Genomic DNA, 501,244 nt, shown 5'->3' with positions numbered 1-501,244 from the left:
AAGACGTAGAAAGGAGTTTCTATTATTAAAACCTGGAGTTTTGGCTCTTGGGAGAACTTTTTATCTTCGTTATCCCTGCAAATGTATAGTACAATATAATTCTCAGAAATATGTTTTCTTTGAGCCAAACCCTTCTCTCCTTGTCCCACCTGGAGAAGGGAAAGAAATGAGGGCTTTAAGATATTAGACGCCTGAACATCAGTTAACCACGTACCACGTATCTGTAGTTAATATTTTCCTGTTATTCCGTTCATATTACATCATGGATCTTATGGTGGACTTGAGAGATTATGCAATATTTAGTTCCTGTGTAAAATTATGAGATTTTTTTCTGTTTCTTTTGCTGTAATCACTTTCTGTACAAGTTTTATTTTGATTTGTTATTTGAAATCTATAAATAAATTTAAAAAAAACCCAAAAAACATATTATACATAACACACTTAAAATACACAAAAATTAATACATTACCAATCCTTTTCTCCCTCCCTCACATAACTATTACACTGCACATGGATATATTATTGAAATATTATAGATAAATACCTTTAGCAAACCCAAATACCCCTCCCCCCACCCATCCCCCTGGATGTGTAAGGAATCTGTAAAAAGGGAGCTACCTCACATTCATTGCAATTCAACTTATGCAGTCAATGGGTTCATAGACAAAACCGCAGAAGACAAAGGTGCGCGCCGACAACTGAGCGCAAGACAGAGGTGCGCGCTGAAGAAAATGATAGTTTTTAGGGGCTCCGACGGGGGGTTTTGTTGGGGAGCCCCCCCCCCCACTTTACTTAATACAGATCGCGGTGGCATTGTGGGTGGTTTGGGGGGTTGTAACCAGTGTTCCCGCTAAGCTGCGCTGGGGTGCACTGGCGCACAAAATATTACCTCGCAGCGCACAAGTTTCTCGTCACAGCGCACACAGTGTAGAGCACAGTTCTTCAACCGCCGGTCCGCAAACAAAATCTTGCCGGTCCGCAAAGGATTCGGTCCCCGCCGCAACGAAAGGCCGGCGTCAGCTGACTTGCAACTTCCTGTTGCAGTCGCTGTGCCGGGACTCCTGCCTTCGCCGGGACTCCTGCCTTCCACCGCGTTTGCCTCCTGCCTTGTCTCCGCACCTCCAGACCAGCAGCGGCAGCTGTGTATGCTTTTAACTTCGGCACAGAGCTGCCCCTAATCAATAGTTTAGCGCGGTTTCATAAGGCAGCCTCGGGGCCTTTGCTAGGCCGGCCCACATCGCATCATCGAAGCGGGCCGGCTATCAAAGGCCCCGAGGCTGCCTCATGAAACCGCGCTAAACTATTGATTAGGGGCAGCTCTGTGCCGAAGTTAAAAGCATACAGAGCTGCCGCTGCTGGTCTGAACTCTTGGGCCGCTGAAGGAGGGCAAAAAGCAGCTGTCCTGGAGGTTTCCCTTCCTCTCGCCTTTACAGGTTCCTTTTTTCCACCTTTTTTTTTTTTCCTTCAAACGGCAACGGGCCCCAGCATCGACATCAATCAAGTAAGTTCCACTGTCAATCAAGCGGTTCTGCTCGGCCAACGCTTCCCCTGTGACATGAGCCACCCTCAGGGGAAAGAAAGTGACCCACAAAGGTGAGGGGAAGGGGGGCAGATGATGGAAGTTGGGGGGGGGGGGAGAGAGAGAGAGAAGGGGCAGATGATGGAATGGAGGAGATGAGAGAGAGAGAGAAGGGGACAGATGATGGAAGTGAGAAGAAGGGAGAGAGAGCAGAAGGCAGATGGATGTCAGTTGAGAAGGGAGAGCAGATGCTGAATGGAAGTGGGGAAAGAACACATACTGGATGGAAGGAGGAGATAAATAAAGGGGGAAGAAAATAGTAAGATAATGGAGGGGTGAGGGAAAGGGGTGACAAGCTGTGTGTAGACACAGTGAAAAGAGGGAAACGGGACTAAATAGTAAGAAAGAATTTAATTTAGATGGAGGCAGAAAATAGAGAAGGAAGACCAGAGAAGAAAAGGGAAGAGAGAGCAGAGAATGATCAGATCTGAGTGGAGGAAATGAGAAGAGAGATATGCTAAAAACCACAGGGGGGAGGGAAGGATAGAGATGCCAGACCATGAGGGGAACAGAAGGAAGATGATGGATGCTAGACCAAATTGGGGGGTGGGGGGGGGCAGGAGGAGAGATGGCAGGGAAAGACAGACAGTGAATGGAAGGGGCAGATGCTGGACTGAAGAGACAGAGAAGGTTATCATGCTGCTGTACCGGGCCATGGTACGCCCTCACCTGGAGTACTGCGTCCAGCACTGGTACTTTAAGAAGGACACGGTACTACTCGAAAGGATCCAGAGAAGAGCAACTAAAATGGTTAAGGGGCTGGAGGAGTTGCCGTACAGCGAAAGATTAGAGAAACTGGGCCTCTTCTCCCTTGAGCAGAGGAGATTGAGAGGGGACATGATAGAAACATTCAAGGTACTGAAGGGAATAGACTTAGTAGCTAAGGCAGGGAGAACGAGAGGGCACTCTCTAAAGTTGAAAGGGGATAGATTCCATACAAACGTAAGGAAGTTCTGTGGTAGAAAGCAACATATTTATTTGGCTCATAACTTGCTGGCGCCCGATATTTTTAGCTCACAGTGAAAAAAGTTTGCTCACAACACCCGCCCGCTTAGAGGGAACACTGGTTGTAACCCCCCTCATTATACTGTAAACTTAACTTTTTCCCTGTTTTTAGGGAAAAAGTGAAGTTTTCAGTATAATGTGGGGGGTTACAACTCCCCCACAAAGCGGCGCAATCTGTAAAGTAAAGTGGAGGGGTTCCCCCACACACACCCCCGTCGGAGCCCCTAAAAACAGTTATTTTCTTCGGCATGCGCCTCCGCGCTGCACTCAGTTGTTGGCGCGCGCCTTTGTCTTCCGCAGTTTTGACCTGACACCAGTCAATGGGCTCCACACCTTTTTTTTTTTTTCTTTTTTTTTTAATTAAAGTACAACTTTTTCTACCTAGTGTGTGTTGAGCTAACAGCCTATTTAAATAAGGGAGTTACTGGATTGAGCTTTGGCAAAGTTGTTTTTTTTGTTTGTTTTTTTTTGGGGGGGGGGGTTCTGTTTGTCTTCTTTGCTGGATTTGTTCGAAATCTTAGTTCTGTTCAGTCTTTGATAGCTAGCAGGTAAGAATATTAAAATAAAATCCCAGATTTTTATTTTCTTTCTTGGCAACTGGCATTATTGTTCCACACAGACTTGGTCCAGTTTTTATTTTACTGCATTGTATGCATAGCCCTGCTTTTATTAAGGAAGTTAGAAATATAAGATCAGGTCATACATTAGAACAAAGCCAGCCCGTTCTGATAAAGGGAAACAGTCATTAACCCTAGTGGCAAGATCTATTTGTACTTTGTAACTTGTTTTCCTGATGGTGTCACCAGTGGGATAATCACATGCATATGCTAGTCTTTCTTTTAGAGTCCTAATCCAGCATAGGTTTCCATAGTTTTTGATGACTTTTCTTAGATGAGTAGTAAAATTGTTGCACTTCACAGGGCTGTTGGAAGCTTTGCTTTAGTCTATCCTTCAGACAGCACCATAAGCCTTACAATTTAATAGTTAAGTGAAACAGTCAATTATGTGATATGCACAAATATAGATATGTGACTAAGAAAAGGCCTGCTCTCTGTTCTTGAGGCACCGATTGGTATTGAGGGCTTTATAGACTAATTTAAATAAATTAAATCCCAAGAATCAATAAATGCAGGGTGTTTAATCAGTTCATGGGAACTTGTGTACAAATTTATCTCGAGTTCACCAGGGTTTATCACCGCAAATAGCACTCGTGAGTGCCAGGCAGGAATCACCCCCCAAACATCATATAAAGCACCCTGTAGCCAATCAAATCTATAATGATACATTTTTTTAAACACATTTAATTTAATGTTTTTAATTGTGCTAAATAGCCCAAAATACCCTGGTGGCCACGATCAGCTGGCACTCGCTGAAAATAGACCTCTTGACAGCGGTCTTTTGAGTAAGATAAGTTTCTTTTTTTTCAGTAGCCTTATTGATTGTTGAAAGACTGACATATTGTTTTGGCACTGCGGGAACGGCTTTCAAATGATGCGACACTGTTATCAGTGGCATTGATTTCTTGAATTAAATTACTCGGGCACCAGGTTATTTTGGGCTATTTAGCACATTTTAAAACATTAAATTAAATATGTAAAAAAAAAAAATTTATTATCGTAGATTTGATTGGCTACAGGGTGCTTTATATGATGTTTGGGGGGTGATTCCTACCTGGCACTCACGGGTACTATTTGCGGTGACAAACCCTAGTGAACTTGAGATACATTTGTAAACAAGTTCCCATGAACTGATTAAACACCCTGCATTCATTGATTCTTGGGATTTAATTTATTTAAATTAGTCTATAAAGCCCTCAATTCAGTCGGTGCCTCAAAAACAGAGAGCAGGTCTTTTCTTAGTCACTTGAGTATTTTGACCTCTCATTTTGAGTAGGCTTATTAACATTTTTGGACACAAATGTCATTCTCTGAAGATGAGCTGTTCACTGTAGTAACGATTAAGGGCAATACTATCTAGCTCCAAGCAGAGACAAGATTTTCAGAGCATTTTAGGAAAATCCTGAAGGGCATGTTTGACAGTTTCGGTATTCCCATGATCATGCAGTATGCTTCAGTCGGTTCTTTTGTGCCAATTTTTTAAACTTTAGTTCAGTTTTTGCTATGTCTATCTTGTCAAACCAGTTTTCTCTATCGTCCCTCCAGACCGGCATAGAACTGATGGGTTATAACGCACCTCTTCCAGTAGGTGGAGACTGAGACACTACCTTTTGACTGTAGTATAAGTGGGCTGTTCTCAATCTCTAGCAGAACGAATAGTCGCTTTGGTAATAGACCGCAAAGAAGGCACCTCCAGCAATTGCTGTGATTGTGACCATAATGACTGAGTAAGTTCATACAGTGTAATAAAATCTAGCAATGGTTTCGGCAGTACATGCTGAAGGCTCTTAATCACCAACACCAAGATCTTGAACTAAACTCCCCATGAAATCAGAAGCCAATGTAACCTAACCAATAAAGGAGTGACATGTTCATACCGAGGAATACCTCCAATCACTCTTGATACTGCATTCTATACTATTTACAGAGCCTTCAACACTCTTTTAGGAAGTCCACAAAAAAGAGCATTGCAATAATCCAAATGAGGTAGAACAAAACAACTTTTCTGCAGATAAAAGCTTACGCAGTCGCAATACTACCCGGATCTTAATATACACCATCCTTACTACTGACGCAGTATGCCCTCAGAAAAACAGAGAAGAATCCAATAATATCCCCAAACTTTTTATCTCTTGCTCTATTGCAGTGTATCTCAAACTGTGCGTCGAGGCACACTAGTGTGCCTCCTGAGATTCCAAATGTGCCACGGCACACTGAGGAGGAAGAGAGGCGCCTGGCAACTGACTTCCCTATGTGGTACAGTGCCAGCGCTGCTGCATGTTTCCCCCTTCTCTCTAGCGTCCTCCGGCTTCCCTCCCGGTCTCACCTTTAAAGCTAATTACAGCAGCCTGCAGAGAATTGCCGGTAGGTAAAATGATTTTATTTTCAATATAGTGATTGAAATGTGTCATTTTTGAGAATTTATATCTGCTGTGTATATTGTGTGTATATGAAAAATGAATGGAAAAAATTACATTACAATTAGTAAAGAGGATGGGATCTGGGGCAGAGCTTGGGTGGGCCTAGGGAGGTCTGTGGTTGGGGTACTCGGTTGATATTTGTTAGACTTAGGGGGTACTTAGCATGAAGTAGTTGAGAAACACTGCTGTAGGCAATCAGCTGGTGCCAGTGCCTCTCCTGTCCGGCCCTCTTCCCTGTTGGCACCCCCCTACTGGTGTTTCATGGCCCATATGGAGGGCCTCTGCACATGCATGGACGTTGACGTAATGATGTCACGCATATGCATGATGTCATCACAGCGACGTCCGCACACTTCTGGGTGCCTCAAGTCGTGACCACTACCTTTAGTATGCCCCGGCTCGAGAAAGGTTGAGAGACCCTGCTCTATTGGAATTACCACTACATCGTACTCAAAAGAGACAGGGGAATTCTGAAAACCAGTAACAGATAGCCACAGAATTTTTGTCCCTGCAGTATTCAAACGAAGTCCATAGTTCTTCATCCAGTCTACAATATCAGCAAAATAAATAGATAGCAACTGAAAACTCTCAGAACAATCAGAAGACACCTCAAAAAGAAATTGCAAATCATCTGCGTATAACCGATAATGGATTCCCCTAGTTCTCAGCCCACTGCTATAACTATTAGGCTACTTGAATTTCCATTTTTTCTTTTAAGCAATTTATTTTTACCTTTTTTGTTGATTTCTTCTGTCTTCCAATCATCTTTATTTAAAAAATATATTGGGCAGGAAAGACAGTCAGTGACACCAGATTTTCAGTGAAATTGCAGGTAGTAGATATCCTATCACTGACCTATTTTTGCCTAAGTGAGGATCTTGTCACAATGGGAGCATCTTTTCCAGGATATTAGTACAGACCATTCAGATCCAGAAGATAGACTACTGTAACTTTGAAGAACTCAAAAAAGGTCCAGGTCTACCACTTTGCAGAAAGCACTAAAGCCTAATGACTGTAGAGCCATGTCCATTTCTATAAGGCAAAGAGATACCAAAGGATGCATTGACACCCCCCCCCCCTTGGGTATCAAAGTTTAAGGGATAGCCGGAAGATCAGGATAGATGTACCAGACTTCAAGCTCTGAATCCATTAGTGTGGAGTGAAAGGGGCAATGAATGGAAATGTTCCAGCAGCACAGATTTCCAATACACAGCTTGGAGAGCAAGGACATTCTGTAGTGTGCTCTATATTTTAATTTTAATATTGTAATTTACATTGTAATTTTACTCTGTAAACCAATCAGATATTTGCTGATGGTCTGTATATCAAATATAGAATAAACTTGAAAACACTCATATTTGCTTGAAGAGGGCAATTCTACCTGCCTGCCTAATATACTTGCTGTGCTTGCCTTTAGAAGTACAATATTTACAGTAATTTCCCTCCAGACATTTCAAAGAATCATAGCCCTCTGCTAAGGCCTGCTGACTTCAGAGTTGCAGTCTTTAAAGAGATATGGAGACAGTCGCTGACTACTTGAAGATTATTCAGCAAGAACCATTTACTGGTTTATCATCACTTGTAGCTTGCTGCCTTCCCTGCTATGATAACCATCTTAGTGCCAATGTCAACGCTAAATGGCCTAGGGAATAATAATAATAATAATAACAGTTTATATACCGCAATACCGTTAAGTTCTATGCGATTTACAGAAGATTAGTGGAGTACAAGTTGAGTTGACATACAAGTTGAGTTAACTTAAGGGATGTGGGAACAATGGGGAGAAAGGGCAAGAGAGGGGAAGGAGGGAATCATCTCCAGATTTCAAGAAATCTTTGTTTATTAAAAACTTGATATATCGCCACACTTTATCAGATCTAGGCGGTTTACAATCATAAAACATAATTAAAAGAAAGAAAAGAACTCCATATTTAAATCGGGATAAAATCATTCATACAATTGCACTATTTCCTATCAAGTTCTCAAGAAAATGCAAACACCAACTGATTCAAACTCCATATCTTTTGGCCCCTCACTAACTAGATGTCAAAGGCTTGTTTACGTGAAATCCTTTTTTATTAAACAAAGAATACTACAAAAACAACACCAGCAGAAAACCATGTTTACAAATAAGGGCATACTGCTTGGAGGACTGTGTTCTGATGTCCTCCACAGTCACAAACAATATTCCCTCCCAACCCCACAGAAACACCCCCCCCACCACCACCACCAAACTCCCCAAACCCCTTCCCCCAGCTAACAGAGAGAACTACCGCGCACAGGCAGCGTAAAAATATCAAGAAGATAAGGCAGAGTACCATTGTAATCTATTCAGAACATGGCTACGACTCATTGGTGACAAAGTGTTCAAATATGGAGTCCAGATGGCTTTACTGCGGTGGTGAGAAGAAGCCAGCCGAGCCTCCCAGCTCTTGAGTTCTTGTAGCCTATTTCTCCAGAACCAAAAGGTAGGCGGATCAGAAGCAAGCCAGCAACACAGGATACATTTCTTCCCCAAAATAAAACATTTACTGAGGAACAATTTTTCCGAGGAAGAGTACCCTGAAAGCAAGGGGAAGTGTGCAAAAAGCATAGAAAACACCGAGACAGGTTCAGACACCTGAAGAAGGTCCTGCAAAAATGAGGCTAGCGATGACCAAAAGGCCTGGACCCCGGACAACCCCAGATACCATGATAGTAAGAGTTGACGTCAGCAGAACATCTCCCACAAAGTTGAGTGTCCACACAGCCCATATAATATGCCTGGCACTGAGAGCCATCGGCTTGCAAAACAGTGCGAAAGTGACATTCCCTCAAATCTGCATTAGAGACCAGACTAGCAGTGCGTTTCAGCACCCTCATCAAAAATCCCTCCCCCAGATCGCTGCCCAAATATGGCTGCCAAGCTGCCGAAAACCCTGGGCGGGCTAAGGGTCCAAAGCTGTCAGTGAAAATAAGAGATCGAGACCCTAGTGTCTGGATCTGCCATCAAAAAGGAATAGAAACTGGTCCCAAAATCGCCTCCCAGGGTCCCCTTCGGAAGGGAACTGACATACTGTCATAGCTGGCAAAGAAAAAAAACGGATCTCGGAACCCCCCGGGCAAGCAAAGTCTCACCCGCACGAAGGGCCACATCATGGTGCAGAACATGCTGTAAAAGCAAAAACAGACTGGCCCACCCCCGGAGGGGAAGCTAGGTTCCCCACCAGGGGCAAAAAGATACTGGCAGAAGGATCCTGATTCCACAACCGAAGAATCTGGTGCCACATCCCTCTCAACGGTCAAAACAGTATACTTATTTTTGTCACCAAAAGCCAATGCCGCTTTTTCAAAATGGCTCTGCATTTTTTTAAGAATCCACCGGAGCGCTCATTTCAATTTTTAAGAGCCCATTTGCGTGTCAGTGTCAAGAGACTGCTAGAAACCTTGCTAAAGGCAGAGATAATCCGCTATTAAACTGCGTACAGGCTAACCCGCTGGAAAACAGCTTAGCGACGGCATTAAAGTTTTGAGAATCTCTAATGTACGGACTCCTGAGAAAATTAAACGAAAGAAGATTAACACAGGTAAGAACCTAATCTTCTATGGTGAATGAATAAATATTTTTGAGCATGTTCTCCCCGATTCTGTACCTGGGCACTCACATTTACACGCTGCCTACATAAGTAAGGTAACCATACAGTATCCGCAAAAGTGCCTCCAGGATGCCTCAGCTCCATTCTGTCATGGCACACATAAATGGCAAAGTGTGTAACTGCAAGGGGGCATTTGCATGGGTAAAGCATGACATGAGTGGGGCTCTTCCACATAACTTACAGAATACTATCAGTTACATACACCCTTGCCATATTTAGCCACTCACAGTTACGCCAGGTCAGATTTTTGCTAAACGCAAATCTGACCACGACTCCCCACTTCTTACCAATCTTCACTGGCTCCCAGTACTTCTCAGAATTCATTTCAAATGCTCCTGTCTGGCTTTCAAGATCATTCACGGCATCCTTCCGCCCCTAATCCCTCTATCCTTCCTCGCCCTGACGCCTGCCACCACCAGATCAGCCCACAGACATAAACTTTCCTACCCCTCTCTACACGGCGTCCTACACGCAGGTAAACTGGGAAGATCCCTCCTCTCCAAAATCACGGGCCTTTGGAACGATCTCACTGCCCCGCTGCAGAACCTGGGCTCCCTCCAACTTTTCCGAAAACAACTGAAAACCTGGCTTTTCTCTAGCATATAACACCTCTTCTCCTGTTTTACATCCCCCTTTCTACATGCTTTTGTAAATCCCCTCCTCTCTCTTCCTTATTTTTATACTTTGTAAACCGTGTCGAGCTCCACTTCCGTGGAGATGATGCGGCATATAAACTTAAGGCTAAGTTTAGTTTAGTTTAGTTTAGTTGCAGATGCGAAAATCGGTGGCATAGCTAGAAGCAGGCCTGGTGTACATTCCCCTTCTGTAGCCCGACAGCTCCCCCTCCCTCTGCTCTACCTTAGTATCTTCACTGGCACAGCAGCTACTTATCTCTTCTGTCAGCATCAGCCCCACAGGCTTCCTTTTGCTGCATTCTGCCCTAACATCCCAAAATGATATGCCACTGCTATGTTCGGCACATGAATGCCAGATTACTCTAGTATTCTATAATGGAATCTGCCTGGCCCAGATGATGTTATAGACCAGGCTCTCACCCTGCAGTGTCAGAGGGGTGGAGTGGCCTAGTGAGTAGAGCTGCTGAGGTTGTGGGTTCAAATCCCAGCCTGCTCCTTGTGACTCTGGGCAAGTCACTTAACCCTCCATTGCCCACAGGCACCACAGGCTGGGACAGATAGGGAAAATACTTGAGTACCTGATTAATATTCAGTGTATTGTAAACCACTTTACATAAGAATAACCTTACTGGATCAGCCCAATGGTCCATCAAGCCCAGTAGCCCATTCTCACGGTGGCCAATCCAGGTCACTAGTACCTGGCAAAAACCCAAGGTATAGCAATATTCCATGCTACCAATACAGGGCAAGCAGTGACTTCCCCCATTTCTTTCTCAATAACAGACTATTGACTTTTCCTCCAAAAACTTGTCCAAACCATTCTTAAAACAAGCTACGCTATCCGCTATGCGCTCCGTTTCAGAGCTTAACTATTCTCTGAGTGAAAAAAAATTCCTCCTATTGGTTTTAAAAATATTCGAGTGTCCCCTAGTCCTTGTAATTTTTGACAGAGTGAAAAATCGATCCACTTGCACCCGTTCTACTCCACTCAGGATTAAATTTCAACTGCCACTTGGATTCCCAGTCTTCCAATTTCCTAAGGTCCACCTGCAATTTTTCACAATCCGCATGCGTTTCAACAACTTTGAACAGTTTAGTGTCATTTGCAAATTTAATCACCTCACTCGTTCCAATTTCTAGATCATTTATAAATAAGTTAAATAGCACCGGTCCCAGTACAGACCCCTGTGGCACTCCACTGTTTACTCTCCTCCATTGAGAAGAATGACCATTTAACCCTACCCTCTGTTTTCTATCCGATAACCAATTCCTAATCCACAACTGAACTTTGCCACCTATCCCATGACACTTCAATTTTCTCAGGAGCCTCTCGTGAGGAACTTTAATCCAAAGCTTTCTGAAAATCCTTTATCCACGTGTTTATTCACACCTTCAAAGAAGTCAAGCAAATTGGTGAGGCAAGATCTCCCTCGGCTGAACTATGTTTGTCTACATGTTCCACAATTTTATTTTTTATAATCGTTTCTACCATTTTGCCAGGCACCAAAGTGAGGCTTACCGATCTGTAACTTCCCGGATCACCCCTGGAGCCTTTTAAAAGTTGGCATAATATTGGCTACCCTCCAATCTTCAGGTACTACAAATGATTTTAGCGACAGGTTACGGATCATTAACAGCAGGTCAGCAATTTCATGTTTGAGTTCTTTTAGTACCCTGGGATGTATACCATCCGGTCCTGGCGATTTATCACTTTTTAACTTGTCGATTTGACTCGGTACATCTTCCAGATTCACTGAGATTTCTTTCAGTTCCTCTGCATCATCACCCTTGAAAACCAGGTAGATCTCTTACATCTTTTTCCGTAAAGACCGAAGCAAAGAATTCATTCAATCTTTCCGCTATGGCCTTATGACAATATCAGACAACTTCAAAACATTCAGAAAAGAAATCAAAACCCTGCTTTTCAAAAAATTCATCCAAATATCTTAACCCCTCCTCTTTTACCTCCAGAAGATTCACCTACCTTCAGATAACCTTCCCCCAAATTACCCACCTTAACACCGTCCAATTAAACAAATACCATAAATAGATTGTAACCTACCCTCTCTAACTGAATTCCATGTGTATTTTTCATACAGTTCTTCACTGTCAGTTTAATTTCCATCCTATAAGTTCACATAGAATTTTTCTTTTTTCAACCATCTTTATTTTCTCTTCTTTATTAATTTCCAGGTACTTTAGTTAGATTGTGAGCCTTCGGGACAGTAAGGGAATTTTTTAAGTACCTTCTTACTTCTCATTTATAATCTTAATGTATACTTTCTTCAAACCGCTTAGAACCTAACGGATGTAGCGGTATATAAGAAATAAATTACATTACATTACATTATGGGTGAATCTTCATGAAAAGGCAGTTAATAAAGCTAAATAAATGGTTGCATTCAACTATAGAATTGCCTCCTAAATGTGCTGTCCCAGATCTTGGCATTTGAAAAGTGATGGCTAAGGTTTCTTTGCATGTTTGTTTTTGTTTTGTTTTTTTTAAATCTTTATTCATATTTAAAGCTACACTTGTGCATAATACATTATTTACATATAATATCAAAATTGAAGCACAATAGACTTACCATGATTAGTAACAAAAATAAAATTTTCCCCCCTCCTTCCATTAGTTAATCAATCAATGAATTCTGATACAAACATAACAATATATCCAATAAACAATTCCACCAAACCCCCTACCCCCTCCCAGGATGTCTTTGCATGTTAAGATGAATACAAGATTACATGCAACGGCTTCTGGGGGAAAAAAAATGTTAAATAAATGCAAAATCAAATGTAGGTCATACTTTGCTGTTAACTTTCAATATTAACATCAGGTTCGATGAAGCCACAGATTTAATGTTGATACATGGTGCCCTCTAGTGGTCTTTGAAAACTATTGCAAGATCACAACAGAAGTATGTTAATCAAATGCTATCTTTTTCATTTCAATCAACTGAACAAAGAAGCATGAAAAGGACTATGAAAAGCATACAGGGTGATATGATGGTGCAGTCGCACAGTCTGTTCAGTCTTGAGTTTTACATCCGTACTCCCAACTTATTTTGTAATAAAGGTCAACGAATTGTAGGCACTTACCTTTTTTTTTACTGGACTAACAATGCTCTCATAGTACGTTTAATACCTACCCTGTTCCCCTTTGTTTTTCCCATTTTTGTTTTTCTTCTAAATAAGAGCTGTAACTTTTCCCCCCTTTTTTCTCTCCAATTAAAATTTGTCTTGTCCAAAAGTCAATGTTAATGAATTTGTCTTTTTATAATTTTACTCTTTTTTTTATAATTTTGTACATCGCTTTGCAAACCGATTTAGCGATTCATCAAATATTAATAAACCTTGAACCTTGATCTGTAACATTCCAGCAGGGGAGAGCCGACGGAGGAGGGCTGCAGTCCGGCCATCGGACCAACGGTTGGCTCGGGGGCCCGTTCAAGCTGGACTTCAGTTTTGACTGTTTTGATTTTATTTTCACTTCTTTTTAGTTTATGATATATTTTTTAATCTCACTTATTGTTTTACCACTTATTTTGTTTTATTTTATCATTCAAATTTCATTTAAATTTCCCCAGAATTCTATTGCTTCAACGGTTCTCCCTCTGCATCTATTCTTATCTCCCCTCTTTTTTCAACCTTTCAAAGTCCTTTAGATCATTGTAGTCTTATTAGAATGTTTATTTTCTTATTTTTCTCATCTATTCTCTATTTTATTTCTTCACTAATTGTCATTTTTCCAGGTACTTTAGTTAGATTGTGAGCCTTCGGGACAGTAAGGGAATTTCTAAGTACCTATTTTACTTATAATTTTAATGCACCCTATTGTCTATTTTTCTGTAAACCGCTTAGAATCCTAACGGAGTTTAGTGGTATATAAGAAATAAATTACATTACATTACATTAACTGGCATGTATGGTACTAACCACAATACTTTGCACTGTAGGAGAAAAAAGATAGGAAACTCAGACCTTGGTGTGAAAATGGGAAAGCCAAGCCTTCACAAGAATTTTCTATTGTCCATTGATACTTCGCTTTTGGAAATCAATTTGGGGGTCAAATAAATAATTTATTGGAAAATCCGGTGGCATTATCTTATGATACTGTGTTATTTGGTACATCAATGAGCGCTAAGAGCCAAATATCTTTTAATAATAATAAACTTTTGCTCATTATGACGGGGGTTGCCATACAGCATATTATGAAAAAACTGGAAAAATTGGGACCGGCTGAATTACAGTTTTTGGTGGAATTCTTTATGTCACATCTTTAAAATGGAACGGGTAATAGCCTTACAACAGGGGAATTTTAAGAAATTTCAGGATGTTTGGGAGCCATCGACAAAATATTGCAAAGAATTAATATTAGTATTTTCTTCCTGAACATACATGTCCAAGTCAGAGGGAGGGGGTACTTTATGTTTTCTTATGTTTAAAGACAATGTTGGGGATGTGGGAGGGAGGGAGGGATATTTGATCTGAATGAGACTTTGATGGAATATTAAGTGATACTAAAGTGTAAAATGGTTTTCATCTTATATTGTACTTAATTCTAAGTTTTAAAAATGAATAAAGAATATATAAAAAAATTTTTTCTAAAGGTCATATAACTGTTGACCCTTATACACAGAAAATGTGATTTTCTTTATGTGAATTAGTAATATAAATGAGCTACCACACACTGCAGTATTACATTGTACTACAAACTGTAATGATATTTTGTTAATACTTTTCCTTTTTAATGCTTAAGTGTTCCAAGGGACCCTCGGCCACAAGAGGGCACCCGCTCAAACTCAGGGGCGGAAAATTTCATGGCGACACCAGAAAGTATTTCTTCACAGAGAGAGTGGTTGATCATTGGAACAAGCTTCCAGTGCAGGTGATCGAGGCAGACAGCGTGCCAGACTTTAAGAATAAATGGGATACCCATGTGGGATCCCTACGAGGGTCATTAGGGCATAGACAGGGGGTGGGTAAGCAGAGTGGGCAGACTTGATGGGTTGTAGCCCTTTTCTGCCGTCATCTTCTATGATTCTATGATGGGTCATTTGGCCTTTATCTGCCATCATATTGCTATGTTTCTATAATCAGAAAGTTCTATGACATCACAATGCAGGTGTAAAGAGCCTTAGCCTATAGGAAGAGGAGATGCAAATGTTAAGAGCCTTAGCCAATAGGGAGAGGAGGAGAGAGTGGCTGCTGCAGACACCAGAAAGTATTTCTTCACAGAGAGAGTGGTTGATCATTGGAACAAGCTTCCAGTGCAGGTGATCGAGGCAGACAGCGTGCCAGACTTTAAGAAGAAATGGGATACCCATGTGGGATCCCTACGAGGGTCAAGATAAGGAAATTGGGTCATTAGTGCATAGACAGGGGGTGGGTAAGCAGAGTGGGCAGACTTGATGGGCTGGAGCCCTTTTCTGCCGTCATCTTCTAGGTTTCTATGTTTAAGAGCCGTCGCTGATTGCCTTTTCCATTCAGGATCTAGTCACACATTTGAACTTTGTTTCCCCTCCAGTTAGAGCCTGTAAACTCAAAAGACATCAAACACCTTTTCTCGCATCAGGCAGCATTATGGGGTAAAGATCTAGAACAATTGCTTACGCCTACTACTTATGGGGAATTTAGGAAACGCCTAAAAACATATCTGTTCCTATCTAGGCAACCGACCCATACAATTCTTACTCCACAATAACTGATCCCTAGAGCTGTTAATCACTAGCTTTTAACTCTGTTAAGTTCACTCATTCTGTACCATCTTTTAATCACTGTAAACCGCATAGAACTTCACGGTCCTGCGGTATATAAACTGTTATTATTATTATTATCTTTACCTGGTGCTTCTGAAATCACATTGCATACCCTGCACAATCCACCTCTGCCTAGCAATCTAGCCCTTTCAGGACCAAGGGACATATTTGTCCCATAACTTTAAAATCCTATAAATTTTGATTGGGATAGTCTACAGTTCTAAATTTAATATGTATGGATTCCATATGATACTGCCTTTATGTAAACAAACTGGTTCCGACATTCATTCATTAGCGTCGTTGCCAGATTGACGAGAAGATTCACTTGCCACACTGTCCATAAGCCAGAAGTGTGATTTAAAAAAAAAAAAATTAATGATATTTCACAAAAAAAAAATCAATTTTTTGGCATCTGCAAGCCCTTTTTACCATAAAAATGTCGTCAAAACCACAAAAATTGGCCTACGATCCTTATGGTCCTGAAAGGGCTAGACTAGCCTATTTTTCTTGCTTTCCTGTTGTTGATTGGAGAACCTTTCCCCCTGATCGGCTGTGTCGTGCTCTCGTGAAGTATGTTATATCAAGTTTAATAAATGCCACTAAACACCAATGTCTCTTAAGGACTGAAATAGAAATTGAATGAACAGAGGATTTTATGATAGCCTTTAATTTCCAGCTGAACAGGTAGATGCGAATCGCTTGCTTACTCTTTCCAAAAATACTAGGACTAGGGAGCGTACAATGAAACTACTTAGAAGATTCAAAACAAACGGGAGAAAATATTTCTTCATTCAACGTGTAATTAAACTCTGGAATTCGTTGCTGGAGAATGTGGTGAAAGCAAGTTAGCTTAGCAGGATTTTACAAAAAGGTTTGGCTTCTTGGGTTCTGCATCCCCTGCCCCCTATGTCACATCTTGTCTGTCCAAGTTAGATTGTAAGCTCTTCTGAGCAAGGACTGTCTATAAATGTCAAAATGCACAGCGCTGCGTACTCTTTTTCAGCATTATATAAGTGATAAGTAGGAGGAGGAGGATAATTTCCTAAAAGAGAGGGCCATAAGCCATTTTTAAGATGACTTAGGGAAAGCCACTGCTTATTTCCAGGATAAGCAGCATATAATCTTTTTTTTTTCTCTTTGCCAGGTACTTGTGGCCACTATTGTAAATAGGATACTGGGCTTGATGGACCTTCAGTCTATCCTAGTATGGCAATTTTTAGACAAGTCCGAAAATTCTTCGAAAAAACACAATTTCAGCTCCTAGTACAATCTCTAATCCTAAATATCCTAGACTATTGCAACATCCTCTACCTCCCCTGCCCTACAATAATGATTAAACAACTACAGACAATTCAGAATACTGCTCTGAGACTCGTCTATTCATTGAAAAAACATGATCACATTACTGAGGCATTCATCAATTCTCATTGGCTTCCAATCCAGGAAAGAATACAATTTAAATTCTACTGTATATTATTTAAAACTATAAAAGGAGACAGCCCAACCTACCTAAACGACCGCCTCATCCAAACCACCTCTACCAGGCATAGGAAAACACCCCCCCCATTCACTTACCCCCCCAATCAAAGAAGAAGTAAAAAGGAAAAAACTATACAAGTCTCCAACCTATTGACAACAACCCCAGACTACAAGATGTTCAGAAAGGAAATAAAAACTATACTCTTCAAGAAATCCCTTAATAAAGCTTAACACCATGATAAAGCTTAACCCCCCTCTTACCATCCCCTCCCTAACCCCAGATCCCACTTTTCCTTCTCTTGGAAACCTCTGATCGAACGTTGTAACCCTCCTTCCATAACTCTTTTTGTAATCCGCTTTGAACCGAAAGGTAATGGCGGAATAGAAACCTGTAATGTAATTCTTATGAATCATCTAAATGTTATGCATGCTTCTCCTGCTTCGTTATGTATCACCCTTGATCCTTCAAGAGTAGCTGATCCAATCCATACTGTCTGTGATGTCACAGATTACATTATATGATATCAGCCAACCAGATACTACACTTATCTGTTATCTCATTTACAGCTTTAATACAGAACGGGTATTACAGCTTGTCAAATTGAACCTTTAAAATGTAATACAGAGTTTGACAGTGCTGTGGCAGCTTGAAAGGTGTCAGAAATGACAGTCTATAAGAAGAAGACATCATATAATTAGCCTTTATAAGTGTCTAACTTACAACAATGTTAGTTTTACAGCCTTACACCGTCAATTCTGCAGAAGCAAAATGAAAGTAATGTAGAACTTTCTGCTAAAAATTACAGTGCAATACACAGAAAGATGTACACTATATTTGGGGCAAATAGATTTGAAGGAATGCAATTTGAAACTTGTGAATACTAAAACTATTAATGTCTGGTACTGTAGATCAAAATTATTGAAGATATATGACTGTAGAAAATTCACTGACCAGAACTGGCAAGTATTTAAATAATAAAATCTGCCCCCCCCCCTCCCCCACATACACCATTTCTTGGGGCCCATTGTACAAGGACTTAAAACTGCAAGTTTTAGATAATTAATGTATGTGTGAAACATAGAAACATGATGGCAGATAAAGGCCAAATGGCCCATCTAGTCTGCCCATCCGCAGTAACCATTATCTATCTCTCCGAGAGAACCCACTTGCCTACCCCAGGCCCTTTTGAATTCAGACACTGTCTCTGTCTCCACCACCTCTTCTGGGAGACTGTGTGTGTGTTTGGCTTTGAAGGAAAATGCTGTTTCTTAAAATATTTAGGGACAAAGCACTGGACATATTCATAAATCGTTTTTCTTCATTCTGTGCCTAAGGGGGAAAAAAATTATTGTTTTTTAGGTATAAGAATATCTAGTCTTCAGAAAATCTTAATGTCTCATTTAGAATAACTGGTAATGATGGACAGCCAGATTTAGGATATCTACAGTGACTATGCATGAGGTAGATTTACACATACTGCTTCCATTTTATGCAAATCTGTTTCATGCATATTAATTGTGGATATCTATAAACCAAACTTCCTGGGTGTGTCCCGATGATTCAGTTGAGTACTGATTCTACTAAAGTTTATGAACAAAGTGAGAAATAAGAAATGGATGATATATGGCCAAGTTTGATTGAGATCCTGGAAGTGGAGCCCCAATGATGCACTTGTTGATTGCAAGTTGTATTTGCTTTATCACTAAAAAATAAAATAAAAATTAACCGTCATTCAAACCAAAGCACAATCATGGCAGTTTACAATCTAATGATGTGCTAGGAAGCTGATGATGTTTCTGTGCAAGACCAGGGCCATAGCAAGCCCTGTGGAATTGCACACCACGGTAGCCACCCCCCACACAGGGGGGTCTCCTTACTTCCCTTCCACTTTACCTGAAAACACAATCTGTCTCCCCCTACCCCTTGGAATTCACCTCCTCTCTAAACCCTTCACCTGCAGGTGAAGGACTATAGCCAACAAACACAGCAACACTCCATGGAGCCTCCTGCTCAATCACATCCAGGCATTGCCAGGTCCTGATTACACAGGAAGAGGAAGTGCAAATCAAAGAGGGCGGGATTCATCAATACCTGGAATGTGCCCGAGCAGGAGACTCCACAAGAGCAGCACTGTGCCCGCAGAACATGGTCCCTCATTTTAGATGGAAGTCTCAAAGAGAGGGGGACCCCAAGAGGGATGGGGCAGGAAAGGGATAGGCAGAGACTTTGCATTATGTGCTAGGGCAGTATATCTCAAACAGTGTGCCTCCTGAGATTCCAAGTGTGCCACGGCACACTGAGGAGGAAGAGAGGCACCTGCCAGCTGACTTACCTACGTGGTACAGTGCCAGCGTTGCCCAATTCGCCGAAGGCCTGCATGTTTCCAACTTCTCTCTAGCATGCTCTGGCTTCCCCTGGCCTCCTGGTCTCACCTTTAAAGCTAAATACAGCAGCCTGCAGAGGATCACCGGTAGGTAAAATGATTTTATTTTCAATATAGTGATTGAAATGTGTCAGTTTTGAGAATTTATATCTGCTGTGTATATTGTGTATATATGAAAAATTAATGGAAAAAATTGCATTACAATTAGTAAAGGGGGAGGGATCTAGGGCAGAGCTTAGGTGGGCCTAGGGAAGTCTGTGGTTGGGGTATTAAGTTGATATTTGTTAGACTTAGGGGGCACATAGCTTGAAGTAGTTGAGAAACACTGCTGTAGGCAATCAGCTGGCGCCAGTGCCTCTCCTCTCCTGCCCTCTTCCATGCTGGCACCGCCTACTGGCGTCTCAGAGCCCATCTGGAGGGCCTCTGCACATGTGTGGACTTCTGGGTGCCTCAGCTCGAGAAAGTTTGAGAGAGGGAGGGAGAAAGGACAGAACGGAGATAGCCTATGCCCAATTTTAGCAGCCCAACCTCTCTTATGCCTGTGTGACCACTCTGCCTACACATACCTTGCTATGGCCCTATATAGGACAACACTATATTCTTGGAAGTTTTTAAATGGTGCAGATAGAGCAGGAGATACCTGTACTAAATCGGGCTTAGAGGCTGCGCTCTGATGGTAAATTACTGCACCACTCACCGTGTCAGCGCTGTCTGAAACATATTACCAGAAATGCTAAGTAAAAATGGCTGAGACAACTCTTCTCCTTATTAGGGAGAATCTGCCCTCTTAAACGCGACCATGTACTCAACAGCTGCCTGCTACCCCCACGCTTAGATTATTCTGCTACTGTCAGCCATTCAGCATCCTCATTTAAACCCACAGGGGCTATAGTATTGACCTCAAATATCCACTACTAGCACACAGAGAATGCTGACAAGAAATGAACATAAGAACTGCCTGCACCGGATCAAACCTTGGGTCCATCTAGTCCGGCGATCTGCCCACGCGGAGGCCCAGCCAGGCCTACCCTGGCGAATGCCTTAGTTATTCGTATCCCTCAATGTGGCTTTCAAGAAGATGTGCATCCAACTTGCCCTTAAATCCTTGAATGGTGGTTTCCTCCACAACCTCTTCCAGAAGAGCGTTTCAGGCATTCACTATTCGCTGTGTGAAGCAGAACTTTCTGACATTTGTCCTGGCCCTGTCCCCCCACAGCTTCAGTCCATGACCTCTTGTCCTAGTCACCTTTGACAATGTGAATAAAGTTGTTTCCTGCTCTATTTTGTCGAATCCTTTCAGTATTTTAAAAGTCTCTATCAGATCCCCTCGTAGTCTCCTCTTCTCGAGGGTGAATAATCCTAGTTTTCTGAGGCAATCTTTGTAGCTGAAGTTCTCCATACCTTTTACAAGCTTCGTCGCTCGCCTCTGCACCTTCTCCAGTAGTATTATATCCTTCTTTAGGTAGGGAGACCAATGTTGGACACAGTATTCCAAGTGTGGTCTTACCATCGCTCTGTAAAGTGGCATTATGACATCCTCAGATCTACTCGTGATACCCTTCTTTATGACACTGAGTGGACACTTCCAAGTTGATTTTACAGTATTTTCAGCAAGCTGGTTCCAACATTTTGGAATGACTAGTTACTGTTGATGAAACAGTTACACCACTATGATCCTGAGACAAAACAACAATTCATGCAATGGCGGCACTCGGGTTTTCCAAGACCAAGAAAATTCAAGACCCAAAAGTCAGTAGGAAAGGTCATGGACATTGTGTCTTGGAATCAGGAAGGTGTTGTAATGACTATCTTCCAAGGGGCCAAACAATTAATGAAGAATACCATACTACTGTAACTTACTGTGCCAATATAAGGAGGCATTGAAAGAAAAAAGGAGAGGGAAGCTGCAGAAAGGAATTTTCTTTTTGCAAGACAATGCATCTGCTCACAAAGCTGGCAAAACGATAGATGTTTTGATGCAGTTGAAGTTTCAGTGCAAAGACCAGACATGAGCAACTCCGGTCCTCGAGGGCCGGAATCCAATTGGGTTTTCAGGATTTCCCCAATGAATATGCATGCGATCTATTTGCATGCACTGCTTTCAATGCATATTCATTGGGGAAATCCTGAAAACCCAACTGGATTCCGGCCCTCAAGGACCAGAGTTGCCCACCCCTGGCATAGACTATCAACCCTACTCACCAGATCTTACTCTATCTGACTATTTTCTATTTCCAAACCTTAAAAAGAGTTTGAAAGGGGGGACACATTTTAAGTGATTCAGTATTCTTACTGAAGCAAGTTGGGTGTTGAAATGGTTTAAGTCCTATCTTGAAGGTAGCAGGAAAACACAATGCTAATGACTGACAAATACAAAAGGTTGGACCAAAATATTGTAAATATTTATTCAAACATTTGTGATGATCCAACTATGTACAGCAGGGAGTTCATAAATTTAAGAATAGCTCAATACTTTTAGAAATAAAAATAAAATAAAAAACTCATAAAATGTCATTAACAGTAGAGAAGAGTATGTATGTGTGAGTAAAAATGAATTACAAAAGAAAAAAAAAAATCTTCAAAGCAATATTTTTGAAAACGAGGCTAATTTTACTCTTTTTTTTTTTTTAATACACTGAGGAGGACTGGGTTGAGAACCCCTGTGCTCTGGACACACCTAGCCAATCAGGTTTTTCCGATATCCACAGTGACTACGTGTGAGAGATTTGCATGTTGTACCTCTATGGCAGGGGTAGGGAACTCCGGTCCTCGAGAGCCGTATTCCAGTCGGGTTTTCAGGATTTCCCCAATGAATATGCATTGAAAGCAGCGCAGGCAAATAGATCTCATGCATATTCACTGGGGAAATCCTGAAAACCCGACTGGAATACGGCTCTCGAGGACCGGAGTTCCCCTACCCCTGCTCTATGGTATGCAAATTTACTCATTCACATTTGTTATGGGCATCCTGAAAACATGTCTATATCCCAAGGACTGGATTGCGAACCTCCAAGTTAGAGGAACGCCAAGTTTTCCCCCAAATAAAACAAACATATTTAGATACTGAGATTAGATTTAACTTGCCCAGATTTTATTAATGTTGCTTTTATATCAATTAAAACTAGAAAACCATTATGTACAGGAAACACCTATATAAAAACTAATTACCATGCCATCAAACATAGAAAAGTGTGCCTATATGGTTATCGTTTACTTCTTTTTGACTCAATGAACCTTTCTAAAAGACCACCGTTACTTACAATTATGTCTATAATCACTCTGCCACAATAGTGTTTGTGAAATGACGCGGCTGTGTTTTCCCGAGTCCAGTTTGTGGAATTTGTTCCATCTTGAAGCTAGGCGGGCTTAACAGGTTAGGAGTTGAAGCTGCCTTCTCTTGATGGGTTTACAATGAGTGTGTGGCGCAGTGGTTAAAGCTACAGCCTCAGCACCCTGGGGTGGTGGGTTCAAACCCACGCTGCTCCTTGTGACCCTGGGCAAGTCACTTAATCCCCCCATTGTCCCAGGTACATTAGATAGATTGTGAGGCCACCGGGACAGACAGAGGAAAATGCTTGAGTACCTGATTAAATTTATGTAAATCGTTCTGAGCTCCCCTGGGAGAAGGGTATTGAAAATTGAATAAATAAATAGTGTGAGAAGTTTCAGCCTCTGATAACCAGAGCTGGTATTGTGACATCACAATGCCTCAGTCCACCAATGCCTAAGAGCCAACCTCATCAGTGATGTCACAATAAAAAAAGAATTTCAGAGACTCTGCTTTCAGTAGCGTAGTAAGGTGGGTACAAGGGGGGGCGGTCCGCCCTGGACGTGATCTTCCGTGGGGGTGCCAGCACCCCTCCTCCTCCTCTTCAAATTCCTCCCCTTGCCGCACACACGCCCCTTCCCGGTACCTTTTTAACTTTGGCGCGAACAGCAGTGGCCTTGCTGCCCCGTGTCGGCTTTTGGCGCTCTGACGCCACAAAACTATTCAGGTTTTTTTTTTTTTTTTTAAATCCATAGGGACTGTGGGAAAAAAAAATTGCAGGAAGACCTTAAGAAATCAGAAGGCTGGGCATCTAAATGGCAGATGAAATTTACCCCCTCTTCGATTAAACTGTGCTAGCAGTTTTTAGCACAGAGAGCCGCGCTGCTCCCGACAATCGTAGGAACTCTGAGTGTTGGGAGAAGCGTGGGCCTTTTAACACGGCTCCCCACGCTAGTACCTGCTAGCACAGTTTAATAGAAGAGGCCCTTAATGTGGGCAAATGCAATAAGTGATGCACATCAGGAAGAATAATCCAAATTATATGCTGAAATCTTCTGACAAGGGTGTGGTGGCAGCAGCAGCAGCCGCCGCCAAAAAAAGCAACTTGAATGCTAGGAAGTATTAGGAAAATGATAGAAAATAGGACAAAATAATATTATAATACCTCTGTATTGTTCCATGGGGTGGCCTCCCCTTGAGAGGTCTCTGCAATTCTGGTCGCCACATCTCAAAGAAGGTATAGCAGAATTAGGAAAAAAAAAAAAAAAAAAAAAAAGGTTCAAACGATTAAGGGGCTGGAACTTCTCTCACATGGAGGAAAGGCTTAAAGAGGTTAAGGCTCTTCAGCTTGGAAGAGAGAACATTGATAGGGGATATAATACAGATCTGCAAAATCCTGATTAGTATAGAACGGGTAAATGAATTGATTTTTTTTTTTTTTTTTTTTTACTCTTTCCAAAAGTATAAACACTAAGGGATGCCCCGTGAAGTTACATCAAAGCAACACAAATAAATTTCAGGAAAAAACTGCCAGAGGTACTTACAAAAGATACATGGCAATATTTTTTTTTTTTTAAATTCAAAGAATAGTTAAGTTGCCAGAGAATGTGGTAACGGTGTTTAGTGTATCTGGGGGAAAAAAAAAAAAGAGAGAAAGTAGTTTTGACAAGTTTCTGGAGGAAAAGTCCATAATCTATTATTACGATGTAGATGGAGAAAGCCATTGCTTGCCCTGGGATTGGTAGCATGGAATCTTGCTACTCTTTAGGATTCTACCATGTACCTGTGACCTGTTTGGCCACAGCTGGAAGCAGAATTCTAAGCTAGATAGATTGATCTAATATGGCTGTTATGCTCTTAATGGATGTGTATTTTGTTTGAGTGTGGGATTTAAACACCTGCTTCTTTATAACCACAGTCAATACTGTCTTATGTGTGCCTGGATTGTTTGAAGAAGACAGTTGGGAGGGGGAGTAAGTGACACCACCAGCACATATGGACGGTCGAGCGCTTAGCTCTGCATGCCTCACTGGTAAATCATGTTCCATCTACCCGTTTCCGTGGTGCATTGTACCAGAACTACTTGCTCTTTGGAGTTCAATGATCCTAGAGTGGGTTGAATGCTTAAATGGCCCAGCTCTCTCAGAGAAATTTGTTTATACACTCAGCAGCCCGGAGGCTCCTAAGATGGTGACTCGAGGTGCTTTCTCTGATGAGTCGATGGCTTTGGTTGCTGAATGCACCACCAGGCCCGAGGAGAGGGGTGGGGGGGTGCAGCCTGTACATCGCTACAGGGCCTATGAAGCTCAAGGGGGCTCAATGAAGCACAAGGTTATGACAATGCAGCCAACATGTCAGGAAAATATAAAGGTGCACAAGCAAGAATACTTGAGCAATGTCCAACAGCTATATTTTCTCCATGTGGATGCCACACACTCAATTTGTGTGGAAATGATGCTGCAGAATGTATTCCTGAAACTATTACATACTTTGGTACTAAAAAAAACTGTTTATAACTTGTTTAACTCTAGTGCACATCGATGGAGAAGTTTGCAAAATCGTATTGGCTGTTCTCTTCATGGCATATCTAGCACACGGTGGTCAGACCACGTTGAAAGTGTGAAGCTCCTTTGCCTGGCATCAAATTAGCATTAGAAGACCTCTTGAAGCTGAACCTAACTGCCCAAACAAGAACAGAGCTGTGTCTTACGCGACATCATTCATTTGTGTGATAATGTCTGTTGTATGGTACAAAATATTGGTTCCAGTTGACATCTGTAACAAAATTATCCATTCCAGAAATGCAACACTGGACGTTTAAGTGTCCAACATAAAAACCTTGATTTCAGAACCGACAGATCTCCGCAACAGCTGGAAAAGTATGTGGACTGAAGCTAAGCAGGTTGCTTCCAATTTACACACAGAAATTAAGCTATCTGGAAGTCGTGGTGACGGAAAAGATGGCAAATTGTCACAACAACATGAAACAGATGACTCCCCTGAAGAAGCGTATTTCAGAAAGTCTGTTTTCTATGTAATGTTGGATAATGTTATTGGTGGACTCGCAGTTCGTTTCAATGCTGCGGTGAACATTTCTGAGAAGTTCAGCTTCCTCTGGAAGTACCTAACAATTCCTGTAGATGAGTTGAAAGAAAAATCTAAATCACTGGCAAATCGATTTAAAAAAAAATTGGAAAAATTGGGATAGACTAAATTACACATTCTGGTGGGAATCCCTCTGTTATATTTTTAAAATAGAGCGATTTATGGCCATTCAGCAGGGAAATTACAGAAAATTTATGGATGTTTGGGAACCGTTAACTAAATACTGTAAGGATTGATCTCTTTAGATGTCCCTTTAAATATACATATCCAGGGTGGGAGGGTGGGGGAGGGGGGTACGTTTTGGAATTGGTTTAAAGGGTATGTATTGATTGTTCTTGAAGGTATTTATTTATTGATTAATAGTTGGAAGGGTGGGGGGAAATAATTTTCCTCTTTATAAATTTTTGTACGTTTAATGTGCTTTAATTTTAATATTCTATGTAAGTGTATTAATTATTGTGCACTTCTGTAGTTTAAAAATTGAATAAAGAATTTTTTAAAAAAATATCCTGCTGATATCAGTGACGATCTTGCAATGGAGATGGGTCATCTGCCAGCTGTTCATGGATCAAATTGTGGAGAGAACCAGCTGAGCCCATTGGAGATGCTGAATTGCTTGAAAAAGTGCAAACTGGAAGAACTCTTTCCAAATATATGCATCGGTCTGCGTATTCTGCTGACAATTCCTGCCTGCTGACAATTCCTGTCGCCTCTGCAGAGCGCTCATTCAACGAACTAAAACTGGTAAAAAATTTGGCACAAGCGTGACTGGTAGATTTGGCCTACACACCTTCTTTGTACCGGAGCCCAGATTTTCTCTCAGCGGCCCTGCCTACTACTCATCCTGCTGCATCTCCGATGGAGGTTTGGGAGTTTTTTCGGGAAATCAGAGTGGATGTAAAGATGGTAAGGGGTGAGCTTACAACGTTGGCAGCTGACTTGCATGGCGAGATAGCCGAATTGGGACATCAGGTGAATGAGGTGGAGTATATGAATGAACAACAGGAGCTGCTACTTGATATGGATGTACGTATGAAAGAGATGCTTACTCAGCAGACATACATGCTGGATAAAGCTGAAGGACCTTGAAAACTGAGGCCGGCGCTCAAACCTTCGGATACGGGGCATCCCTAAACTGGCTGCCTATAATGATTGTGAAAGGGTTGTGCAACAGATATCCAGCAAGTTGTTGTCCGAAGGTACAGCTCCGGTGGCTCCCGAGTCCATTGGCCCAGACGAGTGTGCCCGTAGAGCATTGTTAGCGCCATATGGCAATAAACCGCGGGATATCATTGCATGTTTTTAAGACTTTAAATTGAAAGAGGCTGTTACGCGATCAGTGAGAACAAAAACTACTGGGATACTTACAAGATTGAAGTTTATCATGACCTGGCCTGGGTAACTTTGTGTAGACATGCGGACTTGAGGCCCCTTCTGTTGTAATTGCCACTGGTTTATACCATACACTTGATAACTAATTCGCTGTACCTTCATTGCATATGTACAGTTCATCATCTCCTGTAAACTACTCTGAAACTGTTTTCTGATATTCTGTAACTTCGCTGTATATGTACAGTCTCTTCCCCTGTAAACCGCTCTGAACTGTTTTGTGGTATTGCGGTATACAAAAATAAAGTTATTATTATTATATTTATGAGAAAAGAACATCAAATATCATTGGTGGCATCCTTTCGCTCTGCTTTTTTATTTGGAAGGCAAGCTTCACATGGTCCATACACTGGAGGCCATCCAACTTTTTCCGCTGGAGCAGTTTACACTGCATGCTCAGCCTCCAAGGACAATCAGATGGGGTCTCATTTGTAGATTAACTTGCCAATCAACGGAGGATCCTCCACAGGCAGAGGTGCCTAAAGCAGGCCACTGACTTCCCAGCGAAAGATTACTGCTATTAGTTCATGTTCTACTTTGGCGGCTTGTTCTGCATATGGCTGACTGATCTCTGTGAACTTCTGGACTGCCATTTCCTGGATGGCTTTAGGATTATATCTGTTCTCTTGTTCTGGTATTATGCTATGATTGAAAAAGTGTCGGGTTAGATGGTTCGTTGTTATAGGAAAGTTGATTATATACTGTATATGAGGTAGGCGGGGAATTCTGCCCCTCCATTACAAGGAGAGCTCTCTTTATTTGAGATCTTCCCTTGTTTACTGTGATATGGGGGTCTGGGATGGTACAGTAGGTTTTAGGGGGAGTGGGTTTAGGAGGTTGGGGGAGGAGATGTATGTGGGGGCAAGTGGGTATCCTATTTTAGAGGTTAGGTTTTGAGTTTGATGTCTGGGATTCGTAGTCCTTACCTAGACCACCTTGGCATTTTAATGAGGCCCTGCTTATGGCGCCCCCAAATCTGGAAGTCATAGCAAAGGATATTACTGAAAACTTAGAGTTGAATGACGTGGAGGATATAAATCCAGTATTATTATGGGAAGGGTTGATCCAGAGGGTTCTTCAAGATCTAGAAGGTAGACTAAAGGGACGTCCCCAGGAGAGGGAGATTACAGGAGCTTTGATTGGAGTTCACGCTTTGGAGCTAGCGTCCTTAGTGGACACCTTGAAAGTAGTAATACTTTGAATATAATAATAAAGTGAGTTGTTTATTGGCCTGCAAAATTAAAAAAACAAGCCACACATAATGCACACATTTCTGCAAGGAATGGGAGGACCTTTTCCTCTTCCGGGGATATTGGGGAGGAATTCTGGGCCGGATTCTGTATCGGGCGCGGTTCGTAGTCAGTGGCGTGCCGACAATTCAGCGCAAGACAGGAGATAATTCATAAATTTAAGAAACAGCTTCGTGGCGTGATGCTGAAGTTTCCAATGCAAGCATCACGCCACAAAGCTGTTTCTTAAATTTATGAATTATCTCCTTGTCTACATCACCCTGCTTTTCTCTGGCATTGGAATTTTTTCCATTTCTTCCCTCTGGGTTCCTTGAAAAAGACCACGAAACATGGCCCATGTCAGGACCTCCTAACAAATTTAAGTTAAGTAGGATTTCTTTATCCTTCCTGCCATTGAAAAATGTAGTCAGATATTTCAGAACACCTTATTTTCAACACTTAATAGCCATACACAGTGATGGGACGGTGGGTTCGGCTATAGGAGCTTTGGCTCTTGGTCGGACCACACATATTCTGAGTGTATGCCTAAGTGTCCTTTACAGTAACTGAATATTTTTCTAAAAATAAGTTTGTGACCTTCCTTCTGGGAATTTGGCTACGGTGACATTAATCCTTAAATTGTCCCAGTTGAGTACCAAGGGGGGGTGCGGTCCACCCCGGATGCAGCCTTAGGGGGGGGGGGGGTGCACAGGCAGACAGGTCCGGAAAATTCCTGGGCTGCGACGGCACTGAGCGGCATCGGTGCTCCCCCCCCACTCTGCGACGGCACTCAGCGGCATCGGCGCCCCCCCTCCCCCGCTCCACGACAGCACTCAAGTTTGGCCTCCTTCTCCCGGCATCAGCAGAACTTCAGATCGGCAACAGGTGCTCAGTCAAAAGCTTCCCCTGACTGAGCTGCCTGGGCGGAAACAGGAAGCTGAGTCAGGGGAAGCTTTTGACTGAGCACCTGTTGCCGATCTGAAGTTCTGCTGATGCCGGGAGAAGGAGGCCGAACTTGAGTGCTGTTGCGGGGCAGGGGGGGCGCCAATGCTGCTGAGTGCCGTCGCGGAGGGGGGGGGGCCTTGCTGATCTTGTTGCCAAAATCGGAAAGGTGAGGGAGAAAGATGGGCCTGTGGTGGATGGAGAAATTGAGAGAAGGGGACAGATGATGGAAGTGGGGGAAAGAGAGAGAAGGGGGAGAGAGAAGAGGGCAGATGATGGAAGTGGGGGAAAGAGAGAGAAAGGGCAGATGATGGAAGTGGAGAGAAGGGGGAGAGAGAAGAGGGCAGATGATGGCAGTGGGGTAAAGAGAGAGAAGGGGCAGATGATGGAAGTGGAGAGAAGGGGGAGAGAGAAGAGGGCAGATGATGGAAGTGGGGGAAAGAGAGAGAAGGGGCAGATGATGGAAATGGGGAGAGAGAAAAGGGCAGATGATGGAAGGAGGGGGGAAAGAGAGAGATGGGGCAGTTGATGGAAGTAGAGAGAAGGGGAGAGAGAAGAGGGCAGAAGATGGAAGTGGGGGGGAAGAGAGAAGGGGCAGATGATGGAAGTGGATAGAAGGGGGAGAGAGAAGAGGGCAGATGATGGAAGTGGATAGAAGGGGGATAGAGAAGGGGACAGATGATGGAAGTGGGGGAAAGAGAAAGAAGGGGGAGAGAGAAGAGGGCAGATGATGGAAGTGGAGAGAAGGGGGAGAGAGAAGAGGGCAGAAGATGGAAGTGGGGTAAAGAGAGAGATGGGGCAGATGATGGAAGTGGGGAGAGAGAAAAGGGCAGATGATGGAAGGAGGGGGGAAGAGAGAGAAGGGGCAGTTGATGGAAGTAGAGAGAAGAGGGCAGAAGATGGAAGTGGGGGGAAGAAAGAGAAGGGGCAGATGATGGAAGTGTGGAGAAGGGGCAGATGATGGAAGTGGGGGGAGAGAAAAGAGCAGATGATGAAAGGAGGGGGGAAGAGAGAGAAGGGACAGATGATGGAAATGGAGAGAAGGGGGAGGGAGAAGAGGGCAGATGATGGAAGTGGGGGGGAAGAGAGAAGAGGGCAGATGATGGAAGTGGATAGAAGGGGGAGAGAGAAGAGGGCAGATGATGGAAGTGGATAGAAGGGGGAGAGAGAAGAGGGCAGATGATGGAAGTGGATAGAAGGGGGAGAGAGAAGAGGGCAGATGATGGAAGTGGGGGAAAGAGAGAAGGGGCAGATATTGGAAGTGGAGAGAAGGGAGAGAGAGAAGAGGGCAGAGGATGGAAGGAGGGAATAAATAAAAATAGGGCACATGATGGGGCAAAAGGATTGAGTTAGGGAAATACTGGAGGGGTGAGGGAAAGAGGTGGCGAGCTGTAGGTAGAAGTAAGAAAGGAAATTGATGAGAGGGTAGTAAGAACGTAATCTAGATGGATGCAGAAAATAAATTGAAAAGGAAAATGAGGGAAGAAAGGGATTGCAGAAGAGAAGTGTGGGAGAGGGAAGGAGAGGAGAGAGATGCCAGACCAATGGGGGTGAAAGGAGAGATGGAAGGGGGAGGCATATAGTTTCTGGAAGGGGCATAGGAGAGAAAATGCCATATAGGGGCAGAGAGATGGCAGACAGTAGATGGAAGAAAGAGAGTAACAAGAAGATGAGGAAAGCAGAAACCAGAGAAGACAAAGGTAGAACAAAAATTTTCTATTTATTTGTTGCTTTAGGAGACGTGTCACTGTTTCTGTGGTGTTGCATTGTATGCAGAGTCCAGCTTCTTGCTGGTTCAATTTAACCTTTGTCTATGTATTTCTATTTTATCCCCCTTTTTACAAAACTGTGGAGCGCTTTTTAGTGCCAGCCATGGTGGTAGCAGCTTTGAGGCTCAGAATTCTATGAGCTTCAGAGCTGTTACCACCATGGCTAAAATCCACACTACAATTTTGTAAAAGAGGGAGGGGTTAGTTTGTGATGACATATTCCATACTAGGCGAAGGTATTTTCTGTGTTCGAAAGACATGGTTTTCTGTTAGAATTGACGGTGTAGGATTGATCTGTACTAGTCTGGCTTGTTTAGTTTTACAATGGGTGTATTGATGTTGTACTGCTCACTGCATATGTAAGATGTTGCCTTTTCCTAGATACTCATATGTGACGTTTGGCTTGTTACTAAAAATCATGTTTTTCGTACAGATGGGGGGGGGGGGGGTGCCAAAAAATGATGGGCCCCAGGTGTCACATATGCTAGGTACGCCACTGAATTGTCCTAAATCCTCGAAACTATGGTTTCTTGGGCAATAGAGGGTTAATTGAGTTGCCCAGGGGCACAAGGAAGGACTTTGGGATTTAACCCATCACTTCAGAGTGCTGAGTCAGTAGCTCCAATCACCAGGCCATACCTGGTCAGAGGTAGGGAACTCCGGTCCTCGAGAGCCGTATTCCAGTCGGGTTTTCAGGATTTCCCCAATGAATATGCATTGAAAGCAGTGCATGCAAATAGATCTCATGCATATTCTTGGGGAAATCCTGAAAACCCGACTGGAATACGGCTCTCGAGGACCGGAGTTCCCTACCCCTGGTATAGGTCAACAGGTACAAAAGCCTAATCACTGGTTAAGCATTGGATTCGGGGGGGGGGGGGGGAAATACAAATTTTAAAGTTATTAAATGAATGGATTTAGATGGACTACCTATACATTTAGAAATCTTGGAATGAGTGACAAGGTTTGAATTAGGTTTAATCACTTGGCTGAAGTGGGAACTAAAAGGAGAGTTCTGCAGATTAGGTGTTTAAATGAAGTCAGACTTAAGAACTATAAAGGCAACTGAACTAATTGTGTTCCAAATCATATTAAGGCCCATGAAGGAAATGTTAGAAATATTTGAGGTGAAATAGGAAGTTATTTCAAAGCATGAGACAGAAAATATTGTCTAGATAGGCTTTTTTTGTTGTACCAAGATCATGGACAGCTATAATGGTAGTAAAATGATGTTGTATATTTTAGAGGAATGATAAAATGTTTATGCAAATGTTTTATTGTGAATTTGATTGTAAAGAATGTCTTTTTGTATCATATTATTGTATATTTGTTTGATTCCTTCAATAAAATGTTATAACATTAAAAAAAAAAAAAAAATGTTGTTGTACCAGATTAGTTTTTTGGCCAGAAATATGGTACAAGTATTTCTGCAACAACTTGCCGTTTTGGACAAAATCCAATTCTCCATTATTTCAGATATAAATCTAGATTGAAGCCTTCTAATGACAGAAATACCTACTCTTCCCAAGTGTAACTTACCTTGAGCTGAAAAAAAAAAAGGCAAATCAGCTAAATGCAAAAACAATCCTTCCCTTCTCTTCCCCCCACTAGGGCTATGATCCAATGACACCATTTTGCACAACTAGGTCATGAGAAAAGGCACCAGAGATTAGGCTGTTTGGGTACAGAACTATAGCTGTTATATGGTTCTGAACGTGGTCTAGGGCAGTGTTTTTCAACCTTTTTTACACCTATGGACCGGCAGAAATAAAAGAACTATTCTGTGGACCGGCGGTTGAAGAACACTGGGCTAAGTCGTGGGCCAGACCCCGCCCCATACCAGTACTAATTGCACCTTGCACGTCCTGTGCCTCATCTGGAAGCCTTCCCTCTTGACGTTGCAACGTCAGAGAGAAAGCTTCCAGTTCAGGTGCAGGACGCCCATAGGAGCCACTGCCCGTGGCTTTGTGCACTGAATCAGTTAGGAAGAGGGAGCTGGCTCGAAGATAACGCCGCATCGATCGCACCGTGGACCGGCGGTTGAAGAACACTGTTTTGGGCCTGATGCACGTGCTGGCCCTGTGGACCGGCACTGGTCCATGGACTGGTGATTGAAGAACACTGGTCTAGGGCCTTAAGGAATGGTGGCTTTACATTAGAGTGCTGTAAATTACTGACTATTCAGATACTTTAGGGTACTTTGAAGTGTCACTTCCTCTGTATTCAGATCTGGTTGGATTTTTATAGGTGTCCATATGGTCTAGAGAAAATTTGATTGAAGGTCAGAAGAAAATACTCTGTGAGAGAGTAGAGCACAGCTGTGCAGAACAGATCTTGTTAATTTCACTATGACAGCCAGCTGTTATCACTCGGATGCAGAGATCTGTATTAAGCAGAGGGCTCATTTTATACCCACACAAAACTACGTTTCATTTATTGATCGAGAGCTCACGGCAACCGTTTCCCATGAGTGATCTGCACGGGGCAGGAGCGTAGGACGATCGCTCCTGCCCCGAAAGCTCGCCAGCCCACCAGGTAAGGTTCCGGGGAGTCTCAGAGGGCTTAAGTTAAGGTCCGGGATTCCCGGGGAAGGCGGGGGCTGGGTCAGAACCGATCCGAATATTATTTGTGGTTTTTTTTTAAAATATTCACGGGCCGGCTCTGCCCCTATTGAGGGAGCAGTGTATTAATAGTTGTACTGATCTAATTATAGTAGCAACCCTATTGAATGTCTGTGTCAAACTGTCCATTGTAACTTCTTGGGTAACTGACCCAACCTCTTCTAATGTAATCCGATCTTGAACCGAATAGGTAAAGGCAGAATAGAAAATCTGATTAACATAACGTACTGTACCATCAATAAAAATTAAATTACAAAATCACCTACTAGATACAGTATATACTATATAGTATCAACTTTCTAGCATCACCTATTCCCCAGTAGATACACTCAACTTAGTCCAACATACAGACCAGAGAAATAAATAAATAAAAGTGCAGTGCACACTAAAGTTACCTAATCCTATCATCAAGTTAATCAAACCAGTAACATAAATCCTACACGATTGCAGCTGTGTTTCCTCATACAAAGTTGACGTTAACTTATAAGTACCCTCTAGCAAGGAAAAAAACCAACCCTAGACTAAACTGACCTTAAACCCAACTAAAGACGTTCCTGTTCCAATTATCGGGATTGGTTTTCTGAGCATCAGGCCTCATACTTGCTCGCAGTCATCCAATCATAAGTCACATTTTCTGTTCACGAATGACAGAACTGGGTTTTTTTTTATTTTTTTGTGAATGAACATTACCAAAAAAAAAAAAAAAAGAGCAGCCAACTTTTAACAGTATTGAGTGGCACCTAAAACCTTCAAAATTCGCTAATGAAACAACGCGAGCCGGTCTAAAAGACACTTCTGCACCGTTACCGGAGATGTCAAACGCACGCCCTCCACAAACAAATTGCAACAGTCCTCGACTATATCCTCCCCCCCCCCAGGGGCAGTTAATCAGCAGCACGTGTAACGCGTAGGAGGCTCTCTCGCTCGTTATCTATTAACTGCAAAAATAACAGGCTTGACAGTTGGCGGAAACCCCTCCCCCCCCCCCCGGAGATAAAGGGAAAAGGCGCACAGCCCCCGTTTTGCTTGCAAATAATTCGTTTCCCTCGGCTGCCACCGGTTCTCGGTAGACGGAACCAAAGAAACCCACTCAAATTTGCCCGGCAAGCTAGCTTCGGTTCTGTTAACCTACACGTTTTGCTTTACTCCCCCTCCCCCTCTCCTCCGTTACGTTTAAGGAACCGTCAGACGTGACGTGCCCTGCCGAGAAAACAGTCGCGAGCCCCTTCTCTCCCACAGAATGGCGCAGCTCCTTCGCCTAGCATCCGCCCCGGAGCGTTCGCTCCCGGGCCTGCGCGCGCGCGCGCTCCTCGGCCTCCGATGACGTCAGAGGGGCCGCGCGTCCCTTTAAAGGCGAGTTTTAAAGGGGCAGGGCGGGATATTTTTGTGCCGGAGGCCCCTGGTGCGATTCACACCGTACGCGCGCGGCTCGCCGAGACGAGCAGCAGCAGAAGCAACAACAACAACAAACAAACAAGAAAGAAACAAAAAAAAAACCCCAACTTTCGGGAGCTCCTCTTTTTAGACCAGACCGCCGCCTCTTCTGCTGTTATGATTTTTCTGGTTTTTCGGGTGGGTGTGACATTGCACCTCGCGGCTCGTCCTTGACAAATCTACAATTGGACTCTCGGATTTTTTTTTTTTTTTTTTGTGCGTCTCTCGCTCTCCCCTCCTCTCCTCCCCCCCCCTTCCCGTGTGTGTGTGTGCGCTCTCTTGACGCGCGGCTGGCTCGCGCTCCGGAGGAGAAAGCGACCTAGCGGCAGCCTCTTCCCCCCCCCCCCCTTCCCTCCCTCCCGCCCGAGTCCGGCGCCTGCTCTTTGGGAAAGGGATCTTTTTTTAAAAAAAACATGGCGACGGTGCCCGTCTATTGCATCTGCAGGCTGCCCTACGATGTCACCCGGTTCATGATCGAATGCGACGCCTGCAAGGACTGGTTTCACGGCAGGTACGAAAAAAAAAAAAAAAAAAAGACAGAACAAGGAGCCCGGGCTTTCTCTCTCTCTCTCCCCCCCCCCCTCTCCCGCTCTCTTGAAACCATCTGCTCGGTGTGAGGTGTTTCGCTCGCTCTTCGCGTCTGTTATTTTTTGGGGTCAGCCTGGGGTTTTCCGCCCCCCGCGCGCTCGGTCTCGAGCGCGCTGAGGGAAAATGCGGACGGGCTCCTTTTCGCCTCTTTTTCTTTCGCAAACGCCGTTTGGGCTCGAGGAGGCGGAGTCCCCGGTGCTCTCCCTCTCTTTTTTTTTTTTTTTTTTTCTTGTCGTGGTACTGTTTTGTCAATGTAAGTGTGGCCGGAGGTGGTTGAAAGCGTTTCTCCGTGTCGGGGGATGGGGACATTCTTTTGGCCCGGGGACTTCGGGCGATGGGAGGCGGGAGGTTTGCTCGGAGCGCGGGGGAGGCGGCCGGAGCGCGCGCTGCTTCTCAGCTGCCACCAGCGTAGGTTGTTGTTGTTTTGTGTGTCTGACCAGAAGCGCTCGTTTCGGTCGCACAAAAGAAAACGAGAAGCGCGCAAAGAGTTCGATCAAACAAGAATAATAATAACATCCATGTGTGTGCGTGAAAGGGCAGCGAGAGCTCGAGCTGGGAAACGGCCATGGGATTCTTTAAGCGGGAGACGGCGCGATCTTTCCTGGGCAGCGGCGGGCTCGGTCGGGAAGTGTCACCTTAATGCTCGCCTCCCCCCCTCCCCCCAGTTCGGGTTCGTTCTATCGCGCTGGGGGGGGGGGGGGGAAAGAGGCGATCTTGGCCGCGTTTAGCGCGGTTTCCCTCCTGTCTTTCGCTGCGAAACTTGTGGGTTAAGACGGAGCGGGTGCGTTCGCCCTTTCAGCCGGGGGGGGGGGGGGCCCTTGCGCGGCGGTGTCTCTCCCGGGATGAGCGCGAGGCAGAGGGCGCGTGCGGCTCTCCCCCCCGATCCGGATCGCGGAGAGGACGCGCTCGTGCCTAGATCCGGATCTGGCTCGGGGAGCTGGGAAAGTGTGTTACGGACCGATGATTGAGGGGGGGGGGGGGCACGATGGTTCGAGGATCTCGGAGCCCCTGGAGAGGAAATACGGTGATTTTTAAGAGGCGTGCAGTGACAGGAGACTTTGGAGGCGTGCAAAGATTGTTTTTGGGGGGGGGGCATTGGTTAAAGGCATTGGGCGACCGAGCTGTGCAGAGATGTTTGCTGACTCTTGTGCATGTGCAAAGGAGGGAGACGCTGGAAGTGGAATGAAAATTGAACGTTATCTAAATACAGTGGAGGGAAGTCTTCAGACATGCGGAAATTTATGTGGCCCCGGTTTAGAGGAGCAAAAGCTTTTAGCATATGCAACTCGTATGCATTTGCATGCATGACATGTGCATGACAGTTGCAAAGTGGAACTATAGGAGCCAACTTTTCAAAATGCTTGGGAGGTGCTAAACTCTACACAAATGAATGTTTGCTAAATATTGGGGGGGGGGGGGGGAGATGCTCAAGCGCCCCCAGAGCTGATACCTATGAGTGGTGCTGTGAAGAAAAGACATGGAGGCTTATGTATAAGGGGACAGAGCCACTTATAGGCAAACCTATAGGAATACTGTATATTTGCTTTGCTGTGTTACTTGAGGCCAGTTTTAAATTTTTGTGTCTTCTAATTCATTTCTACAGTTAGATGTTTTGGGAAATTTTTAAAACCAGTAATGGCTGGTAATTACAATCTTTAGCTTTATTAATAAAATCCTATTTGCTTCTGTGAACACATGTCCAGGTAACATGGAAATGCAGTAGAATAACTTGGCTTCTCTGCAGTTTTCTGTTTGTCGTAGCATTTAACCTTTAACGCACTGCATTTTAACGTGAACTTATATATATATATATATATATATATATATATATATATATATATATATATATATATAAAAAACAGAAAAATAGTTGGTATTTTGTTGTAGATTAACCGGACTGTGTAGGAAATACATCTGTACAAAATAATGTACAATTAATGCGCCGGTATTGGCAAGGTGATGTCTGTCTTTGATCATTTGAGAATAACTTGACTTGAATAACTTTTTTGTTGATGTGATCTGTATTGGAGTGAAGAAAACTTTGATAGAAGTGAAATATGCAGATTTTTATATGTAAAAACATGTTAACCGAAAAAAGGCAACTCTCTCTTTAAGACGTTACATGGCTGTTCTCTCAGTTGTGAATCGCTGATGTTCTGACTGGTGGCCTTGCTATTCACGGGGGCTAGTCATTCAGAGCTTGTGAAATAAAGACATGTGTAGCTTGCTCTCCGTCTTATTATGCATACTTGTAAACAGATATCGTACATAATGACCATAAAGTGCAGCTCTGCGTTTTACTCCCCTTCGGTTACGTGAAACGGACTTGCAGAAATTCACCAATCAGAGTGGTGAGCCAGTAATGAAAGAGTCTCTCGGGAGAAGAGGCCGAGTAGAGGATCCCCAGGCTACATCAGGACATTTGTAGCTGTCTGCCTTCTCTACGTTTTCAGCAGAACAGGCGGTCCAGACCAGTGGTCTCAAACTTGCAGCCCGGGGGCCACATGCGGACCGCCGGGTACTATTGTGAGGCCCACGGTATGTTTATCATAATCACAAAAATAAAATAAAACCGTTTCTTGATCATATGTCTCTTTAACTATAAATGACAATATTATTATTAAGAGTTAGCCAAAAGGAAGCATTTATAAACTATAAAGAGTTTTACCTCATGCAAAATTGTCATTTCTTTAATAAGACATTAACTATTTTTTTTTCTGAGGCCCTCCAAGAACCTACAAATCCAAAATGTGGCCCTGCAAAGGGTTGGAGTTGGAGACCACTAGCTAAACTGTAACCATGACAGCCTGTTTGCCTTTGGGAAGCAGAGCTGAGATTGTGATGTCATAATGCCTCATTCCACCAATAAGAGCCAGCCTCATCAGTGATGTCACAATGGCTTGATTGTCCTGTTCTCCCCTCTGCCCTCCAACCCAGCCAGAAGATTAACTGTCCCCCTTAACTCAGTGGTCTCAAACTCACGGCCCGCCAGGTACTATTTTGAAGCCCTCGGTATGTTTATCATAATCACAAAAGTAAAATAAAACAGTTTCTTGATCATATATCTCTTTAGCTATAAGTGACAATATTATTATTCAGACTTAGCCAAAAGTTAAGTTATAATATAAAGTCATTTCTTTAATAAGACATTAACTTTTTTTTTTTTTTTCTGAGGCCCTCCAAGTACCTACAAATCCAAAATGTGGCCCTGCAAAGGGTTTGAGTTTGAGACCACTGGCTAAACTGTAACCATGACAGCCTGTTTGCCTTTGGGAAGCAGAGCTGAGATTGTGATGTCATAATGCCTCTTTCCACCAATAAGAGCCAGCCTCATCAGTGATGTCACAATGGCTTGATTGTCCTGTTCTCCCCTCTGCCCTCTAACCCAGCCAGCAGATTAACTGTTCCCCTTAACTCAGTGGTCTCAAACTCACGGCCCGCCAGGTACTATTTTGAGACCCTCGGTATGTATCATAATCACAAAAGTAAAATAAAACAGTTTCTTGATCATCTGTCTCTTTAGCTATAAGTGACAATATTATTATTCAGACTTAGCCAATAGGAAGCATTTATAAACTATAGAGTTTTACCTCATGCAAAATTGTCATTTCTTTAATAAGCCATTAACTATTTTTTTTCTGAGGCCCTCCAAGTACCTACACATCCAAAATGTGGCCCTGCAAAGGGTTTGCGTTGGAGACCACTGCTCTAGACGGAAGCATTTTAAACAGAGCCTCAGCTTGGCAGTGTTTAACTTGGGAAATGCAAATGTCATCATTGCTACATAACAAGCTTATTGAAAATGTTCTTCACACGGGTAGTGTAGCAAATGAGCAGTCAATATGTTTCATTTCTTGTATTTTATCCAGTAAAATTGTTTCCCTTGCATCTGAAGTACAGTAAAACCTTGGATTGCAAGTAACTTGGTTTGCACGTGTTTTGCAAGACAAGCAAAACATTTTATTACATTTTAACTTGATATACAAGCAATGTCTTGCAATACAAGTGCATACAGTATACACACATCACAACTGAGCCGATGGTTCTTCTCTCTCTGACGCTGCGGGAGTGTAGTGACTGTTCTACATGAGCGAGGTCTTGTAATACGAGGACGAATAGTATTTTGTATAAAAGTTTCTGGGTTGTGGAACGAATCCTCTGAGTTTCCATTATTTCTTATGGGGAAATTTGTTTTGATATACGAGTGCTTTGGATTACAAGCGTGCTTCTGGAACGAATTATGCTCGCAAACCAGGGTTTGGCTGTATATAACTTTGAATCATTTTAGCACAGGCCAGACCTAACTGTTTTGAAGAGATTACAGGGACTAATGTATCAATACTAGTCAGAAAAGTAGCTACGACAATAATAGGAGACTGACTAATGGTGATAAATACCAGTGAGGAGAAAGTGGCTGACACTCCAAAAAAATGCTCAGAAAAGTGAAACTCTGAAGGGGGGTGGAAACCTCCTCTTGAGGGAAGAGTTTACCGTCCAATCATCGCATTGATACGTGAAAACTCACTTTCTGACCGCTGGTAAAAATGTTGAATTGTTTTTGCAAGCTCAACACTAGTTGTTCAAAAGTCTCTAATGCAGAAATATCTCTCAATGGAAAAATAATGCACACTTATCTCAAAAATCTTAAAACTCTCAGGGGTCCCAACGCGGCCCCGTTTCGAGACCTGCTTCAGGAGACCCAAACTTTCATTTTAAACCCTCTGTGCAGTCATGATGCTTTTCCAAGAGAAAATATACCAAACACTGAATTCGAACATTCTAAGCCGCGTTGGGACCCCTGAGAGTTTTAAGATTTTTGAGATAAGTGTGCATTATTTTTCCATTGAGAGATATTTCTGCATTAGAGACTTTTGAACAACTTGTGTTGAGCTTGCAAAAACAATTCAACATTTTTACCAGCGGTCAGAAAGTGCATTTTCACGTATCAATGCGATGATTGGACGGTAAACTCTTCCCTCAAGAGGAGGTTTCCACCCCCCTTCAGAGTTTCACTTTTCTGAGCATTTTTTTGGAGTGTCAGCCACTTTCTCCTCACTGGTATTTATCACCATTAGTCAGTCTCCTATTATTGTCAGACCTAACTTTTTGGCACATGTGTTTGATTTGGAGTGAAGAAATAGTGCCGTGGGCTTTGAACCCGACAAACTGGGTTCAATTCCCACTGCAGCTTCAACATTTCTACTGATGTATTCAGTCCTACCAATGGTAAACCTGAACCACCTGCCCCCCCAGCTTCCCCTTCCTCACCACCAAGAATGTTCTGTGTTTGTCTCGGTGCAAATTCTGGTACTACACCACTGTTGCCTTTGGGAGACTACCAGCCTTTGTTCTGAGATATTCTTTTTCTCTTTAATATACTTACATAAGAGCATAAGCGTGGCCATACTGGGACAGACTGAAGGTTGATCAAGCCCAATAGCCTGTTTTCCAGCAGTGGCCAACCCAGGTCATAAGTACCTGACAAGATCCCAAAGATTTTGTCTCATGCACTATTTACATTGCAAGGTATTTGAATGTGTATGGCATTTCTCTTGTTCTTTACACCAGTATATATATATTCATAGGTTTCCAAGCCTGGCATGCCACTTCAACGCCGTCTTGAAAATTCTCTAGACAATTTCAGGATTAAACTAAAAAGAATTTTATTCAAAGACCGCATACCACAGCATTTAAATATTTCTTCTCCAACAGCTAGCAAACTAAACACGAACCGCTTTTAAGAAGCGATCCCCTTTCCTGATGTTATGTCCTCCCCCCTCTCTTTTTCTCCTTTTAATTTTTTTTTTTTTTAATAATGTAATTATTAACTTTCTCTTCCCCCTTTACTCTCATGCTCCGTTCATACTTATAATTTGTCTATTTAATGGTCACACTTTCCCTCCCCTCATAATAATTTAATTTTAACCTTTCATTTTTAACATTGTAAACCGGCCAGGTGTCCGTCGATGATCGGTATATTAAAACTTAATATGCTTACTTAATTGAACCTCGCATTTGCTTTATGGTGCATAACCTCCAGATCTTTTAATTTTCTTATCTTTTATAGAGTCTAAGTTAAGTCGGTATGTAGAGAGTTATTACCACCTTCTTTTGGCTGCTGGATATACTTCTCTCTACGCACTATAACATTTACTCTTACCTTACCTGGTTTATATGCGCTGACATTGTGGAAACTCTGTTGTCAGATATAAAAATCTCTGCTGATAAGTACATTTTTTCATGACAAAACTGTTTTTTTTGTTTAAACAAAAAACTTAAGTTGTATTTATTTAACCATATTCTCATTAGGGTCAGTACCTTAACCCCCCCCCCCCCCCAATTACTCCTTGATTAACGTAAGAATAGCTTTAATGGGTCAGACCAATGGTCTATCTCAGTGTTTCTCAACAAGCCTTGGGGGTATGTAGGCCGCCTGTTGGGGGTACGTGGCCTGGTCGCCACCAGGGATCCCCTGCCTGCCCCCCTGCTAAAGCTGCAGCCACCGCCTCCATCTGCCCGCTCGCTGCACTACCCCCAACCCTCGAAGCTGACCTGGAGCCAACACGCTCCATCCCCCCCCCCCTCCAGCAGCAACTCCGCACAGGGACGGGCCTTGGAGCATGCAGCTATCTACACGCGGCCGGCCCATAAGCCTTCCCCCGATGTCAATTTTGTCATCGGAGAGAAGGTTTTGGGCCAGCCAATCACTGCTTGGCTGGCCCAGAACTTTCTCTCCGATGTCAGAATTGACGTAGGGGGAGGGGGGGGTGAAAGCTTGTGAGCCGGGCACGTGCAGCAACTCATGTCGGGCATAAGGCTTGTGGGCTGGCCGCGTGCAGCGTTTGAGTTGCTGCACGCACCATGGCCCGTCCCTGTGCGGAGTTGCAGCTGGGGGGAGGGGGGAATGGAGCTTGTTGGCTTCAGGGATGGGGGGGGTGCAGCGGGAGAGCAGACGGAGGCAGGGAGGCATCCCCCTGCGGTGGCGGCTTCAGCGGGGGTCAGATAGGGATCCTCGGTGGCACCCGTGGCTTCTGTGGACGGTTTGACTGAGGGGGAGGGGGCATGAACGCAACACAGACGGAAGGGAAGAGGCATGAACATGGACCCCTTCTACAAAGCCACAATAGCGCTTCTACGGCGGCAAATGCATTGAAGCCCATTAAGTTCCTACGGGCTTCGGTGCATTTGCGCCGGAAGAATCATTATGTGGCGTTGTTAAAAAGGCCTTAAGACTGAGTTATCCAGTTAGCATGCAGTAATTGCAAACACACTAACTGGATGCTTCCATGCTCATCCCTTGCCCATGCCAATACCCCTCCTGAAAAAAATTGCAAAAAGAGAAAAAGTTTGCAATTAGTGTATGCTGCCAAGCAAATTATTGCAATACACTATAGTGCATTTTCTGGAAAGCTTTTTCTCATGCACTAAGCCCATGTTAGGGCTCTTTAATAAAAAGGCCCCTTAGTACGTTTGCACTAATTGTGAAACTGCACAGAGCAAAACCTCAGAGGTGGAGCCATCTCAAGATGCCCCATATTCTATAATTACGCACGTACCATTGAGGAATGCCCCCAATCTGCCCCTGGCCCTCCTATTTCCATGCCCCCTTTTTGACGCTAAATGTGAATTTTAGGTGCAGATTGTGTGCCTAAGTTTATACACAAATTTAAATTGAATAATAGCTTGTTAAGAACACAAGGATAACCATATTGGATCAAGCTGATGGTCCATCTAGCCTAGTCTCCTGTTTCCAGCAGTGGTCAATCCAGGTCACAAGTATCTGGCAAAACCCCAAAAAGTAGCAACATTCCATGCTACTAAGCCAGGGCAAGCAGTGACTTCCCCCATGTCTGTCTCAACAGACTGTGGACTTTTCCTCCAGGAACTTGTCAAAACCTTTCTTTAACCCAGCTACGCTAACTTCTGCTACCACACTTCTGGCAATGAGTTCCAGAGTTTAACTGAGTGAAAAAATATTTCCTCCTATTTGTTTTTAAAAGTATTTCCATGTACTGGGATTTTTTTTTTTTTTTTAAACTTTTTGAAAGGGTGAAAAATCGATTCACTCGTATCCATTCTACACCACTCAGGATTTTGTAGACCTCGGTCATATCGCTCTCAGCCGTTTCTTTTCCAAGGTGAAGAGCCCCAGCCACTTTAGACTTTCCTCATACGAGAGGAGTTTCATTCTCTTTATTATTTTGGTCGCTCTTCTTGAAACCTTTATTAATTCTGTTATATCTTTTTTTGAGATATGGCAACCAGAACTGTGCACAATACTCAAGGTGAGGTCACACCATGGAGCGATAATATTCTTGGTTTTATTTACCATTTCTTTCCTAATTATTTCCAACATCCCGTTTGCTTTTTTTTTTTTTTTTTTTGCCCCAGCCACCCACTGGGTAGACGATTAAAGCATAGTGCCTACAATGACAGCTAGATCTTTTTCTTGGGTGTCGACTCCTAAGGTGGACCACAACATAAGATAACTTTAAAATGGATTATTCTTCCCGAAGTGCATTACTTTGTATTTGTTCACATTAAATTTCAACTACCAGTTGGATGCCCAGTTTTCTAATTTCCTAAGGTCTTACTGCAATTTTTCACAGTCCCCCATGTATTTTTTTTTTTTGTCTAGGGCTGCAGGAAGATTAAAAATTCTAATTGCAAATAATCGTGTTCTTTTGGCTCTAATGGCCTCTTCCATTTCACCTTTTAACAACGCCAGCTGTCATTCTTTCCACCTATGTTATTATGAGGTATTCATCTGGTCTGGGCTGCCACAATGGTATTTTTAAATAACGTCCACGCCTGGTTTACAGTCCTAACCTTTGCCACCAATCCTTTTAACTTCTTTTTGACCAGTTTCCTCTACTTTATTGTAGAGAGTTGTGCAGGGACAGAAATCCCGCCCGTCCCCGCCAGGATCCTCTCCATCCCCACCCGTCCCCGTCAAGATCTTCTCCGTCCCCACCCATCCCCGCAAGGAATTACCTCCATCCCCACCCGTCCCCATAAAAAGCAACAATTACTTCTGACAGGATCATCAATTCCACGGTTTCTTTTGTGTTTGCACTGCTGTTTTCCTTGTGGAATCTTTTTGGTAGAACCCTTTTTTTGTTTTCTGTTCAGGTAATTAACTTATAAACCCCCTCTTTTACTAAGGCTGACGTGTCCATTATATTATATGGACGAACCCTGCTTCCAAAGCCTTCTGTCCCCGTGGGAGTCCCGTGGGCCAGAGGGGGGTCCCCGTGGGAGTCCCGTGGGCCAGAGTGGGGTCCCCGTGGGAGTCCCATGGGTTAGGGGGGATTCCCACGGGACCAATGGGATTCCCGCGATCCCCGTGCAGATCTCTACTTTATTGTAGTCGCCCTTTTGAAAATTTAAATGCTGCTACAGTTGATTTGTTTAATGACTTCACTCCAGATATAAGCTCAAATTTGATGATGTTATGATCAGTTTCCCGGCAGACCCAGCATTCTTACCTCTCTTGTTACCTGCATTCCACTAAGGACTAAATGTAAAATAGCTCCTCCTCTTGACGGTTCCTGGACTGTGTGCTCCAAGAAGCAGTAATTTTTTATATCTAGAAATTTTACCTCCCTTGCATCCCCGATGTAACATTTATTCAGTCAATATTAGGATAATTGAAGTTAATGTATTGTAAGAAGTTGGTACTTGGCAAGTCCAAAAAATCAGATATATATTATATATGCCGGGCTTCAACATTGAGAGCCATTCACTATGCCCAAAATACATTAAATTCATATGGAAAAAAAGACCTTAGCTATATACTATAACTCTGCCCCATCATGACAGACATGCAACAAAGCCATCATGGGTCAGAGAAGAACTCCACTCTAAATTGCCAATTTTCTCAAATCAAACAAAAACAATGGAGGAAAACTCTCAGTCCATAGAAAGTGAATAAATACTAATAGCACTTAGCTGCAATACTCAGCCGTTCCTTCTTGAAAGCAAACCATATAAAATCAGTCTTTGCACTTATTCCATCAGCAGCAAAACTTCTGTGCCCATGCTGTCCAAACGCCTGACAGAGAGACCCTGTTTTGCTTCAGGGGTATTCACTGCATTCTCTTCGAACTCTGCAAAATGGCCAGAAGAGAGTGCAGTAAGTACCCAACGTGTAATTAAACTCTGGAATTCATTGCCAGAGAATGGGTTGGAATCAGCTTAGCGGGGTTTAAAAAAAAAAAAGGCTTGGATAATTTCCTAAAAGAGAAGTCCTATTGAGATTGCTTGCAGAAATCCACTGCTTATTCCTAGGATAAGCAGCATAAAATCTGTTTTACTCCTTGGGATCTAGCTAAGTACTTGGGACCTGGGTTGGCCACTGTTGGACACAGGATACTGGGCTTAATGGACCTTCAGTCTGTTACAATATGGCATTTCTTATGTTCTTATGATTCCACAGTGCTATTAGCCTTTTTTACTAAGCCACACATCTGAGTGCTATGCAGCAAATGCTTCGACACCCGTTCAAGACCCATGGGCTTCAGAGCATTTACTACACTGGCCCATACTGTCAGGCTTAGTAAAAGAGGGGTTATGTCATGCAGAATGTTTATTTTGTTTGATTCAATTCTCTCTTTAACATATAACACAGCCCTTCCCTCCAATCTGATCTACTCTTATCATTGCGCTATGATTTGCACCCTGCTAACAATGTTCCATTGATGTCCTTCTTCCATTAGGTCTCTGAGATGCCTATTATATCTTCCTCTTCATTTAGTGCTAAATACTCTAAATCTCGCATCTTATTTTTTTGGTTCACAGTCATTCGTGCGCCGGACAAAGCCATGTCGACATTTGAGCCCAGACAATTGGACGCAAGACTCCAGCGCGCCGCTGTAAAATTTAATTTTAAAGAGCTCCGACAGAGGATGTGTGTGTGTGGGGGGGGGGAACCCCCCACTTTACTTAATACTGTTTGTGCTGCCATGGGGGGTTCCTCTATAACCCCCCATTATAGAGGAAACTTAACTTTTTCCCGAATTTTTTTATTAGGAAAAAGTTAAGTTTTCTGTATAATGTTGGGGTTCCACCCCCCCCACCCAATGGCAGCGTGAACAGTATTAAGTAAAGGGTGTTCCCCCCCACACCCCCGTCGGAGCTCTTTAAAATTAACTTTTACAGCGGCGCACTTGAGTCTTGCGCGCAATTGTCTGGGCCGAAATGTCGGCGCGGCTTTGTCCCGTCACCTATATTTTAGGCATCTAGCATTTGTATACAGACACTACAAATTGTGTTTTTTTTTCCTTGCATCTCTGGTTGCTTAGAAGTTGACAGGGATAATTTGTGTCCTTTTTTTTTTTCTGCTTTCCTCTTCAATCCATCCAATTATCAGCACAAATTGGCTTGTTATTCAATTAAATAAAGATGTGCGCCCAAATTGAGCATGCACCCAAACTTGTGCGTGCATCTCAAAGTGCCATTTATAGGCTTCAGAGGCAAGTGTAGAACAAGAACTGCATTGAAACAAAATGACAATTCTCTCTTGCTTTGGTGGAAAGCTCGTTTTGAAAGATTGAGATAAAAATTTTTGTAGCAAGAATTATGGCTCAAACCCTTTTTTTATTGTTCTGCTTTAATGGTACAAGTTTTTGGACGATATCTTCCGATTGTGGCATAGTTGAACTGTGCTATTTTTGTTTAATTCTGAACTGCTATTTTTGGCTCTGTAAACTGCATTATTGACAATTTTATTGCTTGAATAGCTGTTTATCAAATACTTGGCAAATAAGGTAAAAATAATCTATTTGTTAGAGGAGATAGTTACAGCTGACAGCTTGTCTGATTATTGGTCTTTTAACCCTTTCAGGACCAAGGGACATATTTGTCCCATAACTTTAAAATCCTATCAATTTTGATTGGGATAGTCTACAGTTCTAAATTTGATATGTACGGATTCCATAGGATACTGCCTTTATGTAAACAAACTGGTTCCGACATTCATTCATTAGCGTCGTTGCCAGATTGACGAGAAGATTCACTTGCCACACTGTCCATAAGCCAGAAGTGTGATTTTTTTAAATAAAAATAATGATATTTCACAAAAAAAAATCAATTTTTTGGCATCTGCAAGCCCTTTTTACCATAAAAATGTCGTCAAAACCACAAAAATTGGCCTACGATCCTTATGGTCCTGAAAGGGTTAAGGACCCTCAATCTGGGGACTGTAATGTTAGATCAGCGTCTCTCAAACTTTATAGCTCTGAACACTAAGGGCACCTTTTACTAAGATGCTTTAGCGTTTTTAGCGCACGCGCAAAATTACCGCACGCTAAACCGCAAGCCGCAATTTTTGTGCGCTATTCCGCACGTTTAAGGCCCTAACACACCTTCGTAAAAGGAGCCCTGAAACGGAGCAAATGTTTTTCACGGCACATTATAATTGAAATTATAAAATTGCAAAAACCAACAAAAAATTACGTTTGAGAGTTACTTATTTAAAATTCTTTATTCTATGTACAAGTAATTGTAACAGTGGTGAAACTAAAGTAAATAAAATGGAATTGGTGATCAGTGCCATGGATGGGTTTGGTTTTGAGTGCAAAATAACTCAAACACGCAGCACGATAGTCAACAAGCCAGCACACGTTTCAACATCTATATTTAAATGTCTCTATCATGTCTCCTCTCTCTCTCTCTACGTTCTTCGAGTGAATAAATTGCAGCTATACTCACTCGAAGAACATAAGAACATAAGAACTGCCATCTCCGGATCAGACCTTCGGTCCATCAAGTCCGGCGATCCGCACACGCGGAGGCCCTGCCAGGTGTACACCTGGCGTAATTTATAGTCCACCATATCCTTATATGCCTCTCTTAAGGAGATATGCATCTAGTTTGCTCTTGAAGCCTAGGATGGTTGATTCCGCAATAATCTCCTCTGGGAGGGCATTCCAGGTGTCAGCCACTCTCTGAGTGAAGCAGAACTTCCTGACATTAGTCCTGAACCTGTCCCCCCATAGCTTCATTACATGTCCTCTAGTCCGTGTCAAATTGGACAATGTAAATAATCTTCTCTGCTCTATTTTGTCGATTCCTTTCAGTATTTTGAAGGTCTCGATCATATCCCCACGCAGTCTCCTTTTCTCAAGGGAGAACAATCCTAGTGTTATAAGTCTGTCCTAGTATTCCAGTCTCTCCATACCCTTCACCAGTTTTGTTGCTCGTCTCTGCACCCTCTCCAGCAGTTTTATATCCTTCTTTAGGTAAGGAGACCAATGTTGGACGCAGTATTCCAAGTGTGGTCTGACCATTGCCCTATAAAGCGGCATTATAACTTTCTCCGATCTACTCGAGATTCCTTTCTTTATCATGCCCAACATTCTATTTGCCTTCTTTGCCGCTGCCGCGCATTGTGCCGACGGCTTCAGGGTCCTATCTATCAGTACACCCAGGTCCTTTTCTTGTTCACTCTTCCCCAGAGTTGCACCTGACATTGTATACTCGTATTCCTTATTCTTATTGCCTAAATGCATTACCTTGCATTTCTCCACATTGAACTTCATCTGCCATTTCTCCGCCCATGTTTCTAACCGACACAAGTCACTCTGGAGTTTCTCTCTATCCTCCTGCGATCTGATCGCCCGGCATAGTTTTGTATCGTCTGCAAACTTGATGATCTCACTGGATGTTCCTTCCTCCAGGTCATTGATATAAATATTAAAAAGGATCGGCCCAAGTACCGAGCCCTGGGGTACACCACTAGTCACTTTCTCCCAGTCGGAGAACTTCCCATTTATGCCCACTCTCTGTAGAGAGAGAGGAGACATAAGAGACGTTTAAATATATCACCGGCCGTATTGAGGTGGAGGATGATATCTTCTTTTCTAAAGGTCCCTCGGCCACAAGAGGACATCCTCTGAAAATCAGGGGTGGGAAATTTCATGGTGACACCAGGAAATTCTTCTTCACCGAAAGAGTGGTCGATCGTTGGAATGAACTTCCGCTTCAGGTGATTCAGGCCAGCAGCGTGCCGGATTTTAAAAGGAAATGGGATACACATGTGGGATCTCTAGGGAGGTAAAAAAAATGTAGAAGGGATACACATGTGGTATCTCTAGAGGGGTAAATTCAAGGGGGTGGGGTTAGAGTGGGCAGACTTGATGGGCTATAGCCCTTTTCTGCCGTCATCTTCTATGTTTCTACTATCTACAGTCGTTCTCTTTTTTCTCGATTTAATTTCTGTCAGAAATGAAAATCCAAGTTCGCTTAGATAAAAAGATGTAAAACAGTATCAAAGCCTTGATTGCTTTGTTGCTCAAGTTTAGGATAACTTGCTTCGTTAAAAATAAAAATTACTTGCCGATAGTTTTCAAGGACCAGTCGCATCGGAGAACGATGCATGTCTTGGGCGGTTGTATCTTTACGCACACAGACACTCATAACATTGACAGACTTTTGCATTCATCTATTCTAGCATATATTTATGAAGCGAATTTTTTAAAATTAAAATAAAATTCTGGAATCTCTTCAGGGCACACAGTTTGAAAGATACTGTGGGGTCCTTTTATTAATGCGTGTGGTAAACGCTAACGCGTCCATAGGATATAATGGATGCGTTAGCGTGCGCTTAAAAAGACCACTGTGTTAGATATTTCTAGTCCCAATGAACTTCTGCTTAGCACAGAGTATAAGGAGATAATAAAGTAGAGCATGCATTTGGCTTTGGAGAGAATCATTAAGAAGGCTGCTGTTCCAAAAACGTTGGTCAACATAATTCTAGTTTCTGACACAGGACTAGGGTTACCATATGGCTCCGGGAAAAAGGAGCTCTATATTTTATTTTTTTTATAGCTTAGGACAGGGGTAGGCAATTTTGGTCCTCGAGAGCCGGAGCCAGGTCAGGTTTTCAGGATCTCCACCATGAATATGGATGAGATGGATTGGCATGCACTGCCTCCTTGAGATGCAAATCTGTCTCGTGCATATTGATTGTGGATATCCTGAAAACCTGGCCTGACTCTGGCGCTCAAGGACTGGAATTGCCTACTCCCGGGATAGGATATACTGTACTTTAATAAACATTATTTTATTTTAGATTTCTGTGCTGAACCTTGTGTTGTTAACCATTTGAAGTGTTCAGTACCATTGCAACTGCATGCGAGCCGCTGTTAGTTGTTTTCTGGGGACCATCATAACACTTCCAAGTCCCCTTACCCTCACATAAACAGTGAGCATGACATTCGACCAGGGCAATGCACTTATCTGCTTAGTTGCAGGGACTATAAGAACATAAGAACTGCCGCTGCTGGGTCAGACCAGTGGTCCATCGCGCCCAGCAGTCCGCTCACACGGCGGCCCCCATGTCAAAGACCGGTGCCCTAACCGAGACCAGCCCTACCTGCGTTCATTCCAGTTCAGCAGGAACTTGTCCAACCTTGTCTTGAATCCCTGGAGCGTGTTTTCCCTTGTAACAAGACTCCGAGAGAGCGTTCCAGTTCTCCACCACTCTCTGGGTGAAGAAGAACTTCCTTACGTTTGTACAGAATCAATCTCCTTTCAACTTTAGAGAGTGGCCTCTCGTTCTCTCTACCTTGGAGAGGGTGAACAACCTGTCTTTATTCACTAAGTCTATTCCCTTCATTATCTTGACTGTTTCGATCATGTCTCCTCTCAGTCTCCTCTTTTCAAGGGAGAATAGGCCCAGCTTCTCTAATCTCTGACTGCACGGCAACTCCTCCAACCCCTTAACCATTTTAGTTGCTCTTCTCTGGACCCTTTCGAGTAGTACCATGTCCTTCTTCATGTATAGCACCCCAGCAGAACTTCTTACATCTTGTATAATTTTTCAGTGGCTCTGCAAGTGGACAAATCTGTGTGAAGCACCTCGTGTGATAAACGTGCTGCTTTAAACCCCTCTACCCAGACCTGAGTTTCGCAGAAAGCATCGTTAGGAGGGGTAACTTCCCATACTGAAACCGTAGCATAAACACACATACACCAAATAATATTTTAATCCCGGGGCTCAAACACACTCCTAATTTACATTACATTAGGGACTTCTATTCCGCCTATACCTTGCAGTTCAAGGCGGATTACAAAAGAGGTAACTGGACATTTCCAGTGACGTTACAACAGTTTTGGGTTTTTTTTGTTTGTTTTTGTTTTTGGTTACAAGGGAGGAGAGGTACCTGGATTAATTCTGGAAGAACTTGCAAATTGGATATTAAATTGACTGTACGTTACTGTGTGATATAACAAATAGATTACAGTTAGAGTACAAATAAGATTACGTTACATTTCAGGGATTTGAATACTCGGTTGGTGTTTTGGGGAGGAAGCGATTATTTAAGTGGAGGTTTTGGGGGAGAATTTATCTAGGAGGAGGGGGAAGGGTTGGGTTCAGATATCTGGATACATTTTTTTGAAAAGTAGGGTTTTGATTTCTGTTCGAAAAGTTTTGAAGTCGCCCGTTGCCGTCAACAGATTGGAGATGGAGTGATTAAGTTAATTTCACTCCCTTCAGTCTGTTAACCATACACTAATCAAACTCGAACACACATAATACTCATTCTGAAATTTAGTAATCTCCGTTCTACCCGAAGCAACTTGATTTCATGACACTGAGTTCTGAATAAATAAATACTGTAGAACCTATTCTTTGAATTAAGAAATCAGCATTCCAGATTTTTTTTTTCTAGTTGTATGTTAAAAACAATTGATATTTTGTATCCGCTACTATTCCTCCGTTTGAAATTATTCTCATTGAGATGGATGACATTTAGTGGGGGGGGGGGGGGGAGGGGGAGAAAGGCAGAACATGTTATGAGCTTAATATCATTACGCAGGCAGAAAGAATGCAACACAATAGTTTTTCTGTTTCTTGGCATGTTATAATTTACATTAGGGCAAAATTTACATAATTTAACAAAGCTGCTGCCTAGTCTCTTGCACAGCCAAGCAAATATTGAACTTGATAGAGAAGAGAACTCACTTCAGAAAAAAACTCAAAACTCACTTATTCCACAGACAGAATCCCTAACACTTCCACTCGCGACTTCTACTCCCTTCAATACACTTGAACCTCCACCTCCCCCCCAAGGTTCCCTCCAAACCAATTAACTTCCCGGACACTCATGTATATTCCATGTACTATATTCCCTGCATATTCCTTGTATTTTCCTTGTATCATACTCCTTGTATCATACTCCTTGTATATTCCTTGTATATTCCTTGTATATTCCTTGTATTTTCCTTGTATTCTCCTTGTATTTTCCTTGTATTTTCCTTGTATCATACTCCTTGTATTCTCCTTGTATATTCCTTGTATCATACTCCTTGTATTCTCCTTGTATATTCCTTGTATTTTCCTTGTATCATACTCCTTGTATTCTCCTTGTATATTCCTTGTATTTTCCTTGTATCATACTCCTTGTATTCTCCTTGTATTTTCCTTGTATCATACTCCTTGTATATTCCTTGTATTTTCCTTGTATCATACTCCTTGTATTCTCCTTGTATTTTCCTTGTATCATACTCCTTGTATTCTCCTTGTATTTTCCTTGTATCATACTCCTTGTATTCTCCTTGTATATTCCTTGTATTTTCCTTGTATCATACTCCTTGTATTCTCCTTGTATATTCCTTGTATTCTCCTTGTATATTCCTTGTATTTTCCTTGTATCATACTCCTTGTATTCTCCTTGTATCATACTCCTTGTATTCTCCTTGTATATTCCTTGTATTTTCCTTGTATCATACTCCTTGTATTCTCCTTGTATATTCCTTGTATTTTCCTTGTATCATACTCCTTGTATTCTCCTTGTATATTCCTACTGATGGTATTTTATGTCGACTTCATTTTGTTAAACTCCTGTTAATTTCAACGAGATGTACATTCCAAAAAATTGTAAATTCCAACGTTATTTTCGCATGTAATCTTATTAACTGCTGTGAACCGCCTAGAACTCTCTGGGTATGGCGGTATACAAAATAAAGTTATTATTATTATTATTATTATTAATATGCCTCGCTGGATAAGTGTACAAAATAGTATTAGGTCGTGAGCATTGGTTACTAGATGTCGGAGCTAAAGCAAGTATTTCTTGCCAAGCCTTGTGGCAAAATGCATCCCCATAAGTCCAGATAGGAATACAGTACTACCCCGAAATTCGGGGGGGTGGGGGGAGTTCTGTTTTAGGAACTCCTGCGAATTTCGAAAAACCTGTCAAAAGGCAGGGGGGGAGGCAGGGGAGGGCAGCTGGAGCGCCGGCGGGTGAAGAAAAATCACTCCGCGGTCTTCTGATTGGTGTAGCCCAACTTCACTACAGGAAGAGGCGATTGGAGCAGACCCGCGAATGAGTGAGTCCACAATTCGCGAACTGCGAATTCGCAGGGGAACGCTGTATACCACTGGACTTTGTTATACCTGTCGGCAACACGGTAACTAGCAGATTTTTTTTACCTTTGTGCTTTGACAGGTGTATATTTATGATGGAAATTTTGATGCTGGGTAATTGATCCTTAACTATTCCCTCAGTCACATTTAATCCTAGAACTGCTCATTTGGATTTAGCTTCCACCTTTTCAGTAGCAGTTCAAGGTGACTTACGAGTCATTCCGAGACAGTAGGTATTTCCCTGACCCTGGAGGTATTATAGTCTGTTTTAGAGAATGACACGGTGACAAAATTCATCACCGTTCCCGTCCCCGCGGATAACCGCGGGAAATAATCCCATGTCATTTTCTAGTGTCTATTTCAACCTCGGTCCTTCTACACCAGCATTCTTCAGAGCAAAGCTTGTGGGTCAGTGGTTGTGGCCATTCATACTCTGATTCTTATGGGAGCCAAGGATAATGAAGCCATTGTGACATCACTGATGTGATTGGCTCTTAGGCACTGGTGGAAAGAGGCATTATGACATCACAATATCTGCTCTGGATACCAGAGACTGTCATTCTTTAGTGTCTATCTCAACCTCAGTCCTTCTATACCAGCATTCTTCAAAGCAAAGCTTGCGGGTCAGTGGTTGTGGCCATTCATACTCTGATTCTTCCCTCTCTCCTTAAAGAATGACATGAAGATGGTTTCCCGCGGTTATCCGCGGGGACGGGAACGGTGATAAATTTTGTCACCGTGTTATTCTCTAGTCTGTTTTATAAGATGAACACCAGAAGGCAGTAGTATAGTGAGGGTGGGTGGCACCCCTCCTTCCCTGCTCACGTGCCCCTTCCCCATACCTCTTTCTTTCATGGCCCACGCCAGCCGTCCCTCTCCCTCTGGTTGTGGGACCAGGAAGTGACAGAAGGAGAGCCGAGACCGGCATGAGTAGCTGATCAGACCTGCTGCTCATGTCGATGAACAGCTAGAGAGGCATTGGGGGAGGGGAGGGTTGGGAAGGAGCAAGGGGGGGGGGGCGTGTAGAGGAGAAGAGGTGCCAGCACTGCCACCAAGACAACGTACGGCTTAGTCTGCCCCGCCTCCCACTTACTACACCACTGCCAGAAGGACACCATGGTTCATCACTTGTTCCCCTTTACTTTCCTTGGTATCTTCCCTCTAATACACAGGTGTCAGACTAAGACCCACTGGCCGAATCCGGCTCGCTTGACTGTTTTATGCAGCCCGTGGTCCGATGCCCCCAGTGCTATCTAGTGGCCGGCTCCCTCCTCCTCACAGCCGCAGTATGCATGAAGCTGCGTCCCACACCTCATCTAGAAGCATTCCCTCTGATGTTCAGGCAAAAAGCCGCTGCAGGCTGCTTCGTGCATTCTGCGACTGAGGGGAGGAGGGAGCTGCCCACAAGATAACACCGGGGGCATTGGACCACGGGCCGCATAAAATGGCCAGGTGGGAGCCAGCCAGAAGGTTAGACATCCGCTGGAGGGAGGCACAGCATGGAGGGAGGGAGGGAGACAACAAAGGTAGGGGAATGATTTTATTTTTAAATTTAGTGATTGAATTGTGTCAATTTTGAGAATTTTCATCTACTATCTATATTTTGCACTGTTCAGGAAGAAATGCATTTGTTTCTTTTTCTCTGGGGTTGTACTGCGTGCAGAGTCTTGCCTCTTAGGGTTTGTTTGTATATATTAGTACTTTTAGTTTTTGGTCCCGTATTTGCATAGGGGTTATCTGTGTTCTGGTAGGAATGAATGTTGAGAAGCATACAGTGTGCTTTGTGTAGTTTAATTTTGTGGTTAATAAGATTATATTGTGTGGGAATATATGAAAAATGAATGGAAGAAATGGTGTTATAATTAGTACTATTATGGGGGCGGGGTCTGGGGCGGAGATTGGGTGGGTTCTGGCCCACGACTTAGCCTGTGTTTTGGATTTCGGCCCTTTAATTTGATTAGTTTGACACCCCTGCTCTAATACATGGCTGAGGGTTTGCTTAGGGTGTGATATATCCTTGAGCACCCTATAGAGATCGGTAGAGAGAGCTATGGATTATGCTTGGGAAGATAAGAATGATGAGATTCTGTGTTAAGAGGACTCTTACACTGGAAGGAGAGAGAAGAATGGTACTGATCCACATACACTCAATGAAAGTATACCGTTCTCTTCCTGCTGGCAGTTTTCAATCCAATACAGTGTCTTATATACCACAATTTTCTGCAAGGAATCTATTCTGTTTACAATAATATTTGGATCTGGTTCTGAAGTTACATTGAGAGCAGCATTGATTTAGGAGAAAGGGGGGAAGGGTAAGGAAGTGACTATAGTGAAAGAGGCATGTCTTTAGTTTCTTCCGGAATTCGAGGTAATTGATGGGTTGTCTTAGGTGTATTGGCAATTTGTTCCCTGGTGCTACTGAAAGATTAGCTATAACCAGCCCTCAAAATACTCTCTACCTTGGGGTATGGGACCATTCTAAGTGGGGCAGTTTGTCTGTTCATTTTCCTAGGATGGTAGAGCACCTACTTGCATGTGGAATGAGTTGGCTAAGAAATAAGCCTATAGATCCTCGAGCTTTTATAGCTGGCAGCTGGATCTATCCTCAGCAATGTTGACCAAAGCAGTCGGACAAACTGGTTGGGTCATTTTCTTTAAAAAAAAAAAAAAAAAAAAGTAATTTATTTTACAATGTCACTTTATACATGTGTTCAGATGGTCCACCATGAAATGAAGAATATTGCGGAAATCACATTAAGACACTATCACACAGCCTCTTGCTATATATTATATATATATATATATATTTTTTTTTTTTTTTAATTCTTTATTCATTTTTGATATCAAATAGAAAGTGCAAACACATGAACATTAAAGTAACATACCATATTGCACTCTGTTCCAACAATAAAATATAAAACTGTTTTATCCCACCCTAACCCACTTCCTCCTCCCACCTGTATATGTATGATGTTCATTCATGAAACAAAGGGAAATAATAGTAGTAATAATAATGATAATAGTTCATATTCATATCTTACAATATTTTGTTAACGGGCCCCAAATTTCCTTAAATTTACTATGATGTCCCAACTGTAAAGAATTAATATTTTCAAACTTATAAATCTGGCATAGGGATTCCCACCAGAAACTATAATTTAAGTTATCCCAATTTTTCCAGTTTTTCATTATCAATTGCATGGCTATTCCTGCCACGATGAGGAGCAACTTGTTTTGATTTGCATTAATTGTTTTTTTGGGGGTAATAAAATTGTTCCAAATAATACTATATCATATGATAATGCTAGTGGAACGTCCAATATTGTGATAATTTGACCCCCAAATGGATTTCCAGAATTTGAGTATCGAGGGACAATGATAGAGCAAATGATCCAATGTCCCTACATCAAGATGATAGAGCCAGCATCTATTAGATTTAGAACTTTCTAACCTTTGCAACCTAACAGGGGTCCAAAAAGATCTATGCTTCATATTTTGCTTCACCCATGTTTGGTACGCTTGCCAGTCACAGTGCAGCCTAGGCTTAAGTAGAACACGTGAAAGCAGCTCCGAATAATGAGACTGCAATTTGTGAAATGGAATAAAGTGACACATATGCTTAACCTAAGCTGAATGCTGACAGTAAATAGTAGTAATGGCCTTCATTGATACGACAGCTATTGTGTGCTGTATAGAGGAATACATTTGGGAAAAATATTTCTACAGTTGGTGAACAGGTGCTAGTGACCTCTGCTAATTCCCTATAACCTGATATTATCATTACCTTCTGAAGTACTTTTTTTTTTTTAAGTACAGTAATAATAAATAATGGCAGAAAAACCTTGATCCATTCAGTTGAGATAATCATACAACATGTGTACACAATCAAACACTAGTTCTCCACCCATTCATTCGTCCCTTTCCTTACCTCTACCAAGCATGCTCAGAATTTCTGGAAGGCAACCCCTCCCCCCCCTCAACAACCATAAAATAACAACAACCCAATTCTGTTGCTAAATTGAGAATAGTTATCTAGTAGTTAGAGCAGTAGGCTGACAACTAGGCAAAGAGACCAGGTTCTGAATCTAGTTTCTGCCATTATCATCTGCCACACCCCTTTCTGGGTCACGTGACCCAAATAACCAATCGCTCTATGAGCTTGCATCCAATTAGCCACTCATCACCTGATGAGCCCAATGCCTGGCAGCTTGGGAGTACTGTAAGTATTTACAGGTCCTCCAATCAACAGAGCTGCAACCTAGTACCCACAGGGAAAGCCACCATTCCAAACATACGATGAAATTGTCTAGCCATTGGTCCAATCAAATATCGAATAAGCGCGCCTGATCACTTGAGTAAAGCCCCATACAAGTGCCTCTGCCCATGCATGCCTCGCAAGTAGGCCATCCCTGGCTATGAGCTAGGACCTCACCTATCAAAACTATGATACCTATCAAATAACTTTCACCAAACCTTTGGTCCACCCTTTGGATTCAAGCCACCTAGGTCTAGGGATGATACCTGCCACTTGACTGAATACCATGCCAGCATGAAGCGCTAGTGATCTTTTGACAGTGTCAATTGACCACTTCCCGGACCCCGAGTCAATGTCATGACCCCTAAGATGAATAAGCAAAATGGCTGGATGCTGAAGCCTAGTATGAAGTTAGTAGAACAAAGCTAGAGTTGTGACCACTCCATACCTCTGGCTGCACCATGATATTCGCATGCCAAGATGCTCCTGACCCAAGTTTGAATCCCATGGTTGAAGTGCTGCTGTCTCCCCTGCCTCATGCATCCCACAATCCATTTTGAGCACAATCAGGGCATTGTATCTGGAAAACATACCACAGAAATGCAGAGATCCGAAGACGGCGTGGACCCCGTCAGGTGGATAATAAAGGCATGCTAACCAACTAAAAGCAACAGACTCCACCATTCAGAATTGCCAGTCCCAACCCTGCCATGTCATCTAGGGCCCTGGGTAGGCATGGACCTCCCTGCCCCCATTCCTGATGTCACCTGATCCAGAATTGCTGTCCTCAAGCTTCACCATATCAGCTTGGCCCTGGAGTAGGCATGGACTTCCATTCCCCTTGCTTGGGGTCAGCTGACTCATCGAGCTTAATTACCGTAGAACTGTTCATCGCCTGATGAGCTCACAACCGTTGGAGCTCTGGTTCTACCACAACCTGGCATAGCCTAAGAATATTCATCTGATCCAACAGCACCACTTAGACAAATAGCCCTGTACCCTGGAAAAACCTAGTGCACAAAGCTCTGCCCCAGGCGTGCCACTACTGGAGACTGCCCTAACTGTCAACCCAAAGCCAGCTTACTGATTGGTCAGCATCTGACACCTGGACTACTTCCTAGATGCAATGCATCAAGGACATGGAAAGATATCCACATAGCCAATTACCATACCCAGTTAAGCAGAATTCACTTTACACTTTGGCTGATCATTTTTCCATAATTATGTCTAAGCTGTCCACAAATTTCTCTCCTGCCCTAAACATCTCTGACCCCCCCCCCCACCCCACCTTCAAATATAAATTATATTTTCCTTGAGCTTTTTCTGACTTGTAGCATTTTGAGGTTGTGCCATTCGGTGAGATTTCAGAATTGGATTTATCTGTCCTTTCTAATGAAAAGGTACAACCAAATAACGATGCCCACTTAACTATATTTTGCGCTCTCTCTCAATAATGGCTGCACCGAAGTAGTTGCAAGAATCTGATGACCGAGACTCGGCTGTGTGAGAGTTTCCTTCTGGTTAGTGATTCAGCGGAGAAGAGTCTTGATCTAGCCAGAGCTGGGTTTTGCATCTTAACAGGGCAGTTATAAAAGCGCTCAAAGCTTAGAAAAACATTTTAAATCTTGTTTCAGGGGTGGTTCTTGTAGGAAGAATCCAGTGTCTTTTACTGAAATGAAAGGGTGACGTTCAGTTCTCTGCTGTGCCCTTGTTTCAATCTGACCAGAGTTCCTCTCTGCCAGACAGCGGTGCTTTGTAAACGCGTACAACAGTGAAGACTTTCATTTCGAGCAAGCTGGCTGTGAACATGGAGCCTTTTGTGACAGTTAACCCTTTCAGGACCAAGGGACATATTTGTCCCATCACTTTAAAATCCTATAAATTTTGATTGGGGATAGTCTACAGTTCTAAATTTGATATGCACGGATTCCATAGGATACTGCCTTTATGTAAACAAACTGGTTTCCGACATTCATTCATTAGCGTCGTTGCCAGATTGACGAGAAGAATCACTTGCCACACTGTCCATAAGCCAGAAGTGTGATTTTTTTTAAATAAAAATAATGATATTTCACAAAAAAAATCAATTTTTTGGCATCTGCAAAGCCCTTTTTACCATAAAAATGTCGTCAAAACCACAAAAATTGGCCTACGATCCTTACGGTCCTGAAAGGGTTAAGGGGCTGGAGAATTCAGTATGGCTCATAGGGAGAAAAAGCGAGTCTTTGGGGAGCCATCTGGTTTTTCTTCCCATCCTGCGTTTGGATAGTTCTCTTGATTGGATCAGTATGTTTATGTTTGTTATAGATTTGATACGCCACCAATGCAGAAGGTCATGTAGCTGGGGGCAATGGGGGGGATTAAGTGACTTGCCCAGGGTCACAAGGAGCATGTGGCTTTGAACCCCCCAGCCTCAGGGTGAGCCAAGTATAGGACAATCAAGCCATTGTGACATCACTGATGAGGTTGGCTCTTAGGCATTGGTGGAATGAAGCATTGTGATGTCACAGTCCCAGCTCTGGTTTTCAGAGGCTGGAACTTTTCACACTATTTATTTATTTAATTTTCTCCCAGGGGAGCTCAGAACAGTTTACATGAATTTTATTCAGGTACTCAAGCATTTTTTTCCTGTCTGTTCCAGTGGGCTCATAATTTATCTAATGTACCTAGGGCAATGGGGGGATTAAGTGACTTGCCCGGGGTCACAAGGTACAGAGTGGGTTAGAACCCACAACCTCAGTATAGCAAATCAGTCCTAACTAGAGAGTTGCGCAGGGACAGAAACCCCACCCATCCCCGGCAAAATCCCACCCGTCCCCATCCGTCCCTGCTTGTCCCCGCGAAGAATCCCCTCCGCCCCCGCCCGTCCCTATAAACTTCAGAAATAGTTATTTCATTTAATTATGCTACTGAATTAAAGGCTGTGGTAGAGACCCATTTACAAATAAGCAAAGAGACTTTATTAATTGGGAAATATTAATTGGGAAGATTACATACTTTGTAAATGGGTTTCTACCAGAGCCTCTAATGTAAATATAAATACTCAGCTGATGAGAACCCCAAGCTGTTAGCTGAGGACTTCCTTTGCAATTGGCTGGGAGTCCCTTTTGCCAAGCTTGGCAGGCAGCAGTAGTGTCCCTGAGTCACAGATGCTAGCACCTGGCTCATGGATGCTGCCAGCGACTGCACGCTTGGTGGAGGGGACTTCTGGCCGTCTCTAGAGGAGGTCCTCTGCTGACGGTGCTTGGGGATCCCCATCAGTCACAGCAAGGGTCAACAAGTACTTCAACACTGTAGAAATAAAACCAGAAATGCATTTCCTTTTCTTTTGAACACAATACAAAGACATCTGCTATATACATTTCCCAAAGCTAACATATTTTAGTCAATAAATTCCATTTTTTACCTTTGTTGTCTGGAGACTTATTTTTCCATAAAGTTGGTCCCAGTTTCTTTTTTCCGCTTTCCTATCTTCTGTAAATTCTTCTGTTGCTGTCCATTGGTTCCTCCTACCATGGTCCAGCATTTATCCCTTTCTCATCTTTCGCCCCTGCCCATCAGCCCCATGCCCAGCATTTCTCCTTCTATCACCCCTCTCCAGCACCATGCCACATTTCTCCCTCCATTCCCTTCACCACTATGTCCAACATTCCTCCCTCTTGCATCCATTTCAATCTTCCCACTGTTCCCTTTCTACCACAATATTTCTCCCTCTCATCTGTACCTCCCTCCCTCCCTATGACCAAAAATTCTCCTTTCTCCCATTCCCGTGTACACAACCATCTCTTTCCCTCCCTTCCTCTCTCCCAGGTTCATGCCTTCTGTGTCCAAAAATGCATTCCCTCCCCCACCTCAGCATCTCTTTCACTCCCTTCCTCTCTCCCAAGTTCATACCTTCTGTGTCCAAAAACGCATTCCCTCCCCCACCTCAGCATCTCTTTGCCTCCCTTCTTCCATCCTCTTTCCCAAGTTCATGCCCTGTGTCCAAAAACGCATTCCCTCCCCCACCTCAGCATCTCTTTGCCTCCCTTCTTCCATCCTCTTTCCCAAGTTCATGCCCTGTGTCCAAAAACGCATTCCCTCCCCCACCTCAGCATCTCTTTGCCTCCCTTCTTCCATCCTCTTTCCCAAGTTCATGCCTTGTGTCCAAAAACGCACTCCCTCCTCCCTTTTGTGTTCCGCCTCCAGCCCTCAACTGCAAGCAAATTACCAGCCAAATGGAGCTCGAGCCGTGAGGCTCGTCTTCTATTTCCTGCCTGCACTGCCCCAGCACACATAGGCGACCGGAAGTCTTCTCCGATGTCAGCGCTGACATCGGGGAAGACTTCCGGTCGGCTATGTGTGCTGCGGCAGAGCAGGTAGGAAAAAGAAGACGAGCCTCGCGGCTCGAGTTGCATCGAACCCCGCAGGATCCCCATGATCCTAGGGGGCGCCCCCCACAGGATCCCTGTGACCCGAAGGGGGAACCCGCGGGATTCCCGTCATCCCCGTTCAGCTCTCTAGTCCTAATGCACTTGCTAACAATGTATGTGAAGCCTTCCTGCTTAGCCTTTTGCATATATCAGAGTACTGAAGGGTAATGATGATTTGTACAGCAGATGCAAGAGCGAGCAATTTATTTATTTTTTTGCTAGTGGCAGTTGCATAAGCCTGCCAACTCAGTTAAACCAGTAATGACAAACGGCAAAAGCATGTTTTGTTTTGTTTTTTAGAAATTTTCTTTATGGCACAACCTTAAATGTAAGCAAAACACACCATCACCAACAGCAAAAAAAAAAACAAACAACAACCCAGTGGTGGACATGTTGCCATATAATTTTTGCCTCTGCTTGTAATGTGACCTGACAAATGTCTAGTCTAATTCTAATCTAATTGCACGTACAACAAAAACAGACCTCCGAAAGCTGCCAAAGTTGTTATACTTTGGAAATTTTGTGGGGCAACATCTATAAATCAGATTGTGTTGCGTTAACTAAACTCAAATTCTTTTGCAGGGTATCAGGCAGGCCCAGATTTACATATAAGCTAGATAAGCAGCTTAGGGGCTTCGTATAACAAGGGGCCTCAATATGATTATTTATTATTTTAATAATGTTTGTATATGATGTGGCTTTTTTTTTGCATAGGCATGCAAAATAGAGAATGACAGGGACAAATTTTTCCCCGTCACTGCAGGAACTCGATTTCTCCGTCCCGTCCTCACGAGTTTTGTCGCTGTCCCTGCCCCGTTCCTTTAAGCTCGGCCTTAACCGCACAAGCCTCGGACGCTTATGATTTTAAAGTGTTTGAGGCTTGTGCAGATGAGGACGGAGCTTAGGCATTGGTGGAATGAGGCATTATGACATCACAATCCGAGCTCTAGAATGTTGCTACTTATGGTTTTAAAGTGTTTGAGGCTTGTGCAGATGAGGACGGAGCTTAGGCATTGGTGGAATGAGGCATTATGACATCACAATCTGAGCTCTAGAATGTTGTTACTTATGGTTTTAAAGGGTTTGAGGCTTGTGCAGATGAGGACGGAGCTTAGGCATTGGTGGAATGAGGCATTATGACATCACAATCTGAGCTCTAGAATGTTGCTACTTAGGATTTTAAAGGGTTTGAGGCTTGTGCAGATGAGGACGGAGCTTAGGCATTGGTGGAATGAGGCATTATGACATCACAATCTGAGCTCCAGAATGTTGCTACTTAGGATTTTAAAGGGTTTGAGGCTTGTGCAGATGAGGACGGAGCTTAGGCATTGGTGGAATGAGGCATTATGACATCACAATCTGAGCTCTAGAATGTTGCTACTTAGGATTATAAAGTGTTTGAGGTTTGTGCGGATGAGGACGGAGCTTAGGCATTGGTGGAATGAGGCATTATGACATCACAATCTGAGCTCCAGAATGTTGCTACTTAGGATTTTAAAGGGTTTGAGGCTTGTGCAGATGAGGACGGAGCTTAGGCATTGGTGGAATGAGGCATTATGACATCAGAATCTGAGCTCTAGAATGTTGTTACTTATGGTTTTAAAGGGTTTGAGGCTTGTGCAGATGAGGACGGAGCTTGCAGGAATGGGGCAGGAACAGGAAAAGAACTCACCGGGATGGGGAAAAATGTGTCATTCTCTAATGCAAAACTATCAAAATCTAAAATTCTCTTCCAACTTAATTTTGGAGGAGAGAGGGCTCTTACATTTTGCAGCTTTAGGGGCTTCAATATGCAGAGATCTGGCCTTGGAACAAAGGTATAGAAAAATCAGAGCTAGCTCTCTGACAAAAATTTGCTTTTGCAATGTGGGATTGCGTCACTTTTTTAAACACTTTTGCTAATCTTTTGTCATTTCCCGAAGGATATCTTGGAGTCTTAATCACCAGCAACATTAAACATGAAATTTATATTGAAAAGCCACAACTCTTTTTTAAAATTCTTTATTCGCTTGTATAACTTCCATCAAATGCATCAAAAAGTAACACCATTTTGACTTAAATACATCACTTGAAACTCTGCAATTCTTTAAATTACATAGAATTATCCCTTTCCCTCAAAATCTTATAACGCATACATATATTAAAGTCCCCCCTCCCCCACCCCATTCTTTCATTTGTACAAATCAGGGAAAATAATACCTATTCATACACAATTTGTTTTTGTGTTTTGTCACAACTCTTTTTTTTTTAATCAGTAACCTCTCTGCACTTTTTAGGACTTGGCTCCTACTTCCTCAGTTTGACTTTTAGGTTGACACAATTCCATGTTAAATTACAGTACTGTTTCATGTTTTCTCGGCATTAGTTCAGAAGATCGCATCAGATTTCCCAGCGGTTAACAATATTAACTGCTAAGTATTTTTAAAAGGGTTGTTCACCCCCTCCAAGGTAGAGAGAACGAGAGGGCACGCTCTAAAGTTGAAAGGGGATAGATTCCGTACAAACGTAAGGAAGTTCTTCTTCACCCAGAGAGTGGTGGAAAACTGGAACGCTCTTCTGGAGTCTGTTACAGGGGAAAACACCCTCCAGGGATTCAATACAAAGTAGATAAAGACAGGTTTGTTCAACCTCTCCAAGGTAGAGAGAACGAGAGGGCACGCTCTAAAGTTGAAAGGGGATAGATTCCGTACAAACGTAAGGAAGTTCTTCTTCACCCAGAGAGTGGTGGAAAACTGGAACGCTCTTCTGGAGTCTGTTACAGGGGAAAACACCCTCCAGGGACTCAAGACAAAGTTCCTGCTGAACCAGAACATGCAAAAGTAAGGCTAGACTCAGTTAGGGCCGCCGCGTGAGCAGACTGCTGGCCACGATGGACCACTGGTCTGACCCAGCAGTGGCAATCCTTATGTTCTTATGCTGCACAGAGAAAATCTTATTCTCTCCTTGGTGGTTTCTCTCCGCCACTGGATCTCTCCAAGCATGCTTGACTTTTGTCATTGTTTTGACTCCTACCAACATGTGTTCCTGGTGCCTTTCACCGTCAGGAATGAACAAGGAGTTTCCCATCGTCCTTTAATGACCTCCTTCCTTTCAGCTTCACGTAACAAACTTTTTGTTCTTGAGCTTTTCAATCCATGTAGAATGCTCTTTTTTTGGTACCTTTTGTAAAACCTGCTAATGATTTAAGTGTCTGGATTTTCCCCCTGTTGCTCCTTTCTTCTAAAGAGCCCCCTGCAAGGCGGGGGCTTCCCAAACCTGTCCCGAGCACTTCATGAACCATTGAGCTCTCGGGCTAGAGGAGTCGTCTAGTGGTTAGAGGTTGAGGTGGGTTCAATCCCAATGTTGCTCCTTGTGGCCCTCCATTGCCCAGGCACTATAGTTAGGTTGTAAGTCTGCTGGGACAGATAGGGAAACACTTAAGGAGATAGTCTATAAATGGGCAAAGAAACTTAGGCCCTACTGGCGCCAAAGTTAATTGAGAAACGCTGTTTAAAATGGCGAAAAGCAGTAAAAATGCCTTCCGGCACCAGAATTGCCCCTATACAGATGCTTTACAGGGCTTAATATCACTATGGGAGTGGCTTAATGCCAGAAGTGGTGTTAGGCACCACAAAGCGTCTATGTAGGTGCAATTCACGGCATAGATAGGTGCCAGAAATGTAGGCCCGGAAAACCCTGGCCTACATTTCCAGCACTTATCTTTTGTGGAGGTGTGATTCTCTATAGGGGCACCGTTGTGTGATTTGACACTCGATTGCCCTGTAGAGAATCTAGGCCTTGGGAGTACCTGGTCACTATTTGCTGTAAACTGCTTAGTTCTATAAGTTGTATATAAACCACGTACACATAAGTACATTCACAATATAGGCAGGAAATGACTTAAATGATAATACGGGCTTGGTGGACATATCATAGTTGAAAATGCAGCATTTCATAACGCATGCACGAACATTGTGGACAGCCTGACAATTCAGCTGCCTTTGGAGTCCCCAGGACAGATTTAGGAAACCTTATTCTAAAACATCTTCCATACTAGAGAGCTGAACGGGGAATGAGGATGATGGGGTTCCCCCTGGGGTCACAGGGATCCTGTGGGGACCCCCCCCCCCTCGTGGTCACGGGGATCCCACAGAGTTGGAGGCAGCTCAAATGTACGCGTGCTTTGGACCAAGGAAGGGAGAGAGAGTGGGCATGAACTTGGGATAAAGGAGGGAGCGCATTGGGACATGGGAGGGGCCCAAACCTGGGACACAGAAGAGATGGAAGGAGCATGAACTTGGGAGAGAGGAAGGGGGAACAAACTTGGGACGAGGGAGGGAGGGAGGGAAAGAGATGCTGAGATGCAGGAGGGAATAGAAAGGGAGAATTCATTGACTGAAATATGTTAGCTTTGGGAAATGTATATAGCAGATGTCTTTGTATTGTGTTCAAAAGAAAAGGAAATGCATTACTGGTTTTATTTCTACAGTGCTGAAGTACTTGCTGACCCTTGCTGTGGCTGGTGAGGATCCCCAGGCACCACCAGCTGAGGACCTTCTCCAAACACAGCCAGAACTCCCTTCCACCAAACACAGCAGTCGCTGGCTGCATCCCTGAGCCACTGAGGTGCCAGCAACTGTGACTCGGGGATGCTGCAAGCTTGACAAAAGGGACCCCCGGCCACCTGCAGAGAAAGTCCTCAGCTGACATAGCTGGTGGGGGTCCTCATCAGTTGGAGTATTTATATTTTATATTTACATTAGAGGTTCTGGCAGAGATCCATTTACAAAGTGTGCATTCTTCCCAAATTCTATTTTCAAATTAATAAAGTGTGTTTTTGCTTATTTGTAAATGGGTCTCTCTCTACCCGAGCCTTTAATTCAGTAGCATAATTAAATGAAATAACTACTTCTGAAGTTTATAGGGACGGGCGGGGACAGATTCCCCTACTTGTAGGGATGGATTTGATTCTGGCAGGGACAGACAGGGACGGGTTTGATTCCACTGGGGACGGGCTTGATTTCTGCCCCCGCACAACCCTCTATTCCATACATTTAATTCATCTCTGCTAACAAGAGACAGATCCTCCCACTCACCAGACCTGATTAGTTCACTTTGGCTTCATTGCCATAAATACCACACACTTATAGCTCATGAATTAATGAGATCTCATATCACATGATGTAATTTGGGTTAGTGTTGGGTTAAGGTTGGTCTCATAATTTCAAAGTAATGTAGGGAACTTTGAGAAAACGTTGGCACTTTAAAAAAAAAAAAAAAATTGATTAAATTGAATACTGTACAGTGAAAGCAATTCAACCACTCACTTCATTGGTGCGGGCTTTTCCTTATTCTGCTCACCTGCCTTTTTAATTTTTTTTCCCAGACATAATTGTGCCAGTGGGGATAGAAAACTGCCAGACTAATTTTTCACCTTACTTGTTTTTCAAGTTTTTAATTACACAAGGAACTTCATAGATACTGTACCTTTTAACAGGTAGCTCTACTATACTATAAGTATCTACATAATTCTTTGTTGACGTCCTCAACAGGCGGTACATCAAGCCTCAAATAAACTTGAAATTTGATATACCATAGCTACCTTTTAGAAGGGTGCAGAATTTCTAACTTTACAGCGGCACAATTCTCAAATTTTATCTCAGGTGTTGTCCCTCTACATAAGAACTGCCGCTGCTGGGTCAGACCAGTGGTCCATCATGCCCAGAAGTCCACTCACACGGCGGCCCTTAGGTCAAAGACCAGTGCCCTGAGTCTAGCCTTACCTGCGTACGTTCTGGTTCAGCAGGAACTTGTCTAACTTTGTCTTGAATCCCTGGAGGGTGTTTTCCCCTATAACAGCCTCCGGAAGAGCGTTCCAGTTTTCTACCACTCTCTCACGTTTGTATGAAATTATCCCCTTTTAACTTTAGAGAATGCCCTCTTGTTCTCTCTACCTTGGAGAGGGTGAACAGCCTGTCTTTATCTACTAAGTCTATTCCCTTCATTATCTTGAATGTTTCGATCATGTCCTCTCTCAGTCTCCTCTTTTCAAGGGAGAAGAAGCCTAGTTTCTCTAATCTCTCATTGTACGGCAACTCCTCCAGTCCCTTAACCATTTTAGTTGCTCTTTTCTGGACCCTCTCGAGAGTACCGTGTCCTTCTTCATGTACGGCGACCAATGCTAGACGCAGTGTTCAGGTGGTGGCATACCATGGCCTGGTACAGCGGCATGATCACCTCCAATCTGTTCGTGATCCCCTTCTTAATCATTTCTAACATTCTGTTCGCCCTTTTCGCCGCTGGAAGTAAGGAAGAAGTAGGGAATTACAGGACAGTAAGTCTGACTTCTGTGATAAACAAATTAATGGAAATACTTTTAAAACAGAGAATGATTAAGTTTCTGGAATCCGGTAGATTACAGGACCAGAGGCAACATAGATTTACTAGAGGTAGGTCTTGTCAAACAAATCTGATCAATTTCTTTGACTGGGTGACCAGAGAATTGGATAGAGGGCTAGATGCTAGATGTTTTCATTTTCATTAAAAAAATATTTTTATTAGAATTTTAATATAAGAAATGTACATGAATAAATTTAAAACAAGAAAATTTTACAATTAAAATGTTACTTACATTCAAATCATAGATGCAATGAGGACTAAAGGCATCTATGCTATCTAATCAAAGTAGGTATGAAGTCATTTATACAAAGACAATTATAAATACTCCCATTTAGACCAGACTAGATTGAAATTTGATTATAAAAGACCATTAAAATTACATTTATATATTATACTCAATAATACCATTTGGATATCAGATGTGTATTTAGATTTTAGCAAAGCCTTTGACAGTGTTCCACACAGACTTCTAATCAATAAACTTGAGTGTCCTCAGGATGGACCCCAAATTGATGGGCTGGGTCAAGAACTGGTTGAGTGGAAGAGGGTAGTGGTTAATGGACATCGATCTGAGGAAAGGGATGCTTCCACTAGTGTGCCTCAAGGTTCTGTTCTTGGGCCTGTTCTTTTTAACATTTTTATAAGCAATATTGGTGAAGATCTGTCAGGTAAGATTTGCCTCTTTGCGGATGATACCAAAACTGCAATAGAGTAGACACCCTGGTTGGTGTGAGTAACATGAAGAAAGACCTAGCGAAGCTTGAAAAATGGTCTGAAATTTGTCAGCTAAAATTTAATGTTAAGAAATGCAAGGTCATGCATTTGGGCTGCAAAATCCCGAAGGAATGGTACCGTTTAGGGGGTGAAAAACTTATGTGCATGACTGAAGAGCGGGACTTGGGTGTGATTGTATGTGTTGATCTTAAGATGGCCAAACAGGTTGAAAAGGTGATTGCGAAAGCTTGAAGGATGCTAGGGTGCATAGGGAGAGGTATGGGCAGTAGGAAAAAGGAGGTATTGATGCCCCTATATAAGACTCTAGTGTGACCTCATTTAGACTATTGTGTACAATTCTGGAAGCCGCACCTTCAAAAAGATATAAAAAGGATGGAGTTAGTCTAGAGCAGGGGTGCCCACACTTTTTGGGCTTGTGAGCTACTTTTAAAATGACCAAGTCAAAATGATCTACCAACAATAAAATTTTAAAAAACCCCCACAAAGCACACTATATGCAGAGAAAATGTTAATTATCATTTATATTCCGGGTTTTTTTCAAAGAGGTCAAGGCAGATGACTCTATACAAAAATAAACAAATATACCCTCCTCCCTTTTTACTAAACCACGATAGCAGTTTTTAGCGCAGGGAGCTGAGCTGAATGCCCCGCGCTGCTCTCGATGCTCATGGGCTCCCTGCGCTAAAAATTGCTATTGCGGTTTAGTAAAAGGGGGCCATAGTGCAAAATATAGACAGCAGATATAAATTCTCAAAACGGACACATTTTGATCACTAAATTGAAAATAAAATCATTTTTCCTACCGTTGTTGTCTGGTGATTTCATGAGTCTCTGGTTGCACTTTCTTCTTCTGACTGTGCATCCAATCTTTCTTCCCTTCTTTCAGCCTGTATGCTTCCTCTCCTCCAGACCTCATTCCCTCCCCAACTTTTTCTTCCTGCCTCCCTTTCTTTTTTTCTCTCTTCATGCCCCCTTTCTTTCCTTCTGTCTCCCTGCCTGCCCCCTTTCTTTCTTTCTCCCTGCCCTCCCCCAAGCCACTGCTGCTGCCATCGGGGAACAGGTCCCAAAGCCACCGCCGCCCCAAGCTCTCCCTGCTTCCCTCCGTCAGGCCGACCAACATTCTTCTCCCCAACGTCAATTCTGACGTCAGAGAGGAAGTTCTGAGCTAGCCAGGCAGCGATTGGCTGGCCTGGAACTTCCTCTCCGATGGCAGAATTGACATCGTGGAGAGGAAGGCTGATCGGCCTGGTAGATTGTGAAGGCAACGTGAGTCTATCATGGAGTCCGGGATGGGCTCCCCAGTCGATCGTGATCAACCTATTGGGCACCCCTGGTCTAGAGGAAGGCTGCTAAAATGGTTGGATCTCAATATGTATGAGAATTCTATGAGTGTCGAAGTTTTTACTGCAGCAACCAGCAAGAAAAAACTCTTAACGTGGCTTGATGAAAGGGGACCTTAATCCTCCATTGCCTCAAGTACAAATTTTGATTGTAAGCTCTCTGGGGACAAGGAAATACCTAATGCACCATAATGTAACTCGCCTTAAGCTATAACTGAAAATGTTATACACTACATAATTTAAAAAAAATAAATTTATATATATATATATATATATATATACACACACACACTATTAAGAATATATATATTAATAGTGTAGTGATGACATTGGATACCATTTTCACAAAGGGTTTATGAATTTTTTTAAAAATTTTTTTTATTGATTTTCTAAACTTCAATAGTGCAACATAAAGATAAATTACATACATTTAGTCACAAAAGCACATTCAACTTCCAAATATACATAACCAAACCATTTTCTCCCACCCACCCATCCACCCAATGATTATTCAATACAACACAGAAACATAGATTTTTCCAATATCCTTACCCTATTCTAATTAATAATGCCCTCCCATCCTCTCACCCATCCCAAATGTAAATACTCAAAGGTCAAAATTAGGACAGAAATATCCCCCCCCCCTCCCACCCTTCCCTGGATGTGTACAAAAATAAACAAAAACTGACTCATAATCAAAGACCTACTATATTGAAGCAATATATGATGTCAACAGTGCCCCAAACGTATCAGCATTCATTTTTTTCATATCTATAGCTGGAGCATAAATTTGCCCACCAGAAAGGGAAATTTAGGCGGTCATAGTTTTTCCAGTTTCGGGTTACCATCTGCATGGCCATCCCAGTCATGACAAGAAAAAGACGGCGTTTATATCGATCCATAGGGGGGGGGGGTTAACATGTAATAACGTTCCACATATGACCGCCTCATACGTCAGTGGAATTGATGATTCCGATATGTTATTTCTTATAGGTAAAAACCTATTTCAAATTCTTACCCTCACACATGTAACTTAAACAGTTTTGTACACCTGTGGAACCACAGTATACCCACATCAATCAGGCCTGTATTGTTTGAGTTAGCAATCTATCAGCTTCAGAGGAAACATTTTGTTTCTGAAATGCTGTAGCACAAGATCAGCCAAGATGGGGCAACGTGTTGACGCTGAATCAGAAGCCAAGGACAGGCCTCAACGACGGGACTAGAGCACACTACCTGTGATCTTTAGCTACGCGTTGGACACTAGTTTTTACTTCGCTTCAATCTTGTATCTTTCCTTGATTGTCTCATCTGCCTCCAATTATTGTATTTCTATCCCTACTGGTGCCGTCTGTTTTGAAAGTCATGTATTTGTTTTGTGAACTTTTTGTTCCCCTGTGTATTGTTATAAGCTATTTTTAGAATTGTACATCGCCCTGAATATATGATAGGACAATCAAACAAATTTTAAATTAACTTGAAAACTTGACACCTTTACAGCACGTCTACCCGAGTGCGTGTATGCACAGTGCCATCTTTAAGCCAGACTCTTGATAAAGGCACAGATGCCGAAACACTGCCAGTGTCGAGTCTATTGAGCCATTGCAGCATATTCATCAATAAAGTGGTTGTTTTGAACAATACACCCTTGGCTGATCTATTGACATCTTGCCCTCACGACTCCCTCGATGTGTGCAACATGTGTTACAACATTGTTTTTAACCTCGTCCATAAAAACAATCATCTGTGGATAAATTATGGCATCACTGTCCTCAAATGTTGAACATGTTTCACTTTTTGAAGTGCACTATACTTTGAATTTTCCATAGATAGTTTAAGTCTACCAACAATTCAGTATCTATGCATCCTCAAGCCTAGACCTGTTAATAACATTAGATATTTTTTCATCTTAACCTTTTCCTATCGTAATAAATTTTACGTTACGCTGGTTCCTATCGTAATTATTTTAGCAAAGTTTTGTATTATTCACCGTTATCATTTATGGCTATTGTAAACATAATGTAAATAAGTCATAAGTCTGTAAATTCAAATATTTTGTGTTCCTGGTTCTTTATTAGTATGGGACATACGATGGCAACGACATTTTTGGAATGGCCCGTCATCCGGGACACACGATAGGAAAAGGTTAAGTTGTCTGCTGAAGTCTTTGGTTGACAGATGTAAAGACTGGGAAACAAACCAACAGGAGCCCATTATAAATGGACTTGCATTACAGCAAAGACAAAAGCCAGAGGAATAAATGACATTACTTGAAAGCAGTCATTAAAGTTTTTTCTGCCTCTAAATTCTTTCTTTATGTAAGCACCTTGGAAGATAGGATTATCTTGAAATGTTCTCAGAAAGATAAAATCCTCTTTATCTGTGTTGTGCATGTTTTAAGATTCTTTATACAGTAAGGGCCATATTCTATACATGGTGCCTACCTTAGGCACTGCAAGTTGACCTAATTGCAACTGCCTAGCGATGCCTAAGTTCGTTTGTGTAAGCAACCTTTTACCGAAGGGAAAGGAAATAGTCTGGAATCGCGAGTAAAGCACTTTCTGTTAACAAACTTAAAGTGATCAATGAAGTAGGTAGGTACTAGACCAGGGGTGCCCACACTTTTTGGGCTTGCGAGCTACTTTTAAAATGACCAAGTCAAAATGATCTACCAACAATAAAATTTAAAAAAAACACAACGCACACTGTACGCATAGAAAATGTTAATTACCATTCCTATTCCAGGGTTTTTCAAAGAGGTCAAAGCAGATGACTCTATGCACTATCACCTCAGTAACAACCATACAAAAATAGACAAATATACCCCCCTCCCTTTTTACTAAACCACGATAGCAGTTTTTAGAGCGCAGGGAGCTGCGCTGAATGCCCAGCGCTGCTCTCGACGCTCATAGGCTCCCTGCGCTAAAAAACTCTATTGCGGTTTAGTAAAAGGGGACCTTAGTGTAAAATATAGACAGCAGATATAAATTCAGACACATTTCGATCACTAAATTTAAAATAAAATCATTTTTCCTACCTTGTCTGGTGATTTCATGAGTCTCTGGTTGCACTTTCTTCTTCTGACTGTGCATCCAATCTTTCTTTCAGCCTATATGCTTCCTCTCCTCCACACCTCATTCCCTCCCCCAACTTTTCCTTCCTCTCCCCTGCCCTTTCTTTCTCTCTGCCTCCCTTTCCTTTTTTTCTGTTTCTCTTCTTTCTTTCTTTCTTTCTCCCTGCCCTCCCCCAAGACACTGCCACTGCCATCGGGGACCCAAACTGCCATCGGGGACCAGGACCCAAACCGCCACCAATAACAGGCCCGAAAGCCGACGCCAATAACACGCCCAAAAGACGCCGCCGCCCCAACCTCTCCCTGCTTCGGCCGACCAGCATCGCGAGGAACTGTTGGGGGAAATGCTGCCGGGTCCTGCCTTCGCGGAAACAGAAAGTAGGCAGGACCCGGCAGCAAGAAGAGGAAATGCTTCACTAACATGTCTCCCGCCTTAGCCCGTAGCGAACGCTTGCTTCAGGGCTCTCAACATGTGCGTGCCGGCTTCCCTACTCCCCCTCCCCGGGCATAACTTCCGGTTTCGGAGGGAAGAGAAGAGAAGCCTGCACGCACACGTTAGAGCCCGGAGCATAAGTTCGCTACGGGCTGAAATCTCCAAGCCGGTTTTTTTTTTAATGTTCAGCAGCGGCAGATGACAGCTGGGCGGATCGCCCAGCTAAAAGGCCCTAGGGAGAACACTGGAGAGGAAGGCTGATCGGCCCGTAGATCAGGACGGCAACACGAGTGCGATCGACTCGAGTTGCCTTCCTGAGCTACTGGTCGATCGCGATCGACGCGTTGGGCACCCCTGATTTAATGAGTCTCTGGTTGCACTTTCTTCTGACTGTGCATCCAATCTTTCTTCCCTTCTTTCAGCCTGTATGCTTTCTCTCCTCCAGACCTCATTCCCTCCCCAACTTTTTCTTCCTCTCTCCCTGCCCTTTCTTTCTCCCTGCCTCCCTTTCTTTTTTCTCTCTTCATGCCTCCTTTCTTTTTCTGTGTTTCCCTTCTTTCCTTCTGTCTTCCTGCCTGCCCCCTTTCTTTCTTTATCCCTGCCCTCCCCCAAGCCATTGCCGCCGCCATTGGGAAACAGCCCCCCAACTCACTGCCATCGGGTAACATGTCCCAAAGCCGCTGCCACCCCAAGCTCTCCTTCCCTGCGTCGGCCCGACCAGCATTCCTCTCCCTGACGTCAATTCTGCTGTCGGAGAGGAAGTTCCGCCCAGGTAGGCAGCGATTGGCTTGCCCGAACTTCCTCTCCGACGGCAGAATTGACATTGGGGAGAGGCAGGCTGATTGGCCTGATAGAATTTTCCGGACCTGGCCGGCTGTGCACCCCAAGGCTGTATCCAGAGCGAACCGCCCCCCACCTTGGTACGCCACTACAAGGGGGAGAGGCGACCCTGAGGGATACCAGTTAGGAGTAGATTGCAGTAAGCTAAGCATGAGGTTACAAGAGTGTGGACAAGAGTTTGGGTAGTGTGCTCAGAGGGGAAGGGGCAAATTTTGGTGATATTGAAGAGAGAAGCGACAGGTCTTAGCTGCTTGATGGAGAGGTCAGAATCGAAGAAGACTCCAATGTTGTGAGCAGAGGAGACTGGAACAATGACAGTATTAATTACAGAGATGGAGAAAGGAGGAGGAGGAGCAGAGGGTTTAGGAGGAAAGAGGAGCAGCTCAGTCTTAGACATATTTAGTTTTAGATGACGACAGGACATCCAGGCAGCAATGTCAGCTAAACAAGCAGAGACTTTTTCTTGGACTTTAGGTGAAATTTCAGGTGTAGAGAGGTAAATCTGGGAGTCGTCAGCATAAAGGTGATACTGGAAGCCATGGGAGGAGATTAGGGCAGCGAGGGAAGAGGTGTTGAGAGAGAAGAGGTCCTAAGACAGAGCCTTAGGGTACACCAACTGCTAGTGGGGTAGCAGCAGAAAAGGACCCACCAACACATACATTAAAGGTGTGTTGGGAAAGGTAGGAGGCAAACCAGGAGAGGACAGAATTACGGAATCCAAACGAGGACAACATATCAAGGAGTAAGCTGTGATTTACCGTATCAAAGGCAGCAGACAGGTCAAGAAGTATAAGGATAGAGTAAAGGCCCTTAGATCTGACTAGGAACAAGTCACTGCAGAACTTAGTGAGGCAATCTCTGTGGAGTGTTGGGGGCGAAAACCAGATTGTAGAGAATCGAGAATCTGTCCAGTTGAAAGGAAGTCCAGGTAGCGACGCTCGAGTATCTTGGATAGGAACGGAAGAAGGGAGGCAGGGCGATAGTTGGATGGGCAGGAGGGGTCCAGCGAGGGTTTCTTGAGACGCAGCTTAACCACCGCATGTTTGAAGGCAGCAGGGACAGTTGCAGTGGAAAGAGATAGATTGAGAATATGGCATATGGGAGGGATAGCAGTACGTGAGATGGGGGTCGAGTAGAGGAGTCTGAATAGGGTCTGAGGGGCATGTAGTAGGCTTGGCTGAAGACAGAAGTTGTGCAGTTTCTTCCTCTGATTACAGAGAAGGCAGAAAAGTCATCAGTAGTTGACGGAGGGACAAGTAGGCGGGCCCAGATAGGAGAAGCTTCCTGAACTGTTTGGGTGAAGGATGAAGGGGAGGTGTGAGGTTGAAGTTTTATGAACCTAAGGTTCCTTGTAGTGGTGATGGGGACATCCTAATTATTGATTCCACCTCAGTTAAGTAATAATAATAATTTTATTCTTCTATACCGCCATCACATTCTATACCGCCATAATCGTGTGACCTCGAGGCGGTTCACATTGAAGAGAGCTGGACGATCAGCGAGTTACAATATGCAGATAGTCAGTGAATTATAGTATGCAGAATCTTAAAATGCAGCGAATTACAATATCCAGTTTATTAAGAATTTCAGACGTATAGGTTAGAGGGTGGTGCTAAGAACAGTGAAATGCAAGTCATGTTGATACCAGTTTGGTCGATGTTCTCATAAGTTCACTATTACTGTACCACAGTAAATTTGACTCTATTTTGCTGAGTGGAATTACCAGCGGATGCAAGCTAATCTATCGACTCGCGCTTTTGTGTTTCCAACTGTGTCAGTGCTGACAAGATGATGATACCGTTTGAAGACTAACAGCACTTTGAAGATTTTAAAGTAGGTGTTATGCAGCATATCTGTTCACATCTTCGAGAAATTAATGAGTAGGTTGTGTGCCAATGAATAATATTATCAAGTGCAAACGCATTCCATGTGCTGGGGCAACATCCGAGACACTGTCCTCCATTCACTAACATTTTGGATAACTGCTCATTTTCATTATAGAAATAGCTGAACTGCTCCTGTCAGCAAAAATCAACAAAACATTGAACGGAAGGTCTTGTCGGTTAAATTGAAGATCCTAAGAAGGCTAACGAGTGTGGAAAAACAATATTAAAATTTATGACTTCATCATTGCTCAGAGAAAAGCATTTGTTTTATAGCTATCCATATTTCAGTAAGTAAATAAAATGGCCAAAAATGCCAGACTAAAACAAACAAACAAAAAAATATCAGATCAAAACTACTGTTAAAAATACAGGTCTCCGCCATTGTGGTGTGCGAGTGGGGGTAGTTCGCTATGTCGTCCCAGAAAACCTTCAAAATCAAGAGGTTCCTGGCTAAAAAGCAGAAACAAAACAGGCCAATCTCTTAGTGGATCCGCATGAAAACTGGCAACCAAATCAGGTGCACTGGAGAAGGGCCAAACTTGGCTTGTAAAATATTCAACATTTCACATGGCACATTATGTCCTCTAAAGTACCATATGATCTGCTAGACTTGTCAAACTATAGAAGATAAAAGGACAATGTAAAGTGTAATTTATATTGGTATATAGTAGACCTTTCAATTGAATCCTAGTACAGGTACTCCCCCGAAATTCACGGGGGTTCCGTTCCAGGAACCCCTGCGGATTAAAAAAACCCCGCAAATACGTTTTTTCAGCTGATCAAAGGCAGGAGAGGGCAGCTGGGGTGCCGGCGGGCGCTTAAATTGTACTTACGAAGCCGGGCACATTTTCCGACCACCTCTTCCTGGTACTAAAGCCGTGGTTACGCCAATCAGGAGTTGCTTTGATACGCCCGATAGCATGTCAAAGCAGCTCCTGATTGATGTAACCATGACTTTAGGAAGAGGCGGTTGGAAAATACCGCAAATTACTGAGTCCGCGATGTGCGAACCGTGAATTTGCGGGGGTTTACTGTAAATTGTCCTTTGTATTCTAAAAAATAAAAATACAGAGGTATACGAAATGTTTCAGTAAGTGATGACCTTAGATTATTTGGTGTCACCTTTCATTCAGGGGGAGGGGAGGGAATAGGGAATAGGGGGGATGATTGTAATTTGTTTGGAAATATTTGAATGGTAATTTTGTTTAATTCATTCAATGCAATGTTATAATTGGTAATAAAAGGAATGGGAGGGGGGTGAAAGGAAGGGGGAAGGGAACGGGGGGGGGGAGTAGAGAGGAATAAAATAGGTCATATGGAAATTTATTTTGGAGTTATGATAAAAATATGTATGAATATATTATAAATGTGAATCAAATTGTAATGAATATCTCCTTGTTCTATTTTATTGTATATATATTTGATTCCTTCAATAAAATGTTATAAAATAGATTATTTTCAAAGCAACAATAGATCACTTCAGTCAGTAAGCCATGCCCATTGAAACCTGTTTCACTATTCAACATATGCAAACCCAAGGAAATACAGGTTAAACCAGACATGGGCATCTCCGGTCCTCCAGTCAGGTTTTCAGGATTTCCCCAATGAATATGCATTGAAAGCAGTACATGCAAATAGATCTCAAGCGGATTCATTGGGGAAATCCTGAAAACCCGACTGGATTCCGGCCCTCGAGGACCGGAGTTGCCCATATCTGGGTTAAAGACTAGTGCTGCCCGATTTACGATTCGAATCGGTTCATTTTTGTAAAAAAACGGATTTACCGATTCACCCTGATTAAAGTTCATTCTACTTCCTTATTATTAAGATTGATGGGATGAAGGAGTTGGACATTGTCCACGTAAGCAAATGTGGAAAAGCCAATAGATTGAGAAACTGTCAAGAGAGGCGATAGAAAGATATTGAAAAGAAGTGGAGACAGTATAGAACCCTGTGGGATACCATATTTAGAAGAAAAAGATTCGGACGAAGTGTCGTTGAAGATAACTTTAGAGGATCTATCTTTAAAGTAGGATATGAACCAATCCAGGACCTGGTCTGATATACCAATTTCCTGGAGTCGTGTTAGGAGTAAACTGTGGTCTGTAGTGTCAAATGCAGAAGAAAGATCTAAAGATATGAGTAATATGGATTGATGGTGATCGAGGTAGTATAATATTTTGGTGGTAAGTCCCAGCAGGGAAAGCTCTGTAGAATGGCAATGACGGAAGCCAGTTTGATTGGGGTGGAGTACATTGGTTTTCTCGACAAAATCAGAAAGTTGTTGGAAGACGATTTTTTCTGTGAATTTCGCCATAAATGGTATGTTAGCTAAGGGGCGGTAATTAGATAGATCTTGTGTGCTAACATTTTTGTCCTTAATAATCGGATAAATAATTGATTATTTCCAGGTCTCAGGTAAAGATCTGGATGACAAACTTGAATTAACTAAATCTTTTATGTATGGACCGAAAATGGAAAAAGAATCGTTTTAATAGGAAAGGAGGAATAACTTCTGTGCTTGTCTCTTTTATATTAAGTGTACTTATACATCTTTGTATTTCCTCCAAACTAGGAAGGGTGAAATGAGAACATTTAGAATAGGACAAAATAGTTGCAGAGGTGGAATCTGCATGATCGTCAGAGGAACATGGAATTGCGTCAAGTGGAAAAGTGTCTCTAATTTTCTGGACTTTATCAATGAAGAATGAGGCTAGGGCTTGCGCTGTAGGAGTGGGACGATGTATTTGTTTCCTTTTTCCTAGTAGTAAGAGATTTGACAATTGCGTATAAAGCAGAGGAGTTTTTGGCTTTCATAATTTGTTTGGTGTAGAAGTCTTTTTTTGGTTCTATTGATTTCTGATTTGTAGTATGCAGCGTGTTCTTTGAATTTATTGTAGTTGGATAGTGATTTATTGTGCCTCCATTTACGTTCTAAAGAACGTAATTGTCTTTTTAGTAAAATTAGATTTGAGGAGTACCAAGGGTTTTTTTTTGTTTGCGAGGAGAAATAGTATAAGTAATTGCTGATCCAGTAGAATTTAAAAGATTGACTATAGAGTGATTCCATGCTTTAACTTTTTCGTCAATGTTAGAACTGGATAGTTGTTCAAAAGAGAGATGGAAATTGGAAGATATATCTGTAGCTTCTAGCTCGTTATAATTCCTTGTGATAATTATTTCCGATTTTAGGTTACTTTGATAATTTGATTTGTGTTGTTGAAATGAAATTAAAGAGTGGTCAGACCATGGAACAGGTGTAATAGTGAATGCTTGGAAGTTATTGCTTTGAGATGATGAAGTTAATACCATATCTAGGGTATGACCGGCGATATGTGTGGACACAGTTCTAGATCTTTTAGAAAAGTAAGAATTTCTGCTGTAAAAGTATTATTGGAGTCTTTGAAATGTATATTGAAGTCCCCTAGGATTACGGGATTAACTGAGGAAACACAGAAGTCCAAAATAATGGATTGCATGAGAGTCAAAACCGAAACATTAACAGGTGGAGGAATATATATTAGTAGAAAGTTTAATGGGGAGGATTTGCATTTAACCTCCAAGTATTCCAAGGAGCTGCTATTGTTGGTTGAGAATTCAAAATCGGCTAATATGTTAGAGCGATAAATTACAGCTAAGCCCCCTCCTTTTTTTAGTGATCGGTGATTATACTGATATGTATAACCAGGGGGACAAGAGAAGGCCAAATAACTCTCCTCACCTTTGCTGAGCCAGGTTTCAATGAAAAAGAGGAAATCAAATTTATTTTTTGAAATGGTGTCTGAAATGAGGTGATATTTGGATTTGAGGGACCTAGAATTGATAAGTCCGATTTTTGTAAGGTTAATATGTAATGAATTAGGTGTCTCGACTGCCTGAATTGAGGTAAGATTAGTGTGTTGTGGAACTGGATTAGAGAGATTACAGGGAGTTGTTCCAGGACGATGGCCCCAATGGACAGGAATTTGAAATTGCGGAGTAGATCAGAAGACTACAAATCATCCAAAACATGGCAGTTAAACTAATATATAATGCAAAAAAAAAAAATCGACCACAAAATCACACTGGCTCCCAATCACTCATTGAATTTACTAAAATTTTACTACTTATTTTCAAAATCAAACTAACACATTCCCGGATTCATTGACAGACTTCTTATCCCACATTGCCCAATCAAAACACTTAGATCCAGCGATCAGCATCTTCTGGTGCTCCCTTCCCCGTGGCATCTATTCTACGATACCACCGTTACAGCACCTACCTACGAGAAGAAAACACAATGGATACATTCAAAACAAACTTAAAGACCTTCCTCTTCAAAGACGCCTATGATAACGCTTGATCTCGTTAGAAGGAAGAGCATAACCCTTTCCCTGTGTATTGACCTTTTATGTCTTTCTTTACTATCATAAATTGTATTTCTCCCTTAGCCCGTTTGTATCCTGTACATCATCGAAGTCTTATTGTCTAATGTTTCCCTTTTTGATTTTAATAGTTATGACTTTGTACACCGCTTAGACAGTTTTTTAAAGCGGTATATCAAATTTTAAATAAAAATTGGAAAAACTTGGAAAACTTACCTCCTCTTTTACTAAGGTGCGCTAACCGATTAGCGTGCACTAATAGCTCATGCACTAATAGGCTAACATGCACGCATTAGCGTTTAGCGTGCGCTAATCAGTTAGCTCACCTTAGTAAAAGAGGGCCTTAGTACGGCACACAGAATTTCCCTATCTGTCCCAGATAGGGATCGCAATCTATGTTAAGGTGCCTGGAAAGTAATGATAAGAACTAAGTGCAATTAAGTGAAAAAAGGTGTGGACAATATTAAGATCGAATTAAAAAGAAGAGCAGGAAGAGAATCGGAACGTAGGAAAATTTAAAAAGAAACGAAGTAGAAATAAAATCTTCTCGTTAACCCGTTAACCTACGAAGCCATAATTTTGTGGTACAATATTGCATATTAAGCCTTCTTTAGATAGATATAAAAGCCGGCTCGTCTTGATTATGACTGGAATAGCCATCCAGATGATTACGCGTAACTGGAAGAGTTACGACAGACTGAATTTGTTCCACGTATAAATATGAGAGAATGAATGCGGAGGGTTTGGGGGTCTAGTATGACATTCAATAAGGTGTGGAGCATATATTGAATTGCAATGAATGTCAGGTATCTCCCTTTTTACAGATTCCTTACACATCCGGGGGAGGTGGGGTGGGGAGAGGGGAAGGTATTTGGGATTGCTAAAGGTATTTATCTATACTATTGCAATAATATATGCATATGCAGTGTAATAGTTATGTGAGGAAGGGAGCGAGAAAAGGATTAGTAATGTATTAGTTTTGTGTATTTTAAGTGCGTTATATATAATGCTCATGTTTAATAATAGTTGTATTGCACTGTCAAAATTTGAAAAATCAACAAAGAATTTAAAAAGAAAAAAAATGAAATAGAAATAAAATACCAGTCAAAATCAATCACATTTTAGTGTAGGCCTTTAATGCAACTGCGAATATGAAATATAAAGAAAATAAATAATAAGTAATAACGAAAAACAAATGAAAGAGAGAAGGAAAGAACGATAAACGGGGGAGTAAATTGAAATCGGTCATGTAGGCAGTTCAAAAGCGCGCCAGGACAAAGGCGCGCGCAGACAATTGAGCGCAGCGTGGAGGTGCGCGCCGCAGAAAATTACAGTTTTTAGGGGCTCCGACGGGAGGTTTTGTTGGGGAGCCCCCCCCACTTTACTTAATAGAGATCGCGCCGTGTTGTGGGGGCATTGTGGGGGGCGTGGGGGGTTGTAACCCCCCACATTTTACTGAAAACTTCACTTTTTCCCTGTTTTAGGGAAAAAGTTAAGTTTACAGTAAAATGTGGAGGGTTACAACCCCCCAAATCCCCCACAACGCCGGCGTGATCTCTATTAAGTAAACTGGGGGGGCTCCCCAACAAAACCCCCCGTCGGAGCCCCTAAAAACTGTAATTTTCTTCGGCACGCGCCTCCGTCTTGTGCTCAGTTGTCGGCGCGCGCCTTTGTCTTTCGCGGGGTTGTCTATGAACCAGTTCAGCCACCACAGCAGGATCGCAAATAGGTGAAAAATAGTCACCCACTTGCCCTCTCTGCGGAGCCGACCTTTCATAAAGTTAGAAATGTTTGCTATTCTCTCACCACTGCTTTCTGCTTCCAAGTCTTGAGCACTAGGGCTTGAAGTCTAAGTCGGCAGGCGGTGTTTATAAAAGACCTGTGCATGGAAAAAACAAATCTCTCCAGAATACATTTCAAACGTTGCTTACGTTTGTCATTCTTCTGCAAGGGACCTAGTGTTCTAAGAACATGCTATCGTTGGACGGGGCAGCGTCGGAACCCCTTTGGAATAAGAGAACAGAGCCCCGGGTCAGCTTTTCTGGCTCTAGTGAAGAATATGCCTTTCAGGTTCTACCCATTTCTGGCCCAGTGTGTGATATTTGATTGTGCTTGCAAGGGCACGCCTGATAAACCCTGCTCTTCAGCAGATGTCAGCTGACGCTCCCGGATGCGGAGCTTACAGAAAGCTGTTGGCTGTGTAACGTATTACCAAACCCGGCCCTGCTGGTTTTGTGTCAAGCTTGCCTAGTGAGCAAGTAGCAGCCTAGTGGCTAATGCAGCAGCCTGCTAGAGAATGACACGGGATCCCGGGGGATTGCATTCCATTCCATTGAAGATTTCGACCCCGCCGATACCTTTCAGTTCTAGGTGGTTTACAACAAGAAATTAGCCTGGGAGATTAAAAGGTTGATAGCTATAGTGTGCGTCGGGATCTGGGAAGGGTCGATCCGGTTTGGTTAGATCAATTTGACACATTTCTTGTATAGTATGGTTTTCAGTTCTTTCCTGAATGTTTTGTAGTTGGGCGTCGTGGTCAGCAGATTTGAGAGGTGGTGGTCTATTTTTTTTGCTGCTCTGGTGGCTAGTAGACCGTCATATTTTTTTTGCTTTGCATGCCTTTGATTGGAGGGGTGGGTAAAGTGTGCTTGCGTTCTTGGTCTGGATGTGTTTTTCCTGATTAGGCGGTTGCTCAGATAGCTTGGTCCATTTCCATTTAGGGCTTTGAATAGGGTGCAATAGAATTTGTGTTGTATGTGTGTTTGCACTGGGAGCTAATGTGAGCCTTGGAAAGCTGAGGTCAAGTGGTCGTATTTTTTTCAGCGAGTATTTCGGACCGCATGCGTCGGGATCTATCTCCATCCCTGCAAGCTCTGTTCTCAGTGGTGTAGTAAGGGGGGGGGGGGGCGGGGCGGGGCGGTCCGCCCCGGATGGCATCTTGGTGATGGCGCAGGCACTTGTCCTCCTCTCTGCCCTCCCCCGCTCCTTCCCCACCCCCACTGCTGTGCATGTGCGCCGCTTACCTTGGTCCCGTTCCTGGCGCGAGCCGCAAACCCCCCCCCCAAACCTGCTGTTGCGCCAGCATCGGCTCTTCCTCGGACGTCGCTTCCAGGACCCACGCCTAGGAAGTGATGTCGGAGGACAGTAGGTTTGGGGGGGGGGGTTTTCCGGCTCGGGCCAGGAACGCAACGAGGCCTGTGTGGATGAGGACAAAGCTTGCAGGGATGGTGCAGGGACGAGGATGGAGATAGATTCCGCGGTGTCCCTAATGTCTACCGAAAACCCAGGGAACTGGCTTTAATTCCCCCTGCAGCTGCTAGTGACTTTGGGCAAGTCACTTAACCCTCCATTGCTCCCAGACACACACAAAAAAAGTAAACCATTTTGATTGTAACCACAGAAAGGCAGTATCCACATCCCATCCCCCCCCCCCTTCTCTAATGCATCTGATGATTTCAGTGTAAATACTAACTGGGACTCAACAGAGAACAGGCCTGACTGGTTTCAATTTTGCATGCAGTTAGTCCAATTAAAAAGCTTTACAGCCTAACAATCTCAAGTTTTGACTTCAGACTGGTTTTGAGCTTCTCACCTGTTTTCTTGGCCCGTTATTTGTTTTTTCTTGCATGTCTCCACTGTTTTATTTATTTATTCAATTTTCTATATACCAGTGGTTCCCCACCCTGTCCTGGAGGACCACCAGGCCAGTCGGGTTTTTCAGGATAGCTCTAATGAATATGCATGAGAGAGATCTGCATATAATGGAGGTGCCAGGCATGCCAACCTGCTCCATGCATATTCATTAGGGCTATCCTGAAAACCCGACTGGCCTGGTGGTCCTCCAGGACAGGGTTGGGAACCACTGCTCTATACCATTCTCCCAAGGGAGCTCAGAACTGTTTACATGAATCTAGTCAGGTACTCAAGCATTTTCCCTGTCCCAGTGGGCTGACAATCTATCTAATGTACCTGGGACAATGGGGGGATTAAGTGACTTGCCCAGGGTCACAAGGAGCAGCATGGGTTTGAACCCACAACCCCAGGGTGTTGAGGCTGTAGCTTTAACCCCTGCGGTGCCACTTTAGAAATCAAAATGTAGTAGAAGTGAGCCAAGTAAAGGACAATCAAGCCATTGTGACATCACTGATGAGGTTGGCTCTTAGGCATTGGTGGAATGAGACATCGTGATGTCACAATCCCAGCTCTGGTTATCAGAGGCTGAAAATTTTCACACTATTTATTCAGTTTTCTATACCGTTCTCCTAGGAGAGCTCAAAACAGTTTACATGAATTTATTCAGGTACTCAAGTATTTTTCCCTGTCAGTCCTGGCGGACTCACAATTTATCTAATGTACCTTGGGCAATGGGGGGATTAAGTGACTTGCCCAGGGTCACAAGGGGCAGCGTGGGTTTGAACCCACAACCCCAGGGTGCTGAGGCTGTAGCGTTAACCCCTGCGCCACACACTCCTGTTTTAACACTATAGGAGTTTCTTGGTTTGTCTTCTTTTAGCGTTCTTGCTACAAACTGATCTAACTGCCTTTTCCGTCCAATGCAAATCATTTCGCTTCATCTTCAAGATGCATTTCCTGCGGGGGTTTACATTTAAAAAACGCAGGACCTAATACCCAGCACTAATTATGATGCAGAGAACTAATTTAATCGGCACACCATTTTTCAGAATTGCGTCACTTTTGTAAACCGCATTGAACTCGTGGTTATGCAGTATAGAAGCATGGTGTTTATGTTATCATCAGCAGTGGTTCATCAACATTAAATATCTTCATGCTGAAATAAAGTGAAGACAAAAAAAAAAAAAAAAAGAGTCTCGAAGAACTACTTGTATTGGGCATGACTAAGAACTAAAGGCATAAAAAGGTGGGAGTCGGTCACAGATTGGCTGCAGCATAAGCACGGAGCTCTCGCTGGAGATGTGCTGGCAAACTGATCAGACTCTTAACTCAGACATTTCTGTGCCGTGTTAATGAGAGAGCATGAAGACGAGGGGAGGGAGGAGAAAATATTTTCAAAACTTACCTCGTGCCACAATAATCACGGACATCTGCTTTACTTGTTTCAGAGGCTGTGGTGTGTCTACCAGGCCTGGCTGGGTGGGGGGGGGAAAGAATATTCTAGCAGCGCTTCCACCCTGACAAAGAGTCGGTGGGATCTGCTTGACTCGGTGGAGGAAGAGGTGGCAGCATCTTCCTGCCTCCAAACTCAGCAGAAAAATAGGGATCAGTGGCGGGGATTTTTTTTTTCTATTGTATTATTTCCAAATATAAGGGTTCCTACCATTTTATATATTTCTCAATCAATCCGATATATTTATTTATTTTATATGAAAAATATGAACAACCCACCCCCCAAAACCCCCCCCCCAAAAAACAAACAAACCTGGCAGTGTAAAATTCTCAACAGTTTAAACTTTCTCCCTAGTTCCATAATTAATGTTCTCCTGACTTTAGTTCGCCTATAGTACTCTCCATGTTTAGGGATCTCAGAGCTTCCTCCTGTAGGGATAACTGCGGCCAAAAGCATAGCCACTATGGGTGGTTCGGAGGGGAGGGCAGAACTGGATGGGGCAGAACTGGAAGTCGGGTAGAAAGTGAGTTGAAAGAAAGGGGCCAAAAGCAGATAAAGGGCCAGATTCACTAAGCAAACTGATCGTGTACCGATCGATTTACGAGCCCTTTGCGACCCAATTTCCCTCTGACCCAATTCGCTAACCTGTATACCGATCCGATCCGTGCGTGCAAATGAGGGGAATCGGCATGCAAAGCCAGGAAGGATGCGATTCACAAAACTTCTTTTGGCGCACCGACTGGCTGGCCGATCAAAAAAATTAGCGACTGGTGATGACCAGTTGCTTGTGCTAAAACCCTCCTCTCTGCCCCGATTCTCCTTCTCTGGCTGCCCTGCTCTCTGCTCAAGCCTCAAACACTTGATGTCATAATGCCTCATTCCACCAATGCCTAAGCTCCGTCCTCATCTGCACGTCGCACACGTTCGAGGCTTGTGCGGTTAACCCTTTCAGGACCATAAGGATCGTAGGCCAATTTTTGTGGTTTTGACGACATTTTTATGGTAAAAAGGGCTTGCAGATGCCAAAAAATTGATTTTTTTTTTGTGCAATATCATTATTTTTTTTTTTAAAAAATCACACTTCTGGCTTATGGACAGTGTGGCAAGTGAATCTTCTCGTCAATCTGGTAACGACGCTAATGAATGAATGTCGGAACCAGTTTGTTTACATAAAGGCAGTATCCTATGGAATCCGTACATATCAAATTTAGAATTGTAGACTATCCCAATCAAAATTTATAGGATTTTAAAGTTATGGGACAAATATGTCCCTTGGTCCTGAAAGGGTTAAGGCAGAGCTTACAGGAATGGGGGAGGAACAGTGACAAAATTTGCAGGGATGGGGAAAAAAATGTCCCCGTGTCTCTAATTTGTACCTGAAGGTAGTGGAGGATTAAGTGATTTGCTCAAGATGCAACAGCTGGATTAACTGGGCTGCTTCGGTTGTCGGCCCACTAACCACAAGACTACAAAAAGGGAAAACTTACGGCTCAGTACTAGTACAAGTTCCGTAGTGATATTAATCAATTTTCTTTAGATTGCATTATTTGTAAAATTTTGTGAACCATATCGACCTTATTGGTTAAGCGGTATAGAAGCGACTTGTTTTCTTCTGCTCTCTTTCAATTATTTCTCTCTTCAGAACCCCATCTAACCTCTCACAGCAGTCCTGTAATGACAATGACTTTGTATGGCAGAAAAAGCAAGGCTTACACACTCTAAGCAATTAACCTCCTAATTTAGAGCGCATCACTTGTATATAATATCCCCAGTCCCATGAGAGCTGCTTTTGCAGCTCCGGAGATCTGACAGAAAGGATGCTAAGCTGGGAGTCTGATCCTGCTGGTCTGTGTGTTAATCGGTGATTCTGTCCTGAGCCATCAAGCCAGCCTAGGGAAAGCTGCCCTTAACAGGAAAATAAATCTTCAAGTTGGCCATTTCCACCTTGCAGTGTTTTATTATGTCACTAGTCATTAAGCCCGTTACATTAACAGATGCTAGAATATATGTCTTTCTGTCTCTCTCCCTCCCTGGCCCCCTTTCTCTGTCTTTCTGCCCCTCTCCCTGCCCCTGTGTCTTTCCTCCTTTCTTTCTGTCTCCCTCCCTCCTGCTGTCTGTCTGTCATGCTTTCCCTGCATTTCCCTGTGCAGCTGCAACAGCATTTCCCTCCCCCTCCACTTCCCTGTGCAGCAGCAGGTATTTCCCTTCCCTTCCAGATCCCTGTGCAGCAGTAGCAGCATTTCCCCCACCCTCCTTCCCTACTCTTACTACCCTTACTCCTTTTGGCCCCTCCCCCTTCCCTCCCGCGGTCTAGCCAGCTCCAAGGGCCCCCCCCTTCCCTTATCGTGTTTCCCACAGGCAGGCCTAGCTTCTCCCTGCACATTACCTCGCGACTGGAGTCTCTTTTTGTCGTCACTTCCCTGCCCGGCCCGTGGTCTGGCCTGCTCTGGGCGAGTGTTGCAGCGGCTCCTCTCGATCCCCGCCAGTGTTGGAAGCCTTCTCCTGCGCTGGTGCGGCTCATGAGAGGAGCCGACACCGCGATCTGGAGATCCGGTTAACCGGAAGTAACTTTATTACGCATGTTAACGCAAGTTCTAAACATAAATACCCTTTCCCCCCCCCAAAAAATAAGACCTATCCCGAAAATAAGCCCTACCATAATTTTTAAAGATGCTCCTAATATAAGCCCTAGTTAAGATTGACCTCCGAAGTCCCCCTCCCCCCCATGCACACACAAATGTTCCCGACACTCCCTGACTCCATCCCTGACACTAGTACTGCCTGATTTACTGAAAAAAAAAATTGGACTCATCCATTTGGCAACCCCCCACCGCTCCTGTTTTTGGAGGAGCGGAGGTATGTCAGCTTCACGGTGGGAGGGTAGGTGGGGTTCCGCTGCACAGGGGGATGGGAGGGAGGGATAGAAAGATGCAGCACAAGGAGATGGGTGAGAGGGAAGGAAAGATGCTGCATATGGGGGGAGGGAAGAAAGATAAGGAAATGGGGTGGAGGAGAGGAAGGAGACAGAGGATTGTTGTACATGAAGAAAAATAGATATCCCCCCTCTGAAAATAAGCCCTAATGTGTTTTTTTTGGGGCCCCAAATTAATATAAGACACTGTCTTATTTTGGGGGGAAACACGGTAGGTCTCATTAAGAAAAATGATGTTTGAATTTAACATACATTAATTCATCTTATTTATGCAGGCTAGAAGATAAGGCTCTTATAAGCCCATTGGAAACAGGTACCTGAATGTTACTTAGCTTGATTTACTCATGAGAAGATCTAAAAACCTGGCTTTACCTGTAACCAGTGGCGTAGTAAGGGTGGGCGGACCGTGGTGGGGGCGCTGGCACCTCGCCACCCCCATGCCCTCCCTTCCCCCTCCCTCTTTAAGTCTTCACCAGCGTGAGCAAAAGTTCTTTAGCCTGGCTCCCCCTCTGAAATCACTTCCTGGTTGCTTTGACACGCAGCTCCTGATTGGATAGGGCCCGACTGGCGCAAGAAGAGGCGGTCGGAGCATGCCGCGAGTGATTTCCTGCAGTCGCGACGCTCCGGCTGCTCTCCTGCTGCCCTCTTCAGGCTCCCGCCATGAAAAAACCGTATTCGAGGTTTTTCGAGATTCACGGGGGTTCCTGGAACGGAACCCTGTGAATATCGGGGGGGGGAGGGGAGTACTGTATTTCCTTTAATAGTATTACTACTGTTTGACTCTTTCTATAGTGCTGATAGGGAGGGTTACCAGACATCCGGATTTCCCTGGGCATGTCCGGGTGTCTGGATGCCTTTTCAAAACCCAGCACTTTGTCCGGAGATTTGAAAAGAAATCGCATCGGGAGGGGGGGGGCATCTGCGCGCGCGCAGACCCAACGCAGTGGACGTCACGCGCACGCACGCACGCATGTGACATCATTGTGTAGCATCCGCAGATGCCTTCCTGCCCGACAAACAGGCAGCAGGGCTCAGGGCGGAGCTGGGGCATAATGGGATGGGGATGGGTCTAGGGGGGTCCGGATTTTACTGAAGTAAAATCTGGCAATCCTACTGATAAGACATACACAGCGCTGTACAACAATATATTTAAGAGTTGCTTAGCAGAGCTTACAATAAGAATTGCCGCTGCTGGGTCAGACCAGTGAGCCATCGTGCCCTGCAGTCCGCTCACATGGCGGCCCCAAGATCAAAGACCAGCGCCAAGAGTTTAGCTCTACCTGCGTACATTAATGGTTCAGCAGGAACTTGTCTAACTTTGTCTTGAGTCCCTGGAGGGTGTTTCCCCCTATAATAATAATAATAACAGCTTATATACCGCAATACCGTGAAGTTCTATGCGGTTTACAAAGATTAAGCAAAGGTACAAATTGATTGACTTTAAGAGGGGAGGAAGAAAGAGGGTTAATAGGACAGGAAATCCATTTTTGAGGAGAGAGTGATCAATAGAACAAGTTAATCGCTATAGAGGGGAGAGAGAAGAGAGGACCAGTTGTCTAGATACTTTAGGAACAGGTGTGTTTTCAGACGTTTCCTAAATTCCTCATGAGTAGTGGGCGAAAGCAATTGTAGGTCTTTACCTCATGATGCTGCTTGGTGTGAGAGAAGATGTTCATGGTGTTTTTTCAGTTTACAACCTCTCACTGGGGGGGAAACGAAGTTGGAATGTGAGCTTCTCTTGTGTCTGTTGGCTGAGAAGACGAAAAGGTTAGTTATATATTTAGGGGCAGACTCCGGAAGAGCATTCCAGTTTTCTACCACTCTCTGGGTGAAGAAGAACTTCCTTACGTTTGTACGGAATCTATCCCCTTTCAACTTTAGAGAGTGTGTTCTCTCTACCTTGGAGAGGGTGAACAACCTGTCTTTATCTACTAAGTCTATTCCCTTCATTATCTTGAATGTTTCAATCATGTCACCTCTCAGTCTTCTCTTTTCAAGGGAGAAGAGGCCCAGTTTCTTTAATTTCTCACTGTACGACAACTCCTCCGGCCCCTTAACTATTTCAGTCGTTCTTCTCTGGACCCTTTCGAGTAGTACCGTGTCCTTCTTCATGTACGGCGACCAGTGCTAGACGCAGTATTCCAGGCACAGATGGCTTCATTGACTTGTCAACCAGTACTCCCAAGTCTCTTTCCTGGGGGGTCTCCAAGTACTGCACCGGACATCCTGTATTCGTGTATAAGATTTTTGTTGCCGACATGCATCACCTTACACTTATCCACGTTGAACCTCATTTGCCATGTCGCGGCCCATTTCTCCAGCGTGTTTATGTCACGTTGCAGGTCTTCGCAATCCTTCTGTGCCTTTACTACTCTGAATAACTTCGTATCACCTCACTCTTCGTACCAATTTCCAGGTCGTTTATAAATATGTTGAAGAGCACGGCTCCGAGCACCGAACCCTGCGGCACTCCACGCGTGACGCTTTTCCAGTCCCCCCTCCCCTCTGTTTCCTATCTGCCAGCCAGTTTTTAATCCACGTGAGTTTTTCACCCTGTAGCAATGTATGTTTCTCCCAAATCTGGGCACAAGTATTTATACCAGCTCTATAGGTAGCTTAAATGCTCACACCTAAACACAATGTTCTAGAATTACCCTCAAAGGGATTAATTTTGTAAAGCTTCTTCAATGTGTAAATCAACAGACAAGTAGGCGCTTAGGGTATTTCTCAGGGTACTTAAGGTGAGGGGGTTATGAGCCAAATGCATTCTCAAAGAGGTGAGCTTTTACTGTGGATTTGAATCGTTCCAGGGACGGAGCTTGAACTGATGAGTCAGGCAGTTTATTCCAGGAGTAAGGTACAGCAAGAGAGAAAGGGTACAGGCTGGAGTTGGCAGTAGAAGAGAAGGGTACAGATAAGAGAAATCCATCCTGATGAATGGAGTTCCCGGGGAGAAGTATAGGGAGAAACAAGAGGGGAGAGATATTGAGCTAAAGAGTTCTATTATGATACGTTGGCATTAAGAACATAAGTAATTAGCTTTTTGGAAATTTGAATAGTACATTTTAGGAGTTCTTGCTTGTTTTGAACTACTAAATTGCATTTTTGCCTAGAAAGTACAAGACATAAATACACAAAAATTGTAAATATTGCTGGATTGATTAGAAGTATTTTTTTTTATTTTTTTGGTGGGGGTAGGGTGCTTCTTAATAACAAACCCCCATCAGTGCCGACACCTGTATTGGTTAGTTACATTGAGCTCAGTTCATCCAACATATTTTGGTTCGTGGGAGGCCAATACGGCCAAAAATCCGAACAGCAGATGTCATAAGATCCAGTTTCTGTACAATATACATCATGGCTTGCAAACAGAAAATTGGCATGCAGGTGGAAGAACTTATCACAGACACTCCTTCAACTTTCTTCACGTCCCTTACACATTTGCCAGCAAACGCTTATCTTCCCAAGTACTGTCATTTATTCATCTCCCCAAACCTCAGAACCACCTACAGCATAAATACGTACTCCAGCTTCAGGCTGGTAGAGTCTGCACCAGATCAATGCTAGCTCTGCATAGCTCATATTATATTCTGCGGTGCAGTGCTGCTAGTTTTAAAAATAAACATTCTTACTCTTGGGAAAGAATAGAAAGTCTACTAGAACAGTGTTTCTCAATTCGGTCCCTGAAGTACCTCCTTGAAAGTCAGGTTTTCAGGATATAAGTACATAAGAATCGCCGCTGCTGGGTCAGACCAGTGGTCCATCGTGCCAAGCCGTCCACTCACGCGGTGGCCCTTACTGTGCCCTAACTGAGTCTAGCCTTACTTGCATATGTTCTTGTTCAGCAGGAACTTGTCTAACTTTGTCTTGAATCCCTGTAGGGTGTTTTCCCCTATGACAGCCTCCAGAAGAGCGTTCCACTTTTCTACCACTCTCTGGGTGAAGAAGAACTTCCTTACGTTTGTACGGAATCTATCCCCTTTCAACTTTAGAGAGTGCCCTCTCGTTCTCCCTACCTTGGAGAGGGTGAACAATCTGTCTTTATCTGCCCCTAGAGGGTGTTTTCCCCTATAACAGACTCCGGAAGAGCATTCCAGTTTTCTACCACTCTCTGGGTGAAGAAGAACTTCCTTACGTTTGTACGGAATCTATCCCCTTTCAACTTTAGAGAGTGCCCTCTCGTTCTCCCTACCTTGGAGAGGGTGAACAATCTGTCTTTATCTGCCCCTAGAGGGTGTTTTCCCCTATAACAGACTCCGGAAGAGCATTCCAGTTTTCTACCACTCTCTGGGTGAAGAAGAACTTCCTTACGTTTGTACGGAATCTATCCCCTTTCAACTTTAGAGAGTGACCTTTCGTTCTCCCTACCTTGGAGAGGGTGAATAACCTGTCCTTATCAACTAAGTCTATCCCTTTTAGTACCTTGAATGTTTCGATCATGTCCCCTCTCAATCTCCTCTTTTCAAGGGAGAAGAGGCCCAGTTTCTCCAATGTCTCACTGTATGGCAACTCCTCCAGCCCCTTAACCATTTTAGTCGCTCTTCTCTGGACCCTTTCAAGTAGTACCATGTCCTTCATGTACAGCGACCAGTGCTGGATGCAGTACTCCATGTGAGGACGCACCATGGCCCGGGACAATGGCATGATAACCTTCTCCGATCTGTTTGTGATCCCCTTCTTTATCATTCCTAGCATTCTGTTTGACCTTTTCACCGCCGCAGCGAGTATGCATGAAATAAATTTGCATATAATGGAGGCAGTGTATGAAAATCAAGTTTATGCGTATGCACTGTAGATATCTTGAAAACCTAACTGGCAAGGGGGGTACTCCTGGACCGAGTTGAGAAACGCTGCACTAGAAAAACTCTCTGTCACATGACATAACTTCTAGCGTGCGCTTTCTCAACCCAGGGTAAGATTCTCAAAACTTTAACTTCGTCGCTAAACTGTTTTCTGGCGGTTTAGCCTGCACGCATTGTAGCCCTCCGGTGGTTTCTTAAAAAAAATCGCTGAGGCATTTTCAAAGAGCGGCGTCGGCTTTTGGCGGCAAAAGGCAGCGACTGGTCTTGGGGTGCCGTTACAGTGCCAGCACTTGTGTTTTGACTGTGGCTAATGGTTGGTGAGGCCCGACTTTAGTACAGGAAGAGGCGGTCGGAGCATGCCGCGAGTCATTTCCTTCACTCTGCCGGCACTCTGGCTGCCCTCTCCTGTCTCCCCTGCTAAAAACCGTATTTGCAGTTTTTCAGCATTTGCGGGGATTCCTTGAATGGAACCCCCGCGGATATCCGGGGAGTCTGTATATTTAAAATCGTCTACTTAGATGGTTTTAGTCTTCTTCATCTATGTTTTACATTTATAAATCATTTATTATCCCAGGACAAGCAGGCAGGTATTCTCACTAGTGGGTGATGTCATCAGACAGAGCCCCGGTACGGACGTCTCACAAGCACGTGTTGCTTGTAGAAACTTAAAGTTTCTAGATGCCCGCACCGCGCATGCGCCGGTGCCTTCCTACCCGGAGATCCGGGCGTGTCTCCTCAGTTCTTTCTTTTCCGCGGAGCTGAGAAGTTCAACTTCTTCATGCGCTAGCTGAATTCAGTTAAATTTGCCTTCCTTGTCCGCGTTTTCGTTTTCTTTTAATTACAGTTAACAGTTCTTTTCTTTTTCAAAAAAAAAAAAAAAAAAAAAAGAAGATTATTTCCTCCGGCGGGTCGAACGGGCCGGCCACGTGGCTCAGGCCCACCGGCTTCGACCTCGCGGCGGAGATTTTCCGGCCTATGTCCCGGCCAATCACCGGGTTTAAAAAGTGCAGCAAGTGCCAACGCGCGATTTCACTCACGGACCCCCACTGGCGCTGTTTGCAGTGTTTGGGCCCTGACCACATCCCGAAATCGTGCAGGCCTTGCTCTACCCTTACGGCACGCTCATTCAAGCGGCGTTGCCTATTGTGGGAATCGATGTTCAAGATGGACGCAGCTAAGGATCCCTCAGCCTCCACTTCATCTGATACCTCCCCGGTTCGGGCGAAACCGGCATCGACCCCTCCTGCATCGAGTGTGGTGAAACCGGCATCGCTCACCCCGACACCATCCACGAGCTCGACGTCGGTGCCTGCCCCGGTCTCCTCGGTTCAGGTACCTCTTCCTTCCACAGTGCCACCAATGGTCATCAAAGTGCCGAAAGCTACTAAGCAGAAGCACTCGGCCTCGAAGGAGCGCGATGTCCGTGCAGGAGGACCCCCTTTCGGTGCGGATCCCTCCTTATCGGCTTCGCTACGGTCCGTGCTGGAAGCTCAATTCGTTGAGCTCATGCAGACCATCGGACCCGGGCTCATCGCTGCCATACAGGGTGACCTCCCGGTACCGGTCCAAAGGGGCGGCCCGCCCCCTCCCCCTCCCCCACACCGTTCGACCTCGACAACCGACGAGGACGAACGGGGGAGGGCGGCGATGCCCGCGCGGCAAGCCTCGCTTACCGATATGCCGCCATTAGAACCCATTACGCCTCCGCGCCAACATGGGACCAGACCCCCGATCGATACTCGAAGCCCTGGGCATAGTCAGGAAGAGTTCTTCCGTACTCCTTACCAGACTTGGGTAGCATCGCAAGAACCCGCATCGCAAACCCAGTTGCGATCCACTGCTTCCAGCCCTATCCACTTGGGGGCCTCGGGAGACCATGCGATGCACAGACGATCCCGATCCCCGTCCCGCCACCGAGACGGGCACCGATCGAGACACTCATCCTGGCACTCCTCACGCCATTCGGAGGTGTCACCGCAGAAAAAACTGCAACGTAGGGGATACTCCTCATCAGAGGTGTCCCCTCCGAGGGGCCCGGAGTACGAGGAGACACCGGTGCCCGATTCTCCTTGTCACTCCCCGATGTCCACGGACCTGGAGGCCTCCTCCTCCTCCAGCCCGTCCCACAGACCGACGCTGGCGGAACAATTGTCCTTCTCATCATTCCTCCGACAAATGGCGGATGATCTGGATGTGACCCTTGACACGGGCTCCCGATACTCCAAAGAGTATCTGGACACCATGCATTTACCTAACCCTCCAACGGAGTCGCTTCGGCTCCCCTTGCATAAATTACTGGACCAGACCTTCATGCAGTGCTTCGAAACACCGTATTCCATACCGGCGATCCCCAGCAAACTCGATGCTCGATACCGCATCGTGCACCATAAAGGGTTCGAGGGCCCTCAACTCTCCCACCAATCCCTACTGGTCGAGTCCTCCCTTAAACGCTCTCATCCCTCCCAGGTCTACGCCTCTGTACCGCCGGGCCGAGAGGGGAGAACGATGGACAAATTTGGTAGAAAATTCTACCAAAACTCCATGATGGCGTCACGGGTGCTAAACTACAACTTCTTTTTCTCTTCCTATCTGGAGTTCTTCTTGCCGGTGCTCCGCAAGTTCACTCCGTTCATAGACAACCAAGCCCGGTTCGAGTTCGAGGAAGTGGTAGCCTCCCTCTCCCAATTACGCCTCCAGCTGATGCAATCCTCCTTCGATGCATTCGAACTCTCGGCACGCGCCGCCGCAAGCGCGGTAGCTATGCGTCGCCTGGCATGGCTCCGTACTATCGATATGGATCCCAACCTACAGGACAGACTCGCCAACGTACCATGTGCTGGAGCTGACCTGTTCGATGAGTCTATCGAAACTGTTACCAAGAAGCTGTCGGATCATGAAAAATCCTTTCAATCCATCCTGCGGCCCAAACCCAAACCTCAACAGTCTCGACCTTCCAGGCCACCCCTGATTTACCAGCGGCGTTACATGCCCAGACAAACGCCTGCTGCGAGACAGCCTGCGAAGAGACAACCTCCCCAGAAGTCTCAGCAAAAAACTCAGCCACCGGCTGTACCTAAGGCTCCCCAGCCCTTTTGACGCCCCTCCCGGGAGCATAACCTCGGCCTCTCCCATAGGGGGCCGCCTCCATCTTTTTTACCACCGATGGGAGGCCATAACCACGGACCTATGGGTCCTCTCCATCATAAGAGAAGGATACTCTCTTCAATTCCACCGGGTCCCCCCGGACCATCCTCCAAGAGAGTATCCTTCAAGCTCGACGCAGACCGCCCTTCTTCTTCAGGAAGTCCAAACCTTACTTCAGCTTCGGGCTGTCGAGCCGGTCCCGTCAGACCAATTGAACCGAGGGTTTTACTCCCGGTACTTCCTCGTCCCGAAGAAAACGGGCGACCTGCGACCCATTTTAGACCTTCGGGCCCTCAACAAGTTCCTGGTCAAAGAGAAGTTTCGCATGTTGACTTTGGCTTCTCTATACCCCCTCCTCGAGCAGAACGACTGGTTATGCTCCCTGGATCTCAAGGAGGCCTACACTCACATCCCCATTCACCCGGCCTCCCGAAAGTTCCTCAGATTTCGGGTGGGAAATCTGCACCTACAGTATCGAGTGCTACCATTCGGCCTATCTTCGTCCCCCAGAGTCTTCACAAAGTGCCTGGTGGTAGTGGCCGCAGCACTCCGGGACAGGGGTCTACAGGTGTTTCCATACCTCGACGACTGGCTCATCAAGGCCCCGTCAGCCCCAGAGGTCACTTCGGCGGCCTTGGCTACAACCTACTTCCTCCAGAATTTGGGCTTCGAGATCAACTTCTCCAAGTCTCATCTACAACCCGCCCAGTCCCTCCCCTTCATCGGAGCGGTCCTGGACACCACCCGACTCCGAGCATTCCTGCCCCGGCAACGCATGGAGTCTCTTCTTCATCTCTGCCAGTCGGTGGCTACTCGCCAAACCCTACCGGCGAGACAACTGATGGTGCTCCTGGGCCATATGGCCTCCACAGTACACGTGACACCCTTTGCCAGACTCCACCTCAGGATCCCCCAGTGGACCCTGGCATCACAGTGGAATCAGACATCCGATCCACTGTCCAAACGCATCGTAGTCACACCTGCTCTTCGGCAGTCTCTACTTTGGTGGATGACCTCTTCGAATCTATCCAGAGGTTTGCTGATGCACTCTCCCCCCCATCAGAAAGTTCTCACAACCGACTCGTCGAACTACGCATGGGGGGCCCATCTGGAGGGTCTCCGCACCCAAGGATTCTGGACCAGTGCGGAAAGACTACACCAAATCAATCTATTGGAACTCAGAGCCATCCTCAATGCGCTCCAAGCTTTCCAACACCGACTCCACGACATGGTAATCCTCATTCGCACAGACAATCAGGCCGCCATGTATTATATCAACAAGCAAGGAGGCACGGGCTCGGCCCTCCTTTGCCAGGAAGCTCTACGAGTCTGGGACTGGGCGGTGCGCCACAACGCCCTACTCAGAGCAGTATACATCCAGGGGGAGAACAACGTCTTAGCAGACAAACTAAGCCGTCTGCTACAACCGCACGAATGGACTCTCCATTCCAACCCCCTTCACCAAATCTTCACGCAATGGGGGACGCCTCAGATAGACCTCTTTGCGGCTCCCCACAACGCCAAACTGCCTCAGTTTTGCTCCAGGATCTACACTCCTCACCGCCTCGAGGCAGATGCTTTTCTACTGAACTGGGGGAAACGATTTCTATATGCGTTCCCACCATTCCCGCTGATCCAGAAGACTCTGGTCAAGCTGAAACTCGAACGGGCCACCATGATTCTAATAGCTCCTCGGTGGCCCAGACAACCTTGGTTCTCCCTCCTACTTCAACTCAGCAGCAGGGAACCAGTACCACTTCCAGTGTTTCCTTCACTACTTACTCAACATCAAGGATCACTACTTCATCCCAACCTGCAGTCTCTCCACCTGACAGCTTGGTTCCTCTCAACGTAACCCCTCACCAATTCTCACAAGAAGTGAGGGAGGTCTTGGAAGCTTCCAGGAAGCCCGCCACTCGACAATGCTACTCCCAGAAATGGACCAGATTCTCCTCATGGTGTGTTTCTAAGTCAAAGGAACCTCAGCGAGCTTCCCTATCCTCCGTGCTGGACTATCTCCTACACCTATCTCAATCTGGGCTCAAGTCCACATCCATACGAGTCCACCTGAGCGCTATTGCGGCGTTCCACCAGCCTCTACAAGGGAAACCCCTCTCGGCCCATCCGGTGGTCGCCAGATTTATGAAAGGACTCTTCCATGTTAACCCTCCTCTCAAACCACCCCCAGTAGTTTGGGACCTCAATGTAGTCCTTTCCCACCTCATGAAGCCCCCGTTTGAACCACTCAACAGGGCCCCTCTGAAGTATCTCACCTGGAAAGTGCTTTTCCTTGTAGCCCTTACGTCCGCTCGCAGAGTCAGCGAACTCCAGGCATTGATGGCGGACCCACCATTCACAGTATTCCACCATGACAAGGTGGTCCTCCGCACTCACCCGAAATTCCTGCCTAAGGTGGTCTCCGAATTTCATCTCAACCAATCCATTGTACTTCCAGTATTCTTCCCTAAGCCTCATTCTCACCACGGAGAATCGGCCCTTCACACTCTAGACTGCAAACGTGCCTTGGCTTTCTACCTGGATCGCACCAAGCCACACAGAACCACTCCTCAACTTTTTGTCTCCTTCGATCCTAACAAGTTGGGAAGACCCGTATCAAAGCGCACCATCTCTAATTGGATGGCGGCTTGTATCTCTTTCTGCTATGCCCAGGCTGGATTATCACTTCCTTGTAAGGTCACAGCCCATAAGGTCAGAGCAATGGCAGCCTCAGTAGCATTCCTCAGATCAACACCAATCGAGGAAATTTGCAAGGCTGCCACCTGGTCCTCGGTTCACACATTCACCTCACATTATTGTCTGGATACCCTCTCCAGACGGGATGGACAGTTTGGCCAAACAGTATTGAAAAATTTATTCTCTTAAGTCGCCAACTCCCCCTCCATCCCACTGAGGTTAGCTTGGAGGTCACCCACTAGTGAGAATACCTGCCTGCTTGTCCTGGGATAAAGCAATGTTACTTACCGTAACAGTTGTTATCCAGGGACAGCAGGCAGCTATTCTCACGTCCCACCCACCTCCCCTGGGTTGGCTTCTCAGGCTAGCTACCTGAACTGAGGAGACACGCCCGGATCTCCGGGTAGGAAGGCACCGGCGCATGCGCGGTGCGGGCATCTAGAAACTTTAAGTTTCTACAAGCAACACGTGCTTGTGAGACGTCCGTACCGGGGCTCTGTCTGATGACATCACCCACTAGTGAGAATAGCTGCCTGCTGTCCCTGGATAACAACTGTTACGGTAAGTAACATTGCTTTCTGTAAAATCTCATTGCATCTTATTTAATCACTTAGAAACATAGAAACATAGAAAATGACGGCAGAAAAGGGCCAAAGCCCATCAAGTCTGCCCACTCTGATGACCCACCCCCCTGGCTTTACCCCCCTAGAGATCCCACATGTAAATCCCATTTACTCTTAAAATCAGGCACGCTGCTGGCCTCAATCACCTGCAGTGGAAGTTTATTCTAACAATCAACCACCCTTTCGGTGAAGAAATATTTTCTGGAGTCACCATGAAATTTCCCTCCCTTGATTTTCAGCGGATGCCCTCTTGTGGCCGAGGATCCTTTAAGAAAGAAGATATCATCTTCCACCTCGATACGGCCTGTGATATATTTAAATGCCTCAATCGTGTCTTCTCTCTCTCTTCGTTCCTCAAGTGTACAGTACAGCTGCAATTTATTTAGCCTTTCTTCATACGGGAGATCCTTTAGCCCCGAGACCATCCTGGTGGCCATTCGTTGCACCGACTCAATTCTCAGCACATCTTTCTTAGAAATCAACTCTATCAACTACCCTTTGCAAACCACCCTAAAACTTCTAGGTATGACTATTGACAGAGGCTGCACCATGCAACCACAAATTAACAAAACAATACAGAATCTTTCGCAGTTATGAGAAACCTTAGACAAGTCCGAAAATTCTTTGAAAAAACACAATTTCAGCTCCTAGTACAATCTCTAATCCTAAATATCCTAGACTATTGCAACATCCTCTACCTCCCCTGCCCTACAATAATGATTAAACAACTGCAGACAATTCAGAATACAGCTCTGAGACTCGTCTATTCATTGAAAAAAACATGATCACATTACTGAGGCATTCATCAATTCTCATTGGCTTCCAATCCAGGAAAGAATACAATTTAAATTCTACTGTATACTATTTAAAACTATAAAAGGAGACAGCCCAACCTACCTAAACGACCGCCTCATCCAAACCACCTCTACCAGGCATAGAAAAACACACACCCCATTCACTTACCCCCCAATCAAAGAAGTAAAAAGGAAAAAACTATACAAGTCTCCAACCTATTGACAACAACCCCAGACTACAAGATGTTCAGAAAGGAAATAAAAACTATACTCTTCAAGAAATCCCTTAATAAAGCTTAATACCATGATAAAGCTTAACCCCCCTCTTACCATCCCCTCCCTAACCCCAGATCCCACTTTTCTCTCTCTTGGAAACCTTCTCTGATCTAACGTTGTAACCCTTCTTCCATAACTCTTTTTGTAATCCGCTTTGAACCGAAAGGTAATGGTGGAATAGAAATCTGTAATGTAATGTAATGTGGTGTCCAGAATTGTACACAATATTCCAGATGAGGTCTCACCATGGATCTGTACAATGGCATTATGACTTCAGGCTTCCTGCTAACAAAACCTCTACGGATACAACCCATCATTTGTCTTGCCTTGGATGAAGCCTTTTCCACTTGATAGGCAGTTTTCATGTCATCGCTAATGATCACTCCCAAAAGAAAATGGGTTAGTGTGTTCCAGAGCGAGGAGCAACTATGGAGAAAATGTCCTGGTGTTTGGTACTGATTATTCTCAATGAGGGAATAGTTAATAATCCGCAGTCTGTAGATCTAAGAATACCGGAAGGCTCGTAAGGAATGAGAGATTTTTCGATAAATTGAGAAGTTTTACCCCCTCTTCTACGAAACCACGCTTGCGGTTTTTAGTGCGGGGAGCCGCGCTCAATGGCCTGCGCTGCTCCAGATGCTCATAGGAACTCGATGAGCGTCGGGAGCAGCGCGGCTCTCTGCGCAAAATACCGCTAGCACGGTTTCGTAGAAGAGGGAGCTAGTTTGTAATCTTTTGAAGGTTAACAAAGAAATTTTGTAAGAAATCCTATGTTTTATTGGCAGCCAATGTGCTTTTTCTAACGAAGGAGTCACGTGACCGAATTTTGAGTTGCATGTGATAGGATTTGGTTGCCATAGGCTAACGTGCAGCCAGATGTATACACAAATACCAATTACCATCAGTAATTGATAGCAGCCAATTATTGCATCTCAGGATTCAGCCCAAATTTAGGTGCCTAAATCTGGGTATCTTGTGTTGAATCCGGGAGCTAAAGCTTAAGATTAAAGCCTATATGTCTCAAATCACAGCCTTACACATTGCCTTTGCTGTTCTCAAGCCATCATACTTTCTCTTCTGTCATTCATATGCTTCATGACAGAGGTGTAGCCAAACTTCATATTATGGGTGGACCACTGGGCAAACTGGGTGGCACATGTGGTCACCATATCCCCTTTCCCCAGGACAACTCAAAGCGTTAAAAATACCTGAGCTGCCGGGGATCCCCCATGAGCTGCTGGAGATCCCCCCTCTCCCACTCGCCCCAGCTTGCGTCTGTCTGTGCGCTGCCCCTGTCCCGCCCTCCTCTGTGCACGCTCAGTTTTCACATGGGCGAAAAACTGAGCATGCATGGCGAGGTGGAGGCCAGCATGACGCCAGTGCTTGGGCGGCACTACGGGCTGGAGCGAGTGGGAGAGGGAGTTCTTGCTGCCGGAGGAGTCTTTCGGCGGGTGGGGCTTGAGGATCCCTACCAGCCTACCTCTGCGAGATTGCTTTCACAACTCCTCTCACCTTGGGATCTGCGTCCCCAACCTATATGTCATGTCAGTCCAAGTTAGCCTGTAAGCTCTTCTGAGCAGGGACCATTTATGAAATGTCAAAGTGTACAGTGTTGCGTACGCCTTTCAGTGCTATGGAAGTGATAACTAGGAGTAGTAGCACCAGCCATAACAAGGGTATGAGAATTTTGGGTGGGCCTGAACCTAAAGTGGGTGGGCCCGAGCCCAGCTGCGCCTACGCCAAGGCCTGACACTACTAGAGATTCTTCATTCTCATATTTAGGATTCTGTCATGGTCCAAATACATGCCAAAACATTCTTCTCCAAATTAAAAAATATATATATATATATATATATTAGAACATGTTATTTCAATTGACCTTCCCTACTTATGTCCTTCTCGATTTATTGGGACTTGTAGTACTTTTCTCCCTTCTCTCAATAATTCCATCCCCATTGCCGCATGAGTCCCTTCCTTACTTTTACCTGTCCTGCCTTTTACATTCCATTCCATTGATGTCTTCTATCCCGCCAATACCTTTCAGTTCTAGGCGGTTTACAACAAGAATTTAGCCTGGGCATTCCCACGGGAGATTATAAGCTTGATAGCTACAGTATGCGTCGGGATCTGGGAAGGGTCGATACGGTTTGATTCGATCATTTGACAAATTTCTTGAATAGTACGGTTTTCAGTTCTTTCCTGAACGTTTTCTCCCCAGTAAGCCAGACTACTTGGTTTTAAAGGTCTGTTGTAAATGCTTTGCTCACGCTTTTGGCTTTAAGAGCAGTATATCAAATATGTGTGTAGAAATTAATTTAGAGGTAGAAATCATTGTGTGTAGTGGGAGGTGGTGGTGGGGGGGATTAAGGAGAATTCCTCCCTCAATCATTCCAAAATGAACACTTTAAAATTCTATGTACAGTATAGGCTCCTTTTATTAAGGTGTGTTAGGGCCTTAACATGAGTAATAGCACGCGCTAGACCTTAACGCCAGCATTGAGCGGGCGTTATTCTAGAAGCGTACTGCGTGCGCCAAAAACGCTAGCGCACCTTAGTAAACCCAACGGAGAATAGAAAGCCCGAGAGCCCGTCTAGACGGGTGCATCTAACATGGAACTGGAAGCCCGTGGGAGCACCCGTTGGGGTGGGGGGGGGCGTGGTTGGGAGAGGGGTTAGAGTAGGGGGAAGGATTGAGTCTTCCTGCCGTGGGGAAGGCTCGGGATTGGTAGAGGACGACGGGAGGGTTAATAAAGAGGGGGATGCTGGCGGACCCAAACGGTCGCCGGGCCCTCCAAGGCTGCTTCCTACCCACCCGTGATGCTGAGTTTCGGAGGAAGGGGTAGTTTTGGGCACGGTATCCCGAGCTACAGGCTGCTGGGCTCATCAAGGGATGAGCGGTGGGCCGGCGCGGAGCCGTGCCTGGTGGGTCGGATGATCCTGGACAATGGGGCATGCGGAGATATGCCACCCCTCGGACCTTTGCTAGCACGGTGTGGTCGGGGGGCCATTTAATGGCCATAGTAGCTCGGGTTCAAGATGTGTTTGTTTACAATGTTGTTTACAATGCCTGTTTGTTAAACATGGTTATAATTTATTTAAATTATATGTTTATTTCAATAAACAGGGTTGCGGCCAGGCTTCACCAATGACAGTTTGGAGTGTGTTATTGGGACCCAGGATTGGGGGGGGGGGGGTGACAGGAGGTTTGTTGTGAGAGCGGGCCGCTCCAGGTTCCGCTGTTACAGTTTTTCCCATAAATCAGTATTCCCTTAGTAAAATTGAAATACACATTCGATTAGACCTTTGTCCTGCCTAAACCACACCCCCTTCAAAAAATCTCTGCTTGGTGTGAATCTCCATATGTGAAAAGGGGTTTCTGGCATCCCCAGGTACATCTGGATGCCGTCTAGATGTAGAAAGTGGGGCCTAGGCAAGAAACAGTAACAGAGAAACGATTACATAGAAGCACAACAGAAAACAGACATTAATGAAAGTAACCAAACTGCACATTTTGCTGTACAATGGCAAACTTGTAACAATTTGGAGGATATCAGTGCCAGCCTAGCCTCCAGTAATTGAATAATTGCATGCACTATTCCTTGTAGTTAACTACAGAAAACTTAAAAATAAGCTGTCATTACATACAACCATTACAAATGGAAAATTTGTCTGATCCTGGAGCAAATGGCATGGCCTTACATTGTTCCCTCTAAGCCAGCGGTCTCAAACTCAAACCCTTTCAGGGCCACATTTTGGATTTGTAGGTGTTTGGAGGGCCGCAGAAAAAAAAAAGTTAATGTCTTATTAAAGAAACTAGTGTTTAAAGCCCGTTACATTAATGGGTGCTAGTAAAGCCTCCTTCCCTCACATGTCCCCTATTTTCAGCCCCAAACCCATTTTTACCTCCCCCCCAGCCCCCTTCTCCCATTTTTTCCCTTTCAGATTCCAGCCCCAGCCCCTTTTTCTCACCAGCAGCATTTCGCTCCTCCGCACTTCCCTGTGCAGCAGCAGCATTTCCTTTCCCCCACCCCACTTCCCTGTGCAGCAGCAGCATTCCCTCCCCTCCATTTCCCTGTGCAGCAGCAACATTCCCTCCCTCCTCCATTTCCCTGTGCAGCAGCATTTCCCTTCCCCCCACTTCCCTGTGCAGCAGCAGCAGCATTTCCCTCCCCCCACCACCACTTCTCTGTGCAGCAGCAGCAGCATTTCCCTTCCCTCTCCATTTTCCTATGCTGCAGCAGCATTTCCATCCCCCCCACCCCACTTCCCTGTGCAGCAGCATTCCCTCCCCATCCACATCCTTTACTCTGCCTTCCTCTTAAGCACTCCTGGCTTTCTTTCACCATTATTGAAACCTCTCTATTGGGACTCCCTAAATATCATGTTTTAATAGTATCCTTCAAGGATACTCCACACCAAACCATCTACTCCTTGGTGACTGTCGGCTTTCTCCCCATCTCAGTTTAAAAGCTGCTCTATCTCCTTTTTAAATGTCTCGGATAAGGTTGCCTAACAAATCTATTCCCTCATCCCTGCACCTTCATTTCAACCATGCATTGAGGTTTTGCCTGCCTCTTGGGTCCTGCACGAGATATGGGAAGCATGCCTGAAAATGCTACTCTGGAGGATCTAGATTTCAACGTTCTACCTAAGAGCCTAAATTTGGTTTCCATAACCTCCCTCCCACATTTTCCTATGTCATTGGTACCTACATGTACCAAGACAGCTGGCGTCTCTCCAGCATTATCTAAAACACTATGTAACCCACATTAACTGCACTTGTTAAGTACTGCAAATTAATGTGGTATGCATGTCATGTTAGATTTATTTTGTAACATTTCCACCCACCCCTTCCCCCTTTGGCCTTTCTCTTTCCCTCGCCTTGTGCCCTGGGTCAAACCTCTCTATTGCCCTCCATGCAGCATCTTTCCCTTTCCTCCATTATTGTGTGCAACATTTCTTTCTCTCTCCCCATGCACCATCTCTCCCTGCCCTCCAGTCTATGTCCATTTCTCCCTCTCTCTTCTCCATGCATGTCTCCCTCCCCTCCATCATATATAGGATTTCTCCCTCTCACCCCTTTCTACCTTTTGTTTCATCTCTCTCTTTCTCCCTCCCCTCTGTCCTTCTGTGCAGCAACTTTCCATTCTGCCCTGTGGAGCAGCTTTCTATCCCTTTCTCCCATCCTCCTGTGGAGCAACTTTCCATCCCTCCCTCCCATCCCCCTGTGGAGCAACTTTTCATCCCTCCCTCCCATCCCCCTGTGCAGCAGCACTCCTACTGTGAGACTTGATCTGGGCCTCCTAAAGCTGCAGCAGCAGTGGCCGGCCTTGAAGAGGCAGTGCTGTGAACAGGCTGATTGCGGCCTGCCCTGCCAGGGCTTCCCTCTACCGCATCATCAGTGATGTCACTGATGATGTGGCACAGGGAAGGCCCTGGAAGGGCAGGTTGAGAGCAGCTCGTTTAAAGTGCTGGTTCTGGTGACCGACCACTGCTGCTACTACTTTAGGAGGCCCAGAGGTATGTCAGATCTCACTGGGAGGGAGGGGGTTCTCACTGAATCGGTGAATCCAATTTTTTTTCAGACAACAAATCAATTCACCGAAATGAATTGATGAATCGATTTGAATCGCCAAATCAGGCAGCACTAGTCCACACACCACTGTTCCCTGTAAGCTGAATGGGAGTCCTCCACTTATAGTCCTGCCAGTGGGTGGCACTGTTTCACTATCACATTGTCATACGGACAGCAAGCTCTGCAGGACTCCTGGAATCTGTCTATCCCTAGTAATAAAAAACACAGTATTGAAGTACCAGCCCCCTCAGGCAACAGTGCATTTGGAGGAGTCCCACTCAGCTCATTTTCTATGTTCCTATCCCTAACCCCCATGATAGCGGTTGCAATGCTTGTCCTGTAACAATTGCTGTGTGCTAATTTTGCATGTTAACGGCTTGACATGCTTTTACTAAAAGGGACCCATTGTTTTCACAGGATATGAACATCAGATGATAAAATAAATCTGTTGTTGAAATGCTTTTCTTTCAATATGCCTTATCCATAATTGGCTGACTTATTAGGGAGGTATGGATGCTTTGCTAAAGTATTATATTTTGAATTAAGTGTGATCCAATCGTATTGCTTGGTTTACAAAATTTATTTTTATAGAAATAATCATAGATGCAAAAAAACAAAAAACAAACCCAAAATTCTAATGCTGCAAGTAAAACAAACAAAACTACGTTCAATTTTACCAGCTAACATTTAACCTAATGTTAACCTGTTTTTCTGCTTTTAAGAATTCCTGCTAACAGAACATCTTGCTTCTAGTAGTATTTTTTGGGTACCGATTAGAGAACTGCCCGTAGCGTGATTCTCTAAAAGGCATGCTCACCTTAGAGCAGGGGTGTCAAACTCAATCACATTAAGGGGCCAAAACCCAAAACACAGGCTAAGACCCCACCCCCATAATAATACTAATTATAACACCATTTTTTCCATTCATTTTTTCATATATACACACAGAATATAATCTTATTAACACATAATGGTAATGGTTAACCACAAAATTAAACTGCACAAAACACACTGTATGCTTCTCAACATTCATTCCTACCAATAAAACAGATAACCCCTATAATACGAGGCCAAAAACTAAAAGTACTAATATATTTTTAAAAACACCTTATGTCATATTTATAAAATGGAAAGACTTATTGCAATACAGCGAGGATGTTTTAGGAAATTTCAAGCTGTGTGGGAGCCATTAACAAAATATTGTACTGATTAGATGACATTTTTTTCCCCTTAAATTGACAGGTTCAATTATGAGGGGGGGGGGTAATTTTATGATTACATATTGTACAAGGTATTGATTATATAGTGGGAAGGATGGGAGATAAGAATATATCATTTGTACTATTGATGATTATTAAGTGATACTTATTGTTAACCTGTTTTAACATATTGACACACTTATTGCAACTTCGAAAATGAATAAAGATTTAAAAAAACAAAAAAACACCCTAAGATTCAAGATTCTGCATGCAGTACAACCCCCAGAGAAAAAGAAACAAATGTATTTCTTCCTGAGCAGTGCAAAAGATAGACAGCAGATTAAAATGCTCAAAATGGACACAATTCAAACACTAACTTGAAAATAAAACCATTCCCCCTACCTTTGTAGGCTCCCTCCGGCGGGTGTCTAACCTTCTGGCCAGCTCCAACCTGGCCGTTTTATGCGGCCCGCAGTCCGATGCCCCCCAGTGTCCCCTCCTCCTCCTCGCAGCCGTAGTGTGCACGGAGCCGTGTGCAGCGGCTCCTCGTGCGTCCGAAGCGGAAACCTTCTCTCTGACGTCGCAACATCAGAGGGAATGCTTCTGGATGAGGTGTGGGACACGCGAGGCGCCGCCGCACACGGCTCCGTTCACACTACGGCTGTGAGGAGGAGGGAGCCAGCCACAAGGTATAAAACTGGGGGGCACCAGACCGCGGGCCGCTTAAAACGACCAGGCGGGCCGGATGTGGTTCGCAGGCCTTGAGTTTGACACCTGTGCCGTAGAGAAACGCAGGAAGAGCCAGCGCCTGGCATAACTTTTGGGCACACCCATTTGGGCCAAGGAAAACCAGGCTTAAATTACCTGCGCCCGACTTGTGCGTGTATTAGGATTATTCTATAACAGTGCAAATACATTTTAGGAAGCCCACAATGCGCACGTGCTCTTCTTCCCTGGCCAAGCCCTCTTTTCAGATTCACACCCTAGAACTGGCGTGCAGCACTTTACAGAAGTTGTGCCCATAACTTCTAATTAGTGTCAATTAGCATTAGTTGTGAGGTTAATGTCCAATTACGCTTGTTAAAGAATTAAGCAGTGCATGCAAATCGGCTGGGCGCACTGATTTGCGCACGCAACTTAAAGGCGCCATATACAGAATTAGGGTGGCCTGTGTATTTCTACTTATGAAGCTCGTTCACACCAGCATGATGTCATAGTCGGCAAAAGCGGCAGGCCTAGGGCGGCGTGCTCTAGTGAGTAACATAGTAACATTGTATGTGATGACAGATAAAGAGCCGCATGGTCTGGTCTGCCCAAGAAGCACTTGCCACTCCGTGCAGTTACACTCTTTCATGATCAAATGCTGGCATCACGAATAGGGCATCGGGGAAGAGTGGTTTTACAATTTTGCTTGCGGCAGGGTCTCGCGTTAAACCAGCAATCTAACAACGTTGCAAACTGGGAAAAGATTTTTTTTTTTTTTTAACTCGCTTTCGAACTTAAGGTCTCTCCCCTCCCTCTCTGACATACACGCATCAGCATGTGATACGAACGTGACGCAAAAAAACACATGTTTGATCTTGATCTGTCCCTGCTGTCAAAGTCCGTGGAAGTCTGTCTGGCGCTGCTTCTACTTCCCAATTGCTGGAGTTGCTGTAAAAACCCACTCCTGCCCATCCAAATCCGTCTTTCTACAGTCGGGACAGAAGACTGTAAGAGTCTGCCTTGTTTTGCCATAGAGTGGAACCTTGGTTTGCTCGTAAACCAAACATAGAAATAGACGGCAGATAAGGGCCACGGCCCATCTAGTCTGCCCACCCCAATGACCCTCCCCTACCTTTCTCTGTGAATAGATCCCACGTGTCTATCCCATTTGGCCTTAAAATCAGGCACGCTGCTCGTATATCGAAGTGAGGTTCCCCATACAAAGTAAGGGAAACTCGGATGATTTGTTCCATTTCCCAAAAAGACCCTCCCCCCAGGCCACTGGTGTGCTTCCACCCCACTCTGGGAAACGACTTCACCACCCCCCTCCCCCCCGTGGTCCCCAAACCCTTACCTTGAGCGGACAGGACACCGGCACGCAACACCAACCCACAGGACGTGCCGGTGCTGAAAGAGCCTGCCGCGCCTACTGCTGATCTCTGCTGGGCTCCTGCGGGGCCTTGAGCATCTGCGCGTGCTCAAGGCCTTCTGGCTCCCACTCTCTCCGAGATTCTCGTGAGATTCTCAGCTCTCAGCGGAGATCATCGGCAGGCTCTTCTGGCACCGGCACGCCCTGTGGGTTCGTGTTGCGTGCCGGCGTCCTGTCTGCTCGAGGTAAAGGGTTTAGGCCGCGGCAGCGAAACCGGTTCTCCGCTCGGTTTGCGAGTCAAAGTTTGCAGGACTGAGGTTTGACTGTATTTGGGACGCTCTGATTCTATAAATGGCCCCTAACGGTGGCTAACTTGTAGGCATCAGTAGGCGCGGTTATCAATCAACAGCTAGGCACCACTTATAGAAAGAACCATGCTTAACAGTGTCTAGGCATCCTAGAGGTAGGCGCCACTATATAAGGCCAGGTTTTACCTGGTCTAATTTACCGGATCCTAACTCTGATGCCTAGTAATGCCTAAGCTTACCACGCCTATTCTCCACCCCCTAACCACACCTACTTTTCAGGTAAGCATTGTTCGGTGTTGCTAGGTGCTGTATGCAATCTAAATTAGCCAATTTAAAAAATTTGTTTTTTAATGGGTGTTTCAATGGTATGGTCAATTACTACACCATTATAGCATGAAAAAACAAGCTGCACACAAATTTTAGCTAGGGGCCCCTGTATAAGACCTCATTTAGAATATTGGGTACAATTCTGGAGGCCGCACCTTCAAAAAGATATAAAAATGATGAAGTCGGTCCAGAGGAAGGCTACTTAAATGGTGTGTGGTCTTTGTGATAAGGTGTATGGGGACAGACTTAAGATCTCAATCTGTATACTTTGGAGGAAAGGCGGGAGAGGGGAGATATGATAGAGTCGTTTAAATACCTACATAATATAAATGTGTGAGTTGAGTCTCTTTCATTTGAAAGGAGACTCTACAGTGAGGGTGGTAAATGCATGGAACAGTCTCCCAGAAGAGGTGGTGGAGTCGGAGACGGTGTCGGAATTCAAGAAAGTGTGGGTAGGCATGTGGGATCTCTTAGAGCAGGGATAGGGAACTCTAGAATGTTGCTACTTAGGATTTTAAAGGGTTTGAGGCTTGTGCAGATGAGGACGGAGCTTGCAAGAATAGGGCAGGGACAGGAAAAGAACTTTCCAGAACGGGACAGGAAAATGAGTTCCTGAGGGGATGGGGAAAAATTTGCACCCATGTCATTCTCTAGCTCTGGGTAAATCTGCCCCTCTTTAGACTTCAATCCGAGCCAGGGCTGGGATTCGGTGCAGCGGTTCTTTTTTTTTGTAACAGTGATTTATAGGGCTTTGACTCATTTGTCACGCGGCCCTGGCTAGCATAGCTTCATGACAGAGACCCTAAATGTTATTGTTCATGAAAACGTATAGAATTAGGGGACCGGCCTCTGTGCGCAGTAAAACATTGCCGTTGCTACCGCCCCAGCCCACCAAAGGAGAGGCAGATCTGAGCCTTCACGTAGCCAAGCACAGCACTGCCCCTGAGATACTCTTAATTTAACTGTTCCCCTCCCCCCCCCCCCAACTCCCATGCTTTGCTTTTTCAAGTTCATCTTGCTGAATGACGATGAAATGCTGCTGAAGAACTCTGGAACAACCTCACCTCCCCGCTCAGAAATTCAAACTCCCTCCAACTCTTCCACAAACACCTGAAAACTTGACTCTTTTCAAAAATCTAACACCTCCCGCTCTCTGGTACCTTGACCCCTCTCTACCCTCTTAGTTCCTTTCCTATTACCCTTCTTTTTCTGGGGTGTCAGGTCAAAAGCGCGCCGGGACAAAGGCGCGCGCAGACAATTGAGCGCAGCGCGGAGGGGCACGCCGAAGAAAATTACTGTTTTTACGGCTCCAAAGGGGGGGGTGTGGGGGGGAACCCCCCCACTTTACTTAATAGAGATCGCGCTGCGTTGTGGGGGCGTTGTGGGGGATGTGGGGGGTTGCAACCCCCCACATTTTCCTGAAAACTTCACTTTTTCCCTGTTTTTAGGGAAAAAGTTAAGTTTACAGTAAAATGTGGAGGGTTACAACCCCCCAAACCCCCCCACAACGCCGGCGCGATATCTATTAAGTAAACTGGGGGGGGGGGCTCCTCAACAAAACCCCCCGTCGGAGCCCCTAAAAACTGTAATTTTCTTCGGCGCGCGCCTCCGTCTTGCGCTCAGTTGTCGGCGCGCGCCTTTGTCTTTCGCCGGGTTGTCTATGAACCTTTTCTGGAGTTCCTTTTTATCCTAATTCTGTAAACCGTGCCGAGCTCTACGCTTGCAGAGATGGCGAGGTATACAAACCTAAGGTTTAGTTTAGTTTAGTTTAGAAGATCCGAGTTTCTCCACAGTGACTCGTCTGTTGAAAACATTTTTCACGAGGGACAGAGTACGATTATTACTGAGACTCTAAATAAATAAAACAATCAATCAATCAATCTCTTTATGTTGCCAGACCCGCATATGATTCCAAAACATTCCCTTTAGGAAAACTACTTTTATTTGTAAATGTTAACCGACTGCTCTTTTTGGAACACTATGGATATTTGTACGTCCCATTCTACAGTATTTCTGCGTTAATAGTTTCAAGTTTATTATTAGGATTTTAAATACCGCCTATCAAGGTTATCTAAGCGGTTTTTACAATCAGGTACTCAAGCATTTTCCTTAATATTAACTGGTATCTTATTTTGGAGCAGCATAGATGTTTATACATTAAATTCTAAGCATTCCTAGTTCTGACTGGTACAAATGTTGTCATGGCTGGCTGCGGTTTAGATTTTTTTTTTCCTATTCTCATTTGAGTGTGGGCTGAGAATTTTAAGTCGTCGAAAAGGTTTTTGCTTATCTTTGTTCGGTTCAGAGCAGAGATTGCCCGCTCTATGGTTGCAACAGTGCTGCAGCACCTCCCAATACTGAAAAAGCTTCTTTACTGTGTTTAGGGGAGAGCAATGTATGTTAAGATTAGCAAGCACAGTGGTACTGAATGATTGGATCCTATGAGGCAAGAATACGATCTTGGCAGAAAGCTGCACACCGCTAGCCGAGCACATGGCTTCTACCTTGAGATTATGAGGATAAATTCATGGTGATGCAGTAAATAAATAAGATATAAATTTAAACTCACAGAACTTGAGTTTAAATTTATATCTTATTTATTTACTGCATCACTTGGAGTATATTCTCATTATTTTCAAGGTAGCTAAAATTTAATGCTAAGAAAGGCAAGGCCGTGTATTTGGGCTGCAAAAACCCAAAGGAAAGGGGAAAGTTTAGGGGATGAAGAACTTATGTGAATGACAGAAGATCGGGACTTGGGATTGTATGTGATGATCTTAAGGTGGCCAAACAAGTCGAAAAGGTGACGGCGAAAGCTAGAAGGATGCTAGGGTGCATAGGGAGAGGTATGGCCAGTAGGATAAAGGAGGTATTGATGCCCCTGTATAAGACTTTGGTGAGACCTCATTTAGAACATTGTGTACAATTCTGGAAGCTGCACCTTCAAAAACATATAAAAAGGATGGAGTTGGTCCAGAGGAAGGCTACTAAAATGGTGCGTGGTTTTCATCATAAGGCATATGGGAACAGACTTAAAGATCTCAATCTGTATACTTTGGAGGAAAGGCGGGAGAGGGGAGATATCATAGAGACGTTTAAATACCTACGTGGCGTAAATGTTCATGAGTTAAGTCTCCATTTGAAAGGAAGCTCTGGAATGAGAGGACATAGGATGAAGTTAAGAGGTGAGAGGCTCAGGAGTAATCTAAGGAAATACTTTTTTACAGAAAGGGTGGTAGATGCGTGGAACAGTCTCCTGGAAGAGGTGGTGGAGACAGAGACTGTAAATTCAAGAAAGCCTGGGATAGGCACCTAGGATCTCTTAAAGAGAGGAAGAGATAATGGTTATTGCGGATGGGCAGACTGGAAGGCCATTTGGCCTTTATCTGCCGATGTTTCTATAAACTTGCATGCTAATTAGGGAAAACCTGCTAAACACATGGGCACAAAAGTTCTGTGTTAAACGTACCTTATTGTGTGCATGTCCGAAGAAAATGAAAGTGCCAGCATGCATATGTACATAAATATGGGAAAGGGTAAACTGAGGATCCCACATGGACCCAACGGATCTAAAGCACATGGCCTTAAAAAGAAAGAGGCGATAGTGTGGGGTCCTCAGAGATCCTTGTTTTAACGGTTCATAGACAACTCCGCGAAAGACAAAGGCGCGCGCCGACAACTGAGCACAAGACGGAGGCGCGCGCCGAAGAAAATTACAGTTTTTAGGGGCTCCGATGGGGGGTTTTGTTGGGGAGCCCCCCCAGTTTACTTAATAGAGATCACGCCGGCGTTGTGGGGGGTTTGGGGGGGTTGTAACCCTCCACATTTTACTGTAAACTTAACTTTTTCCGTAAAAACAGGGAAAAAGTGAAGTTTTCAGTATAATGTGGGGGGTTACAACCCCCCAAACCCCCCACAATGCCCCCACAACGCAGCACGATCTCTATTAAGTAAAGTGGGGGGGGTTCCCCCCCCCACCCCCCCCCCCCGTCGGGGCCCTAAAAACAGTAATTTTCTGCGGTACGCACCTCCGCGCTGCGCTCAATTGTCTGCGCGCGCCTTTGTCCCAGCGCGCTTTTGACCTGACATCGTTTTAACTCCTGCGAACCTCACGGACCTCGCTGACTCCATGGATCCTCGTCTTACTCTCTTCCCACAGATTGGTAGCTGTGTCCACGGGAGGGAAGTAAAAATGAGGATCCATGGGGTGAACAGGAGTTAAAACATGAATCCCTGCGGATCCTACCTCACAGCCGCTTTCTTTTAAGGCTGTGTGCATTTGATGCGTGGGATCCTTGTTTTACCCTTTCCCGCTCCCAGACCCCACGCCATGACCGCGTTCTTTTTAAGGCTGTATAATAGATCCGCGGGATCCCTGTTTTACCCTTTCTCGCTTCCATTACACCTCACAATACCACATGTTTCTGCTCGCGGTACCATTTTGCGTCAGCCCCTCATTGTACGCGCGTTACAGTGACCGTGTGTGGTAAGTATGTGTTATTTAGCAGAAAAATATTTGTATTCTTTAAGAAAGACGTGGGGGGAAGCCACTGCTTGTCCTGTATCGGCAGCTACTCCTTGGGTTTTGGCCAGGTGCTGGTGACCTGGATTGGCCACTGTGAGAATGGGCTACTTGGCTTGATGGACCACTGGGCTGACCCAGGTTCTTATGTTCATAATTGTGGCTGCCTGTCAGATGAGCAATGGGAGCTGAACTGGGAACTCCCCTTAAGAGTCTCCTTTTCCCTGGGTTTATAGAGCACAGACCTATAGACACCAGTGTACTCTTATTCCATGGACAGAATCCCTAATCCTCCTTCTCCCATTTCTCTCACCCCTCCCACCAACGATCTGAACTCTCCCTTTACTCCTTCTAATTGTCATATCCCTACCTAATCCCAATGACTTGTACAACCCCTTCATGCTTACCTCAACGACTTCGTTGCTTGTAAATCTGAATAATTGAAATTCTTGTAAATCTATTTAATTGATGTGAACCGCCTAGAACTCCCTGGGCATGGCGGTACACAAAAATAAAGTTATTATTATTTATTATTATTATTTTTGCTGTGTCTGCTCAGGAATGAGCAGTACAAGTGGCCAGATGTGATGAAAAGTGGGGTGTGTTGACCAGATTAAAGATCTCTGTTGTCCAAGTCAGCAGTGGGGAGATAAAACTGTACTGGTACACTTATTTATTTAGTCCAGAACGGGTTACAAAGAGTACATTCACCATATAGGTCAGGACATGACATAAGTGATAATATGGTCTTGATGGACACAACTTCTGGGTTTAAGGCCTAAACATGCATTACAGTAGGTAGCACGCTTAAGTTATACTTATTTTGATGTAAAACGTTTTGGGTCATTTCATTTTGGAGAGGATTGATTTTGTATTTTACAGGGCAGATGGAAGATGGTTTGGAGCGATGAAATGAATGTTAGAACTGAGCTCGTGAATATTCAGAGAAAAGAGTAAAGTTAAACTGTAGTAGAGCCATTAGTCACATGGCCCTGTTTGTTTTCCTCATTATCCTCTGTATCGATAATTTTCCAAAACCTTAAAAAAAAAAAAAAAAAAGAAAAAGAAAACTGAGTTCATCTTTTTCCCCTCTGAGGCTTTGTTTGAAATACTCTGTTGCAAGCACACACCCTTTTGATTTTCTTTTCCTGTAAACCAGTGGTTCCCAAACTGGGATCACATTATCATGGAAGGGGGGGGGTCGCAGAATTAGAGATGCTGCCTCTCTCTCCCCCCCCCCCCCCCCCGCCAGACCTCTGCTCTGTTCTACAGTAGTATGTGCTATGGTCATCATGGGGCCAATGAGTTGAGTGAGAAAGCGAATGGTTTGTAGGTCCTGTTCCCTATGCGCTCCGGAGCAGTTACCGCCGCTGCCGGCGCTAAAACCCGCGCTATGCGTTCGTAAAAGAGGGGGACGGTTTCTAACAGGAAGTGGACGTACATGGGGGTGGGACATGGGCAGAGCATAGGCTTGCCTCCCACTCCCACGTATCGTTTATAGACTACTATAAATTATGCATGTCCCTTGGTGCACCTAAGCATGCCAACTTGCATCTTCCATTGACATGGTACAAAAGGGCAGGTCAACGTCGACTATGCTATTATTCTATGATGTAATCTTGGCACCAAGCTGCCTTTATAGAATTGGTGCTAAACGCACGACATTGCGATGCCTAGACTGGAATTGCCCCAACACAGTTTTGGCAATGCCGCCACGGGATGTGGTGCACCATAGAGAGATTTCATGTGGACAATACAGCATGCATGGTACATTCATGCTATACATGCTGTATTGTACATGCATGTGCACAGCGTGAGTTGCCAGTGGAAAAAATATGCAGCCTCAGAAATAAAAAAGATCTGCTTTTCTTTAGGTATTTTAGGAAAAAAATTCAAATCTTTTATAAAATCCAAAAAACAACCCCCCCCCCTATAATAACATTCAAGGAGTATAAGACAATGAAGTTGTTTGATAGATGCATCCCATACTTCTGGTGTAAAGTATACACTTAAAATACATCTCTGTTAAAACATCACAAATATGTCCCATTCTGCTGTGTTCTGTACTGTTTTGAGTTTTTGAGAATGATGTCGATGCGTGGCAGACACTTTTTACACTTATTGTTGAATCTAGCATCGATTTTAAAGTAAACGTGATTGGCTGCTTCCAAGTCGGTGCTGGGTTTCAGCCAGTGTCTGGTTTTTTTTTTTTTTTTTTTTTTCCTTGCTTCTTTCTTTTATAAGTGATCATGGAATATATTGGCTAAGCCAATGTTTTTGTTCAATATTTCAGCTGTGTTGGCGTTGAAGAAGACGAGGCTCCTGATATCGACATATATCACTGTCCAAATTGTGAGAAAACACACGGAAAGTCAACATGTAAGTCGGAACACACGTGTTGTAGCTGCTGTTATCAGAATTGTGGGAAACAATCCTTTCCCATCTAAGCTTTTCTTTCTGTTCTTAACAAGTAAATAATATATTAGAAAATCCAGTGGCTTTATCTTATGATGCTATTTTATTTGGTACTCTTATGAGAGCTAAAAGTCAACTATCTGCGAAAAACTCGGATAGGTTAAGCTATTCATTTTGGTGGGAAAACCCTATGTTTTACTTATGAAATGGAATGTTGTTTGGCCATACAACAGGAACGATTTAAGAATTTTATGGATGTTTGGGAGCCATTGGCTAAATATTGTAAAGAGGAATAATTTTTCATTTTGTGGACATGTAAACATACACATCCTGTGGGGGAGGGGAGGGGAGGGAGAATGTGAATGGAAATGGTATTGATATAGATATAGGAATTTGTGAATAGTTTCATGAAGATTTTAATATTTGTATTGGGTGGGAGGGAGGGGATAAAAATAATAGAGCATTAATGTTATACATTTGTTGGGCTTGGTTTGGGCATTTTTGTTTTGCTCCTTCAGCTTGTCTGCGGTGTTCTTTGCTCACAGGTTTAAAGGCAATAGACTGTTTTCAGTCCAATTCTTTATATGTGAGTTTGCAAACCATTGGACCCCTGAGGAAGACATGTTTGCCGAAACACAGACCGTGTAGGGTCCGGTTGGATTTTTATCACAGTATTTTTTATCATTGTACTTTTTAAATTGAATTTTCATGGTTTTATATGTCAGTGTTTAATAAATTATCTCCAGAACATCTTTATCCACAGTGTTTTGTTTTTGTTTTAATCGGTGGATTGTTTTCACTGTGGATCAATGGGTCTCCCCATTTTTCTTTGTTGGGCAGACCAGATGAGCCATTTGGGCTTTATCTGCTATCATGTTACAATGTTTCTATAACCATAAAGCCTTATGACCTCACAATGCAGGTGTAAAGAGCCTTAGCCTATAGGAAGAGGAGATGCAAATGTTAAGAGCCTTAGCCAATAAGGAGAGAGATAATGGTTACTGCAGATGGACTTTTTTTGCTACTTCAGCTTGTCTGCGGTGTTCTTTGCTCACAGGTTTAAAGACAATAGACTGTTTTCAGTCCAATTCTTTATATGTGAGTTTGCAAACCATTGGACCCCTGAGGAAGGCGTGTTCGCAGAAACACGGACCGTGTAGGGTCCGGTTGGATTTTTATCACAGTATTTTTTATCATTGTACTTTTTAAATTGAATTTTCATGGTTTTATATGTCAGTGTTTAATAAATTATCTCCAGAACATCTTTATCCACAGTGTTTTGTTTTTGTTTTAATCGGTGGATTGTTTTCACTGTGGATCAATGGGTCTCCCCATTTTTCTTTGTTGGGCAGACCAGATGAGCCATTTGGGCTTTATCTGCTATCATGTTACAATGTTTCTATAACCATAAAGCCTTATGACCTCACAATGCAGGTGTAAAGAGCCTTAGCCTATAGGAAGAGGAGATGCAAATGTTAAGAGCCTTAGCCAATAAGGAGAGAGATAATGGTTACTGCAGATGGACTTTTTTTGCTACTTCAGCTTGTCTGCGGTGTTCTTTGCTCACAGGTTTAAAGACAATAGACTGTTTTCAGTCCAATTCTTTATATGTGAGTTTGCAAACCATTGGACCCCTGAGGAAGGCGTGTTCGCAGAAACACGGACCGTGTAGGGTCCGGTTGGATTTTTATCACAGTATTTTTTATCATTGTACTTTTTAAATTGAATTTTCATGGTTTTATATGTCAGTGTTTAATAAATTATCTCCGGAACATCTGTATCCACAGTTTTTGTTTTCATCGGTGGATCATTGGGTCTCCCCATTTTTCTTTCTTGGTTTGTAATACCCATATTTGTGGTTCATTTGTTGCACAATTGTAGCTTGAAAAATCAATAAAGATTTATATATATATAAAAAATATAAGAAGCTGTAAGGGGGCAGTCTGTATCTTGGTATCTAGCGATTTATCTAGGTAAACAGGCTCTCTTAAAATTATCCAGTCTTTACCTGGTTAGAGGTAGGAATGGAGTTTCACATCCCACATATTTTCAGCTGCATTAGGAACAGCAAATCCAGATGTGTTATTTTCATGAAAAAAGTTCTTGTTGGGGGCGGGGAGGGAAGGGGAAGCATTGTGGATAACCATGAGTAATTGATACCCGAAGCAGTTTTCAGAGTAAAAGCCTATTCGTAATTTTATTTTGGAAAATTGGCGCACAAGCTGCAGACAAATGCATTTGTGAATGTTGCAGGAGAGCAAGCCTCATTTCTGTGTTAACGCTAATGAAAAGGCACTCTAAAATCTGCAAAGGTGGTGGGACACTTCAATTTTTGTGGGTTTTTTTTTATGATTGCAAAGAGGTTAGTGGTAGAACTAAGGGTCATATTATATATATATATACTAGTCTTTTAGCCCTTTACATTAACGGATGCTAGAATATGTGTCTGTCTGTCTTTCTTTCTGTCTCTCTCCCTCCCGCTGACTGTCTTTCTTTCTGTGTCTCTCCCTGCCCCTGTGTCCTTCCTTTCTTTCTCCCTCCCGCTGTCTGTCTGTCTGTCTTTGTATCTGTCTCTCTCCCTGCCCCCTATGCATAAGCAGCATTTATTCCCCCCCTCCCTGTGCAGCAGCCACAGTACGTCCTTTCCCCTACCCCCCTTTCCCTTCCCGCATTCTAGTCCCTTGGCGCCCCCCCCTTCCCTTCCTGCAGTCGCACAATTATGAAAAACTCACCTTCCGCTGTTGCTGGAGCAGAGCTAATTTGGCAAACGTTCAACTGGGCTTGCTACGTTTGTTTCTCTGTGGACAACATCCCAGATAGATGGCTAATTGCCTCGGAGGAGCTCTTCTGGAGTCTGAACGGTGAAGAGAAGAGTGGGCAAAGCAGGAAAAACGGCTCAACCTGTCCAAGTTTATTTTTAAGTTTAAAGGTGCCGCCGCGGCTCCTCTCACGATCGCCGCCTACATCGGAAGCCTTCTCTGACGCAGGTGCGGTTCGTGAGAGGAGCCGCTGCTGCCCCTTTAAACTTAAAAATAAACTTAGACAGGTAGTGCCGTTTTTCCTGGATATCGTAAACTTCGGGGGTCTGCGACAGAGTGAAGCCGAGTTGCCAAGGTGAGGGGCAGAGGCCGGAGGAGACTGACGGTTGAGACTCGGGAAGGCGACGGCAGGACTCCGCGTTCTCTCCCTCCGCCGCCTGTGGTGACGTAGTAAGCGCGCCTGCGCACTCTTGCCGGCTACAGCCCGACAGATCAGGGATCAGGGAAGCACATGGTAAAAGTACGCATGTGCGCTTAGTGTTTTATTATATAGATTGCGCCTAAAAACTTGGCGCTGACTAGGATGGTACTTAGTACGATTCTACAAGGCGTGCGTACCTTTTGTAGAATTGTACTTGGTGCCTGTGTGCGATGCATAACGTAAGCATAGGCTAAAAACAGGTCTATTGGGCGTATTTTATAACAATGCGCCAAAATTTTAGGAACGCCCCCAATCAGCTCATGATCTGCCCCTGGCCATGCCCCCTTTTCAAATTCAAGCACAACAACTGGCAACATACTTTTTACAGAATCACGTTTTCTGAGTTGTGCGCGTAACTTCTAATTAGTCCCAATTAGCGTCAGTTACGAAGTGTTAATTGCCAATTATTGGCTCAGATTAGGCCACTTGATCAATTAAGGTGTGCGCCTATATTGTCTAAGGGCTAGATTCACTAACCTCGATTGCGTGGCCGATCCGTGGCCGACCTCTGCAGGCCCGACAAAATTCCCAAAACGAAAACATTTTAAATGAGGGCGATCGGAGGAACGCCCACCTCCGACCACACGGATCGCTAGTGTGCGATCACGATGCATGCGCAGACCCATCTGTAGACGGTCTGCGCATGCGTCTAAGACCTGTCTGAGCCGCAACCTTTTTTTAAAAAAAAATTTTACTTTACTAGCCCAGCGAGCCCATGGTTTTAACCCGCTTTAAACCTGTGGGTTAAAACCATGGGCTCACAGTGCTCGTAAGGGCAGGAGAGATTCGGGGAAGAGCAGGGCAGAGATTTGGGGCGGCAGGCAGGAGAGATCCAGGGGAGAGCAGGGCAGTGATTCGGGGCAGAGAGATAATTGTCGGGGCAACAGAGAGCAGGGCAGAGAGCAGGGCGGCCATGGAGCTGAAGAGTCAGAAAGGACGTTTGCGACTAGTCCCCTTAACCATTTTTGTCGCTCTTCTCTGGACCCTTTCGAGTAGTACTATGTCCTTTTTCATGTATGGCGACCAGTGTTGGACGCAGTATTCCAGGTGGGGGGGGGGGGCGCTCCATGGCCCAATACAGCGGCATAATAACTACTGGAATGCACAGTCTCTGCTCATGACATGCCCCCCCCTCTGAAAAACATTTTTCAAAAATCGATCATGTGTGGTTTAGTTGCCCAAATGAGCGAAATACCATGACATGCTTTAACATGTTTCTACGATAGCCTACTTGCACTTGCTAACTGCATGTTAAGGGCCCCTTTATCTGGTTAGCTATCTTGAGAGTAATAATAATAATATTAATAATAATAATTTTATTTTTTATATACCGCCTAAGCAAAAATGGTTCTAGGTGGTTTATAACAAATAATAACTAGTTGTACAGTGAAGAATACAATTTAAAAGGAAAATACAATTCTAAGCAATGTACAATAAATAGGAACTGATCCTACAATCAAAATCACAGGTCTCTGGAATGACCTTACTATCCCGCTGCGGAACCTGAGCTCCCTCCATTTATTCCGCAAGCAACTAAAAACCTGGCTCTTCTCTAACATGTCATTTCTTTTTTCCCTTACTTTTCCACTCGATTTATAAACTTATGTAAACCTTTTCCTACCCTTTCTCATTTTTAAGTTCTCATTTTTAAGTTCTTGTAAACCGTGCCGAGCTCCACTTCCGTGGAGATGATGCGGTATGTAAACTTAAGGTTTAGTTTAGTTTAGTTTACAATGGAAAATATGATTTAAATATGCTAGGAAGTTCTTCTTCACCCAAAGGGTGGCGGACACCTGGAATGCGCTTCCAGAGGGCGTGATAGGACAGAGTATGGTATTGGGGTTCAAGATGATTTCCTGAAGAAAGAGGGGATAGAAGGGTATAGATAGAGGATTACTATACAGGTCCTGGACCTGATGGGCCGCCGCGTGAGCGGACTGCTGGGCACGATGGACCTCCGGTCTGACCCAGCAGAGGCATTGCTTATGTTCTTATGGGAGAGGAGGAGATAGTGGATGCTGCGGATGGACCATTTGGCCTTTATCTGCCATCATGTTTCTAGGTTTCTATAACCATAAAGCTCTATGACATCACAATGCAGGTGCAAAGAGCCTTAGCCTATAGGAAGAGGAGATGCAAATGTTAAGAGCCTTAGCCAATGTGCTTCCAGAGAGCATAATAGGGCAGAGTACGGTACTGGGGTTCAAGAAAGGATTGGACAATTTCCTGCTGGAAAAGGGGATAGAGGGGTATAGATAGAGGATTACTGCACAGGTCCTGGACCTGATGGGCTGCCGCGTGAGCGGACTGCTGGGCACGATGGACCTCCGGTCTGACCCAGCGGAGGCACTGCTTATATTCTTATGTTCTTATTAAAAGAATGGTTCTAAGCGGTTTACAATACATAAGAACCGATCGTACATTAAAAATGCAATTTAAAAGGTGATACCTTACATAAAAGAAGCATGGAATTTTTAAAAGAGAAAACCAGTTAGTATACACATTTTTCAAATAGTTGGGTCTTCAATAATTTTCTAAAATCAAGATAAGAAGAAGATCCTAACATAATTTTACCGAAGCAACCATTCAATTTAGCCACTTGAAAAGAGAGAGAATTCTCTCTAGAAATCTTTTGTAACGACATAATTTAACAGAAGGCTAAATTGCGATAGCTGTGCCAGTTCTGGCATTGAATATGTGGATAATTTTGGCCCCTGTCGCCAACCAGCAAACAGAAACAAACACTGACCGCAGTGGCTGCATATTTATCTTCTGGGATTGATTAACCGCCTTTTTCATGGAGAGATTCACCCCACCGTGGTTTACAACACACTGAATAGAAAATCGGGTACTCTTAAGTATTTTCCCTATCTGTACCACCAGGTTTACAGTCTAACTCTGGCACCTTGGGCAATGAGGGATTCAAGTTTACCCAGGGTCACAAGGAGCAGGCTGGGATCGAACTCACAATTAGAGAATGACACGGTGACAAAATTCATCACCGTTCCCGTCCCCATGGATAACTGCGGGAAATAATCCCATGTCATTTTCTAGTGTCTGTTTCAACCTCAGTCCTTCTACACCAGCATTCTTCAAAGCAAAGCTTGCGGGTCAGTGGTTGTGGCCATTCATACTCTGATTCTTATGGGAGCCAAGGATAATGAAGCCATTGTGACATCACTGATGTGATTGGCTCTTAGGCACTGGTGGAATGCGGCATTATGACATCACAATATCTGCTCTGGATACCAGAGACTGTCATTCTTTAGTGTCTATCTCAACCTCAGTCCTTCTACACCAGCATTCTTCAAAGCAAAGCTTGCGGGTCAGTGGTTGTGGCCATTCATACTCTGATTCTTATGGGAGCCAAGGATAATGAAGCCATTGTGACATCACTGATGTGATTGGCTCTTAGGCACTGGTGGAATGCGGCATTATGACATCACAATATCTGCTCTGGATACCAGAGACTGTCATTCTTTAGTGTCTATCTCAACCTCGGTCCTTCTACACCAGCATTCTTCAAAGCACAGCTTGCGGGTCAGTGGCTGTGCTTATGGGAGCCAAGGATAATGAAGCCATTGTGACATCACTGATGTGATTGGCTCTTAGGCACTGGTGGAATGAGGCATTATGACATCACAATCTCAGCTCTGGAATGTTGCTGCTCAATCTCAGCATTCTTCAAAGCAAAGCTTGCGGGTCAGTGGTTGTGGCCATTCATACTCTGATTCTTCCCTCTCTCTTTAAAGAATGACATGAAGATGGTTTCCCGCGGTTATCCGCGGGGACGGGAACGGTGATGAATTTTGTCACCGTGTCATTCTCTAATAACAATTAGAACTTATCCTGCCATCTTGCAATAAATTACAGTTTAAACAGAAAAATAAATTTGAGAAATAATTCATAAATAGCAAATGTCCTTAAATGCAACTGAGAAGCAAAAATCAATTGGGAAAGATTAGGACTTGCTTACCCCTCTTTAAGGGAGGGGTTTTGGGTTTAACTAAAATCTTTTTTTGTAGTTGTTCATGCTAAATTAGCAGGTATTGTAGGTATTTCCCTGTTTCTGGAGTTGGGGGGAGGGGAAGTTATAGTCTAGTGTCTGTTTCAAGCTCAGTCCTTCTACACCAGCATTCTTCAAAGCAAAGCTTGCGGGTCAGTGGTTGTGGCCATTCCTACTCTGATTCTTATGTGAGCCAAGGATAATGAAGCCATTGTGACATCACTGATGTGATTGGCTCTTAGGCACTGGTGGAATGAGGCATTATGACATCACAATATCTGCTCTGGATACCAGAGACTGTCATTCTTTAGTGTCTATCTCAACCTCAGTCCTTCTACACCAGCATTCTTCAAAGCAAAGCTTGCGGGTCAGTGGTTGTGGCCATTCATACTCTGATTCTTATGTGAGCCAAGGATAATGAAGCCGTTGTGACATCACTGATGTGATTGGCTCTTAGGCACTGGTGGAATGAGGCATTATGACATCACAATATCTGCTCTGGATACCAGAGACTGTCATTCTTTAGTGTCTATCTCAACCTCAGTCCTTCTACACCAGCATTCTTCAAAGCAAAGCTTGCGGGTCAGTGGTTGTGGCCATTCATACTCTGATTCTTATGTGAGCCAAGGATAATGAAGCCGTTGTGACATCACTGATGTGATTGGCTCTTAGGCACTGGTGGAATGAGGCATTATGACATCACAATATCTGCTCTGGATACCAGAGACTGTCATTCTGTAGTGTCTATCTCAACCTCAGTCCTTCTACACCAGCATTCTTCAAAGCAAAGCTTGCGGGTCAGTGGTTGTGGCCATTCATACTCTGATTCTTATGTGAGCCAAGGATAATCAAGCCGTTGTGACATCACTGATGTGATTGGCTCTTAGGCACTGGTGGAATGAGGCATTATGACATCACAATATCTGCTCTGGATACCAGAGACTGTCATTCTTTAGTGTCTGTTTCAATCTCAATCCTTCTACACCAGCATTCTTCAAAGCAAAGCTTGCGGTTCAGTGGTTGTGGCCATTCATACTCTGATTCTTATGGGAGCCAAGGATAATGAAGCCGTTGTGACATCACTGATGTGATTGGCTCTTAGGCACTGGTGGAATGAGGCATTATGACATCACAATATCTGCTCTGGATACCAGAGACTGTCATTCTGTAGTGTCTATCTCAACCTCAGTCCTTCTACACCAGCATTCTTCAAAGCAAAGCTTGCGGGTCAGTGGTTGTGGCCATTCATACTCTGATTCTTATGTGAGCCAAGGATAATGAAGCCGTTGTGACATCACTGATGTGATTGGCTCTTAGGCACTGGTGGAATGAGGCATTATGACATCACAATATCTGCTCTGGATACCAGAGACTGTCATTCTTTAGTGTCTATCTCAACCTCAGTCCTTCTACACCAGCATTCTTCAAAGCAAAGCTTGCGGGTCAGTGGTTGTGGCCATTCATACTCTGATTCTTATGTGAGCCAAGGATAATGAAGCCGTTGTGACATCACTGATGTGATTGGCTCTTAGGCACTGGTGGAATGAGGCATTATGACATCACAATATCTGCTCTGGATACCAGAGACTGTCATTCTTTAGTGTCTATCTCAACCTCAGTCCTTCTACACCAGCATTCTTCAAAGCAAAGCTTACGGGTCAGTGGTTGTGGCCATTCATACTCTGATTCTTATGGGAGCCAAGGATAATGAAGCCGTTGTGACATCACTGATGTGATTGGCTCTTAGGCACTGGTGGAATGAGGCATTATGACATCACAATATCTGCTCTGGATACCAGAGACTGTCATTCTGTAGTGTCTATCTCAACCTCAGTCCTTCTACACCAGCATTCTTCAAAGCAAAGCTTGCGGGTCAGTGGTTGTGGCCATTCATACTCTGATTCTTATGTGAGCCAAGGATAATGAAGCCGTTGTGACATCACTGATGTGATTGGCTCTTAGGCACTGGTGGAATGAGGCATTATGACATCACAATATCTGCTCTGGATACCAGAGACTGTCATTCTTTAGTGTCTATCTCAACCTCAGTCCTTCTACACCAGCATTCTTCAAAGCAAAGCTTGCGGGTCAGTGGTTGTGGCCATTCATACTCTGATTCTTATGTGAGCCAAGATAATGAAGCCATTGTGACATCACTGATGTGATTGGCTCTTAGGCACTGGTGGAATGAGGCGTTATGACATCACAATATCTGCTCTGGATACCAGAGACTGTCATTCTTTAGTGTCTATCTCAACCTCGGTCCTTCTACACCAGCATTCTTCAAAGCACAGCTTGCGGGTCAGTGGCTGTGCTTATGGGAGCCAAGGATAATGAAGCCATTGTGACATCACTGATGTGATTGGCTCTTAGGCACTGGTGGAATGAGGCATTATGACATCACAATCTCAGCTCTGGAATGTTGCTGCTCAATCTCAGCATTCTTCAAAGCAAAGCTTGCGGGTCAGTGGTTGTGGCCATTCATACTCTGATTCTTCCCTCTCTCTTTAAAGAATGACATGAAGATGGTTTCCCGCGGTTATCCGCGGGGACGGGAACGGTGATGAATTTTGTCACCGTGTCATTCTCTAATAACAATTAGAACTTATCCTGCCATCTTGCAATAAATTACAGTTTAAACAGAAAAATAAATTTGAGAAATAATTCATAAATAGCAAATGTCCTTAAATGCAACTGAGAAGCAAAAATCAATTGGGAAAGATTAGGACTTGCTTACCCCTCTTTAAGGGAGGGGTTTTGGGTTTAACTAAAATCTTTTTTTGTAGTTGTTCATGCTAAATTAGCAGGTATTGTAGGTATTTCCCTGTTTCTGGAGTTGGGGGGAGGGGAAGTTATAGTCTAGTGTCTGTTTCAAGCTCAGTCCTTCTACACCAGCATTCTTCAAAGCAAAGCTTGCGGGTCAGTGGTTGTGGCCATTCCTACTCTGATTCTTATGTGAGCCAAGGATAATGAAGCCATTGTGACATCACTGATGTGATTGGCTCTTAGGCACTGGTGGAATGAGGCATTATGACATCACAATATCTGCTCTGGATACCAGAGACTGTCATTCTTTAGTGTCTATCTCAACCTCAGTCCTTCTACACCAGCATTCTTCAAAGCAGAGCTTGCGGGTCAGTGGTTGAGTCCATTCATACTCTGATTCTTATGTGAGCCAAGGATAATGAAGCCATTTTGACATCACTGATGTGATTGGCTCTTACCGTAGGCACTTTTGGAATGAGGCATTATGACATCACAATATCTGCTCTGGATACCAGAGACTGTCATTCTATAGTGTCTGTTTCAACCTCAGTCCTTCTACACCAGCGTTCTTCAAAGCAAAGCTTGCGGTTCAGTGGTTGTGGCCATTCATACTCTGATTCTTATGTGAGCCAGGGATAATGAAGCCATTGTGACATCACTGATGTGATTGGCTCTTAGGCACTGGTGGAATGAGGCATTATGACATCACAATATCTGCTCTGGATACCAGAGACTGTCATTCTTCAGTGTCTATTTCAACCTCAGTCCTTCTACACCAGCATTCTTCAAAGCAGAGCTTGCGGGTCATTGGCTGTGCTTATGTGAGCCAAGGATAATGAAGCCATTGTGACATCACTGATGTGATTGGCTCTTAGGCACTGGTGGAATGAGGCATTATGACATCACAATATCTGCTCTGGATACCAGAGACTGTCATTCTGTAGTGTCTGTTTCAACCTCAGTCCTTCTACACCAGCATTCTTCAAAGCAAAGCTTGTGGGTCAATGGTTGTGGCCATTCATACTCTGATTCTTATGTGAGCCAAGGATAATGAAGCCATTGTGACATCACTGATGTGAATGGCTCTTAGGCACTGGTGGAATGAGGCATTATGACATCACAATATCTGGATACCAGAGACTGTCATTCTTTAGTGTCTGTTTCAACCTCAGTCCTTCTACACCAGCGTTCTTCAAAGCAAAGCTTGTGGGTCAGTGGTTGTGGCCATTCATACTCTGATTCTTATGTGAGCCAAAGATAATGAAGCCATTGTGACATCACTGATGTGATTGGCTCTTAGGCACTGGTGGAATGAGGCATTATGACATCACAATATCTGCTCTGGATACCAGAGACTGTCATTCTGTAGTGTCTGTTTCAACCTCAGTCCTTCTACACCAGCATTCTTCAAAGCAAAGCTTGCGGGTCAGTGGTTGTGGCCATTCATACTCTGATTCTTATGGGAGCCAAGGATAATGAAGCCGTTGTGACATCACTGATGTGATTGGCTCTTAGGCACTGGTGGAATGAGGCATTATGACATCACAATATCTGCTCTGGATACCAGAGACTGTCATTCTGTAGTGTCTGTTTCAACCTCAGTCCTTCTACACCAGCATTCTTCAAAGCAAAGCTTGCGGGTCAGTGGTTGTGGCCATTCATACTCTGATTCTTATGGGAGCCAAGGATAATGAAGCCGTTGTGACATCACTGATGTGATTGGCTCTTAGGCACTGGTGGAATGAGGCATTATGACATCACAATATCTGCTCTGGATACCAGAGACTGTCATTCTGTAGTGTCTATCTCAACCTCAGTCCTTCTACACCAGCATTCTTCAAAGCAAAGCTTGCGGGTCAGTGGTTGTGGCCATTCATACTCTGATTCTTATGTGAGCCAAGGATAATGAAGCCGTTGTGACATCACTGATGTGATTGGCTCTTAGGCACTGGTGGAATGAGGCATTATGACATCACAATATCTGCTCTGGATACCAGAGACTGTCATTCTTTAGTGTCTATCTCAACCTCAGTCCTTCTACACCAGCATTCTTCAAAGCAAAGCTTGCGGGTCAGTGGTTGTGGCCATTCATACTCTGATTCTTATGTGAGCCAAGATAATGAAGCCATTGTGACATCACTGATGTGATTGGCTCTTAGGCACTGGTGGAATGAGGCGTTATGACATCACAATATCTGCTCTGGATACCAGAGACTGTCATTCTTTAGTGTCTATCTCAACCTCGGTCCTTCTACACCAGCATTCTTCAAAGCACAGCTTGCGGGTCAGTGGCTGTGCTTATGGGAGCCAAGGATAATGAAGCCATTGTGACATCACTGATGTGATTGGCTCTTAGGCACTGGTGGAATGAGGCATTATGACATCACAATCTCAGCTCTGGAATGTTGCTGCTCAATCTCAGCATTCTTCAAAGCAAAGCTTGCGGGTCAGTGGTTGTGGCCATTCATACTCTGATTCTTCCCTCTCTCTTTAAAGAATGACATGAAGATGGTTTCCCGCGGTTATCCACGGGAACGGGAACGGTGATGAATTTTTGTCACCGTGTCATTCTCTAATAACAATTAGAACTTATCCTGCCATCTTGCAATAAATTACAGTTTAAACAGAAAAATAAATTTGAGAAATAATTCATAAATAGCAAATGTCCTTAAATGCAACTGAGAAGCAAAAATCAATTGGGAAAGATTAGGACTTGCTTACCCCTCTTTAAGGGAGGGGTTTTGGGTTTAACTAAAATCTTTTTTTGTAGTTGTTCATGCTAAATTAGCAGGTATTGTAGGTATTTCCCTGTTTCTGGAGTTGGGGGGAGGGGAAGTTATAGTCTAGTGTCTGTTTCAAGCTCAGTCCTTCTACACCAGCATTCTTCAAAGCAAAGCTTGCGGGTCAGTGGTTGTGGCCATTCCTACTCTGATTCTTATGTGAGCCAAGGATAATGAAGCCATTGTGACATCACTGATGTGATTGGCTCTTAGGCACTGGTGGAATGAGGCATTATGACATCACAATATCTGCTCTGGATACCAGAGACTGTCATTCTTTAGTGTCTATCTCAACCTCAGTCCTTCTACACCAGCATTCTTCAAAGCAGAGCTTGCGGGTCAGTGGTTGAGTCCATTCATACTCTGATTCTTATGTGAGCCAAGGATAATGAAGCCATTTTGACATCACTGATGTGATTGGCTCTTACCGTAGGCACTTTTGGAATGAGGCATTATGACATCACAATATCTGCTCTGGATACCAGAGACTGTCATTCTATAGTGTCTGTTTCAACCTCAGTCCTTCTACACCAGCGTTCTTCAAAGCAAAGCTTGCGGTTCAGTGGTTGTGGCCATTCATACTCTGATTCTTATGTGAGCCAGGGATAATGAAGCCATTGTGACATCACTGATGTGATTGGCTCTTAGGCACTGGTGGAATGAGGCATTATGACATCACAATATCTGCTCTGGATACCAGAGACTGTCATTCTTCAGTGTCTATTTCAACCTCAGTCCTTCTACACCAGCATTCTTCAAAGCAGAGCTTGCGGGTCATTGGCTGTGCTTATGTGAGCCAAGGATAATGAAGCCATTGTGACATCACTGATGTGATTGGCTCTTAGGCACTGGTGGAATGAGGCATTATGACATCACAATATCTGCTCTGGATACCAGAGACTGTCATTCTTTAGTGTCTATCTCAACCTCAGTCCTTCTACACCAGCATTCTTCAAAGCAGAGCTTGCGGGTCAGTGGTTGAGTCCATTCATACTCTGATTCTTATGTGAGCCAAGGATAATGAAGCCATTTTGACATCACTGATGTGATTGGCTCTTACCGTAGGCACTTTTGGAATGAGGCATTATGACATCACAATATCTGCTCTGGATACCAGAGACTGTCATTCTATAGTGTCTGTTTCAACCTCAGTCCTTCTACACCAGCATTCTTCAGAGCAAAGCTTGCGGGTCAGAGGTTGTGGCCATTCATACTCTGATTCTTCCCTCTCTCCTTAAAGAATGACATGAAGATGGTTTCCCGTGGTTATCCGCGGGGACGGGAACGGTGATGAATTTTGTCACCGTGCCTTTCTCTACTCACAATGTCAGGTTGCTGAGGCAGCTCTCTAAGACACTAGGCCATATTTGCTGAAATGTTAATAGATGAATTTGGCATGATTTCCTGTGACAGTTTCCTTAGAAAAGGCTTGAGCCCCCGAGAATGGCTTTTGTTCTCTGTTCACGTATTTGTAGTGAATTTACAACAGTTTAATAGAGTTTCCATTTAGTGAATTAACATTCTCTCAGATGAGTAAGTTAATTACCAAATTTTAAAAAACACATTTTATCTGATGGCAAAGCAAAAAAGATTTATAGTACAGCACCTGAGATACATTATGATCTTTATGAAATTCTAGCGCTCTGATATTTTCCAGCTGCAACAGTTGCATAATTTGTGTGTGATATGTACCGGGGGCAGCCATCACGTGCCAGTAAAACGGGTTTACCCATGTGAAAACAGTGTTTAAATACTGTCCTTTCATATGGTTACCAGATTTTACTATTGTAAAATCTAGACCCATGGCCCCTCCCCCCAGGCCCATTCTGCCCCAGCCACGCCCCCCTCAACTTGTTCTCATGCTTGGAGCTGCATCAGCAGGACATCTGCACGTGTGCAGATGTGGTGCAGTGATGTCACACTCGTGCAAGCGACATCACTGCATTGCCCTCCCGATGCAGTCCTGAGCTGGAAGCTTTTCAAAACCCGGACAAAAGTGGCAGGTTTTGAGAAGCCATCTGGATGCCAGGACATGTCCTGGAAAAAGAGGACGTATATCCAGGTAAATCTAGATGTCTTTCACCCACTTGTGTATTGAATCCAGCATGTATGCTTTTTTTTTTTTTTTCTTTTAGACTGGTGGAAATGGATGGCGCTGGGAAGGAGGGGAAGCCGGGGAGTGAAAACATTTGCATATATCTTTAGACATGGGGCTGGATTCTATATCGCGTCTATGGGAAAGATAAGCGCCGGGGTTTTCAGGGCCTACCTTTCTGCAAGCAATTTTAGAGAAATTGTCTGCCGCGAAGTGAGCCTTTGGTTATTAATGTCCTGGTGGCCCTGACGCAGCGGATGAATGCAGTTCCCGCGAAACGCTGGCCGCGTCGGCAGACAGACATTAATGACATGAAGTGTCCAAAAAGACTCCAACAGTGAAGACTGCCAACAATAAGATAAGTTTTCTGGTCTATTTTTTTCAAATCTTGGAAACATACGCGCAGTATTTTTCTGAAGATTTTTGAGTGTCTTTGAAGGAATAGTTTATCTTCAGAATTGTTTGGTGAAGGGTTTAAATAATAAGCTTTATACAAACACTACAAAAAAAGTAACTATCGGCCAATGATTGGAGGAGGAATGTTACAACTACGCGGATCATCTCAGCTTGTGATTTAACTGCTGTGCGTAGGCTCCGATTCTGAGGCCTTAAAAATAAGCCTATAATTTTTAAGGGCTAACAACACTGATGTGTATTGTTCTGAATAAGTGGTATTACACAGAATTTTTGTGATTGAGTTATATATACCACTGGGTTGAGTGGTTTTAGGTTATACACTGCTGGGCCAGACCAGTGGTCCCATCGGGCCCAGCAGCCCGCTCTCATGCGGCCCCTAGGTCAGAGACCATTGCCCTAACTGAGACTAGCCCTACCTGCGTTCGTTCCAGTTCAGCAGGAACTTGTCTAACTTTGTCTTGAGTCCCTGGAGGGTGTTTCCCCCTATAACAGCCTCCGGAAGAGCGTTCCAGTTTTCCACCACTCTCTGGGTGAAGAAGAACTTCCTTCCGTTTGTACGGACTCTATCCCCTTTTAACTTTAGAGCGTGCCCTCTCGTTCTCCCTACCTTGGAGAGGGTGAACAATCTCTCTTTCTCTACTAAGTCTATCCCCTTCAATATCTTGAATGTTTCGATCATGGCCCCTCTCAGTCTCCTCTTTTCAAGGGAGAAGAGGCCCAGTTTCTCTAATCTCTCACTGTATGACAACTCCTCCAGCCCCTTAACCATTTTAGTCGCTCTTCTCTGGACCCTTTCGAATAGTACTGTGTCCTTCTTCATATACGGCGACCAGTGCTGGACACAGTATTCCAGGTGGGGATGTACCATGGCCCGGTACAGCGGCACAATAACTTTCTTAATCATTCCTAGCATTCAGTTCGCCCTTTTCGCCGCCGCTGCACATGGCGCGGACGGCTTCATCGACTTGTCGACCAGTACTCCCAAGTCTCTTTCCTGGGAGGGGGGGGGTCTCTCGTGAATATTATATTTGATCAGCGATTATATATTTGCCATTTGTGTTCTGTGTGTGGCTGAGGTATTCTGTAAGCATGAATTTTTTATGTAGCATTCTGTAGTACTTTGGTTTGTTCAGTTTTCCCGATAGTGGAGGAAATATTTATTTTGTGTTGTTTATGATTTATATAACAGTTATACAGCCTGCTCTTTGTGACCCTGGGTAAGTCACTAACCCTCAATTGCCCCGGATTGTGAGCCCACTGGGACAGATAGGGAGAAATACTTGAGTACCTGAATGTAAACCACTTGGGGCTATAAGTGGCCATAAATACTTAAATAAGATAAATAAATTATGGTTCGAGGCTTGAGCAGATAGGATTCAGAATGAGCTCGCAGAGATGGGGACAAACCTCTAGTCCCTATTTCATCCTTTTCTTTCTATCTCCCATTGCCTCAGATACCCTCTTAGACTGTAAACTCGGAAGCACTATAAAATGCTAACTATTATTACATAAGGAGATAAGCATTTCCATACTGGGTTAGACCAAAGGTCCCTGAAGCCCGATCCTGTTTCCAACAGTGGCCCATCCGGGTCACAAGTGCCTGGCAAGATCCCAAAAGGGTAAAAACAGATTTTACGCTGCATATCCTAGAAATATCTCGTAGCCTGCATCTCCTACATCTTATGCTTCTATGAAGCAAACACTTCCACATAAAAAGGTTTTAATTTTACTGGATGTTTGCTCTAATAGAGGCCCCTTTTTTATCAAGCCGTGTTAGGGTTTTTTTTATCGCTGTCCGCTGCGGTAAAAGCTTTGTGATGCTCATAGGAATTTTACTGCAGCGGCCAGCGATAAAAAAAAAAAACAACCCCTCTTAACGCAGCTTGATAAAAGGGGGCCAGAATTTTTATAATATTTCCTAATTATTGTAGCACTTATTCAAATAAGTTGCACCATGAATAGACCCTGGTTATATGTGTAAATCAATAGAAATTATTTCAAGGCCGAACCTTCATCACTCAGAACTAATCGAAAGGTTGCCAGCCCTATTGTTCAACGAGGATGTAAACACCTTTTGAGATAGCGTCTGGTTTGCATATCCCACTGTAAGAGCTTCATGATATCAGATAAAACTGCAATTTGCTTTCCCTCTCTTTCTTATCTTGCAGGTTCAGGGGGAATGACTGTGAATTGCCAGCGTAAGCAATTTTGCTGTAATGAAAAGTGAGAGGGCTCCCAGGGTTTTTTATTTTTATTTTTTTTTAAAGGAAGGAAATGCAAATAAAATAACCCGTGCAATTTTTTTTTAACATTATTTTCCTTATTTTTCTGTTTTTGAAATAAACATTCATATGATGGTATTATAAAAATTTAAATAGATTCAAGAAACAAAACTGGGACTTTGGGCTAGATTCACAAAGCAAACCGATCGTGTACCGATCGGTTTGCGACCCCTTTGCGACCAAATTCCCCTCCGGCCCGATTCACTTACCTCTCTGCCGACCATCCTCCGATCCGTGCATGCAAATGAGGGGAGGGACATTCAAAAGTAAGGAAGGCAACGATTCACTACACAAAATTCTCGGTCCGACTGGGCTGGCCGATCAACTCCTAAAGCGACTGCTGGGGACCAGTCGCACACCTCTCTACCGACTCTCCTGCTCCTTTGCCCTGCTCTCGGGCTGCCCCGATCTCGTTGCCTGTTTCAGGGGCTGCAGAAGCTGTGGGGCAGGGGGGAGAGCAGTGCTTGTGTGAATCGGACAGTTGTCAAGTGTTGGGGGTTCTCCAGTACTGCCTGGAAGATTCAGGAATGTTGTAGGACCGTCTTTGAAAAAATCTCTAAGGAGAGAGCTCCCAGTTCGCAATAAAGTAAACCTTGCGTGTTTCCAGTAAAGGGCAGCATGCACTCTGAAGTTCCCAAACAATTATGCTGCATACACCTGGGGACCGCCCAGACTGATCTCTGCTGCCTTCCCTGCAGTGCAAGCCTGTGGGTTTAAAACGGGGCTGCACTGCAGCGTGCAGCCCCGTTTTAAACCCGCAGGCTTGCACTGCAGGGAAGGAGGGAAGAGGCTGTTGCCACCGTCACCAGAGATAGGAGCAGGAGAGTCGGTCCCGAAAAAGAAGACCACTAAAAAAAAAAAAAGAAACAACGCTTGCGCAGACCATCTGCTGGGAAAGCAGATGGTCTGTGCATGCGCGGGGATCGCACACCAGCGATCCGGGCAGGCAGATGGGGGGCGTTCCTCCGACCGCCTCCATCTGCATATTTCACTTTTCTGAATTTGTTGGATCTGCCCAGATCGGGCCACAATCAGGCAGGTTAGAGAATCTGGCCCTTTGACTTGAGTGCTTCAGTATCTTGGGATCTAGAGAGAAACATAAGAACTGCCATCTACGGATCAGACCTTAGGTCCATCAAGTCCGGCGATTCACCCACGCGGAGGCCCAGCCAGGTGTAACCTGGCGAGTCCTTAGTCACCCTTATTCTTCTATGCATCTTGCGAGGAGATGTGCATCTAACTTGCCCTTAAATCCTAGAATGGTGGTTTCCGCAGCAACCTCCACTGGGAGAGCGTTCCAGGTGTCCAACACTCACTGTGTGAAGCAGAACTTCCTGGCATTTGTCCTGGGCTTGTCCCCCCCCCTCAGCTTCAGTCCATGACCTCTTGTCCTAGTCACATTTGACATCGTAAATAACTTTTTTTTTTTCCTGCTCTATTTTGTCGATTCCTTTTCGTATTTTGAAAGTCTCAATCAGATCCCCTCGCAGTCTCCTCAAGGGAGAACAGTCCCAGTTTTCTAAGTCATTCTTTGTAGCTCAAGTTCTCCATACCTTTTACTAGCTTCGTTACTCGCCTCTGCACCCTCTCCAGCAGTTTTATATCCTTCTTTAGGTAGGGAGACCAGTGTTGGACACAATATTCCAAGTGTGGTCTGACCATTGCTCTATTGAGTGGCATTATAACCTCCTCTTTATCATCCCCAACATCCTGTTTGCTTTCTTTGTCGCCGCCGCGCATTGCGCCGACGGTTTCAGGGTCCTATCAGTCAGTACACCCAGGTCCTTCTCTTGTTCGCTCTTACCCAATGTTACACCTGACATTCTATACTCATGCTCCTTGTTCTTTCTGCCCAAATGCATTACTTTGCATTTTTCCACATTAAAACTTCATCTGCCATTTCTCTGCCCATCTCACTAACTGGCTCAAGTCTCTCTGGAGTTCCTCGCTGTCCTTTTGTGATCTGATCGCCCGACATAACTTAGTGTCATCTGCAAACTTGATGATTTCACTGGACGTTCCTTCTTCTAGGTCGTTGATGAAAATATTAAATAAGATGGGCCCAAGAACCGAGCCCTGGGAGACATCGCTAGTTACTTTCTCCCAGTCTGAGAGCTTCCCATTTATGCCCACCCTCTGCATTCTGTTTTCCAGCCATTTGCCTATCCACCTTAGTATGTCTCCCTCTATTCCATGGCTCTCGAGACTACGACGGGAACTCCCCACAGCCATTTATTATTGGCGATCTGCACAGGGCAGGAGCGTAGGAAGATCGCTCCTGCCCTGAAAGCCCGCTAGACCACCTGGTAAGGCCGAGATGCCGGGGGGAAGGCTAAACTGTTGGGGGGGGGTTCTTTTTTTTCCCCTCTCCAAAAAATCACGAATATGTGAAATCGCGATTGCCGAAACCGCGAATGGGGAGGGGGAAGTGTACTTCCTCCCCCCCCCGGCAAAATAAAACCCACTATACTGCAGAAACTACATTGTCAATGTTGTATGGTGTGACCTAGGGCTCCTTTTACAAAGCTGCATTAGCGTTTTTAGCGCATGTACCGGATCAGCACGCGCTAGCTGAAAAACTACCGCCTGCTCAAGAGGAGGCGGTAGCGGCTAGCGTGCGGGGCATTTTTGCGTGCGTTAAGGGCCTAACACGCCTTCGTAAAAGGAGCCCCAAGTGTTAGTGCCAGGGGTCTCAAAGTCCCTCCTTGAGGGCCGCAATCCAGTTGGGTTTTCATGATTTCCCCAATGAATAGGCATGAGATCTATGTGCATGCACTGCTTTCGATGCATATTCGTTGGGGAAATCCTGAAAACCCGACTGGAATGCGGCCCTCAAGGAGGGACTTTGAGATCCCTGCGTTAGACTATGTGATGGAGATTGTATTTTGAGAGAGGAGACGGGGGTTGAAGTGTTTTCTTTTTCAATTGACGACTGCTGTGTCATCAGTGCCCTGTGAACCGCTTGTATCCCATTCTGCTCGTCTTTTGTGTTTGTAATGAATCTTTAGAGCACAAGGGGTTTGTTTCTCTGTTCCGTGTCGGTCTTTGGTACTGTTTAGGTTGTTGTTGAGAGAGAAGACCCATAGATCATGATTGGAGAGTGAATGAGAAATGAAAGAGGGGGTTTGCATGGGAGAGAGAAGGAAAGGGAGGAGGATGAATGGGGGAAATAGAGGCTATGTAGCATGCGAGATATGAGAGGAAGGTTCTTGGGATTATCTGGTTAGAATGACATACAGACTGTTAATTGGATCTGGTGAAAATTAGGACAGCAGAAAGGCTGTCTTAACCTTGGAGATTCTTTTACTAAAAACAAACACCCGACAAAAACACGCATAGTGCATGCTAACATGGAACTCTCCTGCATGTTAAGGGCATTTAACATAGGGCATTTTCTGTTTGTTGATTTTGTGCGCTAATGTGAGTGTTCTTAGCATGGCAGCGACTGCAAATAATTAAAACAGGAGCATTTGCTGGCTCCTCTTTGGGAGGTGCTCACATGTGAACCGGTTAGTGCACGCCCATGTGAATGCACTAGCTAGTGCTTCCATGCCCATTCCCTGTCTGATCTCAAAAAATAATTCCAACGAAATAAATAAGAACATAAGAACATAAGAAATGCCTCTGCTGGGTCAGACCCGAGGTCCATCGTGCCCAGCAGTCCGCTCACGCGGCGGCCCAACAGGTCCAGGACCTGTGCAGTAATCTTCTATCTATACCCCTCTATCCCCATTTCCAGCAGGAATTTGTCCAATCCTTTCTTGAACCCCAGTACCGTACTCTGCCTTATAACGTCCTCTGGAAGCGCATTCCAGGTGTCCACCACACGTTGGGTAAAGAAGAACTTCCTAGCATTTGTTTTGAATCTGTCCCCTTTCAACTTTTCCGAATGCCCTCTTGTTCTCTTATTTTTCGAAAGTTCGAAGAATCTGTCCCTCTCTACTCTCTCTATGCCCTTCATGATCTTGTAAGTCTCTATCATATCCCCTCTAAGTCTCCTCTTCTCCAGGGAAAAGAGACCCAGCTTCTCCAATCTCTCAGAATATGACAGCTTTTCCATACCTATTATCAGACGTGTTGCTCTCCTTTGAACCCTCTCGACTAACGCCATATCCTTCTTAAGATACGGCGACCAATATTGGACGCAGTACTCCAAATGCGGGCGCACCATCGCCCGATACAACGGTAGGATAACTTCTTTCGTTCTGGCTGTAATACCCTTTTTGATTATACCAAGCATTCTATTCGCTCTCTTAGCGGCCGCTGCACACTGTGCCGACGGCTTCATTGTCATGTCCACACGATTAGTGTGGACATGACAATGGCACACGATTAGTGGCACACGATTAGTGTGCACAAATGAGGAAATTACCACAGGACACTTTCGCCTTTTATGGCGCACAAAGCTTGCATTAGGGTAAATTGCACCTTAGTAAAAGGGCCTCTTTATCAGGTTAGTGACCTGAATAGTAGTGCTGCCCGATTCAGGGGAGAAAATTTTCGATTCAATTTGGCCCATTGAATTGATTTTTCAATTCAATTCGATTCAGTTATCCTGCCCAATTGGTTTTTTTTGTTTTTACAAATGTCCTGGCGGGTTTATTTATTTTTTTATTCAATTATTAAGCCCGTCCTCCCAAAGGACCCCCTGTTAGGTTACACAAGTTAGACAGTTCTAAATCTAATAGATGCTGGCATCGTCATCTGGACATAGGGACACTGGACAATCTGTTGTTCTATTGTCCTTTGATACCTAACTTTTGGAGGTCAATCTGGGGTACGATTAACAACATATTGGAATCATCAATTCCACTGACGTATGTGGAACGTTATTACATGTTAAACCCCCTATGGATCGTTATAAATGCTGCCTTTTTCTTGTCATGACCGAGATAGTCATGCAGATGGTAACCCAAAATTGGAAGAACTACAACCGCCTAAATTTTCCTTTCTGGTGGGCAAATTTGTGCTCCAGCTATAGATATGAAAAAAATGAATGCTGATAGTTTGGGGCACAGTAATTTATTTAAGCTGGTTTGGGGGGCCGTTGACATCATATATTACCTCACTATAGTAGGTCTTTGATTACAAGTCAGTTTTGGTTTATTTTTGGACACATCCAGGAAAGGGTGAGGGGGGGAGGCTATTTCTGTCCTAATTTGACTTTTGAGTATGTCCACCTAGGGTGGGAAGATATTTTTAATCTGAATAGGATAAGGTTATTGGATAGTCTATTTTTCTGTGTTTTATTGAATAATCATTGGGTGGGTGGGTGTGAGGGGGGGGGGGAATGGTTGGTTATGCATATTTGTAAGTTGAATGTGCTTTTATTAACTTATTTGTGTATGCACTTTTGAAGTTTAGAACATCAATAAAGAATTTTAAAAAACCAAAAAAAAACCCCCATATACATTAAGCAGCATCTGGTGAGAGTAGGTGGCATAGGTGCGTTGACTCTGATGGCATTTTGTAGCCTCTTCACCCACTCCACCCCCTTTGCCTTCTCCAATGCCATGCTGGTGCTGTGGTGTAAACAAAACCCCCCCAAAATACTTTTTCTAACTGTTAAATCCTAGCTCACGTTTGCTGTCTAACACCAGCTCTGGCAGGATACACATTCAAATCTGACATATTGTAATCACAAAATAGAAAATAAAATTATTTTTTCTACTTTTTGTCTGACCATTTTATTATTCAAATCACGTTAATCCCAGGCTTTGGTTTCTGTTTGTCTTCTATTAACTCGCTCACCAGAGTCTCCTGCCCATTTGATGTTTTCTGCTTTTTCCATGCTCACCATCCATCTTCCATCTCTGTACCTTCTCTTCCTTTGCCATATTCAACATTTGTTTCTTTCCCACTGTCTACCATCTCTCTCTCTCCCTGCCCTGGGTCAAACCTCCCTATTCCCTTCCATGCAGCATCTCTCTCTTCCTCCCCTCCATTATCATGTGGAACATTTCTTTCTCTCCCCTTACACTATCTCTCCCTGCCTTCCACCTATGTCCAACATTTCTTCCTCTCTCTTCTCCATACATGTCTCCCTCCCCTCTACCATATGCAGGATTTTTCCCTCTCACCCCTTTCTACCTCTTTGTTACATCTCTCCCTTCCTCTCTTCCACCCCATGTCCAGAAATTTTTACTCTTTCCTCTCTCACCCCATGCGCAGCAGCTTTCCATCCCTCTCTCCTATCCCCCTATCCTGACAGACGCCCCTCCACCTTGAGATATGACATATGGGCCTCCCAAAGCAGCAGTGGAGGCTGATGGGAAGTGGCAGTGCTCGAAACAGGCTGCTTCTGGCCTGCCCCACCAGGGCTTCCCTCTGCTGCGTCATCAGTGATGTCATGAGTGACACAGCAGAGGGAAGGCCCCAGTGGGACAGGCCAGGAGCAGCCTGTTCTGAGCACTGCCTCTTCCTGCTGGCCACTGGCACCACTGCTGCTGCTTTAGGAGACCTGGAGTTGTTAGGACTCACTGAATTGGTGACTCCGATTTTTTTAGAAAGCAAATCAATTTGAATCGGTGAATCGGGCAGCACTACTGGATAGTGGACTCAAAATGGCTGACAGCACCGGCAGTCACCACTGAATTGAGGTATTTATTACCTCAATCCTGATGCTGAAAATCTGGATTTATTTCAGCTGTTCCAGCTGGTGTTTAAAAATGAGAACCACTGACCACCCCACCTACATACTGCCCTGAGTGTGTACTACTGTTATCAGATCTCCCCCCATGGTCTGCTGTGGTTGGATTTAAAGGTGCTGCTCTGGTATTGAGTGAGTAGGCATTCTGGCACTTACCTTTTGGAGATGTGTATATCACTTGCTGTAATTTCATGCATAATGAATTGAACTCAAATTACTCCGTTCTATTCATAAAGTAGACTCTGGACTTTGAAATCCTTTTTGATTTGTATATCAGTATTGCGTAACAAACTTGTGTCACAAATTTTTTTACAGGTCAAGTCAAAAAAATAATTTTTTAAACTTAAAATTCTGTGAGGCAGATTTGTAAAGGGCATGCCTGTGTTTACACATGTGTTTTTCACTTATAAATGCAGAAATGTGTGCTGCTTATGTGTGCAAGTGCTCCAAATGCTGTACTGTAAGCTCACATGTAAGTGGCATATCAATACAGTTGAGGACGGGCTGGGGAGGGCTTCGACGGTTGGGATGGTTAAGATGGGCTGGAGTGAGCTTTGATGGAGACTCCAGTAGATGGAACCTAAAAGCACACTACCGGGCAGAGCTCTGGGTTTCTGGCCCAGAAATATCTAAAAGGACCATTTAAACTAAATCATTCATTTATGGAGCATGTATGGTTGGGCAGACTGGATGGACCACTCGGGTCTTTATCTGGCCGTCATTTACTGTGTTATGTTACTTTGTACATGGGGGAAGAGTATGGGTGCGAATGCGTTGCCAGAGGATGTGGTAAGAGCGGATAGCTTAGCTGCTTTTGAGAAAGGTTTGGACAAGTTCCTGGAGGAACAGTCCATAGTCTGTTATTGAGAAAGACATGGGGGAAGCCACGGTTTGCCCTGTATCGGTAGCATGGAATATTGCTGCTCCTTGGGTTTCGGCCAGGTACTGGTGACCTGGATTGGCCACTGTGGGAATGGGCTACTGGGGTCTGACCCAGTAAGGTTATTCTTATGTTCTTATGTATCAAGCATCAACTTGCACATCTTATAGAATTCTATAAGGTGCACATGCTGAGTGGCACATTTAGGTATACTCACTCACACCTGCCATTGACCTGGCATAAGTGGGCATGCCTTCTTAGTGGCACACTAATGTGGGTTTTATGCTAGTATTCTATAATTCACTAGGGCACCAAACAGGAGATGCCAATTTATGTATTCTTCTGTTACCCGATGTGCTGGTTGTACTTCCCATGGCCCTGGGCAGCCCCTAAAGCCACAATGAGAAGGCTTGTATATACTAGTCATGCATGTCCTGCTTTAAAGAACATCCGTGGTCCGAGGCATGGCTTCCCGGACAGTCCAGTCCGGAAACTCTACAAGCGACACCTATAAGGTCCTCCTGAGTAGTGTACAGGTCTTTGGATAAGTTCAAGGCGCACTAGGGAATCATAAGAACATAAGAATTGTCACTGCTGGGTCAGACCAGTGGTCCATCGTGCCCAGCAGTCCGCTCACGCAGCGGCCCTTAACTGAGACTAGCCTTACCTGCGTACGTTCTGGTTCAGCAGGAACTTGTCTAACTTTGTCTTCAATCCCTGGAGGGTGTTTTCCCCTATAACAGCCTCCGGAAGAGCGTTCCAGTTTTCCACCACTCTCTGGGTGAAGAAGAACTTCCTTATGTTCATACGGAATCTATCTCCTTTTAACTTTAGAGAGTGCCCTCTCGTTCTCTCTGCCTTGGAGAGGGTGAACAACCTGTCTTTATCTACTAAGTCTATTCCCTTCATTATCTTGAATGTTTTGATCATGTCCCCTCTCAGTCTCCTCTTTTCAAAGGAGAAGAGGCCCAGTTTTTCTAATCTCTCACTGTATGGCAACTCTTCCAGCCTGTTAACCATTTTAGTCGCTCTTCTCTGGACCCTTTTGAGTAGTACTGTGTCCTTCTTCATGTACACCGGCCAGAGCTGGGCGCAGTATTCTAGGTGAGGGCGTGCCATGGCCCGGTACAGCGGCATGATAACCTTCTCCGATATGTTCGTGATCCCCTTCTTAATGATCCCTAGCATTCTGTTCGCCCTTTCCGCATTGCACGGATGGCTCCATTGACTTGTCGGCCAGTACTTCCAGACATCCTGTATTCGTGTATAAATTTTTGTTACCTTATACTTATCCACGTTAAACCTCATTTGCCATGTCACAACCCATTTCTCGAGTGTGTTTATGTCACGTTGCAGGTCTTCGCAATCCTCCTGCATCTTCACTACTCTGAATAACTTTGTATCGTCCGCAAATTTAATCACCTCAATTGTCATACCAATTTCCATGTCGTTTATAAATATGTTGAAGAGCACAGGCCTGAGCACCGAACCCTGCGGCACTCCACTGGTGACGCTTTTCCAGTCCGAGTATTGTCCATTTACCCCACTTTCTGTTTCCTATCCACTTGCCAATTTTTAATCCATGTGAGTATTTCACCCTCGATTCCATGGCTCGCAATTTTTCAAAGTAGTCGTTCATGTGGGACCTTGTCGAACGCCTTCTGAAAATCCAGAGATACAGTGTCGAACGGGTCACCCTTGTCTATCTGCCTGTTTACTCCCTCAAAGAAGTGCAACAAGCTCGTCCTTTGCTGATGCCGTGCTGGCTGGTCCTCATCAGATTGTGTCCATCAGGCTTTCTTTTGTCACCTATAATTTACTTTTTCCCTATGGTGAAGTAAAGATTAAGCACTAAAGGATCTGTGAGTGTGTCTATAAGACGTGGCTAATTCCCTCTGAAGGGGGAGTGACATCGGAGTGGTGGGACCAGGCGAGCATGGTCCAGGAAGTTTAAAAGCTCAGGATGCAGCTAGGTTAAGGAAGCCTCGAGAGAAACAGTGTCTATGAACTGCAGCCGCAATAGCCATATAGGCCAAGTTTAACTTAGGACCTTGACTGGTGAGTAGTGTTGACTACAGACTGTAGTGTGTGCCATGGCCTGCAGGAGTCGGACCACGGGAGGACTTTGCTGCCTAGGACTAGATTCTGTTGTTTTTTTCCTTGCCTGTGATGCTGACAGGATCCCAAATGCCTGGCACTTTTAATAAAGCACTGTTTTCTGTTACCTTGAGTTCGCTGTGTGGCTCTGCTTTATCCGGACTCCGGGCGCACCCTCTCTCATATGACCGCAGGGCTGTATTGAAAAATGAATAACAAAATGTTCTATAACTCTCACAAATCTTGTGGGGTTTTTTTTGTTTTGTTTTTTAAATTCTTTATTGATTTTCCAAACTTCAGTAGTGCAATATACAGATATATAACCTATAATAAGTCAATAAAAGCACATTCAACTTACAAATATACATAACCAACCATTTTCACCCATCCACCCAATGATTATTCAATAAAACACAGAAACATAGATTTTCCCAATAATCTTACCCTTTTCAAATTAACAGTATCCTCCCATCCTCCCACCCACCCCAAGTGTAAATACTCAAAGGTCAAATTAGGACAGAAATAGCCCCCCCTCCCACCCTTCCCTAGATGTGTACAAAAATAAATAGACAAAATAAACAAAAACCGACTCGTAATCAAAGACTTACTAATAAAGACTTACTTAAATAAATTACTGTGCCCCAAACTATCGGCATTCATTTTTTTCATATCTATAGCTGGAGCACAAATTTGCCCACCAGAAAGGGAAATTTAGACGATCGTAATTCTTCCAGTTTCGGGTTACCATCTGCATGGCTATCCTGATCATGACAAGAAAAAGGTGGCATTTATATCGCTCCATAGGGGGCTTAACATATAATAATGTTCCACATACGTCAGTGGAATTGATGATTCCAATAGGTTATTAATCGTACCCCATATTGACCTCCAAAAGTTAAGTATCGAAGGACAATAGAACGGTGTCAGGTCAAAAGCGCGCCGGGACAAAGTCGCGAGCAGACAACTGAGCGCAAGACGGAGGCGCGCGCCGAAGAAAAAGACTGTTTTTATTGGCTACGACGGGGGGTGTCGGGGGGACCCCCCCACTTTACTTAATACAGATCGTGCCACGTTGTGGGGGGTTTGGGGGGTTGTAACCCCCCACATTTTACTGAAAACATAACTTTTTCCCTGTTTTTAGGGAAAAAGTTACGTTTTCACTAAAATGTGGAGGGTTACAACCCCCCAAACCCCCCACAACGCCGCCGCGATATGTATTAAGTAAAGTGGGGGGGGGCTCCCCAACAAAACCCCCCGTCGCAGCCCCTAAAAACAGTCTTTTTCTTCGGCGCGCGCCTCCGTCTTGCGCTCAGTTGTCGGCGCGCGCCTTTGTCTTCCGCGTTACTGTCTATGAACCCAATAGAACAACAGATGATCCAGTGTCCCAATGTCTTTGTGTTAATATTTTGTAAAGTTATGTAGCCTGATTGATGTCTGGATAATCTGTTTGCCTCTGCTTTCCTTTTGTTGTTCATATGTATTTTGATAATGTAATTGGGAAACATTTGGGTAATAAGCACGCTGGAGATTATTCTGGGATGCATGAATAGTATCTTGATGCACTTGTTCAATATATTTGCAGTGAAAAAGAAACGAAATTGGCATAAGCATGATACGGGGCAAACAACCGATGTCAAGCCTGTGCAAAATGGAAGCCAGGTCTTCATAAAAGAACTCCGAAGTCGAACTTTCCCAAGGTAAGACACAGTTGCAGCAACCGATACTGACTATATTTTATCAGAAAAATTGGTACAATTTTCCTTGCTAAACCAACGCTAGGATGGTAGTTGCACCATAAACTCAATCATTAACCCTTTCAGGACCAAGGGACATATTTGTCCCATAACTTTAAAATCCTATAAATTTTGATTGGGATAGTCTACAGTTCTAAATTTGATATGTACGGATTCCATAGGATACTGCCTTTATGTAAACAAACTGGTTCCGACATTCATTCATTAGCGTCGTTGCCAGATCGACGAGAAGATTCACTTGCCACACTGTCCATAAGCCAGAAGTGTGATTTTTTTTAAATAAAAATAATGATATTTCACAAAAAAAATCAATTTTTTGGCATCTGCAAGCCCTTTTTACCATAAAAATGTCGTCAAAACCACAAAAATTGGCCTACGATCCTTATGGTCCTGAAAGGGTTAAATGAACTCAATGATTAAATAAAAGGGTTTCAGTACGGGCTCAATTATCCCTACGAGTAACCAAAGGCCCCGGGCAGGTATTCATAAGTGACTAGCACTAGACCAGAAGGTCTAAATAAATCCTGCCCAGTACATCATAATACCCTTATAATTTTAAATAACCTTAATAAATAAATATAAAGTGCAAACGTGCATCCAGTGTGGGGACAAGGAAAAATATAAGAGTGTTTTGAAAACCCCCCCCCCCAAAAGTTTAAAAGCAAAAAAATTCAAAAATTATATGAAAACAAGAATCCTCAAATTCATAAATGAATAGATTAAAAATTTCAAAAAGTCATATCAAAATTCATGTCCAAGCATCATCATATCTCCAGTTTTGAATAAATAGAAAGTCGATAGAAAAGCGATAGAAAAAGATCATGAAACAGACGTTGCAAAATCAATCAATCAAACTACTCGGCTGAATAAACTAAATTTTCCAGTTCTTGTATTCGAATTCGTGTCGATGCTGTATCTCCATTCATTGGAATAAATAAGAAGTCAATAGAAAAAGATCATGAAAAAAAAACGTTACAAGGTCAAAGTACTTAACTGAAGCAGCTGGAATCTACGTTTCATGTATACAGATTGGTTTAGCAAGGAAAATTGTATCAATTTTTTTGAATGTGAGTTTCTATATTATTGGTATTTACAATTTTTGGTTTTTTGAAGCCTATATTTTATCAGGACACAGCACAAAGTTCTGTTCTCTCTGTCTTGTGAATATAAGTAAGCAGGAGAAGACAAGTGGTTTGCTTTAGCCAGGACAATTCATCCCCATGAACTATTTATTTATTTAAAAAATTATTTATTAAAAAAATTTCTATTCCACTTAATACCTAAGCAGATAACAATAAAACATGCATATCTTATCACATCAATAAAACATCAGTACATCAGAAACGTTCCAAAACTGCTACAGAACTGCCAGAATATCCTTTAAACGAGACAAATTTACAATGCGAGGAATCTGCTACAAAGATCATCCGTTCTAATAAACCCCCTTCTTTTATGAACGCATAGCGCTCATAGGAGCGTCTGAGCAGTTATCGCCGCTGCCGGCGTTAAAACCCACGCTATGCGTTCGTAAAAGAGGGGGGGGAAATGTTTTTAAAAAACAAAATTAGTTTTTAACTGCATTTTAAATGATTTCGAATTATTACATAACCTTAAAGAACCTGGTAAAGCTTTCCAAAACTGTGGACCAGCCACTGAAATAGCTATAGTCCAGTTGTCTCAAACTCGCAGCCCAGGGGCCACATGTGGCCCGCCAGGTACTATTTTGAGGCCCTCGGTATGTTTTATCATAATCACAAAAGTAAAATAAAACAGTTTCTTGATCATAAGTCTCTTTAGCTATAAATTACAATATTATGATTAAGATTTAGCCAAAAGGAAAGATTTATAAATTACCCGTATTTTTTTGCTCCATAAGATGCACTTTCTCCACCCCCCCCAAAAGGGGGTGGAAATAAAGGTGCATCTTATGGAGCGAGAACTGACTGCAGTCAATCGGGGAGCGGCACCGGACCAGGCAGGAACGTGAACAGAACGCACCTGCCTTCTGCGCCGCTCTGCCCTAACCAAAGAAGAGCCGTCCGGCGAGGGAGACAAGCAGGAGCGCGGAAAGGGGACAAAAAAAAAAAGGTACCAGGAGGGGGGGTGCCTCTGCTGCCTACGGGGGGGGGAGGGTGCCTATGCTTCCTATGGATTTTTCGCTCTATAAGACCTTGTCCTGGCCTACCACTAGACCACCAGAGGGGGTACAGGGCAGGGCGGTGAAAGTTTTTTTTCCTGGGTTTTCCTCCTCTACAGGTGGGTGCGTTTTATGGTCTGATGCGTCTTATAGGACGAAAAATACAGTATAAAGAGTTTTACCTCATGCCAAATTGTCATTTCTTTAATAAGACATTAATTATTTTTTTCTGAGGCTCTCCAAGTACCTACAAATCCAAAATGTGGCCATGCAAAGGTTTGAGTTTGAGACCACTGCTATAGACCCACGTTTTCATTTAAAGTATCTCATTCACCGATTCAATGGATAATCTCATTACTGACTGCGATCGCAAGGATTAATTTGGCAAATATTTCTTCAGAATTTGAGTCAGCTACCAGGGTGTGACACCATAAACCACTTGATGAATGATTGATTTTATATTCAATTTGATAAATAACTGGTAACCAATGTAATGTCTGATCGTGGACTGGTCCAAACGGTAGTGTTATGTGGGTGAAGTGCTTTGTATATAGAATCCAGTGAATCAGTTTTCTAGAAAGCCATGGCGGCTGCAGTTAACGGGACACCAGTTTCTAATAGAATTGGATACAATGTACTAGCTAAAGTCTGCTTGACTACTGGAATACTAAATCTATTGAGGTTGAAGGAAAACAACCGATTAATGTAGCAGGAAAATTTATTATTGGTATTGTGAATATGTGAGGGACTATGTATGTGGTCATTACTTTAATTGGTTTTGTATTTTTGTCAAATATTTCTTGCATTTTTTTTTTATATCCTGCCTCGGAACTGGGGATGGGCAGGTTAGAAATATTTTAAATAAGTTTTAAAATACATTGCATTTACCCCCCCCCCCCTCTTTTACAAAACCGCAGAAGTGGTTTTTAGCGCAGGCCGATGCGCTGAATACTCTGCGCTGCTCCAGAAGCTCATAGGAGCTCTGTGAGCGTTGGGAGCAGCGCAGAGCATTCAGCACGCCGGGCTGTGCTAAAAACTGCTTTCACGGTTTTGTAAAAGGGGGGGGGAGTAAGTTTGTATCGAATATTCATATTCAGTTTGATTCAGCCCCGAATGTATTATTTGTACTTGGCCAATTAGTGATTTAAAATTGAAGACGAATAATCCAGGGCTCTACTGTGCTAAATACGATTAAAATAAGCCCTTGATCTCTGGTTGCATGCTGCTTCTTTTATTATTTGTTGTGCCAAATCTCAATGCCCATTATTCATATTTAGCTGAGTAGTAGAATATGCTCTTCAGTGCAGCTCTAGTAACAGATACAGTGGTGATATAAAAACGGTTCATAGACAACCCCGCGAAAGACAAAGGCGCGCGCCGACAACTGAGCGCAAGACGGAGGCGCGCGCCGAAGAAAATTACAGTTTTTAGGGGATCCGACGGGGGGGTTTGTTGGGGATCCCCCCCCAGTTTACTTAATAGAGATGGCGCCGGCGTTATGGGGGGGGTTTGGGGGGTTGTAACCCTCCACATTTTTCTGTAAACTTAACTTTTTCCCTATAAACAGGGAAAAAGTGAAGTTTTCAGTAAAATGTGGGGGGTTACAACCCCCCCACAACGCCCCCACAACGCGGCGCGATCTCTATTAAGTAAAGTGGCACGGCCCCCCCCCGGTCGGAGCCCTAAAAACAGTAATTTTCTGCGGCGCGCGCTCCCGCGCTGCGCTCAATTGTCTGTGGGCGCCTTTGTCCCAGCGCGCTTTTGACCTGACACCTATAAAAACAGAGGGTAGAGCTATCCTTTTGGTATCCATTGTAATGGAACAGAGTAGTCATTAAACCTGAAAAAATGAATTTCCATGTTGAAAAATGTTATGAGATTGTCGTTCTGTTCAGTATTGGGCAGATTGTTTTAATGTGCTGTTCATTGTTATCTTACGTATGTTTTATTGCAACCTACCTAGGTAATAGGTGGGCCAGGAATATGCAAAATAAATAATGCATTGCCAGCTCTGAGGACTGCAAAGGACCTCACTATCCCCCCCCCCTTTTACTAAACCGCAATAGTGTTTATTAGCGCAGGGAGCCATGCTGAATGCTCCGCGCTGCTCCCGACGCTCAAAGGAGCTCTATGAGCGTTGGGAGCAGCGCGGCTCCCTGCGCTAATAGCCGCTATTGCGATTTAGTAAAAAGGGGGGGGGGCATGCTTGCTGCAAGGAGACACAGCTGCCATCATTTTATTAACAAAAATTTGTAATCTGCTTATCAAAGGAAATCTCCTGCTCTAGGTGGCATCCAAAATCAAATCACACATACAACAATAACATATAATACAATAAAGTCACATTCCTTAATCAGGTCCTAGCAATTCTTCCGTAACCATATCCTCTTTCATAAAATAAAACAAAAACAATACTTAAAAACCTGTGTCAAGCCCTGAAAAGTTCTACCAGTCATCCCAGTATGCATCTAACCTAAGAATAACCTTACTGGGAGAGACCAATGGTCCATCCAGCCTAGTATCCTCTTTCCAAGAGTGGGCAATCCAGGTCACAAGTATCTGGCAGAGACCCAAGTAGTAGCAGCATCTCATGCTACCGATCTGGGGCAAACAGTGGTTTTCCCCATGTCTGCCCAGCAGACAATGGACTTTTCCTCCAGGAACTTGTCCAACCCGTTTTGAAACTCAGAAATGCTAACCGCTGTTACTACATCCTCTGGCAATGAGTTCCAGAGCTTGACTATTGTTTGAGTGAAAAAATATTTCCTCCTATGTATTTTAAAAGTATTTTCATGTAATTTCATTGAGTGCCCCTTGGTCTTTGTTCTTTTTGAAAGGGTGAAAAATCGATCCACCTTTGCTCCTTCTACACCACTCAAGATTTTGTAGACTTTATATCTCCTCTCAGCCACATCTTTTCCAACCTAAAGAACCCTAACCTCTTTAGCGCGGGGCATTTGCTAGGCCAGCCCACTTCGATAATGCAAGGTGGGCCGGCCTAGCAAAAGCCTCGAGGCTACCCGGCCTAGCGGATGCTGAACAGTGAGCAGGTAAGGGAGAAGAGGTACTACTGGACAAGGGGGAGGTAAAAAGAACGGAGAAGGGCTACTGCTGGAGAGGGGGAGCAGGAAAGGGGTGCTGCTGGACAGGGGGGAGGTAAAAGTAAGGGAGAAGGGAAGACAGACAGGGGAGAGAGACGGAAAGAAAAAAAGACAGACAGACAGGGGGAAGAGAGAAAGAAAGAAATACCTAAGTCTACACATCTATTCTAGCACCCGTTAATGTACCGAGCTAAAAAACTAGTTTTATAAATAAAAGTGGGGTCCTACCTTCTTTTACAGAATACCAGGATAACCATTTAAATACAAGTGAGTCATTCCATGTCAAGTGGGCCAGAGCTCCCCCCTCGACTATCTCAGAAATTGATGACATTTTTTCAGGGGATATCCAAAGTTTTGGAGCATGATCTCAACTAGGCCCAGAGTTAGGGGCCTCTTTATTTGGTACTATAGGATTAAAGTCTAAATGGAGGAAAAGATCTCATATTCACCACTTAGGGAACATATGCGGTTCTCCCTAAGATGTTGTGGTGCTGACTTTCTTTCATTGATCAAAAAAAACCTCCACCCTATCCTAATTGCTAATCATTAATAAAACATTTTTAACTTTTTTTTTTCATTTTTTTTAAATTAATGATAGCGTCCTAACAGTGTTTGAATGAATGTCATCACAGGAGCCACTGCTAATGCAAATAATGATATGCAAAAATGGCTTCCTGAAAATATCAAACAAAATGCAGAAAAAATAACTTGTCTGCAATGGAAGAGGCACTGCATGAAGTTAAAACGCTTCAGTGTTAGATTGCACAAAGATAAAGTGCCGAGCGCCATATTACTCACACGGAGATAAAGTGCTGGATGTTATACTGCTCCGACGGGTCCCGTTTCGCCCTTTTAAACAGGCTTCATCAGGAAACGAGCTAATCAAAATATAAATAAAGAAAAAGAAAATAGATTAGAAATTCATTCAAAGTAACTACCAAATATTTCTAATAGCACACAAAATAACTTACTGCGGTTGATCCTTTACTAATCACATCAGATTTAACTCAAAATAATAATAATAACAGTTTATATACCGCAATACCGTTAAGTTTTATGCGGTTTACAAAAGATTAGTGGGGTACCAGTTGAGTTGACGTACAACTCAACTTAAGGGATGTGGGGAACAATTGGGAGAAAGGGCAAGAGAGGGGAAAGAGGGAAGTGGGTCACCTGTCTAGGCGCTTAAATCCTAAAAGAACGCCAGCGCATGCACATTAACCCTTTCAGGACCAAGGGACATATTTGTCCCATAACTTTAAAATCCTATCAATTTTGATCGGGATAGTCTACAGTTCTAAATTTGATATGTACGGATTCCATAGGATACTGCCTTTATGTAAACAAACTGATTCCAACATTCATTCATTAGCGTCGTTGCCAGATTGACGAGAAGATTCACTTGCCACACTGTCCATAAGCCAGAAGTGTGATTTTTTTTAAAAAAAATAATATTTCACAAAAAAAATCAATTTTTTGGCATCTGCAAGCCCTTTTTACCATAAAAATGTCATCAAAACCACAAAAATTGGCCTACGATCCTTATGGTCCTGAAAGGGTTAAGCGTGCACGTTCGAACGTGATGATTGGCTCTAAAAGTATGTCATATTTACACGACTTAATAAATAAATACAATGGTATTCTTGCTATTAATTTAGAAAATTATTTAAAGTGCTTCAAAAGAATACTGGGCAGTTTAAAAAAAAGGTCCAACTAGCATGGGTAGCCCGTCAGTGAGTGTAATGAAAAGCCAAAAAAGTTTGCCTGAAAAGCTAAATCTCCGTGTGAGTAATAGAACGCTGAAGCACTTTAACTTCATGTAGTGCTTACTTGTATTGCAAGACTTAGTGTCAGAAAGAGAAGAACCATCGGCTCAATTGTGATGACCTGATGCGCATATACTGTCACAGGGAACCCCCTGTGAAGGCAAAGAAATCCTTGCAGTGCCCCAGAACTGATGAGCAAAGTAGGGAATTGTCCCAGGAGAAAACAGCAGATAAGCCTAAAATTCCTCCTAGGGCACTGCTAAGAAAGAAGATGCCTTTGCATAGCAGTGCATAGAAGGAGATAGAGACTCCTCATGCCTGTTTACCTTTTTCTAAGCAGCAAGGTAACAGGACTACAAATCCCATCAGGCCAAGGGCAGAGAATTCCTAAAGCCAGGACTGGAATAGCTCCAGTGCCTAGCAAATCCAGAACTGGTTTGAGCCAGCTCAACAAGCACCTGAGCTCGGAATTAGCCAGAAATAAGGGCACACCTGCACTCCAGCACAGGCAGTTAGCCACTGAGAGAGAAAAGGGTGCAGGCAGAAACCCAACAGGGAGAGAGAAGGGAGCCAGACCTTCTCTGCCAGGAAACAGAAATGCACCAGAACCTTATACTCCAGAAGGGCAGGTAGGACCTCAAGAGTGGGAGGATTTTGATACGGACTCATTCATAAAGGAAGATGATGTAGAAATGAATGAAGCTCAGAGTATGGAAAAAAATGAGTGAAGATTTTTCATACACTACTGACCCTGATTTAATGGAGTGGGGGCTGAGGAACAGTAGAAAAGTTTGGAGTTTATCAAAGGGAAATTATTGATGAAGATTCCAGACTAGCCAGGCTGTATTATTTAAAGCCTCTGGCTGAAAGGGTTTTTTTTGCCACTTGTTGTATGGAAGGGAAAACTGCACAGCCTAAATCACGGGAGTCGTGAGAACTGATTGCAGCCGTTCAGAAAGCGGGCAGGCCTAGGCAGTAGCGCAGACAGTGCACTCCTGCCGACCCATACACCATTGAATAACCAGGCTTCAGGGGTCGTTTAAAAGGTACTGCGGGCAGGCAATGGTGTTTTAAAAGGAAGGGCCGGTGGGCGGGCCATGTTATTAAAGTGTACCAGAAGGATTGGGGGAGGGAGGAGGATTGTTAGTTGGCTGGGACGGATCCCTCCTGTCCCAGCTTACTACTAGACCACCAGAGGTGAGGGGGGGTGGCATGGAGGGGGAACAGGGTGCAGAGCCTGGCAAGGAGTGTGGGGTTGGGTGCAGAGCCTGGCAGGGGAGTGAGGGAGGCTGGGTGCACAATTTGGTTCAGAATTTTTTTTTTCTTGTTTTCCTACTCTAAATCTAGGGTGCGTCTTATGGTACAGTGCGTCTTATGGTGTGAAAAATACTGTAGTTGCCTTGCCCCTTTCTTGCGCATGTAAATGTATGCTTTCACACAAGGTTTTACCTGCACATGTGGGGCAATTTGCAAAAACGCTGTTACATGCACGGATATAAATTCTTGCTTCTCCACATATACATTTTTGGACACCACCTTCCTTGCATTTTTACACATGTTCAATGTACCACTTTCTGTTTGTCTCGCATGCAGAAAAACGGTGGAGGATTAAATAAGTTTATGAAAAACAGTGTCTCACTCAGTGGATCAGAGCTGGTGAAACCCCTGCGAGAAGAAATAGGCAGTACAGTATCTAAGTTAGACAGCATAGGAATCGCTGGCAAGGTATTGAATTGGTTTAGGGGCTTCATTCACCCAGAAGAAGGAGAACTCGGAACCTTTTCACCTACCCTCCTCTCGATGGTACTCGACGCAAGAAACTATACGACAACCTTCTAGCGACACAGGCAGGTAAAATTGACCCTTCCATCTCCAAAATACTGATCAAAACAACAGACATTAATGTGTTCTGAAAAGAAATAAAAACACTTCTATTCAAAAAATACTTCCCATCACTCTAACCACCACCTATTAGCTCATGGTTATTCCCTCGGGAATACCACCCCTATAGTAACACCTAGTCAAATCTTCAAACTAATCATCTCTTAAAACTATATCACCAACATATATTAAGAAACCTAAATAAGCAATCGCCATCTGTAACTAGAAAACTTCTTCCTTCAATGTTATGTAACCATCTTCTGTAACTTGAATGTGTTATTATTCTCTACCGTAACCTGTAATATACTCACTTCCTGTTATGCAATTCTACTGGAAATGCCCAGATATCTTCTAAATTGTAATCCGCCTAGAACCGCAAGGCACAGGCGGAATAGAAATCACTAATGTAATGTAAGTAATTCAGCATAGATCTGATATGGATTATTCTCATATTGTTGGATTCCCAGTTTCTGGGTCCCTCAGGGATTGCCTTTTCCCATGGGACCCTCGGTTACAAGGGGGCACCCGCTTAAACTCAGAGGAGGGAAATTTAGTGGTGACGCCAGGAAGTACTTCTTCACGGAAAGGGTGGTGGATCATTGGAACAAACTTCCGATGCAGGTGGTCAAGGCCGCCAGCGTGCTCGACTTTAAGAATAGATGGGATATCCACGTGGGATCCCTACGAGGGTCGAGCTAAGGAACTAAGTCATCAGCACTCAGACTTAATGGGGTGGGTCAGTGGAGTGGGCAGACTTGATGGGCTGTGGCCCTTTTCTGCCGTCACCTTTCTATGTTTCTATGTATTGTTATCTTCCCTGGGAATGCTATTAGAGAGAGCTGGATTTTAGGTCTATATTTATACAGACGATATCACCACCTTGTTTACAGTAAATTCTACTTTTAACAAAATTTTACCTCTAGTAACAAGAGTGTACGTCTCTGATTAGTACCTGGATGAGAGACAACTTAAAACTTAATGAAGAAAAGACTAAATTTTTATTACTTGGTATTAAAACTGTGGGGTCCTTTTTTTTTTTTTTTTCAAATCTTTATTCATTTTAACATATACATCAAGTGTACATTAAAATATGTGGGGTCCTTTTACTAAGGCGTTCTAGCCCTTTTTAGCATGCGGTAAACGCTAACGCATCCATTATAGTCTATTGCATTTAGCGCACGCTAAAACGGGAAAGCGTGCCTTAGTAAAAGGACCCCTGTAGTTGATAATTTGGTTTTTCGGCTAGGGAACATTAAGCGTGGTTTAGAAAAGTCAACTAAAATTTGGGGGATAATTCTCAATTACAAGCTGACTACGATAGGTCTAGTTTATTTATTTAAAAAATTTCTATCCCGCTTATCGACTAAGTGGGTAACAGTTAATACATATATAAAAATAACAGGACTTTACAATAGATGTCAAAGACACTCATTAAAAGACCTTCATCTTGTATTCCAATCGTATAGGAGTGACTTCAGAATGATCAAAAAAAAGCTCTCTTAAATAAGCTGGTGTTTAACAGTTTCTTAAGTGACCTGCGTAAAGATTGTTTCTGGGCGATGCAAAAATTGAGAAGAACCTGGAAATATTTACAGAGTAATTGTTTTAGATTGTTAGTACAGTCACCTTTGTATTGAGTAAATTAGATTACTATAACGTGGTGTATTTGGGTCTATCTAAACATTTATTGAAACAACTGCAGACAACTCAAAACACAGCTGTTCGCTTAATTTATTCTTTACAATTTTCTGATCACGTTACTCCATATTATATAACTTTAAATTGGTTGCCTGTAGAAGCTTGTGTTCTGTTCAAGCTGGCATGATTAATTTTTAAGTCCATCGCACTTAATATAGCTGATACAAAGGGAATGGGGACTTGTATACTGCCTTTTTGTGGCTTTTGGCATTTCAAAGCGGACATTCAAAGCGGTAGGCACTGGAGGTTTAAGTGACTTGCCCGGGGTCAAAAGGAGCAGAAGCAGCAGCTCTACCATTGAGCCACACCTTCAGTCTGTCCCAATATGGCAATTCCTATGCTTGCTGAGTATTGGACAATCAAGCCATTGTGACATCACTGCTGAGGTTGGCTCTTAGGCACTGGTGGAATGAGGCATTATGACATCACAGTCTCAGCTCTGGAATGTTGCTGCTCTTTGGGATACTGGGCTTGGGGGACTTGAATGCCACCTTTTTGTTGCTTTGGCATTTCAAAGCGGTGGGCGCTGGAGGTTTAAGTGACTTGCCCAGGGTCACAAGGAGCAGCACTGGGATTTGATCTTGCAACCTCTGGGTGCAGAGGGAGCCTCTGTTTTCTCCTCTCACTTTCACTCTCTGCATTCTCTCACTCCCTTGTGGCTTTGTGTTGCCCAGTGGGTTTGCATGAAATGTTGTCTGCTAGATCTTCTCACATTACCCGGAAAACATCCTCAGTCCTGAGTAAGAGGCGGCTTTTAACTGTTGATAGGGGAAGGACATTAATTATAATAATGTCTCTCGGACTTTAAGCCCTTCTACCCCCGTGCTCTCTCATTTATACATCTTATTTTCTTTTCATAAACCTCACCCTCAATAGATCACTGTTTACCCTTTCCTCCCCTGTTCACACCCTCTCCCTACCCCCAGTAGATCACTGTTTACCCTTTCCTCCCCTATTCACACCCTCTCCCTACCCCCAGTAGATCACTGTTTACCCTTTCCTCCCCTGTTCACACCCTCTCCCTACCCCCAGTAGATCACTGTTTACCCTTTCCTTCCCTGTTCACACCCTCTCCCTACCCCCAGTAGATCACTGTTTACCCTTTCCTCCCCTGTTCACACCCTCTCCCTACCCCCAGTAGATCACTGTTTACCCTTTCCTCCCCTATTCACACCCTCTCCCTACCCCCAGTAGATCACTGTTTACCCTTTCCTCCCCTGTTCACACCCTCTCCCTACCCCCAGTAGATCACTGTTTACCCTTTCCTTCCCTGTTCACACCCTCTCCCTACCCCCAGTAGATCACTGTTTACCCTTTCTTCCCCTGTTCACACCCTCTCCCTACCCCCAGTAGATCACTGTTTACCCTTTCCTCCCCTGTTCACACCCTCTCCCTACCCCCAGTAGATCACTGTTTACCCTTTCCTTCCCTGTTTACACCCTCTCCCTACCCCCAGTAGATCACTGTTTACCCTTTCCTTCCCTGTTTACACCCTCTCCCTACCCCCAGTAGATCACTGTTTACCCTTTCCTCCCCTGTTCACACCCTCTCCCTACCCTCAGTAGATCACTGTTTACCCTTTCCTCCCCTGTTCACACCCTCTCCTTACCTCCAGTAGATCACTGTTTACCCTTTCCTCCCCTGTTCACACCCTCTCCCTACCCCCAGTAGATCACTGTTTACCCTTTCCTCCCCTGTTCACACCCTCTCCCTACCCCCAGTAGATCACTGTTTACCCTTTCCTCCCCTGTTCACACCCTCTCCCTACCCCCAGTAGATCACTGTTTACCCTTTCCTCCCCTATTCACACCCTCTCCCTACCCCAAGTAGATCACTGTTTACCCTTTCCTCCCCTGTTCACACCCTCTCCCTACCCCCAGTAGATCACTGTTTATCCTTTCCTCCCCTGTTCACACCCTCTCCTTACCTCCAGTAGATCACTGTTTACCCTTTCCTCCCCTGTTCACACCCTCTCCCTACCCCCAGTAGATCACTGTGTACCCTTTCCTCCCCTGTTCACACCCTCTCCCTACCCCCAGTAGATCACTGTTTACCCTTTCCTCCCCTGTTCACACCCTCTCCCTACCCCCAGTAGATCACTGTTTACCCTTTCCTCCCCTGTTCACACTCTCTCCCTACCTCCAGTAGATCACTGTTTATCCTTTCCTCCCCTGTTCACATCCTCTTTCTAAAATGTGTCAAGAAAAGTGTGGTAGACACTTACGGCACGTGTGGCTGAAGCACTTATGGTGCAAAGTTGTGGCAAATCAGTCCAGATCAGAAAACAAAAAAAAAAAGGGGGGGGGGTTTCCACCAAAAAAGATTCCACAAGGAAAACAGCAGCACAAAATGAAACTGTGGAATTGATGGTCCTGATGAAATCTACTCTATGCTAACTTATCTGGGTGTAAAAACCTGGAATGACCTACCAGAAGCTATCAGGAAAGAGACAAACTACACCACATTCAGAAAAAACCTGAAGACTCACCTCTTTGACAATTAACTGTCTTAGCTTTTGTATAGCACCCTCTATTGTATAGGTTCCTCCTTTTGCTTCTCTATGCCCCCTTCCTCTTCTACTTTCCCCTTTGATCTGTCATCTTGAGCCTGTATGGGTATGTGCAGCTCACAAATGGAAGATTAGATTAGATTAGAAATCTTTATTTGAAAAAGGTGCAGATAAAATAAAAAAAATAAAACACAATATAAAAATATAAAACACAGTAAAAAAAATATGTGGTATAGACCCAACACGAGCCGTGTTTCGGTCATAAAAGACCTTCTTCTGGGGTCCAGTACTTGTTTAAACCACAAATTGAGATTGCAAAATAGAGCAAACCAAGATATTGTGTACAATAGTGCTTTGATCGGCTACGCATTACTGTATACAGTATCTTGGTTTGCTCTTTTTTTGGCTTCCAATCCAAGAAAGAATCCAATTCAAATTCTACTGCATATTATTTAAAACCCTACACGGAGACAGCCCATCATACTTGAACAATCGCCTCATCCAAGCACCCACTACAAGACACAGAAAAACGCACTCCCCATTCATACCCCCCCCAATCAAGGAAGTAAAAAGAACAAAACTACACGACGGCCTCCTAGCCACCCAAGCCGCAAGGCTGGACAACCAGATCTCCAACCTCTTGATGACCACCCCAGACTATAGGACGTTCAGAAAAGAAATAAAAACCACACTCTTCAAGAAATTCCTGAAGCAGCAATAACATCACGACCGTTTAGTAACTCTAAAACTGACATTTGATCTACCCATTACTGCACTAATAATAACAAAAGAACTTCCACTATGACCACCTATTAACTCTTTTACAAACCACCTCACACTCAACAACCCGCTAAATGTTTATAAGATCTACAACTTACCTCTCTTGCTAATCATTGTAACTCTGTTTTTTTTTTTAAATTAACCTTTTGTAATCCGCCTTGAACCGCAAGGTAATGGCGGAATAGAAATCCCTAATGTAATGTAATGTAATGTAATACTTTTTACTGTGTTTAATATTTTTACATTGTGTTTTATTTTTGATTATCTGCACCCTTTTCAAATAAAGATTTCATCAGGACCATCAATTCCACAGTTTCTTTTTGTGTCTGCAAAGCTATGGCCCCATTTCTCCCCCTTCCTAAGCAAGAACTTTGTTTCGACAAAGAAACCTTAGCAGGAGGGCAGGGCTGCTACAGATCTTCCCACCGTACTTCACCTTACAGTCTGAGAATGCCACCTGTGATTTCTGCCACTGCTGGCTAGGAGGACGGAGGGGGGGGGGGAAGACTCAGGAAAGCAGATACACTGTTCATGTGGCAGCACCCGGCCCTTTCAGCAGACTGGCCACATTTTGAATTTTTCACACTTAAAAGTTGCTTACGGAAACTATTTCACAAGGAATGAAATGTTCTCTTGCACCTACTGTACAGACGGTGAAAACGAGCATGCTGCTTCCTGTATTCTATCCCCGAAAAGGCAGGCTTATGTTCTGCCAAAATAGTGCCTAAGACATATCGGCATGCCGATAGAGTAAATGTTCTTTTTATTATGTGCATTGTACATCACCTTACGCATTTTATTGCAGCGGAGCACAGCCATTAAACAGAATAATTATACTCATTACTCTGAACACTCCTTGCTTCAAGATGCTGTTGTGAAAATGAATGGAGAATGATGATTGCTTTGCAATAATTGACCAGGAAAAAGCTCTGTCGAGTAAACACATAAGAGATAAGCTTACTAGGATTTGTACTATGCAAGGGTACCGGTTTCAGCTAGAAACCGTTTTAGTGCCTAAGATGCTGAGATTAATTTGTAAATAGAGAGGGCAGATTTCTCAAGCCAGGATTCTCAAAACCCCGCATTTTAAAAAGCGACGCTCTGCTATCGCAGCCGTTTTGATAGCGAATTCAAAAAGCGAGACGTTCTTTAAAAAAGTCACGTATGCAAATGAGATTGACAGACAACAGCAAAGATAACACAACAGCAGTGGGAGAGATGCCCACACTTTCCCGCTGCCAAGAAATCCAGGCCGTGCACCCCCCCATTAGCGGGAGAGATGCTCACACTCTCCTGCTGCCAAGAAATCCCAGCCGAGCCCCCCCCCTTGCAGCGGGACCCCTGCCTTAGAACACTTCCCCCCCACCTCCGACGCCTTGATGCACGGATGCCTAAGGCCCCTCCTATGGGACGCGGGTCAATCTGAGCCTTAGGCCCCTTCCCGGTGCATCTAGGAAGGGGCCTGAGGCTCTGATTGGCCCAGGTTGTATAAGGCCTCTCCCATGGGAGGAGCCTTAAACAACTTGGGCCAATCAGAGCCTCAGGCTCCTCCCTGGTGCATTCCAAGTTTGTTGATGCAGGACTTCTGGGAGGAGGGAGTCGCGTCCCTCCGTGCATCAATTTGGAGGTAAGGTGAAGGGGGCATTGAAGGCGTGGGAAGGTGTTCTATGGCAGGGGGGAGTCACTTGCCAGTGGGGGAAAGTGGGCATCTTTCCCGCTGGGGGAGGGGAGTGTGCTGCCAGGATTTCTTGGTAGCGGGAGAGTGTGGGCATCTCTGTCACTCTGGGGAGAGGGTTTGCGGCTGGGATTTCTTGGCAGTGGGAGATTGTGGGCATATCTCCTGATGCAGGGAGGGGTGGCGCCCCCATTTCTGGGGGGGGAGGTTCGCCACCGCTTCAGGGGAAGGATGTTGTGATGCAGTGGAAGAGAATGGGCATTTCTCCCGCTGCATCACAACACAGGCTTTCTAGAAGTCTCTGACACTGACTGGCATCCCTGGACCAGTTGCTTATTTTTGTCACCAAAAGCTGACGCCGCTTTTGGAAAATGGCTCGGCATTTATTAAGAATCCACCGGAGGGCTCATTTCAATGTTGAAGAGCACATTTGCATGTCATTGTCAGAGACTGCTAGAAAGCTCGCTGTTGACAGAGATAATCCGTTTTGATAATCTGCATACATTTTAGCGACTGTGTTAAGGTTTTGAGAATCTGGCCCTCAGATCAGTGGGGTCAAGGGGTACCCCAGAGGCCAGTGTACAATTCCTTTAAGGTCTGTGTTTAAAGCAAATCTCCTAAAACCTTCTGTCCCAATGCATACAGGACTAGTAATAGCAGGATTAAATATTATTATTATTAAGCAGGCACAGTAATTCAAAGGTAAAAACATGGCCGGAAAGCTGTTCTTAATTATGATGAAATTTCCACTTATTGACTTCTTCAATACCGTATAATTATATGCAAAAGAAGGAAGAGAAAAGCAAGGAGACAAATAGTCCATAAGAACAAAATTAAATTAATACAAAAATAGAATCAAAACGTTTCAAGAGATTCACTACTCTTTGGCCTCCTGTGAGCAGTACTTCAAGCTTAGACATCTTTCACACCTCTGTGCAGACTAGAAAGTTGTTTAAAATCCTAACTCCTCAGTAATGTGCCTGTGACTATCTATATACTTTAACTTTGAAGCATGGGTTAAGCCCTTGTTTACTCTCTTAGAATTTTGGTGCAGTCTTTAATTCTGTCTTTCCTCGACTACTGTAACATTGTCTATCTTGCATCGTTCAAGAAAAACTTACAACTTATTTGACTAATACATAATACAGCAGTTCGTTTAATTTTTGGCCTAAAGAAATACGATCATATCGGCTCATTTTATCGGCAATTACATTGGTTGCCCTTTGATAGTTCTTTGTTTTAAATCTCTTTTTGGTTTGGCGCCAGGATATCTAACCTCTCAATTTCATTTTTACACCTCATTTAAAAAAAAAAAACCACTTGTAATAAGTTAATGTTTATGTATCCTTCAGTCAAGAACTGTCGTTGCAAGAAATTTCTGAATAGGACATTTGCTTTTCAGCTAGGCAAACTGGACTCTTGATTAAGTCCGCTTATTTGTCAAGTGGATTCTTATAACGCTTTTAGAAAATTTTTAAAAACACATTTGTTCGATAAGTTTGTCAAATAATTATGTATTTTTTCACTGATTTTTTCACCGTTGTTAACCGCCTGGAACTTTGTGGTTGGGCGGTATACAAGAAAAAAATATTATTATTATTGTTACTCCTCTCTTTCTTGGTAAGCAAACTGATTTCCTGTGTCATAAGTCATGAAAGGAAAGTCTGCGTAGTGGTTAGAGCTACAACCTCAACACCCTGAGGTTGTGGGTGCAAATCCTGCACTTCTCCCTGTGACCCTGGGCAAGTCACTTAATCCTCCACTGCTCCAGGCACATTAGATGGATTGTGAGCCCACCAGGACAGATATGGAAAATGCTTGAAGTACCTCTATGCAGACCACTTTGAATGTGGTTGTAAAACTACAAAAAGGCAGTATACCAGTCCCAGCCCCTTTCCCTGATGTCATAATGCCTCATTCCACCAATAAAAGCCAACCTCGTCAGTGATGTCACAACAGCTTCGTTTTTCTATACTTGGCTCACTTCTGATATTGTGTTGGAGGAGAGTGTGGTTCAGTGGTTAGAGCTACGGCCTCGGCACCTTGAGGTTGTGGGTTCCAACCCCACGCTGCTCCCTGTGACCCTGGGCAAGTCACTTAATCCTCCACTGCTCCAGGTACATTAGATAGACTGTAAGATGGGGAAAATGTAAACCTCTTTTGAGTGTGGCTGTATAACTACAAAAAGGCAGTATACAAGTCCCAATCCCTTTCCCTTTTCTCCGTTCTCTCACTCCCTCGTGACTTGGTTCCCCAGTGTTCTTTTTTTCCTTGTAGAAGAGGTATGTTATCACCCAAGAATTTGGCTCTGTCTCCTGTTCCCTGTAAAGACCGCACCTTGGCAGTGCCTTCATTCAGTCTTTCTCCTCTAAGGATCACGATCAGATCTTCCTGGTGATCTATCCCTCCTCTTTTATGGGTCCCTGTGGATCACATCAGAAACCCCTGTGTATTCTTCAGCTCCCTGAGCAGGGAGCCAAAGTTTCTGTGGACCGCAAAGTAGGCTGACCCACCTTCTGTAAGAACATAAGAATTGGATGAGAGCAGTGGTCCATCTAGCCCAATATCCCTTCTTCACGGAAACCAATCCAAGTCACAAGTACCTGGCAAAACCCCAAATAGTCGCAGCCTTCCATGCCACCGATCCAGGGCAAGCAGTGGCTTCTCCTATGTCTGTCTCAACAGCAGTTTATAGACTTTTCCTCCAGCAACTGGTCCAAACCTTTTTTTAAACCAGCTGCATCAGTGTCTCTCAAACATTTTTAGCTCTGACACACTAAATATTTTGCGTGGAACATTAAAATCGAAACTATAACGTTGCAAAACCAACAAAAAAAAATTAAATTTGAGATTGATTTATTTAAAGTTCTTTAAGCTATTTATGGGTAATTGTAACAACGGTGAAACTAAGGTAGATAGAATAGAATTGCTAATCAATATGATGGATGTGCTTGTTTTTGATGGCAAATGAACTCAAAGCGTGGCTCGATAGTCGACAAGCAAACACGCATTTCACCATCCACCAACTGCAGTTGTTCTCTTTTTCTATTTAATTTCTGTCGGAGCTGAAAATCCAAGTTTGCCAAGATAAGAAGATCCAAACAATAGCAAAGCCTTGACTGCTTTATTGCTCAAGTTAGGATAATTACTGCATAAAAACGAAAATTATTTGCCATTAGTTTTCAGGGACTGATCACGTCCAAGAATGAGGCTTGTCTGGGTGGTTGTATCCTTACACACACAAGACGCTCATAACATTGACAGACTCTTGCGTACACAACGTACATGTCATCTGTTCTAGTGCGTACTTATGAAGGGAATTTTTAAAAATAAAGTCAAATTCTGGAATTTCTCATGGCACACAGTTTGAGAGACACTGAGCTACATGCACCTTTTGGGAGGAAGGGACACAGCTTCTCCCTTAACTCAGATTTTTATACTTCCCAGTAGATGAGTGGTTGACAGTGGGTTCCTTGTGGCCCACCCAGATGTGGTGAGATTCTTTAATTACGACAACTGTGCCTAGAATGAAGTCTAAACTTGATCCTTTGGGAGCTGCAGAAGGCTCCAATTGAACCTCTTCACAGGGCTACGCTTAAAGATCTGACCATAAAGATGGACAGTTCGTAGTAATTTGCGTCCGCAAAGTGGTTTTCAGAGCTACAAGCTCTTTCTTGCTGATATACATTTCTGAGTTTTTCGGGGGCAGGAGTCACTCTGTGTATGGTTCCTTCCTTTCTGCCGAAGGTTGCTTTCGCCTTCCATCTCAATCAACTTTTATTTCTTCCCTCATTTAGAGAAGCTGATTACCCGGAAGATTTTCGTCAACTGTGCCTTTTGGACCTCTGCTAGATTTTGAGGAGCTAAAAGAAGGTTTCAGCACTTGGATCATTTATTTGTGCTCTTTGGGGGTCCATCTTGGGGTATGGTAGCCTCCAAGGCCTCCATTGTGCACTGGATATGGGAGACAATTCTTTTCACGTATTTGGTGGCCAGAAAAACTGCACCACAAGCATTGCGGGCGCACTCTACTAGGGTGCTCGCGTCATCCTCAGCAGAGTCCCATCTTTTCTTATTGGACTAAATTTGTTGGGTGTCTACTTGGTCGTCCTTGCACACATTTGCAAAGCATTATAGAGTGGATGTGGCAGTGCGGGGAGAGGCCGCATTTGTGGTGGCAGTGCTCTCTGCGGCGTGCTCTTCCTGATTCAGGATTGCTTTGCTACATCCCATCTATCTGTATTCATCTACTGTAGATGACAGGGAAGATGAAATTATTTCTTACCTGATCATTTTCTTTCCCTTAGTCTCAGCAGATGAATCCAGAATCCCACCTTGATGAATGCAGCACTGCTTGTTGGTAAGGTATTCGGTCTATTGTAGGTTAAATCAGTTACAGGTTATTCCAATGCAGTTGTTTTTCACTGGGCTGTTTTCGCTTCTTGCGAACTAGTTTGGAGAGAAGGGAGTCGAAGATGTGACAGGTGAGATTTGCTCTTCTGCTTGAAGTGCCGGTATCTGTCAAGCAAGTCAGTGCTTTCTATCTCTGCCTGCTGGTGGATGGACATAACTCATTTGTCTTGATTCATCTGCTGAAACTAAGGGAAAGAAAATGATCAGGTAAGACATAATTTTACCATGTGTTCTGTGGCAATGTAGGGAAAATCAGGGTAATTATGTTTATAGAGCCACTTGGGATATATAGAGGTTCAGAAAGTCAGTAGAAAGTGGCACTAAACTATTTACAAGGAGTAGCGAGGAACTCACTGTTAAATGGCATAAAGTCTCATCATCTTAACTCATTTGCTTTCTTCAATACAAAGCAGATTTATTTTTGGAAAACAATTCAGTATTTCTAAAGAGAGCTCTACAGAGAAGAGCTAAGTGTTAACAGTTTATTCCTTTGCGAATGCTGGTCCAGAAGAAGTCCCCTTTCTGGTCATTACATTTCCTTATATTGAAGTTATGAATCATGACATTTTTTCAGATGGTACTTTTTTATGAATAAAAAAACATTTTACAACATATGCTGGAGATAGTTGCTCTGTAATTCTGCAGTAATAGGTTTGTTGCTCTTTGAGTCTGGGCTATTAATGTGAGAGAGTCAGCCATATTTGTACATTTTCTTGATATTTCTGACACCGTTGCCCTTTGAAGCACATTTAGAATATAATTGCAGGCAAAAATGGTTGAGGCAAGTCTTAGGTGTGATTTTGGTTTGTTAGATGCCTTGTAGATATGAGAATACTTTTGGATAACAAAACACTTCATTTGTAATTCTAGTGCTGATGATATAGTCGTAAAGCTAAACGGAAGCCAGCTTACAGTAGAACGCTTGGAAGAAAATGGATTCACGGAACCTGTCCTTGTTCCAAAGAAGGATGGCTTGGGCTTAGCTGTACCAGCACCTACGTTTTATGTCAGTGATGTTGAAAACTATGTCGGTATGTATTTGGTAATGAAAGTTAACCCATTTTGGTGAGTGTCGAAAGATGATTACCGTTTCAAAAACAATTTCCCTCCCTTCTAATTTTATGTAATTTGATTTTTCTGCTTTGAATGCTGTCGAATGTCTACGGTGACTTTTTAAATATGTATCCTTTCTAAGACGAGCTAACTCCACAGCAGGGGTAGGGAACTCCGGTCCTCGAGAGCCGCATTCCAGTCGGGTTTTCAGGATTTCCCCCCATGAATATGCATTGAAAGCAGTGCAGGCAAATAGATCTCATGCAGGTTCGTGGGGGAAATCCTGAAAACCCGACTGGAATAACGGCTCTCGAGGACTGGAGTTCCCTACCCCTGCTCCACAGGTATTCTGGTAGTTAATGCTCCCACTATCAGAATGACCCCCCTTCACCTCTCTCCCTCTCGCCCAAACTTAGCAGTGAAATTCTGCCTATGGTCAGCTTGCGGTCATAGTGAAGTCTGAGAAGTGCTTTTTGTTGTTCTGTAAATGTAGAGGCTTTATTGGTAATGCAGGGCAGAAGTCTTTATATTCTTAAAAGAGGGAAGCATGATTCTTAAGACAATTTAGCCTGTGCTTAGAAGTCCTGAAAGCATGCAAGCCACATAATTGCTTATAAATGCATGAGTGTCAGATGCAGATGACCTTTAGCTGGTATGGGATATAAAATATGCTTTGCTGTGCTATGTGTACAGTTTAGCTTATGCATGCTAAGGCTTGCGATTTTTGCCTTCTAAAGACCAGGAGTTAATGTTTTTCTGCTTACATTATTTCAAGACCTCGGCTATGAGGATGCATGAGGGGGAGGGACATGTTTAATCCCGAAGCAAATGAGGCTGTTAGAGTGGAGTATACTGTGGGAGGTGTAGAGGAGAAAGACAGGATGTGCTTTCAAACGTTTTAAAATAGTGTTGTACTCTGCACCAGGTGCTGTAAGTAGTACAAATAAAGTCCTATCACCCAAGTTCCAGTCAAATACCGTGATTGTGTCGAGATGAGACTTAAACTGTGAGTCCAACCCAGAATTCCTGAAATAAGAACTAGGTGAGATGCTCATATGGCAGCTTCTTCCTGCTAAAGATCGGATGCTCTTCTCCGACCTTTTACACCTTTGGTCTGAGACCCTATAAAATGGCTCCTCCTGTAGCAAGCAGCTCACTGTTAATTAGCATGAATGAAGTGCAAGCCATAGAAGAGGGGACAGATTGGAGATATAGGGCACACAGTGTGTTTGTCATCTGAACAGAATTCATTGCCAGAGAATGTGGTAAAAGCATTTAGCATAGCAGAGTTTAAAAAAAAAAAAACGGTTTGTTCTAATTCCTTCCTAAAAGTCCCTAAATCATTATTAAGGTGGACTTAAGAAATCCCACGGCTTATTCCTGGGATAAGCAACATGAAATCTATTTTACTCTTTTTTGGATTTAGATTAATTACTTTCTACATCTAATGGGGCTGTAAAGTTAGTACACCACACTTTTGACTCAGATTCCTACTGATATTTTTTGTTATGGATCTAAAGTACTGGTAAATATAACTTAAAACATTTACCAGTGTGTGTGTGTGTGTGTGTATTACTATATTTTATAATGTAAGTTTTTATTTAGAAGAGTCAGGATATTTTTACTGACCCCAATTACAAGTCCAAAATTGCTTCCTACTCTTGACTCCACAGCACTGATTCTTAAGCCAAGCTTTAGGTGAATTACAGTCAAATGCACAAATTATTTCCTTGCCCAAGTGGACTTAGCCTAAATTGTATTTGAGGTAGTGGAGGGTAAAGTGATTTGCCCAAGGTCACAAAGTAAGATTTGAACCCTGACATCCCTAATTTTCAATCCCAATGCTCTCGCTAACTACTGTGCTATTCCTTGCTTTCACTGCAGTGGTTAGTATGTCCAAAAGGAATCACAGAGATTGCGAGGCCATAGGAAGGAAAGTTACTAATGTGCCATTGATGCCCCAACACTGCAAGATGCTTGTAAAGGGAAGATGACGATCTTTGGACTTGGGGCTGGGAGATTTTCTTGGATTTATTTTGTCTCTTGCCAGTCCTCCTTCTCCTGGCATACATCTGAAGTGGTATAGATTTTCCTGTCTTGGAAATCTTTCTTTTAATCTTCTGTTCTAGGTTACGGGTGCTCTCCAATTTTTGCTGTCAATGATAACAACCAGTTCTAAGTGCCAAGCTTGTTTCAATGTAGGGGGTGTGTGTATTTTTGTGGTGTCTTTGTCATAAATGTGCATTAACTCCTGGAACCTGTATGTGGTGTATGGATTATGCCACTGAGTCAGCCACCAACTCATGGCAACATGCAGAGTGAGGAATGGATCCTGTATAGGCTACCCAAATTTGGGTGTGAATCCCAGATCCGTGTATAAACTGATTAGTCAATTAGGCACACACAGTTAATTGACAGTAATTAAGAGTTGCACACAGATCTGCCCTACCCCACGTTCTAGAACATGCCTGCCTAAATTCCATAGCTTGCGTCTCCAAAGGGGGGGTGTGCCTATGGGAGGGGCATGGACGGTCAGAGGCATTTGCAGGATTTGGGCGCCAAACTGTGAGCATCGATACCAGCCTTAAATGCTTGTGCGCAAAGTTAGGCGCAAAATACGCACTAAGGTAGGATTCTGTAAAGTACACTCTACTCAGACTCTACTAGGACACCAACCGGAAACAAATTTTTTCAGTTACCGCTCCCACCCACTGGAATCCACTACCACTTTACTTAAGAGAGGAGAGAAACCTAGATAGATAATAATAATAATCAGTTTATATACCGCAAAGCAGTAAAGTTCTATGCGGTTTACAATAGTTAAAAAAAACAATAAAAGAAGTTGAATAGAACTAAAAAAGTTAAAAGCCAGTAATTAGAGATACTAAAATGATCAAAAGAGTGCATAATAAAATTTTTACGAATTAGCTGCTTAAATTCTTCGAAGAGAGAGATGTTTTTAGATGTCTCCTAAATTCCCCATAAGTGTCAGTAAGCAAAAGCAGTTGTTCTAAATCCTTACCCTGTAACTCTGCTTGATATGCGAAAAGATTTCTATTTAGGGATGAATATGACCTGTGATAACCCTCTCTCCGTAATTTCACCAATTCCCCCGAAACTCTAATAAAGGAAGAGCGTGGCCTCCCCTCCCTACTATGTTGCCCATCTTCGTCAGTCTCTCCTATTACGATTATAGTTCGACCCCCCCCCCCCTTTCCCATTTGTTCCAGTACGTCATGTTATGGTTCTTGTTATAATTATATCCCCTCAAATTTTATTCACAATTTTTTAAGCGGTATATCAAGTTTCAATTTAATAAAAAATTTGATATACCACCTTATCATTTATTTCAACGTGGTTATACATTTTAAAATAGGGTAAAGACAGATAATACAATTTTATATACTTTAAACAAAATAAACATACAAGATTAGACAAAACAATGACATACACGATTAGACAAACGGGTACGAGTGGAAAAAATGGGAGAATAATTAAAGAAAAGTTAAGATATAAAGGTATAAACAAAAGGGCGGGATTAAAAACAAGTAAGCCCCAATACAAGTGGACTTCTAAAAGATTAAAATTTTTTTAGAATCCTTAAAAGGACATTTACACTTGAAAGGCATCTTTGAAAAAGAGTGTTTTAAGAAAAGATTTAAATTTCTCAAGATTGATTATCCCTCTTAGAGCATTTGGTGCCGAATTCCAGAGGGTTGGGGGCAACTGCTGAAAAGATAGTGTTTCTTCTAGTGTTAATATGGTTCAAGGTTGGGGGTTGCTAATAAATTTTGCTCCGAGGAACGAAGAAGACGTGATGTTGCGTATGGTATAAAAAAATTTATTAATGAATTTTGGCTAATTTTGGGTGCCATATATTGATCCCAGCTCTAAAGGAATAATTTTTATAAAGAAATCATTTTCTTTTGTATGCGACCTGATGGCGGGTACTTTGCTGATAGCCATGTACAGAGGTAGAAGAGGTTGGGCAGAATTCACAAGTACATACCTAGATTATAACATAGGATCATTTGCACACCTTTCAACAAAGATAGGGCATGCCTAAGGTGTCACACGTCATGTGAGAAACTTTGGCTTCTTAAACTTAAGATTCAGTATGTAAACAAAATAGATGTGGGGTTGTAAGCTCTGAAGAGCACCTCAAATGAGCGGCTCTAGTGCTAGCTGAGAAGGAGAGACGGCAGCACTAAATGGGCCAGCCGCACACTATCATCGGGGGGGGGGGGCTTATGTGTGCAAATTCGTGCCAAACAATCAATGAAGGAAAAAGTTAAGTTTCCAGTATAATGAGGGGGGTTACAACCCACAAAACCCCCCACAACTCCAGCGCGATCTTTATCAAGTAAAGTGGGGGGGGGGGGGTTCCCCACCAACACCCCCCGTCGGAGCCCTTTAAAATATGGCTTTTCTTCGGTGCGATGAAGTCCTGCGCTCGGTTGTCTGCGCGGCTTTTTTCCTCGCGCGCTTTAGACCATGAACCGAATCATATAGGATACAAAAAGGATTAAAGGACTCTTTTAGGCTTTCTGTTTTGTGTTTTAACGATATATTTTCAATCAATTACAGTTGGTTGACCGTGTCCCTTCCCCACTCCTTTTCTTGATCTGCCCTTTTAAACTAAGCCCCCTCTTATAAAGAAAGAGATCAGTAAGGAATAAACATGAAAATAAAAAAAAACAAAAATGGAATAAAAATCACTTAACTGGGCATTTTCAGTGGCTGAAGCTGAAACCAGCCATTATAGGGGCATTCTGGGGATGGAGTCGACACATAACTGGCAATGATGATAATAATAATAAGAAGAATGATTTTTATTTTTTATTTCTATATACCGCCTAACCAGCAGTTCATAGTGGTTTATATACAATAGGTACTCAGCATACAATATGATAATAACATCATACATAATAAAATTCTAAGTATCTAATACAAGCATTAAAACTAATGAATAAGGAAACCACAATATAAACTAAAATAAGTATAGATAGAAAGATTAAAAGTACATTATAACTACGTGATAATATAAAAATCCATAATGTTATATTATAATGTTTAAATAAGTGGGTTTTAAGATAACTGCTTAAATAGGACTCCATAAAACACAGTCCTGTCTTTATTCGGATCTTCATATCTGATTAAGTGTCAAATATCACACTTATCTGGCTGACCCCTTAAACCCAGCTTTGAATGTCTGGGGAGCAGCTTGCAAGTTGCGTGCCACCATGGGTTGAATATGGTGTCAGGTCAAAAGCGCCCGCAGACAATTGAGCGCAGCGCGGAGGCGCGCGCCGCACAAAATTACTGTTTTTACGGCTCCGACGGGGGGGGGGGGCATGGGGGGAACCACTTTACTTAATAGAGATCGCGCCGCGTTGTGGGGGGTGTGGGGGGTTGTAACCCCCCACATTTTACTGAAAATTTCACTTGTTCCCTGTTTTTAGGGAAAAAGTTAAGTTTACAGTAAAATGTGGAGGGTTACAACCCCCCAAACCCCCCCACAACGCCGGCGCGATCTCTATTAAGTAAACTGGGGGGGGCTCCCCAACAAAACCCCCCCATTGGAGCCCCTAAAAACTGTAATTTTCTTTGGCGCGCGCCTCCGTCTTGCGTTCGGTTGTCGGCGCGCGCCTTTGTCTTTCGCGGGGTTGTCTATGAACCGTTGAATATTACTCTCTACAGTTTCCCGGGCTAGCATCCATGCTAACAGTGCTCAGTACATTACATTACATTAGGGATTTCTATTCCGCCATTACCTTGCGGTTCAAGGCGGCTTAGAAAAGATTTATAAACAGGGTTACAATGGGAGAACAATAGATTTTGCTAGAGTGGTAAAGAGTAGATCTTTTGATATTTCTTTGGTAGTTAAGAACAAGGAGGCTTAACAGAAGATTTGTAAACTGGGGTTTCAGTGGGAGCATAATTGTTCTTGATATGAAGGTAAAGGGTAGATCCTTTGTCTATTTTAGTGATTTTGAGAGTATGTGAGGTTAGGGCTGTTTCAGGAATTTCTTGAAAAGTATAGTTTTTAGTTCTTTTTTGAACGTCTTGTAGTCTGGGGTGGACGTCAGAAGGTTGGAGATCTGGTTGTCCAGTCTTGCTGCTTGAGTGGCCAGGAGGCCGTCGTGTAGTTTTGATCGTTTTACTTCTTTGATCGGGGGGGGGGGGGTATGAATGGGGAATGCGTTTTTCTGTGTCTGGTTGTGGATGCTGGAATGAGGCAATAGAAGATATCTGTTTAACATAGGCAATAAAATGCATAGGGGTCAAAAGGGGGCATGGTCATGTTAGGGGTGTTCAATAAAGATGCATATAGTATTACTGACAAGGGACCTGTGTATAATTTACATGCTAAGGTTTACACCAGGTTGCAGTTGGCGTAAATCTTTATGCCCAAAGTTGCTACATCCAACGATTATGAATGTCTACTTGTAACCTGTTCTGAGCTTCTGGGAGAACGGAATAGAAATCGAAATAAATAAATATATAAATAAAATACTATTCTATAAAGGGTGCCGATCCCAGAATGTCTGCTGTAGAATATCATTTGGCATCTATTTATTGAATCCAGGCCTTAGTAGTTGAGGGGCCGCTGAGAAGTTCTCAGCCCCACCAAGAGAATGATGTAGAGCCATGAAACTTGCAATTATTCCACACTTCTCTTGACACTTTTGGTTTCAGTGAGGCAACTGCATCTAGGAAATGGGCACAAGTATAGGGAAACCAAGCTACTGTGACATCACTGATGAACTTGGCTCTTAGGCATTGGTGGATTGAGGCATTATGACATCACAATACGAGGGGCTGCTGAAAGAGTTTCAGCCCGGCCAAGAACGTGGAGCCATGAAACTTATAAGTTATTCCAAAAGTTTCTTGCCACTTTTCGTTTCATTTCATAATCATTGAAACAAAAGTGTCAAGAAACGTGGGGAATAACTTATAAGTTTCATGGCTCCACATCATTCTCTTCTTGGATGGGCTGAGAACTTCTCAGCAGCCCCTCGTATATTTACAGCTACTGATGCTTACGGTATTCCATATATATTCGGTGCCACTGCCTATAGGGTGGCACAGAGTCTGTTATTTTTTTTAAACACCACAGCCAGGGTTTAAAAAGTGTGTGAGGACTGGGTTTAAATGTTGAATATTACATAAACATAAACAATCGCATTAAGGGGTCCTTTTAACGAAGGCGCGTTGGGGCCTTAACGCGCGGAATAGTGTGCGCTAAAATGCCGCATGCGCTAGCTGCTACCGCCTCCTCTTGAGCAAGCAGTAGTTTTTCGACTAGCGCGCGCTAATCCGGTGCGTGCGTTAAAAAAGCTAGCGCACCTTTGTAAAAGGACTCCTAAGTTTGTTAAACTTGCAACAATGTAAGAGAGAGCCAGGGCTGATATTTATCAATTCATAAAGTGAGCCTCAAAGCTTAAGGCATAGGCTTTAAAAGCATCTGAAACTCTATTAAAAAAAAAAAAAAAAAGACCCATTTATTATCATCAGCTTGTCTATAAAGTCGGGAAAAACAGAACAGCAAAAAAAATCAGTTAACCGATGGAGAAAAAACTGGGGTTTTTTCCCCAAATCACAGAACAACCCAAAATTAGGCTCAATCCTGCATCAGAAGCAAAATCAAAAATTATTGCAAGTTTTTACTCATAGTATTTACAGAACCCTTTCCAAATACTTAACTTTCAGCCATTGCAAGTTACGTGGTGCTATAGTTCCACATTCACTTTTTTTTTATTTTTTTAAGCACATCATGTTAACAGGATTTCATGTAACACCCCTTTATGTAATATTGGACCTGTGATAATTTCAAATTTTTCAAGTTTTATTAAAATTTTAATTCAATCGCTTTATCGTAATTTCAAAGTGATTTACAAATTAAGGAAGGGGTCCATAATGTTTAAAATATATTGAAGGCCAAGACATTACAGACTTCCACTTGAGGAGAGGGGGAGGAACTGCAGTAAATATAGGGAAGAAGAACAAAGAAGGTCAAAACGTAAGGGAGGTCGAAGGATCTCGGATTTAGAGAGGTGCATGAAATTGACTCGCACAAGTCTAGGTATTTAGGGGTGTCAAAGTCCCTCCTCGAGGGCCGTAATCCAGTCGGGTTTTCAGGATTTCCCCAATGAATATGCATGAGATCTATTTGCATGCACTGTTTTCATTGTATGCTAATAGATCTCATGCCTATTCATTGGGGAAATCCTGAAAACCCAACTGGATTGTGGCCCTCGAGGACCGACTTTGACACCTGTGAGTTTAATTGTTTTTCTTTAAAAAATAAATATCAAATTGTCTTGTGCGAGTCAGCTTTTTAGCAGGATGCTTTGGAGAACCGACTGTCTAGAGCAGGGGTGGGCAACTCCGGTCCTCGAGGGCTGGAATCCAGTCGGGTTTTTAGGATTACCCCCAATGAATATGCATTGAAAGCAGTGCATGCAAATAGATTTCATGCATATTCATTGGGGAAATCCTGAAAACCTGACTGGATTCCGGCCCTCGAGGACCGGAGTTGCCCACCTATGGACTCTAGAACCGTGGTTCCCAACCCTTTCCTGGAGGACCACCAGGCCAGTCGGGTTTTCAGCAGAGCCCTAATGAATATGCATGAGAGAGATCTGCATATAATGGAGGTGTCAGGCCTGCAAATCTGCTCCATGCATATTTATTAGAGCTGTCCTGAAAACCCGACTGGCCTGGTGGTCCTCCAGGACAGGGTTGGGAACCACGGCTCTAGAGTCCATAGGTGGGCAACTCCGGTCCTCGAGGGATGGATTCCAGTCAGGTTTTCAGGATTTTCCCAATGAATATGCATGAAATCTATTTGCATGCACTGCTTTCAATGCATATTCATTGGAGTAACCTGAAAACCCGACTGGCCTGGTGGTCCTCCCGGAAAGGGTTGGGAACCACGGCTCTAGAGTCCATAGGTGGGCAACTCCGGTCCTCGAGGGCCGGATTCCAGTCAGGTTTTCAGGATTTCCCCAAACTTTAGGGCATTCAGTTTTGGGGTTGGAGCATTTATGCTGGAATAGTAAGCATAAATGATGGATTCAGTTCAAACCTCTTTTGTGATAAAATTACTCCACTTATTGAATGAAAGACTTGGATTGCATCTGTATGTTTTAACATGTTTGTTTTTTTTTTTTAACCTTCAAATTGCATGTTGATACCCATCAGATTCCAAAATATAAGGAGCAACTTCTTGGTTGTGTCAAGGGTTGGAGGGGATGAGTCAGACAGAAAGTTCATTTTATCTGAATCCACACAATGGCATCATACCGCTCTACATCTAGTGACGTCATTTTTAAAAATTTGCCAACAACATTTTGGCCAAGATGGACCACTTTCTCAGATCTGTAGCCAGATTTAACTGGGACTCTATGCAACTCGCAAAAAAAAAAAAGACATCTTTGTTTTGCTTGTATTCAGCACAGTGACTTATGGTGCTGTGTAAATTGTGCCACCCTTTTGCCATGCTCTAGACACAACAGATTTCAGCCTTCGTGCTCATTTTCCAACGAGAGGCTGGACGAAGCCAGCAGTTACGTACCACAAGTGCACAAGCTGACATGTATCCGGCGTACAACAGAATGGCACAAGCGGAGCCCAAAATGTATCTGATGTCAGGTGCTCGGCCATCTGCTCCAATTAAGAACACGTCCCAACTCCTCCTGTCCGTCTGTTCAGTGCACACTCTCTGTGCTTATTTCTATTGCACTATTTTAATCGAGGACAATTCATAAAAATTAGCCCCTGTTTTTGTAGAATGCGAAGACACTTTTAGTCTAAGCTTATTGCAGCTACGCTCCAACTCACATTGTTGCTCTTTTGAAAACTAGCAGTTTGCAAAGTCCGCACACATGCTGAAATTGCCCGTGTACTTTTTGCACGCCCAATTGTGGCAGGTGGTAGGGCAGGGACAAAGTGAATGCGCATGTGTTTGAAATTGAATGTTACGTACGTTGTTGTACTCCCTTGACCTAAAAATATTCACGGGAACATCTCTTTTTTACCCAGCTAAAGACACGTGCCCTGTGAAAGCTGGTGAATACTTCTAGCCAGGCAGAGGAGAGCAATTCTCATCCAAGCATTTTACCCGGGGTAAATAGCAATTTCTTCATGTAAATGGATTTGAAAATGTGTCCTCGATGCCGTCATACAGCAAATAAAGACTTAAGTGCAAAATACGAGGGTCGATTCCTAAGTCGTAGCAACTATTTTTTTTTTTTTCTCTTGGAAATGTGCCACCACTGGAAATGTAACATGTACGTTTGAAAGTGTCCGGCGTGCACTTTTTAATGTTGCCACCAGATAAGCGATGAGTGCAGGAGTCTTTGGTACGGGAGAAGCAAAAAAAAAAAAAAAAAAAAGCATGACATTTGAAATCATCATTTTATTATGGCATACAGTGTAGAAAATGAACAACAAAGTACAACCTGTTTACCATAACTGTTAACATCCTTCAAAGTAGTCTCCCAGGCTGTCTTGTGTCATCCAGTCCGTGAGGAACACACTGCGAATGCACAGTATTACAAATCATTTCTGCAGTGCCACCTTCAGCACGAGAGAAACATCCAGAACTGTTACGCAATGCCATGATCCTACATGACAGCGCTTTGAAGGATGTTAACATAACATAACTTTATTCTTCTATACCCCCATAATCCAACAATTTCTAGGCGGTTTACACAGAAGGCTGGGACAATCGGCGAAATACAGATAATTTAAATACGACAAGTTTCTTAAATATGTTCAATGCCAAATTTTGTTAACAATAATAATCCACATTTAGGAAATGAATTTATCAAACAACGTTGACTTAATTACTTTTCGAAATGCGCCATAAGACAGTCCTACCAGGCTGCTTACTTGCTTGAAATGCAAGTGTCCTATCCAAAAAAAGTCTTGTATCTGCAGCCAGTAATTTTTGGATAAGCAAATAGATTGGAATTCCTAGTTATCCTCGTTGGGCTGAATAACACGAAATGACAGTTATGGTAAACAATTTGTACTTTGTTGTTCATTTTCTATACTATATGCCATAAGAATGAAGTTATTATTATTATTATTATTATATAATAAAACGATGATTTCAAATGACATGTTTTTTTGCTTCTCCCGTACCAGAGATTCCTGCAGTCATCTCTCATCTGGCGGCAACATTAAGAAGCACATGTCGCACACTTTCAAACGTATATTAGATTTCCAGTGTTGGCGCAATTTCAAGTGGGGGGGGGGGGGAATAGTTGCCATGACGTATGAATCCGCCCTCAAATATCAAGCTGTTATTTTTTTTTGTGCCAAAGCATATACACATTTCACATATGGTTCTGCTTTAGTGACCCCCCCCCACTACCAATTTTTATATACCCTTTCACATCTCCCACTCTAGATTTTCACTTGCTTTACTGACTGAGGGGTGACCAACAAATAGTGTCAGCTGCCTTCCTTCTTACCCTTAGGCTCAACGTGCATTCACCTCTCCTGCAACCATTGAGCTGTTTTGCTTCCATCAGACAACAAATTTGAATCCGCTTCGACAGTCTTTGCAAAAATGAATACAGTGATCAGAAAAGAAAGATCGAAGCTGTCCCATTTTAAATGGTGTTTCTGTGAAATGCATGTATTCTAAAGTATTAATAGACTGATTATGCCTTGGTAAACTGTGGCCATATAGTACAATATAGTTTAAATAAAATACCCCTGTTATGGCACAGAAATGTTGTTTGATAGTGTGTTTGATTTTAAAAACTATAAACACCTTTGACACGTTGGATTTTCTGATCCTTAGTACATTGTGAAATATCTGCACGGAGCAGGACTCTGAGAATGATTTATTCATGCAGATATATTTTCATAAAGTAAACTGAATATGCAGAATTATAGTCTGTTAGAACAGACTCATTTCTACTACAGATTTTTTTTAAAAAATTTCTCTTTGTTGAGAAAGTTAAGCATTACCAGAAGCACATAGAGAAGGAAGTACATGATAGACAGAACCAATTAACAAGGAATTGGCTGAGGGGGGGTCACAGGCCAGAAGGAAACCTGAGAGAATAAGACTCTGCGAAACAAATATAATCACACTGCTGTCAGGCAAATACCATAAAACAAAGGCATAAGTATCAGCGAGACTTCTCTTTTCTTTCTACCTTCTAGCCTTTTGCAACAGACAATCAGCTGAGCACTTTTTAGTGTAATTGTGGCTCTGTGACTTACTAAAAGCCATGCTGAAGTGGAGCTGTGTGCTGGCATGTTTGTGTTGCATTTTGGCACGAGTTAAAAATAAGAGGAAGACATGGGGGCTTGTACCAGGTGTTGCCCACATCCGGTCAGCTGATAATCCAGATTTTCACATAGTATTGACCTACCTTTCCGTACCTATTTGTTTCCGAGTGGCTCTGTTGTGCGGAAAACAGAGGGTATGGCCTCAAGCCTAGAAATACAGATTTTGGTCCTTCCTGTGGGGAGATGGGGGGGAAAAAAGTAGTTTGGAGCCAGGGAGCCAGGAGCATCCACTACCCTGCAGCTGGGTGGTAATTAGGGGTTGGGGAGCCAGGGTCTCCAATTCTTGCAAGAAACATAGACAGTGATGGCAGATAAAGACCTTATGGCCTATCCTATCTGTCCTTCCATACCATCTACTATCCCTTCCTCTCCTCTAGCATTCTCATGTGTTTGTTTGATACTTTCTTTTTTTAAATTCTTTATTAATTTTCCAAACGTCCTAACAGTACAAGACACAAATATGTAACATATAATAAGTCAATAAAAGCATATTCAACTTACAAATTTACAAAACCAACCATTTATCCCCCCACCCCATGCTTAATCAATAAACCACAAAAATATAGATTTACCCAATAACCTTACCCTATTCAATACTTTCTTGAAATCACCAATTTTGTCTCCATTACCTCTACCAGGAGACAGTGGTTAGAACTACAGCCTCAGCACCCTGAGGTTGTGGGTTCAAACCCTGTGCTGTTCCCTGTGTCCCTGAGCAAGTCACTTAATGCCCCAGGTAGGGAGAACGAGAGGGCACTCTCTAAAGTTAAAAGGGGATAGATTCCGTACAAACGTAAGGAAGTTCTTCTTCACCCAGAGAGTGGTAGAAAACTGAAACGCTCTTCCGGAGTCTGTTATAGGGGAAAACACCCTCCAGGGTTTCAAAACAAAGTTGGATAAGTTCCTGCTAAACTGGAATGTTCACAGGTGAGGCTGGACTCATTTAGAGCACTGGTCTTTGACCTGAAGGCTGCCACGTGAGCGGACTGCTGGGCACGATGGACCACTGGTCTGACCCAGTAGCGGCAGTTCTTATGTTCTTATGCTTAAGTATCTGTATGTAAACCGCTTTGAGTGTTGTTGTATAACTACAAAAAGGCGATATGCAAGACCCATTCCCTTTTCCTTTCTTCCTTTCCCATTCTTCCTATGGCCTCTCATTCCAAATCTTCCTTTCAATTGAAAGAGATTCCCCTCCTGTGTATTTATGCCATGAAGATATTTAAATGTCTCTATCATATCTTCATTTGCCTGCCTTTCTTCCAAAGTATAGATATTACACTTTATGATGAAGACTGCTGACCATTTTAGTAGCTGTTCTCTGGACCGACTCCGGTGTGGTCTATTGAATTGCATTATCACATCTCTTCCTACTGGCCATTCCTTTCCCTAGGCATCCAACCATCTTCAACTTTTGCTATCACCTTTTCTACCTGTAAGGCCACCTTAGATCATCAGATATGATCATTTATTTCTATACCACTTATAATCTAAGTGATTTACATTCAGGTACTCAAGCATTTTCCCTGTCTGTCTTGGCAGGCTCACAATCTATCTAATGTACCTGGGGGAGGGGGGGATTAAGTGACTTGCCCAGGGTCACAAGGAGCAGCATGGGATTTGAACCCTCAACTTCAGGGTGTTGAGGCCGTAGCTCTAATCACTGTTCTGCTCTTTAGTGCACAAAAAAGTACAATACCCCTATATTTTACTTCTCCTTCAGATTTTTTTACAGCCCAAATGCATGATTCAGCATTTTTTTTAGTATTAAATCTTAGCTGCCAAATTTTGGACCTTTTTTTCAAACTTCACTAGATTCATCCTCATGTTATCAACACCATTGGGGTGTCTACTTTGTTGCAGATGTTGGCGTCATGTGCAAAGAGACCGTTCTGCAATATCGTTTATAAAAATGTTAAAAAGAGCTGAACCTAGTTTCAGTGCTTCATTTTATTTGTGATAGCCTTGCAAATGTCTTGTTAAATACTTGGGGAATAATTATGTCTTCTATTTGCTTGAACAGCTGATGAGCTTACTTGATGTTAAAAAGTCATTAATTTCAGATGTATCCACTGGTATTTCTGTTGAGGATTTGGTTGGCTGAAGTTTGTTATGACGTGCTGTATGAGTGCTGGGGGTCATTTCTTTTTGATTGATATAATTTATCCTTTTTTACTCCTTTGATATCATTACTTTGCCCTCCAGTAATAGGGACTAAGTGGAGTTTTACTTTTTCCCCTTTGTTCTTTAGGAAGGTTTTTCCTTCTTTTATTTAAGGACATAAGAATTGCCATACTGGGATAGACTGAAGGTCCAAAAAGCCCAGTATCCTGTTTTCAATAGTGGCCAACCCAGTTCCCAAGTATTTAGCTAGATCTCAAGTAGTAAAACAGATTTTAATGCTGCTTATCCAGGAATAAGCAGTGGATTTCCCCAAGCCATCTCAATAATGGCATATGGACTTCTCTTTTAGGAAATTATCCAAACCTTTTTTAAACCCCGCTAAGCTAACTAATTTCACCACATTCTCCGGCAGAATTTAATGACACAATATCAACCGGTTCACCTTTATCCACATGTTCATTCACCCCTTCAAAGAAATGCAGTAGATTGGCGAGGCAAGATTTCCCTTGACTAAAACCATGTTGGCTTTCTCTCATTAATCCATGCTTACGTATATGTTCTGTCATTTTGTTCTTTATCTCTACCATTTTGCTCAGCATCAACGGTCTATAATTTCCCGGATTACCTCTGGAACCCTCTTTAAAAATCAGTGTCACGTTTGCCATCCTCCAGTCTTCTGGTACTATGCTGAACTTTAAAAGAATAATTACAAATTACTAACAATAGCTCTGCAAGTTAATTTTTCAGTTCTATCAGCACTCTGGGATGTATACCATCCAGTCCAGGCAATTTGCCACTGTTCAATTTGTCAAATTGACCCATTGCATCATCCAGTGTAACAGAGATTTGTATGAGTTTCTCTGATTCATCAGAATTGAATACAATTTCTGGCACCGGTAACTCCCCCACATCTTCCTTGGTGAAGACCAAGGCAAAGAATTCATTTTATCTCTCTGCTATGACCTTATCTTCCCTTAGAGTCCCTTTTATTCCTGGGTTGTCTAGCGGTCCTACCAATTCACTTCCCGGCTTCTTGCTTTTAATATACCTAAAAAAAGTTTTTACTTTGTGTTTTTGCCTCCAGCACAATTTTCTTTTCAAGATCTCTCTTCGTCTTATTACAACTCATTTTGCTTGTTTATATTATTGTAAATTTTTTTTTTTTTTTTTTTAATCTTTATTAATTTTCAAACTTACAATAAGTGTATCAATATGTTAAAACAGATTAATAATAAATATATCACTTAATAATCATCAATAGTACAAATGATATGCTCTTATCTCCCACCCTTCCCTATAATATAATCAAATACCTTGTACAATATGTAATATTAAAATTACCCGCCTCCCCCCTCATAATAATAATAATAATAATTTTATTTCTTATATACCGCTGTACCGTGAAGTGAGTATTATAAAATCTCGCTAGACCCTCGGCGATACATATGTTCTGCTTTTTTCTACTGGAACTTTTTTGTGACATATTTTTCTTTCTTTTTATACCATGGACCCCTGATGAAGGTTGTCCGAAACACGACCCGTGTTGGGTCCCCTGTTTGGTGAATAGGTTTTTAAATGTACTTTGGTTGTCACAATAAATTTTGCCATTAAAAACCAATTTTAAAAAATCATTTAAAAAATTGAACCTGCTGATAAGTGTCTACTGGCAAGTACGGTAGGTCTGGTTAGGGGCAAATTTGGGTGTGGATTGACTTAAGCGCTGGTACTCAAACCAAACCTGGTCTAAATGGCAGTGGGACTAAGGATTCAATGCCTACGTAGCAGCATCTAAGAATCTTTTGGGGCCCTAGGCGCGATTCTATAAACAGTGCCGAGCGGTTGATTGACCACCACGCTGAACGACAACCAGGAATTAGATGAGTTTATAGAAACAGGGCCACAGTGACTCAAAAATAAGGCAGTACTATGGGAAACATTCTGCAGTTGGGTTTGGATGTTCATAACAAGCTTGCAGATGTGGGACAAAATGAGAATAAACTCCTTATAGAAACATAGAAAAAAGCAGCAGAAAAGGGCTATAGCCCACCAAGTCTGCCCATTCCAAGTATCCCCTCCCCTGAATTTACTCCCTTAAAGATCCCACATGAGTATCCCATTTTCTCTTAAAATCCGTCACGCTGCTGGCCTTTATCACCTGGAGTGGGAGTCTGTTCCAATGATCCACTACTCTTTTGGTGAAGAAGTACTTCCTGGAGTCGCCATGAAACTTCCCTCCCCTAATCTTCAGCGGATGCCCTCTGGTGGTCGAGGGTCCCATGAGCCAGAAGATATCTTCTGACTCGATGCATCCCGTGATGTACTTATATGTTTCAATCATATCTCCCCGTTCTCTTCTTTCCTCAAGTGAATACAGCCGCAATTTTTTAAATCTTTCTTCATACGTGAGATCCTTGAGATCCTGGTGGCCGTTCACTGAACCGACTCGATCCTCAGCACGTCCTTTCGGTAGTGTGGTCTCCAAAACTGAACACAGTACTCCAAGTGAGGCCTCACCATGGCTCTGTACAACGGCATCATAACTTCAGGTCTCCTGCTGACGAAACCTCTGCGGATACACCCCATCATTTGTCTTGCCCTGGAGGAAGCCTTCTCCACTTGATTGGCAACCTTCATGTCCTCACTAATGATCACCCCTAGGTCGCGTTCCGCCGTGGTCCTAACCAAGGTCTCACCATTTAGTACATAAGTTATACACGGGTTTCTCTTACCCAGGTGCATTATCTTGCATTTTTTAGCATTGAAGCCTAGCTGCCAAGTAGTTGACCATTGTTCCAGCAACAGTAGGTCGTGTGTCATATTATCAGGTAATAAGCTTTTGCCTACTATGTTGCAAAGTTTGGCGTCATCCGCGAACAGTGGTGCCCTTCCTCTAAGTCCTTGCGTCATATCTCTTATGAATAAGTTAAATAGAATCGGGCCCAGGACCGAACCCTGCGGCACTCCACTGATCACATCCGATGCTTCGGATGGGGTACCGTTCACCACCACCTTCTGAAGTCTACCGCTCAGCCAATCCCCAACCCATGTAGTTAGAGTGTCTCCTAATCTTATCGATTTCAGCTTGTTCAGTAATCTTCGATGAGGGACGCTATCAAATGCTTTACTGAAGTCCAAATATACCACGTCCAGTGACTCTCCGGCGTCCATTTGTCTAGTAACCCAGTCAAAAAAGCTAATCAGATTAGATTGGCAGGATCTACCCTGGGTGAACCAGTTGGTGTGGATCACACAGTTTTTCTTCGTCTAGGATTGTGTCAAGATTCTGTTTGATCAGTGTTTCCATGAGTTTACACACTATAGACGTAAGACTCACTGGTCTGTAGTTTGCTGTCTCTGTCCTGCAGCCCTTTTTGTGGAGTGGGATTAAGTTGGTGGTTTTCCAGTCCAAGGGGACCCTTCCTGTGCTTAGGGAAAGATTGAAAAGAACAGATAATGGTTCTGCCAGGACTTCCCTTAACTCCCTGAGCATTCTGGGGTGTAGGTTATCCGGTCCCATGGCTTTGTTTACTTTGAGTCTTGATAGTTCGTCATAGACGCTACTGGGCGTAAATTTGAAATCTTGAAACGGGTCTTTCTGGTTATCTCCCGTCTGCAGCTGTGGACCAGCTCCCGGCGCATCGCGGGTGAACACTGAACAGAAGTATTTGTTTAATAGTTCTGCCTTATCTGTTTACTCTGTGGATATTCCACCTCTGGACAGACCTACAATCGTTACATTAGATCTATTTGAATGCTTCAGTGTTCCTACCTCAAGTTATTTCTAAATTAGTGATTTTAGGGTCCCAAACTCTCATTGATTACAGACTCAGGAATCTTATTTAGGGGCTAGAAGCAGAGGGTTGAAAAAATTTACAAGATGTAGCGAACAATTAGTAGCTGTGCAAGAATCCTTGTTATAAGATAACACAGGGAAAGGAGATGGTTACAATCAAAGCCATTTACATATTATATACAGGTACTTATACTTCTCCCTCCGAATCCACGGTTTCAGTATCCGCGGATTCGGTTATTCGCAATTTTTTAAAAATTTTTAATAAAATGCTAATTCCAGACCTTCCCGGCATCCCAGACCTTACCTGGTGGTCTGGCGGGCTTTCGGGGCAGGAGCGATCTTCCTACGCTCCTGCCCCGTGCAGATCGCTCACAGAAAATGGCTGCGGGGAGTTCCCATCATAGTCTCCAGAGCCCTGAAAGCCTGCTAGACCACCAGGTAAGGGTCTGGGATGCCGGTAGGGAGGCAGGAAGGTCCGGAATGAGGCCGGGGTGGGTCAGAGCCGGCCGAAAACTTATTCGCAATTTTTCAGACTTTGCGGTCCAGCTCTGCACCCAACCCCCGCAAATACCGAGGGAGAAGTGTATTTTGTGCCTGGGGCAATGGAAGGGTAATAATAATAATAACAGTTTATATACCGCAGGACTGTGAAGTTTACAATGATTAAAAGATGGTACAAATTGAGTGAACTTAACAGAGTTAAAAGCTAGTGATTAACAGCTCTAGGGATCAGTTATTGTGGAGAAAGAGTTGTGTGGGTCAGACTCACAGGGAGCTGCAGTGGAAATTGAACCAAATTCCTCAGCGTCTCAGGCCACTGCATTGACCACTAGGCTACTTTTCCACTCCGCAATAGTTGAAAGTTGAAGCATTTGGAAAATTTTTGTTTGATAATTGTAGGCGTCTGAAGAAATATTGGATTGTCTTCTGCTCAGCAAAGTTTATTGTCTACTAGTGGTTTGTTGCCAAATATGAGGACTCCATAGCATACTTGTATTTTTGCAGTTGTGATGCTTTATTTATGAATATGAAAATAAGGGTCGACAACCAAGTTATAGACGACACTTTTTAATTGGACTAACAATGTGTCATTGACAAGCTTTCGAGATTTATCCATCCTCAATCTGATCAGCGAAGGAAGAATAATTCATGAAAGTTTGTCAGAGATCTTTTTATTGTACTGATTTAATTCCACACTTATGGCTACACTTAGATATATTTAGTTTTAAATGTTTGGGAAGTGGCTATGTAATTATATATATTGATTTAGAGCACAGTTTAATACATAGGGGAAGTATTAAATGATGTAATAGGTATGTATTGACTTTAATTAGCCACTTACAGTGCTGTTGAGAATTTATTTTCTCAGATTGGTAGAGACCTGTGACTGACTCCACTTCCCCTACATTCACATATTTATATTTATTCATATACACTTACTTACACTTCTACTTATTATACCATTGTGTGTCACTTCCCAATATACGTACTGAGGATTTATTTGGGTTTGTAAGCTTATGTTTGATGAAACATGGTGAAACTTTTTTAGAAAAATTTAAAAGCACATTAAAAAGCCACCTATATAAAGATGCATTCGAGTCTTAAACAGGATAACTTATCAACAATCTCAAGTTCAAATAATTAAACCTAACCAGATCTATTTATAGGTCACAACTTCTCCCTTTCACTTTTAGACCTTCCTTTATTTGTAAAACATTTTCAGTTACCCTCCTGATGTTGTTTTTCCTTAAATGTTCTTCTACTTTCTTTAATAATTGTAGTTCACTCCTTTTTTCCCCATGTATCACTAATTAATTGGGTACACCGATTGTATGCTTACCTGTTTAAATTGTTTTATTTTGTCCTCCCCCCCAGATTTTTTATTGTTATACGCATTTCGTTTATATCAAAATTTTAATAAACTTGAAACTTGTTATGTCACTACGATCCTGAGACAAAACAAGAGTCCATGCAATGGCGGCACCCAGGTTCTCCAAGGCCAAGGAAATTCAAGACCCAAAAATCAGCAGGAAAAGTCATGGCCACAGTGTTTTGGAATCAGAAAGGTGTGGTAATGACTTCCTATTTTCCATGGGGGTCAAACAGTTAATGCAAAATACTACTGAAACCTCCTGTGCCGAAGAAAGAAAAAAGGAGAGGGAAGCTGCAGAAAGGAGTTCTCTCTTTGCAAGACAATCCACCTGCTCACAAGGCTGGCAAAATGATAGATGTTTTGATGCATTTGGGGTTTCAGTGCCTAGACCATCCACCCTACTCACCAGATCTTGCTCCATCTGACTATTTTCTATAAACCTTAAAAAAGAGTTTGGAAGGGCGACAATGTGAGTGATTCGGAGGTGATTGTAGCAGCAGAGCAGTATTTCAGTGACCAGACATCAGAATATTTTTTGGGACTTCTAATGCCAGTTAAATCAATTTTTCTGTATAATTGATTATCCGTTGTATGCCGCAGTGGTGGTGTTTCAAAAAAATTAGCAAGGCTGTAGTTCTTACGTCACAAAACTGTCATCCTACCAGGCATCTCACTTAAGCTGGAAACTACTCCCCATCATAGGGTCCTCCTCATTATACATGCATTTCAGGCAAAGCTTAAAAACACACCTCTTCAATAAGTTTCTAGCAGAACACTAACTCGGTGCGTTTTCCGCGACTCTCTCTCATTCCTCCCCCCCTCCCCCAAACGACTGTAACTGCTCCTTGTATTTGTACTGTACAGATTATATTTGGATTGCACTGATTGCATTTGAACCCCAACTGCCTATGTACGGTCTTTAGATAATTTTTGTTAACTGCATCGAGCCTCTGTGTATTGCGATATACAAATAAAAGTTTGTTATGTTATGTCAGTAAGGCAAGGTGATGACGGAAAGCTTTTTTTTTTTTCTTAATACAATCACTCATGTTTACATATTTCCATATCTTAATAATTAACTTATATGAGCAAACAGTTATCACAGACTGTAAAACAGTTACAGATTTTTATGAATCTGTGACTGGTTGAATGCTTGGCATATCCTCTCCCACTGTTATACCTATGTAGGTTTGTACTGGTCTATCCTTTAGAGCAGGAGTGTCCAACCTGCGGCCCAAGGGCCGCATGCGGCCCAGTGAAGTATTTTGTGCGGCCCCGGTCGAGGGCGATGCAGTGTTTTCCTCTGCTGCCCCCTGGTGTTTACCGTCTTGCCGGCTCCTTCCTCTGTCTTGCTGCAGCGTTTGCATGTTTGTGCGGCCCCAGAAACATTTTTTTCGGCTAATGCGGCCCAGCAAAGCCAAAAGGTTGGACACCCCTGCTTTAGAGGCACGCATCATTGCTTTGTTAACTTTTTGCATTGCTTCTTGGCTGATGGAATTTGAAATTATAATGTATGTGAATAAAAATATAAGTTGTGAATAACTACTGTTGCAGTGGACTTCGGTATCAGTTTCATATTTAGGGGCTAACACGGGCTTACTGCAGCTTAAAAGAGATTGCCACAGAATATGCCTAGTCATCCCTCAGTAAGTTTCAAACGCACATGCTAAAAAAATATATGGGTTTTTTTTTGCAAAGGGGGCATGCCGCGTGCTAACTGATTGCATGCTTAGGGCATGAGCCCTTAGGCCTGGATTCTTTAAATAGCGCCCAACTCAGCAAAAAAATACTGTTGAAACAATGTTTTTAACTGAGTTTCAAGGTTCACCTAAAAAAAATCGGTGCCGGAATTTCATTTCTGTAGACTGCTTAATGCCACTGTGGGCGTGGCTAATGCCGGAAGTGGCGTTAGGCGGCCTAAAGTGCCTGTGGAGGCACGATTCACATCATAGGCCTACATTTCTGGCGCTTATTTTTGCCAGAGGCATGATTGTGTACCCGGCGCCGTTGCGTGATTGACACTTGATCGGTGGCTGCTTTTAAGGTGGCCGCCGACAGCAGTGCTGGTTACAGAATCCGGGCCTACAAAATGGGTCGAAATAAGGACCCATGTGCTAATATGGACTTGCAATATTAGCACATGGCCATTAATGGAAGAAACTGAAAATCGGCCAGTTTCTGGCTCCGGAAATATAGGCCCTCTTTTACAAAGGCGCGCTAAGCGTTTTAGCGTGGATTTAGCGCGTGCTAACCGCTAACGTGTCCATAGGATAACATGCACGCATTAGCGTTTATTGCGCTCAAATATTTAGTGTGCACTAAAAAGCTTAGCGCATCTTTGTAAAAGACGGGGATAGTCTTAGTGCACAGGAAAGATCCAGGTAAAGGCAAGCAAAGGCCATTTTTACGGCAAGAGCGTTCTGGCAAGAGGGCAGATAAAAATTCTTATTGTGGTATATGATTTGATCTTATGCAAGGATATATCAGTTTGCTGTATTATTAGACCTTTCTGAATGCATTTTTGTGATATTTATCAGATGGGGGTACACCCTTTTTCAAGAAGTTAGGTTAGAAATACATAATCCAGCCAAATTTCCCGACTAAATGACAGATATACAGCTTAGCGCAGAATTTGTTTTAAATTTAAATACGAGGGTAGTTTTGAAAAGTTTGATTAAAAAGCAAGTTAACGTAGCCTCCTCAAACTTTTCAAACCACCACCCTCGCAAATGAATTCTTAGGAATTGATTATTGTAACTAAACTAAGAAGTTAGCATACCAGAAATTGGATGAGAAAGTTTATGATGTATGAAAGGTATTTCTTTGTTAGTAGGCGTGTGTGAAGAATAATTCAGCAAAATTAAAAGGTGTGAAGGAAGGTATCTGTCTCGGGAAAGCTCTATCTCCGTTGATATCTGGCATATTCTGCCCGCTTTGCTTGCTCTTGGGTAAAATTAACACTTCACCGTTAATTTTTCAGGCCCAGAGAGAGTAGTAGATGTGACGGACGTTACCAAGCAGAAGGAATGTAAGATGAAGTTAAAAGAATTTGTCGATTACTACTACAGCACTAATAGGAAGAGAGTTCTCAATGTCGTCAACCTAGAATTTTCGGATACAAGGTAAGACTTATGATGGGACTAGCGCTCTACTCTAATAGGAAACTTGTTTTTTGTTTTCCTTACGTAAGCTTATTTACATTTAATAACATTTATATCCCACATTAGCTTTTACATAAAGTCTATTGGGTTCCTTCAAAACTTGCAAAACTTTCACGTAAACCACCTGATCTTTGTTGGTCCTGCAGTACTTCACCTGGATCATTATCATCACATATGATCTTTTCCTGTAACAACTTATCACAATCTTGGTCTCAGATTTGGGATACCATTTCTAACGTGTTTACTATAAATGCTCCTTTAACTTAAGATATCAAATAGAACACTTACACTTCGATCATCTGACCCCTATCTTGATTTAAAGCCCAGATTGCTTTAGCCTTGCATATTATTGTCACTTATTGGAAAAACAACTTAAGAGTTTCCTACCATGAATGGTGGAATACATTAAGGGGCTCATAATTGAAACAGAAAAACGTCTGAAAACCGGCCTTGGATGATCTAAAAGACAAGTTGTCCAAGTGCCGGGTTTTAGAAATATTTAAAAACGACCTAGGCCTTCACAGTGCTGCTGAACGACCAGAGCTTAAAGGGGCGTGTCAGGAGGAGTTTCGAGGGTGTGATATGGGCAGGACGTGGGCCGTCCTAGACTTAGTCGTACTGCATGTATAATCGAAAGTTTTACCACACTGCCTAGATGGAACGTGGACGTTCTGACTTAGGCCATCTAAAATCAGGTCTAAGTCACAAGAAGGTATTCAAAGTGACCAGATAAGCACTGCAGAAACAAAGTAAAAACCCCACACACTGCCCCAGTGATCACTGACCACCCCCCTACCCCCTTAAAAATCGTAATAACAGCTTTACATATCTGCCTCCAGAACATCAGCACCTGGCAGCCTGGCATAGGAAAGCCTAGTAGAGCTGCATAGAGGTGGCTTAAGTGGTCTTGGGAGTGGGTTAGTGAACCATGGAGAGGAGGACCCAGGCCCATAAGCCACTCTAACCACTGCATTCATGGTGAAGAATGTGCACCCCCCCAAAAAACCCCAAAACACCCTAACCCTTTTGTACTGCCATATAAGTGGCTCCTGGAGTCATAAGGGCTATTGGGGTGGTAGATAGGTGGGTCTAGTAGATTATGGGGGTGTTTTAGGGGGCTCACCATGACCTATAAGGGAGCTATAGTGAGATGTTTATGTGGGACCTTTTTGTGAAGTTTGGCAGCAGTGCCCTGTAAGGTACCCCACTACTCTGGTGCCATGTTTAGGTGTCCAGTCCATCACTTTCCTGGCCCCTCCTGCGCCCAAAAGGTCTTTTTCTAGACGTTTGTGACTTGGACAAATTTATGGACGAAAATGGGGTATAAAGATGGATGACTTAGTGGTCTGGATAATCAGACAGCTGGATGTACAGCTGGATGATTTTTGGGGGAAAAAAAAAATGTTGACGTATTTTTCGAAAATGGACCTTTTCCCATGTCTGACTTTTGTCCGACTTTGGGCAACTTGGGCCCAAAACGGACTTAGACATTTCTTTTGATTATGCCCTTCCACATGTTTATAGAAAATATGAAGAAATTATTGTGTTGAAACAGAATCACTTATTGTCATTTCTCACAGGTTGGACAAGTATCCTAGATACATATTGTTCCCAATCTTGATCATCCTATTAGTCAAGGCTACCCTTGTATAACATTTGTGAATTTGCTCCATATTCGATAGAATTTTTCTTTTGATATTAATTTTTATCATAATTTGAGCTTTGTAACAACTAGGAATGCTTGTTTATTTCTTATTGGTTAAGTTTGTTTTTTGTATATCTATTGAAAATTTAATTAAAATTTTTTTTTAAAGTACGAAGATTGCCAAAGTACATTAACTCAGTCCTAATGCAAAATACAGAGCTCTTAAATGACTGAAGACATCACTATAGTCTTCTTTGCTTATACGAACAAAATAGCAACTCATTCTATCAACTGATCAGTTAAACAAATATTTGCTAAATAAGCAGGTTTTCAACTTTTTTTTAAAGTAAGGTAACTAGCCTGACGTGCAATTTCTCTAGGTGGAGAATTTCACCATTAAACAGCCTGAAAAGAAAATCTAGCAGATTGCACTTTTTTTATAAACCAATTTTGCGCATTTTTTTATAAACCAATTTGCTACAGTTTGGATAATAAAGCATCAAATAATCTCTTGAATCCATTTTGACAGTTCTGTTAGGCAGAATGATAAGGTCCTGTATATACATAGGAGCACTACCATATATTATTTGATGAACCGGTGTGAATAACTTAAAAGCTACCTGAGCCTCCCCTCCACTGGCAGCCAAAGTAATGATATCAATAAAGACATTGCTCTCTTGTACTTAGTTTTCCTAAATATTAGTTTTACTGCTGTATTTTGGGCTTTCTGAAGTTTCTCAAAATGCCCTGCTTGCAACCTCAATAAACAGCATTGCAGTAATCTAAATTAGCTAATATTAATGTCTAGACTGCCAAATGAAAAGTATTAGTTGAAAAACATGCTCTTATCCTTCTTAGCTTCCAAACAACCTTGAAGATCATGGTGGTGACTGACCCTAGTTATTGCTCAAATGTTAAATGATTGTTGATCACCACCCCAAGAATTTTCAGGCTCTTCACTATTTCATATTTCACCTCTTCAATAATAAGACTATCTGTCATGTTAGGCTTTTGAGGACTATCGACCACCAGAAATCTAGATTTTTTCCCCCCCTATTAAGCTTCTGAACGTTGCACCTCATTTTTTCCAAAGTTTTCAATCCTCTTTTTATGTTCTTCTGTACATCTTGAACCTCATTATCAATGGAATAAAGATCTTAATATCATTAGCATATATAAGTGGATTTAAGCCCAATTCTTTAGTTTCCTCCCCAATCGGGATAATCGCCAGGGTCCACTATAAATGCGCCTGTTTAACTTTCAAAATCCTATATGGCAGTGATGGCTAACCTTTTTGAGCCCGAGTGCCCAAACTGCCGCACAAAACCAAAGAATTTCCTCAAAGTGCCAGCAAGTCAATTAAACCTTAATAACAAGATTTTAGTATCTAAAAACTCTTTATAAAGTTGCCTGAACTATGTAACATCATTTTTAAAGGTTGGAATCTTTGTATTGTCAGAGAATCAATTTGATTCACAATCCTTTGGTTTTCATTTCAATTTATTGGCAATTTATAATGTTTTAATGATTTCATTCAATTTAATGAATTTAGGAAGAATTTGATTCAGTTACACAATATATTTTAAATGTATTATTCACATAACATGTCAAATGTATCCTGAGTAAAAAAAAAGATAAACTTCTTAAAACTGTTAACTGTGTCAAGACTCGGTGTGCATTCCCAAAGAGTCTATACATGTTTTTTTGTAAAATTTACAATCAAATTAGAAAATAGTTAAATCATTACATTTCTAATAATATGATGTAAAAAAAACAAAAGAGCTTTCAATTAAACCAACCGTTTTTATTGGAAATTCCAGATTGGAATACAACAGGGCCATGTAAAGTCCCTTTTTTAAATAACATCTTTAAATAATATTTAAATAACTTAGAAAGTGTCTTAACTGCAAACTGAAAACACTGCTTCATGTAAACATATGCATTGGGCATGCTCTGAAAAAAATGAATGTGATTTTTGTTGTTGCATGCATGCTGATAACTTGTCAATCTTTGGCTCATAGTGCGTTAATTTCAGAGCAACACATGCAGCACTCATGTCATCCGTTTATCTGTTTCTAGCATCAGATTTTATATGATTCAAAGCCGAAAACAGCTGCTCACAAGCATAGGATGACCCAAACAAAGTAAGAAGAGCAATCCCAAGTGTTTTCATGGACTTAAAATTGTCTGGCAGAGAATTCCACGCTTTTAGGATTTCATTTTCAGAACTGCTAGCAGTGATTTCATTTGTCACCCTTTCACACTCAATACGTTCAAGAGCCGCACGCAGGTCATTGAATTTACTTTTCCAGATAGAGCTTTCTTGAAATTCCAGTAGCTCCATTTCCAAATTTTGAATATCCAACCACTGTAAGCAGGAAAGATCAAGATCTTCAAATGTGGACTTTTCTGGGGAAGTTATAAATGAAAGGGTTGTCTCCATCTTACGGAACTGAGAAAATCTTTTACTAAAATTCTCCTTTGCTTCGGCTACAATGGTGGAATATGCTTTGTGGATTTCCTGGTGTTTTTTATGACTGTCCACAAATGTTGTAGAATTATCCAAATGTATTTTTAGGTTGGGAAAATATTTTAGCTGTCCACTCTCAAGGTCTTTTTCAAAAACATGCAATTTTCTCTCAAAAGCTTTGATGTCACTAAACATGCTTTCTGCTGTTTTTCCCATGCCTTGTAATTTTTTGTTTAGTACATTAAAGTGGTTAGTAAAATCTGTAAAGAACATGAGGTTGGTAAGCCAGGCCATGTTGGTGTCTTCCTCCTTTTCGTTCATAAATAGCCTAAGTTCTTCCAAGCAGGCCACAAATCTCTCTAACACTCGTCCTCTGCTCAGCCACCGGACATTATTGTACATCAGTAAAGTGTTATATTGTGCCTGAACCTCATCAAGAAGGGCTTGAAATTGTCAAAAATTAAGAGCACGCGCCATGATGAAGTTCACCATTTTTGTTACATTTTTGAGGACATCGTCAAGTTTTTTGCTGCTTTCTTTGGCGCAGAGAGCCTCTTGATGTATTATGCAGTGAAATTGAATCAGTGGATGTTTTGCTTCCTTAGCAAAGAAATGAATGAATCCTGATGTTGTCCCCACCATGCTAGGTGCTCCATTGCTAGAAACTGAAACTACTTTTTCTGGACTTATGTCTAGTGATGAAAAAGCCTCCATCACAGCATTGTGGATATCTATCCCTTGTGTTCTTCCAGGCAAAGACAGCAGTTTTACCAGCTCTTCTCTCATGATGTCAACAGTAGCATAATGCAAAATGAGCGCTAGTCTTGCATGGTTAGTAATATCTGTACTTTCATCCAAGCACATGGAGTAGAAGGGTGCTTTTTGTAAGTCGCAAGTAAGCTGTTGACTAACATCAGCAGCCATTCGCAGAACCCTATCTTTTGCAGTATTTCTGCTTAGCGGCATCTCAGAGATGCGCTGCACAATTTTATCCTTGTTTTGGAAATCATGGAAGAGTGAATTACTCCCAGCCAAAATTGCCTTTTTGATAAAATCTCCATCAGAGAGGGGCTTACCATGTTTTGCCATGCACAGTGAAATTTGAAAGCTGGCAACTGTAAGATGATTAGTTTTTGAAAGATAGTTGCTAAAACTAAGAGACTGGGAGTGATATTTCTTTAATTTTCCTACAAGGAACTCTTTTCTTTGAGCTAAACCAAGTTCAGCAACACTGTTATGGTTGGTCTCAAAGTGACGTTTGACACTTGATGTGCGAGACACAACACTTTCATTACACATAATACACAATGCTTTCCCACTGCGTTCAATCACTCCATATGTACTCTGTCTAGGCATCTTGGAATGGTCTTCCACTATCTGTTTTTGCTTTTTTTGCTGTACTCATTTTCTTTGTTCAAGACTTCAAGTCTACAAAAAGATAAAATTTGTATAATAAAAAAAATCTAATGAAGTGCTGTATACAAATCCGTCCCCATAAAAAAATATATGATTGGGGAATTTTACTAATTGTAGACATCCGTTTTGGTCAAAAAATATACTGTCCGGGTGAAAACCGGACTTGTGCAACCTGAGTGTATGGGAAAAGGACTTTTATTTTTCATTATTGGAGCCTTTGTTATTTTATTATGATGTTTCCAAAAGCACTGTGAAGGGCCACATATACACTTTACTGTTTTTTGCTATATTGAGTTTTCCATAAGGTACAGCGCAGAGGATTAGTGTGTTGGTTGTTCACAGAGAGCCCAGCCCTCCTCTCAGCTTACTGAACTTCTCTATGCAATCATCATAAGCAGCTTTTTTATTTCCTCAAATTTAGCATGTCCCCCATGGAAGATAGAGGTTTTTACAGAGGAGCATATTATTTGACACATTAACTTCCCCCCATATCCTCACCTCTCTAGCATGGGAGCACTAGGAACTGTTCCTGATTACAGATGTCACATGTGGAGTCACACTACAGCCTCACTGAGTTCCTGTGACAGACTCAGTGTGAAGCTTCTCTTCCTCCCCCCACTTCCCCCTCACACACTGCCTGGCTCATAGGATACTAAGGGGAAGACAGGCAGGCTAAACATCCACTCACAGGACTGCAGCCAGCACAGGAGGATGGGCCGCAGCCCACCGGGACAATGCCCGGTCCTCTCAATGGCCAGTCCGGCCCTGTTGCCAGGTGAGCTGCAAAGCAGACACTGGCACACTCGCCTCCCGCCACGCCGCATATCTTAATTGCGGACTAGAGAGTTGCGCGGAGACAGAAATCCCACCCGTCCCCACCAAAGTCTCACCCGTCCCCGTGAGGAATCCCTCCGTCCCCACCCGTCCCCGCGAGGAATGTCCTCCGTCCCCGCCCGTCCCCGTGAGGAATCCCCTCTGTCCCCGCCCGTCCCTATAAACTTCAGAAATAGTTATTTCATTTAATTATGCTACTGAATTAAAGGCTCTGGTAGAAACCCATTTACAAATAAGCAAAAAGACTTTATTAATTTGGAAATATTAATTGGGAAGAATACACACTTTGTAAACGGGTTTCTACCAGAGCCTCTTTTGTTTATAAATTTTTATCAATACAACTAATATACTACTTTATCCTGAAGCAAAAAAAAAGAAATAGAATTATTTTCCTACCTTTGTTGCCTGGTTTCTGCTTTCCTCATGTTCTCATTCAGTTCCTTCCATCCACTGTCTCTCTTCCTTCTGCGTCTTCCATTTGCTCTGTTACTGTGCCTCTCCCTTTCTCCCCCCTTCCAAATTGATCTGGCACCCATCTTCTTCCCTCCGCTCCCCCCATAGTCTGGCATCTCTGTCTTCTTCCCTGTAAGCGTCCTTCTCCCCACTCTCTCTTTCCCATTTCCTTTCAGCATCCTTCTCCCCCCCATCTTCCCCATGGCCTTTCAGAGTCCTTCTCCACCCCACCCCCCATCTTCCCCATGTCCTTTCAGCATCCTTCTCCACCCCTTTGTCTTCCCCATGTGCTTTCAGCGTCCTTCTCCCCCCCCCCCGTCTTCCCCATGTCCTGTCAGCATCCTTCTCCCCTTCTGTCTTCCACAAATGCTTTCAGTGTCCTTCCCCCCCCACCCCGTCTTCCCCATGGCCTTTCAGCGTCCTTCTTCACCCCTTTGTCTTCCCCAGTGCTTTCAGCGTCCTTCTCCCCCCTCCTTCTCTCCCGCCCCGGGTGCAGCACAGCCAGCCAGGTCCCCTTACCTTTGTGGCGCTTCCGCGACCGACAACAGCCCCGGTCTGACAAACCTCCCTGCCCTTAACCGCGAATCTAAATTTCCTTCTTACAGCTGCTGTAAGAAGGTAATTTAGATTCGCGGTTAAGGGCAGGGAGGTTTGTCGGACCAGGGCTGTTGTCGGTCGGTCGGGTTAGCGCCACAAACGTAAGGGGACCTGGCCGGCTGTGCTGCACACGGGGCGGGGCGGACCGCCCCCCTCCCTTGGAAGTCACTCGACCAACAAGGCTACTCCTTCTTACCTACCCTGCCTGCAGTACAGAGCCGAACGGAAGTCTTCCCAACGTCAGCGCAGACGTCAGAGGGAGGGAGGGCTTTGTTTACCGACGTCAGCGCTGACGTCGGGAAGACTTCCGTTCGGCTCTGTGCTGCAAGCAGAGCAGGTAGTGAGAAAAGCCGCGCGACTTAGTACATCCAGCCCCGCAGGAACCCCGCGACCCTCGGAGGCTTCCCCACGGGATCCCCGCGACCCGTGCAGCTCTCTATTGCGGACCTTCCCGCGTGCCAGCTGCAAGGCCTTCGCGTGCCACAGCTGGCACGCGTGCCATAGGTTCGCCATCGCTGATATATGGTATCCTCCCTCCCTTTATCCCTCTTTCTTGGAATTCCTCAAACCCTAATACCACCAGATCCTCCCACAAATTAAAACTATCCTTCCCCTCGCTAAAAGGCATTTCCCACACAGGAAAGCTAGGGACCTCCCTCCACTTCAAAATTACTGAGCTCTGGAACAACCTTACCTCCCCTCTTCGGAACTTGAGCTCTCTCCAAGTTTTCCGCAAACATCTGAAAACCTGGCTTTTCTCAAAAAATGTAAGTCTCCCTCCAACTTAGGAATCAAGGAAACTCTTATATCTTGGCATCCCAAGTCCTCTAAATTTTCTTCACACTTCTACCTCTAACCCTCTGTTGTAGTTCCTTCCTATTTCTCCTACTGTAAACCGTGTCGAGCTCTACGAACGTGGAGATGATGCGGTATACAAACCTAAGGATTAGATTAGATTAGATTATAATATTAAATAAAATTGGTAAAATAGGAGAGCCCTGCTGGAGTCCAATGTGAGAAAAATGAACCTAACATTTTCTCTTGATATGATCTATATTTTTTTTTTTAAACCCAAACCAACTATACACCATGCCACTCATTCCAAAATAAATATTAAGAAGATTCCACAATATTCAATGGTCGACCATGTCAAATACCCTTGACATGACAAATTACAAAATTATAACCTTTTTCCAACACTAATGTACTTTTTAAATTCCCTTCCAAAACATTTATCTAAGCAACTGAAGTTTATTTTATTGATTTTACTTCTACAAATCTGCCAACTAACATAGTGTGGAGGTGTAGAAACAAGTTGTGAACCAGGGAAGCCACTTGACCCACTGACACTTTTTGTGACCTTTTGCCAAGCCTTTTCACCTTCCATTGCCACAGGTCCAACTTAGATTGTAAATCCATCTGGCCAAGGAAGTAACTCGCATAACTCTCTTTCAGCTTTGGAAATGCAAGCAAATATCACATCCATTTTACCATGGGGAAACCCCTTTACACAGTTCTCATTCTGTTATTTACATCGCAAAGGATTCTGGGAATCAGGTGGGAGCTTGAAAACATGAATGATTCACAGTGTCACTAAAGGCTTTCATGTTAGTTATCAGGTCCCTCTTACCATGCTTTATTGTATTACTATTAATTGTGTTTGCTGTCGTTTTATCTCGCAGTGGCCTAAAACTGTATCCTTTTGAGGGTCACAAACAAGTTTGATTTTTCCGAATGATCAAAATATTCAAATTACTTGCAGTGGCTTTTCTTCATGATCGGCTTCATCTTGTGAGCATTCAGTAGATATTCGGAATACAAGAGCCCTTTGTGGCCCCTGAAAACTAGCATTTGAGCGCCTTATTTAATGCCTGGTCCAGTTTTCTTCTACTTGCAATGAGCTCAGATTGTATCGAGTCCTCTCCCAATAAACATGATAACATCTTTTAGCCATAGACCGGGAATCTAATAAACTTTGTTCTATTCTACATTTGTAATAAGAACATAAGCATAAGAATGTACAGTAATGTACAGTACTAATGTATTAGAGTTCTGTGCTGCACAATTTGGTTTTGTAAATATCATCATACACATTTATATAATAAAATAACTAGATTGTTTTATATAAATTCAATGAAGAGAGCCATTTCATTCTTATCTATTGTGCTTTCTGAAGGTTGGCAAACGTACAACACGGGTTTTAGCGCCGGCGGTGGCAGTAACTGCTCCGACACTCCTATGAACAACAGAGCAGTTACCGCTAAAACCCACACATATTTATTTATTTAGCCCGTCTTCCCAAAGGAGCCCCGAACGGGTTACAAGGTACATTCACAGTACGGTCAAGACAGGACGGAGATGACATAACTCTACAATCTAGACGTGACAAAATAAAACCTAATACATTTTGCAGCATCTGGGTGAGAGTAGGTGGCGTAGATTCGTTGAAGTCTGGATGGCGTTTCTGGGAGCATGACATTAAGGCGCTGGATTTGTAAAGAGGAAGGTTTTTACAGCCCTCCTAAAGCTCCATAGTCCATGTAGTGTTCTAACAGATGGGGGGGGGATGATGTGCCATAGGCTGGATATGAAATGCGAATAGGAGCGTTTGTAGGCTGTTTTGAATTAGAAACATTATTTAAGAATGGCTTTCACCTTACAAAAAAGTTAGTTCAACTTTTTCTGTGCTTTTGGAAGCTCAAGAAAAATCAGTGTTGAAAATCCTGCAAGTAAACATTGCGTTGTCTGTTTCTAAGAAGCTACAGGAACATAGAAATTGACATTAAATAAACCTGTCAGACCGATCTGGCCTGCTTCTTTTCTCTACCCAATGTATTCAGCTTTACCTTTTGATGTCACACCATTGTAGGTTCTCTGTGCTTGTCCTATGCCTTTTTGAATTTTGAGAATACTTTTGTCTATGCCACTTCCACTGAAAGACTGTTTTGTGCATCTACCAGCCTTGTAAAGAAAGGCTCTCTTTGTAACACTGCAGTCACCAACTACAAAGACACAACTTGTCCTAGCATGGCTTGTACACCATAAATGCTTACTACTTGTTTTTGTCTTTGCATTTCTCTCTCTCTCACACACAAACATCTTTAGAGGTCTTGATATCCTTGTATATTTTTTAATATTCTGCTGACTGAACAAGTGAGAAAAGCATGAGGAGCATGTCTCATGGAATTCTTTCCACGTATACGAGGGTCATTTCATAAATAATGCGCACTATTTTTTAAATTTACATGTTTTATTTTTTTTTTCCCAAGTATTTCTTTACAGTCTTTCAATATAGTCTCCCTGCTTTACAATGACCAAGTCGCAACGTCCGGGAAGCTTCATTATTCCATCCAAGACACCATTTTTGTTCAGTTGCCAAATGGCTCAGGTATTGGCGGAAGAAAGCTCTTCTAGAGATGCAAAATGATGTCCCCGCATAGATTGTTTCAACTTTGGAGAAAGGTCGAAGTCTGATGGACTCATATCTGGACTGTAGGGAGTATGAGGTAACACCTCCCAGCCGTATTTACGTAGTTTTTCAATGATGACATTTCCTATGTGCAGGCGAGTGTTGTCGTGAAGAATGAGTGGTCTAGCCAAGAGCAACTGAGGTTGGGTTTTGTGCATTTTTCTGCACATTTTTTACAAACAAATCATGATAATTCGCTGCTATGACACTTCTTCCACATGGAACGTTGTCAGTGATGATGCCTTCATAATCATACGCAAAAATCATCATTTGTTTGACTTTTTAGCTCATTGAAATCTTTTTGGTCATGGGGAAAATGGAGCTATCCACTCGTCATTGAAAAACTACACGAATACGGCTGGGAGGTGTTACCTCATGATCCCTACAGTCCAGACATGAGTCTACCAGACTTTACCTTTTTCCAAAGTTGAAGCAACCCATGCGTGGACATCGTTTTGCATCTCTGGAAGAGCTTTCTTCCGCCGGTACCCGAGCCATTCGGCAACTGAACAAAAACAGTGTCTTGGATGGAATAATGAAGCTTCCTGGACATTGGGGCTCAGTCATTGTAAAGCAGGGAGACTATACTGAAGGATTGTAAAGAAATACTTGGAAAAAAAATAAAACATGTAAATTAAAAAAGAAAAAAAAATAGTGTGCATTATTTATGAAATGACCTTCGTATATTTGTGTTGTCTCTTGAGTGGCTTCACCCTAGGCTAGAAAAGGAAGAGGAGGAGATGTGTTGAGTAGATTGGTACCCAAACATTTTGTTGGTTTGGAAAGAATAATAAAATTAAACCTAGTGTGATAATATATCAAATCATTAGAAGTTACCGTCAAGAGATTTCAAGGTTAGATCATTATAATTTAACCACAGGTATTGTCCATGGCAAAGGGTATTAAACATAGTGACAAATGGCTGGGTCAACGGAGTCCATAACTGTTCTGGGGAACTCCTTTACCCACAGCGCCTCTTAATGCCAGGGTAAGACTGTCTCGGGGGAGATGCACAGAGCTCCAGTTCTGTTCTCTACAATGGCAGCAAAAAAATGGGTGCAGCGCCAATTTTTTTTTGGCTACCAATGAGCAACGCTAACAATATGGAAATTATATGCATGCTGTTAGTGTTAAGCATTGGTCAATAAAGGGCTCAGAACATCCTGGCACTTGCACACAAGCACTGTACGGTAGGCGCAGGTCTTGTGCACCTGTCCAGTGAAGTGTATGAGTGGAGGGGGAGCAAGAAAATATTTTGGCGGTGGCTGGAAGTAAAAAGCAACGGGTTAAGTGTGTGCGGGAGAAATGAAGCTGCTGCCGCCGCCACCAGTGGAGAAGTTAGGAGGCAAGGGTAGCTGTAAAAGTCATCCAGTAGGGCATGTGCCCTTGTTCTGAGCATTGCACAGAATTGCTAATGAGTTCATGTTGATGCTAACGAGCTCATTAGCATAAGACTTTCGGTCACTGGTATGAGCGAATAGTGTAGTTTGTTTTAAGAAAAGTTTGGACAATTTCCTGGAGGAAAAGTCTGTTATTGAGAAAGACATGGGGGGGAGCCACTGCATGCCCTGGATCGGTAGCATAGAATGTGGCTACTCTTTGGGCTTTTGCCAGGTACTAGTAACCTGGATTGGCCACCGTGAGAACAGACTACTGGGCCTGATGGACCATTGGTCTGACCCAGTAAGGTTATTCTTGTGCTCTTATGCATGGTAAAGCAGTGGCTGAAAGCCTCTGTGCATTAGCAGCAAAAAAACCCAGCTAGCTAAAACCAGTCTAAATGAAATGTTGCAAACTCAGTTTACTTTGAGCATCAGGCCCGGATAATTCTAAAGAATTCTGTGCTGTATTGATAGGCCCAGAGGCTTACGGGGGGAGAGTGTGACGCACTGGTAAAAGCTACAGCCTCAGCACCCTGAGGTTGTGGGGTCAAACCTAAACTGCTCCTTGTGACTCTGGACAAGTCACTTAATCCCCCTATTGCCCCAGGTACATTAGATAGATTGTGAGCCTGCCGGGACAGATAGAGAAAAATGCTTAAGTACCTAAATCAATTATTGTAAACAGTTCTGAGCTCCCCTGGGAGAACGGTATAGAAAGCTGATAAACCTGTTGAAAACGCCTCAGATCCTCCTTAACCACATCCTCAGATTTATATAAATCTTGATAAAACTAGCAGAAAATAGTGTCAGATTTCCTACCAGTCACCCAAAGGATCTATCTTATAGTTCTTCAGACCTCAGCGGCTTCACTCATAGATAGAGCTCAAATATGATTGTATTCCAAGCCAGCTTCCTCATCGGTCATAAATTTATCTTTAGTGACCTATTTTAAGTCCATCAATAACTTTAAAATAATAAAAAGCTTTAAATATTAAAAAAAAATAAATCTATAAATCTTTCAAAAATACTCATCGCCAAAGTAACTTTGGAGACTCCGACATGAATTCACGTTTCACTTAACGTTGTTTCAAGGAGCGTCTCCATATATAACGCCCCAGCCTGAGGAGGCTGTCTTGGAATACACTCATTTTTTTAAAATTTTGTCTACGAGTGAAGCCGCTGAGGTCTGAAGAACTATAAGATAGATCTTTTGGGTGATTAGTGGGGCATTGATTACAGATATGCACTGTTAAGTTTTTAACGGGATTTCCTACCAGACCATCTAGCAATCCGAGATACTTATCTCAACCACACAATGAATAATAATAATAACAGTTTAGATACCGCAATACCGTGAAGTTCTATGCGGTTTACAAAAGATTAAGCAAAGGTACAAATTGATTGACTTTAAGAGGGTGGAAGAAAGAAAATTAATAGGCCAGAAAATCCATTGTTGAGGAGAAAGTGATCAATAGGACAAGTTAATCGCTATTGAGGGGTGAGAGATGAGTGGATCAGTTGTCTAGATGCTTTAGGAACAGGTCCCCCCCCCCCTCCAGTTCTGGACCAGCCTTGCTAAGGGTTTCCTTGGGTTTGTGTTTATATGTTGTCGCCCTCATCTGAGCTCTCAAGTGCATCAGTGAGTTTAAAGAATGTGTATTTTTAGCCAGCATAGGACACACCAGCAATACTTTCTTCTCGCTCTTAAGCGGAGCCTCGAATTCCAATATTTGCATATCAATGCTTCTCTTTCTTCAGACTACGTAAGCTATGATAGCTCCTCCAAGGAAGGCTTTCCAGCCTCTCCAAAACAATAAGGACTTCTCCTTGTGCTGGTCATTCATCTTCCGCCAACCTTCTATCCTTCACCTCTTCTCTCTAACAACCACAAGATTAGGCTTAAAAACATAATGTCAAGAACTTGACTTAATTCTTAATGTAAACCATATAGATTCCTTGTACAGTATTGTGGTATATAAGACACTATTGCATTGTTAAAGGAAACATCATTATTAGTAAGATGTGTTAGCTTCATAGTCCCCTTTGCTTATTTGGAATAAAAAAATAATAATTTCTTTAGGTACCAGTTACATTATGATTTTGCACACTGTAACCATAATCAAATAAACATAATCTGATATGTGCACACACAGACATAACAGATGCATGGCAAATGTGAACATTGTTTGCATGGTGCAGATACTTTGGTTTGAAACTGTGCCATTAGACCAACAGTGGGCTGAGAACCTGGAGTACTGGGTTCAGTTTCCACTATATGCTCCTTGTGACCCTGGGCAAAGTCATTTTAACCTTCCTTTGCCCCAGGTACAACAACAGATCATGAGTCAAGTAGGGAGAAAGGAAGTGCCTGTATAGAATATGTTAACCACTTTGGTTGTACCACAGAAAGGTGGTATATCGGGCCAAGTCTATGACTTAAGCCAGGCTCATTTAACTTCAGCACAAGAGTACAGTGAAACCTTGGATTGCAAGTAACTTGGTTTGCAAGACAAGCAAAACATTTGATTAAATTTTAACTTGATAAACAAGCAATGTCTTGCAATACGAGTACATACAGTGTACACGCGTCACATCATCACAACTGAGCCGATGGTTCTTCTCTCTCTGACGCTGCCGGAGTGTAGTGACTTTTCTAAATGAGCGAGGTCTTGCAATACAAATACATGTAGTATTTTGTATTAAAGTTTTTGGTTGTGGAACGAATCGTTTTGAGTTTCCATTATTTCCAATGGGGAAATTCGCTTTGGATTGCTACGTACTGAGTTTATATAGACACTTTTGGTCAACGATTTTATCCGATTCATACAGGCTCATGTATATTCTTTTTGCAGTTTAATTTGATACCTTGTCAACCTTGGACCCCCTGATGAAGGCGTGTTAACTGAAACACAGATCGTGTTAGGTCCCTTGGTTTGTTAAAAGGTGGTAACATTAATCGCATTAAATAATTGAAATAATAAACTTAGCCTGCTTGTCTGCCATTTTTCTTTTGTTCTTTGGATTACAAGCATGCTTCTGGAACGAATTATGCTCACAAACCAAGGTTTTACTGCACTTACTTTCACACCCTCCAGGGATTCAAGACAAAGTTGGACAAGTTCTTGCTCAACTGGAACGTATGCAGGTGAGGCTGGGCTCATTTAGAGCACTGGTCTTTGACCTGGGGGCTGCCGCTGGAGCGGACTGCTGGGCACGATGGACCACTAGTCACGATGGACCACTGGTCTGACCCAGCAGGGGCAATTCTTATGTTCTTAGGCCAGATCATCATTTTTCCATTTTGTTTAATTTGTTCTTATTCCAGGTTATCCCCTTTCATATACAGTGTTCCCCCGGTCATTCGCGGCCGGCGGTTCGCAGTCCCGGTCATTCATGGTTTTTTCCAACCGCAAACCGCTCACCAGAAGAGGACAGCTGGAGAGGCAGGAGAGAGCAGCCGGAGCGCCGGCGAGTGAAGGAAATCTCTTCTTCTATAACCCAGTGATTGTAGGGAGAGTCCTTCCCCATAGAAGGCATAACCTGTTGCTTCCTTTCAGACCTGGTGTGCATGCATCCTAAGTCTGTTGTATAATAGCACTACTTTCACTTTACACCAAGGTTAACTAGTCAATATAACCCAAGTCAAAGGGAGACACAAGCCTAAGTCAACCCTTAATACCCTGGAATATTGGTAAACTTTTACCCCGATCCTCAGCGGCACCACTTGGAGGGGGTGTTAACCCCCTGCCAAAGACCACAGAATTAAGCTAAGTGACATGCTTAAAAATTATCTTTAAAATGTGAATATTTTCAAAGTACACAATAGTAAAAAAGTAAAAAAGAAAAAAAAGTAAAAATCTATAACATAAACGATCCAGTGACGATTTGACACGTAAAGCTTGGAGCAATGAGATTGTTTTGAGCTCCAAGTGGTGCCGCTGAGGATCGGGGTAAAAGTTTACCAATATTCCAGGGTATTAAGGGTTGACAGGCTTGTGTCTCCCTTTGACTTGGGTTGCATCCTAAGTCTGGCCATCAAAGGGATGGGGTGGGGGGTCACTTCTGTGATAAGAGACTCAGCTCCCAGGGATTTGGATTTTGAAGGTCTTACTCCCCTTTCATTTATTTTCTATTTATTTAAATGAGAAATTGACTGTCTTTATAGGAGTCTGATGTGATAAATATAAAAATCAGATTAGAGAAAATACATTTCGTTCACTGACAAGGGATATATAAAATATTGATATAAAAATGTTTTCAAAAATGAAACAACTGATTTATCTATATTTGTGACTGCTATATCTTGCTGATACAAGTTCTAGTGCGACAAAAAAAAAAAAAAATCATGCAATTAACAATAATCATTTTTACCTCCCACGTATTCTAACACTTATAGGCAAGTCACAGTATAACATTCATAATACAAACAACACACGAAGACTGTGCACTTACAAACTGAAACAAGCCTACCCTGTAGACCTAATGTAATCCATCTTCATGTTCTTTTTCCTAAAATGCCTCCCACACAGAAAAACTAAAAATTATTTCAATCGAACAGAAACTACAACGGTTATGTTGTAAATATGTTTTGAAATACTATTAAAGTATTTTATTTTTGTGTTTTAAACAGAATGTCCAGTTTTGTGGAAGCTCCTGACATAGTTAAAAAACTGTCCTGGGTGGAAAATTATTGGCCCGATGATGCTTTGTTGGCAAAACCCAAAGTAACGAAATATTGTCTGATATGTGTGAAGGACAGCTACACAGACTTCCACATAGACTCAGGAGGGGCCTCAGCCTGGTACCATATATTGAAAGTAAGCATTACCTACTACCAAATCTTAACTATTTCTAAGGGTCAAAAAAACCTAGAATACAGTGGCAAATAGACCACTGAGCTCACGATGGGGTCTTTTTACTAAAAACTGTGTCAAGCGCCAGCGCACACTTACTGCACTTTAAAAAGGCTTACTGTGGGATATGCACTGGTGTCCCGCAGTAAAATGGGCAATTTATGAACGTCCAGAAGAAACCAAAAGAAACTCTGATTTTGACAGGTATAGGGGTTCAAATGATCACATCTAATTGGAAATACCATGATAGGATTAATTTCAATTTTTGGTGGGCAACTGTATGTTCAACATATAAATCTGAAAAGATTATGGAAGAACGTTTAGGTATTAGTAAATCTTTTAATGGGGTATGGGGTCCATTAACTAATTTTATTACGTTATAATTAAATTATGATTCTTTTTTGTTTCTGTTAGATTCCTTTACACATCCAGGGAGGGTTGAATATTTATTGGAAGAGTATAATTATATAGATAGTATAATATATAATATCATATTATTGTTTATAACAAGGACAAGAAGGGGCGGAAAATTGTTTAAAGTAATAGTTGTGATGATAATAATGTATTTTCATATAGTTTTTCTGATTCTTTCAATTGTATACATTATAAAAGTTTGAAATGTCAATAAAGATTTACAAAAAAAAACAAACTGTGGAATGACAATGTTCCTTAATGGACTTTATTTGAAAATGTCAAAGTTGCAAAGGTACATCATCCACATAAAATAAAATCATCCACATAAAAGCCTTAAAGGACCTAGTCTGCTAGAGATGCAGGACCCAACATGGTCTGCGTTTCGACAGAAAAGTCATTTTCAGGGTTCCCTGGGGGGTCCTATAATGGTGAATACATGGGAAAGCTAATATGTGGTGAGCCGGAAGTGAGACACTGCTTGCATTTGGTTTCTTCTGGATTTTCTTCTCTGTGGACTTTTTGGGGTAATTTTTTGGGTTTTTTCCAATTTATGAACGTACACCACACATTAAAAATATTTTTCATTTTCTTGGAAGGAGACATGTTAGGGGGTGGAGAGTGGGCATGATGGTGCTGATCAGTTAGTGCGCGAGACATTGCCATGAGCTAATGGATTGGCACAGGGTTAGGGGTGTGTCCATACCTCCCACAAAATGGGTGGCAGTGGGGGGGGGCCTCACAAGGTAAGCTTCTTAATGGTCATGCGCTAACGGCAAAATTAGTGCGTGGCCATCAGTTCAGAAAATAGGAAAATCGGGCATTTTCCAGCCACAGAAAAAGCGGCCTTAGTGCATGGGAAAGATGTGCGGAGGGCCGCACTAAGGCCCACTTTTGCCACGGCTTTAGTAAAAGGGCCCCAATGTTTTGAAGATACTTTTGGTAAAATGTGATGCGATCAGAATGTCTAAAATATAGAAACATCATATGCTGCGAGTAGCCCTAACTCACTCTCATAAAAATGGAACTAGTTTGCTGAAGCTGAATGTGATGGGCTTTTGATGGCGTTTCCTGGGTGGAACTGGGGTCAGGATCGGCATTTTTGCTTGTATCTTATAAAAATTTGCATGAGCCAGTTCGAACTTGTAGACATGACAGGGGCCCTTTCACTAAAGGGTATTAGCCCCTAACACACACTTAACCTACTTGCCCATTTGCATGTTTTAACTGGCACATTAGCTATTTTTAAAATTATTTTTTGGAGGGGGCGTCCCATGGCTGGAGAATGGCTAACACGGAGTTAATATAAACACACTTAACCATCTCCTAAATAGGATGTGGTAATGATTCGCACGTTCACTTTTTACAGACCCTGATTCTAGGCACTTAACTTTCCTACCTAACCCCCCTTTTTACTAAACTGTGGTAGATGTTTCTACAGTAGCCCAGAGCGTTAAATACTCCGACGCTGCTTTGATGGGTATAGAATTCCTATGAGTATCGGAGCAGCGTCGGCTTAGTAAAAGGGGTGGAGTTAATTATTTAATAAGCATAATCAGCACTGATAATTGGCAATTAGCACTTTATAATTTGCTTAAATTAAAATTCATGGGGTGGTAAGGGCCGATCTCAGTAGGCACCTACCGCTTTCAGGTACATGCCTAGAGCCCAAGGTGCTTACCAGAAAGTGGGCATGGTTAAGTGTGGATTGCGGGCAGATCTCGGCCGTATTTTGCATGCGGTTGCCTTACATGGACTTAGGCACTGGTATTTAGGCCAAGAAAACCCTGCCATCAATGGCCTGTCCATTTTAGGCGCCCGCTAGGCGCAATTCTATAAACGGCGCTCGATTGAAGATTGACAGATGCTATGCAGCGCATTCCTCGGCGCCTCTGTCTTAAGGCGCCATTTATAGAATTGGGGGGCCGCAGTGCGGATGCAAACGTAGTGCACGGAACATGACCGAAAAGGTGCTGCATTAAATCTGGGCTTAGCATGTGGGAGTGTCCCACTTTAGAACGCGTTAAAGCCCTGATTTCAGCCCTTTAGTAACAGGGCCTCACAGTTACTCTTTCCTGCCTTGGAACAAGTAAAACTTGTGTTTATATAGAACCATTTAGCATCCAGGGTGAAGGAAGAGTGTGGTGCAGTGGTTAGAACTACAGCCTCAATACCCTGAGGTTGTGGGTTCAAATCCCACCCTGGGCAAGTCACTTAATCCTGCACTGCCCCAGGTACATTAGAAAGACTGTGAGCCCACCAAGACAGACAAGGAAAATGCTTGAGGTACTGGTATGTAAACTGCTCTGAATGTAGTTGTTTAACTACAAAAAGGTTGTATATCCCTTAATGTCATAAAGATACATATACATTCCATTATAACTTTACTTTTTAAGTGAAATAAATGTATAAAAATGAAAGTGAAGCAAATGAGTAGCTTATGTGAAATGAATTAGTGGCCTTACACCAGTTTGCTGTGAATAGGTGGTCCTAGGAAAAAAGTGTCACAAGAGTTGACATTAATGGAGTTTGTCAGCAGAGTTGTTATGTATTGTGCAGCGTGGAAGACAAAATTAGTCTCTTGTGTTTGGAGGTTGTCGGAGTACATTAGCTGGGTGACGTAGGGAGCTGACACCACATCATGCATAAAGAAGGGCCTAGTGGATTAAAAATGATAATGGCACTGAAACATTTCAAAATAAAATAATGATAAAAATAGTACATTTCTTTTAAATATTGTTTCTCTCTTTCATTTCCTTCCCTTGCAGCTGGGACCAGTAGACCATATAGTAAAAGGCTGTATAGCTTCTACTGGCATTAACAAACACAAAGAAAGCAAAATGGAAGTGTTTTAGATATCGTCATTGTTCACTTAATCTCATGAAAATGTGTTGTACCAGCTGACTACCTTGTACACTTTTCTAGAGAGCAGCCCTTTTTTGACTGTGTGTTGATTTCTTGTAAGAATGAAAGGAAGCCTTATATGATAGAAACATAGAAACATGATGGCAGATAAAGGCCAAATGGCCCATCCAGTCTGCCCACCGCAGTAACCATTATCTCTTCCTCTCTCTAAGAGATCCCACGTGCCTATTCCAGGCTTTCTTGAATTCAGACACAGTCTCTTGTCTTCTCGGATTTCCTTGGCTTTCATTCATTATCCCGGTCAAGACCTTGATGACTTTGGTACTCTGCCCTCATATCTCAGGCTCTGGTTCCAAGATAGCAACCACCTACTGGATTACCATATGGCTCCCGAAAAAGGAGTTGCCGTGAGAAGTGACCCCTCCTGGTGAAGAGCGCGAAACTCGAGTCGGGGGGCCATTGGTAGTCATGGCATTTCTTGCACTTTAAACACTGCACATAAGCACGAGCACTTTTGATGTAGCTGTAAGCTATCTGACCAGGAACTGAAGATAAGTTGTCTAATACATTCTATGTGAAAATGTTAAATTCCATTTAAGTTGGCGGAAAGGTGGTGATGGTCCATATGGCAACCACAGTTCAGTAACATACTGAACAGTCTGGTTGTTGGGTCTGAGCACTTTATATTTATATATATATAAAATAATTAGTATATATGAACTGTGATTTTTGGGGGGGAGTATAATTCCAGGAAAAGGAGGGCAGATTGAGACATCTGGGTTTTACTTCCATTGATGGCAATGTAAATGAAACACGGAAAAGATAAGAAGAACACGATACTACTCAAGAGTCCAGAGAAGAGCGACTAAGATGGTTAAGGGGTTGGAGGAGCTGCCATACAGTGAAAGATTAGAGAAACTGGGCCTCTTCTCCCTTGAAAAGAAGAGACTGAGAGGGGACATGATCGAAACATTCAAGGTACTGAAGGGGATAGACTTAGTAGATAAGGACAGGTTGTTCACCCTCTCCAAGGTAGGGAGAACAAGAGGGCACTCTCTAAAGTTGAAAGGGGATAAAATCCGTACAAACGTAAGGAAGTTCTTCTTCACCCAGAGAGTGGAACGCTCTTCCGGAGGCTGTCATAGAGAAAAACACCCTCCAGGCATTCAAGACAAAGTTAGACAAGTTCCTGCTGAACCAGAACGTACGCAGGTAGGGCTATTCTCAGTTAGGGCGCTGACCTTTGACCAGAGGGCTGCCGCGTGAGCGGACTACTGGGCATGATGGACCACTGGTCTGACCCAGCAGCGGCAATTCTTATGTTCTGGAGCCGTATGGTAACTCTAGGCTGGCATCACTTGGGCTGTTTTGCGCATTGGTAACTGCTTTCATAGTAACATAGTAGATGACGGCAGATAAAGACCCAAATGGTCCATCCATTCTGCCCAACCTGATTCAATTTAAATTTTTTCTTCTTAGCTATTTCTGGGCAAGAATCCAAAGCTCTGCCCAGTACTGTGCTTGGGTTCCAACTGCCGAAATCTCCGTCAAAACTCACTCCAGCCCATCTACACCCTCCCAGCCATTGAAGCCCTCCCCAGCCCATCCTCCACCAAACGGCCATATACAGACACAGACCGTGCAAGTCTGCCCAGTACTGGCCTTAGTTCAATATTTAATATTATTTTCTGATTCTAGATCTTCTGTGTTCATCCCACGCTTCTTTGAACTCAGTCACCATTTTCCTCTCCACCACGTCTCTCAGGAGTGCATTCCAGGCTTCCACCACCCTCTCCGTAAAGTAGAATTTCCTAACATTGCTCTAACAACCTCAAATTATGTTCTCTGGTTTTACCATTTTCCTTTCTCTGGAAAAGATTTTGTTCTACGTTAATGCCCTTCAAGTATTTGAACGTCTGAATCTTATCTCCCCTGACCCTCCTTTCCTCTAGGGTATACATATTCCTCCTAAGCATTTGAAAAAGTGGTATGAGATGGGAGAATACAAGGGGGCTGTGGCTGGCCATGTCATGGCATTTGATTGAACGAACAGATGGTTGCAGGGAACTTCTCCATTGTTTCCAATTTTGGTTGTAGGACACGGTGGGGCAGATCGAGAAGCTAGGAATGTGTACAAAGAAAATACCAAAGTGAGTGTATGAATTGAACCAAAAAAATTACCCCCCCCCCCAATCTGAAAAAGAAACCAACATCTTTTGGCTGCGTGCATCCGGATTAGGACCTCACCAGCAAAGAGAGTGGATTCTGATGGCCACCTTGCAGCAATTCATCAGAAGGTTGACTAGTACCATAGAGACAGGGAGGAATTCACAGCAAAGAATAGCATTCAGTAAAGGTTTTGGAAGGTGTTGATGAGAGGTCTGGTGTGTGTGTGTGTGTGTGGGGGGGGAAAATCTACCCTTAGTGTGTAATACCGTTAGGTTATTGCTTCTGTTGACATGGAATCATCTGTGGATGAGGTGGAAAGGAAAGAGAGGTTAGTTAAGGGTAGCATGTATTAATGAAATTTGGGTGGCATAACCATGTCAAGTTCCCTTGGTCTAAATGCCAGTTTTTAGGCGAGTAATCCTAACTTGGACAGGTAAGACCGCAGTGAAACTTCTTTAAAATAGCTACAGTACATATTCCTGAAGCAAATTTTAGCCAGATACCAGGAAAATTGCATCACAAATCTAGACTGGAGCTGTAACTTGTTCTTTTAAGGGCTAGATTTTCTAAAGTGTGTTACCAAGTAAGCACATGCAAATGCATTACTTTTTTTTTTTTTTTTTTCCTTGAAAATTTATTGAAAGTTTTACAAAATACAAACGCAAAAGGGAAAATGGTACACAAGAAAAGTACAATAGTCAATAATGTACAGACAAAGTGTTGGTATCATATGAAAAGTACATCAATGTAAGTGAGGAAGAGGTATAATATATAATACTCAAGTATCCCAAATCTAATACAGGCAGGGACCCACTTTAGTAAATATAGCCCGTCTTTTAGCCGATTGTGAAAAGATATTGTGGTTTTGCTTAGTCAATGAGTTGTGGTGTTTTGGTTTTACTAATTATGTGCTTTCTGATTCAGGGAGAAACCATATTCTATCTGATCAAACCTGCCTCTGCAAATGTCTCTTTGTACGAACGGTGGCGATCCGCATCTAACCACAGCGAGATGTTTTTTGCAGATCAAGTGGATAAGTGCTTCAAGTGCACGGTCAAACAAGGACAAACCCTTTTTATTCCTACAGGTGAGATGAAAATAAGTCGAGCCTTAATACAGTTCTGTGGAAATTTTATTTATTTATTTATTTATTTAATTTGTTTTCCCCAAAGAGCTCAGAACGGGTTACAGGTTAAACATACATAAAATTACTTAGCACTTATCTAGCGCTGAAAGGCGTACGGCGCTGTACATTTTGACATTTATAGACGGTCCCTGCTCGGAAGAGCATACAATCTAACTTGGCCAGACTGACATGACTTGGAGCGTAGGGGATGCAGAACCCGAGGTGAGAGGAGTCGGGAGTCGATAGCGCTCTCAAAGAGGAGGGCTTTTAAACGGGCCTTGAACGCTGCCAGAGACGGAGCCCGCCGTAGGGATTCGGGCAGCTTGTTCCAAGCATATGGCGCAGCAAGGCAGAAAGGACGGAGTCTGGAGTTGGAAGTTGAAGAGAAGGGCATAGATAGGAGGGACTTACCAGCTAAGCGGAGCTCACAGGAGGGGGGGTTGAAGGATCATAGGGGGAGATAAGTGAAGAGAGATAGGAATACTAGGGATCTAATACCAATATGCATAGTTTACAGGATAAATTTAACATACCCCTGCTTTTACAAAACCATGATAGCGGTTTTAGCGTAGGCCGTCGTGCTGAATGCGCTGCTTCCTACGCTCATAAGAACTCTATGAGTGTCAGGAGCAGTGCAGAGTATCAGCGTACTGGCCTGCGCTAAAAAACGCTATCACGGTTTTGTAAAAGAAAGGGGGGGAGGGGTGCGTTGGAGGCTTTAACCAAAATGCATGCATGCATGGAACAGAAAGGGGCAGGAAATAGGCAAGTTTGTTTATTTAAGATTTGATCTACCGCGGCATTTTACTGACCTAAGCGGTTTACAATGTATCAAACTAAAATGAAATTAGGTACTTGAGAAAAATGACCCTATCTGTCCCGAAGGCTCACAATCTAGCTAAAATACCTGATGAACTAAAATTAAGTAATAACATATAATACATTTCCAAGATCAAAATCAAAAAAATAGAAAATAGAAATAATGAAAGAAGATAACAAATTAAAAATAAAACAAAACAAATTTAAAGAGATAGAAAAGTCTCTGAAGCGGCCTGATAGCAAACAGTCGTATTTTAGTGCAGGTCTTAGTACAGCGCACTTCACAGATCCGTCACTGGCAGAGATTGAGAGCATCAAAGAAATTAACATTTCTAAAACATATCCACTCAAACTGTTATATGAAATAAATAAACCCAAATCAGCACAAATCAGTACAAATGAATGCAGATTGCAATCCCCATTCCATTATTCAGTTCAGGAGGGCCATTTGAAAAAAATGTGCTTTTAGATGTCTCTTAAAATTTTGAAATGATTCTTCCATCCGTAACTCTACTGGTAAATTTTTCCACAATATTGGAACCAAGTAGAAAAATGCACCATTTCTGGTTGAGGCAAGGTAAGCCTTTGATATATGGGGACCATCTACTCTATTGTCATTTAAAGATCTCAACGAGCGACTAGGTGTGTAAAATAACACTAGATTAGAGAGAGATAATGGTTGTAACTCAAAGAACGCCCTATGTGCCAGCATCAGGATTTTAAATGTAATTCTAAACTCCATTGCCAGAGGATGGAATTTCAAATCTAATTAATTATATTACATTACATTACATTAGGGACTTCTATTCCACCTATATCTTGTAGTTCAAGGCGGATTACAAAAGAGCTAACTGGACATTTCCAGTGAAGTTACAACAGTTTTGTTTTTTTTTTGTTACAAGGGAGGAGAGGTAGCTGGATTAATTTTGGAAGAACTTGCAAATTGGATATTAAATTGACTGTACGTTACTGTGTGATATAACAAATAGATTGCAGTTAGAGTACAAATAAGATTACGTTACATTTCAGGGATCTGAATACTTGGTTGGTGTTTTGGGGAGGAAGAGATTATTTAAGTGGAGGTTTTGGGGGAGAATTTATCTAGGAGGAGGGGGGAAGGGTTGGGTTAAGATATCTGGATAAATTTTTTGAAAAGTAGGGTTTTGATTTCTGTTCGAAAAGTTTTGAAGTCGAACGTTGCCGTCAACAGGTTGGAGATGGAGTGGTTAAGTTTTGCTGCTTGCGTTGCCAGAAGGTTATCAAACATCTTTTTGTGCTGAGTGCCCTTGAGTGGAGGGAAGGCAAAAAGGTTTGGAGTTCTTCTTTGTCTTGAGGTGAGGATCTGGTTTAGGCGGTTGTTTAGATAGGGGGGGGGGCGGAGCCGTTTAATGCTTTGAATAATAGACAGTAGAATTTGAATTGAATTCGTGCTTGCATAGGTAGCCAGTGAGAGTCTAGGAAGGCAGTTGTAATATGATCATATTTTCTCAGGGAGTAGATCAGTCTGAGGGCAGTGTTTTGTATAGTCTGAAGTTGTTTTATCATGTTGGCAGGACAAGGTAGATAGAGGGAATTGCAATAGTCCAGTAGACCTAAGACCAGGGATTGGACAATTAGCCTGAATTGTGCTGGGTCGAAGAATTTTCTTATTTTACGTAGATTTCTCATAATTAAAAAAGCTTTCTGGGATGTTTTATTGATTTGGGACTGCATTGTGCATTGTGTAATGGTCATAGATGGGTGCGTGACCTAACAGCCAAATTTTGTACTGTTTGTAAACGTTTCAGTTGCCCCACTGTTATTCCGGCATATACCAAGTTGCCATAATCCAATTTATATAGAGCAAAAGCATGGATTAAAGTATGTAACGATTTCTCATCCAGGAAATCTCAAATAGCTTTAAGTTGTCTTAATGCCCCAAATCCTTTCGCAACTTTAGATGAAACCTGCTTCTCAAAATTCAAACGACAGTCAATTATAATTCCCAAATACTTAAAACTATCTACTACCTCTATAAGCTGATAGTGTAGTGAAAGATCTAGTTGTGGTGTTACCTTGTCACCGGAAATACAACATGCTACTGTTTTTGTCATGTTCCCCCAACCATTCTTCTATCCTATCCAAACCATCCAAAAGAGAGCTCAGATCCAGTGTTGAAGGGGATAAATCATAGACCAACAAAATATCATCTGCTTCAAATCAATTTTCGGTATGTCTCCAGGTTACCTTGTTTCCCATTTCTCCTTAAATTACTCAAACAAGCCTACACGTAAAGTCCCGTTATTTACGTACCCTCCTGTCAAATTATGGCGTTTTAAGATATTTTTAGAGAGAACTCTCGCTTTTCAGGCAGCTAAATTGCATACCCGATTTGGCAGAATGATGCTAGAAGTTCCATCTTACTATAATTTTAGAAAATTACTACAAACACAACTATTTGTTCTTTTTTTAAAATTCTTTATTCATTTTTACAACTTACAAGTGTAATTGGAAATAACATTTAAACTTACAAACATCACTTGAATTTCTGTTACAATCATTTTAAATTAATGAAATTTATCCCCCCTCCCACCATACCATATCATATGTAATCACGTATATCATATAATATATTCTTTTCTACTAATCCAAACAATTAATATAAGATCAGAACCCCCCCCCCACCCTCTCATTTGCAATTGTATAATTAGGGGAAAAATGTTATTTACTCGTTACAATAATCTATTTGTTCTAATGTTAATGCTTTTAATCTATGGGCATTATGTATCTTCTAGAAATAGCTTTTCTTGTATTGTAAATCGGCTGGATGTTCAGCCTTATCTTGCTGTGAACTGCCTAGAACCTTTTACTGGTTTGGCGGTATACAAAAAAATAAATTATTATTATTATGTACTGATTCCTAATTCCTGAATTTGTCTTGCAAGAAGACTCAAAAATATATTAACCAGAATAGGTGAAAGGGCCGAGCCTTGTGGTACCCAACAGTCCAATAATCTATCACTGGATGTTGACCCATCCGTAACTACTCTAAAAGTGCGACCCCGGAGAAAGGCTACAAACCGATCCCAAACCGCTTCTATTAAACCTATCTCATGGAGCAATCTCAACAGAAGTTCATGGTCAACTAGATCAAATGCTGAGCTCAGATCTAAAGATATTACTATTGTGAAGTTCCCATGATCCAAGATAGAGTGAACTTCATGGATGACGCCTTACAAATAATGAGCAGTAAATTACTGTGTATTATCCATTTTTGCGGCAGATGATGCCGATAACTTAAGAGCATTTCAACAAGTGGTGCTAAGGGAGGTAATAAAATGTAGAGGGGATACACATGTGGTATCTCTAGGGGGGTAAATTCAGGGGGTGGGGTTGTTAAAGTGGGCAGACTAGATGGGCTATAGCCCTTTTCTGCCGTCATCTTCTATGTTTCTAAGGGCATGCACAATATTTACAGTTAACACGCAATAAATATTTCTCTCTGTCTATTATATGAGAAGATGCTAAGCATGCCTCCAACAGCTACTGTGGAAGCTCTGCAGTTACTGCCTTAGGGCTCCTTTCCCAAAGCCGCCGTAGCGATACCCCTGCAGCAAAAGCGCCGAAGCCCATTCAGTTCCCATGGACTTTGATGCATTTGTGTGTGAGAATTGCTACCGTGGCTTTGTTAAAGGAGTCCTTAAGTTTCGAAGCTGACACTTGGTAGCTGCAAATTTTGACCTCACTTAAGGGATGCTTTACTAAAGATTAGCACATATTATTTACAGCAGAGCCCTTAGGAATAAAATGGGTCCTGTGGCCGATATGAATTAATCGTTATTAATGGGTCCTTTTATTAAGGCGTGCTAATCGATTTAGTGCACGCTAAAGGCTAAGGCATCCATTATATTCTATGGGCGGCTTAGCATTTAGCGTCTACTAACCTTAAGAACGCCTTACTAAAAGGACCCCTAAAAGAGCAGTTTAGTGTTTTTCTATTATGTTATTGTTATATAGTTGTTTATTTGTGATTTGGTGGGATATAAGTATTTTAAATAAATTATATACTACAGCAGACCCTCAATATTCGCGGGGGATAGGGGCAGAGCCAGCCTGCAAATAGGGAAAACCGCAAATAATTTTTTTGGGCCGGCTCTGACCCACCCCTGCCTCCTTCCTGCCTCACCTGGTGGTCTAGCGGCGACGCTGGGAAGGAGCGATCTTCCTACGCTCCTGCCACGTGCAGAGCCATGCTTTGAGCTCCTGTGGTCTCACGAGATTACAACGGAAACTCCCGTTGTAGTCTCGTGAGACCACGGGAACTCACAGCATGTCTGCACGGGGCAGGAGCGTAGAAAGATCACCCCTGCCCCACGTCGCTGCTAGACCGCCAGGTAAGGTTCGAGGGATGTCCGGGGCAGCGTTTCTCAATTAAAAATCAAGGCTAAAAAAAAAAAAAAAAATTGCGAATAATTGAATTCGCAATTGGGAAAACTATGAACAGGAGGGGGGGTTGTATTATAATTTATGGAAGTTAAACTCGCCTTGTTTATCTGAAACATTATTTTTGAGTTTTCTTAATCAAGGAATTTAATTAAAAAAAAAAATATATATATATAGTGAAAGTATTTAGAGATTGTTCTAATAGAGTTGAGTGCCAGGGACCTCATTAAAAAATAATTTCTAAGTGGTTTCCAATGTGTTGTTTATAACATATAAATTGCACCTTATGGTCTTCCAGAAGAAGACTCCCTTTAATATAATGCAACAGTTGAAATGAATTTGCCACTAGGATGGCCTAAATTCTCTCTTTTTAGTGTTTGCTGTTCTTTTGTATACTCAAAGAAGAATATTGTTCTATTTGCTCATGTACGAGTGTTTTGTTTAATTGCGTAGCTTTGGTGGGTTGTTTTTGGGTTTTTTTTTAGTGTCAATAAACTTGAGAAGCTTGTGTAGCACCAGCAGTTTTCAGGTTGAGTTCTGGGAACAATGGATCTACTGGCAGAAACATTTATCACATGAATAATTTGCTACAGAATTGGGTGGGCGTGGCCATTAGTAGAAGGCTGATCAGGACGGCAGCAGTGGGCTGCATTAACTGCTCCTCTTGCTGCACAAATCGAGGGCAGATTTCAAAAGTCTTTTGGCGCGTGCAGAACTAACCTTTAATAAAATTGCTTTCGGGATATTCCAGGAAGCAGGGTTAAGCAATGGTTAATGTAGGATATGGTTAAGCTAGGATATAGTGGTCTATGAGGAAGGCGACAAGACTATGAGGGACATCACCTTGAGAAAGCATTACAGTGCTCCTCCGGTCATTCGCGGTATTTTCCCGACCGCGAATGATCGGGCAGGAGAGGGCAGCCGAGAGCGCCGGCGAGTGAAGGAAATCCCTCGCGGTATGCTCCGACCGCCTCTTCCCGCACTAAAGTCGGGCCTTACCAATCAGGAGCTGCGTGTCAAAGCAGCTCCCGATTGGTGAGGCCCGACTTTAGTACAGGAAGAGGCGGTCGGAGCATACCGCGAGGGATTTCCCTCCGGCTGCCCTCTCCTGTCTCCCCTGCTAAAAAAGTATTTGCGGTTTTTCAACATTCGCGGGGGGTTCCTGGAACAGAACCCCCGTGAATATCGGGGGGAGTACTGTATTGCAAAACATGTCGGCGAAATAATGTCCCTGACTTAGACCACAGAGAAAAGCTAAGTGATAGCTAATACTTATTAGAGTAATGAATGATGCCTGTTGAATGTGAAAATACTATTTATATCTAAAGACAAAAAAAACACAAACAAAATATATATATATAAAAAATATTTATTCAATAATATTTATTTAAAACGTTTGATCCAATGACGATGCAACACAAAGCTTTTGTGTAATGAAAATGTATTGAACACCAAGGGCTCCTTTTACGACGGCGAGCTAGCGGTTTAACGTGTGTAATAGCGTGCGCTGAACCGCCGGACGCGTTAGCCGCTACCGCCTCCTCTTGAGCAGGCGGTAGTTTTTGGCCAGCGCGGGGGTTAGCGCGTGATGAAAAGTCGCGCGCCTTTGTAAAAGGAGCCCAAAGTGGTGTTTCTGAGGATTCTGGAAACTTCTGAAGGGTGTTATACTATAATAAGGGATATTATAAGAGACTCCCCCTTAATTTTGGTATTGTATAAAATAGCCCCTACTACTGTCAACTATATGATGGTTAATATTTAGGCATGGATGTTTTAGAAAATCTGTGCCCAGATTAACCTGGCAGTGTGTGGTCAAGAGCAGGTGTAAATCTCGGCACAAAAAGAACGGCTTTCAAAGCGCAGGTACACGCATAGCTTTCATTTTGAAAATTTGCTGGCGCTAAAGTATACTCATGCGTGCACTCAGCTCATACCACCACGTATGAAATGTTTTTGAGAATTTGATATTCTTGGTCTTTTTTTTCATAAAAATTTTCTACAGTTTTCTACATAATCTCTCATGTGAACAGTTGATGTGCAATAGGCATAGCTCCCCCACCCCAAAAAAAGCACCAAAATTGGGATCTCGGCTTATAGTCAAGTTGGCATGTGTGTTCCCCCCCTCCCCCAAATGCGGTAACCAGCATTTCTTCTTACTGATAAGCCTAGGTGCTGACACTGGCACAGACAGACAGAAGTAACTACAAGCACATAAGCAATGCCTCCACTGGGTCAGACTCGAGGTCCATCGTGCCCAGCAGTCCACTCATGCAGCGGCCCAACAGGTCCAGGACTTGTGCAGTAATCCTCTATCTATACCCCTCTATCCCTTTCTCCAGCAGGAAATTATCCAATCCTTTCTTGAACCGTACTCTGCCCTATTATGCCCTCTGGAAGCGCATTCCAGGTGTCCACCACACGTTGGGTAAAGAAAAACTTCCTAGCATTCGTTCTGAATCTGTCTCCTTCCAACTTTTCCGAATGCCCTCTTGTTCTTTTATGTTTTGAAAGTTTGAAGAATCTGTCCCTCTCTACTCTCTCTATGCCCTTCATGATCTTGTAAGTTTCTATCATGTCTCCAATGAGTCTCCACTTTTCCAGGAAGAGCCCCAATTTCTCCAATCTTTCAGCATATGAAAGGTTTTCCATGCCTTTAATCATTCGTGTCGCTCTCCTCTGGACTAGAGAGCTGCACGGGAATGGGGATGACGGGGATCCCGCGGGTTCCCCCTTTGGGTCACGGGGATCCCGTGGGGACGCCCCCTAGGGTCGTGGAGATCCCGTGGGGATGCCTCTGAGGGTCGCGGGGATCCTGCGGGGTTGGATCGCAGTGCACTCGAGCCGCGAGGGTAGTCTCCTTCTCCTTACCTGCCCTGTCGCAGCACACAGCCGACCGGAAATCTTCCCGATGTCAGCGCTGACGTCGGAGGGAGGGCTTAAGCAAAGCCCTCCCTTCCTCCGATGTCAGCGCTGACATCAGGAAGACTTCCGGTCGGCTGTGTGCGGCAGGGCAGGTAGGGAGAAGGCAATGGCGTATGAAAGAGGGGGGAAGGGGCGGTCCGCCCCGGAGAATTGTGCACAGCCAGTCAGATCCCCCGATCGACCGACAACAGGCCCGGCCGACAAATCTCCCTGCCCTGTAGCCGCGAATCTAAATTACCTCTTACAGCAGCTTACTACTCCAGCTGCTGTAAGAAGGTAATTTAGAATCGTGGCTACAGGACAGGGAGATTTGTCCGACCGGGCCTGTTCTGTTGTCGGTCGGGTGCAAAAGCGCCACAAAGGTGGAGGCAGGGAGGGAGGAAAGGTGGAGTGGAGAAGAAAAGACGCTTAAGGGGGGAGAAGGCCGCTGAAAGCACTGGGGAAGACAAAGGGGTGGAAAAGAACGCTGAAAGGACATGGGGTAAACGGGAGGAGGGGGGGGAAGGACCCTGAAAGCACTGGGGAAGACATAGGGGTGGAGAATGCCACTGAAAGGACATGGGGAAAACAGGGGTGGAGAAGGCCGCTGAAAGGACATGGGGAAGACAGAGGGGGGGAAGACAGAGGGGAGAGAAGGCCGCTGAAAGGACATGGGGAAGGCAGAGGGGGGAGAAGGCCGCTGAAAGGACATGGGGAAGGCAGAGAGGGGAGAAGGATGCTGCCTGACAGGACATGGGGAAGATGGTGGGGGAGAAGGACACTGAAAGGAAATGGGGAAGAGGGAATGGGAAGAAGATGCTGGCAGGGAAGAAGACAGAGGTGCCAGACTATGGGGGGAGCGGAGGGAAAAAGATGGGTGCCAGACCAATTTGGGAGGGGGGAGAAAGGGAGAGGCACAGTAACAGAGCAAATGGAAGACACAGATAGAAGAGAGGCAGTGGATGGAAGGAATTGAATGAGAACATGAAGAAAGCAGAAACCAGGCAATAAAGGTAGGAAAAAAATTCTTTTTTTTTTTGCTTAAGGATAAAGTAGTATATTAGTTGTGTTGATAAAAATTTATAAACATTAGAGGCTCTGGTAGAAACCCGTTTACAAAGTATGTATTCTTCCCAATTAATATTTCCAAATTAATAAAGTCTTTTTGCTTATTTTTAAATGGGTTTCTACCAGAGCCTTTAATTCAGTAGCATAATTAAATGAAATAACTATTTCTGTAGTTTATAGGGACGGGCGGGGACGTAGGGGATTCCTCGCGGGGACGGGCGGGACTTTGGCGGGGACGGGTGGGATTTCTGTCCCCGCGCAACTCTCTACTCTGGACCCTCTCAAATATTGCCATATCCTTCTTAAGGTACAGTGACCAATACTGGACACAGTACTCCAGGTGCGGGCGCACCATTGCCCAATACAATGGCAGGATGACTTCCTTCGTTCTTGTTGTAATACCCTTTTTGATAGTACCCAACATTCTGTTTGCTTTTTTTGAGGATTGGTAGCATGGAATCATTCTTTGGGATTCGGCCAGGTACTTGTGACTTAGATTAGCCACTGTTTGAAGGAGGATGCTGATCTAGGTGGACCAAGTATGGTTATTGTTATCTTTGATTAAGCTACGTTAAGTAGCTAAAGTGAGATTTACTGCATGGTTTCCTGTGCTAAAAAGGCAGCTGTTGTGGTAAAAATCCTAATGTGGTATTGGGCAGGAACTGGGTGTCCTATGGGTAGGTGAAAGTGTGCTGAATAATAATAAAACAAACCCACTATGAAATTGAGATGCCCTGAGGCCTTGTCGTTGCTTATATTCTCATGTCCTTTGCAGTTAATAAAGTGTCAAACACGGAGTCTAGAGTTATATATTCAACTGCTGATGGGGTGAAAAAGCCTCAGAACTCAAAGGGTTTTTTTTTGCCTATGAAGTGATTAGAAGCAAGGTGAGTTAGGTATAAAGCTCTGATGCTTTTTCATCCCATCAGCAGTTGAATATACAGTATAACTTTAGGCTTCAAGGAGTCTCGATTTCATAGTGGGTTTGTCCTATGTCCTTAGTGTCCCTTCCCATGTTCTTAGTGCCCCCAGTGCTCCTTCCTATGTCCTTAGTGCCCCTTCCCATGTCCTTAGTACCCCCAATGCTCCTTCCTATGTCCACCCCTCACTGCCTTCCAGCCTTTGTCCCACCCCCTCCCTCGAAGCTAGCCAGCCTCCCTCCCTATCTGCCGCGCTAAAGCCTGCCTGCCTCCCTCAAGCGCCGAAGGCTGCCCCCCCCTCCATACCGGCCCCCACTAATGCTACCTACCATCTGGCCTACCGCCGCTTTAAACCCCCCCCCTCCCCGGTCCGCCACACCTGCCGCCCGCCAAAATGAAACCAGTATATTTTGGACCACATAATGTAGATTTAGGTGACAGTGTGACCAGCTGTTCCAGCTAGCACATGAGTCAGTGCCGTGCACTACCGATAGCACAGCTGAATTTACCGCCAAGAGGCTGCTATGCTAATGGCAATCCAGTAACACAGTAAACTAAACTAAACCTTAAGTTTATATACCGCATCATCTCCACAATCGTAGAGCTCGGCACCGTTTACAGGAGCTTAGTATAAAGAGGGAACACCGTAGTAAGGGTTAGAGGAGGAATATAGAGGGAAGAAAGTGTTACATTTTTGAGAATAGCCAAGTTTTCAGATGTTTTCGGAATAGTTGGAAGGAGCCCAGATTCCGAAGTGGGGTAGTAAAGTTATTCCAAAGCTCTGTGATTCTGAAGGAGAGAGATGTCCCTAATTTTCCCGCATAGATGACGCCTTTTAACGAGGTAGACTGGTAGAGGAGCTTTGGTGGCATTTTTTTTTCCTTTCTGCCACATCCCTCCCCCAATCCCTGTGCTACACTTTAGAATTCCTTGATAACACCGAATTCCTAGACCGGGGTACAGGGGGATGCAGGGTAGAGACCGGATGCAATTAGGGAGTCCTTAAATGTGACCGGAGGATTGAAGGGAGGGATTTGGAAGGAGAAAGGAGTGCTGCTGTAATAAACGAGGGGGGTGATGAAAAGTCCTCAGCCCAGCCAACCAACTTCCAAATTTCTGAGCGTTGTTTTGCCACTGTAACTGTAAAGAGCGTTTTCTTATTTTGTTGCATGCCAATTTGCAGAAACAAAAATTCTATCTTTTGACATTTGCTACGCAAAAACATTCACGTAAAGCTCATGTTGAAAGTTCAAAAGATTTCATGAACACATGCTTTCATATCAGGCTGCCAGTTGGGACGGACAAAGAATTCAAACAACTATCTCTTATGTCTTTCTCATATTTGGAATCTAGAAAACGTTTGAAAACCTACTTATTTTTTTAGATTTTTGGGTATTTTTTTGATTTTGCCCCACTGCATAACCTAGGCTCATTCCAATTATTCCGAAAGCATCTGAAAACCTGGCTTTTCTCCAAAACATAAAGCTATCTGTTTAAAATGTAAAGCTAGCTATCCTCTTCATAACCTCTAATTTCTTATTATGTCCTTCCCTCATTTATTGAATTTACCTGTAAACCGTGCCGAGCTCTGTTGAGATGATTCGGTATACAAACTTAAGGTTTAGTTTAGTTTGGTAATTGAATTCTATGATGATTGCTCGATTGTAAGTTGATGTAATCTTTTGTAAACCGGTCTAGAAGCTGATTTTTATGTTATGTTATCCAGGTCATTCGCATCTTGGTTGGGCTGAGAACTTTTCAGCATCCCCTTTCTAACTACATTTTGACTTGTTTGCAACTGCATGCAATGCAGTACCGTGAGACACATTAAGTGCCACAGAAAGGCAGTGTATCAAACCGATGACCCTTTAACCATTAGGTGCCCTGTGTCGTAAATGCAGGGCAGATGCCGAACCCGCATTCCTCGTGTTACTGCATGTGCTAAACATGTAGGAACTGCAAAACCTACCTCACTTAGGGCCCCTTTAACAAAGCCGCAGTAAATTCATTAAAAGCCCATAGGAATTGAATGGGTTTCAGTTCGTTTACCTTGGCAGCGTTGCTACCGTGGCTTTGCAAAAGACCCCCTTAGGCAGGGCAGTTTGTGAAAGGCATTTCCAGGCATAAAACAGAGAAAAAGTTGCCTGAAAATGTATGTAAAATCCTCAGGTATCCAGAGAGTTACATATAGGCATTCTTTATTGTTTGGAACGATCTTATTCCCCAAGAGACCAATCAATGCAAACCAGAATAAATTGCTCCTCATCATGGCAGTTTATAATGAAAAATTGGAAGAGTTGGGATAACTTAAATTATAATTTTTGCTGGGAATCCTTATGCCAGATTTATAAATTTGAAAATTTTAATTCTTTACAGCTGGGACACCATAGCAAATTCAAGGAAATTTGGGGCCCGGTAACAAAATATTGTAAGATTTAAAATGTTAATTATTAGCAGCATTTCCCTTTGATTCATGAAAAATTGCTGTACACATCCAGGAGGGGCGGAGGGGGGGGGGGGGTTAAATCGCTGTAGATTATTTGTTGGAATAGAGTGCATTATGTTATGTTACTTGATTATTCATCTGTTTGCACTATGGGCTCCTTTTACAAAGCCGCATTAGCAGTTTAATGCGCGTAATAGCGTAGGCCCAACCGCCTCCTCTTGAGCAAGCGGTAGTTTTTCGGCTAGCACGGGGGTTAGCGCATGATGAAAAGTCGCTAACGCCGCTTAGTAAAAGGAGCCCTATGTATTTGATTTCAAAAGTGAATAAATAATTTATTTAAAATAAAAAAAATGAATTAAAAAAAAAAAAAGAAAGTGTTCCCCACTAGGAGCAAACTGCAACGTTCACTTTATTTACTAATGAGCGGTTTCTCATGCTGCTTATCTCTCCAGAAATAGCGCTTCAACAAATTGATGATACCACAACTATATCTCTTAATGCCGCTCTCTCTTCTTAATAAATTGCTTTAGTCAAACATATTGAGTAGGGGCGAGTGAAGAAGCCATAGCCAGTGAGAAGAATTTTGGCAACCAAGCAAACACAAAAAATTGTGTGGTGACCAAATGGCATGTCTGAAGCCCTGATAGTTTGACTAAAGCAATTTATTAAGAAGAGAGAGCGGCATTGAGAGATATAGCTGTGATATTATGAATGGTTTACCAATGCCAGAGTATTGGCTGAGATTATAACGTGTCAACAAATTGATGATGCAATAAGCCTGCCACTTCCTTTTCCACGTTTGATCATTCTATCGCCCTTTTTTTTTTAGGTTGGATTTATGCAACGCTAACAGCTGTTGATTGCCTGGCTTTTGCAGGGCACTTTCTGCACAGCATAAGTGTGGAAATGCAAATGAGGTACCTTTTTTTTAAAACAGTTCTGTTTAAATATGGTCGATTTGACACTCAATTTTCAGAATGTGCAATGGTGCTTTTTAGCTGTGGTAAACTCTAGCGCCCGTTTACCACCACTTACATGAGATGTATCCCATGTTATTTTGTGAATCTGTGCAAGCTATACATATGCTAAATTTTTTTTTTTTTTGGGGGGGGGATTGGGGATGTGTTTGGGGGCAGAGCATGGGCGTTTCTGCGCTAATCAGTTAGGGGGGGAATTCATGAACAGGCACTTCCGTGTTAGCGTGTGATAACCACTAAAGTTGCTCATAGGAACATAACGGGCATCCTTAACGTTTAGTTGCACACTAACTTGGTTAGCGCCTGTTGATGAAGGCCCCGCCCCATAGTGTAACTAACTGATTAGTGTGGGATTACTGCGTGAGCCTTTATGGCCTACAAAATGGGTAGCTCCTTTTACAAACTGCTGCTGTGGTAATTGTTCCGACGCCCATGGGGACTTAATGCGCGTCACGGCGTTTGCCGCGTGGCAGCTGGTACCGTGATTTTGTAAAAGGGGTGGGGGAGGGAGTAAGAATGTTTCGCCTGTCCTATGCTGGTCCTTTTTCTGTGGCATATCTTGGCCAATGATATAACTGAGATAACTAATAGGCTTTCATAAAGCTATTAAAACTTGGCAATTTACACAATCATTTTAAATCAATGTAAATTTCTGGTGGAAAGTGCCCCTTCTTTTTGTAGTTAAATATGTTTATTATTGTAAACTGTTTTTTATAGTAAATATTGTTTTATTGTATTTTTTAAAATTATTTTCTATAGTAAATATTGTTTTATTGTATTTTTTTAAAATTATTTTTTATAGTAAATATTTTTTATAGTATTTTTTTATAGTAAATATTGTTTTATTGTACTTTTTTATAGTATTTTTTTATAGTAAATATTGTTTTATTGTATTTTTTAAAATTATTTTCTATAGTAAATATTGTTTTATTGTATTTTTTTTAAATTATTTTTTATAGTAAATATTGTTTTATTGTATTTTTAAAAATTATTTTCTATAGTAAATATTGTTTTATTGTATTTTTTTAAATTATTTTTTATAGTAAATATTTTTTATAGTATTTTTTTATAGTAAATATTGTTTTATTGTACTTTTTGTGTTATATGTGTGTAAATCAAATTGATAAATCAAATCCTTGTGTCTGCTGTCATTTTATGTAACAAGTAGTGTTCTGCCTGCCATTCATTACTCTGAGTTGTAGTTTGCTTTGTATCGCAGAGCGTACGAGGTGGAAAGGCGCTTGAAAATTGTCAGCCTCACCCAGTTTCCAAACTATGAGACTGCTTGTTGGTATACGGGAAGGTACCTCTTAGAGAAGTTCAAAGGTACAGTAGAAGGCATTCAGGTTTGCTCTTCCCAAAATGGTAATCTGTGCCATTGCTTACTTTTCATCCTTCACTTTCATTATACAGTAAAAATGCATTTTACTTTAAGGGGGTCATTTTCTAATATTTTTCTAGAAGTAAAAATGGCTTTTTCATCTGAATATACTTAAATATCGTCAAGATGATCTTTTATATGTCATCCAATAGAGCAGGGGTAGGCAAGTCCGGTTCTCGAGAGCCGGAACCAGGTTAGGTTTTCAGGATATCCACAATAAATATGCACGAGATAGATTTGCATCTCAGGCAGTTCATGCAAATCCATCTCATACATATTCATGGTGGAGATCCTGAAAACTTGACCTGGCTCCGGCTCTCGAGGACTGGAATTTCCTACCCCTGCAATAGAGTACTTTACTGGAAAATGGCTGAATAAAAAGTATTTTGATTAAAAAAAAAAATCCAAAAATAAGTATGACCGCACACAATCATAAAAAGTATGCACAAGACAATGTGGCCCGGATTCTAGAAACGCTGCCTAACTTAATTGCTTTTAATTGACTGCGCTGTTAAAACCCAATTAAAAGCTTGTTAAAAAGGTAGGCACCAGAATTGTCTAAGCATGGCGCCTAACAGTAGGCGTGGTTAGTGGCGGAGATGACCTTAGGTGCCGTTAGTTACGATTGTTTGTCAAACTCAGGAACGTAGGACTTTAAAACTCTGGCCTACATTACCGGCGCCTAAGTTCTTCTGTAGCTTTAATGCTGTTAACGGCGCCTAGGCGTGATAGATACATAGGCGGCACTGATTTTGTGTCCACCGCCCTTTGCAGGCACCATTTACAGAATCTGGCCCTGTACACTTACATTTTTACACAATTTGTGTCTAAGTATTCTCAAAGATAAGTTTGAGTGACTTGGGGGTGGAACAGTTTTATATATGCACACATTTTGTGGCCCTTTTTTTTTTTTGTTAATCTTTATTGATTTTTAAACTTTGACAGTGACATTCAATTAATTTAGATGTAAACATTACAAAAAAGGCACTTTAGCTACACAATTAATACAGAAAACAATCATTTCCACCCTCCCCTCCCCATAACTTGTTATATTAATTAATCTTTATTCATTTTTAAAGCTTCCAGTAAGTGTAACGTATAATACAATCATTTTATACTTAAATCACACTTTAATTAAAGTGCGTTAAGTTTTGGGCATGACCCATTTTATTTTTATTTATTTAAAACATTTATTACTCGCAATCATTCTACAATGCCGAGTGAGTTACAATAAAACATACATCATAACCAAGCATCACTTAACAGCACAGCATAAAATAACAAGCAATAAAAACTGTGACACATAAGAAAATAAACACCTCCATCGTTCGAGGAAAACATTTCTTACCTAACGTGGTTTTAACCAGCTTCCTGAATTGAGGTAAACTAGATTCACTTTTTATTTCCACGGGCAAGGAATTCTACACAGTACAGTACCGGGTAGAGCTTTGGATTCTTGCCCAGAAATAGCTAAGAAGAAAAAAATTTAAATTGAATCAGGTTGGGCAGACCGGATGGACCATTCGGGTTTTTTATCTGCCGTCATCTACTATGTTACAAAAGCGCCCCTTGCACAGTGAGCATCAGTTTCACTCATTTCAAAGAAGGGACCACCAAACAACTCTTGCTTTAATACAGGATGTTAAGACTCTAAATGCTGCATCCAAAAGGGATATATTCCTAGTATTTTTGTTGCATAAATGTTCCTATTAGCAAGTGGCACCTGCTGAGAGTTAACTTGGGACCACCTACCACCTCCAATTTAGGGGGCGCTAAGGGCCAGATTCTATAAACAGTGCCTAACTCGGGTTGCGCCTTGAAAAGCAGCATCTACCACATGTCAATCAAAGCTGCCATTTGTAGAACCACGCCCAGCAGCACCTACATTAACTTAGACGCGTATAGGCAAGAACATCTTAACCCAGTGGTCTCAAACTCCAACCCTTTGCAGAGCCACATTTTGGATTTGTAGGTACTTGGAGGGCCTCAGAAAAAAATAGTTAATGTCTTATTAAAGAAATGACAATTTTGCATGAGGTAAAACTCTTTATAGTTTATAAATGCTTCCTTTTGGCTAACTCTTAATAATAGTATTGTCATTTATAGTTAGAGACATATGATCAAGAAATGGTTTTATTTTACTTTTGTGATTTATGATAAACATACTGAGGGTCTCAAAATAGTACCTGGTGGGCCATGAGTTTGAGACCACTGAGTTAAGGGGAACAGTTAATCTGCTGACTGGGTTGGAGGGCAGAGGGGAGAACAGGACAATCAAGCCATTGTGACATCACCGATGAGGCTGGCTCTTATTGGTGGAATGAGGCATTATGACATCACAATCTCAGCTCTGCTTCCCAAAGGCAAACAGGATTTCATGGTTATAGTTTAGCTAGTGGTCTCCAACTCCAACCCTTTGCAGGGCCACATTTTGGATTTGTAGGTACTTGGAGGGCCTCAGAAAAAATAGTTAATATCTTATTAAAGAAATGACAATTTTGCAAGAGGTAAAATTCTTTATAGTTTATAAATCTTTCCTTTTGGCTAAGTCTTAATAATAAAGATACATATGATCAAGAAACTTTTTTATTTTACTTTTGTGATTATGATAAACATACCGAGGGCCTCAAAATAGTACCTGGCGGGGGCCACGAATTGGAGACCACTGTCTTAAGCCATGGTTTTCTTGGCCTAAAAACTACCAGTGCCTAACTAAATCCATGTCCAAACTCCACTCTGAACCTTCCCCTGACCTCGTCTACTTGCTGCGTAGTCACCTCAGTGTAGAAGCCTACCATGAGGTGGTAGGCACCTGCCCAAGTTAGGCGCCTACCGGCTAATTAATTTTGTTTTAAATTGGTTTTTCGTGGTGCTTTTAATTAACGACGCCAATTAAAAAAAAAATTAAGTTGGATGCCTAGATCGGCAAGGCACGCTGATCTAGATCCCCGACTTCAGGCGCCGTTTAAAGAATCGGAGCCTAAGTCCTCCCATATTAACTCTGCTTTAGCCAGTTACCGCGTGGTAAGTGTAATGAGCTAGTTGGCTAATTCTACCCTGCCTACCCTGCCCATGCCATGCCCCCCCAACAGAAAAATTCTATAATGCACGGTAACGGGTAAACAGTCACTAAAGCTGTTAACATGGCAGCCTGTTTCTGGGTGTTAACCACATTAAACGGCAAATTCTATAAGACGCGGCCAAAAGTTTAGGCGCCGATATAGGCACCGTTCAGCGCGATTCAAGTAAAATTGGGCGCTGTTTAGTGAATCGCGCTGAGCGCCACCTATTTTGGAGGCGCCCATTAAATAGGCCAGCTCTTAGGCGCCCATGCGAGCGCTTAAGCACGCTTAAGAGCAGTGATTCTGCAGCAAGGCGCCTAGCACGTAGCCACGCCCACGCCTAACATGCATAGCGCCTATTTTTTCAAAGGTTGCCTAGATTTTTTAGAGGCGCCTTGTTACAGAATCGCGCTCTCTCGACTTAAGCGGCCAAGGTACTGCATAAACAGTCCTATCTTTATATGGCGCCCCGAAGTCAGTTAAGCGTTAAATATTGCACTTAGCCTATGTGTCGGCTTGCTTTGAAAACCTGGAAAATTCAGTGCCGGAGCCCGGACATGGCCCAGCATTAAATTTCCGGGTTTAGCATCAGCTGTAATCACCAAAACACCGATTGCCGCCAGCTGACATATCGGGTCCTATATGTATACACGTGTAGACTACAGTCGCAAATTTACAACTTTTTGGACCAGTTGTAAATTTGTGTGTTGACAGTTGTGCATTATTGGGGTTTTTGTGGGAGCCGGTTCCGATTTGCAGATGACACCAGAAATGGCAGGAGGGCTTTGTGAGATCTGAAGACTGGGTATCCAGATGGCAGATGAAATTCACTGTGGGCAAGTACAAAGTGATGCACGTAGGGAAGAATTACCCAAATTATAGCTACACATTAGGGGTCATGGTCCAGGAAAAGGGCCAAGGCGTTATCATGGGCTGTAGCTTAAAAAGCAAATAATGTTGGGACTTCTTTTTGGAAAGGAACAGAGAATCATATTGTCTCTGTATTCTATGGCGAGACCCACACCTTGAGTATTATGTGCAATTTTGGTCTCCACGTCTCAAAAATATATATATCATGCAATTAGAAAGGTACAGAGAAGGGTGACCAAAATGATTGGGGGGAAAGGAAAAACTCTTCTATGAGGAAAAGCTAGAGGTTAGGGCTCTTTAAAGAAGAGAGGGATGATGAGAATCTTGAGTGGAGTGGAAAACGTACACACCAGTCGATTATAAGCGATTGGATGCTTTCAGATTATGTAACGGAATTGTTTTCATAATGAAAGTAGGCGGGAATATTGCTGCTTCCCTCTTTAAAAATGAGTTATTTTGTCTTCTTTCTTCAGCTTTGCACAAGTCTGATCAGCAACCTGTCCCTCACCTAGTCCAGGCAGCAAAAATTCTGAACAGCGCTTTCAGGTCTTGGACGAAAAAGCAGGTAAGCACGTGCGCTTCCCAGCAGATGAATTCTACAGAGTATGTTTTCAGTTGTGCTCTTAATTGCAAAACTACATTGTTACGTTACGTCTCTTATCTACGTGCCATTGATCGGTGGATGTTGTCTCATCCTTGTGACCCTGGGCAAGTCGCTCAAATCCTCCATTGCCCTAGGTCAGGAGTAGGCAATTCCGGTCCTCGAGAGCCGGAGCCAGGTCAGGTTTTCAGGATCTCCACCATGAATATGTATGAGATGGATATGCATGCACTGCCTCCTTGAGATGCAAATCTATCTCATGCATATTTATTGTGGAGATCCTGAAAACCTGACCTGGCTCCAGCTCTCCAGCCTACTCCTGACCTAGGTACATTAGATAAATTGGGAGCTCACCAGAACAGATAGGGAAAATGCTTGAGTACCTGATTGTAAACCGCTTAGATCAGTGGTTCCCAACCCTGTCCTGGAGGAACACCAGGCCAATTGGGTTTTCAGGCTAGCCCTAATGAATATGCATGAAGCAAATTTGCATGCCTATCACTTCCATCCTATGCAAATCTCTCTCATGCATATTCATTAGGGCTAGCCTGAAAACCCGATTGGCCTGGTGTTCCTCCAGGACAGGGTTGGGAATCACTGGCTTAGATAACCTGATAGGCGGTATATAAATAAATAAATAATCATCTTTAATTGAATCTCTTGATCAATACATTCTTCCAATGATATTCCTGCAACTTTTTGGACTGATGACATTTCTATTCCCTTTGCGAGCAAACTCTGCAATTTGGGTGTGGTTCTGGATTCTGCACTGGCCTATAAAGTCGGCCTAAAGTTAGGCACCTACATAGGTGGGCCTAACTTAATTGAGGATTAGGCTTGACACTTGATACCTCCTAATTGAAAGTTAGGCATGGAACTCCGAAAATATGGTTCTATAAAAAGTAGGTGCCGAGTCCAAAGCACCTACCTAAAAGTTGGTTTGGTTAGTGGGCTTGTTTTCAAGTTAGGATTTTAAGCGCATGCATTTAGGCTAAGAAAACCCTGGCATACTGTGTGCCTAAAAATTGGACGCTTAGCGACACTTAACTTTGATAGAATTGCGCTTAGCACCGCATTAATTGGCGCCTATTTTTAGGGGACCTATCTGGAATCAGGGCCTGAATATGAAGCATCAAGTCCATAAGATTGTTGGTTTATTCTTTTGAAAGATTTTTGGGCAGATGATAATTTCAGGTTGGGAGCCTTGTAAGTCCATATTTTGATTATTGGCCTTCTGAAAGGTATTTCAAGTTTTATTTAAAATGTGATTAAAACGCTTATAAATATTTCTAAGCAATATACATCAATTTAAAAAAGGGGTACACGTAAAAAAGTACAAGTTTGGATATTTACTAAAACTTGACTAACTAGAGACGAGAGGGGAAAAAAAAAGGAAGAACTATAATTTTATAGGATAGGAGACATTTAAGGGGTGAACAAAAGGAGGATTCAATAAACGAGGAAAAAAATTAAGAAACTCTGCTGGTTAGAAATGTACGCTAAGTAATACCGACGCCCTAATCATAGCTTTCAAAGGCATCCTTGAAGAGAAAGCATTTAAGGGAGTCTTTAAATCTATTTAGTATGGTTTCGTCCCTAAGATAAATAGACTGCTAGAATTTTGGCTGGTTGTTCCCGTTTGGAACATATAACCCCAGTGTTTAGGGCACTGCATTGGTTACTGATTGAATATCAAGTAAAATGTAGGATTTTGCTTTTGATGTTCAAGGCCTTGAATAATCTGGAATCAGTAGTGACTTCCAGCAGCTTACGGATTTATCAATCAATAGAGACTGGAAGGTTATTGAGCCTCGATGTTTCTCAAGTTGCAGGACCTAAATTGTGGTATACTTTTTCTTTCCATTTAAGAAATAGTCTTGTAAAGGCATTTAAAAAGGAACTAAAGATATACTTATTTAGGCAAGCTTATGGAACAGTTTGAAATTGTTGGTCTAACAAAGATGATTTCCTTTGATAAGAGGCAATTCTGTTATTCTACAGTGTATTATGTGCTTTTAATTATGATCTGCCAAGAATGTTAGATTGGATGGAATATAAATGTTGTAAGTAAGAAAGTTGCCAGAGGATGTGGTAAGAGCAGATAGCGTAGCTGGTTTTAAGAAAGGTTTGGACAAGTTCATGGAGGAAAAGTCCATGGATAAATTTGTCTAACCTTTACATGCAAACGTTATTTCAAAAGTTTTATGTAATATCGCTGTCTGTACACAGTCTCTCCCTCTGTAAACCACTTCGAACTGTTTTTGGTATTGCGGTATATAAAAATAAAGTTATTATTATTATTAGTCTGTTATTGAGAAAGACATGGGAGAAGCCACTGCTTTCCCTGGATCAGTAGCATGGAATATTGCTAATCCTTGGGTTTTGGCCCAAGTGAACAGGCTACTGGGCTTGATGTAAGGCTATTCTTATGTTCTTGAACAGATAAATTTGATGTTCAAACACAAGCTACCTGCATAAACAAGGGGTGTAAATAGGGTTGCCAAATGAATTCAGATTCTTTCGACAGGGTTGATCCAGCCCTTAATTTACCCCATTGCATGCAGGAACTTGTAAGTTCTGATTTCTCCCCTTGCATTCCCTAAGAAAAGCACTGGGGTAAAGCAAGGGCTGAATCAACCCTGTTGAACAAAACTGGATGTAGTGACTGGATGTGTAGTCAAGACAGACAGACAATAAAAGCAAATAAGATGCTTTGAGTTAAAACCACCTGAGAAGATTTAAGGTAGAAGCGATTGAATCGGATTGTTATGTAAGTACACGTGTGGAATATTGCCCGTCACCAAAAAAGATTCTAAAGCTGTATAGATTACCAATGTGCAGGTAACATGTATAATTTTTTTGAATATGTGAGCTAGGTGTATAAATTCACAAATGCCCCAACATGATTCCCTTTCCCCGCTCCACTTCTCCCTCCAGATACGACTCCATTTTTTGTTCAGCTAAATTTGTGTTGGAGCGATTTTCATATGGCCCATTTAAGTGAACTGTACACCAATTTTCAAAGTAAAAGTACCGTTTTCGCCGATTTATATTTCTTAAAGTGATTTAAGAAATAAGCACTTGAACACACTGGCACCTCCTTTTCGCATGCGTTTTGTTTTTTTTTTACCTAAAAAAAAACAAAAAACTCTCTGTACTCCTGGAAATCAAAAATGATGCGCCCCCTCATGAAGAATGCTCCTCCCCCCTCCAAATGCAGGTAGAAGCATGCACTCTTTATAATTATATGAGAGAAAATTTTCAGACATTCATACTTTTAGGTGGTGGGAAATCTACCTAAGTGCAATCGTGCTGTGATGAGCAGGCTGAGGGGGATTATGACATTTGGGAGTCTTAGGATAATTGTAAATGAAGGTTTAACTCCCCATAACCAAAGAGAAACTGTTTCTAAATAAGCTGGAATACCAATGGAGGATGAATCTGCTAGGTTACTCAAAAAAAAACCAAAAAAACTTTTTGCTATAAAAACCTTTTTTTAAAAATCTGCATTGAAATGTGCATGCTGGCAAGGACTGTTTACTCCAAAGAACTCTGACCTCTGTTCTTTAAAACTAATGAAGCATGTAACCCAGTGATCTCAAACTCAGATCCTTTGCAGGGCCACATTTTGGATTTGTAGGTACTTGGAGGGCCTCAGAAAAAATAGTTGATGTCTTATTAAAGAAACTTCAAAGAACTTTCCCCCCCTGCTCTCCCCCCCCCTCTTAATAGCTTCTCTCTTCCCTATCTTCAACAAGCTCCTTCCATCCTCTGTCAATTTCGGTTTTTACTTGTTACATAATTGATTATTTGTTTGTAAATCTGCTTATAAACGTAGATCCTAACCTAATTGATGTAAACCGCCTAGAACTCACCGGGTATGGCGGTATATAAAAAATAAAATAATTATTATTATTATTATTAATTAGTTGCTTGCCATCAGCCTATTAACAGTGGGATATGTATTGGCCCGCTCTCTCTCCCCCGCCCCACCCACACCTAAACTATAAACTCCGCCCTGCGCTCCTCTCTCCTATCAGGAGGTAGCCCCGCGGCGGGAATTTCAAACCCGCCTATCGCTAAGCTGCTTCCTGCTCGCCTACATCTCCCCCCCCCCTCGCGCTGAGCGCTCGTCTCCATGGGAGGCTGCGCGGGCCCTCCATCCCCGCGTTACAGCCGCCCATCGAGACGAGACTCTCGGTGAATATTATTAAAGAAATGACAATTTTGCATGAGGTAAAACTCTTTATAGTTTATAAATCTTTTCTTTTGGCTAAATTTTAATAATAATAATAATACTCCATTCACGCACCCTCTTATCAAAGAAGTCAAACGGAAAAAATCTATATGATGGCTTCCCAGCCACACAAGCAGCAAAACTCAACAACCAAATCTCCAATGTCCTGGTTATGACCCCAGACTACAAAACATTCAGAAAAGAAATAAAGACCCTACTTTTCAAGAAATTCCTGCTAGCTCCTTCCCACTCCCAATACCACTTCCCAGTTCCCCAAAGCAACCTTTTCCACTCTTTATCTCCTCTAGAAATTACCAGATATCTTCTTCTTGTAATACGTTTTTTTGTAATCCGCCTTGAACCGCAAGGCAATGGTAGAATAGAAATCTCTAATGTAATGTAATTAGTAGCTAAAGAGACATATGTAATGTAATGTAATGTAATGTAATTTATTTCTTATATACCGCTACATCCGTTAGGTTCTAAGCGGTTTACAGAAAATATACATTAAGATTAGAAATAAGAAAGGTACTTGAAAAATTCCCTTACTGTCCCGAAGGCTCACAATCTAACTAAAGTACCTGGAGGGTAATAGAGAAGTGAAAAGTAGAGTTAGAGGAAAAATAAAAATAAAATAAACATTTTAACAAGACAGCATTGATCTAAATACTTTGGAAGGTAGAAGAGAGGAGAGAAAGGAATAGAAGCAGAAGGGGGAGCCGTTGAACAGTAGAATTCTGCAGCATCCACTATCTCCTCCTCTCCCTATTGGCTAAGGCTCTTAACATTTGCATATCTTCTTCCCATTGGCTAAGGCTCTTTGCCTGCATTGTGATGTCATAGAGCTTTATGGTTATAGAAACCTAGAAACATGATGGCAGATGAAGGCCAAATGGTCCATGTAATGTAATGTAATGTAATTTATTTCTTATATACCGCTACATCCGTTAGGTTCTAAGCGGTTTACAGAAAATATACATTAAGATTAGAAATAAGAAAGGTACTTGAAAAATTCCCTTACTGTCCCGAAGGCTCACAATCTAACTAAAGTACCTGGAGGGTAATAGAGAAGTGAAAAGTAGAGTTAGAGGAAAAATAAAAATAAAATAAACATTTTAACAAGACAGCATTGATCTAAATACTTTGGAAGGTAGAAGAGAGGAGAGAAAGGAATAGAAGCAGAAGGGGGCGCCGTTGAACAGTAGAATTCTGGAGAAATTTAAATGATAGAAATAGAACAAAACAAAGACAAAAGGCAAAACAATAGATAAGATCAAGATAACATATGATCAAGAAACTTTTATTTTTACTTTTGTGATTATAATAAACATACCGAGAGCCTCAGAATAGTACCTGGCTGGCTGATGTAACCCATTAAGGGTGGTTTCAGTTGGAAAGATTTTCACACACACCCTCTTCTACAAAGCCGCGTGGTAATGGCTCTGAAGCCCATAGAGATTTAAAGGGCTTCGGGGCTGTTACCGTGCAGGAGCCACTAGCGTGGCTTTGTAGAAGAAGGGGGACAGTCTTTTATGCTGGTAAAACCCGTGTTCCCCCAAAAGTGTCTTCTGAGCATCTGGGGATATTCAGCCTTCTAGATTTTCAAACACTGCTGCAAAACCTACCTCCTGTCACTTGAAATCCAAAATGGTGTTAAGCCGATATGGAGCGGCTATTTGATGTCTGTGGAAAACTGGGCCTCTCGGTAATATTTTTCACATCTCCGAGTGTCGCAAGATAGCAGTCTTGCTGTTCTGGAGTGACAGTAGCCCAGTAAAGAATTTCTTTAGTGTCTCTTTCCAAGTGTCAGGCCACCGTGAGACAATGAAAAAGGCTATTCTTAAGTGAGGTTCATGCAGGGGATGAGCAGGTAAGCAGAAGTGAAGCTGGGCCTCAGTATCTTATGTTATTTATTTATTTATTCATTTTTCTATACTGGTCTCTCAGGGGAACTCAGAACGGTTTACCCAAATTTTTCCCTGTCTGTCCTGGTGAGTTCACAATCTTATCTAATGCACCTGGGACAATAGGGGGATTAAGTGACTTGCCCAGGGGCACAAGGAGCAGCGTGGGTTTGAACCCCCAACCTCAGGGGGCTGAGGCTGTAGCTTTAACCACTGCGCCACACTTTTTACCACATAGGGATTCAGCAGTCTGACATTTTCATTTCTTAACACATAAAACCAAATATTTGTCTGTAAATACAAGATGCCAAACATATCTACCATAAATAGAACTTATCTTAAAGGACAGATGGAGAGAGAAATATGTCACACTCACTCTGTTATATCTTCTGCACAATTAAAAGATAGAACCTTATTTTTATTTATTTATTGGGGGAGTGTGTGGGGGGGGGCAATCTGGCAGCTTCCTCTGCTTGATTTAAATTGCACCCAAGATGGCGTCTTGGGCTGGATCCACAACTTCGCTTATATTTTTATCTCCTTCTGACCAGCTTAACCCAGCTTTGGAGTGACCATCTCTGACCTGAGCCCACATACCAGGGCTCCCTCTAGAACAGGGGTGTGTCAAAGTCCCTCCTCGAGGGCCAGAATCCAGTCGGGTTTTCAGGATTTCCCCAATGAATATGCATGAGATCTATTTGCATGCACTGCTTTCAATGCATATTCATTGGGGAAATCCTGAAAACCCGACTGGATTCTGGCCCTCGAGGACCGGAGTTGCCCATGTCTGATCTAGCCCCAAGTCTTTAATGAACAATCATAAAAAAATATATAAAAATATAATCATAGAACAGTTTGTATCCAAAAGGATTGATGAACCCAGACCCCATAGAACACTATTCTATAACACTATGGCCTAGATCAGGGGTGGGCAACTCCGGTCCTCGAGGGCTGGAATCCAGTCAGGTTTTCAGGATTTCCCCACTGAATATGCATGAGATCTATTTGCATGCACTGCTTTCATTGTATGCTAATAGATCTCGTGCATATTCATTGGGGAAATCCTGAAAACCCGACTGGATTGTGGCCCTCGAGGAGGGACTTTGACACCCCTGCTCTAGAACCTTACACTATATTTTAGAAAGTGTTTCAATATATCTTTTGCAAACAGGGCCCTTAGTCATGGGCGCGAGTACATTCTTGACTTGCTTGTTTCTTGACTGTTGCATCCTATTTATCACGTTTCTTCTTTCCCTTCATGTTCTTCTGTTTCATTTCTTATTATTTTTTACATTTGTTTGGCATGAAAGAGGCAACCTTTGTAACTGTTTCTTTGCTAAATCTACTGTGCTCTACTTAAGAGGCTCAGTTTTCAAAATAACACAGGTACTTACAAAGAAACAGAGAAAATGACCACAGATAATGACCATATGGCCTATCCCGTCTGTCCATCCACACCAACTACTGTGCTCTACAATCTTGCTCACCCTCGGAGATTCTCGGTGTTTGCCTCACCTTTTAAAAATTCAGATGCTGTCCTTGTTTCCACTGCTTCCGCTAGAAGGCTGTGCCGTGCATCCACCCTTTTTTCTGTAAAGAAACATTTCCTTAGATTACGACTGAGTTTATTCCCTTCTACCCTCAGACTTCTGACACCTCATGCTAGAGCTTCCTTGCTTAAATAATTTTTATTAAAGTTTCACAACAGTACAGTAAGCGGAAGTATAAACAAATACAACAAAAAAGTAAGAAACTCCCACAACACAGCCTCAAACAACCCAACTATGCCCACCCCCCACCCACCCACTCCCAGGAGCAGCAGCAATCAGTTCAAACAAAGCATTATAGAAACTATCAATATATCAAACAAGCAAGTCAATACCAAATTTATCTCTAAGATCAGGAGTCAAAGTATCACAAAAAGGATTCCAACATTGTACAAATAGATGACCTGCTCGAGAGTCCAAATCAAGAATATCTCTGCGTTCCTGCAAGGCTTCTTCTATCATGTAGGATCTCCAATGAGAGATCGTAGGCGGGTACGGAGAAATCCGGCAAGCCAAAATACTCTTCTTTCCAAGCAGAATACGCTTTAAATTTATTTAATACACTGCAGAGTGGTTTACAATTAAAGAAATAAAAAGCCACACACATGACAAGAAAATGAATGCCAATAATAACAAAACAAAAATGCACTTTTTGGTTTGAGTGGATTTTACTTTATGAACACATTGCGCTTATTCAACCATACAATAATGGCATTATGGTATGTGGCATTGGGCTAAAATAAGCCTTTCAACGTCTGGGTCTATTGAAAAGCATAAGAGCTTTTTGGCAGCTGGCTCTCATCGTTTATGACTTCACACTAAGGATACACTTAAAAATTATTTCTTATGTGAGTTTGGGTTTTTTTTTTACCTTTTTGGTTGGTTTTGTTTTAGTGCATTCCCTGTGGGATTATTGCCCAAGTTATATATGAGGAACTCTTAAGTAAAGGCAGAAAAGAAAAAGGGGACAAAAAGGGGGAAAAAAAATATACCGCCACGGTAGTAAACCCTCAATGTCATTTGCCACCGGCTGCACCTTAAAAGATTTCTCAAAGAGGCAGGTTTTCAACAAGGATCTGAATTTAAAATAAGAGGGCTCCAATCTTGGCTGAACAAGGCAGAGAGTTCCAAAGAGAGGGAGAGACACAGAAAAAGGCCTGATTTTGGGTTAATTCATAATGAACTTTAAGTATGGGTGGAATCTGAAGACGTTGAACATTTAACGAATGGAGAATACGGGGGTAGACAATAGAAATAGATGAGATGGGACATTGCAATGAATAGATTTGAAAGTGTGGATAAGAAACTTGAACTAAATGGGATTGAATTTTAATTTGTAAGGGTGAAAACTTGGTCACATGAATTTGGGCTTACGGTAGTAATATATAATATCCATCATTTAGGTATTTTTTTGAGAATTGCTTCCTATTGGGGCAGGACCTGGAAAGTCTATTTTATAAAGGCATCTAGGCAGCTATATTGATTTTATAAATTAGACTTATAATATTTGCCTTTTTGGACTTCATATCCTATTATAAAATCAAGCCTGTAAAGTCTCTCCCTTAGTATATATCAGGGGTCTCAAAGTCCCTCCTTGAGGGCCGCAATCCAGTCGGGTTTTCAGGATTTCCCCAATGAATATGCATGAGATCTATGTGCATGCACTGCTTTCAATGCATATTCATTGGGGAAATCCTGAAAACCCGACTGGATTGCGGCCCTCAAGGAGGGACTTTGAGATCCCTGGTATATACTGTACATAAATCACAAAATATTCAGCCTGAGATGGAAAAAGGTAGCATTCTGACTGTGTTGAGAAAATGATAAGGAAGACTAGGTTTGCATAAATAAAAGATTTATTTTGGATTTTGTTGTTGGGTTTCTTTCAGGCTTTAATAGAGCATGAAGATGAACTCCCAGAGCATTTCAGGCCATCACAACTTATCAAAGACCTTGCCAAAGAGATTCGAATAACAGAGGTTGGTGTTTTTATGTAACTCTTTATTAGCATTAAACTCTGCCATGCTTAATGCAACTAAGACAAAATGATTATAGTTTGGCCCAGAAATTGGTAATTGGTCATCTTGAGTTATCCTTAATTCCGGTGATATTTTGCATATAGAATCATCTTCTAGAGTATTGGGTGTTGGAGTCTTCTCTCTCTTTTCAATGCCATCAAGATCATTTTGCAGTATTGGTCCAAACCATTATCTTGGCACAGCTGGATTACTGTAATTCCATGTATGTGGGATTAAGCAAAGGAAATAAGAAACGGCTGCAATTGATTTAAAATGCTGCAGCTAGACTGATTTTTGGAAAGAAAAGTTGAGAGTTCAATTTAAATGTGCCTATATAGTTGATATCTTTATCTCTAAACACCATGAGATCTTCAGGCACGGGAACAACTCATATATATAAGCTCTCTTTTCCATCAATAAGAGGAATTGAGTCCATTAGTAAAATTTCACACTCCTTTTCCATACTTATTAACTGCGATATGGAATGGACTACCTCCTCAAATTAGATCGTGTTTATCTTTTCAGATCTTTCGCAAAACCTTCAAAACCACTATGTTTCATTGCTTTTTTAAGCTATAGCTCCAATGAATGTTAATGGATCTTTTTTTGTGATCTAATTATGTAAACCGAATCGAGCACCTATTTTTCAGAGATGATTTGGTATATAAGACTAAGAATTGGATTAGATTAGAGTTCTGGAAGCTGGAACTGGATCCCAAGGAAACTTGATTTTTTTGCAGTCTGTGATACTACTTCTTATGGGCTAACAAGAGATGCACACAGGAGATGTGCCTATGTCTTTGTCTTCAAATGTCAAGCTCTGTCATGAAATAACCATGACATGTTGAAAGAAATGCATTTGCTTATTTTTGTGGTGAACCAGGGTGGCCAGAAAAATAGCATTTGGCCAAGGATGGTGTGGATGAATTCTCTAACCTTTTATTTATAGCTGGTACACACATTCCTGTTGCAACTACAGTGGAACATTGGTTTACGAGCATAATTCGTTCCAGAAGCATGCTCGTAAACCAAATTACTCATATCAAAGCGAGTTTCCCCATAGGAAGTAAGGGAAACTCGCTTGATTGGTTCCACACCCCTCCCCCCCCACGGCCACTGGAACTGCTCCACCCCACCTCCCTACCTCCCCAAAAGACCCCCATCCCCGAGGCCACTGGTGCTCTTCAACATCCCCCCCCCCCCCCGCTCTCAAACGCCGCCCTCCCGCAAACTGGCATCACCCCCCTCGCAAATGCCAGCCCGCCCAAACTGAAGTCTTAACCCCATCTGGCACTGGCATGCAGCACCAACCCACAGGAGGTGCCGGTGCCCGAAGATCGTGCTGCTTGCCATGCCTCTCTCCGAGATTCTCGGAGAGACCGAGAGCCAGAAGGCCTTGAGCATGCGCAGATGCTCAAGGCCTAGTCTGGCAAGCAGCATGATCTTCGGGCACTGGCACCTCCTGTGGGTTGGTGCTGCGTGCCAGATAGGGGTAAGGCTTCAGTTTGGGAGGGTGAGCATTTGCGAGGGGGAGCGATGCCGGTTAGGGGGGGGGGGCGGCGTTCATGGGCGATGCCAGTATGCGGGCGGGGGGACTCGCAAATCGAGTCACGATTTGCGAAAATGTTTTGCTTGTCTTGCAAAACACTCGCAAACCCAGGTTTGACTGTCTGGTGAGCTGTTTTACTGTTCTAATTTGCCCTGATAATTATCTGGGTACTGATCCAATTCAGAAATATCGGTGGTACCTGGATAATGTCAGATTCCATCTTAGTTCTGCCACTGCCCTCAGACTGACCTCAGCAGTCAACCTTGATATATGGTGGTATTATCTGGAAAATGCCTCTAAATATCACTGACTAGTTCAGGTGAGCACTAGTTATTTGGGGATCAGGTGTTGCTGCCTGTATAACTTGCTTTGAATACTGGCCCCTGAAACTTTTAGGTCCCGTGTGTGTTAATTTTCACTGTCATTCACTGAATTGCATTTTTATGCTTTAATCCAGGGGTGTCCAACCTGCGGCCCGAGGGCCGCATGTGGCCCCGTGAAGTATTTTGTGCAGCCCCGGTCGAGGGCGATGCAGTGTTTTCCTCTGCTGCTCCCGGGTGTTTACCGTCTTGTCGGCTCCCTCCTCTGTCTTGCTGCAGTGTTTGCGCGTTTGTGCGACCCCCAGAAACATTTTTTTCGGCCAGTGTGGCCCAGGGAAGCCAAAAGGTTGGACACCCCTGCTTTAATCCATGAGTGTTTTTTATTTGGGGGCAGTATTGGAGTTGGGGAAGGCAGGAGGCAGTAGGGAAAAATTTTGAGTTCTTCTTCCTCAAAAGCTGGACAGTGGGATGGAAGTAAAGGTGCTCATTAGTGATTGAGGCCTTATTTGTACTCTACATCAAGGTGCTTCATTACCTGCAAATAGCACCAGGTGCATAGAGAAATGTTAACTCTTTCGGTGCCTGAACTCTTGTCATCTGCAATCGTTATCTAATTTTTAGACTGCTAAGATCCATATGGCATAGAATTCTTATGAGCGTCGAAGCTAATACCGCCACGGCCGGTGATTTAAAAAAAATCCTAATGCGGCTTCATAAAAGGGAGCCTAAATTATGGAGGGAAGTTCCTACTCCTTGCTGTAGGCAAAGTTTAAAACAGGGATGATATAGGAGGAGATGGATTCCTTGGATGCTGGCCTGATACCTCTCCTGCAAGTAGGAATTAGGGTTTTGGAGGCAGTCCTGATTTACCATAGCTACACTGTTCAATGGTGCTTCTCACTTTCATCATATTACACCTCATCTTTTGTCTTTATACTGATTATCAATAAATTACTGATTCATAAGACTTTGCAGAACAAGAAGAACAAGGAACCGGCGTGGCTCACTGTAGCAGTGAAGGAAGCGAAGACTTGGTTTAAAGAACGGAAAAGGACAAAAACGGAAGAAAACTGGAGAAAGCACAAACAACATCAAAGCAAGTGCCATAAGGCGGTAAGAGGGGCCAAAAGAGACTACAAAGAAAAAATAGCTAAGGAGGCCAAAAACTTTAAGCCGTTCTTTCAATATATTAAGGGGAAATGACACGCGAAGGAAGCAGTGGGGCCGTTAAATGACCAGGGAGTACTAAAGGAGGACAAAGCCATCGCCGACAAACTGAACACATTTTTTGTGTCTGTGTTTACCAAAGAGGATATATCCAATATACCGGAAACCGACAGGAAATGAAGACGGGAAACTGACAGGGACGACGGTTAGTCTAGAAGAGGTATGCAGACAGATTGATGGGCTTAAAAATGATAAATCTCTGGGACTAGACGGCATCCATCCAAGGGTAATCAAGGAACTGAAAGAGGTTATAGCTGAACTGCTCCAACTAATAGCCAATCTGTTGATCAAATCAGGAAAGATTCCGGAAGACTGGAAAGTGGCGAATGTTACACCAATCTTCAAGAAAGGTTTGAGGGGAGATCGGGAAACTACAGACCAGTGAGTCTGACTTCGGTACCGGGAAAGATGGTAGAAGCACTGATAAAGGACCGCATCATTGATTACCTTGACGGACATAATCTGATGAGGACCAGCCAGCACGGCTTCAGCAAAGGAAGATCTTGCTTGACAAACTTACTGCACTCCTTTGAAGGAGTAAATGGGCAGATAGACAAGGGTGTCCCAGTCAACATCATATATCTAGATTTTCAGAAGGCATTCGACAAAGTTCTGCATGAATGCCTACTTCGAAAAATTGTGAGCCATGGAATCGAGGTCAGACCAATGATCCATCGTGCCCAGCAGTCCACTCACGTGGCGGTCCTTAGGTCAAAGACCAGCTCCCTATTTGAGTCTAGCCTTACTTGCATATGTTCTGTTCCAGCAGGAACTTATCCAACCTTGAAGGGTGTTTTTTCCCTATAACAGCATCCGGGAGAGCGCTCCAGTCCTCCACCACTCTCTAGGTGAAGAACTTCCTTATGTTTGTACGAAATCTTTTCCCTTTTAACTCTAGTGAGTGCCTTCTCGTTCTCTTCACCTTGGAGAGTGTGGACAACCTCTCTTTCTCTAGTAAGACAATTCTCTTCAATATCTTGAATGTTTCGATCATGTCCCCTCTCAGTCATCTCTTTTCAAGGAAGAAGGGGCCCAGTTTCTCTAGCCTCTCATTGTATAGCAACTCATCCAGTCCCTTAACCATTTTTATTCCTCTTCTCTAGACCCTTTCGAGTAGTACTGTGTCCTTTTTCATGTACGGCGACCAGTGTTGGACGCAGTATTCCAGGTGGGGGCGTACCATGGCCCAGTATAACGGCATGATAACCTTTTCAGAGCTGTTTGTGATCCCCTTCTTAAACTTACTCTGGCTACTAAGCTCCCAGGGTCACCATGATATGCGCATTTCTGACTGCAATTAGAGTTTGATGTTAAGTGCCTTAAGGGGGGCATTTGATAAAACTTTTTTTTTTACATTATACAGTATTTTCTCACTATCTAAACAGTTTCCTTAAATTAGTGCTGTACGATGTCTTATTTGTAAGAACTTCACCTGCACCAATTATATGTGTTCAGTTCCTTCAGGCTGAACCAAAATACAGCTTTCCCTCCATCGAGGTAATTTTGTAATTCTTTTCCCGGTTGTAAAACCTGTTTCACACTTGGAAAAAGACATATAAAATTGCAAGGCTAGATATTTATTATTTATTTATATATATACCACTTATATCCTAAATGGTTTACATTCAGGCACTTTTATCATATTTCCCTATCTGTCCCCCGGCGGGCTCAAACTCTCTCTAGCGTGCCTGGGGCAATGAGGGGATTAAGTGACTTCCCAGGAGCAGCGAAGGATTTGAACCCACAACCTCAAGGTGCTGAGGCTGTAGCTCTAACCACTGCGCCACGCACTCCCCACATGCGTGTGAAATGTATGTGCATTGAAATTATGAATTTTCTTTTCTGTAATCTGCATGCAGGATAGTTCGGGTCAGTGGCATAGTAAGGGTGAGCGCTGCCCGGGGCAGTGTCGCATCTTCCTGTTCCCTCTGCAACACATCCCCGTCCCTTTTTAACTTCTCTGGCATGAGCAGTATGCCCATGTCAGTGTTGGCGCCCTTTGACATCACTTCTTAGACGCGGGGCCCAGAAGTGACGTCTGGGGTTATCTTAAGTTTTTGACATACATTTCTTCATTGGTCTCAGTCCTGAAGTATGATTTCACAACGGTCTGAAGAACAAAGAAATCCAAACATCCGTATACTTAGTAACATAGTAGATGACGGCAGATAAAGACCCGAATGGTCCATCCAGTCTGCCCAACCTGATTCAATTTAAATTTTTTCTTCTTAGCTATTTCTGGGCAAGAATCCAAAGCTCTACCCGTAACTGTGCTTGGGTTCTAACTGCCGTAATTTCCGTCAAAACCCACTCTATCCTATCTAAACCCTCCCAGCTATTGAAGCCCTCTCCAGCCCATCCTCCCCCAAACGTCCATATACAGACACAGACCGTGCAAGTCTGCCCAGTACTGGCCTTAGTTCAATATTTAATCTTATTTTCCGATTCTAGATCCTTTGTGTTCATCCCACGCTTCTTTGAACTCAGTCACCGTTTTCCTCTCCATCACCTCTCTCGGGAGCGCATTCCAGGCATCCACTACCCTCTCCATAAAGTAGAATTTCCTAACATTGCTCTTGAATCTACCACCCCTCAACCTCAAATTATGTCCTATGTTAATACCCTTCAAGTATTTGAACATCTGTATCATATCTCCCCTGTCCCTCCTTTCCTTTAGGGTATACAAGTTCAGAGCTTTCAGTCCTTCCTCATATATCTTCTGGAGCAAGCCTCTTATCATTTTTGTCGCCCTCTTCTGGACGGCGATAAAGACACAGTGGTGCATCCTTTTTTTTTTTTTTTTAACAGCCCCATTTTTGTTCTTACACTGGATTGTGTTGAAGTGATTTTAAGTTCATCTATTTTGCTAATGTTTGGACAATGGGCAGCTCTTCTACATGCTACACATGGACTAATTTCTGTCTGGAAGTTGTCAGTAGAACTGAAGAATATTTTTAGTTATCACTTTTCTCCTGTACCTTGCTCCCAGTTGCTTGGGTTGGAATTTTGTGCTCCTTCCATGCAAATCCATCTCATACATGTCTCTTTCTATTCAACTCAGCTCAGTACTGGACTAAGCACAGAAATGAGAGGCTTGGAAATTCAATGACCACAGGCCCACAGTTATGGATAGGGTTGTATTGCGTTACACTGCAGTTTATGCCTTGCACAGGGCTAGTTCCTGTTTTCTTGTATCCATATTGAAAATGTACATCTGCCATTGTGCCAACTGCAGGCTTCCACCATATGTCACTCTCTACTTTGTTTTTGTAAAGTCAAGCTGAGGAAGCAATAGTGATCGTTCAGTGAGAAAACTTAGATACATCTGTGCAAATCTTGTGGTTGACATAAATTCTGCAGGTGGTAAGCTTGTGTTTTGTTTTAATGGAAAATAAACATGACACTTTGTGCTATGCTCGTTTCTGGGTGATATTCAGTCTCTAGCGGTAATTGGTTGGGTTTTTTTTTTTTTAATATGATCTTCCTTGCTGATTGACTGCATGGACAGCCAATCAGCTAGTAGCTCTGCACAGGCAGGATGGACTTGCCTTAACGCCTGCCCGTGCAGAGCCGCTGCCGGGAGTCTAACAAACCTTTTTCTGCCCCAACACACTCAACGTGGGCCCGTGTCTGGAAGGCCTCAGCGCACGCGTGGACATCAGACACCATCACATCGATATGTGCGAAGGCCCTCCAGACTCGGGCCCTGAGCTTGAGGACTTCCAAAACCTGGACAAACTGCCGGGTTTTGGAAATCCCTCTATAATAATAATAACAGTTTATATACCTCAGGACCGTGAAGTTCTATGCGGTTTACAATGATTAAAAGACAGGGACAGATTCTTCACACTGTGGGGAATCACAAGTACAAGGGGGCACTCGGAGAAATTAAAAGGGGGCAGGTTTAAAACAAACGCTAGGAAGTTCTTTTTTACCCAGAGGGTGGTGGACACGTGGAACGCGCTTCCGGAGGCCGTGATAGGACAGAGCACATTACAGGGCTTCAAAGAAGGTTTGGATAGGTTCCTAGACAATAAGGGGATCGAGGGGTACAGATAGGAGTTGAGGTGGGTTATAGGAATAGTCAGGGACCACAGCACAGGTGATAGACCTGGAGGGCCGCCGCGGGAGCGGACCGCTGGGCGGGATGGACCTCTGGTCTGACCCGGCGGAGGCAAATTCTTATGTTCTTATGCTACAAATTGAGTAGAATTAACAAAGTTAAAAGCTAGTGATTAACAGCTCTAGGGATCAGTTATTGTGGAATAAGATTGTACAGGTCAGTTGCCTAAATACTTCAGGAACAGATAAGTTTTTATGATAACTGTAACCATAAAACATATTTCATTTTATAAAAGAGGAACTTCTTCAATAATTTCTTAATTATACAAGTTTCCCTGCTCACGTATATATTCAGGGATCTCATTTTCCATGCCTGTGGGCCTATGCAGGAGAACATGCTCGCTCTAGAGTCTAGACACTTTCAGGTGCAATTGTTTAACAGTTGGAACAAACCAGTCAGTATGTTCCACAGAACGGAGTTTTGGGAGCAGAACATATATGCTAAGCCTGAAATAGTACGCCGGGGGTGGGGGAGGAGAGGCACCGTTGCCAGCTGACTCGCAAACAGGACATTTCTCGTGGCACACCTGGAATCTCATTGCAGCACACAGTTTGCGATTCACTGATGTAAATGTTAGCGACGTGTACGGCCGTTAAGTGTGATTCTATATATGGAGTGTGCTTTTTATAGAATCACGCTGTATATAGAATCAGGCCCTTAAGTTATATTCAGCAGATATGCTCCCAGGAGCAAGGTAGGGAGGAAGTGTTGCATTTCACGTGGTTTTGTATTTTCAAACGCTGCGTGCTGTTTTGGTCAACATAATAAGCGCAAGTTTCTGTTGACACTTTTTTCCTCAGGCAGTTTTCAAAGTTAAATTTTTAATTTGAGTGCAATTTTTGAATATGAAGATGGGGGGGGGGATAGATGTATTTGATTACAATTTTGATTGAATTTAGGTGCTATTATAGTGTAATATGATTGTATAATATTGTCGCACTTATTTTTGGCTTCAAAATGAATAAAGATATTTTAAAAAACAAAAAAAAAGAGTACCCAAAGTGAAAGCATGTATGTACTTTTACTTTGGAAACCGGAGCAGAGACAGTGGGTACAAATTCTCAAAGGCCTTTGCAGCAAGGCGGTCAGTTTGAAAATGGCTTCCTTTGTGATAACTGGACTTGAATGTGTGTTTTTTTTTAAATTTTCTTTAAAATCCAGAATGCATCTAAAATCAACAAAACGGAACTGAGTGCCAGCATAAACATGGAGGAGATCCATGCCGTGGAAAAAGAAGAAGCACTTACACCCAGACCAGAAACCCCTCCAGTGGAGAAAGTCCAGAAGAAAAAGATAAAAACTGTGAAGACCCCAAAACCTCCCAAACCACCTAAAGTTCCCAAAATCCCCAAACCCCCCAAAGAGCCTAAACCCCCTAAAATCCCAAAGGCCAAGGAAGGGGGAAAGAAAAAAGCAAAGAAGCTAAAGGAAAGTGCACCACCTTCCATTCCAGATCTCGACCTTTTGGAAGCACATACAAAAGAGGCTTTGACAAAAGTAGAAACGCCCAAAAAGATCAAGGTTGGTGAGATTTCTGCTGTGCTATACTTTCTTTATCCATGATAAAGGTGGTTTTAGAGTATTAATATTACTATGATGTGATATGTTAGTGATTCATTTTTAATGTTTTTTATGTGCTGTTTCTTTTATTTTTTTAATTTATAACATTTTATTGAAGAAATCAGTAAATATACAATAATATAATACAATAAAAGTCATTAAATTAAAATTCATCATATTAATTTCCAAATATATCTTTAATTTCTTCAAAACATATTTCAAAATTACCCATTACATCTCTCAGTACCCTCCCCCTAATTCCTACCCCCCCTTCCCTTTTCCCTATTCACCTCTCCCCCCTATCCTCCCCCAAAATTTAGTTTATAACATTTTATTGAAGGAATCATACTAAACCCCCCAAACCCAATGAAAGTTGACAAAAATAAAGAATAGTAAAAATAAAGAACTGTTTCTTTTAATGTAAATGTTTTTTTGTTCCATGCTTAAGTTTGTCTTTTTTGAACCTTTCCAATTGTCTACGTTTCTCTCTTTGTCACGTATGGAAAAGGATAAGACCTAAAGCCCTAATATGAAAATATGAAGTGATTTTCCCTCTGTTCAGCTAATCTAGCCTATGTTCTAGTTAAGTTTTCTTAGTAACCGTTAAAGATATCTTGGACCTAACCAAAGGTGGACTTGAGCTGGGGACTAAGCTAAGTAATTTTATTTCTTTCAATGCATTGTATAGATTTTTCTTTTTCTATGTTTAGATCCTGCTTTCTGTACAAGTTTATACATGATATGTTTAATCTAAAATTGATAAATAAAATAATAATAATAAAAAAGAAATAGAGACTTATAAGATCACGAAGGGCATAGAGAAAGTGGAGAGGGACAGATTCTTCAAAACTTTCGACAACTACAAGAACGAGAGGGCATTCCGAAAAATTAAAAGGGGACAGATTCAGAACCAATGCTAGGAAGTTCTTCTTCACCCAACGGGTGGTGGACACTTGGAACGCGCTTCCAGAGGGAGTGATAGGACAGGGTACGGGATTGGAGTTCAAGAAGGGATTGGACAATTTTCTGAAGGAAAAGGGGATAGAAGGGTATAGATAGAGAGCTACTATACAGATCCTGGACCTGATGGGCCACCGCGTGAGCGGACTGCTGGGCACGATGGACCTCAGGTCTGACCCAGCAGAGGCACGGCTTATGTTCTTATGAAATGTACAAGTAAGTAAGGAGCTCTTTTACCAAGCTGCAGCTAATGCAGGTTTTACCATGTGATAGCCATTAGCATGGACCCATGATAACAGCTACTGTACATGAAAACCAGCCAGTGTTGTAGAAAATCCCATGTTACCTATTTAATGTGGGTCGTATGCGAAAAACAGGTAAAGAAGAGGAGTGACCACAAGTGACCGCTGGAGTGCGAGTTCCAAGTTTCCAAGGGCTCCTTTTACAAAGGCACGTTTGCGGTTTTAGCGCGCGCTAGCTGCTACAGCCTCCTTTTAAGCAGGCGGTAATTTTTCATCTAGTGCGCGCTAATCTTGTGCGTACGCTAAAAACGCTAGCGCACCTTAGTAAAAGGAGCCCCCCAAGTGTTATTGTTATTTGATATACCGCAATTCAAGGGCGTTATCAATGCGGGAGAAAAGAATAGATAAGAATACACAGAATTATAAATTTAAGAGGGAGCTACAATATTTGATAGGAAAGGAAAAGAGAGAGAAAAAAAAATTATTAATTAGTTAAACGTATATCTGTATCCTGCATTCAGAGTCTCAATCTATAAATGAGGAATGAAATCAGGAATTGTGAGCATCGTTGAAGAGAGGTTTTTAGATTAGCTTTAAATTTTTCAAGAGAGATTCCTAACCTTAAGTTGGAGAGGTAAAGAGTTCCATAATGATAGGTCGGTACCTGAAAAGATTGAAGAAACAAATGAAGTTGTATACAACATGTTTAATTGAAAGGATGTTAAGGTTTTTCCCCCCAATGAACGTAGCATACGTGAGAGTAGGTAAGGTATTAAGTTTGTCTAGATAAGTGGTGATTCATGAATTCTTGTCTCAAATGCAATAAGTAAGAGTTTGAATGTGAGTCTATGTATAATGGGTAACTAGTGAGTGACTTTAAGAAGCGGGATAATATGGTCATATTTCTTAGCTCTTACTATGAGTTTGATTGAAGCATTTTATATTTGTAGGAAATTTAGTTCTTTATTGGCGATACCTTTATATAGGAGAGTTACAGTAGTCTATCCGACTTATGATAAGAGAGTGTATTAATAAATTTAATGAGAGGTTTGAGAGAGCGGATTTTCCTAAGATTAAAAAAATCATTGAATGACAGAGGATATTTGAGATTTGAAGGTAAAGGTACTGTCAAGTGTTAAGTCCTAAAAGTTGAAGATTTTTCAGGATTGAGAAACAGGTGGTGGTTGAGTAACCAATTGGTGATGATAGAGAGTTTAGAGTATCAGTAGGATTTGTAGAGCAAGAAGTATCGGGAGGATTTATAGAGTGAAGAAGCTGAATGTCGTCAGCATAGACGAAGTTGATAAAATTGAGCAATGGTCAAGATTGCGCAATGGTCAATAATGGAGACATGAATATGTTGAATAACAGTGGGACTAGTAGAGATCCTTGTGGGACTCCAGATAGGGGGCATGAAGAGTTCTGGCATAAGTGGAAGAGAGCCAAGTAAGACAAGTGTCAGACATGCCAATATCCTGAAGCTGTTTGAGAAGGAATAAATGGTCAACAGTGTCAAAGGCTGTACTGAGATCTAGTGAAATGAGAACAGCTGTTTGATGATGTTCTATATCAGGGGTAGGCAATTCCAGTCCTTGAGAGACGGAGCCAGGTCAGGTTTTCAGGATCTCCACAATAAATATGCACGAGATAGATTGTCATCTCAAGGAAGCAGTGCATGCAAATCCATCTCATACATATTCATGGTGGATATCCTGAAAACTTGACCTGGCTCCGGCTCTCGAGGACCGGAATTGCCTACCACTGGTCTACATGATATAAAATTTTGGTTGTAAGGGTGATAAGAGATGTCTTTGTAGAATGGTGGTTGCGAAAGCCAGTTTGATTAGGATAGAGGGAGTTGGTTGAGTCTAGAAAATCAGAAAGAACATTGAATAGCTCTGCCGAGGCTGGCCGCAAGCAGCCTGTTTTGAGGCTGCCTCCTGCTTTGACTGACAAATTAGGCATGTGACCAAATTTGCACACACAAATTTGAATGCTTTTTATAGAATTCGAGGGAATGTGTATGTCTGCTTCTCTATAATTAAACTATAGAAGAACAAATAATACTTCACAAAAAATGCATGTTTCAAGAGTGCTCCCACTCTCCCAAGCTTTATTCTATTCTGTTCTCAGCATTTACATATATTCTACCACCAAGGAGTCTAAGTGGATTACAACAGTAAATTGTTAACACAATAAACAATAAAAGAACTCACTTCAACTCCAAGTTAAAATACTTGTTAAATAAAACAATTTTCAAAGCCTTGCAGACATTCAAACATTTTGACAGTGTTCAAATTTGAATAAGAATAGTCCAAATTTTACGGGATCAATACTCAAGCCAACTGTTAAGAATACTTTTAAATCCAACTTTGCTAGCAGTTGAAAACTTAAATTCAATATAGAATGGGAGTGTGTTGATTTCCACACTGTTGGAAATGTTAAGAGCTAAATATGAGACAAGGGATAAAAGCCATACAAAATTTTAAATCCCAAACGGGCTACTTTTAAATTCAACTCACACAGGAAATCAAAGTAACTCGACAAGCAACAGAGTAGCCCGATCAAACTTCTTCCAGCTGAAAATCAATTTTGTAGCAGTGTTCTGTAATAATTATAACCTAGTAGATAATGTCACTGAAAGAACAACATATAAGGAATTAAGTGCAGAAGAATAAAAAGCTGCAGAAAGCTAAATATCAAAACAGTTTGGAGGCTGTAACGTAGTTTAAATTGTACCTTAGCAGACACCATACTGGGAGGGGGGAGGAGCCCTGGGAGAAAGAGACCTGCTTACAGTGTTTGCTGAAGGGAACCAGCTTTTGCATCTGCTGCTCTTTCTGCTCCTCCTCCTAAATGGGTCTTCCCAGCTTCTAGACCAGTGGTTCTCAAGCCTGTCCTTGGGGACTTCCAGCCAGTTGAGTTTTCAGGATATTCCTAATGAAATATGAATGAGGCATATTTGCATGCCTGTCTCCTCTGTTAGATGCAAATCTCTCTCATGCATATTCACTAGGGATATCCTGAAAACCCAGCTGGCTGGGGGTCCTCCAGGGTTAAGAATCACTGTTCCAGACCTTCAAGGGAGACTCCCCCTCCCCTCTGTAAACCTGTTACGCGGAGGCCCTTGATTTGAACTTAAGCCACCGGGGCTGTGGGATGGCGGCATCTTGTCTTTTCAGTTCTTGAAACTGTCATGCTGAGTTCTCTAATGTGCTGTGCTGTGCAGTAACCGCATGTGTGAAAAAGGGATTTGTTTTTAAACAGCTGAAAGTCAGAGCACAATCACCGAGAGAGCTCATTTCTACAGAATTACTTAAAAAAAAAATAAAATCACTGATGTCTTTTTAAAGGGAATGTACTATTCCTAGTCATTACAGAGCGTTTGTTTTATTTTTATTTTTTTGATAATATTTTATTAAGTTTCAAAATATTTAAGTGCAAAGTATAGATTAATAAACAGAGAATAAAGCTGGCAAGCACATACAACTTACAAGTATCCATATACAATCATTTTATCCCACCCCCCCTTCCAATAAATAATCATCATAAATAATAAACATTTTAACCCATCCTCCCACTCTGGATGTGCATAGAGCTAACCAAATTAAAGATCAACAATATCTATCCTGAAGGAATATAAGATGTCAGTGGGCCCCAAACCAATTTAAATACATTACTATGCCCTAGTACAGGGGTGCCCACACTTTTTTGACTCGCGAGCTACTTTTAAAATGACCAAGTCAAAATGATCTACCAACAATAAAATAAAAAAAAAAAACACAACGCACACTGTATGCACAGAATTGTTAATTATCATTCCTATTCCGGGGTTTTTTCAAAGAGGACAAAGCAGATGACTCTATGCACTGTCACCTCAGTAACAACCATACAAAAATAGACAAATACCCACCCCCCTCCCTTTTTACTAAACCACAATAGCAGTTTTTAGCGCAGGGAGCTGCGCTGAATGCCCAGCGCTGCTCTCGACGCTCATAGGCTCCCTGCGCTAAAAACCACTATTGCGGTTTAGCAAAAGGGGACCATATTGTAAAATATAGACAGCAAATATAAATTCAGACACATTTTGATCACTAAATTTAAAATAAAATCATTTTTCCTACCTTGTCTGGTGATTTCATGAGTCTCTGGTTGCACTTTCTTCTTCTGACTGGGCATCCAATCTTTCTTTCAGCCTGTATGCTTCCTCTCCTCCGCACCTCATTCCCTCCCCCAACTTTTTCTTCCTCTCTTCCTGACCTTTCTTTCTTTCTTCATGCCCCCTTTCTTTTTTTCTGTTTCTCTTCTTTCCTTCTGTTTCCCTGCCTGCCCCCTTTCTTTCTTTCTCCCTGCCCTTCCCCAAGCCACTGCCATCGGGGAACAGGACCCAAACGCCACCAATGGATAACAGGCCCTGACGCCGCCCCAAGCTCTCTCTGCTTCGGGCCAATCAATCTTCCTCTCCCCGACGTCAATTCTGCCGTCGGAGAGGAAGTTCCGCCAGCCAGGCAGCGATTGGCTGGCCCGAACTTCCTCTCCGACAACAGAATTGACGTCGGGGAGAGGAAGATTGATCGGCCCGATAGATCGCCAAGGCAAAGTGAGTCCTGGATGATCGACTCACTTTGCCTTGGCGAGCTACCGGTCGATCGCGATCGACCTATTGGGCACCCCTGCCCTAGTAAATCCGCATTTATTTTCTCATTTCTATATGTGGAACATAAATTTGCCCACCAAAAAGAAAAGTTAAGGCGACCATAATTTTTCCAATTATGTGTTATCATCTGCATAGCTACCCCAGCATGTTTCATTTTAAAATTTTATTATTTACATACCGCTTATCTACCCCAAGTAGGATCTTAAGTGGTTTGCATTGAATGGTGATCAGGTACTCCAATAGGTGAACTTATCAAAGAGCACTACCATGTTAGCCCACATTAATTGCATTATATTCTGGTGGGCATCTTTAGTATTTAGTGTATGCTAAAACGGTAGTGCTCTTTGATGAATCCCCCCTAAGTGTTTTTCCCTGCCTGTCCCGGTTGGCTCACAATTTAGATCATTTGCATCTCGTGATCAAGAGAAAGGCCCATCTTCCTTTCATTTGGCATATGCTTCTCTTCCTCGTTTCTTTATTTTAAAACCTTATCTTTTTATAATTCAATTTTCTAGCAGCCCTATCCTCTTCAGTATACAAACTTTTCTCAGTATTGTGTGTGGTTGTTTTTGTCTTTAATTTCTGTGCCATTTCCTTACACATCCAGAGTGGGAGGGAGGGATTGAAGCTAAAGAGGGACAAGTTCAGGACAAATATCAGGAAATTCTGCTTCACGCAGAGAGTGGTTGACACCTGGAATGCCCTCCCAGAGGAGGTTATTGCGGAATCAACCATCCTAGGATTCAAAAGCAAACTAGATGCACATCTCCTTACGAGAGGCATAGAGGGATATGGGCGACTACAATTACGCCAGGTATACAACCGGGCAGGGCCTCCGCGTGTGCGGATCACCGGACTTGATGGACCGAAGGTCTGATCCAGAGATGGCGCTTCTTAAGTTCTTATTATTTTAAATAAGGGTAGGTTATTGAAAGAGTATATACATTTGTGTTATTGATTAATCTATGTTTGGGTGGGATAAAATGATTGATTTTGAATATCTGTAAGTTGAATGTGCTTTTCTTTACTTGTTACATGTTCTTATACCTATGTGTTGCACTGTTAATATTTGAAAATTAATAAAAGCTTTAAAAAAAAAGAAAAAGGCACACTGAGATTTGTCAATTGAAAGAATAGTCCATGCAGGGTTTTGTTTCACTTTGTAGCTGGAGAAAAATTAGTTTCCTTAAATCAGACCCCTTAGCCCATTGATTATTGAGGTGTACCTGTTGCTGTAAAGAACTTACAGTTATAAACTAGGCTTGAGAGCCTTGAAGAATGAAATTTTCTGTTACAAGTGTTTGAAATGTACCTTTTGGAGTGGATGGACTCCTTGAGTTGGTTTTTCGAAACATGGTTCCATGTTGGGGACCCGATACGTCACGCTCTGAATATTTAAGATTTCGCATTCAAGTCATCAGTCCAGATAACATCGTCTCTATTTGAAACTGGTTTCATTGAAAATTTACGGCCTCTTATACAAAGCCGCGCGGCAACAGCCCCGAAGCCCTTTAAATCTCTATGGGCTTCGGGGCTGCTAGCAAGGCTTTGTAAAAGAGGCCGCTAGTGCAATTTGGATGCCTTCACTATAACCTTCTATTTCTTTTTTGAAGTTTTGCAATTTAAAAATTGTTTTGAAAGATTTGTAATGGTTCGGTGCAATGATTACACTTCCCCCTCCCCACTCGCGGTTTCGGCAATTGCGATTTCACATATTCGCAATTTTTTGGGGAGGGGGAAAAAAAGACCCCCCCCCCCACATAGTTTAGCCTTCCCCCCGGCGTCCCAGCCTTACCTGGTGGTCTAGCGGGGGTCTTCCTACGCTCCTGCCCCGTGTAGATCGCCAATAGGAAATGGCTGTGGGGAGTTCCCGTCGTAGTCTCGAGAGACTACGGGAATTCACGGCAGCTATTTCCTATTGGCGATCTGCACGAGGCAGGAGCGTAGGAAGATTGCTCCTGCCCCGAAAGCCCGCTAGACCACCAGGTAAGGCTGAGATGCCGGGGGGAAGGCAGGGATGGGTCAGAGCCGGACCAGAAGATATTCACGGTATTTCACCATTCGCGGTCCGGCTCAACCCCTATCCCCCGCGAATCCGGAGGGAGAAGTGTAATAAGAGAGATTTTTCCTGACACCATTGATGCTGTTTCTCCTTCACTAATGATGAGCACTTTAAAAAAAAAAAAAAAACCTTTTCATATTATGTTTGATTGCTTCAATATCTGTGTGGGGGATTTCTTAATGACAATTTTAATGATTTTTTTTTTTTTTCCTTTAATTACAGTTTATTACCACCCTCTGTTTTTTTGTGGATTCACTAAGAAATATTTTTTGTTGGGACTAACCCAGGGGTGTCAAAGTCCCTCCTCGAGGACCGCAATCCAGTCGGGTTTTCGGGATTTCCCCAATGAATATGCATGAGATCTATTTGCATGCACTGCTTTCATTATTTGCTAATAGATCTCATGAATATTCATTGGGGAAATCCCGAAAACCAGACTGGATTGCTGTCCTCGAGGAGGGACTTTGAAACACCCCTGGCCTAACCCGATTTGATCCAGTGTGAATAGATTCACTTTCTGGAAACCAACAAATAGGGACAACTGCTATTTAGAAATTGTTAATCTCGCCCATTCTCGCACTTAAGGTGTGCTCTGTTCTTCCAGAACGTAAAGAACGTGATAAACCCTCCTAACAAAGAAATTGTGACCAAGCAGAATGATGTGGAGAAGTTTGAAGTACGGGATCAGAATAAAATGAAAACAGAAGCCAAGTGGAAATATAAGGTATTGTAAAGTTAACTGAGAACAAGGAGGCAGCATTGTTCTGTCAAATGGGTGAATTATTATTATTTCTTTTGTTGTGTTTGATGCAATGACCTTCTAAAAGTTCCCAGGATGTGTCACAATAAGACAAAGAACATTTCAAAGCAATTTTATGTTGTCCAAGAAAATTGGATCTGAAAATCACAGGGGAGATCTTAGACCTGCTATATCTACGGCCAAAAGGTTCAGTTCGCCGTGCGCAATTGTCCTGAGCCGAGTTGTCTTGTCTTGCGCTTAATTGTGGTTGTGCTCAGTTGTCCCCGCGCTTTTGTCTTGCGCGCATTTGACTTGCCACCCAGCCGAAATAGCCATGCAAAGTTATCTGGAGGTAGGTGCAGATCAATGTTATCCAGCTAATATTTTGGTCTGCACTTAGACTGCTCTTTGCATCCTCTTTTTCTGAATAGATGTCCGGCTGAAAGCAATCCATTTGCTTGGCTAGAATTTTTTAAAATTAAGAAGTTATACAGGTAACATCAGAAGTTACTTGTCCAAGTCCTTCTAAATCAGAGTTTCCCCAAATGTAGGTCGGGACTCCAGATGGTTCCAAAGAACCTACTTATGGTATTTCAACTTGAGTGGACTTATCTATAGGCGCATCATTATTCTACATCTATTAGATGAAGGGAGGGGGGGTTTCACATAATTTTATTTGGTGCGATCATGGAGTCACAAGCACTAAAAGACCTCTTTGTTCAAGTCAGCATATAGCTATGGGGGTGTTAGTCCCAAAAGTGATTTTAAAAAAAACTGAGCAGCAGAGCCCTTTATAGTGAAGTTGGCTAAGTGCATCTGCATTGGTAACTTCGGTTGGAAGATTTTTGGACATTCAGAAGTTACTTTCTCAACCACCCAGCAGCGATGTGATTGCTCACTAGGAACGTCTTGAATAGCACTCAGGACTGCTTTTGAATATGCACCAGTCGGGTCTCCTGAGGCAGGGTTTGAAACGGGGCCACATTGGGACCCCATAAACCCTGTTTTCGAGCTAAGTGAACGCATTTTCATCTTATTTATGCAGTGACTCTTTGCATGATTGATATAAGAAGAAAGAGAAATCGTCATTATTTGAATCAGTAAAAATTTTTAATATCATTCCATGTCATATCAAGTCTTTGAGCGTGATCAAAAATTTTTAAGAAGTTGCAATGATTGGAAGGTGAACTCTTTACATAGGAAGGTTTTTCAGCCTTCCCTTCAGAGTTTCATATCTCTGAGCTTTTTTTATATATAATTTTTTGATCACTCTCTGCAGATAGATTACCTTTAGGGGTCAGTTCTTTTTATTATACAATAACTTTTTTCTGACCTTTGTTCTCATAGTTCATATCCCTGAATTTACTTAAGGAAGATAGATTTAAAGCAAATACATACAAATTTGAATAAAACTCTGACCTAAATTGGCAACCAGTGTAGCTTTTGGCAATAAGGAGTAATATGCTCTCATTTTTTCAGACCGAAAATCAGTCAGACTGCAGTGTTTTGTATCGCTCTTAATTTTTAAAAGATTTTCTTGTACGCTCCCAGATAGATTATATTACAGCAATCAAGGATACTCAGTATAGTTGACTGGACTAGCAAGCGGAATGAAGGTTGGCTAAATATTTCTTAACGGTTCGAAGTTTCCAAAGAACCGAGAAACATTTCCTAAGTAACAGATCTGTGTGCTGATCCAAGGTAAGGTGACTTTCCCTAATCCCGCCATATAGATGATAACTAATAGGGCAAAAAGAGCAGATCCCTGTGGCATATAACTTTCACAACAGTTCCGAGCATAAATTTAACTGCCTGGCAACACTCTATCATGAGTCAGCGTTAGGGATGTGCGCAGGCAAAATATTTTATATTCGCCTTTAGCTCTTTCAAACTCCCCCCCCCCCCCCTTTTTTTAGAAATCTTTGTTGGACTTGTTCAGATATTTTGTTTTAAAAATATTTTTTGTCACGCAGATAAATCAATTGCACATACCAAAATTGTATTATTTCACCAAGGCGTTTGCCATTGCTGAATGACGAATCATGTTATCCCCTTCCCCCCCCGCCCCCCCGACTTTAACCAGGATACCCAGTTTGTGCCCCTTGACTGTTTCTCACTTGTGTGTTGTCAATTTTTGTCACTCCCTTTTCCTTCCTTGGTCTAATTTCAGTAGTCAGCAACACTATCAAGACGATATCAAAGTTTTGCCCCTTGAAAATAGTATACCCCTGTGAGGCTTGTCCAAGTTCAAGTTTGTTTCTCAATATCCCACAGATCACAGGGTAACTAAGCGGCTTACAACTGAATTTAAAATGACATACATTAAACAATAAATAATAAATACAAGCTGAATATATAATGTTCACTTCACCACACAAAGTAGAAACATAGAAAATGACGGCAGAAAAAGGCCACGGCCCATCTAGTCTGCCCACACTAATGGCCCACCCCCTAACTACCTCCATGAAGAGATCCCACATGCCAATCCCATCTTTTCTTAAAATCTGGCACGCTGATGGCCTCGATTACCTGTAGTGGAAGATTATTCCAGCGGTCAACCACCCTTCCGGTGAAGAAATATTTTCTGGTGTCGCCATGAAATTTCCCACCCCTGATTTTCAACGGATGCCCTCTTGTTGCCGTGGGTCCTTTAAGGAAAAAGAGATCCTCTTCCACCTCGATACAGCCCGTGACATATTTGAACGTCTCGATCATGTCTCCCCTCTCTCTGCGTTCGAGTGAGTACAGCTGCAACTTACCCAGTCGTTCCTCATACGGGAGATCCTTCAGAAAAGCCCCCCTTTACCAGAGGTAATCAGAGACAGTTTCCTATCATTAACGGAGAAAAGACCTCACCTGGAAAAACTCTATGTTAGCTGTGCTCTGATATTTCATTAAAAAAACTTGATAGCAGATAGAAGATAAGTTTTCCTATTCACTTTTGAAGATAAGTTTTCCTATTAACTGCTATCAAGTTGTTTTTTTATGAAATACCAGTTAAAATATATGAACTCTTGATTATTACACAGAGTTTTTGTAGACCAAGGATATTAAGGATATCAAGATATTAAGAAGTACATATTGACAAGATATTAAGAAGTACTTAAGGAATAGTTTGAACATTTTCTAATTTGCTAAGGAGAAGTTGCTAATGAAAGAGGAGTTCGGACCATTATTGGTTGCGTTTTATTGGTTTATTTATTTTTTTGAAGAGTAGGGTTTTTGTTTCTTTTTTGAAGGTTTTGTAGTCTGTGGTTGAAGTCAGCAGATTGGTGAGTTGTCGGTCCAGTTTCGCTGCTCTGGTGGCCAAAGATAATAAAAATAAAATATAAAAATGACTTACACACCAAAGAGAAACGGGGGAGAACTCCAATATGTGATAGAAAAGAAGGGGGAAGGAAAACACATAAGGTAGGGGAAGCGGTCAAGTTGCTCTTGAAGGGGGGTCTTGTATTACATTGTGTTATAAGTTCAATTGCCTGTGAGACTGCATCACTGAACAAAAAGGTCTTCAGATCTTTCTTAAAAGTATTAAGCAAGGTCTGTCCTAGCACAGTGTCTTGTCTGCCTGTGGTTTCTGCTCAGCTGACATTAAGTAGCCCAGCTATTAATCTGGGCCAGGGGTAGGCAATTCTGGTTCTCGAGAGCCAGAGCCAGGTCAGGTTTTCAGGATCTCCACCATGAATATGTATGAGACGGATTTGCATGCACTGCTTTCTTGAGATGCAAATCTATCTCGTGCATATTTATTGTGGAGATCCTGAAAACCTGACCTGGCTCCGGCTCTCGAGGCCTGGAATTGCCTACCCCTGATTCTAGGCAAAAGAGAGGAATGAAAGTCTCTTTGAAATCTCCACCACCTGATTTACTTTCTGAATTAAGGTTTAGGGATTTTGTCATTCCTGTTCATTCTGAGGGAGTAATTTTGGATAGACGCTGATAACGACGCCCCAGATTTAAAAACTTGTAATAGCTGCACTCTGTAAGCCACATTTATTGTGGATGCTTAAACCTCTCTTTGCTGTCACCGATTTCTGTGTAGTTGTGAAAGCCATAATATTGCCTGTTTTCATCAATTGCAGTTCTATATTTTCAGTACTGTCTGCAGCATCTGTCATAGCACTGCAGCTAGCAAAGAACGTGGTGGTGTGGCAAATTACGGGTTGTTCCTGATTTGATTACATTTTCCCGAGCCTTTGTTTGTGCCACTGGCTATCTATTACTCATAGCATTTATTTTAACTTTGGTTTTTAAAGTTTTATGGGATTTTGACTTCTTGTAGCTCAAATTGACATGGACCTCAAATGCCAAATTGACTGCTTCAGTCCTTCCTTCAAGATCTTTTTGAGATGCATTTTCAAGCTTGGTGTGCATTGCTGAATGTTCTTTGTGGTTAAATCCCAAGCTCGGATGAGTTTTTGATTCGCTTAATAATACTGAGATGAGTGGATAATTGATTTTGCACTTTTTTTTTTAGCATTAGAACTCTTTTCCAAACCTCTGACCACTCTGTTCCAAGTTTCAGATTATTCATATATTCACTGGGGCTAGAGATGAAAGTCACTGGCTTCAAGGTTTATTTTTTATTTCAGAAAAATTTGAAAAATATATATATATATAAAAAGGAGTCTTCTTTTGGTGAAGAAATCTGAACTTTCATCTCAAGCCCTGTAGTTTTTAGCTATTTGAGCTTTCAGTATATAAATCTAGATCAGGGGTGTCAAAGTCCCTCCTCGAGGGCCGGAATCCAGTCGGGTTTTCCCAATGAATATGCATTGAAAGCAGTGCATGCAAATAGATCTCATGCAGATTCATTGGGGAAATCCTGAAAACCCGACTGGATTCTGGTCCTCGAGGACCAACTTTGACACCTGTGATCTAGATACTCCTGAAAAAATTTTCCTGGAATAATATACTTTAAAAATATTTTAAAACTTTAGTAATTATTTATATTTTGGCATAAACCTTCCCCCCCCCCCACACACACACATTTTTTATGGCCTATGAATGATAATCATCCAACTAATGTGAGAATTCTTTTGCAATATTTAAGCGACTCTGTCTGACGTCTCTTTCCTCTTTTATGATTTATAGAATTGTGCTTAGTGTGTCTGGAACTTTAATTAGCGTTTGTTATATTTGTTTTGTGCTCCAGTTGTCGCCACTGACTGTTCTCATCAAAGACCGTCTGAAATAATAGAACTGAGCTCTGTTATTGTGAACTCCCTCTAGTGGTGAAAAATATTACAAGAAATAAACCATTTTCTGTCATATACGAGGGCGAAATCAAAAATTGAAGGCAATTGTTGAATTACGCAATAACCGGAACAGAGCTAGCGAAATGCAACGTACACACTCTTACATTGCCGCTTGGCTAATTCGTTCGTGCACAATGCAGCGCTTGGTCTTTCTTCATGTGGCAGCCATGGGGTCAGAAACATGGATGCTCCATTGCAAGATTGTACCGTCTTAAGAACAACGTGCAGTAGTGCGCTTTCTTAGGGCAGAGGGAGGGAAACCTGCGGAAATTCACCATCGGATATTGACTCGATATGAATCAACGAAAGGTTTACGAGTGGGTAAAAAGGTTTAAAGCTGGAAGAACAGATGTAACCGACTAAGGTTGTTCTGGTCACTCATCAACATCGCGCACACAAGAGCACATTGACAGGGCAGATGCCTTGATTAGAGAAAACTGACGGATAATGTTGTCTCGGCTGGCTGCAGATTTGGATATCCAGCTGTGCATTTGCCATAATGCATGACGACTTGGGATACAGGAAAGTCGGCACACAATGGGTTCCCAAAAAGTTTGCTGATCTGCCCAAGCAACAGCGCGTGGAGGTTGCGACCCGTTCCTGAGATGGTATGAAGAAGATCTGAGTATTCTGGAGAGGATTGTCACCGGTGATGAGACATGGGTGCGTCACTTCGACCCGGAGAGCAAAAGCCAAAGCATGATGAAGTAAAGGACGCAGTGACTTCAGGAGCAGCCAAAAAACGACTTCTCTGCAGGAATGCAAAAGCTAGTTGAATGATGCAACAAATACGTCGTCTTGCATGGGGACTATAAGGAAAAGTGATATGCTTGATTGCTCATAGTTACTTCTGTTAAAGCTGTTAGATGTATTTTGCCTTTACCTTTTGATTTACCCTCGTATTTATTTATTTATTTATATTCCGCATATCCTACGATTCTGTGCGGATTACAAATTATTCAGGTACTCAAGCATTTTTCACCCCCTATCTGTCCCAGTGCTCTCACACTCTTATCTAATGTACCTGGGGCACTGGGGGATTAAGTGACTTGCCCAGGGTCACAAGGAGCCGTGCAAGATTTGAACCCACAACCCCAGCATGCAGGGGCTGTAACTCTAACCACTGCACCAAACACTCCCATCCAATATGGGCCCAATATTCAGCTGGTGCCATCACGCAGAGCGGAGGAGTAGCATAATGGTTAAAGCAGAAGGCTGAGAACCAGGGAAACCTGGTTCAAATACCACTGTAGTTCCATGTTTTTAGGCAAGTACCTCCATTGCCTCAGATACAATGTAAGCTTCCCCCGACTATTTTAAGCCCTGAAAGACCCCCCCTTAAGCCTTACCTGGTGGTCTAGCGTTTTTTCAGGCAGGAGCCATCTTCCCACGCTCCTGCCCCGTGCAGATCGCTCACAGGAAATGGCTGCCTTGAGCTCCCTTAGTCTCTCGAGCCATTTCCTGTCAGCGATTTGCCCGGGGGCAGGAGTGTGGGAAGATCGCTCCTGCCTCGAAAACCCGCTAGACCACCAGGTAAAGCTTAAGGGGGGGGAGGGGCTTACAGGGCTTAAAATAGCCCAAAAAAAGAAAAAGGAATTTTAGGTTTAAAATCGCAAATAAGTGAATCCGTAGATATGGAAACCGCAAATACGGAGGGGGAAGTGTACAGCTATTATCTTGCTGTTTAGCTATGATCTTGCAAAAGCATAACCTGCTTTGAATACTGGCCAATGTATGTATCACAACCACAGACTGGATTCCAGGTGACACAGACAAGCCCCTGCCTGCCCCAGGCATTAGAGAAAAGCATCGGATGAGACTTTGCCATCTCTGGCAGGGGAACAGAACCTGCCCAATTCTCCTCTCCATGTTTTTGACGTGTAGTGTTGGAGTTGGGTGTTAGTCAAGCAAATGTCCTACTTCTTATTAACATAGCAGTCAATTTAAATTGATTGTCCCCCCCCACCCCCCCTTATTTTCAGAACAGCAAACCAGATTCATTACTTAAAATGGAAGAAGAACAGAAGATGGAAAAGACTCCTCTGTCAGGAAACAAGGACAATAAATTCATGTTTTCCTTTTCTAACAAGAAACTGCTGGGGTATGTGACAATCTAGTTTTAAAGCTGAATATGATATTTAAAAAACAAAAAACACTTGTCTACTATATTTTATGGAAGCATAACAAGATATAGGGCCTGTTTTACAAAGCTGCAAGGCAACAGCCCCGAAGCCCTTTAAATCTCTATGGGCTTCAGGGCCGTTACCGCGCAGCTTTGTAAAACAGGCCCATAGAAGACTGTACTGTGTGGTTATTGTATATTGATGTTTGCTTGCATCCTGTTGCAATAAAAAAAAAAAAACTTTGGCAGTTTTCTTCAGAAGAGAAAGTATGACCACCTACCTCTGTAACTGAAATCGTCACAGAGGACTAGGCTTGTTCATGGTGCTAAGGATCGCTGTCACCCTAGACCAAGGGGTAGGCAATTCCGGTCCTCGAGAGCCGGAGCCAGGTCAGGTTTTCAGGATCTCCACCATGAATATGCACGAGATGGATTTGCATGCACTGCCTCCTTGAGATGCGAATCTATCTCATGCGTATTTATGTCGGATAGCCTGATAACCTGACCTGGGGCTCCGGCTCTCGAGGACCGGAATTGCCTAACCCTGCCCTAGACTGGTGTTCACTCGCTATCAGCAACAGTACAGGAAAAGTCTACCCTTCCCCCTCTTCTCAAACCTTACAACATAGGGATTGAATAGGAGGGGAGAGATCTGCAGTAAACCTAAGATTGATTTATTGTTTATTATCATTATTAAAGGGGTCCTTTTACTAAACTGCAGTAAGACATGGGGCCTCTTCTGTTAAACTGAGCTAGCAGTTTCTAATGCGGGGAGCCTCACTGAATGGCCCGCGCTATGAGCGTCAGGAGCAGCGCTAAAAACTGCTAGCGCGGTTTAAACAGAAGAGGCCCCATGGTCTTGCACACTCTTACGCAAGTCTTTCCCATGCGCTAAGGCCAGTTTTGTTGCAATTGTAAAAATGCCTTTTTTTCCCATTTTTATCATCAGCGCATGACCAGTTTAAAAAAATTTAACACTATAGTTGATATACACAGGGTAACATCGCCAATCACAATTACTATATAATACACACTTACTTTGGCAGTTTTAATAGTTGATGTGCTGTACTAGGAAGCGTAATAGTCACACAGTTGATCAAATGAGTCTCGGACACCAGAATAGGACATCAAAGTCACTGCTGCCCTTGAAAAGCTATAATCAGCTTATTGTTCACATTATCATAGGCTCCTCTATTTAGGAGGTGATATAGACTCCCACGCTAGCTGTTTGCTAATCAGGTGGAGGGGCATAATAAAATAAAAAGTCTAAGTCCCTTTTGGCCTAAGTCAGTAGACGCTGAAGTTGGCAGCAGGGAAAATCTCCATTCTCAAAAACAAAACACGTCCAAATTGAGGTTTTTTTGAAAATGGCCTACCTACACGTTCAAGCAATCTACTGGCCCAGACTGCCATTCTGTCTATGCAGATGCCGGTTATAGAAACCTGCTTTTAGGCAAAGGAGGGGCCAGTCCTTTGCCTAAAAGCAGGATTCTGTAACCGGCATCTTTCAAAAAACAACGCCGGTTACAAAATCCTGTAAGTGGCCCCCCCCTCCACCGCCGCAATGATCGTAGCAGGAGAGAGGCATAAATTCTCCTGCCGCGATCGCGATCCCCCCAGACAAAACCGGGTTATACTTGCTGTCTAGGTCGGCCCACCTCCCGCCCACTTCCCAGCCTTTCCCCTCCTCCAGAAACGCCTCTTTTCACTCTAGGGTTTCAGAGGCGGGGGAACGGCCTAAGCTAGTTTTAGATACGTCTAAAACCAGCTTTGATTATTGGTACTTGGACGATCTGTCTGTTTGATCGTCCTAGTACCGATTTAGGCCACTTTTTAAAAAATTATTACGAGCCCCTTAGCATGCTGTAATGTAGATGCAGTAACTGGTTATCACAGGAATGACCATTCTCCGCCCCTGAAACACCCTCTCTCCCCCCAAAAAAATTGGAAAAATATTAGCATGTAATTAGAGCATGCATATGCCTAAGTTAACACAGAAGGTTTTAGTGTGTCCTACCATTAGGCTTTTTTTTCTGTGTTAAACATGTGTTTGCATTTAATGAATCTTAGAAAAAGGACCCCTAAAATATGCATTTTTTGAGTAACTAGGGCTGTACTGACTCTTCGATTCAATTCAGCCCCGGATAGCGCTCCGAAAACATTATTTCTATTTGGATGAATAGTGATTTAGATTTGAATACAAATAGTCTGGAGTTCTACTGTGCTAAATCCTACTGAAATTAATGTGTGATCTCGGATTTCACGTTGCTTCTTTTATTATTTATTATGTTAAAGCTCAATGCCCATTATTCGTATTTGGCCAGCTTTACAAATAACAAAACATAATGGAAAGTATAATGTAAATAATAAATTAACAAATCAATCAATAAAAGATACTTTTCTTAATAAATAAAAAAATGCAATAATAATAATAATAATTTTAATAATTATGGGGATAGCATAGTGATGTGGTTATGCGGTGATATCAAGAGGCCCTAAGGGCCCTTTGCTGTCGTCTGCCAACAGGGAATCCATTAGTCCAGTGTTTCTCAGCTTGGTCCTGGAGTGCTCCCTTGCCATTCAGAATTTTAGGATATCCACAATGAATATACATAAACTTGATTTGCAAACACTACCTTCATCATATGCAAATTAATTTTAATCAGTCTTAGGCCATGTCCATTGCATCCCAGGATGCACTGAGAAGGAGGCCTAAAGCCCCGATTGCCATTGTTGTCTAAGGCCCTTCATATTTATTTTAAAAAACTTATTATCCGCTTATCTCCTAAGTGGCTTACAAGTAAACATAGACAGTAGAGGTCAAATTTTACATTTTCCAATATATTACAAACATCAATCAGCTTTGTATACATTGTTCAACAAAAAATTGTAGTCATTCTCAAACATCTTACCTTATATTTCATGAGATAACCAGGTTAAGTTGGCACTGTTGAATATTATGGGATAAAAATAATTAAATAAGTTACCCAAGTTATCTTTCTTCCTATTACTCCCATGATCTAGCTTAACTTTTTTTTTTTTTTCCTTTGGGGGGGGGGATGGGGGCTAACAGATAGTGCTGAATATTAGCATTATCCAATTGAAAGGGAAGTTTCCAGTGAGGGCTACTATTAAGATATACTATTTTAATGTTAACCCCAATTATTAATAACTAGGTCTTATTGCATAAAATGGGATGTGTGCTAAAACAGTACGAGTTAGTGGAAAATTAATTTGATAACTTCCTCCCTTTGTGTGAAGAGTTTCAGTCTCAGTAACCAGAGTTGAGATTGTGATGTCATAATGCCTCATTCCACCAATGCCTAAGAGCCAACCTCATCAGTGATGTCACAATGGCTTAAATTCCCCTATGCTGGGCTCACTTTTAGTACATACAGCAGTGATTTCAATTTCTAGAGTAATTTCTTTTTTAATTAAGGGGGGGAAGTTATCAATGTGGTGTTATTTTACTGTTTACCCTAGCCATTAGTAACTAGGTCTCATTGCATAAAGTTGGACCTGTACTAAAATAATACAATTTAGCAGTAAAATAACATGTCTTTGAAAATAAGCCACACTGATAGCTGTGCTCCTAAATCATAATCATACCCTTGGCATGCTTTTAGCCCTCCTCCTTTTAGCTAGTTAACTTTGAGTCAGACATTGAGCTATACTGTCCAAAAGTTAACTATCCAGTTAACCAGCCGAGTGGTTTGAATATTAACCTCTCCGTTTTATATATGCATCTATTTCTATGAATTGAAGTTATAAATATTCTCTAACAATTACTTTCTATTAAACAGTTCCAAAGGCGTTAAACCACAGATAAGTCCGAGCATTTTTGGATCATTACAAAACTTCAAAGAAGATAAAACGAAGCCTGTGCGGGACGAATATGAATACGTCTCGGATGACGGAGAGCTGAAGATAGACGAGTTTCCAATTAGGAGGAAAAAGAATACCATCAAAAGAGACCTACCCTGTAAGGAGACCCAAGTGCTACCTCTATTCCCACTGAGAACATCGAGGCCAATATTCACAAGCACTTATATGCAGCTGCATGAAGGCTTCTTTAGAAAAACCGGCGTCAGGTCAAAAGCGCGCCGGGATAAAGGCGCGCCCAGACAATTGAGCGCAGCGCGGAGGCACGCACCGCTCTAAATGACTGTTTTTAGGGCTCCGACGGGGGGGGGGGGGGTTGTCCCCCCACTTTACTTAATAGACATCGCGCCGCGTTGTGGGGGGTTTGGGGGGTTGTAACCCCCCACATTTTACTGAAAACTTCACTTTTTCCCTGTTTTTAGAGAAAGTTAAGTTTACAGTAAAATGTGGAGGGTTACAACCCCCCCAAACCCCCCCCCCAACGCCGGCGCGATCTCTATTAAGTAAAGTGGGGTGGTTCCCCCCCACACACACCCCCATCGGAGCACTAAAAACAGTAATTTAGAGCGGCGCCCGCCTCCGCGCTGCGCTCAATTGTCCGGGCGCGCCTTTGTCTTTCGTGCCATTGTCTATGAACCAAAAAACCTTTGGGGGTTGAGTGATATTTTCGGATGTATAAGTTGTAATACATTCCAAATTATCTGCCCAGATTAGGAGCAGGATTTGGAGGATTTAATTGACAGATCCACTGAGATATAACTCCTGCTTAAGCGTCCATATAGGGCTAACTGAGCCATACAAATAGCAGGTAGAACCTGAAACAACCTTCCACATTGTGGTAATGCTAAACTAATCACGTCACTGAATATACACAAAATTTGAAATGCCCAAGTTAGCTATTTCAAAATTATATGTTAAACCACTTGACTGAATATTGACCTCCATGTGCCCAAAGTACTACAGTCATTGTAGAAGGTTGTACAGCTTTTTACACTTGTAAATAATGGCAATTTACAGTATATGTGTAAATGGCCAATTGCTGTTTTACAGGTATAAAAGCTGCAGGTCACATAGTTTGGAAGGAGCTTTTCTTGTGTGGGTGCTTTTCGAGATTTGCGCTTCCAGTTGTCCTGTTGCTTTTACCTCTCTAATATTTTGACACCACATTCAAATGTCTAAAAATGAAAGCTTTTTCACGGGACTTCCTAATTGGCCACACTGGACATTCAATTTTGCAAAATACGGTTCTTTCATGTGTAAGCACCCAGCATCTACATGTTAAAAGTTGCAAAGCCAGCACTTATATGTTAAGTGTTGCCATTTCTGCTTATTAAAAATATTTATGCCAGAACTTATCGGCACACATGTCCTCCCGTGTTATGTCTCGTATTTTGCATAAGGCTTCATTGCCACTGAGCTTTCTGTAAAATACCTGTGAAATTGTGAATATCCTTTATTCGGATGTCCAATTTCCTGCGAGAGGCTCAATGGAAAATTGGGTTCCACGGCTCTAATGGTGACCTACTATGACAAGGCATTTTTAAGGGGACGATATTCAAAGTGCCTGGGGAACATGCAGGTACCTGGAAGCATGTTTTCAAAGGGAAGATGGTGACAGAATTTCTGTTTGAAAAGATGGAGCCAAATGGTGTTTCATAACCGGTAGACTTTGGATGTGCTTTATAGGAGTGCAGAGTCAATGCCATAAATGTTTCTGGCTAACATCTAGGTGCAAGCATTTACACTAGCATTACTATATGGTTGGTATAAGTGACTGTGTTTTCAGACAGAACAGGATTGAAATAGATGCTTGCTTACTTCTTATGCTGTAGAAATATTGCCTTTAACCCTTTCAGGACCAAGGGACATATTTGTCCCATAACTTTAAAATCCTATAAATTTTGATTGGGATAGTCTACAGTTCTAAATTTGATATGTACGGATTCCATAGGATACTGCCTTTATGTAAACAAACTGGTTCCGACATTCATTCATTAGCGTCGTTGCCAGATTGACGAGAAGATTCACTTGCCACACTGTCCATAAGCCAGAAGTGTGATTTTTTTTTTTTTTTTTAAATAATGATATTTCACAAAAAAAATCAATTTTTTGGCATCTGCAAGCCCTTTTTACCATAAAAATGTCGTCAAAACCACAAAAATTGGCCTACGATCCTTATGGTCCTGAAAGGGTTAAGAGTGGACTAACAAAGGCAGATTTATCTAAATGCTATCCAAGAGGTTTATGAATCACAAGAAATTAGCATGGATAAAACTTCAGAAAACTGAAAAAAAACAACATGGGTGCAAGTCTGTTAAGAGGGGGAGAGTGGCGCCCCGTGGTCAAAGCTAAAGCCTCAGCACCCTGAGGATGTGGGTTCAAACCCATGCTGCTCCTTATGACCCTGAGCAAGTCACCTAAACCTCCCATTTAAAGAAGGACACGGGAAAAAAAATTGTCCCGACCCTTTCACCATCCCCGCCCCATCCTGAATAGCTATTTTATATTTAAATCATTTTATTAAAGTATAAAAAGGAACAATGTACTGTCATTTTATAAATCACAAATACAGAAAAAGGATCAACAAAACCCCATCTACCCTCACACTGTCAGGAAAACTGAATGCTACATAGAAAAATTCATCCTAACAGAATACCTCAGTCGCACACACAGAAAACAAATGTCAAATACATAATAACTGAGCAAAAATGATAAAACATAAATTAAATCAAAATCCCAAGAAGCCACACCTTCCATATAGTACAACATCAAAGAAAAAAAAAAAAAAAGATTCATTTCGTTATATCCTGTGTAAAGTATAAAGATCACACGTGCTAGGGATAGTGTTAGACCAAGGATGCAATTAGAGCAATCAGAAAGCCCTAAGTGTGCTGGAAGCTGAAGATGGCATGAGCTGGTAGAGGGCTTCGGGTCCCCTCCCAAATTTCTGCCCTGGGCCCTACCCATGTCTTAATACCAGCACCGGCAGGATAAACATTTCAGGTCATATATATTCTAATCACAAAATAGAAAATAAAATTATTTTTCTACCTTTGGTTGTCCGATCATTTTTCAAATCATGTTGGTCCCTGGCTCTGGTTTCTGTTTGTCTTCTGATAACTTGCTTGCCAAGGTCTCCTGCCCATTTGACGTTTTCTTCTTTATCCATGCTCACTATCCATCTCCCATCTCTGTTCTCCCCTTTCCCTTCCCTCCCTTAGAGGTCTAGCATCTTTCCTTTCTTTCGGCTCCATCCCCACAGTCCAGCATTTTTCTAATGACTATTCTCACCCCCCGCATTCCTCTCCTCCATGGGATCCAATAAAGCCAACTCTTGCATTCTTCGGGCCACTGGCAGTGTGAGTAAAGCTTTCCTTCTGCTACTGCTTCATGCCTAAGCAGGGCCAGGAAGAAGTAGAAGAGGGAAAGCTTCCAACCGCGGAAGGCAGCATGTTTACTTCACTCATGCTGCCAATGGCCCAAAGAACGAAAGAGCGGCTACAGTATTGGATACCACCATCCCCAGATCCACCATCTCTCCCTTTCTCAACTACACTTTCATCCAGCATTGCTTCCTCCTTCCCCCCCACCCCAGGGTCTATCATCTTCTCTTCCCAACTGCACTCCTACCCAATTTCCCTGCACACCACCCATTGGGTCCAACTTCTCTCCCTTTCTTTTTCCTCTCTCCATCCCATTGTCCACCATCTCTCTCCCTCTCCTCCCCATTATTTCTTCCCCTCAACCTCCCCCCCCCCCCTCAGTCCGGCATATGCCCCTCTCTTTGGACTTCTCTCCCTCCCTCCGTGTACTAATAGCCACACCAGGGCCCCCCCCCCCAAAGGCCAGAATGCTCACTCCTTCTCTCCACCATCATCCAGTGTCCCCCTGGCCTTCCGATGTCACTTTAAAAACTAATTGCAGCCTGCAGAGGATTGCCAGTATACTTCCCCTCTGCCATGGTCCGCCCCAGACCAAAACAGGATATTAGGTCAGAGGAGGAGCGGGACCGTGGCAGAGGGAAGGTGCACCAGCGATCCTCCACAGGCTGTAATTAGTTTATAAAGTGAGATTGGGAGGCAAATCAGGTAGAACTAACTCATAGATCCGGCGGGTCCAGATGGCTTCCCTTCTGCTGGCACCAAACCTTGCAGAGTGAGCCATCAAACACAGGCTTGCTCAACGATACTCATGGCCTTCACTCTACCTGGCTACTCCTTATGATGCAACTTCCTTTCTTTGCGAAAAAAGGAAGATGCGTCATGAGGAGCCCGGCAGAGGAAAGACCATGAGCATTGGCAAGCAAGCCTGTGTAGAGATCGGCTCACTCTGCAAGGTGTGTGCCAGCGGCAGGGAGGAAGGGAGGGAAGCTGGCTGGAGCTGCTGGACCCACGAGCGAAGGAGGTGGGCTAGAGCAGCTGGACCTACAAGTGGGGGGTGGGTGGGCTGGAGCTGCTGGACCTATGAGCGAGGGGGGACTGGGATGGAGCCTCTGTACCCACGAGGGGAGGGCCTGGAGCCGCCAGACCCATGATGGTGGGATATCGGGGAGCTGTGGTGGGTTGAGTTCCCCACAAGAACAAAGCTTTTTACTGCTCCACGGAGTGGTGGAAGAGTTTGTTCCCAAGCCGGAGGTGAACAGATATAAATTATACCTGTTCCTGCGGTCACCTGTGGTTAGCTGCGGGAAAGGGCACCGTGTCATTCTCTACTCCCATTGCCCCAGGTACATTAGATAGATTGTGAGCCCACCGGAACAGACAGGGAAAAATGCTTAAGTACCTGAATAAATTCATGTAAACTGTTCCTTGAGCTCCCCTGGGAGAATGATATTGGAAATTGAATAAATAAATAACTCAATTAAAACCCGTTGGGTCTTTTTATGTTTGTTTGATTTTGATTTTTTTTTTTTTTTTACTTTATAGAACTCTGAAGGCTATGTTTGTCTTTGTTTTCAGTTTTATCTGACCAGAAGGAAACTGTGGAACACACTCCACTCAAAAAACCAAAGGTTCAGTCAGTGACGTACAAGGTATGATACCATTTATTCTTTATCTTGGAAAAGTAAACAATGGGTTCTGCTTCAGAAGGATGGTTTTCACGTAGTCCCTTGGGAAAGTTTCACACTTCCCACCTGCAAAAGTGTGTGGGATAAAGAATTCACTGCGGCACTAGTGAGCCACAGATATTTCAAAGGGTAACATCATGGACAGGGGCTGTGTTGGGTCTTAAAACTTTGCTTCCTTCACCCCCCTCTTGTGGCAGGCCACACCGTTTTGGTGTGAGGCTTATTTCGATAACTATAACAGCAGAGCAAGTGAATATAAGGGATAAGGACTTGTATACCACCTTTTTGTAGTTACACAACCACATTCAAAGCAGTTTACATAGAGGGTACTTCAAGCATTTTTCCTATCTCTCCTGGTAGGCTCATAATCTATATAATGTAGCTGGGGCAGTGGAGGATTAAGTGACTTGTCCAGGGTCACAAGGCCCTGCGTAGGGTTTGAACCTACAACTTCAGGGTTCTGAGGCTGTAGCTCTAAGCACTGCACCACACTCCGCCATCTGACTAAACCTGGTAATGCCATGCTACGGCCACCAAATAATAAACATATGTGTAACAACATAGGAAATTTAAAAAGAAACACGTTTCTTGTTAACTTTTGAAGTTACTGGATAAACACTTGTGAATATTGTAACCACAGAGCCTAGCCACGGAACTCCTCAGTGCCCCTAGTGGTTACAGTTGAAAACTGCACCGGGTGTGACCCAGTATGGAGTCACCCTGCAGACCCTGTAAATTATGAGTTAAACAAACAAAAAACAACCAATGCACACAGTGGTTTCTTCTTCTGACTGTGCATCCAATCTTTCTTCCCTTCTATCAGCCTGTATGCTTTCTCTCCTCCACACCTCATTCCCTCCCCCAACTTTTTCTTCCTCTCTCCCTGACCTTTCTTTCTTTTTTTCTGTTTCTCTTCTTTCCTTCTGTTTCCCTGCCTGCCCCCTTTCTTTCTTTTTCCCTGCCGTTCCCCAAGCCACTGCCACTGCTGCTGCCATCGGGGAACAGGACCCACCAATGGATAACAGGCCCCAAAGCCGACGCCGACGCATGCTCTCCCTGACGTCAATTCTGCAATCGGAGAGGAAGTTCCGCCCAGCCAGGCAGCGATTGGCTGGCCCGAACTTCCTCTCCGACTGCAGAATTGACGTCGGGGAGAAGAAGACTTATCGGCTCGATAGATTAGATCGCCAAGACAAAGTGAGTCCTGGGTGATCTACTCACTTTGCCTTGGCGAGCTACTGGCGCCCCTGCCTCGGGCCCCCTGTCAGCTCCGGGCCCCTGAATGCAGGACTGGTAGTACTGCCCTGATGGCGGCCCTGCGGCACACCAGGCAACATCTCGTGGCACACTAGTGTGCCGCGGAACAGCGGTTGAAAAACACTGGTCTAAGCGATGGTGTGTGAGTTGTTATGCCAAATAAAGTGTTTATGAAATGCTGTTTGATTGGTGTAAAGGGTATTAGTCTTGGAGATGAAATCTTGTAGCTGCATGTGGATGGCTGATTCGACTATTTTTGAGATAAAAGGAAGATTTGCAATTGGGTGATAATTACTACAAGTTGCTAAAGGTTTGGAAACGTCTTTCATTTCTGATCTTAGAATTGTATGTTTCTAGGTATTGGGGACTAAGCCTAAGGAAAGATTTTTGGAAATCATTGACTGGATAGATGGAAGTAATTCTTGTTTTAAAACTTTTAAGGAGACTCGTGGAGATAGGTTTGTTGGGTGCCATAGTAGTCTTTATGTTCTTGATGAGGATGTTGAGGTGAGTTGTACCATCTATAGCTAACTGGTACTAGGGTCTGGCAGGTTGTTCAGATTCTGTTATGGAAGTGGTCTGTGGAAAGGTGCAAGTTATGTTTGAGATCTTGAATGCAAAGTGGCTGGCTAGCTCTGTGTCTGTAGGTGAACAAGTAGGCTCTGACTGTGACAAGCAGTGGTTTGGTTGGTGATTTAAGTATCTGATACAGGACTGCAGTATTTGGGGCTTTAGTTATCTTTTGGGAATAATACCGTGTTCCCCGAAAAAAAAGACAGTGTCTTATATTCATTTGGGGCCCAAAAAAGACACTAGGTCTTATTTTTGGTTAGGGCTTATTTTTTTCAAGTACATGATCATCTCTCCCTTTCTCTCCTTCACCCCAATTCTTCCTTTTTGCTTTCCCCCACGTGTGCAACATTTTTCCTCCCCTCTCACCCATCCCCTTGTGCCTTCCATCTGTCCCTCCATCCCTCCCATCACCCTGTGCAGCAGAACCCTTGCCCAGCTTCCATCCTTCCCTCCCTCCCATCCCCCTGTGCAGCAGAACCCTTGCCTAGCTTCCATCCTTTCCTCCCTCCCATCCCCCTGTGCAGCAGAACCCTTTGCCCAGCTTCCATCCATCCTTCCCTCCCATCCCCGTGCAGCATAACCCTTGAGCACCCGCCGCCGCCCCCAGTGTGCAGCCGAACCTCCATTGACCCTCCATCCTTCCCTCCCAACCGATTCCTGACGACCACGACCATAAATACCTTGCTGCAGAGGAGCGTCAGGCCACCAGCACTCACAGGCTACTTCATGGCCTTCTCGCTGGGGACGTCTGTTTACTGGCCTGACGCTTCTCTACAGCAAAGTATTTATGGTCACGGTCGGCGGGGATCGGTTGGAATGGAAAGATGGAGGGTCAGCGGGAGCACGGTGGCTGCCTACGATTAGGGCTTATTTTCGAGGTAGGTTTTATTTTTGGGGAAACACAGTAAGTATTTTGCTGTGCAAAGTGCTATCTTGTATGCATGGACAATATCTTTATAATTGGTGAAGGAGCTGGGTGTGCGTTTTCATTGCCAGTGGCGTTCCACTTGTCTCATTTTAGGTTTAAGTGGCCATAAGATCTTGGTTGAACCAATAGGGAATGGTTTAGTGGTGATCTTATGTTATGATCTTGTGTTTAGAGAGGATTGTAGAGCATTATCCAAAACTTGTGCCTGTTCTTCTAAATTCTGATTTAAGAATGATTCAAGGATCAATTTGGACTTCTCTTAACAGTAATTGGGGGGTGATTTGACTGAGATCTCTAGTTGTTGTTTTAGTGGTGTGTTTTTTTATTTTGGGGTAACTGTGAGAGAGTACCAAAAGGTGATAAGGAAGTGATCTGACCAATAGTAATATGGATGGAGAATTTAGTTACTTTGTACCTTTTTCGAGCGAGAGTGTCCAGTCAAGGGAATGACTGTGTGGGTTGGACCAGTAATATGTGGATTTAGGTTGAGGTCAGATAAGAGGACTGACGAGAAGGGAGCAGAGGTGTCATCCATATGTACAGTATATTAAAGTCACCTAATATTATTGGTGAGGAGAGGACATACAATAGTCTATAAGCATGGTTTGTAACAGTTGAAAAGACCAATAGAAGGGAACAGGGGGTGGTAAATTAGTAAATCTGTTGGTGGTGAAGAGGCTAAGTGAAAATGCAAGGCTTCAATTGGTGCAACTTGGTATGATTGGATAATGAATAGGGATAATTTTGTTGAATAAATAGTCACAATTCCACTGCCTCGTCAGTGGGCCCTATTACAGGCTAAGAAAGTGAAACCACCTGGCTAAGTCTGCGTCTGATAGCCACGTTTTGGTAATACATAGTAGATGATTTGTAAGTCAGGATTACATTGTGTATAAATGTTTGCCCCGAAGGGAGCATGTGTTAAGGAGGCCCACGTTAATTGTTGTGGGTTATATTGCAGGATCAGAGGTGGTCATGCATCTAGGTACTTGAGAAACTACACGTAATCGAAGACATCTTATCTGTAGTCTGTTGTGATTGTGGGAACCTGGATTCAGGCTACATCCCCAGTAGACTGGAATGGGCTGTTCTAGACACATTGTTTAGAGAAAATAAAGCAAAGAGCACGTTGTCAGCAGGGTTGAAAAATGCCATTGCAGAGATGGGGGTGGAATAGAGAGGAAGCGTACTTCTCTGTTCATTATTTGGCCTTGGATGTTGCTTTACCCACCCCATTTTTGACTCTTAGTAGCAGTGGTGTAGTCACAGTTGGGACCAGATAGGCTAAGGTCCATCCAAAATTGGTCCACTGTTGCAGTGGCTGGTGGGGATCTCCAAGTCTCGCCAACTGAGCGAGAACACGTCAAAGCTGAGTAGCTTGCAGTAGTAGTAGTTCAGAGTGGTTTGGGACCATGCCCTCCCTCCACATACATGCTTGACTTTTGGAAGCAGGGGTGGTGGTGGTGGTGGCTACTTCAGGGCGCTGCTACTGACTACCTGGCTTTGAAGAGTTCTGGCCGAGACGAGTCTTGAGGATCCCCACCAGCTCAAGTAGATAGAAAATTTCATTCTCACTCACATTGGGCTCAGGCCCACCTAAAATTAAGCATCTGGCTATGCCATTGCTTATTAGCGTGAATGTGACTTTTTTTGGGTTGATCTTTTTACCGATGAGCTGGCTAACTCCTTTATCACCCTTTTGGATTTGGGCAGAGCGACGACTCCTCAGATGAAGGCTCACTTCACATAGACACAGATGCAAAGCAAGATCAGAATTCCAAAGTAAAGAAAGAGTCTGGGAGTTCTGCGGGAATCCTGGATCTCCTTCAAGCAAGCAAAGAAGTTGGGGGATTGGAATACAATTCAAACAGGTAAAGCCTGCACAGGTGAATTTTACCATCACACACACTGCGTCAGCAGGGGAAAAAAAAAATCAGCAAAAAAGTCATGGAGTATTTTTTGGGGGAAAAATTGTCAGCGTGGCCCCCAGTAACGTGAGGCTGATGTTCAGGTAATTCAGTAAAGAGGACAACAATATTTAGATACCAAGAAAACGCGTAGATGACCATAATACTGGCATATATAAATGTATGTGTACACATATGTATGGAAATGCCAGTATTCTAACTAGGCATTATAAGATGTCACCTACATTTGGTGGTGCATAGTTTGAAGCAGGCATTCTCATGGGCAGAATACAGGTAGGGCACATACTCATGCATGAAAATGCTTTTTTTTTTTTTTTAAGCAATCTAAGTGTGAGCATTTATACCAACTCTTTGGCTGATGTAAGTGGTCACGCTAAAATTACACACATGTCCACCTTCGGAGTCGGCACCCAAGAAAAAGATCTGGGTGTCACTATGCCGAAATCTTCTGTCCAGTGTGCGTCAGTGTCCAAAAAAATCAAACGAAGTGCTAGGAATTATTAGGAAAGGGATGGTATATATGTCCAAGAGTATTGTGCCCAGTTCTGGTTGCCATTTCTCCAAAAAGATATAGCGCAGGGGTAGGGAACTCCAGTCCTCGAGAGCCGTATTCCAGTCGGGTTTTCAGGATTTCCCCAATGAATATACATTGAAAGCAGTGCATGCAAATAGATCTCATGCATATTCATTGGGGAAATCCTGAAAACCTGACTGGAATACGGCTCTCGAGGACCGGAGTTCCCTAATCCCTACCCCTGATATAGCGGAATTAAAAAAGGTTCAAAGAAGATAAAGACAAAATGATAAAGGGGACTGAACTTTTTTGTGTGGTTTTCTACTTTGGCTAATAGCGCTCATTAACATTGGACATAAGTATATCTTCCAGATAAATTAGAGCAGAGATTTAAGGGGCTCATTTTCAAACCAGAAAAACAAAAGCAGCAGATGTATATTTTTTTTTCTGCCCAAATTGCTATTTTCGAAACCCACTTTTAAGACGCTTTTCTATGCGGTTCATCTGCAGTGCACACAATTCTCAAGGGGGGGGGGCACGTTGGAGATGTGTTTTGGGCAGGATTAGAGTGGGCTTATGATTGGGATGTTTTCCTGCGAAAATGGAACATTGTCAAAATGTCCAGGGCAAAAAAAGGATATCCGAGCAATGACGTAGCTGAAGAGGTTGGCGCCCAGGGGTTGTGGCACCCAGCATTGCTTTGACATGTGCCCTCCCCCCCCCTTTCTTCCCTGCCACTTGGGTGCCCGTGCAGCATGGGCGTTCCCCCTCCCCCACGGATCTTCCCTGCAGCTTGAGCATTCCTCCTTGCTCTTCCCCACCATGAGTGCCGCCCCCCCCTCCCCCCTCGCATACCAGCATGAGCAGCCTCTTTCGCCTACTGCTCACACCAGCTTCAGCTCCCTGCTGATGTCACTTCAGGCCAGTGCGAGAAGCAGGTGGAAGGCTTTGCTTGCGCTGGCAAACATTTTACGGGGGCAAGAGAAGCGCACAGGTGCCAGAGCCCCTGCGAAGATGGTGCACATGCCACAGCAATGCCAGGTGTCATCACATCAGTGCCAACCTCTCTAGCTACACCACTGGCAGCAGCCGATATGGCTAGTCCTATTAAATCGTAAAGCTTAGTGGCTGGCACAGTGGACTGCAGAGTAGAGCAGTGGTTCCCAACCCTGTCCTGGAGGAACACCAGGCCAATTGGGTTTTCAGGCTAGCCCTAATGAATATGCATGAAGCAAATTTGCATGCCTATCACTTCCATCCTATGCAAATCTCTCTCATGCATATTCATTAGGGCTAGCCTGAAAACCCGATTGGCCTGGTGTTCCTCCAGGACAGGGTTGGGAATCACTGGAGTAGAGGACGCAGGCCTGTATCCAGCTCGTTATTAGTACAGTTGTGGTGGAAAGTATGAGCCCTCCAAAACCTACTTACTTACATAAAGGTGACACCTCAGGCTTAACGGCTATTGTTGTGGTGTACAGTAGGTTTTTTGTGAGCTCTGGAGGATTCTCTAAACACTGCAATAGGGGTAACAATGAGATGTGTACCTGGGACTTTTTATGTGAAGTTCACTGCAGTGCCCTCTAGGGGTTCTGAATGGTCCTAAAAGATAGATACACTGAACTCAAAAAACACCTAGCAAATGACCATTTTCAAACCAAAAGAAGTAGGACGTTTCAGGTTTGAAAATGGCCATTTTCTCTACTGGGTGTTTGGACGTTTTTCTGAAAATGTCCAAAATCAGATTTACCCATCATTTTGAAAATACCCCTGCTCATTATTTAAACCAATATGTCGTTTGGATGTGATATTTTGAAGTTGCTATCTTCAGTCACTTACTCGGCACTTAAGCAGACTCCCAATATTTATTCACAGTGAAAATATTACCATAAATTCTACAACAACTTTCACGTATTCATAAGTAACTTGAGTAATTGACTGAAATTTGCTGGGGTTTCTCGGTAGAGACAGTTGAGTGTGCAGGAGGTTGTAGGAGGGGGATGCCGATGAATATGAGCTATAATTTTGTTGCTTACACTAGTCTTCACATAGTATCAAAAATAGCAAAGCTTTCTGGTGCTGTCAAAGAAAATGATAAAATTCCCAGTGTTCATGCAACACTCGTCATTATTTAATTTTTTGAGCTGCTGGGTTGTTAAACAGTTAGTACATTTTTGCACAGAACTGAGTAAAGACTAGAGCATGACACGAGGACAAATTTTTTCCCTGTCCCTGCGGGCACTCGTTTTCCCTTCCCGTCCCTGCCCCATTCCTGTAAGCTGTGCCTTAACCACAAAAGCCTCAGAGACAAAACTTGCGGGGCAGGGAAATTGAGTTCCTGCGGTGATGGGGGGAAAATTTGTCCACATGTCATTTTCTGAAATCAAAATGTAGTAAAAGTGAGCCCAATATAGGACACTCAAGCCAATGTGACATCACTGATGAGGTTGGCTCTTAGGCATTGGTGGAATGAGGCATTATGATGTCACAATACCAGCTCTGGTCAGGTTATCAGAGGCTGAAACTTTTCACACTATTTATTCAATTTTTTTATTCTGTTCTCCCAAGTAGAGACTGACATGGGGACAAAATTTTCCCTGTCCCCGCGGGAACTCATTTTCCCGTTCCATCCCGGCGACTTCTTTGCCTATCCCTTCTCCATTCCTGCAAGCTCCGTCCTCATCTGCACAAGCCTCAAACCCTTTCAAATCCTAAGTAGCAACATTCTAGAGCTCAGATTGTGATGTCATAATGCCTCATTCCACCAATGCCTAAGCTCCGTCCTCATCTGCACAAGCCTCAAACCCTTTCAAATCCTAAGTAGCAACATTCTAGAGCTCAGATTGTGATGTCATAATGCCTCATTCCACCAATGCCTAAGCTCCGTCCTCATCTGCACAAGCCTCAAACCCTTTCAAATCCTAAGTAGCAACATTCTAGAGCTCAGATTGTGATGTCATAATGCCTCATTCCACCAATGCCTAAGCTCCGTCCTCATCTGCACAAGCCTCAAACCCTTTAAAATCCTAAGTAGCAACATTCTAGAGCTCAGATTGTGATGTCATAATGCCTCATTCCACCAATGCCTAAGCTCCGTCCTCATCTGCACAAGCCTCAAACCCTTTAAAATCCTAAGTAGCAACATTCTAGAGCTCAGATTGTGATGTCATAATGCCTCATTCCACCAATGCCTAAGCTCCGTCCTCATCTACACAAGCCTCAAACCCTTTCAAATCCTTAGTAGCAACATTCTAGAGCTCAGATTGTGATGTCATAATGCCTCATTCCACCAATGCCTAAGCTCCGTCCTCATCCGCACAAGCCTCAAACACTTTAAAATCACAACTGTTCAAGGCTTTTGCAGTTAAGGCAGAGCTTACATGAATGGGACAGGGACAAAGACAAAACTCGTGGGGGGGGGGGGGGAATTGAGTTCCTGTGAGGATGGGAAAAAAATTTGTCCCCATGTCATTCTCTAGTAAAGACTAAAATCAAAAGTGGATGTTTATGTAGGATGGTCATGCTGCATAGAAAAAAAGCTATGGAGGAACCAAATGGGGAGATCACATTCCCCATCCCATTAGACCAGAACAGCGGTTTTCAAACCTGTCCTGAGGTAATCCCAGCCAGTCAGATTTTTCTGGCTATCTACAATGAATATGCATGAGAGAAATTTGGATGTAGTGGAAGCAGTGCATGAAAATCAATCTCACAAATATTCATTACGAATATCTGGAAAACCTGACTGGCTGGTATGGTACTGGTACCAGTACCAGTTGTGGAGGGTGCCTGAGCCTGCAGTCCCCCCAACGCCCCCTAGTAGCTATGCGAATGTTGTAGTGGAAAGAATATAGGTCACGTGATTTGAAATTTTGGACCTCGATTCAAAATACCATTGAATGTAAGCCACAGCTATGCTCCACGGCAGTCAAAACTGGCAAAGCAGTGTATCTTAGAATCAAAGAAATACAGTAATTTATTTCACTTTTTTTTTTCTGAAGATTTATGTTACTTGAAATCATCCTTATATGTTCTGGATATGTGTTAGTCTACTTCTTGCTGTGCCTATTCACGTTCCCTTATTTGCTTTTATGTGTAGGCTTTTACATAGCGTCGTAGATTTAGACTGTTTAGCCGTTTTTATCTGAATGACTGAAAACTGCCTTGATCTATTGAAAGGTGGAATAACGAATGCAAGAAATAAATAAATGTCTTAGCAAAATAGCTTTGACTGTCAAGTGAATGAAGGCAGGCACTCGAAATGGAATTCATGGTTGATAAGTGCAGTCTGATTCATCGGAGGAAGAACACCCGAGGGCAGACTGTGAATAGGAGACACTTCAAAGAAATTGTTGATCAAAACAATCCAGATATGATTATCTTCAATAACCTGAAATAAGAGAAAAAGCAGGGGAGCTTTGAAACAAGTAAATGGGGATGGCAGGATACATCAAAACAAATTCTGCCTGTCGGAAACAAAAGAAGATTATAACAACGGACAAATGCTAACTTGTTTACAACTGGAACCATATCATTTTGGTCAGCACAGCGGATAAAAAGCAGTGTGTTGCAAAGTGTGTGCCGCGGCAAGATTTAGGGTGTCCCGTGAGACGCTGGCAAGGAGACTGACTGCCTACAGGACATGCCTCTCACACATCCTGTAGTCGGTCAGCTGGTGCCGGCGCCTCTCCTCCCCTAAACACCCCTCCCCCCCCCCCCCACTGGCGTAGTAATAGCAAGCTCAGAGCCCCATCTGGAGGGCCTCCGTGCATGCGCCCAACATCAGCGCACGACATCATCGCATCGATGTCCACGCCCTTCAGCTGAGGCCCCGAGTTTAGGGTGCTGCATCTTCAAAAAGTTTGCGAGACACTGCAATAAAAGATAAATCAACCTAAAGGCTACTGAAATAGTATTGAAAGGGTAAGGGGTTTGATATACCACTTTCTGTAGTTACAATCAAAGTGGTTTGCATATTATATACAGGTACTTATTATATACCTGGGCCAATGGAGGATTAAGTGACTTGCCCAGAATCATAGGGAGCCACAATGGAAACTGAACCACATCTTCTCAGGCTGCTGCATTATTTAATCTACAGCTCCGCTCTTATTTTATGGATTTGCAACTCCAAGGGTTTCCCTAGAGCAGGGGTAGGGAATTCCGGTCCTCGAGAGCCGTATTCCAGTCGGGTTTTCAGGATTTCCCCAATGAATATGCGTGAGATCTATTTGCTTTCACTGCATATTCATTGGGGAAATCCTGAAAACCCAACTGGAATACGGCTCTCGAGGACCGGAGTTCCCTACCCCTGCCCTAGAGAAACAAACATGGAAACCAGCAACAATAATTTAACGCCCTCTTCTATGAAACCACGCTAGTGGTTTTTAGCGCAGAGAGCCGTGTTGAATGGCCCACGCTGCTCCCGACACTCATAGAGTTCCTATCAGCGTCGGGAGCAGCGCAGGCCATTCAGCGCGGCTCCCCGCACTAGAAACTGCTAGCGTAGTTTCGTAGAAGAGGGGGTAAGGTTTTGATAAGCTTCTCCCCTATACCTTCATACATCCAAATTTGTATAAACTGTTATGCAGTTGACTTGATATACAATATTAACCCAGTCTTAAAAGGTCTACATTGGTTACCAGTAAAGCTGCATTGTATATTGAAATGTATGTGCATGGTTTTCAAAAATAAGAGTGATAATGAGTTGTCCTTATTAATGAGACATGATCCAAAGATAATTTTATAATAGGGTCTGCAAAATATGTATGCACCCCCATTGAAAGTTGTGATGAAGAAACTTATTTTGAATTTGGGTACAATTAACTTGCATTTTTTGGCCAGCGTGGGGGTTAGCGCGTGATGGAAAGTCACGCCCGTTAACCCCGCTGGCGCGCCTTTGTATAAGGAGCCTAAAATGTAATTATTCAAGCAAGTTTAGGGGAGGTAATAATAATGGATGTAATTATTAAGATTGATTGTTTACAGCATTTGATTGGTTTTCTTGTGGTTTAATGCTGGTTGTGACGATTTCAATATGCATATGCCTTATTTTATGAATCCAGCGGTTGAAACCACATAGGAATGTTGGCTAAGCGATCTATATATATCGAATTGAATTGATATATTGCATGTTAAGTTATGCTTAGTAAAATTCCCTTTGTTTTCTCTGTTCTAGCCAACCACCTGCCTCTCCTAGCACACAGGAAGCAATCCAGGGAATGTTATCAATGGCAAACCTCCAGTCTTCAGACTCCTGTCTACAAACATCTTGGAATGCAAATCAAGCTAAAAATAATTCCCTTTCAACCCAAAACGCCAAAAAGTCAGCATGCAAAAGAGGGACCAAGAAAAGCACAAAAAACAGCATTGATATTGACGACTATTATGAAGACCAGGATAACTTGGGTGCTTGTTTTAAGGATTCCGATTATGGTAAGTTTACTAACATTGTATCCTATTACTTGATGTAAAAATCCGAAAGAGGTATAAAAAAAAAAAAAATTCCTCATGTAAATGAGTTGTAGAGGAATTATCTATGATTCCAGCTTAGAAATGACTGAAAAATAATCATTTAAGACTTGGGGAAGTCAAATGATCATAGATTGTGTTAACAGTAACAAAACAAAGACAAAACTGCAGGAAATTGAACAGGAGTTTTAGTCAATGATGTAGCAATACAGTATCCAAAGTTAGTCCTTGATGTTAGAAGGTGCATTTAATCTTGGATGTCTATCATATTACCCCAAAAAATATCAACCATACCCCCAACACAAAAAAAATATTTTATCTTTAAATGCTCAATTAGTGCATAAGTGATATGGCGATTAGAGACCCTCTACATTGGTCATAAGGAACCCCTGTAAAAAAATTATTTGAAAAACTTTTATAATTTTCTTAATTTTAAAGAACGCAAAACTTAGCTTACATAACGGCCCCTTCACCGAACCACTGCCTAGCTGTTATGTAAGCTAAGTTTTGCGTTCTTTAAAATTAAGAAAATTATAAAAGTTTTTCAAACAATATAAATAACTTGGTGAAGATGAGAGACCAACAATGAGTTGGGTCGTGGGGCTTTTTTACAGCGGTTCCATATGACCAATCGCCATATCACTTAATGCACTAATTGAACATTCAAAGTTAAAATATTTGTTTTTTGTGTTGGGGGTATGGTTGAAGTTTATGATTTAATCCCTTACCATAAGTGTTTTAACTCATGCAAAATTGGTATCATTTCACGCTGACACAAATCGGTTAGCATGCCTTAGTAAAAGGGTCCCTAAATTAGGTTGTAATGGTCAAACTGTGTTGAAATCACAGCCTGAACTATTTGTTGTAGACTGAAAAAATACAAGAGTGTCTGCTGAATGAGCCCCAGTTTATAGTGTATCTTTTTAACAATTAAGATATCTTGCTCTTCCATCATAAGCTTAGAATCAAAAATGTCCAATATTTTTTCTGTAGTCACTAAAGAAATATTAATGCCCCAAATCACAGGGGATTGTTTTGGTAAGGAATTTGCAGTCTTACTGACCAAGGCCAAATTTATTTTATTCTGGATTTAATTACTTCAGCCAAACTTCTATTGCACAACACTTATTTAAGAAAGTATAACCCGGGTTATTAGTAGCAAAGTCTCATTGCACAAAATGGGGCCAGTGCTAAAATAGTATGAATTAACAGTAAAATAAACCTCATAACAGTAGCCCACATTGATAACTCTCTCCCCCCCAAAAGAAAAAACAAAACAAACCTGGGACCGTGTTTCCCCAAAAATAAGACCTACCCCAAAAATAAGCCCTAGTCGCAGGCAGCAGCAGTGCTTCCCCCGCTGCTGCGCACTCCACCCCCCCCCCCCCCCACACACACACTGACCCATCTCTTCCTCCCATCCGAACCGCGAGAAAGGAATACCTTATAACAAACTGGCGGCATCGGCACTCGGCAGCAATCTACACCGGCTGCTTTGCGGCCTTCTATCTCCTGGGCATTCCTCTGCTGCTGATGTCATCAGCATGCCAAGTGCCAACGCTGCCGGTTTGTTATAAGGTATTCTGTCTCGCAGTTCAGATGGGAGGGAGAGATGGGTCAGCGGGCGGAGGGGAATGGGGAGGTGCACGGTGGTGGGGGGATAGAAAGATAATACATGGGGGGATGGGAAGAAGGGAGGGAAAGAAGCTGCAAGGGTTTGGCACAAGGGATGGAAGGGAGGGCTAGAAAAATACTGCACAAGGGGATGGGTGAGAGGGGAAGAAAAATTCTGTACATGTGGGGGAGAGAAAGGAAGTAGGAAGAATTGGGGTGGAGGAGAGGAAAGGAGAGATGATCATTACATGAAAAAATAAGACATCCCCGAAAATAAGACCTAGTGCCTTTTTTGGGCCCCAAATTAATATAAGACAGTGTCTTATTTTCAGAGAAACACGGTACTACCAAAATATCAGCTGGTATGAATAAAAGGAATTTCTCATTTGAGACCAACAGATAAATATGATGGTTGGCAAAGGCTTTAAATCTCATCTAGACAGCTTATTTTCTGTGTCTGAAATTAGTTATCAAACCCCACTTGACCTCTGTCTTCGCTCTTGCTCCCCCCTGCTAAGTGTCATCTTTGCTTTGTTCACACTTTTTTTTTTTTTTAGGGGGGGGGTTTGTGTTCTGGCCAAACTGTATCAGTGTCACAAGTACAGTAAGTACTGTGAAGTCTTATTTTAAATAGACTGAGATTTTCATGTGTGTGAAAGGTTCGTAGATTATCTCGCTTAAATGCCTGTGGCCAAAGTAGAAACTTCAGGAAAGTGAAGTTTGTAGTTGTGATGATCTGTGTTTGATATAGAAGATACAGAGAAGGTTCAATTAGCTAGTCCAGTAAATTATATGTCTGTGCTGTCCATATTATGGGGACTCTTTGTCGTGTAGACATTCTCGGTTGATGAAAAAGAATGCATTTGTGCTGTATCAGGACAGCAAATTTCTGGGCCAGTGACTGAATTATACAGTTACTCTTAGTGAAAATCCCGGGTTGGTTGCACACGATGGATATGTACATTTTTAAATTTGTATTCCTCTGTAGTGATGAGAGTGGCTAAGTGCTCACAATGTCAGGGAAGGCCACCAATCTATACTGAGATGAGTAACCAGTCTTTATCTCAAAACAAAATGGTGGCCTTCATTGACTTTTTGATACCCCATATTTTGACATTTATTCATTTATTTTAGTACATATTTATACACGGCTTATAGCCTAAGCAGTTTACATTCAGGTACTCAAGTATTTCTCCCTATCTGTCCCAGTGGACTCACAATCTGACTAATGTGCCTGGTGCAATGGCGTGGTTAAGTGACTTTTTTCTCCTTTCTTTGATTCTATTTAAGAGCCCTTAAGTATAAAAACCCAGAGGAATATTGGTCTCAATATGAACTACCAGCAGAAGAACATAAGAAGTTGCCTCCGCTGAGGCAGACCAGAGGTCCATCTCGCCCAGCGGTCCGCTCCCGCGGCGGCCCCTCAGGCCCTTTTGCCTGAGCAGTGGTCCCTGACTAGCTCTATAACCTGTCTCTACTCCTATTCCTATAACTTACCTCTACTCCTATCCCTTTAGCCCATCTCTACCCTTATCTATACCCCTCAATCCCTTTGTCCTCTAGGAACCTATCCAAGAGGGGGTTGATTTCTGGGAGCACTGGATGAAAACGAGCACAGCCATCCTAGACAATATTGCCCCTAAATGTAATAGTAAACGCCGCCCAAATAAACATAATAAATGGTTTGACGCTGACCTTTTGAAAATGAAACAAGTAGTAAGGCGCCTTGAAAGGATCTGGGGGAAAAAAAAAAAAAAAAAAAAAATCGGGAAAACTGTCAGATTGGAATATCTGGAGATCCAACATTTGTTACAAACAATTGATAAAAGATAAACGCAAAGCATTCTACTCATCCAAAATCGACCCACCCAATACTAGCTCGACAGGAACCGATACAAAAGAATTGTTTCAACTTGGTTACACATTTATTTGATACCACACGCCACACTCAACCCATGCACAACATTAAGTTACCTTCAGCAAACGATCTAGCACAACCCTTTCACTCAAAAATTAAAAACTTAAGGAATAACTGCTCAGCAAACGACATACACGAACATCAAATAGTTAACAGACAAGGAAATGAAATACCAGTGGATATGATCTGGAGATCCTTTCAAAATTTAGAATGGAATAATTAATGAAAGTACACAACAAGTATACAAAAATCGTACTGCGTTTTGGACTCCTGTCCCCCAGAAATTATGAAAACAGCCCCATTAGACTTTAAACTAACATTGTGGAATTATTTGTCCGAAAACTTAAAAAATGGAAAATTTCCTACGAATAATGGTCACATTATAATAACCCCTATGTACCAGATGCAGGCAATGTTTATTATACCAAATATTTTATGCAGTTGTTATGCAGAGGTCCATGAGGAAGGAGTGTTTTCCGAAACACGTACCGTGTCAGGTCCCTTGGTTTGTTATAAGGTGGTATTTTCAACTGCATAAAATATTTGGTATAATAAAACATTGCCTGCATCTGGTACATAGGAGTCTGCAGTTTGTTTTTTGTTTTTGCTTTGGCTGGTGATATTGCAGTTTTCATTGGATTCCTTTGTGTTGTCCACATTATAATAACCCCAATTCCAAAAAATAATAAAGAATCACTAGCATTCGTAACCAACTACAGACCAGTAGCTTCCATTCCATTGTTTGTAAAAATCATGGAAGGATTAGTGCACACCCAATTGATGGAATATCTTGACCAGTTCTCTCTCCTACATGAAACCCAATCAGGTTTCAGACCTTTATTTAGCACTGAGACAGTAATTGCAGCCATATTAGATAACTTACGCTCCTTGTTTAGTAGAGGCCTCAATGCCCTGATTATGCAATTTGATATGAGTTCCGCCTTTGACTTAGTAGACCATGAGAAATTGCTACAAATGCGTAGATGCAACTGGTATCAGAGGAAAGGTGTTAGACTGGTTCCGCGGCTTCTTTATATCCCGCACCTATCAAGTTCGTTTTGATTGCAATCTCTCGGACACCTGGAGTAACCCATCTGGCGTCCCACAGGGGTCACCACTATCCCCATTACTTTTCAATGTTTACATGTCAACATTAGGTGCACAACTGTCCCAACTAGGAATAAAATGATTCAGTTATTCAGACGACTTTACGATCATCATCCCATTCGCCACCTCTCTCTCAGAAGTTACTCCCATGGTAACAGATGCACTAAACTCGATGGAACAATGGATGACTGAATTTAGACTGAAGCTCAATTTAGAAAAAACAAAATTCTTCATAGCTTCACCATACCCATAGATACTACAACTCCACTACGCATCAGCAACCTTAGTTACCCCATTCAACCCACTCTGAAGGTTCTGGGCGTAACGCTGGACCAGGGCCTAACCATGAAAGACCAGGTAGACTCTTTGGTCAAAAAAGTTTTTTTTACTCTCTGGAAACTTTGTCCATTAGAGCATATTTTGACGCACCATCATTTACAATCCTGGTACAATCCCTCATACTGAGCCAACTGGATTACTGCAACATCGCCTATCTGGTAATTTCCCAGAAAAATATGCGGCGATTGCAACTGGTGCAGAATACAGCAGTTAGGCTGATCTTTGGATTGAAGAAGTACGATCACATAACTCCCTCCTACCGACTCCTGCATTGGTTGCCATTGGAGGCGCGTGTGAGGTTTAAGTTCAGCTGCTTTTGCTTCAAGGTTCTATTTGGTCTAGCCCCTAAATACATAACCGACCTATTCTCCTTTTCAACCAATAGACATAAAAAAAGCTCAAACTTGAATTTTGTTTCCCCCCCCGGTTAGAGGATGTAAATTCAAAATTCATCACCAATGTCTTCTCTCTTATCAAGCAGCATTGTGGGGCAACGATCTGAAACAACTACTTACGCTTTCCAATACATATAGGGAATTTAGGAGACAACTAAAAACATATCTGTTCCTAAAGTACATAAGAAATTGATTCGCACAATCTCTCTCTCAATACCAGATCTCTAGAACTGCTAAACACAGGAAAGCTAGGGACCTCCCTCCACTTCAAAATCACTGAGCTCTGGAACAACCTTACCTCCCCTCTTCGGAACTTGAGCTCTCTCCAAGTTTTCCGCAAACATCTGAAAACCTGGCTTTTCTAAAAAAATGTAAGTCTCCCTCCAACTTAGGAATCAAGGAAACTCTTATATCTTGGCATCCCAAGTCCTCTAAATTTTCTTCACACTTCTACCTCTAACCCTCTGTTGTAGTTCCTTCCTATTTCTCCTACTGTAAACCACGTCGAGCTCTACGAACGTGGAGATGATGCGGTATACAAACCTAAGGATTAGATTAGATTAGATATTAATTATGTCAATTCTATTCAATTTGTAACATTTTTTTATAATCTTTGTAAACCGCATAGAACTTCACGGTCCTGCGGTATATAAACCGTTATTATTATTATTAAAAATGAGGATGTGGTTGATGTGGTGCATTGCCATTTTTAACATGTTCAGACGTGTTGGGAAGCCATTTCCACTGTTCTACATTATCATACTAGCAGGTGGTATCAGGCAGGCAGATGTTCTCTTGATCTGTTGAGCTCCATTGCTTGTTTCTGTTTCTAATTTTCTTTGTCAAATGAAAGAAAACAAGTTGGAGACAGCCTGCTAGAAATATTGCGTGTTTTTTGACATCAGAATGGCAAAACCTCTGTGTGTGCAAGTGGTGGTGCTTGTGGGAGTAGGTGAGGGGATGTATATAAGCAAGCATGTCGATGAGTGATTGTATCGGGTGTGCGAGTGGTTTGGGAGTGCATGAGCAGTTGGGTATAATTTATTAACCTCAAGGAAGCAAGGTTACTATGCAGACAGCAGAGCAATGACATTCTGCTTAGCTGGTATTACGATGTGGAATGCTTTGGTGGGTGAGTTGCGACAATGTATTGATTGGATTCAGTTGATTTTAAGATTTTAGTTTGTCATAATTATTATGTTTGTTTTAACTCATATTAACCGTTTAGTTCTTAAGTGGTACAGAAAAAAAATTTAACTAACTAATACCCCACTGATGGTCTAGCATCCATTCTCCTTAGTTTCTTTCTTACATTTTCCCCTCCTTCATTCCCGGCTTTTTTCTCTAACCCTTCCCAACTCCTTATGTCCTCTGTTCCTTCCTCCCTCCTTTTTCCACATCCCTTATCTCCTCCATCAGTACTTTCTCCTGGACATTAGCAAACTGGACTCAAGCTTTGTGCCTGCTCTGCCCCTCCGTGCTGCCTTCTAATATCTCCTCTTCTCCTGCCTCCCATGGTGTCCAGAGTATCTCCTGCTTGGGCAGGCAAAGGCCAGGCTTGTTCTCTGCCTTACCCACTCACTTCCTTTCTTGTCTTCACCACTTGGGCAGAGAGGACCTGCATCCCCTTTCTGCTGCGTGGCTCAATGTCTTTGATACCACTGTGTGTTTGGAGTCACACCAGCCCTAAGCCATGTAAATGCATATAGATGGATAGCAAGATAAATGAACACAGCCTCGATAGTAATCACTCTTACATTGTGTGAAATACAGCTAAAAAGCTGCTCCTAAAAAGTACACATACTGCAGCTGGATCATTATTTAACAAAATCCCCAGAAAGAATATAGTTAATCTTTTCTCTAAAGTGTAGCCCGAGAGCTTATCTCAATGAGCGAAGGGTAACACGGAGCTGGGATGCCTGCATGTCACCCATTGAGACAAGCAGGTAGTTGGGGGAGGGGGGGGCGGTGAGGACGATAGCTAGGGATTGGCTAAAGGATTTTCCCTGCCGGGAGGCTGTGAAGAAATTGGTGCAGGGGGCAATTGGCGATGCGGGGGCGAGGATTTAAAGCTGGGACCTTGGAGGACCCAGCTCCTTCCGGGGTCCTCCAGGGCGGCTTTTTTCTCACCTGCCTGCCTGTGTTTTTGGCTGGCGAAGGTAGCTCGGGGTGGCGGTTCTCCCGAGCTACTGGATGCCGGGGCTTATCCAGCGATGAGCGGTCAACCGGCCGGGAGCTGTGCCTTGGGGTCAAGTGACCCGGTTAAAGAAGCATGTGGTCATGCCACCCCCTCAGATTCTTGCTGATGTGAAAGGGTCGGGGGCAATATAATGCTATGTACACCTGGTAGCTCGGAAGGAGCTTGGTTATGTTGTTAATTGATGTTAATGTATGCAAATTATGTTGAGGCTGTTATTTGGTTATTGTTGATCAATAAACAGAGCTGCGACTATATTCACCAGATTTCAGACTGTGTAGTATTTTGATAGATATTGGGGTAGGGGGGTGAGTGGTGGGGAGTGTTTGATGGGAGACAGCTGAGACTATCCAGATCCCACTGTTAAGCTTTTTATTAATTTGTATGCCTGATAACGTTTGCCTCTGCTCCATACTAACTCAGTGCTGTCCGAATAGCACCAGGGTGGTCTATAATGATTTTCAGTGACATTGTCTGGATAGTGCTACTGAAAATCAATGGATGGCCCCAGCCAAATGGCATTTTTCCCAGACAGCGGATGCAGCTGTGAGGAGGACAGCAGGCCCTTAAGGTCAGGGGTGGGCAAAGCCGGTCCTCGAGAGCCACAGGCAGGTCAGGTTTTCAGGATCTCCACCATGAATATATATGCGATGGGATTGGCACGCACTGCCTCCTTGAGATGCAAATCTATCTCATGCAAATTTATTATGGATATCCTGAAAACCTGACCTGCCTGTGGCTCTCGAGGACCGGATTTGCCCACCCCCTTGCCTTACGTGATAAATAGGCCTGACTGAGAATATTTATTTATTCATTGGGCTTTATTAACCGCTGTTATGAAGAGATTCACCCTAGGTCAGTGGGTCTCAAACTCGCAGCCCCGGGGGCCACATGCGGCCTCGCCAGGTCCAATTTTGAGGCCCTCGGTATGTTTATCATAATCATAAAAGTAAAATAAAACCATTTCTCGATCATATGTCTTTTTAGCTATAAATGACAAAATTATTATTAAGACTTTATAAACTATAAAGAGTTTTACCTCATGCAAAACTGTCATTTCTTTAATAAGACATTAACTAAGAACATAAGAAGTTGCCTCCGCTGAGGTAGACCAGAGGTCCATCTTGTCCAGCGGTCCGCTCCCGCTCCCCCATCAGGCCTAATTGCCTGAACAGTGTCCCTGTCTAATTTTGTAACTGCCTCTAATTCTCTCCCTATAACCTACCTCTACTCCTATCTGTACCCCTCAATCCCTTTGTCTTCCAGGTACCTATCCAAACCTTCTTTGAAGCCCTGTAGCGTGCTCCTGCTTATCACATCCTCCGGTAGTGCGTTCCATGTATCCACCACCCTCTGGGTGAAAAAGAACTTCCTGGCGTTTGTTCTAAACCTTCCCCCTTTCAATTTCTCTGAGTGCCCCCTTGTGTTTGTGGTTCCCCATAATTTGAAAAATCTGTCCCTAACTGAGACTAGCCCTATCTGTGTCCGTTCTGGTTCAGCAGGAACTTGTCTAACTTTGTCTTGCATCCCTATTTTTTTCTGAGGCCCTCCAAAATGTGGCCCTGCAAAGGGTTTGAGTTTGAGACCACTGCACTAGGATGGTGAATAATGGGGCTTTTCTTAATTAATAGGCTTTAAATTGCAATAAGGTACATTAACACAACTTAGTGAGGGTCTAAATCAACTTGATATTGTCTCATTTATAATTAGAAACTTGACATCTACCTAATTTATAGTTTGGACAATAAACAGTCAGATTGGGAGCTTGGTTTCTTAAGGATGATGAACTTCTTTGGTTCGTTCACTATATAAAGGAGGTGTGTCAAAGTCCCTCCTCGAGGGCCGCAATCCAGTCGGGTTTTCAGGATTTCCCCAATGAGTATGCATGAGATCTATTTGCATGCACTGCTTTCAATTGTTTGCTAATAGATCTCATACATATTCATTGGGGCAATATCGAAAACCCGACTGGATTGTGGCCCTCGAGGAGGGACTTTGACAACCCTGGTATAAAGCTATCCCCTCCTTTACAAAGCCACTCTAGCGTTTTTAGCTCCAGCCGCAGCAGGCTCGTAGGAATTCTGAGCATCGGAGCTGTTACCGCGGCGGCCGATGCGAAAAAAAAAAAAAAAAAAGACTAGCGCGGCTTTGTAAAGGAAAGGGGTATATTTGATCAAGAGAGAGTAAGTTCGGAAATGTTCTCAAAAGGATAGACCCAAGAGTAAATGCTTGCCATGTTTCTTGCCTTACATCAAGCAATCGAGAAGAAACTGGATCCGTTTGAATAAATAGGGCTAAAATGGTATTTGTTTTTTCTGCCTGTCTAGTTTACCCATCCCTAGAATCAGACGAAGATAATCCAGTGTTCAAATCAAGGTCGAAAAAGAGAAAAAGCTCAGATGATGCTCCTTACAGTCCGACAGGTAAGCCCAAAACATTTACGGCATTTAGCTACATGTAGTCGCCATACGCGCACAGATGAAAAACATCAGTTCCTAACCCCCTCTTTTACTAAGATGCGCTACGCTTTTTAGCGTGCGCTAAACGCTAATGCGTGCATATTATCCTATGGACACGTTAGCGGTTAGCGAGCTAAAACGCTTAGCACACCTTTGTAAAAGAGGGCCTCAATCTTGAAAGCTGATTGCTTCTACTGTCTTAACAATTTTTTTTTTTTTTTAAGGGAGGCAGGAGATGAGCAGAAGGGTTTCCAAGTTTAACACATTTGACTATTATTATTGCTTTGAAATTTGTTAAAGTTTTGGCACTGATCGTATTCATGGGAAAATAGTATTACTACGCCTCTATTCTTCTACTCCTAGATCAGTGGTCTCAAACTCGCGGCCCGGGGGCCACATGCGGCCCGCCAGGTACTATTTTGAGGCCCTCTGTATGTTTATCATAATCACAAAAGTAAAATAAAACCATTTCTTGATCATATGTCTCTTTAGCTATAAATTACCATATTAGTATTAAGACAACCAAAAAGAAAGATTTATAAACTATAAAGAGTTTGACCTCATGCAAAATTGTCATTTCTTTAATAAGACATTAACTATTTTTTCTGAGGCCCTCCAAGTACCTACAAATCCAAAATGTGGCCCTGCAAAGGGTTTGAGTTTGAGACCACTGGCTAAACTGTAACCATGACAGCCTGTTTGCCTTTGGGAAGCAGAGCTGAGATTGTGATGTCATAATGCCTCATTCCACCAATAAGAGCCAGCCTCATCAGTGATGTCATAATGGCTTGATTGTCCTGTTCTGCCCTCTGCCCTCCAACCCAGCCAGCAGATTAACTGTTCCCCTTAATTCAGTGGTCTCAAACTCGCAGCCCGCCAGATACTATTTTGAAGCCCTCAGTATGTTTATCATAATCACAAAAGTAGAATAAAACCATTTCTTGATCATATGTCTCTTTAGCTATAAATTACAATATTATTATTCAGACTTAGCCAAAAGGAAAGATTTATAAACTATAAAGAGTTTTACTTCATGCAAAATTGTCATTTTTCTTTAATAAGACATTGACTATTTTTTCTGAGGCCCTCCAAGTATTTACAAATGCAAAATATGGCCCTGCAAAGAGTTTGAGACCACTGGTCTAGATAGAATGCTGCATTTCAGCTTTGTATCTGCCTGTTATGGAGACCACCACCACCACCACTCTGGAAACCCCACCCCACCCCCAGTATGTGACTTTATATTAGCTGTGTCCAAGACTTGAATCTCTCTGAGAATTTTATATTTTCAGCAAACATGTTTTCTATCAATATCAACAAAAACCCTTTTGCGGCTGATGCTTGGCCGATATCATCAGACCCCTTACTTTAATGGAAACACTTGCATTTATTAAGCAGGGCATGTTTAGGTTATATTGCTTCCTGGGTTGATTGGGACTGGGGATGCTATGGAAACAGCTTGGGGAAGGAAGATATGGTCATAGCTAGTACTGGATTATAGGTCAGGATTAAGTGCATTGCGGGTAGGGGAACTGACTCTAGTAAATGGCTTTTGTAATTAAAAAAAAAGATTAATCCTGGAAAATCAAAGTAGGCGGCCATGTTAGAAGGGCTTCTCAGAAGTTGTGTTTAGTAGCATATACATTCTTTCTGAGTTGATGGTGTTTCTTTGGGGTGTGGATTCCTGGTTGCCCATGTGCAAGGTTTATATCTGTCCCCGGCAAGCCTGTTCCGTTAAAGATCCTGGGTCCATGAGATCAGGGGTAGAATGCGCCCTGCGAGGGAACAAACTGCTCTTGGCATACCTACCGTATTGCTCACATTCTGAAGGGATATCTTTTTGTTAGAAATCTACATCCCTTTCTGTGCCAAGCTCATTTTAAATGTGGGCTTAATGTTGGAAGGGCAATTTTAAAGTCATTTCTGAAGGGTAAAACGGTGCTTAACTCACAGAAATAGGCGCTTAGAAAACTGTCCCCCCGGTACGGATTAATTGTATAAGTAGCTTCACTACAAGCTGGCCTTTAGTCGCAGTAGGGGGATAATATTCTTGGGGGGACAGGGTAGAGGCCAGGTTTGGAAGTGCGTGCTTACTTTTCAATTTTCAGTATAAGTGTACCTTTCTTCTGAAGAGTACCCACAGAACTTACACCAGGTATAAATGCATGTATGTGCTTTTCTCGCATGCAGTGGTATGGATATTGTCACGCTGAAAATTAATGCAAGGTTCATCCCTGTGGAATTTGCACCTTTCCAGTCACTCTTAAAATTACCCCTAAGGGTGGACATTATCAACATTATCATTAAGCTATGCTATTCTACTGATAACCCCAGTTATTACCTTGTTTCCATGAAAATAAGACCTACCCCGAAAATAAGCCCTAGTCCCTGGATTTGCCAGCAGCAGCACTTCCACCCCGACCCATCTCTCCCTTCCATCTGAACCGCAGAACTTCCCCCCCCCCACCAACCCATCTCTCTCTTCCATCTGAACCGCAGCACTTCCCCCCCCCCACCAACCCATCTCTCTCTTCCATCTGAACCGCAGCACTTCCCCCCCCCACCAACCCATCTCTCCCTTCCATCTGAACCGCAGCACTTCCCCCCCCCCCACCAACCCATCTCTCTCTTCCATCTGAACCGCGAGACAAGAATACCTTATAACAGCATTGGCAGCAATCTACACAGGGTGTTTCACGGCCTTCTATTTCCTGGGCGTTCCTCTACCGCATCACTGATGATATCATCAGCAACGCAGAAGAGGGAACGTCCGGGAGATAGAAGGCCGTGAAGCAGCCTATATAGATTGCTGCCGACGCAGTTAAAAAGTTATTCCTGTCTTGCGGTTCGGATGGGAGGGAGAGATGGGTTGGCGGGGGTGGGGTGGGGGATGCACCTGGCGGGTGGTGGGGGAATAGAAAGATGCTACATGAGGGATGGGAGGAACAGAGAATGGCACGGGGAAAAAAAAATTGTCCCCGTCCCCGCAAACCATCTGATCCCATCTGCACAAACCATCTCCCTTCTGTGTTCCTATTTTCCCCATTTCTAATATCTCCCCTCTATATCTGTATACTCCCTCCTGTGTCCGGCATTGCCCCCCCCCCCCTTGTCCATATACTATCCCCATGTGTCTCCCCTTTATGTCTCTGTCCCTAAGCCCCCATGCACATAATTTCCCCTGTTTCTGTTACCTTCCTGTGTCCAGATTTCCCCTCTGTTCCTGTTCCACACCAATGTGTCTCTCTCCTCTCCAACCCCAACTAGCTTCTTTCCCTCTTTCTCCCCCCGCTTCCAGCATCTGGCTCACCTGCGTGTCCTTCTGTCCTTTCTCTTTCCTACTCCTCGGCCAGTTTTGCTTTGGTGTCCTTTTTCCCCCACAAGCTCTATGGGAAACTAATATGTATTTTTTTAAAAAGGGTCATTTAAGCAGGGTCCTCTGTCCCCCTCCCTCCCTCTCGCCTACCGCAGTCCGTGCATCTCCCTCCCCTCCCTTTACCTTCACTGGTGATTTTCCTCTTAACAAGCAGCCGGAGCATTTCCTGAAGTCGTGGGCAGTTGGCTGGCTGCCTGAAACTTCTCCTCTGCTCTGGAAGGGAGGGATCGAAGCTGCAAGGGTTCTGCTATACAAGGGATGGGAGGGAGGGCTAGAAAGATACTACACAAGGGGATGGGTGAGAAGGGAGGAAAAATGCTGCCGGGGGGGGGGGAGGGAGAGAGAAAGGAAGTAGGAAGATTGGGGTGGAGGAGAGGAAAGGAGAGATGATCATGACATGAAAAAAATAAGACATCCCCGAAAATAAGACCTAATGCCTTTTTTGGGTCCCAAATTAATATAAGACCATATCTTATTTTTGGGGAAACACAGTAGTAACTAGGTGTCGTTGCATAAAATGGGACCTATGCTAAAATAGCACAGTTAGTGGTAAAATAACCCATTTTGAACTCCCAGCTCTCAAATGAGAAAACTTTCAAGGGCAATGGCAAGCTAAGAATGGAACGGAATTAGGACTAGTTGATGGAGAGGGTGCAAATTAGATTTTCAACTCAGACCGTCAGTGGCGTAGCGAGGGTGAGAGGTGCCCTCTTCTCCACCCCCACACGCTCCTTCCCCGTCCCTTCCTGCCGTGTGCGCGACGCTTCCCTTCCTCCACACTTCAGCAATGTTCCTAGCATGAACAGCGACCCTCAATCGGCGCTCACGTCGGCTCGTCCTCCGATGTCACTTGCTAGGCGCGGGTCCAGGAAATGAGCTGGCACGACAGCAGGTGGGGGGGGGGGGGTTGTGGCTCGCGCCGGGAATGTGACAGAGGTACGGGGAAAGGGAAGCAGTGCGCACACACGGCAGTGGGGTAGCAGGAAAGGAGTGGGGAGTCGGAGAGGTGCCTGCGCCCTCACCAAGATGGCGCCCGGAGCGAACCGCCTGCTCCTTTACTATGCCTCTGCAGACATTTATATTAGAAATCATGTGTTTGAAATATTTATTTATTTAAAAATTTACATACCATATATTAACTATATGGTTTACAAAAATGATGATTGTAACAAGTTAATAGACACATTTACGATAACACAGGAAAGCGCTAACAAACGATTGATTTGTCAGCATTTTCTTAAAATTCATCGTCCCAGCACAGTATCGCAAAATTTCAGGCAATGCATTCCAAATAGAGAATGACACGGTGACAAAATTCATCACCGTCCCCGTCCCCGCGGATATCCGCGGGAAATAATCCCATGTCATTTTTTAGTATCTATTTCAACCTCGGTCCTTCTACACCAGCATTCTTCAAAGCAAAGCTTGCGGGTCAGTGGTTGTGGCCATTCATACTCTGATTCTTCCCTCTCTCCTTAAAGAATAACATGAAGATGGTTTCCCGCGGTTATCCGCGGGGACGGGGACGGTGATGAATTTTATCACCGTGTCATTCTCTAATTCCAAAAGCTTAGCACCTGCCATAGACAGAGGGAGGGAATGTAGAATGACTGGAATCAGCAATCCCTTTGACGTATGAGGCAGTTATATGTGGAACTTTGCTGCACGTCAGGCCTCCTATGGATCGCTACGAAGGCAGCCTCTTCTTGATTATGACAGGGATAGGTATGCAGTTGATAACCTGCAATTTGAAGAATTGTGATCGGCTCAACTTTCTGTTTTGGTGGGCCAGTTTATGTTTAGGGTACAAATACGAAAAGATGAATGCAGATATACAAAGGATTTAATTTGATCTGGGGCCCGTTCACATCCTTTGTTAATTCAACATAGTTTCTCGGTTTTCAAATCTTTTCTTTATTTTTATACTTGGCCAGGACAGGGTGGGGGGGGGAATATATTTTTTGGTTCATTTTTTGATCAAATTGTTGGAGGGGAGGGATATTTATTATCTTCTTTGTTATTGATGGAATTTAAGTGCTTATTTTGTAACGAATGTATGTATAATTTATGGCACTTTGTATTAGTTTTGAAAATTAATAAAGATCTATAAAAAAATAAAAAAAAAGAATGACAAGATATGGTGGGAGTATTAAAACGAACAAAGGATGGGGTAGTTGTATTTATGGCAGAAGTATTTTACTTGTTGCTGAGCTGTAACTTTTTCTTTACGGAATATGTTTAGCAAGAGTTGGTCCGTCAGTTCCTCGGCAGGACCGACCCATTAGAGAGGGGACAAGAGTTGCCTCCATCGAAACTGGACTGGCAGCAGCTGCTGCTAAATTATCCCAACAGGTGAGACTTCCACAAACCTTGCAGATAGGCTGCCTTTTGATTTCAAGGTTTCATGTTTCCGATTCCTTGTCTACTAACTGTACATTGACAGTGACACAACCAAAGCATTCTGCTCCTCTTCCGAAATGTATTCTATTCAATGCTCGTTCTTCTATGGTGCTGTTTGTTAACTAAATCATTGAAACTGGTTTTGGGGTAACCACAGCAGTTGTGAAATTTGCAGGTACACTTCTCCCTCCCTATTCGCAGGGGTTAGGGGCAGAGCCCGCCCGCGGATAGGGAAAAATCGCAAATAACTTTTGGCCGGCTCTGACCCACCCCTCCCTCCCCGGACCTTACCTGGTGGTCTAGCGGGGCAGGAGTGATCTTCCGTGCAGAGCCGTGCTGCTGAGTTCCCGTGGTCTCACGAGACTACAACAGGAACTCCCCCTGAGACCACGGGAACTCACGGCACGGCTCTGCACGGGGCAGGAATGTAGGAAGATCACTCCTCCCCCGCGTCACCGCTAGACCACCCGGTATAAAGTCCATGCTCCAATCGCCCCCACACCACCTCCGATCACCCCCCTCCCCCGCCACCTCTGATCGTCTCCCTCCGTTTTTTTCGATGCAAACGAGCAATTCTGAGGGGGGGGGGGGCTGGGGAAAAAAAACGCGGATAATCGAAACCGCGAACATCGAAACTGCGAATAGGGAGGGGGAAGCGTACTCTTACTGTGCAGACTTTATAATCAGTTCTATCTGGGTAGTCTGTCTTTGAAAATTCATTAGTTTCTGCCCCAGATTGCCATGAATAATGGATACCCAAAGGATAATTTACTGAAATGTGTCCTATTTTGAAATTTGTTTCAAATTATTAAGGACATTATAATCTCATAAAAATGACATGCATAAATATATTAATGTACTTTAGTAGAAAGAGCCCTCGAGCAGAATATTAGCACATTCTATAACGTAGGCACTGCCATTCAAACAGGTGCATGTTTAGAATGCTAGTATAAATGCTGCATATATGCCTAAGGGCTAAAATCTATAGTTATACACTCATATCTCTGACTGTGTATAGATTGCAGGTGGGGTGCAAAGATACATGCATATCTTATAGTATTTCACATTTTCTCTGAAACATAGGCACGCAATATAGGCCAGTAACGTGGCTAATTTAAATGCTTGTAAATCAAGCACATACTTGCGTGCTTACCTGGTTACACAGTATTCTAGAAAAAAAAATAGGGACCTACTTTCCTGTATATAATGTTCTCCAATCAGGCACCCATACACGGGCGCCACTATGCTTGATTTCCAAATTAACTGCTTGAGGGCTCTTTCTACTAAAGTACATTAATATATTTATGCATGTCATTTTTATGGGATTATAATGTCCTTAATAATTTGAAACAAATTTCAAAATTGGACACATTTCAGTAAATTATCCTTTGGGTATCCATTATTCATGGCAATCTGGGGCAGAAACTAATGAATTTTCAAAGACAGACTACCCAGATAGAACTGATTATAAACCCTGGCTTAAATAGGGGGTGCCTAAGGTTTTGACGCCTACCAGCTTCCTGAGTCCGATTTTAGGCGCTGCTAGGTGCGATATTATAAATGGCACCTAACTCATGATTGACAGGCACTATGTGCATTATTCCTCAGCGCCTATGTTTTAGGTGCCGTTTATAGAAATCGGGGCCAAAATGTTTTCCAACAAAAGAACGAGAACATTGGTCCCATTTTATGCAATGAGACCCTAGGCCAGGGGTAGGCAATTCCAGCCCTCGAGAGCCGGAGCCAGGTCAGGTTTTCAGGATATCCACAATAAATATGCATGAGATAGATTTGCATCTCAAGGAGGCAGTGCATGCAAATCCATCTCATACATATTCATTGTGGAGATCCTGAAAACCTGACCTGGCTCCGGCTCTCGAGGGCTGGAATTGCCTACCCCAGTCGTCTTATGCTAAACTAGAATGACTTGGGGTAAAATAATAAATAGTAAGTATATATCATTCAAATGTTACGGCAGAAAAATGCTAAAAAGGAAGGAAGAGATCTCAGTAATGTCTTTAGCATGGGTTACTTATTAAACCCACTTTTGCTGAACACTTATGGTGGATTATAATCGTCGGCGACGGAAAATTGAAGACCTTGGAGGTTTACTGGCCCAACAATGTTGAGCTAACCCCCTCTTCTACGAAGCTGCGCTAACAATTTCTAGCGCAGAGAGCCGCGCTGAATGACCCGCGCTGCTCCCGACGCTCATAGGAACTCTATGAGCGTCGGGAGCAGCGTGGGTCATTCAGCGCAGCTCTCTGCGCTAGAAATTGCTAGCGCAGCTTCGTAGAAGGGGGGAGGGGGTAAGTATTTGCATGCAGTTGTTTTTGGATCTCACAAGTACTGTGATGCTGTTCACCTTCATTAGTTTATATGTGAGCAGGATAAATAGCCAAGTTTTATGGCCTTTGGGTTTTTCTCCCTTATTTGGGAGTTTTTTTTAACCTCAGGTTTATTTTCCAGAGCTGGCCTATGATTGTAAAGGCGCTAATTGCACCTGGGGGTCATATACTGGGCTAAGATTTTTGATTTTGCTCTGTGGACTGCCGGAGGTGAACAGTGAAAGACGTCATGTAAGTTTGCTACTTTTTGTATAAGTTCACGTCTTTTCCCACTTTTTAATTATAGTTAACTTAAATTAAACCTCCATGTCAATCAAGCACATAGTCACTGATTAGGCAAATCTTCCTTGCAAAATTATTGTGTTGTTTCATTCACCTTATATTGTAATTCACTTTATTTTGGCTTTACAGCTGGCACAAAATATAGCCACCCGATTGATAGTAAGTTCTGAAAAATTTGATCATATTACACTTATTTTGTGTGATCTCCATTGGTTGCCTATCACTTTTTGGATTGAGTTTGAAAAGTCTTTGATTTTTAAGATTTTGAGCACTGAAACTCAATAGGGTTTAGTGCTCTTCTTCAGTTGTACCAGCTGTCTCGATTGTTGCGCTCTGAAAATAAAATGTGTTCAGAGGTGCCGTCACTGAAACATGTGAAGCTATCCTGTTTTCGTCATTCGCTGATGACTGTATAGGGTGTTATATTCTGGAACGCATTTGCCTGTTAAAATAAAAAGCGCGTCTAGCCTACCACAATTTAGGAAGTTGATTAAAACCATGTTATTCAAGAGATGTTTCTCCTAAAAGATTTTATTCTGAGATAAAGTAATCAATGTAGTTCTTGCTTTGGTTTAATTGCAAATTTAGTTTTTATGTATTATGGGGCTCATAATCAAAACGGAAATACATCTAAAAAACGGCCTAAATCGGCACTTAGACAATCAGTGAGACAAGTTGTCCAAGTGTCGATAATCTAAAAATGACTTAGGCCTTCACAGTGCTGCAGTATGCCCAGAGCTAAAAGGGACGTTTTAGGAGGGGGGTGGTGAGAGCAGGATTTGGGCGAGACGTGGGCTGTCCTAGACTTAGTCGTACTGCATGTATGACCAAAAGTTTTACAACACTGTCCAGATGGAACTTGGACGTTGTGATTAGAGATTGACACGGTGGCTGTTACCTGCGGCTACCCGCAGGTAACCTGTCGAAACGGTGTGAGAAAAAGTCATCATCGCTGCAGGTACGGGGACAAAGCCATTCACCGTCCCGTGAAGGCTGTGAATGGCCTTGTCTCTGCAGTTATGAGAGCGAACTTGCGTGGTCACTGATTGGGCATGCATCTTCCTACCTTCCTCCCTCCCTCCCTTCCCCTCACCTTATCGGCGATTTTCTGGGGGTTTTTTTCCATCTCCCAGCTGCCCAAGCAAGCTTTCATCTGGTCGCATGTGGCTGCTGAAATGTCTCCTCTGACACAACTTCCTGTTTCAAGTTGTGTCGGGGGAGAAGTTTATGCGGCTACGCGCGAATTGATGGGGGCCAGCTCGGGCAGCTGGGAGATGAGGAGGAGCAGAGGGTCGCCCCAGTAAAGGGAAGGGAGGGAGTGTTCAGTGTTTTCGGTTGTTGGGGGAGAGGTTTCAGGGGCCACACGTGACTTGATGCAGGCCAGCTCAGGCAGCTGCGGTAAGGTGAGGGGAAGGGAGGGAGTGTTCAGCAGTGAGCTGCTACACTCTGTCTATGGGAGAGGAAAGGGCTTTCAGAGCGTGTCAGGTACTAATGTCATCTTGGATTGCACCCAAGATGTTTTTATTTTAATGGATGCTGTTAAGATTCAGGGTGATTGGGAGGGAGGGAGGCTGCTGGACCGGTCATGCTGAAGGGAAGTGGAGAGAGTGGGGAGAAGACACTGAAGGGAAATGGAGATGAGAAGTAGGGAGAAGACGCTGAAGGGAAATGGGGACGAGAAGTGGAGAGAAAATGCTAAAGGGAAATGGGGAATAGAGAGTGGGGAGAAGACGCTGGAAGGGAAGAAGACAGAGATTCCAGGGCGGGGATAAGGACAGTGGTCGCGGGGACGGGTGCGGGCGGGGGGGGGGGGGGGTGTTGACAGGGACCAATTTTTTCCCCGTGTCATGCTCTAGTTGTGACTTTGGCCATCTAAAACCAGGTCTAAGTCACAAGAAGGTATCCAAAGGGACCAGATAACCACTGTAGGGACAAAGTATAGACTCCCACACACTGCCCCAGTGATCACTGACCACCCCCACCCCCATAAAAATCGTAATAACTTTATATATCTGCCTCCAGAACATCAGCACCTGGCAGCCTGGCATAGGAAAACCTAGTACAGCTGCACAGAGGTGGCTTAAGTGGTCTTAGGGGTGGATTAATCAACCATGGAGAAGAGGACCCAGGCCCATAAGCCACTCTAATCACTGCATTCATGGTGAAACATGTTCAACCCCCAAAACTCTTTTGTACTGCCAAATAAGTGGCATCTGCAGCCTTAAGGGCTATTGGGGGTGGTAGACAGGTGGGTAGTCGGTTCTGGGGGGTGTTTTAGGGGGCTCACCATGACCTATAAGGTTGTTGTGGTGAGATGTGTATGTGGCACCCTTTTTGTGAAGTTCACAGCAGTGCCCTGTAAGGTACTCCACTACTCTGGTGCAATGTTTGGGTGTCCAGTCCATCACTTTGCTAACCCTGCCCACGTTCAAAAGATCTTTTTCTAGCCAGTTTTGACTTGGACAAATTTTTGGCTGAAAATGGGGTATAAAGATGGAAGCGAAAAACTTCAAGCCATTCTTTCGTTATATTAAGGGGAAACGACCCGCAAAGGAAGCGGTAGGACCGTTGGATGACTATGGAATAAAGGGAATGCTAAAGGAGGATAAAGCAATCACTGACAAACTGAACACATTTTTTGTGTCTGTATTTATCGAAGAGGATATACACAGCATACCGGAACCCATCAGGTTTTATGCTGGAAACAAAGATGAGAAACTGACAGATCAGTCTAAAAGAGGTATGCAGGCAAAATGATAAACTTAATAGCCAATCTATCAATCAAATTGGGAAAGATTCCGGAAGACTGAAAGGTGGAGAATGTTACGCCGATCTTCAAAAAAGGTATGAGGGGAGATCTGGGAAACTACAGACCAGTGAGTCTGACCTCAGTACCGGGAAAGATGGTAGAGGTGCTGATAAAGGACCGCATCAATGATCACCTTGACAAATACGGTCTAATGAGGACCAGCCAGCACGGTTTCAGCAAAGGCAGATCTTGTTTGATGGACTTGCTATACTTCTTTGAGGGAATAAACAGGCAGATAGACAAGGGCGACCTGGTCGACATTATATATCTGGATTTTCAGAAGGCGTTCGACAAGGTTCCACATGAACGACTACTTCGGGAAATTGCGAGCCATGGAATCGAGGGTGAAATACTCATGTGGATTAAAAACTGGCTGGAGCATAGGAAACAGAGATTGAGGGTAAATGGACAATACTCAGAATGGAAGAGTGTCACCAGTGGGGTGCCATAGGGCTCGGTGCTTAGAGCTGTGCTCATCAACATCTTTATAAACAATCTGGACATTGGTACAAGTGAGCTGATTAAATTTGCGGATGATCCGAAATTATTCAGAGTAATGAAGACACAGGGGGATTGCGAAGATCTATAACATGACATAATCAAGCTTGAGAAATGGGCATCATCATGGTAAATGAGGTTCAACATGGATAAGTGTAAAGTGATGCATGTCGGTAACAAAAATCTCATGTATGAATACAGGATGTCTGGAGCAGTACTTGGAGAGACCTCTCAGGAAAGAGACTTGGGACTTCTGATCGACAAGTCCATGAAGCCGTCTGCGCAATGTGCGGCGGTGGCGAAAAGGGCTAACAGAATGCTAGGAACGATAAAGAAGGGGATCACGAACAGGTCGGAGAAGGTTATCATGCCGCTGTACTTGGCCATGGTGCGCCCTCACCTGGAGTACTGTGTCTAGCACTGGTCACCATACATGAAGGACATGGTACTACTTGAAATGGTCCAGAGAAGAGCGACTAAAATGGTTAAGGGGCTGGAGGAGTTGCCATACAGTGAGATATTGGAGAAACTGGGCCTCTTCTCCCTTGAAAAAGAGGAGACTGAGAGGGGACATGATCGAAACATTCAAAATACTGAAGGGAATAGACTTAGCAGATAAAGACAGATTGTTCACCCTCTCCAAGGTAGGGAGAACGAGAGGGCACTCTCTAAAGTTGAAAGGGGATAGATTCCGTACAAATGTAAGGATGTTCTTTTTCATCCAGAGAATGGTAGAAAACTGGAACGCTCTTCCGGAGTCTGTTATAGGGGAAAACACCCTCCAGGGATTCAAGACAAAGTTGGACAAATTCCTGCTAAACTGGAACGTACGCACTGGTCTTTGACCTGGGGGCTGCTGCATGAGCGGACTGCTGGGCACGATGGACCACTGGTCTGACCCAGCAGCGGCAATTAAGTTCTTATGACTCAGCGGTCTAGATGATCAGACGGCTGGACGTAGAATTAGACGATTTTCAAAAAAAAATTGGACATATTTTCCAAAAATGGACCTTTTCCCATGTCCAACTTAGGCCCAAAATGGACTTAGACGTCTCTTTTGATTATGCCATTCTAAGTGTGTTTTACCCCCTCCTTTACTAACGCGTAGCATGGGTTTTAGCTCTGGCAGTGGATGGTGGGCCTGCCGGGCTTGGGACCCGTCCGTCTAACTTAATGTAAGTGCAAGGGGGGTGTTGGGGTGAGGGGGGTGTCAGAGGTGGAAGGGGTTCAGGGGGAGATCAGGGGTTCGGGGGGGGGTGCGCCGTGGGCAGGAGGGCCTAGGCTCCCTCCTGCCTGTATTTGCGGGATTTGGGGGGGAGGTGAGGGTTCGGCGGCTCGAACCTCGGCAGGAGGAGTTGGGCTCCCTCCTGCCGGTATTGTCAGGGTTGGATCACGAACACGGCAGGAGAGATTGGCCATCTCTCCTGCCACGATCACGAACGCCTCTTCCCCCCCCCCCCCGAACTGCCGTGAACCGCAGCAGGAAAGATTAGGCATCTCTCCTGCCGCGATTCGCAGAAGTTTAGGGGGGGACCGTGATTGCAGCAGGGAAGATGGGGCATCGATCGTTGCTGGGGGGAGGGTTCTGTAATCGGTGTTGTTTTTAACAGACGCCAGTTACAGAATCCAGCTTTTAGGTGAAGGACTGGCCCACTCCTTCGCCTAAAAGGTCTTGTTTTGGGCGTTTGGAACTTGGGCTATTTTTTTGGTTGATAATGTGTTATAAGGTTAGACGTAGTAGTGGTCTGGGCGATTAAACTGTTGAATGTAGACGTAGGCCATTCTAAAAAAAAAAAAACCCTCATTATGGACGGGTTTTTTGAGGATGGACATTTTCCCTGGTGCTACTTTCAGCATTTAGAGCCTTAGGCCAAAAGGGGACTTAGACGGGATTTTTTATTATGCCCCTCCACATATACATATACATATGTATATGTGGAGGGGCATAATATTGAACCTTTAAAAGTGAATGTTTATTATTTTTTTAACGTAGGTTTGGGTTTTTTCTACCTTTTGTTTTTGGCTTTTGATGAGTGTGGGTGATGGAATTTTTTGTCTTTTTTTGGGTATAATCAGTAACCCATGCTAAAAGATTACTGAGAACTTTTCCTTCATTTATAGCATTTTTCTGCAGTAACATTTGAATGACATATATACCGTACTTAGTATTTGTTGGGCTATCTTATTATTTGTAAGTTATTTAGCCAAGTTAGAAGATTGTGGTAAAATAGCCCGTTTTAACAGTAGCCCATGCTGATAACTTCTCCTCTAATCTGAAAGCACAAAAAGGCCAGGAGGAAACCACTGGATCAAACTATTATGGAGCAAAAATAGGCCATATACTATTGTATAATTTCGTTTCTGTAAGAGCAGCAATAACTCCCTGCTTCCTTACAGGAGGAACAGAAAAGCAAGAAGAAAAAGAATACCAAAAAGAAGCTGTCACCCAGCACCACAAATAAACTGTCTCAGGAAAGCAGTTCTCCTGAAGCCCCAAAGCTGGAGTCTCACGGTAGCAGTCTAACAGACCATGAATATACTGCAGGGGCAAGCACATTTGGGGTGGCCCAGATAAACAGAGGGTCTCAAGCCATGGCACCAGGAGTGTTCCTCACACAGAGAAGACCTTCCATATCTTCACAGAATAATGCAGCTGCCAAAGGTAACTTTTGGTGTTGAGCTTGTTCCCTGCTAAAACTGAACTCTGATGGGGTCATTCTATATAATGTGCGCTCACACATATATAAGCACCCAGAAGATACCTGATTGGCACATATTCCATAAGGAAAGTTGGCATCTATGTTCCTTTATGGAATATTAGCTTCACAGGGTTATATACATGTATTTAGACATGAGTACTTATACCGGTGATAGGCTCATGCCTAAGTTCTGTCGATATGCACCTAACTTGGTGTTCTGTAAGTTATGCATATAACTTCTTTTTTAAAAAATCTTTATTAATTTTCAAATATTAACAGTGCATTGCAAAAATTTTAAACATAAATCAGGAAAAGCCCTTTAAATATACAAACATTCTGAAAACAATCATTTTCTCTCCCCCTCCTTCCTCCCATTCATCCATAAAAGTATAACCACATATAGGTTGTAGTAGGCGAGAGCACAGTAAAGGGGTTTAAGGAAGGTTTGGATAGGTACCTAAAGGATAAAGGGATTGAGGGGTACAGATAGCAGCAGAGGTAGGTTATAGAAGTAGAGGTAGATTATAAAGGTCAAGAATTCACTTCACAGGTCAAGGACCTGGTGGGCCGCCGCGGGAGCCCGGTCTGACCCAGTGGAAGCAACTTCTTATGTTCTTCCCCCCTCCCTCCCTCCCACCCTGGATGTGTAAGGAATTAACTAAAAAGAAAAGGTACATGACAATTAATGTGATTCAACAAATAATGTCAGCGGGCTCCACATCCTTCTAAATGCATTACTATATCCCAAAAATTCAGCGTTCATTCTTTAATATTTGTAACTGCAACGTAAGTTTGCCCACCAAAAAGTATAAATAAGTCTATCATAACTCTTCCAATTGCGTGTAATCGTCTTCATTGCATATGCATATAACTTAATATACTGCCTTCCAGAATAGACTGTATGACAAAGCTTAAACTGGTGCTACCAGACCTACGCAACACTGTATAGAGTCGTGAAGGAGACAGTCCCTGCTCAAATGAGCTTACAATCTAAATAATTATGACAGACAAACAGGATGCCATGGTAGGGGTTACAGTTAGAAGGGATGGTTAAACTGCTGGCTATGGTGGTGAGTAGAGGGGAGTAGGGTTATGAATTGAAGACTGTCTCAAAAAGTTGGGTTTTCAGCCTACTTTTGAACAAGGGAAGGGGCATGGCACATGGACTTAGGTAGTTCATTCCAGGTATATGGGGGCGACAAGATGTCAGTGAGGTAAACCGGCTGCTTTTGGCCTGCCCCAGAAGCCTTCTCTCTGATATGACTTCCTGTTCTTGCATAAGCAAGATGTTGCAGAGAGAAGGCTTCTGGGGCAGGCTGAAGGCAGCAGGCTCACCTCACTGATGCTGTAACAGGCCGAAGATTGAAGATCTGCAGAGTAGAGGGGGCAGAGGGGAAAGCCATACCCTTCTCCGTTTGTTGGGGGGGGGGGGAGGGGACCTGGAGAGATTGAGAGGCTGTGCCATTCAGAAGGTAGTGGCAAGATAGCAAGCCGTTTGGAGAGGGGACAATGCCCTCCTCACCTTATCAAACCACACCCCTGTTAAGAAGCCAAGTTTAACCTATGGGCCGGTGATATCACAGGCTTGGCATCTGGCACCAGGGCCAGAGCCTCACTTGGGTCATAGATTAAGCTGGCCCTGAATCCATCCAATTGGTCATTCTAGGCTCCTGTGTTTCAGCACACGAGACAACCCCCTAAACATTTGGGCCCTAGGCATGTGTGTAGTTTGCCTATGCATTGTTTGGCTCTACCCACAAGCAAGACGACAAAAGGTCAACACCGGTGAAAAATCTTGCAGTTGATGAACTTTCGGATTTGGCCTTTCTTATCTCCCTTTGTGCTTTGTCATTGTTTAGTTTCCAGGTTTTGGGTGGTTAAGTGACAAAGCTGCTGACATCTTACCTTGTCCATGGCCATGTCCTCCCAATTGTTGAGGTCCACTACGCATGGTTTAAGGTTGTGCTTGATGGTGTCCTTGAATCTGAGGATTTTAGTGCAAGTCTTTACCGACTACTTAAAAAGGAGAGCTGTGCTGTAAGAGATTAAAGGAGTAAAGGATGCAGCTGATGAAATATTAAGTTATGTTTCAGTTACCCTAAAATACCACATCGAAAAAACACCCAGAAAACACTCTTGGTCTACACAGACACCTGCACCTTCAGCCTTCAGTACTCAGTAACAGTAGCTTCCTAAAATGGCATTCTGTAATATTGTCCTTAACTAAATTTTTATCTCTTGTACATAAGATCATAAAACAATACTAGGACGTCAACATCTTAGAAAGACGACACATTATTGATATTTTTTTTGCAGAATGACAGCATATTAGATTTTCTGTCATCCTGCTTCCTTTCTCAGGCAGGATTACACTTCTTGTTTTACTAGATATCAGTATAAGATTGGACTTATTAAAAAAACCTGGAGGAATCAAAGCTGTTATATTTTGAACAGTGTTTGGGCCAAGGTGTTTCTCTGACCATAGGAGTTTGAGAGATTATGACTAATTTTTGCAGTAATATAAAAGGCAATTCAAGCTGGTGCCTAGGTTTAGGCACTAAGGACTAGATTCTGTAATTTGTGCCCAAGTTTGGATGCCTCAAAAAAATTGAGCACTATAAACGGCACTCCTAGTTGGGTACTGTTTACGGAATACTGCGTCCAGCACTGGTCACCGTATAAGAAGAAGGACACAGTACTACTCGAAAGGGTCCAGAGAAGAGTGACGAAAATGGTTAAGGGGCTGGAGAAGTTGTGTACTGTGAGAGGTTAGAGAAACTAGGCCTCTTCTCTCTTGAAAAGAGGAAACAGAGGGGACATGATCGAAACATTCAAGATATTGAATAGACTTAGTAGAGAAAGAGAGATTGTTCACCCTCTCCAAGGTAGAGAGAACGAGAGGGCACTCTCTAAAGTTGAAAGGGGATAGATTCTGTACAAACGTAAGGAAGTTCTTCTTCACCCAGAGAGTGGTGGAAAACTGGAACGCTCTTATAAGGGAAAACACTCTCCGGGGATTCAAGACAAAGTGAGACAAGTTCCTGCTGAACCGGAACGTACGCAGGTAGGGCTGGTCTCAGGGCACTAGTCTTTGACCTATGGGCCGCCGCGAGAGCAGACTGCTGGGCACGATGGCCCACTGGTCTGACCCAGCAGCGGCAATTCTTATGTTCTTATCAAGTTTCTTTATTTTTGATATACCGTTAATCATACAGGTATCTAAACAGTTAACAATAAAAACATGTATAAGCTGGAAAAGCTTGTAGGAATGAGTGGGTCTTCAATTTGATCTTAAAGGGCTAGATTCACTAAGCCCACCGATCAACTTCCGACTACTCAGTGACACTTTTACGACCCGATTTCCCTCCGACCCGATTCACTAACCTCTGTCCCAATCATCATCCGATCCGCGCATGCAAATGAGGGCGAACGACATTCAAATTTAGGCAGGAAGCGATTCACTAAAATAGAAAAAGCAACACCGACTGGGCTGGCCAATCCAAAAATAAGCGACTGCCAAAGACTAGTCCCCTTAGTGAATCTAGCCCTAAGTCCTTTATATCCCTCAATGATTGAAAGTTAGGGGGCATCACGTTCCAAAGTGTTAAGCCAATCCCATAAAATACAGAGACTTAATAATCTGCCATGGAATGAGGGCACATCCGTCAGATTGCGGCTGTTCCAGATCGCAACAAGCGAAAGGGCTGATTTAAGTGCAAAGAGGCTGTATCTACTGGCGATATCTTATTGATCAACGCTTTAAACACCAGCAGTATGATCTTGTACCAGATTCTAAATTTGATAGGTAGCCAGTGCAATGCTCGGAGAGTTTGCGTGCTACGATGATAGTGCCGTCACTACTTGAGCCACAGTATTCTATGCAATCTGCAAATATCTCATATAATACATTACATTACATAACATTAGTGATTTCTATTCTGCCGTTACCTTGCGGTTCAAGGCAGATTACAAAAAGGATCTATCTGGCCATTTCCAGAGGAATTATAGAATAGTTAGGGAGTAGTCAACCTGGTTCATAGGGATGAAGTAGATCTTGTGGCGTTAGATTGTTTTAGAGAGTGGGGAGGCATTAGGTTGGTTTCGATTGTTGGGTATAAGGGATTTTTTTAATAGTATGAATACCTATCAGTAGAGCATTACAATAATCAAAGGCCTAACGGTGCTCTGAACCACCACTCTGAAATTCTCCTGTGTCAAAAATTCTTTTAACCATCTCACAATTTTTACTTTATGAAATAAAGGGGCCCTTTAACTAAGGCGTGCTAGCCGTTTTAGCATTCGCTAAATGCTAACGCGTCCATTATATTCTATGGAAGTGCGCTAAATCAATTAGTGCGCCTTAGTAAAAGAGGGGAATCGTCTTTATAATCTTATGCACCTGATCACGCATAGTCAGTGCCGAGTCAAGTATGACTCCCGAAATTTTCATCTTATTTCAAAAAAACGAACTTCTTACTCCTTCAGTCATAAATGACTTTGGGGAAACCTTCAATGGGTGACCTGATAAGACCATAAGTTGTGTCTTACCCATATTTCATTTTAAACAGTTGACTCTCGTACACTGATTTTCTAGTTTGAGCGACATATTTAGAATTTCAAAAGTCTCAACGTACGTAAGGTTGTCATGTTTTAAATAAGAACCAAATATCATCCGCTTAAATTCTATATTCTACCCCTAGAGTGCATAGAAAACACACAAGAGCCTCAAAAAGTTAGGGTTTTTTTTTGTAAATCTTTATTCATTTTCAATCTTACATCAAGTGTACAAACATCAAAACAATAAAATTAACATAATAAATAATAAAATAATACATAAAATTACCACCCTCCCCTCCCATCATTCCCTCTATTATTTTCCCAATATGAATACTAATATATAAACCTTCCCCTTCCTTTTTTTTTTTTTTTTTTTATAAATGTTTATTCTTTTTCATTTCTTACATCAAGTGAAAAAAATATATATTAAGTACAATTATTTCATATCACTTGAATTACATTCAAATACTCTTATATTATAAAGTAAAATATCCCCTTTTTTATCAGTATTCCTACATCCAACTATAATAAATTGAAATTACCCTCCCTACCCCCCTATATATTCTATCCATGTGCTAAGATATCTGATCATTAGAGAAACTAGCCAGTGGTCCCCATATTTTTTTTAAATTATGAATATTCCCCTGTTGTAACGCAGTAGCCACAAGGGCAGACCCCTGTAGTACACAGGCACTTTCCATCAGCATTGAGCGTTCCTATCCTCTCATACACATTTAGCTGCTAATTGGTGCCAATTAAAATAAATAACTATTAATGCTTGTTAACACCAATTATCAGCTCATTAAGGGCTCCTTTTACGAAGGCACGTTAGCGGTTTAACGCACGTCATAGCGCACACTACCGCCTCCTCTTGAGGAAGCGGTAGTTTTTCTCATAGCGCGGGGGTTAGCGCGTGATTAAAAGTCGCGCGCACCAAAGCCAAAGGAGCCCTAAGTTACACACGCAACTGCTCTGAATATCTTATAAATGGACACGCAAATTTGCGAGCCGGTCATAAACTTGGAGGGTTAGTGTACATGTGGGGCAGAGCAGAGGCATAGCTCCAAGCGACATGGACAACTTACGGAATACTAGTTATATGCGTTGTATGGTGGATAAGGTACATGTTAATTGCTCAGAGCTCTTAGTAAAAGGGTCTGATGCGTTTTTATAAAATAAAATAAAAAAAAGGTTAAAAATAGGCACCACCTCAAAACCTAGACACCTTGTACTAAAAATACGGTGTCAGGTGAAAAGCGCGCTGGGACAAAGGCGTGCCCAGACAATTGAGCGCAGCGCGGGGGCGCGCGCTGCAGAAAATTACTGTTTTTACGGCTCCGATGGGGGGGCGTGGGAGGGAGCCCCCCCGGTTTACTTAATAGAGATCGTGCCGCGTTGGGGGGGTTTGGGGGGTTGTAACCCCCCACATTTTACTGAAAACTTCACTTTTTCGCTGTTTTTAGGGAAAAAGTTAAGTTTACAGTAAAATGTGGACGGTTACAACCCCCCCAAACCCCTCATAATGCCGGCGCAATCTCTATTAAGTAAACTGGGGGGGGCTCCCCAACAAAACCCCCGTCGGATCCCCTAAAAACTGAAATTTTCTTCGGCGCGCGCCTCTGTCTTGCGCTCAGTTGTCGGCGCGCGCCTTTGTCTTTCGCGGGCTTGTCTATGAACCAAAAATACTACCTTTAAAGTCTTAGCGCATTCAGTTCTATTCTTTTGATTATCTTCTCTTGTTTTTCTATTCGATTTGTAGGAAAACGCTCTAAAAAGGGCATGGCAACCGCCAAGCAGAGGCTGGGGAAGATTTTGAAAATACATCGGAATGGCAAACTACTACTTTAATGTTTGTGAAGCTGGGACTTCTGCAAATTCGGTGACCCCCCCGAGCTCAGCGTGACTCTGCAGCTCTCCGAGGACTGCGTTACATTCTGCGCCATGTCAGCTGGGGGGGGGGGGGCGTGGTGGGAGAGGGAGCAGCAAAGTGCGGCGACCTTTTGCCACCACCTTAGCAATCCTTTTTTTTAACTGTCAGCAGTTAAAAGTGTACAGAGTACCGCTATAAATATTTTTTAATATAGATGTCCTTTCTCAAATTGCTGAGAGTGACTTGTTGATTAAAAAAAATAAAAAAAAAGAAAGAAAGAAGGTCAAAGACTGAGAGAAACAGAGGACCATTCCAGTTTGGAGGGAAGTATCCCATTAATTTGCTCACGAGTGAAGAAGTCCATTATTTAATTGTTTTAAGGGTTTTGCTTTTTTTTTTTTTCTTACTTTAAGCAGAATCTGGTGCATCATCAGTTTTGCGATTTTCAGAAATTCATTATTCATGGATTGCCAGGGGATATGCTGGCTAAGCTTAGCTATGTCCCCGTCTTTAGCGTACGCCATGTCTGGGCTTAACTGTTTTCTAAAGCTCTTGTCATGTCTCAAACCCAGGGCAACTGACACATGTGAACATGGTGACAGGAAGCCACGAGCCACTTCTTTTGCGGTCAGCTGAACCGCAGCACTTGTTGGTAGAGGTCTGACAAATCTAGGTGCTGGTGCTCACTTAAACTCTGGAAAATAGGACAGGGTACACACACGCACACGTGGAAAAAAATGCTAATGACAACTCTGTAACAATTTAGTGGGATATGTTTTTTCTCAACTCTTTAGTGTTTGGTGTAGAGTACATTACTGCAAATTCAATGGCTTGTCTGCACATAAGCACTTAAGGGGTTAAATTTGTTTCTCAGGCAACCCCATATTTTAATTTTTGACGTGTTTACTAAGGCCTATTTTCATAGAACGTAGCTTGTAAATAGCGTTTTTTTTAATAAAAATATCTTTACAAAATTTCTTTCTATAGATGTCAAACATTTATACAGCTTTTTGCTGAGTATTATGAACTGATGTATTTAGTTCAATACACTTTCTTTTTCAGCTTTCTTTTTTTTTCCCTTTTTTTTTTTTTTTAATTTTTTTTTAGGAGGGGGAAGGCGTTGCCTGAAAAACAAGTACATTTTGTGCAGCCTTATTAAAAAAAAAAAGTCTTATACAGAATGAAATCCAAAAAAAAAAAAAATCTATTTAAGACACATTTTGAAGATCAGTCTTCAAATTTAATACCAGCTCTTAGTTTTAATTCTTGTATCATGAGGGAGATACAGTTATTTTAACAGCACCTTGTGAAGTGTTTCTGTGTTTTGTGATGATGTAATTTATTAATGTTTGTAGCTTTTTATATTTGTACATTTCTTATGAGCTTTGTTTATATACACATTACCTGGAAGTTATGTCTACAAAAAAAAAAATACAGCTACAGGAAACAACTGAGGCCTTATTAACTAATCATTTTATTGTTCTCGTTGGACATGGTTTGTGAATGTGCAGAATCATCTTAGAATGTTAGATTAATAGGGCCCCAGATTAACCCAGAGCAGTTTTTATTAAAGCTTCCCTAGATACGGTATATTGTTCTTGTTGAGCATTTATATAATATAACCCTGATATCATGCTGTTTTATTATTATAATTATTATTATTGTTATTATTATTATTATTTTCGCAACATGTACATTTCTACTGAAGTTTATTGTGGCTATCTATTACAGTGTTTATTTACCAATTCCAATCAAATGCTCTTGTATCAAGTCCATGGAATCTAAGTAAACTTAGATCAAAGTTTTAAAAAAAAGTAAAATATTTCAGTTTTTATATAGACTTGAGTTTTGTCTTTTTTTTATTTTTTTTTTTAACTAATCCTATTAGATGATGGCAGATAAAGACCTGTACGATCCATCCAGTCTGCCCAGCAGACCTAATTTCTCCTTGCTATTTTCATGTCACAGACCATAGAAGTCTGCCCGGCCCTGGCTTTGCTTCTTAATTACTAGTGTCGCCATGCTTTCCATAAAGGATTATTTTATGTTCCACATATATTTGAATTCCATTACCATTTTCACCTCTACCACCTGTTGTGGGAGGGCATTCCAGGCATCTACCACCCTATCCGTGAAAAAGTACTTACTGATGTTATTCCCGAATCAGCTTCTTGCAATCTAAATTCATATTCTCTAGTTCTACCACTTTACCTCCACAGGAAAAGGTTTGTTTGTAGATTAATACTTCTCAAGTATCTGAATGTCTGTATCATATCACTCCAGGGTGTACATCTTCAGATCATCAAGTCTTTCCTCCTACTTCTTGTGGCGCAAACCCCGTACCATTTTCACTGCTTTTCTCTGAACTGCTTCAAGTCTTTAGCAAGATATATCCTCCAAAATGGTAAATAATACTCCAAGTGGAGCTTCACCAATGACTTGTACAGGCGCATCAACACCTCCTTTGTTCTGCTGGTTATAACCCTCTCTATGCAGGCCAGCATTCTTTTGGCGGTGGCCAAAGCCTTGTCACATTGTTTCGTCACCTTGAGATCCTCAGACACCATCATCCCAAGGTCCCTCACCTGAGCTCTGCATATCAATCTGTTTTCTCCTATCTCATTCATCTCCATTGGATCAGTTCTTAAAGGATTTATAGAGATACTGGCCACCAAAGTCCATAATCCTCCAGTTTATACAGGTAGTATAGGACGGTCCCATACTGTCCTCATGACAGGGGCAGAGCAAAGCCATGATTAAACATTATCCAGAGCAGTGATATCCAGCAGCTATCTTGGAGGCTGATGCTGAAAACAGGGTGCTAAAGCCCAAATGCAAAACCCCATAGTGCAACAACAGCATAGAAAAATAGCTGAGCAATAAGAACATAAGAATTCCCATACTGGGACAGACCAAAGGTCCATCAAGCCCAGTACCCTATCTCCAAAAGTGGCCAACCCAGGTCGCAAATACTTGGCAGAAACTCAAAGAGTAGCAACATTCCAGAGCTCAGATTGTGATGTCATAATGCCTCATTCCTCCAATGCCTAAAAGCCAGCCTCATCAGTGATGTCAATGACTTGATTATCCTATACATGGCTCGCATAAAAACTGCCGTACTGGTACAGACCAAAGGTCCATCAAGCCCAGTATCCTGTTCCCAACAGTGGCCAACCCAGGTCCCAAGTACCCAGCGCAAACAGGCCCAACACTATGGAGCAAGACCTGCTTGTATTGGGAAAAATGGTCCAGTACTTGGCAACTAAACTTTAATGCCAAGAAATGTAAAGTAATGCATCTTGGGAGCAGAAATCCATGCAAAACATACACCTTGAACGGTGAAAACTTAACAAGAACTACTGCAGAGAGGTACTTGGGAGTTCTCATCCGAGAAGATATGAAAGCTGCTAATCAGGTGGAGAAAGCTTCAGCAAAGGCCAAACAAATGCTGGGTTGCATCAGAAGGAGTTTTATCAGCTGGAAGTCATACTACCTTTATACAGATCCATGGTGAACCCTCACCTGGAGTACTGTGTCCAATTTTGGAGGCCACATTATCAAAAGGATGTGAAGAGAATGGAGTCGATACAGAGAATGGCTACTAGGATGGTCTCAGGATTTAAAGACATCCCATATGAAGAACGCCTGATCAGACTGCGCAGAGAAAGGGGGGACATGATAGAAACATTCAAATACATCAAGGGTCACATCAAAGTGGAGGAGGAAATCTTTTTACTAAAGGGTCCCACGGCAACAAGAGCGCATCCACTAAAACGTAAGGGAGGAAGATTTAATGGTGACACCAGGAAATACTTCTTCACCGAACGGGTGATTGATCGATGGAATGATCTTCCACGCCAGGTGGTCGAGGCCAGTAGTGTGCACGACTTCAAGAGTCAATGGAACAAATAGGTGGGAGTACTACAGAGTTATGCTCAAACGATAGATACTCCAGGGAAGAAGGGTTCTTGAGTGGGCAGACTTGTTGGGCCGTCGGCCCTTTTCTGCCATCATACTTTATGTTTCTATGATCCCAAGTAGTAAAACAGATTTTATGCTGCTTATCCTAGGAATAAGCAGTGGATTTCCTCAAGCCATTTAAATAATGACCTATGGACAAATTGAATGGGCCCCTCCCTGCCCACCTGGACCCACCTGAGGCTACGCCACTGAAATAAAAACAAAAGCAAGTGAACTCTTGCTGCTATGAATTATAGCATTACCAAACAATCCTTTTGCTAATATTACTGTGTTGTATTGAAATTCAAGGAAAGGCACTTGTAATTTTCAATAGTACTTTACCCTCTGTCATCTAACAAGAAGCTCCGAGCAGAACAGTTTTGAGCACCATCCCGCAGCCTAATTAGAGCAGTGTTTCTCAACTCAGTCCTGGAGTATCTCCTTGCCGGTCAGGTTTTCAAGATAGCCACAATGAATAGCCATGAAAGAAATTTGCATATAATGGATTTATGCATATTCATTGTGGCTATCCTTCAGGACCGAGCCGAGAAACACTGCGTTAGAGCAAATAAACCCTGATCGTTAGCATTAATTGGCAAGTATTTGGAGCCGGGCATATTTCTGCCTGCAGCCTGTTCTATAAGTTGTGTGCTGATATTGTTAAAAGGGGCTTTGGCGGGTCAGGAGCATTTCCATAATTTAATTAATATGTTATTGAATTCCAAGATTGTATACCTAACTTGCACGCCAGGATTTTACTTTGTGTAAGACCACACGCCCAAAGTTGGTCGGGGGAATATATGTGCTATTCTTTAACGGGTGCTTGGCGTGGAGTGCCCCTTATAGCATGTGATATAACAAAACTAGACACTATTTGGTCAGTTGGCGTTCATTTCACAAGACATTTAACGATATGCTTGAAATATTCAGTACCAGTTGATACATTATGTTGGCACTTGACATTAAAGATGTTAAAGATTAAAACCACACAATTACAGGATCTGCAGGGCAAGGAAGAGGCACTGTGGATCAATTTGGAAAGAGGGAATGGTGACTATATTTACATTGGTGTGATATACAGGCCTCCTTCACAGACGGAAGAAGTAGACAGAGATTTAATAGTAGACATTCAGAATATCTCTACAAAAGGAGAAGTCTTACTAATAGGTGATTTTAACATGCCGGATGTTGATTGGGGTATCCTTATTGAGGGGGTTTCTAGAAGTAGGGAGATACTGGATTCTCGCCTGCCTTGTTCGCCGCTCTGCCTCTTGCTGCCGCTGCGAAAAATACGGTAACTGCTAAGTTTCAAGGCGAGGGTGCCAGTTCTGTCAAGGTCTGTAGGACACTATGAGAATCATGGTATGTGTGCATTGAAATGAAGGCTAAGCATAGAGGAATGATGAGACTTGAAGGTGTTTTGGAGATAGGGGGAGCCTATGGGTGGTTCCTGGAGGGGGGCTTCTGTTTGGGGAGAGGGGGAGGAGAAGTGAGAGCTCCTTTGGTTCAAGGGGAGGGATTGGAGGCTGTTCCTTTTGGGAACTGGTCTGGTTTGGGCTTCAGTTTTGGCTAAAAAGTGAGCAGGCTGCAGATTCTGTTTCAGCTGACAGAAAAACAAATATTTTTTGTCACTCTTTACTAATAATCCTTGCCAGGTGTCACAGATAGTAAAGGGAGACTACAGATTAGGATCCTTAGGGTATGGGGGAGATGAATGCCTGCACAGCATCATTTTATATATATATATATATATATATATAATATTTTATATATATATATATATATATGTATATAAACTGTTATTATTATTATTCTTCAATGCAAGGCTTGAGGGTTTGTGGCTTTGGCCATTCTTACCCTCTCTCCTCATTAATGACAGGGATGAGTACTACTCTTTCCTCTAACCCAGGGGTGTCAAAGTCCCTCCTCGAGGGCCGCAATCCAATCGGGTTTTCAGGATTTCCCCAATGAATATGCATGAGATCTATTAGCATACAGTGAAAGCAGTGCATGCAAATAGATCTCATGCATATTCATTGGGAAATCCTGAAAATCCGACTGGATTGCGGCCCTCAAGGAGGGACTTTGACACCCCTGCTCTAACCATTGGCTCACAACGGCCTCTGATGCTGGTCTTTCAATATGTATGTCACCATGAATGACTTCGACTTCGACTACTACTGCTACTACTTATAATTTCTGTAGCACTACTAAATGGATGCAGCATTGTACATTAACAGAAGAGACAGTTCCTGCTCGAGAGAGCTTACAATCTAATTATGACAGACAAAAAGGGTAAATCTATACATGCTGCACAGGTAGGGAATTACAGAGGGAATGATAAGGCAGAGTAGGGAATAACAGAATGACAAACAGTTATGGGTGCTTTACAAGTGGGCTGGAACATAAGGACATAAGACTAGCCCTACTGGGTCAGACCTATGGTCACAGTGGCCAATCCAGGTCCCAAGTACCTGGCAGAAACTGAACGAGCAGCAAGATTCTAAAATCCCAAATAGTAGCAACATTCCAGGGCTTCCCCAATAGCAGCCTATAGACCTTTCCTCCAGGAACTTGTCCAAATCTTTTTAAACCCATCTACGTTAACTGCTGTTATCAGATCCTCTGCCTGCCTCGTGTCCTGTGTGCGGAATGGGGAAATGCTACCCTGGAAGATCTGGATTTCAGCTTTCTACCTAAGAACCTAAATTTGGCTTCCTGAACCTCCCTCCTATGTCATTAGTATTTACAAATACCAAGACAGCACTATCTAAAATCCTATCTAGGTGACCGTGTGGTCCGCCACCTTTGACCCAGGCAGGCAAGTGTCCAGGCAAGCCTCATGCCCACCAGCTACAACTATCCTAACTCTTCCCTCCTAGGCAGAAGACACATTTTTGGTATGAGAAGATTATTATATCCCCTGTTGGGTAGGTCCTGACTACAGGATTATTTCCTACGTCACCAGGGTGATGCTCTCCTTTACAAGACCTCCCTCCTCCAAGGCAGCACAGAGGCTGCCAGACTGGAGGTGGGACTTCACTACAATGTCCCTGCAGGTCTCTTTTATGTACTTCTGTTTCCCCCCAGCTCCTCCAAGTCTGCTACTCTAGCCTCAAGGGAATGGACTCATTCTCTAAAAGTTAGGAGCCTCTTTGCACCGAGCACACAGCGAGCTCATATTACGTGGCACCCAGTGCAAAAGACTGGCTAGCACCCCTCTCACTGCTGGACTACTGTCTGCATCTTAGTATTATCGAGCTGTTAGGACTTAAAAGCGGTTTCAAAGAAGTGGGCTTTTAGCATGAATTTGAATACTGCCAGAGACGGAGCACATTGTACCGGTGCAACAAAGGAGAAGGGATGAAATAGGGAATTGGCAGAGGAGAAGGGTACAGACAAGAGACTTAACCAATGAACAGCGTTCCCAGGGAGGAGTATAGGGAGAGACAAGAGAGGAGAGATAACTGAAGAGCTGCAGAGCGAATACATTTGTAGGTCAATAGGAAGAGTTTGAACTGTATGCAGAAACGGACAGGGAGCCAATGAAGTGACTTGAGAAGGGTAATGAGAACATAATGACACTGGTGGAATATAAGGCATGCAACAGAATTCTGAACAGATTGAAGGGGAGAGAGACCTTAGTGGAAGGCCTTTGAGAAGCACATTGCAGTAGTCTAGGTGAGAGGTGATGAGAGTGTGGATGAGGGTGTTAGCAGTGTACTCAGAAAGGAAAAGTTGGATTTTAGCGATGTTTTAAACAACAGGTTTAGGTGAAGAGGAGAGAGATGAGTTAAAGATAGCCCCAACTTTGCGAGCTGAAGAGACAGGGAGGATGAGAGCATTATCCACAAAAATGGAGAACAGAGGACGAGGAGAGGTGGGTTCAAACATAGACAATGGCACTGGCGTCCAGAGGTCTTCTTGCTGCCTGTATGGAAGTGCCTCTGGGGGATGGGCAGAAAAGTAGTATCCAAAAGAGAGAATCTTCCTTCTGCGGTATCAAGGCTAGAGATTACACCGGAGAACAAGCTGGTGAAATCTGCCAATGGCTGCCTTGCTATAGGAAAGTAAAGTGATGGAGGGCCATGAAAATAGACCTTCTTTTTGCGAGGCATATTGAAAGTAAAAAGCAAAAGGCCAAACTGTGACTCAATGGGTCAGCATCAGATACATCCCGGCCAGTTCCCTCTAAGCTGAGCAGGTGTCCTCCAGCTGCATTGCTACCACTAGGGGGTGGAATATTTTCAGTCGCTAAGGACAGGTATGTTCCCTGGAGTCCTGCAGAACTTGCCTGTCCCTCACAATTGAAAAATGTGACAGTAAAACAGCACCCTCTATTGGTGAGACTGTGGGTGGAGGACTCCTGCTCAGCTTAGAGGGAACTGCACTATCCCTTTCTCAAGCTTTATTTAAAAAAGTGTTGAAAAGCGGAGGGATTTAATAAGGAAAATAATGAATCATTTTCATTAATGGCCAGATTGTGGCTGATGCAAAAACTGAGGGCACCTATTCCACCAGGACTTCAAGAGGACATGTGTGACATGGAAGTTTTTTCTCCATTGTTATTAACCACCTGCTTCATTTAAAAAAAATAATTCATTAATTAATAGACAGGCAGGCTCTTTTAGTAAGATGCACAAAGAAATGAACAGCCACTCCTTGCCCTGGATCGGCAGCATGGATTGTTTTTGCACCTTGGGTTTTTGCCAGGTGCTGGGGACCTGGATTGGCCACCATGAGAACGAGCTACTGGGCTTGATGGACCGTTGGTCTGACCCAATATGGCTATTCTTATGTTCTTACTTGAGCTCAGGGACGAAACAGCAGAGTTATTACGGCAGATTTGTAACCTATCCTTGAAAACAGGGGCAATCCCGGAGGACTGGAGGATAGCAAATGTTACACCTATCTTCAAAAAAGGATCGAGGGGAACTACAGACTGGTGAGCCTAATCTCAGTTCCGGGGAAGATGGCCAAATCATTAATCAAGGAAAGTATAAATGAGCATTTAGAAAAAAATAATCTGATGCAAACAAGCTAGCATGGTTTCTGTAAAGGAAGATCATGCCAAACGAACCTACTTCATTTCTTTGAGGGGATAAGCGAACAATTGGACAAGGGTGACCCCATAGACATCGTATATCTGGATTTCCAAAAAGCCTTCGACAAGGTACCTCATGAGCACCTACTAAGAAAACTGTGGAGCCACGGGGTGGAAGGGGACGTGCACAGATGGATCAGGAATTGGCTGGGGAACAGGAAACAGAGGGTAGGAGTAAAGGGACACTACTCTGACTGGAAAGGGGTCACAAGTGGTGTCCCACAGGGGTCAGTGTTGGGATCGCTGCTGTTCAATATATTCATAAATGACCTGGAAACAGGGATGAAGTGCGAAGTTATAAAATTTGCGGACGACCCAAAACTCTCCAGTAGGGTCAGAACTGTTGAGGAATGCAAAGATCTACAAAGAGACCTGAACAAACTGAGCGAGTGGGCAGAAAGATGGTAGATGAGCTTCAATGTAGAGAAATGTGAAGTCTTGCATATAGGGAAAGGGAACCCGATGTACAGCTACACGATGGGAGGGAGGGTAAGGGGGAAGGCAACCTAGAAAAAGACTTGGGAGTATTGGTGGATAAAACAATGAAGCTGGCAGCGCAATGTGCAGCGGCCTCAAAGAAAGCGAACAGAATGTTGGGCATTATCAAAAAGGGTATCACTTCTAAAACGAAGGAATTTATCACCACATACCCCCCCCCCCGCCTAATTGTACAAAAAAGCACCAAATGTTGCACATGCAATTTTGGTCGTGTACCCAAATTGCATGAGCAATTTAACTGAATAAAATCTAATTAGCACTGATAATTGGCATCTTAAGCAATTATTGGCATTAATTAGAATTGGTTATGGGCTCGGGCCCATAAATGGAGGTTCAAGTCAAAACGTAGGTGCCGTAATGGTTGGGTCATGGGCGAATCGGGGGCATTCCTTTGAATTCTGCACTTCCCACCACCCTTTACAAAACCGCGATAGCGCTCTTTCGCATAGGCTGGGGCACTGAATGCTCCGCACTGCTCCCAACGCTCCTAGGACCTCGAAGAGTGTCGGGAACAGCGAAGAGCATTCAGCGTGTCAGCCCGTGCTAAAAACTGCCATCGCGGTTTTTAAAACAAAAATGACAGAATTAGGACCTTTGTGCCCGAGTGACATTTTATATTTTAATTCACAGATTACAAGGTGTTTTGCCCGTATCACACTTCTCTTATTTCCTTGGCTTTTTGAGCAGTTTACATCACCCTCTGGGTCCCTTGAGAAAGAATTTTGAAACATGGTCCATGTCGGGACCTGCTGACACAGTTGAAAGCTAAGTGGGAACGTCTTTCTCTCTTTTGCCATTGAAAATCAGTTGAGCATTTGAACAGCATGTTCTATTCAAGCTCTTTTTCAAAATAATAATAATAATTAATTTTTTTGTATACCGCCATACCCAGGGAGTTCTAGGCGGTTCACAACAAATAGCTGAATTACATACAGTGCGATTGAAAAAAGAAGAACATAACAAGGCAATCGAAAGGTCAAAACTAGTTTACATTGACAATTTAGGCGAGGGAAGGGCTAATACAGTATGTACTGTAAGAGAATACAATTGGATTTATGAGAAGGGGGAACAAAGCATATTAGATGAGAGGGGGGAGCAACAATCTTGGAAGGGTGGGGGGGGAGGAGGGGGATAAAGTAAAGGAAGAGGTGGGAAGCGTTGAGGAGGGGGAGGGGAGGGTTAAGGATTTGATCTGTTGCAAAGAAGAGTTTTTGATCTGTTTTCTAATGTGGAGAAGTCATACACAGTGATGGGGCGGTGGGTTTGGCTATAGGAGCTAACGCTCTTGGTCAAATTTCACAATTCTGAGTGTATGTGAACACTTTACTTACCTTAGAATCCAGTTCTATATTTTGCTTATTTATATACTGAGAAGTCTTATCCAGTTGTACAGTATTCCTTTGACTTCTTTGCCCTTTAAGCTACGACAACACGCACCCTCTACTATATTCAGTGTAAATTTAGGGGCAGACATTTGCACCGCATTTTCATTAGTGCAAATGGCTGTGCTTAAATTTACAGGTTTCCCAAGACAAAACGGTGATACATCAAACACTGTAAACCCAAGTGTATAGTGCTATAAATAGATCAAATGAATGGGCATATATTACATTACATTAGTGATTTCTATTCCGCCATTACCTTGCGGTTCAAGGCGGATTACATCCAAACTAAAACAAGAATTACATTTCAACTTGAAGTAAGATAAAATTTTAAGGGAGAATTATGGGTTTTAGATAATGTTTGGTAACTAAGGACCTGAGACCCATTTTTTTTTTTTTTTTTACTTTTTGACGCGGTGAATTGACTTTTTGCCTTTCCATTTAAATAGATTAAGTCACGTGATAAAAAGCACTTTATACACTTGGGGCTCCTTTTACGAAGCTGCGATAGCGGTTTAATGCGCGTAATAGCGCACGCTAATTTGCCGGCCACGCTAGCCGCTACCGCAGGCGGTAGTTTTTCGGCTAGCGCGGGGGGTTAGCGCGCGCTAAAAATGTGCCTGCGATAAAGCCGCTAACGCAGCTTTGTAAAAGGAGGCCTTATTGTTGCGCCACGACCGAGAACTTGAGCCATTTTGAAAGGTGGACTTTCTAGTTCACCCACAGGGTGTTTTCACCTTGTAACAGTTCTCTGGCCTCCCCAAAAACTGGTGCCCGCCCGCCCTCCCGACTCCCGGGGTTTAACTTAAAATGATCGGGCAGCAGGGGGCAGGCCTTCTTCTTGTTGCTGCGCGGTGGCCGCCCGATCATTTTAAATTGAAGCTGCCGCACGATTTCGCCTGGGCTAGGGCGGAGTGCCTTGGCCCCCCCCCCCCCAAACAAGACAGCATTCCACTGCCCCCGCTTTGAATATTTTGATATATGCCCAGAGTGTAATTCATTTGATCTATGTGCTTAAATTTAGTCCTAGTTCCCAGACAAAAGCATTGTTCTCTAAACTGTGCCTAACTTGAGCGTGGATTGTGGAATTGTGCTTTTTTCCAGCGCCGATTATTTCAGCCCTTTACAGAATGGAGAGGAGGGCGTGGCCGAGACCCATCTTAAACTTTGAAGCCGTACGGAAGCAGTCCAGAATTATTCAACTGATGCGTCTTTTATACTCAATTTACAAGAGATCCAAGGCAGATTGTTTTAGGCCACACGATGTCGCCGTTGTCTCACAGAACTATAGCCAGTAGCAATCTTTGGTAAGTAGTGTGTATTTTGCATTATCAGTATGTGTGTGTACATTTTATTTGGTTTAAGGGCTGGCAGTTTTCAGAGTGCCATTTTATTCGGGTAAATGACTTTCCAAAATGCGCCAGACTTCAGAGTAGATATGAAGGGAAAAGATGAAACATTTTTTAATTGCCGCATAGAGCTCGATGGCCACCTGATTTAAAGCTGTTTCACATTTCAATTTTATATACAAACTATAAAATGAATTATCTAATCAGTTTACATAATTAAATAAAAACCATAAAAGGAAAAGAGGGAGTACACAAAAGGGGTCTAAGTGAGATCCTCAGCTATAGCCCCAGTCCCAAGTTCTTCCCGAGGCTTTATTTTAAAGAAACACAGAGCATGACAGAGAGAGACAGTTCATCCACACCTTCTTCATAGCTGTATGATCCCTTCCATTTGCTCTGAACTTTGCTCTGCTTGTCCAATGCTTTAGTCTGATACTGTGGAGAGCTGAAGCTCTTCAGCTTGGAGAAGAGGCAGCTGAGGGGAGATATGATAGAGGTCTATAAAATATTAAATATAGTGGATCGGGTGAATCATTTGCTGCTCTTTCCAAAAATACAAGGACTAGGGAGACACACATTGAAACTACCGTATTTTCTCGCATATAACGCGCGCGTTATACGTGGTTTTTACAAACCGCGCATACCCTTGCGCATTATACGCGTGAGCGCGTTGTACAAAATTTTTTTTACATAGTTTCCACCCCCCCCCCCACCGACGCCCGATTCATCACCCGGAAGGAGCGCTCGCACTCCCACCCCGAAGGACCGCTCGCACCCCCACCCGAAGGACCGCTCGCACCCCCACAGCCTCCCCCCCTCCCCCATAGAGAAGCTGTCTACCTTGTTTCCGGATGCCAGCCCAGATGCTTCCTCTGTCGGCGGTCCTGCCCCTTCTCAGAGCCCTGTGCTGCGCTGCTTCCTCTTCAGGCGGTCCCGCCCTTTCTCTGACGTCAGAGAAAGGGCGGGACCGCCGGAAGAAAAAGCATCGCAGCAGGGCTCAGAGAAGGGGCAGGACCGCCGGCAGAGGAAACAGCTAGGCTCGCTGGCATCCGGAAACAAGGTAGACAGCTTCTCCATGGGGGAGGGGGGGGAGGCTGTGGGGGTGCGAGCGGTCCTTTGGGTGGGGGTGCGAGCGGTCCTTCAGGGTGGGAGTGCGAGCGCTCCTTCGGGATGGGGGTGCGAGCGGTCCTTCAGGGTGGGGGTGGGGGTGGGGGTGCGTGCGAGCGCTCCTTCGGGGTGGGGGTGCGAGCGGTCCTGCGGGGGGGTGAATCGGACGTCGGGGGGGGCATCAGGCTTTCAGGGTAGGGACAGGACTTCAAGGGGGAAAGGAGAGTCGGGGCGGGCGAAAAGAGAGTCGGGGTCTCCAGAGGAGAGTCGGGGCGGGCGAAAGGAGAGTCGGGCAGCATGCGCGGTATACGGGTGTGCGCGGTATATAAAAATTTCTGTACATAAATTTGTGTTTTTCGCGCGCTATACCCGTGTGCGCATTTTACACAGGTGCGCGTTATCTATGTGAAAATACGGTACTAAGTAGTAAACTGCTTGACGTTAGAATGGCAGCTCATGTTTCCTTTGAGATTAAGTCATGTCCTTAGTATCAAAATGCCTAGTTTATATAAAGATCACAGAATTTTAGTAGATACATGGAAAACATTAAGATATGTTAATGATTTAACACCTATTTCAATACTTAAATCAACATATCAGACCATATGGCTAAACTCCAAGATTAAAATTGGCGGATATAAGGTCATCTGGAAATATTGGCTGAAGGCAGGTATACGTACTTTAGATGATGTTATTTCTAATGGTAAATTGCTTGACTTTTCACAATATGATCTTAATAAATCACAAAATTATAAATGGTTGCAATTGAAGCAAGCCATTCAGGCTGGGTTCCCTGAATGGAAAAATCTTAGTGATAAGTACAGCTTGCCTTTCTTATGTTTTCAGGTGGACATCCTGGGACACCAGGCTGCTCAGTGGTACAAATTAATATCTGGATTTATGAATAAAAAACCAAAAACTGGTCTTTTGGACATTTGGAGCATTGAGATTAAGCATCAAATTACTGCATCTCAATGGCCACGAATTTGGTCTTGGAGGATGAGATGTACAGTGTCGGCATCTATGAGACAAACTTTGCCTTTTTTTGTTGCAAAGAGCATTTTGGACCCCAGTGCGTTTGCAAAAATTAGATTCCTCTAAGAGGTCTAATAGATGTTGGCACTGTCATCTTGAAGCTGGTACATTGGATCATTCATTGTTTTTTGTCCTCTAATATATAATTTTTATAAATCAATTTGGAATGAAGTTAATAATTTACTTGAGAATCCAGTAGCGCTTTCATATGATACGATATTATTTGGTACATTAATGAGGAAAAAGTCAAATATCCTCTAAAAACAATAAACTTTTACTCATAATGACAGGAGTTGCCATTCAACAAATTATGAGAAATTGGAAAAATTATTATTGATTAAGTTATAATTTCTGGTGGAATTCATTGTGCCATATTTTTAAAATGGAGAGAATATTAACTATTCAGCAGGGACGTTACATTTCCATTAACAAATTATTGTAAGGATTGATTAGAATTTATTTCTTCCCCTTTTATTTATTGAAGTATAGGGTGGGGGGGAGTGTGGGTTTAATTTTAAATTATCTGAAACTATAATGATATATTGAAGGGAGGGAGGAATTATATTATGATTCAATATATGTAAGATTAATAAGTGATATTAAAGTGTATATGATTGTATTATAAATCACTTTTTGAAAGTTTAAAAATGAATAAAGAATTAAAAAAAAAACAACAAAAAAAAACAGAGAAAATATTTTGTCACTCAACATGTATTCATGGTCAGAAAATGTGGTAAAAGCAGTTAGCTTAGCAGGGTTTATAAAATGTTTGGACTCTTTCCTAAAAGAAAAAGTCCATAAGACATTATCAAGATAGAGATGGAAAAATCCTCTGCTTATTACTGGATAAGCAGCATAAAACCTATTTTACTCTTTTAGGATCTGCCAGGTACTTGTGACCTGGATTGGCTACTATTGGAAACAGGATTCTGGGTTGATGGCCCTTTATGGCATCACTTGATGACCCAGTATAGCAATACTTATGTTCTTATAACAATGACAGTATCAAAAGTCATAAAAGCATGGTTCAAGTACCAAGGAAGTAAAAGGAGACAGAGCTACGAGTAAGTAGATTGGATGAGCATTAGGGTGTTTATCAGCCATCATGCTCTGTGATCCTAGGAAACAAATCCTTGGGCAGAAAATGGGTCAAGATCCCACAAATCAAGTGGCCGCACAGCTATGGTACTTGATAAACCTTTCATCTTCTTGTTTGGGAGTTGCTCTAAGTCATGTTTAGGACAATTTTGAAAGCTATATATGTGAGTAAAAGGACTGTCAGAAAATCCTTAATACATTTAACCAATTAAAACTTTGTATAGAGTTCCACAACTCACATATGCCTTAGGAGTGTGAGCTGATAGGTTGCGGGAACAGGAGCGGTGGGTTTTGGGAGGGGAATAAAAGGCCGGGACATCCGAGGCTCAGGGCCTGTTCCTGATCCTCGGAGGTGGCTTCCCCTCCCTCCTGACCTTCCTATGTGGTGCAGGGTATATGGACATCAGTGCCCGGGATGTCGCAGTGGTGGTGATCCCAAGCTGAGTGGCTGGCTGGCAGTAAGCTGTGGGAGCTGATGCCATTGGGTCAGGTAACCCAGAAATGGAGTGTGGAGATTAATGCCACCCCCCAGGCCCTAGCTGACATGGCAGGGCCAGGGAGCTATATATTTTGGCTTGTTATGGCACATATTTGTTTTATTTATTCAGGGTTCTATACCGTTCTCCCAGGGGAGCTGAGCATTTTTCCCCATCTGACCTATTGGCTGACAATCTATCTAATGTACCTGGGGTAATGGGGGGGATTAAGTGACTTGCGTCGCTTTGAACCCAAAACCTCAGGTTGCTGAGGCTGTAGTTTTAACCACTGCGCCACTCTAGAAATCCAAATAAAAGTGAGCCAAGTATAAGGCAATCAAGCCATCGTGACATCACTGATGAGGTTGGCTCTTAGGCATTAGTGGAATGAGGTATTATGATGTCACAATCCCAGCTCTGGTTATCAGAGGCTGAAATGTTTCATACTATTTATTTATTCTAAACTAAACTAAACCTTAGGTTTGTATACCGCGCCATCTCCACAAGCGTAGAGCTCGGCACGGTGTACAGGGTTAGGTTGAAAAGGAGCTACAATGAAGGGTTATAGGAAAGGAGCTAGGAAGATAAAGAACCAAAGAGCGGGAGGTGTTAGATTTTGAAAAGAGCCAAGTTTTCAGGTGTTTGCGGAAGGATTGGAGGGAGCTTGAAATTCTGAGCGGGGATGTGAGGTTGTTCCAGAGTTCTGTGGTTCTAAAGGGGAGGGATGTTCCTAGTTTTCCTACGCGGGATATACCTTTTGTAGAGGGGAATGATAGTTTCAGTTTTTGGGAGGATCTAGTGGAATTAGGGTTAGAGGAATTCCAGAAGAGTGGGATAACGGGAGGGAGGATGCCATGTAGGATCTTGAAGGCTAAACAGGCACATTTAAAGAGGACTCTGGAGTGAACTGGGAGCCAGTGAAGTTTGGACAGGAGTGGGGAGACGTGGTCGAACTTGCCTTTTGCGAAAATAAGCTTGGCCGCGGCGTTCTGGATTAACTGAAGTCTATGGAGTTTTTTTTTTTAGTTAGGCTTAAATAGATGGAGTTGCAATAATCCAGTCTAGAGAGGATGGTGGATTGAACAAGGACGACGAAGTGAGAATGATGAAAGTACGATCTCACTTTCCTCAGCATATGAAGACTAAAGAAGCAATTTTCTATACTGTTCTCCTAGGGGAGCTCAGAATGGTTTAAATGAATTCAGGTGCTCAAGCATTTTTCCCTGTCTATCCTAAAGGGCTCACAATCTTTCTAATGTACCAGGGGCAATGGAGGAATGAAGCGAATTGCCCAGGGTCACAAGGAGCAGCGTGGGATTTGAACCCACAACTTCAAGGTGCTGAGGCTGTAGCTTTAACCCCTGCGCCACACTCTCCCCATATGTGGTAGCTCAGGAGTTATTTTTCTAGTGTTAATGTTTGCGCCAATTTTGGTTTCCAATAAACAGAGCTGCGGCCGGGTTTTCCCCAACAGAAAGTGTCTGTGTTTTGATTACTGCACGTACATGGTCAAATGACACACATGTTTATCAAAATGGTGGGATGTAGGAGGAGAAGAGGCATAGTGAGGCTAAGAGTTCAAAGAAAGGGCTATGGGGAGTGGGATCGAGAGGCCAACAGGGCCTTTCCAGATCCCAGTGCTATTAGGTCACCTAGAAATCAGTGCAATTCTGTAAACGCTAGGCGCACTGCCCGGAATCACGCTTAGTGGTTCTGAGGTGTTAGGCACCTGTATTTAGGGGAAGAAAATCCTGGCATAAACACGATGCATCTAGCGATGCCTAATTCAAAAAGAGGTGCCTAACTTGAAAACCTGCCCATGATCTACCTATAACCACACTCACTTTTAGGTAGGCGATTTGGACCAGGCGCCTACTTTTTATAGAATCACGTTTTTCACATTTGGCGCCTAACTTTCAATTACATCCAATTAACGACAAATGTGAGAAGTGCCAGTTAAGCCTATTAATTAATTAAGTTAGCTGCCTACATTGGCTAGGCTCATCAACATAAGCACTATATGAATTTGCCAGTATGTGTACAAGTTCACTTGCGTGTTATGCTTATTGAAAGCTTCTATACCGCTACTGATGACTGGGGAGTCATAAGAACATAAGAATTGCCGCCGCTGGGTCAGACCAGTGGTCCATCGTGCCCAGCAGTCCGCTCACGCGGTGGCCCTCTTATCAAAGATCAGTGCCCTGAGACTAGCCCTACCTGAGCACGTTCCAATTCAGCAGGAACTTGTCTAACTTTGTCTTGAATCCCTGGAGGGTGTTTTCCCCTACGACAGTCTCCGGAAGAGCGTTCCAGCTTTCTACCACTCTCTGGGTGAAGAAGAACTTCCTTACGTTCGTACGGAATCTATCCCCTTTCAATTTTAGAGAGTGCTCTCTCGTTCTCCCTACCTTGGAGAGAGTGAACAACCTTTCCTTATCTACTAAATCTATTCCTTTCAATACCTTGAATGTTTCGATCATGTCACCTTCTCAATCTCCTCTGTTCGAGGGAGAAAAGGCCCAGTTTCTCTAATCTTTCACTGTACGGCAACTCCTCCAGCTCCTTCATCATCTTAGTTGCTCTTCTCTGGATCCTTTCGAGTAGTACCATGTCCTTCTTCATGTACAGCGACCAGTGCTGGATGCAGTACTCCAGTTGAGGGCGCACCGTGGCCTGGTACAGCAGCTTGATAACCTGTTCGTGATCCCCTTCTTTATTATTCCTAGCTTTCTGTTTGACCTTTTCGCCGCCGCCGCACATTGCATGGACAGCTTCATAGACTTGTCAATCATAACTCCCAAATCTCTTTCCTGGGAGGTCTCTCCAAGTACCACCCCGGCCATCCTGTATTTATGCAAGAGATTTTTGTTACCTACATGCATCACTTTACACTGATCCACGTTGAACCTCATCTGCCATGTTGATGCCTAGATCTTTGCAATCCCCCTGTGTCTTCACTACTCTGAATAACTTCGTATCGTCCGCAAATTTAATCACCTCACTCGTCGTACCAATGTCCAGATCGTTTATAAAGATGTTGAAAAGCATGGGTACAAGCACCGAGCCCTGCGGCATCCCACTGGTGACACTCTTCCAGTCCGAGTATTTTCCATTTACCCCCACTCTCTGTTTCCTATACTCCAGCCAGTTTTTAATCCACATGAGTATTTCACCCTCGATTCCGTGGCTCACAATTTTCTGAAGTAATCGTTCATGCGGAACCTTGTCAAACGCCTTCTGGAAATCGGGTCGCCCTTGTCTATCTGTTTGTTTACTCCCTCAAAGAAGTGCAGCAAGTTTGTCAAACACAATCTGCCTTTGCTAAAACCGTGCTGACTGGTCCTCATCAGCCTGTGTCCATCAAGGTGATCAATGATGCGATTTACTTGAGCTTCTCTAAAGGTGTTAGAATACAGAGTTAGCATTTTCCGAGATGGTTTTCAATACAGACACATTTATACCATAGTCAATCATCCTTTGTATATACACATATAATACTAGTATCGCGTACTGTGTGAATACTAAATCCTTCTTCTTTGCGCACACAACACCTGCATTGTGTTCTATGTCATGTTCCTAATGGGGACTAGCCAATTATCTGCTCTATTTTGCTTTATTAGTTAAAATAGATGTAAAGAGGATGGCCTTTATCCCTTTCTTTAACTTTTTGGCGTTAGAAGGATTTATATTAAAAACACACACATCAGAAAAATCTTTTACAACTGTTATCTTTGAGGACCGTTTCAAGATGTGTACACATGGACTTTGTCCCAATATAGATTTAATTCATGGATTTTATGCCTATTAAAAAAAAAAAGGATGTGCATGCTTTTCATTTTGCAACTTGACTATATTGAGAACATGGTTACATTATTCACCCAGAGGTCTCCCTTTTTATAGATCATTAAAAAAATACCCCTAATGATTTTATGCTCATGTATTCCTCTATTAAGGCCTGTCGATTCAAGAGATTTGCTTTTCAATTAGGAAAACTGAATTCTTGGTTCAGTCCTTTGATCTTTCAAATGTTTTCGTATACTGCTTTTAGAAGAAATTTTAAAACATATTTGTTTGATAAATTTATTGCATAATTGTTCTTAACTTCAATTTTACTATGTTTAATTTGTATATTTCACTGATTGTCCAGTTCTTCTTTGTGAACCGCCCAGATCTTCTATGGGTGGACGGTATACAAGAATAAAGTTATTATTAGTGAAAAGGGTGGGTGCAGTCCCCTGCCACTACTGCCCCACTAGCTGCCAGCGTTCAAATGGTACCTATGACCCCTGTTAGTAGTCTTGCAGACTACCACCAGGGGGTCATCTTGCCATATGAGAAACGATTACCAAGCTATGAGCAGTTGTAACAGCGTGTGCAGTATCTTCCCATGTGTTTGCTATCATTGCTGGCCACACCCCATCGGTCTGTGACCCTACTGGATCCCAGCCCCACCTCCAGGATTTGAGTGTTCTGATGGGTGTCATGGGTACAGTATGAAACCAGTACGGTGGGAAGCAGACCTGCTATCACGGTATCGTTCATGATATTGATTTATTTCCCCAAACTTGCTTATTTGACTTGACCCATATTTGACAGCCGGTACCTCTTCTGAAGCTTTGTGGTACGATGTTCCTAGCATTAAGTCAATTTAAAATCGATGTAGTTCGCGCATCACACATTTCTTCTCAATCACAAGTGAAGCTTTGTTTTCTGGATATCTCAGTAATTTACAAATTGAATCCCCTCCCAAAGTGTGTGTAAGGAGCATGTCCTTATATTTTGGGAGATTTTCTTTATTATCAGATGTTAGGCGAAACTGATCACAAGATGGAGCTCTCTGTCTGTTGTTACCATACCCTGCATTACTGCCATTTATTTCTAAGGAGGGCATTTTCTGGAGGTGTTGCCATAATTAAAAAAAAAAAAAAAAAAAAAAAACACCCACAACTTTCCTAATGTTTTTGTCAATCAAGTTTTGTTAAGTGGATATTTGTTAATTTCGTCTCCCTCTTTTTAATATAATTTGTAAAACCCTTAGAAATCTTGATTTGCGTTTAATCCAAATTTTAATAAACTTGAAACAACAACAGACAAAGATGCATGGCAAAACTTTTTTCTTTAAAAAGATTTAGGGAGTTTTTGCTAAAGATTAGGGTCATGGGAATACAGTGGGTCCCATAGCATAACATACATTAATGTTTAGTAAAAGATGATCTTAAAAACCAGAACAGAATGAAGCAGGAAGTTAGTATTATGAGACGAAACTCGTAGAACTTCTGTATACAAGAGGAGCCAACAGTTGCAATGCACTGATGTTTGCCTAATGTGTGAGATTAATTTCGTACCATGCTAGACCATAATAAACTATAAATACCATATGAAATATTGTGAACTTATGGTAGCATAACTGCAGAAATTGTTCCCTACCATCCAATTAATTTTAATTTAAGCATATGATGTGCTAATTGCTTTTTAAATAATTAATTTCCTCCCTTCTACAAATCTGTGCGGCAAAAGCCCCAAAGCCATTTAAATCTCTATGGACTTTGGGGCAGTGCTTTGTAAAAAGGGGGAAGGTGTTAGGCGCCTAGATTGTCTGGGTGCGCTGATCTACGCGGCTAACTTTAGGTGTCTTTTATAGAATCTGGGCCTTAGTACTTACGTGCAAGATTACGTATATGTGGGTGGGTAGGTCACTAAGTGATATTGTGACAAGGTGAAGTTTCTGTCACGAGCCAGCAGAGGGAGCCTGAGCAGTGGTGTGTGGAGCTCATCTGCATAAACATCTTGCAAAGGCTGCTGGGAGTGTAGGGTGCTGAAAAGGACAGTTCCAGAGTAAAGAGCTGGGAAGAACAGGAGCTCCTTCGGGAGCCAGGCAACCCTTAAGAGGAGGAATGCTGGTTTCGGCCTAACCCTTGGTAAGTCTGATAGACTGGCCTGCCTGGTAGAGCTGGGAGTCCAAGCAGGGTTCAAGCTTGACGACCATCAGAGCGCATGGTGGAGAATGTGTGAGTGACCAGGAGAGTGAGCGACTGGGAGAGTCCTCACAGAGAGTGGCTGAGGGACTGGAAGAGTCCTCAGTGAGTGGAGAAGTCTGAGCAACTGGAAGGAGTCCTCAGGGAGAGTCCTCAGGGTGTGAGTCCAGGAAAAGATGACTGAGTGACTGGGTCTGTAAGAAGGAGTTGAATGTCAGGTTTTCCTGCACTGTAATTAACAATGCCTCATGTTTATCCAGTATGGATATACAGTTTGATAGAATTAAATTTTTGACTCTGCTCAGTGTAGAGCGAGTGTAAAAGAGACAACAAATAATCATATACTATGGGCAAATCATAAGAACTTAGAGTTGCCATATTGAGACAGACTGAAGGTACATCAACCTCAGTATCCCATTTCCAACAGTGGTCAACCCAGGTTACAAGTACCTGACAGGATCCCAAGGAGTAAAACAGATTTTAAACTGCTTATCCTAGAAATAAGAAGCGGATTTCCCCATGCCATCTTAATAATGGCTTATGGACTTTTGTTTTAAGAAATCATTCAAACCTTTTTAAACCCTGCTAAGCTAACTGCTTTTATCACATTCTTCGGCAATGAATTTCAGAGTTTAATTACATGTTGAATGAAGAACCATTTTCCCCAGTTTGCTTTAAATCTACCACTTAGTAGCTTTATTACATGCCCCCTAGTCTTAGCATTTTTGGAAAGAGTAAACAAGCGTTTCACATCTACCTTTTACGCTTCATTCAGTATTTTATAGACCTCTATTATATCTCCCCTGAGCCATCTCTTCTCCAAGCTGAAGAGTCCTAGTCTATGTATAGCAGGGCGCTTACAATTAGGTAGCTAAGGGCATGGAATTGGAGTTTATTTCCTTTACAGAATAGTAGCATATGTGCACTTAACATTATGCCAGCCGTGGAGCTAATGTGTCAGTGCCTAACTGCTACAGATAGCCATTTAAATTAGTTGAGTCACATTATTATGACCACCACCTACCTCTGATGTCAGGGACGCACTGCCAATGAATGAATGCACGTGTCATGGTTAGATATTGTGCTGGGATATTATTAAGTTGCCAATATAGCAACCATGGCTGTCATGGAGAAAAATATACTATTTATCAGACATTGAGAAAGGCATGATCATTGGCTATTGGGCCAAGAGCGGCAGCATTTTGGAAATGGCAGTTTTTGTGAATAAAGTGTACCGTGAGTAGACAAATGGAACCTTTTTGACGACCCGACGTGGTAACTGCGGGGCAGCATGAGCCATCAATGCAAGAGGTGAACATTAGCTGTGCAGGTTGGTGTGGGCCGATCAGCATGCTACTGTGGAGTAAATCGCCATCCATATGAGCCATGGGGACTTTCAGAGGTGTGTCCAAAATGACCCTGTTATGACCCTGCAACGAACCCCGTTATGAATGGAGCTCTGGAGCAGACTGTGGGTGACTGCACCCATGCTAACGAGAACATAACATAAGATTTGCCGCTCCTTGGTCAGACCAATGGTCCATCATGCCCAGCAGTCCACTCACACGGCGGCCCTTAGGTCAAAGACCAGTGCCCTATTTGAGTCTAGCCTTACTTGCCTTATGTTCTGTTCCAGCCTTATGTTCTGTTCCAGCCTTATGTTCTGTTCCAGTAGGAACTTATGCAAACTTGTCTTGAATCCCTGAAGAGTGCTTTCCTCTATAACAGCCTCCGGAAGAGTGTTCCAGATTTCTACCACTGACTGGGTGAAGAAGAACTTCCTTACGTTTGTACGGAATCTTTTCCCTTCTAACTTTTAGCGAGTGTCCTCTCGTTCTCTTCACCTCGGAGAGGGTGAACAATCTCTCTCTCTACTAAGTCAATTCCCTTCAATATCTTGAATGTTTCGATCATATCCCCTCTCAGTCTTCTCTTTTCAAGGGAGAAGAGGCCCAGTTTCTCTAGGGTTCATCACAAAAAATGGCTGCAATTTGCAAAGGAGCATCAACATTAGATCTGTACTGACTGACAGAGGGTTGCCTTCTCTGATTAGTCATGTTTTGAGCTCCATTGAATGAATGAATGTTGATGTGTCAGTCATGAAACCGCTGGATGTGCACAATCTGGTGGCAGCAGCATTATGATCTGGGTCCCTTGATACCTCTGGAAGGCACACTCAACCGATATGGATAACTCTCCATCCTTGCCGATCAAGTACATATCGACAGTCTTCCCTATGGACGATGGGATCTTTCAACAGGACAATGCAACATGTCATATCACCAGAATTGTTCACGAGTGGTTCACAGAGCACAACCAAGACAGCTATATCCCAAGCCTCCAAATTCCCCAGACTTTAACCCAATCGAGCACATTTGGGACCACCTCAATCAACATGTTCAATGACTGGATCCACTACCACGCATCCGTCAGCAACTGCCAAATGCACTGCAGACTAGAGAGCTGCACGGGAACAGGGACCCACGGGGATCCCGCGGGTTCCCCCTTTGGGTCAAGGGGATCCCGTAGGGACGCCCTCTAGGGTCACGGGGATCCCGCGGGGACGCCCCCTAGGGTCGCGGGGTTCCTGTGGGGTTGGATGGCACTCGAGCCGCGAGGCTAGCCTTCTCCTTACCTGCCCTGCCGCAGCACACAGCCGAACGGAAGTCTTCCCGATGTCAGCGCTGATGTTGGAGGGAGGGCTTAAGCAAAGCCCTCCCTTCCTCCGACAGCGCTGACATCGGGAAGACTTCCAGTCGGCTGAGTGCGGCAGGGCAGGTAGGGAGAAGGCAATGGCGTACCAAAATGGGGGGCAGTCCGCACCGGTTGCAGCCGGTCCGCACCGGTTGCAGGGAGGAGTGTGCACAACCGGTCAGGTCCCCTTACCTTTGTGGCACTTCCCCCGACCGATCGACAACAGGCCCGGCTGACAAACCTCCCTGCCCTGTAGCCGCGAATCTAAATTACCTTCTTACAGCAGCTTCAATACGCCAGCTGCTGTAAGAAGGTAATTTAGATTCATGGCTACAGGGCAGGAAGGTTTGTCCGATTGGGCCTGTTCTGTTGTCGGTCGGGTGGGGAAGCACCACAAAGGTAAGGGGCAGGGAGGGAGAAAGGGAGGAAAGGTGGAGTGGAGAAGAAAAGACGCTTAAGGGAAATGGGTAAAACTGAGGGGGGAGAAGGCTGCTGAAAGCACTGGGGAAGACAAAGGGGTGGAGAAGGACGCTGAAAGGACATGGGGAAGACAAAGGGGTGGAGAAGGATGCTGAAAGGACATGGGAAGACGGGGGAGAAGGACGCTGAAGACAAAGGGGTGGAGAAGGACGCTGAAAGGACATGGGGAAGACAAAGGGGTGGAGAAGGACGCTGAAAGGACATGGGGAAGACAGAGGGGAGAGAAGGACGCTGAAAGGACATGGGGAAGATGGGGGAGAAGGAAGCTGAAAGGACATGGGGAAGACAGAGGGGGGAGAAGGACGCTGAAAGGACATGGGGAAGACAGGGGGAGAAGGACACTGAAAGCACATGTGGAAGGCAGAGGGGGGAGAAGGATGCTGACAGGACAAGGGGAAGATGGGGGGGATAAGGACGCTGAAAGGAAATGGGGAAGAGAGAGTGGGGAGAAGATGCTGGCAGGGAAGAAGACAGAGATGCCAGACTATGGGGGGAGCGGAGAGAAGAAGATGGGTGCCAGACCAATTTGGAAGAGGGGAGAAAGGGAGAGGCACAGTAACAGAGCAAATGGAAGACACAGAGAGAAGAGAGACAGTGGATGGAAGGAATTGAATGAGAACATGAGGAAAGCAGAAACCAGGCAACAAAGGTAGGAAAAGAATTCTATTTCCTTCTTTTTTTTTTTGCTTCAGGATAAAGTAGTATATTAGTTGTGTTGATAAAAATTTATAAACATTAGAGGCTCTGGTAGAAACCCATTTACAAAGTATGTATTCTTCCCAATTAATATTTCCAAATTAATAAAGTCTTTTTGCTTATTTTTAAATGGGTTTCTACCAGAGCCTTTAATTCAGTAGCATAATTAAATTAAATAACTATTTATGTAGTTTATAGGGATGGGCGATGACGTAGGGGATTCCTCGCGGGGACGGGTGGGGATGGAGGGATTCCTCGCGGGGACGGGTGGGGACAGATGGGACTTTGGTGGGGACGGGTGGGATTTCTGTCCCCGCGCAACTCTCTACTGCAGACTGCAAGGCTCCAGATACCTCTAGCTACCATCCAGCATCGTATAGAGTCATTCCCACGGCGTCTGGCTGCCATCCACGCTGCCAGAGGCAGTTATTCTGAATATTAGCATGTGGTCATAATAATGTGATTCAACCATGTTAAATTAAGCATATAAATGGGACATCTGCCCCTGTGTTTGCCCCACTTACAAATACTGTACACATTATGTAAGTTAAACAGATGTTTTTAGAATAGTGGTAAGGTTGCAAAATGGCATACATGTGCATAATGGGGTAAATTCTGTAAATGGTACCCAAAATGAGGTGCTGGGAAGATCCACACAAGCCAGTATTCTGCAAAGGCTGCCCTGTGTGGAATGACTTTACAGAATATTGGCTTAGCATGCACCTTGTGCCTTTGGATCTGAGCACTTATGTCTACCCCAAATTGGTGTAAATGCTGGTGCCTAACTAAACACAGCTGCATGCGAGAGAATTTAGTTGCTCGGTTAACAGAATAGGGTGAAACTGCTAATTAGTGGCAATTAGTGCTTGTTAAAGGCCAAATAACTAATTATATCAAGCGCGTAATTGTTTATCATATAACTGAGCTTTGACACCATTTATAGTATTTTGGGGGAATGTACTCAAAAAGTTAGCATCCACCTGGGGGTAACTCTATAAAGTGAGCACCAATATTTACGTTCCAAATAAGAACATAAGAATTGCCATACTGGGAAAGACCGAAGAGGTCCCCTAGTACCTGGCAGAAACCCAAAGAGTAGCAACATTCCCGAGCTGAGATTGTGATGTCATAATGCCTCATTCCATCAATGCCTAAGAGCCAAACTCATCAATGATGTCACAATAGCTTGATTGCCCTATGCTTGGCTCACTCAAGAACATAAGAATTGCCATACTGGGAAAGACCGAAGAGGTCCCCTAGTACCTGGCAGAAACCCAAAGAGTAGCAACATTCCCGAGCTGAGATTGTGATGTCATAATGCCTCATTCCATCAATGCCTAAGAGCCAAACTCATCAATGATGTCACAATAGCTTGATTGCCCTATACTTGGCTCACTTAAGAACATAAGAATTGCCATACTGGGAAAGACCGAAGAGGTCCCCTAGTACCTGGCAGAAACCCAAAGAGTAGCAACATTCCCGAGCTGAGATTGTGATGTCATAATGCCTCATTCCATCAATGCCTAAGAGCCAAACTCATCAATGATGTCACAATAGCTTGATTGCCCTATACTTGGCTCACTTAAGAACATAAGAATTGCCATACTGGGAAAGACCGAAGGTCCATCAAGCCCAGTATCCTATTTCCAACAGTGGCTAACCCAGGTCCCAAGTACCTGGCAGAAACCCAAAGAGTAGCAACATTCCCGAGCTGAGATTGTGATGTCATAATGCCTCATTTCACCAATGCCTAAGAGCCAACCTCATCAATGATGTCACAATAGCTTGATTGCCCTATACTTGGCTCACTTAAGAACATAAGAATTGTCATACTGGGACAGACTTGAAGGTCCATCAAGCCCTATCAAGTTTCCAATCATGGTCGACTCAGGCACCTGCCTCTCTGAATGTAGGTGTCACTTTTCCTTCTAACCCTGTTAAAAAGTTTCCTTCAAAATGCCAAAATCGGTGCTTACAATACATTAAGAACTCATTATTGTACAGATTTTGAAATTAGAGTCAGTTGGGTTATTTTGTTATAGACAAAGGGAAAGGGGATGGGTTTTTATATACTGCCTTGCTATGGTTACAGTCAAAGCCATTTACACTTAGTGTTCCAAAGGAATATCAAAACCTATTTGTTTACAAAATTTGTTCTTAAAACTATATCTTAAATTTATATTGTGTAACTTGGTTTACAAATTGCACTACAATTCCTGGATATGTCCAACTTCTTAGGTACATTCAGGGTGGATTATAAATTCAGCTATTATTATTATTATACTGTATATTGTGGCGGGGAGAAGGCTAAGGCCATTAGACCGTCTAGACCAGGTGTCTTCAAAGTCCCTCCTTGAGGACCGCAATCCAGTCGGGTTTTCAGGATTTCCCCAATGAATATGCATGAGATCTATGTGCATGCACTGCTTTCAATGCATATTCATTGGGGAAATCCTGAAAAGCCGACTGGATTCCAGCCCTCGAGGACCGGAGTTGCCCACCCCTGCCCTAAACTGTAGCATATATAGCTTAAAGCAGGGGTCTCAAAGTCCCTCCTTGAGGGCCGCAATCCAGTCGGGTTTTCAGGATTTCCCCATTGAATATGCAGGAGATCTATGTGCATGCACTGCTTTCAATGCATATTCATTGGGGAAATCCTGAAAACCCGACTGGATTGCGGCCCTCAAAGAGGGACTTTGAAGACCCCTGGTCTAGACCTCTGAAAGGCACCAGGCCGAGTGATGCCTGGACTGGCCAAGCTAGGATTGATGACAGAAAATAAACATATAGATCCAAAATCCAGCTTACTCCATGTCACATTTTATTCCATCCTCAGTAGGGCATAAAGGTAAATAAGAAGTTCACTCTTGAGTGCTTTGCATACTATAACTCAGTCCAAATGCCTTTGCTGCAGTGCAAAGTCTCAACAATTCCAAAAATCAAAACAGTTCGAACCGAGCAATTCAAAACAATTCCAAAATACTGCGGCTTCTCGCCAGTCTCTGGTTTAAACCCATTTTTCTTCCACATTGTGGGGATCCGGGATTGCCAAACTGGCCCCAATTTGAACATTTTGGCCACAGCATGGGCAGAGGACTTGCACTGCACATTGACAGCTCAGCAGCTACAGCGAGTACTGAAGCATATTCAAAAGGTGTCTCCTGATATCACTCGCTGGGAAATGCAACTGAAAATTGTTCTGCGACTCTATATTTCGCCGGAAAGAGCAGCCCGGATGGGGGATCACCGCGCCTCATTCTTGCTCGAAATGCAACCAGACTCGTGCCTCTTTGGGCCACATGCTTTGGACCTGCCCTAAAATTCTGCAGTTTTGGAGACATCTGGGGCATTATATTACGACGCTTTGGGGGGGAGGCGCTGGCTCCCACAACCGAGAGCGTTATTTGGATAGTACAACTTAGCCACGCCTAAGCCCAAGGGAATGTCAGCTTTCGTAACCAGAGTGATCCCGATGGGGAAGAAAGCCATACTTACTAACTGGCTGTCCCGTGAGCCCCCGACTTATGCACAATGGAGATCGCTGATGATAATTCATGCCACGCTGGAAAGGCGACTGGTAGGAGACTTGGATCGTGGACCGGGTCGTGGCTTTTCTCAGACTTGGGAATGTTTCTAGCAGGATCTCACTCCACATGCTCGCAGTAGACTCTTGAATCTTTAAATTCGTCTCAGACTCTCAGATTTACTTCCAGCACTGGACTCTTGGGGTGGGGGGAATGGGGTGGGGGGGATGTGATTGCTCTGTTGTTTATTGGATGATTCTGCTTATTGTATTTGCTTGTTTATAGTTGAAACAATAAAAAATATTTGAACATAAACCCATTTTTCTTTCAAGGCCCTCAGAGTCCAGCCCTCCCTTGGCTTGGCTCCTTTCTTGGACATACGAGGCTTTTGGATTCTTATCACCTCACAGAAGTGACCTACAGGGAATCTTTTATAATCTCCCAATAACTACAGGCAGCAGTATTGCAAGTAACGCTGCTTCTCATCAAGACTCCCTTCTTTCTTGCGCAGTTTTTTTAGTTCATTATACTGCACGGAGATCCCTTCGCTCAAAGTAACATCTCTCGAGTGTACCTTCTTTTAGGCCACACTTGTCGAACACAAGGCTCGGGGGCCAAATCCGGCCCGCCTGGCCATTTTATGTGGCCCCGCAGTGACTGTGCAGTCTCAGTGGCGCTCCAAGCGCCTGGACGCACTGCCCCACTCCCAGCAGCGCTCCTCACCACGCTGCCTCAGTACCCATTTGCAGGCAGAAGGACCCAGTTCCAGTGTAAAAGCTAGGTTGGAGCAGGGCGCTCCATACAAGTGCCTGACTGTGCCACAAGGGTCTAAGGGCAAGGAAGGATCTATATTTCTACTAAGACTAAGGCCCTCTTTTACTAAGGGGGTAAGTATCTTAATAAAAAATCTGGCCCTCGACTTAGCCTGTGTTTTAGATTTCGCCCCTTATGTGATTGAGTTTGACACCCCTGTTCCAGGCAATTATTTCTTGACGCACACAGAAATTCCTCATTCTCAGTTATGGCACCTGTTCTTTGGAAATCTCTCCCTACTTACCTTTGTGAAGAAAAATCGTTCATTTCATTTAAAGCCTGATTAAAGGCATTTTACTTCTCTCAAGCATTTTGCTTATACTTTGGGGTTGGTTTTTTTTGGGGTTTTTTTGTTTATATCATGGGTACCCCTTTTTTTTCTTCCCTTTCCCTATTTTCCTTTTGCAAATTTTATTGTAATTTAACCTTATTGTTTTTCCCTTTAAATGTAACAGAGTTTGTTTTGTTATTGTTTTATTCCCTTCTTTTAGACTTATTGTAAACCGCTTAGATTTTAACTTTTTTTTTGTTTTATATTTGCAGCATATTAAATAAACTGAACTTGAATTTATAGCAGCTAGGTACTGAAGGGGTTCAGTATGAAGGAGCTACCCTCTCATTGGATAGCATCCTCTCCCCAAATCCTTTCAGTGAGGTTTTAAGTTTGCTTTCTGAGCATTACTCTTATAGCAAAGTCCTGCTCTCCTAGTGCAGCAAACAGAAAAGGGTTACTGACTTCCCTTCCCCCCACACTGCAACTTCTGCACGTAACACAAGTACAGCACTGTGGCTGCTGCAAGTTTGTTAACTTTTTTTTTATTTTATTTTATAAGTTTTATTTTATTTTTCTTTCCAGCTTATGATTTATCTTTAATCTTATCTATTGTTTTGCCTTTTGTCTTTGTTTTGTTCTATTTCTATCATTTAAATTTCTCCAGAATTCTACTGTTCAACGGCTCCCCCTTCTGCTTCTATTCCTTTCTCTCCTCTCTTCTACCTTCCAAAGTATTTAGATCAATGCTGTCTTGTTAAAATGTTTATTTATTTTTATTTTTCCTCTAACTCTACTTTTCACTTCTCTATTACCCTCCAGGTACTTTAGTTAGATAGTGAGCCTTCGGGACAGTAAGGGAATTTTTCAAGTACCTTTCTTATTTCTAATCTTAATGTATATTTTCTGTAAACCGCTTAGAACCTAACGGATGTAGCGGTATATAAGAAATAAATTACATTACATTACATTACATTACATAACTTTAAACTTTCTTGCTTAGGCTCGCATTGCTTTCAACAAAGTCTTAACAATCAGCTTCCTAGTATAAGCAGGAATATCACCCGACAATCTTTAATTCAGCTTTAAGAGAAACTATTAATCGCACCAGGTTCCAGGCCTGTATGATCACCGGGCTCCCATAACGTTTCTGTACTGTCTCTTGTAATAGCAGACACACTCATCACGTTCTCTCAGGGTTTCTGCAGCAGGCATTGTGCTTATTGCAGGTTTCCGGGTCCCGCTGCGTCTTTGTCAGGTAGAAACTGACGTTTCAGTCACCACGCTATGGCTTTCTTCAGGGTATGCACTGAAGTCTGCACTTTGACTTTGGAAATAGTGGGTTCACTAACCTGACTGGGAACGTGCGACCTCAAAACATTTCGAAATGAAATCAAAACCCTGCTATTCAAAAAATTTATCCGGTCACCTTAACCCCACCCATCTTCCCTCCCCTCCCTGATAAACCCCCTCTCAATTCCACCGCTCCTCTGGTATTCTTTTCCACTCCAAGATATCAACCAAGAATACAGTACCTTAAAATGTAATGCTCCTGGAAATGTCCAGCTATCTTATTTGTTATCTTATCTGTTATCTAATTTGTAATATTGCCTAGAAACGTCCAGTTGTTTTACTTGTTATCTAATTTGCAAAATCTCCTGGAAATATCCAGCTATCTCATCTCATTTGTAACCCAAAATTGTAACTTTCCTGGAAATGTCCAGTTAGCTCTTTTGTAACCCGCCTAGAACTGCAAGGTACAGGCGGAATAGAAGTCACTAATGTAATGTAATGTAATGTAACAGGGCAGTCCACCAATTTGAATTTTGGCGGGAAAACCAGTTGGTCAGAAATTTGAATTTCCAAGCACTCATCTATCACTGGCCCTGTTTCACAATCTTCTGGCTCAGAAAGCATTTCTACATCGGGGACCTCTGGTACATGGCTCCTTCCCCATGAAGAATGTTTAGCCTCATTGGGCCTTCGAAGTTCTCTGGCCGTGATCTCTCTCTCAGCTTTCCTTCCATGAATGGCTGCTGCTGAGGTCTTAAGCCAACTGCTCTCCTGCTTCAGTTTCCCATTTGCAGTGGAACTCTTCTCCTTCAATTTCCCCTGTGCAGAGGAGCCGTCTCGCTCTCACCTGTTTAATGAAGCTCCCAGGTGAAACAGAGGTTTTCATTGGCTCGGGTAGAGGGGTTTTACCTGCCTGCCTCGCAGGGCTCTGACGTAAAATCATCCTTCAATGATTTTTCCACCCTTCCCCCCCCTCTTTCCTCTCTAACTAGAGCAGGAGATGTGGAATCTGTGGACTGTCTCCACCTGTTAGGATCCTCAGATAAGGATAAATAAGCTTTTGTTGCAGGAATGTTTTTATTTCCTGCAGGTTTTGGCTTTAGCTGAGTATTGCTATTTCTGGCTCTCTCCCCAGTGACAGGGCAAGTTCTTATAGGTACTTATCTTGTACCTGGAGACAGTGGCATAATGAGGGTAGGATGCGCCTGTGGCAGTGGTGCCCCCCCCCTGTTCCCTCCTCTCCACCCTTCAACTCCTTCCCCACCCCAATGCCACACTTGCATCCTCCCTTCCTCCCATCCCTCTTTAAATCTTTGCCAGCGTCCGCAGCTTCTCCAGCCTGCTACTTGCGCCGGTGTTGACGTTCCTTCTGATGTCACTTCATGGCCCTACAATCCGGATGTGATTTTAAAAGGGAGCCAGGCTAGCTCGTGCAGCAAGCTGAAAAGTTGCTCGAACTGATGAAATTTAAAGAGGCGGGGGTGGGGAAGGGAGGGTGCGAGCGTGGCATGAGGGGACGGAGATGTGCCAGCGCCCGCACTAAGACTGTGCCCAGGGTGGTCTGCTCCCTTAACTGTGCCACTGCCTGGAGGGTACACAGGTAAATGACCAGAATACAGACATCCTTTTTAACATCTATATAGTATTATTGGGGGGAGTTTTTCAGAGGTTGAACGTCAGCTATAGGTTCTATGCTGACAATATTCAATTCTTTTTCCCAAAGGATGATTGGAGAAAATAACTGAATATAAAACTTTCTGACTGCTTGAAAGCAGTGGATGACTGGATGGTAAATCACAGATTGAGGTTGAATTTCAATTAAATGGATGTGCTGTTAACCGGTAGGAAAGAAGATCCCTCATGGCCTCAAAGCGTTGTGGCAAATGATACTGAATTCACAGTACAAAGACAGGTGAAAAATTTGGGAGTCTGGTTAGACTCAACGTTAAGTATGGGAGATCAAGTAATGGCAGTGATTAAATCATCATTTTTCCAGATGTGCTCATTAAGTAAACTCAAAGCAATGCTGTCAAAGTGGAACTTTCAGGTGGGGGTACAGACTTATTATTCAAAAACTGGATTACTGCAACGCACTTTATTTGGGAATTTCGTCTTCTTGATGTAGGGTGTTGCAAGTAATCCAGAATGCTGCAGCACGTATGATCTGTGGAGGGTCTAAATTTGTAACCCCATGGTAAAAGGAACTTCATTGGTTGCCAGTGAAATCTTGTGTTATCTACAAAGTCCTTGTGTTGATTTTCAAGGGCTGAAGGGAAGATGCGTTTGTCCATTGATGGCTTTGCACAGATGCAAGAGCCATTCTGTGGAACAAATTGACAGGACCTGTGAGATCTCTTTTCGATATTTCAAAATGTAAAAAGCTTTTGAAAACCACATTGTTTATGGAAGCTTATAACTAGGAAAAATGTTTTAAGAAAGCACAGGATTTGTATGTTATTTGATAACTATGTATGTATATTATGGAAACCGCTTAGTTATAAGAGGGTTAAAAATGTAATAAATGTCTATAATCCGAGTGCATGCTATTCTGTATCTAGGCAAAAGTCCCCAGCCGACTAAACTGAATATAAAAGATAAGTGACTTTTAAATACATAAGTTAAAGCATAAAGAAAATATATATATAAAAAATAATAAAAGAAATTAAGGATGAATGACGATTTTAGCAGTACTTCATAAAGTATGTTAATGAAGTTTTACCGCACCTATCTGAAATCCTTAAATTGAAGGATGCTGGTATAATTGCAGGATATGTGGTGCATTCTGTATCTAGGAACATATCTTCAATGGCATGCGGTTTGCAGGTCAGCATTCGCATGGATGGAGATTGGGTGGCATAGAGCATTTATTCTACGACACCACCCGGAAACCCTTTGGCACTCGATTCCTCTACACTTACGGGAAGAGAAACATCTCGATAAATTTAAAACAAATTTTAAAACGTTCTTATTTAGGGATGCAAATGGCCGGCGACATCACTACACTTCTGAGACTCCAATCCCCCGAGACTCCAATAAAGGAAGAGCATAACTCCCCCCACCCTCCCCCCCACCGTATTGTCCATCATTGTTCTTCTTTTCTATTACAATTGCAGTTCTGCCCGCCTTTCCATTTGTTCCTGTATATTTTGTAATGTTTTTGTTTTCATCATATTCCCCCAAAGTTTAAAAATATTTTTATTCTCTAGTTTTGTACACTGCAGGAGCCCAGCGTGCTCCCCCGATACTGGCAAAAGAGAGAGTTAGTTGTGAGTATGGTGGGGAAGGGAAGGAAGGAAGGAAGGAAAGATGCTGGATGTGGATTGAGAGGACAAGAGGAGGAGGATTGTAGGGCATGAGGTGGAAGGGAGAGATATAGCAAAAGGATGAAGAGGGGCAAGAAAGGGAAAATTTTACATGTGGGATGGAGGAGAGGGAGAGATACTGCAAGGAGAGGGGCAAGAGAGGGAGAAATGTTGGGGGAATAAGGGTAGAAGAGATGGTGCATGGGGAGAGAGGGAGAAATGTCAGAATTTGTGCCCTGGGTCAAATATCTCTTCCTTCCACCATAAGGGAGGGGGAGAGAGATGGTAGATAGTGGGAGAAAGACAGAAATGTTGAACGTGGTAGTGAAAGGGAGAGAATGCTGCATGGGGGAAGAGTGAAGAGAGATGTTGGAGCAAGGTTGCAAGGGAAGGAGAGAGAGATGTTGGACCCAAGGCTCAACGAAGGGAAAAAGAGAGAGAGAAAAAAATGTTGGACATGGGGGTGTATGAGAGGGAAGGAGAGATACATAGCAGGTGGAGAGGGGAGAAAGGGAGATGGATCCAGGAGGGTAGGGCGGGGCAGAGAAAACTTAGTGCCTGTCTAAAGTTGGCTGTCTGACTATGCCACTGATTTGAATCCAAGTCCATTGATTCTCAGCACACTGCTCTAACCATTAGACAACAAACCAAAAGACAGCAGAGTGAAGACGATGCACTGGAATAACCAAGTTTATTATACTGCAAAAAGTAATAAAATCAAAACCATCTGGTAAACAAAGTCTGAATTGGAGTAATAAACAGCAGCTCCAATAGATCTCAAGTTGATACCAATATGTGCAGAAAATAGTCCCTGCTTGTATCAATAGCGGAAAATCCAATGTGTCAAACCAACTGAAGGGTGGGCTCGAATGATGAATGGATACAGAAGATCCATTAGACATCCATGCAGAGAAAAAGGGGTGGGTTGAGTAGTCATTTTATAATATGGATGCTCCAATGCTGCCACAAAGACATCCGTGTCCCTTGTTTTTCACACCCTAATACACAAAATGCAGCTCATCCAAAACACAGCAGTTAGACTTATTTTCGGACTGAAAAAATATGACTCTCTCAACATACCTCAAACAACTCAATTGACTACCCATCCCAAATAAAATTCAAAACATCCTGCATCATATAATCTATGGAAACTCAGCTGCCCCTCTCATCAATCGCCTATCCGATGTCTTGCAGACAACTAAACAGGATCCAACCGAACCTCCCCTCAACAAAAAATCTCAAGTACAAGAGAATTTTCCAATTCATGTTCACCTTCCTGGGAGTCAAAATCTGGAACGATCTAGCAGAAACAATAAGAACAGGAGTCCCCCACGCCTAATTCTGGGAAAACCCCCGAAAACTCTTCTCTTTGACAATTAATTTATAAGATCGCCATGCGCACCTGTTCTTTTGCTTAGTACGATTAGGTTCCTCCTCCTTTCCTCCCTTTCCTTTTCAAGTCGCCTAGAGCCTGTTTAGGTTTGTGCGACTCACAAATATTACATTAGATTAGATTAGATAATATTACATTAGATTAGATTAGATTAGATAATTAGATTACATTAGATTAGATTAGATAATATTACATTAGATTAGATTAGATTAGATAATTAGATTACATTAGATTAGATTAGATAATTACATTACATTAGATTAGATTGATTAGATTAGATAATTAGATTAGATAATATTACATTAGATTAGATTAGATTAGATATTACATTACATTAGATTAGATTAGATAATTGCATTACATTAGATTAGATAATATTACATTAGATTAGATTAGATAGATTAGATTAGATAATTAGATTACATTAGATTAGATTAGATAATTACATTACATTAGATTAGATAATATTACATTACATTAGATTAGATTAGATAGATTAGATTAGATAATTAGATTACATTAGATTAGATTAGATAATTACATTACATTAGATTAGATAATATTACATTACATTAGATTAGATTAGATAATTAGATTAGATAATATTACATTAGATTAGATTAGATAATATTACATTACATTAGATTAGAAAATTTGGACGTTTCAGTTTGTAAAATGAATGTTCGTGCTGGACACCCATTTCTCATACGTTAGAACAGAACCTGCTGATACACAGGCTGTTTAAAATGCATGAAAAACAGTCATCCATATGAGACCTACTGACTTGGATGTCTATATTGTGGCTTGAGTGTCCTTTTTAAAATGTATTCTTTATCATATTATTTCCTTGAAATATAGGAATGTCTTTTGATGCGACCCTGCACCGTTTTCTGGCTTTTCTTTCAATCACCTTCGTCTTGCCTTTATTCTTTCAGAAGGTATTGCCTCTTGAACATAGTAGATGACAGCAGATAAAGACCCGAATGGTCTGCCCAACCTGTTTCTTGGGTATTTTTTTTTTCTTCTTCTTCTTCGTCTTAGCTATTTCTGGGCAAGGATCCAAAGCTCTGCCCGGTACTGTTCTTAGGTTCTAACTACTGAAGAATCCGTCAAAGCTCACTCCAGCCCATCTACACCCTCCCAGCCATTGAGGCCCTCCCCAGCCCATCCTCCACCAAACAGCCATATACAAACCCAGACCGTGTAAATCTGCCCAGTACTAGCCTTAGTTCTTCAATATTTACTATTATTTTCTGATTCTAGATCCTCTTGTGCTCATCCTACGCTTTTTTGAACTCCGTCACCATTTTCCTCTCCACCGCCTCTCTCGGGAGCGCATTCCAGGCATCCACCACCCTCTCGGTAAAGCAGAATTTCCTTGCATTGCTCTTGAGTCTCCCACCCCTCAACCTCAAATTATGTCCTCTAGTTTTACCATTTTCCTTTCTCTGGAAAAGATTTTGTTCTACGTTGATACCTTTCAAGTATTTGAACGTCTGAATCATATCGGTGAGACCTTACTATTTTCTTGGTTTTCTACCAGTTATGCCTCTCCCTGTGAACTGTATGCTAGCATCCCTCTGGCTCTGGCCATCTCCCTTATCTTTTCCTTCCCAGCAGTTAAAGGTTTCTCGCATAAGAGATTCATCAATAAATTCTTATCCTACCAAGCAGCTTGTAATGGAGTCATCTGGTCTGTTCTTCTACATCATACATGCATTTTAGGAAGCTCCTGAAAACTCACCTCTTCCCCAAACCTGATGACTCAGTTTTAAATTAACCCTTGATGACCCAAGACTAGACAACTTTCACTAATCATCTTACTCCATCACAAACCTTAATTTTTTGTTTATTGCTTTTATTATGCGTTTGTAGAACTGTATTATTCTAATTAGTTAAAAATTACTGTTCCTGACGTTTTTTTACTACCCTGTACACCGCCTTGAACCGAAAGGCTAATGTGGTATATAAACATTTATGTTATGTTATCACACTGCTTTTTTTTCACCTTGACATCATCTGAAGTGATCACTCCGATTTCTTTGCTGCTTGATGGGAAAGGGGATCTCACTGTCCCCCAGGGTTATTCCATACTGCTCTAGTTCTCCTAAATAGTCTAGAGGAAACAAAATGGATTTAGGACACACACATAAGGGAAAGGGGACTTGCATACCGTTTTTTTGCTGTTGTTGTTGCTTTGGCATTTCTAAGTTGACATTCAAAGCAGTGGGCTCTGAAGGATTAAGTGAGTTGCAAGAAGCAGCACCAGGATTTGATCTCACAACCTCTGGGCGCTTGAGGCATCAGCTCAATCAGTGAGCCAAAGCACAGACTAGCCTCAAGCCACAAAACTGCCAGATCTGAGATGCAAGTTTAATAAAATCCAAAACAAACAAAAATTCCCAAAGTAAAACTGTACTAGTTTTCAGGGTCATCAGGTCAAGAAAACTTCCCATAATATAAACCATCTTTCCTCATATATGCTAGTTCTATTCCATTTTTATTTTCCCATCCTCAAAATTGAGTAGATTCGTAAATCTCTCTGGTCCATTCCACACGCCACCTACCATCTCTTGTCACTATTTTTTTTCTCTGAGCGTATTGACTGATTTTAGCCGATTCTGGTGACATATATTGTGTACAAAAATTGCCAATTAGAACAGCTGTCCAGTTGTCACAGATGGAGCGAGTTTGCAGGAAATGCAGATTCAAAAGTGATGGGAAATTAAATTATAGATATATTTTTCTCAAGTTATAAACAGTTTTTGTTGGGGTGTTTTTTTTTTTTTAATTGAACCTCAAATGCTCTTTAAGCGTGTAGCATCTTACTTAAATGGTAACATATGAGCATCCCGGAAACATGAGCTTTCATATAAATTAACTTATTTCACATAATTTGCAGGTGTATTTTTTTTTTTTTTTAGTTCAAATAGTTTTATTGATTTTATAAAAGAAGAAATACAAAGCCAACAATATGAGTGCTCCAACAAGGAACACAGTATAACAATATCATTAACAAATGTGAAGTGCGTCCATAATTAAACAAGAATCACAAATTAATAAATGCATCGGAAATAAAATAGACATGAGAGAAGACATAAGTTCAAGAAAAGGAGATAAAACACATTAGGAGACATGTTCTAACGATGTACCAAATTAATCAATCTAATAGTTCCATCATAAAATAAATAAAAGAGATTGGCATAGACAATATGAAATATGATGCAGGTGTATTTTGATAGCTTAGGTCAGGTACTTTGCGAGAGTAAGTGCACTGTTGCCACAAAGCACAGATACTTTCCGTAACAGTCGTTAACCAGGGACAGCAGGCAGCTATTCTCACATATGGGTGACGTCATCCACGGAGCCCCGATGCGGACAGCCTCGCAAGCAGACTTGCTTGTAGAAACTTCAGAAGCGTCGAGTCAGCCGCACTGCGCATGCGCGAGAGTGCCTTCCCGCCCAGCACAGGGCGAGTCTCCTCAGTTCTCAGTTTTCTGCAGAGCCGATTAGTCTGTACTTTCTGGAAACGTCAATCGCTCCTCCTAAACTTACTTGCTCCACTTCATCACTGACGCTGAAACCGTGGATTGAAGACAAAGTTTTATATTATTTTTCTTTCCAGCTTATGATTTATCTTTAATCTTATCTATTGTTTTGCCTTTTGTCTTTGTTTTGTTCTATTTCTATCATTTAAATTTCTCCAGAATTCTACTGTTCAACGGCTCCCCCTTCTGCTTCTATTCCTTTCTCTCCTCTCTTCTACCTTCCAAAGTATTTAGATCAATGCTGTCTTGTTAAAATGTTTATTTTATTTTTATTTTTCCTCTAACTCTACTTTTCACTTCTCTATTACCCTCCAGGTACTTTAGTTAGATTGTGAGCCTTCGGGACAGTAAGGGAATTTTTCAAGTACCTTTCTTATTTCTAATCTTAATGTATATTTTCTGTAAACCGCTTAGAACCTAACGGATGGAGCGGTATATAAGAAATAAATTACATTACATTACATTACATTACATGGACCATTTGGCCTTCATCTGCCATCATGTTTCTAGGTTTCTATAACCATAAAGCTCTATGACATCACAATGCAGGCAAAGAGCCTTAGCCAATGGGAAGAAGATATGCAAATGTTAAGAGCCTTAGCCAATAGGGAGAGGAGGAGATAGTGGATGCTGCAGAATTCTACTGTTCAACGGCTCCCCCTTCTGCTTCTATTCCTTTCTCTCCTCTCTTCTACCTCCCAAAGTATTTAGATCAATGCTGTCTTGTTAAAATGTTTATTTTATTTTATTTTTCCTCTAACTCTACTTTTCACTTCTCTATTACCCTCCAGGTACTTTAGTTAGATTGTGAGCCTTCGGGACAGTAAGGGAATTTTTCAAGTACCTTTCTTATTTCTAATCTTAATGTATATTTTCTGTAAACCGCTTAGAACCTAACGGATGGAGCGGTATATAAGAAATAAATTACATTACATTACATTACTTTGACATTCTGCGCTGAACTTCGTTCGCTTCGTGCCTTCTCTCGCTGCGGTTCGTGTTCTTTTTAGTCGCGAATCGCTGTGTTGCGTAACTTGCAAACCTGGGGACAGTTGGGCTCTATTATTCTGACTATTAAGGTAATAGATGTTCCAATTGATGCAGAATATTAGTTTCACTGAAGCAAAGATTAGATGTGATGTGATCGCACTATTTCAGCAAAAACTTCACTGGCTACCCACACAATACAGGTCTAAATTTAAAACTATGAGACTAATTCTGTATAGGATGCCTGGACTCAGTAGCCACCTAGGCGGCTTTTGAGAATCGCACACCGTGTCCTATACAAAATCAGTTTAGAGCAGTGTTTTTCAACCTTTTTACACCTATGGACCGACAGAAATAAAATAGTTATTTTGCGGACTGGCACCGGTCCGTGGACCAGCGGTTGAAGAATACTGGGCTAAGTTGTGGGCCAGACCACTCCCCCTTTTCCACCTCAGACCCCGCCCCCATAATAGTACTAATTGTAACACTATTTTTTCCATTCATTTTTCATATATACACACACAATATAATCATATTAACAACACATAAGGGTTAACCATAAAATTAAAATACACAAAGCACACTGTATGCATCTTAACATTCATTCCTACCAAAAAAACAGATAACCCCTAGAATACGAGGCCAAAAACTAAAGGTACTAATATATACAAACGAAACCCTAAGAGTCAGAACTCTGCATGCTGTACAACCCCAGAGAAAAAGGAAAATGCATTTCTTCCGGAACAGTGCAAAATAGAGAGCAGATGAAAGTTCTCAAAATTGACACAATTCTTTCACTAAATAGGAAATGAAAATAAAATTATTCCCCCTATCTTTGCCTACTTTCATGCTCCCCCCCCCCCCCCCCGAAGTGTTATCTTCCTCTTCCTCACTGCCGCAGTGTGCACAAATCCACTCTTACGCGTGTCTGGCACCTCATCCGGGAGCTTTCCCTCTGACGTTGTCCAGCGGTTCCACCTCCTCCCTAGCTGGTTGCTTCCCTTTAACATATCCAAAGAACGGTTTGAAATTTCGTGCTTCCTGTTCACCACTTCTGACTTCTAAGGTCTTTGGATAACTTTTTCTACAATTTTAAAACCAGAAAATGAGTCCCGTCCCACCTCGTGAGGTTTGTCACTGACCCATGCCTATAAGCTCTGCCTTAACCTCCTAAGCCTCAAACACTTATCATTTTAAAGTGTCTGAGGCTTGTGCAGATGAGGATGGAGCTTGCAGGAATAGGGCAGGGGCAGGAAAAGAACTCGGCGGGATGGGACGGGAAAATGAGCTTCCCGCGGGGGACGGGGGTAAAATTTGTCCTCGTATCGTTCTCTATTCTAAACCATACCTTCCAGAGCAGGCTTTTTGAGCTTCATTCTCTAAGAAACTTACCTTCAGACATTAAGGCTAATTTTTCTTTCCCCAGAAACAGCTCATCTATGCATCTGTTCAGGTTTCAGCAGTCCCAAGAGACTGGCTCACTTATAAACAGGTTTTAACAGCCTCCCCTTTGGACAGTAAAAAGCAGCAATTGGTACTATCAGCCCATCTGTTGCTATATTGTACTGAGAAAAACATCAGAAGGAAAATATAGATTCACCTGGTTTTACTGTTTTGGGTAAGAGCGTTTGCTTACACGTTCTATTGTTCTAGCTCAGACATGGGCAACTCCGGTCCTTGAGGGCCAGAATCCAGTGGGGTTTTCAGGATTTCCCCCATGAATATGCCTGAGATCTATTTGCAAGCACTGCTTTCAATGCATATTCATTGGGGAAATCCTGAAAACCCGATTGGATTCCGGCCCTCGAGGACTGGAGTTAGCCATGTCTGTTCTAGCTCCTTCCCTTTTCTGTTTTCATTAAACTGTACCAAAAAACTCTTTGAGTTTATCCAGGCCTATCAATTTTGTCTTTCATTCTTTAGCCAACAGAGCTGGCTCAAGCGAGACAGGCTGTACCTCCCTCCCTTAATTATCTCTGGTAGGAAGTTACAGGGGTTCTTGGGGGTAAAACTTGCAAGAAACAGAGGCGAGCTATATTCTTGTTTCATTTGTGAAAACCCACCTATAATGCAAGAAACAATACTCCCTTGTTTAATTCAGAAGTGGGTACTGTCTCTACTATAATTTCTTCTCCTGACTTATAATTCCTATAGCACTATTAGATGTACATATTCTATGCAGGTATGTTCTTTGACGGCTGAAAAGGTGACGGCGAAAGCTAGAAGGATGCTAGGTTGCATAGGGAGAGGTATGACTAGTAAGAAAAAGGAGGTATTGATGCCTCTGTATAAGACTCCGGTGAGACCTCATTTAGAATATTGTGTACAATTCTGGAGGCCGCACCTTCAAAAAGATATAAAAAGGATGGAGTCGGTCCAGAGGAAGGCTACTAAAATGGTGTTTGGTCTTCTTGATAAGGCGTATGGGGACAGACTTAAAGATCTGAATCTGTATACTTTGGAGGAAAGGCGGGAGAGAGGAGATATAATAGAGGCATTTAAATACCTATCTGACGTAAATGTGCATGAGACGAGTCTCTTTCATTTGAAAGGAAACTCTGCAATGAGAGGGCATAGGATGAAGTTAAGAGGTAATCTAAGGAAATACTTTTCTACAGAAAGGGTGGTGAATTCAAAAGGGCCTGGGATTGGCACGAGAGATCTCTTGGAGAGAGAAAGAGATAATGGTTACTGCGGATGGGCAGACTAGATGGGCCATTTGGCCTTTATCTGTCATCATGTATCTATGTCTCTAGTTGGCTCACAATCTATGGTACATTTTGTACCTAGGACAATGAAGGGTTAAAAGATTTCCCCAGAGTCACAAGGAGCTGTAGTGGGACTTGAACCCACTTTTACCAGGATCTAAGCTCACTGCAATAACCATCAGATTACTCCTAAACATGGGAGGTAACTCTGGGAGTTCAGGAAACCCAAAGGAGTCTTGCCCTTTAAGAGCTGGGGGAGGGCAGCACACCATGAGGATCATGAAACCTTAGGAAGCAGGGTTCGTTACTCTGCCCAGAGATTGGGAATTGTCAATCGTGGTAAAGACGAGGAAGTCTATGATCTCCTCTCTCTCTCTCTCCAAAGCTTTTCACTTTTGCTTTCTGAAAGGGAAGAAACACAGCTCTGCAATGTGTGTTTTATTCCCTGCTTCTTGTAGGGCTGTTCCTTCAACTGCCCTTATGCACCAACACCTCACTGTCACTATTGGAGAAAGAAATGCCATTGGACCTTAGGGATAAAATCAAAAGGGTTCATAGACAACAACGCGGAAGACAAAGGCGCGCGCCGACAACTGAGCGCAAGACGGAGGCGCGCGCCGAAGAAAATTACTGTTTTTAGGGGCTCCGACGGAGGGTTTTGTTGGGGAGCACCTCCAGTTTACTTAATACAAATCACGCCGGCGTTGTGGGGGGGTTTGGGGGGTTGTAACCCCCCACATTTTACTGTACTGAAAAACAGGGAAAAAGTGAAGTTTTCAATAAAATGTGGGGGGTTACAACCCCCCAAGCCCCCCACAACGCGGCGCGATCTGTATTAAGTAAAGTGGGGGGGGGGTTCCCCCCCACGCCCCCCCCGTCAGAGCCCTAAAAACAGTAATTTTCTTCAGCGCGCGCCTCCACGCTGCGTTCAATTGTCTGCTCGCGCCTTTGTCCCGGCACGCTTTTGACCTGATACCAATCAAAAGAATCAGGTCAACAATGTTTAAAAAAACAAACAAACTCAGGGCAATACTGCTGTTTTAAATCCATAAAAGCTTGTTTGCAAAATTGAATATTGCACAATTTTTTTGTGTTTATTCAGAATATTGAAGCATGAGCAACAAAAACATTAAAATGAAGCCTTGCCATGTCTCCAACAGATGCTATTATGTTTGGACCAGCATAAAAAAATTATAGCAGTGTTCTCCCCTAATTTGGCGTTTTATGATAAAACTGTCCCTTCATTCATACCTTCCTGGAATCAAAGACTTTCATCTTAATAGAGATGATTAGACAGATCTTTGGATGGCAGTGCATAAGATCTCTGTAATTGATAAAATGGAGTTCATATCGAGCATCCTTTACTGGACATAGGATTACTCCTGGTTTGTTAAATTCAGCTCATCCAGCCCTCACTTCAGCCGGTTGCTGCATGCTTGCATTCCAGAACTGGTCAGGAACTTTTAAAGGCTGGGCACCTTCAGAACCCCCTTTTGGAAAACGGAATTATTTGCACTCATCAGGTGTAGGAAGGCAGAAATAATTTCAGATGAAGACATTCCTAAATGTTGCTCTTGGCAACTACGGCAAAGGCCATCTGGGGAGATGTCTGGGAATAGGTTTTAAAGGAACTCCGAAAGGGCTCCTTTTACTAAGATGCTTTAATTTAGCACATACACTAAATGCTAAAGACATCCATTACATTCCCATTGGGCATCTTAGTATTTAGCAAAGAAGAGCAACCAAGATGGTAAAGGAGATGGAACTCTTCTCGTATGAGGAAAGACTAAAACGGTTAGGGCTCTTCAGCTTGGAAAAGAGACGGCTGAGGGGAGATAGGATTGAAGTCTACAAAATCCTGAGCGGAGTAGAACGGGTACAAGTGGATCGATTTTTCACTCTGGCAAAAATTACAAAGGCTAGGGGGACACTCGATGAAGTTACAGGGAAAACCAATAGGAGGAAATTTTTTTCCACTCGGAGAATAGTTAAGCTCTGGAACTCATTGCCAGAAGATGTGGTTACAGTGGTTAGCGTAGCTAGGTTTAAGAAAGGCTTGGACAAGTTCCTGGAGGAAAAGTCCACAGTCTGATATTGAGACAGACATGGGAGAAGACACTGCTTCCCCTGGATAAGACACATAGAATATTGCTACTATTTGGGGTTCTGTCAGGTACTGTGACTTGGATTGGCTATTGTTGGAGACTAGGCATGATGGACCATTGGTCTGTTCTTATGTTCTTAACTTTTCTCTATTGACTTTTTCCAAACCATTAGTGATTTTATAGACCTCTCTAATCTCCCCTCTCAGTATTTTCTTTTCAAGCTGAAGAGCAATATGTATCTTCTCAGGTGCCAGGAATTACAATCATGTTTTCTCCCTCTTCATGTGCCATCAGTGGTTGCCCATCACATTTACAATCCAATTTATGATATTGCTCCTAGTAATTAAAATGTTGGTCATGTCTACTGCTTCACATTTGATAGTCCTTTATCACTTTGCCTCTCCAAACACTATGCAGCATTTATGATGTCCATCTTGTCCTTCTGTCAACTCTCAGGCCCAGTTTGGAATCCTGGATGGATGCTATGATCCATTTTGGATTGTAGATGGGTGTGTGCCTGAGCTATCAGGGGGCCCGTTGGGAGTCCACTTGTAGGTCAGCCTTCTTTTTTCTGGTGTGAATGTTATGGAATAGCCTGCCTATTGAAATTAGGACTGAAGAACAATTTAAAAAGCTTGCCTCTGATTCAGCCAGTGGTGGTCTGACTTTGGCCATTTTCTTCAAGGATTTGCAAGGGGTAAAGAAGGAGACCCAGGAGACCCAGGGGTAGGTTGGGGGCTAGAGAGCTGTTCCTGGGGGGAGAGGTGGGAAGGGATGCTGGTTCATTCTGCATGGTGGCAGGGAGAAGGAAAGGAGGGGAACCTTTTGCAGAGCCTGGGAGGAGGCTTCTAGGGCTTCTAGGTCCCAGTCGATATTCAGTGCTGAGGTCCACATAGCTAAGCAGGTGAATTTAGAACAGCTTTTGAGCTGTCCTAAATTCACCTACTTACCTATGCAGGTCCCAGCACTGAATGCTGCAAAACCCTCTGATCCTCCCCAATACCACCCACCGATGCGCCCCTGGACCATCTCAAATTTTCTTCTGCTGTCTGAGCGAATATTTTAGTAGCACTGCCTGGTTAAGTGTTGCTGAATATTGGTGGTTAGGTGGCCCCAATTGATTTAAGCGGGCAAAAGAAGTGGCATAGCGAGGGTGAGAGGTGCCCAGGACAGTGGAGTCCCTCTGTCTTCTTATCTGCTCCCCCGCTCTTTCCCCATCCTCCACACCGCGTAGGGGTGCCCCTTCCTCCATACCTCTTTAACCTCTCCGGCACAAGTAACATCTCCAACTTGCTGCACATGCCGGCCTTGGCGCTCCCTCTGACCAGGAAGTGATGTCAGAGGGAGAGACGAGGCCCGTGCAAGCAGCAGGTTGGAGCTGCTGCTCATGCCGGCCAACAGCTAGATGTATGGGGCAGGGGAGTGAAGGCGCCTGCAAGGCGACGGAAGGGTGGGAAGGAGCGGGAGGCAGAGAGGAGGGGAGCCGCTGGTGCCCGGGGTGGTCTGCTCTCCCCTGCCCCCCTTTACTATGCCACTGGGCAGGAGCATCTTCTGCCTGCTTAAATTACTTTGGATATCAGGTCTGCTGAAAATAAGAAATGCTACTGGCATTGAATTTGCTCCGTAATAGTTTACTTACTTGCTGAAGTTCAGGCTTTTCATACACCAACTTGCTTACAATTCACCTAATACTTTTTCTTGTGCAAACAATTATTCAAAAATTATTTGTTGATACAGAACTAGACGTATTTGGGAAAATAAATGAATAAATGCACTTACCATTTGCTTTTTTGGAGCATGGCAACTGGAAACACTTCATAAATCCTTATAAACAAAGGATGCCATTACCGAGGAGGTAATTTCTTGTAAGGATTATATGTGGTGAGGCTGTCAGTCCCTTTTGATAAATGATCACCAATAAAAAAAAAAATTTGTTTCTACTGTTCCTCTGCTTCCACCAATCGGAGCCTTTCCAAAAATATGCTGCTTGGCAGAGTCCCACGTCAATCTCTCAAACATTATATTCATCTCACTGGATTGCTCAGTCCAGCTGAATTAGAGAAAGCATGTTTGTTATTATTTGAATGGCAAGTTGCCATGCTGACATAAAAATGACGATATTTCCACTACCATCTCACATGGATCTGTAGGAGCCAAACAGCAGAATTCACAGCCTTCGTGTAAACATTTTGAAGTTGTTCTGTGTCCATTACAAAGCGGTTTGTTACTTTAAAAGTAGGATAACTGTAATTAACAAGCCTGCCTCCTGTTTTAAAGTGCTACGGGCTGCCGTAAAATGCCTGGTTTTAGGTCCATGTTATTTCCAAACATTAAATAATTCTTCCCTCCCTCCCCTCCCTCCTTCCTTCCTAACTATATTTATTCAGTACAGTAAAACCTTGGTTTGCGAGCATAATTCATTCCAGAAGCATGCTCATAATCCAAAGCACTCGTATATCAAAGCGCATAGGAAATAATGGAAACTCAGACGATTCATTCCACAACCCAAAAACTTTAATACAAAATACTATATGTACTTGTATTGCAAGACCTCGCTCGTTTAGAACAGTCACTACACTCCCGCAACGTCAGAGAGAGAAGAACCATTGGCTCAGTTGTGATGATGTGACACGTGTATACTGTGTGTACTCGTATTGCAAGACTTTGCTCGTTTAGAACAGTCACTTCACTCCCGCAACGTCAGGGAGAGAAGAACCATTGGCTCAGTTGTGATGATGTGACACGTGTATACTGTGTGTACTCGTATTGCAAGACTTTGCTCGTTTAGAACAGTCACTACACTCCCGCAACGTCAGAGAGAGAAGAACCATTGGCTCAGTTGTGATGATGTGACACGTGTATACTGTGTGTACTCGTATTGCAAGACTTTGCTCGTTTAGAACAGTCACTACACTCCCGCAACGTCAGAGAGAGAAGAACCATTGGCTCAGTTGTGATGATGTGACACGTGTATACTGTGTGTACTCGTATTGCAAGACTTTGCTCGTTTAGAACAGTCACTACACTCCCGCAACGTCAGAGAGAGAAGAACCATTGGCTCAGTTGTGATGATGTGACACGTGTATACTGTGTGTACTCGTATTGCAAGACTTTGCTCGTTTAGAACAGTCACTTCACTCCCGCAACGTCAGGGAGAGAAGAACCATCGGCTCAATTGTGATGATGTGACACGTGTATACTGTGTGTACTCGTATTGCAAGACTTTGCTCGTTTAGAACAGTCACTACACTCCCGCAACGTCAGAGAGAGAAGAACCATTGGCTCAGTTGTGATGATGTGACACGTGTATACTGTGTGTACTCGTATTGCAAGACTTTGCTCGTTTAGAACAGTCACTTCACTCCCGCAACGTCAGGGAGAGAAGAACCATCGGCTCAATTGTGATGATGTGACACGTGTATACTGTGTGTACTCATATTGCAAGACTTTGCTCGTTTAAAACAGTCACTACACTCTTGCAGTGTCAGAGAGGGAAGAACCATCGGCTCCGTTGTTATGAGTGTATACTGTATGTTCTTCTATTGCAAGACCTCGCTCATTTAGAACAGTCACTAAATCCCACAGCATCAGAGAGAGAAGAACCATCGGCTCAGTTGTGATGATGCGACGCGTGTATACTGTATGTACTTGTATTGCAAGACATGCTTGTATATCAAGTTAAAATTTAATAAAATGTTTTGCTTGTCTTGCAAAACACTTGCAAACCAAGGTTTTACTGTATTTAAATTTATCACATGCGTTCCTTGGTAAGAGTAGAGTCAAGCAAGAAGAGCTGTTCCAACAGCAGTTGATAATGGGGGCCATACTGGACTCCGTGCTTATGAATGGGGAGAGTATTTGTGGTGCTGTAGCAGTAGGTGATCATCTGATATCCAGTGATCACTGGATGGGGTGTGGTTTAATATTAAAAAATGACAAAAATGTGGGGTGGAATTAGTAATAATCGAAAATCACAACCTATTATTTGTTAACACAAAAGAAGGAGGTTAAACTGAACCTTCTCAACAGTGCTCAGTATATAATTTTCAGTTTAACGGTGGTGAGACCTCAGAAACTCTTAACCCAACTCATTATAGAGTAACCAAAACTGGTCCACTCAGTGGGCATTTTTGTAATCACTGGTCGATTACGACCTCCAACCCAATGTAAACTCTTTATCTTGTTAAAATAATAAATATTATAAATATTTTATAAATTCTGTAAATGTGGAACTTAGCTTCAAACGACAGTGATACTTCAGCTCAGTCACGATCCCAACGGGGCCCGTTTCGCCCTTTGCTTCCTCAGGAGATCATGAGAAACAAATATGTAAAACCATGTTCCAACCACATTTAACATCCGTTCACCACTCAGCAGGACACGCTGATCCACTCTTATTATTTTATTGCTCTACGGTAACGTCCTACGGTAACATCCTCTTTAGGACTTTTGCTCTAAAAAGCCACGGAAAGGGCGAACAGAATGCTAGAAAATATTAAGAAGGGGATCTCGAACAGATTGGAGAAGGTACTGGGCCATGGTACGCCCCCACCTGGAATAGTGCGTCAAGCTCTGGTCACCGTACATGAAGGAGGACACGGTACTACTCAAAAGGGTCCAGCGAAGAGCGACTAACATGGTTAAAGGGCTGGAGGAGTTATTGTACAGTGAGAGATTAGAGAAACTGGGCCTCTTCTCTTCTCCCTTGAAAAGAGGAGACAGAGGGGACCTGATCAAAATCTTCAAGATAATGAAGGGAATAGACTTAGTAGATAAAGACAGGTTGTTCACCCTCTCCAAGGTAGGAAGAACGAGAGGGCACTCTCTAAAGTTAAAAGGGGATTGATTCCGTACAAATGTAAGGAAGTTCTTCTTCACCCAGAGAGTGGTAGAAAACTGGAATGCTCTTCCAGAGTCTGTTATGGGGGAAAACACCCTCCAGGGATTCAAGTTAGACAAGTTCCTGATAAACAGGAACGTACGCAGGTAAGGCTATACTCAGATAGGGCCCTTTGACCAAAGGGCTGCCACGGAAGCGGACTGCTTGGCATGATGGACCGCTGGTCTGACCCAGCAGCGGCAATTCGTATGTCTTTCTCTCTCCAAAAGATCCCATATGCCTATCCCAGGCCCTCTTGAATTCAGACACAGTCTCTGTCTCCACCACCTTTTCTGGGAGACTGTTCCACGCATCTACCACCCTTTCTGTAAAGACATTTCTCTTCCTTGATGCCTTTGAGACCTAAGTGTCCTTTTAAGGGCAATTGAGCGAAAATACTATTGAGTTTAACAGCATCCCTCCCTATCGTTTTTTCCTTAATTGTTCTCTTTTACTTTGCCTAATTGTAGTTCTTGCCTTTTACCTTTTGTTCTTGTTTGTCTTTGTTTTTAATAGTTTTTAAAAGTTTTATAGTTATAGTTTGGGGACGTATTGTCAGCTCAAACTTGTATTTTAGTTAAAGTTTGTTTTTATGAATTTGTACAACGCTTAGAAGGCTTGAAACCTTGGAGCCTTTTTTTTTTAAATTTGGTTTTATATTGACCACGCTCCAGTCCTTAGGTATCATGGCCATTTTGTAGGATAGGTTACAGACCACTAGTAATAGTTAACAATTTTCAAGTCAATATCCAGTCAATAGTAGTAGTCATTGGGTTTTTTTTAAACACTGGCTGGAGGCAGCTGAATTAGACCTGGATATTCAATGCTGGCCTCTATCTCGGGTCGGGGGAAGCTGCAATTAGCTATCTAGGAATATCTGAATATCAGTAGTGCCCAGGTAATTTTCAGCTCTGTCCTTGGACCACTCTGACAATAACTAGATATTTATTTGCTTAAAAACATATACCCTACTTAAACCTAAGTTTAAACCTAAGTTGGGATAGTGACCCAACACAAAAATTCACAAAAATGCATATAGTGGGCTAGAAAAAAAAAACATATAAATACATTAAAAAAAACCTCCCACTTATAATGACCAGTGATAACGCTTACTATAGAGGGCAGGAATAGCCTCAGAGACAGAGCCCAATACCTTTCAGGTGAGAATCTCAAGAGCTCATCCTCCAATCATTGGACTAAACACTTCCCCCCTCCAAAATGTGTACTAACTTTTTAATAAAGTCTTTTCATATACAGTGGTACCTCGGTTTATGAGTGCATCAGTTTGCGAGTGTTTTGCAAGACGAGCAAAACATTCGCAAACTTGGTGCCTCGTAAACCGAGCTTGCCTCGCTGTACGAGCGCCCCCCCCCCCCCCCCGGCGATCTGGCATCCCCCCCAGCAATCTGGCATTCCCCCCCCCCCGCTCGGATTGCCCCCCCTCCACCGCGATCCTACTTCCCCCCCCCCCCCCCGCAGTCAATGACACCCTTTACCCGACTTGGCACCAGTGCCGGTGCCCGAAGATCCTCCCTCTTCTGGCGCGGCCTGGGCTGGGCGGTGCGTTGGAGATCCTCCTTCTTCTGGTCTGGGCTGGGCTGGACTGGCTTTGAGCATTTGCGCATGCTCAAAGCCTTCTGGTCTCGCTCTCAATCTCGGAGAGAGCGAGACCAGAAGGCTTTGAGCATGCGCAAATGCTCAAAGCCAGTCCAGCCCAGCCCAGAAGAAGGAGGATCTCCGACGCACCGCTCAGCCGCGCCAGAAGAGGGAGGATCTTCAGGCACCGGCACTGGTGCCAAGTCAGGTAAAGGGTGTCATTGACTGCTCGGAAGGGGGAAAAGTAGGATCGCGGTGGAGGGGGGGCAACGCTGGTTCGCAGGGGGGGGGAAGTTGGATCGCGGGGAGGGGTTTGGAACAGCGTCAGATTCCTCAAGGGGGGGGGGAGAATGGAGCAGCGCCGGTAGCCTCGTGGAGGTGGGGGGGGGAGGAGGTGGAACCAATCAAAGCAGTTTCCCTTACTTCCTATGGGGAAACTCGCTTTGATATACGAGCAATTTGGTTTACGAGCATGCTTCTGGAACGAATTATGCTCGTAAACCAAGGTTCCACTGTACTAAAAAACACAATTTAATAATCAATTGTTCATTGCTCATTCTCGATATCACTTCCTAACAATATTTCTTCCACAAGCAAAAACAAGATTCATTTTAAACCACATAGTCGTAAAGAGTGTCAGCAGCGTACCGTGTAAACAATATACAAGAAAGTATTAGAAAAAGGACTTACCTTGATATAATTTCTTCAACTTGAACTTTGTATCATTCAGGACTTCGTAACTGCTTCATAGCCACTTTTCCACTAACCAACACAGCCGCAAAATCAGGGTTTTCAATCAGCAGCTCACATTATAATTCTGAAACAAAACAGGTCAAAGCATTTATACTGACATTTATCGCTTTAAAAATGCTAACTATAAACAGACTTTCTTCTTTTTTTTAATATAATTATATCTTTATTAATTTTCAACTTAAGTTTCAAGTATTGAATTCGAACAGAAAGCAGTAATAGTATACATAATTTGATTTTACAAACAATATCGAAAATAGCATTTAACTATTTATGCTCAAGTCCTCCTTTGGATCCAAGACTTTAGAAACAGCGAAATAAGTCAAAGAAAAATACAAACCCAAGTAAATGTGTAAAATATCCTGGGATTAAATATACCCTTTTTTGCCCCTGATCAGTTAAAGCCTTTGTAGATACTAAGAAACGGTTCTTAGACAACCCCGCGAAAGACAAAGGCGCGCGCCGACAACTGAGCGCAAGACGGAGGCGCATGCCGAAGAAAATTACAGTTTTTAGGGGCTCCGACGGGGGTTTTTGTTGGGGAGCCCCCCCCCCCCAGTTTACTTAATAGAGATCGCGCCGGCGTTGTGGGGGGTTTGGGGGGTTGTAACCCTCCACATTTTACTGTAAACTTAACTTTTTCCCTAAAAGCAAGGAAAAAGTGAAGTTTTCAGTAAAATGTGGGGGGTTAAAAGCCCCCAAACCCCCCACAACGCCCCCACAACGCGGCGCGATCTCTATTAAGTAAAGTGGGGGGGGTTCCCCCCCCACACCCCCCGTCGGAGCCCTAAAAACACTAATTTTCTGCGGCGCGCACCTCCGCGCTGCGCTCAATTGTCTGCACGCGCCTTTGTCCTGGCGCGCTTTTGACCTGACACCCTAAGAAACTGCTCCATTAAATCAGGGATAATTAACTTAATTGCAGATGTTGTTATAACCCGTTAAGCATATGCCTTAATTCAAAGTATAATTTTGATTGATCTCCTTATCTTTTGGGTTCCCCCCTCAATTTTATTTGTGGTCTAAGGAAGAGATTGCAATTATTAATTTTGGATTGTAGATTTCTACTATTTGTTAATTCTTTATCCTCTGTATTTCCTGAACAAGTGGATGCTTGTAATTATATTGGTAAAATCAATAAAAGAAAAAAAGAAAAATGCAAAATGTATAAAGGATGCTGTAAGCTATAGCACTGAAGAGAAAACCAAAAAAACTCTGTGGAGTGACGATGTTCCCAAATGGACTTTATTTGAAAGTATCAAAGTTCCAAAGGTACACTGAAATCATCCACATAAAATAATTCCATCCACATAAAAGTAAATCATCCACATAAGAGCCTTAAAGGACCTAGTCCTCTAGGGATACAGGACCCAACATGGTCCTTTCCATTGCAAATGCAAGCAGTGTCTCACTTCCGGTTCACCACACAATTGTTTCCCACGTACACACCTTTATAGGACCCCCAGGGACCCCTGAAGAAGACTTTTTGTCGAAACGTGGACCGTGTTGGGTCCTGTATCCCTAGCGGACTAGGTCCTTTAAGGCTCTTATGTGGATGATTTACTTTTATGTGGATGGAATTATTTTATGTGGATGATTTTAGTGTACCGTTGGAACTTTGATACTTTCAAATAAAGTCCATTTGGGAACATCGTCACTCCACAGAGATTTTTTGGTTTTCTCTGGATTTTCTTCTTTGTGGATATTTTGGGTTCAATTCCTTTTGTTTTTAGCTATAGCACTGAAAACAAGATTCCATATTTAAAATAAATTCTATAGGGCTCAAGATTTTTCTCCATTCAGACGAGACATTTGCCACAAAAGTTGTCAATTGATATGGTTTAAAGAAAACATATTTAACAGTACGGTTTCAATATTATAATGAAATAATTTCACTCCTCAAAATACATGTATTAATTCATTATAATATTGAAATCATATCATATGTATTATTATTTTAATAATTAAGATAAAAAAGGGAGAAAATAATTGTTTAATGTAATAATTGTATAATTAATAGTGTGTTTTTCATGTAGTTTGTATGATTTATCATTTCTATTGCACTATCAAAGTTTAAAAATCAATAAAGATTTACAAAAAACAAAAAAGCAGTACGGTAACACACAATACACTTACAAGGATGTCTCAAATAAAAAGTAGTTCCCAAGGATATAGCCCCAGGTTTCAAAAGAAGAAATTCATGGCAGCGCCTTTGCATCTCCCATGAAAGGTCAAGAAACATCTGTATTTTATGGCCAAGAAAAACTTTTTGTCTATTTTCAAAGTAAAGTTTTAACAACCATGCTTTTTCTATCGAAAGAGCTACAGTTGTAATCAATGTAGCTGGCTAACTCTTTATCAGAAGCCTCTAATAATTCTGAAACATTTATTGGTTCTTGTTCTAAAGATCTTTTTTGCTGTTGATTACAGCTTTTGTCAGGTAAGTAATACACAAGTGAAAATGGTGGTACTGTTTCTTCTGAAACTTCTAAAATTTCCACTAGATATCTCTTAAGCATTTCCCTAGGGCAGTGGTTCCCAAACCTGTCCTGGAGGACCCCCAGGCCAGTCGGGTTTTCAAGATAGCTCTAATGAATATGCATGGAGCAGATCTGCATTCCTGGCATCTCCATTATATGCAAATCTCTGTCATGCATATTCATTAGGGCTATCTTGAAAACCCGACTAGCCTGGGGGGTCCTCCAGGACAGATTTGGGAACCACTGCCCTAGGGGTTACCATCGCAAGCCTAGGGAAATTAATCAGCCTTAAATTATTACTAAGAGAATTATTCTTAAGCATTTTAATTTTTTTCCTCAAATTAATATTGTTCTTAACTAAAGTCTCTTGGAGTTGTTTAGATGTGCACATTTCCTGTTCAAATTTCTGAATGGATGAATTAGAGACGGTCATGTCCTTTCTTAAGACTTTAAGCTCTTTAGTATGTTCCTTAATTTTTTCTTCAATATGTTGAAAATTAGGAGTTTTGGTCTTCACAAAGCTAGCCATAAGATCCCATAAAGAGTCTAGGGTTACCTTAGGTGGTTTAACCAAGGAAATTGAAGCTTGTAAAGTAGTAAAGTGCTCACCGTTCTGTAGAATTTCTTTGGGATTTGCCCTCTGGCCATTACCTTCCCACAAAGATGAATTTGCCCAAGATGTTTCCATTAGGGCTCCTTGAGTAAGAGCCCCAGCCTCCAAGCCCTCCACTGGATCTGTGCTTGCCTCAAGAGAAGAGAACACCACGGGCTCTGGGGTTTCCTCACCCCTTGGAGAGCTGTTAACCTGAGGCTGCGGGGGCGGCGCCCTTACACTGGGGCTAAGTGTTGTATCTGGCCCAAGAGGAACCACTACAGGCTCGCCTCCCTGTGTCCTCAGCGGGCTGCCATCCAATGCCGTTAAAACCTCCTGCATTCGTCTCAGGAGTTCTTCAATATTGCCAAGACTAGGCACTCCGGTACACCGCGAGGCGCCAGCAACGCGCCGGCCTCTTCTCTTCGGCATAGCTGGTAAGTAAATTACCGCTAGGCAAATTCCATCCAATCAAAATACTATCCTGATGCGAACCGCTCAGCGCGTCCAGCTAGTAGCAGCCATCTTGGATCTATAAACAGACTTTCTTTTCTCATGCTCTGAATCATTCACCACTGACACTTTCACACAAAATAGCGACTCCCGTGCTTAATAGACACTGGTTTCAAATTCCTCAGCCAATTGCATGCTGTTTCCAAATTCCCCAGCCAATCAGAGCATTCATGACATCTCTGATGTGATTTTTAGTATATGAGAAGACTTTATAAAAAAGTTAGTCTGTCGGTTTTGTGATCACAGCAGCACAAGCAACCCAGGTCCTGGTTGTCCATGCTGGAGTGCTAAGAGAAAGAACTTCACACACACAAACAAGGATCAATGTAATTAACCATGAAAGCTTTTGGAAGGCAAGACCTGATCAGTTTAAAGGCAACTGAATCCTCAGGTCTGTCTCAAAGTATCTCTGCCTGCCTTGTGCCTTTTATTAGGATTTAGATCAAACTTGCACAAATGGTTATCAATCAACATGTCATCTGATACAATACTAGTAATAGATCACACAGGCTCAACGCAACAATAATAAAATAAAAATATCATTCATTCCATATATGCTTGAGGAAGGACCAAAAGAGCACATACAGCGTACTCACTTCTATTATTCCAGTAAATGGAGAAAAAAGACTTTAGTACCCCCAGAGATATAGAATTAACTAATATCTCCAAGACACTCCTACATCAGCTACAAAGCCGAAATAGGGAATACATCCCTAGTCATAAAAAACTCCATTACCAAAATAGAAAAGAATGGGCAGCTGAGGGCGAGCCAGCATGGCTTCTGCAAGGGAAGGTCATGCCTCACGAACTTATTACACTTCTTTGAGGGAATAAACAGTCAGATTGACAAAGGGGAACCCATAGACATCATTTACCTCAACTTCCAAAAAGCCTTCGACAAAGTACCCCACGAACGGCTGCTTAAGAAGCTGTGGAACCACGGGGTGGAGGGGGGATGTACACCGATGGATTAAACACTGGTTGGCGGGCAGAAAACAGAGGGTTGGAGTAAAGGGCCAATACTCAGACTGGCAATGGGTCACGAGCGGAGTTCCGCAGGAGTCGGTGTTGGGACCGCTCCTGTTCAACATATTTATAAACGATCTGGAGACGGGGACGAAATGCGAGGTTATCAAATTTGCAGATGACACCAAACTCTGCAGCAGGGTTAGAACCAAGGAAGATTGTGAAGACCTGCAAAGGGACCTAACGAAGCTGGAAGAATGGGCGAAAAAGTGGCAGATGTGTTTTAATATAGAGAAATGCAAGGTCATGCATGTTGGGAAAAAGAACCCGATGTTCAGCTATGCAATGGGAGGATCATTGCTAGGGGTAAGCAACCTTGAAAGAGACCTAGGTGTGCTGGTGGATACAACAATGAAAGCATCAGAACAATGTGCAACAGCCTCAAAGAAGGCCAACAGAATGCTGGGTATCATCAAGAAGGGTATCACGACCAGGACGAAGGAAGTCATCATGCCGCTGTATCGTGCAATGATACGCCTGCATCTGGAGTACTGTGTCCAGTATTGGTCGCCGTACCTCAAGAAGAACATGGCAATACTTGAGCTATGGAACCACGGGGTGCAAGGGGAGGTCCACCGATGGATCAAAAACTGGCTGGCAGACAGGAAACAGAGGGTTGGAGTAAAGAGCCATTACTCAGACTGGCAATGGGTCACGAGCGGAGTTCCGCAGGGGTCAGTGCTGGGACCGCTCCTGTTCAATATATTCATTAACGACCTGGAGGCGGGAACAAAATGTGAGGTCATTAAATTTGCAGATGACACCAAACTATACAGCAGGGTTAAAACCACAGCAGACTGCAAAGATCTACAAAAGGATCTGACGACACTGGAAGAGTGGGCCAAAAAGTGGCAAATGAGCTTCAACATAGGGAAATGCAAGGTCATGCATGTAGGGAAAAAGAACCCGATGTTCACTTACAAAATGGGGGGGATCACTGCTAGGGGTAAGTAACCTTGAAAGAGACCTGGGAGTGATGGTAGACACAACATTGAAGGCGTCGGCACAGTGCGCCACAGCCTCAAGGAAAGTAAACAAAATTTTGGGTATCATTAAAAAGGGTATCACGACCAGGACGAAGGAAGTCATCCCGCCACTGTATCGTGCAATGGTGCGCCCGCATCTGTAATACTGTGTCCAGTACTGGTCGCCATACCTCAAGAACGACATGGCAGTACTTGAGGGAGTCCAGAGAAGAGCAACTAAGCTGATAAAGGGTATGGAAAATCTCTCATATACTGACAGACTAAAAAAGTTGGGGCTGTTCTCCCTGGAGAAGCGGAGACTTAGAGGAGACATGATAGAAACCTTCAAGATCCTGAAGGGCATAGAAAAAGTAGACAGGGACAGATTTTTCAAATTATGGGGAACCACAAGTACAAGGGGGCACTCAGAGAAATTGAAAGGGGTTTAGAACCTGATGGGCCGCCGCAGGTGCAGACTGCTGGGCGTGATGGACCTCTGATCTGACCCAGCGGAGGCAACTTCTTATGTTCTTATCTTATGTTCTTAGTCTTACATCTACATAAATCTTCAAAAACTTTTTACATCTAGGTACAGTTTTGATTTCTTCAAATAAACTTGGTCATATAAAAAAATAAAAAAAAATTTAAGTCACTTATCTGCAGATATGGCCAATCCCCAGCAGCAAGAGACTCTTGAGCAGAAATCCAAATTCTGGGATTTGAGCACCATCGATAATGTTTCTATACAAATATTTGTATGTTCACTCCCAGAGTTCATTACAATCCAGAGGGTTCCCGACAAGGCCCTGTTTCGCTATCAGCTTCATCAGGGGAAAACTCATCTAAGTATAGCTTCTGCTTCAATGGTTTCTCAACATACGATGTTTTTCAAAATGTGCTTTTAAATTGAAACAGGTTGTACTGTTATTTTGTTTTCATTTCTGCTTGGAAAAGAATTACCATATGTTATTAAATGTCAAGGGATCTATTCTAAATAATATATCAACAAGCAAAAGGAAGGTATTCAAAAGTTTTATAAGAGAAAATGGGACCTAGTCACCTGAAGCTGAATCAATTTTAAATGAAGCAGTCGTGAAAGCAGTGGTTAAAATTTTGTGATAGCTTTGCCTAAGCAATACGACCACAGTTGTGAAGCAATAGCTCTGAGTCTTTAGGAAAGAAACAGGAAGAGGAAATAGCATCTGTTTAATCCTGTTTACGACTGTGGTAGATATAATGACAATTGCTTTGCTTTAAATTTAGAGATCCTTGCTGGAGATAGGAAGTGGCTTTCATTGGAGGCTTGAATTATATTTTCCTTTACTTTTTAAGACTGGATTATTTAGTTGCTTAAACTCCTGCCTTCTGTTAGCAATAAAAAGTGAATGGAAGAAAAGCTATTTTAATTTAAAAACTCTTGTGGTTATCTTAGATGACGGACAGGAGAGAGAGAGAGAGAGAGGAGAGAGAGAGAAATTATTTAAATCACTTGCAGGTCTTACAATTCACAACATGACAGGCATTTAGCATTTGTATGTTGTTATTGGCCAAAATAATAAATCCAATTCTGCAAGTGCTGAACAAGTGTTTCTCATTTATATTTGTAAGAACTTATCTAGGTGAAGGATGATCAATCCTGTACAGTTCATCCACTCAGACAAATTATGATGCACTTTTCAAGTTCATTCATACAGTAAGAATACCACAAAGCTATTCCCAAAATGATCCTGTAGGTGCAGCCTCAGACTCTGTCTTAACTAAATGACATAGAGACATAGTAACATAGTAGATGACGGCAGATAAAGACCCAAATGGTCCATCCAGTCTGCCCAACCTGATTCAATTTAAATTTTTTTTTATTTTTCTTCTTAGCTATTTCTGGGCAAGAATCCAAAGCTTTACCCGGTACTGTGCTTGGGTTCCAAGCACTAAAATCTCTGTTAAGACTTACTCCGGCCCATCTACACCCTCCCAGCCATTGAAGCCCTCCCCTGCCCATCCTCCTCCAAACGGCCATACACAGACACAGACCGTACAAGTCTGCCCAGTAACTGGCCTTAGTTCAATCTTTAATATTATTTTCTGATTCTAAATCTTCTGTGTTCATCCCACGCTTCTTTGAACTCAGTCACAGTTTTACTCTCCACCACCTCTCTCGGGAGCGCATTCCAGGCATCCACCACCCTCTCCGTAAAGTAGAATTTCCTAACATTGCCCCTGAATCTACGACCCCTCAACCTCAAATTATGTCCTCTGGTTTTACCATTTTCCTTTCTCTGGAAAAGATTTTGTTCTACGTTAATACCCTTCAAGTATTTGAACGTCTGAATCATATCTCCCCTGTCTCTCCTTTCCTCTAGGGCGGGGGTCGGCAACCTGCGGCTCCAGAGCCGCATGCGGCTCTTTTCCACCTTTGCTGCGGCTCCGGTAGTGTGTCACGCAGGCATGCAGCTTAAGTCCGGCGTCGCGGCGGGAAATAGCCATGCTGAGCAGTGAGCTCTGCACATACACAGATGAAAGCCTTGCTTGCTGATTGGTCCGGCGGCCCCGCCCCGCCGGACCAATCAGCAAGCAAGGCTTTCATCTGTGTAGTGCTGAGCTCACTGCTCAGCATGGCTATTTCCCGCCGCGACGCTGAACTTGTAAGGTGCCTGAAAAAGAAATCATCCTGGCCGGGTCGGTGTCATGCTCCGGAGATCTACAGCCTTCCTATCTCCCTCTCCCTTCTACCTGCTTCCGGCCACATCCCCTGCTCCGCGGCTCTCTTCGGCAACTCAGCAGCAGCGATCAACACAAGCTTCTGACGTCGGGGCCTACCCTCTGCGAGTCCCGCTTGTTTCAACTTCCTTTTTCCACAAAGGCGGGACTCGTAGAGGGAAGGCCTCGATGTCGGTAGCTTGTCTTGATCACTGCTGCTGACGAGTTGCTGAAGAGAGCCGCGGAGCAGGGGGGTTTTGCCAGGTGCAGGTAGAAGGGAGAGGGCCAGATGCAGGACTCGTGGGTGAGGGAGCAGAAGAGAGAGGGGAGGGAAACAAAAGGAAATATTTCATACTGGGCTGGGCCGGAGTGGAGGGAGGGTGGAAAGATTCTAGCTACAGGGTGCAGTAACAAAGGAAAAGGGGGGAAAGCTGAAAATGGAGATAGTGACACAAAGAAGAGAAAGGGTAAGCAGGACCTACTGAATAAGGATAGAGATACAGAGGGGACATGAAGAGGAGGTGAAATAGAGACATAGAAGTAATGCTGAAAAAGTGTGTGGGGGGGGAGATAAACACATTGAAAGGGCAAATGGTGAACATGGGGTAAAGACAAGGACAGAGACAAATGAAGATTCTGAAAAAGTGGTGAAATAGGGATATAGGTGAGATGGACACAAAGAAGGGTGATGCTGGAAAATAGGTGGAATGGTAATTCTGACAGACACAGAAGGGAAATGCTGGATCAAGGAGAGATGGGGCTCAGGCTGGATGGAATGAGGAGAAATGCCTTGTTGGCCCGGAACTTCCTCTCCTACGTCAGAATTGACGTCAGGGAGCGGAATGCTGGTCAGCGCAACACTTCTGCAGGGAAAGCTTGGGACGGCGGTGGCTTGGGGGCTGTTCCCCGATTGCGGTGGCAGCAAACCGAGTGGCTTGGGGGACGGCACGGAGACAGAAAGAAGGGTGAACAGGGAGACAGAAAGAAAAAGTTGGGGGGAGAGAATGAGGTCTGGAGGAGAGGAAACATACAGGAGGCTGAAAGAAAGGAAGAAAGATTGGATGCACAGTCAGAAGAAGAAAGTGCAACCAGAGACTCATGAAATCACCAAATAGCAAAGGTAGGAAAAATGATTTTATTTTCAATTTAGTGATCCTGTATATAGCATTAAGATAAGAAACAATATATGCAGTGTTAGATTTGTTTTATAATGGTTTTGCGGCTCCAAGTTTTTTTTTCTTTTCGAAAACGGGTCCAAGTGGCTCTTTATGTCTTAAAGGTTGCAGACCCCTGCTCTAGGGTATACATATTCAGGGCTTCCAGTCTCTCCTCATACGTCTTCTGGCGCAAGCTTCCTATCATTTTCGTCGCCCTCCTCTAACGACCTAAAAATATATATAATGAGGAAGAAAGGCAGGGCAGGTGAGATATGCTAGAGACATTTAAATATTTGCAAGGTATACATGTACAAAATACAGGCCTCTTTTGAAGGAAAAGAAGCTCTCCAATGAAGGGTTATAGGATGAAAAGAAAAGAGATAGAGTCAAGAGTATCCCAAGGAAATATTTCATTTCAGAAAGGGTGGTAGATTCGTATAATGCCCTCGCAGTAGAAGGGGGTGGAGATTAAGTAGTAGAAATCTGGAACGCTCTTCCGGAGGCTGTTATAGGGGAAAACACCCTCTAGGGATTCAAGACAAGGTTAGACAAGTTCCTGCTGAATCGGAATGTACGAAGGTAAGGCTAGACTCAATCAGGGCACTGGTCTTTGACCCAAGGGCTGCCGCGTGAGCGGACTGCTGGGCACGATGGACCACTGGTCTGACCCAGCAACGGCAATTCTTATGTTATCATCTAAATTCAAGAAAGCATGGGACAATGAGAAGATCTTTGTAGGAGTAGAAGAGATTGTAGGACGTTAATAGTCGGTGTGGCTAGACTGGATACATGTGGTCTTTATCTGCTCTTAAATATGGTAACCCCCCCCCCCCTTTTACTAAGGTGCACTAAACTGATTAGCGCATGCTAAACGCTGACCTGTCCACAGCCTAACATGCAGGCGTTAGCGTGTGCTAAATCACTTAGCGCGCGCTAATCGGTTAAAACATCTTAGTAAAAAAAGGGCCTAAGCTATGATTCTGTACGTTTTATCGAACTATCCACAATGAATATTCATCAGATGTATTTGAACATCTACGTCTAAGAACAAAACAATTGGTTACCCAGAAATCCAGGCCTGCTGAAAACTCTCAGGGACTTGCCAAGGGTGTGAAGTGCACCACCCTAGGGGCTTTAGGCCAGCTAAAGCCACTTCCGGTGATACTCCTCCCACAGTGGCGTTAGGCAGCCTAAAGCACCTATGGAGGCACGAGGTATGATCATGGTGATTTTTTTAGGCGCCGAAAAGTTAAAAGCGTCGTTGAAATGATGGGTTTTTTTAACTGAGTTTGGGCACCTACCGGTGAGAATCCAGGCCTCGATGTGCATGTGCAGTGGTACACACATGCATATTGGTGTGCTATCAGGAAAAGAGAGGGCAGTGTGGATGTGGAGTAGCCTAGTGGTTAGTGGAGTAGCCTGAGAAACTGGGATTGAATCCTACCGCAGATCATAAAAAAGATAAGAATAGCCAGACCAATAGTTCATCTAGCCAAGTAGCCCGTCTTTATGGTGGCCAATCCAGGTCACTAGTACCTGGCAAAACCCCAAATAGTAGCAACAATCCATGCAAACGATTCAGGGCAAGCAGTGGCTTCCCCCATGTCTGTCTCAATAACAGACTATGGACTTTTCCTCCAGGAACTTGTCCAAACCTTTCTTAAAACTAGCTACCCCATCTGCTTTTACCACAACCTTTATAGGAACATAAGAGTGGCCTTACTGTGTTTTGAGATAGCGCCAAATTTGAAAATCTCGGGAGTAATTCTAGATCGTAGTTTAACTTTTAAGAAGCACACGGATTCCTTAATTTAAAAAAGTCATGCTATTTTGTGGAAACTGAGGACCATCAAGAAGTATTTTGATCTAGAGTCCTTTCGGTTGTTGGTTCAGTCTACAGTAGTGTCCACTTTGGATTACTGTAACATTGTTTATTTGGGGCTTCCCAAAAAGATTTTATTAAGACTACGATTAGTTCAGAATACAGCAGTTCGTTTGATTTTTGGTCTCAAGAAGTATGATTGTGTTAGTCCTTTTTATGCTAGATTACATTGGCTGCCTTTTGAGGCCAGAGTGCTTTTTAAATTTGAGTGTATCTGTTATAAGGCTCTTTTTGGTTTATTACCTTCTTATTTGGTATTTTATTTGAAATTGTTCGCGTCATTAAAATTTACCAGAAATTCAGGTAAAGGTTCCTCTTCCCTACCCCAAGGGCCTGCCGTTACAAGACTTTCTTGGACAGGACACTGGAATATCAGGCGGGAAAGATGAACTTCTGGATGATTCCGTTGACTGTTCAAGCCAATTCTTATCCTATATTTAGGAAATTATTGAAAACTTATCAAGGGCGGAAAATTTCACGGCGACACCAGGAAGTATTTCTTCACGGAGCGAGTGATTGAGCAATGGAACAAGCTTCCAGTACAGGTAATCGAGGCCAGCAGCGTGCCAGATTTTAAGAATAAATGGGACGCCCATGTGGGATCCCTACGTGGGTCAGGGTAAAACATTGGCTAATCTTAAGGGGAGGGTCTATAGAGTGGGCAGACTTGATGGGCCTTGGCCCTTTTCTGCCGTCATCTTTCTATGTTTCTATGTTTCTATTCGATAAACAAGATTGTTGAGACTTTAAGATGTGTTCTTTTTAGGTTCCGCATTTCAAATGTACTTTTTATTATGTTTTATATTTTAAATGTATTTTTATCTGATGTATTTAACGATGTAGTAGGTATGATCGTTGTTTTTCCAAAATTGTATTACTAACTGAAATGTTCAGTCTTACTGTTGTGAACCGCCCAGAACTGCTGGTGGGGCGGTATATAAGAAAATAAATTATTATTATTATCATCATCTAGCCCAGAAGCCCATCCTCACAGTGGAGCACAATAACTCGTCTACACGGTGACTCTGGACAAGTCACTTAACCCTCAATTGCCCGAGCTTCAGAGCAAGTTCCTGTATACTATATATAGAAATAATTAATAGTAGTATATAATATGTAAACCATTTTCATTGTAACCATAGAAAAGCATTATATAAAATCCCTCCCCCCATTCCCTACTCTTTGGCTAACAAAAACCACAATTTTTTTTTTTTTTTTTTGGGAGGGGCGGGTTCTGTGCATTTTTAGGTTTTAACAACAGGCAGCAACCTACGATATGTCGTTGGCATTTCCCATTTCATTCCAAATGATGGCCCATCCCTACTGCTGAGTACATGCTGCCGGGGCAAACCATGCTGAATATTGACCCCCCCCCCTTCTTAAATAGTTTGTGAGATATGACTTGCGCAGTCAATTTGATGAGTGTTTCATTCATATAGATTTTGATCACTCAAAACGTTTCCATTTTTTGCTATTTCCAATGTCTTAACCTGCAAATGGATGCACCTGCGAGGGTAAGTGGCACCCGCCCCCGCCCTCTTCTCTGCCCCCTACCCCCCTCCCCCGCTGCATGCACCCCCCTTCCCCCACACCTTTTTAATTTTCCGGGCAAGAGCAACGGCACAAACTTTGCTGCCTGCGTCGTGTCGGCTATCCCTCCGACGTCACTTCCTAGGAGCGAGATCCTAGGAAGTGACAAGTTCATAAAGCTGCTCACGCAGGAAAAATTAATGAAGTACGAGGGAAGGGGCACACAGCGCAATGGGGGGGGCGGAGAGAAGGACGGGTGCCTGAGGCGGACCGCCCCCCCCCCACACCCCTCTTACTGTGCCAGTGTTTGCAAACTAGAACATGCCATGAAATAACCCAGCCGAAGAATCAATTGGCTGATGGTTGGCACATTCTGAAGGCTTAACGCAAATTGACATTTAAAGTTATTAATATTGAATGGGTAAAAGATTTACAAGCTGCTTTATATGCAAAGTGTTTAACTCAGTGGCAGCCAATAGAAATAAATGGTTATATATCTATGCACACTGAAAAACACACTAATTCCTCCCACGGGTGAAAGCAAATATCTTGCTACACATAGGAATACAGAATAATAGTGACAATAAATTGGTTGGAAGTCTAACACAAACTCACCAGGCATTAAAGACTGCACACACACACACACACACACACATGTCAATCTTAACAAGATACAAGGCCTTTATAAATAAAACATAGCACGGAGACAATGCTTTAAAAATGTACCTAGCTTAAGCTTTACTGACAGTGCCGGGCCAACTCCCAAATCTTAACTAGCCTTTTGTGATTAACTAAACTAGAGCATTCAGAATAAGAATGCTGTTGACATAGCATGCCTCTAATTCCCCTTTCTGTCGGGACGACATCTTTAATATTTTCTCTACACTGGATAGAAAAACTGTGTTCTTGGCTTAAAAGATCACTGGTAGTCTACATTCATTCTTTTGTGTTTTATACTACCAACAATATGGTCTTTGTAGCAAAATCTTCTTTTCAAAAGCTGCCAATGAGTGCAATGACAGTAAATCAGTTTTGAAGACAAAGGGGCCTGCAAGTTCTGAAAGTAATGAAACAGTAAGGAGGTAAGGGTGTCTTTTACAGATATGTGCAGTAAGAACATATTTTGTGATGGCATCCGGGTTAGTGGCCTAGCCCAGGCCCACCCAGCAGTGGCACCATAGCCATGTGGATACAGGGGAACCCCAAGCCCTGCCAGCTGAAGACTCCTGATGCTAGGGTCCACCTTGGGGGTTGATGCCCAAGGAAAGGATCTGGGTGTCATTGTAAGACAATGAAACCTTCCAGTCAACGTGCGGCGGCGGCCAAAAAAGCAAACAAGATGCTAGGAATTATTAAAAAAAGGGATGGTTAACAAGACTCCATGGTGTGACTTCACCTGGAGTATTGCGTTCAATTCTGAGCTCCTTATCTCAAAAGAGATATAGCGACACTAGAAAAGGTTCAAAAAAGAGCGAACAAGATGATAACGGGGATGGAACTCCTCTCGTATGAGGAAAGACTAAAACAGTTACGGCTCTTCAGCTTGGAAAAGAGAAGGCTGAGGGGAGATATGATTGAAGTCTACAAAATCTTCACTCAGGCCCAACAATTGTCCCTTTCTATTTCCTCCCTCCCTCCTAACTTAATTCCTTCCTATATCCCAAGTTAGTGTCCCTTTCCTCCCTCCTTACTATGTCCCGAGTTCGTGCCCCCTCCCCCTCACTGTCTTCCAGCCTTTGTCCTTCATCCCTCCCATGCCGAAATCTGCGTACCTGCCACCGATTCCTCCTACCCAGTCCGCTACTCGCCCACTGCTGCAACTCTATGAAGGGAAGGGCCTGTGTCATGCAATCAGGCCCACAAGCCTTCCCCCGACATCAATTCTGACGTTGGAGAGAAGGTCTGGGCCAGCCAATCACCGATTGGCAGGCCCGGACCTTCTCTCCGACATCAGAATTGACGTTGGGGGAAGGCTTGTGGGCCCAATTGCACGACACAGGCCCTTCCCTTCCTGGAGTTGCGGCAATGAGTAAGCGGTGGCTGGCGGGGAACAGTAGTGGCGGTGGGAGGTCGGGTGGCGGTCATCCCATGTACCCCAACAAGTGGTCCGTGCATGTTGAGAAACCCCGGTTATATGTAACTTATCAGGGAAGGGTTAATCTTGCCTGTCGCTATGGGTGCAGCCCTGTGTCACAGGCACTCAGTCACATGCTCACTTCCTCTCTCTTGCCATTGGCTGCAGTCTCACTGTTTCCCTACTGTAGCAGCACTTTAATTATATTCGCTCCATGAGACGCACAGCAATTTCCACCCACTTTTGGGGGGGTGGGTGAATGTGTCATCTTCTTGTTACTCTCTTCATTTCATTCACTGACTGCCCTCTCTCTGCCCCTATATGGCATCTTCTCTCCTTCTATGCCCCTTCCAGAAACTGTATGTCTCCTCCTTCCATCTCTCCCTTCACCCCCATTGGTTTAGCATCTCTCTCCTCTCCTTCCCCCTCCCACACCTCTCCTCTCCAATCCCTTTCCTTTTTTCCCCTCATTTTCCTTTTCAATTTATTTTCTGCATCTGTCTAGATTATGTTCTTACTACCCTGTCATCAATTTCTTTTTTCACCGTCTACCTACAGCTCGTCACCTCTTTCCCTCACCCCCTCCAGTATTTCACTAACTCAATCCTCTTCCCCCCATCATGTGCCCTCCTTTAATTTATGCCCTCCCTTCATATGTGCCCTCTTTCTCTACACCTTCCATCCAGTACTTTCTCCTCTCTCTGTCCACTTCCATCCAGCATCTGCTCCCCTCTTTTTCTCCTCCCCACTTCCTTCCTGCATCTACTCCCTTATCTCTCCCATCCGCACTTCCATCCAGCATAGGCTCCCCCTCTACCCTCCCCACTACCATCCAGCATAGGCTCCCCTCTACCCTCCCCACTAACATCCAATGTTTTCCCATACACCCCTCTTCAATCAGCATCTACCCCTTGTCTCTCCCTTCCCCCTCTTCCATCAGCATCTGCCCCTTTTATTTCCCTCCAATCCCAATTCCATCCAGTATCCTTCCCCCTTATGTCTCTCTCCTCTTTCCCTGCACACTAATTCCATTAGCACCACCCTTCCATACCACTCTGCCCCCTTTCTCTCCCTCCACCACTCTTCCATACCAGCAGACCTGCTCCTTTCTCTCCCTCCATAGAAGACTGCAGCAGTCATTCCACCCCCTCCGACGTACTTCCTCTGGAGCATAGTCAGCAGCCGTGCTTAGGTGCAGGAAGGTCCCGCGGTGACTACGTCTGCCAGCTCTGCTCCAGAAGAAGTAAGTTACGTCGGCGTAGGTGGACCAGCTGCCGGGTCCACCCCCCTCCGACGTCACGTACTTCTTCCGGAGCAGAGCTGGCAGATGTAGTCACCGCAGGACCTTCCTGCACCTCAGCGCAGCTGCTGCCTCTGCTCCGGAAGAAGTACGTCGGAGGGGGCAGACCGGCAGCCTTACTGAGGTGTAGGTCCCGTTGGGCGGGAAGTTACGGACCCGGACGGCTCCGCACCCCCCTTGGTACGCCACTCTGGGCATGAACTACTAATAAAAAAAACATTCTTCTGAAAATAGAGAACATATTGCATAAAAATGACATAATTTAAAAAGAACAAAACAATGTGGTTAATTTGTGGTTCAAAAGATACTTGCAATGTGGTGTCCAAGAGAGCGCCTAAAACCCTAGAAGTACATTTCACCTTAAGTGATGGACAACTAAAAATAAGAACTTACTTACTGGAATGACTCAACCAGATTAAATTTGTTTAATCTTCGTTGAGTTTCAAACCTTGGGTCAAACTGTGATATTCTACCAATGATATACTACCATTCACCTTTGACACACTGGTCTCCAGATCATTATCTAGAGCAGGGGTCTCAAAGTCCCTCCTTGAGGGCCGCAATCCAGTCGGGTTTTCAGGATTTCCCCAATGACTATGCATTGAATGCAGTGTATGCACATAGACCTCATGCAAAGTCATTGGGGAAATCCTGAAAACCCAACTGGATTGCGACCCTCAAGGAGGGACTTTGAGACCCCTGATCTAGAGGAACTCATATATGCATTAAACAGTTTTGGCAAAAAGTGATGAATCCAGAGCCTGAACATTTTAGGCTGCCATTTTTCTTATCACTAAAAAGAAGGTCCATTGACTGTAGTTGGCCAATCAAGAAGAGAGGGCAAGCTTTCTTTCTTTACCCGTCTTTTTAATGGCTTCCCAAAATGAATCAAACAATGTTTTCCCTAAAACGAACACTGCTAACGTTTAAGCAGCTGCCTCAATCTGCTGTCAGTCATTCATTTGACCTAAGGTCTCGCATGTAGGTTCTCTCTACAGAGCTCCAGTTGGCAGCCTTCCCCTCCCTTCCACTGGCTGCTCTCACTTTCACTCTTTCAGCAGAGAGCTTCTTAAGAATTTTCCACGTCTCGCACGGTAGATCAGAGCGGACGATGTGCTCTCGGAGTTTCTGGACTCATGATCTAATATAGCATTTCAGTGTGACAGCTGGGGGGAAAACCTGCTAACCGGTCTTAGCGCCACCTTCCATTAACTCCAAAGAATACATTCATCCCGGTAACATGAGATCCCCCGCCATTGTCTGTAATCGGAGCTATCAAGGAACTTATTCCACGAACTGATGCAAACTTTTTCCACCAAAATCGTAGGGGGCAGGCAAACAGTTACTAGTTATATTGTTCAATGGCCACCTGCGAAATAGCAGAAGGAAGGGGGTTCTCTACTGCAAGTAGTATGAACGGAACAAATTCTATTTCCAGGAGAAAGCATTCCTAATGTAATGGCATATCATTTAGAAATGTGAATCCAACAGAGCGAATCATCTTTTTTTTTGATGGGAGTGTCGGGTTTTATTATTTAAAGGCCTTTTTTAAAGTGTTTTAAATAGACCGTGGAATTGAAATAGCGGGGGGTTTTTTTTTTTTCCAAGTTGGAAATTACTCAGCCATTTGGTTCTTATTTTTGTATAGAAAACAAACCTTTTGAACACTCATCTGATATGCCCGTCGATATGCTTTGAATTCTCCTTAAAAACCCTTGTAAACATAAGGCTTACACATAATTGCAACGAAATATCATCTTCTTATAAAGTGCTTTCACATGTAATTTCCTCTCTGACTACTGCATGTAAACAGTTTTCATATTTGGGACACTCCCATGCCTAAGGCAGTGTAGTCCAATATCTTAACAAACAGAAATTACATTTACAATTTTTTTTTTTTTTATCCACCGAGAAGGCTGAAGGACTTGACAACAGAAAAATGAACATATCTGTTCTCTTACATACCAAGGTGGCAGGAGATTCCAAAATGTTTGGTGTGTGGGCTCACGTTCAAAGGTATAGAATTCCTTCATAAGCAGTAATATTTCCTTAAGTTTTACAAAGAATTTTGTTGCATGTTTAACACCCCCCCAGTTAAGTTGGCAATAAGAATGTTCCATGTAGAAGATCGTAAAATTAAATTTTGAAAAGTGCAAGAATTCAGGGGGCTTTCAAGATCTCAGGCTTGCTAGACAAATTCAATATGGGTGGAATTCATTTGGAGTGACCATATGAGCCACTGCCTCAATCAGAAGTGGCCAACTTTCCGTGACCTGGAGAACCAAGTCATTGCTTTACAAGAGTTTCAAGGACTACAGCAACTAGTATCATGAAACTTCTCATTCTCCAAGGGTCCCTCTTAACCCTTTCAGGACCATAAGGATCGTAGGCCAATTTTTGTGGTTTTGACGACATTTTTATGGTAAAAAGGGCTTGCAGATGCCAAAACATTGAATTTTTTGTGAAATATCATTATTTTTTTTAAAAAAAATCACACTTCTGGCTTATGGACAGTGTGGCAAGTGAATCTTCTCGTCAATCTGGCAACGACGCTAATGAATGAATGTCGGAACCAGTTTGTTTACATAAAGGCAGTATCATATGGAATCCGTACATATCAAATTTAGAACTGTAGACTATCCCAATCAAAATTTATAGGATTTTAAAGTTGTGGGACAAATATGTCCCTTGGTCCTGAAAGGTAAAGCGGTCTTTACATGGTTGGAAAACAACCAGGTTGTTGAGTACTGTGTTCTGTTCTGCTTGCTATATCTCAAGAAAGGTAGAGTGGAATTAGAAAAAGGCTCAAAGAAGAGCAACCAAAATGCTAAAGGGGATGGAACTCCTCTTGTATTTATTGAATTTTCTATACAGTTCTCTCTCTCAGGGGAGCTCAGAATGGTTTACATTAATTTATTCAGGTGATTAAGCATTTTTCCCTGTCCGTCTGGTGGTATCTGGGACAATGGGGTGATTTGCCCAAGGAGCAGTGTGGGTTTGAACCCACAACCTCAGGGGGCTGAGGCTGTATATTTAACCACTATGTCACCCCTCCCTTGAGGAAAGGCTAAAGATGTTAAGTTTTTTAAACTTGGCAAAGATATGGCTTGGTGGGGAGGGTAGATATGATTGACATATATGGAATCCTGAGTGGTGTAAAACAGGTAAAACTGAATCGATTTTTCACTCTTTCAAAAAGTACAAAGTAGAGAATGACCGGGGACAAATTTGTCCCCCGTCCCCGCAGGAACCCAATTTCTCCGTCCCGTCCCCATGAGTTCTGCCACCGTCCCTGTCTCTTCCCTATTCCTGTAAACATTGCCTTAACCACAGAAGCCATGAACACTTATGATTAAGGTGTTTGAAGCTTGTGCAGATGAGGACGGAGCTTGCAGGAATGGGGCAGGGACATGAAAAGAACTTGCGGGGACGGGACAGGAAAATGAGTTCCCGCGGGGACGGGGGAAAAATTTGTCCCCGGGTCATTCTCTAGTACAAAGACCAGGGGTCATTCAATGAAATTACATGGAAAGAATTTTAAAACCAATAGGAGGTATTTTTTCACTCAAAGTATATAGTTAAGTTCTGGAACTCATTCTCACGAGATATGGTAACAGCAGTTAGTATGTCTGGGTTTTAGAAAGTTTTGGACATGTTCCTGGAGGAAAAGTCCATAGTCTGCTATTGAGACAGACATGGGGAGAGGCCACTGCTTGCTCTGGGATTGGTAGCATGGAATGTTGCTACTATTTGGGTTTCTAGCAGGTACCTGTGACCCGAATTGATCACTGTTGGAAAGATGAATACTGTGCTAGATAATTTGTCTGACTCGGTATGGCTATTCTTATGTGCACATATATGCACTAAAACAACGAAACACAGAAAATAGTATGTATGAGATGCTTTCAATTTTAAAACCTTTTCCTTTGTGAGTTAAAATTGTGTGCATGTTAGTTTGATTTCCTTATCTTTCTTCTACTTTAAAATAGCTTCAAATAATTTTCATGTTATTTATTCCTTCTCTTGGATTGGAGAAACTGTTTAACTTAAACATACAGAAGGCAATTTTTTTTAACAGGAAAGAATAAAGGCATATACCCTATATGCTGCGATTGTTTTTTTAAAAGCAACAAATACAGCTATGGGCCTTTATCAAGTTACAAACACTCTCTTAGAGGTAGGCAAAATCAAAACTCAAAGTCCAAAATGTTTCACCTGTAATAGTGAAAGGTCACTTGGACACACAAAGTCAGAGGCGTGAAGAAAGTACAAGAGATTTATTACGGTATACCGGACTCTAGTGCAGTTAATAGCCTGCCTACTAGAGTGTCAGAAACAGAAAATACACGGACTTTTATGCCCTTTTTGCAAATTAATATATGCAAAAACTACAATTTTCATTTGTTACTTCTATAACTTTTCTACAATTATTATTGGTCCTAAGCTCACACTAGCAGGTCACTTATCTAACTCTTACAGTTCTAAATGTTAAATGTACAGAAGGGCAGGGTACATCATGGCTCAAACTCTTTATCTATTTAGCTTACAATGTGGTAAGGCAGGGACATACATTTTAGGCAGATGAAGTCAATAGATTGTAAACTTTCTTCAGCTATGTAGGCCAGAGCAATATTTTAAACAACAGTTAACCATTTCATGACCCTACAATAGAGCTTCAAAGAGCATAAACATGTCACTCGGCAAATTGCAAGACTTTCATATGATCAAAAGCCAGTGGAGGAAAAAGATCTCCATGTTTATATAGATAATGGCGCTTCTAAGTAGAACGAGACCGCTTTCAACTCCTAACTCCTCTCACCTTGGATTCTGCATCCCCAACCCCATAGGGCAATTACCCAGAAGAACTTGCGGCGATTACAACTGGTGCAAAATGGGGCGGTCAGGCTGATTTTTAGGCTGAAGAAGTCCGATCACGTAACTCCTTCCTACCGACTCCTGCACTGGTTGCCGATGGAGGCAAGTGTGAAGTTTAAGTTCAGATGTTCCTGCTTTAAGATACTTTTTGGCCTAACCCCCAGATATATATCTGACCTTTTCTCTTTTTCAACCAATCAACATACGAGGAGCTCAAACGTGAATTTCGTTTCTCCACCGGTTAGAGGATGTAAATTTAAAAGACATCATCATCTCTTCTCATATCAGGCAGCATTATGTGGTAAAGACCTGAAACAATTACTCATGCTTGCGAATACATATGGGGAATTTAGGAAACACCTAAAAACATATTTGTTCCTAAAGTACTTAGGCACCTACACTGAACAATCTCTCCCCACAATAACTGACTGCTAAATCTTAACTCTGGTTAGTAGTACTCAATCTGTAACATTTTTAATCATTGTAAACCGCATGGAACTTCACGGTCCTGCGGTATATAAACTGTTATTATTATTATGTTATGGCTGTCTGTCCAAGTTAGATTGTAAGCTCTTCCATACAGGGACCGTCAACATGTACCGCACTGCGTATGCCCTTTCAGACTAGTTGGGAGGGAGGGTTCTTGAGTGGGCAGACTTGTTGGGCCGTCGGCTCTTTTCTGCCTTCATATACTATGTTTCTATGTTTCTATAAGTGATAAATAGTAGTAATAGTTTCAGTGCCAGCATTTCACCAGATTTCGGTTGTATATTCCAGCACTCAACTATAGACACAGGAATTGATTCTATCCTCTAGAATTTTTTTTTTTTTATAAAATAGGGCTTAGCGCTGATTTTTTTCTGGCGCTGGTTTTAGAGCACCATTTACTGAATCTGAGCTGCAGTGTGAAGAGTCTCATTCACCAATGCCTAAGAGCCAACCTTATCAGTGATGTCACAATGGCTCAATTTCCCCATACTGGGCTTACTTTTATTAAATATATTGGCGATTTTGATTTCTAGAGACATTTCTTTTTTTCATTAATTAAGAGTGAAGCTATCAACCTGGGCTACCTTCAAGACTTTTTATTTTACTGTTAACTCCAGTTATTCGTAACTAGGGGCCAGATTAACTAAACTCTCCTACCGATCCGTGCCCGGGGGGGCTCATTCACGACGTGTCCTCATGTAAATGGGGATGATCGGAATCATGCCCCAACCAACTGCACGGGTCGCTGAATAGCGATTATGACACATGCGCAGACCATCTGTAGATGGTATGCGTATGCTTACAAAGCAGCAACCTTTTTTTTTTTTTTAACTTATACATACTTCGCAAGCCCGTGATTTTAACCCACTTTAAACCCACGGGCGTGCACTGCGGGGAAGGCAAGGAAAGTCAGGACAGAAGCAGGGCGGCGATCGGGGCAAAAGCAGGGCGGCGATCGGGGCAGAGAGCAGGAAAGTCAGGACAGAAGCAGGGCGGCGATCGGGGCAAAAGCAGGGCGGCGATCGGGGCAGAGAGCAGGAAAGTCGGGGCAGAGAGCAGGGCGGCGATCGAGGCAGAGAGCAGAAGAGTCAGGACAGAAGCAGGGCGGCGATCAGGGCAAAAGCCGGGTGGCGATCGGGGCAGAGAGCAGGAAAGTCAGGACAGAAGCAGGGCGGCGATCGGGGCAAAAGCAGGGTGGCGATCGGGGCAGAGAGCAGGAAAGTCGGGGCAGAGAGCAGGGCGGCGATCGAGGCAGAGAGCAGAAGAGTCAGGACAGAAGCAGGGCGGCGATCAGGGCAAAAGCAGGGTGGCGATCGGGGCAGAGAGCAGGAAAGTCAGGACAGAAGCAGGGCGGCGATCGGGGCAAAAGCAGGGTGGCGATCGGGGCAGAGAGCAGGAAAGTCGGGGCAGAGAGCAGGGCGGCGATCGAGGCAGAGAGCAGAAGAGTCAGGACAGAAGCAGGGCGGCGATCGGGGCAAAAGCAGGGCGGCGATCGGGGCAGAGAGCAGGAAAGTCGGGGCAGAGAGCAGGGCGGCGATCGAGGCAGAGAACAGAAGAGTCAGGACAGAAGCAGGGCGGCGATCGGGGCAGAGAGCAGCAAAGTTGGGGCAGAGAGAAGGAGAGGCAGTCGGAAAGGACGTGAGCAACTGGTCCCCAGCAGTCGCTTGTTTCTTGATCGGCCAGCTCATGCGGTGTTCCAGTTTTTTTTTTGTTAGTGAATCGCTGCCTGCCTATTTTACATGCCGTTCCCCCTCATTTGCATGCGTGGATCGGATTGGAGGATGATTGGCCACGAGGTTAGTGAATCGGGTCGGAGGAGAAAGTGGTCGGGACATGATCGGTGTCCTTAGTGAATCTAGCCCTTAGTCTCATTGCATGAAACAAGACCTGTTAACAAGTTACTGGGAAAATAACATGCCTTACCAGTAGCTCAAGTTGATAATTACGCCCCTAATTTGTATATGCTTTTCTCTGCTGATACTTTTTCTTTTGAGCAATGTTTCAACAGTCACAGTTTTTAAATGCATGATCACAGAAGTCTCTCAGGCATTTCTGCCTTTAACAGAAGGAACACATTAGATTTCTCTTCGGCAAGGTAATTTGGGGCATAAGATGCAAGGAAATGAGTCTTTAGGTAACTTTAGGGCGTGTGTTTTATTTTCCCTAATTTTCAGATTACTTTCAATTAGGTCTCTTCGGAGTGGAACCGTCTTGATGTGAAATAGATACCAGTTAAACCATTACAGCTCATTCACTACCATGTGCCACCTTTTAGGCCAATTAAAGCTGACCTTGGGGTTATGTAGTGAACAGCTAAGACCTAGGGCATTTCCTCTGAATATTAATAGGCAAGTAAATATACTCAGAAATCAGAGCAGCTCCTCTCGCAGACAATATCTCTGTTAAATGAAACCAGGGCTGCATTAAACACTCATGGGACCCTGGGTAAACTTTTGTGGATACTCCCCCCCCCCAGCCCGGGGCCTCCCCCAGTTCAGTAGCTCCCTACCCCTTCCCCCGGTCCGGCAGTGCCCTTTACCCCACCTCCCTGTCAAGCAATGTTGCTTCCCTTGCTACCCAGGGATAAAAAGCAGCATCAAGACATGAAGCCACCATAGCTCCACGCTGCTGCTGGCTCTGCAGGTCCCGCCTCTCGGAAACAGGAAGTGATATCAGAAGGAGTGGAACCAAGAGAGCCGATGGTTCATGTTGCTTTTCATCTTTGGGAAGCAGCTGTACCAGTGAGGGGAAGGTGACAGACTGGAGTAGGCCCTGTGCTTAGGGCCACTTTTATATATGGGACCCCTGTTAAGATTGGGCCTGGCAGCCCTGAATGAAGCCCAAAGCTTGACGTCAACAAGCCAGTTACCTCCAACACTGCCTTTCTGCTGCTGCCCAGATGGGTGGTACATCATTAGTCCGACATCTCTGCTGAAACCTGTCTGCCTTGGGAGGCCCTGCTGGGAGTGAAACTACCAACGGCATAGCTTTCAGCTTCTCAGATGCACGCAAGCCCCTGTGGCATGACAAGCCCATGGTCCATGACTGGGGAGGGGAGGAATAGAAAGGGAGAAATATACTTGGAGTGGGGGGGACAGGGATTAGGCGAGGAAGACCTACCTAGGGTAGTGGGAGATAGGGACAATGAGACTGTAAAAGAGATGGGGTGAATAAGATGAAGTGAAGGGTTAAATAGAGGAGGAGGAGACACCAGAAAACAAAAAATGATAAAATAACAATTGCAACACAAGTGTGATGTAAGTTGAATCACAGGATTTCAAAATTATAGAATAATGCAAATTAAAGGATTTGCACTGCAAACCAGCTACCCAGTGAGGCTTTGGATCCTTGTGTCCAGATTACCAGATAGGACATAGGAAGAACAGTCAAGGGTTAAGACACTTCATTACTGTAGGATTGACATTAAGAAGTAATATGGTTTTAGATAGGGTTACCAGATGTCCAGGAAAACCCGGTAATGCCCTCTTTTTAGAGGACTGTCCAGGTGCTCGGATGGACTTTTCAAAACCCGGCAGTTTGTCCGTGTTTTGGAAAGCTCTGACAAGCTCCGGCCCAGTGCTCGGGAAAGAAGAGACTAGGCTTTCTGAGGGCAGGGCTGGGATGGAATCGGGCAGGGCTGGAGGCGGAACTATGCGGGGATGGGGGGCAGAACAAGGCGGGGGCCATGTGTCCGGATTTTTCCTTCCCAAAATATGGTAACTCTAGTTTTAGAGAACTGTCATATCTAATCAGAAATTATTTGGAACAAACAGGCAAATCATTAGAAATAAGAACATAAGAATAGCCTAACTGGGTCAGACCAATGGTCCATCAAGCCCAGTAGCCCGTTCTAATGGTGGCCAATCTAGGTCACTAGTACCTGGCCAAAACCCAAGGAGTAGCAATATTCCATGCTACCGATACAGGGCAAGCAGTGGCTTTCCCGTTTCTTTCTCAATAACAGACTATGGACTTTTCCTCCAGGAACTTGTCCAAACCTTTCTTAAAACCAGCTACGCTATCCGCTCTTACCACATCCTCTGGCAACGCGTTCCAGAGCTTAACTATTCTCCGAGCGAAAAAAAATTTCCTCCTATTGGTTTTAAAAGTATTTCCCTGTAACTTCATCGAGTGTCCCCCCTAGTCTTTTGTCATTTTTGACGGAGTGAAAAATCGATCCACTTGTACCCGTTCTACTTCACTCGGGATTTTGTAGACTTCAATCATATCTCCCCTAAGTGGTTACGGAGCTTGGCTTACAACCAGAATTGAGTGGCAGGGATGCCAGTCCTTGCCCCAATATTCTAATGTTGATCAGTGATGACAATGTAGAGAGAACAGCTATGAGATGAAGAGTTGCCATCAGATGAAGGTTGTTGATGTAGCTGAAGATGAGCTGAGCTGAGCTGATGAGATGACCTGGTGCTTTTTATACCATTTTGATATCAGTTTTGTTTCAGATGGTTTGATAAAGATCTGATGAGTGATTGGCTAGTATCCTTTGTTATGATTTGAAAAGCCATAGGAATGACAATGTTCTTGTGACATTATTTCTGGGAATTCTCCCCAAATTCAGGTTCCAGTGAATCTGAGGTTGACCTATAAGAACATATGAACAGCCATACTGGGTCAGACCAATGGTCCATCAAGCCCAGTAGCCCGTTCTCACGGTGGCCAATCCAGGTCACTAGTACCTGGCTAAAGCCCAAGGAGTAGCGATATTCCATGCTACCGATCCAGTTGCTCTGTCCTTCTGAAATACAAGCATCTATAAAAGTTGAAGCAAGGTTCAAGCTAAAGAAGGCTTCAGCACTAAATCCTTGTATTAGCTCTGCAAGGAACTAGTGCTTGTGGCAAGGGCTTGTACCCCTACATACAGAAAGACACAATAGGATGCATGTCTCATCCACTGGGAACGGAGAGAGACAAATCAAAAAGCAAGCCTTAAATCCTTTCAGTAAAATAACTTATGGCTCATTTCTTTTCAAGGTTAAATGATACTTTCTGGTGGGAATCTCTATGCCACATGTTTAAAATGGAACGTATGGTTGCTATACAGCAGGGACATTATAGAAAGTTTATGGATATTTGGGAGCCATTGACAAAATTCTGTAAGGAATGATTGTTGATTTTGCCCTTTGATCATAACACATCCAGAGTGGGTGGGAAGATACTTTTAATTTGAGTGCAATTTTTGGATATGTAGAAAGGGGGGGATGATATACATATTTGTCATAGAATATAATTTTGACTGAATTTAAGTGCTGTTAAAATGTAAAATGCCTGTATAATATGTTGCACTTATTTTTGGCTTTAAAATGAATAAATTATTTTTTTTTTTATAAGGTTACTCTTCATAATCAGACTGCATTATTCAGGTCTTGGCTTCAGGGTTGGAACTAGGGCCAGGGCAACCGAGGCTTTGGCTTCGGCTTCATCCACCACACTTAACCCTTTCAGGACCAAGGGACCTATTTGTCCCATAACTTTAAAATCCTATCCATTTTGATTGGGATAGTCTACAGTTCTAAATTTGATATGTACGGATTCCATAGGATACTGCCTTTATGTAAACAAACTGGTTCCGACATTCATTCGTTAGCGTCGTTGCTAGATTGACAAGAAGATTCACTTGCCACACTGTCCATAAGCCAGAAGTGTGATTTTTTTTAAATAAAAATAATGATATTTCACAAAAAAAATCAATTTTTTGGCATCTGCAAGCCCTTTTTACCATAAAAATGTCATCAAAACCACAAAAATTGGCCTACGATCCTTATGGTCCTGAAAGGGTTAAAACAGTGCTTCCAGTGCTGCTGTGGGAGGTGAAAGGAGATATCTCAGTAGTGGCTGGAGGGCATATTTTGCAGTGAACCCCAGGCTATGAAACAGCTCGTGCCAGTAAAGTAACCTCGTTTTCCAAGTCCAGGGTGCAAAAATGGTTGCAGATAGAGAAAAAGCCTTGGAGGTGAATATTAAAAGTGGTTTCATTGGACAGATATGACTCCTGGCTACTTAACTTGCTTGTTCAAGGCCGCCTGCTGATCCTCAACAGCACTTAACTGGTTAATGCCATCAAATATCACCAGAGACTGCCAAATTCAAAGCTGGCTTTTTTGTGGGTGGTCTGGAGGTGGAGTTGGCACCAGTGGCGTACCTAGGGTATGTGGCACCCGGGGCCCATCATTTTTTGACACACACCCCCCCCCCCCCCATGTAAAAAAATTTTTTTTTTTTTTTTTGCAATAACCATGAAATGGAATAAATGGTCAGAATAGAAACAGGCAGTGAAAATTTTCTTTTATTGAACCTCATATATGTAACCATTATTCCAAACATAACATAACATAAATTATGTCTAAATTGTCATGACATTAGAAGTACATATGGAGTAGTTGCAGGCAGTGGCGTACTTAGGGTATGTGGCACCCGGGGCCCATCATTTTTTGACACCCCCCCCATCTATATGAAAAATATGATTTTTAGTACCAATCTACATATCGCACCACAAGAGTGTACCTAGGAAAAGGCTGCATCTTAAACACTGCAGTGAGCACTAGAACACCAACACATACATTGTAAAACTAAACAAGCCAGATCCCGCACAGTCAATTGGTCCTGTAGTCAATGCCAACTGAAAACTATGTCTTTTTCATACACACAGAACAGAGATACACCCTCGCCCAAAATGGAATAATCACAAACTAAAAATAGAAATATGTAGACAAAAGTTAAACTGATCCGCCAAGAAACCAGACCCTGGATACAATGCAACACCACAAAAAACAGTAACACATGTCCTCTAATACAGTGCAAAATATAAAGACAGTAGATGTAAATTTGAAAAAACTGATACATAACAATCACCACTTTATAAATTAACAAATAAAAATAAAACAAATAATGAGATATAAAAAAATACAATTTTATTGGACTAATCCCCGTAAGCTCGGTCCCCATCCCCGCAAACCACCTGATTCCATCCACACAAGCCTTGAATTGTTTATATTAAAGTATAAAAAGAAACAATATTCTGTACAATTGTCAATTTATAAATCAGCGTCTTCTCCCCACTCTCTTCCCCATTTCCCTTCAGCATCCTCAGCCCACTCTCTCTCCACTTTCCTTCAGCGCACGCACATAAAAACAAGCAAGTAATTTTATATCATTTTCATTCTATTCATTCATAGAAATTAAAGTCTAGATAATGCCAGTCACATAACAAAACATGATTTTACAAAAATAATTCCCTGCAGTCAAGCCTGCAAGGATTATTAGATGTCTTTCAGCAGTTCCCCTCCCTCCCTCCCCCTTACCTTTGTGGCCAAGTCAAAATGATCTACCAACAATAAAATTTTAAAAACACAAAGCACGCTGTACGCAGAGAAAATGTTAATTATCATTTATATTCCGCGGGTTTTCAAAGAGGTCAAGGCAGATGACTTTATGCAATGTCACCTCAGTAACAACTATACAAAAATAGACAAATATTCCCCCTCCCTTTTTACTAAACTGCGATAGCGGTTTTTAGCGTAGGGAGCTGCGCTGAATGCCCCACGCTGCTCTCGACGCTCATAGGCTCCCTGCGCTAAAAAACTCTATTGCGGTTTAGTAAAAGGGGGCCATAGTGCAAAATATAGACAGCAGATATAAATTTTCAAAACGGACACATTTTGATCACTAAGTTGAAAATAAAATCATTTTTCCTACTTTTTTGTCTGGTGATTTCATGAGTCTCTGGTCCTTCTTCTGATCCTTCTTCTTTCTCTCTCCCCCTGGCTCCCCTCTTTATTTCTGCCTTTCTTTCTCTCTCCTCCTGGCCCCCCTCTTTCTTTCTGCCTTTCTTTCTCTCCCCCTTGACCCCCCTCTTTATTTCTGCCTTTCTTTCTCTCCCCTTGGTCCCCCTCTTTCTTTCTGCCTTTCTTTCTCTCTCCCCCTGGCCCTCCTCTTTCTTTCTGCCTTTCTTTCTCTCCCCCTTGACCCCTCTTTATTTCTGCCTTTCTTTCTCTCCCCTTGGTCCCCCTCTTTATTTCTGCCTTTCTTTCTCTCTCCCCCTGGCCCCCCCTCTTTATTTTTTCCTTTCTTTCTCTCTCCCCCTAGCCTGCACAAAGCCATCGTGCCGATTTCTCCACTTCCACGATTCTTTCCCTACCCTCACCCCCAAGCCAGCAGCCGATTTCTCCCTGCTCCTTCCCCGATGTCCTGAACTTCATCGGGCAGCAGCAGCATTCACAATTCACTGATGTTGCCCGCTTCAGGCCTTCCTCTCTGTCGGGTCCTGTCTTCATGAAAACTGGAAGTAGGCAGGACCCGGCAGAGAACAAGGCCTGAAGCCGGCAACAGCAGCGAATTGTAAACGCTGCTGCTGCCCGAAGAAGGTAATGGAGCACCGAGGCAGTCCGCTTCTCCCCCCTCCCAGCCGAACCCCCGCTGACCCTCCTATCTCCCCCCCCCGTGAACCTTTCCGACCTTCCCAGCGAGAGCAGCAAACCTCCTTCGCGGCTTTCTCCTCCCTCTGCCGCGTTACTGATGACGTCATCAGTGATGCGGCAGAGGGAGGATAAAGCCGACGCTACTGGAGGGAGGTTTGCTGCTTTCGCTGGGAGGGTCAGAAAGGTTCACTTGGGGGGGGGAGAGAGATAGGATGGTCAGCGGGGTTTCGGCTGGGAGGGGGAAGAAGCGGTCTGCCTTGGTGCTCCAAGGCCTGGCGCCATTACCTTTTTCGATAATGGCGCCGATGCTGCTTTCGCTGGGAGGGTAGGAGCGCGATAGGGACCGGGCCAGCTGTGCACCCCCCCCTAAGGCGGCACCCGGGATGGACCTCCCCCTCGCCCCCCTTGGTACGCTACTGCCCTGGGGAAACAGCCTGCAACAAGATCGCGCGATGCCAGAGATCTTTGCCTGCTTCGGCTGTTTCCTCCGCCGCGGTCCCGCCCCTCCTCTGACATCAGAGGAGGGGCAGGACCGTGGCGGAGGAAACAGTCGAAGCAAGCAAAGATCTCTGGCATCGCGATCTTGCTGCAGGCTGTTTCCAGACGCGACACCCGGCGCAGGGGGGGTAACTGGACCGGACCGGGAGCACCCCCTCAGGGCTTGGTACCCGGGGCGGACCGCCCCCCCCCCCCCCCTTGGTACGCCACTGGTTGGCACTGATGCGGTTAATTGCCAATATTCAGCACTTAACTGCTTAACTTTACTGGTCAAATTGGACCACATAAAACTCAGTCCTATCTTAAGAGCTTTGCAACATAACAGATAGCTGGTCGCATAAAACTGGACATTTAATTAATATCTGGGAATAATGCCAGTGGTGTTTTTAAAAACCCATTTGCAGTCACTGGCTATATATATTATATCTGGCTATATATATTATACACACACACATATATATATATATATTAGTCACTGGCTATATATATTATACACATTATATCTACCCCTTGGAAGTTAGCTGAGAGAGAAAATCCTTTATGTGAAATTCCTATCTGCTAAAATTCTCTCTTCTTCTGCTGTTTTTTCACTGAGCTTAAAATGCCCACTCCTAAACCAGCAGGGGCTTCTGATTACCTGACAAAAGGCAGAGAAGCCCTGACTCTTCTGCTAAAGGGGGTTGATGAAACATTGTAATACATAATGCAGCATCATCTTTTTCCAGTCATTTGGGTTGTTGATCGTACTCTGGTTCATAAAACCAGGAGCCAAATTGAAAGGGTGATGATAGAGAGAGAAATATTATTTTAATAAGTCTCAGTTTCTATACAAAATAATTTTGTGTGTAATGTCTATTATAGAAGATTTCATCATGAATTAAAGGATTATATATATGGTTAGAGCTACAAACACAGAGCTATAACTTTGCATTTTTTTGACCTAGTCATGTAAGCTGCATGGGGGACATAGCTCAGTGGTACAGTGGATAAAAGATCCCTGGTTCATTTCTAGGTGCCCCCTTACTTATAATGTAGGTAGAAGTCCTTTTTTCTTGCCAGGTATCTTGCCAGAACTTGTGACCTGGACTGGCCACTGTTAGAAATAGGATATTGGGCTTGATGGACCTTTGGTCTGTCCCAGTATGGCAACTCTTACGTAAGCCAAGTATAGGATAATCAAGCCATTGTGACATCACTGATGAGGTTGACTCTTATGACATCACAATCTGAGCTCTGGAATGTTGCAACTATTTGGGTTTCTGCCAGGTAATTGGGACCTGGGTTGGCCACTGTTGGGAATAGGATACTAGGCTTGATGGACCTTCCGTCTGTCCCAGTATGGCAACTCTTATGTAAGCCAAGTATAGGATAATCAAGCCACTGTGACATCACTGATGAGGTTGACTCTTATGACATCACAATCTGAGCTCTGGAATGTTGCTAGTATTTGGGTTTCTGCCAGGTAATTGGGACCTGGGTTGGCCACTGTTGGGAATAGGATACTAGGCTTGATGGACCTTCCATCTGTCCCAGTATGGCAACTCTTACGTAAGCCAAGTATAGGATAATCAAGCCACTGTGACATCACTGATGAGGTTGACTCTTATTACATCACAATCTGAGCTCTGGAATGTTGCTACTATTTGGGTTTCTGCCAGGTAATTGGGACCTGGGTTGGCCACTGTTGGGAATAGGATACTAGGCTTGATGGACCTTCCGTCTGTCCCAGTATGGCAACTCTTATGTAAGCCAAGTATAGGATAATCAAGCCACTGTGACATCACTGATGAGGTTGACTCTTATGACATCACAATCTGAGCTCTGGAATGTTGCTATTTGGGTTTCTGCCAGGTAATTGGGACCTGGGTTGGCCACTGTTGGGAATAGGATACTAGGCTTGATGGACCTTCCGTCTGTCCCAGTATGGCAACTCTTACGTAAGCCAAGTATAGGATAATCAAGCCACTGTGACATCACTGATGAGGTTGACTCTTATGACATCACAATCTGAGCTCTGGAATGTTGCTACTATTTGGGTTTCTGCCAGGTAATTGGGACCTGGGTTGGCCACTGTTGGGAATAGGATACTAGGCTTGATGGACCTTCCGTCTGTCCCAGTATGGCAACTCTTATGTTCATTATCTATCCCCACTGACTCCCACTTATCTCTCCCTCTACCCCTGTATTCTTCCTGGCTTTATATCTGCTGCTGGACCTTCACTTAGATCTCAATCATTTTTCTCTCATCCAAGAGCTTTGCCTCTCTCTTCCACCCCTTAGTTACTTCTTTGGAAAACTGTCAGAACAATTTGAGATTCCCTCTCTGTGTTCATGAATCATTCCTGCCGTGATTCGGTTCATTTGGATTGTTCTTGGAACTCAAATGTCTGAATCCCACCAAAAAGGGATAGAATTTGTGGAAGTGATTTCAACCTTCAGTTTTTAATCATTCTAATTCAGTGAGTCACTGTGAGCAATTTGAACAAATCACAATCAAATGTGATCTGTTTTTTTGAAATTGTGCAATGCCTCTTGTCAAGCACAACTGCAGAAAAAACCAAAAGATAAGTTATTCCAAGTCAGACCAAGGTCTACCAAACCGACAGTGAGCCACAAACAGTGGCATAGCCAGAAATTGATTTTGGGAAGGGAGGGCCAATGGTTTATATGGGTGGGCATCCCCTTTTCTTTGGCTCCTTTTGCTGTCCTTTTCCTCCCTCCTACCACCCATCACCCAAATTTAAATCAAGATTACCTTAGCTAGTGGGGAGTCCCATGCCCCATCAGTTGAAGAAGCCCAGAGTCCACCTCTGTTAACTATGAAGTGCAGTGAAGCAGTTGGCAGTCAGAAGCAGCGCTCCGGGCCCGGTTGTTGGCACTATGATCACTTTGAATGCTGGCTGGCGCGAGATTCCTGTGCATCTGAATTGCAGATGAAATTCAGTGCCGACCCGTGTGCAGTGCTGATCGCAGGGAAGGTCAGTATTAGGAACTACTCTTGTGTGAACTGAACATATTCATAGGGCTGGTTTCAGAGGCTCAACGTGTTTCTGCCGACAGCAAATTTCTTCTACGCAGTGTCCAGTTAGCTTGGACGGGCTCCAGGTTTCTTCGGTTAGCATAGCATCTTAGTGTGCATCTTCTGGGGGGAGCATGAGGCAAAGGATGAGGGGTTCGATAAAGTTGTTTAAATGCCTACATAATATAAATGTGCATAAGTCGAGTCTCTTTCATTTGAAAGGAAGCGCTGGTATGAGAGGGCATAGGATAAAGTTAAGAGGAGTAATCTAAGGAAATGCTTTTTTTACAGAAAGGGTGGTACATGTGTGGAACAATCTCCCAGAAGAGGTGGTGGAAACAAGAGACTGTGTCTGAATTCAAGAGGGCCTGGGATAGGCACGTAGGATCTCTGAGAGAGAGAAAGAGATAATGGTTACTGCAAATGGGCAGACTAGATGGGACATTTGGCCTTTATCTGCCATCATGTTTCTATGTTTCTATAATTATAAAGCTCTGTGACATCACAATGCAGGTGTAAAGAGCCTTAGCCAATAGGAAGAAGAGATGCAAATATTAAGTCTTAGCCAATAGAGAGAGGAGAAGATAGTGGATGCTGTGGATGGGCAGACTAGATGGGCCATTTGACCTTTATCTGCTTTTATGTTTCTGGCCCACTGAGGCCTTTACCCCAAATTTGTGCCCCTCGCATGTCCCAATGCGCTCTTTCCCCCCCTCCCCCTTTCTTCCTCTGTCCCACCGTCATGTCCCCTCTCTCCCTTACATGTTTGCCCCAGGGCCGCACTTGCTCTCTTCAAGGCCATCCAACTGGGCTGCTCCTTCCTGCGTTCAGCCACACTTGTTTGCAAGAATGCGAGCAGCGGTTCTTACTTGCTGCATGTGGCTGGCCCACAAGCCTTCCCGCAATAAGCCCTAAGGTGTGCTTATCATAGGTCTAAACATATTACCGCGAGGCGCACTCCGGAGTTCCGCAGTAGTTTTTGCAAGTACACGTGCCACCCATGGGGCGGAGAGTAGGCATGATGGGCCTGATTCAGCAAACGCATATCCCGATGGAAGGCAGCAGTAGGCACACTACCCCCATCTCTCATGAATATAGAATATTGGGTGTGACATTAGCCAAATGCGAACAAGAAAGGGACTTGGGGGTCCTGATAGACAGAACCCTAAAACTATCGGTACAATGCGCGGCGGCAGCAAAGAAAGCAAACAGGATGTTGGGCATGATTAAAAAGGGGATCACGAGTAGGTCGGAGGACGTCATAATGCCACTTTACAGAGCAATGGTCAGACCACACTTGGAATACTGTGTCCAAAATTGGTCTCCATACCTCAAGAAGGATATAACTCTGCTGGAGAGGGTGCAGAGGCGAGCCACTAAACTAGTCAAAGGTATGGAGAATTTGAGCTACAGAGAACGCCTCCGAAAACTTGGACTGTTCAACCTCGAAAAGAGAAGATTGAGGGGGGATTTGATAGAGACTTTTAAAATATTAAAAGGATTTGACATAATAGACCAGGAAGAAGCATTACTGACATTTTCAGATGTGACACGGACAAGAGGTCATAGCCTGAAACTGTGTGGCAGCAGGTTCAGGACAAATGCCAGGAAGTTCTGCTTCACACAGCGAGTGGTGAGCGCTTGGAATGCTCTCCCAGAGGAGCTTGTGGCGGAGACTAGTGTTCAGGGTTTCAAGTGCAAGTTGGATGCACACCTTCTTGCAAATCATATCGAGGGATATGGGAGATCCGGGTCTCCAACAGGGAGCACCTAACTGGGCCTCCGCGTGTGCGGATCGCTGGACTAGATGGACCTAGGTCTGATCCGGTGAAGGCGTTTCTTATGTTCTTATGTTCAGCCAATTGGGATGCACGTTAAAAAAAAAAAGAGGGGGGGGGAAGGATGCCTACATTGTAAACATGTGTTGTGGATCTATGGAGACATTTAGAAATGGTTAAGCATGCCCAAAGAAGGGCATGGGCGTGGTTTTGCCCAGAAGTGGACTTGGGCATGCTTAAGCGTCTCTCTAGGCGCGAGACAGACGCCTTAAATGTGGGCCTGCAAAATGCCGCCCTACATTTAAGGCATCCGTTCAGCGATGCAGACGCGGTTCTCTGTATGATGCCAATGCATGATCGATAACGTCTGCCATGATCAGCGTCCTAAAGAGAATCAGGCCTGACCTGCGCTAATCGGTTAGAGCAGCTACACTGCCACACGCTAACTGGTTAGCGTGTGGTTAGTGCGTGAGCTCTTAACTGCCTAAAAATAATCAGTACTTGCTCACAGGCTAATATCCATGTGCTAATGGGAAAGTTAGTGCGTGGCCACTATTGCTGAAATAGAAAAAATGGCCATTTCCTAGCGGCACTAAAAGTGGCCTTAGCAGGCAGGAAAGACCCAAACTCAGGGGCGGAAAATTTCATGGCGACACCAGAAAGTATTTCTTCACAGAGAGAGTGGTTGATCATTGGAACAAGCTTCCAGTGCAGGTGATCGAGGCAGACAGCGTGCCAGACTTTAAGAATAAATGGGATACCCATGTGGGATCCCTACGAGGGTCAAGATAAGGAAATTGGGTCATTAGGGCATAGACAGGGGGTGGGTAAGCAGAGTGGGCAGACTTGATGGGCTGTAGCCCTTTTCTGCCGTCATCTTCTATGTTTCTATGATGGGTCATTTGGCCTTTATCTGCCATCATGTTTCTATGTTTCTATAATCAGAAAGTTCTATGACATCACAATGCAGGTGTAAAGAGCCTTAGCCTATAGGAAGAGGAGATGCAAATGTTAAGAGCCTTAGCCAATAGGGAGAGGAGGAGAGAGTGGCTGCTGCAGACACCAGAAAGTATTTCTTCACAGAGAGAGTGGTTGATCATTGGAACAAGCTTCCAGCGCAGGTGATCGAGGCAGACAGAATAAATGGGATACCCATGTGGGATCCCTACGAGAGTCAAGATAAGGAAATTGGGTCACTAGGGCATAGACAGGGGGTGGGTAAGCAGAGTGGGCAGACTTGATGGGCTGTAGCCCTTTTCTGCCGTCATCTTCTATGTTTCTATGTTTCTAATTAGGGCTAGCGAAGGCCAATTTTTAGCACTGCTTAGTAAAAGGGCCCTATGGGTTTTTTTTTTTAAGGATGAGGGGGCTTCAGAATTCTAATCACATAGCACGTTCATATCTGACCGTTATTGAAAACAAGAACCTTTTTCTGGAATATAAAATTATAAATCATTTTAAGAAATGTTAGACACACCCTCTCTGTCTCCCAGAGTAAACATAATTTAAGCAGAAACTTCAATAATCATTGAGGAAGGTCATTCAAATGCTCTGAAAACATTTAAAGGATTCTAGTGGTACATGATGCCCAGCAGCATATGCGATGCAGCTTCAACAGGATTTTGTTAACATTTTCCTGTAATTGCTTCCAGCAGCTCCCGAACGAGTGTACATAAGGATTGGATGAATTGTACTTTGATAAGAATGTTAAAACATTCTATTCTGGGTTAGAAGTCGTAGCTTGACCATAGCATTCTATAAGCAGCTAGTTAGAGCAGCAGCAGCCTCTCCCACCCACCCTCCCCCTTACCTAGTCAACCAGTATGACTCAGGAGTGGCCTTTGGGCCATGTGCAGAAACTAATTGTGGGCCTTCGTTTGCATTAGTCTGTATGGGTGGAAAAGCAGGGCCATGTGCGAAACAAACCCCACAAAGCCTTCTATTGGTTTACCTTCTAAGAAGGTCATTTTATAACAGATCACTTAAGTTGGAAGGCAAGTAGGCAGCTATTTCGGGTATTTTATATAGAAAATAAGCATCTATGTGCCTTTTTAAAATATCCTCGCCAAACCTGCAGCAATCATGGCTAAAATACACCCGCATACATTTATGAAGGGCCGTTGAGAAGTTCTCGGCCCAACCAACATCACTGGGACAGTCTCCATCGAGGGCTAGAAACTTAGTCCAGTGATTTTCCACTTTTTTCGTTCCATATTTTTCCAACGGAGAGACAAAAGTGGAAAATCGCTGGACTAAGTGTATAGCCCTCGATGGAGACTGCCCCAACTTTGTTGGTTGGGCTGAGAACTTTTCAGTGCCTCCTCGTACATTTGCACAGAAGGGTATTGGAGAATATATTGTAAAACTGTCAATCATTTGGAGCAGAATTGCCATGAAAGATGACTAATTTGGGATCTTTTTAGTTTGTGAATCCAGTTCAGAGTAGTCTGGGCTTTCTATGGGGATTACTGAATGAGGTCTTACAGCTCATCTACATATTTCTCCCAGCATTCTTCAGGGCGACTGGCAGGTCTACCCCGATCTACTCAGGGCCTCCGCTCCAGATGCCCAGGACTCCCACTGGCCAATTCCAGGTGCTAAGGAGGTCTCGAGCCCATCTGCATATTCCTCCCAGCATTCTCATGAGAACACAGTTTTATTTCCACTTGCAGTATACTGTGTGTGGCTATGAATAAGCAAAAATACATCCCATCGTATAATTGTACCTCAGGTTTCTGCTTCCCACATGCAATACTTTACACTTCTCAACATTGAACTTCATCTGCCATCTCTCTGCCCATTCCCCTAGTTTGTCCAAGTCCCTTTGCAATTCTTCGCAGTCCTCCTTTGTCCGAGCAGTCGAAAGGAGAAGAAATCAAAATAATGTTTCATGGTAGGAAGTTTCCATAAGGTGAGAAAACATTTTTTGACTTGAGCGTTAGTCAGGCTTCGGTCCAAGGTCCAAGTGTGATCTGTCCTCTGTCTTTGATACAATCTCTAATATGCTGTCAGTACGGTAGATAGTGGAAATGGGAATCAAGGTGTTGGCGCTCAAATGACTGGTATCTTTCTTGACAGACAGATTTTTTTTTAATTCAAGGTAGGGGATTTGTATTGGGGTGCCTATGATCTGTTGGGGTTGCCACCGGGTTTCCCTTTATTCCCAATCCTTTATGACATTTATTTCCAAATACTGGCAGCTATTATTCATACATATAAGTTTCTACAATATTTATACACTAATGATATATAGTTTTATAGCATTATGGAAAGGACTTTAGATTAAGGGGTAGGAGGCGGTTAGAAGTTTAGATTCAAAAGCATAGTTCTACAAATAACAGCTTGTGCTTACAGGCCAGACAGCAAAGTTGTGCAAGTCACTAAACAGGGATTAAAAATTTAGAAAAAAAGATAGCATCAGGTTTTGTGCCTAATGGTTAAGAATCTTGATGTAATTATATGCTGTAATAAGAAAGCATTTTAACCTAGAGGTATAGTTCTAAAAGACAGCCACAGTAATACATAAATCTGCCAAATTAAGACGCTAATCCAGGAATGATTTAAGCACATTGTTTAATTTTGACCACAAAGGCTTATCTATGACCTAGGTCATAGAAAGTAGATAGAGAGAGTCATTTTCCAACACGTTGCCTTGGGTATCGCAGTGCTTTACTTGTGAACATGAGGTACAGTGGTGCCTCACACAACGAACTTAATTCGTTCCAGGAGCAAGTTTGTTATGCGAAAAGTTCGTTATGTGAAACGCGTTTTCCCATAACAATACATGTTAAAAAAAATAATTCGTTCTGCAGCATAAAATATGCTAAGATGACATAAAAAAAGATAAATTTGTCAAAATGGTGAAAATGGTGGTCTTGCTGAGGCCAAACTCTTTGACGAGGTCACACTGTTTGACCCCACATTCACTCCTTCTAATTATTTCCCGTTTCATTTCAACAGAAATCACCTTCCTGCTTTTTTTAGAAGCCATGATGTATAAAAAATATTGAGTTTATCTTAAAAGGACGACTGTATACAGTGAGAGAGGGCAGTTAAGCGCAGTGACTTAACGACTGCCTGCAGTGCCTGCGCGGAAGGATGCAATACATCGGCAGCTCGGGCGACTTCGTTGTGTGAAACCAAGTTCGTTATGTGAAACGAAGTTCGTTGTGTGAAACGAAGTTCGTTGTGTGAAGTTCGTTGTATGAAACGAAGTTCGTTGTGTGAAACGAAGTTCGTTGTGTGAAACGAAGTTCATTGTGTGAAACGAAGTTCGTTGTGTGAAGTTCGTTGTGTGAAACGAAGTTCGTTGTGTGAAACGAAGTTCGTTGTGTGAAACGAAGTTCGTTGTGTGAATCAAGACATGAAGTTCGTTGTGTGCAGCGTTCGTTGTGCGAGGCGTTCGTTATGCGAGGCACCACTGTATTACAAAACTATCTGCAGGGCCCGTGTGCATATAATACATACGTACATACGTCTGGATTCTATAAATGGTACATTTTGTGCAACACTGAGGTTTTTTTCTCCCTTTTCAATACCATACAATCTTTATTCATATACCAATACCTCCATGAAGTTCAGATGGAAGCCTATGATTTTTTTTTTTTTTGCTATTTTTTTGTTTTTTTTAATGGTGTTTTTTTTTGGTAGTTTTGCTATTTTGATCCGTTCAGCCATTTGTTAAGTACTGTAATTCTATAAATGGTGCCATCATTGCATGCCTATAAAACGGCCGCCAATTGCAAAATGGCGACGTTTGTGGAATTGTGGGTTCGTGAAAGGTAATGTGGGTGCCAGAAATGTAGGCCAAGGTTTTAAAGACCTATGTTTTCACTGCGTACTCTCTATTCAAAGTGTCCCCACCTCCTATTCCCTCCTCACTTTCTCCTCAGACGATGGCAGAGTTCTTCTAAGACAAGATTCACAAGATCCACCTTGAATTCTCAACCAAATCACCTCCCCCATCACCCTTTCCAGCTGACCACTCTGCCAACTTCCCTTCAAAAACCCCTGCCACCTTCTCCTCCTTTTATGAAGTCATAGAAGAGGAAACTGCTTGTCTTCTCTCCTCCTCCAAACCCACCACCTGTTCTTCCGATTCGATTCCCACCCGCCCAGCCGCTTTGCTCCCACTGTCATCCCTCCAATCTGTCACATCCTCAACTGCAACAGTTTCTGATGTCTTCAAACATACTGTAGCTACACCTCTTCTCAAAAAAACCCTCAGTAAGCCCCACATCCCCCTCCAACTATCACCCCATTTCCCTCCTCCACTTTCTATCCAAACTACTTGAGCGTGCTGTCCACTGCCGCTGCCTGGACTTCCTTTCTTCTCATGATATTCTTGACCCACTACAATTGGGCTTTCACCCTCTCCATTCTACAGAAACTGTCCTTGCTAAAGTCTCTAACGACCTGTTCCTGGCCAAATCCAATGGCCTCTACTCTATCCTCATCCTTCTCGATCTGCTTTAGAAACTGTTGACCATGCTATCCTCACTGGTATTCCGGGATTCTATTCTCTCCTGGTTTTCTTATCATCTCTTCCATCGCACCTTCAGTGTATGTTACAGTGGATCCTGCTCTGCTGTCATCCCACTGTCTATTGGTGTACCTCAAGGCTCTGTCTTTGGCCCTCTCCTTTTCTCCATATATGCCCGTTCTCTTGGTACACTGATCTCCTCCCTTGATTTTCAATATCACCTCTATGCTGATGACTCCCAGATCTACCTCTCCACACCCGATATCCCTACAGGAATCCAGGCCTGTATCTCAGCCTGCCTGTCCAACATTGCCGCTTGGATGCCTCATCGCCATCTCAAACTGAATATAGCTAACACGGAACTTCTTATCTTTCCACCTAAACTCCCCTCCCCCTGCCACCATTCTCTGTTACTATGGATAACACTCTCCTCCTCCCTGTCTCATCAGTTTGCAGAATGGCCACCCGGATGGTCTCGGGACTCAAGGATCTCCCGTACAAGGAACGGCTGGATAAGATGCAGCTGTACTCACTCGAGGAACGCAGAGAGAGGGGTGACATGATCGAGACATTCAAGTATCTCACGGGCCGCATCGAGGTGGAAGAAGATATCTTCTATTTCAAGGGTCCCGCGGCAACAAGGGGGCATCCGTGGAAAATCAGGGGCGGGAAACTGCACGGGGACACCAGGAAATTCTTTTTCACTGAAAGGGTGGTTGATCGCTGGAATAGTCTTCCACTTCAGGTTATTGAGGCCAGCAGCGTGCCTGATTTTAAGGCCAAATGGGATAGACACGTGGGATCTCTTCACAGAGAAAGGTAGGGGAGGGTCATTGGGGTGGGCAGACTAGATGGGCCGTGGCCCTTATCTGCCGTCTATTTCTATGTTTCTATCTTTGACTCCTCTCTCTCCTTTTCCGCTCAGATCCAACAAACCGCTAAAACCTGTCCCTTCCTCCTCTGTAATATTACCAAAATCCGACCCCTCCTCTCCGAGCACACCACCAAAACCCTTATTCACCCTCTCATCACCTCTTGTTTAGGCTACTGCAGTGTACTTCGCTCAGGTCTCCCGCTCATCCGTCTCTCACCCCTTCAATCTGTTCAAAATGCTGCTGCACGACTCATCTTCCACCATGCTCATATTACCCCCCCTCCTCGAATCACTTCATTGGCTCCTCATCCGCTTCCGAATACAGTTCAATCTCCTCTTACTGACTTACAAGTGCATTCACTCTGTAGCCCCTGAATATCTCTCCTCACTCATCTCCCCCTGCAAACTCCGTTCATTGGTAAATCTCTCTTTTCTTTTTCCATTACCTCCACTGCCAACTCCAGATTCCGTTCCTTCTTTTTTGCCACACCATATGCCTGGAACTGGCTGCAGTCTCTAGCAGTCTTCAGATCCAAGCTATAAGCCCTCTTCTTTGAAGCTGCTTTCAGCTCTTAACTCCCACTCACTGTCAAAAACTCCTCAACCCTGAGAAGCCCTGTCTGTCTAAATTAGATTGTAAGCTCTTCTGAGCAGGGACTGTCTATTGAGTTTTAAATGTACAGTGCTGCATACATCTTTTAGCACTACAGAAATGATAAATGGTAGTAGTATAGAATAGTGTGGGTCTATGCCCAACTTGCTTGCCAGGATTTACACCTGGTTTTTAGATGGTGTAACTCCTCATGCCCAAAGCTCAGTGTGCATTCTGACTCTACGCTGCGATTCGGATGTTAGGCCATGCAAATATTCGTGATCATGTGACTCCTTTGTATCAAAAATTCCACTGGTTACCCCTGGAATTTAGGATTAAATTTAAGATTTTGATGTTGGCACAAAGAGCATTATTTGCGTTACAACTGCTCTATCTAACTTACCCCTCTTTTACGAACGCATAGTGCGGGTTTTAGCGCCGGCAGTGGCGGTAACTGCTCCCACGCTCACAGGAATTGTATGAGCGGTGGAGCACTTACCGCCGCTGCTGGCGCTAAAACCCGCACTATGTGTTCGCAAAAGAGGGCATTTGTTTCTTTCTAGGCAATTGTTAAGATCATTGAACGATAACAGAGCTGTGGTACCCCATATTCTAAAGGCTCATCTTGCTTCAACCAGAACCTCTCCTCCTGTCGCGGTTTTTCCGTTTGTGTGACAGTTTTGGATAAGTATTGTTTCTTTTGGACATGTTTTTCACTTTTTGGTATGGTTTTTGACTTTGTTTGTGATTTTGCGTGAGTTTTTTGAGGGGGTTTGGCTGGCAGGGTTTGTGTGGGGGTTGCTCAGGTTGCTTGTGTTGAGTTTCATTGACTCACTTTGATTGTTGATTGGTTTGATTTCTGCACACACAGGGCGCTCGATGATGGTGTGCGGGTGGAGGCTTATGGCCTTGGCCCAGAAGTGAAGTGTCGGAGCTGTGCTCCCATCACTGAGGGTTCACACTGAGAGCGCCCTATAACATCACATAATGTGACATGTTCTTTGACATATTACACTATATTTGGTTTGCAAGTTGTGAGCCAAGTAGGCACTTTGAGCTTCCCCCTCACGGACCTTGATGTGACTTGGTTGCCTTCCTTGTTTTTTCAACCAGAAATTGTGCATTTTTTAAAAATATAGTTCCAATTTTATGGAATAGTTTGCGCCTGTAGAATTGAGAAAGGAAGAATCTTTCCAAAATTTTAAAAAGACATTTAAAGGCACATTTTTTTTTCAACTGCTTGCCCTCTATCGGTAGCATGGAATACTGCTACACTTTGGATTTTGGCCAGGTACTAGTGACCTGGATTGGCCACCGTGAGAACGGGCTACTGGGCTTGATAGACCATTAGTCTGACCCAGTAAGGCTATTCTTATGAATTTGGGACCTCAGTCTGCATGTATATATTTTTACTAGTATTTTAGCCCGTTACATTAACGGGTGCTAGAATATATGTCTGTGTGTCTTTATTTCTGTCTCTCTCTCCCTCCCGCTGTCTGTCTCTCTCCCTGGCCCCCTTTGTCTGTCTGTCTTTCTGTGTCTCTCCCTGCCCCTGTGTCTTTCTTTTTTTCTTTCTATCTATCTGTCTCTCTCCCTGCCTCCTATGCAGCAGCATTTCTCTCCCACCACTTCCCTCCCCCCATACCACTTCCCTGTGCAGCAGCAGCGTTTCCCCTAACCCCCCCCCTTTCCCTTCCCGCGGTCTGGCCAGCTCCCTTAGTCCCTTTCCGCCCCCCTCCCCCCTTCCCTTCCCGTAGTCCCGACAAACCTTCCCATTCCAGCAGCGTCTGCAGCACTCTACACACTGCTGCTTCGGGGCCTTCTACTGCCCAGCAAATCAGGGCCATAGAAGGCAGACGCTGCTTGAATCAGAAGGTTTCAGGGCCCGCAACCCTTGCCAGACCCGAAGCGAGCTCGGGGGGGGGTTTGTTTTTTTTTTTTACGCGGGCCCAGCCGGAGCAGGAGGAGAAGCCTGGGAGAAAGGAATTAAAGTCCGTTCCGGCCCCCGCTGACGTCGCCCTGGCCAGTTCACATCCTTCAGACAGCAAGAGCCGCCGCGGCCGACAGGCTCCGTGCCGCCGCGCGCATGCGCACTCCTACCTGCAGGTCCCTACAGTGCACGGAAAACAGGAGCACGCAGGTGAAAGTGCGCATGCTTTATTATATTAAGTATTTTTCATTTTATTAATTAATTAATTTTATTAATTTAGATTGTTATATAATACTAGTCTTTAAGCCCGTTACATTAACGGGTGCTAGAATATATGTATGTCTGTCTTTCTTTCTGTCTCACTCCCTGCCCTTGTGTCTTTCTTCTTTTCTTTCTGTCTCCCTCCCTCCTATTATTTGTCTTTCTTTCTATTTGTCTCTCTTCCTGCCCCCTATGCAGCATTTATCTCCCCCTGTCCACTTTCCTGTACAGTAACCATATCAGCATTTCCTCCCCCTCCATTTCCTTGTGCATCAGCATTTCCCCCCTCTCTACTTCCCTGTGCAGCATTTTCCTCCCTCCCCACTTCCCTGTACAGCAACTGTAGCAGCATTTCTTCCCCTGTCAATTTTCCTGTGCGGCAGTTTGTATTTTTTTTAGAATGCGAGAAGGGATGGTGTAGGCAAGGAATTAAGCGAGCGGAAAGTGAGCTTTGGATGGGATTGTCACACCACAGTGGGAATGTCAGATGGGAGGTTCAGCAAACAGCCCCTTATTCCAAACCCTACCCCCACATCATCAACAGGATCCCCAGCCCCCTTGTATGAATCATAACCCCCTTCCTCCCAACTCCCTGTATCAGTAACAGCCCCCACTCCCTCCCTTGTATCAGCAACCCCTTCTTCCAGCCCCAGCGCTTTCAACCCTATTTCCTACCTGGCCAACACTTTGCCGCAGCGTGAGAGCCGGGTGAGAGTTGCTACCGTCAGCTTTTTGTTTGTTTGTTTTTGTAGTTGAAAGTCTCCACCGCTGCAATTAGGGTTCTTCAGCCGCCAGCGCTCAGCCGCACCGTGAGAGCCGGGTGAGAGCGGCGACCCTCATTTGTGTATTTTTATTTATTTTTTTTTTGTAGTTGAAAGTCGCCGCTGCAGTTCCTCTCTCGATCCTGGTGCAGTTTGAGAGAGGAGCCGGTACCACATGCACAGTGAGAGCCGGGGGTGAGGAAGGCCGCCGCAGCTGTGTTAATTTTTTGTTTGTATTTGAAAGCCGCCGCAGTCGGGGCCACGCATGCGCATTCATGTTTCCGCGACGGATCAGGGAACACGACTTTTGAGTGCGCATGCGCGGCCTAGCATTTTATTATAATAGATTATCTTATTAGGAATGCTACTTTTTCTCTCTCTCTTCTTTTCTATTTAAATGCAGCTCTTTTCATAGTTTTGATTGAAATAAATTGTAAACTTCTTTGATCCCTTTTTGGCTGTATATGCGGTATGCAGAGATTTTAATCAACAGACATTCTATAATGGGCACCGATTTTGGAATGCCCATCTTAGAATATCTTTCAGTGCCAATTTTATTTTCCAGCACCACTTACCAAATCTAGCCCATTGTCAGACTATTGGTGTGCTATTCACCCTTTTTAACCATCCCATGTTGCAAAAGCGTTTCCATGTGGCTTATTATGTTATAACCATCAGTCCGCATGTTGAAAGCGATTAAACAAAGTACCATATCCTGATTTAACCCTTTCGGGACCATAAGGATCGTAGGCCAATTTTTGTGGTTTTGACGACATTTTTATGGTAAAAAGGGCTTGCAGATGCCAAAAAATTGATTTTTTTTTGTGAAATATCATTATTTTTTTTAAAAAAAAAATCACACTTCTGGCTTATGGACAGTGTGGCAAGTGAATCTTCTCGTCAATCTGGCCACGACGCTAATGAATGAATGTCGGAACCAGTTTGTTTACATAAAGGCAGTATCCTATGGAATCCGTACATATCAAATTTAGAACTGTAGACTATCCCAATCAAAATTTATAGGATTTTAAAGTTATGGGACAAATATGTCCCTTGGTCCTGAAAGGGTTAAGAGTCATACTGTTTCAAGTTGCCAGTGTAAGATAAACAAAGGCAATCACATAAGAAATTTTCTTTTACTGCTGTTTCGTCTTCTCTGTCTTGTCTCGTGTCCTTGTCACATGCCGGAGAGGAGCTGTGCAGCAGAATTCACAGGTTCACGAGAATCGGACGGAAACTCTTGTTTCCGCAACAGCCGCTCAGTCAGCAGTTGTTTTATGGTTTGATCTGGCAACGTTCACTTCTTCAAACCTGTACAGGCTCGCACATGCTCGGGGGGGGGCTGGCATAGCAGTTTGAAGAGTCTCTGCTTGGCCTAAGTTCATAAATATGCCTTCGTCGGGAGCAGTTGCCTCTCTGGCCTCATGCACAGGTCTTTTGTACACCTTCATAAGACCTTACTGGTCAGACCCATGGTCCATCTAGCCCAGTAGTCCATCCCCACAGTCGCCAATCCAGGTCACTAGTACCCAAATAGTAGCAACATTCCATGCTACCGATCCCAGGGCAAGCAGTGACTTCCCCCATATATACTGTATCTCAATAGCAGACTATGGAATTTTCCTCCAGGAACTCGTCTTAACCTTAGACTATGGAATTTTCCTCCAGGAACTTGTCTTAACCTTTTTTTTTTTTTTTTAAACCACATCCTTTGGCAACGCGTTCCAGAGCTTAAACTATTCTCCGAGTGAAAAAATATTTCCTCCTATTATTTGGATTAGGGTTTTTTTTTCCATACCTATTATTTATGTATGTATGCTATTGAACAAAAGACTACCTCCCATCAGCGATTCAGCCCTGTAACAAATAGGTTTTTAGCGCACGCAGGATATTGCCGCGCGCTATGCGGCTAGAACTAACGCCAGCTCAATGCTGGCATTAGCGTCTGGCATGTGCGGGAATGTAGCGTGCGCTATTCCTCACGTTAATGCCCTAACGCAGCTTCGTAAAAGGAGCCCATAGTCATTGTTTAAACTGCTTCACAAGAAATGTTTTTGTTTTTTGTTGTTTTTTTTTAAATTAGAGGTCTTTTCACTAAGCTGCAGTAACAAATGGCCTTAAGTGGGTCATTCCCATTTGCCAAGCCTATTTTCAACACAGCTATAAAACCCCTGGCTTTTTAAAAAATTTATTTCTTTAATGGCCATTAAAAAAAAATCATCATGGGAGCGCTTAATACCACCTATTTTGCAGGTGGTAAGGGCTCCCGTGTTATCTGTGTGGTAACCACTTGGTAATATAGATGTGCTAATTGCTGCCAGAAGGATTCTGGGCTGTATAAAGAGAGGCGTAGTCAGTAGAAGAAAGAAGGTGTTGATGCCCCTGTACAGGTCATTGGTGAGGCCCCACTTGGAGTATTGTGTTCAGTTTTGGAGACCGAATCTGGCGAAAGACGTAAGAAGACTTGAGGCGGTCCAGAGGAGGGCGACGAAAATGATAGGAGGCTTGCACCAGAAGACATATGAGGAGAGACTGGAAGCCCTGAATATGTATACCCTAGAGGAAAGGAGAGACAGGGGAGATATGATTCAGACGTTCAAATACTTAAAGGGTATTAACGTAGAACAAAATCTTTTCCAGAGAAAGGAAAATGGTAAAACCAGAGGACATAATTTGAGGTTGAGGGGTGGTAGATTCAGGGGCAATGTTAGGAAATTCTACTTTACGGAGAGGGTGGTGGATGCCTGGAATGCGCTCCCGAGAGAGGTGGTGGAGAGTAAAACTGTGACTGAGTTCAAAGAAGCGTGGGATGAACACAGAAGATTTAGAATCAGAAAATAATATTAAAGATTGAACTAGGCCAGTTACTGGGCAGACTTGTACGGTCTGTGTCTGTGTATGGCCGTTTGGAGGAGGATGGGCAGGGGAGGGCTTCAATGGCTGGGAGGGTGTAGATGGGCTGGAGTAAGTCTTAACTGAGATTTCGGAAGTTGGAACCCAAGCACAGTACCGGGTAAAGCTTTGGATTCTCGCCCAGAAATAGCTAAGAAGAAAAAAAAAAAAAAAATTTTAAATTGAATCAGGTTGGGCAGACTGGATGGACCATTCGGGTCTTTATCTGCCGTCATCTACTATGTTACTATGTTAGCTGAGGAATGCCTATTAGAGAATGACAAGGGACAGGGACAAACTTTCCCCCACTTCTACAAAACCACGCTAGCATTTTTTTTAGTGCAGAGAGCCACGCTGAATGGCCCGCGCTGCTCCCGACACTCATAGAGTTCCTATGAGCGTCGGGAGCAGCGCGGGACATTCAGTGCAGCTCCCCGCGCTAGAAACTGCTAGCGCAGTTTCGTAGAAAAGGGGGTTTGTCTCTGTGTCATTCTCTAATTAAACTTAAGACTAGTGTCAATATGTAAAAACTTAACACATCTTGGGCACTTGGCAACTGAATTCAATAATAACAATAAACCTGCAGAAGCTGCTTTTGGATTTAAATGAACTACAGTTAAATGGCATCATTTGTGTCTTGTCTGCTTTTGATGTGCAACACAAATCTTGTCTGCTGATCAGATTCCTACCATCTGCAATGTTCTTTCATTATGTGCCCAGCTGCTCAGGCATCTTACTGTTACTACAACAGATTCATCCATCGTTGCTGGCATCAAGGAGCATGTCCTACACTTAATAGACACTCATTTTCCTGTTTAGGTTCTCTTCTACACCCATGTCTGAAAGAAAATCCAATTACCTTCCCAGATGATGTAAAACATAGGCAACTGAATCTTTGAGAAGGTTGTACCAAAACCAGATTGAGATGGAAGGCTCTATTTGTGATTTGTAAATAATTGTACAGAGTATCGTCCCTTTTTATACTTTAATAAAAAGATTTAAATTTAAAAGCATGAGTGTTCGAGGCTTGTGCAAATGAGGGCAGACTGCACGAGGACAGGACGGGGTTTGGGGACAGAGCTCGCGGGGATGGAGACGGAGCCCGTAGGGACGAGGTGGGGGATAGGGACAGAACCTGCGGGAGGGGGGAGCGAGCCTGCAGGGACGGGGCAGGGATGAGGACAAACTTTGTCCCCGTGTCATTCTCTAATGCCCATTCTTTGCCCTTGACATACTAAAAAAAAAAAAAATAATAATTAGTGCGTGATTACTGCGTACATATCCCATAACTAATATAAAATGCGTTGCACATTCCAGGCTAGGCTTTTATTTTTTTTTTTTGCATTTGTTCTCACTCTCCTCCCCCTTTTTTCCTTTCTCTATAGGTTTTACTGCCCAGTTTTCTACTATAAGAATTTTATATGGCTGCCAAGGCACAATGGGGCCTTTTTACTAAAGGATGCTAAACCCTTAACCCCAAATTCTATTCAAGGCACCTAAAGTTATGTGCATACTTTGCTGCACATAGTTGATGCATGCACACAACTTAACTGGCCTAATCAGTGCTGACAATTAGCAATTAACATCTCATAATTGATGCTAATTAAGAACATAAAAATTGCCATACTGGGAAAGACCGAAGGTCCATCAAGCCCAGTATCCCGTTTCCATCAGTGGCCATCCAGGTCCCAAGTTGAGAATGACACGGTGACTGTTTTGCACGTCTAGTCGCAGGTAGCTAAGGGGCAACCTGCATGAACGGGGGAAGAAATCGACGGGTTGTCACGGGTACGGGGACAAAGCCATTCACTACCCTGTAGAGTGTTGAATGGCCTTGTCCCCGCAGTAAAGAATCTGCCATGAGTTGCCTCCCTTCCTACCCCTCGTGGACAGCAGACCCCCTCACGATCGCAGGTGCAGCAGCAGCCTCTCCCTGCGAGTCCAGCAGCCCCCTCCCTCCCTCTTTCCCTATCACAGGTCCAACAGCCCTCGCACTCTACCTCCCTGGCAGCAAAAAAACAAAACAAAACAAAAACACAAGAAACCCACGACTCTCTTGGGTTGGCCCCTTTGCGCCTCCCAGGGCGGACCTACCAGCTAGTTGGAAACTTCCTGCATGCATCGCTGCTATGGGAATCTTCTTGCCGCCGAGTCCCTCTTTCCAATGTAACTTCCAATGAAACCGGGGCCGAGCTCGCGGGAATGGGGCAAATTTTTTCTCCGTGTCATTCTCTAGTCCCATGTACCTGGCAGAAACCCAGACATCATAGTGTGATGTCATCATAATGCCTCATTCCACCAATGCCTAAGAGCCAACCTCACAATGGCTTGATTGTCCTATACTCAGTTCACATAAGAACATAAGAATTGCTATACTGGGAAAGACCAAAAGGTCCATGAAGTCCAGTATCCTGTTTCCAACAGCAGCAACCCAGGTCCCAAGTACCTAGCTAGATCCTAAGTAGTAAAACAGATTTTATGCTGTTTATCCGAGGAATAAGCAGTGGATTTCCCCAAACCATCTCAACAATGGCCTATGGTCTTCCTTTTTAGGGATTTATCCAAACCTTTTTTAAACCCCGCTAAGCTAACTGATTCACCACATTCTCTGGCAACGAATTCCAGAGTTTAATTACATGTTGTGTGAAGAAATATTTTCTTCAGGTTTTTTTTTTTTTTTTAAATCTACTACTTAGTAGCTTAATTGCATGCCCCCTAGTCCTAGTATTTATGGAAAGAGTGAACAGGCGATTCATATCTACCCTTTCTACCCCACTCAGCATTTTATGGCACAACAAATGCAATGCTAGGACTATGCAAATGTAATGGCAAGTCAAGACTTGTTCCAGTAGCATTAGAAACATAATGTCAGATAAACGCCAAATGAACCATCCAGTCTGCCCGTCCGCAGTAACCATTATCTCTTCCTCTAAGAGATCCCACATGCCTATCTTATGCCTTCTTGAATTCAGACAGTCTCTGTCTCTACCACATCTTCGAGGAGGCTGTTCCATGCATCTACCACCCTCTCTGTAAAAAAGTATTTCCTCTTAACTTCATCCTATGCCCTCATTCCAGAGCTTCCTTTCAAATGAAAACAACTCAACTCATGCATATTTACGCCACGTTGATATTTAAATGTCTCTATCATATCTCCCCTCTCCCGCCTTTCCTCCAAAGTATACATATTGAAATCTTTAAGTCTGTCCCCATACGCCTTATGATGAAGACCACTCATAGAAACATAGAAACATAGAAATAGACGGCAGATAAGGGCCCACGGCCCATCTAGTCTGCCCACCTTAATGTCCCTCCCCTACCTTTGCCTGTGAAGAGATCCCATGTGCCGATCCCATTTGGCCTTAAAATCAGGCACGTTGCTGGCCTCAATCACCTGTAGTGGAAGACTATTCCAGCGATCAACCACTCTTTCAGTGAAAAAGAATTTCCTGGTGTCACCTCGTAGTTTCCCGCCCCTGATTTTCAACGGATGCCCTCTTGTTGTCGTGGGACCCTTGAAAAAGAAGATATCTTCCTCCGCCTCGATGCGGCCCGTAAGATACTTGAACGTCTCGATCATGTCCCCCCTCTCTCTGCGCTCCTCGAGCGAATATAGCTGTAATTTGTCAAGCCGTTCTTCGTATGGGAGATCCTTGAGTCCCGAGACCATCCGGGTGGCCATTCTCTGCACCGACTCCAGTCTCAGCACATCCTTGCGATAATGCGGCCTCCTTCTTGGGAGAACAGTATAGAAATCTGAACAATAAATACTTTTGCATTCCGCAGCCTAAAGCAGCTACCTATCCACGATTCCAGCGGCCATTTCAGCCGCCTTTTATTTACGCTTCGGTAGGTGCTTCAACCGTGCCATTTCTGACTGTATTTTCCAATTAATTTGGCAACGGCAGGCTGCCTACCGATGCCTAAATTTAGGCTCCGATTATAGAATTTCCCCCTATGTGTCTCTTTACCAAATTTCTTGGATTAACTACATCGTACGCACTCTTTCTAAACAATCATTAAAAATGAGCGTGTGCATGAATGAAATATGTCAACAGGTTTCAACGATGCCTCTTAATGATCTGTGAAGGGGCAGCTCTTCGAAAAGGCCTTCACTCATTGACTTTCACACGCTTGCCTGATTCTAATCAAGGGAACATCCAGGGCATTTATCAAAGTTAAATGATGCATGGTTTGAGTCATTTCACACTTGTAATGACAAGAAGACGTAAAATATAAAAAGCAACCGAGTGGTTTTTGCATCTAGTCTGCTGACAGTATTAGACCAGGCCCACATGAAGATCGATTTCTATCTTTATGCAATTAACAGTAGTGTACAATGAAAAATAAACAACTTGATTTCTTTTTTTTTTTAAATGATCACATCTCATAACATCTGTTTGAATAAAACAAACACATCTGTCTAAAGGGCTAAGGGATTGTTATAATTCTGACATCAAGCACAATGTTTATTTCATGTTGATATTTTTCTCTCCTGAAGGTGGAGTAAAGTCTTTCTACGACTACTTCACTATGAGAGGCTGTTTTTCATCTGTAATGGCTTAAATAGTTCCTTTCATACCTTTTTGCTTAACATATTCATTTTCTTTCTTTCTTGTATATTTACTAAGCTACACTAATGTGGGTTATGTACAGAATTTGGCAATTAATACATGTTAAAACCGCATTAATGTGCATGTGTATTACTAGAAAAATTGATGGCATGATATGGGTGGTGGTGTAGAACATAAGAATAAGCCACACTGGGACAGACCAATGGTCTATCTGGCCCAGTATCCGGCTTCCAGCAGTGGCCAATCCAGCTCACAAGTCCCTAGAAGATGGCAAAGTCTACCAGTGGAAGTGGTAGAGAATAAGGTTCAGAATACTTTTGTGGTTGATATGGAGAGCAATGATAGGAGAGGGTCTGAAAATTCAAATAAAAGTTTTAAGTTTTCTTTATTTTTGATATACCATTTATCATACAAGTATCTAAACGGTTAAAAATAAATATAAAAATTTAAAAAACTTAAAATAAAAACATGGCTAAGCTAAAAGGAGGGAGGCACTTACGCATTAACGTACATGATACGAAAGGGAAACAAGGGGAGAGGAGAGTTATTAAATACATCGAAACGGAAAATAAAAATAAAAGGGAGGCAAAATGGGAAGGGAAGTACAATTGGATAGGGGGGAGTCGGCTCAGAAGAAACGTTTTGATTGTCAAAAAAGTTTTACGAAAGAGGAACGATAGTTGTGAAAATCAGGTTTAGGTGTCTTTAAAAAGGAAAGTTTTGAGTTTGATTTTGAATTTAGTTAAAGAGTTTTCTAAGCGAGGATCAGCAGGGAAGGTCTATAAAACCTAAGATTTTATAGTCTATTATCTCTCCTTTTCTGTATACATGTATTCAATGATTTACTTTGTGACTATTTCTCTGATTGTCCAGCTCTTCTTATTGTAAATCGCCTCGAACTATCATGACTTTGGCGGTATATAAGAATAAAATTATTATTATTATTCCACAAAGAGGGACCTGTGACAGAGAAGATGGAAATGCGAGTAGTTCTCTTATCGAGGGGATGAGGAGGAGATTTTGATGACTAGATCGAAGAGTCCTACAGGATGCATACGGAATTAGAAGTTTATTGATAAAAGCTGGTTAGTGGGAATGTTGTGTTTTGAAAGTAAGTAGTAGTATTTTGTAAGTAAGACGACGTGTAATGGGCAGCCAGTGGGCTGTACGGAGAAGAGGTGTGATGTAGTCAAATTTTTTTGCGTGATAGATTAGTTTCACTGTGGTGTTTTGTTTTAATTGGACCCAACCAGCTAGGTTTGGGTTGTATATAGCAGTTTATATATGCATCTACTTCAGATGGAAGATTCCCAACTGAGCAGATATCTGTTGACTTTTATTGTTGCAAAGTCTAGTAGAGATATAGAAATAGGGACTAGCGGTGTACCCCAAGGCTTGGTATTTGGGCTGATCTTATTTAATATTTATATCAATGAGCTAGAAGAAGGAACATCAAGTGAGATCATCAAGCTATGCCGGAACATCAAGTGAGATCATCAAGCTATGCCATCAAAGCTATGCCGGGCAATCAGATCGCAGAAGGATAGCGAGGAACTCCAGAGCAACTTGTGTCAGTTAGAGAAATGGGCGGAAAATGGCAGATGAAGTTTAATGTGGAGAAATGCAAAGTAATGCATTTAGGCAGAAAGAATAAGGAACACGAGTATAGAATGTCAGGTGCAACTCTGGGTAAAAGCGAACAAGAAAAGGACCTGGATGTACTGATAGATAGGACCCTGAAACCGTCGGCACAATGTGCGGCGGCGGCAAAGATAGCAAATAGAATGTTGGGCATGATAAAGAAGGGAATCACAAGTAGATCGGAGAGGGTCATAATGCCGCTTTATAGAGCAATGGTCAGACCCCACTTGGAATACTGCGTCCAACATTGGTCTCCCAACCTAAAGGATATAAAACTGCTGGAGAAGGTGCAGAGACGAGCAACAAAACTGGTAAAAGGTATGGAGAAACTGGAAAGCAGGTGTTATCCATGGACAGCAGCCAGATATTCTCAACATGTGGGTGACGTCACCGATGGAGCCCCCTAGCTGACGTTTTCGCAAGCAGACTTGCTCGAAGACCTTCAGGCTTGCGATTGGCCCGCGCATGCGCGTGTGCCCCTCCCGCCCAGCCTAGGGCATGCGTCTCCTCAGCGTGTCCTCAGATCAGATAGCAAGCAAAGAAGCCAACCATGGGGAGGTAGGTGGGTTGCGAGAATATCTGCCTGCTGTCCCTGGATAACACCTGTTATGGTAAGTAACTGTGCTTTATCCCAGGACATGTGGGTGATCTCCAAGTTAACTACAATGGAATGGAGGGAAAGTTGGCAATACAGGAGAACAGATGCCATAAAACAGATTGGCCAAAGCGGCCGTCACGCCTGAAAAAAGCATCATGACAGTAGCGCGAGGTGAACGTATGAACCGAGGACCAAGTGGAAGCCGTACAGATTTCCTCGATGGGAGTCAAGCGGAGGAAAGCAAGGGACGCCACCATCGCTCTGACCTTGTGGCCTGTGACTCGACCCGGCAGGGAGAGACCAGCCTGAGCATAACAGAAAGAGATACAAGCGGCCAACCAGTTAGAAATGGTTCGCTTAGAAACAGAGTGACCCAAACGATTGGGATCGAAGGAGATGAACAGCTGGGGAGCAGTACGGTGAGGAGAGGTGTGCTTCAAGTAGAAGGCCAGCACACGCTTACAATCAAGAGAATGCAGAGCCGCTTCTCCAGGGTGAGAATGGGGCTTTGGAAAAAACACAGGAAGTACAATGGATTGGTTGATGTGAAAATCAGAAACAATCTTAGGCAAGAACTTAGGATGGGTACGGACTACCACCTTATCATGATGGAAGACAGTGAAAGGTGGGTCCGCAACCAAGGCTTGAAGCTCACTGACCCGACGGGCAGAAGTGAGAGCAATAAGGAACACAACCTTCCAAGTAAGAAACTTCAAGTGAGCCCATGCCAGCGGCTCAAACGGGGGTTTCATCAATCGTGCAAGGACCACGTTTAGGTCCTAAACCACTGGAGGAGGTTTAAGGGGTGGATGAACGTGGAAAAGTCATTTCATGAAGCAGGAGACCACAGGATGAACAGAGATAGGCTTCCCGTTAATTGGCTGATGAAAAGCAGCAATGGCACTAAGGTAGACTCGAACCGAAGAGGACTGGAGTCCAGCGCTAGACAAGTGTAACAGATATTCCAGGACAGCAGATAAGGAGGCAGAGAGAGGCTCCAGCTGTTGAGCAGCACACCAGGAGGAAAAGAGGGTCCACTTCTGATGGTAACATTGGTGAGTGGACTCCTTTTGAGATGCCTCCAGGACATCCAGGACAGGCTGGGAGAGCTGGAAAGAGGGTATTAAGTCTCGAGGAACCAAGCTGTTAAGTGCAGAGACTGGAGGTTGGGATGAAGCAGAGAACCCTGACTCTGCATAAGCAGAGAAGGAAATATAGGCAGAAGAGGCTCCCTGGTACTGAGTTGCAACAGAAGGGAGAACCAAGGTTGCCGGGGCCACCGAGGAGCTATCAGAATCATGGTGGCATGCGAAGACTTGAGCTTGACGAGAGTCTGCAGAATCAGAGGGAATGGAGGGAACGCATACAGGAACGCGTTCATCCAATCTAGAAGGAAAGCATCCGCCTCGATCCTGAGAGGGGTATAAACCCTGGAGCAGAAGCGGGGGAACTTGTGATTGAGGGGGGACGTGAACACATCGATGTCCGGAGTCCCCCAACGAGAAAACACCTGACGCAGGGTTACAGAGTGGAGAGACCACTCGTGAGGCTGCAGAAGACAACTCAACTTGTCTGCCAGACAGTTCCGCTGGCCCTGAATGTAGACAGCTCGAATGAATATGTTGCAGCGGACAGCCCAATCCCAGAGCCACATTGCCTCCTGGCATAGGGACAGGGACTCTGTGCCCCCCTGTTTGTTGATATAATACATAGCGACATAGCGAACCAGCACTATCCGGTCGCGAAGTAGGTGACAAAAAGCATTCAGAGCGAGGAAAATCGCTTGAAACTCCAGAAGATTGATGTGACAAAGGTGGTCGGCCCAGGACCAAAGACCCTGGGTGCCCAGACCGTCCAGATGAGCCCCCCCAAGCATAGGTCGACAAGTCCGTCGTGAGGACATTTTGCGGAGGAGGAGCCTGGAATAGAAAACCTCTTGAAAAATTGGAAGAGAGCATCCACCAACGGAGAGACTTCCTCAACCAAGGAGTCACGACAATGCGTCGAGAGAGAGGATCCTGAACCGGGTTCCACTGGGACGCCAGAGTCCATTGAGGAATACAGAGGTGAAGTCTGGCAAAAGGAGTCATGTGAACCGTGGAGGCCATGTGACCTAGGAGGACCATCATGAGCCAAGCTGGCGCCGAGTGCAGATGGGTCACCATTTAGCACAACCGGATAAGGGCCTCCTGACGAGGCCGAGGCAAGAAGGAGCGGAGACGCACCGTGTCCAGGACTGCTCCGATGAACTCGAGAGACTGGGACGGACAGAGGTGGGACTTGGGAAAGTTCACCTCGAAGCCGAGACTCTGAAGGAGCAAGATTGTCTGTTCTGTCGCTCACAGGACTTTGTTGTGAGAGGACACTTTGATTAACCAGTCGTCGAGATAGGGAAACACCTGGAGGCCACCGAGGCGCAGGGCCACAGCCACCACAACCAGACATTTCATGAAGACCCTCGGAGAGGCCGCCAGGCTGAAGGGAAGAACACGATACTGGAGATGGAGATCCCCCACTCGGAATCTCAAATACCGGCGAGAGGCCGGATGAATTGGAATGTGCGTGTACGCCTTGAGGTCCAGTGAGCACAGCCAGTCCCCCTCATCCAAGAGGTGATACAACGTTGGAAGGGGGAGCATTCTGAATCGTTCCCGTACCAGAAACTTGTTCAGAGCATGGAGGTTCAGGATCGGACGCAGATCCCCCGTTTTCTTGGGTACCAGAAAGTACCGGGAGTAAATTAGCTGCTTAAATACTTTGAAAAGAGAGATGTTTTTAGATGTCTCCTAAATTCCCCATAAGTGTCAATAAGCAAAAGCAATTGTTCTAAATCCTTACCTCATAACGCTCCTTGATATGAAAAAAAATTTTGATGATGTTTTTTAAGTTTACATCCTCTAACTTTGAAAAGTTTAAATGAGCAGATTAACCCCTTCTTTTACTAAGGTACGCTAACCGGTTAGCGTGCTCTAAACGCTAACACGTCCACAGACTAACATGCACGCGTGAGCTTTTAGTGCACCTTAGTAAATGAGGACCTAAATTCTAAGATTTGGAAAATTTAAAAAAAAAAACCATCTTGTAGATATTTATCCCTGGAAATACCGAGGTCTTTTTCGCCATTGTTCTGCACGATTAGTTCTTACAAATATCTTTGTCTCTTTCTCTGGTATATGATAAGTGGATATGTTTTGGTGAATTTGGGGTAATTTCTGATATTCCGCTTGTTTCGTGTTTTTGATTGTTCTTATACCAATTTATGACTCTAGTTCTGTATTCTGTTATGAACAATGTGTTCCCTCCGCTAAGCTGTTATACAAAATACCTAAATTTCCAGATAAAATAAATGAAGTGTCAAAATGTTAGATCCTGATTTGGGCATTGGCTAGCGGGGGAAGATTAAGGCAATTACAGTTCAGACTTGGCATTTTTGAGTAATTGGGAGCAGATTATCAAAGAAATGGTACATTTTGCACTGGTAAGGAGGCGTGACTTTTCAAACAAGTGGTAAATTGCTAAGATTGTTGCTGCTAGAAAAATAATAAACTCGGGACAACGCAGTAATTTGGCTATTGTGTAACGACATGCCTTTGAATGTTAGTAATTATCCTGCATTTCGGATTACTAACTGGATAAAAGTTGAATTAAGAATATTAATCTGGAACCTGCTCTGGGCATTCAGTTTTCCTTTTGCATATTGTATACGTTGCCAAGATGTTAGATAAAAGAAAAATAATAAAATTGTGGATTTTTATAGTTAGCAGTGATGTAACTGCATTTGTTTTGTAAAACTCCTGGATGGATTGTATAGTGATACTCAAAAACAAATACCATTGTATCGGGCGATGGTGCATCCACATCTGGAGTACTGCGTCCAATATTGGTCGCCGTACCTTAAGAAGGACATGGCGTTACTCGAGAGGGTTCAGAGGAGAGAGAAACGTCTGATAAAAGGGATGGAAAACCTTTTAATACGCTGAGAGATTGGAGAAACTGGGACTCTTTTCCCTGGAGAAGAGGAGACTTAGAGGGGATATGATAGAGACTTACAAGATCATCAAGGGCATAGAGAGAGTAGAGAGGGACAGAAAGAGAGAGAGAAAGGGAGACAGAGAGAAATAGAGAGAGAGAGAGAGAAAGGGAAAGACACAGAAATAGAGAGAGAGAGAAAGGGAGAGAGAGAAAGAGAGAGAAAGATTAGACAAACTGGGTCTCTTTTCCCTGGAGAAGAGGAGACTTAGAGGGGATATGATAGAGACTTACAAGATCATGAAGGGCATAGAGAAAGTGGAGAGGGACAGATTCTTTAAACTTTCTAAAAATAAAAGAACAAGAGGGCATTCAGAAAAGTTGAAAGGGGACAGATTCAAAACGAATGCTAGGAAGATTTTCTTTACCCAACGTGTGGTGGACACCTGGAATGCGCTTCCAGAGGGCGTGATAGGACAGAGTACGGTACTAAGGTTCAAGAAAGGATTGGACAATTTCCTGTTGGTAAAGGGGATAGAGGGGTATAGATAGAGGATTATTGCACAGGTCCTGGACCTGTTTGGACCACCGCGTGAGTGGAATGCTGGGCACGATGGACCTCAGGTCTGACCCAGCGGAGGCATTGCTTATGTTCTTATGTTCTCAAATGAGGGATAACATGGTCACAGAGTAGTTATTGCTAATGCCAAAAAAATAGTGTTCAATAAATAGCAAATATTCTCAGTCCCCAAGATTAAAATATTAGTATTATTAGATCAAAGACTCAACTCTCATGAACAAATTAGTGCAGTGGTTAGGAGTTGTTTTCATAGACTGCGCATGATCAGATCTTTAGCCTCTTTTCTTGACATGGCTTCATGGAACACATTAACACATTCTTTGATTATCTCTAAGCTGGATTACTGCAACTCTTTATATAAAGGAATTACTCTAAAAGAATGACATAAATTGTCCATTGTCCACCATTGTCCAGATGATGATTCTATTCCAACTGGATTACTGTAACTCCGCCTACCTGGGAATCAACGCCACCCTCACCCACAAAATGCAACTGATTCAAAACTTTGCATCTTTGGTCTGAAAAAATACAATTCCATTTCAACCTACCGCAAACAACTCCACTGGCTACCCATCACAGCTCGTAAAAAATTCAAAACAGACAGTATCATACATCGCATTATCTACGGAAACTCAGCAGTCCCACTCATCAATTTCTTAACAGATAAATGGTCCTGCTCACGCAGAATTCTTAACAGGTCGAAGTCAGCAGCCCCCCTCTACTCCGTGACCTCATGCTAGTGACATCCGATAGCTGCACCCGAGTTGATAACATTTTTGCTTCATGCATTACTATCATCCAGATATCCACCAGTCTCTCCTGCTCCTTATTTATTTATTTCAGAGTTTATATTCCACAAATCTAATAATTCTATGCAGGTTACAAAATAGCATACATAATAAAATCACAAAGAACATAACAAAAGACAATAATGCAGTAAAACATAAAACCATGACTGTACTGGTATAACATTTGAGTTGAGTATGGCGTTTGGTGACACTAGGTATTTTGAGTTAATTGTTGTCTATAGTGTATATGCTTTCAAAGAAGAAGAGAGTTTAAAAATTTTTTTCAGAATCTGTTGTAAGTTGTTTCCATTCTGATGTCTGTCGGGAGGTTGTTCCAGGTCTTGGCGCCAAGATAAGTGAAGAGCGATTCGAATGTGCGTTTGTATTTTATCTCTTTGGGAGATGGAACGAGTAGTTGAAGCGATTACGGTTTTCTGGTTGATGATGACCAGGAACTGAATAAGTTTATGAGTGGCTCTGCAGTTTTTACATATAGGATTTGGAACATTATACATGATAGTTTGAAGGTGATATGAGTTTTGATGGGTAGCCAGTGTAAGTTCTTATAGTAAGGTGAGACAGTCCAGTTTTTTTAGTTTGAATATTAGTCTGATTGCCCTGTTTTGTATCATCTGTAGTTCAGAAGAGTAGAGTTTAGACCAGCATAGAGGGAGTTGCAATAATCCCACTGAGACCATATAAGCTGCTTTACAATCCACTTCCTCCCATAATTCATATGTTCTTTGTTACAATAGTTTTTGTGTTAATAAAAAAACAGAAAGAGGAAAATTGTACTGCAATGTTTAGATTATGTGTTACCCAGTCTCTTGGAAACAAAAATTATATTGTCAGTGAAACGGTGTGTTTAGTATCACAGGAAGAAACAGCGCAATGGAGGCAAAGAGTTTATAGGCCAAAAAACCCAGTGGACATTACCTCACAGTACTTTCACCTAGATTGTATACATTAGATTTGATTTGCAAAGGGGTTTCTCCTATTTTGTACCCATGGGAAAAACTTTCTATAAATTATAACCATTATATTCCAACCTGTTAACTTTCCACAAGAGACTCAGTTTTATTTTCTGAAACTTACTGTATAAAACAATATTTGAAAGTTTAACTGCACCCTTGTTGCATATTACCTTCCAAAATCCAGAGAAAACGTATAGAGCTGAAAGACTGTATTGTTAGAAACACACCTACCTAGGCCAAATGTTTATTTCTATGGATTCTTTTAAGTTTTGGTACTTCTCTGCTAAACTGACATAAAAAAAAAATAAAGTTGTTAGATGGGGAGGTATACTGAGAAATCTGGATATACTGAAGTGGTCATAAACTGGAATAAGTTTAAACCCATTTCTTACCAAACCTCTGGAACAACCTATCTCCTCATATTAGAGCCCTTAAAGGACTTTTTACCTTTACAAAAGTTGTAAAAACCAACTTTTTTGCCTAGTCATTCCCTCAACCCTTCACTAGCATCAGAAAGTAATCCTATATGAAGATATATTGCAACACACTGTATGTAAACCCTATAATGTACACTCTAAGAAATGAGAATGTCTAACTAGTAGAGTGTAGTAGACCAACTTTCCACTGGACAAGTCTAAAAGTAATTGATCTTTGGTGGCACGTCATTTTAAAATCTGCAAGCATGGATAAACAAAGCAGGAGGAAGATCATGGGTTCTCCCTGCAACACATGTGGTGTGAGAAGTCCGCGCTGTCACCGTTTTGACAGGTGTGTGCTTAAGGACCATTGGAACTGCCGTGGTGCGGCGTTCCTCGTGAAATTGGAGAGTGTTTGTAAACAGTCTGCCCTTTCTCAAAAGTGCCCTGGAGATTTGTAGCAGGAAGTCAAATTGCTCAAATCTACCTAATTTGGCACGATCCATTGAAAGCATGCTTGAGTGATCATAATTGCAGCGGGACTGATTTCATTTAGCCATCGCTGGGCATACCTTTCCAATAACAACTGCAGGCGATATACATTCAATCTCCTGTTTGTTTCTTAAAGTGATTAGTCTAAAAAAAAATTTGTAATTTCAATGCTTATAAATGCTTTATAATTTACATTCAATTTTGGTTTATTTAATTTAAAAAAAAAAAAAGGTATCCTTTTTCTTTTGGACTCATTCAAAGTAGGCTTTGAAAGTTGATAAACCCAAAATGGTATTAAAAAGGAGCATTAAAGCAAGAACATTTTCCCAAGACAAAGGCTGCTATACTATTTATTTAAAATATTTAGATTCCGCTACATAAATTGACTTAAGGCACATTAAGAAAAAAAACTTCCCTCTCTGTCCCAGATGGGCTCACATTCTAAACTCAGGAACAATATACAACTCTTGTCTCCCCAATATTCATTTCTTCAATCCCAATCGAATTTGTACCGAATATCAAAATTCTAGGAAGGATCCTGGACAACACGCAGATCAGTTCTGTGGTACAAAAATGTTTCTTCAAACTAAAAATGATTAGATCTCTCAAATCACTACTTAACCCGAGTTCAATTAATATTCTTATCCATTTCTTAGTAATTTCAACTTTAGATTACTGTAATTCACTTTATCAGGGCATCACTCATAAGGAGATCAGGAGATTACAGGTCATCCTGAACACTGCTATAAAAATCATTTTTAATGCTAAAAAATTTGACCATATAACACCATTCCTCAGAAAAGCTCACTGGCTACCCATTTCACATAGGATTACAGTGGGACCTTGGTTTACGAGCATAATTTGTTCCAGAAGCATGCTCGTAAACCAATTTACTCGTAAATCAAAGCGAGTTTCCTCACAGAAAGTAAGGGAAACTCGATTAATTCATTCCACCTCCCATCCCCTCCCCGGCCACCGACGCTGCTCCACCCCACCCCACCACATCCTCAAAAGACCTCCCCAACCCCCGAGGCCACTGGTACGCTTCCACATCTCCCTCCCCCCCCCCCCCCCCCGCAAACCAGCATGGTTCCATGCAGGCAAACGCTGCCCCCCCACACAACCTGCATCACCCCCTCGTGAATGCCTGCCCCCCCCCTCGTGAACTGGCATCCCCTGCCCAAACTGAAAGCTTACCCCCCAATGTGGCACTGGCACGCCGCACCAACCCACAGGAGGTGCCGGTGCCGGGAGATCGTGCCTCTCCTCCGACTGGGCCTTGAGCATCTGCGCTTGCTCAAGGACTTCTGGCTCCCGCCTCTCTCCAAGATTCTCGGAGAGAACGAGAGCCAGAAGGCCTTGAGCACGCGCAGATGCTCAAGGCCCAGTCGGAGGAGAGGCACGATCTCCAGGCACCGGCACCTCCTGTGGGTTGATACTGCGTGCCGGTGCCACACTGGGGGGCAAGCTTTCAGTTTGGGCGGGGGATGACAGTTCACGCAGGAGAGCGGGTGTTCGCGGGGGGGGGGCAGCGTTTGCGGGGGGGGGGGACTCACAAATCGAGTCAATGCTCGGTTTGCGAGTCACAATTTGCGAGAATGTTTTGCTCGTCTTGCAAAGCACTCCGCAAACCAGTGCACTTGTAAACCGAGGTTTGACTGTACTTTCAAAATACTACTTCTTACTTTTAAAGTTCAACCTAATCACATTCCATCCTTTATAGATAGGATGTTAATCCCACGTGATCTACGCTCTTCCCAACAATACTTTTTAGCAGTCCCTTCAGTACGCCAACTGTTTTATGATACAACGCGGAAAACAATCTTCTCTGTGACCGCTCGCACACTGTGGAATAATTTATCTCTGACCTTGAGACAAGAAAAGAATCTCAATAACTTCAAATCTAATCTTAAAACATTTCTTTTCAGAGATGCTTTTGAGATTTATACTTAATTTTTTAATTCAATATCTCAGACATCAGGCCTTACATTAATGATTAACTAAACTAAACTAAATCTTAAGTTTATATACCGCATCCTGGTCGCCATACATGAAGAAACACGGTAGTACTCGAAAGGGTCCAGAGAAGAGCAACTAAAATGGTTAAAAGGCTGGAGGAGTTGCCGAGCAGTGAGAGATTGGAGAAACTGGGACTCTTCTCCCTTGAAAAGAGGAGACAGAGGGGACATGATCGAAACATTCAAAATTTATCAAGATTTAGCAGATAAAGACAGACTGTTCACCCTCTCCAAGGTAGGGAGAAAGAGAGGGCACTCTCTAAAGCTGAAAGGAGATAGATTCCGTACAAACGTAAGGAAGTTCTTCTTCTCCCAGAGAGTGGTAGAAAACTGGAACGCTCTTCCGGAGTCTGTTATAGGGGAAAACACCCTCCAGGGACTCAAGACAAAGTTACTGCTGAACCGGAACATAGGGCTCGTCTCAGTTAGGGCATTGGTCTTTGACCCAGGGGCCACCGCGGGAGCAGACTGATGGGCACGATGGACCACCGGTCTGACCCAGCAGCGGCAATTCTTATGTTCTTATGTGTTCGCCAGCGTGTGCCCTCTCAGACCCTGTTACAAAGATACTGAGGTCAAAATTAACGCTCTCTCCATGCGAGCAGCATGGGAGAAAATGCCCATCTGTTTCTCTTTTTAAAAAAAAAATTTGCCGTTTACTGTACGATCGGCATACAGGATGCCATGCTGGAAGGCCCAAGGAGCTACCCCAACTCCAAACTAATCTGTTGGCTCAAAAAATACCTACCAGACATACCTTAGCAATCCTTCCCCCGACGCACCACCATGTTAGTAGTATAGCTGCACTGTCTACCCAAGCTGTGCTGGGTGATGCTGCCTCTAATTGTGACCTCTGTCCCGATGCTTCGCTGCGCCCCATTCCAGGTAATGCCACGCTGTCCTGAAAACCTCAACGCTCTTGCCTGCCAGGTCGGTCTGCTGCTCCCGACTACAGCGCTGCCCATCCAAACTTTCCATTCCCCGCCCTCCACCGATGCATTCTACTCCTGATTAGCCCTCCCAATTTCCTCCCCCTAACTAATAATAATAATAATAATAATTTTATTCTTGTATACCGCCATACCCGTAAAGTTCTAGGCGGTTTACACCATTAATTAAGGTCCGTGATAACACACGGATTTACAAAATTTTGACAAAGATACAGGCAATGAAGTGGGGGGGGGGGGAACTCTTTGAAGAGATTAGGTCGAGGTAACGGTAATACAGGAGGACGGGTTGAAGATATGATATAGCGAGAGGGAGAGAGGGACAGCCGAAGGGGCTCTCCCCAACCCCCTTCTTCCCCCCCCCCCCTTAAGCCAGGAGAGAGCTTGGCCTAAAAGAACAAATGGGTACCATTATAAAAATATGCAGGATATCCTAATGTTCAAAAGCACCAAGACAGATGAAATAATCATTTTGTAAGTGCCCGAGGCTGTTCTTACTAAGAGAAATTTGTCTGAGCAGATGCTCTGAAGCAGGCATCGCTCTGCTTAAACTTCGGAGGCATCGGATCGGTGCACCGAGTGCCACTGACTGCTATTTCTTTGCAGTTGAGAAATTACATTGCACAGCTGAAAACATTAGACTGGACTTTGTAATTACGAAGAGGGCTCCAGGCACAAAGAAAATCATAAGTGGCAAAGGATTATTTCATCTGTCTTGATGCTTTTAAACATTAGCATGCTATTGTATGCCACCAGTCCATATCATAGTATGTTTTGGGCAATTTAAGAAATTTTAGTTTTATAATTTAGTGTGTTCTTGCCAGTCTCTCATTGTTTTCATCATTAAGGTATGGGATAAATATGTTTGCATTCTCTATAATTCATTGTCACCGATAAGTCTGAATTCAAGAAAGCATGGGTTAGGCATGTGGGATCTCAGAGAGAGGAAGAGATAATGGTTACTGCGGATGAGCAGACTGGATGGGCCATTTGGCCTTTATTTGCCATCATGTTACTATGTTTCTATGACCATAAAGCTCTACGAGATCACAATGCAAATGTTAAGAGCCTTAGCTTATAACAATGCTTTGTGACCTTACAATGCAGGTGTAAGGAGTCTTAGCCAATAGGGATAAGAGGACACAGTGGATGCTGTGGATGGGCAGACTGGACGGGCCATTTGGCCTTTATCTGCCATCATGTTTCTATGTTTCTATGAACACTTTCACTAAATCACTTTGCTTTTCACAAACTGTCATTATCAATGTTACTATGTTTCTATGACCATAAAGTTCTATGACCTCACAATGCAGGTGCAAAGAGCCTTAGCCTATAGGAAGAGGAGATACAAATGTTAAGAGCCTTAGCCAATAGGGAGAGGAGGACACAGTGGATGGGCAGACTGGATGGGCCATTTGGCCTTTATCTGCCATGATGTTTCCATGATTTTCCTAGTAAACCTATCAAAAAAAACTCATCTATTCTGTAAGTAGAGGATATTATCAGAGTGAGTTAGCCACACATTTGCTAGCTGGACATCTGTTTTGCATGGTGCAATGCTATCATTGTACAGTTTAAGTTTAACATAAAAATAGTACGAATCATATGGTTACAGGTAAAAGAATGATAGATTTAACTGTAGTAAATACAGTATGATTGCCATGAGGATCAATATTCAAAGGCACTTATCCCGATAGGAGCAGCTCCTGCCCACATAAATGCAGATGAAAGGAATATTCATTAGCACTAAGGGCCAGATTCTGCAACCGACACCAGTGTCGGCCAGTGCCTCTAAAACTGATGCCAGTTGCATGTCAATCAAGCACCGGCACCACTTGCAGAATCACGGCCAGGACAAGTCAAACATAGGTGCCAAAAATGTAGTATTTGAGGGCCTACATTTCCGGCAGCTATGTTTCATATCAATTGCATCTATGGAGGGCACCTACTAGTGCCCAAGGTCATTGCCAGCATTAACCAGGCCTCCGCCGACTTTAGATGCCAGAAACGTAGGTGCCTAGCATTTTTTAATGCAATTTTAATTGCTTTTAAACAACGTGGTCAATTACCGCCTTGCTTAAAGGCAATTAAATCAATTAAGTTAGGCGACGGTAGGGCGCCGGCCGCCCCCTATCTTCTGGTGCCAAAATCAGGGCCTAACTGGATACGGCCGCTGAATATTTTCTTTGGTCACCTTGGTCCTATGCCAGGGTTGTCAAACTCAGGCCCACAGGGTCATTAAATTTGGCCCGCTGTTCTTTCCCTCCCTCCATCCCGGCTTCCCCGTCTCACATGTGGAGGCTTTTCTTTGAAACTTTGTTAGTAGCTATATTTAATGAGAAACTTGAATCGTGATCATTGCATTATACTTAGTGAAGATTGACAACCTATAATTTCTTCCAGTTTTTGACGTTATTTTTAGTGGATTAACCCTTTCAGGACCATAAGGATCGTAGGCCAATTTTTGTGGTTTTGACGACATTTTTATGGTAAAAAGGGCTTGCAGATGCCAAAAAATTGATTTTTTTTGTGAAATATCATTTTTTTTTTTTTTAAAAATCAAACTTCTGGCTTATGGACAGTGTGGCAAGTGAATCTTCTCATCAATCTGGCAACGACGCTAATGAATGAATGTCGGAACCAGTTTGTTTACATAAAGGCAGTATCATATGGAATCCGTACATATCAAATTTAGAACTGTAGACTATCCCAATCAAAATTTATAGGATTTTAAAGTTATGGGACAAATATGTCCCTTGGTCCTGAAAGGGTTAAGCTATTACGTGATTGCACTGTTTGAAAGTCTTTTGTAATTCTACTGTCTTTGAATTATTGCGAATGTTTCAATTGTTAGCCGTTTAGTCATAGACGATCTAGAAATGTTAGAAATAAAATAAATAAAATGAACAGACATCTACAAGGTCTGATGCTCAGGGCTTCATCCATTTCAATCTAAACCGCTTTGACAGACATCAAAAGGTGGTCTTCAAGCTTTAGCTCTGATTCCCTAAGTTAAGGATTTTCTGTTACTTATTCCAAGACTTCTTAAGTCGCTTACCATTTTCCTTCTCATTACTACCCCTGGAAGATTATTCCCTCCTCAAACTACATTTTTGCTGAGAGAATTTTCATAACACTATATCTGAGCCTCACATTTTTTTTCTAGCCTTATGTCATTCATTTCATTTCTCCATTCATTTAGAGGCAAATTTTAGAAAGGTTGTAAAATCAAAAATGAGATGTCAAGGTCGGGATGTGTCAAGTTCCACTAGTAATTTAGAAGACGATTTGCCGACACGGAGTCTGTTATAAATTACAAACAGGAATGGATGTGTTTGTGCCAGTTGTATGTAGCGGGAGCATCCAATTTAAAAACATAAAAGGGTCAATATTCAGCCGAGGTGGGGAGCCTTTTGCTGACTGCTGCTGGCTTTATTCCCAGATATTCAAGGCCAGGCCATGTCTGGGCTTTGGCATTGAATATCCAGTTTGTTTAGTACCAACTAATGCATTGACGTTCCGAGTCGATGTTCAGAACTCAAGAAGTAACGGGTTACATAGGACTGCGTTTTATGTGGTTCCTTTCGCCTGGATTCTCTATAGGGACGCCGATATCGAGGGCAACCTAAAAAGTGGCTGCCAATCGCGTGTCAATCACACGACGGCGCCCTATAATCACGCCTCTGAGGAAGACAGGCACCGAAAACGCAGGCCAGGGTTTTCCAGGCCTACATTTCCGGTGCTTATCTTGCTGCGACTCACACCTACGTAGGCGCTTTATGACGCCTAAAGCCACTTCTGGCGTTAGTCACACCTGTTGTGGCATTAGGCCTCACACAGTGTCTGCATAGGTGCTATTCTGATTTTATTTAGGTGCCAGTGGGTGCTTTAACATCGCATTTTTTTTTTTTTTTGCCATTTTAAATGGCGTTTGATAAATAACTTAAGTGCTGGTAGAGCACCTGCCAGGTGCCTATTCTAGATTATCTTTTCAAATTAAAAAAAAATGCTTCTTTTTGACAGCTTACAATAGAATATTTTTTATTTAACTAGACACATACACAGAAAATTCACTTTATGGTGTTCAAAGCATAGAGAATAGTTCTCTTTCTACTTAACTTTGCAATAGTTAACCCCCTCTTTTACTAAGCCATGGTAGAGGTTTCTACTATGGCCCAGGGCACTAAATGACCCAACACTGCTCCAACGCACATAGAATTCCTGAGTATCAAGCAACATCCAGATGTTTGGATTTTCCCGGACATGTCCTCCTTTGGAGGACATGTCCGGGGGTCTGGATGGCTTTTCAAAACCCGGCACTTTGATTACTACCATCAATATACAGTATAGTCTACAGTAGATAACAGCTCCCTATGGAAGCTTGGACAATTTGAAATAAAATACAACTTAAAAATAAGCAGATATTGTAAAACCGGTGTTGGGCCTACACCTTGTCAACAGCTGCATTTAGGAGGGCTACACCCATTGGATGATCACATCTGTCATCAGACCTGAGTTAGAGACTTATTTGACCATAACTTCCTTTCGGAATCTGTCCACAGTTCATTTTCAGCCTCGCACGTTGAGGAAAAGCAAGCTGGGAAAGTGTGTTCCAGCAGCTGGAAAACCCAAGCATAGTCGGCAAAGCTTGTGGTTTTTAAACCATGTTCAATTCACAGAAATGAAAGATGTTTTTTCCACCATAAGATTTTATCTGGTTTCTAAATGATTCAAGATTTCATTTGACATTCACATACATAACCCCCCCCCCCCAAAAAAAAAAAAAAAAGTATCCGTAACATAATTACTCTGGTTTCTTGCATATTCTTCATTATGAAAGTTAATAGAAAGAACAATTTCTATTTCAAACAAAAAGGAATTAAGCCTAATGGATTTTGAAATATTACAGTTACTCTAAAATTAAATATAACGATCTTTGTGGGTGGCCAGGAAAATTACATTTTTCGAGCTAGAATTTCAGAGTTCACATTCAGGTAGTGCAGTGTTTTTCAACCTTTTTTGGGCAAAGGCACACTTGTTTCATGAAAAAAATCACGAGGCACACCACCATTAGAAAATGTTAAAAAATTTAACTCTGTGCCTATATTGACTATATATAAAGTAATTCTCTTGAATAGGAATCAAATAAACACAAAGAAAGTATTTTATAATGCTGCCACCGCCAACATCACTGTTGGCGGCGGTGGCACTCAAGTGGCTAAAGAGCCGCAGTTTGCCGGCCTAGGGACAACACTGGAGGGTGGCCAGCTGTGCACCCCCTTGGGACGTAAACCCGGGGTGGGGCAGACCGCCCCCCCCCCACCCTGGTATGCCACTATCTGTACCTCACTCCCTCCCTATGACCAAAAATTCTCCTTTCTTCTATTCCCCGTGTACACAACCATCTCTTTCCCTCCCTTCCTCTCTCCAAAGTCCATGCCTTTTGTGTCCAAACACTCATTCCCTCCCCCACCTCAGCATCTCTTTCCCTCCCTTCCTCTCTCCCAAGTCCATTTCTTCTGTGTCCAAAAACGCATTCCCTCCCCACCTCAGCATCTCTTTCCCTCCCTTCCTCTCTCCCAAGTCCATTTCTTCTGTGTCCAAAAACGCATTCCCTCCCCCACCTCAGCATCTCTTTCCCTCCCTTCCTCTCTCCCAAGTCCATGCCTTCTGTGTCCAAAAACCCATTCCCTCCCCCACCTCAGCATCTCTTTCCCTCCCTTCCTCTCTCCCAAGTTCATGCCTTGTGTCCAAAACGCACTCCCTCCCCCCTTTTGTGTTCCGTGTTTGCCTCCCAGCCCATCTTTGCAACTTTCTCAGCAAAACGAAGCTCAAGCCGCGAGGCTTGTCTTCTGCTTCCTGTCTGCCCTGCCGCACACAAATAGCCGAACGGAAGTATTCTCCGACGTCAGCGCTGACGTCGGAGGGCAGGCTTTGCTTAAGCCCTCCCTCCGACATCAGCGCTGACATCGGGGAACGCTTGCGATCGGCTATATGTTAGCTGCAGGGCAGGCAGGAACAGAAGACGAGCCTCGCAGCTCGAGATGTATTGAACTCCGCGGGTCCCCCGTCCAGCTCTCTCTGTCCACGTGGGGCGGACCGCCCCTCTCCCTAGACTGGTGGTACTGCCCTGATGGCGGCCCTGACCGTACGGCACACCAGGCAACATCTCGCGGCACACTAGTGTGCCGCGGAACAGCGGTTGAAAAACACTGAGGTAGTGGATAACAGAACTGAGGTCTCACTTTCAATTGCCATATGCTTTTCCTTCCATCACAATTTTCATGCTTTATGATATCTTAACAGCAGCATGTTTTCAGGCAGTTCAATAACTAAGAATGACCAAAGCTGACTCTACAAGATGAGCGGGAAAAGAGTACAAAGCGGTGCTAAGAAGTGGACTTAGCTTGCCCTTACTTGGTTTTCCCCATGCACTAAGGGCCTGATTCTGTATAGGACGTCAGTCTCGGCGGCCACCTAAGAAGCGGACGAGAATCGTGCAAAGGCAATCCCACACAGAATCGCGTCTACCTTAAAGCACAGATGCCTTACCCTCTCCCCCTCCCCGATTCTCTAACCAGCGCCATTCTCTAACTGGTGCTGGCTAGAGAATTGTGCCTGCCTGATGACAAAGATAGGCAGCTCAGCCACCAATCTTAGCCAAGGGGGTCCCTTGCCATCAGCTGATCGTGGTACGGGAATCCCTGATCAGCTGAACTGGCAGGACTCCCTGAAACTGCGGCTTGAGATTGGCGGGAGGGATGCCCCCTCCCTCTTGCCGCTGGGCCCTTGTCGATTCCCCGACACCACACCCCGAACCCCTGACATCCTAAACCCCTGACAACCCAGAACCCCTAAACACCCCCGACAACCCAACACTGGCAAGAGGGATGCTCAGTTCCTCCGGATGGTAGATCCGCCTCTTCAAAATGGCGGGCCTTCCCCTTCTCGGTTCATGCCTAAGACCCCTCCAAAAAGATGGGCTTTAGGTAGCTGGGCCAATCAGGGCCTTAGGCCTCCTTCCCGGTGTATCCTGGGATACACTGGCAGTGGCCTAAGACTCCAATTGGACCAGATACCAGAGCTGTGTCCCGCCGCCTAAAATCGGGACACACGTTTAGAGAATCAGGCCCTAAAGGCCGTATTCTATATATGACGTATAACAAGATCAGTACCAAAAAGGACGGTGCTTACTATGCTTCTATAAAATGCCTTTAAAGTTAGATGCAGATTATAGAATCACACTTAGTGCCAGTAATTGTGACTAACATTTACAAGCACCCATTTAGGCCAATGAAAACCAGGCCTAAGTTGTGCACGGATCGGGCATATTCCATAACAGTGCGCTTAAAATGTGGATGAGCCTCGGCAGGTTGTGGGCATTCCTAAAAGGTGAGATTTGCGCACTAGAATTTACACGGACCGCTTTATAGAATACACTTAGAAAGCTGTGCATGCAAATTCTAATTAGTGACAATTATTTTTTGTTAATTGCCAATTATCAGCGCTGAATAGATTGCTAAATAATTAAGTTGTATATGCAAATCAGCAACATGCACAGATTTGTGCTTGCGACTTTGGTTGCACTATACAGAATCTGACCCTAAGCCCATTTTTGTATGGCAGATAAATTGGCTTTTTTCTATTGTATATATTTATTTTTTTGCTTTCTGCTAAAGTTAGCATTAGCGTGCAACTATTAAAAAAAATGAATGTTAGTGCCTAGCCTAGGTTACTAAAAATGCCCCAAAATGAGGACAAGACAACTTCAGGCCACGTGTATCCTCTGGAAAGCAGAATCTGACAGTCGCAAGAGCGCACGTTCCATCTCTTTTACTAAGCCTGATAGCGCAGGCCGACACGTTACATGCTCCGACGCCCAGAGGGATTGAATGGACATCGGAGCATATGCCATGCAGCTTACTAAAAAGGGGCCTTTATTATTAATGGAAGCAATATTTGCCGAGTGCTACCTACCATACTACACTGCACGGAACCATCAAGAAGCAGGACATTAGGAAACCCAAACCAGGTGCATTTGAAAAGCTCTTTTATTTCTAAATCTAGCTATTGTCTAACTCCGATATGGAATGGAAAGCTTTCTTTTGAATATGAATCGGATAATATCTAGGATGAAGCGAGATGCTGTATTTTGAAGCACTAAAGGCTTGATGCACTAAAGATATCGACTGGATCGCTGTTGGCCGATTCTTAAGCAGCGATCGATGCACTGTCAAGTTTGCATGCAAATATGACCGATCAATCACTCGGCGTGTGATTGACACATGCACAGAGCCCTAACAGCGGTGACAGGGGAAGAAGCCTCCTGTCACTGCTGTTAGGGCTTCTTTTCTTTTAATGGCACAGATGTGTGTGTGTTACACATGCACAATCTGCCCCATTAAAAAGAAAAAAGCACATTCCCTCCTGCCACGCAGAACAGACTTGCGCCATGGCCCCCACCCCCCACATCAGGCACCCCCGAGCTACCATCTCTGCCTCAAACACCCCCCCAAAAATAGCAGGAGGGATGCCCACTCCCTCCTGCCACCAGACACAACCCTGCCCCCAGAACCTCCCCGTACTTTTTTAAAAGTTGGAAGCAGGAAGCTCACTTTGAGGCTCCTGCTTCAGGCCACCAGACCTAAATAGCAGGCCTTCCCCTCCCTGATGCATCATGTGATACATGGGGAGGAGCCAAAGGCCCTGATTGGTTCAGACTAGAGAATAACATGGGAACAAATTTTTCCCTGTGCGTGCAGGAACTCAATTTCCCTGTCCCGTCCCTGCGAGTTTTGTCGCTGTCCCTGCCCCATTCCTGTAAGCTCAGCCTTAACTGCACAAGCCTTGAACACTTATGATTTGAAAGTGTTTGAGGCTTGTGCAGATGAGGACAAAGCTTGCAGGAATGGGGCAGGGACAGGAAAAGAACTTAGAGACATAGAAACAGACGGCAGATAAGGGCCATGGCCCATCAAGTCTGCCCACCGCAATAACCCTCCCCTCCCCTTCCCTGTGAAGAGATCCCACGTGACAATCCCATTTTGTTTTAAAATCAGGCACGCTGCTGGCCTCAATTACCTGTAGCGGAAGATTATTCCAGCGATCAACCACCCTTTAGGTGAAGAAGTATTTTCTGGTGTCACCTTGTAGTTTCCTGCCCCTGATTTTCCATGGATGCCCTCTTGTTGCCGTGGGGGCCCTTGAAAAAGAAGATATCCTCTTCCACCTCAATACGGCCCGTGAGATATTTGAACGTCTCGATCATGTCACCCCTTTCTCTGCGTTCCTCAAGTAAGTACAGCTGCAATTTATTCAGCCATTCCTCATACGGGAGATCCTTGAGTCCCGAGACCATCCGGGTGGCCATTCGCTGAACCGACTCAAGTCTCAGCACATCTTTGCGGTAATGCGGCCTCCAGAATTGTACACAGTATTCCAGATGGGATGGATGACGAGATGGGACGGAAAATGAGTTCCCGCATCATTCTCTAGTTCAGTGATTCCCAACCCTGTCCTGGAGGACCACCAGGCCAATCGGGTTTTCAGGCTAGCCCTAATGAATATGCATGAGAGGGATTTACATAGGATGGAAGTGATAGGCATGCAAATTTGCTTCATGCATATTCATTAGGGCTAGCCTGAAAACCCAATTGGCCTGGTGTTCCTCCAGGACAGGGTTGGGAACCACTGCTCTAGTTCACATAGCTAAGGCCCTTTCCTAGAGGTGGGGCCTTAGGCATCTGAGCCAATTAGGCCTTAGGCACCTCCCTCTGTATCCAGGTTAGGCATGGGCGTGGCTTTGCCTGGAAGTGGCCTTAGGTGAGATTAGGTGACCCTAGGCGTCTCCATAGGGCCACAATAGGCACCTGAAATGTAGGCCAGGAAAATGCTGGTCTACATTTCAAATAGACATTGCTCCTGAGTCGATGGTGGCAAGGGAATCTCCCTGCCGTGATCAGTTAGCGGCCGTGGCAGAGAACACGTCCGTCCTTCCCATAAACATGACTGTCAGGAGAGATGCCCACTTCATCCTGCTGGAGTCACCGAAGCCCCTCCATCCCTGAATGTCCGCAGCAGGAGTGCCAAATTCCTGCTGCCACCACCACCCTGATACATTCCCTAGCAGGAGGGATGGCCACTTCCTTCTGACGGAAACCTACCCACTCCCCTGAGACATCCCTTGGAAGGAAGGATGCCTAGTGCATCATGCCAGAACACCCCCCCAAGATCATCAGTAGGAGGGATGCCCAGTCCCTCCTGCTGGAACCACCCCTGAAGGCATGCCCCAACCGCAACCCTCAAGCCTACCTGGACTCCACTAGTACCTATTTTTCATTGGCTGGTCAGAGGAATGCTTAATCTCTCTGGCCAGCAAGCCTGCCTCCACAGAATTGCGAGCCCTCCCCTTCCTGGTGCATCATGGGATGCACCGAGGAGGGGCCTAATGCCTTGATTGACCCAGGCGCTCAAGGCCCCTCCCATAGGAGGGGCCTTAGGCGCCTGGGTCAACTGTAATCATAGGCCTCTCTCCCAGTGCATTCTGGGATGCACTGGGAGTGGCCTAAAATTCCCACTGGTCAGATCACTTAGGCCACCCCCTAAGTGATGTCAGAGGGACAGTCAACGCTGATGCGGGCAGCAGGTTCGTGATGATACTAGCGCTGGGAAAATTAGAGATACAATGAAAGGGAAGGGGTGTGTGCACATGCGGCAAAAGGGGTGGGGAAGGAGAGAGGCATGGGAGGGACGCCATTGTCCCAGGTACCTCTCAACCTCGCTACGCCACTGTGCCTAGTGATACCTAAACACACCTATGCACTACTAGATTCTATAAGTAGCATCTAGCAGTTGATTGGCAACCTCGCCAAGCAGCACCTATAAATTAGGCATGCTTAGGCACTGTTTATAGTATCTGGCCCTATGTAAATTAAGCAGACATTTGCAGAATGTGTAGGTGCTTTATTCTAAACATTTATACCTGTAATATAGGTATAAATGTTAATAGCTATAGAATTGTCCCCTGAACTCATTCCTCTCTAAATAGGGTCACAAATTATTGATTGCCTAAAGCTGGTAGAAACACGATTTTACTACTGCTCCATTCTGATTTTACATTATGTAAATATGAATCAATCTGTAATGCAAGTCAGCTTAGTTAACTTTTTGTCTAGGTCCTTGAGTTTAATGGACTCACATCCCCCAAGGCTACACACAACACAATGATTAGCTCAGGTTCAATTTATTGGAATTCTCCCAGTGTTTTTTAAATGGTCTAAATGAAAACCAAACTCAAAAAAGCACTTTTGTGTGTTAATATGGAGCTTTTGACTTTCAGTCTTTACCTCTGGGGCTCAAACAGAGTGCAAAGTTTAAATGGTTCTCCCTCCCTGGAGAAGAGCAATTACCAGACAGATCTTTCCAGTAATGAGTAAGAAATTTGATCCATCAAACTGGCTCAAATACTCAGTTCTAACTTCCCAACAGACATATTTTTCAATAATGTTTAAACTTATAGGTTTGTTGGCAAACACAAAACTCTTTTGAAGGCACCTCAAAGACAATGTTTACCAAGAGGGAATAGGCGGCAGTGTTTTCCTAATTCCTGTTTTGTTCTTGTTGTGGTTTAGGATGATATGACTATACCATCATAAACATAACAGAAGATTTAAAAAAACTATAAGTTGAAACAGCAAATTTAAATGGTTGTGCAGAATATATAATTTAGTAATTCGGGTCAAATAATGAGTTTTGATTGTCTGGAACTTTATCCCTCCCAGTTAACAATATGAAACAGATCTTGTAGGGCAACATGGAACCTATTAGCCTAAAAAATGTTTTGTATTTAGACAGATAGCTGAGCAAGAAGAAACCCTGCTAAACATTATTAATGGATATTCAGAATATTTTATATTTGCTGAACATTACTTTGGAGTGCAATCGTTTTCAATGTGCAATATGTTACATGCTAAGGAATAGACCTTTTTATCAAGGTGATAAAAATGCCATTTATGAATCTGTATGGCATTGTAGGGTAAACATTTTTGGACAGATTCTGTACACTTCCCCCTCCCCGTTCGTGGTTTCGGTAATCGCGATTTCACATATTCGTGATTTTTTTGGGGAGGGGGAAAAAAGAAAAAAAAACATTGTTAAGTCTTCCCCCCGGCATCCCGGCCTTACCTGGTGGTCTAGCGGGCTTTCGGGGCAGGAGCGATCTTCCTACGCTCCTGCCCCGTGCAGATCGCCATTATTTTTTTCATCAAAGCGGGACATCTATTAATATTCAGTCCCACCCTCAATCCCGCCCTAGACCTGCCCCAATTTCTTCCATTTATTTTCATGTACATACAATATCTTATTAATTCATAATGGTAAACATAAAATAAATTTAAAAAAACACAAAGCACACTGTACGCAGAGAAAATGTTAATTATCATTTATGAGTTTGTTTGTTTTTTCAAAGATGTCAAGGCAGATTACTTTAAAATATGCAATGTCACCTCAGTAACTATAGAAAAATAGACAAATATAGTACAAAATATAGACAGCAGATATAAATTCTCAAAACAGACACATTTTGATCACTAAATTGAAAGTAAAATCATTTTTCCTACCTTTGTTGTCTGGTGATTTCATGAGTCTCTTGGTTGCACTTCCTTCTGACTGTGCATCCAATCTTTCTTTCTTTTGCATCCAACATTTCTTTCACAATCCAGCCCCATCCCCTTTGGGTCCAACTCTCTCTCTCTCTTTTCCCTCTATTACCCTCCCCAAATCCAGTGTCGGTTCTCCTTTGTACCTTTGTTCCAGGTCTCCTCTCTGTCTGAACCTCCCATAGTCCTGCATCTGCCTCCTGTCTTTCCCCTTTCGTCCAGGCCTTTCTCTCTGTAGTCTTTCTAATCTGCTTACAACCCCCCACACACACTTTCTCTGCCTCTTTCTCTCCTTCTTTCCTTCCTCCCTCCCAGCAGATTTTAGCATATCTCTCTCCTCCTTTTTTCCCCTCAGATCTAGTACCTGTCTCCTTCCTCTTATCCTCTTCCCAGGTCTGGTATCTGTCTCCTCCCCTTCCCCCCTGCTCTAGCATCTCTCTCTCCATTCCCTTCCTCCTGTTCTTCCCTGGTCTTCCTTCTCAATTTATTTTCTGCCTCTGTCTAAATTCTTTTTTACTATTCAGTCCTCAATTTCCCTCTTTCACTGTGTCTTGCCAACTCTTTCCCTCACCCCTTCCAATATCTAACTCTATTTTCTTCCTTCAATCCAGCATGTGCCCTTTTTTCTTTCTCCTCCCCACTTCCTTCCAGCGTCTGCTCCCCCTCTCCCTCACACTTTCATTCAGCAGCTGTCCCTCCTCTCCCCCACACTTCCATTAAGTGTCTGTTTCCCTCTCTCTACCCCTTCCATCTACTGTTCACCCTCTGTCTCGCCCCTTTCATTCACTGTCCTCTCTGCCCTTTCTATCCAGTGTCCGCCCTCTCTCTCTCTTCTATATGTCATCTTCCCTCTTTCTATGCTCCTTCCATAAACTATCTCCTTTGTACATGATTGATTTCAGCTCTGCCACCTCTCCATTTTTCTCTCTCTGTCACCACCCCGTCCCCTATGCTCTGGCATCTCCTTTCTTTCCTTCCCACCCCATGGTCTGGCATCATCCCTTCCCTGATTCCCTGACATCTCTCTCCTTTCCTTCCATCTTTCCCTCCACCTCCATGCCTTGGCATCTCTTCTTCCCTCCAAGCCATGGCATCTCCTTTCATTTTACTCCCTCATCTTCCTTCTCCCTCCAGTTGGGTACAGCAACACTCTCCCCTGCAGCTCCGGACTTCCCCACACCTGCTCCCCCCAAATTGCCAATGCTTCGGTTCATCTTCTTCCTACCTCCCTCCCTCTCCCCTGCGGGACCCTGCGGCACCATCAGCTCTCACTCCCTCTAAAACGTCGGCCCTGCAGCTCCGGACTTCCCCATACCTGCTCCCCCCTCCCCTAGATCGCTATTATTTTAAATGTTATGGCAGCCGCGGCACTGTATCCATCAGGGGAGATTTCTGCCATCGGCCTGCCCCGGAACTCTTCCTGCAACAGTGACTTCCTGTTCCCGCCTAGGCGGGCATCTGCTGCAGGAAGAATTCCGGGGCAGGCCGAGGTTAGAAGTCTCCTCTGATGGATATAGCGCCGCGGCTGCCATAACATTTAAAATAATAGCAATCCGGGGGGGAGCAGGTGTGGGGAAGTCCGGAGCTGCAGGGCCGGCGTTAGAGGGAGTGAGAACAGGGCAGCTAAGCGTGTCAGTCCAACATCACCTTCAAAACGGGGGTGGAGGGTGTTTGAAGCGGCGGTAGGCAACAGCAGCGGGGCCGGTACTGGGGGGAGGGGCAGGCTTCGGCGCTAGAGGGATGGGAAGCAATCACCTGTCCCGTTGTCCCCATAGACAGCTTCAGGATGCTATCCCTGAAAACGGGACATTTCAGCGTCCCGAAGCAGTGCATGGTGATGAGTCAGGGGATCTAAAAAGAGGACAGTTCCGTTCAAAACGGGAGGTATGGTCACCTTAAGCAGACCTTCTTTTATGTGATCTTTATGTAGAAATTCCTTGGGGCATAGTTCAATTAGAGCGGAGGCAGATTTGAGATGGATGCTTACTCATAAATTTATGCATTGGCATTTGCATGCTTTTGGGGCTTGGAACAATGATGGATATTTCCATTAATTATAGTAATACCAGGAGGACTTAATACTGAAGTAGAATGGATGAAGCTAGTATAAGCCAGTTGCGTTCTGATTGGGTAGTAATGAGATCAGCTGATGCTAGGTCACATGATAAAATTAGCACTTTAGAACGATACTGCCAACTTTGCCTGAAGAAAATATGCAGAGGGGGGCGATTCAAGGGTCTAAGGCAGTGTCCCGCAAACTTTCTCGAACTGCGGCACACTAAAGGCAGTGGCCGTGGCTCGAGGCACCTGGAAGTGCGCGGATATCGCCGTGATGACATCACGTGCATGCGTAACATAATGTCGATGTCTGCGTGCGTGTGAAGGCCCTCCAGGCGTGCCCTGAGACGCCAGTACGGGGTGCCAGACGGGAAGAGGGCCAGAGAGAAGGATAGGTGCTGGTGCCCACTGATTGCTTACAGAATGTGCCTCTCGACACAAAAGGCATGTCCTTTAGGCAGTCAGCTGGTGCCGGCGCCTCTCCTCCCCCCCCAAAAAAAAAAAAAAAATATATATATATATATATATATATAATAAAACAAACTAAGTAACCATCAAAAATTCTTTTTATATCAACTTTATATATATATATATATATATATATATATATATATATATATAATATATAATATATAATATAATATAATATAGTAATATATAATATAATATAGTAATATATATATATATATAAAGTTGATATAAAAAGAATTTTTGATGGTTACTTAGTTTGTTTTACTATTTATGATTGTGAAATAAAGTGTAACCAGCTCTGCTAAGGGCTAGATTCACTAACCTGAGATCCGTGTCCGATTGCAGGCAGACCGATGAATTCACTAAAGGCCTGCATGCAAATGGGGGCGATCGTTGGCACGCCCCCCCACCGACCGCACGGATCGCAGGAGAGCGATCCTTGAGCATGCGCAGACCATCTTCCTTGACTGTAGATGGTCTGCGCATGCACTGGTCCTTCGTGCCCATCAGAGTTTTAAAAAACTTACTACTGTTTACTTTTTTTTACTTCACGAGCCCGTGGTTTTAACCCGCTTTAAACCCACGGGTTAAAACCACAGACTCGCACTGCGGGGAAGGGCAGTTGAGTCGGGGCTGAGCAGGGCTGGAGAGTCAAGGCAGAGAGCAGAGAGCAGGGCAGCCAGAGTAGGAGAATCGGGGTACAGAACAGGGAGGCCAGAGCAGGAGAATCGGGGCAGAGAGCAGGGAGGCCAGAGCAGGAGAATCGGGGCAGAGAGCAGGGAGGCCAGAGCAGGAAAATCGGGGCAGAGAGCAGGGAGTCCAGAGCAGGAGAATCGGGGCAGAGAGCAGGGCAGCCAGAGTAGGAGAATCACGGCAGAGAGCAGGGAGGCCAGAGCAGGAGAATCGGGGCAGAGAGTAGAGAGCAGGGCGGCCAGAGCAGGAGAATCGGGGCAGAGAGCAGGGCAGCCAGAGCAGGAGAATCGGGACAGAGAGCAGGGCGGCCAGAGCAGGAGAATCGGGGCAGAGAGCAGGGAGGCCAGAGCAGGAGAATCGGGGCAGAGAGCAGGGAGGCCAGAGCAGGAGAATCGGGGCAGAGAGCAGGGCAGCCAGAGTAGGAGAATCACGGCAGAGAGCAGGGAGGCCAGAGCAGGAGAATCGGTGCAGAGAGTAGAGAGCAGGGCGGCCAGAGCAGGAGAATTGGGGCAGAGAGCAGGGCGGCCAGAGCAGGAGAATCGGGACAGAGAGCAGGGCGGCTAGAGCAGGAGAATCAGGGCAGAGAGCAGGGCGGCCATAGCAGGAGAATCGGGGCAGAGAGCAGGGCGGCCAGAGCAGGAGAATCGGGGCAGAGAGCAGGGCGGCCAGAGCAGGAGAATCGGGGCAGAGAGCAGGGCGGCCAGAGCAGGAGAATCGGGACAGAGAGCAGGGCGGCCAGAGCAGGAGAATCAGGGCAGAGAGCAGGGCGGCCAGAGCAGAAGAATCGGGACAGAGAGCAGGGCGGCCAGAGCAGGAGAATCAGGGCAGAGAGCAGGGCGGCCAGAGCAGGAGAATCGGGGCAGAGAGCAGGGCGGCCAGAGCAGGAGAATCGGGACAGAGAGCAGGGCGGCCAGAGCAGGAGAATCGGGGCAGAGAGCAGGGCGGCCAGAGCAGGAGAATCGGGACAGAGAGCAGGGCGGCTAGAGCAGGAGAATCAGGGCAGAGAGCAGGGCGGCCATAGCAGGAGAATCGGGGCAGAGAGCAGGGCGGCCAGAGCAGGAGAATCGGGGCAGAGAGCAGGGCGGCCAGAGCAGGAGAATCGGGGCAGAGAGCAGGGCGGCCAGAGCAGGAGAATCGGGACAGAGAGCAGGGCGGCCAGAGCAGGAGAATCAGGGCAGAGAGCAGGGCGGCCAGAGCAGGAGAATCAGGGCAGAGAGCAGGGCGGCCAGAGCAGGAGAATCGGGGCAGAGAGCAGGGCGGCCAGAGCAGGAGAATCGGGACAGAGAGCAGGGCGGCCAGAGCAGGAGAATCAGGGCAGAGAGCAGGGCGGCCAGAGCAGGAGAATCGGGACAGAGAGCAGGGCGGCCAGAGCAGGAGAATCGGGGCAGAGAGCAGGGCGGCCAGAGCAGGAGAATCGGGGCAGAGAGCAGGGCGGCCATAGCAGGAGAATCGGGGCAGAGAGCAGGGCGGCCAGAGCAGGAGAATCGGGGCAGAGAGCAGGGCGGCCAGAGCAGGAGAATCGGGGCAGAGAGCAGGGCGGCCAGAGCAGGAGAATCGGGACAGAGAGCAGGGCGGCCAGAGCAGGAGAATCAGGGCAGAGAGCAGGGCGGCCAGAGCAGAAGAATCGGGACAGAGAGCAGGGCGGCCAGAGCAGGAGAATCAGGGCAGAGAGCAGGGCGGCCAGAGCAGGAGAATCGGGGCAGAGAGCAGGGCGGCCAGAGCAGGAGAATCGGGACAGAGAGCAGGGCGGCCAGAGCAGGAGAATCGGGGCAGAGAGCAGGGCGGCCAGAGCAGGAGAATCGGGACAGAGAGCAGGGCGGCTAGAGCAGGAGAATCAGGGCAGAGAGCAGGGCGGCCATAGCAGGAGAATCGGGGCAGAGAGCAGGGCGGCCAGAGCAGGAGAATCGGGGCAGAGAGCAGGGCGGCCAGAGCAGGAGAATCGGGGCAGAGAGCAGGGCGGCCAGAGCAGGAGAATCGGGGCAGAGAGCAGGGAGGCCAGAGCAGGAGAATCGGGGCAGAGAGCAGGGCAGCCAGAGTAGGAGAATCACGGCAGAGAGCAGGGAGGCCATAGCAGGAGAATCGGGGCAGAGAGCAGGGAGGCCAGAGCAGGAGAATCGGGGCAGAGAGCAGGGCGGCCAGAGCAGGAGAATCGGGACAGAGAGCAGGGCGGCCAGAGCAGGAGAATCAGGGCAGAGAGCAGGGCGGCCAGAGCAGGAGAATCAGGGCAGAGAGCAGGGCGGCCAGAGCAGGAGAATCGGGGCAGAGAGCAGGGCGGCCAGAGCAGGAGAATCAGGGCAGAGAGTAGAGAGCAGGGCAGCCAGAGCAGGAGAATCGGGGCAGAGAGCAGGGCGGCCAGAGTAGGAGAATCGCGGCAGAGAGCAGGGAGGCCAGAGCAGGAGAATCGGGGCAGAGAGCAGGGCAGCCAGAGTAGGAGAATCGGGGCAGAGAGTAGAGAGCAGGGCGGCCAGAGCAGGAGAATTGGGGCAGAGAGCAGGGCGGCCAGAGCAGAAGAATTGGGGCAGAGAGCAGGGCGGCCAGAGCAGGAGAATTGGGGCAGAGAGCAGGGAGGCCAGAGCAGGAGAATCGGGGCAGAGAGCAGGGCAGCCAGAGTAGGAGAATCACGGCAGAGAGCAGGGAGGCCAGAGCAGGAGAATCGGGGCAGAGAGTAGAGAGCAGGGCAGCCAGAGCAGGAGAATCGGGGCAGAGAGCAGGGCGGCCAGAGTAGGAGAATCGCGGCAGAGAGCAGGGTTTTAGCACAAGCGACTGGTCCTCACCAGTCGCTAGTTTTTTGATTGGCCAGCCAGTCGGTGTGCCAGAAGAAAGTTTAGTGAATCGCATCCTTCCTACTTTGCATGCCAATTCCCCTCATTTGCATGCACGGATCGGGATTGGATCGGTACACAGGTTAGTGAATCGGGTTGCAAAGGGCTTGCAAACTGCTCAGTACACGATCGGTTTGCTTAGTGAATCTAGCCCTTAGTGCATTGCCAGTGAAAATATACTTGCTAAATGTTATGTGATGCACAGGCACTTAGCACGATTCTTAGCACACACTTTGTAGAATCTCGCTAAGTGCTGTTCTAGTCAAATTAATAGAACCGACTTTCTTTTTATGATCACATGGAAGCATAGAAATATGAAGGTAGATAAAGACCATAAGGCCTATTTAGTCTGCCTAACCACGCCATCTACTATCCCCTCCTCTCCCTTAGAGATCCAATGTACTTGTCCCAAGCTTTTTTAAATTCAAATCTACTTTTTGTCTCCACCTGGAGGCCATTCCAAGCATTCACCACCCTTTCTGTAAAAATGTATTTTCTGAGGTTACTTCTGAATCTAACCCCTTTCACCTTCATCCTATGCCCCCTGATTCATAGTAACATAGTAAATGACAGCAGATAAAGACCCAAACAGTCCAGCCAGTCTGCCCTGTAACTACATGCATTACAATTTCATGACTGAATTCTTTTTTTTCTCTTTGCTTCTTCTGGGCCACAAACCTAAGAAGTCTACCCGGTACTGTCCTTAGGTTCCAACTACTGGAGTTGCCATCGAAGCTTACTCCAGCCTATCCAAACCATCCCCTTGGCGGGATTGAGACCCTTCTCCCACCTTTCCTTCATAGTATACATTTTGAGATCGCTAAGTCTGTCCCCGGATTCCTTATGATGAAGATCACTGACCATTTTAGTAGCCTTCCTCTGGACCGACTCCATCCTGTTTATATATCTTTTTGAAAGTGCGGTCCCCAGAATTCTGCACAATATTCTAAATGAGGTCTCACCAGAGTCTTAGACTGGGGCATCAATACCTCCTTTTTCCTACTGGCCATACCTCTCCCTATGCGACCAAGCATCCTTCTAGCTTCCACTGCCACCTTTTCAACCTATCTGGCCACCTTAAGATCATCAAATACTACCGCACCCTTGTCCCACTCTTCTTTCATATACAAAAGCTCTTCACCCCATAAACTATAACATTCCCTTGGATATTATTTAATTTCAGTATTTATATACCACTTATAGCCTAAGCGGTTTACATTCATGTACTCTTCCCTATCTGTCCTGGTGGGCTCACACTCTACCTAATCCACCTGGGGCAACGGGGGGGATTAAGTGACTTGCCCACGGCCACAAGGAGCAGCATGGGATTTGAACCCACAACCTCAGGGTGCTAAGGCTGTAGCTCTAACCACTATGCCACACACTCCCTAGGAATCTCGTGTGGAGCAGAGTACTCTGACCAATGATACCAAGTATTTAAAATGCAGCAGGGAAGCAGTCGTCTCTAATAAAGACCGAGGCATGCATAACTTGGTAAGCAATTCACAGAGCAGTCAAGTGACCTGCATTTCAAATGCTATTTTATAGTTACTGATCTCGAAGTATATTAAGGGCAAACTTTAATCATTATTTTTCCAAGATTTGATCTTTTTGAGCAATGTTTTTATTTTCGAAAGAATGGCCCTTTTCATATTTTATTTGTTACACTCTGGCATTTGGCTATGGAACATCTTGAAACAATTTTTTAATGAATTTTGTTTCCCCCCCATAACTTGCACATGATTATCTACAAGCTTTATTCCAGATAAAAAAATAATGGTTAAACATGCCATAACCAAACATATCAGTTACAAGTTTGGATATGTTTCTATTAAAAGTACAAACTGCGTAGAGAATTGCCTTGCTGTGGTTTTCATTAAACAAGTTATCTTCTCACTTAGGAAGCAGAAGGAATTGTTCCCCTTGAATGCTGTTTTCTCAGCATAAAATAACACACTGAGGTAAAAGAATACAGCTGAACTGCTCTACGGAACACTTGCCAGGTTAGGACACTGTTGCTGAAGCATGTGATAAATTAGTCTTGCTCTTTACCCTAAAGACCAGCCAATTAACAGTTAACTAGGAGTTGATAAATGGCAGATCCGTGAGGCTCTCTAATCTAGCTGCTCTCCCGTCCTATCTTGGAACTGCGAGAGTGTGCATGTTCCTGAAACAAGTGCCCAAGAAGACGGTTACATCTGCTGTTCGTCACGCATTTGGATTGCTCACATATGTAGGATGTGCTGAAGGATTTGTGTTTCCATCTTAATAAGACAGAACTCCCATACTTTCCTACTTCCTCTTTTCCTTCCTCAGGGCAACTTTTTTTTTTCCTCGCTGCATCTCTGCGCTTTTCCGTTCTAGGAGCATTATTTCATTTTTGCTCTACCGTCATCTAATATGTCAATATACATCAGAACAGGGAAGTGCCGACTGTGCCACACTCGTGTGGGATGCCAGACCTCTGCCGTCTTGTGAAATTCCAACAGAAAAATCTGCCTGGATAAAGCAAGTCACACATGGTGCCACAGGAATCTCTGGAACACCAATCTCATTGATGCTAGAGAATAGAATGGCCACAGGAATGTCTGGAACACCAATCTCATTGATGCTAGAGAAGAGAATGGCCAAGGCAGCCAATCATCTCCCCTTTGAGAGCACCCTATAGTGTCGTGGCCGGGATCTACCTGTAACCTAATAGTGCCTTTTTGCAGATAATCAAAACTTGTAATCTATTTCAAAGACAGCCTTTATTTTTGAGCAAGAGTATTAATCTCCTATTCTGGCTTCAGCTGTAGTCGTTTGGTCAAGTCTCTACTGAGTTTGAATGGAAGAGGGTTACTCTCCCTTCCTATTGAACAGTTTTAAATATCAGCATAAAAACAAAGGGCTTATTCTTCAACTACACTATGATCTTGGACAAGAGGCTATTAAGGGCAGCAGTAAGTAATCATCTTACAATAACTTGTGAAATGGCCAGATACTAGAAGCAGTAAAATAACAGTGCCCTCTCCTGATGGGAGCTCAGATCTCGTGAGAGTTCTGTTCGGGTGAGCCTCTGACCTTCTAACAATGGATAACAATGTGTCTCATTGGGCAAGCTGGTCAACTAGTTTGGTTGCCATTTCCTGCCAGAGGCCATCTTTTTTTTCTATCCGGGTGCCTGCAAGAGTTAAATGAAAATAATGCCTCCGCTGCCATACTTCATCAACAGATGGCAGTACTGACACGCCATACACGTAACCAGCCTTGGAAGCAGACCGAGCCCGGCGCTCGGGGCCTGCCAAGACAACCAGATGGTCTGGCAGACGGAAGTTGTTAGGGGCCTCTAGGTATCTCACAAGGAGATGCCGCACATCCAGAGACCGCAAAACACTGTCCTTAGACCAGGGAACAAAAGCTGGCGGTCGAAAATCCTGGAAACCACTTTTGAAAGAAAAGAATGGCACCGTCCTCAAAATCACTGCAGACTCCGTGATGCGAAGAAAAGGATCTCTGCACGACAAAGCCTGAAGCTCCGACACTCTCCGCGCCGATGTGACCGCCACAGGGAAGCTGGTCCTAATGGTAAGAGCCTTCAGATTTCTCTTCCTTCACTTCAGTTGGCAAGACCCATCCGCGTGAAGAAGCTGCTTTGCTATTGCTTGTGAAATGGAGGCATGCAGTGGGCACTCATCGCTGTAATTTAAACAACGTGCCATGATATAATTTCCGACTGTTTGGAAGAGTCCCTTCAATTAAAAATTCACTACAGCATTCGGGTTGTTTATGGCGATGACTGCATTGATATGAGTGCTGTGCATTGCTGGTCAAAAATCAAAGCGTGTGGAGTGGGATAATCCCTGCTCAAGAGTTTACAATCTGATTAAAACAGAAAAACAGGACAAACAGGGGTTAGGGAATTTCTCACAGAGGGAATGATCCTATACTAGCCCCTGCTGGACCTTTTCCTTCTTTGTACGTACCTTTTTGGTGAGTGCTCTGTGCTTTTGTTTCTCGTCGCCTTCCTCTGTTTTGTAGTACTTACCTCATAGGGTTGCCAGATTTTCCAATCGGAAAATCCGGACCCCCCCTAGACCCGCCCCCAGGCCTGCCCAGTTCTACCCATCCCCGCCTTCTAACGCCATAATCCTGCCCCCCAGTCCCACTCCAGCCTCGCCCCCTGCTGTCATCCACATGACATCCACACATGCACAGATTTCCTCCCTGCCCGACGTGATTTGAGGAGGCCTTTCAAAACCCGGACAAAGTGCCGGGTTTTGAACAGCTGTCTGGGGAAATCCGGATGTCTGGTGACCCTATTACCTCAGGTTCTGTATTCAGACCTGGCAGCTACCCAACCAACAGTGAAAGTGGGCCTCTGAAGGCAGAAGCCCTGGACCTGGGGTGCGATGTACCATGGAGAATTTGTTCATGTACCCTGCCTGCTCACTATTCCTGGGTCTTCCCTTGTATTAGGCAAGAACTGAATTTTGAGCAGCCATGGAGCTCTTAGGGCCTGCTGTGTGCCAATCACTGACAGGGGTCGCTTCCAGAATCGTGGCTTGAGGGGATCCTAGGCACCAAAAACGTAGACCAGGGTTTCACAGACCTACATTTCCAGCGCCTAGGGTCCCATCAGAATCGCGGCCACTGGCACATAGTGATGTCGAAGACCAGCCGCCGCCCCAACCACAACCAGTTCTGGGCTTCGGCATTGCTATGTGCCACTAGCCGCCAGGGACCTAGGCGCCAGTCCCAGAGGCAGCTTGGCAGCACTTTTTTAAAATTACATTTTAATTGGTTTTAAAGACACAGTCAAGTACCGTGTCATTTAGCATCAATTGAAACAATTAAGTTGGGCGGCGGTAGGACAACTACCGCTGCCTAACTTTCAGTGTCTTGATGAGAATCCGGGCCCAACTAAACTAGCCTGTGGAGAAGAGCATTCCACACTATTTAATAAGATGCACCCACTAAAGCCTCATTTATATATGTATAGATAGAAATTTGATGTAATATATTCTCATTTCTTCTTGGACCAGTTTAGTAAGCACACTAATCGGTATGTATACAATACACCGTTTAATACATAGCATGCTATATTTAATACACACTATTTAATAAGATGCACCCACTAAAGCCTCATTTATATATGTATAGATAGAAATTTGATGTAATATATTCTCATTTCTTCTTGGACCAGTTTAGTAAGCACACTAATCGGTATGTATACAATACACCGTTTAATACATAGCATGCTATATTTAATACACACTATTTAATAAGATGCACCCACTAAAGCCTCATTTATATATGTATAGATAGAAATTTGATGTAATATATTCTCATTTCTTCTTGGACCAGTTTAGTAAGCACACTAATCGGTATGTATACAATACACCGTTTAATACATAGCATGCTATATTGAATACACGCTATTTAATAAGATGCACCCACTAAAGCCTCATTTATATATGTATAGATAGAAATTTGATGTAATATATTCTCATTTCTTCTTGGACCAGTTTAGTAAGCACACTAATCGGTATGTATACAATACACCGTTTAATACATAGCATGCTATATTGAATACACGCTATTTAATAAGATGCACCCACTAAAGCCTCATTTATATATGTATAGATAGAAATTTGATGTAATATATTCTCATTTCTTCTTGGACCAGTTTAGTAAGCACACTAATCGGTATGTATACAATACACCGTTTAATACATAGCATGCTATATTTAATACATGCTAAATAGCATATTAAATAGTACAGTGGTCCTAAAATTATGGCGCTGCAAAATCTATGTGAGAAGCATATGGGGCAGAGAAGGCCATAAGCACAATTTAGTGTTCCTCTTGGAGGGAACTTTTGTTCATTAATCCCTCCCCCCTTTTATAAAACCGTAGCAAGGTTTTTAGTGCTGGCTGCAGCGGTAACAGCTCCGACACTCACAGAATTCCTATGCGCGTCGGAGCAGTTACCACCGCGACCGGTGCTAAAAACCGCACTACGGTTTTGTAAAAGGGAGGGGGTGCTTCCTTTTGCCCTCACAATTGCTTAGTTTCTTTAAATGCTTAGAGAACCAAGTTGAAAGGATGTCACGATGAAGTGCTTTTATCTGTAATGCAATCAACGATTATGTCTACCATTTGCAAGAATATTTTAATATTCATTGAAAAAAAAAAAAAAAACCCCAACAAAAATCTCGGTTTGGAATTCTGATCTGTACAAAATTCTTTCCATTCTGCAGAGCATCTGCAGTTTCTCAGATACAGTCAGATAAATGTTACGCAATCCTTATGGTCAAAAAGCCACACAGTGCACTAGAGAAGAATTTTGGAATCTTTCCGTCTCACTTCACTTGATTCCAACCAGCTAAAGCCAAACCCTAAAGAAGTAATTTTTTCAAGTCATTTTCATGCCTATGTAGACACTGGATATGGTCAGGAGGACCCAGACAACAAATTGAAAGCCGAGTCCTAAGATAGCAATTATAAAAATCTCATGCACGAATACAGGATGTCCGGGGCGGTACTTGGAGAGACCTCCCAGGAAACAGACTTGGGAGTTATGATCGACAAGTCGATGAAGCTGTCCACACAATGTGTGGCGGCGGCTAAAAAGGGCGAACAGAATGCTAGGAATGATAAAGAAGGGGATCACAAACAGGTTTCAGGTTTTTATTTATATTTGATGGATCGCTTATTCAAATTACTAAGCGATTTACAGCTTCATAAAACGGGTTTCATTAAGTAAACAACAAACAAAACTCTTAGAACTAACAATTATAAGACGTACACGAAACGTAAGGATAAAGGGGAAGAAGATCGGAGAAGGTTATCATGCCGCTGTACCAGGCTATGGTGCGCCCTCACCTGGAGTACTGCGTCCAGCACTGGTCGCCGTACATGAAGAAAGACACAGTACTACTCGAAAAGGTCCCGAGAAGAGCGACTAAAATGGTTAAGGGGCTGGAGGAGTTGCCGTACAGTGAAAGATTAGAGATACTGGGCCTCTTCTCCCTCGAACAGAGGAGATTGAGAGGGGACATGATCGAAACATTCAAGGTACTGAAGGGGATAGACTTAGTAGATAAGGACAGGTTATTCACCCTCTCCAAGGTAGGGAGAACGAGAGGGCACTCTCTAAAGTTAAAAGGGGACAGATTCCATACGAACGTAAGGAAGTTCTTCTTCACACAGAGGGTGGTAGAAAACTGGAACGCTCTTCTGGAGTCTGTCATAGGGGAGAACATCCTCCAGGGGTTCAAGACAAAGTTAGACAAGTTCCTGCTGAACGCAGGTAGGACTAGTTGAGGGCCGCTGAGTGGGCAGACTGCTGGGTACGATGGACCACAGGTCTGACCCAGCAGCAGCAATTCTTATGTTCTTATAAAAATTATAAAACTTGTGAAAATAGCAGTAAAAGTAAATGGAACACAGTTTGGCTGAAATGCACATAAATCCATTAGAAAGATTTTTATGCTAGTGATTCAATGTGAAAGAATCTCTCTGGTATTGTGATAAATTCCTAGGCTTTTTCATCTCAACAACTAACTTTTCTTATGGGATGCTACTTATTTATTTTATTGAGATTTAAATAGTAGTTGGCTTGGGTTTGGGAAGAGAGTCCTCCATTTCCCTTATATAGTGTACGCAGAAACGTGGAGGGGCATTTTCAAAACATACTTCTAAGTCCAATTTGGACATGTGGCGCTAGATGTCTAAAGTTGGCAGTAAGAAAATGCCTATTTTCGAAAAGCAAACCACCATACGTCTAGAATGAAAGATTAGGTTTCTCACCTCTGCTAATCTTCCTTCTTGTAAATCTCCTCTGGAGGCTGAACTAGAGGGTTCTTTTATGTCTGATAGCTTCCTTTGGGCTACCTGCCTGGGAGCTTCCTGCATACTCAGTTAGTAGAAAAGCCATGTAGACCTATGACAACTGGAAACAGAAGAAAGAGAGGGCGCGGGAACTCCTGCTACCAGTTAATTCTGCTCAAGAAATCATTATACGAAAAACTACGACCAAAAAAGGCCAACTGGAATCAAACACATAATGTAAACATTATAAAACTGCAAAACATAGGAAATTTATGGAACGTAGACACAGCCTGAAGATCAGAAGGGGCATCCCTCCGGGAACCCCACCAACCCTTAAACCTATAGATGGATATGGGTGACTAAAATTACGCCAGGCCTCCGCGTGTGCGGATTGCCGGACTTGATGGACCGAAGGTCTGATCCGGAGATGGCGGTTCTTATGTTCTTACAAAGGGGAATACGCATGTAATTCTTAGTGAGGCTGGTTAAAGACAGAAATGCAGCTTACCAGTTACTGAAGAGGCGACCTGCAAATCGGACAAAACAGATGTTCAGCCTCCAGAGGAGATTTACAAGAAGGAAGATTAGCAGAGGTAAGAAATCTAATTTTCATTCTTGTATAATCCTTCTGGAGGCTGAACTAGAGGGACATATCAAAGCAGTCCCAAATCTCAAGGGGAGCCCTTTGAACCTACCGCAAGAACAGAAGCGCAAAGGTCATATCACCCTTAGCCGCCACATCAAGCCTGTAAAATCTGGAAAAGGTATGAAAGGAAGCTCACATAGCCACCCGACAAATCTCCTCAGGTGAGACCACATGAGATTCAGCCCACAAGGAAGCCATTCCTCTGGTATAGTGAGCCTTCACCCCAAGGGGAGGCTTCTTCCCTGCTGCCACATAGTCCATGGAAATGGCCGCATGTAACCAACGCAAGATGGTAGCCTTGCAAGCAGGCCTACCCCGGCGTTCGGGGCCCATCAGGACAACCAGACGGTCTGACAGACATAAGTCGTTAGGGGCCTTTATGTATCTCACAAGGAGATGCCGAACATCCAGAGACCGCAAAATGCTGTCCTTAGACCAGGAAACAAAGGCTGGCAGCCGAACATCCTGGTTGATGTGGAAAGAGGAAACCACTTTCAGAAGAAAAGTATGGCACCATCCTCAAAATCACCATAGACTCTGTGATGCGAAGAAAAGGATCTCTGCACGACAAAGCCTGAAGCTTCGACATTCTCCGCGCCGATGTGACCACCACAAGGAAGATGGTCCTAATGGTAAGAGCCTTCAGAGAGATCCCATCCAGGGGTTCATAGGGCGGAGGGAGTGTAAAACCAAATTCAGGTTCCAGGACGGGCAAGGTAGTCGCAAGGGAGGCCGCATTCTCCCTACCCCCCACAAGAACCGGACAATATCCGTGTGAGAATCCACAGAACCTCTGAGGGAAGAGGGACCCAAACAGGAGAGTCTTGCACTCTGAACACGTAGAGAAGAGACCACCAGACCCTTCCTGAGCCATCCTGCAGGAAGTCCAGAACATGAGCCACCGACGGTACCAAAAGGGTCCACCTGAAACCCTTCACTTAGGCTGATAGCATCGATTTCCGCATGCTCTGTAGGAGCATGGCAATAACCACAGAGGAATAACTACTGGCCGTCAAGGCCACTCGCTCAAGCGCCAGGCCAAAAGACCAAAGCGGTCGGGATCTTAAAGTGCAATCGGGCCCTGCGTGAGCAACCTCTGATGGCAAGGAAGACACAGACCTCTCTCAGAGCTGAATCTGACAAGGTATGCGTACCAAGGTCTTTTAGACCAGTCTGACACCACAAGGATCACCAGACCCCTGTGAAAGGACACCCGGCGCAAAACGCACCCTATCATGGACCATGGGGGAAAGACGTACAGAAGTTCCCCTGTGGGCCAAAGTTGAACCAGAGTGTCGAGTCCATCGCTGCCAACCTCTTGTCGGTGGCAGAAGAGTCTGTCTGCCTTCCTGTTCATTTATGACTCCATCAGATCGAAGGTGGGACGACCACAGCGGCGCACTATTGCCTCAAACGCCAGCTCTGACAGGGGCCATTCTCCTGGTCCAGAGTCTGACGACTGAGGAAGTCTACCTGAACGTTGTCAAAGATAACCACATGAGCCGCCGCGGATACAGCCAAGAGATGACGCTCCACCCAAGCAAAGAGCATCTGAGCCTCCAAACCCAGCCAGGGACTCCTCCTGCCCCCTTGCCGGTTGACTAGGAATTGAAAACAAATCATGAGCAGAATTAATTTCAACCATGCAGTGAAGCTGCAGGAACAAACTGAGCAGGACAGGAAGCTCCCGGTCAGGTAGCCCAAAGGGGAGGGATCATCTTTTAGTTGCCCTGCAGCTGAAGCTATCAGACATACAAGAAACCTCTAGAGGGATTGTATAAGAAATATATATATATATATATATATATATATATTGTTGTTTTTTTTTAATCCTCTATCTGGACGTCCAGGTCATTGGGATGCCCAGACCACCAGGACGTCTATCTTTATACCACATTTTTTACCAAAATTTCATCCAAGTTCCAAGCGCCCAGAACAAGACCATTTGGACATGGGAGAGGGGTCAGTCCTGTAATGGCCTGGGCACCTAGACATGGCAACAGAGCACTGAGGCACCTTAGAGGGTACTACTGTGAACTTCACAAAAAAGGTGCCAGATAACATCCACCAAAACTCCCTTATAGGTTATGGTGATCCCCCCAAAAACATCCCCACTATACTCACCTCACTACAACATCAATAGCCCTAATGGCTGCAGGTGGCACTTATATGGCAGTAGAGTAGGGTTTTAGGGGGGTTGGTGGGCTCACATTTTCCACCATGAATGTAGTTAGAGTGGCTTATGGGACTTGTTATTCCTGTCTAGGGTAGTAGCCCACTCACCAGGCTACTTAAGACACCTGTGTGCAGCCCTACTAGGCTTTCCTATACCAGGTGTTGATGTTCTGGAGACCAGTATGTATGTTTGCATTCTGATCTTTGTGGGTGTGAGGGGGGGTCAGTGAGCACTGGGGGAGTGTGGGGGTGTCTTACCTTGATGCATGCAGTGGACATCTGCTCAGTTTGTGACACTTAGACCCTTCTAAAACAGGTCTACTTCCAAACATATAAGTTCTGTCCAAGATGTCTTGAATATGTTTGATTATCGCTGCAAGACATCCGTGTCTAACCCACCCTTGAGACCGCCCAAAGCCACCCATAACATGCTTCCACCACGCCCATCTTGTGCTCCGAACATATAGAAGCTGGAACACCTCACTAGACACACAGAAAGACGGTTTTGATTATTGACACTTGGACATCCTGGCGATTAGAATGTCTGAGTGCAGATTTAGGATGCTTTTTGGACATCTATGTGTTTTGATTATGAACCCCCATATCCACATAAATTGCTTCTTATAAAATACTACTAGTGTATAATAATAATAGTAATAATTTTATTTCTTATATACCGCCCAACCAGAAGATCCGGGCGGTTCACAGCCAGAGAACTGAGGCATATCAGTGAAGATGCAAGATACAGTAGGATTTGGTAGGATTCAATGCTATAGAATACAATAAAATACAACATGATAGAATGTAGAGTGAAGGAAAGCGAAGTCATCGCATAAATTTACCAAACAGATAGGTTTTCAGTGATTTTCTAAACTCAAAGTAGGATTGGGAGTGGGCAATCAGAGTGTAAATGAGTATGCGATGATACCATACCATACTGATTCTTGTATCACGCAAATGTCAATAAGGAATCATTGTGGCTTACATAATATTAGAAATGATACACAGGTACAGACTTCATATACATGAATACGTTATAACAGGTCAGTACAGTGAGGCGAATAGAAAGCTAGTCACTGGTCAAGAAGGTCTTCTTTCGATTAAGACAGCTGAGAACAATCAGATCAGCCCTAAGCCCAAAAAACTTCAGGACAGTGGCCCAAACAGTCCTCCTCCCCTACTTGGACTACTGTAACTCCCTCTACTGCCACATCGCAGAGAAAGACCTTAAGAAACCGCAGGTACTCCAAAACACAGCAGCAAGGCTTATCCTGAGCAAAACCAAATATGAGAGGACAAGTCCACTTCTTAAGGAATTACACTGGCTACCAGTCAAATGCAGGGTTCAGTTCAAAATTGCGTGTATGGTCCCATAAAGCCATATATGGAGAAACTCGGCTGGACTCACATCTGCTATCCTGGTCTTGCAGTCTTTCAACGACTCGAGGACAATTCAACGTTGGAAGCTGCCACTCTCTTCCCCACGCCAGGCAGAGAAAAGCGATATTCGAGTCCACCTTTGAATTCCAAGGACCCAAAGTCTGGAACAAACTTCCAAGCAGCTTACGACAACTTACTACATACTTCCAATTTAGGAAGGCATTGAAAACGCAGCCTGGAGAGAAGGTCTGGGCCAGCCAAACAGCGATTGGCTGGCCCAGAACCCTCTCTCCGACGTCAGAATTGATGTCGGGGGGGGGGGGAGGCTTGTGGGTTGGCGGTGTGCTATCGCTGCACGTGCCTGGCCCTTCCTTGCCCGGAGTTGCGGTGGGGGATGATTGGAGCTGTCAGGTGGCGGCTGCGGGTGGGGCGGGGTGCAGGGGTGGATGTAGTGTCTCGGCGGCGGCTTCAGCAGGGGGCTGGCAGGGAGAGATCCCAGGTGGCGGTCAGCCCGCGTATCTCCAACAGGCGGCCCCCGTACCCTCAAGGTTGAGAAACATTGTGCTAGAAATTATACATGTGCTGCTTTTTTTCCGATTGCAAAAATTTTTTATTGAGGAAAATGAGAACACACAAAATATAGAACATACCAAATACTCCAGTACAAACCAAACAGTTGTAACATGACTCTTTGTAACAAGGCCAACAGATTGCAATAATTAAAACAGCTCACCCACCCTCATTACCCCCCCCCAACCCACCCCCCAAGGTCCTGGAAACAAAATAATAATAGTGGTATAGGAAGCAAAAAAAAATAAAAAAAAATTATATATTATTCAACCATCCCTCCGAGCCTTCCAATCAATATATGGCTTCCACCGATGCAGGAACATACCCAGATTATGATGTTTTATAGCAGTTAATTGGGACATACGAAATACAAAATCCAATTTATTAACCATTTGTAATTTGGAAGGTAGCGTTTCCTGACGCCGGGCAGCAGCCAATGCTAAACGCACCGCCGTAACCATAGTTGCAATAATACGGGAAAATTTAGAAGGAACTCCCTGTGGTGTCAAATTTAAAAGTGCACACCCCAAATCTTTAACCATAAGTACTCCACAGATCTCTGATAAAACTGAAAACACCATATCCCAAAAGGGACCCACCCTTGGACAAGCCCACCAAATATGTTCGAATGTACCGGAAGCCCCACAGCGGCGCCAACATTCATCTGAAGAGGTCATAATGCCACTTTACAGAGCAATGGTCAGACCTCACTTGGAATACTGTGTCCAACACTGGTCTCCATACCTTAAGAAGGATATAACTCTGCTGGAGAGGGTGCAGAGACGAGCCACGAAACTAGTCAAAGGAATGGAGAATTTGAGCTACGAGGAACGTCTCAGAAAACTGGGACTGTTCGCCCTAGAGAAGAGAAGACTGCGAGGGGATTTGATAGAGACTTTTAAAATATTAAAAGGATTTGATAAAATAGACCAAGAAGCAGCATTGTTAACATTTTCGGAAGTCACACGGACACGGGGTCACAGCCTGAAACTGAGTGGCAGCAGGTTCAGGACAAACGTCAGGAAGTTCTGTTTCTCACAGCGAGTGGTTGGCGCTTGGAATGCTCTCCCGGAGGAGGTTGTGGCGGAGACTACTGTTCTGGATTTCAAGCGCAAGTTGGATGCACATCTTCTTGAAAACCATATCGAGGGATACGGGAAATCCGGGTCTCCCAAAAGATGTACTTAAAAGGGCCACCGCGTGCGCGGAACGCCGGACAAGATGGACCTCGGTCTGATCCGGTGAAGGCATTTCTTATGTTCTTATGTTCAGGAGTATGATATCAGCGATACAGAATTTTGTTCCCATTTTCCACCATATTACTGGCAATAGACGGCTTAAGGAGAGAACGCAGTGTAAATTTCCAGTGTTCCGCTGTTAAAGTTTGACCCAGGAGTGTCTCCCAATAAGCAAAATATTGCACTGGGGGGTTTATTTTCCGATTGAATTTTAATAAAGTATTAATGCAATCAGAATGAAAAGAAGCAAGTTTTTATGGTTTAAAAATGAAAGGTTGTTCTTTAAAAACTAGTATATTTGAGATTTTCTCTTTTAGGTATGCATTCTAAGACTACTACATTGCAAAGTGTGTGGGGAGCAATTAGTGACTGCATTTAAGCAAGTAATTTGGGCTTCTAATTTAAGCAAAGGAAACAATAATGGTGGCCTTAATTTCATAAATTACTACTGCTACTTTGAGTTTGACATGTGTTTAATGACCAGGCAGATGGAAACACGAAACCTAATGCCGCTTGGCAGACAATTGTTACTGATAATCACCTCCATAAATCTATTGATGGTAATCTGTTATGAAGAGATTCGGTTAATTCCAAGCAGAAGTGCTCTGTTCTTCAGCCTCAAGACGTAGCCTGAAGCAGCAGTGCGAAGGACCATGTATTTCATAAACGTTTTCAAGGAAACTAAAAGGGAACTAGAGCTGCCCTTTGAAAAAAAGCAGGTCACAGCATATCTAGTACAGTTTGGATCACTTTTACAAAAACCGCATGCTTTTCTAATAAAGATACTTTGTTTTGTAAGAGTCAGATCATTGGAGAGCAATGAACTGGGCCTTGAAATATGCTTTTTCAGCATACTTTTGTAGACAGAGAACTCCGAGGAACTACCTGTGGGACTTGAGTCATTTAAGAGGGAATATTGAATGAGAAAGAGTATTATTGGCTGTAAGACAGAATCTAACGTCTTAGTATGCTTTGGAAAGAAAACAACTTGTAACTCCAGAGGACATGTAGATACTAACCTTGTGGAAAGTAATATATCAAATGATATTCTAAGTGGTATTTGCATGTAGTCCCCAAGGGCCGCAAATAGGTTGGATTTTCAGAATATCTGTAAGGAATATAAATGGGATAGATTTGTATACAATAGAGGTAGTAGAAATGAAAAGCTATTTTATGCATATTGATAAAGGGTACCCTGCCCACCTTGAGCCGTTTGTGGTAGAGAAAAATTGCAAGTTTCAGGAGGCGCTAGTTTGTTAGGGTATGCAGACATCAAAGAGATGTCTAATATTCATTAAAAAATAAATAAAAGAGAGAAATACCAAAAGTCGCACAAGTTACAAGAAACAAAAATAATTTTTAAAAAAACAAACAAAACCACAGTAGGAATGACCAAATAAAACAAGAAAGAATGATCTAGCACAAAAATGTCCTTTATTATGGTAAATCACATAAATCTTTGAAGCTGCAATGCATCCAAATTCAACACAGGCCATATTTCACCACTGACACCTACAGAAGGAGTCTATAACACTGAAAGAACGACAGTATCTGATATTTCTATACAGTAAAACTATAGTAAGGGGTTCATTTTCAAAAAAGATATTAGTACAAAAGACGGCATAAACTGGACATTTACGAAACGGACGTTTTAGACATCTCTCTGGTCATTTTGTCACCAGGGTATCTAAATCATAAGGGGGTATGCAAGAGACATGTTTTGGGAGGGATTAAGGTGGGCTTGGCACTTGGATGTTTTACAGAGATAATCAAACATTTTACAAAATGTTCAGGGCACAATTTGGATGTTTTAAAAATGAATAAGGGTCAAAAAGGGCCACACTTGGCCGGTAACATATGGTTAGAAATATTGGCCATGTAGGGTTGATGGCAGGATTTTTTGGCCTTGTAACGGTTGACCACAACTTAACATTGGCAGCCAAATATGGTGTCCCCCTCCCTCCCTAATTTGTGCTCCCTCCCTTCCTTCTGTGTCCCTCCTCCCTCCCATGTTCCATCGTTCCCCTATTCCTCCCTCCCTCCATTCTGTGTCCTGAGTTTGTGCCCCCCTCCAGTGGGTGTACCTCTGTTCTGGTTGTCTCCCTCTTCCTCCTTCCTCAAGTCGCAGATCCTCCATGCTGAAAATGGCTGAGGCAGAAGCCATCCCTCTGATGTCAGAGGGACTTCTCTCGAGGTTAGAGGGAAGGCTTTCAGCTCGGCTGTAAGTAGAATACGGGTCCTCCATGCTGCACGCACTTGAACTGGAAGCCTTTCTTCTGACATCAGAGGGCCTTCCCCCAAGGTCACAGTGAAGGCTTCCGGCTCAGCCACGTACAGGACCCAAGGCTTGAGGAAGGAGGAAGAGAGAGACGACCAGAGCAGAGTACACTGGCGGGAGGGGAGCACAAACTCGGGACACAGAGCAAAGGGAGGGAGGAAGAGTGGCATGTTGGGACATTGGAAGGAGGGACACAGAAGGAAGGGAGGGAGCACAAACTAGGGAGGGACAGCCATGTGAGGTGGGCACAGACTCTGGGCAGAGAACGGTGGGAGGGAGAAAGAGGGGCACGTTGAGCCACAGGAGGGAGGAGGGACACAGAAGGAAGGGAGGGAGAACAAAATATGGAGGGAGGGAGACAGGGAGACACCACATTTGGACGCTAACATTTGGCCATGTAATAGTTGGCCACCAACATGGCCAACAGAGGCTGCAGCCAAACATGGTTCCAGTCAAAGGTTAGCGGCCAAACGTTCATGGCCAAATGTGGCGAGTCGATATTTTCATCCCTCCAGATGACCACTAGAGGGATGAAAATATGCCCCCCAACACACACACACACACACTCCCCCAGTGGTTACTGTCCCCCTTTCACCCCCAAATATCTGCATGAAACAGTACATGTCTATCTGTATGACAGCTGCAGATACTATGACCAGTCCTAGTAGAGCTGCAAGCAGGTCGCAGGAGCAGCCTGGTGGGCAGTGCAGTGTACTGCAGGGAAGAGGACCCAGGCCTATATGCCACTTGGGGTATAAAGTGTGAACCCACAAAAACCCACCCAAAATTCTCTGTACTGCCATACAGGTGACACCTGCAGGCATAAGGGCTATTGTGGTGGTAGACAGGTGGGGGAGTTTTGGAAGGCTCACCATATTATGTACAGGGGTTAATGGTAAAATGAGTACCTAGGACCTTATATGTGAAGTTCACTGCAGTGTTTCCTAGGCTGCCCCACTGCTCTGCTGGCATGTATGAAAAGCCAGTCCATTCAGCATGCTGGCCCCTCCTATGTGCAAATGGCTTGTTTTGGACTTTTTTTTCAATAATTGCAAAAAAAAAAAAAAAAAAAAAAAAAATCAGATGTCTAGCTAGAGAAAACATCTAACAGGGCCATTTTGGGGGGAAAAAATGAACATTTACTTTGCCTGATTTTGGGACGTTTTCCACAAAATGCCCAACGTTGGACTCCACATCACTCTTTACCCAATGAGTGCATCTCTCAGGAGCTGACTGTGCATGAAGAGTGAACATTCTGTCAGAGTTATGGAGTCCTGATCCAGGCATCGATGCCGAGAAATGGTCCGTGTTGAATCTGGATGCATTGCACCTTCCAAGATTTATGCAATTATTCTGTTCTAGATAATTCTTTCTTGTTTGTTTGGTTATTCCCACCGTGTTTTGCTTTTTTTAAAATATTCACAGAAACCGTCAGAGTTACCACGCAAGACTGTGATGAGCCTTACTAACAGCTAGCAAGAAATCCAACCCAAAAGGAGTTATTCATTCATCATGGAATCTGAAAAGGAATATCACCTTAATTTTTCAGCATACTGGTAGCCAAGATATTACTACTCCTACTGTTAATTATTTCTATAGTGCTACCAGAACGCATGCAGCGCTACACAGAGTCACAAAGAATAAGAAAACAGTCCCTGCTCAAAATAGTAAACAATCTAAACAGGCAAGACAAAAAGAATGTCATGGATACAATTAAGGGGAATGGTTAATCAGTTGGCTAGGATGTTGGACAGAGAAGTAGGGTAAAGGATTGAAGGCTATATCAAAAAGGTGGGTTTTCAGTCTGCTTTTAAACATGGGAAGGGAAGGGGATTGCAGGACAAACTCGGGTAATTTATTCCAGGCATAGGGGGCAGCTAGATGAAAGGAACAAAGTCTAGAATTTGAAGTGGAGGAGAAGGGTATGGCTAAGAGTGATTTATTTGAGGAGAGAGAAGCGAGGAGAGATATTGAGGGACAGAAGAATGAACACACTTGTAGGTCAGCAATAAGATCTTGAATTGTATACGAAGGCAGATAGGGAGCCAGTGAAGTGACTTAAGGAGAGGGGTGACATGAGTGTAGCGAGGTTGCTAGAAGGTACTGATTGCTGTCAGTATTGATTGTCTGAAAATATACTCCCTGATCTTTAAACTCTGTGCTTAGGGTTCACACTTTAAATGTTGACTGTGGTATTTAAATTTGTACCTGGATATTCAGTGCCATTGGAACTTATCTAGGTATTGCCAATAGTCAGCTATTTTGCTTTCCTAACATGTCCAGAGAATTCTCTCGCTGCAGTTTTTTTTGAGGTGCTTCATTCAAGATCTGTTACACCTGATGACAAATTGTGGTTTCAGTTATATTGATTTATATGTGATTTGTTAGCTGCTTGATGTACATACATGCTCTGTACATCACCATCATTTTCAGAGTGACAAGGTCCTCTCAACCAGTTAAGACATTACACTTTCAAGGAAATGTTTTGAGACTCCTGATGCAGGCCAAGTGAAAAACATTTGTGTAAGTTCAACTTCCAAGTTTTACATTAGAGAATGACACAGAGACAGAATTTGTCCCCGTCGATGCGGATAAACGTGGGAATCCATCTCTTGTCATTCTTTAGTGTCTATGTTAACCTCAGTCCTTCTACACCAGCATTCTTCAATGCAAGGCTTGAGGGTCAGTGTCTGTGCCCATTCATACTCTGGTTCTTCCCTCTCTCCTTAAAGAATGACATGGGGATGGTTTCCCATGGTTAACCACAGGGATGGGGACAAATTCTGTCCCTGTGTCATTCTCTATTTTACATTAAATACCTTTAGCACCACAAGGTTTTCTCCACTGTTTTGGTTCTCTGTCTTTATCATCTGGATCAGTGGTTCCCAACCCTGTCCTGGAAGCCCACCAGGCCAATCGGGTTTTCAGGCTAGCCCTAATGAATATGCATGAGAGAAATTTGCATGTAGTGGAAGTGACAGGCATGCAAATCTGCTCCATGCATATTCACTAGGGCTATCCTGAAAACCCGATTGGCCTGGTGGGCCTCCAGGACAGGGTTGAGAACCACTGATCTGGATAATGCCATTAAAAGTTGCAGACCGAGCACAGATACTGCTACCCAGATTAGGGTTACCAGATTTTACTATTGTAAAATCTGGACCCATAGCCCCGCCCCCAGCCCCGCCCAGTTCTATTACGCCCCTGCCTCGATCCCCCAGCCCCGTCACTGTCAACCTGTTCTCATGCTCGGAGCCACAGCGGGAGGGCATCTGTGCGTGCGCAGGGGCGACACGATGATGTCACACGCATGCGCCCAAGCATATGATGTCACCGCGTTGCATGCGCAGATGCCCTCCCAGCGTGGTTCCGAGGTGGAAGCTTTTCATAACCCGGACAAAGTGGCAGGTTTTGAAAAGCCCTCCGGACATGTCCTCTAAAAAGAGGACATGCCCGGGTAAATCCGGACGTCTGGGAAAAAACAGAGTAGCTTTGAATATCAAGTCCATGGCATCTAAGTATAATAATTATTGAACTTTAATAAAGTGGTCCCAGCAACGTTTACCTGGAAGAACCCCATTTCTTTGAGCTCTAGAACACAGGTGTCAAAGTCGGTCCCAGAGGGCCGCAATCAAGGCGGGTTTTCAGGATTCCCCCAATGAATACGCAATGGATCTATTTGCGCGCACTGCTTTCATTGTATGCTAATAGATCTCATGCATATTCATTGGGGAAATCCTGAAAACCCAACTGGGTTGCAGCCCTCGAGGAGGGACTGCTCTAGAAGTTTAAGCATGGTCAGACATGGCTGCTACTAGGATGGGGAGCACCATGAAAAACTCAGAGAAAACAGGAGATTCCTCCTTCCCAGATCGTGGAAGGCAAAGAAACAAACAAAGAAGGTGACTGGTTGGTGCTCGATCTACCTTTATTAGATAATATGGCACTGACTTGATCGTGTTTCGGCCTATAAAGGCCTTCCCGAGGAGTCTGATTGTATGAACTAAGGAGAAGGGTATTGGGGATTCACAAACATGTGACACTTTTCTTTTAGTCTTTAAAAAGAGACTCTTATTTGGTCGCCTGTCGGCAAAAGAAAGATCATATAATTATTTGAAGTAAATCAAGGGATCATGTGTCCGCCTTGTAACCCACATACAGTGGCTGAAGGCAACAATCCCCTATGGAAATGAAACTAAAAAAGTAATAAGAGTAATTCTGAAAAACTGGATGAGAAAGCATCCGAAGGACGACAGAGATTGTCCGATGTCCGGAACAGCAATGACTCGATTACTAACTCACCATAGCTGATAGTTGTCTGAATTATATCAGCTTGCAAATGATCAAATAAAATGGGATGAACGTAATGATAAAATTCTCAGTAGAAATGGACTCTGCTAATATATTTTCTATTGTCAGGTAACATCAGTTATCTATATCACTGACATTCCAGGGGAAATTCTAAAACCGGAACTCCTACTTTGGTGCAAGTAGGCACCTAAGTTAATTGAAGAACACTGTTAGAAACGACAAAAAACAGCGAGGAAGAAGTGCCAACCGGTGCCTAAATAAAAGGTGTCAGAATCGTGCCTATATAATCACTTTAGGCCGCCAAACGCTAAAGTAGGCATGGCCAATACCAGAAGTGGCGTTAGGTGGCATAAAACACCTACAAAGGCACGATTCACACAAAGATAGGCACCGGAAATATAGGCCCGGAAAAAACCCTGGCCTACCTTTCCGGCGCCTGTTTTTCCCCACGGTCGTGATTCTGAAACCAGCACCGATGCATGGTTGATACCCGATCGGCGACTGCTCCGGTTACAGAATCCGGCCCGACTCGTCTATGCCGTCCTACGAGCGTAGACTCGATTTTAAAGACTTTGGTTGCAGCCCTCTGCCTAAATTCCCTTGGAGCAATGCCTGAAATGTGGACATGGGGACCCTTCCAGGAGCGCGCTAGTTTAAGTTCGGAGTAGGAAAGTTTATGGATTACATTCTTTATGCTTTATTATACACAGCATGCCAGTATCCATAATGCGTCGAAGTACTTATGTACACCAAAGTCTGATATGATTTATTTGGTTATTGCAATAACATTTTAGTTCTATTTTATCTGCGAGTTCATGGAATGTTTTAAATCCGAGGCTAATGGAAGCCAATCAATCATCACATTTTCAAAGTAGAAATTATTTAAGGTTTTGTACTACACGGAGCTAATCACTGGATAGAGATATGTGTATCCTATTGTTTTGACTGATGTCACTCAGTCTTCCTTAGCCTGACCTGAATGATAATCTAAGTGCTGAAGTTAACCAGACAAATGGATATGAGCCTCTGGCCTCTTTCTGGACCAGCCGCCTTTTTAGCACTAAAAACTTAATACGTCCCCGATAGCAGCTTGCAGCTGCTCCGACTCATACCCTTGAGAATTAAGTTGCAGTAATGGAAAGTGACAGTGCACACTCTTTTTTTTTTTTCCTCTCTTACCCTAAAGATTTTGTCCATCAAACACTGGAGCAATCAGCAGCTATGAAGGAGCTTGGTAAACTCACAGATGTTTCCTAGTGCATGTGGTGGCCTCCTCACACTACATATTTAAGTAATTATTAGTCGTGTTTACATGAACGAGTGACATAGCATCAGCTCTTACCGTGTTTCAGTTCTTTGCGGAGAAAACGTGAACGAGAGAGAATGTTTTGTCCAATGAACGCATTTCCACTTCCTGATGCTCTGTTGTGACATATTTGTTTATTGTTATCTTGCGTTTTTACTTGAAAATGATTAAAACTTATTGAACTTAAAAAAAAAAATAATAATAAAATTGTGTGCACTGAACCCAGGCTCTTGCTTGCTAAATTTCGCAATGGTGCAGCCGGTTTTTTAAGTCCACCTCAGGCAACTGAAGCCAAAACAAATTTGTGCATGCATCTACTTGCTCAAATTTGAAGTTTAATTATTCATTTTCAGTGACGCGTGTATTAGGACAGGAAAAAACATAGATGGAAGATTAACTGGCAACCCATAAATCTGTCCAGGAATTCACCTTTGCAAAACAATTAGTTAAAAAAAACAACTAAAAAACTAAAACTTAGCTTTATATTCCGGGTCATCAACCAGAGGAAGCTTGACTCGGTTAACAATAATTAAAAACAATGCTAAGATTGCAAGGAGATTAATTTTCAAAATATTTAACAAATAACTAAGTTTTTAATGATTTGCGCAAGAATTGAAAAGTTAAAGGGAGTTCATTCCATAATTGAGAAAATTTAAAAGCCAAAGAAAGGCTAAAGTCCTAGAAGGAAGAGAAAGCTCTTTTACTTATAAGAGAACAGTCATTCATTGTGGAAAAGAAGATTATAAAGTATTTTCCCAGGGTTCTTTGCAAAAAAATATAAGGAGTCATTTCTCTTATTCAATTCTACATGAGAATTTGGCTGATCACTACACTCATTAAGCTAGACCAGTGGTCTCAAACTCGCAGCCCGGGGGCCATATGCGGCCCGCCAGGTACTATTTTGAGGCCCTCGGTATGTTTATCATAATCACAAAAGTAAAATAAAACCGTTTCTTGATCATATGTTTCTTTAGCTATAAATGACAATATTATTATTAAGACTTAGCCAAAAAGGAAAGATTTATAAACTATAAAGAGTTTTACCTCATGCAAAATTGTCATTCCTTTAATAAGACATCAACTTTTTTTTTTTTTTTTAGGCCCTCCAAGTACCTACAAAGCCAAAATGTAGCCCTGCAAAGGGTTTGAGTTTGAGAGACCACTGTGTTTGCACATGATTTAGGAGTCCTTTTACTAAGCTGTGAAAAGAACTGGCTTCAGCGTACCCTTATGTGGGTCTTTCCCACGAGCTATTGCATTTTTACCCAGCCATAAAACACCTTTTTTTCGCAGTTTTTTCATTACTGGCTGTGCACTACTCATAATATTGCCATTAGTACAAGGCCTTTTTTTAAAATTACCCCGGCAGTACTTATCACCATCTATTTTGTAGGCGAAATGGGCTTCCACGTTATCTGTGTGTTAACCAGTTAGTTGCACTAACTGGTTAGCACAGGAACTCCCACTCTCTGCCCCCGACATGCCTCCTGAAAATAAGGATTCCAAAGAAATATTTTCTGGGCCGTTAGGGCACAGAAATGCAAAAGCTAACAGGTGATGCTTTAGTCCATCTTTTGCTGCATTTAGATCATGTTAATGATAATTTCTGACCCAATAGAGAATCAAAATAACAAAATTGTTAAATGAACAAGTGAGCAATTCAGCTTTAGTTATTAAAAAAAAAAATCCATGAGTAATATCTCATACTATTAGATACTTATCCATATAAGAAAAAAAAGTATGATGTAATTGGATTAAGTTGAAAGATATGCATCTAATTTTTTTCCATTTAGAATATTGATGATTCTTCCCTGGGTATTAACATTCTAGAACACTCTCATAGTCCCTGTAGGGTAATAGCAGTATTATCACATGTGAACAAGGAGGAAAAAAGTGTCCTTCCAATATGTGACAATTAGTTTAAGGTCTATGGGACATCAAAAAGTCGAATAGTCCTTTATCCTCAACTGTAATAGATCAAGAAAGGACAGAAGATTTCCCTATAACATGTTTGAATGAGATTATTTGTTTAAATTGAAAGATAAGACAAATTTTATTCAAGAACAGCACTCTAGAAAAGTTGTAAATTACTACACTTTTCCCTCCATATTCGCGGTTTCAGCATTTGCAGTTTCGATTCACGTTTTCTAGCTTGCTGGCTCCTCCCCTCCAATTACATCAGCTTGCATAGAGAAATTGCTGATTCCAAGCGTTTACAGAGAAAATCGCTGATTCCCAGCACTTTCTTCACTGTGTTTTGCCTCTCCTTCAGAAACAGGCGAAGTCTCCCGCCATGTTATTCGCGGTTTCACCATATTCACAATAGTTTTTAATAGAAAACAGCAAATAACATGAAAAAGTTATTCACGGTTTTTCAGTATTTGCAGTTTTGTTAATCCTCTATCACAGCGAATACAAAGGGAGACCCCATAGACATCGTATATCTAGATTTCTAAAAAGCCTTCGACAAGGTACCCCATGAGCGCCTACTAAAGAAGCTGTGGAGCCACGGGGTGGAAGGGGACGTGCATAGATAGATCAAAAATTGGCTGGCGGACAGGAAGCAGAGGGTAGGAGTAAAGGGACACTACTCTGACTGGAAAGGGGTCACAAGTGGTGTCCCACAGGGGTCAGTGCTGAGACTGCTGCTGTTCAATATATCCATTAATGATCTGGAAACAGGGACTAAGTGTGAAGTTATAAAATTTGCGGATGACACAAAACTCTCCAGTAGGGTCAGAACTGTTGAGGAATGCAAAGAACTACAAAGTGACCTGAACAAACTGAGTGAGTGGGCAGAAAGATGGCAGATGAGCTTCAATGTTTAGATTGTAAAGTCTTGCACATAGAGAAAAGGAACTCGATGGGAGGGAGGGTACTGGTGGAAGGCAACCTAGAAAAAGACTTGGGGGCATTGGTGGATAAAACGATGAAGACGGCGGCACAATATGCAGCAGCCTCAAAGAAAGCGAACAGAATGTTGGGTATTATCAAAAAAGGCTGTGGCCCTTTTCTGCCGTCAATTTCTATGTTTCTATGTTTCTATGTTTCTACCAGAACGAAGGAAGTTATCCTGCCGCTGTATCGAGCGATGGTGCGCCCGTATCTGGAGTACTGCGTCCAGTACTGGTCGCCGTACCTTAAGAAAGATATGGCGATACTCGAGAGGGTCCAGAGAAGAGCAACAAAGATGATAAAGGGCATGGAAAACCTTTCATATGCTGAAAGGCTAGAGAAGCTGGGGCTCTTTACCCTGGAAAAGCGGAGACTTAGAGGGGACATGATAGAGACTTCATAAAATCATGAAAGGCATAGAGAAGGTGGAGAGGGACAGATTCTTCAGACTAGCGGGGACATCAAAAACAAGATGGCATTCAGAAAAACTGAAAGGAGACAGATTCAAAAACGAATGCTAGGAAGTTCTTCTTCACTCAGAGGGTGGTGGACACCTGGAATGCGCTACCAGAGGAGGTGGTAGGGCAGAGTACGATTTTGGGTTTCAAAATGGGATTAGATGATTTCCTGAAGGAGAAAGGGATTGCAGGGTATAGATAGAGGGTTACTATACAGGGTACTACAGGATTAGGTTATAAACAATTTAGATGGTGGAGAACTGACAGGTCATGGACTTGGGGGGGCCACCGCGGGATCGGACTTCGAGGCAATGCTTATGTTCTTATGTTCAAATAGCAAATGGATAAAAGTTCCAATTTCTTTGCAGCAAGACCAGCAGCTGTCAGATGATTACATTACATTACATTACGGATTTCTATTCCGCCTATACCTTGCAGTTCAAGGCGGATTACAAAAGAATTGACTGGACATTTCCAGAGATGTAAACATTTCAGAGGAGATTACTGGACATTTTCCGGTGAGGATGCAAAAATTTTTTTTTTTTTTTGGGTAACTGGAATTTTCTGGATGAAGGTGAGAGGTTGGTGAAGTGAGTTGGTGGTAGGTAAGGGGGTTAGGGTTTTTGGATGAATTTTTTGAAGAGCAGGGTTTTGATTTCTTTGCGGAACGTTTTGAAGTCGTCCGATGTTGTCAGCAGGTTGGTGACAGATTGGTTGAGTTTTGCTGCTTGAGTTGCCAGATGATGATGAAAGTCTAACTTTTAATTTCCTGGGAGTCCAAAGCGAGCTATGTTGCTGCAGCTCTGTTTGAAACCAACAGCTAATAGACATAACGAAATGACTCAATCAGTCAGAAATGGCTTCTAGCCAATCAAATTGCCTGTTCAAGGTTAAATGGTTAGCGCCACTGAAAATGACCACTTGTGTTTAAAGCAAAACCAGCTCTTTGGGGGCATTTTGGGGGCGGAGTTGGCACTTGGTTGGTCAAGGTAACCGCATAAATACAAGTAGGACCTTAACCAAGTCAGTTCTATCTTTATGAAGTGTCCTATAGCCGTTTAAGTGTTGAAAATTGCACTTAACCAGCTATGATTTAGCCAACTCCAGAAATCCAGAAATTCAGCGCTGAAGTCCGGACACGTTCTGGTATTGAGTTTCTTAGCATAACACCGATTGACCCTAATAAGGTTGGGGTTTTTTTTTTTTTTTTATGTATTTATTACCATTTAATCATTATTCACAAGAACATTCTTGTTAAAGAAAGGAAATCATAATATCTAGGCATTACAGCAAAAATAAAGAAATTATATAAATCTGGGAAGGGACCAGGAAAAATTAAAGAAGAGATTATTTATTACAAGAATTACTTATATAGGCATGACTTAACAGCGGTTCACAGTCATTCACGCGTGGGAGAATTGCACGCAAGACTCCAGCGCGCTGCTGTAAAAGTTAATTTTAAAGAGCTCCGATGGGGGTGTGTGAGGAGGAAACCCCCCCAGTTTACTTAATAGTGTTTGCGCTGCCGTTGGGGGGGTGTTGGAAGGGTTGTAACCCCCCCCCCCCATTATAGAGGAAACAACTTTTCCCCAATTTTTAGGAAAAAGTTAATTTTTCTGGATAATGTGGGGGGTTGCACCCCCCACAGCCCCCCAACGGCAGCATAAACAGTATTAAGTGGGGGGTTCCCCCCCAAAACCTCCCCATCGGAGCTCTTTAAAATTAACTTTTACAGCGGCGCGCTGGAGTCTTGCACGCAATTGTCTAGGCCAAAATGTCGGCGCGGCTTTGTCCGGCGTGCTTTTGTCCCGTCACCCCTAACAGCTATCCTTGCATTGTATTTAACTGTTTTCTAAGACTAACACCCCCCCCCCCACACACACACATATTTTAGCCCCAAATATTTAATCATACATTTGCGCGGATATGACAAAAGGAACGAGGCCCCCCCCAGAGAAACCACTTCAGGTCTCATTGCGAGAAATAATTTCCTTTGCTCTTGCATTTGTCTAGTCACGTCTGGGAATATCCAAACCTTTTTTTACCATAGAATGAGAATTTTTGGAAAACAATCTGAAGATGGCGTTAACATCCTGCTCAAACACAGAAGATCCTAATAAAGTTGCTCTTTCAGAATTTTCAGTTATAGGTGATTCAAGAATATCAGTAAACATTTAAAGGTGCTTCGCCTGCATTTATTTGTAAGTTCTCCGAGTCAACTCCCATTTCTTTTTTTTTCCAGGCAAGGAGGAATATTTTCTGACCCCAATAAGTTTTTGCCGAGCACAAGAAAGATACAAGTGGAAGTAGAAAGGGCCCAGCCTGAGCAGGAAAGATGAAAAATAAGTAAAGCACCTAACCACAAAAGGCAAAAAAGCATCCCTTTGTATTAAGTCATGTTAAGAGTTCAAGAAAGGTCTAAAAACATTAATTTGCTTTGTTCGTAATGTGTAAGGGGTGCATTAACTTCAGTGGCTCTTCCAGTGCCAGTAAGCCCAATGTTTACAATGTAAGCAGCTATCAATAGCAGATAATCTGGCTTTTAGTAAGGAATTCGGCTAAGCGCCCTCAGCAACAGTCATTTGCTACTTGACATCTGATAGATATGTATACACTGAGCTCGAATACAAATTATAATATTATTACAAGAGGTCCATTCTTTCCACCTGGGTATGAAAATTGATGCTGTTTTGTAATTGAAGTCCATAAATCTCTGTTCGAGGAAAGCAGGCTATAAAAAGGACTTATAACGGATAGTATAACAAATATCAACGTAATCACCATTTTAGGGTCTCAAGTATGCATTTTCATTTATTAATAAGCAGCTCAGTTGGTTTTACACTGTTATTTAATCGATTCAGCTAGGTAGCTGATCAGAAACTTTTTTTATGCACCCCTTTCACGTATTTGGAACTTCTTGATTCATTTTGTAAAAGTATCTTTATAAAAAAAAATATATAGTTCCTCTCCTGAAAGAATTGACTTACATTTTGGAATTCCTCTCTCGTTTCCACGAAAATTATGAACCTGCCAGGGCTGACAGGCTGGTCAGACATGGACATTTTCAAAAGACAAGCCAACAAAAAGAATAGGTTTGCCTCATGCATTCTGAAAATAAATAAGGGATTTCCAGACACAGTTATAATATATAATTACTGGGGCACCTCAGGTTTCCCCTGGCATGATTTACAACATATAGCAGTAAAAAAAAAAAAAAAAAAAAAGGCTGCAAGCATTTGCAAGAAAGGAGGAAAAGAAAATGCGCAAATGAGACAGAGGTAACAGAAGATATTTAAAAATATGTAGGACTGCGCCAATATCTCCAGTTGCTTCATTGTTTGTATTTTAAACAATGTTTATTAAATCCTTAGTCCAATATTACATCAGTTAACTAATGGCTATGCACACATAACCTCCAAATTCTGTATATGACGCCTTGATTTGCATGCACAACTTAATTGTTTAACAAGCCTAATTAGCATCAATGATTGCTATTAATACCTATTAATTGATGCTAATTGGTATTAGAAATACTGTATTTTTCGCTCCATAGGACGCACCTGACCATAAGATGCACTCTAGATTTAGAGGAGGAAAACAAGAAAAAAACATTCTGAACCAAATTCTCCCTGCCAGGCTCTGCACCCAACCCCACACTCCTTGCCAAGCTCTGCACCCTGTCCCCCCACTGGTGATCTAGTGGTAGGCCGGGACAGTGGACAGGACAGGGAAGGCAGGCCTCTCCATCCCAAGCAGCCTCCCAGGCAGGCAGGACCCCTTCCTCCTCCCAGGCCTACTCCCCAGGCAGCCTAACCCCCTTCCAGGTAGCCCCCCCCCCCCCAGGCAGGCAGACAGGCTTCTCTCCTCTAGGCCTCCCCACAGGCAGGCTGGCCCAACCTCACCCTCCGTACTTATTTTTAATTAGGCAGTGTAGCTTCCAGCCTCCCTCCCCCCCACCCATTACCTTTTTTAAATTCTGAGGCCCTCCATGGCTGGACGCGGCTGCCTGGAGCACTGACAGCTGATGCGGCTTCCTCGAAGTCTTCCCATGTGGCAGAGCGGCACACAAGGCTGCCGGCCTGATCCCGCATAGCTTCCTGCGAGAACTCTCCTATTAAGAACTCTCACGGGAAGCAGCAAGGGACCAGGCCGGCAGCCTCTGCCGCAATTAAGGCGCTGGTCTTTGACCTAAGGGCCGCCGCGTGAGCGGACTGCTGGGCACGATGGACCACTGGTCTGACCCAGCAGCAGCAATTCCTATGTTCTTATGACATGCCCAGGCACTAAGCGCAATTCTATATACGATCTGTGTCTTTTCTAGAATCGTTTTAAGTTCCATTCTAGTCGGTGCTGATTTTTTGGGCACTATGTAAAGAATCAGGCCCATAGAAAATCAAAAGTAATAATGGAAAAAGAAACTGCTTCATTTTAATTATGTACTAGCTCCAGGATTGTTGCAGATGCGATAGATAGGGTCATTTATTTTCCATTTGAACGTGCACAAAATAGCACAGATGATTTCACTTAGGGCCATATTCTCTCTCTATATGGTATCTAAATCACTGAGCGTGATTCTACAAGGTGCTAAAACCAGGCTTAAATGCCTGTGCATTGAATGTATTCAATAACAATGTGCATAACATTTAGGAACACCCTTGATCTGCCCCTGGCCATGACCCCTTGTCAAATTCACACACTACAATCGGCACACAGCATTTATAGAATTGTGCTTTCCAAGTTTTGTGTAATGTTTAATTAGTCCCAATTAGCATCAGTTATGAAGTGTTAATTGCAATTATCCCTCCACAAATCTAAATAGAAATGAAGAAAATGGTTTCCCTTCTTTCTAGGTTCCAATATATAGAATTTACCCCATGGTATGTGACAGCACATGGTCTGTATCAGTTGGCAGAGGATGGATGTGTCATGGACATTCTGCCTAGCAATGCATGTACTTTATAGAATAGTATCAAATGCACATATTGCAAGATATATTTAGATATGCCAGCTCAGGCAATATTACTGCAATTTGATATCGCCGCAGCCTTCGACTCTCAGAAATCGGAATAACAGGGAACGTACCAAAATGGTTCGCCAACTTCCTACAAAATCGCGAATACATAGTCAAAAAGCAAGAAATATACTCCAATCCTTGGAAGGCATTCTGTGGCGTCCCACAAGGCTCCCCATTATCCCCATTCCTATTCAATTTATTAATGAGCTCGCTGGGTCACATCAAAATGGAAGAAGAAACTGTACTATCCTATGCCGACGACATCCACCTCCTTATCCCCATAACCTATAACCATCCTAATATTGCTGAAAAAATCTCAAACAATACAGATAAAATCTAAACCTGGGCAACAAACAAGTTGAAACTGAACGCCACCAAGACCAAAGCCATTGTTTTCTGTACCGCATAACAGAACGTCATATCTAATCTCACTCTTTCATCAGGCATCACTCTCATAATGGAAAAATCCACCAAGGTACTTGGCTGCATCTTAGACGACACTCTCACAATGGAGCCACAAATCTCTAACCTTTGGAAAAAGACCATCTACACTATGCGTCAACTATGTCTCACAAGACCATACTTCCACCCACATCACTTTGCTCTGAACGTTCAGATGATGGTCTTACCTCAACTAGACTATTGCAACTTCCCCTTCCTTGGCATCAACACCACTCTTATTCATAAACTGCAGCTCATCCAGAACACAGCCGTTAGACTAATCTACAAATTAAAGAAATATGATTCAATCACAACCTTCATCAGGCAACTACACTGGCTTCCAATATCATCCCGAATAATTTTCAAAACTTCATGTATCCTACACTAGATTCTGTACGGAAACTCAGCAGCCCCCCCCCCCTTTCCCCACGCCCCCATCCAACTATTCTCTACGGCTTGGTCAACATCAAGGAGAATCCTTAACAGAATTCAACTAAACCTGCCATCCACAAAATACCTCCATTACAAGCGAATTTCCCACTCTATGCTAACTTATCTGGGTGTAAAAACCTGGAATGATGTACCAGAAGCAATCAGGAAAGAGACAAACTACACCACATTCAGGAAAAACCTGAAGACCCTCCTCTTTGATAATTGTTTCAGCTTCTGTATAGCACCCTATACTTCTAGGCCCCTCACCTTGCTTCTCCATGCCCCCCCTACTAATTTCCCGCTTCCTCTTTGATCTTACGCCTTGAGCTTGTATAAGTTTGTGCGACTCACAATGGAAGATTAGATTAGATTTTTTCAGATGTGTGTTTGGCATAGGGATTTAGGCTGTGGCCCCTGGATGCTGTGCATGGGGGTTCAATTCCCAGTGTAGGTGTTTATGGTTACTGTTTGGGGGGTGGACCTCCTCTTGTATGAGGAAAGGCTGAAGAGACTGGGGCTCTTCAGCTTGGGAAAGAGATGGCTGAGTGGGGATATGATTGAGGCCCATAAAACCCTGAGTGATTTAGAACAGGTACAAATGAATGGATTTTTCACTCTTTCAAAAAGTACAAAGACCAACAAAGAAATTACATGGAAATATTTGTCACTCACAGAATAGTTAAGCTCTGGAACTCATTGCCAGAGGATATGGTAAAAGCAGTTAGTGTACTTGGGTTTAGAAAAAGTTTTGACAAGTTCCTGGAGGAAAACTCCATAGTCTGCTATTGAGACAGACATAGGGGAAGCCACTGCTTGCTCTGGATCGATAGCATGGAATCTTGCTACTCTATGGGGATTCCGGAATCTTGACACTCTATGGGGATTCCGAAATCTTGACACGCTTAGGGATTCCAGGATGTTGCTACTATTTGGGTTTCTGCCAGGTACTTGTGACCTGGATTGGCCACTGTTGGAAACAGGACACTAGGCAAGATGGCCCATTGGTTTGACCCAATGTGGCTCTTCTTATGCTCCTGCCATTCTATGCAATATAATACACTAGCTTTGCTTCATATGGAGCACATCTGTTGCTCACTTTTCCTATACCAAAGCAGATTGATATGAATAGAATTCTGCTGTCTGTAGGAACCCAAGATTTTGCTAAAGAAAGAAAACATCCATGCATGATATATTATATTTAATTAAAATACTTTGCAGGTCTACAACTAATCAGTGCCACTCGTGCACTTCAATGGAAGCCTCTCACACTAGCCTAGATGAAAAGTCAGAATACATTTTTCTGTAATTGTCCAGAGCTGTGCGAGTGTAAAATGAGGAGGATTAGAGGTTTTGCTTTGGGACAGGCGGGGTGGGTTCTTTGAAAGAACTTTCATTTTAATGAAAATCTCAACAAAATTAGAAACCATCTACTCCTGGAAGCTTTCTTAAACAGTGCACACCTGTGAAAACACATCTCTGGCTACAATTACCAGTCTGCCACAATTTAAGTGTAATGGGGAGGCAGCACTACCTGGACAAATGGAGGCAGATTTTAGAAAAGATGGACAGAGTGGAAATGAAACAAAAAAAATGGAGGAACTGGAAACTCAATTCACAATCCTACAAAATAGAGAATGACACGGTGACAAAATTCATCACCGTTCCCGTCCCCGCGGATAACCGCGGGAAACCATCTTCATGTCATTCTTTAAGGAGAGAGGGAAGAATCAGAGTATGAATGGCCACAACCACTGACCCGCAAGCTCTGCTTTGAAGAATGCTGGTGTAGAAGGACTGAGGTTGAGATAGACACTACAGAATGACAGTCTCTGGTCTCCAGAGCAGATATTGTGATGTCATAATGCCTCATTCCACCAGTGCCTAAGAGCCAATCACATCAGTGATGTCACAATGGCTTCATTATCTTTGGCTCACATAAGAATCAGAGTATGAATGGCCACAACCACTGACCCGCAAGCTTTGCTTTGAAGAATGCTGGTGTAGAAGGACTGAGGTTGAAATAGATACTAGAAAATGACATGGGTTTATTTCCCGCGGTTATCCACGGGGACGGGAACGGTGATGAATTTTGTCACCGTGTCATTCTCTACTACAAAACAAAATTTCCAGTTTAAATACACATTGGTGAAAAAGTGCTCAATACTTTGACCCCTCGTGAGCATACAACTACACGCTAACTTCAAGCCCTTTTGAGGTTCACTGGCTTGAAGTTAGCAGTTTAGAAATGAGACATCCAGGTCGGGATAACTCAAGTTCCACTAGTATTTGAGAACAGGATATGATGACATAAAGCTACTACTCTTCATAGACTACTTTAGCCAATAAAAAAACAGAGGAGACAGTTAGCTAGCCCCCCCTCCCCCTAATCAAGAACTCAATAGGAAGAGCATAATAGGATATAAACAGACCAAGGACTGAAGCCCAGAAAACTAGATTGAGGAAGATAATACTTCAAAGATAAACATAAAACACAATGCAGATACATGTATATAGACTATATTAGTTGAATAGGCCAAACTCCTTAGGAGGTCTGTAAATATAAAGTGCTTAGCTGCAATAGTAAACCTAATATTAGATGTGAAGATAGGTAGGACAATTGATTTGGTCTCAAACTCGCAGCCCGCCAGGTACTATTTATCATAGTATCTTTATCATAATCACAAAAGTAAAATAAAATCGTTTCTTGATCATATGTCTCTTTAGCTATAAATTACAATATTAAGACTTAGCCATAATTTAAGATTTATATAATATAAAGAGTCATCTATAATAATAAAACGCTAAGCGCGCTTGCGCACTCACGCCGCGTGTTCCATGATCTGTCGCGCTGTGGCGGCACGAGTGCGCATGCGCTAGATGGCGCGGAGTGAGGGACCGGCACTTATGGGAAGGAGAGCAGGCCCGGGATTCGGCAGAGGGCAGACGCCGAAAAGGGCTCGGCACAGTGGAAGACGGACAAACTGAAATCTGAAGTTGGTTGTTGGGGTGGGGGGGAGGGAGAGGCGCTCGCCCCATCACACTCCCCATCCGCTGCAGCCTAGCAGCTCCTAGCACAACCTTCCCCCCTCAACCGCCTATGCCGGCTCAGGCTCCGGCCGCAGTGGAGGGAGGAAAAAGCCTATGACCCCCATACACTGTGCATAGGAAGGAGTCATTTGTATTGTGTTTAGCGCCCTCATTTATTTTGAAAGGTTAGTTTGCGTGCCTCATCCGAGTCTAAAAATAAACTGCAGACATGACAGGACCCAGAGGAAATAAGTGAGACCCCCCCCCAAGTGCCTTGCAGCGCTAATTCAAAGGGAGGGCCTGTTAATGCCATTTATGCAGACAGAGGGGGCAGTAAAAGGGAGGCGTACTGCTGGAGAGGGGGAGCAGGAAAGAGGGGTTGATGGAAAGGGGAAGAGGTGCTGATGGACTGGGGGTGCAGAAAAAGGAAGGGAGGCATGGATAGGGGGGAGGTAAAACAAAGGGAGAAGGGCTGCTGCTGGATAAGGGGAGCAGTGAAGGGGTGGAGGTGGACACAGGGGAGGTAAAAGGAAGGGAGAATGGACAGGGGGAGCATGCAAGGGGTGGTGGTGGACAGCCAAAAGAAAGACAGACATACAGAAAGCAGCTAAGGAGACAGAGAGAGAAAGAAATAAAGACAGACACACACACATATATTCTAGCACCCGTTAATGTAAGGGGCTATAAGACTAGTTCATTAATAAGACATTAGCTATTTTTTTTTCTGAGGCCCTCCAAGTTCCTACAAATCCAAAATGTGGCCCTGCAAAGAGTTGGAGTTGGAGACCACTAGCTAAATTGTAACCATAACAGCCTGTTTGTCTTTGGGAAGCAGAGCTGAGATTGTGATGTCATAATGCCTCATTCCACCAATAAGAGCCAGCCTCATCAGTGATGTCACACTGGCTTGATTGTCCTGTTCTCCCCTCTGCCCTCTAACCCAGTCAGCAGATTAACTGTTCCCCTTAACTCAGTGTGTATCTTGTCATAAACTGCAATGATAAAGTGAATCACAAATGCGTAAATAACAAAGAGCTCCTTTTACTAAACAGCGGATTGAGGTTTCTATGTGGGCCAGCGAGTTAAATGCTCCGATGCTCATAGGAATTCTATGAGAATCGGAGCATTTATTGTTAAATCTATTTTATTAAGCAGTGGAAAATACAAAAGCAATGACAACCAAGATATGCATTTTCATCAAACACCCGCGGAGGACTGGACTCTTATGCCCTCCCCGGACCCCACCTCACTCCACCCCACAGCAAAGAATCCCCAACCCCCCGCCCTCCCCTCCCCCTCCCCCCCAGATACAAACAGCAAATGCATAAGCAGGGAACAACGAATACATAGTAAAGCATTGAATCAGAGGTGAAGTCTATTCAAAACACGACTTCGACTCTCAGGAGTCAAAATGTTCAAATACGGCGTCCACGTGTGAACAAAGTCTCTGCTCCGGCGTCGAGAAGAACATGCCAAGCGGGCCTCCCAACCCAGAAGTTCATGAAGGCGATTCCTCCAATACCAGAAAGAAGGTGGTTCAGAAGAAAGCCAGCAACACAATATACACTTCTTCCCCAAAATAAAACATTTACTAAGAAATAATTTTTCATAAGAAGTGTATATATTCACGAAAGAGAAATGGGCAAACAGCATAGACTGCACTGAGACTGGTACAGGGGTCTGCAACAAGCCCTGTAAAAAGGAGGCCAGCTCCGTCCAGAATACCTGAATCCTCTCACAACTCCAAATGCCATGAAAGTAGGAATTAATACGTCACTGAAGAATTTGTAGGTTTTGTTTGCATACGTGTTGATATTATCTTGAAGAATGATTTGCATTGTCTTTGCTTTCGATCTAAGTATGTTTATTTGCAAACCGCTGTGATTCCAGGCGGTATATTAAGGGCCTCTTCTATCAAACTGCGCTGGCAGTTTGTAGCGCGGTGAGCTGTGCTGAAAGGCCCGTGCGGCTCCCGACGCTCATAGAGCTTCTATGAGCGTCGGGAGCAGCACGGGCCATTCGGCGCGGCTCTCTGCGCTAAAAACTGCTAGCGCAGTTTGATAGAACAGGCCCTAAGTTTTTAAATAAAATAATAAATTAATTTACTCAGGTACTTGAGCTAGAGTGTGAGCTTTCGGGACAGGTAGGGAAGTTCTAAGTACCTAATTTTATTTTTATTTATTGCAAGCTGCTTTGATCTACTGCATTAAGCGGGATATCAAATGTACATTAGACAACAAACAAGCTTTGTATATAGCTTAATGGAAGTTAACTTTGTACTAAGAAACAGATAGGGAAATATGCTTGAGTATTTGAATGTAAACCACTTAAGACTATAAGTGGTATATAAATACCACCAAGACTGATGTTACTGTGGCTTTCTTCCATTGCAGAGCCAGTTACCGAGAACTAGAAAGCCAGTGGCTTTCCTGTTTGTTCAGGCCAATGCAATTACACCTAATTGGAATTTTATGGTCCTCGTTATGAGTTCGGGATCTCCATTTCATAGGTAAAAACAACATTAAGGAACACTAATTTGAAAACAAACAAAAAAAACCCTTCAATTTACGGTTAATTTTCTGTACTTGTGGAAGGATAAAGTTTACTAAACTGTTAATGTCAGTCGTATAGTAATGTGAAAACTACTTTCTCGGGGACAGGAAGATTTTGAGGGTTGCACCTTTTTTTAAGCAAACCTTTGTTTCGGATGGTTTTCTAACTCTTTGGCAAAAGCTTTCACTCAGGGCTCCTTTTAAACGGCCGGCCGCGCAAGACGCCAACGCCAGCATTGAGCTGGCGTTCGTTCTAGCTGCGCGGCGCGGGTTTAGCGCACGCTTAAAAGCTGCATGTGCTAAAACCGCTAACGCGGCTTTGTAAAAGGAAAAAAAACGCATGTCAGTGACACTTTTTTTTTTTAAACCGAAGAGTGTGCCATAATTAAATGTGGCCATTAGCTCTAATGGGAAATCATTTTCTGTGAGAAATATTTTGGACACCGATGCCCTAAATGAGTGGAATGTTTCATTACCTCTGACTCAATCTAGAGCAAAATGTTGGACAGTAACAAATGTTTCCAGATCTCAGCCTAATTGGGAGAAGCTATTTCACTTTTAACATCATGTTGATGAAATGACCACCCACATTGAACACAGAGCTTGTTGCTACCGATTCCAATTCCAGTTCTCTTTTCCATAATTAAAGATTTAGATTTATTGTGTATATATAACGGCAAAGAACAATGCATGATCATGGCATAAAAAAAAATACTGAAACGTACTTGATTGAAAGAGGCACTACTGAAAGCGTAATTGAGGACCTAGAGGTCTATATCAATATACCTGGAGCCAGCCCCATAGTCTAGTGCAGCATTACAAAGTGCTATATGTAAGACTCAGGATCAAAGACCTAGAAGCTCCACAGAATGAAGGAAATCCTAACCATTACATCTCGGTAGGGGGCTGTGATTCATAAGAACATAAGAACTGCCGCTGCTGGGTCAAACCAGTGGTCCATTGTGCCCAGAAGTCCGCTCACGCGGTGCCCCTGGGTCAAAGATCAGTGCTCTAAATGAGTCCAGCCTCACCTGCGTACGTTCCAGTTAAGCAGGAACTTGTCCAACTTTGTCTTGAATCCATGGAGGGTATTTTCCCCTACAAAAGTCTCCGAAAAAGCGTTCGTTTTCTACCACTCTCTGAGGAAGAAGAACTTCCTTACGTTTGTACAGAATCTATCCCCTTTCAACTTCAGAGAGTGCCCTCTCGTTCTCCCTACCTTGGAGAGGGTGAACAGTCTGTCTTTATCTACTAAGTCTATTTCCTTCAATATTTTCAATGTTTCGATCATGTCCCCTCTCAATCTCCTCTGTTCGAGGGAGAAAAAGCCCAGTTTCTCTAATCTTTCATTGTACGGCAACTCCTCCAGACAATTAACCATCTTAGTCACTCATCTCTGGACCCTTTCGAGTAGTACCGTGTCCTTCTTCATGTACGGTGACCAGTGCTGGACGCAGTACTCCAGGTGGGGGCGCACCATGGCCCGGTACAGCGGCATGATAACCTTCTTCGATCTGTTCGTGATCCCCTTCTTAATCATTCCTAGCATTCATAATGACTAAGCTGGAAGAGTCTACAACAGAAGGAAAGACGGCAGAAGCTGTGCATGAGAAAAAGATATACCCGAGTAGAAAGTTCAAAACTAGGCTATTAAAAAAAGGAAAACAAAATAAAATCTACACAGATTACTACTACTCATTGTTTCAATAGTGCTACTAGACGGTACATCAGAACATAGAAGAGACAGTATCTGCACAGAAGAGCTTACAATCTAGTCAAGACAGACAAAATGGACAAGAAGGTGCATCTATACACAATGCTCAAGTGGGGGAATTACAGAAGGAACAATAAGAATGATATTGGTGCTTAGCATAAGAACATAAGAAATGCTGTACTGGGACAGGCCGAAGGCCCATCAAGCCCAGGATCCTGTTTCCAAGAGTGTCCATCCCAGATCCCAAGTACCTAGCAAGATCCCAAGTAGTAAAACAGATTTTAAGCTGCTTATCCAAGGAATAAGCAGTGGATTTTCCCAAGCTATCTCAATAACGGCCTATGAACTTCTCTTTTAGGAAATTATTCATACCTTTTTTGAACCCTGCTAAGCTAACTCACCACATTCTCCGGCAACCAATTCCAGAATTTAAATTACACGTGTGAAGAAATATTTTCTCTGGTTTGTTTTAAATCTACTTCTTAGTAGCGTCATCACTTACCCCCTAGTCCTAATAGGTAGGGGAATTACACAGGGAGTGATAAGACAGATATTGGTGCTTAGCAGGTGGGTTGGAGTTTGGAATTGAAAGCAGATTGAAGATTACCTGATGGAAGAATTCAATGAGAGAGACTGAATGGTTGAAATAAGCAAAAATATAGATTCTTTTGCATATAAACATAAAAAGATTGGGTCCGATATTCAGCCTGCTGTGATCAACAGTTTTTAAGGTGCTGACTGGATTTTAGGGTCTTGCCAGGCTGCTGGAAATGATCTTCCAACCATTATTTGCTATGTTACTACTTCTTCTATTTTCATCCTTCTCATCTATCTGCTGCTTTTGACACTGTAGACCGCCACCTTCTCCTTGATATGCTATCCTCAGTTGGATTTCAGGGCACTGTTGTTCTTTCTTGGTTCTCTTCTTATCTCTTACATTGCACCTTTAGTCTATGGAGTGGAGGATCTTCCTCCACTGCTATACCATTATCAGTTGGTGTACCCCAGGGCTCTGTCCTGGTAACTCTTCTTTTCTCCATCTACAGTATACTCATTCCCTTGGTGCTCTGATATCCACCCATGGATTTCAGTATCACCTGTATGCTGGCAATTCGAGATATACCTCTCTATACCAGAAATCTCTACAGGAATCCAGGCCCGAGTCTCAGCCAGTCTAACATTGCTGAATGGATGTCTTACTGCCACTTAAAATTGAACATGGTCAAGAATGAGCTACTTATCCTTCCACTTAAACTTATCTCTCCTCTCCCCTACCTTCCATTTCAGTGGATAACAATCTCATCCTCCCTGCCTCATCAGCTCACAACCTTGGGGTCATCTTTGACACCTCTCTCTCTCTGTACAAATCCAACAGACCACCAAAACCTGTTGTTTCTTTCTCTATAATATCATCAAAATCCAACCTTTCCTCTCTGAGCATACTACCAAAACTTTTATCCACACCCTTATCACTTCTTGCCTAGATTGCTTCCCCCAGGTCTTCCACTTCGATCCGTCTCCCCTTCGATCTGTTCACAATTCTGCTTATATTCTGCCAGAGTCACTATGTGCACATCGCCTCAGTGGCATAGTAACTTGGGGGGGGGGGAGGGAATCCACCCTGGACACCATGTTGGTGGGGCCACCAACAACCATCCTCCTTTCTGCTCCCCCGCCTCAGACATCAAAGGGAGAGCCAACGGGGTCACAAGGAGCACGTTGTTGATCGCTGGAAACAACAACAACTTCAACTAGAGGTACAGGGAAGGGAAGGAGGCGCACACAACAATTGGGATTGGGGAAGGAGGGGTGCAACCACCTCAGGTGCCTCTCACCTTCACTACGCCACTGCATCACCCCTCTCCTCAAGTCGCTTAATTGGCTCCCTATCCATTTCTGCATACAGTTCAAACTCCACTTTTTGACTTACAAGTGCATTCACTCTGCAGCTCCACAATTCTTATCTCTCCCTATACTCCCCCTGGGGAACTCAGCTCTTCTAAGTCTCTCCTATCTGTACCCTTCTCCTCTACTGCCAGTTCCAGGTACATCCCTTCTCTCTTGCTGCACCTGAGTCCACACATCAAGTTCCATCTCTGGTAGTATTCAAATCTAGGCTAAAAGCCCGCTTTTTTGAGATTGCTTTTAACTCCTAACTCCCACTCACCTGCAAAGCCCCAATGCCTGTTTTAATCATTCCCCCTCTGAAAAACTCCCAACCCCCTTCAAGTTTCAAGTTTATTAGGGTTTGATATACTGCTTACAAAAACAAAGTTTAAATAATATTAAAAAAAAAAAAGATTAAACTCGGGTAAAATAGACAAAACAAATGTGATACAAAAGGAAAGGTATACCGCAAATACAACCACAGTTAGTCTAAGCAGTTTACAATAATAATATATCACTAAAATAAAATTAAAACACAAATTTAGAAGACATAATAAGGGAGGCAATAAACAAAACCAAAATATTCAACCAACATACAAGCAAAAATGGGTACAAGGGGAATAAAGAAAGGGCAGGTTACAATAAAAGCAAAAAAGGTTGGGGAAGTGAAATTCTGCCCAAACAATTAAAGGATATAAGCTAAGAAGTCGAGAAGAAAGGGTGATCCATTGCATGAGTAAGGAAAAAAGATCAAGAGCTGAAAGTCAAAGAAAAATAGGACTTCAATTGCGCCTTAAATTCGCAAAAGCTCAGAGCCCCGATTGGCTTAGACATTCGTATTGTCTTTATAAAACAGCTCCAAAGTAAGCACTTTCTACCTAGGCCACCTTTTATAAAATTACTTTCCATTCAGATTTGCCCCAGTGAATACAATCCTCTGTAGCTATTAGGACTTAGAATACGATTGGCCAAACATGATGCATTTTGCGCAGAAAATAATATTCGCCAAAAGAACAAAAACTAAAGAACAGAATTCAAACTAGAATTAGAACATCTGTCCATCCGGAGCTTGACAAATCCCAGGCACTAGGTTGCTATGGCACCTAAAATTTTTCATCATGGCAGGTCCATTGTGATGGAAAGCCTGGGAATGACATTCTGACACCTTTATTAAGTCTTTGAGAGATGTCCGCAGCTGACTATTTCTCAAGAACTGAGGTGCAGAAGGAAAGCAAGGCCTTGGCCCACATGGCTGAGGAAAAAAAAAAAAAAAGACATAGCGCTAGCTGCACAGCTGAAAGGAGTGCAATTTTATTCCAACATTAATAAAAAATTTAAGAAAGATTTGCATACAGGGGTCCTTTTATTAAAGGTACGCTAAATGCTAAGGTGCCCGTAGAATACAATGGATGCCTTAGCGTTTAGTGCATGCTAATCTTTAGCTGATTCGCTTAATAAAAGGACCTCGCAGAGCACACAAAACATTGACGTTATCCTGAAAACTAGAATGGTTAGAATGCTTCAGGGGAAGAACTGGGAACCGTTGCAGTAGGGCACTGAAAAGCAGAAGACATCTAGAACATAAGAACATAAGATATGCAGCTGTCGGGTCACACCAGTGGTCCATCGTGTCCAGCAGTTCGCTCACGCGGCGGCCCTTAGGTCAAACACCAGTGCCCTAACCGAGTCTAGCCTTACCTGTGTATGTTCTGGTTCAGGAGGAACTTATCTAACCCTTTCTTGAGTCCCTGGAGGGTGCTTTCCCCTATAACAGCCTCCGGAAGAGCGTTCCAGATTTCTACCACTCTCTGGGTGAAAAAGAACTTCCTTACGTTTGTACGGAATCTATTCACTTTTAACTTTAGCGAGTGCCCTCTCATTCTCTTCACCTCGGAGAGGGTGAACAATCTCTCTTTCTCTATTCCCTTCAATATCTTGAGTGCTTCGATCATGACCCCTCTCAATCTCCTCTTTTCAAGCGATAAGAGGCCCAGTTTCTCTAGCCTCTCATTGTACAGCAATTCCTCCAATCGCTTAACCATTTTTGTCACTCTGTGAGAAAAGGTAGCCATTATAGCAGGGCTGCCCAAGTTCAGTCCTCAAGATCTACTGGCAGGCCAGGTTTTCTGGATATCCACAATGAACATGCATGAGAGAAATTTGCATACCAAGAAGGCAGTGCAGGCAAATCTCTCTCATGCATATTCATTGTGGATATCCAGAAAACCTGGCCTAATCTAATCTAATCTAATCTAAACCTTAAGTTTATATACCGCATCATCTCCATGAGAAAGGAGCTCGACACGGTTTACAAGAACTTAAAATAGTGGGTAGAGAAGAAGAAAAAGGATTACATGAACTTATGTGTAGAAGGGGGGAGAGAAAGGGGGGAAGGATAGAGCTACAATTTGCTGAAAAGCCAGGTTTTCAGTTGTTTACGGAATAATTGAAGGGAGCTCAGGTTCCGCAGCGGGGTGGTGAGGTCGTTCCAAAGACCTGTGATTTTGGCCTGCCAGTAGATCTCGAGGACCGGACTTGGGCAGCCCTGCATTATAGGGTCAGCTCCATGCAACACAAAGTTGTTGCCAATGAATTCTCTCAGAGATTTGCACAAATCTGCAACTTTCAGTAGATTGTAATCAATGTTCCCTCTAAGCTGTATGAGAGTCCTCCACCTACCTTGCTATCAGTAGGGGGTGCTGTTTCAATAGCAAGGGACTGAAGAACTCAAGGGAGCCTGCCTGTCCCTAGCAATTGAAAATATGATATTAAAGCACCATCCCCCCCACCCCACCCCAACTAGCACAAATGTGGTTGGAGGATTCTACACAGCTTAGAGAGAACATTGACTGTAATTTACTTGGACAGTAGAATAATAGAGGCAATAGCCAAGTAAAACACTCCAATCCATGTCAATAATCAGTAAGCTCAATTTATAGTGTAGTCAATCAGTATTCCTGCCACTCTATATAGCAGTTGCAAAAACACTCATTACTTTTAACAGTACAGTTTTTAAATTCCTTATATCTCTTGGCAAGTGTTTTTACAGGATCAAGTCAGTTTTCTTATGCTATCAGCGTCTTGGGTGAATCTCTTCATAAAGGCAGTTAAAAAATTCCAATAAATAAGTAAATAAATATCATAAA

The 501,244-nt window shown here is 43.3% G+C and overlaps 1 protein-coding gene across 2 annotated transcripts; it reads left to right on the top strand.

The window, feature by feature from the left end:
- Positions 1-35,469: 35,469 nt before the first annotated feature.
- On the top strand, positions 35,470-322,980 carry PHF2 (PHD finger protein 2). Of its 2 annotated transcripts, XM_033926403.1 has the most exons (22): positions 35,470-35,784; positions 118,600-118,685; positions 147,516-147,630; positions 168,518-168,678; positions 191,789-191,930; positions 208,866-209,052; positions 215,458-215,620; positions 229,065-229,152; positions 230,432-230,538; positions 234,999-235,090; positions 244,704-244,793; positions 253,213-253,572; positions 262,137-262,256; positions 269,512-269,630; positions 273,455-273,633; positions 278,492-278,565; positions 283,073-283,230; positions 289,980-290,236; positions 300,170-300,265; positions 305,920-306,029; positions 314,412-314,676; positions 321,030-322,980. In XM_033926403.1, exons 1-22 carry the CDS (start codon positions 35,687-35,689, stop codon positions 321,116-321,118), a joined length of 3,156 nt encoding a protein of 1,051 aa, XP_033782294.1. In that variant the 5' UTR covers positions 35,470-35,686; the 3' UTR covers positions 321,119-322,980. The 2 variants fall into 2 exon arrangements, with proteins under 2 accessions (XP_033782294.1, XP_033782295.1); XM_033926404.1 differs by lacking the exons at positions 35,470-35,784; positions 118,600-118,685; positions 147,516-147,630; positions 168,518-168,678 and adding an exon at positions 178,755-178,831.
- The last annotated feature ends 178,264 nt before the right edge of the window (positions 322,981-501,244 follow it).

This window comes from Geotrypetes seraphini, chromosome 17 (assembly GCF_902459505.1).
Source record: "Geotrypetes seraphini chromosome 17, aGeoSer1.1, whole genome shotgun sequence".
Taxonomy (NCBI): domain Eukaryota; kingdom Metazoa; phylum Chordata; class Amphibia; order Gymnophiona; family Dermophiidae; genus Geotrypetes; species Geotrypetes seraphini.
This window is presented reverse-complemented; position numbering and strand designations above follow the sequence as displayed.

Excerpts from the sequence above, each read along its gene's own strand:
- PHF2 (XM_033926403.1), top strand. The coding sequence starts at position 35,687 with ATGGCGACGGTGCCCGTCTATTGCATCTGCAGGCTGCCCTACGATGTC. Across the intron at positions 215,621-229,064 it reads AACCCTTTTTATTCCTACAG|GTTGGATTTATGCAACGCTA; the intron begins GTGAGATGAAAA and ends TTTTTTTTTTAG. Across the intron at positions 235,091-244,703 it reads GGTCTTGGACGAAAAAGCAG|GCTTTAATAGAGCATGAAGA; the intron begins GTAAGCACGTGC and ends GGTTTCTTTCAG.